Source organism: Balaenoptera physalus, assembly GCF_965194825.1.
Source record: "Balaenoptera physalus genome assembly, chromosome: 18".
Classification (NCBI taxonomy): domain Eukaryota; kingdom Metazoa; phylum Chordata; class Mammalia; order Artiodactyla; family Balaenopteridae; genus Balaenoptera; species Balaenoptera physalus.
In genome coordinates, this window is record NC_138899.1 from 556,921 (window position 1) to 1,101,314 (window position 544,394).

The 544,394-nt window shown below is 54.1% G+C and overlaps 11 protein-coding genes and 11 long non-coding RNA genes across 66 annotated transcripts; 12 read left to right on the forward strand and 10 right to left on the reverse strand.

The window, feature by feature from the left end:
* Positions 1–1,684: 1,684 nt before the first annotated feature.
* Positions 1,685–4,317, reverse strand: LOC309647668. The gene is made up of 2 exons (XR_014256240.1): positions 3,175–4,317; positions 1,685–2,081 (listed from the first exon to the last, which is right to left on the reverse strand). It is a non-coding gene; the product is annotated as an uncharacterized lncRNA (long non-coding RNA).
* A 5,731-nt stretch (positions 4,318–10,048) lies between these two features.
* LOC309647667 (inactive ADP-ribosyltransferase ARH2) lies at positions 10,049–22,585 on the forward strand. 2 transcript variants are annotated; one of them, XM_082435198.1, is made up of 8 exons: positions 10,049–10,607; positions 13,207–13,371; positions 16,935–17,060; positions 18,517–18,657; positions 19,680–19,807; positions 21,047–21,179; positions 21,665–21,818; positions 21,919–22,585. In XM_082435198.1, the coding sequence occupies exons 1-8, from the start codon at positions 10,394–10,396 to the stop codon at positions 21,935–21,937; spliced, it is 1,080 nt and encodes a 359-aa protein (XP_082291324.1). In that variant the 5' UTR covers positions 10,049–10,393; the 3' UTR covers positions 21,938–22,585. The 2 variants fall into 2 exon arrangements, with proteins under 2 accessions (XP_082291324.1, XP_082291325.1); XM_082435199.1 differs by having other exon boundaries at positions 10,053–10,607; positions 21,665–22,585.
* Positions 22,586–23,031: 446 nt separating this feature from the next.
* On the forward strand, positions 23,032–34,475 carry LOC309647663 (uncharacterized protein). Its single transcript, XM_082435183.1, has 2 exons — positions 23,032–24,508; positions 29,939–34,475. The coding sequence occupies exons 1-2, from the start codon at positions 24,414–24,416 to the stop codon at positions 33,564–33,566; spliced, it is 3,723 nt and encodes a 1,240-aa protein (XP_082291309.1). The 5' UTR covers positions 23,032–24,413; the 3' UTR covers positions 33,567–34,475.
* A 2,532-nt stretch (positions 34,476–37,007) lies between these two features.
* LOC309647687 lies at positions 37,008–45,608 on the forward strand. Its single transcript, XR_014256252.1, has 5 exons — positions 37,008–37,550; positions 38,834–39,306; positions 40,773–42,747; positions 43,161–43,356; positions 44,512–45,608. It is a non-coding gene; the product is annotated as an uncharacterized lncRNA (long non-coding RNA).
* A 2,564-nt stretch (positions 45,609–48,172) lies between these two features.
* GRTP1 (growth hormone regulated TBC protein 1) lies at positions 48,173–70,208 on the forward strand. Of its 6 annotated transcripts, none has more exons than XM_082435239.1 (9): positions 48,173–48,336; positions 48,614–48,765; positions 53,795–53,953; positions 55,235–55,300; positions 56,465–56,589; positions 58,555–58,651; positions 62,220–62,392; positions 62,464–62,649; positions 69,948–70,208. In XM_082435239.1, the coding sequence occupies exons 1-9, from the start codon at positions 48,290–48,292 to the stop codon at positions 70,035–70,037; spliced, it is 1,095 nt and encodes a 364-aa protein (XP_082291365.1). In that variant the 5' UTR covers positions 48,173–48,289; the 3' UTR covers positions 70,038–70,208. The 6 variants fall into 6 exon arrangements, with proteins under 6 accessions (XP_082291365.1, XP_082291368.1, XP_082291367.1 ...); XM_082435242.1 differs by lacking the exon at positions 69,948–70,208 and adding an exon at positions 63,860–64,127; XM_082435241.1 differs by lacking the exon at positions 55,235–55,300.
* On the forward strand, positions 53,960–55,059 carry LOC309647702. Its single transcript, XR_014256259.1, has 2 exons — positions 53,960–54,130; positions 54,983–55,059. It is a non-coding gene; the product is annotated as an uncharacterized lncRNA (long non-coding RNA).
* Positions 70,209–71,384: 1,176 nt separating the features above from the next.
* Positions 71,385–85,948, reverse strand: LAMP1 (lysosomal associated membrane protein 1). Of its 2 annotated transcripts, none has more exons than XM_082435246.1 (9): positions 85,752–85,948; positions 79,839–79,957; positions 77,768–77,984; positions 77,491–77,649; positions 74,110–74,294; positions 73,433–73,555; positions 72,845–72,911; positions 72,600–72,770; positions 71,385–72,337 (listed from the first exon to the last, which is right to left on the reverse strand). In XM_082435246.1, the coding sequence occupies exons 1-9, from the start codon at positions 85,801–85,803 to the stop codon at positions 72,198–72,200; spliced, it is 1,233 nt and encodes a 410-aa protein (XP_082291372.1). In that variant the 5' UTR covers positions 85,804–85,948; the 3' UTR covers positions 71,385–72,197. The 2 variants fall into 2 exon arrangements, with proteins under 2 accessions (XP_082291372.1, XP_082291371.1); XM_082435245.1 differs by having other exon boundaries at positions 79,839–79,960.
* A 109-nt stretch (positions 85,949–86,057) lies between these two features.
* LOC309647698 lies at positions 86,058–91,546 on the forward strand. 3 transcript variants are annotated; one of them, XR_014256254.1, is made up of 4 exons: positions 86,058–86,187; positions 86,657–86,813; positions 88,000–88,122; positions 90,259–91,546. It is a non-coding gene; the product is annotated as an uncharacterized lncRNA (long non-coding RNA). The 3 variants fall into 3 exon arrangements; XR_014256255.1 differs by having other exon boundaries at positions 86,110–86,258; XR_014256256.1 differs by having other exon boundaries at positions 86,113–86,813.
* A 9,702-nt stretch (positions 91,547–101,248) lies between these two features.
* LOC309647700 lies at positions 101,249–104,929 on the forward strand. The gene is made up of 3 exons (XR_014256257.1): positions 101,249–102,055; positions 102,910–103,071; positions 104,648–104,929. It is a non-coding gene; the product is annotated as an uncharacterized lncRNA (long non-coding RNA).
* Positions 104,930–105,174: 245 nt separating this feature from the next.
* Positions 105,175–150,061, reverse strand: CUL4A (cullin 4A; the record flags this gene model as incomplete). 2 transcript variants are annotated; one of them, XM_082435234.1, is made up of 21 exons in its annotated part: positions 105,175–106,386; positions 106,417–106,685; positions 107,700–107,852; positions 110,457–110,629; positions 110,754–110,859; positions 112,845–112,958; positions 122,556–122,663; positions 123,242–123,327; positions 123,410–123,520; positions 123,817–123,921; positions 125,239–125,431; positions 128,466–128,584; positions 130,783–130,850; positions 132,834–132,916; positions 133,884–133,973; positions 134,361–134,523; positions 136,681–136,754; positions 137,916–137,984; positions 139,872–139,976; positions 149,120–149,235; positions 149,908–150,061. In XM_082435234.1, the coding sequence occupies 20 exons, from the start codon at positions 150,059–150,061 to the stop codon at positions 106,590–106,592; spliced, it is 2,286 nt and encodes a 761-aa protein (XP_082291360.1). In that variant the 3' UTR covers positions 105,175–106,386; positions 106,417–106,589. The 2 variants fall into 2 exon arrangements, with proteins under 2 accessions (XP_082291360.1, XP_082291361.1); XM_082435235.1 differs by lacking the exons at positions 139,872–139,976; positions 149,120–149,235; positions 149,908–150,061 and adding an exon at positions 139,790–139,867 and having other exon boundaries at positions 137,916–137,983.
* A 128-nt stretch (positions 150,062–150,189) lies between these two features.
* Positions 150,190–170,121, forward strand: PCID2 (PCI domain containing 2). Of its 3 annotated transcripts, XM_082435247.1 has the most exons (14): positions 150,190–150,627; positions 156,237–156,326; positions 158,118–158,191; positions 159,253–159,318; positions 160,367–160,408; positions 161,623–161,677; positions 164,462–164,565; positions 164,864–164,939; positions 165,480–165,621; positions 167,212–167,312; positions 168,279–168,352; positions 168,486–168,611; positions 169,330–169,453; positions 169,724–170,121. In XM_082435247.1, exons 1-14 carry the CDS (start codon positions 150,592–150,594, stop codon positions 169,811–169,813), a joined length of 1,200 nt encoding a protein of 399 aa, XP_082291373.1. In that variant the 5' UTR covers positions 150,190–150,591; the 3' UTR covers positions 169,814–170,121. The 3 variants fall into 3 exon arrangements, with proteins under 3 accessions (XP_082291373.1, XP_082291374.1, XP_082291375.1); XM_082435248.1 differs by lacking the exons at positions 159,253–159,318; positions 160,367–160,408 and having other exon boundaries at positions 150,485–150,627; XM_082435249.1 differs by lacking the exons at positions 150,190–150,627; positions 156,237–156,326; positions 159,253–159,318; positions 160,367–160,408; positions 161,623–161,677 and having other exon boundaries at positions 158,173–158,191.
* Positions 170,122–172,543: 2,422 nt separating this feature from the next.
* PROZ (protein Z, vitamin K dependent plasma glycoprotein) lies at positions 172,544–183,777 on the reverse strand. The gene is made up of 8 exons (XM_082435236.1): positions 182,437–183,777; positions 179,354–179,517; positions 178,048–178,072; positions 177,481–177,594; positions 176,383–176,514; positions 175,878–175,963; positions 174,259–174,376; positions 172,544–173,240 (listed from the first exon to the last, which is right to left on the reverse strand). Exons 1-8 carry the CDS (start codon positions 182,525–182,527, stop codon positions 172,666–172,668), a joined length of 1,305 nt encoding a protein of 434 aa, XP_082291362.1. The 5' UTR covers positions 182,528–183,777; the 3' UTR covers positions 172,544–172,665.
* A 1,526-nt stretch (positions 183,778–185,303) lies between these two features.
* Positions 185,304–205,161, reverse strand: F10 (coagulation factor X). Its single transcript, XM_082435237.1, has 8 exons — positions 205,019–205,161; positions 203,071–203,231; positions 194,257–194,281; positions 193,174–193,287; positions 191,716–191,847; positions 189,807–190,048; positions 186,867–186,984; positions 185,304–186,044 (listed from the first exon to the last, which is right to left on the reverse strand). The coding sequence occupies exons 1-8, from the start codon at positions 205,086–205,088 to the stop codon at positions 185,464–185,466; spliced, it is 1,443 nt and encodes a 480-aa protein (XP_082291363.1). The 5' UTR covers positions 205,089–205,161; the 3' UTR covers positions 185,304–185,463.
* On the forward strand, positions 198,935–214,107 carry LOC309647701. The gene is made up of 3 exons (XR_014256258.1): positions 198,935–199,330; positions 199,695–203,039; positions 213,361–214,107. It is a non-coding gene; the product is annotated as an uncharacterized lncRNA (long non-coding RNA).
* F7 (coagulation factor VII) lies at positions 208,211–214,187 on the reverse strand. The gene is made up of 8 exons (XM_082435244.1): positions 214,103–214,187; positions 212,946–213,106; positions 212,366–212,390; positions 212,178–212,291; positions 210,681–210,821; positions 209,727–209,836; positions 209,376–209,499; positions 208,211–208,861 (listed from the first exon to the last, which is right to left on the reverse strand). Exons 1-8 carry the CDS (start codon positions 214,170–214,172, stop codon positions 208,263–208,265), a joined length of 1,344 nt encoding a protein of 447 aa, XP_082291370.1. The 5' UTR covers positions 214,173–214,187; the 3' UTR covers positions 208,211–208,262.
* A 2,570-nt stretch (positions 214,188–216,757) lies between these two features.
* MCF2L (MCF.2 cell line derived transforming sequence like) lies at positions 216,758–347,493 on the reverse strand. 23 transcript variants are annotated; one of them, XM_082434955.1, is made up of 34 exons: positions 347,203–347,492; positions 342,713–343,851; positions 341,258–341,430; positions 267,636–267,719; positions 264,411–264,525; positions 251,360–251,450; positions 242,164–242,283; positions 240,150–240,266; positions 239,494–239,643; positions 238,687–238,811; positions 238,257–238,371; positions 237,082–237,201; positions 236,181–236,372; positions 235,583–235,774; positions 234,926–235,085; positions 234,125–234,198; positions 233,788–233,861; positions 232,462–232,528; positions 231,771–231,886; positions 230,491–230,560; positions 229,132–229,224; positions 228,938–229,030; positions 228,060–228,185; positions 227,013–227,234; positions 226,807–226,899; positions 225,656–225,734; positions 225,433–225,499; positions 224,477–224,595; positions 224,161–224,253; positions 223,062–223,136; positions 219,967–220,088; positions 218,584–218,696; positions 218,413–218,516; positions 216,758–218,308 (listed from the first exon to the last, which is right to left on the reverse strand). In XM_082434955.1, exons 3-34 carry the CDS (start codon positions 341,424–341,426, stop codon positions 218,223–218,225), a joined length of 3,636 nt encoding a protein of 1,211 aa, XP_082291081.1. In that variant the 5' UTR covers positions 341,427–341,430; positions 342,713–343,851; positions 347,203–347,492; the 3' UTR covers positions 216,758–218,222. The 23 variants fall into 23 exon arrangements, with proteins under 23 accessions (XP_082291081.1, XP_082291070.1, XP_082291086.1 ...); XM_082434944.1 differs by lacking the exon at positions 342,713–343,851; XM_082434960.1 differs by lacking the exons at positions 342,713–343,851; positions 347,203–347,492 and adding an exon at positions 342,018–342,403.
* On the reverse strand, positions 258,794–262,312 carry LOC309647536. The gene is made up of 3 exons (XR_014256155.1): positions 260,532–262,312; positions 259,172–259,809; positions 258,794–259,075 (listed from the first exon to the last, which is right to left on the reverse strand). It is a non-coding gene; the product is annotated as an uncharacterized lncRNA (long non-coding RNA).
* On the forward strand, positions 308,647–329,012 carry LOC309647535. Of its 3 annotated transcripts, none has more exons than XR_014256152.1 (4): positions 308,647–309,076; positions 317,617–318,052; positions 319,458–319,545; positions 320,941–329,012. It is a non-coding gene; the product is annotated as an uncharacterized lncRNA (long non-coding RNA). The 3 variants fall into 3 exon arrangements; XR_014256154.1 differs by lacking the exon at positions 308,647–309,076 and adding an exon at positions 315,556–317,407; XR_014256153.1 differs by lacking the exon at positions 308,647–309,076 and having other exon boundaries at positions 315,556–318,052.
* Positions 347,494–350,220: 2,727 nt separating the features above from the next.
* LOC309647538 lies at positions 350,221–352,340 on the forward strand. The gene is made up of 2 exons (XR_014256157.1): positions 350,221–350,607; positions 350,931–352,340. It is a non-coding gene; the product is annotated as an uncharacterized lncRNA (long non-coding RNA).
* A 1,595-nt stretch (positions 352,341–353,935) lies between these two features.
* Positions 353,936–479,802, reverse strand: ATP11A (ATPase phospholipid transporting 11A). 9 transcript variants are annotated; one of them, XR_014256150.1, is made up of 32 exons: positions 479,344–479,802; positions 418,267–418,389; positions 410,803–410,892; positions 409,949–410,029; positions 406,341–406,448; positions 403,250–403,378; positions 400,784–400,887; positions 400,252–400,302; positions 397,402–397,466; positions 396,655–396,736; positions 395,275–395,425; positions 394,009–394,206; positions 392,620–392,793; positions 391,118–391,281; positions 390,757–390,813; positions 389,351–389,422; positions 388,204–388,277; positions 384,332–384,435; positions 379,903–380,084; positions 377,918–378,169; positions 376,751–376,925; positions 374,524–374,626; positions 374,125–374,270; positions 373,505–373,564; positions 372,913–373,040; positions 370,885–371,020; positions 365,238–365,303; positions 364,564–364,667; positions 362,065–362,230; positions 358,548–358,651; positions 358,407–358,454; positions 353,936–357,761 (listed from the first exon to the last, which is right to left on the reverse strand). XR_014256150.1 is itself a non-coding variant. In XM_082434967.1 (31 exons), exons 1-30 carry the CDS (start codon positions 479,380–479,382, stop codon positions 358,559–358,561), a joined length of 3,477 nt encoding a protein of 1,158 aa, XP_082291093.1. In that variant the 5' UTR covers positions 479,383–479,802; the 3' UTR covers positions 353,936–357,761; positions 358,548–358,558. The 9 variants fall into 9 exon arrangements, 7 of the variants coding, with proteins under 7 accessions (XP_082291093.1, XP_082291094.1, XP_082291098.1 ...); XR_014256151.1 differs by having other exon boundaries at positions 358,407–358,651; XM_082434967.1 differs by lacking the exon at positions 358,407–358,454.
* A 98-nt stretch (positions 479,803–479,900) lies between these two features.
* Positions 479,901–482,196, forward strand: LOC309647673. The gene is made up of 2 exons (XR_014256245.1): positions 479,901–480,255; positions 480,722–482,196. It is a non-coding gene; the product is annotated as an uncharacterized lncRNA (long non-coding RNA).
* A 7,871-nt stretch (positions 482,197–490,067) lies between these two features.
* Positions 490,068–499,013, reverse strand: LOC309647537. The gene is made up of 3 exons (XR_014256156.1): positions 498,352–499,013; positions 494,965–495,054; positions 490,068–492,472 (listed from the first exon to the last, which is right to left on the reverse strand). It is a non-coding gene; the product is annotated as an uncharacterized lncRNA (long non-coding RNA).
* Between the last annotated feature and the right edge of the window lie 45,381 nt (positions 499,014–544,394).

The window sequence follows — 544,394 nt, forward strand, 5'->3', positions numbered from 1 at the left end:
TGTAAAACGCATGAAAAATCACTGTAGAGAAGACTGTAGAGTGTACTACGCTAAAATAAGAACTTCTGACCAAGAAACAGCATCGAGAAGTGAAGAGGCATCCACGTGAGGGGTGGGGGCCGTGAGATACTCAACTGACCAAGGCCTGTGTCCCTGATACGTAGAGAATTCCCACAGAACAACAAGAAAAAGATAACCTAATTGAGAATGGGCAAGAGACTTGACCAAGCCCTTCACGAAAGATACATTCCATATAGCCAGTGAAAATACAAGCAGGCGCTCTGCCTCATTCATGGCAGTGTGCAAATTAGAATACACAACTCACTCTTCCAGGACAGCTCCAGAACAGCGCTGGTGGGCAGTCAGCTTGGAGAACTGTTTAACAAGACTCATGAAATCGTGGGTGGGTGTCTTCCTCAACACATTCACTTGTGTGCCAGGATCCGTGTACAGAAACCTTTTAGCAACGTTCTTTGTGACCAGAAAACAAGAAACAGCCAAAACATTTACCATCAGTAGTACATAGAAGTTATAAAATATGAATACAGTGGAGTGCTGCATGACAGTTAGTCTAAATTAATTACCTAATTTAAAGTTTAAAAATTCACTTTCTGCATGAATAATTTCAAAGAAATTCAGTGTGAGGGTACGGAGTATTTTGAAACACTTTTGCAATACGGAGCCTAGTATGTTAGCCTCTATTTTAAATAGATCTGCTGTAGCATCAGGCAGCACAAAAGGTGAAATTTATAGTTACCCTGTAATTCCTTTACTGAGAAAAAAATCATTGTCTTATTTATTTTTATGCCTATAGACACTTAAGTAACGTGTTTATCAAAAATCATTCACTAGGGACTTCGCTGGTGGCGCACTGGTTAAGAATCTGCCTGCCAATGCAGAGGACATGGGTTCGAGCCCTGGTCCAGGAAGATCCCACATGCCATGGAGCAACTAAGCCCGTGCGCCACAACCACTGAGCCTGCGCTCTAGAGCCCGCAAGCCACAACTACTGAGCCCACGCACCACAACTACTGAAGCCCACACACCTAGAGCCCGTGCTCCGCAGCAAAGATTAGTCCCCACTCACCGCAACTAGAGAAAAGCCCGCATGCAGCAACGAAGACCCAATGCAGCCAAAAATAAATAAATAAGTTTTTAAATTAAATTTATTTAAAAAAATCATTCACTAGAGAATTAGAACAGTTACTGATTTTTTTCTTTGCTTCGTGAGACTAATTGGAGGAATATAAAATTGTATTAAAGAAAATAATAGCCTCTACAGGAAAATGATTAGATACCTGAACATTTATAAGGTTTTTTGAGGGCTTTTTTAAAAAATAAAGTAAGATGAGTAATTTTATGGCTGCGAACCCCAGATGGAACAATTGATTTTACAATTTCCAAAGTATATTACATGGTCTGTCCTCTGAAGGGTTAAATATAAATTAAAGAGATTGATACAAGTGTTCCTATAATTCCTAGAAAAAGCATGGACAGCAGTGGAAAGGGGTAATCAAAAACAAAAAACCCACAGATGAACCCTTCCTTTCCTTCAGGTTTGTGTGTCTGCTTATGTGTGTGTGAAGATGTGCATGTGCTGTATTGTTTTGTGTGTGATGATTCCTTAGCCTGTGCTTAACTGATAGGCTAAAAGAGGAGATAATTAAAGCTCCTTGACTCCGTGTTTTGATGTAAGAAGCTTAGCATGGTTTTATACTGGCTAGAGTCTGGAATCAGTTGGCTTTGAAAAATCATAATTTTTGAGGAAGTAAAGTTTCATGATTATTAGCTAATTTTTACATCAGCCCAAAGACCCTTTTTTGACAGAAGGAACATCTTTTTTTAAATTTATTTATTTATTTATTTTTGGCTGTGTTGGATCTTCGTTTCTGTGAGGGCTTTCTCTAGTTGCGGCAAGCGGGGGCCACTCTTCATCGCGGTGCGCGGGCCTCTCACTATCGCGGCCTCTCTTGTTGCAGAGCACAGGCTCCAGACATGCAGGCTCAGTAGTTGTGGCTCACGGGCCCAGTTGCTCAGCGGCATGTGGGATCTTCCCAGACCAGGGCTCAAACCCGTGTCCCCTGCATTAGCAGGCAGACAGAAGGAACATCTTTATGATCTAATTCTAAAGGGACTATCACAGATAAAAATTTTAAGTAGGAGTAACTTCTAAACATTTTCTTACTCAGGAGGTAGGATTTTTCAGAGGTTATTGGAAAGAAAATAGGTGCTATGAAGATTCCTTTTATGGTCACTGGAGTAGCTTTTATTCTTGATTTCAGCTCTCAAGTTCTATAATTTTGAGTTTTGTTGTTATTTTGCAAATGGCCAAGTCCATCAGGACAGCACTCAGCGTGTTTATGTAAGTGATGCTAGGTCTCTGAAAATGCACACTTCTACTTTAGTTGTGTGGTTTGCAAACATACAAATCGGGAACTTTATAAGAAGGGTTTCGAGGACCAAACGAACCTAAAAGTAACTAGATTTAATGTCTGCCAAAAAACTTATTTTTCTTTCTTCCCCAGGTTTACCTCCATTTCTCAACGTGACACTTTTCATCATTAAGATGCGTTGAGTATAGATTTCCTAAGTGATAAGGATGTAGACTTAGCAGGACGGGACTAATCGTCTAGGCGTAAATGCCGAGGGCCCCATAGGTAAGGTCCAGCCAGCCTTCCCTTCTACCAGCTCCTGAAATTTTCTGACCGTTGCTTTCTTTCTGATTAAGACTCCAGGTTATTTCAGGCTGAGAACATCTCACGCACTTTAAACACATAGGGAACAGAGGCACTTTATTTAAAGTTGGCTGCTACTCATATATTTCTTTTGCTCATCCAGCATTAGCGATGGACCCTGGAAATCTCAGGTCAGAGCTCCAGCTTTAATAGTTTTTGTCCAGGTGGGACCAAACCAGATTTAGGTAAAAATCTGAAAAGTGATTAGTTGAGTATTTTGCATTTAAAGGAATTTGTTACCTTAAATGTTTATTCATCAGCTTTTCGCATTAATCTAACTGGTGTGCACACGTAAGCATTATTGCAGTATGACTGTTTGATCATCTGAAAGTGATGAGCGCCAGCCGACATGGTTCAAGGTCGTCAGCTTTAGGACGTAACCTTCTCAGCCCCTTGATGTACCTGTGTATCAGTCATGTAGAAAGAAATCAGTGCTAACCTTGCAGAGAGCAGAGAATGAGTCTGTGTTCCAAACACGGTGGGTCGGGGAGCGTCCTCTACCGCAGCCCTGAAACGGCGTTCGTGTTGCGTTAAGACACCGTCTTATGATCGATCCCCACAGCGTCGGTTTGTATAGAAGTTGTGAAATCATCGCTACCTTCCAGCCAAGGAAAAATGAAAAATGAGGACGTTGACTTTGACTAGTGACCAAATAAACATGCTTATTCGTCTTGACTTTAAGAAATTCCAAGTCTTTTTTTTTAAAGCTTTTTTTTTTAAATAAATGTATTTATTTGTTTTTGGCTGCATTGGGTCTTCATTGCTGCACACGGGCTTTCTCTGGTTGTGGCGAGCAGGGGCTACTCTTCGTTGTGATACGTGGGCTCCTCATCGGGTGGCTTCTCTTGTTGCGGAGCACAGGCTCCAGGCACGCGGGCTTCAGTAGTTGTGGCACGCAGGCTCAGTAGTTGTGGCTCGTGGACTCTAGAGCACAGGCTCAGTAGTGTGGCTCGCAGGCTTAGTTGCTCTGAGGCATGTGGGATCTTCCCGGACCAGGGCTCGAACCCGTGTCCCCTGCATTGGCAGGTGGATTCTTAACCACTGCGCCACCAGGGAAGTCCCAAGAAGTTCCAAATCTTTATAGTACTTATATGATCGACTTTTGAATCAGATTCTGTTTTAGTTCTTAAGTGGCAAGGCAGGTCTATTTGGAAAGCACCGTGTCCCTTCCTTTCTAAATGAGTTTTTAACTTGTAGTTCATCACTTAGAAAGTGCATTGGGCTATTTTTTAAAAATAAATGATCTGTGTTAATGGTATCCAGGTCGGTTCAGCTTTCAAGAAAGCCCAATACGTAAGAAAATGAGAGTCTTTGAAATGGTTTAATTAGGGGATACTTATTTACATGTCCAAATAACATAGTACACAAATCCTTTTTTTTTTTTTTGGCTGTGCTGCGTGGCTTGCGGGATCTTAGTTCCCTGACTAGGGATTGAACCTGGGTCACCGCAGTGAAAGTGTCAAGTCCTAACCACTGGACCGCCAGGGAATTCCCAACAAATCCTTTTTAAAAGACATTTCCCCAGAGTTACAAAATTAGATCACACACGACTTCAGGAACACTTCTGTGAGCATTAGCCCTCATGGCACTCCGAGGTAAGACGGCTGATCGTTACTGAGTGAGTGAATACCAGCGTGCTGAGAAGTAATCACTGTGCAGCGGAAGAAGAAACCGGGGTTCACTAACTGCTCTTTCTCTTTTCTTGCCAGACTTAGAAGTGGCCGTCGCATATTGGAATTTGGTATTATCCGGAAGCCTTAAGTTTTTAGATCTTTGGAACATCTTTTTGTTGGTAAGTGTCTCCCTGCTTGCGGGGGCCCCGCGTGAGGGTTCAGTGGGTGCGGTGGCCGTCCGTACTAACTGATGGCTTGTCCGCGGGCACTGTGGAGCCAGGGTCTTGCGCAGAGGTCACCAAGGAGCCGACCCGCGGCCACGCTCTGCCACCAGCTGAAAGCGGCGCCTGGGGACTCTGACCCGGCTGCTCCGAGGCCGCCTCCTCTGGACTGTGCACCACTGGGCCCCCCCCGAGCTGTGTTCACGGGCTGGGACTCCTGGACGTCTTGTGCATCGCTCGGGAGGTGTGGAGGGCTCAGCTGGCCCCAGGGGGAGCGGGTCCTTCGGGGCGGGGTCTCAGCTGCGGCTGCGGGGAGGGTGCAGGGTGCGGGCCGCCCTGACCTCTGGAGGTGGCCGTGCTGTCCTGCTCAGGCCCCCCCTGCACGCGAGGAGCAGCCCTTCCACTGGGTGGCGGGGTGGGGGCTGTGTGGGAAGGCCCTCCTGGAGCAGCCTGGGGAAGGACCCCAGAACGCCACGCAGCGGAGGGACACGGGGCTCACGCGGGACGGCAGGTGCAGAAGAGCACACGTGCTGTGCCGGTTACGCGCGTGTTCTGAGGTGTGAGACGAGCTTGCGAGCCGTCTGTGAATCGTGTGCGTGTGACGTGTGCAGACGGGCCCACAGCGGCACCTGCTGCCTTAGGAGCTGGGAGCCTCTGGGAGATAAAGGGGAGGCCGGGCCGGGGCCAGGGCTGCCCCTTCAGCTGCGGGCGGGTATCCTGCACGTGTTTGCTGCACCTGAAGTACCGAGGAACAGAGACATTTCCAGAAAAGTGTCCCATCCCACTTCAAAGAACTCCCTGGTATTTAGGAAAATAAATGTATCAAAATACTACTTGCCTGCACTGTTTCTGAATTGGTTTGGGGGTTAGGTGAAGAGATTAAAAAGTGCTGCCTCTCAATTTGAAATAAAAGTTTATAATTTTTGTATTTTTAAAGTTTTATTTTAATTTGTGTTTAAATAAGTCTGCTTTCTACATCTGCACATTAGCATTATGTAGCTCTTAACGTTTACCCAAAGCGCTATTATTATTTTAACTTTGGACAATATTGTTCCGGTACTTATTCCTTATCAAATTCTGTTCTGAGATTACCAGGCCAGTAGAACACCTGAGAGCTAAGTCTGTATCGTAAGTCTGGTGGTTTTTTTCTCTTGTGTATTAGGAGCATCGCAAGAGATCAATCCCAAGGAACACTTGGAACCTTCTGCTAGATTTTGGAAATATGATTGCAGATGACATGTCCAGCTATGATGAAGAAGGTACGAGAAGTAGTCGGACTTCAGGCGATGGCCACAGGCACTGACACGGGTGCACACGTCTCTGCCCCCGGACCACGGGTCAGTGACGGCAGCGCAGGCCCTGGGGCGGACGGCACCTGCTGACTCCTGGCCCGACCCCGTCCGGAGACGGGGTTGGTGAGCACAGCGCCCGGTAGTCAGTTTATTATGTCTTGTAAATCGCACAAAAGAAAATACAGCTTCATATTTAGTTCAAGTCAGGAAGACAGTTGTCTGAGCTAAAGCATTTCAGAGTGGATGTGCAGAGGCCCTGAGGCAGACCTCAAGCAGGACAGTCACTGGGGCCCACTGCCCCGCGTGTGGCTGCAGCGGCTATTCCATCGCACCGCCGAAGCTCACGGAAGATTGCAGCCTCCATTTACTCACCTGAGCACGATCACGCCTGCTGAGGTCCCCACCCCAAACATTTCAGGACTCAGGGAGCGTTTGCCTGCCTTCTGAGCTGTGGGCGCTGCCCCGTTAGGGAAGGATGCCCACCCCCCCCGGCTCCGCCCACCATCAGCTCCCTCTGCCCCGCCAGGAGGTGACCATGCACGTTCCCGGCGGGGTCAAGGGTGGGCGGTCCTCACAGGGCCGGGTCCACACAAGCACACCAGCACTTGCCAACCCTGGTCTGGCTAGAGCAGAAGAGGGTCACTTTAGCCAATTCTTTAAGTGGAGCACGGGCTATAGAAAGTTAAAATCATTTGAGTTCTTGAAATATAAAAGTTGGATTGTGAAAAAATGCTTTGAATATAAAAATATTGCTCTAAATCATTGATTTTTTAAAAAAATCTGTTTGCTTTCCTTCAGGAGCATGGCCTGTTCTTATAGATGATTTCGTAGAATATGCACGGCCAGTGGTCACAAGTGGTAAAGGCAGCCCTCTCTAGGCAGAAAATCGAGATGGATTAAGGTGAAAAGGGAACTGTCCTGCAGGAGACACTGGTCAGCTATGCCTGTCGCCCATTTTGGAAGTCATCCTGACCAGTCGTGAGACTGGAGACCCTCTCCTGCTGCTTAGAGAAGACACCGCTGACTGTGGACGCCGCACGGAGACCCTCTGAGCTCGCTGCTGGGGCGCCCAGAGACGGGGCCCTAGCTGTTGCTGTAAGAGACCTCTGCATGATTTCCGCATTTACGGAGGAGCTGGGGCCTGTCTGCAGGCTGCAGGGTCGCTGTTGATCATGACCCAAAGCGAGGCTGTGCTCACCGCACTCGCTGAATTGTCCGTAACCACCCCTGAGAAACAGTACAAGTCAGGCTGCCGGAAACGTGCCCTAAAGAAGATGATCGTCGTGGATGCTGACGGTTTTAAACTTGGTGCCAGGGTTAAGATTTATATTTTTTGAATCATCAAGTGTCTAGATTTATCAGCTCTATTTTCATTTCACTTTTCTCTGGATGTTCATCTGGGAATCATTTTACAGGTTAACGCGCTGTTGCAGTTTGCAAAGCGATGGTGTCATCGTGATTCCAGAAAAGTGTTCTTTTAAATTGCCTGCAAGTCAGTAGGTCTGCTTTACTTCTAATAATGTCAGCTGAACTTCCTAAGAAGCTTCATAAAGTATGCTTTTAAAAAAACTGTATTTAAAAGGACATTTTTCCATGAAAAATTATTTGTTTCATGTTTAATTATAGATTTAAACATCAGCGTTCTCTCCTTTCAGCCGTCTGTGACATGAGTACTGTTCAACCACCCGCCCTCATACGGTTGTCACATTTGGGAGGTAAAATACACATTGTTGTCCCAAAAACCCCACACCGGAAACCATATCATGTGCAGGTGGACGTGTGTGTCCGCGTCTCGTTGCCCGGCCTCCTGGTGCTCCCCTGTCGGGGGGACGCTGTCCAGAATCGCTGTGTGGACCCCACCTCGTACTGGGAACGATCTTCACGCCACAGGTGTGCTTGCTGCCCGGCCCGCAACCCCGTTCGTGAGACAGCTAAATCGGGGTAATTTCACAGGAGAGGGGAATTCACTCAGATTTCCATCCAGAAAGTGTGCCTAAAATGTGTAGTTGGTTTGGCGTCCAAAAATGTGACCCACTCAGGCCTGGGGCCTGGAGACCCAGTCTGGGCGGGGTCAGCCCGTCATGAGGTGCAGGGCCAGGGAAGTCACCTGATCTCTCCCAGGCCCCGCTGCCCCGTCCTCTACCTGTAAGACTGGGGTTCTAAGAGGCTTTAATAGAAACTTCAACAATTGTAACGCGTCCTTCGAGGCTTCGTGGGTTCTGACGTGTAAGAGTTCTGTTCAGAGAGCTTATGGAACTCGGACGGGCCTGTAAGAATCATGAGGTCTGTGGCACTGTTTCATTCTTGAGATTTAAAGTCATGTGGAGAAAGGTGTTCTGTGGAGTTGTTTATCAACAGACACCAAAGCACCAGTGACAAAGGCTCTTCAAACACTGCAGGTTTCCCTTCTGTAATAAACGTTTGAGTCGTGCGTGCTGGGAAAGTGCTGAGGACTCTGGAAACACTAAAATTCTCTTCCTGGCGTCACGGTGCCTTTCAGTTCTGTCCTCGGACACTCGGCCCTGGATGTCAGGGTCCTGGTCCCACGTCAGGGGAGCGGCCACCACACTTGGGACCCTCCCAACCTGTGTCCAGCCTGCCGCCTTGTCACAGGATCACATCCCACACGGACGGCCTGGGTCACATGCTTTCCTTTCTAGGTATCTCGTAGTATCTGCTAAATACACCTGTTCCACGTGGGCGGTCACAGATCTCATAATACACGAATTTCCTTGAACTGACGGGAGTGACATACCTAACTGATCCACTGAAACGCAAACTATAAATACAGTGAAGACACGCGGATTAACCAAATGTGAGAGGTTTAACACACGTGGGCTCCCCGTGCCTGCTGGGAGTTCCTGGGCTGGACAACATCACCTCCTTCCGTGTTGGTGACATCGTACACGTCGGTGTGTTCTTTTACGTCAGTAAACGCTTAAGTGGGATATTACCTATGTCTCCGGCTCCAGGCTCCGTGGGGACAGCCATACCCACGACTCATGGCACACGGCCAGGGCTCGGCAAACGCTGCAGGAACGAGGCAGTGGGCTCGCCTCGCCGCTTCCTCTCGGCTGACATCGGCCAGATAGTGTGCGGTTGCTCTTAGCGTCTCCGACGACAGTGTCTGCTGCCTCAGATTCAGCAAAAGAGACCAGCAGAAGACGGTACCTCTGCCTCAGTGATAAAGGGTTCTGCCACGTGGTGCCTTTCTCCCCACGTGGGTGGCTGTCTGGGGGGCTGCCCTCGGGGAGAGAGCCTGCACCCTTGCAACCTGGGTCAACTGCACTGGTCGTGAAGCGCTTTTGCTTCAGGACCTCTCAGAACTGTGCCGGCCGGAGTCGTGTTCCAGAACCTCACTTTTAATAAGTGCTGTGATGACACTACCCGTTCATTTACCTTTTCTTTTTTTCTCTTGCCACGCCACACGGCGTGCGGGATCTCAGTTCCCCGACCAGGGATCGAACCCGTGTGGAGCTGTAACCACTGGACTGCCAGGGAAGTCCGACCCGTTCATTTAAAGGCATCTTAGTATCTTGTTATCGAAAGAAACTTAAGTTTTATCAGACGTGTTTCTTACGTCCCGCGTGACGCGCTCCTGCTTGTCCTGGTCTCATGTGGGACCAGGACCTGGGGGACAAGGGGCCTGGGGACAGAGGTGGCAGCTCTCCTGACCCCTCTTTTCAAGTCAAGGTCCCTGGTTTGCAGGGGTTCCCCCCCACTCTCAGCCTCAGCACGGCCGTGAACACCCTCCCCGCGGAACGGGATCGGCGGGAGGGCGCTTACGGTGCGTGAGCCTTCACGGCGGCGCCCTCGCCAGCCCTCGGGGCTCTGGGCTCTGCGCACACACGGAGCGGCCGGGAGGCTGGCTGTCGGGGAGCCTTTGCCGACGCTGGGCCGCGGGGACGCCCGTGATCACGCGTGTGGCGGCTCCACGTGCTTTCCCCCTTTGCACGGGGCAGTTTTCTACCATAAACACGCTTTATAATCAACGAGTCCTCCGGAAAACAGAGCCGTGCGTGTGACAGCCGAGTCGCAGCGTGGAGGCCGCCGGGTGCGATCCCGTGTAATTGAAAGTCCCGGAAAGGCAGAGCCGCAGAGACCAAGTGGGTGGGTGGAGGCCCGGGGAGCAGAGGGGCCAGGGGCTCGGGCGGGCCCTCAGCCTGGGCTGCGGGGAAGGTTGACACACGCGCGTGACTGGACCGAACGCAGTGAGCCCGACGGTGCGCGAATTACACCTGGAAGCTCCAGAAACGTGCGCATCTCCCCGTGCGCCGTGCAGACCTCCCCCCGAAGCGGTGGCTGTGAGCCCGGCGATGCGCTGAGCTGCAGGTGCCCCCGCGGGAGAGCCAGCTCTGGGCGCACCACGTGGCTGCGGGCTGCGGGCCCAGACGGTTTCCCCATTGGTGCCGCCGCCCGGGGCAGAAGAGGGCGCCTGGCCACTCGGGGAGGCTCCCGACGGCGACGCGACGACCAGAACAGAGGCCAGCGGGGCGAGCTGAAGGCTGGGTGCCCGGCAGCTGCCGGCAGAGATGGAGAAGTTTCAGGCTGCGATGCTGCTGGGGGCCGTGGGCGATGCCCTCGGGCACGGACACGCCTTCGGGGAGGACAGCGCCTCGGGCCCCAAGGTCCACAAGGAGCTGGGAGAGGTGGGGGGACTGGACCACCTCGTGCTCTCGCCAGAGAAGTGGCCGGTGAGTGACAACACCATCATGCACATGACGACGGCAGGGGCCCTGGTCACAGGTGAGGCTCAGCCCCGGCGTGCCGGCGGGCCGGAGGGCGGGCGCGCGGGGTCCCGCGGTGAGGGTGAACCCGGAGCCCGGGGGTCACCCGCTGCGGCTGCTGGAACCAGCTGGTCACACCCGGGTCCCCAGCAACCCAGCCGCGCCGTGGTTTGCGTTCCCACGCAGCCTCCCGGGTGACACTGCCACCCTCTGCTCATCTGCAGCCTCAGGTTCTCAAACCCGGACTTTTCACTGTTTCGTAGACGTTCACTCGGCCGAGCCTCCGTCTCTAGGGTTAAAACCAACCGAATGGCTCGCTTCGGGGTTTGGAATGAGGGCTCAGCTTTTCACCGCAGGTAGTAAGCCTGCTTCTGAGTTTATTTCAACAATACGTAAAATAATAAGCCAGTTTGAAATGTGGACCCATTACAGTGATATTTTGGGGGAATTACTTCTAAATTCCAATGAACTGTGGTTAAAACGCCGCCTACCAAAATAGGATTTAGCCTGGAGAGTTGCTACAGTTTCCCAGTTGTCCTAAGAAAATGCTACGATTTGAGGGGAGACAACGTTTCCTAAGGAGCAGGGTGATTTAGGAGCAAGTCTCACTGAGTTTCAGAGAAGCGGCGGGTGTCTGTGAGGCGCGGCTCCCCCACAAGTATCGAGTGGTGAGCACATCACTGCCAAATTAGAACTCGAGCCGGCTCTGAAGTGGCTGGAATGTGCGTGTCACCACGTGCTCACCCCGCCGGCCGGTGCCAGCAGCCGGGCTTAGCTCTGCTGTCACCGCACAGGAATGCCATCTGCTCTGCCGGGTCCCAAGTAGCCGGGGGGAGAGCCAAGGCACCTCGGATAAGACAGTGTCACAGCAAGCTGGCGCAGCAAGCGTCCTTCTGAGTCTGCAAACTCCGAAACTGGGGGCAGCGGGGGCTGATTGTGCGGCTTTCAGGCAGGTTCCCGTGTCCCTCTGTGCCAGTCCGTGTGCCCTCGTGCTGGCCCTCGCCTGGCAGAGCCCACGGCGTGTCTCCGTCCCATGCGGCGGCCCCCAGGACAGCTCCCGGCTCGGCCCCCGACGAGAACATGCTCCCCCGGGGTGGATCGAGTCACGTCCTCTTGGCAGGAATAGGGCGGAATCCGCCCCGGGTGAGGACGGTGGCAGCGGGCCTGGTTCCGACGGCTGCGGGCGCAGCTGGACGGACACACGCCCTCTGGCCAGCGGGTCACCAGGGCGCGCTCAGGTGGGCCTGCGCCCCCAGAAACTCGGCAAGCGGACGTGTTTCCAGCTCCCTAAACATCCAAGTTGGAATTTCATTTAAGTTTAGTTTTCAAACAGCCCAGCTTTTTTCTTTACTAACAAACTGCAGCCTGTGGAAGGGGCCTCTGAGCCCCTGCGTCACAGCGACCGCAGGCTCTGACTGTGGCCGGTGCTGCTCTAAGTGCGGCGGCGTCATCAGGTGCTCGCGCCGCCCTGCAGGTCGACTTTATCACGAGGGGCTACAGACAAGGGAGCCGACGCGCAGAGTGGGGTCCAGTCCACGCTCACTGTTTGGCGCTGAGCAGCCTGCCCAGCGTCACACCGTGAGCGTGGCCTGGGCCCCAGACAGCGTCCCGCCTGCAGCTGAAGCACCGCCCGCCTCCTGGGGCTGCTGCGCACGCAGTACTGCAGGGGCCCCGACGGACAGCGGCTCTCCACGCGGCTTCCAAAGACAGGCAGACTCCCGGAGGGGAGGGGCGGCCCCCGAGGCCTGAGACGCAGCCCCGCCCAGGCCGGGTCCCTGGTGCCCGTCAGCTGTGTTGGCAGGTGCGCCCTGCCCTGCACTGTCCAGTCTGCTCTCCGTGTGACCAGGCACCTTGGGCCCCAACTTTGGAGGGTGCGTGGCCTCTATCCACCACGCTGTGGATTCATTTAATGGCAGAAGTGCTCAGGCTTTGCGATCGAAATCCATTGGCCAGCTCTGGCCTCGGCAAGTGACCGCCCCTCGCTGAGCCTTGTCTGGGAGGAAAGAGTAGACAGACAGGAGCCTGACCCTGCAGTGGTGGGCGCGTGGGGGGGCGTCACGTGAGGTCACCCAGATACAGGTCAGCCAAACCCGGTGCCACCCAGGTGACAGCCTGGGCGCCCCTGTCCTGTGGCCCGTGATCTCCGAGGGACTCGAGACCACGCTTGTCCCCAGAACGCCTTCCCACGAGGAGGCAGTGGGGACGGTGGGCAGCGGGGACTTGGCCGCTTCGCTGACAGGGAGATGGGAGAGGGTCAGCTCCCCGTACCCTGGACGTGGGTCCCCGAGGGCCCGAGGAACAGGCAGGTTTCGGGCCAGTCGGGCCTCTCAGGGATAGAATCGTGAGCCGTGTATGAGGATCCTGGGTTTTTCTAGATTCTGGTGTGTAACTAGAAGAGGCACAGCAGCAAAATACAACATCCGAAATTCAGTGAGATCCACAGCGCATTGTTCGTCTGCGGTCAGGTTTCTCCGGGGAGCCAGGGTCCTGTGAGCCGACCCCAGACTCTCCCTCCTCCTGGGGGGATGGGGCCGGACGCTGGCCGTGGCTTCCCTTGTCGCTGCCCTCCACCCTCCCCTCGTCTGACCCTGCCCTCCACACACCCCCTTCCACTCCAGACTTCTGGTGCCTGGACGACCTGTACCGTGAGATGGTGCGGCGCTACGTGGACGTGCTCGAGAAGCTCCCGGGGCAGCGGGTAGACCCGGCCACCGTCGAGGGCTGCTCGCAGCTGAAGCCCGACAACTATCTCCTGGCCTGGCACACACCCTTCAATGAGAAAGGTCAGAGCATGAGTTCCTCTCCCTCTCAGGCCACGGGGCTACAGGGCCCCGCGACACTACCCTGCCTGTCAGCCCCCTGACCGGCCGCCCAGGGAGCCCGCCAGCCTGGCCGCTGGCTTCAGGGCCACTAGCGTCCCCAGCTCCTCTGTCACCAGCCCTGGTTTATTTTAAGGAACGTTTTCCCACTGCTTTCCCTTTAAATGTGTTATTTTTAGCCAGTGCATCAAGGAAAGCACACACCACCTGCATAAACGTCTGTCTCTGTGATGATATCATGTGTCCTCGGGGTGACGTTATCAGGCAGCTGCAGTCTCTGTCCCCAGGGCCTCTGCTCCTGGGGTCCTGGACCCGCCCTCCGGGTTGATGCGGAGGGCAGACCTGTCCCTCTGGGTTTACCTTGAAGGATGCCATCAAATCAAATGTTACTGGCACATAAAGAAGCAGGAAACATGGTCCATAATAAAGACAAACATCAGTAAATCAGAACTGACGAGCCCTGACACAGTCATTAAAGTTACCAGGTGAGGACATAAAATAGTGTGTATTCTATATTTTTGAAAGGTTAAATAGAGACATGTAGGTATAAAAAAGACCTACATCACAGTTCTAGAGAAAAACACTACAATGTCTGAGTTTAAAAATTCACTGACTGAGATTAACAGCAGATTAGACATTTCAGAAGAAAAGATTCGTGAGTTCGAAGGCACAGCGATAGAAACTATCCAAAATGGGACATACAGAAAAAAAAAGAACCCCAGAATGTGGACAGGGCACCAGGGAGCCACGGGACAAGTCAAAGCACTAACACACCTGTAACTGGAGTCCTTAAGAGAGGAGGGGGGACCAAAAAAGATGGGAAGAAATAGTGGCCACATTTTTCCAAATATGGTCAAAAACATAAACTCACATGCCCAAGAAACTCAATAAATTCCAAGCACAAGAAACACGAAACAAACTACACCAAGGCACATAGCAAACACACCGCTCAAAACTAATAATAAAGACAGGAACGCGCCTCCAGCACCGACCGCCAAGGCGAGGACGGCAGGTTCGCGTCAGAAGCAGAGCCATCCGGGTGCAGAGCGAGCGCCAGCCAGACCGACGCCCAGAGGACGCCTTCCCGAGTGAAGGCCAAGTGGCCTTTGCAGGCAAACGAACCGAGGAGTTCATGCCGGGCGGGTGCCCAGGGAGAGATGCCCAGGACGTCCTTCGGGCAGGAGGACACCGCCAGTGGGGCAGGGAGTCGGTGGAAATGGCGAGGACGCAGGTGTTGACTTTTATTATTTAACCCTCTCTAAAAGATGTGGCATTAAAAGTAATAACGAGGTGCCGCAGCGTTTATCAAATATGTCAAAGCAAATGCCTGACACCCCAGCACGGGGGCGCTGCGAGGGTCAGGGCCCCATTCAGCCCTGAAGTGGAGCAGTGTCCCGCGAAGATGGACCCAAGGCAGCTGCTCAAACCCCCGAACAGTGACAGCTCGTAAGCCAGCCAGACACGAAATGGAACCCTTTCAATGACACTCGCTGGGGGAGCAGCTGTCATGCGACCTGGGCCCTCAGCTGGGCCAGGCAGCGCTGGCTGGACGGTCCCCTCTGTGGGGACCAGGAGGCGCGGCCCTTGGCCCAGACGCCCCTTCCCTGGCAGGAGACGCCTCTCCGTTGTGGGTCCCCATCCGGCACCACGTCTGCCCCGTGGGGAGGGGACAGGGCCTCCCCCGCAGCCCGGGAGGCTGCATGCGGCCCGCCGCCTGGCCCGGCCCCGGGAGCGGGGAGCAGAGACCACACAGACCGCGAGTCCTCTCCTCCCCACGAGGAAAGCCGGCTCCAGCCGGTCTGCGCGCTGAGTGCTCCGCGGCTCTGACCCCTGTGGGCCCCTCCCTGCTGGAGCTGCGCCGTGATGGTCTTTTCCGTCCCCCACCCGCGGGAATACTCATCCGGACGGAAGCGAATCTTCCCACTCCATAACGTGCCGTCCTCTTGGCAGGAAAGAGAGAGAAGGGTGCAAATAACAGGTAGGACAGGCAGGAAACCCAGTACCAAGATGATGCCATCACCTCATTGTCAACCATCACAGCAAACGAGAGTGGTCTAAGGACCCCAAACAAAAGGTCAGACGGGACAAAGAAGCAAGTCCCAACTCTGTGCTGCTTGTAAAGGACGCACTTTAAATACAAACAGGTAAGATGGGAAAAGACATGCCGGTTGACACTAATCAAAGGGAAGCTGGAGTGACTCCTTCAAAAACACCCAAAGTGAAGAATGTCACCAGGGGAAAAAGGAGGCACCCGTTCGTCGGGAGAAGTAACAAACCTGGAAGTTTATGTGCCGCGTAACAAACCTTCAAAATAGATGGAGCAAACACTAATAGAGCTGCACAGAGAAGCAGACAAACCCACAATTATAGGCAGAGATTTCGTAGCAAGTTCTCAAACCAATGACTTCATCTTTACAGTAAGAAACTAGAAAAAGAGCAAAAGAGCCTAAAGAAAATGAAAGAAAGGAAAAATTGAAAGTCAGAGTGAGAATCAATGGCATAGAAAACAGAAAAATAATAGAGAAAATCAACAAAACCAATAGCTGACTCTTTACGAAGATAAAAAACTGATACTCTTCTAGCCATAATGATCAAGAAAAGAAGAGGAAAACACAAATTACCAGTATCGACAATGAGGGGGTGACGTCACTACAGATTCTACAGAAATTGAAAGTACAGTGAAGGTGTATTATTAAAAGTTTTATACCAATAAATTTAACAACTTAGATGAAATGGATAAATTCCTTGAAATACATAAACTACCAAAGGTCACTCAAGACTAAACAGGTCACCCAGGTAACATTAAATCTATGAAAGACCTTACAAGGAAAACTCTGGGTCCAGGTGGCCTCAGTGGAGATTCTAGAAACAGTTAAAGAAGCAGTGGTACCAACTGTACACAACTCTTCCAGGAAAGTAAAGAGGAGGAATGCTTCCCAAATGCATTCTTCTGCCCTCCTGACGACTCTGCTAAGAGAATGAAAAGGCAAGCCACGCGTCTGTTTATATAAAACTCTACAAAATGCAAACTAACCTGTGGTCGGTGAGGAGGGCAGAAGGGGCACAAGAAAACTTTGGGGGTGATAGATATGTTTGCAATTTTTATTTAGGTGCCAGTTTCACAGGTGTATTTTTGTCAGGACAACTGGCATTCCTTAAATATGTGCAGTTGATTGTATGTCAATTATAACTAAATGAAGCTGCTTTTAAAAAGAGGAAACATATCATTGAAGACATCCTGTGCGTGCAATTCTCTCTCCTACGTTTTCCCAGAAGGAGCATTTCCTCATCCCATCAAAAATCCTGTTTTTAATGGCTGCATATGGCTGCTCTGCAATTTCTTTCCTCTCTTTTCTTTGTCAGGAATGTGGGCAATTTCCCTATTTTTGACTCATTTAAGTGACCCTGTGATAAACATGGTAGCACATAGTTTTTGTACATCTTCAAATGGTTCGTGAGAGCTAGACTGCCAGCGTTGGAATCACTGGCACAGAGGTCTAAGACCAGGTATCCCACGTTCCACGCAGGCTCCGGGTTTGGTGCTGCCACCAAGGCGATGTGCGTGGGCATGCGGTACTGGCAGCCGGGGCGGCTGGAGACGCTGCTCGAGGTCAGCCTGGAGTGCGGCCAGATGACGCACAACCACCCCACAGGTGACGCAGCCGCGGGCGGCGGGGAGGCGTGGGGAGGCCGGACGGGAAGGCCCTCTCCCCGCTTCAAAGTCGGTCGCGTCACAAGAAAAGCAGGACGGCACCGGTTCCGAACGAGCCTGGGGTCTGGCTGGAGCCCCGGGAGCCAGCGCTTCTGCCGGGCTGTCCAGCGGGGAGCCGGCCCCGCCGTCGGGCCCCATGGGCGCTGTGCGCGCGTGCGCCGCGCCCCGGCCGAGTCTGCCCCACCCCCACCCCCGCCCCGTGTGTCAGGACAAAGCGCGTCGAATAACAGCACCGCTGGGGGTGCACAGGCGGCCCACACTCCGGGCTGCCCCCCGGGGTCGGGCTGCAGAGGGAGGGCAGGCCTGCTGGCCCAGCGCCCGCCCCTGAGACGTGACCCGGGAGCAGCCAGCTCCACACTTCCGGAATGGAGAGCCCTCCTGAGTTCTGGCTGAGCTCGGCTCCCGGCCCCCGAGGTCGAGGGTGCCAGCTGCGCTCGGTGACTGTGCCCCTTTCAAGGTCACCTGCAGGGTCCGGGCTTACTGGTGTCACCCCCTGAGCTGCGAGGGCCATCCTGTGCCCTCCACGAAGCAGCCAGCGCGGGCGCCGTGGCACCTGAGGCGCGGCCGTGGTAAAACACGCCGCTGAGTCCACAGCAGGCGCGGCCGCTGAGCCACGGACCCCGCGGATGAGCCCGTCAGATCTCTGAGCACAAAGCCATGTAATTCAGCCGGGCGGCAACGTCCGGGTGGTGGAGAGGAGTTTGCTAGCCCCCGACTCAGCAGAAGAGAATTAAACACAAACAGCCTTCCAACAGGAAAGTGCTGGACGTTTGGAAACAATGCCATGAGTACAAGAATTTAAACATCTAGGACATTAGTTAATTTATTGCCCACTCTTATTAAAGAAATGTTGTTTCACATGTTTAAGAGCTGGGTAATTTATATATTTCTAAGCTGGTGACTAGGGTCGGACAGCACACACTTAATACCGGGAAGCACGTTTTAACTCCACTCTCCTTTGCAATTTTTGAACTGCCTTTGGAGGGAAGTGTCAATTTTTCTTACCTTTATTGCCTGGGAGTGTCGTGTCCCAGATCTGGAGCTGAAGCACCCCGTGACGGGAGGTGGGCGGTGGCAGGCGGTCAGGACAGCAGCTGGACCCCGGGCGCGAGAACCAGACACTCGTCGCTGCCCTAGAAGTGGTCGCGGCTGACGCCTCCCTGGGGCCCCGCTTCCCGTGGCCACTCGTGGGCCAGCTCGGCAGGTGCTCGCCTAGGCTTGGACCCCTTCCAACAGCAGCGCTTGGAGGCGGGGACCGTGCTCTCCCCACCCCGCCGCTGCCCCCTTGCAGACGGTAACTGAAGGTCAACTTCGCAAAGCCCAGGGACACACCGTCTCCAGCACCTGGGAGGGGGCGTGGCTGGTGCCAACTTTGACCCTCTCTCCTGCCACCCCAGGCTTCCTCGGGTCCCTGTGCACGGCCCTGTTCGCGTCGTACGCCGTTCAGGGGAAGCGGCTGGAGCAGTGGGGACGAGACATGCTGAGGACGGTCCCGCTGGCCGAGGAGTATTGTAAGAGGACCATCCGGCACCTGGCAGGTGAGCCCGGCCTCCCTCCCGACACCCTCCCCCGGCACCTTAGAAGGAGGTGGGCTCCAGCCACACCCAGGGCAGACTTGGACAGACTGGGGGGGGCCGTGTGACAGGCTCACCCCACAAAGGAGGTCTGCAGTACCGCCTGGTCCGAGGGCAGCGGGTCAGGCGAGCAGGGGGATCCCCTCTGGGTCCTCGAGACGCGGGCGCCGCCCCCCCCACCCCCCACCCCCGTCACCCACGAGCCGTTGCAGCTGCTGCTCCAGACATCGCGGCAGCATCTTCCTAAAATGACTCCAGAAGAGTCGCTTCAGCGCCTCTGGGGCTTGCAGGTCAAGCTACTAGTTAGGGATAACAAACGTCCTCTCTCCTGGCTTTGCAGGCACAGTGTTGAATTAATAAAAATACACAGGTTCAGGGCTTCCCTGGTGGCGCAGTGGTTAAGAATCCGCCTGCCAAGGCAGGGGACACGGGTTCGAGCCCCGGTCCGGGAAGATCCCACGTGCCGTGGAGCAACTAAGCCCGTGCACCACAACTACTGAGCCCGCAGGCCACAACTACTGAGCCCACGTGCCGCAACTACTGAGCCCGCGTGCCACGAGCTTGTGCTCAGCAACAAGAGAAGCCACCACAGTGAGAATCACGCTCACTGCAACGAAGAGTAGCCCCCGCGCAGCAACAAAGACCCAACGCAGCCAAAAATAAATAAAATTAATGTTAAAAAATACGCAGGTTCAGAATTTTCAAAAGAAGCCACTTAAAAATTCTGCGATTGCTGCCTTAGTTCAGCGCATTGTCAAGCAATTCTTTGGGTTGGTTTCAATCTCCATCTTCCTTGCTGGTATTTCAAAGTAGCTACAATGCGAGCATTTTCGAACTTCCGGAGCCATAGCTAAGGCGAGGCGCCAGGCCCTCCTCTGCCCCAGACTGGGCAGAGGGCGTGGGCTCTGCCTCCTCCCTCCCGCCCACTGCCCACGGCGCCCAGCTAGACGGCCACCACAGCCCACTCACCTGCTCTTTGTGTTTAGAATACCAGGAGCACTGGTTTTACTTTGAAGCTAAGTGGCAGTTTTACTTGGAGGAGAGAAAAATCAGTGAGGACGCGGAGAATGAAGCCAGCTTTCCCGACCGCTACAACGCGGAGGAGAGGGACAAGGTAGGTCTGCCGGGCCGACATGGCTGGGGAGCAGGAGCTGTCGGGGCCGCCGCCCACCACCCCCGGCTGTACGGAACCCCGCGGTGGAGGTGGGCTGAGGGAGCAGCTGGAAGGGGGGGCCGTGGAAGGCTTCTCAAAGGAAGCCCATTTGAAATGGATGGTGCTTTTATCTTTTCATTTTCTCTGATTATAAGCACGATTTGTGCTAGAAAAGTTGAAAATGTGAAAATAGTCCATCTCACTTCATCTCTTCTAGGGACTGGGGATAGAGGGATGATTAAGTCTGTGCAAACCACCGGCATTCCCCATGCTGAGAAAACCCCCCTAGTGGCTGAAATCGTCGGGATCGTGTTTGGTAGCATAAGAGAAACCGCTGTAACTGCGGTTTAACCAAGATAGAAGTTCATTATCCTCACGTCAAGGGAATCAGAGCTGAGTCAGAAGCCTCTTGCAGTGAGGAGCTGAGGATCCTTCTGTCTGGCTGCTCTGCTGTTCGGCGAGCACGCCTCATAGTCCAAACTGGCTGCTCCCACTCCAGCCAGCACATCTGCATTCCAGGTGTCAGGAAGGAGCAGGGGGAGAGGAAGGGTCCACCCTTCCCATTTTAGGTGCTTCCTCCCGCCCTTTCATTCATCTCTCATGGGCCCCCCGATGCAGAGAGACTCAGAAACACCGTTCTTCCTGTGGAGATGCCATTGCCCCAAACCGACACTGACTCCGCTGCTAAGGCACAGGGGTGCGGCCTGCCCGCGTCCACCTCCCGGCCCTATCTGGCCCCTGCCCCTCGTCAGCCTCCTCCACAGACCCACAGGGACCTGCTCTGAGCCACCAGCTGCTCAGGCCGCCGTCGCCTCCCCCACCATGTCCTCCGGCCGGCCTGCGGCCCTGACCACACGCGGCACCCCTGCCCGGCCTCGCTTGTCCCTGTGCCCCACGCAGACCGCACGTCACGCAGTGGCGCCCGGCCGTGCTGTCACAGCACTCCAGACCCCTTGACGGCTGTCTCTGTCATAGACTCTGCTGCCGGGCAGCTGGCGTGTTTGTTTATCTGCGGGACGGCTCGGGTGAGAGACACGGGAAGCCAGTCTTTCCCACTCAGCGTCCACCTGCAGCCCTGGGGCAATGCCTGGCACACAGGGGTGTCACGTAAGCACGCAGATGAACCCGGAAGCTCGTGCTCTAACGCACGGGACATGGTTCCCCGCGGCCTGTGCCTCTGACCTGTGGCGCTTTCTCCAGACCTACAGGAAATGGAGCTCGGAAGGTCGAGGGGGCCGGCGGGGCCACGACGCCCCCATGATTGCCTACGATGCCCTTTTAGGAGCCAAGGGCAGCTGGACGGAACTCTGCCACCGGGCCATGTTCCACGGAGGTGAGATGTGCCCTCTCGCGAGTGTGAAGTAAGAGGCTACCAGCCAGGCCCTCCTGCTGGGCCCGGGCTCCCCACCTACACTGCTGGGACCTCCGGGTGCCCAGGTGTGGAGACGTGACACCTCTCGGGGCAGGGGGAGTGGAGAAGGGGCAGCGGGCCAGGGCCGTGGGCGGACTGGGGGGGAGGAGGCTGAGAGTCCAAAGCAGGGGCAGCGGGGGGTGGGCGGCGCGTGGGCGGGACCCGCGGGAGGTGGTCACTTGAGCGCCGCCCGGGGCCGCAAAGGCCCGAGCGCACCAGGGTGTGCGGCTGTCCCAGGAGGGGAAGGGACCCCCCTGCCCCCTTCCCCGGAACCGCCCGGAGCAAACCTGGGCTTTGGCTGAGGCCAAGGGCGGAGGCTGAGATGGCCCGGCCTCCTGGCAAGGGGGCAAGGGGGCAAGGGGGCCAGGGACCGCCGTGCAGCCCTGAGGGCCCGTCCTTCGTTCTAGGTGAGAGCGGGGCCACGGGGGCCATCGCCGGCTGCCTGTTTGGGCTGCTGCACGGCCTGGACGCCGTCCCCGCGGGCCTGTACCGCGAGCTGGAGCACAGGGAGACGCTGCGACACCTGGGGGAGGCGCTCTACCGCCTGTCCACGGAGGAGAAGTAAAGCCCCCCCAACCCCAGCCCCTGTCCAGCCCGCTCTGGGGCCCCGGGGGGCCACCCGCAGCTCACGCCACATCTTAGCTTTTCCTCCCGATTGCAGAGGCCTAACTGCTGTATAAAACACATCGTCTGTCCTATGAGAATAGTCTTCCTGTCCCGGCCAAGCCTAGTGCCTCACTGACGTCCCTCTGGGCTCGACAGCCTCCACCTCCACATGCAAGGTCACGAAGGGCCTCTTGGACACTCGGTGTATTTTATTCTGTCGCGAAACTAATGCATTTGCTCACTGACCCCAACAGCACCCGTAACCACGACGGCTCTGCTCAGAGCGCCTCCTCTGTCTGCGGGGCGCCCAGCGCGGTCTCTTTCTAGCTCTTAGACGTGCGGTCCGACACCTGCACGCCTCTGGCTCCCCGGCCTCACGGGGCCTCACCTGGCGCTGCGTCTGCGTCCTCACCGCCGTGTGTCCAGAGCAGGAGGAAGAGCCACCAGCGCTGGCGCCCTCGGGGGGGCCACACGCTGTGTTTCAGCTCCAGCCCACATGTTCCATCTCACTAGGTTTAACACCAGCCTCTCTTAGAACGACTAACTGATGAAGCCAGGAAGCGCCCTCCCATGTGCTGCCCTGCCCCGGGCTCGCTGACGAGGACAGAGCTGGCCCCGCTCCCTGTGGCCGGGGCTTCTCCACACTTGCTCTTGTTAAAAATAACCTTGGACACGAATCTCTTTGAAGTAGCCTCTGGTGTGAGTAAAGGAGCGGTTGGTGATTGATGTGTAACACGTGCTTTGGCAGCTTGGCTGGGCCCGTCTTGTGACCGCAGGCCCCGCGTGCTGAAGGCTTGCCTGGGAGCACGGCCGGGCGCCTCCCTGCCAGACACGCAGACACTCGGCCCCGAGGCGCCTCCCGGCGTCCTGGGCGAGGGGACGGGACGGGCGTGTTTTCCACAGAATCCGTCACTCTGCACTCCTCGGGCAAGTGTGGCTCCCGGCTGTGTTGGAGAGAAACCTTGGGCCACCCTGCACATAGTAACACAGTGGGCTCCACGCCACGTTTCTGAATAACTGAACTAACCTTTGCTGCTCAAGATGCTTTTCAGTCAGAAGAGGCAGAGGGGGGGACGCTCCACCATGCGGGGTCCAGATAGGTTTAGGGGGGCGGGAGATTAATGAGAATTGTCTTCCAGGAACAGAACCCAGTTAAGGTAAGTCGACACTTTCCCAGACACACACGGCAGGTGGGGCTTCCTGTGTGGGGTCTGTCCCGTGTCCCCGGCTCTCCCTAAAAGCGGCCCTTCACAGTCTGCTGCGCGGAAGGGAAGTGATCAGAGGATGAGGGCGGCTGGATCGGAGGCCACTTGGTCTCCACCTCAGTGACGATGTAGGAGAATTAAACCCATCCTGAGAATCAGGGAGTGAGTCTACTTATAGACTGATTATAAATTAAAACACATGAATAGAAATTCACCAGCATCATAAAATAAGAGTGAAACTATCTCCCCATTTCCTTTTCCTATTCCAGAGAAATGCAAAAGTTGAAAAGAAAAACAAAACCATAAAAAGTAATGACGAAACTTCCATACCTACTCAAATTTTTTAAAATTTAACACTTGTTGATTTCATTTTTATTAGAAAAGTGATACCTGCACACAGCTTCAGAAACTCAACCCCATAAATGGGGCATGTGGGAAGCAGGGTTCCTCCAAACCCTCACCCCGACTCACATCACCAGGCACCAGAGAAACCGTGGGTCACGATTCCTTCGTGTCCTTCCAGAAAGTTCTCTACACATATGGCCGGGAAGGGGGGGATTTGCATACATGCATTTGTGTGTTACACACACACAAACAGACACACACACACGACTTCCCTCCACAAATAGGAATTACACATTACATATGATTTGCTTTGGGAATTTTTCACTTGACGGTTTTCTGGATATTTTTCTATGTCGTCACACGTGTCCCCCTCAGTTTTTTTAACTCTTGCCTGAAACTCCATGGACGCATGTGCCATCATGCTGTTTCCCTCCTGCATCTGTGGCCACACCCCCGTCTTAGCGGTGCCCGGCGGGAAGGGTTTGCGTCCCCAGGGACAGGTGCACGCCCTGCACTGCGGTGAGTTTCCAGACTTCAGGCCGATTTCAATTAATTCCTGTCCCCAGACTCTTTGGTTAAGAGATTGTGCATTAGATTTCCCATCATTTTCCCAGCGTTTTCATGTCTGGAAGCCAGATGATGTCCCCCCCCCCTGCCCCCCGAGGTCGGGGGAGCCACTCGAGGCTGAATCGCGGGGCAGGATCAGAAGGGCCCCCTCGGAGGGTCCAGCAGGGTCCAGCGGCCTCACCGCCAGACGTACCCCTGAACCCGGGCCTCCTTAGCGGGAGGCTCCGTGGCGGCGCTTGACCGCCCCGTGCTGTGGGTTCAGGGGTGGGAGAGGCCGTCCGACAAGGGACTCCCGCTCCCTGACCGCCCCACCGGCCTCCCGGACCCGTCGAGGCTTCACCACAGCCCCGAATCTGCAGGCAGAGCCCTCGGTGAATTATGAACCCAGCACCCGGAGCAGACGGGATGGGAAAAACGGACCAGATGCCACGTGATGGAGCAGGAAATACCCGGCTTGACGTTTCACCCAAACGTGGGGTTTAAAGCCTCATCACCGAAATTCACCCCAAAGGTGGGAGTAACTCTTAGGTAAGAGCGCGGACACCGTGAGCAGTGGAGTTAAAATCGCTCCCGTGTTGGCTCATTTCCAGTTAAGAGGTAGAAATACAACGCGAGCGCCCCCGGATGCTACAGGGCGAAACCAGCGTGGGGGAAATGGCAGTCTCGAGGCTTTCGGGGGCTCCACGCGCCCCCGTCACGAGGAGTGGCTCCGGCGCCGGGCCACACGCTAGCCGTGGCTTCCCCTGGATGGCGCTCAGGCTCTGGTGCCCGATGACACCCGGCCAGAGCCCGTGTCCGGCCCCGGGGGCATCTCCCCTCAACTGCCAGCCCCCCGGGGACGCAAACGAGTATACACTCGCTGGCTGGAGCCTGACCACAGGGCTCTCTCAGAACTGCAGCCCCCCTGGGGGCACAGGCCCAGGGGAAACCCAGAGACCCCCCCCCCAGGGTCCCAAGTGTCCCCACTGGCCCAGGGCCATCTGTGCTTTCAGGGTGGCTTTGCTTTCTCCCTGTCCCATCTTAATCGTTTGTTTTCAAGTACTTCAAACACACAAAAGTCACAAAACAGCTCAAAGAATCCATATACCCTTCACCCAGCTTCACCCACTGTTACTGTACTAATACTGGGCCCCGTTTGCTGCATTGCTTTCTCTCCCTCTCACTACACAGAGACACGCATAGACATGCACAGACACAAAGACACGCACAAACACATACACATGCACAGACACACACAGAGACACACACTTACACACACACAGAAACAGAGACACACAGACACACAAAGACACACAGAGACACAAATAGACACACAGACACACATAGACACACACAGACACACATAGACACACACATACACACAAAGACACACGCACAGACACACAGAGACATGCACAGACACACACACAGAGACACAGACACACACACAGACACACAGAGACACACACAGACACACACACAGAGACACACAGACACGCACAGATACATAGAGACACAGACACACGCACAGACACACATAGACATGCACAGAGACACAGACACACACAGAGACACATAGACACGCACAGACACACAGGCACAGAGACATGCACAGACACACAGACACACACAGAGACACATAGACATGCACAGACACACACATACCCACACACAGAGACACAGACACACATAGACGCACACAGAGACACAGACACACAGAGACACAGACATACATAAACATGCACAGACACACAAAGACACACACACAGAGACACAAATAGACACACAGACACACATAGACACACACAGACACACACATACACACACAGACACAAATAGAGACACACACACACACACAGACACGCACACCCAACAGTAGTTGTCACTAGACGTGAGGGGAGTGTCCCCAGAACACTCTGCTATTTAAATCTCAGGTCCTGAAATAGCATCCAACCCTCAGGGCCTCAGGCAGCCGGTTGGATGGACGGCCCTCTGTGCAACATGACCAGGGCCAGGCTGGAAGGCCCAGGAGCAGGACCGTGGGCCCCGGCCCAGAGGGCGCCCACCAGCCTTTATCCAGGCTTATTTCCAGGAAACACAGAGGTTCAGGCTGTCAGACTCTGATTCACTGGCAAGTTTCAGCCGGTAGCTCCCTGGTCACTGAAATGTACAGCGCAGTCGATAGATGTGCATTTGTGCTTCGGTGGGGGAACTGCTACCGATGAGGGGTGTGCAAGCTGGGGCCTGCAGTCCGCGTGAGAGCCGCCCGCCAGCTCCCCGCCAACGGCCCGTAGAGACGGGGGACGACAGCCTCTCCTCCTCCCCGTCTCCTCCGAGTGGAGGCGAGGCATCTATGGAGCGCCTGCTGTGTGCAGGCCCCGCCTGGTGCTGGGGGAAGGGTGGCTCGGAAGGTCGCTGTCCCCCTGGCCTTCGTGGCTCCACGGGGACGTGGGAAGAACCGCAGCCAGAAGGACATGGTGCGCGGATGTCCCCCTTCCGCATCCCGAGTGAGCGGCCGCCATCTCTGCCCCAGGCCGGGAGGACGAGGGGCTGACGTGTCCCTGCCTCTGCCCCCCGACCCCCAGGCCCACAGCTGGGGGAAGAGTGTCCGTGTGACGACGTTAGGTAGCATGGCCGCGTGGCAGATGTGAACTCACTGTGTGTCCTGGGGCAGCACACGTGCTCTCGGGGCGCAGGGGATCGGCCTGGAGGGAGGTCATGGCTGCGAGTGGGGAGGGGGGTCTCAGTGCCGCAGAGAGTGCCCCTGCCAGGGCGGCGGGACGGCCAGCCCTGTGCCCCAGGAGACCCCGTACCTCAGTGGGGACACGGGGGCTGGGGGACATCCAGTCGCTGCCCCAGGACACGTGCTGACGCGTGGTAGAGCAGGCCCAGGCCAACCAGGCCCTCGATGCAGCAGGACAGGCTGCCTCCGTGGAGAGGACAGGCCCCCAGAGGTGCTGGACGCTGCTGCCGTTTTAGGACAAGGATGGGGTGGAGGGCCTCAGCTGGGAACGCAGGGTCTGCGTCCTGCCCCACCGGTGAATGCCAAGGGGGTCCGGTTGGTGACCGGGATGGGAAGGGGTGTGTCGCCAACAGTGACTCTGATGTCCCTGTGTTTTCAAGTGACCTCTCGGGAGCCAGAGTTACTGACAGGACTAAATGAGGAATGTTTGCTGCAGCCCTACTGTTTAGATTGGCCCCTGAGAGAAATATGTTCCACTCCTGTCTTGGGATGGGCTTGGTCACGTCCATGCCGCCAGGGGCTGGACATGAAGCCATGGGCCCACCAGTCCTCCAGGCAGCGCTGACCAGGCCGAGATGGGCTGGGCCGACCCCCCGTGATGGATGGGAACTCTCACCCAGGCCCGAGGTGCCCTGGGTGCAGGGAGGTCCCAAAAGAATGTGCTGGGCCTGCCTTCAAGTCTGGCCGGACAGGCAGACTTGAAGTCTGGACAGAAGGACCTCGCCTCCCCAGGGGAGCTCGCCTGCCGTCCACTCTGACTCAGTGACTTCGGGGTGCAGAGGTCGGGACTGTCACCCTGTGGGGGACACTAAGAGGCCTCACAGGACCAGTGGGGACAAGGCATCCGGGCCGCTGGGAAAGCAGGGGCATCAGAACCGGGTCCTGAGGGATGAATAGGAGCTCGTCAGGAGCATGGCTGTGCCAGGCCAGAAGGCTCAGTGTGGGGAAAGTGTGGAGCTGGGACAGAGCACAGCACGGCCAGAGCTCGAGGGGAGCAGAAGAGAGCAGGGCAGAGAGGCTGGCGGGCGGGGGCAAGGTGCAGCGGGGGGCAGGCGCTCCGGGACGCAACCGGCGGCCAGGGCCCTTCCACAGGTGCTGCTGTGAGCCCTGGGATAGCGGGGAAGAGACAGTCCCCCCGCGCGGAGCCTGTGTGCCACTAGGGGGCCACGCAAAGCCACACTCCACGTGCTCTGTGCTGCACCCAGGCCTCAGGCAAGGATGAGGAGCGCACAGCGGGAGGCACCCCGGGGATGTGCTGGGGGCGGCGCCTGGGGGCTGTGTGCTCAGGCGGGGACCCCAGCAGGGGACACGAGACGCCCGGCGCGCAGGCTGCTCGGGCCCTGGGGTGGGAATGAGCTGGGACCAGTCGAGGGCCAGTGCACTGGAGCCTGGCTGCCCAGCGAGCCCAGGGCACGTCCCCCTCTGGCCGGGGCTCAGCACAGCCCGACCCCCTCAGATTCCCGGTGCGGCCCCAGATCCAGCTGTCATTTGTTTTCGGCTGTGGCCACCCCGCAGCCGTGCCGGCCCTGCCACCTCAGGGCTCAGTGGGCTCAGCTCTGGGTCTGTTGGAGGAACCTCGTCCACCACGTCGGGGTCAAACCCACAGCTGTCTGAGGTTGGAAAGCTCTCGCTCCATCCCGGCCGTTCTCAAAGCGGCTCCCAGGGCCAGCAGCTACGGCCACCCAGGGGACTTGCTGCAAATGCAGGTCTTGGGTCCCTGAGACGTCTGAGCTGGGGCTTCTGGTGGGGTCACCTCGCTCTGGGCGCGCAGGTCCTCCGGCATGTGAGGGTAATGGGAGCAGCCGCATTCCGCGTGGGTTCACTGCGTCGGGGTGAATTCGGGGTTCCACGGAAAATTCTGCGGTTACATTCACTCCCCCTCGCTCCTTGAAAGGAGTAATTGTCCGTCCGGGATCCACTCCCAGACAGTGGACGGGCGCCCGGCTCACCCAAGGGGCTCACCCGTCAGGCGGTGAGGCCAGCAGGGGCCCCGTTGCTGTCCTACCATCACGGAAGCGCTCCTAACAGCTCTTAAAAGAAGTTTGTGTGCCGCTTCCAGAAACAGAGCTCTCTCTTCTGCGAAGTACAGAAAGAAAAGTGTTCGCACGTTCCCTTCCAGCCTGCTTTCGGTCTGTGTCTCCGCCGGCTGCGTCCTGAGCACTTTCCTGCTGTAGACTGTCTTCCCTCAAACTCAGATGTGACGTTTTCTGAGGCCCCCTGCCCCGTGTCAGGCACTTAGGATGTGTCCCGTTTCCAGTGTCACACTCAGCACACTAATCTTTGCTCTGCGCCCTGATCGTCTCTTTGGGATAAACAGCTAGCCGGGCTGATGGCTGGCTGCAATTCTGGGCACGTCTTTGCCAAACTACTGTCTGGAGAGGTGGGAGCCCCACCAGGCAGGAGGCTCCGGCTTTGTCAGTGCTCGGCAGACGCGCCCTCAGGGGAGAGCCTCTCAGCCTGGACCCTCAAGGTCACAGCCCCGTCAGCGGCTGGGCTGGGGCAAAGGGGTCTCAGGGACAGGGCCATGGAGGGTGAGGGCTCAGGCCCCTCAGCCTTGGGGTTTCTCTGGGAGTGTTCCCGAGGGGGCTCAGGAGGGCAGGTCCTGGCCAGTGCCCCCAGCCCTCCTCCCCTCTATTGGGCAGTGAAGCCCACTCCCTCCTGCTCTGGGGGCCGCACCCCAGCTCCCGCCCCACAGCTGAGTCTCCCGCTGCCTGACCCGCCCAGGGCCTGGGGTCTCATTCCTTGCTGATCTCAGAGTCAGCTCTGGGGATGGCACCCTTGGGACTGAATCAGAATATAATGCAGTACAGTTAGAGGAAAGCAGAGAACACACAGAGAATGTAAACTCTTTATGCTTTTCTCCTAACTTATGCAAGAAAAACATGCCCACTACAAAAAAATATGTAAATACCTTATGCATACAAGTAGTTTTCCAAAGCGCTTTCCCAAAGCCACTTAGTGTCAGCTCTCCAAAGCCCTGCAGAGGGTACAGGTCAGAAACAATGGCCAGTTAACAGAAAAGGAAATAGTGACCCAAAGTTCTAGGCGGTGGGCGACCCTGACTCTCCGAGGCTGCCACAGGGATACACTAGAATCCAAGCCGCTTGGCGCCCAGGCTTCTGTTCCTGGACTTCTTGGGGTATTTTAAATGGGATTGTCCCATAAGATATGTTCCAAGGAGCCACCCAGGAAAAAATGATGATAAAATCTGTGACGATTCATTCTTTTCCCCACAGCCCCAAGAGCGGCAGGATTTGCAGCAATAAGACGCCCATTGATGTCCAAGCCCTAAAGAAGAAGGTCAGCAGGGTGACATGCGACCCGGCGGCCCGAGCCATCCTCAGCAACCTGCTGGTCTACATCACCGACCGCGAGGACGGGCCCCGGGAGCCTCCTCCCGCCAGGAGGGCAGAAGGCGGGGTGAGCAAGACCAGCCGGGCGCCGGAGCCCCAGGACGCCCAGCGGCGACCCACACGCTTCCAGCTCCTCAAGGCCAAGTTCATGGGCACCGGCCGGGAGCCGTGCCTCAAGAGGACCCGGGAGGTGGGGCGGCTGATCTTCAAGGACAGGCAGGGCCCCGGCAGGAGCCTGGTGACGGCCACCGTCCACAAGCTCCTGGAGAAGGCCAGGGAGGGAGCCGGCCGCCCCGCCTGGGGCCGGGAGCCGCTGGGTCGCGAGAAGCCCCGGGGGCTCCCCGCCGGGAGGAGCTCCGTGAAGAGCATCCTGAAGGTGTTCTTGGCCGCGGAGGAGAAGGAGGCCGAGGAGAAGCCTCCCGCGGAGCCGCCCAGAGCCGCCGGAGGCCCCCTGCCGAAGGTGGGCGGCAGGCGGAGCGCCGCGCTGGCCAAGCTGCGGGAGACGTTTGAGCGGAGCGGTTGCCGCTGTGCGGAGGCCGGCCTCCTGCCGCTGCGCGCGGACGAGCTCAAGAGGCGCCTGCCGCGGAGTCCGCTGCACCGGCCCGAGCGCCGCGTGCTGCACCGGCCCGAGCGCCGCGTGCTCCGCATGGCCACCCTGGCCAGCACCTGCATCCGGGCGCCCCCCGCCCGCTTCCTGGCCGTCTCGGCCGAGCCCCTGCTGCCCTTCAGCATCGCCACCGTCGTCTGCGGTCCCCACAGCTGGATGTCCCATGGCACCAGAGTCACCCGCGCGGATCTGCGCCGCGCGCCCAGAGGAGAAACGGGCACGGCCCCCTGCGCGAGAGAGACGCCCGGTGGGAGCCAAGCGCCAGGGTGGGGGCAGCCCCGGCAGCCCTCCGCGCCCCGGGCGACCGCCCCCAGGGACGGCCCGGAAACAGTGGTCTCAGGTGCGGGGCCCGAGTGTGTCCCCAGGGCGGCCCACTCTCCCGCCTCCCCCAGGGGTGAAGTCCTTCCTGGCTGCGAGCCCGTGATGAGCCCACCGGGACCGGACAGCCCGGGCGGCACGGGGGCTGCCCAGGGGGCGAGGGGAGCAAGGCTGGGCCCCCGGCCTGGGCTCGTGGGGGGCGGACCAGGGGCTGCCCCTGAAATCACCCTGACCGTCTGCAGTTCAGAGGATGAAACGGAAGGGATGACTGCAGACTCGGAGCCAGAGCCCCTCTTCGCTGTGCAGGAGAACTGCCCAGAAGAGAGAGCACCAGGGCAAATCCCCCCGCTCGTGGCGCACGCCGCCCAGGCCGCGCGGCGCACACAGCCGGCCGTGGAGCCTCCGCAGCTCGTGGCCAGACTCCCGGCTGCCCACACAGTGCCGCCCCCTCCTGCCACCCTGCAGAGGGCATCAGGCCCTGAAGACCAAGGCTGGCGTCTTCTGGGAGGAGAGGGTGTGACTGGAAATACAGGCGCCCCACCTCCCACTACGGCCCAGGGTGGAAGCCGGGGCGCCCCGTCGTCGGCAGGACTGAGCCCGGCAGGTCCGAGCCCGCCCGCCCTGCCACAGCAGGACCCAGGGGCACAGCCAACGCTCGCGCCTCCGCAGCGTGCTGCCTGCCATGGTCCAGACGTCCCCGAGGCAGTTCCCACGACGAAACCGCAGAAAAGTTCCCCTGGAGGAAAGGAAACCAGACACAGCCCTGGGACTTCACACAGGCTCCCGAAGCACCAGGACATGTGGGGAGAGGACGCGTCCCAGCTGAGTTCTAAGATACCTCTGCTGCCAGGACGGGAGGAAAGGCCGGCTGGTGACGCCGGCACCTCATCACATCGGTCCGCGGCCCCGGAAAACCGATGGGGGGGACTCGCCGGCTGTGCCCCTGGCGGTCGGCAAGCGCTGGCGCCCAGGGTTTCCAGGAGGAGCGGGGTGAGTGTCTCCATGAGGCCAGAAGCACCGGCCCAGGACGGGAGGAGGCCTGAGAATCTGCCTTCAGTGGACAAGAGCCCCCCGCGTGAGCAGGAAGGACACAGGGGGCCCCCGTCGTCCCCGGAGCCAGCCCGGCCCCCGCTGACAGCTGAAGGGAGCGCCAGCCGTGATCCTGGCGAGAACAGAGGGAGCTCCTTAAATGAACAGACACAGCCGAGGAGTGTCAAAGTCCCTGGGCGGGTGCCGGCTGCAGGAGCCTCCAGGAGTCCCCCAGCCCTGGCGCCAGGTGATGCCCTGAGCCCCGGAAACAGGGCGGCCGAGGAGCAGGAGGAAAGGTGCGCTGCCCGGCCCACAGGCCCAGGTCTCGCGGCCGAGAAGCCTGATCGCCAGCCCGGGGGCCACAGCGTGTGCAGAGCCTTGGGGTCCCTACCCGCCCCCCCTCAGGAGGCCGCCGGCGCCCAGACCCTACCTGTCGAGCCCCACGTGGCAGCTCCGGGTGAACTGGTCGCAGGCGAAAGGAAGGTGGCAGCTGGGGGCAGAATCTCGGGCGCTGCGTGGCAGAGCCCTCGGGGGGGCAGCCTAAAGCCCCCGACTCTAGCCCCGGATGTCCCGGTGCCACAGGGGAGCCAGGTGGCGGGGACCCCGCGCCACACGCTGGGCACTAGGCCGCCACCTTCTGAGAACCCGCAGGCCAAGGGCGGGCTGTGCATCTTACCCGGGGCACAGCTTCCTGGCAGTGCCGGGCCTTCCCGCCAGCCTCCCCCCGCGTCCACAGCGGCGGATGGGCCAAGGGCGGGGCGGGTGGCCCAGAAGCACCCCGACCTCCAGGCCCCCAGGGAAGTCGCGGGCGGGGAGAGGGCCAGCCTGGGCGGCGGAAAAAGTCACCGTGGGCAAGAGGAGGGGCCCCCGGGGGCTGCGAGTCTGGACGGTCCTGGAAGGAAGGGAGGAGGCGTTTGGGGCGAGAAGGCCCGCTCGAGTGGGGCCCAAGAGGCTGTGGACGGTGAGCCGGCGGCCCCGACAGAGGCTCCCGGCCGGCGCGCTGGGAAGAGCCCAGAGTGGCCGCAGAGGCAGCGGGCGAGGCACACAGAGGGCCCCCCTCCGGGACGTGGCGCCCCGGCTGCAAAGAGCCCAGCTCCTCCCTCCCCAGGGAGCCCGGCGCACCCTGCCCAGGCCCAGGCCGGCAGGACGGCCCCCCCTGACTCGGCTCAGCCCGTGAGCAGGGCAGCGGAGGTGGCGCCCCCCGCAGGCCAAAACGAGGCGTCCCGGAGACCAGTAGCCTCCAGGGGTGGCCAGGGGGGTCGTGGAGAGTCACGCGGGCAGGGGGAGAGCCCGACGGCCCCCGGCCCCCGGCCAGCGCCAGGCTCTGCGGTGCCCTTGGCCGCACTAGGGGGCCGCGGCCTGGCCCGCGCCCCCACCCCGGGGGGGCCCCCGGACACCCCCAGGGCGGGGAGGGGCACGCAGGGACGCGGACGCGGTGGCAGGGGCGCACACCTGGCCAAGTACAGAGCCCAGAGCTTCAGAGACCAGAGGTCCTTCGAGCTGTCCTTTAGACCAGCCATCCTCAGGGCCAACGACACGTTCGCGCTTCCAAAGTGAGGCCCTCACGGGAGCCAGCGGCCCGAGGCCGCACGCCCGTTCCTTCCTCGCGGTGACCCTCGGCTCTGAGCGCCGGCGCCCGGTCTGCAGGGTCGTGTCCTCTGTCGTGAGTGGCCCTGGGAGGACGGGAGCCCTGCGGCCAGCACACTCTGGCCACGTCGGCGACACTCTGCCCACAGCTGGTGTCTTCACGGGCGTCAGGCTCACGCCCGTCTCTGCACAGGAAGTTCTGACCTTCGGGGCTGAACTTCCTGTGCATCTGTCCCGTCCCCTCCTGGGGCGCGGCCTTCGGTTTTGAGGGCACTCTGCCTCTTGCAGGGTCACCAGCAGGTGCCGACGTGACCCCTCCTGGCTCAGACACGGCCGGGGTGGCGAGTGGCCCCGAGTGGCCCTGCCCGTCCTGGAAAGAGTCAGAGGGCTTCAGTTTGACATGGTGACCACCGGGGGGTGGGGGGCTGCGTCCACGACCCCACAGCCGCCTGACAGTCAGGGAGACACTGGGATCCGGGTGTGGCCCCTCTGTCCCCCCAGCCTGGCTGGAGCCAGCGAACCAGGGGGAGTCGATTCACCGTCAGAGCCGTGAAAAGGCTGTTTTCAGGTGCACGATTCCAAGGACGCTTTCATTCAGAAACTGGTGAGAAAAGTAACCCAGTCTCGTCTGACCCACCATCATCACAGCAGCCTCCTCGGGGCCTGCGCGTCCTGCAGGGCCTGGACGGGGCACAGGTCGGTGACGGAACGCACGCTCCAGCCCTGCTGCCCTCCCGCACAGCGTCCGAGTGTTTCCCGCCAGAGACGTTGCTCAGTTCCAGCTCTTTCCATCACTTAGACGATGCGCTTTCTGTCTAGAATATTTGAACACTGTATAGAAGGACGAGGAAGGAAATAAAAACCACTGGTTGGTCATCACATTGCCTGGAGGTGATTTTGTCACTGTCTTGCCGTTAGTTCTCCGAGCGGTTCCCTCAGCCTCTGTCCTGAGGCACAGACACAGGGTCACACCGTGTGCAGCTGAAACCTTAGTCGCAGCCATGAAGCGGCCTGAAACCTGGCGTGTGGGGGGCTCAGTCCCAGGGGCCACGGGGGTCCAGGCCGAGCTGGGTGGGGCTCCCCCAGCGCCCACGCTGTGCTTTTGATGACATCCCTCCGCGGAAAGCGTGCTCTGCTCTTTGAGGCTCCGTGGTGCTTGCTGCCCTCACAGCTGAGTCATTCCCTGGAGGATCCCTGCTCGTCCCGGAGCAGCTCCCCTGACGGGTGCCCGCCCTCCCTTGCTCTCCGATTTGAAGGTTCACTTGCAGAGACAAGGCTTCTGACCTGAGCTTTGATAGGCGCTGAGTAAGAACTGGCTCTGTCCCGTCTCATCCCAGGACAGGTCTGCCGAGGGGATGAACGGGCGTGGTGGCCCGAGCGGCCCTGAGCTCGGCAGGGGGCCAGGTGGAGGCAGCAGCTGTGCAGCCAGCTGTGCTCCGTCCAGGGAGGGGCTCACTCCTGCCGCCCCCCCTTCTCCAACCAGGCCATTAACTTAACATCCAGCAGACTGGAAATGTCCTCAGCCTCAACACTGGGCACGTCTGAGGGCCGCTTGGGGGACCCCTCGGTCACCCCTCCAGGTATGCGTCCCCCCCCTCCACAGAGCAGGCAGTGCTCGGGGCCCAGCCAGGGGTGTCTGCAGCATGAGAGTTACCTGCGCCCACAGTGCTGCCCTGTGTCCAGTGTCTGGGCACCTGGGTGATGACCCCGACTTCTGGGATAGGGACCCTGGGGTGGGCGTCTCACCTGCTGAGTTTCACTCCCACCAGTTGAGAGCCAGCGTGGACAGAACCGAGGTCGCTGGCTCCGGGGCCGGCCCACCTCCGGGAGGGTGGTCAGCACGTGGGCTGCGGGGGTCCAGGCGGCCCCCCGCAGGGGGCCAGGAGTCTCGGAAAGCCTACATCAGGCTTGGGGTCGGCCCCCTGGAGCTGCAGAACCCAGGAGCCTCCTTGGACAAAAGCACAGGGAGGGGTCCCAGCAGAGGCCCGGACCCTGGGCCTTTTACGTCCCTCGACCACGCCTGCTCACAGCCGGCATCTCTGCTGGAGCTGGAAGTTCCCTTCCCAGAACCACACCTGGTGGCCCCATCTGATTTATTCTCTTTATTTATTTCTACTTTGTTCCACAAAGGATTTGAGGCAATGTTTGGCAAAGAACGTGATGACAGATGGAGGAGATAAAAGTACTATATTCACTGGGTGTTCCCTTTTTAAAATAAGAAGCAGGAGCGTTTTGTTGCTGTTTTTAAATAGACCAGAACGTCCACTGGAGATGCAGCCGGTGGTATCACTTCAAGTGGTGGAAATATGACCCGAATCCACCTGGATCGCAGCCTCGGAAAAGGTGTACACGGAGCTCCCCTCGACGTTGGCAGGCGCAGGGCGAGTCTGCAGCCCCAGGGGCCAGGTTCCACGATCACGGCTGCAGGTTACACCGCCCTCCGCTTGCCCATGCCGGGCGACCCCACAGGAAAGAACCGACAGTGATTTTTCCTGAGGATTTACTGGGATGTCAGCGTGCGTCACGCTGTCCTAGACCGCAAAGTCGGAGGGTGACAGTCTTCTCTACAAAAGAAAGACCCTCGAGCCCGCCGGGTTGAAACAACTGTTGCAGAAGTGGGTGGGCTGATGTTTACATCAGCGTTTTAGTGGACGTTCACTTTCGCGTATTTGAGTAGCTCGTTGACCTTCACCTCGATTCAGTGCTTTACAGCTCCGACTGTTTACAGACCCGTCCGCGAGCCCCGCATGTACATACGTGCAGCTCACAGAGGAGACACCATCGCCGGAATCACAAGAGCGCGTTTTATTTCAGATGCTCCACCGGGAACGGCATCATTCAGAAGTTTACAGACTCAGCGTCACTTCTTATTCTTGTAATGAGGGCGTCTTTGCCATTTGGTCACGATCTTTTAATTATCTGATTTCGTATAAACCCTCGGCTGTTGACTCAGTGTTCCTTGTTTTATCCTCCTGTGTGTGCAAATAACTCTAAAATGATTCATTAGACAAAAATTACTAAATATATTTTGTGGTATTCTCTCCTTTGAGAGAATTATTATTCAGCTGGAAATAATTTCGAGAAAGGAAATAAGATGTGTCGCTCATCACACATCTCGTCCTCTGCTCTTTGAGGGCTGCACGAAGGGGGCAGAATTTCCCGTCAGGAAGCAGCCGTAGGGCCAGGAGCTGCGGGCGGCGAGATTCGGTCAGAGGCCTGCGGGGAGAGCCCCTTGGGTGGGCTTGGGGCAAAGCCAGCGGCCTCCCAGGACGCGTAGGTGCCCGGTGGGCTGGGCAGAGCTCCCCGGGGAGACGCGGGGCCGCCACGGGGACAGGAGACGGGGGGCGTGGGAGGCAGGGCCCCAGCACGGCCACTCCCAGTGCCCGCTGCCCCCAGGACGTCCAGGGAAGCAGCTGGGCCTGGAGCAGGGCCTGCAGCTCAGCACCCGGGGAGGCGAGCGCTGGCCTCCGGGAAGGGCAGGGAGGCCGCCAGCGGGTGAGCCGCGCCCCCCAGAGTGAGCGCTGCTCGTGGGGGCGGGGCTTGGGGGGGGGGGTCCAAGCTCCTCTTCTCCTGACACGCTCCTCGGCACACGGAGACCCAGGAGATGAGGTCACCGTGTCCCCCTCCTTCTGCCCAGGAAAGACTTCTCAGAAGAGCAGACGGGATGATCCCGAGCCCACAGCCGTGTGTTTCCTTGACTGCGGGGACTGGCCTGGCTCAGGTGGGCGCCACTGGACACTGGTTTGTGGATCCACCTTCGACCTGTGATAGCATCGGGCATTCTCCCTAAAAGAACTAAGAGGCTAAGGAAATCGCCTTTTCTTATGTCGACAAAAAACCTATTCAGTTATTGATCTAAGAAAGAAATGGAAAATTCTGTTTGAGCCAACCCAGGGGAGAGTCTCAGAAAGTTCTAAAGACTGTTTCGCCCGTTCGAGGTCAAAGCACAGTTAGGTATGTTTCTGAGACGAAGGGTTAGAGCCGAGTGACATATTGACGGTTCACACAATCCAGGTCTGCACGTCCAAAGTGAGTAGTGGGTCACTGTGACGCCCTCACACAATCAAGAGGGAAGGTTCTCTCCTAGGAGGTCTGGTCAATGCAGATGGACAACACAGACTAAAGAGGAGGGAGGAGGCCCAAACGGGCAAAGAAAAATTTTATGTTTAAAGTTTTCTTGTCTCGCCATAAAATATGAATTCTATTACATTTCATCACTTCTCACAACACTCTGACGGCGGACGTGCCCCCTGTTTCCCTGGACACCAGCCGGGTCCTACAGTCAGTTCAGTTCGGACACACCATCCACCCCACAGATACAGGCTCAGCCCCAATCGCAGTGGCGGGTCCCCAGGTCACCCCCACTTCTATCTGATGCGGCTATAAATCGAGGTTCGCACGACCCCTCCTCGGGTTTGATAATTTGCTATAACTGCTCCCAGAACTCAGAGAAACACATCCCTACTGCTACCAGCTTATTACAAAGCTTACAGATGAACAGCCAGATGAAGAGGTCTGTAGAGTGAGGTCCTGACAGGTGCTGAGCACGGGGGCTTCTGTCCCTATGGGGCTGGGGTGCGCCACCCTCCAGCACCCCGATGTGTCCACCAACCCAGACGCTCGCTAAACCCTGTGTCTAGGGTTTTTATGGAGGGCTGATTAAATCACTGGCCATTGGTGATTAACTCAACCTCCAGCCTCCCCCCTTCCCCGAGGTCGGGGCTGAGGCTAAAGGTTCCAACGCTCTGATGAAAGAAATGTTCACATACTAGGTGTGGGGAGGTCATTCTGGCTTATCCATGAGATAACATGAATTTTATGCAACTAAAGTAGCCTGTTTGTGGCCTATCAAACACACATTGTACATTTGCTTTAATTATTAGAGAAAAGGGCACATCGACCAGAGGTCAAGAATGTCCACGTTAAAAGTAAAGATAAAATGCCTCCCTTTCTTGGACGCCAGTGCTGGTCCTCCTTGGATGGTGACATTCCCTTCCCAGGTGCCAAGGCCACGCTGACTTGATGTCCACGTGCTGGTCTGTTGTTTTGTTTATTTTTTCCAGCCGTGAAGGAATGTATCCCTGACTTGTTTGATGTTCTTTGTCCAGACAAGACATAAAACTGTGCTGGCAACCCTGTTTCTCCGGAGCAGATCCTCAGAGCAACCTGCGAGGCTGTCTTCCGGGCCACAGTCCTCAGTCTGGCTCACGTGAAACTCTCTTCTGTTCCTATTACAGATTGTGTATTGGTTATTTTCGACACCGCTAACCACGGGGTTGGTCTCCCTGGCAATCAGCCCTCACCTCCAGAGCTGCCGCCTTGAGGTCCAAAGGGGCTTGTCACGAATGACAAGAGCAGAGTCCGAGGGTTGTGGGCACTCAGAGCCAGGAACCCGGACCAAATACGCGCGTGCTGCTTATCGCGTGTCGCAGGCCACGTGGGGTTGTGCTGACAGGCAAGGACCCGCCCTGGGGACTGCTCCACGGCAAGTCGTGTTTTAACCGCAAACCTGAAGGAGGTGTGGACCCGCCAGGAACCCACAGCCAGAGGAGAATTTTAAATCTTTCAGAAACAAGGCTGAAGAAATCAGCCAACAAATGCTGTTCCCATGCTCGCCCCGTGGATGGCTGACAGTAAGTAATGAAATAAGCAAGTCCTGACGCCAGTGGGCGCTGGCGGCTGCAGCAGCGGCGACAGTAGAGAATTACAGGTACTTTTCTTGTTCTCGTCTTTATGTGTCACTGTTTCCTAAGTTAATCTAAACGCATCTGAGACACTTTTAGTCCTGTTTCCAAGCGTCAGGGGACAGGGGAGGAGCTGCCCCGCTCGAGTCCTGGGGACCTGGCCCCAGTCCCCACACGTCCGGGCCGCGTTTGCCCGTCCCCGAGTCGCGAGGCCGAGGTCACCGGGCGGAGGGCTCCAGCCGGCTGGGCACAGACGCGCTCAGCTCTGGGAGTGACGGCCGGCGTCACCGGGGCCACCAGGGGGCACTGCGGGCCCGGGAACCCGGCGCCGGGATCTGCGCGGGCCCGGGGTGTGCAGACCCGGGCCGGGAGCACGGGGGTGGGCGCGTGGCTCAGCTGCTCATCACGCCGAGGCACCGCCCGTGTGCCAGGCGGGTACGCGGGGCCCCCAGCCTCCCCTCGGGACCAGGACAGGATCCCGCCTGGGCAGGGCCCTTCCCTGGGGGGCCGCGGGGCGGGGAGCGCGGGCGGGGCGGGGGCGTGCGCGCGCGTGCGCATAGGGAGGCGGAGCCGGGGTCGGGTGGGGGTGGTCCACGGGCGCCTCGGCCGTCTCCCCCCCAAAGGGAGCGTCGCGGCACCTGCCCCTCCACAAGCAGCACAGAGTTACTGCTCCCCTTTCAATCACTGTGGATTCGATTCTTGTCCTTAATCGTCACGTAGATGAACCTGCAGGATAAACTCTCGGGTGGGCTCCTCTTACCGAGCACCATGTGCTCAGCTGCAGGTTTTAACTGAGGCACATGGGATGCAGCTTACCTAGCAACATGCACTCCTGGTCTTAGAGGTGGTAGAAAGGGCAGGATTGGGTTACCGAGCGAGGGTGGGCTGAGGATTCAAGAAAGGCTCAAGGTTATGTGGAACGAGAGCCTATTAACGAGTGTGTGTGTGTGTGTGCACGTGTGTAGGTGTGCATGTGTGTGCATGTGTACATTATGTGCACTGTGCGTGCGTGTGGTGTGTGCACACGTGTGTACGTGTAGGTGTGCATGTGTGTGGTGTGTGCATGTATGTGTGTGTGCATGTGTGCACTGTATGTGTGTGTGCACGTGTGTAGGTGTGCATGTGTGTGCATGTGTACATTATGTGCACTGTGCGTGCGTGTGGTGTGCGCACACGTGTGTACGTGTAGGTGTGCATGTGTGTGGTGTGTGCATGTATGTGTGTGAGTGTGTGCATGTGTGCACTGTATGTGTGTGTGTGCACGTGTGTAGGTGTGCATGTGTGTGCATGTGTACATTATGTGCACTGTGCGTGCGTGTGGTGTGTGCACACGTGTGTACGTGTAGGTGTGCATGTGTGTGTGGTGTGTGCATGTATGTGTGAGTGTGTGCATGTGTGCACTGTATGTGTGGGGTGTGCGCACGTGTGTAGGTGTATGTGTGCATACGTCCATGTGTGTGCACGCGTACGTGCTGTTCTATTCCCTACACAGGTTAGGTCTGGAAGGAGATGTGCACAAAAGTGTAACCCGTCGGAGCCCCTGGAAAGCAGGAGTAAGACAGCGTTGTAGAAAACGCAGGACCAGAGCCCACAAAGGGCTGGGGTCTGGGCGTCGGCAGGTATTGGAGGACGGAAGGTGGTCTCAGAGCTACTAGAAGCTTTAGGCAGAGGCATCGCTCCCCTTGGACCGCGAGTCTGTGCCTCCCACTAGGGCCGCCCCCCCCCCAAATCCCCAAGTGGCACGCCAGCCTCACAACAAAATGAACAACCAAGCGTCTTCTAGCCCAGAAAACCTGTCCAGAAAGGAGGAAGGCAAAGAGAACAGTTCTCCCCTCCAACGAGCTTTGGGCAGAATGTACGCCTCCCGGTAATCCACTGAGCTCTGGGAAGCAGACCCCAGACGGCACCCTCGATGCACGACAGGAGAAGTGAAACTCCTGTCTTCTTCACAAGAGGAAGTGGCATCTTGCAAACCCGCTCCTGGCTGATGTTCCCCAGGGGGGACTCTCCTCCACATTCACACATCAGAGACGGGCCGCAGCCCAAGAAAGGCATCGCGGATGCAAACCTGCCCAGAGGCTTCAGAGTTTTACATCACATCAAAGAGGGAAGGGGCGCACCCTCTTTGCACTAGGGAAATTTTATCTTATTTATTTTTTATTTTAAAAATGTATTTTATTGAAGCATAGTTGATTTACGATGTTGTATTAATTTCTGCTGTACAGCAAAGTGATTCATTTATACATATATATATATATATACACATTCTTTTTCATATTCTTTCCCATAATGGTTTATCCCAGGACATTGACTATAGTTCCCTGTGCTCTACAGTAGGACCTTGTTGTTTATCCATCCTCTATATACTAGTTTGCATCTGCTAATCCCAAACCCCCACTCCATCCCTCCCCCACAGGGAAAATTTTAAATTAAAATTTATGGTTTAGATTTGCATTTACCCTTACAGTAATCACGGTGTCTTGAATGAAACCGGGTGAGCAATGCATTGCACACAGAGATCTGCTCGTGTTTGAATATAACCTTGCCACCATTCTGGCTCTGGCTTCCAGTATTTCTCTTAAAGTTAATATTGTGAAGAGCAGGCTCCTAGGGTAGGTTGTTGACATGCATCTTTGTATATTCAGAACGTTTCCCACGGCCTCGGAGACCCTACACCTCACCGCTTCCTGACCTGGGAAGTCCTGAGGGCTCTCACCCTGAGAGCCGGTTGCAGAGCAGAACGGAACCTGCTTTGCATCTAAGGCGGAGGTGCTGTCAACTCTGTGGGCGACAGAAGCTGTGCTCAGACTGTCAGAAACAAGGACGTGATTGTTCTTCCTGGGAGAACAGCCTTGAGAAAAATTCTCAAGGGAAAAAGATCTCCCTACCTCTTGTTCAAAGGAAACCGGGTCACAGTTTCATATGATTTCGGGACAGGGTTGCCAGCTGGAACGCCGGTCACATCTGAAGTGCAGACACACGTGAACACTTACACGTAAGTGTAAGCATGTCCCACACTGGGTGCCCCGAGTGTGTATTTAATTTGCTAAATCTGTCAGCCCTGTTTCAGGTGTAAGTGAAGTGGGTTCCTCTGGATGTGTAACTTTCAGAACATTTTCTCTTTATATTATTGCTCTTAAATCCCAAAGTTGAGAGTGTTGTTATTTTTCAAGACTAGAAATATTTTTGAACGTGACCATATTTGGAGACGGGGCCTTTAAAGAGGTGATTGAGGTCAGATGAGGTCACTAGGTTGGCCCTAATCCCACATAACCGGTGTCCTAATAAGAAGAGGAGATCAGGACACAGACACGCACAGGGGATGATCACGTGGGGACACAGGGAGGAGACGGCCGAGTACAGCCCAGACATAGAAGAATCTGTCGCCACTGTGGCCTTGGGCCTCCAGCCTCCAGGACGGGGAGAAATACACTTCTGTTGTTCCAGCCACCAGTTGGTGCTGGGAGGTGGGGCTTCTGTTACAGAGGAAGGGGGGCACCTGCCGGGGAGGGGGCACCTGCCCAGGCTGGCATCCTTCAGTCTTTCTGCCCATCTGCCTGTCAGTTCCCCTCAGGACAGGCTCCCAGCTCCTCCCGGGGGCCTCCTGCACCTGCTGCCTCTCCCGTGTCACAGCGTCTCCTAGGAAACCTTGTTGCGGGGACTTCCCTGACCGTCCAGTGGTTAGGACTTTGCGCCGTCACGGTGAGGGCCCGGGTTTGATCCCTGGTCGGGGAACTAAGAACCCACAAGCCACGCGGCGCGGCCTAGAAAAGAAAAACTGAAACTTTATTGTGGTCACTATACACGCCCGGTGGCTTCACAACCCTTGTTCTTCAAGAGGCTCATTTTATCTTGTTATAAAAATATATCTTATTTACAGGTTACACTCTCATAAAACTGTCTCCTGAAGCAGATCATAAGCTTCCTCCGATCCCAGAGCCTGCAAAGCGCCTGACATTTGAAATCGGTATTCAAAGAGTGGGGAGGCCAGACAAACAGCAGGCATGTGAGGACAAGCGGCCCTCAGACCCGCCTTCGTGCTCTAGCACCACGCCCTCCCCACGGCGGTAATCATGGTAATCACCCCTCACCCCGCCGGGAGCAGGAAGACTTTGGACCTGCCATCTCCCTAAACCTGTTTTCTTCTTCAAAGGACAGGGATGTGACTTCCTGCAGGGCACATGGGGCCCCTGGGGGTGGGGGGGAGGGGTGGGGTTTCATCTCAGCACTGACCAAGCAACAGCAGCGCCAGCTGAGCCCCTGAGGTTTTCTCCCTGAGTCCTGCTGTGCACGAGGTGACACAGCCCGGCCAGGGTCACCCACCTAAGGGGCGAGCCTCCAGGACCCGAGTCCCCACCCCTGCAGCCATGGGGATGGTGGCTTTCCCCTGAAAAGAGGCCCACATAGGGTGATCGTGTGGCCTGGTGTTCCTGGGACAGTCTGGTGCCAGCTGTGGTGCCTGCCTGGACCTCACCCAAAGGGATAAGAAAAGGGCAGGAGGGATGGAAGGGACGTGATGATGAAACCGCCCTGAGATCCAGGCCTCCTGCACTCGCTGCCGGCCGGCGTGGGAGACGTGGGCATCTGGCGGGGTCACTGGAAACCTCAAGACCTCCCCACGTGGGTCATTTCTATGCCCCCCCCAGGTCCTTAATTGTGTACCCGTGACTCTGCACGTGGCCCTGCTTGCTTTCCGGGAGGGGCAGGAGCCGTGTAGGAGTGGATGGCCTTGTGAGGACCCTCTGAGCACATTAATCCCGCTGTGCCCATGGTGGCCCCAGACCAGGGGCTCAGGCGGCGCACAGCGGGCGGATGGAGCGGGCGGATAGAGCGGGCGGATAGGACAGGACATCTCTCCTTTACCATTTAAAACTAATTATCATGGAAATATTCACACGCGCGTAAAAATCCCCCCGGGTACTCAATACCCCTCTTCAGTGATTCTGCCTTTTTTTCCCATCTACTCTGTCCTTTTTCCCGTTTGCTGGAGTATATTTAAAGCCAACTCCAGATTTCATATCATTTTACCCATAACTACTCTTCTTTAGCCAAATAAAAAACAAGCCAGGCTTAGTACTTTGCTGGAAAGGGTGTGAGCGGCCCTGCTGCAATTCGTACCATCCATCCGACTTCCCCGTGGGGAGGCCGCGGTGCCTGGAGGCCGGCCCACCCTGATCCTCAGTGACCAGCAGGTTCGGGTGTTGTCACCACGGTCCTTTCATTACTCTCAGGTCTTCACAGTGACAGATGACGTTGCGTGGACTTTCCATTAGTCTGTGGGTACCGGCACCCCCAGAACTTCAGAGCTCTGACGGCACGTCTTACTTCAAACGGCAGCAGCTCTTACAATCAGGCGACGAGAACAGGGAGTCCCTGCAGGAAGAGGGGCGTCTGATGGGTGGTGAGTGGACACTGGGCTGGGGGTGGCCAGCCTCCCCAGAGGAGCCAGGGCCCCTGGGCGGGCAGTTCTCACACAGGGCCTGAAGCTTTAGTGCTGCAAAGCAGGTTCCTCAAGCAGCCTGACGGTGGGCAGCGGGACACCAGGAGCTGGCTGCACCCCAGCCCAGGCATGCCCTCGCCCTGAGGGGCCATGCTCGATTTGGCTCCCTTCCTCTGGATGTGACCTGCCTGTGTGGACAGTCACGGGCTTTCGGGGAAGGGCGTCTGGCCGGGGAGAGTGCCCGGGACGCTCAGGGCACCGGGCGTCTGGAGGTGGATGGAGGAGCACCGAGGGCACAGGGGTCCGGCTGCCTCTGGCTCCCAGGCGGGGGGCTTGGGCCGACGCTGCGAGGCGGGGGCCAGCGGCCCTCAAACCGCGCTCTGGCTGCGGACCCTCCTGGCCGCCTCGGACACGGGTGCTTTCTCCCTGTATCGCTGCTTCCACTCTTCCCGGAGGGCGGCCGCCTCTTATCTAATGCTCGCCCTCGTTTCATGCGGCCCCAAATGCCCTCGGTCGGGGGTACTGCTATCACACTCAGGTCCAAGTGCCCGGATCCGTGGTCTGTGTTTCCTGTTGGGGCCGGGGCCAGGCGGCTGTGAGGACACAGTGGGAGACGGAGGCTGGAATGCGCCTGAGAAGGGCAGGAGTCAGGAAAAGAGGCCGAGGGGGAGCAGGAAGTGCCCGCCAGGCCCGCCGGGCCAGGGGAGCTGCTGGGCTGGGCCAGCGGGGCTGCGAGCTGGGCCACTTTGGGGCACGAGAGGAGTGAGGGCAGCCGTACCGGACATGCTCTTGGAGACAGGGAGTAGGAAATGTGGTTTGGGCCCCAAAGAAAGGCCAGAACGGGTGGGGGATTCAGGGAGTCACTTGCCGCAAGTGGGAGCAGCCCTGTCCAGGGTGGCAGAGGGGGCTGCCAGGGAAAGGGGCGGAGCAGAGATAGGAGGGCGGGGCAGAGACAGGAGGGCGGGGCGCCAGGGCGGGGCAGAGACAGGAGGGTGGGGCGCTGGGGAGAGGGGCAGAGACAGGAGGGCGGGGCGCCAGGGCGGGGCAGAGACAGGAGGGCGGGGCAGCGGCAGGACGGCGGGGCGCCAGGGGCGGGGCAGAGACAGGAGGGCGGGGCGCCAGGGCGGGGCAGAGACAGGAGGGCGGGGCAGCAGCAGGACGGCGGGGCGCCAGGGGCGGGGCAGAGACAGGAGGGCGGGGCGCCAGGGGCGGGGCAGGGCTGGTGCTTGATGTAAGTCACCCTGCCTGCGGACTGGAGCCTGCAGTAGGAGGCACCCTGTTGGCGGGAGGGCCAAGGAGGTGGGTCTGTGAACTGAGCCGAGGGCTTGGAAAGTCTCCCCAGAACCAGCAAATGGGGGGCATTTGGGGTCCTGTTCAGTGGAGCACTGATTTCCTACAGACTTCCACGGAAATGGATAGACAGACATCCCCAGCTTAGGGACAGGTATGTTCCCCAAATTACTTTCCAGGCTCCTTGCTTAGCCCTCAGATGGAATGTTCCCGAAAAACCAGTGTTAAGGGCCAGGCTGGTTCACAACAGCCCAGGTAGATTTGCAGTGGATGCTGGCAATCCCGTTTCCACCACGCCCAGCCACGGCTTATAGGCACTTGTCACGAGAAAGTACATCTAGATCCCCAGTGAGACACTGTCTCCAAAGGTGCAGGGCCCTGGTGGAGTGGGCCCTGCACAGCCAGGTGGCCACGTGACGTCTGCAGAGATGGTGTCTTTTCTGATTTGCCTGATCTGCCTACGGTCTGAACCCACTTCTTTAAAAGGACCCTTGGCACGTGGAGGGCTGAGGCTACAAAAGTGCCGTAAATCTTAAATTTAAAGAATCTTAAATCCCCTTTTACCTCACCACATTTCCAAGGCAAAATTCAAAATGACAGTTTGGGCAAATTCTCAATGGCCTCCCAAATACGAAAAGCGGTTTAGACATGGTTTTCACGCCACGATATTGAAACGTGGGGACAGTGCAATGGTGAACAGGGACCGAGAAAGATGCTGTCCTAAACCAGGGCTGTCCTGCAGTATCAAGGGGAACAGCGGACACGCAACATGGTAACCGCGGTGCTCACATCCGCTGGCGTTTCCCTCCAACTAAAAGGCACGCAAGGCTGGGATCGCATTTCTGTTCAATCGCGGGCGGCTCACAGAGGTGACTCATGCTGCCAAGATGTGCACAGAAGTGGGAAGAGGCAGTGGGAGGAGGGAGCCCCTTTAGGGAGCAGAGCAGACGTGTGGGCTGTTAAGCCCAGGTCACCCCAGATGGCAATCCTGCAGGGCCCAGCCCACCCTCCATCAGCTGGGCTGGAGGAGCCCCAGCCAGCCAGCTCTTTGGACGTTGTGGTCCCGGCAGGGCTTGGCCCAGGGACGGGGCTGGAGGCAGGTGTCTGTGGAGGGGCTGGACACCACGCCCCCAGTCTGGCTTGGGGAGGCGGGGAGGGACAGGGCAGATTTCCCTGGGGGTGGGGCTGCAGGGATGAAGATCCGCTCACCTGGGACTTCCCCGGTGGCGCAGTGGTTAAGAACCCGCCTGCCAACGCAGGGGACGCGGGTTCGATCCTCGGCCCGGGAAGATCTCACATGCCGCGGAGCAACTAAGCCCGTGCGCCACAACTACTGAGCCTGCGCTCCTGAGCCCGCGAGCCACAACTACTGAGCCTGCGAACCACAACTACTGAAGCCCGTGCGCCTAGAGCCCGTGCTCCGCAACAAGAGAAGCCACTGCAATGAGAAGCCCGCGCACCACAAGGAAGAGTAGGGCCTGCTCACAGCAACTAGAGAAAGCCAGCGCAGCAACAAAGACCCAACACAGCCAAAATATAAATTTAAAAAAAAAAAAAATCCACTTATTTATGTGTTGTTCTCAGGTTTTAAGTGTAGGTTGAAAAAGACCAAGTAAAAAATAAGACGATCTTTTTCTGCAAAAACAACATTAAAATAGCAGTCATAGGTCAGAACGCCGGCCTTTGGACCTGCGGGGCACTGAGGTTTGGAGTGCTGTCAGAAGAATCCAAACAGGATTGATCTCCTCCAACCTTTGCTCCAGGCCCGGCAGGCCCGGGGGTGGGGGATGAGGGGTGGTACCCGCCGCACCTGTCCGGCCAGCCTTGCCAGGTTGAGTCCCCAGTCCCGCCCCAGGTCCCCCAAATCCCACCCACCCCGGTCTCCCCATCCCGCCCCCGGTCCACCATCCCCCACCCCTCGCCTCCTCCCTCCCGGCCTCGGGGACCGCGTGGCGGCCGGGCTGCGGCCCCTCCCAGGCTCCGGGCTCCAGCTGCTCTTGGCGCAGGAGCAGGTGCAGCCCCTCCCGCCCCCTCATCCCTTCGGGCCCCACCCCGTCCCTCCCTCGCCAGCCGCGCCCCCGCCCTCCCCCTCCCCCTCCCCCTCCCCTGACATTCCCACTCCTCTCCCCCGCCCTCCTTCCCCGCCCCTCCCCCGCCGCCAGCCCCGCCTCCCGGCGCCCGCGGCCCGGCGGAAAGACCGGAGGCGCCCCGAGTCCCGGGAGGTGGACTTGGCACCCCCGGCCCCGCAGCCCGGGCTGCCCCCTCCCGCCCTTTCCGGCATGGAGTCCGCGGGGCGCGCGCAGGCGGCGCGGGACCGCGTCCCCAGGTAGGCGCGCGAGGCCCGGGCGCCCCTGGCCCAGCCCGGGGGAGCGGGCGGGTGCCGGTGGCGTGGAGCCGGCGGGGGCGGTGGTGCCCGGCGCCTGCGCGCCCCTGGGCGGCCCCTGCGCTGCGCACGCGCCCGCGCTCGGCCCGCCGCCCCTTCCTACACCCGGGCGGGTCGGGGGGAACGCGAGCGCCCCACGGGGGGCCCCGGGCGCCGGGCGCCGCAGGTCCCACGTCCCACGTGCGCGCGGAACTTTACTCTGGGTCTTCTTGTGTCGTAGGATCGATCCGTACGGGTTTGAAAGGCCTGAGGACTTTGATTATGCAGCTTATGAAGAATTTTTTTCCACCTATCTGGCGATACTCACCAGAAGAGCAATAAAATGGTCCAGACTTCTGAAGGGAGGCGGTGGTGTCCAGAAGAGTATGACGCGTGAGTTCGGGCCTGACCCGCCAGGCGCGCAACAAGTGACCCGACGGACGGGTGACGGGCGCGCCAGGGAGGTCAGGGCTTGGGGTTCCTTCGGCTCTCGGATCTCGGGGCGGGGGGAAGGCTGCCGCGAGCCCGGCTCGTATCCCGCGCAGGCTCACAGGTGAGGGCGCTGCACGGTCAAGGAGCAGGCCCTCCTTTTTTCCCTTCGGCATGAGGCCTGCTTGTCCTTTGAGATGGATGGAGACCATGGCCTTCTTTCCAGAAGAAGGTGGATTTCCTGCTCCTCCAAATGAGAGTGGCCAGGGCTGTGCCCTTGGGCGCTTCTAGGCAGAGCTCTCCCTGACCCCCGCAGAGTGAAAGCGGGGTCCTTCCTGCACACCCCCACCTCTTCCCCTGCTTCTCCTTGGGGTTCTTCCCCAGCCCCAGGCTTTGCCCTCGCCTCCTTCAGGTCTGGATTGGAATGCCACCTCCAGGAAGCCTTCCCGTCTCACCCCAGAGCCCCACACTTCCTGTCCTTTCCTTGCCTATTTTGTGTTCCTCCCTGTCTTATGCAGTGTGGGTCATACTTAATTTATCCTTTGTTTCCCCTGCTGGGATCAAAGACCCCTCCCTGCCGGCTGGATTGGATGCATGATTGCTTCGGTGTTTGTGGAATGAATGAATGCAGTGTCTGCCTGCAGTGTTCCTCACGCTGTGGACAGAGGCCAGACCGTGGGTACCTGCGGGCAGGTGGTGAGGGGTGGACGGGAATGTGCCCCAGGGAGCTAAGGAAACTCAGGTATGTGGGGCAGAGGGGCTACTGGGGCTTCCTGACATGGGACGTGAATGACAATTAAGGGGTGAGGGCGGGGGTCCCAGCCACCAGGTGCTGAGTTGTGACCAGAGTATTAGGGGTGTGGTGAGGAGGGCCCGGAGGTGGAACAGGGGCCCTGCACCAGGTCACAGGTGGGCACACGTTGCACCACCAGGCAGAGAGAAGTCAGCGTTTAAGCAAGGGGGTGACAGGTCAATCTTTGCCTTTAAAGGGGTTGGTGACTAGGGCCCAGAGGGGCCCCAGTACGCAGGAGATGCTGGGGAAATACTTATGGGATTAGCGCGGGGTGGGGTGGGGGGGTGGAGGCAGGTGGACCTGGACCTCGGCCTCACCCTGGGCTTCTCCCTCAACCAGGCCCCCCCTCCTCAAGGCTGTTACTGGTGGGCAGTGTTTAGTAAAAACATGGGTAAACTAGCGTTTCATATAATCAGCCTGAAGGGACCTCAAAGGTTGACCCTTCTTGCTTTCCAGACCCCGAAGCTAACATCCTGCGTGATTGTACGCCGAGGTCCATCCCTGCGTTGCTGCTGGTGTTAACGTGTTTCCAGCAGACACCGGCTTCATTTTTTTACTTTTGATTTGTTTTTAACAGTTACACACAAGTATATAAAAATAAACTTAATTTTTGCACATGGGAAAACATCTTAATCACAGTAAAAGGTGTGAATTGAATTGAGTTTCTCTGCTGCCCAGGCCCCAGTCTCCCGCAGAGGTGACCGCTGGCGACTGTCCCACGTCCCCCCAGGAACAGGGTACACTCTCGAGCTGTCGTTTGCTTTTTAATGCAGGAGAAGACTTCCTGTCCAACATAGACCCAGGGGTCCAGCTGACCCAGAGGTCAGTTAATGCAGAGAATCACTGCAAGATGTACATGTGCGCATAAGCCTTTGTTTTTATATAAAACACACGTGCATGTTTATTCCTCTTTGATTTTGTCATTTGATTCTATCCTGTCATCTTTTCTTTGAACAGGGAGGGTCCACCAATTCTGTATCTTTCCTGCCGAAACCGTACTTAACGCGTTGTATCTGTTTTCCAGTGTCGGGGTTTTTTTTCCAGGTGGGTCGGGAATAAAAGCAATCTGAATGCAGAATCCTTCCAGATCTTTAGTCTTTTCCTCGACTTTTGAGGTTGTCTGATTTAAAGGTTTTGTTTTGTTTTTGCTTTTGCCTTTTGGAGCACTTATCAACTTTTTCTGAAAATTTAACTTGGTTTTATTGAAATAACAATTATTTCTTTTTTGCTTTAATTTTTTTAAAATATCTGCAGCGTTCGTTAAACTGTCTGATCATGGCAGCGAGTATACTTGGCGTACAGGTTTAGGAGCAAATATACTTGATCCCTGGTGAGCCTTTGGCCTGGGGACGGGGTTCACTGTCGAGCTGAACCGGAGAGCATAGTGACCTGAAGTTCTTTCAGGAAATCCAGCGAGAGGTGTGTGGGCTCGCACTGTTCTGTGGGCCAGGGCGTCGCCGCTGGAGCTGGTGTGGCTTCCGGGTGTGACGGCCGGGGAGGCTGCAGCACCCACGGGGCTCCAAGGGAGGGGCAGTCGGCGTAGACAGCAGTGGACGTGTGATCCAGGAAATGGGCATCCAGTTTTTTTCCTGCCAGACGTTCCGGGCTGGCCGTAGTGTCGTCGGGTGTGTGGCATCCCAGGGAAGGGAGGCTGTGTGAGGGCTGTGGGACCCAGCTTGCGCAGTAAGAGCCAAGCAGCCGAGTTTGGAACCGTGACCCTGACACCAGCAAGTACACCCGAAGACCACCTTTGCTCCCGTGCCTTCACTGTTTCTGGCTGTTTGGGTCCTACTGTGTTTGTTCTCTTTTTTTGAGAGGACGTCCGTCTTGTCTCCAGTCACGCGATTACCCACAAACCCTGGCATCCAGCAAGTCTTCAGATGGCAGCTGAAACTCACCCTGCTTGAGGATGCTAGCTGTGGATACTTTTTCTTTTTCTTCGTCTGCGGCGAGTATCCAGCGGGAGCCTGAGATCGCTTGCTCTCAGTGCTCGACTTGGAAGCTACCCTTACGTTCCTTTCCGTCTTGGTGTGAAGGCACTTGGCGAGGGAAAAGCTCCGTCCCGTTTGCTTCTTCTATGTCTCCTGCCCAGTGGGCTAGGGTATTAGCGCGATCTAAATGAGAGTGAAATTGCAAAACATATTTTAAAGACAAATATAAAAAACCTGGGAATCTGCTTAACTTTTTTGGGGCAGGCAGCTGGGAGTTAATTCTTTGCGGTCTATAGCTTCTTTTTAAAAAATTGCCAGCTGTTTTTACCATATATTTTTTTTTTAATAAATTTATTTATTTATTTATTTATGGCTGTGTTGGGTCTTCGTTTCTGTGCGAGGGCTTTCTCTACTTGTGGCAAGCGGGGGCCACTCTTCATCGCTGTGCGTGGGCCTCTCACTGTCACGGCCTCTCTTGTTGCGGAGCACAGGCTCCAGACGCGCAGGCTCAGCAGTTGTGGCCCACGGGCCCAGTTGCTCCGCGGCATGTGGGATCCTCCCAGACCAGGGCTCGAACCCGTGTCCCCTGCACTGGCAGGCAGATTCTCAACCACTGCGCCACCAGGGAAGCCCTTTACCATATATTTTACACTCCTCCGAATGTCCAGGAGGACGCATGGGTTAGCCCTGCCCTTGGGGAAGCGTCAGTCTCTGAGGATGGGAAAACCGTTTTATTTCTCTTCCAAAGAAACTTAGTAAATTCAGATAACAAACAACGAAAGTAACAGAAGCCTTTATTCTCTGAAACTTCTGGGTGTTGTTAACTGCTCTTACAGCCAGCCGAGAGCCCCGAGTCCTGACTGTTATTTCAGGCACTGGGCTGTGCTTTGTTCCTATTTCACAGGTTAGGAGACTGAGGCCTACTCAAGGTCGGGGCTGCTGAGGCACAGTGTGAGGGGTTTAACCAGTTTGCACTTTCCTTTTTATACTTTATATTAATTTTTAAAAATTTGCAGTGAAATTCGCTCTTCTTGGCGTACAGGTCTATGAGTGTAGACAAATGCACACTCAGGTAATCCCCACCACAGGTAAGGTGCAGAACAGTCGGTCACCTTCAGGAGCCCCTCCTGCATGATCCTCGGTGGCTGACCTGCAGGCCTGGACATCGGCAGAGGCCTGGGTGGGTGTGGCGGCAGCTACGGGGCAGCGGGAGGGATCCTGAAGGTGTATTGGCATCTCTCTCCGTTTATTTAGTTCTTGGATTTCTCTTTGCAGATGTTTTGTTAGATTTATACCTAAATATTTCTCCTCTCATTTTTGGTGCTGTTGTAAGTGATACTGTCTCAGTGTTTTTATTTCAGTGGTTTGCTGTTCATGCGTGGAGTTACTGTTGATTTCTGCATGTCCTTTCCTTTTGCTCCGTCTCAGTGGGAATGGCCCCCTCCCGAGTTAGGCCTGACCTGTCCGTCCCCTTGCTATTGCGAGAAGAGGATTAATTCACTCTGGGCGCTGCTGGTCATGCTGACCCCTGAGGGCTCGTGTAAATCGTACTAAGTTGGAGGGTAGACTTAAAAACCTCACGTCCCCGTAACAGAATGACCAGACCAAGCCACGCTGGCCAAGACGTTCTGGCCCAGACGTGATCCTACTACACGCTTCTAAACTGGCAAAGGGTTTCTCGAGTTTTCTTTGCCTTTGGCGGATGGTGTTAAAATCTGTCCTTTCCTTCCTCTGGGCATCCCTCGTCACGCCCGCATCCCTCTGCACACGTTTGCCGTGCGTTTCCTGTCCCACACGCCCTCCCAGGAGCAGGCAGCTGCTCGGGGCCTGGCCTCCGGGAAGCCTCTTTTAAGGTGCTCACGTACAGGTGACCATCAGTTTGAGTTATAAGATTTTAGCGATAGTGCTTTTCTTGAGTGGAACCTATAATCTTTTCCTGTTAAATGTGGCTGGTGCCTCGGCGTCCGGCACAGGCCGAGGGGCGGGCAGGGTGGGGACTGGAGGTGCCCCTCACAGCCCGTATTCTTGTGCTGACAGTGAGCTAGAGGTACCAGGGCTGCTGTAGCCTCCAGACTGTGCTCAGCTTGGGGACGGAGAGCGGAATTCTGTAATGAGCGCGTGTATCCGTTTGGTGGAGGTGTGTGAAGTTTTGCACCTTTTTTATGTCTGATTGACTGATTTCGGTGAGAGCCAGAAGCAAACCCTGTGGTTTCTGGCCTCGGGAAGCGCCCGGCAGTCTGTCTGAAGCTGCCCCTTCCCTCCGTTTCAGTGAAGCGCTACATCCGGAAGGGCGTCCCGCTGGAGCACCGGGCCCGCGTCTGGATGGGGGTGAGCGGAGCCCAGGCCCAGATGGACCGGAACCCCGGCTACTACCGCCATCTCCTCCAGGGAGAGAGGGACGACAGCCTGGAGGAGGCCATCAGGACAGGTGACGCACGGGGTCCGTCCCCCGGGATATGGGGGCCGGGCGGCACCCCCAGAAGGAAACTGTGTTAGCACCCGGTGATGCTGTGATGTGGATGAGGAAAGTTACGTGGTTAAAGATGCACCAACTGACTTCAGTTTTCTGAAAGGAAAATCAAAACTCAGGCATTCACGAGGGGAGGTCAGTGATTTGAACTGGTTCAGAAAATATTTGCGTGTCTAGCTAGGTGGTAAGGAAGATGGTGCTAGAAAGACCAGATTTCTTCTGAGAAGGATCCCTGCAGGAACGTGAGGCCGCTGAGCCAGCAGTCAGTACGGGGGGGACGTGGGCTGGGTGACCCCCCCGGACGCACAGACACGGCTGCCCACGTGCGGGAAGCCACACACCGGAGGCCTCTCTTTATGTCATACTCTGAGTGTCCAGGGATGCTCGGGTTTTGGGCTCCCATCTTCCTTTTCCTCCAGTTTCCTCACTGGTCCCATAGGGACAGGCTCATAGGCTCTTCAGAGTTCAGAGTACTCAAAAAAATGTTTAACCTAAATTGAATAATTAGATTTTTAGGAAATACATCTGCCTTTCTGACTTTAACAGCTTTTGAGAACTACAGATATAAACACAAATACTTCATTTAAAAAATTTGATTACTTTAAATGTCGGAGAGGTTGGACTGACTTGTAACGTTGAGAAAGTGGTGTGTCCCCAGCGTAAGGAGTAGGGGTCCCAGATCCCAGAGCTGGAGACGGGGTGGGGGGTGCTGGGGCGCTGAGCCTGCTGGCTGCCTCCTGACCCCACAGCAAACCCCGGCCAAAGGGCACAGGACGGACGCCGCCATGACCCTGCAGGCACACGTGCGGGGGTCCCTCCGCAGGGCCAGACGTGCTGATTCAGGGTGGGAAGAGACCTCAGGTCCAAGCAAAGGCCGATCGTGTTAAATAAATTAGAATGTGGCTGTTTGTTTGAAGAATGAATTTTAAAGGCTCTATTTAGTGCAGAGTGTTTGAATACATAAAATTTACCTTTCTGTCTTTCCAGACTGAACCTCTGTCCCCATTAAACACTAACTCCCCATCCCCTCCCCCGCCTCCCACCATCCACTCTGTCTCTATGAATTTGACGCCTGTAGGGACTTCGTATGGCTGGAATGATACAGTATTTGTCCTTTTGCGTCTGGCTTATTTCACTGAGCGTAACGGCCTCGAGGTTCGGCCTCAAGGTTCACCCACGTTGAGCGTGTGTCAGGATTCCCTTCCTTTCTGAGGCTGAACAACATTCTGTCATGTGTAGAGACTGCGTTATGTTTATCCATCATCTGTCCACGGACACTTGGGCTGCTTCCACCCTCTGGCCACTGTGAGTTATGCTGCATGAACGGGGGTGTGCAGGTAATTCTTTGAGACCCCGCTTTCAGTGTTTTGGGTACATGCGCAGAAGTGGAATTGCTGGGTCACGTGATGATTCGAGGTCTATTTTTGAAGAGTCTGGATCAGTCATTTTATAGGGACAGTAGAGCGGGTGCTTCGTGCCACATAAGTACAGACCAAACGTCCCGCCGTGTCTGCCCTCTAGCATGGCGGTGGGGTAGGGGTAGAGAGATTTCGAAACACGGAGAGGAGTCTCATCATAGAAGACGTTATGTAGCAGTGAGCACCGTTGATCACTCTAGTCTGAATAAGTGAAAAGCGCTCATTTCCCCATGATGGATGCCAATTTCTGGAAGGTTCAGAATTCCAGGAAAAAACTCTTCTTTGTGAAAAACACACAATGAAAACTTACATGCTTTGAGGCAGGCAGCGTGCTGTTCGGCTCAGAGCTGGTTTTCGTGGGCAGAGACCAGGCCTGGGCCAGAGCCTGGGGGCAGAAGTCCTGCAGCAGTGGGGAGGCCTCCAGCTACCAGCTGTGTCCCTGAGTCCCGCTGTCGCGCGGACAGCACTGCTCTGATCCAAGCAGGGCCAGCGGCTGTTCGTTGACCCCCGCCCTCCTTACTCTGCCCCCGTCCTCGGTTCACAGGATCGCAGCTCCTTAAGGCAGGCGTCCGCCCGGGCGGGGAGGGGGGCCGAGGAGCAGCGAGAGGCCGCCGGGGACTGTCCTGCAGACAGAAGCCGGGGGCGATGAGTTTATGTCGTGCTTAGTTTCCCTTTTGTCTGTTTATCTCTAAACGGGAATCTCGGTGTGTCCTGCCTCCTTATGTGTTCAGTTGTCAGAACTGGGAAGATTTTCCGAAGTTTTATGTAACCTGTTCACCTGTCACCCCGCCTCAGCCCCAGCTAAGCGGGGGGGCGCGGGGATGGCAGGAACCGCCAGGGCCCAAGCAGCCCGGCCTCCTCCTAGGAGCCCGCTCTGTCGTCCTTGCTGACCCGTGTCCCCGGGCCGGGCTGCCGCGGGACAGGGGCCCCGGGGGGCCGCCTCCGCGCCCCCGAGGCCAGCTGATGGTGGAGGTCAGGAAGGGTCCGGGTCCGTCGCAGAGCCCTCTCTGTCCCCAGCCCTGAGCGGCCTGCGCCGCGGATTTCCTCGCAGACATGAACAGGACCTTCCCTGACAACGTGCGGTTCCGGAAGGGCTCGGAGCCCTGCTTGCAGAGGACCCTGTACAACGTGCTGCTGGCCTACGGGCACCACAACCGTGGCGTGGGCTACTGCCAGGTGAGCCCCCGGCGCCCGCAGCCCCAGCAGGGACGTCAGCCCGGTGCTGGGCTGCCGGGTCCCCCCGACACGGGCTGGGACCTCACCGTCGCCCCGCGGTGCCAGCCCACGGAGGTGGGGCGGGGGGAAGGCGAAGCAGCTGTGCTGAACACGGGCTGTGTTGACCGGGCTCGGGAGACCAGCACCCTCTCGTCTTGGTGCAGATGGCGGGCATGTGCGTGTGTGCCTGCGCGTGCACGCGTGCGGTGGGCCAGCCCTTCGAGGCTGTTTCCGGAAGCCGGAGCAGCCGGCAGTAGGAGGTGACAGGGGTCTTGCCTTGTTCCTGCCGCGCAGAGCTGCCCGTCAGGTGGCGGGAGTCAGTTCTCGTTCCTCCCTGGAGACTCTCCTTCTGGAGCATCGAAGGGACAGTGTTCACGACCCAGAAAGCGAGGGGAGCTGGGTCGGGAGCCGCAGGGGCCGTGCCCTCCCGCCCTGCACTCCGGAGGCTGCCGGGTCCCGGCGGGTGTGGGCAGGGGCCAGGGGCTGCGGCTGGGGGCTCCTGTCCCTGCGTGCGAGGCCCCTGTGGCCCCCGAGCCGGAGGCCGGGCCAAAGCGTCCCCGAGAGGAAGGCAGGCCCTGGGCGGTAGCACCTACGGTCCCAGGTGGCTCCAGGGCCGGGACCACGAGCGCCGGGCGGGGGGCAGGGGACACGGACGCCTACTCGGGGCGGCCCCGGCAGCTCGTGTCCCGTGTGGACGGCACGTGGCATGGCCTCGGCTCCGGGGGGACGGGGGGGTCACGGAAAGGAGTGAGGCGGGCGCTTTGAAAAGACCAGCAGCAAAGACACGTGGGGATGCCGTTGAGAGCGGCCGGCGTGATTCCCAGGCTGTTTTCAGGCCGCTGTTCCGCAGGGGGTGCCTGCGGGAAAGGCGCAGCTGGGCGGATCTGTGCTTCCGAGGGAATCCCTGACACTGTCACCTGTTACGACTGCCCTTAACGTACTGTCCTGGGGCAGGAGCTGACCTTCAGGACTTGGGGAGACAGGGCGGCTGAGAAACTGTCCTTAGGTTATTCTAGCTGCTGTTCTTGTGGGTTTTAAAAATAGGTTTAAAAAATAACCCACACAATTTTAAACATGAGCCTGATGCCAAAGCTCTGCTGGCTTTTGGGAAATACATGCACGTATGTACACACACACACACACATATGAGCTTCCTGTGGCTGCCGTGACATTGTGCCGCCGGCTGAGAGGCGCACAGGACAGGAGTCGATCGTGTCTCAGCCCCGCAGGCGGGAGTCTGAGGTCCGGGGGTCGGGGGGCTGGCTTCTCCGTGGCTGTCTCGCTGGTGACCCGTAGCCTCTGCGGGTGGTGTGTCTGGGTCCAAATTTAACTTGTTGGTTGACGAGAGCTGGATTTTCCCCTTACTGCTAGAGAAATACATGTTTATTTTAGAAGTTGTAGAGAAGCAGCAAAGAAGAAAGTGGAAGTCACCCGAAAGCCAGTCACGCAGGAGGGGCGCTGACTCGGTGCCAGGCCACCGCTGCTCCTTCCCGGGTCCACCCGCCCCTGGCAGCCGAGGGTCCTGAACTGTGTGTACATGGCAGCGTCTGCCCCCTCGGCGCTGTGCGCCGTGAATTTCCCCAGATGGGCTCTATCACGAGATTCCACTTCAACGTCCCCGAGCGTCAGACCACGCGCCTTACCGTTCTTAGGAAGTGTGGTCACTGGTATAGTTTCCCCCCCGATACAGTTTCATGAACACGAGGCCCCGGCTTGTTCTAAGGCAGGATTCATGGGCCCAACTACACGTGTCACTAGATGGCACAGCCTTAGACGCTGTAGCTCCACTGAAAGGTCATTCCAGAATCAGGCAAGTTTTAGGGAAGAGCCAGGAGAACGGAAAGTTAGCAGTTAGCCAGGCGATTACAGAATCTGCAGGTGGTTTAGACCTCAGTGAGTTTCCTTCGTTCTTTTGTCTCATTTCAGGGAATGAACTTTATAGCGGGGTATCTGATTCTGGTGACAAGGAGTGAAGAGGAGTCCTTTTGGCTGTTGGACGCCCTTGTTGGCAGAATACTCCCGGGTACGTTGAATCCTCGCGGTAAGAGTGGAACTGTCGCTTTCTGGTGTTGCCGAAACAATGCCACTGACAAGTCAAGACATGACGAAACAGAAGGAACTGTCTGAGAGTTGAGGTCGAAAACCTTGCAATTGAGTTGAGACAGGAGCGCGCAAGATGCGGGGCCCCAGCAGGCGGCGCTGCATCTCGGGGCCTGGACGCGGCTGAGCCGGGCTCCCGGCTCCGGATCCCGGTCTGCGCCGCTGGCGTCTGGACCGTGGGGATTGTCGCAGCCGTAGTGAGCAGACAGGCGAGCGGCCGGGCTTCTGTAGCCTTCGTTGCTGGGCTCGTGAATGGCCGTGAGTGCAGTGACTGTCAGCTGTTGTGGTTACTGCTCTCGAGGTGAAGATCATTCCTCTCGTGCATTTCTGCTTTTCTATTTATTATTGAATATTAATTGTTTTAGTTAATAAACCACCACCGATTTCTGTGACGCGCCGCGTAGATGGTGAGCTGCAGAGTAGGGTCCCTTTGGGACAAGAAGTGGCCGGAGCCATCTGGGGTGGGAGAGGACTTGGGCAGATGTGACCCCCCCCAGCCACGATGGCGGTGATTGGTCCAGCCGCTGGCAAAGTCCTGGTGACTGTGGACGGGCTCCGGCTGCCCACGCGGCGAGCCCTGGTGGTCTTGTCTGCTGTGCCCGCCTCCCATTTCCTTCCCCCTCCTCCGCCACCTGCCTTCCCGGGTCGGCCCGGGCTCAGCCCAGGACCACCCGGGAGAGCAGCCGCCCATCCTGGGGGCTGCGTGTTCAGATGCGAGGGCAGCCGGGGCCCGTCCAGGCTCCAGGCTCGCCTGCACCCGCTCTCGTCTGATCCACGGAGCCACCACACCACACACGCCAACCGCTGAGCCCCCTTCACGGATGGCGGCCCAGAGGCCTGGGCTCAGATCCACAGCTCTGTGCCCCCAGGAGGTGAGCCTGGGCGGTGCCGGGAAGAGGGGGCCTCTCCTCAGGCTTGTGCCGCTGTTAGCAAGGGCTAGGGGGATGCCTCCCGCGGGGGACGGAGGACGGAGCGGGCAGCTGCCCTGGCTTCATGGCGGAGCCGGAACGGCTGTCAGGGGAGAAGATGGACAGGCTTCCAGACAAAACGCCAACACGGCTCCGTGGTCACCGTTTGCTCAGTTAGGTCAGAGACTGCATTATGATGAACGTTCCCACCGTGACCAATTCCAGGTGCTCTTTGGGGGTTTGGGGAACATCAGGGCACAAAGCCTAAAAGCCTGGTGGCGACAGCAGTGGGACCGAAATAAACAGAGGCCGTAAGGGCCGACCTAGAGAAACAGAAAAGCAAGGCTCCAGGTGGCCCCCCGGGGGTAGTGCGTTACACAGACTTATTTTTAAGACCATAAGATGTCATTTCTGGTAATTATTAGGTTCAGTCAAACTAAACTACAATGCAAACAGGCCCATTCTTCTGCAAGGACAGGGCATCGTGGCCGGGCTTAGATCACAGGATGGCCCAGACCTAAAATGGCTTCTTTTACGTCAAGAAAGTTATGTCTGGGTCTCCTCCTCCGGGGAACCCCTGCCCTATCTGCCCTCAGACTGCTGAGCCTGCAGAGATGCAGAGAAGGGACGGGAGGTGTGATGGGCTGGGCCAGCTCGGGATGTCACATTGGTGATGAGTCAGCCCATTAATGAACGAACACACTTGCGTCCTGAGAGCTGGTCTGACCTGTTTCCCCTTGAGACACAGGGGAGCCGGGTGACGATTGCCCCTCCCGGGAGCAGCCCCGCTGAAGCCAGAAGGTGTGGCCGAGACAAGGGCGGGCAGGGCTCATTCTGGGGGTGACAGTACCTGGGCCTCCCTGTGCCCACCTGCCCCCACAGCAGCGCTCCCCCTCTCCACGTGCTGACACAGCCGTTGGGCTGTTTGCAAAGTGGGGCGACCCCGGGAGAGGCCTGACTCGGGGAGAAGGTCCTTGGCGTCTGTGTGCAGGCCGGCCAGGCTGAGGGGGGCTGCAGGCGGGGCCTGGCCCTTGGGGTTTGCCATCAGCGGCTCACGGCAGACCGGGGCACGGGGGTGTCAGCGACCCTCCTGTGACTGGCTCAGGCCTGTGGCGGTTTTGGGGTGTGACCTTGACTATCTTGGGAGCTGCCGTAAGCCTGTCTGTAACCGAGAACGAGGCCGTGCTGTGCTCACGGCTCCGCAAATCCGCTGTCTCCACCGCGCTCGCCTGAGACGGCTCAGCGCCCTGCAGGACGGGGACCGGAGCCAGCGTGCTGCTAGTTGAGAGGACAGGACAGCCAGCGGTGCTAGGGTTTAGGAACGGAAGTGAGAGGAGAGTATGGGAGAGAAGGAAGTTTCAGTCCCAGGTATTTATAGCTGAACAGGCTTCTAGGAACTGATTTCTGGGGTCTTTAGTACTGAGCGCGGTTTAGCGTGTGCACGCGCTCTGAAAACCAGTGGTGTGACCATGATGTCGTGTCTATACTCATAATGATTCTATTTTAACCCAAATACTTAAGTAACAAAAACGTCTTTCCCTTTGCCGTGGTGAATGACCAAACTGTGTGGCAGCGGGCACAGAACGCGTACCAAGTTTTCCTATTTTATTTTATTATTTTTTTAAATTTTTATTTATTTTATTTATTTATTTTTGGCCGCGTTGGGTCTTCATTGCTGCGCGTGGGCTTTCTCTAGTTGCGGCGAGCAGGGGCTACTCTTCATTGCGGTGTGCGGGCTTCTCATTGCCGTGGCTTCTCTTGTTGTGAAGCACGGCTCTAGGCACGCGGGCTTCAGCAGTGGCTTGCAGGCTCAGTAGTTGTGGCTCGTGGGCTCTAGAGCACAGGCTCAGTAGTTGTAGCGCACAGGCTTAGTTGCTCCGCAGCATGTGGGATCTTCCTGGACAGGGCTTGAACCCGTGTCCCCTGCCTTGGCAGGTGGATTCTTAACCACTGCGCCACCAGGGAAGCCCCCCTGTTTTATTATTTTATTTTATTCCTATTTTTATAGCAAAGTTTAAGCATTAAGATTTATTATAATACGTCACATTAAGCTAGAAAATTCCTTGGCAAGGAAGTGTCCATTCAAAAGACAGTCACGCGGTTGGAAGCATTGGTCTGTCTGATGCTGTCCTGTAACGTTCACCTGCGTCTTCTCCATGAGAGGAAAATAGGACACGTGACACAAGAGGGGTGGTGTTCTGTGCTAGGGGGGTGCCCAGGACACTTTGGGGGGGGCCAGGACGCTCACACGTTCGGTTTCCCATCCATCCATCGACGGACACTTGGTTGTACCCACTGTTGGCTGCCTGATCGTGGGTTGCAAACGTCCCCGCTTTCCATCAGGTTGTGACAGATGCCCGGTGGGGCACCGCTGTCTGGAGCGCTGGGACCCGGGGCCCCACTCTGGGCATTGTTCCCAGGAATTCCTGCATCCCTGTGGCTGGGATCGTGCCCTGGGTCGTCCTCTGGAAAGGGTCTCTGGGCGTGGCCCCCCCTCACGGCTCAGGGGGAACGAGGGTCGTGGCTGTCAGGGGCTGTGGTTTGTGGGGTCCACGTCCCCGCGTCTCCCCTGTCCCCGTGCAGATTACTACAGCCCCTCGATGCTGGGCCTGAAGACGGACCAGGAGGTCCTCGGGGAGCTGGTGAGGACCAAGCTGCCGGCGGTGGCGGCCCTGATGGACAGTCATGGCCTGCTGTGGACCCTGGTCGCGTCGCGCTGGTTCATCTGCCTGTTTGTGGACGTCCTGCCCGTGGAGGTGAGGGCGCCTGGCGCGGACTGGGGCCAACTAGGCGGCCACGCGCTGACCCGCTGTCTCTTCCTCTGCAGACCGTGCTTCGCATCTGGGATTGTCTGTTCAACGAGGGCTCCAAGATCATCTTCCGGGTGGCGCTGACCCTCATCAAGCAACATCAGGCCTTGATCTTGGAAGCCACCAGCGTCCCTGACATCTGTGAGAAGTTCAAGGAGATCACCAGAGGGAGCTTCGTGACCGAATGCCACACCTTCATGCAGGTGGGTGTCGGCGCCCTGCTGGCCTCCCTGCGCCGCCATCTGCCCGGCCCTCCCCGCTACGCAGCCCAGGGAGGGGCTCCAGCCCTTCCAGGCCACCTTCTCCTGGAGCCCGGGGCGCCCGGCAGACCCGGGATGCTCACCCTTGCTCCCCTCCTGCGCCATCAGCCCAGGGGTGGGGCCGGGTGCCACCTGGGGCCCCCCAGGAAGCCCCGTTGGATCCACACCTTGGTTTCTCCCAGGCCTGGGAGGTGACCGCCCCCATCCCAGGCTTTCCCGATGACCCGGTCTACACCGGGCCCCCCATTTCTGTTCAGCCGTACGCCTGTTGACTTCTCTGCGGCCTTGGTGGGGTCACGCCTGTCTGTCCCTCCCCGCTGGGTCCCGGGCCTGGCGCAGGCCGTGTGGACAACTCGGATCCCCTGGGAAGGCGCGGGCGGGGGGGCGGGGTTTACGGGGACGACTGGGATGAGGGCGCGCAGCCCAGGCCTGGAGTGACCCTGGGAGGGGGGAGCGCTGACCCAGACGCCCGGCCCGTGGTGCTCCTCACCTTCCCTCTTGAAACAGCTGCACTGAGGACGCGGCCCCTCCCCCGCCCCCCAGGGTACGAGGCCGCTGGCTGAGGAGGTCCTGCAGCCTAGGGCTGTTTAGGTGTTTGGTTTCAGTGAACGAAGGCCCCCGTACAATTCACCCTTTACCTGGAGATTTCAGAGCTCTTCGGTGCCTTCCACTCGGTGGTGCAGCTGCGTCACTGGGCCCAGGCATTTTCTTGTCCTCAAAGGGCGCCCCAGCCCCAGCCAACGCCCTGCTCTGTCCCCAAGGCTCGGCCTCCTGGACAGTGCAACTTTGGCGTCCGGCCCGTGGACTCGGGCTAATGCTTCCGAGGTGGTGTGATTCTGTCTGTGTGGAGCAGGGCACCCGCACACAGTAGGTGCTCAGTTAGTGCAGGCGCCTGGCCTGCTTGTGTGATGGCTGCAGGCGCACGTGTGTCCATGGCGGGTGTGGCCGGCGTTCCGGCCCAAAGGTATTCTGGGCCCTGTGAGCTGAGTGGACACACGGGATCGGCGGGGTGGTCTCCCCACACGGCAGAAAAACCACTGCGTAAAGACATGTGTCTGCCCACGACAGGTGTGGCCATCATGGGACGCTGGCGGGGAGGTGGCCCTGGTCTTATTTCCTCAGGGGTCTCTACAAAGTTGTGTATGTATTTCAGCAAAACTGCAGTTCGTAGGTCAAACCTCTCTGAAATCCTGTGTGATAACATCTAGAATTTCCTTGAGAATGAAAGCCGTGATCTCATTGGCAGCTGAGAGCAACGCAATGGGAAGAGGACAGCTGAACCCATCTGAAGAGTTTGTTCTCAGGTCATCGGGCCGGCTCGGCACTTGCTCCCAGGTGCTCCCACCCCGCCCCCCAGGCACCTTCTCTCCTCCTCGTTGTGAAGCAGTTTCTCTGTAACCGGAAGCAAGTCTGAGTCCCTTCCTGCTTCCACTTCTCAAATCTGCTGTCTTCCTTGCTTAGTCTGGTCACCGACGGCCCCGACTGGCTTCCGAGCTGCTGCGGGCAGTCAAAACGAAAAGAGCCCACGCAAGAAGGGCAAAAGCAGAATCAGGGCTTCCGTGCAGCAACGGACACCGGCAGCAGAGTGAAGAGGGAACTCACGGAACAGGAGAGACTGTGCAAATCACGTCTGCTAAGGGGTCAACATCCAGACACACAGAGACCACAGCTCAACAAGGAGCCAAGGAATTACTTTTAAAAATGGGCAGAGTGGACTTCCCTGGTGGCACAGTGGTTGAGAATCCACCTGCCAATGCAGGGGACATGGGTTCGAGCCCTGGTCCGGGAAGATCCCACATGCCGCGGAGTAACTAAGCCCGTGCGCCACAACTACTGAGCCTGTGCTCTACAGCCTGTGAGCCACAAATACTGAACCCACATACCACAACTACTGAAGCCCGCGCACCTAGAGCCCATGCTCCACAACAAGAGAAGACTGTGCACCACAACGAAGACCCAACACAGCCATAAATAAATAAATTTTTAAAAAAGAAAAAGAAAAATGGGCAGAGGGACTTGCCTGGCGGTCCAGTGCTTAAAACTCCACGCTTCTAATGCAGGGGGCACAGGTTTGATCCCTGGTCAGGGAACTAAGATCCCACATGCCGCACAGCGTGGCCAAAACGTTTTTAAAAAAGTTTTAAATGGGCAGAGGGCCTGAATAGACCCTATCCAAAAAAGACATACAGATGGCCAACAGGTACAGGAAAAGATGCTCAACATCACTCGTCATCAGGGAAATGCAAGTCAAAACCACAATGAGCTATCGCCTCACACCTGTCAGAATGGCTATCATCAAAAAGACCACAAATAACAAATGTTGGTGAGGATGTGGAGAAAAGGGAACCCTATTCATACATTGTTGGTGGGAATGTAAATTGGTGCAGGCACTGTGAAAAACAGTATGGAGGTCCTCAAAAAACTAAAAATAGAACTACCATATGATCCAGCAATCCCACTGCTGGGCATTTATCCAAAGGAAATGAAATCAGGGTCTCTAAGAGACCCCAGCCCGCCCACGTTCATTGCAGCATCACAATAGCCAAGGCATGGAAACAACCTGAATGCCCATACAGAGGCATGGATAAACAAAATGTGGTCCATCCATGCAGTGGGGTTTTATCCAGCCTTACAAAGGAAGGTCCTGATACCTGCTACCACGTGGAGGAACCTGGAGGACATTATGCTCAGTGATTTGTCACAAAAGGACAAGAACTGTCTGATTCCACATATGTGAGGCCCCTGGAGGAGTCAGATTCATAGAGACAGAAGGGGGGGTGCTGGGGACAGAGTTGGGTTTGGGAAGATGAGAAGGTTCTGGAGATCTGATGCCCAACATGTGAGCATAGCTTACACTACCCAGCCACACACCTGGAGTGGTTAGGATGTAAATTATTGGGTGGGCCAAAAGGTTCGTCGTTTTCTCCATAAGATGGCTCTAGTAGCACTTAGTTGTCTTTAACTTCATTCAAAACAATTTTGTTCAACAGAGTTTTGGAAGTCCTAGCCACAGCAATTAGAGAAGAGAAAGAAATAAAAGGAATACAAATTGGAAAAGAAGTAAAACTGTCACTGTTTGCAGATGACAGGATACTATACATAGAGAATCCTAAAGATGCCACCAGAAAACTACTAGAACTAATCAATGAGTTTGGTAAGGTTGCAGGATACAAAATTAATGCACAGAAATCTCTGGCATTCCTATACACTAACAATGAAAAATCAGAAAGAGAAATTAAGGAAACAATCCCATTTACCATCGCAACAAAAAGAATAAAATACCTAGGAATAAACCTACCTAAGGAGGAGAAAGACTTGTACTCAGAAAACTTTATAAAACGCTGATGAAAGAAATCAAAGATGACATAAACAGATGGAGAAATATACAGTGTTTTTGGATTGGAAGAATCAATATTGTGAAAATGACTATGCTACCCAAAGCAATCTGCAGATTCAATGCAGTCCCTATCAAATTACCAATGGCATTCTTCACAGAATTAGAACAAAAATTTTTACAATTCGTATGGAAACACAAAAGACCCCGAATAGCTAAAGCAGTCTTGAGGGGAAAAAAATGGAGCTGGAGGAATCAGGATCCCTGACTTCAGACTATACTACAAAGCTACAGTAATCAAGACAGTATGGTACTGGCACAAAAACAGAAATATAGATAAATGGTACAGGATAGAAAGCCCAGCAATAAACCCACCCACATATGGGCACCTAATTTATGACAAAGGAGGCAAGAACATACAATGGAGAAAAGACAGCCTCTTCAATAAGTGGTGCTGGGAAAACTGGACAGCTACATGTAAAAGAATGAAATTAGAACACTCCCTAACACCATACACAAAAATAAACTCCAAATGGATTAAAGACCTAAATGTAAGACCAGACACTATAAAACTATCAGAGGAAAACATAGGAAAAACACTCTTGGACATAAACCACAGCAAGATCTTTTTTGACCCACCTCCTAGAGTAATGAAAATAAAACCAAAAATAAACAAATGGGACCGAATTAAACTTAAAAGCTTTTGCACAGCAAAGGAAACCATAAACAAGACGAAAAGACAACCCTCAGAATGGGAGAAAACATTTGCAAATGAAACAACGGACAAAGGATTAATCTCCAAAATATAAAAACAGCTCATGGAGCTCAATTTCAGAAAAACAAACAACCCAATTAAAAATTGGGCAGAAGTCATAAATAGACATTTCACCAAAGAAGACGTACAGATGGCCAAGAGGCACATGAAAAGATGCTCAACATCACTAATTATTAGAGAAATGCAAATCAAAACTACAATGAGGTATCACCTCACACCAGTCAGAATGGCCATCGTCAAAAAATCTAGAAACAATAAATGCTGGAGAGGGTGTGGAGAAAAGGGAACCCTCCTGCACTGTTGGTGGGAATGTAAATTGATACAGTCACTATGGAGAACAGTATGGAGGGTCCTTAAAAAACTAAAAATAGAACTACCATGTGACGCAGCAATTCCACTACTGGGCATATACCCTGAGAAAACCATAATTCAAAAAGAGACATGTACCACAATGTTCATTGCAGCACTATTTACAATAGCCAGGACATGGAACCCACCTAAATGTCCATTGACAGATGAATGGATAAAGAAGATGTGTCACATATATACAATGGAATATTAGCCATAAAAAGAATGAAATTGAATTATTTGTAGTGAGGTGGATGGACCTAGGGTCTGTCATACAGAGTGAAGTAAGTCAGAAAGAGAAAAACAAATACCGTATGCTAACGCATATATATGGAATCTCAAAAAAAAAAAAAATGGTGTTGATGAACCTAGTGGCAGAGCAGGAATAAAGATGTAGACAGAGAGAATGGACTTGAGGACAAGGCGGGGGATGGGGAGGGGAAGCTGGGACAGAGTGAGAGAGTGGCATGGACATACATACATTACCAATAGATAGCTAGCTAGTGGATAGCTAGTGGGAAGCAAAATAGATAGCTAGTGGGAAGCAGCCGCATAGCACAGGGAGATCAGTTCGGTGCTTTGTGACCACCTAGAGGGGTGGGATAGGGAGGGTGGGAGGGAGATGCAAGAGGGAGGAGATATGGGGATGTATGTATGCATATGGCTGACTCACTTTGTTGTGCGACAGAAGCTAGCGCAGTATGGTGAAGCAGTTATACTCCAATAAAGACATATTTAAAAAAAACCAATTTTGTTAGATTGTATTGTGATGGCTGTCATATCAGTGTCCTTTTAAGAAAAGACATCAAAATTGGTGAATTTTTGTGTAGCCATGTTAATATTGAAGATGGAAGGAAAAAAGCAACATTTTCAGCATAGTGTGCTGTATTATTTCAGTAAAGGTAAAAACGCAACCAAAATGCAAAAAAAGATTTGTGCAGTGTATGGAGAAGGTGCTGTGACTGCTGGAACGTGCCAAAAGTAGTTTCGAAGTTTCGTGCTGGAGATTTCTCGCTGGACGGTGCTCCACTGTTGGGTAGACCAGTTGAAGTTGAGAGCGATCAAGTCGAGACATTAACTGAGAACAATCAACGTTATACCATGCGGGAGATAGCAGACATAGTCGAAATCTCCAAATCAAACGTTGAAAATCATTTGCACCAGCTTGGTTATGTTCATCACTTTGATGTTTGGGTTCCACATAAGTTAAGCGAAAAAAACCTTCTTGACCGTATTTCCGCATGCAATTCTCTACTGAAACGTAATGAAAACGTTCCGTTTTTAAAACAAATTGTGACGGGCGATGAAAAGTGGATACTGTACAATAATGTGGAACGGAAGAGATCGTGGGGCAAGTGAAATGAACCACCACCAACCACTCCAAAGGCCAGTCTTCATCCAAAGGTGATGCTGTGTATAGGGTGGGATTGGGAGTCCTCTATTATGAGCTCCTTCCAGAAAACCAAACGATTAATTCCAACAAGTACTGCTCCCAGTTAGACCAACTGAAAGCAGCACTCGAAAAGCGTCCAGAATTAGTCAACAAAAAACACATAATCTTCCATCAGGATAATGCAAGACTGCCTGTTTCTTTAATGACCAGGCAAAAACTGTTACAGCTTGTTACAGCTTGTAAGTTCTGATTCATCCTCGGTATTCAACAGACGTTGCATCTTCGGATTTCCATTTATTTTGGTCTTTACAAAATTCTCTTAATGGAAAAAAATTCAATTCCCTGAAAGACTGTAAGAGGCACCTGGGACAGTTCTTTGCTCAGAAAGATAAAAGTTTTGGGAAGAAGGAATTATGAAGTTGCCTGGAAAATTGCAGAAGGCAGTGGAACAAAAGGGTGAATACATTGTTCAATAAAGTTCTTGGTGAAAATGAAAAACGTCTTTTATTTTTACTTAAAAACCGAAGGTGCTTTTTGGCCAACCCAATATGTAGGTTTTACCACAAAAACAGAGAAACACCAAAAGAATTGAAAATTGGACAAGATGTTACAGAATTTTAATTCCAAGAGCTCAGAGCCTCAGACTTCAGAATCTGAGACATTTTATGGATTGGATTCAAAATTTTTAAAGTACGAAACGTGACCCAAGTGTAACGGAGCAGGACCCTGTGGGCCTTCCCAGGGCAGCCCCCTCCCCCATCTCCTCTGCTGTGGCTCCTCTGAAGTACCCAGATAATCGTATCTCATGCACGTTTCCTGAGTTTTTCAGATGCTAAAACCACCAAGGAATGTCACCCCCAGCCGCTCTGGCGCCTGAGGATTGATAATGTGACCCTGTGACCTCACCGTCAACCAGAGGACTGCGCGGAGCTGATCACACACCCTGGGACCCCCTTCCTCATCTGGTCTTGAAAATGCTTTGCTGAAACCCTTCCGGGAGTTTGGGCCTTTTGGGGGCATGAGCCACCTGTTCTCCTTGCTCGGCCCCGCAGTAAACCCTTCTCTGCGCCAAACTCCGGCCGCCCCCCGCCCCCGCCCCGGGCTCCCCGCGCCCCTGCCCTCCTGGGGTGAAGGTCAAAGGGGCTGTGCGTTCCCGGCGCCCACCCCTGCCCCCCCCCGCGGCTGGCCGCGTGGGGAAGCCGCAGCCTCTTCGGGCAGTGTCTGTGCTGATGGTTGAGTTATTCTGTCACTAACATCCTTTCGGTTTTAAAAAGTGATGGAAACAGGTGACCTTCCTTCGCTCACTGACCAACGGGCCTCAGCCCAGCCTTTACCAGGGGCAGGAAGGGGAAACGCATTGCGGGGTCTAAACTAATCCCCTTCTGTTCCAGAAAATCTTCTCGGAGCCTGGGAGCCTGTCCAGGGCCGGCATCGCCAGGCTGAGGGAGCGTTGCCGGGCCCGGCTGCTGGCGCAGGGCTGACACGGCCTTCGGGGCATCGGGCCGCCACCTGCCTTGTGCTGCCGACACACGACACACGCCGCCTCCACTCTCCAGGCGGGAGCGATTTGTCATTCTGTAACATAGCTCTTCAAGTCTAGCTCTTCGTGTTTCTAAATATATATTTTTACCTGAGACACATAATATATACAACGTGATGTGTGCGATTGTGTTTATTCCGTCGGCACCTGTGAGTCTGCATCGGCTCACCAGCCACTGAAAACTAACCCCCAGCAGTGACGTACATCAGTGTCGCCGGTGCCAGTACTCACGGTCCTTCCTGCAGGAGAGCAGTGGCCTCCTGGGGGGGGGGGGTGTGCGCACGTGACCTCGCTGTAAAAGGCAAGTTTCTCAAATGATTTTTTTAAATTATTGTGTTACGTGAAGAATAAACCAGATGTACGTGTGTAAAATTTAAGGACTGCAAGTCAGATCTGGGCTGCGTCATCCCGGACCCCTGGAGGGAGAAGATGCCCCAGCAAGACCCCTCCTCTCGGGGCTGGAGGCCCTGGACCTCCACCGACCCCATCTGCCTCCCTCTGGGGGTTCTACCTCTGGCTGAGAAACCCACAGCCTGGGCAGGCTGTCCCGCACAGGACACACGGGGACAGGTGGCCTTTTCCCGGAAGGAACCACGCGACGGGTTCCCCTCCGTGGGAGCTGACCAGCTGCACTGCTCGGGGCTCTGTGAAGGCAGATGCACCACCTCCATGCCGGGTATTTAGCTTAACGTGTTCCTACCCTGTGTGATGCTACAAATCCCACCACGCCTGCCAAGACCTGACCCTGCAGGACAGGCCAGCTGCTGGTCTCTCCGCTCAGGCTCAGGCCTGTACCGCCCACACCGCAGAGAAGCAGAGATGGACGTGGGGGACAGTGACGCAGCTCATGCCACTTACGGCTGGGCTGCTGCTGGGTGGCCGCGTCCTACCCCACCTCAGCGTCCCTCGCGGGCCCTGCTCCGCTGAGCCTGGTCTGAAGGGACGGCTGCAGAGTACGGGCCGCACGGGTCCACCCGCAGGCAGGCTGCCCTCGGCCTCAGCAAGGCCTGTGGGTCCTCCGAGGGTGCGGGTCTCTACTAGCTGGGGCCCAAGCTCCCCCTTGGCGGCTGCTGACCCGGGGGACCAGGTAAGGGCCTATCTTCCATGGGGTGATCTGTCCCCAGAGCCACAGGGCTCCACGTGCTGTACCATTACAGCTGAAGACTGGCCTTTCCTCAAGTCGCCACCCAGAGGACCAGCTACACAGCAGCCCCCCAGGCACACCCTGCCCACCGCACGCCCATCGCGACCTCTCGCCGGGAGCCGACAAAAGCATGAGGTCCAGACAGACAAACAAAGAGACGTTTTATTAGCATCGTTACGGCAACGCGTCCCAGGAGGGGACGATCCTCAGCACACAGCCCACCGAGCTGTAAGCGATGAATCAGTGAAACGATTATTGTACACAGTGCAGACCAAGGATGACCCCAACCCTCCAACAGAAGACGGAAAATCACTTTACAAGAAAGTAAATAAAAATAACGCCCGTTTTTCTATTTTAAAAAGTGCCAGCTCTCAAGTGGCAGAGCGTGGAAAGCCCCAGGACCCGGCGCCCAGGGGCCCTGATGCTGCAGGGGCCGGGCCCGCCCTGGCTTCTGAAGCTTAATTTAAGCATCCCAGGTCTGCATCTTCTCACGCCTGCCCTACGACCCTCGTTCCTACTGATTTCTTCGTGTCAGGCTCACAGCTACCAGCCTTCATCAAAGCATTAAGACCAGAGACTCTCCCTTTGTAAGGCTCACGTCTGAGTAAAGAGTGAAGAGACCAAACACTGGAATCTTAAAAAGCCAAATGACAGCGGAGCCAGTGCCCGTTTAGAAAAGCTCTCTTACCCCCCACCCACCTTAGAGTCCTACTTTGGTAAATATTAACGTTTAACCCGTCAGCAAAATATTTAACCCAGTTAGCAAAATTAACACCGTCATTTCCATAGTTACTCTTTTGTGCATAGTAAATGTGGCCGGATGAACTTCACATTGGACGAAGCAGATTTGAAAACCAGTTTGCAAGAAAGGGTGCCCCCTCAACAGCAATCTAAGCCCAGGGAGACGGCCAGAGGCCGTGCAGCGGCTGCTGGCCCTCGGCAGGTGCGGGCGGCCGGCTAGATGGTCTGGTAGCCGGCGTGGCTCCTCTTGCGGCCGATGAGGTAGGCGATGAGGACGATGAGGACCAGCCCCGCCAGGGCGCCGCCCACCGCGATGGGGATCAGCATGCTGTTCTCGTCCAGCTGACACTCCTCCACTGTGGAGACAGACGGCCCGCTGCCCACCTCCGCCCGCCGCCTGCGGCCACTGCAGCCACGCCGCAGGCCGGTGCCCGCACGCGCCCACGGGCAAGGGCCCCGCCAGCTCTCTGCTCAAAGGGTGGCGTGAGCACATGCGCAGACGGGCTGGGGCGTGCAGAGGCCAGGTGGCACGGGTAGGGGAACTGGCGCTAAAATCGCCCGGACTTGAAAGGGGTCCCCCAGCCGTTAGCTACACGGACCACGCCCTCGCCTACTCACCGGGCCCAAACTTGTCCCCGTCCACGCGGAACGCCTGGACCCACACGCTGAATATGTTGAGGACGGCGGCCTCGGTGACCTGCACGCGCTCCTCGGCGTTGCACTTGTAGGAGTTCCCGGCGGCGGCCTGCAGCGCCCTCAGCGAGTTATTGGCGGCCTTGAAGGTGGGGTCTGCAAGGGCAGCGGGGGGTGAGTGCCCTGGGGCACCCGCACGGGCATGCCGGTTGCGGGGGGAGGGGTCTTACCTCTGGCATCGGGCAGAGTCATAGTCAGCTGGACTCCCTGCAGGAAAACCCGGCTGGAACTTGCATTCTAGGGAGAAGACGACAATCACACGGTCACCATCAGGCTCGGGGGGGCACCGGTGATACAGGTGACCTCCCGTGCCCGTAGCTTCAGAAGGAAACTGCAGAGCGCCCAGCCTGTCGTCTCGGGAACATGAATTCTGATCAGCTCCTTACAGACCTCGTTACAGAATCAGACTCTGCTAAGATGGGGACTGAAGGAGCTACGTTCCAGAAAAGTCAACGTTTGACTTCCTAGGAAAGCTGCACTTGATCAGGAGAGACCCAGCAGCTCACCTGCAGAGCGCACCACACACACCCAGCAGGGGCTCTTCCGCGCTCCCCTTACTCTCTTGCTACCTGCACATCTCTTGCTACCTGCACATGCAGCCCTTCCCAGGCAGGTATGAAGGGCAGAGGGCGGAGGACGGCACCCGAGGCCCCGGGTCGCCCCTGCCCCGCCTGCGGGATAAGCGCGAGGCGTCTGCTGACAGACGAGGGTGGGCCGAGGGTGCGGGAGGTGGGCCGAGCAGGGCGGCGGGCCCTCACCATCGCAAACTGCAGCACCAGGAGCAGGTTCCCGCTGCGGAGCGCCAGGGTCACCAGCCGGGCTGTGCAGTTCCCCCCGAAGGTGGTCTTGCTGGGGTCGATGTTGAACTCCCTGGTCACCGTCTAGTGAGGAGAGCCGAGAGGTCAGCTTCCCCGCCCCCGGGCCCGTGCTCCTGAGGGGACAGAGGCAGCCCGAAAGCAGCAGCTTCCAGGCCACGTTCACGTGAAGCCAAACCAGAAGAAAACATGACGAGTTCACACGGGCAGATTTCGGGACGCCAGACGGTCCTCCTGGTACTTCCGGCTGCTTTCTCCTGCTTTCACGTCCCCGCAGCGGGGCCGGCCCCGTCTCCATCCCCAGACTCTCACCCTCAGGGAGAAACATCATCTCACGGGAAGAGTAGAAAGACAACCCGAGTGTCCGAGCAGTAAAGCGTCCAAGAAAATCCCCCCACCTCCCAGGCCAGCACACCCGGCCTGTGGTGACAACACACGCTTGAGGCTTTGGGGCCGCAGAACAGCCTGCATCAGGAGACTCAACCCGCCATTGCAGCGACAGCGGCCCAGGTGGGACGGGGGTCCGGCCGAGCAGCTCGGGACCCACAGCACCCGCGACCCACCCCGGGACGCCTGGTCCACAAGGCCCAGGGCGGGGGGAGGGGCTCCGGCCAGCCTACCGTGTTGTCCCTCGTCCTGTAGGTGACATTCAGCTGCAGCCCCATGCTGGCCAGCAGGCAGGTCCCATTGCTGCCGCTCACGTTGTACCTGGACACCGAGGGGCTCGCGGGCACCGGGGTGGGCGAGGGCTGGGGTGGTGCCGTCGGGCTGGGTGGCGAGGGCCCGTCTTGCTCGCAGTGCGTCTCTGTGGGGACGGTGGGGTGAGTCGTGCCGCCGCCGCCTCAGGACCTCCAGGAACTCCGGAGCCCGAGCCCACCCTGGGCCCCAGCTGACATTCTCAAGGATCCCTGCCCCGCAGAACACGACCTCCAGGCCTCCAGGGAGACGCGGGCTAACTAACGCTGCTCTGGAACCCTGGACGGGAGCAGGTCACCTCGGCGACACTCGACCTGGGCCCGCTGGGGGCCCGACTCCCCGCCTCCGCCCGCCTCCGCATGCAGCTCCCACTGGACACCCTTCCACCTCGGCCTCGGGTGGCCCCTCATCCACAAAGACACCCTCCCTTGCAGGACAAACCTTCCCCCCGTGAGGTCAGAACAAAACCTCAACTCCATCCCGTGCTTTGGGGACCGAGACCACTTGCAACGGCAACAATTCACACGTGTTCTCCGAGCTCCTGTGCCGGGCGCCGGGCTGGAAATGGTCCCAGAGGCAGTAGCAGAGCGGCCCGGAGTGTCTGGGCTCCGAGGGGACGGACGCCGGACACACACCATCGCCAGCCCAGACCGTCGGTGTGGCGCCCCCAGGAGGACGGCAGCGGCCCCGGGAAGGACGGGCACCAGACGGCCCTACTGGTCAAGGATGGAGCCGAGACTCCGTGCCCGCAGTCAGCCAACTGCTGTGGGCGCTCATCCGGGGTGGGTGGAGGGCCCAGCGACGGGGAGAGTGGGAGCCCCGCGGCAAGAGACGCAATCCAGGAGATGGGGGCGGCCCCGGCCGCACAGGTCCGACAGGGGAGGGCACAGGGCGCCCCCGGAGGACACACTGAGGGTGTGCATACGAGCCCGTCCCTCAGAATCTGACCCACCATGACTGCTTATGACAAAAATTTATATTCAAAATCAAAGTTGACTGAGGCAAAAGCTGAAAAGTAACTGTACGTGTTCCACAGGGGCTGACAGGCCAGACACGCCTTCTCTGAAGGCTGACGAACGCGCCGAACCCCAGGGCATCCGGCACCCCCAGCCCAGGCCCTTCCTCTTAGCACCCCGTTTCCGTGGCCAGTGCGCAAGCTCAGCGCTAACGGTCACACGACCTCCATCCAACCCCGACCCTTCCCACGGGCCCCCCAGGCCGAGCCACGCGAGCCGGTCCAAACCTCCGGGGTGGGAGCCGCTCGGGAAGCGGCGGGAACCCGTCCACCACCCGAAGCTCAAGTCCAGCTTTCACTACTTTCCGGCTGCGGACGCCACGTCCACCCCAGAGGACCGGGACTCGGGTAACTTAGCCCACCCTGAGGGTCACCTCGCCCCGCTGGCCTTCACACAACTTGTAGAGGGAAGTGCTTTATTCTAGAGAATAAAGAGGGCAAAAAAGAGAAACAAAACCCAAGCTCTGGGAGGTGGGCTCAGCTGGGTGAGCGCCCCCGAGATGCCTGGCCCCGGGGGCACCGGCTGGCACTGCCGCCTCCCTCCTGGAGCTAAGCTGCAGGTAGACGTTGGGACACTGGCGCTTTTAAAAGCAGTTTTATCAGTTACTTATCAATTGTCACAGGACACAAATGATTAAATGCACAAACCACGTTAAGAGACAAACGAGAGAACAGGCCAGTCTCCAAGTCCTTGTCTACCCGACCCGACAGCCATTGTAACGTATGACCTGCTGTCTCCGTGAGGCTCTTACTAACCGCCAGTCAGAAAAGCTCAGGAGTTTAGAATGCGTGTGGGTGACAGCCCTCTCCTTCTTCCTGTGTTAACCAGCCTGACGCCTACGACAGATGCCAACGGCCCTCCCGCAGAGGGCTCACAACCCGAGAGGATCACTCGGGGACGCGCGTGCTCCCCCGGGAAGGCCTCTGCGAGGCGGGGAGCCCAGGGGTCGTGGCAGGGGAGGAGGGGGGCGGGGCTGTGCACCCTCCCAGTGCCCTTCGCACGGTTCGCAGAAGCTCATGTGCCCCGAAGGCCCTGATGGTCTCCCGGCAGCTGCAGATACTCAGATAAACCTGCACGTCGCACTGACGAAGTTTCAAGTGGAAAGAGACGTTTTAGCACGGCCCGCACCTAAGCTAGACTGGGAGTGAGACTCAGGTTCCCAAGGAATGAAAAAGTGAGTAAGGCCAGACTGGGTAGGAGGTGAGACGTGTGATAAACTTCACTGAAAAGCAATTTCTGTTTTGAACTTCTAACTCTCTCAGAAGAGCTGACAAGAATCCACGCATCAAACATGAAAGATGAAAAGACGAATACACCTCAGTCCCCTGGTTGGCCCGGGGCTGGCATCCGATCCTGCCGGACACGGGAGCCCCACTGGCCAGGTGGCCGTAGCGCCTGTCCCAACCTGGCTCTGCCATGTGAGAGTGAGAGAGCAGCCACAGGAACGGCTGAGTGAGTGATCATGGCTGTGTCCCAATAAAATGTTGCTTATGACCAGTAAAACTTAATTTTATATCATTTTCATGTGTTGTGAAATGTTATTTTTTAACGTTAATCTATCAGCAAAAACACCATTTTTAGTTGTTGGCTGTGCAGAGCCCAGAGGCCCTTGCCAGCCCGGGGCTGCCGCTGGCCGCATGGAGGGCCGTGGGGTCAGCAGGCACCCCAGCTGCTTCTGAGCCGCCAGGGAAGGCTGCGGGGCAAGGCGTAAGCACGGAGAACGACAGTGGGGACACCCCCTCCCCCCAGGAAATGACAGCGAGCTGGCTGGCAGGACGTGGGGCATCGCAGTCAGAAGACGACGCGCTCTACCACAGGCTCCGGCTGGCGCCCAGAGCAGCGCTCAGCAGGACGTCCTGTGCGTCCGCACGCCCTCCGCAGACAGGTGAGCGCCCTCACTGCACAGGTGAGGAAGTAAGAGGTCGACTACCTCACCCGAGACCACAGGGCTGGGCTGGTGGGTGCACCCCGGGGCCGTGGTCTCCCTGAAAGGCCCCCCTGGTCGCTCCCACCCCTGCCCCGGGCCTGCCTGAGCTGGACTGAGGTTAGGCGAGGTCTCTGGGGAGAGACAGCGGCTTGAGCTGAAGGAGAGCCTACGACCCTGACCCCATCAGCTCTGTAACAAGGGAAGAAAGAGGGTTTGAACTGCTTTGCCCCTTTAGCCTGTTTTAATCCACCCTCACCGGAAGAGGTAAACTTCTCTGAAGACAGAGGGGCCGGGGGCAGCTCTCTGAAGACGCGCAGGTCTCCCCGGGCACCCACGGGGGCTGGGCCGGGGGCGGTCCTCACCCTCCGTGCTGAAGCTGTCGTTGGAGAGGTAGGCCTGGATGGTGGCGTCACGGAGCGTGATGGTCACGTTGCGCAGGTAGATCTGCTTGCTGCTCACACACCTGTACTTTTTATTTATGTCTGCCCTGATGTCGGTTACGGATTCCACAGTCTTGGTTTCTACACGAAAAAAAAAAAATCGATCTTTAACTCCTGGAAGTGCTTAGTTAGAAGCAATTTTAGATACTCCCCTGACGCAGTTTTCTCCACCCCATAATTGGTCCATATTGGTTCTTACCCTTGGAGCTCGAATTGGGGAAAATCCCTGTATCTGACAAGTTATAAACAAAACGCATCAGCTGGACACTGTAACGTGTTGCATTTCTTGTGAAACTGAGGGTCAGCGTATGGCCTCTTCCAAAAGCGATCACGAGACTGGAGTCAGAAGCATTTCCTTTGCCACAAGAGCTGCTATTTAATACTTCTGCACTGGCCGGCAGCTCAAAGGTCACGCTCTGGAACAAACATGATGACAGTAGAACCCAGTTAGGGTGTAGGTTACTAAAGGGGTTCAGAAACACCAAAGATCTGACATATGCCCCGACCCCAGCTCCATCTCAGATGTCACTATTAATGCATTCATTTTCAATAAAAACAAAAAACATGAAAGTCAGTATTACACGTCAAGTAATAGACCAGAAAGTAACTCAAGTGCAAGGCAAGGATGACCTAATTATTCACTAATTTAAAACTGTTCTTCATTAATATGACTTTAATTTACAAGAGAATTAAAACTACAGTTATCTCAGTAAAGTGAAATAATTCACGTTGGGCTTCAGGATGAGCTGATACTTTTATCTGAAAAAAGCCATTACCTCGTGTTTGCCATGGAAAAGTTTATTTAAAGAATATGTCTCTCTAAACAAAGAGAAGAGGGAGTTTACTGCAGAATTGTCTGAATTAACTATTATAAGCAAAACAAACAACCACAAAACCACCAAAGCTCATCTCGATGAACCGGACTGGGTGAAGGACCCGTGGGAAGCTGTCCTAGCACTGTCCTGATGGACAGACCACGCCTGTGACAAAGACACACTGTGTGAAGTGGGAAGGCACACTACAGCAAACGGATGTTCCCATTTGTGTAACGCGATTAGTATATAATGAAACAACGTTTTAAAAAATCCAAACAAAAAGAAGTGAAGTAGAAATTAGAATAAAAGATGCCTAAGGGACTTCCCTGGTGGTCCAGTGGTTGAAGACTTCACCTTCCAATGCAGGGAATGCGGGTTCAATCCCTGGTTGGGGAGCTAAAATCCCACATGCCTTGTGGCCAAAAAACCAAAACATAAAACAGAAGCAATATTGTAACAAATTCAATAAAGACTTTAAAAATGGTCCACATTAAAAAAAAATAATTAAAAAAAATTTTTTTTAAACAAATAAGAAGTGCTTGGACAAGTCTTTACAATTGGAGACACTTCTGTGGAATGAAGCTTTCCCTGCTTTTCTTCTGTTCTGATAGAGACCACATTTATATCAAGACAGGGCCAATGTACTGAGGAGGCCAGGCAGCTGGCACGTCCAGAGGGCTCTGAAGAAGCCACTCGTCCTCCCAGCAGTCCTGGGCCCCCACTGCCCTCCAAGTGCCAGAAAACAGATATGGTGCCTTGGTTGTGGAGATGGGTAAGGAAAAACACTGCTTCAACAAAGCACTGAAAACAAAATATAAGAGTATGTTTACAAGAACAAATGTTAAATGGAAAGAGAAAGTGAAAGGTCCACTAACAGGTAATTCACGGAGGAAGACGTAACAAAGAAATGTTGCTTATTTGTTAGGGATCTGGTAAATGCAAAAAGCCTTTCTCATCCTGCAGAGGTGCAAAGCTGTTTTAACAAAACCAAAAGGGGCATTCTAATCAAACTAGTACAGTGGCACTGCACCTCGAGCACCTGTTTACACACGATTCTTGGAGCGTAACAGTTTACCTAAAGCGGATTTGACAGATCAAAAAAGCTGTTTTCACAGAGCTGTACACCGGGCATAAAAAGAATATAAGAAAACTCAGTTACAGGGGATGGGTTAGTAAATTAGCGTGATTAACATAATGAAGTACTACGTTGTGATTACAAAAGATAATCAAGAAGAAAACTGGAAAAATGCTCACAATAAAATAGTGAGCACAAAATGGTTTGTATAATATGACTGCATTTCAGTATATAAAGTGCATAGACTATTACAGGTACTAACAGCCTATGAGACACAGCAGTATATAACATACAAGAAACACACACATGAAAGACTGTCAAGGCAGGTTAAATTATCACACACACACAAGCAAGGCATGAAGGGCCCTGGTGTTTCCTACCTTAGAACCGTTCTTGGTGTCATAGCTGGTCAGGAAGGCAGCAGAGAAGTTGGCCATGATACAAGCTGTCCCATTGCCATCTTTCACCACAAACACAGCTGACGCACCATGCATGAGGCCTGCTAACTCCAAGAAAGGCAGAAATGACCAAACACCTTTTAGAAATTTTTGGCTGTCTACAGCTGCGGCAATACAGCTGTTATCAGGAAAGCTACTTAAATCGCCGAAGAACTAGACGCACAGATCCCACAGGTGGGGCTCAGCTGGGCTTCTGTCCCTCCTGGAGACTGGTCTGAAAATGTTCTCTCTAAACCCATCCCATCAGTTTGCCAAGCTGTCATTAGCTCTTCAATGCTTTTCTTCAAAATACGTACCGGGAAGGCACAGGTCAATTTCTGAGTCACCCCGGGCCCAGGCTGCCCACGCTCCTTCCTCAGAGGATCTCGGGGACGTGGGGTGCGGTCCTGAAGGCAGGACTCAACGTAAACTAAACGCTGACCTTCTACAGAAACCCTGTGGACCCAAACTGCTACTTAGAGTCGGCTCTGCTTTTGCCTCTCTTGGACTGGCGACGTGGCAAGAAAAGCCGCAGACTCAAAGATCAGAGCTCTCTGCCCATTTCCAGAAGGTCCTCAAAATACAGTAATTCCACTGGACCTGGACTTGGCTGTGTGACCTTAGGACACCACTCTGCCTCTGTAGGTACAGAAGCCAAGTGCCTGAGGGAAGGGGCGGAAGGCAACTGTCACAGGTCCTCCAACCTGGGTGTGGCCACCGCTCTGAGCTAGTTCTCAGGGCCAGGGCCACACCCTGAAACCCCCAGCAGGCAGCTTAGCAGCAAATGCACTCCGATCTGAGTCAGAGAAGGTAAGTGACAGCCACACACCTTAGCACAGGGTTCTTTCACAGACGGGCAGGTGTCCTGACCATCCTAAAGCCAAGCAACCACCAACCAGCACCGGTCACTGCCACACTCCCAGAAACACACCTCCTTGTTTCTGCAGGTAAGATCCCTGCGCGCCCTTCATCAAGCAGCGGCACATCTGGCTATGACGGCTCTAAGGGTACATGTGACCCAGGCAGCACGCTCCGAGGACAGCCAACTAGCTTTCATTCTTAAGTCCCTGTCGCTGACGTGGTAAAATGACTCCAGTGAACCCAGTTCACTTCACCCTTGGGACCGTCACCAAATAAAACCTTCAGAGCAACTACTACTTAAGCCTAAAGCGAACAGTATAGACAGAAACCCTGCATACCCTCCTGTAAGCCTCAGGTAAAGGAAACAGCAAAATCTGCGTTCATAAAGAAAAACTGCTACAAATGAAGCAAACTAGGGCAGACAATGAAAATTTTGCCTGTTGTGCTTCACAAATTTTAACCCCGCCCCCCCCCCCGAATACTGCGGGAAGATTCCACTAAAGTCATTTCCAATGAATGAACGTTCCTTTTAAAAACCTAGAGAAAATCCCACAACTCATTTTTGACACAGTGAAGTTTTTTTTTTAATTAATTAATTTATATATTTTTATTTTTTTGGCTGCGTTGGGTCTTCATTGCTGCGCGCAGGCTTTCTCCAGTTGCGGTGAGCGGGGGCTACTCTTGTTTGTGGTGCGCGGGCTTCTCATTGCGGTGGCTTCTCTTGTTGCGGAGCAGGGGCTCTAGGCGTGCGGGCTTCAGTAGTTGTGGCTCATGGGCTCAGTAGTTGTGGCGCACGGGCTTAGTTGCTCTGCGGCATGTGGGATCTTCCCGGACCAGGGCTCGAACCCGTGTCCCCTGCATTGGCAGGCAGATTCTTAACCACTGCGCCACCGGGGAAGTCCTACAGTGAAGGTGTTTAAAGACATGTCTCTGAGAGCGATGGAGTAAGTGCACAAGAGCTACAGAGATGCCAGCCAGGCAAACGCAGGTTCGGCAGCAGAAGCAAAAGCCTGGGCGCTGAGGCCAGAGAAACACCGGACACCGACCAACTCACAGTGCACGTGGGCGCCCCCAGGCCTGAGCTGCCCTCACCGGCACGGGCGCTGGAGCCACATGCTGCCACACGTGCCACGGAAAAGCAGGTCAGGTGGCCACCTCCCACAGGGGCCCGCACAGGTCAGCTCCTACCAAGCCACCCTCCTATAAAACAGGTCCCTAAGTCACCAAAAAACGTTCTGACTCAAAGCACTTAACTAGAAAACACTTCATGAATAACTTCTCAGTCAATTTTTTCATTTAGTAAACATGCTGAAGGTCTGAGCTTTCAAAGGACAACAAAGTAGTATTACTAAAACAAACTTAAAATAAGCATCAGGGACTTATCTGGCGGTCCAGTGGTTAGGACTCCGCGCTTCCACTGCAGGGGGCACGGGTTCAATCCCTAGTCGGGGAACCAAAATCCCACATGCCGAAAGGCGCGGCCAAAAAAACCCCAGAAACACAAGACAAAACAAAAAGCAACGGCAGCACTAGACACCCCCAAATTTTCCACTATTAAAACAAGAAACCAGAGCCAATTTTGGTCAAGAGAAGAATGTCTACAAGAGCATTACAACAAAAAACTGTAAGAGAAACACGTATGCTAATAGTCAGAAATTAGTTCTTAACTCTATAAAAGACAACCAGCATCTCACATTAGCTAGGATGTCTGCAGTAGTTTGCGGGGTGTCCCTCCCGAAAGCCAGAACCTGCACCACCAGGAGCTGCTCCTCGTCGGCACTCAGGCCAGACTCACGCCAACCTCTCTCCAGGGGTCCCGTAGAGGAACGAGTGGCTGGTTCCTTCAAAACACTCCCACCTGGAGACACTCCAGTCTCTAAAACAGGTGCAGCTGTGGGAGCACGCCTGCCTGAGACGAGAGATCTCAGTCTCCGACAGACTCCGCCACTAGCTGACTGTGTGACCCCGGGCCCAAAGGAACCACCACGCCCCTCGGTTTAGGCACCTGTGAGACGGAAACAAGCATCAAGGACCGTCAGAGCATCAAGTGAGCCAAAGCGAGGGGAGCACTGGGCACAAGGTATCAGCCTGCTTTCAGTGTTAGCTGTTACTACCGATGCGTTCAGTGCTACGCGGCCCTCATCTATTGTTGAATCCTTGGTACCTGACACAAACCGTCAAATAAGCGTTTCATTTAACGAGCACCTGTAGTGCACCTTGCAGGTAACTATAAACTATCGTGACAACTTTAATAGGCAGACGCTATGATGATTTCCTTTCACAGATGTGGAGTCCAAAGCACAGAGAAGTTAACTACTGTGCTCGAGGTCACACAGCTAGTGATGGTGCAGAGCCAGATCTGCAACTGGGTCTGCTGACTCACAGCACGTGCCCGCCGAGCTTGCCATGGGCCAGCGGCACAGTGAGGTCCACACCTGAACCACACTTTCTCTCCAGCACTTGGTAAGCAAGTGAATATGCTTCAAATTATGACACACTCACTTCCATATGAAAGAAACTGCCATCTAGAGGAACAAGTCAATACATTCTTTGTTAAACTGTTTAATAGAAATCACTTTCTAATTTCTCTTGGCTCGATTTTCTTGAATCCAGTATTTTTATGCTTCTTAACCAGTGATACATAATCACCTGTGAAAATGTAAAGGAAAAAAAGAAAGACCGAGGCTCCATCCCAGAAACGGAGTCACAGACTCTAGAGACCAGTATGTACGTTTCTGAACAGCTGACGTGCGTGTTCAGTTAGGGACCACCGGACGTCTCTTCGTGTACGTGCTGAGCACTTACTGTATGTGAGGCACGAGGCAGGCTGTAACATAAGGAAGACACAGGTGTGAAAATAATCACAACATAGCAGAACCAATGCTCCAGTAGAAGCATGTGCTGGACATGCACATAGTCAAGTCTTCCGGACGCAGAGAGGAGGAAGGACTAATACAGCCTGGGATGGATCTAACAATATAAATTCAAAAGTATGGACCCAAAACATTTTGACCTCAAATCTAGTGAAAAATTAGGTCGCCAACCTGGGTAACTGGCAAACTCCCACAAGCGAGGGTAACATTAATCAGTATAAAACATTTTTTCAAACTTCCTAAGCAACAGTTCTTCATTCGGAAAGGGGAAGGAGGTCATCCCGGTGACATCAACAGTCAAGAGCCCCATTATGCAATATACTTAATCATATGTATCAAGAAGTTTCAGTTCACACTTGTCTACGCTTTCTACCAAATATTAAAACACAAAGGAAACTATACTTACTAATTATCAAAGCAGGATGAATTTGTGACTTAGAAGTTTGAAGTATTTTTAGAAAAGATGTTTTCTGGTGAAACTGTGCATTAAAATAGACATTATTTTAAATAAACCTACATACAAGCTCTTAACAGACCTTTTTAAAAGTTGGATTTTTAACTGAATATAAAACTTAAAAGATATGATGGACTGGACATTAAAAAGCTAATTATGGGAACTCCCTGGCGGTCCAGTGGTTAGGACTCCGCACTCTCACTGCTGGGGGCCCAGGTTCAATCCCTGGTCGGGGAACTAAGATCCCGCAAGCCTCGTGGCGAGGCCAAAAAAAAAAGAGAAAAAGCTAACTGCATGCATGATACTCCGAGCTATCAATGTAGGGAAGTATGGATTCTTCTCTTCATTCAGGTGAGTTTTTAAAACATGAAACAAAATGTGACAGTTCTAATGCACGCGAGCTCTTCTAATAAAGAACAATGAGCCGCCCTGACACGACAGGACTTGTCCCTGCAGGCCCTCTCAAAACTCATGACACCTGCTGGGGAGAGCAAGGCTCCGGGTTTGCGGCTGGAAGAAGGTCACCCCTTGTGCTGGTCCTGCAGCTCAAAGAACTCATTTTACGCAACAGGCAAAACAAAATCCTGAAACCAAAATCCATTCTGTTACAATAAAAGAACTTCAGAGTAGATATTTAGAGAATTCCCGGCAGGTACTTAGGAGACTGCTTCTGTGTCTGCTGAACTCAAGGGAGCGCCCACCAGCGAGCTCCGGTACCTCTTTTCAGTTCCTGGCACTTTAATCTTCCCGTATCACGGAGACCAGGTGAGAAAGTGCCACAGACAGAGCTCTCAGGAGCCATAAAAATCAAACCATGCAGTGATTCTTGTTTAAGTCAGCACAATTCCCTTCTCCTTAGGACAGATAAATGACAGCAAAATTTCTCAATGGATAAAACACCGGCGCCCACGGACGGCTCCCGAGTTCCGTGGGCCCAGCGCGCGCGCGCACACACACACACGCGCGCGCGCACACACACAGGCAGCGCTCCTGACGACTCACTAGAAATGCAGACGACCACTGGGAGGCCAGGCCTAGCCCCCCTCTCCTTCTGTCCACTGTGGGCTCCCCGAAACTCTCAAGGGCAACTTTAAGTCATTATAACGTAATTAAAATTCACAACGACATAAACACACGCGTCAGCGCTCCGTGCCATGCTGCTGGGGGCGAAGGCTAAAAGCCCGAAGGACGAACTCTAAAGGCCGGGGTCGCCGCCCGCCCTATTCTCCTGCGCGGACATCCGCGTCGGGCGGAAACCGAGGCCCATGCGGTCCCGCGTCTCCGGCTGCAGCCGCACGCAGCCCTCCGGGGCCACCCGTGCCCCCAAATAAGGGCGCGAACCACGCCGCTCAAAAACCACCAAGTCACTGCCGAGTGACCCCACAACCCGAGGTCTGGCACCCGAGGGCCGCGCCGGGCCCTCCCTCCGTCGTCCACTTCTGGGCACCTGGACCGACTCCTCCCCCCGCAGCCGCCTCGGCCGGCGCGGGACGACTCGCCTGGAGTCCCCGGGCCCGGCCCGACCCCAGCCCCGCAGCTCCCGGCCCCCGAGCAGCCCCCCGCCCCTCACGCCGCCCCACATCCCTCTGGGCCCGCACAGCGCCTCACACCTGCCCGACCCCTCACCCCGCAGCCCCTGCGCCCTCAGCCCCCAGCCCGGCCTCTCACCGAACAGCAGCAGGAGCAGCGGCCATCGCCGGGCGCCGCCGGGGGCCGCCATGGGCGCGAGCGGGAGCCGGGCGGGGTCGTGGGCGGTTGGGCCGGGGCGGGCGGGCTGGGGTCTGACCCGGCCGGCGTGAGGGCAGCTGGTCCCGATGCTGCGCCCGCTGCAGGAAACAGAGCCCACTACCGGCGGCGCCTGTCACGTGAAGCCGCGCCGCGCCCGCGCCCGTGCCCGCGCCGTCACGTGACCCCCGTGCATCTCGCGAGAGTGAGAGAGCTCAGGCGTGCGCCCTGAGCCCGCCTCGCACGTTACCTGGGCCTGACACGTGACCGCGACGCCACGTGACTCGGGTCTCGCCTCCGACCCCCGCCCGGTCTCCGGCCGGCGGAAGCGGAAGGCGGGCGGTGGGCGCGGCTGGTCACCTCCTTGCGGGGCCTCTGGGTCCGTCCTGGAGCTGCCAGATGAAAAGAGGGGTTTGGAGCGGACGTGCGGCTCTCCGTCGCGGGCCGAGAGTGGGAGTCCCACGGCGGCCGCCCCACGGGAGACGAGAGGGCGTTTCCGCAGGGACGCCGATGCTAACGCGTCTCTCGGCCTCGGGGCCCGTGGAGAGTCTGGGCTGGGGGGTAGGAAGGAGGGGGATGTGAACACGCGTACTGAGTGTTACCCCTCGTGCTGGAACAACACACAAGGCACAGGGTGTAAAGCTAGACACAATCTTGACGGGGCTTCAGAGGGTTCGGTGGCTCCCGGCTGTCACCCCGTCCTAGAGGCCGTGGGGGACTGGGCGGCCTCTGCCTGGAAGGTTCAGAAAGGCCCCAAGCTGCCCAGGGAAGGAAATCGCAGCCTCGCTGCTGCCAGAACCTTCCTGAAGTGCCTCTCACTCACTCCCCAGTTCCTGATTTGCTTCTAGGCTCTGCCCGGTTCTTCTCTTTTCTCGACTGCTGCCCGCGCTCTGGCCACACCGGCCTTTTGCAGAGAGAGGTGACGCCCGCCTGCCCTGCTGCTTCGTTGAGCACTTCCAACCCCACCTCCTGGGGAAACGTGCCTCCAGTTCACCTTCGGTGCAGGTGTGTTGATTACTACCTGTCATAGGCTTTGATTTTTGTGACTTTTTTTGTTGTTGTTCTTACATTTGTTTGCTTTTTGTAGATTTTGTCTTCTTCCTTGTTGTTATTTCTTCTTGTCCAGTTTCCCTTCCCTCCCCGCCACCTTCTAACACAATCAGCTGAAAAAGTCGTGACACTGAAGGATTTCAAGTAAAAGGGAAACAAAGAGGCTGAGGGAGCCCCAGGCTCGTTGGGTTTTGTCGACTGAAGAAAAAAACAAACAAACCACAAGCTGAAAGTTGAGGGCTATGTTTTATTCAGGGATCGTTCTTAGGGCTTCAAGCCGGGGCACCTTAACCCCGAGAAAACTGCTCCGAGGGGGGAACCAGGATACATAGGAGTTTCTGCAACAAATGGCAGGTAGTCAGAATGTCAAAAGATTATCGTTAATTAAGGAAAACCAGATATCTCAAATTAAGGAATTTAGCGCTTTTCTATGAATGGAAAGATGCAAGAGTCTGGGCTCACTGAAATCATTCCTTTGATCTGCACCTCAGCTCTGGGGCCAGTGTCCTGTGCTTTCCCATCCTGAGTCCCCTCAGGGCTCACCGTCTGGGGTAGTTGCAATGTGATGACTCCTTGATGGCAGGCATTCCTTGTTTCCTTCGTGAGTTTTCTCAGGCTGCACGGTGGGGAGTGGCTGCAATTACTGATGACTGATGGCTGCAACGTCCTTCCTTACTGACATGGCAGGCAACATTCTTAGTCCACAGGTTGTTCAGCTCTTTGGGGCAGAAATCTACTGTTACTACAGAGTCGATTTGCTGATGTCTTGTTTAGGTGTTCAGGGATCTTTCTGGATTTTTTTGTTTGTTGCTGTTCCAAATGGGGAAGAGTCTCAGCAGGATCCCATTTAAGAGAAGTGCTGTCCGTTGAAGTGTGCCGTGGGAAAGAGGAGGTGCTGGGTCTGCAGTCTCTCTATGCTTTCACTGTGAAGTCCTTTATCAGCAACAGGTTGTTAACATGATGTTTGTCCAGTAGGTTATTATTTGAGCCTGAGCTGTCCCTATGAAATAGAGTGTTAAGTTCAGATGTAACTGGAAAATTCTAAAATATTTCCCTTTTCTCTTGAACTTTCTGATGGTGAGAAACTACCAAATAATCTTGAGTATGGAAACAAAAGACCTATTAATTTTGTGCTTTCCAGCCTTGGAAGCCCCTTCCTGTGTTGAGAGAACGCCTTACCCTCTGAATATGGATGGCAGACAGAGCGCCCAGCAGAAGCTGAAAAAACCAGATGGTCACTTTCCCAGCCTTCCTAGCGGCTAAGGTGCGAGCTCAGCCAGAGTTCAGCCCATTAGACTGGATCAGGAGCTAGTGGTTGCAGAGAAGCTAGCTGCCCCTGTATGTGGTGTTCGGTGGTGACGGCAGCTGTGGCTGCAGCAAAGTGGCATTTCTAGAGGCAATGGTGAAGGGTCTTCACCGGGTTGGGTTTGTAGTGTCTTCAGCCGTGGCCCTTGCTATTTCCCTAGCTATTTCCTCGCGCCTGCTGTTTCCCTAGCGTCATTCTGCATTCCTTTTGGAAATTCTGTGAGCTACTCAGCCCTTTCAGCAGGTGATTTTTCTGCTTAGACCCACCAGAGCACATTTCTACTGTGTCCAACTGCCCAATACACGCTGTGTTTGAAATCTTCTCTTTTTAAAGACCAAGAGGAGTTTGTGTGAGCAAAAGAACAGGGTGTAAAAAACCAGCAGAAAAATGAAAGGTTTAGCAAAAATTCTATGAAGTTACATTTTAATAGAGTATGGAAAAGTAACATGGTGGGATTTTCTTGTTTGGTATTCTTTTTTGTTTGAATCCTTAATGAAGGCTGGGTCTGATCTGTTTTTTTTTCCTTTTTGGCCGTGCCACGCAGCTTGTGGGATCTTAGTTCCCTGACCTGGGATCGAACCCGTGCCCCCTGCAATGGAAGCACAGAGTCCTAACCACTGGACCGCCAGGGAAGTCCCGGATCTGAACTATTCTGATTGAAGGAAAGATGTGGAAAAGCAAGCACAGTGAAGGGCTCCACACCTTCTGAATTCTTTTGGAGACTTTTTAAAAGCCTTTTTAAAACAAAGCAGTGAGGGCAGTAAGTGGAGAGGCTTCTGCAGAGCTGCGCAGGGGACTGGGGACCCTGCTTTGGTAATAACGAGCGGGCGAGTTCACAGGTGAAAGGCGGGGCCTTCTTACCTGTGAAATGACCTCGTGCTGCTAGGAGGGTGTGGGCTCAGTAGCTAAGGAGATAAGTGATGGTTGATGGAAGGTGAAATCTAGAGGAACGGACTAGCAGGCAGTCTCTGCTTTTTTTCCTCTTTTGCTCTAAGTTACACTTTTTTTCTTGAGACTTGCTAAGCAAAAATAGTAATGTTGCATAGTGCTGTAGTGTTTAAAGCTTGTTTTATGAAATTTTTTAAAGGAAAATTTTGAATAAAAATAGGATAATCCAATGAATCCTGTTGTACCCATTACTTTTACCATTTGTCCTCCCTCCTCACTTGTTTTGTGTTTTGGTTGGTTTTGGAGCTTGAGTGTTATAAAACAAACCTCAGACATTATATTTTTCATGTAAGTCTTTTACATAAACAGAATGCCATTATCGTAGCTAATATAAAAACAAAACCTAATAATTCCTTAGTAACTAATTTCCAGTTTATGTTCACACCTCCCCAGTTGTCCAGAAAACATCTTTTTACAGCCAGTGTGCTCCCTGTGGCTCCAGCGAGGTCTGCACGCTGCCCTCGATGGCGTGTCTCAAGTCCCCTTCCCCTTTGTTGGGGAAACGAGGTCACTTGTCCTGTAGGACACCCCACACTTTGGGTTGACCTGTGAGTCCTTGAATGGCCATGTCTTCCTCTGCTCCGGTAACCGGCGAGTCTGATTGAGGCTTGACGGAATGAGGCTCCTCTGCCCCAGGCGCCGCGCTCCGTACGTGGTGCTGGACCCTCCCCACGCAGTGTGGAGTGTGGGTCTGCAGTGCTGCCTTCGTCTGGGGCTGGTTAGAAGTGCAGAGCCTCAGGCCCCTCCGTGGACCCGCTGAATCAGAACCTGCATTTCAGCCAGGGCCTCGGGCTGCTAGTGTGCATGGAGACCTGAGAAGCACTGCCCTTTTCTTCTGGCTGCGGGGCCACGTTGGGGTGGCCCCAGTTGGCCCCGTCCACCGCAGAGTCCCTGTTAGCCTTTGACCTCTGGCCCCACAGCTTCGCATACATCCCTGGTGAGTCAGCAGGTCCGTATTCCAGCGGGCTTGGCAGATGGGTGATACCTTTTTTCTTTTTTGGCCGCGCCGCGCAGCATGCAGGGTCTTAGTTCCCCGACCAGGGGTCGAACCGAGGCCCCTGCAGTAGAAGCGCAGAGTCCTAACTACTGGACCGCCAGGGAAGTCCCTGGCAATTTCTAATTCTATCTTTCCTATTGTTTTGTCAGCTGGAGCAGGCCTGTACGGAAGAATTTTCCATCGTGGACCAGTTGGTTACTCCAAAATACCGTCCCTACAGGAAAGGTGGGATCCGTGCCTGATTCGTGATTCTTTTGTCTGGCTTCAGAGTAAGAACTCAGTGCTGAAGCAGCTTCCAAAAGTGAACTGCGGCGCCCGGCGTGAACCGTGCGCTCTGGGGGGTGATGACCTGTCTTTGCGGGTTCCTCAGTGGTGACCGATGCCCCACCTGGTGTGGACACTGATGGTGGGGGAGGCCGTGCGTGGCGGGAAGGTGGCAGAGGGGGTATGGGAACTCTGTACTTTCAATTTTGCTATGAACCTGAAACTGCTCTAAAAAATACAGTTTATTAATTAAAAAACAAAGTGAACCATCACATTTTAAAAAATGTGATGTTAAAGCGCTATGTTACCGTGGATTTCTGTATAGTTGATACGTCTTCAGTCTTTTGTAGTTATTATCATTTTCAGGTTAAAATCGTGTGGTCTTGGTAGTTCAGCCTTCTAGATGTGAGTGACTGTGACATTTCTCTCCACGTGGGCTGCCGCTGTTGCTGTCCCACCGGCGATGCATCAGCAGAGAGCCCGTGTGCCCGCAGCCTGACCCTGACCTGTGAGAAATTAGGTCCCTGTAGTTTTCATTTGCATTTTCCTTATGAGTGGGGCACCTGCCTTTTTTGCCCATCTTTCTATCAGATTATAGAGATACTTGCAATACAAGTCACACTTTTAAAGTCAGTGTTTCACTTTTAGAATCATTTTGGTATTTTAGTTTGCTTATGGCATGTTTTTGTTTGCAGAAGTTCTTTTGTTTAAACGTGGGTGAATTGATCACTCTTCCACAGCATTTGGGTTTTAAGTCCTTCCTAGTCCTAGGTTAGAAGACTCTGTCTGTGTTCTGCCAGTGCGTGTGTAGTTTCATTTCTGCATTTGTATCTCTGATGCAGGGTGCCGACGGGCAGGGCAGAGAAGGGGTCCGTGTCACCCTTCCCACACAGGTCTCTAGGTGTCCTCCTTCCACTTACCAAAAGCTCACCTTTTGCCCACTGATTGGAGATTCCACCCTCATCCTGTGCTGACGTGAGAACGTACTTGACTTGATGATTTTTGGAGCTGCCCCAGCACCACTCTTTTGAAGTTATAGGTGCTGTATCTGCAGGGTCAGCTCCCTCACTTTTCTCCTTCAGGGTTTTTCTAACTATTGTTGTCTATTTTGCCATATGATCTTTTGCAAGCAAGTTGTCTTTAAAAATAAAATTAACGTTCACCCAAGAGAAATTCTGACTTAGGTTGGCAGTGTTTACGGCAGCCCTAGCCATCATTGCCCCAGGCTGCACGCAGGCGGTGGCGGGGGATCCTCCGGGCACTTGGGAAGTGCAGGACATTCTGGAAAGGGCAAAACTGTCGGGATTGGCGGGTCTGGGGCAGCCTGAGGGGGTCTGGGCTGACGGGGCTGTTCCGTCTGGTAACGAGGGGGTGGGGATGGGACTTTGAAGGTTTGCCAAACCCATAGAAACGTGCACCCCAAAGACTGAACTTTATGTTAATTTTAAGACTATCAAGCAGGATGTAGGGGGTGCAGTCCGTGACAAAGGTGACTGTCCTGGTGGTCCCGTGGCCACACCGCCGACCCCAGGAACCCCGCGTGTGGACCGGAGACCTGGGTGGACGCTGTCCTCCGGCTGGCCGGCTCACTCCCACTGGGGTGGGTTAGCGGTTCTGAAGCTGTATGTTTACCGCTGTTGAACAAGTAAGCAGATATTTTGCAGATAATGAGAACTCGCAGGTTCCTTGCTGTGGGAGAGAGAAGCTGCAGCGGGGAAGAGGGGACCCTGTGAGCTGGAGCTCGTGTGTGTGTTTAGAACACAGATCGACGGAGAGTCAGGAAATCCAGAGCCGGGTGCTTGCGCGGGTCGGACTGTCTCCTGACTGCCCGCTGAGGGCCGAGAAGCACAGCCCTGCAGGTGAGGGTCCTGAGGACTCTCCCTGGGAAAGGAGCCACGTGGTGCCCACGCGGGGCCTCGGGGATGCAGGTGCCACCCTGAGCTGCCAGCAGCCCCGGGCGCTGGACCACACCGAATGCGGAGGTGATGTTGGTAGCACTGGGGCGGAATCCAAGGGGTGGGTAAATGTCGCTGAGGAGGGAGGGGACGCAGGGCACGTCCTCCTCACAGAACCTCCAGCACGGAGGGCCGTGGGCAGTGACCGCTGTGACCGCTGCCGGCGCCCGGGGGGACCGGTGCTTGAAGCTGCTGGGCAGGCGGGTGTCCGGATGGTCTCAGAGACGTCTCCGAATAGCTCTTTCCTAACTACAAAGAAAAAAGGAGTCACTGTGCCGTGGAGACGCCACCTGCCTCAGCTGTGAGGGTCCCCGTCCCGGGTGACGGGGCATGGTGACACCGCTGTGCCCTCCTGCCCTTCCCGGTGACCTGTGCCCCAGGGTGGCTGGCGACGTCTGACCCTGCTCCTCAGAAGCCTCCAGGTCACGGAGACGGGGACCAAGGGGACTGTCCCAGGTGGGGGCCTGAGGGTCCAGGGTCAGCTCCCAGGACAGAGACGGGCGTTTGCAGAAATACTGGTGACGTCCTCGCCCACCACGTGGCTTAGCCAATAGCGTCGGAGCAGGGCCACCCTCGTTCCCTATGGTACACGCTTTCCTTCCGGGAGGGGCGCATGTCCCGGGAAGCGTGGAGACCCGGGGAGGGGACTCTGGTGCCCCTGCAGCTCTTCTGTGAGTCCAAAACCGAAAGAATCTTTACTGGGATCACGTTGTGGTTATCAGTCAGCTGTGGGCATGTGACGTCTTTGCGGTGTTCCTGTTGTCCCCTGCAAAGGACGCACGACGTGAGCCCCAAGTTTCCGCGTGATTCGGGGACCGCCCCTCATCCAGCTCCGGGGAGCCGCTCCGAGGAGGGGGGCCTCGTGGAGGGTCGCTGCCTGTCACGGGGACAGGTATCCCCGTGAATGACTCTAGCGCTTTCGTAAGGGTGGGAAGATGCAAGGACCCGGTCTGTAAATGTTGTTCCTAAAGTGTAACCGTCGAAGGGCCTGTTTTCCCAAAGCGCCAGGCCTCATCCCGTCCTGGGTCTGCGCTCCCCTCGGGCTGCGCTGTGGGGCCCGGTGCCCCATGGCTTGATCCTCGGGGAACCAGATGGTGGGGACATCCTTTGTTTTACACTGTAATTCATTGAAGTCTAGCTTATGCTGCTTTTAGAGAGTTTACTGTCTTACTGTGTGAAGATAACAGGTGCTTGTGATAGACAAATTGGGAAAAAGGGGAAAATTCAATGTTTACGTCAACCAGCTACGTATTGTGATATTTTAAAGACTTTTCCATATATTTGTGCTTTTTAAAAAAAATTATTGTTGCATTTTGTATCCTCCTTTTTTCACTTGTAACATTTTCCCATGCTATTACAAACTCTATAAATATACTTTTAATAGTATCTGTTATTACATCATTTGGCTGCAGTGTTTTATTCGATGATGCCTCCCTCCCCCAGTATAAGTGACGCTGTTTAGGAAAAGCCTCGCTGCTCCCGTGTCTCTGCTCCGACACCTGCCACACTCACAGCACTCCTGACGCCAGACGGCTGTCCTGCAAGTGAACTCAGTCCCGACACTACCCGAGGTCCCCAGGTCAAGGGCTCAGTCCCACCCTTCAGATGCCAGTCAGTCACCAGTGGCAGGTCCCCAGGTTACCCACAACCTCTGTCCGACTAGTTCCAAACCGGTTGTCCCTGCCCCCGACTCGGCCTCCGTTAATTTGCTGGAAGGGCTCACAGAACTCGGGGGGAGTACTCCTCAGGTTTACTGGTTTATCCCGTAGGAAAGGACGTGGTTCAGGACACGGATGACCAGCCGGATGAAGAGGCGCAGGGGGCGAGGTCCGGAAGGGTCCCAAGCGCAGGAGATTCTGTCCCCGTGGAGCTGGGGTGCCACCTTCCTGGCACGTAGGTGTGTTCACCAACCTGCAAGCTCTCTGAACCCCACGCTGTTGGGATTTTACGGAGGTTTCATCACAGAGGCATGAGTGATGGTTAACTCAATCTCCAGCCCTCTTTCCTTCCGAAGAATGGGGTGGGGCTGAAAGCTCCGAGCTTGTGGTGACCAGGAGCCATCCAGAAGCCCACCTAGAGTCGCCTCATGAGAACAAAGGACGCTCCTATCACCCAGGAAACTCCAAGGGATTTAGGGACTGTGTGTCAGGAACAGGGTCAGAGACCTAGTATTAGAACAGAAGATGCTCCCAGTGGTCTCGTCAGGACGTTCCAAGGGTTTCAGGAACCTTGTGCCAGGAACCAGGGGCTGAGACCAATATGTATATTTTCTATTATCTCACAAATACTATGCTAAATATTTTGAGGATAAATTATTTCCGTTGATGATTTTTCTTTGAGATTCATTTCCCCTGTAGATTAAATTGAGTAGGTAAGAAGCAATGGTGTTTAATACACACCTGCCGGTGTACGCGCCCAGCGACCGTAAAAGGGCTTGAGGGGCCGTCCTTCCCTTTGCCCTTCCTCACGGGCCGAGTAGTGTGCTCGTGCTTCTGTTTCACTCAAGTTGCCCGTCGTTCTTGCTTTGCGCAAGAGCTCCCCTCGGAAGGGACCACTGTTTGCAGACGTTGGAGTCCCCAGCCCTGGACCTGGGGGACGCGGGTGCCACCGCGCTGCCTGGCGTGGGGCCCCGCCCTGTGAGCCTAGGGGGCCCCTGGCGCTCCATAGGCACAACTCACAGACGTGGGCCTGCACCACACTCCCGGGGACCGTGACTTCTCACTTCTCTTTTCCAGTTCTCTTGCCCACTTAGCTCAAAAATACTTACTTTTAGTCCAGTAATGAAACAAAAGGCAAGGGAATCATGGCTGGTAAGTGTAAGACTAGTATTAATGAATAACATGTCAGAAAAATAGAAAACAGTGTGCTTTCAAGTGACATATATGCTAATAAGTGGGGAAAGAAGTCAGACTCCCATCATACAATATTTTTAAAAAATCAGCCTCTCCTTCAGGTTGCTCACACCTTTACTACTTAACGTAAGGCCATTGAGAACATCTTTTATACACGTCCCATGCACCTCTCGGAGAACTTCCTTTTGTTAGTTTCCTCGAAATTCTTCAACCACAGTAGGCTTCCTTTTAGAAGGTTACAAAAAAGGGATCCTCATAAAAAAGAACCAAAACTTTTGCATTCTTAGAAAGCAGATTAAATCCAGTAGTTCCAAGTCACCTGCAGCACGAGAACTTGTGTGACTTCAGTCACGTGGAGTTTCCGGTTGCAATCCCCTGGACGCCGCCTGTGACCCTGGTCTGAGGTGGTGTGACTCGGGCCTGAGCTTGTTTGAGAAATGAGATGCGGCCAACAAGGCCTCTTCCTAGTCGTGGGCGACACAGGACAGGAACTGAAGTGCACATGAAGCTGCTTCCACGTTTGTAACTCATGATTGTAACATACAGCGGTTCTGTGTGGCCAGCGAACCCACAAGTCTGCGGCCATATGGCTGGGAAGGCTGACAGCAAGAGGGGGTGTGACCGCAGAGCTCCAGAGAGAGCTTCCGTTCCAGACAGATGAAGGCTGGAGTATTAATCAGTTAATCTGGGCGTTGTCTGTTCTTAACTACAAAAGAAAAGTTTAGGACCAAGATAGAAACATTAAGAAAGGTCACAATGACCACGATTCCAACTGAAAAAAAAGCCTAAGACCAATCTCCTCTTGCCTTTTCGTTTCTCCAGGTAGAGCCAGGTAAAGGTGTCCCATTCATTTTCTTTTTTTCTTGTAACTTTTACCTGGTCAAATCAACTTTTTAAAGGTTAGTTTATATAAAATACACATACCATTTTAGGTATACAGTTTGATGAATTTTGACAAATGTAGTGTGAGAGGAAAATCAAAATGGCACCAGTATTGCCGAGAGAGCCTCTAAATGGACCGCTGAGGAAGTGGGGTTTGTACGCATCTCAGTCTGGATGGAATCGGAGCTCTGACCACTTACTGTCTTGATGCAGGCGTCCGGAACATCTGCACAACGTTCCAGAAACTCAAGACACTTATCGGACCCCTGGCCTACATAACTTGTGACAGCCTATCCCTTACGGACAAGTATCTCCTTTCTTGTGTCAGAGTCAATCATAATTCTTGCCGGACTTTAACAACCTCACGGGGCCTTCCCTGGCGGCCCAGTGGGTGAGACTCCGCGCTCCCGGTGCAGGGGTCACGGGTTTGATCCCTGGCCGGGGAGCTGGACCCTGCATGCAGGCTGCAACTAAGAGTCCGCAGGCCGCAACGAAGATCCGGCGCAGCCTAAATAAATAAATAAACAAATATTTTAAAAAATGGTTAGGATGGTAAATTAACAAACAAAAAGAAGCTCATGGCGTTCGCCTTTGTAAACCCCTGGCTCTTTCTCTTCTATTGAACACTCTTTTAGCTTTACCCAAATCTGTGTTTCCCAAGTTGAAATTCTTAAAGATCCCAAGTAAGTTCTTTTCTTGTATGCAGCCTTCTGCGTTTTCTTAGTCAACAGCAAACACCCGTGAAACCACCACCCCAATCAAGATAGAAAACACTTTCTTCTATCCCAGAGGGCCCCTCGTGCCCCTTTGTGCTTCTCCCCCGTCCCTAAGCCCAGGCAGCCACAGATCTGCTTTCCGTCACTACAGGTTAGTTTTTCATGTTACAGAATTTCATATAGATGGAATGGCATGGTATATACTTTTTTGTATCTGGATTCATCCATGCCGTGAGAACCACTAGTTCATGCCTTTTCATTGCTGATAGCAGCTTATTCCAGTATGGATCTACCACACCTGTTTACCCATTCACCTGTTGAAGGACTTTTGGTTATTTCCAGTATTTTGGTGGTTACAAATAAAGCTGCTATAAATACTCAACACCAAATCGTTGTGTGGACAGATGCTTTCATTTCTCTTGGGTAAACACCTAGGAGTGGGATGGCTGGGTCATATGGTAGGTGTATGTTTAGCTTTAAAAAGAAACTGTCAAACGCTTTTCCAAAGTGGTTGTACCATTGTAAGTTCCCCCCAACAGTAGCTCCACATCCTGGCCAATACTTGGTATCATTAGTCTTTTAAATTTAAAAAATTACGGTAGCTGTCTAATGGTATCTCATTGTGACTGTAATTTGCATTTTCTTGATGACTGTTGAGGTCGAAGATCTTTTCCTGTGCCTAATAATTCACATATCTTCTTTGGGTAAGTGTTCAAACTTTGTCCTATTTTTAAAAATGGGTGACTAGTTTTCCTGTTATTAAATTCTAAGTGTTTTTATATATTTTGGATACAGATACTCTGATGTATTGTAAATATTTTCCGCCATTATGTGGCTTGCCTTTTTATTTCTTAATAGTACCTTTTAAAAAGCAAGCTTTAAATTTAATGAAAATCCCGTTTATTGGTATTTTTTATGCTTCATACTTTTTCTATCCTAAGAAATCTTTGCATATCCCAACACCATAAAGATTTTTCTCCTGTGGTTTTGTTTTTTTTCTTTTTTTCTAGAAGGTATATGGTTTTAGCTTCTACAGTTAGGCCTATGATCAAATTAAATTTAAATTTTGCAGATGGTGTGAGATAAGAGTCAATGTTCATTCCTCCCCCCGCCCCAGTATGGATAGCTATTTGATGAAAAGACTTTTCTTAACCTATTAAATTACCTTGGCATCTTTGTCAAAAGTAAGTTGGCCCCAAATAAGTGGATATATTGCGATGCTCTCTGTTCCATTCAGTTGATGTACATGTCCATCATTTCACCAATACCATCATGTATCCATTACTGTAGCCTTATAGTAAGTCTTGAAATTAGCTAAAGTTCTCCAACTGTTCTTGTAAAAACTGCTTCGGCTTTTTGAATTTCCATAGGCATTTTAGACTCAGCTAATCATTTTTCTATAAAGTAAAAAGCCTGCTGGAATTTTGGTGGGCATTGGAGAAAATCGACGTCTTAACAATATTGGGTCTTGGGACTTCCCTGGGGGTCCAGTGGTAAAGAATCCAATGCAGGGGATGCGGGTTCGATCCCTGGTCAGGGAACTAAGATCCCCCATACTGCAGGGCAACTAAGCCCGTGTGCCACAACTACTGAGCTCACGTACCTCAACGAGAAAGCCCGTGTGCTCCGGAGCCCACGCACCTCTACTAGAGAGAGAAAAACCCACACGCCACAACTAGGGAGAAGCCCGCATGCCGCAATGAAAGATCCCTCGTGCCTCAATGAAGATCCCGCGTGCTGCAACTAAGACCCGATGCAGCCCCCAAAAATAAAAGAAAATAAAACAAACAAAAATAAACAACAACCCCCCCCAATATTGCATCTTCCAATGACACGCTGCTGTTCTCCATTTACGTTGGTGTCTCTTTAAATTTTTTTCAGCAATGCTTGATAGTTTTCTGTGTTCGTCTTTTTGTATAGTTTGTAGTTTATCCCCAGGTATTTCACACATTTCTGGATACTATTTCAAATGGAATTGTACTTTAAAATTTTATTTTCCAATTGTTTGTTGCTAGAATGTAGAAATACAGTTGATCTTTGTTTAGTGACCTTGCATCTTCTGACCATGCTAAACTGGCTTATTAGTTCTAGCATTTTTTGTAGATTTTTTCATATGTTCTACCTATATGATCACGTCATGTGTAAATAAAGACTATTTTACTTCTTCACTCCTATCTATATGCCTTTCACTTCTTTTTCTTGTTTTACTGCAGTGGCTAGGATCTTCAACACAATATTGAGTAAAGGTTGCCTTGTCTCAGCCTTAGGGGGAAAGCTTTCAGTCTGTTACTCTTAAGCATAATGTTAGCTTAAATCTTATGTAAATGTCCTTTCTCATGTTATGGAAGTTCCCTTCTATTCCCAGTTTTCTGAGAGTTGTTTTTAAAATCTACGAGTGTTGGGACTCCCCTGGTGGTCCAGTGGTTAAGACTCCATGCTCCCAATGCAGGGCCTGGGTTCCATCCCTGGTCAGGAAACTAGATCCTGCATGCTGCAAATAAAGATCCCACACGTGGCAATGAAGATCCCTCATGCCGCAACTAAGACCCAGAGCAGCCAAATAAATAAATAAATATTAAAAAAAAATAAAATCAACGAGTGTTGAATTTCATCAAAATCTTCTTAATCTATTGAGATGATTACATTTTTATTTCTTTTCTTTTTTAGATTTTCAAATGTTAAACCAACCTTGCATTCTTGAGGAAAACTTCACTTGGTTTTGGTATATTATTGATTCTATATATTGCTGTATTCAAATTGCTAATATTTGGTTAAGGGATATTGGTCGGTGTTGTCTTGTGATATTTTTGTCTGATTTTTTAATCAGGGTAATGCTGGACTCATAATTTTAGTTGTGAACTATTCCCTCCTCTGTTTCTGAAAGACGGTGTAAGGTTTTTATTTTCTGTTTCTTCTTGTGTCCATTTTGATAATTTGCAAATTTTGTGGAATTTGACCATGTGATCTAAGTTATAGAATGTATTGGCATAAACTGATTCATAATATTCTCTGTAGGATCTGTTGTCATGTCCTTTCATTCCTAATATTGATAATTTTTGTTTCTTTTTTGAAATTAGTCTAGATAAAAGTTTATCGATTTTGTTGGTCTTCTCAAAGAACCAGCTTTTGGTTTCATTGATTTCTCTATTTGTCCATTTTCTATTTCTTTGATTTCTACTTTTACCTTTATTATTTCCTTCCGCCTATTATACTCTGGATTTAAATTGCTCTTCTTTTTCTAGCTTTTTAAGGCTTAGATCATTATATTTAAAACTTTCATCTTTTTTAACGTAAGCATCTGAAGCTATAAATATCCCTCCAAGCACTTCTTTAGCTGTTATCTTACACATTTTTGATATGTTGCTTTCCTATTCATTCAATTCAAAATATTTTCTAATTTTTCTTGTGATTTTTCTTTGACTCATAGGTTATTTATTTAAAAGTGTGTTATTTATGTTATCTATTTATATTAGAATTATTGGATTATTTATTTAGAAGTGTATTGCTTAATTTCCAAACATTTAGTCATTTACCAATTATCTTTGTTACATTTCTACTTTAATTGCATTGTGATCTAGGGCATATTCTGTATAGTTTCAGCCCTTTAAAGTGCAGCGAGACTTGTTTTATGACACATCATATGCTTACCTTGGTGAGAGTCCCCACGAACTGGGAAGAGCGTTGTTGAGTGTGCTATTCTGTAACTATCAACAAGGTCAGGTCGGCTGATAACGTTTCACGTCCTTCCTGTTCTTCTGTCTACTTGTCAGCCGCTGAGAGCGCTGAGATCTCCGACCACAATTATGGGTTTGTCTGCTGCCTCTGTTGCTCTTTTCAGCCGTCAGTTTTTGCTTCATTTACTTGGAAGCTCTGTTACTACAGGTCTGTGCCTTTAGGGTTGGCTCTGATGAGCACCTCTTTTATCTTTATGAAATGCCCTCTACCTCTGCAAATACTCCTTGTCCTGAAGTCTACTAGATGCTAATATAGCCACACAGCTTTCTGTGTGTGTGATTTCCTATGATTAGTTTTCATGCTAAAGCTTTTTTCATCTTTTACTTTAAACCCGTCTGTGTCTTTATGTGTAAAATGACTTTCTTGTAGATGATGTATACCTACCTGGGTCTTAATTTTCTATCCAGTCTGAAGGTCTTTGCCTTTTAGTTGGAGTCTTTCAATCATTTTATTTCTGTTCTTTATTCCCTTTCCCCCACTTTCCTGCCCCACTTGGGGCAGATTTAAGATTTATACCGAATCAGAACAGGCCCCCGTTTGTCATATGTGCTGGCCTGTGGCACCGTCTTAAAGTACCTTCGTATTAACTCAGAACCACCCCACAGCTAAGGAGTATTATCTTCTTTTAAAAGATAAGAAAACCAAGGTTGAGAGAGTGTAATTTTCTTAAGGGCACCCAGATGGCGACAGAGCCAGGCTTTGACCCCTGGACCACCTGACCGAGAAGCTCCAGCCCAGGGGCCTCCAAGGTGTGAGAAGCTGACAGCACGTCTGCTCTAAGATGCAGCGCCGTCTCCGTTTACAGAGCAGTTGACCTTGATTCTTAAGTGGGGACCTGTAAAAACCTTCTCAGCTTTTCACGTGGCTGCTTCACATCGATCTACATCTGTACCTCCCGTTATATGCTGTCCTCCTGTCTTTGTAAGAACACACACATGCACACACACACACACACACACATCACATGCACCCCAGCAACCAAGAGAATGTGGGGCATCCTGTGCTGGGGACCGGGGGGCAGAGAACCCCCAACCCCCGATCCTGGAGGGGATCTGAGAAAGCCACAGCTCGTGGCTGGTGTGAGAGGACTAAGGATGGTTTTTACGTAACGTTGTTTGAAAGGGATAGAGAACACCTAACAGTGACTCTATGCGGCTCACAAAGCAGGAGCTGTTTACCGTCTGGTTCTTTACAGAAAAGGTTTACAACCCTGCCCTAGACGTGCAGAAAGAAAAGAACTTCAAAAATTTGAATTAGTGCCCTCAGAACTTCAAGAACATACTGTAGCCATAAAAACAAAACAAAGGAACAATCTCCTATTAAAATTGGGGGTAATCAGGAAACAGGAAGTGACAGCCTGATCTAGAGGCCGCTGCACGGGGGAAGAACTGACCAGAAACAGAAGTGGAAAGTTTACGGCAGGGCAGGGAGGGGCGGGGGCTGTGGGTTTCCATTCAAGATCGTCTGGGTCTATTTTCTTCACAAAATTCCTCTTGAAGAAAGTGAGAGCGGGACGATCAGAGAGGAAGATGCCCTGAGGAGGTGAGTGGAGAAAGGACGGAAGGGAGTCGCTAGTCTCCTGAGGAGGGAGTTTCACTGGGTCCTGTCAGAACAAAGGAAAATGGGCCCCATGTCACAATCTTGTGAAATACGAAAACCTGGGACTAGATTTCAAAAATTCTGTGGGGAAAAAAAAAAAAAAACCAGGTTAGTTACACAACGGCAGCCAACTTCAGAGCTGGAAATCAGAGGCTGGGAAGCGAGTCCTTCCGCGTTCTGGGCCAGGACGTGAACCTAGAACTTCATTTATTTATTTATTTATTTATTTATTTGGCTGAGTCGGGTCTTAGTTGTAGCATGCGGGATCTTTCACTGTGGTGCGCCAGCTCGGTAGTTGTGGCGCGAGGGCTTCGTTGCCCCGCGTGGCTTGCGGGATCTTAGTTCCCCGACCAGGGATCAAACCCACGTCCCCTGCATCGGAAGGCGGATTCTTTACCACTGGACCGCCAGGGAAGTCCCGAACCTAGAACTTCACATGCAGCCAAACTACTAACACGAAGGCAAAATAAGTCAGACAAGCAAGGATTCAGAACATTTTCCTCCCATGCCTTTCTGCTGAGGAAGTCATGTAAGGATCACTTTAGTAAAAACGAATCAGGAAAATAAGTAAAAGGAAGGCTGGGGTCTGGGGAGGAGGGGACGCCAGCCTCGTGGCCGGTTGGAAGGCATCAGGTTCTGAGGAAAAGGTCTTTGAGAAGAAATTGGATTCGTGCAGAGTTTAATAAGAAAATTGCAGATCGTGGTGATAAGACAAAGGTTTGTGGGGGGTTTTTTGTCAACAATAGCATTAAAAATTGCTATATTTTTATTTAAAATTTTTATTTTAAAATGTCCAGGGAAGACAAAAAGCTGGACCAGAGTCCAAATATAAAGCAAGTTAAAACATGACATGAACTTTGAGCATTTGATGGTGTTTGGAAGAAGAGAGCTTATTTGTCTCTGTGCTCAGACTCTGAGCTGCCCGGGTACAGAATCACACTTCACTCCGGGGTTCCAGGGTGAGTTAACAGATGATCGTAAATGCCTTTCGTGAGTTTGCAACGTTTAGACAAAACATGCAAAGTTTAATATGTATAAATACATAAACATGGTACGACAAGAGCTGTCAGAAACTGGAAGGGGGAGGAATCGTGGGGAAGAATACGGGCCTTCATTTTCTCATGTTCATACTAGATACTCTTGAGAAACAGTTGAGCCAAGTAAATGGAGGTTGGAAGGTGTGAGTTACTATAAAGGAACTGAAGGGGACACAACTGACCAGATGAGGAGGAGGGGCGAGGGGCGCTGGGGTTCCTGCGGGTGGGCTGACCGACGCCCTCCATGGTAGGGGCAGGATGCTATGGGTGTGGTATGTGGGGCCATTTTGTTTTTCTTAACAATTTGGATGAATTTCATTTACACGCTTTTTGTTTTGACAACAATTCAAGCAGTACAAAGTATGCAGTGAACAATTCCCCTTGGCCCTGGAAGTCCATCGTGAGGGGACGGCCGCGTGCTGTCGTGCTCCTGAGCGCACGCACACGCACACACGTACACACGTACACATATGCGCGTGCACAGGGGCGGTGCGCTGCCCCCTCCCGGGGCCACACCTCTCCCTCCCATGCGACATCCGCGCCATCAGCGTCTGGATCTCACTCTGGGGAAGGCTTGGGGGACCCAGCGTCACGCACGTCTGGACGGACACCACCTAAGTCCTGTCCAAGGACATTCAGGCTTTTTTCTGTGCGTGCTGTTCCGGTGCCAGGCCTCCCTCCCCACGAGCGGCAGGACATCGAAAGGGATGTGGACTTCGGTGGGTCACGGGTTCAGGCATTTTCGAACAATGTGCTTGTAAGTTCAGCCGCGAGACCACCGCTCCAGGCTGCAACCGAGGGGCACGTCCTGAGGGCCCGCGGGTCTGAGCCCGAGCACAGGAGCCCGGTACCGCCAGCCCTTTCTGCTGACCCCTCGACCCTCCGTCTCTTGATGGGCAGGCTCCGCTTCCAGGCCAGAGCTGGACCAGGGCCGACCGCATCAGAGGGTCCCCCCACCCCAGGGAGGGAACGGGGCACAAGGTGCTGGGCAGCAGAGCTCCTGCCTGGCCGAACAGCTCGCCCGCCCGACACCTGTCACCCGACACGTCTCCCCGGGGCCCGAGGCAGGGGGCTTGGCCACCCTCGGCATCACGGTCACTCGGTGCCTCTCCTCCTGACCCATCGGGTCCGTCCTCCAGCTCTGGTCCTACCTCAGCCCCTCCCGCCCCCCCAGACCAGCCCCAGCCCCAGCGAGCGCCCGTCCCGACCCACCCCCTCCTGGGCCAGGGACCACGGCGGCGCCCCCCAGCTGCTCTGGGCTCAGACTCACTGAGAGCACAGCCACGGCCGGCTGGCTGGCAGCTCTGTGCACACGAAAATGCTCAGCACTGCCTTATTCTGACCCCCAAATTTGCCAGTTTTTATTTAAAAACTCCCCCCCCCCAGATTTTTAAGAATGTCATTTATCTTTGTCTTTTAAAAAAGGGATCTTAATTCATATTAGACTTTTTTCCACTCCAAAAAAGATGCATCTCACGTTTTTTTCTTCTACTTACAGTTTCATTTCTTGGACCCTTGGTGACGTGCCTGTCCCCAGCCCCGCCCCACTGCAGCCCCGCGGGCGTGGTTTCCGCACTGACCGCTCTGCCCCCGTCGTCGCCCTGCATCAGGAGACGTCTGAAACAACGCTCGGCTCCTCTTGCCTGTTTCTTTCCTGCTGTTACTGTAGAGTCACCGTGTCTGTGTTTTAAAGGGGACGTTTGACACCATCCCGCGCTGCCCGGACCTCCTGCCTGAAGCTCAGGGCTTCCCCGTGTAAGTCATCAAAGCATCTCACCTTCTTCCTTCCAATTTAGTAGCTTTTTGCCTACATGTCTTTTCCTTTTCAATCATTCCTCGACTGACTGTTTCCCACGTTGACCTTTAACCGTAATGAGACGTGACGTGACCCTGAAGGAAGCGCACAGGCGAAACACAGTGAGGTCGGGGCGGGGGGCCGGGGGCTGCGGCCCACCCCGCCCTGCTGTCTGCGCGCTACAAGGGCAAGGAGGAATGTGTCATTTGCACACCACAGCTTCATTAATGTAATTTTAAGGCCAATTAAACTGATTTTATTCAGGGTAAGTTTACATTAAATTACAATGTCAACAATCAAGAGATAATGAACTTAAAGTCTAAGAAGTAGAATCTATCTGGTCTCTTATCGACCACCTGTTACTGAACTCACAAATGAAAATTTACAAATATAGAAATAAGGATGATACTTAAAGAGTGAGGATTCTCCTATGGAAACCCGTAAGATGTCATATTTTAAACACACATGTTTCAAAAAGGGAGAATCTTTTAATAATTTAGCACAAAAATCAAATTATATAAACTTGGTATATTCCAGAAAATATTGCTTTCAACAGTTACACCATGATCAAAATCCCTTTGGTAGCTTTTAATCAGAACGAAGCACGCTGTCCTGTAGAATATAAAGCACTCGTAAATGTTCTCAGGAAAGCTTCTTTGTTTAGTTACCACACGGACGTCACCGTCCGCTGCTCAGCCTCAGCTGCGCACACACAACGCGAAAGCAGGCGCCGCCGAGTGCACCCCTGCCCACAATGTCAAGTCTCCTCCGAAACGTTCACAGGGGTTACCGCAGAGGACAGCCACCCTGCCCAGGGCCGTGAAAACAAAACCAAACTTTATTGTCGCAATCGTACAAACACTGCAATTAGAAAAAATCAAACAGCAGTTCCCCAATGCAGAGAACGGGGCTGCCAGACTCAATCTTAGAACAGCAAACACACACACACTGCCCCCCTCGAACCCTCCAACAGAAAATCCACAGGGGACGCAGTGGAAGTAAAGTGAAGGCGCTGACGGGCTCGCGGCATCACACACATCGGACGTGGCGTCCTCTTGGTGCACTGGAGGTCTCGCCAAGGAGCCCCATCCTGAAAACCAGTCCTCAGAGGCTAACACTTGTTGAAAGACCTGGAACAGATGCTACTATCCAGGCTGCATAATCGACCAGCCAGCTTTAACACTGACTGTTTCTCCCTAATGTTCACCAGTAAGGGTTCTTGTTTTGGGTCTAAGAGCTTGTGTCCCTGCAGCTACAGAAGGGCAGCACAGAGGGTCCCACACACACACACCGAACATCAGCTTCTGCCACGAGAACACCGCTTACAAAGGAGCCTCTTTTAAGAAACCAGTATCTGCTTGTCCGACCTCAGAGTCACTCTGCAGAGCCACGGAACCACCCAGACGCCTAGAGAACAGGAGGAGGACCTGGAGGAGGAGGAACTGGAGGAGGAGGAACTGGAGGGAAGGTACACGAGCCATCTGCAGACCCTTGGGCCTGTGAAGGAGGATCCAAGGACCCCCCCTTTCCTGCTAGGCCCGAAGCAGCCACGCTGCTAAGTCCCAGAAGGTCCTGGAAACAGCACAGAAGTGTTTCTGCCCTAAAGATACATTCTAGTGTCTCATGGGAGGAGCTGCCACGAGCCTCAGGCCACGTAGCGGTACTGGTTGGGACTGTCCTGGTCTCTCTCCATGTAGTCTCTGTCTATGAGAGATTCGATTCTCTTTTTCAAATCTCCAGGCTGGAAAAGAAGAACAAAAGCCCCAATTACAGTGGCGTTAAATTTACAACCATAGGGGAATGTAAGATACCACGCTCAAAGCACGGGATTACAGTTATGTACATATGCCACATATCAACACACCCATCTACAAAGAAGTGTTTATAATCAGAAGCCAATTATAAAACGCTAAAACAAAACTCCCTGCTTCCAAAGACAATGTTAACGTCGCATCGTGAGCAAAGGGCTTCCTTCCGTGTGGCAGGCCTCCGAGCAGGGCTGCCCGTTGGGGATGTGAGGCCGTGAACGGTGAGCATGGCACCGAGGTCGCTGCGCACCACAGCCTGGCGGCGCCTGCCCGGGGCGTGTCCTTCCTTTGTGAGGACGATGCCCCCGATGCTGCCTGCCATCACCGTGTGCTACTACACATGCTCTGGGTGGGCAGTGCCCGTGGGGAGGGGACGCACCGGGCACGTCTGCGCGGTCGTCTCCGAGCCCGAGCGGACCCTCCACCCCAAGTGATGGGCCGATACCAGCACCTGTCAGAGCAGAGCTGGTGCTTCCGCAGCCTCTGTTGAACCGCTGGGCCCCTCCCGTGCAGGGGCAGGGACTCCGGCCCCGCGGGGTGCAGAGCATGGCGGGGCACAGGACTCCCTGGGGACAGCAGGGCCCGCTGGCCCGTCCAGTGTCCGTCCACTCCCCGGTCCGCCTGGGCTGGACGGCACGGCCTCAGAGAACTTCTGCCCAGGAGCACAGGCGGTCCTGGGACGCCTGCCGGAAGGCTTTAGGGCAGACGTCCTCGGGCAGAGGCAACGTGACAACAGCGGGAGGAGAGAGAGCCAGGCCCCAGCGCCCCTGCCGCGGTGACCGGGGGTCAGGCGGAGCCCCACTCTCACACACACACGGAGATTTCTGTAGTGTGTGACCAGCTATAACGGAGGACAGACGGTCTGATGCTAAAGGTCGTAAGACTCGTATGCGCTTTGCCAAGGGTGTACCCGGTGCTGCGACTTAATCAAGCTGACACCCACTCACCTTGACGGGAAACTTCAGCTGATTATACAATTCGGAAACAAGCAGGTTGTGGCCCAGCGTCTTTCTCATCTTCATTATCCTGACGATGGCGGCGTCAATCTGGTACTGCCGGTCCTGGAACACGCGCTCTGTGGTGCTGACCTGCTCTTCAACCTGCACAGGAGAAGCCGGATGCCAGAGTGTATTTCAGTGCTAATTATCTCCGACTGTGGAGTCTGGTGAGAACCTTCTGTTGAAAGAAAGGCCACACTGCGGGTGGATCGTGTTCTGTGCTGCAGTTTTGTTCTAGTAAAACCGTTTAACTTCAGGACCAAAATAAGTCAATTTATAGGAATAGGTACATTAATTAAAAGACTTTGTGTGCTCACTATGAAATAGATCAACAGAACTTGTAGAACAGAAATGAGAAACTTCCCCATAATATGTGAATCTGATTATAATAAAGGTGACAGTTCCAATAGGTTATCAGAGAATCAACTCACTTTTTAAAGTAGGGAGGGTGGTTACAATGTTTTCTGATACTAAAATAATTTCTACACTGCTCAGAGAAAGATTTAAATGTATAAACTACTAGAAAAATAGAGGTAAATGTTTTTTAAAATTTGGGTTAGAGGAAGGTCTTTCTTAGGATGACCCCCCCCAAGTCAGAAACTGTGGAAGAAAAGACTCTACTTCCCACTATAGTCATGTGGGAAATGCTCTCAGAATGACAAAATCATGTGCACAAAAGACAAAGGTTAATCTCCTCAATATAAACAGGATACCCACAAGTCAGAGGTGGAATATTACAATAAATGTACCAGTGACTCGAATTCAAGCGATGAATTAAAAAGAGAAAAACGCAAATGGCAACCCATGAGAGAGCAGGACCAACAGCTATGAAGGCTTACAGGCGCTTGGCCGAGAGTCTTAAGCAAGCGTTCTCACTGCGATCTCACACCCTGAGATGGTGTTGCACTTACTTTAAGAGATGAAGACCTGAGGACTAGAAAGGTTACCTGCTTCGTACGAGCTCCTAAGTGGCAAAACGATGCTCAGACGGACCACGGGAAGTCACACTAACATGGCAGTGAGCTACTTCCGTGCCTGAGAACGGGGTGGGCAACGGCAGGGGCGGAGGTCAGGACCCCCGTGAGCCAGAGCCTGGAATCCGGCTGAGGGGTCAAAGTTCACGTTCTCTGACCCAGCGATTCCAGGGCAAGGAGTTTATACTCAAGAAACAACCCAGCCAGGGAAACAGGAGTGTTTTGTACAGGATGGTTAGCATAACCCTATTTCCAGGAATGGAAACATCCTGACTGCCTTTCAGCAAGGGCACTGCCAGGCCCTGCAGATGGGCCCCACAGATTCGAGCCACAGAACGGATGTTCGGTGGCAGAAGCTGATGTTCGGTGTGTGTGTGTGTGAGACCCTCTGCACCCTTAAAAACCAAGTCCTGACATGGAAAGAGGCTCAGGATGAAGAAGAGGAACAGCTTACAAAATGGTGCATGTAAATGGCACGTGGAGCGATCCCATTAAGACAAGTTTACACATGTACATCAGAGAAAAAAGCTGCCTGCAAAAAAGCTGCAAACTCAAGTGGCAGGAGAGGTCACCTCTGGAGGAAAGAGGTGACAGACAGGCCCACTTGGGAATTATAACTCCAGAATCTTACACCCTTTAGTCACTCTGGTATAAATTCCTAATAGTAAGAAAGATGGAACACAGGCTATGTGCATTAAACCTGTAACAGATATGTCGAATTACCCACTAAAAACGCTGTGCCAATCCAAACATCTCTTAAAAAATAAAAACATAAAAACTCCCGTTTTCTCATATTCTTGCCAACTCCAGATACTATCAAACTTCTTAACATTTCCCAAATTGACAGCCAAAAAACAGAATATTATTTTAATTTGAATTGAAAAAATTACTGATGAGAGTAAATACCTTTCACGTATTTATTGGTCTACTTCTTTTGCACGATCTGAACGTACTTCCCGACTGGGCAACACCGCGCTCCTCCGGGGAAGGGCAGCAGGCCTCAGCCCCGCTGCAGGTGCAGGAGCGTCTATGAGGCCACCTCAGACCTTCAGAGCTGCCGTGCGCCATCTGGACTACCTCCCTCCCCACAAGGCCCTGCCTCGCTCATCCACACATACAAGGGGGCGGCTGACACCTGCTCTGTAGGTGGGCCCCAGGGTGCGCCTGCCCGCCTGGACCGCACGCTGACCACAGCCCTGCGGTGCCAGGGCTTCTGCATCAGGAAGGCCCGAGGGCAGGTTCAGAACCTGCTCCGGACACGTGACACTCGAGAGCCTGATCAAAGCTACAGACGCTCCACCTGTACGTGGATCCCAGAGGCGCTGCCGGTGGGTCCACGACTCCCAGGACCCTCACCACTTCCACCCCAGGACCTGGTGGAGGCAAGGCTGAGAGAATGGCTGAGTGCTGTGCAGAAATCCAAGAGACGAGTCACCAGGTTTTGGAAATGACGTGCTCTCCACGCTAACGGCATGCGGTCTAGGAAGATCTGATTTATCCACCACTTCTGTGAATAGGAACCATAACTGTTAAATGCATTTCTTTCTGATTTTTGCTCCTGTCATGAGTATAAAAGTAATGAAAGTTATGTTAAAATAAGCACTCTCATAGACGTGACTATGTAATTAGACACTTCAGAATATGCTCTGGAACCCTACAGTCGAGAAATTACTCTAAAGCCAGTGATTCTCTGGCGAATGCCGTGTAACAAGAAGAGAAAGTGGATACGTACGGTTTCCTTCATCTGAATTTGATTGATCTTGATCCGAAACAGCTTGTGCTTGAATTCTCCATTGAAGATGAACTTGTCTCCGTCTTCGACCTCCCTTCCTTTGGGGCTTTTGACCAGGACGCGCGCTTTCCCGCAGGCCAGGGACTGCAACGTCCTCCGCAGCTCGCCGTCCTCTGAGCGGGAGAATGCGCGCAGGTCAGGACCCCGAGCAGCCACGACCTCGGGGGCGACCCGCAGAGCCCGCGTCTCCATCTCCTCTTCCCCAGAAGCCACCCGCTGCTGAGGAGGCGTGCCTACCTATCCCAGTGGCCATCTTTATGTCCTCAAAGCTGAATCCGTCCCCTTCGTTGAACATGAGAAGCACCAGCGTCTGGAACAGCGACACCTGGAACTCCTTCTTTCCCTTAAAGAGAAGGACAGCTCACATGGGAAGCTGCGTTTGCACACTCCGCAGACCTTTTTAAGAGGCTAATCTTTGCTCTCAAACTTCGTGTGCGCGGGGAATGGTAAGAAGTTACTAATTAAACACCAAATAAGAAGAAATTAAGTTACTAGTTATACAAGAATAAAATGACTCAGGATTGCACTTAATTCTTCTCTTGAAACACTCTGGACAGAGCACGAGAAGGCACGGTGACGAGGCCTGGATGGAGGGGAAGCTGGCAGGAGGCGCGGCCGATCCCGCATGGAGAGAACAAGGACCACCGGGAACAGGCGCGCACGCCACACCTCGCTCGACTGCAGGTCTGGGGGTCTGTCGGCTCCCTTTCCAAGCACCTGCTCCTTCCGTGCCCGTGTCCCATGTCGGTGACTCAGTATTTCAAACCATCCACCAGAAAAGGATTAGGACTTGCTGAAGGCTCACATGACAGTTAGCATTTTCTTGGCAATGAAGTATTTTTAAATTAAGGTATATAATGGCTTCTCAGACGTAGCGCTGTCACACACTCAAAGCCATGTGACCCGCCTTATTGCGATACTCCCTCCACTGCGGCAGCTGACGTGGGCCCCACCTCCTATCACCCAGCCCCTGCCACGGACGCTCGCCACGTGGTCCCTGTGGTGGGGGGCACCCCGTGCACGCGCTTGCTCTGGGCCAGCCGGGGGTGTGGACAGTAAGGGGACCGTGGGGTTTAACTCTCACGACACCTTAAAGAACCGTATGCGAGGACTTCCCTGGTGGCGCAGTGGTTAAGAGTCTGCCTGCCAATGCCGAGGACACAGGTTCGATCCCTGGTCCAGGAAGATCCCACATGCCGCGGAGCAACTAACCCTGTGCGCCACAACTACTGAGCCTGCGCTCTAGAGCCCGCGAGCCACAACTACTGAATCAATGAGCCACAACTACTGAAGCCCGCGCGCCTAGAGCCCGTGCTCCACAACAAGAGAAGCCACCGCGATGAGAAGCCCGCGCACCGCAACGAGGAGTAGCCCCCGCTCGCCACAACTAGAGAAAGCCTGCGTGCAGCAACGAAGACCCAACACAGCCAAAAATGAAACAAATAAATCAATTTATTAAAAAAAAAAAGAAAAAACAAGAACTATATGTAGTGTGTGTGGTTTTGTGTATATGACCCTGTACAATAACACACAATGAAATATGTACAGATAATTTATGTGTAATTGTATATATATGTATATATAATTTATATGAAAACGCATAGTTAACGTAGTACAATTGCAAAACAGTAATTCTGTAATTTTTTGGCTCAGTATACATAATTGAATTTTGTTTACAAAATGGAAGTTAAGTTCGAATATGGGCTGTTTTGTGACATGCTTCTTTCATTTATCAATACATTGTATGCGTTTTCCCTTCCTAAATTATCACTTTTAATAACAGCACTGAAACGAATATTCTTACTCATTAATCTGTGAGAATGTTTTATTAAGCTGAATTCCCAGAGTTGGAACCACTCGCAACAAAGCCCGTGGTCTCCGGTTCTGAGACGCAGCACCACACTGCCCTCTGCAGAGCTCACGGCTCCTTCCAGCAGTGGGCGAGGCTGCCGTTCTTTTCGTTTTAGCCTCTATCAGTTTCCTAGTCAAAGAGTGGCGCTTTATTGTTTTTAACCTGTAACCCTTCGACTGGCAGAGAAGTGGACACGTTCTCATGGATAGCGATGTTTCAGTCTCACTTTTATGAACTGCCTCTTCACAGCCTTAGCTCTATTTTTAATTAGGTAAATGCTTTTCTATTCTAATTAATTTTTATTGATTAGAATAGTAATCTTTCGACTGTTTCATTTTATTGACCTTTGAAAAGCCAATGTTGAGTTATATTGAATAACGGCTTCCTTTCTTTGCTACCAAAGTTCAATCGCAATCAAAAAACATTCTATTAACACACTTAAGAAAAATAAAAAGTGGAGGAGACACAGGACTTACCTCTTTAAACTCTGCTTTCAACACGGCGTGACCCAGTGTGGTTTGCCACTGAAGCTTTCGACCGCTGTGCTTTCCAAGATAAAACGTCTTGAATACTTCCTGAAGTTTAATCATCTGTCAAGCCAAGAAAACACGAATTTAATTATGCTGAACACCTTTAACCTGAAGAACCACATACTGTGCAGTGTTCACGGCTGAATGAAAAGTCAGTTCTGTGTTTTGACAGCTGCCGCCACCTGCTCGGGCCCTGAGGCTGCCGCGATTTCAATGGTACTTTCGGGGAGGGCTCCTGACACCGTCCAGCCCCCGCTGGGTGTGCGGCCGGGACCTCCCTCCTGAGCCCCCGCAGGCTTCCTCGGCCCTTCCCGCAGCCTCCGCGCCCAGGAGCCCCCGCGGCTTTCGTCAGGCTTCATCTGGTGAGACGACGCCTCTCAACAGCTTCCCTCTGCAGCCTCCCCCTGCCCCCGGGCGCCCGAGACCCTCATCACGAGGATCCCTGTCTCCAACTGGCGACCACGCCTTCTGGGTCTTTTTGGGTTTGTCTTCTCGCCCTGGAGCCCCAGGGCCCGCACTCCACTCGGCCCTGGCAGTGTCACCAGCCGAGGCCCAGTTCTTAGGAGAGGACTCAGTTCTCCCCTGGGCCCGGCCCTCCCCACTTCATGGCGCGCACCTCCTCATCCCAGCCCTCTGCCAGGTCCGGAGCTGCTCCGCCAGCACTGTCACCATGTCACCAGCCCTCTGGACGGGGTGCTAAGGGAGCGGGACCTGGGCTGCCTCTGTGCTACTGCAAAGCAGGTGCCGAGGGATGAGGGCCTGGCCGCTCTGTCGGGAAGGCCTGCCAGGCTTGCGGCTGCCTGGCAACTCCTCTTCATGTTTCCAAACTCAGCTCCTAGTCACCCCATGGACCCATGACCCATCTTCAATACATCAAGTCCCAGGCATGAAGTCACTGCATTTCTAAGTATTTCAGAACACAGCTAACAGACAAGGGCTCTTCTAGAAAACGGGTCTACTGTACCATCTCACACCTAAAAAAAAGTCAACAGTGTGATAAAGCTTCCAATGCAGACCTCTCCTAAAATTATTTCCTGGAGATTAATTCCCAGGAGTGGAAATAATAATAATGATTACAATAAGGTAGCAGCAGCTAACATGGGTGCTTACTAGCTAGTTACTGTTCTAGGCTCAACAAAGATCAAAGACCTAAATGTAAGAGTTAAAACTATACAGCTCTTAGAAGAAAGCATAGGCACAAATTTTCATGACCTTGGATTTGGCAATAGTTTTTTAGATACGACCAAAAGTACAAGTAACAACAGAAAAAAATAGATTAAGTGGACTTCATCAAAATTAAAAACTTTTATGCAGAGGGCACTATCAAGAAAAAGACAACTCACAGAAGATATTTGCAAGTCACATGTCGGATAAGGATCTAATGTCTGGAACACAGAAAGAACTCTCACTACTTAACAGACAGAAAACACAATTAAAAAATGAGCAAAGGACTTGAATAGACAGTTCTTCAGAGAAGGTCTACAAATAGCCAATAAGCCCATGAAAAGACGCTCAACATCATCAGTCAACAGGCAAAAGTAAGTCTAACCAAAATGAGACACTGATTCATACCCACTAAGATGGCTGTCATAAAAAATGAAAAATAATAAATGTTGGTGAGGAGGTGTGGAAATTGGAACCCCTGTGAGTTGCTGATGGGAACATAAAATGGCGTAGGTGCTATGAAAAATGGTGGTAGTTCGTCAAAAAGTTGAACAATTCTCACACGAGCCAGCGATTCTACTCCTAGGGACAGACCCCAAGAGGCCGACAACGGGTGATCAAACACGGCACGCTCATGTTCACAACAGCACCTTTCACGACAGTCAGAAGGCGGAAACAGCCCACATGCCCATCGATGGATGGATAAACGAATGTGGTCCAGGTACCCGATGGAGCGTTGTTCAGCCTTAAATAGGCATGAAGATGCCACACGCGACCGCATGGATGAACCCTGAGGACATGATGCTTAGTGAGAGAAGCCCAACCCAGAAGGCCACACGATGTACGATCTCATTTATAGCATTTATAGCAAACGTCCAGAACAAGCAGATCAGTGGTTGCGTAGGTCTGGGGCAGGGCGGGGTGTGTGTGTATGTGTGTGTGTGTGTGTAGTGGGGGGGGGAATGGAGGGATGGGAGGGACTGCATACTGGGTCAGGGCTTCTGTTTGGGATGATGAAAAAGTTCTGAACTTTCCATAACTTAATGCCACTGAGCTGTACACAAAACTGTAGGTGTATTTTACCAAGTACGAGTATTTGGTTAGCCCCAAACACCTTTTGCTAGAAGACCAAGGCTCTCAAGAGTGCAGGGGTACGTGTTGAAGCACAGGAGCTAGAAGAGCCCCTGCAAGCCAAAGGCGGGGTAATCTCAGCATCAAATAGGTAAGAATCCAGGAGTGCACACTGACAGAGACAGAGGAAAAATAAGTAAATTCGTGGGGCAGAGGGGAAGGCTCGTGCTTGGAAGAGGACGCCGACTTCTCAACAGAGAGAAACAGGAGATGGGACGGGATCACTGCTCGTAAGGCGAGCATGGACCCGGGCAAGTGAGTCTGACGGGGATGAAGAGGTTCACATCGTCCTCGGGTTCTCCCCACAAGTCACCTGAAAACTACAAACCAGCTGCCACCTTAACCAGGTGAGCACAGGCATCGTCATCACCAGGGGCAAAGGAACAGCGTGCGGCCCTGGCCCAGGGACCGAGAAGCCTGTGGCGGGACCTGCACGGCCGGCGTCTAACCCACCAGCAAGCCGGGAGCCTGCGAGAGCCGCCTGCAGTTCCAAAAGGGCTGCGTCGTGAGGGCGAAGGACGGGGGTGCTGCCGCCCCCGCTGAAGGGGACTGCAGACACGGTCGCGGGCGACGTGGGGGCCTGGGCTGGGCCTGGCAACCAGAGAAAGCGCCACGCAGGACGCAGCTGGGACACTGACAAAATCGGAATATGGCGACGTGCAGGATGGGGGCGGCACATCCACGTCAACTCTCTGCACTTGACAGTGTCCTCCGGCTCTACTCCCAGGAAAGCCCCACTAACGTACTGTGGTTAAAGGACACGATGCAACCTACTCTCAAATGAACCAGGAAACAACGCACATTATGGGGAGTGTGATGGGCACACCTGGTGGCGCTGGGGAGCGGGGGAGGGTACTGGGAACTCTGAACCGTTCTTGCAAATTCCTCTAAGCCTGAATTGTTTGGGGTTTTTTTTTTGAATTTTTGAATTTTATTTTATTTATTTTTATACAGCAGGTTCTTATTAGTTATCCATTTTATACACATCAGTGTATACATGTCAATCCCAATCTCCCAGTTCATCACACCCCCCCCAACCCCCCGCCACTTTCCCCTCTTGGTGTCCATACGTTCGTTCTCTACATCTGTGTCTATTTCTGCCCTGCAAACTGGTACATCTGTACCATTTTTCTAGGTTCCACATATATGCGTTAACATACAATATTTGTTTTTCTCTTTCTGACTTACTTCACTCTGCATGACACTCTCTAGAGCCATCCACGTCTCTACAAATGACCCAATTTCGTTCCTTTTTATGGCTGAGTAATATTCCATTGTATACATGTACCGCATCTTATTTATCCATTCGTCTGTCAATGGGCATTTAGGTTGCTTCCACGCCATGGCTATTGTAAATAGTGCTGCAATGAACACTAGGGTGCATGTGTCTTTTTGAATTATGGTTTTCTCTGGGTATATGCCCAGTAGTGGGATTGCTGGCTCAAATGTTAGGTCTATTTTTATTTTTTTAAGGAACCTCCATACTGTTCTCCATAGTGACTGTATCAATTTACATTCCCACCAACAGTGCAAGAGGGTTCCCTTTTCTCCACACCCTCTCCAGCATTTGTTGTTTGTTGATTTTCTGATGATGCCCATTCTAACCGGTGTGAGGTGATACCTCATTGTAGTTTTGATTTGCATTTCTCTAATAATTAGTGATGTTGAGCAGCTTTTCATGTGCTTCTTGGCCATCTGTATGCCTTCTTTGGAGAAATGTCTATTTAGGTCTTCTGCCCATTTTTGGATTGGGTTGTTTGTTTTTTTAATATTGAGCTGCATGAGCTGTTTATATATTTTGGAGATTAATCCTTTGTCCGTTGATTCGTTTGCAAATATTTTCTCCCATTCTGAGGGTTGTCTTTTCGTCTTGTTTGTAGTTTCCTTTGCTTTGCAAAAGCTTTTAAGTTTCATTAGGTCCCATTTGTTTATTTTTGTTTTTATTTCCATTACGCTAGGAGGTGGATCAAAAAAGATCTTGCTGTGATTTATGTCAAAGAGTGTTCTTCCTATGTTTTCTTGTAAGAGTTCTCTAGTGCCCGGTCTTACATTTAGGTCTCTAATCCATTTTGAGTTTACTTTTGTGTATGGTGTTAGGGAGTGTTCTAATTTCATTCTTTCACATGTAGCTGTCCACTTTTCCCAGCACCACTTATTGAAGAGACTGTCTTTTCTCCATTGTATATCCTTGCCTCCTTTTGTCATAGATTAGTTGACCATAGGTGCGTGGGTTTATCTCTGGGCTTTCTATCCTGTTCCATTGATCTATATCTCTGTTCTTGTGCCAGCGCCATATTGTCTTGATTACTGTAACTTTGTAGTAGAGTCTGAAGTCAGGGAGTCTGATTCCTCCAGCTCCATTTTTTTCCCTCAAGATTGCTTTGGCTATTTGGGGTCTTTTGGGTCTCCATACAAATTTTAAGATTTTTTGTCCTAGTTCTATAAAAAAATGCCACTGGTAATTTGTTAGGGATTGCACTGAATCTGTAGATTGCTTTGGGTTGTACAGTCATTTTCACAATATTGATTCTTTCAATCCAAGAACATGGCATATCTCTCCATCTGTTTGTATTGTCTTTGATTTCTTTCATCAGTGTCAGTTCTCTGAGTACAGGTCTTTTATCTCCTTAGGTAGGTTTATTCCTAGGTATTTTATTCTTTTTGTTGCAGTGGTGAATGGGATTGTTTCCTTAATTTCTCTTTCTGATCTTTCGTTGTTAGCGTATAGGAATGCAAGAGATTTCTGTGCATTAATTTTGTATCCTGCAACCTTACCAAATTCACTGATTAGCTCTAGTAGTTTTCTGGTGGCATCTTTAGGATTCTCTATGTATAGTATCACATCATCTGCAAACAGTGACAGTTTTACTTCTTCTTTTCCAACTTGTATGCCTTTTCTTTTTCTTCTCTGATTGCCGTGGCTACGACTTCCAAAACTATGTTGAATAATAGTGGCAACAGTGGACATCCTTGTCTTGTTCCTGATCTTAGAGGAAATGCTTTCAGTTTTTCACCATTGAGAATGATGTTGGCTGTGGGTTTGTCGTATTTGGTCTTTATTATGTTGAGGTAGGTTCCCTCTATGCCCACCTCCTGGAGAGTGTCTGTCATAAATGGGTGTTGAATTTTGTCAAAAGCTTTTTCTGCATCTATTGAGATGACCATATGGTATTTATTCTTCAATTTGTTAATATGGTGTATCACTTGATGGATTTACGTATATTGAAGAATCCTTGCATCCCTGGGATAAATCCCACTTGATCGTGGTGTATGATCCTTTTAACGTGTTGTTGGATTCTGTTTGCTAGTATTTTGTTGAGGATTTTTGCATGTATATTCATCAGTGATACTGGTCTGTAATTTTCTCTTTTTGTAGCATCTTTGTCTGGTTTTGGTATCAGGGTGATGGTGGCCTCATAGAATGAGTTTGGGAGCGTTCCTTCCTCTGCAATTTTTTGGAAGAGTTTGAGAAGGATGGGTGTTAGCTCTTCTCTAAATGTTTGACAGAATTCACCTGTGAAGCCATCTGGTCCTGGACTTTTGTTTGTTGGGAGATTTTTAATCAGTTTCAATTTCATTACTTGTGATTGGTCTGTTTATATTTTCTATTTCTTCCTGGTTCAGTCTTGGAAGGTTATACCTTTCTAAGACTTTGTCCATTTCTTCCAGGTTGTCCACTTTATTGGCACAGAGCTGCTTGCAGTAGTCTCTCATGATGCTTTATATTTCTGCGGTGTCTGTTTTAACTTCTTTTTAATTTCTAATTGTACTGATTTGAGTCCTCCCCCTCTTTTTCTTTTTTGTTTTTATTTTATTTATTTATTTTTGGCTGCATTGGGTCTCCGTTGCTGCACACTGGCTTTTTCTAGTTGCGGCGAGCGGGGGCTACCCTTTGTTGCGGTGCGCGTACTTCTCATTGCAGTGGCTTCTCTCTTTGCGGAGCAGGGGCTCTAGGCGCGCGGGCTTCAATAGTTGTGGCACGCGGGCTCTAGAGCGCAGGCTCAGTAGTTGTGGTGCACGGGCTTAGCTGCTCCATGGCATGTGGGATCTTCCCGGACCAGGACTCGAACCCATGACCCCGGCACTGGCAGGCAGATTCTTAACCATTGCAACACCAGGGAAGTCCCGTTCCCTCTTTTTCTTGATGAGTCTGGCTAATGGTTTATCAATTTGGTTTATCTTCTCAGAGAACCAGCTTTTAGTTTTACTGATCTTTGCTATTGTTTTCTTTATTTCTATTCCATTTCTTTCTGCTCTGATCTTTCTGATTTCTTTCCTTCTGCTAACTTCGGGGTTTTTTGGTTCTTCTTTCTCTAGTTCCTTTAGGTGTAAGGTTAGATTGTTTGAGATTTTTCTTGTTTCTTGAGGTAGGCTTGTATTCCTATAAACTTCCCTATTAGAACTGCTTTTGTTGCATCCCATAGGTTTTGGATCAGTGTGTTTTCGTTGTCATTTGTCTCTAGGTAATTTCTGATTTCCTCTTTGATTTCTTCAGTGATCTCTTGGTTATTTAGTAATGTATTGTTTAGCCTCCATGTGTTTGTGTTTTTTACGTTTTTTCCCCTGTAATTGATTTCTAATCTCAGAGCGTTGTGGTCGGAAAACATGCTTGATATGATTTTGATTTTCTTAAATTTACCAAAGATTGATTTGTGATCCAAGATGTGATCTATCCAGGAGAATGTTCCCTGCGCACTTGAGAAGAAAGTGTAATCTGCTGTTTTTGGATGGAATGTCCTGTAAATATCAACTAAATTTATCTGGTCTATTGTGTCATTTAAAGCTTGTGTTTCCTTAGTAATTTTCTGTCTGGATGATCTGTCCATTGGTGTAGGTGAGGTGTTAAAGTCCCCCACTATTATCGTGTTACTGTCGATTTCCTCTTTTACAGTTGTTAGCAGTTGCCTTACGTATTGAGGTGCTCCTATGTTGGGTGCATATATATTTGTAATTGTTATATCTTCTTCTTGGATTGATCCCTTGATCATTATGTAGTGTCCTTCCTTGTCTCTTGTAGCATTCTTTGTTTTAAAGTCTGTTTTATCTGATATGAGGATTGCTACTCCAGCTTTCTTTTGATTTCCATTTGCATAGAATATCTTTCTCCATCCCCTCACTTTCAATCTGTATGTGTCCCTAGGTCTGAAGTAGGTCTCTTGTAGACAGCATATATATGGGTCTTGTTTTCGTATGCATTCAGCAAGCCTGTGTTTTTTGGTTGGAGCATTTAATCCATTCACGTTCAAGGTAATTATTGATCTGTATGTTCCTATGACCATTTTCTTAATTGTTATTGGTTTGTCTTTGTAGGTCTTTTTCTTCTTGTGTTTCCCACTTAGAGAAGTTCCTTTAGCATTTGTTGTACAGCTGGTTTGGTGGTGCTGAATTCTCTTAGCTTTTGCTTGTCTGTGTAACTTTTGATTTCTCCATCAAATCTGAATGAGATCCTTGCCAGGTAGAGTAATCTTGGTTGTAGGTTCTTCCCTTTCATCACTTTAAGTATATCATGCCACTCCCTTCTGGCTTGTAGAGTTTCCGCTGAGAAATCAGCTGTTGACCTTATGGGAGTTCCCTTGTATGTTATTTGTCGTTTTTCCCTTGTTGCTTTCAGTAATTTTTCTCTGTCTTTAATTTTTGTCAATTTGATTACTATGTGTCTCGGCGTGTTTCTCCTTGGGTTTATCCTGACTGGGACTCTCTGTGCTTCCTGGACTTGGATGGCTATTTCCTTTCCCATGTCAGGGAAGTTTTCGACTATAATCTCTTCAAATATCTTCTCCGGTCCTTTCTCTCTTTCTTCTCATTCTGGGACCTCTATAATGCGAATGTTGCCCCAGAGGTCTCTTAGGCTGTCTTCATTTCTTTTCTTTCTCTTTCCTTTATTCTGTTCCACTGCAGTGAATTCCACCATTCTGTCTTCCAGGTCACTTATCCGTTCTTCTGCCTCAGTTATTCTGCTATTGATTCCTTCTAGTGTATTTTTCATTTCAGTTATTGCATTGTTCATCTCTGTTTGTTTGTTCTTTAATTCTTCTAGGTCTTTGTTAATCATTTCTTGCATCTTCTCAATCTTTGCCTCCACTCTTATTCCAAGGTCCTGGATCATCTTCACTATCATTATTCTGAATTCCTTTTCTGGAAGGTTGCCTACCTCCACTTCATTTAGTTGTTTTTCTGGGGTTTTACCTTGTTCCTTCATCTGGTACAAAGTCCTCTGCCTTTTCATTTTGTCTACCTTTCTGTGAATGTGGTCTTCCTTCCACACGCTGCAAAACTGTAGTTCTTCTTGCTTCTGCTGTCTGCCCTGTGGTGCATGAGGCTCTCTCAGCCTGAACTATTTTGATACAACAACTGAACACACCTGCAGCACCATGAGCAGGGCATGCCCAGGGGGAGGAGGTAAGGGGTGTCTTCTGGCGAAGGTGACTGGGGAGACGAGTGTCTCCCAGATGGTGGGGGGGCATGGCGGTTTTCTGCAGAAGAGGTTCCACTGGGAGGGTCACACCTGGGCCCGGGAGCACAAGAGAACCGGGTGCATGTGGGGTGCCTCAGAGTCTTCCCATCGGGTGGAGAGGTTCAGGGAGGGAGGGCCGAGCCCACGGCCGTGGAGGTCCCGTGGGGCAAGCGGACACATAGGCTGGAGGCTGAGTGGGGTATGTGCGCAAGGGGAAGGAAGCTGAGGGGGCTTCCAGAGAACATCCGCATTCAGGACCGATGGGAAGGGAAAAAAGAGAAGAAAACCACAAAGGCAACTGACTAGTGGGGTCAGAAACTGAAGAACAGCTAAAGATAGATACTGTCTTGGAAACGGGAAGAAGGGCTCCAAGAGGCAGCGCTCTGCCCCAGCTCCCAGGGTCCAGGGCTCCATGCCCAGCTCTCTTCCTGGAGGCCTGGCACCAGCCAGCCAGCGCCCCGACCAGCGGTCCGGGTGCTGCTTCCTTCTCTGCACATTCTGTGCCCGAGCCCAGGATTCTCTCCAGTACCCACACATCCCCAGAGAACCAGAGTGACGGCCGACACACGCACCGTCCCCTGCCCCTCACGGGACCCTGGCGCTGTCTACAACGGGCGGGAGGAGCAGCCAGACAAGGAGGCCCATGGCTCCGCACGCAGGAACTTTTTAAAAAAGCGCCTGTGCCAGCACCTTCTTGATGGGTGGCCGGTGGACATGGAGACAGAAAGCGTCCACTGCAAACACTGTTTAGACAGGGACGATTGGGGTTTTGACCGAGTGCGTGATTTAAACACTCCCTGAAAGAGAGCACATCTGTGCTGGCATGGGTGCTACAAGGGTGAGGTCCGTGGGGCTCTGGAGCACCAGTATATGAATAACAAAGGGCATTCGGGCTTTAAAACGCTTACCTCTGGAGTTAGATGTACTTCCATGGGGATGTACGTCGGCCAGTATCCCATCGTAAGTATGTTCACCGTCAGGTCTATAGAGCCCGGGTCACTTTGATTCTGCATATACTAAAAACAAAGAAAATCGGGACAGAATGATTACTTTAGAATATCACCAAAAGGAATTAATTCATTAAAAAGTAAATGGTGTCATTTTCAAAGTACAGTTTACCTTGTGTTTTCATTTATTTTAGTCCCTGGAACATATTTCACCGAAACCACACACCCTGTTCTAAAGTCACTAGAAATGTTTTCTCTTCTTTAGTCTTGTATCAAATAAGGATCATTAAACTCATTTAAGTCAAATTTTTAGTGTGCAATTTTAGGGATTATTTTCCCTTTTTCTTTTTTTGGCTGTACTGCACAGCTTGCGGGATCTTAGTTCCCCAACCAGGGACTGAACCTGGGTGCCTTTGAAAGAGTGGAGTCTTAACCACTGGACTGCCAGGGAATTCCCAGGGATTATTTTTCTTTTTCATTTTGAATTTAAGTTTTTTGAATATGTGAAACGTTAACGGTGTAATTTTTAAGGACGAGGATTGTACATAATTCACATACTTATGTACATAATTTACATAATCACTTCTCACAGTTTAAAATAGGATACTTTTTAAAACGCTGTTTTACTCGACAAGAACACCACTCGCCTGCTTGAAATGAACCATGATGTCCTTCGAGAGCTCCATGTCCTTGAACATGCCTTCCAGCTTGCTGGTGAAAGCGGCCCCGCACTCTGGACACAAACGGGCTGCCGGTGAGCATCCTGGGAGGACACCCACCGGGCACCGAGCCCCACCCCCGCCCCACGCGCTCACCATGCTTCAGCTTCGACAGCATAGACTTTTCAGCATCAACGGAGGCACTTTTTCCAACGAGGAGTCTTTTTGCCAAATCTTTCTTATAAAATGCTTCAAAGACATCTTTACCTATTTACGAGCAAGCGAGAACAGCGTAAGTCATTAGATAGCTACCATGCAAACGTTCACCTCGACAGCTGAAACGGCCAGCGGGGCGTCCACCCTGACACAAGCCAGCTCTACCCACTGAATCCCCACAAACACCGCACTCAGTCCGTGGCAGCCGTCACCCTAGTCCCTGTGGTGACAGGGAAGTGGACACATTCCCGTTTTTCTCAGCAGAAGACGGGGCCCGACTACAGACGCCCTGCGGACCGCGCGCCCTCTGTGCCCGGCAGCGAGGAGAAGCCGCGAGCCCCGCTCACCGTGAATGAACCGGAACAGGATCATGATCTTGTCCAGGATCCTCTCCAGCTCCTCGTCCGTTGCTTCCTTATTACCTGCTCTCAATTTTGAATCAACGTGCTTTGCTGTAAGAGGTTAAATTATTTGAAAAATAAGCATTCATTATGTAATACATATTCTAAATAGATGAAGGAAGATCTTTAATTTCTCCACCCAAAAACTGAACAGTAACACTCTGGAACCTTTCCAAAATGATATTATTATGAGACAAAAAGGCAAACACCTGATTTTCTAAGATCTGTACTTTCAGGGCACCAAGAACAAACACTTTGACCCCACGCTGGGGCTCATGACACACGAGTGCTCCAGAAATTGCAGTACCCTGTCTTCAAGATGTGGCGTGCTACATCCGGGTGAGACTTTCTCAAGAGAAAGAACTTTTCTCAGGGCTGACAATGCAGGGACAGAGCAGTTCTGCTTGGGCTTCTTGTTTCTAAGATACACGAACCAACCATGACCTGGCTTAAGGAAGGCAGAACCCAAGCTCCCAAGAGTCCGAACCCATCTTTAGAGAAACCGCAATCCATAAAGGGGTTCAAAGGCCAAATTAAATTGCCTTTAAATGTCTCCTCTTGTTGCTTTTTTCCTCTTATCATTCTTCATTATGAAATATTCTGAACATGCACAGAAGCAGTCACTTGCCCAGTGAACCCCACGTTCCCACCACATTTTCAACAACCCTCAACAGCCCAAGTCTGCGTCACACCTTCCCTGCCCTTTGCCTCCTGTCAATTTAAAAAAAAAAAAAAAAATTTACTCGCTAATGAAATTGTGAATCCTAAAATATTTTGATGTTATCATGAAATAATCATATAAAGTGATAATTTAAAAACTGTTTCATCTTAAAATATGCTATCTCCTGAGATGTCATTCAATTCTACCGTACTTGAATACTGACTGGAGGATACAAAGATAGTGACTAAACAGCATCTCCAGTTACGTATTATCTAGAGACTGACAGTTCTCCTCATGACCTCATAACGTTCATATGTAACAAACCTCAACCCAACTTCTGAGTAGAAATCACTGGCTTGCAGTCAACATAGAGAATCAAGGCTCATCCTTACAAAAACAACTCTGGAGCTGTGAGTAGTGCAAACTAGGATAAATCTTTATGTCCCTTCCTCTCTTATGATGTCAAGCTCCATTTCCTTACGAAATCACAACTACTTTCACCCTTATGAAAGTACCACGCACTTACATATGTATTTAATATATCTATAAGCACACACCTGTGTATGTGGTTTTTTGAAAAGGTGGGTCCTGTTAAGGCATGTTCCCTGCCCTCCCCATAAGGAAGTTGAACTTTTGGGGAAAAAATCTACTTGAGATTTGCTTTATTTTCCCGTGTTAAGAAAAGGTATAGGAGTATGTGTTTCTACCAATCAGCTCTGCAGGTTTGTTTGGCCTCTTGTTGATGAACGATTCGAAGGACTCCTTCATCAGGTTGATGAACTTCTCGTTCCGCTGGAAGCACACTTCTACCACGTGGTCCACTCGGTCCTTGAAATCCAGCAGGTCCTGCACCATGTCTTTATCTTTTTCAGGATTGATAACGATCGTTGTCCCAAAAGTCTGCGAAAACAAACCCCAAGTCATCAACAGCTTTCTGATACAACACAATTTTTCTCCTGCTATCCAACAATCATGACAGTTTTATATAAATTAATCACTCCTGGTATAAAACACTAAATAATATCAAAAGTTTCACAAATTTAGTCCTTCTAAAAATTAAGTGGATATGCCACTAATGCTTTAGGGTTACAATTCTGCTTCTGGAAGAATTTATCAATTACTGGGGAAATGTCTGTTGCTTTCTTAAGAACTTTTACTTATAAATTCCTCAAATAGAAAGTAACCCCCTTAACCTGATACACCTATTTGGACTTCCTGACTATAGTTTTCTTTCCCTTTCACTTCTAACCGTGGGTGGTTTAGAGCCTGGTTTTTAGCCTGTATTTTTAATTTAAAGATGCTATTTAAACATTACTAAAAGTCTGTGCGTGACAACAACAGTTCGCTATTTGATGAAAAACTACCAGCTGAAGAGACGCTGAACACAACCGTGGTTCAATGTAAGACACGTCTTCACAGGACACACACACACAGTTACACGTCAAAGGTGCCCGTGGAGGCTGATCGCTGGTGAAAAGGTACAAATGACGTGGCATAAAGACCTTCTGGAGAGGGACAGGGCATGACCAGCAGGGGCGGGAGGGACTCGCTCTTCACTCTGTACCCTTTCATACTGACAGGATGTTAAAATAACATACGTAAGACCACGACACGTGAGGGTCAGCTTTATTTTGTGAGGAAACAACTGTGCTGTCACAGCGTAACTGCTTATCATTAGTGGACCCTCGGAACCGTGTTCACACACCGACTTTCCCTGCCAAGAATGGACACTGCAAAGGGGAACTCCCGTGTCCAGCACCTGCTCCTGTTCTCTCAGGACTACTGGTCGGCAAAACCCTAAATCTCCACTGGCCTTTCTTAACATAAAGCTCCAGTGCTGACCCAGCGTGAGTCGCTTATGCCTTTCAGCTCAATGCAACCGCACAAAAGCCTGGGGGCACGTGTGCGTGCATGCGCGTGTGCGTGTGTCCAAGCTGGCCACACGCAAACCAACATGCAACTTCAGGCCTGATTATTTCCTTTATCTTTTTCCTCAGCTGAAGTTTCCCCGTGACAGTCACAGATTCGCGTGCGGCACAAACAGCGACGACGTCCTCGCACACTAAGCCTCGTCTCCCCGACGGTGCCCTGGGGGAAGCTACTGAGCAGCGCCCCTGCCAGGACACTGGCCGTGACACAGCCCGCCCGGCCCACCCCGACGGGTCGCCGTGTTCGCCTGCAGCTCCCTGTGTGTGCGTCACCTGGGCAGGCATCACCTGTGTGTGTCATCTACGCCCACGGCCAAGAGGCCAAGCAGCCAGCACCACAAGGATCTCTCCTGTTGCCTTTTGATAACCATACATGCGTGCACATGCATGCATACACACGCAGAAACCCGCAAGTACATGCTTACGTAATAAGTCCTGGATTTCTAGGAAACAAAGTAGCATACACACCCACCTGACATACTACAACGTGTGAGAGTTCCCACTGAGCAAAGGCATGAGATCACGTTTATACAGTAGATTCACAAAAACAACTTTTGAAAATCTTGATTGTAGAACTCAGCTATCATTGGGTTGGCCAAAAGGTTCGTTCAGTTTTTTCTGCAAGATGGCTCTAGTAGCGCTTAGTTGTCTTTAACTTCATTCAAAACAATTTTGTCAGATTGTATTGTGACAGCTGTCATATCAGCGTGCATTTAAAAAAAGACTTATCAAAATTGGTGAATCTCTGTGTAGCCATTTTAATACTGAAGATGGAAGAAAAAACAACATTCTCGGCATATTATGCTTTATTATTTCAAGAAAGGTAAAAACGCAACTGAAGCACAAAAAAAGATTTGTGCAGTATATGGAGAAGGTGCTGTGACTGATCGAACCTGTCGAAAGTGGTTTGCAAAGTTCTGTGCTGGAGCTTTCTCGCCGGACGACGCCCCACGCTCGAGCAGACCAGTTCAAGTTGAGAGCGACCCAGTCGAGACATGAACTGAGAACAGTCAACGTTACACCACGGGGTAGACAGCCAACATACTCAAAGTATCCAAATCCAGCGCTGAACATCATCTGCACCAGCTCGGTGATGTGAATCGCTTTGGTGTTCGGGTTCCACGTGAGTTAAGTGAAAAAAACCTACTTGACGGTATTTCCGCATGTAATTCTCTACTTAAACGTTCCGTTTTTAAAACAAATTGTGACGGGCGATGAAAAGTGGATACTGTACAGTAAAGAGATGGTGGGGCAAGTGAAATGAACCACCACCAACCACACCAAAGGCCAGTCTTCATCCAAAAAAGGTGATGTTGTATATATGGTGGGATTGGGAGGGAGTCCTCTATTATGAGCTCCTTCCAGAAAACCAAACGATTAATTCCAACAAGTACTGCTCCCAATGAGACCAACTGAAAGCAACACTCGATGAAAAGCGTGTGGAATTACTCAACAGAAAGCACGTAATCTTCCATCAGGATGACGCAAGACCGTATGTTTCTATGATGACCAGGCAAAACCTGTTACAGCTTGGCTGGGAAGTTCTGATTCATCCACCGTATCACCAGACATTGCACCTTCAGATTTCCATTTATTTGTCTTTACAAAATTCTCTTAATGAAAAAAAATGCAGTTCCCTGGAAGACAGTGAAAGGCACCTGAACAGTTCTTTGCTCAAAAAGGTAAAAAGTTTTGGGACGACGGAATTATGAAGTTGCTTGAAAAATGGCAGAAGGTAGTGGAACAAAACAGTGAATAAGCTGTTCAATACAGTTCTTGGTGAAAGTGAAAAATGGGTCTTTTATTTCTACTTGGACACCGAAGGAACTTTTTAGCCAGCCCAATACTTACGCTGACAACAAACGGCCAAATGGCAGCTTTTCAAACGTGTGTTTACACCCGGACGGTATTCATCCCTGAAAATCCTGAGCACCAGTGACCTGGGGGAAGGTGGGTGACGGCGGCCCACGCGTGTCCCTCGCAGAGCCCAACCGACGGCCACGCACCTTGATGTACTCGCTCCAGTGCTGCAGCAGCGCCTGCTGGCCGCCCCGCACACGGCTGAACAGCTGGTACATCTGAGTGAGGTCGGGCACTCTGTTCTCATCCAACAGGTGGTCCAGCCCTGAGATCACACAGCAATGTTAGTTCGGCAGGGCGGGTGGGAAGGTGGCACTAGCAAAAGCTAGGCTGGGCCGGGGCTCGCGGCACACAGGGCCCCTGCGGACGTGGAAACCCAGGGGTCGGCTGGTTCCTACGCGGGCAAGGCCCCGTGACGCAGCCCACCAGGTGAGTCTTGTTCCCTGAGCACCACGCTGGGAGGTGTAGTTCCTACCCCTTCCCCGCTCGGAGGCCCCTTATTTGGCTAATGCAGCAAAGGTCCGAAGAACGCTCACACCAACTCTCTGACCTGGGAGCTTTACGACCCCAAGTCACTTCTGATTTAGTCCATCAGCCAGAAAGTATATGTGCCTAAGATAAGCTATCAAATCTAATATTTTAGTTGATTTATTTTATTCACCTGTATAATAAATTGTGGAAGGAAAACATGTATTGTTTATCAGATACTTGGGAGGTGCCTAACAGCATTTTCTTAGGTCTTTACTATTTCAGGTTTTAACATTTTACAAAGATTTTCTAAAACCACCACAATCAGAAGAGCTTCATGAAGGATTTTCTAACCACCTGCTTTCTGGTAACTGTGGGGAGGCAGTGAGGTTAGAGCGGAGAAGCTGTGAGCCAGTCACGTGACTGCAGCCTCAGCTTCTGCTGTAAATCAGGCACACTGTCCACACATCAAAGACACACAAACGCGTCGGCTGTGCTGACGGACCCTGAGCAAGGCTCCAAATGTCTGTATTTCTCTCAATTATGATTTGATCTACTGATGCAGATAACTTATTCTACAACTGATCTACTGAAACGTTGAACGATGACTTAAAAATTCAGATATTATAGCTTTTAATTTTTCAAATGCCTTTAATAAAATTTAGACTATGCTCTTACATATATATAATTTACCATTTTCTTGAAACAATTTTGCTTATCAAAATACACACTGAAATGATTCATCCAAATTTCTACTGTCTACTTGAAGTTCCCTTTTCTTCTAAAAGTGACTCCTTTTTGGACCTCCCTGGTGGTCCAGTGGTTAAGACTCTGTGCTTCCACTGCAGGGGGTGAGGGTTCGATCCCTGGTCAGGGAACTAAGATCCCTCATGTTGTACGGCGTGGCCCCCGCCCCCCCAAAAAAGTGACTCCTTTTTATTAATAAACACCTAGTATGAAATCGGAGGACACTTGTTTCAGGTGGACAGTAAATCGAGGCCCCATCCACGTGGAAACGTAGCCAGTGTGTGGGCTCCAGTGTGATGTGAGCAGGAGACATCAGATTCGCACCCTGGCCCTTGGCTTTCGGGCCATGATCTGAGGCACTAGTGTCTCGCTTGGTTTTCCTGTAAACTGGGGCTGTTCTAGGACCCAAAGGCATTACATGAAGTACAGCAGATGCTCACGAACACTAATTCTCTCCTTTCGGCTTCATTCTGGTTTCACTTGGAAGCCCCACGTTTAGTGTCTCATTAGAGATAATATTACCATCCGGCAAAGCAGACCCCAACCAGACGCATTTGGGAGTTATTGGGCCTTCCCAAAATTAGACTTTAAGGTTTCCAATAGCTTGAAACAGATCCCGTGGCTCCAAAATGACTTTCAAACGTAACAGTAAATGATATAAAAAGCAACACTAAGCACTGAAGTGTGCAAGAAGGTTAGACTGTGCTCATTACAGTGAGGGTGGGAGTGAAAACGTCACATCACCTCTAACAGCACGGCGCTAAAACCGCACCGTTGGCCGTATGCCGCGCTGGCCTGGTCCGCCTCTGTCCTGGGACCACGGCTCCAGCAGCTCGTCTGCCGTGGAGCCGCACGCAGGGCAGGGATGCAGCCCGCGGGCGCCCCCAGCCTGTCGGACCGCACGTGTCCACACCTGCGGGTCAGTGCCCAGGAGGGACGTCACCGTACAGGATGGGGCCTGTGAGCACAGCCCAGGCCGTCTGCCGGCCAGAGGGCCTCTCGCAACCAACCTCTCGGCCCGGAGAGGATTTCACGCGGTTTTAGCTTAAACCGTGGTTCTTGCGCGCGCCCTTCACCACTGTGTGTGATCAATCTTCCCCTCGGGGCTAGTGTCCATCGTTCTTCCGATGATCTTAGTGTCCGTCTCCTTGCAACAAGGGTCCTCGCGTGCTTGCAATGCTCCGCTAACCCTCTTACCAAATCAGGGACGAGCGATCAGCGCAGAGACACAGAGCTGGGAAAACCTACCTTTCTGCAGAATCGCTGTTAAATGTTCTCCTAACAGCTGCTTCTCCACACAGGCAATCAGTGGCTTCCTGGGAAGTAAACAGAGGCGTGTCAGGAAGGAAGTGCAGGGCAGAGCCTGTCGGCTGTGGCGGACGGGGACCCCATCCACGCAGATGAGCCCCAGTCAGCACACGCCCAGCCATCGCCGACGCTGACACAGACTCAGGTCACCGGGGCCCCGGGAGAGGGGGACAGCACCGAACGGGAGGCGCCCTCGCCCACCGCACCTGGGGACGAAGGCTGACCCGGGCGGGCTGCCCGCGACCCTGCCCCGCCCGGGTCCCACAGACGGCCTCCTGTACCCACAGCTGCCCCTCTGCCCTCACTTCTTCCTGCCCGCTTTCCCCCAGGATCACTCTTCAAAATCTGACTTCTCAGAGAGGCCGCGGGAATGTCACGCAGGACACACAGCTGCTACTCCTGATTCATCACCCCCTGCTCGCTCAGTTCTTCTTTTAGGAGATCAGAGCCCCGCTTCACTCCCAGGCGTATTGACCTTGGCCTTCATTTTGAGGAACTTTCCACCGCACCATTGCAGGTGAGCCTCAGGGCGACGCCGAGAGAGGTGCGGCAGGCGCTCGGGCTCCAGGCACGGGGGGCCCAGAGGTGTGGCCTGCACCGATGCCCACGGTGCCCGTCCCGAAGGTGGTGGTGCGCACGGGCGAGGCGGGGAGGGGCACCCGGAGCGCAGCCCTTAGGCTGCCGCGGCGCCCTTATCTGCCATCTCCCTCCTGTTTCTCTGAAAACCGTTTCTCACTCGGTGACCTCTGAACCGCCCGACACCACAGGAGCCACCTCGGGCAGCGCTCCTCGAAACCCTAACCCAGAGGGGGACCACCCTCTGCTCTGCTTAACTCTCAGACACTCCTAAGCGAGACTGGGGAGGGAGCAGTTATAACACAGCACCTACACGCCGGAGGGGGGAGGAGGGGCCGAGGGGCCCAGCGCCACCAGGCGCTGGACACAGTCTCCTCCACCTCCCCGCACCCTCCCACCCCCGTGGACCCCGCTTCGGCCCGACGGCACCGCCCTGCACCTGAGGTCCACACGGCATCTCCAGCTCCAGGTGTCTGAGAGCAGCCTCACCTCTGCCTCACGACCCTCTATTTTCCATGTTCTCAAGCTGTCACATCCTGTCCCTTTCTTTCATCCTGCCTGGCCCCTCCCCCCACCCCCGCGAGTCACCACGTTCTGCACATTGTAGCACTTTCCCTCTTAAAAACATCTCTCTTTTATGTCTCTCAGGTTTCTGCTCTAATCTTCCTCACTTGAACAAATATCATGTGCCTGACGCAGACATTCACAAAACCTGGCCTTGTACTTTTCCCTAGCTACTCACTGACCTCAGGTTCAGAGAAAAAAAAAATTTGGATGAAAAGAGAAGGGACTTACTTCCCTGGCGGTCCAGTGGTTAAGAATCCGCCTTCCAACGCAGGGGACGCGGGTTCGATCCCTGGTCGGGGAACTAAGATCCCACGTGCCGCAGGGCAACTAAGCCCATGGGCTGCAACTACTGAGGCCGTGCACCGCAACTACAGAGCCCACGCGCTCTGGAGCCCGCGCACCACAACTAGAGAGAAGCCCGCACGCTGCGACAAAAGATCCCGCATACCACAACTAAGACCCGACGCAACCAAAAACAAATATAATAAGTAAATATTAAAAGAAAAAATGTGACTGAGTACTATAAGGAAAAATTACAGCTATATCACATGTCCAACAAAACTTTACAACCGAAATTGCCTATATTCAACGATACCTCGTTAACATAAACTTCTATAAATTTATTATACGTTTACAACATAAATTATAAATTGTCTATAGAATACCCAGTATCTCAGCCTGAATCATGACTCACCACAGGCCACGAGTCAGCGTGACTTACAAGTGCTGAGTGATCACAGACAACAAGCAAACTGTCCCTGGAGCAGAACACGTTCGGGGTCAGAGAGCAGCGAGTGAGGCTACGAGAGGCTGCGGGTCACGGAGCTGAGTGCGGGAGTGGTACTCACTGTGTGCTGTGGTCTAGATACGTGATCACGCGGTCACCCTCCTCCCCCAGGCGCTTACTCACATGGTTCAGGTACTCTGGAACCTTCCAAACACAACATTTAAACACATCAGCAACAAAAACCTTCTTGTTACCCAAGAAGCTGAAATACTGTTTTCCTTATTTAAGAAAAAAAAGCAAAATGTACATTCAGGCCAAAATGTTAACAGACTACCAGGAGTGGGCGTGGTGAGGAGGGGGAGGGGGATACATGGCGGGAGGTTTCCTTCAACCCAATCCTGGAGACTGAAGGTAACGTCTGGAATGGGGGCAGGCAGCACAGCACGGTCCCGCCCTGCTCCCGGGGAGGGTCCTCCCGTCACTGAGGCCCGGGGACAGGTCACGGCACCCCCCGACCCACGCTTGGCGGGGTTGGCAAACGCCAATCAACAGACTGTTCCTCTGAGGCCCCAAAGAGAGTGGCTGCAGGAGATCTCAAAACACACTCTGAGTTTCCAGGGGTGAAGGGTCACCTGCCTGCACAGCAAAGGCCCCATGACAGGGGTCGCTGAGGCTCTGACCCCCCATCCTGTGACGGTCCCGAGGGGCTTCCTGCTGGGCTGGGCTCTGATACCCGAGAAACCGGCTATCAAGTTTTTGGGTTCTTATTACTACTAAACACGTTTTTTTCCCGTGGCTTTTTGGGTAATCTTTTCAATGCCTCACAGAGATGAAAATTTTTAACACGTCAGGTTTCTCTTTCATATTTAAGAATTATCTTTTAAACTCTTGTTTCAGCTTGAGTTCCTTTATGTATTTTAGAAGCTGTTTCACTAGCTTTTTTATTGGGGGCGGGGGGCAATAGAAGGGTTTCTAAATTAGGAGAAAAAAATTAAGCCCTTAATAAAGTCACAAAGAAGCTCATCACTAGGAATTTAAACTAGATTGTAGCTTTCGGAAGATTTTCAGTGAGATGTTTGCCAGCATGAAGAGACAAACATTTAGAAATCACACTTAGATGCACATCTATGAAGATGAAATAAGGCAATTCAGAAACATTTCGTTGTCTCACCTCTCTTTCTTGCATTAACCTTTGGCCTTCTGCAGCATATAAACAATTAGTTTCTTCCAAAAATTTCAGTTCAAATGAATCTTTATACACCTAAAAAATGAGCAGGGTTAACGACCAATTACAGCGAAGAAACCTAGCTCTCAGCTTGAAGTGCTGGTGCAGCCCCACGTCGAGTGCGCACGGCTGCCGTGACCTGTGCCCGCGACAAGCTGCCCGGGCCCGCCCAGCCCCCCTGCTCTGCCCACGGTGCTCCCAGGCCCCAACCGCCTCCCAGGGCACTGCGTCTGTGCGGCAAAAGCTGCCCCTTCCCCGGCTCCGGGTGAGTGCCAGCCGAGCCATTCCCTTCCCATACTTCCTACCAATACTCTAACGGCGTCAGTTCCGACACCGACATCCTTGACACCGCGTCACCTGCGTGCAAGCAGTTGGCGGGGCCCAGCGCTTCCCCCGTGAGCTGTGAGGGCGCGCGGTGCCCACCTGGAGGTCGGACAGCATGCCCAGCAGGCTCCGCAGCAGGCTCCGGTCCACGGCCTCCCCGCTGCGCTCCCGCGTGATCAGCAGCAGGATGCCATCGATGGTTTTCGTCTGAACCATTTTATCACTAACAATATGGTTTCTGAATAGTTCTAATCCCATATCCCTGTACAAACAGAGAAGACAAGACTGTTTCAGTTTCACTTCTTAGAAGTTCTGGGTGAAGCTCCAGCTACACTACGAATATCACCCCCAAGCTACTGACTTGCTAACTCTCTGGTCCAGATGTCAAGAACCCCTTTTTTGGAAAAATGTTCATTCCTGACAGTCCGGCGTGCCTCGTACTTCTTTCCTGTCAATGCTGCCTCTCTCCTGCACGGGTCAGCGGGTTCCCGCCCTCCTGCCCGGGAGCCCTGGGACCCTCCGCCTGCCCTGCCGCCACCCTCCAGCGGCTCCTCCTGTGTGGCCCTGGCCACAGGACGGCAGAACTGAGGGTGCAAACCACAGTCCATCGCACTCCCTCAGCCCGCTCCCTCCCGATTCAGCGTGCTGTGCCCTCTCGCCACCTCTAAGCCCTGTTCTGTAAAGTCGCTTCCTTTCCTAGCTTCCTGGCCGTCCGTTCACTCTGACCCGAGGCAGTGCGATTTCTCCTTCTACCACCGGGAAACCGCTTGTCTTTGTTTCCTGTAACCCACGCATGGGGCGGCTGGGGCCCTCTCTCCTCTCCGGAATTCCACGTCCCCTCTGCTCCTCTCTCCTCTCAGCCCCGACTCCTGCACGTCTCCTACTAGACACCCACGAACGTCTGCAGGACAGATCTTCGTTACTCAGAGAAGCAACCAGTTTGGAAAAGCTGCTGACGACAGGAAGTCACAGAGCTCCTCCTCTGTGCGGGGCTCTGTCCTAAGGGCTTCACCACCTCCTGATGGACTTCATCCTTAGCGCAGCTCCGTGAGGGATGACCGTCCTCCAGATGGAGAAACTGAGGCAGAGAGATTACAAGGAGCTTGCTGTGCCCCGCTCGCCAGGCTCCATAGTCTAAACGTAGTTTATAACATAACCCTGCTGTCTAACCTGGAGGCACTGCCCAGAGCGTGAACCCGACCAGCCCCCGTCCACTGCAGCAGGCAGGGAAGCAAGTGTGCTCGTGCAGGACAGCAGGGATCGCTGTGAGGCTGCGTGAGAAACTTGGGTGTGCAGTGGAGCCCCGGCCTGAGCTTTGCAGAGTCCGTGGGAGCGGCCCACTAGCTGAGACGGGAGGAGGTGGGGAGGGAAGCCTGCTGCGCCCAGGCGCGCCGAGGGAGGAGGAAGCCGCGGGCACATCCTGGCGGCTTTGCTGGAGCCTGAGCTGAGAGTGTGGCTTCAGAAGAAGGTCCTGCGGCGGCAGCCGCGCTGCCTCAGTTTCTCCATCTGGAGGACGGTCATCCCTCACGGAGCCGCGCTAAGGATGAAGTCCATCAGGAGGTGGTGAAGCCCTTAGGACAGAGCCCCGCACAGAGGAGGAGCTCTGTGACTTCCTGTCGTCAGCAGCTTTTCCAAACTGATTGCTTCTCTGAGTAACGAAGATCTGTCCTGCAGACGTTCGTGGGTGTCTAGTAGGAGACGTGCAGGAGTCGGGGCTGAGAGGAGAGAGGAGCAGAGGGGACGTGGAATTCCGGAGAGGAGAGAGGGCCCCAGCCGCCCCATGCGTGGGTTACAGGAAACAAAGACAAGCGGTTTCCCGGTGGTAGAAGGAGAAATCGCACTGCCTTGGGTCAGAGTGAATGGACGGCCAGGAAGCTAGAAAAGGAAGCGACTTTACAGAACGGCACTTACAGGTGGCGAGAGGGCACAACATGCTGAATCGGGAGGGAACGTCCATGTGGGCACAAACCAGGAGGACCGAGGGCGAGATCACAGACAGGCCCCGTCACCAAGGCTGAGCTGCTCGGGACGACGCTGGAAGTCGGGGACCAGGGACCCAGGGCAACGTGGGCATGGGGTTCCCGACTCAACACTGCCCCGAGCAGATGGACGCCAACGCCCTGTGCCCGCCGGTCAGCAGAGAACTGGGAGGCGCCATCAGAGGGTGACCGGCTCCCCAGCCTTTCCCAGAGCAGAGGTGGAAGAGGTGACAGAAACGGGCTTCACAAGGCACTTCCAGGCCCGCAGGAGAACGTGCTGGACTGGCGGCTGCCCCTCACGGTGACAGACGCTTCTGGGCCAAGAGCCACCGAGGGGCAGGCCTGTGTGCCAGCGACCCTGGCACGTGTCATCAAGTCAACCATCGGAGACACAGGTCAGCCGCAGCCTCCACCACAGCCCAGGACCGGGGGACACTCACCAGATAGAAGGAAGCATGGAATTCTGAAGCACGTAAGTACGATCCAGAAACAGGAAGATACTTCTGATCATGATCTGGAGGGCAAGAGGAGGACTTGACTTATTTACGTACCTTACCAACAGAACATTCAACCCTAGCTGTCTCACATCTAACATGATTCTCAATGAAAAGATGTTTTTATCTTCAAGACCCTCATGATTGATTTTCCCCTGAATTTACACGTTCCCCTTGGTGTTTGCTTTTCATCTCTTTTATCCAGAAAATCTGACTGTAGGGACTGTACAGCACTTCGCCTCGAAGATGCCTTTGAAATTCAGTCACTTCCTGACTGACGTGGGGCATCTCCTTAGGCTGGGAGATGCTCTAAGCTGAATTTTTCCAGCATTCCGGCTCATCACTTCAGCATGAGGCTCTCAGCCACGTGTGTGTACTCGACTTTACTTTGCAGGCTCACGTGGTGGGCGGTGGCCCCAGGGCTCTCTCTCAGCGAGCGCCCCAGACTGTGTCGTGGAGGTTTGCTTACACACCTAGAGAGAACCTTCCCGGCACATTCACCTGTTTCTACCTTCCCCCGGTGCCTGGCCCAAGAGAGACTCATTCGTTGTCGCCTACTCACCTCAGTCAGGAAACAAAAGAATTCAACCTAGTTAGGAAAGCTATTGATACTATCTTTTCTCTCACTTACATAATTTTCAGTCAGGTCACCCTGAAAACTCATATACATAAAATCAAATTAGAATCAATAGATCTACCAAGTCTAAGCCTGGTCGTCTAGTTACAGTAAACTCATGGAATACAGGCTTGATTCTCAGGCATAAACTGAGATCAAGGAAAACTTCAGAGACCCACGGGGAATCACAGGCACCATGAGTTACCTGTGCGGTCGGCCTGAAGGCCAAGCTCGCAGCCAGCCCCACCCCAGAAGAGCAGACCGTCCCCACTCTTCTCCATCCACTGTCCAGCTCTGTTGGAGCTGGATGGCAGCATCTGACCTGAACAGAACTCCCCATCCCAGCTCCCAACCGGGCCCCGCCTTCCTTGGGGGTTGAGGGAAGATGGATGGAGCCACGCTTTTGTTAAAAAAGAAAAACAAACAACACAGCTGGATGCAAAGGGGGCACATACTCCCAGCTACTCAGATCTGCCTTCCGCCCAGCTGAGCCAGAGGCTGGAGGAAAAGCCCCACGAGGGCGTGTGCACTGAGACCCCCTCAGGGAACGTGTCAGCAGGCTTACCATTTGTCTGCAGTGATCCTGCCAGCATGTGTTAATCTTCTTTAAAAACAAAACACTATCTAGTGAGTCTGTGCAGACCTGCTAAGGAAAACTTCAGAAACACCGGCCAATTTACTTATTGCAATTTTAACCCCTTACTTTCTGCTCTCTTCGCCTCCAAATAGTACATGTTATTTAGTAATCAGAATATTGAAAGGGCAGAAGCTCAGAAACCACACACGTGGTTTCCAGCCTCCGTGTCTCCCTGCCTACCTGTGATGAACCTGCCTGCACTCACCGTCCTCCATCTCTTCCTGCCCCTCCCCGTTTCCCTTTCACCCCACTGCCCGTTGCGGCTTCGTGGGCTGGGGGGTGGACCAAAGGCCCCGCCCAGAGGGCAGCTCTGGAGATGCTGTCCCCGAGGCGAGGAAGCCAGTCACTGTGAACAGCACCGGGGGACGGGCAGACGGAGGACAAGGGCTGAGCGTAAACTGTCACTTCCGGTCTCACAGAGACGGACGTCACGCCTCATCCGTGTACCACGTGCACGACCTGACTCTCAGGACGCTGTTTACAGCAAAAGACACCCGGTGCGGGCTGCCAGGGCAAACCTTGCCAAGCACCCGGGCACTGCGTGCACGGGTTCATCGAAGCCCCACAGTCACGACGTCTACACCGCCTACGGCCCACACAGCACCCTCACACCCAGCCACACGGCACACCGTCACACCCTTTGCACGGGTGCGCAGGCAGCTGGCGGAGGCAAGGACCCGGCCTCCCGGGCCTCAGCCCTGCTCCAGCCTGTCTCAGCTCCGCGGCACCGGACGCGGCACCGGACACAGGCGCACCCCTCAGCGCCACCCCTCGGCCGAGGTGCAGCAGGCACAGGGCTCGGCGCGGCTGCGAGGTGACGTGCGACATTCTGAGCACGGAGAGAGGAGGCAACACAGAGCAGCCCGTATCTGGCGTGTGAAATCGGAAGGCGCTGGGGTCCTCAGTGGCAGGAGGCCCGGCGGGGGTGGGGGCCGCTGGGAGGGGCAGGGGCTGGGGGCGCACTGACCACAGCCACAGGGGTCCCAGCCAAGCGCCTCACTCATTTTCTCGAGGGTCCGCTCCTAACTTAAAAACAGAGCGAGTCACAGCACAGACCGAATAGCTGAACGGTTAACAAGTAATTCTGGAAGAACTATTACAACTGCTCACAATTATAATGGCTCACAATATCAGACCTTCCACGAACAGTCTGAAAAGGCCTGCGTCGTAAGCACACGTAGGCAGGTGCCACCTCGGCAGCGGCCCGGCAGCTCCGGTGCCCAGTGCCGAGCCGAGGCGCTCACCACGTGGCGGCACCCTGACCAGTCTCCGTGGCCAGCGGGGGCCCGAAGGCAAGGCTGCACAGGGTCAAGCCCACGCCAGCCAACCTGAGGTGCTGGGAGGCCCGGGGGCTGCGGCCAGGTGGGGCCCCACCCGGGGCAAGGCTTCGTCGGGACCAAATATCCGGCGTGATCTGGGCCGGCGAGGCCCGGAGCCGAGAGCCACCGAGCCCACCGCGAGCCGACCTGCAGAGCGTGAGCCAACGGGCCGCGGTTGGTTCACACGGCCAACTTTGTGGGAATTGGTTATAATCACAGAAAACTAACACAGACTTTTAAAAAACAAGAATAAAGAATAGCAGCACTCAAACCTTAAGATGTTTTTCAGAACTCTTCCTAAATACTCCAAAACAGACTAGATAAATGGACACTCTGACTTTAATCAGATCAGCCAAGTAATTTAAACAGTAAAAACTCCACCTAAAAAAATCTGTTACGTTGGGTTGTATGATACAAATGTAAGGTTTTGTTTCTATAAATAAAAGAGAATTTTAAAAGCTTTTGCTTTAATATTAAGGATACTCATTAGTTCTTTATCCTATTAACGTTCAGTTTCAAAATACTTAGGTAATAAATAGGAACTTCACAAGCCAAAAAAAGGATATTCTCTAAACTGAAGGATTTGTGCTTGGACGTGGCCTTCACAGACCTGGCGCAGCTGCTGGTAGAGCACTGGGGAAACTTTGTGAGAACAAAGATTTTCAACAGCCTGAAAACAAAAGAGATAAATGAGTTATTCACTGTGAACGACAAATTTGTTCTTTAAAAGCAACCCATCTGTACAAACAGCTCTAATCGTAACAAAGCCACGCCCACCACTTACGTAATCCACAAATAAGTTATCATGGTCAAGGGCAATTATCGCTGGAACGCCAGAATCCAGTAACAGTTTGGCAAAAATGGTCCGTAACAACAGTGAACATGGAGTGCAGATGGGACGGCGCCGCGCTGACAGCCCCAGGACACCCAGGCCCCAGGTGGGCCCGCCCCAGTCTGGGCTTCTCATGATACTCGGAAGCTTCCCTCTTCAACAGCCTCTCAAGCTGGCTGCACACCGTCCCCCGAGGACTCAAAAGCAGCTTGAGCCCCCCCCGGCCTGTGTCTGGATGACTCCTTGGTCTGAGGTGGAGCCACAGGAAGGTGTGTGAGTTGACCCTGACGATCGCCAATGTGAAACCAGAGCCGGAAATCCCTGCTCCAGACCCTGGTGACCACCCTCCAGTGGGGGGAGAACGACACGAATTCCAGTTCTTTTCACGCTCATGAGTTTGATGATTCTGTCCCAAATAAGCTGAAGGAACACGGGCCAAGTCTGCCTCAAATTAATGAAGAAACAAGGTTTTGAGGCAGAAATATTTTTCATTAGCTGTTTTGATCCACATCAAAGGAATAATGTTTGCATGTTCTTACCAGTTCCAATAAAATTTTCTTTCAAATCTCATGTACAAAATCAGCATCTGATTCAATCCAAATACGAAATATTGTAAACAGAAATGTAGTTTTTCTACTGCCTATTTTTGAACTATTTTAAAATATATGGGGGATATACAGAATGGAGACACTTCGGAATCTTAACTCAAATACTATATTCCTGAGGGGAAAAAAGGGCAACTTAAATTTTTGTAGATATTAAGAAAATAATTATGTAAAGAAATATATAATACATAAAACACATGCATATTTATAAGAGGTCAAAGAGAACATGGACTAATAGCAATAATTAAGAGACTAAAAATACCCTTCCCCTACCTTCTGCCTTCCTTAGAACAAGGGACCCCCACCCACATTTTGCTTTTACACCCTTCAATCCCTTTCCCAAAAGCTTCATGTTTTTATAATTCAGTCCAACATCCACTGTCTCTTTCTTAAAAAAAAACCAAGATAACCTCCTAACAAAGGCCTTTGCAGCAGTAGTTAATCATTACAAACAATTATTACCAAGTAAATTTTTAATATAATATATGAAGAAAACATTTTTCTTTGGTAAAAATCAAGATAAGCTTAGTGGTACGTGTCCTTCATAAAAGGACATCTTAGAACCATTTTCTGAATGCTCCGATTCCTGAACCAGGTGTCAATGTCCTCAAAACAATCTTTTCCCAGTTGTGACTTTTTTGGTTGAATGCTAGAGCCAACTCTCCCTCGTATATATATGTCCTGTTGAGCACATGCTTACTATTTACGTGAAGCCCACTGAGATTTCTTTTTTGAGAATCTGGAGGCCTCTTAAAACCACCAGCCAAGCCCTGGGGCACCCAGGCGTGCTGGGGGCGCCGTCACCTCTCGGGTCTTTGCTGAGTCACTGCTGGCATCTTCATGTTACAGGCACCTTGTCACCGGCTCGCTCCCCGCGGGGGGGGGGGGGGCCAGGGACGCCGCAGGCTCTTTGGGGCTGCAGGAGCGGCCCAACACAGGAGGCCCTCCCCAGAACACGTTCAGGAGATTCAGTCACACTTGGACGCTTAGAAATGCCTCCTCGTGGTGTACGAAGCACCTCACGTGACCGGAACCGGTACTGGCACCGAGCACACCTCTGGATCCAGGCATTGGAGGGGAGCGGCAGGACCTGGGCCCTCCGAGCACTGGGACACAGAGGTTTTCCTCACACCAGCGCAGCCGAGTGGAAACACCTGCTCGCCCCAGCCTCCCAGCCCTGCCACCACGCCCGCTCTGCACACGCTTATCTGTCTCAGGACAGACCAGTGTCCCAGCGAAACACCCATGCCTGCGAGGGCGCGCCCCTCCGTGGGGATCCCCGCCAGGGCCTTGAGGGAGCAAAACAGCCACGCGGCACCGGCAACGACACGCTTCGGGCGCCAGTAGCTACGGCGACAGCTGCCATCAGGGCGGAGCGGGACGTTTCAGAGTGAGAAACCGTAAGGGAAAGAGCAGGCAAGTACTCTGAGTTACTTAGGTAAATGAAGGGGAAAAAGGAAAAACAAAGCCCCGCCCCCACGCCCGGGGAAACCACGCCCCCGTGGGCTTCCTGCAGCAGCCGGCCCCGGGTTGGGTTACCCTACTCGGTAGCAGGCCCGTCTAAACGCGACAAGCACACCACACAGGAGAAGCCGCCACCAGGACTGCGGTTCCCACCCACAAGAAACGAGCAAAGGGCAACGTAAAAAGGAGACAAGGACTTGGGCCTGAGCGTGGGACGAAGAATGAGGGGGGGCGGTGTCCCAGGAAGATGTCCACCCTCCCGGCCCCGTTGCGAATGCCGGACGTGATGCCCTCGTACAAATGACTGATTTCGCTGAGTGACCAAAGCCGCTGAATTAACAAAATCCTTCCTATTAGGCCTAAGATATTTGAACCTGAATATTCTCTGTTTTTGAATAACTTATGCATTGAATTCACTCTTGATTAATTCACATTCTCAAATTGGTCCATCAAATAAAGTGTCTACTTGTTTCCCATTTTCTGGGCTTCCTCACCCGCTTGCATCACTTTCACCCACCCTATTAATCCGTCAGGACCTGACTCCACTCCATTCTCCTTCACTGAGCTCTCACCAGGCACAGGGTTTCCTGGAGACATTTACCCCGTGACTCAAGGTCAGCAGCACAGCTTTTCTCAAGCGCAAGTTCTCTGTGACAGGTTTGATTCTGTGCATCAAAACTAGTCTGAAATCCATAGAAATCAGACTTGTGGTTGCCGAGGGGGAGGGGGGAGGGAGAGGGATGCACTGGGAGTTTGGGGTTGGTAGATGCAAACTACCACATTTACAATGGATAAACAACAAGGTCCTACTGTATAACACAGGGAACTATATCCCATCTCTTGGGACAAATGGTAATGGAAAAGCGTATTTAAAAAAGAATATCTCTATGTGTATAATTGAGTCACTGCTGTACAGCAGAGATTGCCACAACATTGTAAATCAACTGTTCTTCAATAATTAAAAAAAGCCAAAAACAAAACAAACAAAAAACTAGTCTGAAGTCAACAACATAGCCTTCCCCGAAACCATTCTTGAAAATGTAGTCTTCTGTCTTCTGTTGCCTCATTGAGATGACAAGTAGGACTAAAACATATAGACCTAAGACACACAAGATATACTTTCTTCAGCAAGCTGAGATTTCAGATCTAAATTCAGAAAAGATCTATGCACTCAAAATCTCCTCCTCCTCGCGTTACAATAAGAGAATGACTCTCAGCTGGATGTGTATCTACTAAGACTTTTTCATGTAATCTGAATATCCCTTTCTAGCTAACAAAAACAAAGTAACTAAGAAACTGCAGGTAGGCTGTGCAGACAGGCTGGAGTTGACCTTTCCCTCCACCGCGGCCTCCTCAGACCTGGCACGGGGAGATGCCAGACCCCACTTTTGGGAAACTGATCAACATCAAAACAAGAAGTTCTCCCTCAAATAATCCTGAAAACCTCCTCAAAAACAAACAAACAAAAAACCTTTCCAGCTTTGGTGAGAACTGTTCCTTGCACATAAGATTCTTTGGCAAATTATATACCACACCACCTCAGCAGAAACTCAGGCTTTATTCTGAAACACCAGGTCCAGTGCACTGTCCACTCTACTGGAGACCAGGATAGTCTCACCGTGACATCACTTACTATCTCCACCCAATTCGCTCTACAAGATGTGAGCGGCTCACTCTGCAGAGATGTACTTAGACTTGCTAGAACTTCTGAGTGACCAGGCGCCCGCCCGCGCCACCTGTGTCCAAAAGCCCATCCACTGCCCCCCACACGGGCCCTCCTGAGACGTCCCCTGGAATGAGTGCCACTTTGGGGGTAAGCAGCCCTAGCCCTCAGGGTCTCACATACACCCACACGGACACCCACGATACCCAGGGCATCTGGAAACACTGTTTACAATAATATCTATGGTGACTATTATGAAACACATCCTGGGTAAAAGGTCCAGCAAAGTCATTCTACTAAGAAAACTGATGGGCAATTGATACCAGACAGTCAAATCTCCAGGGAAAGAGCAATAATGAACCCTAGCTGGAAGACATAATATTTCATTAAATCAAAAGCCTCTGAGTCTGGGCACTCGGTGGGACTCTTGCTCCTGGTCCAGACGAAGTAAAGGAAGCCGACTCAGCCTTCGCTGAAATAATACACGAAGCAGCAGTTTCCGAAGCGCTGCACGTTGGGCTCTGAGAGGCCGTGGCCTTGGCAGACAGGAGAGAGACAAGCGCCAACCACTCTGGCCTCTGGCATCCAGCGTCTGGGCCACAGAGCAGTCGCCCCGGGCCGAGGCCTGAGTCTGCAGGGCGAAGGCCCCGAGGGGAGGTGACCTCAGGTCCAATTCCAGTGCTCAGCAGAGGGCTGTCCAGCACGTATGTGGGAGGAGACCGCCGAGGTGAGGGGAAGAACCCCCGAGAGTTTAGAGACCTTGGGCTCTGGTGCTCACACACTTCCCACCAGCCAGGCGGGAACACAGCAGGACGCCGGGCAGAGGATTCAGGAAGGTTTGTCTCAGCAGCAGGGCAATTAGCCCTGGACGAAACACTGCTCTAGTCCTGCCTAGCAACGCTGAAAGGCAACAGTCTGAAAGGTCAAACTGATGCTAAATAATTTAACCAAGTCTGGAACAAAGCTCAAGAATATTCAGAGAAACACAAAAGCATCTACCACACAAGTCAAAATTCACAATGTCTGGCATCCAATCAAAGCTATCAAACATGCAAAGAAGTAGGAAAACAACCTTTACTGGGGAGAAAAATCAGTCAGTCAAAGCAACCTGGAATTGACAGAATCAGCAGACAAGGACATAAAAGAGCTATAACTGTGTTCCACACGTTAGAGAAAGTTAAGCAAAGAGAAGATACAAAAAAAGATTTAAATTGAACACCTAGAGAGGAAAACAATGCAGAGGTGAAAATTATACCAGATGGTATTAGTGGCGGATTAGACATTGCAGAAGATGAGTGAACTTAAAGAAATGGATAAACTGAATAGTTCTATATCTACTAATGACATTTGTAGTTGAAAATCTTTCCACAAAGAAAGCCAAGATGGCTTCACCGGGGAATTCTCTCAAACATTTAAGAAAAAAATAATACCAATTCTGGACTTCCCTGGTGGTGCAGTGGTTAAGAATCCACCTGCCAATGCAGGGAACACGGGTTCGAGCCCTGGTCCGGGAAGATCCCACATGCCACACAGCAACTAAGCCCGTGCACCACAACTACTGAGCCTGCGCTCTGGAGCCCATGAGCCACGCCCGCGTGCCACAAGTACTGAGCCTGTGCTCTAGAGCCTGCAAGCCACAACTACTGAGCCCAAGTGTCACAACTACTGAAGCCCATGTGCCTACAGCCTGTGCTCCACAACAAGAGAAGCCATCACAATGAGAAGCCCACACACCGCAACGAAGACCCAACACAGCCAAAAATAGATAAATACATTTATTTAAAAAAAACCAAAAAAGAAATAATACCAATTCCATATAAAGTCTTCTAGACAATGAAAAGAAGAGAACATTTCCAACTCACTTTATGAGGCAAGCATTACTCTGATACTAAAACTAGACACAGACGTTACACAAGAATAATACAATATCCTTTGTGATCACAGATGCAAAAATTAACAAAATGTCAGCAAACTGAGTCCAACAGTACATAAAAAAGATAATACATCATGACCAAGTAGGATTTATACCAGAATGAAAGACTGGTTTAACATTTGAAAAATCAATCCATGTAATTAATGAACTAAAAAACAAAAATCACATGACCATCTCAACAGTCACAGAAGAATTTGTCAAAATCCAACATGTATTTCTGATAAAAACTCTCAACAACCTAGGAACAGAAAGGAACTTCCTCAACCTGATAATGGGTATTTTTGAAAAACCCACAGCTAGCATCGTATGGTGTTCAATGATGAAAGGCTGAAAGCTTTCTCCCCTAAGACCAGGAACAAAACAAGGATGTCTGCTTTTTCCGTTTCTATTAACCATCGTACTAATCACCAGAGGTTCTATACAGTGCAATGAGGCAAGAAAGGAAATAAAAGGCATGCAGATTAGAAAGGGAGAAGTAAAGTTATCTCTGTGTATAGGCGTCATGATTGTCTACACAGAAAATCCAATGGGATCTACAAAAAAGCTACTAGAGATAAGAGCGGTTAGCAAGACAGCAATATACAAGATCAATATATAAACATGAGTTGTATTTTTATGTACTATCAACAACCAGAAATTAAAATTTATACTACCTTTTACAATACCATAAAAATATGAAATGCTTTAGGGATAAATTTCACAAAAGATGTACAAGACCCGCACAGCAGAACTAGAAAACATTGCTGAGACCTAACTAAGCGAGAGCTGTCCCCTGTGGTCAACTGGGGGGTTCAGTGTTGTCAAGATAGCAGCTCTCCCCACGCTCACCTACAATTACACATAATCCAAACCAAAATCCTAGGAGGCTTTTTTGCAGAAATTGGCAAACAGATTCTAAAATTCTTATGGAAATATAATGGACCTAGAACACCCAAAACAAGTTTACCCAAAAAAGGATAAAGCTGCAGGGCCAGCGCTCCAGACTTGGAGACTTAGGACACCCACACTCACAGGGGCAAGGACATCTGACAAAGGAGCGAAGGCAGTTTGCTGGGGAAGACAGACACCTCAACACACGGCATTGGACCAACTGGACCTCCACAGGGAAGACAGTGAACTTGGATTTATACCTCACAGCAAATACAGAAATTCACCTCAAAACAGATAACAGACCTAAATGTAAAACCTAAAACGCTAAAAGAAGGAAATACAAGGGAAGATCTTTACCACCTTAGATCAGGCAAAGACTTCTCAGAGAGACACTAAAAGCACAATCCGTGAAAGACCAAACTGATACAAAGACTTCATCAAAATTTAAAACGTCTGCTCTCTGAAAGCCATAGTTAAGAGAACCAGAAGAGAAGCTGCAAACTGGGAGAACATATCTGCAGGGCAAATACCTGGTACAGGATGCACGCTCAGAACACATAATAAACTCAAACACTTGATAATAAGGAAATAAACACCACCATAAAAAATGAGCAGAAGATTTGAACACACGCTTCATTCAAGAAGGTGTATGGAATGGCAACGGGCACAAGAGAAGATACTTAATATCGTTAGGGAAATGCAAATTAAAACCGTAGTGAAATTCCACTACTCACCTACTAGAATAGCAAAAATTAAAAAGACTGGCGATACCCAATGTCAGCAAGGACACGGAGCCGCTGGAACGCTCACACACCACTGGCAGAGGCAAAATGGTGAAGCCATTTTGAAAAAGTTAGGAAATGTCTTGTAAAGTTAAATACACACTTTCCATTTTACTCTGAGAACCTACTTCTAGATGTTTATCCGAGAGAAATGAGAATTTTTGTCCACAAAAGTTAGGAAATGTCTTGTAAAGTTAAATTCACTTTCCATTTTACTCTGAGAACCTACTTCTAGATGTTCACACGAGAGAAATGAGAATTTTTGTCCACACGAAGACTTACCCATGAATGTCTGCAGCAGCTTTATTCATAACAACCCAAAACTAGACACCCAGACGTCCATTACCTCAGGATAACTAATTGGTGGTCCCAGAGTACTCAGCGACAAAGAAACAAATTACTGTCAGGACGCATGCACGCGCCTAACTCACAAGCCCTACCCTAAGCAAAAGGAGCTAGGCACAATTGCACGGTTCCACTGACATGAGATTCTAGAGATGGCAAAACATACCGACACAAGGCACATCAGTGACTGCCAAGGACTGGGGGTTAGGGCACAGGACAGGACCCACTGCAAAGGGGCCTCAGGGAACTTTTCGGGGTGACAGAAACAGTCTGTATCTTGTGTGGTGGTTATACAATTGGATACATTTGTTAAAACTTGTTGAAGTACATATTTTTCACTGTAATTAAGTCGATTAAACAATACAGTAACCTCACACAAACTTAAGACGAAGAAGGGACAGGTGTCCATCGACTGTCAATGGTAGTCTTCTTTGGGTGGTAGGAATACAGGCGATTTTTATTTTCTTCTTTGTACTTTTTGTAGTTTGCATAATTTTTATAATGTAATCACTTATGTAAACAGAAAAAAATTTTTTAACTTAAGTCTCTTAGTAGAAATTGTGCTATCAAATTACCTAAAATGTAGATAATATTAGACTAGTTAGCGAATGTCATTCTTTAAAAACAAGATATCAGGAAAACCAGTCTGTGTGTAACTGAAATATCCCAACAGTGAAACGTACTTTTGATCACTTCTTCTGGTGTTAGAAAAGGAACATCGTTATCTCAAATTAAATGTAACAAAACCAGTCTGCACATTTTAACTGCAACAATTAATCACAAAACACAATGAAAAGGGGAAAATCCACATTAACAAGTCAAACTGTAATAAGATTTTCATATATAACATAATGGAATTATAATAATAGTTTGCTGCATATTTGGAAAATATTAAAAGTCATGTGACTCTTAGAAACGCATTTCTCTCCTGTAATGGGTTAACTTTAAATACCCTTCTAGACAGCTGAGGCCTGAAAATGAAATAAAAATCCCACAACCACCAAAAATGGAAAACCCTCCTCGACTTGGAACACGCTGCCACAGAACTCCTACTGTTCTTGTTGCAGGCAGAGTCGATTTCTATTATCCCCTTCATTACTGACTCTGAAACAACACCGAGAAGCACAAAATCCACGTCTGGGTCACATTTCACTGGAGTTGGATAATTGTGCTATTTAGACACTATAAGAAACAATCAGGTAAGTGAAAAACCGGACCCTGGCCCCCTCAGGTCTTAAAGTTCTCCCTAAGAAAACTGCGCGTTTACATCTCAGTGAGAATTCTAACAAGCTCTGCTTTTTGCACATGTGGAGCCTTACCTGGTAGAGCTCTTCCAGGTTATATCTGATGGAGGTACTACTTTGTATGGCTTTCACTGCTTCGTGAAGTTTCTGCCAGGTGTCCTGAGTGTAGTTATCAGGCAATTTAGGTCTGTCTGTAAATGCAGATGGAGTCAGTGGGTAATGGCATCCATGCTAAGAATCACACATCTTTAAAAAACTATTCCACAAAAAAAGTACTTAAAATACACATAGGTGAGGAACGCAAAAATTAGGTTTTCCCAATGCAAGTACCATATTTATAAATTTCTTGAGTTACAGACTATACAACCATCCCATCCTCGATTGGCTAAACAAATACGTCTAGTACTGATACTTAGGATAAGCACACGTAGGAATCCTACAAATCTTACAGTATTCCTTTACGTAACAAGTGGGTTTCACAAACGTATAAACGTGGAATAGTTAAGCTCTCTACAACATTTAAAGTCGACTGAAACTACTCCAAGCTGGGAGGAAGGTGAAGAATAAGCTTGTAACTGGTGTGTCTGCATCGAAGACGCCTGCTCTGAGACAGTGACAGCGACAGAGCTGGTGAGAAGTGGAGCAAGTAATTAAATTACATCACGAAGAGCTTCAGTCCTGCTACTCGGTCCGGCTCGGCCGTGCGAACCGGGACACCTGAGTTACCTGGCGTCACTCAATGCCATTGGACCAACTGCACAGACCAAGGGGAAGCCGCCGCCGGCCCGCGCCGCCCCGCCGACGTCGCAGCCCGAGCGGCCGAGGGGAGGGACCCCAGCCCCGCCCGCCCGCCCCGCACCCACCTCGGAAATTCTTGATCACAAGCTTCTTGGAGCCGCCGGCGGCCCCGGGCTTGGAGGTGACGGCGGCCGCGGCGAGGGACGCGGGCTTGGTGAGGCCGTTGGTGTGTCCGACAAGCGCCGAGAAGCTGCCCTTCCGAGGGGTCTCGTCGGCCATGGCCGCGGCCGCAGCGCCCCGCCCGCCGCCCGCCCGGCCTCCGCCTCGGCCTCGGCCTCGGTCTCCGCCGCCCGGCCTCGCCCTCCCTCCGCTGCGCTCCCTCAGCCCCGCCCGGCCCGGCACAACCGCCGCCCGACCCGGCCCGACCAGACCCGGCGCCGCAGGCCTCGGGAGCGCGCCAGACCCCGACCCGACCCAGCCCCGAGCTCGCGGGCGCCGCAGTCCGCGTCCGCCGCGGTCCGTGTGGAACCCGCAACAGCCGAGGGCCCGGCAGGCCCGGGCACCGGGGCGCCGACGAGGCGGCCTCGTGTGGGGGGCAGGGAGTCGCAGCGCAGCCCCCGACCTTCCTCAGCCCGGGCGCGCCGCCATGCCGACCCGGGGCTCGCACTCCCGCGCACACGCTGCCTCCGGAACCAACGTGCGCGGAAGGCGGGGCCGGCGGCGCGGGGCCGGGACCGGACCGCGGCCCGGAAGTGACGCGACGGCGGCGACGGGGCGCGCAGCTCCGCGGGGCGGCGGCGGGAGCGGCCATGGCGCACATCACCATCAACCAGTACCTGCAGCAGGTAACTTTCCTCGGCCAGCGGGCCGCCTGCCAGCTGTCCTCCCGCTGTCTTGGCCTGCGGGCCGGAGCGGGAGCCCGGGCGAGTCTGTCCACCGGCTGCGCTGGAGCCCCTGGCCGCGCTCTCAGTTTAGGGGCGTGTGGGGAGGGGGGACAAAGTGGTGGAAGTAACGGGGGGACAGAGCAAGTGGTCCGGCTGCGAGCCGGTCTGTGTTAGCGATCCGCTGCTTACATCCTTTGGGAAGTGTGTCTCTCAGGGTTTTGTCCATACAGCCTGTGAACGCAGCAGCACAGCGCAAACATAGGTAATTATGGATTCAAAGCTTGTAGTCTTTCCTCTGAGCTGTGCTAATTCGCAGAACTAGAACCGTGGTAATAGGGATGAGGAAAACGGGGAGTGGGCTTTTTAGAATATCTGAAGGATACTTTACCAGGGCTTGGTGAATAAGGATGTGCCGTTGGGGGACGGGGAGGAGTCAAGAATGATTCCCAGGTTTCTAGTTGGGCAACAGATGAGCAGGACAGATTTGGAGGGAAAAACAAATGTAGTCTTGGACGTGTCGAGTTGGAGGTGTCTGTTGACAACCAGGCCAAGATATCTAGTTGTCAGTTGAATATAGTGTAACAAGATTGGAACCATTAGTTGTTTGGTTAGTTGAGAAAGTTGGTTAAAACGGGAATCATGAAAAAACAGATACATGCTTTAATCTTAACTTAAAGCTTACAAATATACATTCGTTTGCAGTCTTCTGAATGAGGCTTAAGACCTTTTCTTTAAGGAAAAGTCCACCTTGGCCTTACCTTTGCAGAGTTAACATTTTTCAATATCAGTTTTTATTTAAAGTTGAACAAGTACGTAGACATTTGAGAACCAATGTGAATATAGAGTCTCTCCAGAATTTCATGCTTTTTTATAACTTTTATTTTCTGTATATTTGTATCTTTTGTATATTTTTAAATCTCTTACAGTTTTCTGGCCCACACCTAACCCCAGGGTTTGGGGGGAGGGGCACTGTGTGTGCCTTGAACAGTGTCTGAGCCACGCGGTGTGCAGCACAGTGTGTGGACTGGATAGATGCAGGCAGGTGGAGGGGCGTGAGGCCGAGTGATGTACCAGTGCTCGGACCTCCACGTTCTAGTGAGCAGTGGGCTAGAACTCGTGCTGGCCTGTGTCTCCGTTTCCTGTGCCTCTGTTTCTCCAGACTACCGCTCGGTCCTGTTCCCTGCCTTCCCAGAGGAGCTCTCTGAGAATCTCCTGTAATTGTCTGTCTTCTCTGTTCCACCCCACGGGACAGCGGGGTGGCTGTGAGAAGACCAGGCACGATGAGTGCTTGGCGAAGGCTTACCGAGAGCCAGGCGCCATGGTACCCGGCAGCGCGTCATCGCCACTGTTTCCCTAGGAGGTTGGTCCATTGCAAAAGCCCCATTTTACAGAGGATGTTAAGTGACTTTCCAAGGTCACTGGGCTAGTAAGTGGCACATTCAGACTGGGAGTCCTGGCCCCAGAGTCCACGCTGTGACACCAAGCTCACTACCTCTGTTAGCCCAAGCTTCAGCCACTTCCTGTCCGAGTCAGAACCTGCCTATTCCTCAGCTTCCGAAGTTTACTGTTGCTTGAATCTCAGTGACTCTGTCAGCTTGGACTTATTTCTCACCTTTGCAACATCCTCGGCCAGCAACCACCTGTGGACAAGTCGTATGTCGTTCATTTCCCGTGGTCTCTGTGATAACTTCCATTAGCTGTTGGGTCTGGGATTTGATTTTACCCTCAGTAGCCCATGAGGTCTCTTGTTAGTTTCTTGGATGCTGGCAGAACACGTGCGATTCCTGGGTCAGAGACCAGGGACCTTATTACTCTGTGTGGCAAGCGGCACAGCATCACGTGCTGGTGTGGTTCCCTGGGCCCGAAGTCCCACAGGCGATGTGACGGGCCCAGAAGGGCGGCTGCACATGTACCTGAGAGAGACAGAACCTGGGGAATCTACCTGTCCTGTAGCAGGCAGTAAGCAAGTCTGGTTTTTGTCTAGGGTTGGGATGGGGGAGACATTATCTCGTTTCTCAAGGTAACTCGTCACATGAACAGCCCTGAGTAACGGCCCTAGTGAAAGAGCCAGTGGTCAGAGTCTTGTAGTGTGGGACCCCCAGCACGAGGGCCCAGGAGGGCTGCCTCTGAATAGCCGGCCCGCGGCGACACCCCCTTTCTGCTCAGCACTCGAGTTTCAGCAGGCATTCCATTTAGTTTCTTTTTGAATTAATTTACCTTACATTTCCCCATATATTTTACTTTAAAGATTTGTTGTTCTCCTTAGAAAAAGATCAGTTTGCATGCTTCTCCCCGAGGTGGATCTCTCCATCACTTCTAGTATCTCTCTGAGGGCTGGTATTATTTTTTTTGGTGTCTTTTATTTCATTCTTTTGTCCATTACACAAACTCTTATTTCACACGGCAGGTTACTTTTTAAAAGCTGTGTCTACATTAAAATTTTTTTCCTCCAACTTTTTTTTCCTGAAAAATTTCAAACCTACAGGAAAGTTGAAAGAATAGAATGGAGAGGTGTGTACCCCTCACCCGGGCGTGTACCCACTGTGCTCGCTCATCCTTCCCTCTGGGCCCACGCGCTTCTTCCCGGTGATCCCGTGGCCTTCACCTTCCTGAGCGTGCGCCTGAGACCCAGGCCGTCCACTGTGCAACTGCTGCGCCTTTGGTGCATCCGAGAAACTGAACATCAGCATTTTCCAGTGTAGAATCCGTAGTTTAATCCACACGCCCCCACCCCCAATCTTCTTTGGAACCTCTTTTTTGAAACCCAGGATCCAGTCAGATCACATGGCATTGGGGTGCTTTGCCCTTTAGTCTTCTAGAAGAGTCCTCTTGCCTTTTGGGGAAGGGGGCTTAAATGACATTTAACCTTTCTTACGTGTCCAGGCCCAGGGACTTGTAAATGCCTCACCAGCTGCCTGTATCTGGCTGTTCCTGATGATTAGATCCGGCTTCAGTCGGATCGTGTGGATTTCCCGTGGCCTCTCCCAGCGCTGGGGATGCTGACGGGACCACTTGGTTAAGGAGGCATCTGCCCATCAGATGACTCCGCCGTTGAGGTACCTTTCCGCATTGCGATTAACCTGTGGGCTGTTGGACGGACCCTGAAAACCACTGAGCGTCCTGTTCCCTACACCCTCCCACAAAATGGTTTTCCCAAGTCCGTTATTACGTTAGTGGTTGCCAAGTGGTGATTGCCTATCGTTCTTTCTACATTTACTAGCTAGTGTTTCAGCAGTTAAACAATGCTTTCCTCTATGCCCCTCTTTTTGAAAGCATCATTATAGATTACTTTTAATGCCTAGTTATAATCCAGTACCAGTAGTGGGAATGTTATTATTCTTTTTGAAGCTCGAATTGTCCCAGATTTGACCACTGGGAGTCCATTCAAACTGGTTTCTGTGGCTTTTTTTTTTTTTTTTAACATCTTTATTGGAGTATAATTGCTTTACAATTGTGGGTTAGTTTCTGCTTTATAACAAAGTGAATCCGTTATACATATGTCCCCATTCTGTGGCTTTTTGACATGCCTCTGTCCTTCTTTGAGCCTTGCCTTGCTTTCTGGCACAATAATATATACTCCAGGCTCACCTAGTTCTTTCCCTGTCCCAGTGCTGGATTTGCACTTTCCCCAGGGAGCTCTGGTTCCTCTTAGTGGGGAATAGAATTTAGAAAACAAACCTGAGTGCTAGGTGTGCCCATTGCTACTGGGGAGTCATTAATTCTCTGCCTTTTCAGTGGCTGGAGCTAGAAAACATATTTTTAAAGGATTATGAGTTCACGAGTAGATGATCCCCCTGTGGACCAGCTCGGAACCTGGAGAATGCAAGGTGACCAGCAGCATCCCGGGAAGAGGATTTCCTCCTGGGAGCGCCCAGAGCTAGTCAGCTTCACTTGGTGAGGTCTGCAGTCCCTGGTCCAGGCCCACAGGTGCTGCTCAACAGGCTGACCTGGGGTCCGGCCGCAGGGTCCAGTGCGGGTGTTAAGTGAAAGGGCCAAAGGTTCTGGGGCGTGACACATTAACGGTGACCAGAGCGGGTGACTGGCCTGCCTGTGATTCTAGTGTCTGCCGAGCAGTGCATCAGTTCTTTAAGACTTGCCCATAGTCTGTCGCCAGCCTTCTGTTTTCCGTCACACCCCCTGTGACGGGAATGTCGTGGGCTTTATCAGCTTCTCGGAGGCAGGGGCGCTGATTTTGTGTATTTTGTGATTACTCATTATAATACATCAGCAAGTAAGCCTGCACGAATATCTTGTTTCTTGTTGTAAGGTAAATCCCCAGAAGTGGGATTGCTGGCTCCAAATATAAGCGCATATGTAGTTTGTTGAATAGTCAAGTGGCAAATTCTTTATTCTGTGAAATGCCTTAGAGACGGTGGTGAAACTTTCCCAGTCGATGCTGCGTGTGCAGCAGACGAGGAGCTGGGTCCTGGAGGTGGCCAGGCAGCATGGGCCTCCGTTCCTCCTGGCCGTCGGGTCACCGGGTGGGAGGGTCGCGTGCCTCACCGTTTCCCCAGGCAGCTGCACCCCTTCGCCCTCCCGCCAGCGGTGGCTGGGGTTCCAGGCGCTTTGTGTTCTCAGCAGCGCTCAGGGCGGTCGGCCTTTCAGTGTTAACCCTGCTGGTGGGCGGTGATGTGAGCACCTCTCGTGGGTGTGCATTCGTGTGTCCTCTCACGTCGCCCCTGCATATACTTTCCGTACCTAATTTTCTGTGGATAAATGATGCTGTAGTACGTGCAGCTTTATGCTTGGCTTTGTCTTCACTTATACGGTTAGGATTTTTATGTCATTTTTTGATAAATATAAGTTTAAAATATCATTTGGTTTTCTATTTACAAAATTTCTGCTGTAACGCAGGCCTCCAGTATAGAAATATATAAAATAAAATTCTCCTCGGCCACACCGGCTCCCACTCCACTGGCCAGGGGTCAGCTGGTGCGGCCTGGGGCCCCACATTTCTTCCTGTGCTTACACGTCATATCGATACTTAGTTTTTCTTTTTCTCCAAGATCAAGTTGTACAGTTTTTCTGCAACTAATTTTTTTGGAATTAACAGTAAGTATGTTGTGGACACTTTTCCATGTTATTACACGTAGATCTATTTGATTCTCTTTCACAACACTCAGGCGTCCTATTGTGTGACTGTGACATTTATTTGGTCATTGCCTTCCCATTTTTATTTTAAATTTAGGCTGAGTGGAAGTGCTTTGAATTTTGGACATATGTGATTTTCAAGCTCTTTTTTCTTCTGCATAAGCTGTATAAGCGGATTTTCAAATGCTTGTTAGTATGACTGAGTAAAATTGAATCATTCACCTTCATTAATAAGCAAACAATAAACCGCTGGCTTTTTCTGCTTTTTCATTGTTTTTAACGGTAAGTCACCTGCTTGCCTCCAGGAGGTCTCATTTTCAAATGCGGTGATTATTTGCTGGCCAAGGAGAGCACTGACCGTTATATTTTGACTCCTTTCAAAGCAGGGAAGGCTTAGGGGTGTGCAGTGTGCTGTCGAGGCCCCACTAGGACAGAGCGCTTTATTCCCCACTTGGCTCTTCTCTCTCCAAACGCGTCAGGTCTGTGAAGCAGTCGGCACCGGAGACGGGTCATCCCTTGCAGAGCTGGTGTCTTTCAAGCACCCGCACGTTGCCAACCCACGGCTTCAGGTAGGTGTGGCGCCGCACGCCCAGGTGTCTCAGAGGGTTACAGGGTCCCCACCTTCCTGAGAAAAGTCTAGACTTTGAGTAGGAAGGAAACCGATGTTGCCACTCTTGTTTGAAGATTGCCAAGTTCCTTCACAGTTTGTCTAATTCCAGTTCATTTATGGAGCATTAGTTGAGCACCGTGTCTCAGAGTCCGTGCTGAGATCTGTGCTCGTTTTCCTGCATTTAATTCCCACACGGCTCTCTGGGGTTCAGAGAAGTGCAGTAGCGGGGCCAGGTCATCCAAGGTCATCCAGCGGACAGGCAGTGGGGCTCGGGCTCCGCCCAGGCCTGGCTGTCCCTGGAGCCCAAAGCCGTGTCCTGTTGCTGCCAGGGAGGTTTTGTTGGAGCACAGCCGCCTGCGTTCCGCGCTGGCTGCCGCAGAGGCACGTGGGCCCTGCAGAGCCTGCAGCATTTCCTGGCTGGCCGTTTATGTGAGCATCTGCCAGCCCCTGCTCTAAAATATAAGCATTCCTGATTCAGATGATAAATGCTCTCCAAGCAATAGCTTCTGTGGAAGATATTGTTGATATTTTGTAACACCCATTTCCTCGTTGATAGCCGTTACAATGTTGGAGTGCCCTATCAGGGACCTAAATTTTTCTTTCGAAAGAAAGTGCCCTGGGCTTCCCTTGTGGCGCAGTGGTTAAGAATCCGCCTGCCAATGCAGGGGACACAGGTTCCAGCCCTGGTCCGGGAAGATCCCACATGCTGCGGAGCAGTGAAGCCCGTGTGCCACAACTCCTGAGTCTGCGCTCTAGAGCCCGCGAGCCACAACTACTGAGCCCACGTGCCATAGCTCCTGAAGCCCACATGCCTAGAGCCCGTGCTCCGCAGCAAGAGAAGCCACTGCAATGAGAAGCCCACACACCACAACAAAGAGTAGCCCCCGCTCGCCGCAACTAGAGAAAGCCCACGCGCAGCAACGAAGACCCAACGCAGCCAAAAATAAATTAATTAAATTAAATTTAAAAAAAAGAAAGTGCTCGGAGTCCTGATGGGACTCGGGTTCAGCTTGCTGGCAGGTTGTCCCTGGTACACGTCTGCTCGCCCGTTTGTGACCTAAGACTGATCCCTTCGCTCCAGAACTCCACGTGCTTCCATGTGACAGCTGCCTCGCTGGGCCCGTTGTCTGCCTGGTTGTTTCGTCAGGGGCTGTGAGGTGGTGATCCTTCCCACGCTGCCGTCCTCCCCGTCTCATTATAGAGCCGTATCCGTGTGGGTTCACTGAGTCCCTTTCTTTTAAATTCAGCACACTGCATAATCCACTGTGATGCTCGTGTTATCCAGAATTTGGCCACTGAGAGGCGGGGGCGAGTTCGAGGTGAATGTCTGCTGTCTCTCAGGACCCTGAGTGGGCAGTCCTGTCAGCAGGAAGTGAGCACGAGCGATTCCTGACCCCCCGACCCCCCTTCCCCCAGGCATTGTCTCCAGCTCCTTCGACCTCACACGAGGCACATGGTAGCTGCTTAATAAATAGATTAAGATGTATATGAACATGCCTAGAGTATTTCCTGGCCTGTGGTAGACAAAGCGAATTGTGTTCATCTCCTGCCCTGTACGTAGGTCGTGCTTGATAAATATGTGTGGAAGAAATGAACCTTTTTTTTTGAACTGCTAAAGTGTGAAGAGTTACTATCAACTGTTAAGTGTAAATTCTTTTGAAACAAAGGTTTGTCTGAATCTCTTCCTACATGTTGCATTCTTTCTGTCCCAGTTAATTTTATTTTTACCATTTTTCTTACGATCATTTAGATGGCCTCTCCAGAAGAGAAGTGTCAACAAGTTTTGGAACCCCCTTATGACGAAATGTTTGCAGCTCATTTAAGGTAATCCATGAGTGAGGAAGAAAAACAAGCAAATCTGAAAATTGCTGAACTGACTAGGGGTTTTATTTACCATCATTTTATGCTTGAAGCAGTGAAAAATTTCCTTTGAAAAAGTAGAAAAGTGTGTTTGTAATTTCACTTTGGTAACACCTATGAAAATCTTGTGAAGTTCAAAATACTTAAAAAAAAATAAAATGAAATACTTTAGAATTTTAATAAATTTTTTATTCAGGGACCACGTATGTTTTCAAAAGTTAACATGAAATGGTAATCATGGATGTGTGTGTGTCTTCTGTGTAATGCTCTAAAAAGCATTTGATATTCATCCTACTGGCTGTGTAGTGGTCTTTTGTGCAGTAGGATGTGGCGCCCACTATCGACTTGCGTTTTTCATGGAAACGCCCGGTTTTTAACCTCTTGGCCTTACTGGGAAAGAAACTGGAGCAGAGCAGAGCAGATGAAATTCTGCTTTTTATTCACATGTCATGTCTGCCGTTTTCACCTCTAAAGCCTCGATTCAGGCAAGCTCTAGGTCTTAAAGTGTGTGGTATTTGGTTGTCCTCGTGCCTGCCCTCTTCTCCGGCGTCTTGAGCGGGCCGGGGTGCGGGGGCAGGGCGGGGCAGACCTGCGGGGCCCCTGAGATCTCTGGAAAAGTTGGAGTGCTGCTGTGTTTCTTGTAGCAACTTCCTAGCTCTGTGCAGCATGGATGAGGCGCCAGATTTGGGGACGGACTGACTGAGAGTGACAATGCCAGCCGGGCGTCTGGGTAGAGTGTCCTTGCCCATTGATGCCCGAGAAGGGCCATTTGCGTGTTGTTAGTGGAACCTCTGCAGCTGGGCTTCTCCTTCTGGGACTTGAAAGAACAGGCCCAGCATGTAGCGTGGGATTTCCTCTTGTACCCTGTGGTCTCTTGTGAGCCTCCTTGTAATCTGCTGGGTCGGTTGCGAGCAGGGCGTTAGTGCTGGGAGTGAGCAGTGCGGTCCGCGGGGTTCGTGCCGGTTCTCAGCGAGGACGCGCACTTTCTGCCCCGCCGTCCTCAGTGTCCACCGCTTCCTTTCCAGGTGCACGTACGCGGCGGGGAACCACGACTTCATAGAGGCGTACAAGTGCCAGACCGTCATTGTCCAATATCTTTTGTCGTGTGCGTTACTGTTCAGTGTCTGACAGATACAGCGGGTTACTTGGGGGCTGAGATCTTGAAACATCAGGCCGGTTTCAGTCACACCTTTAGTTAGAAAGCAGGGGACGCTCATTCAGCTCTTCCGCTCAGGTGCTTAGATTTCGCATGGCCTTCCGACTGGTGTCCAGTCACCTGCATGGTAGGGAAGAACACTGGTTATGAGTAAGGATTTTATTTAATTCTATTGGGAAGAATAATATTTTGTTGTCTTTCCAACATTCAGTATAGTTACAGGGATGGGTTAGTCCCCTTGGAGAAATAGAAGAACTTGCAGATCCGGGCACAGATGGAAGAGTGGACACCACACACAGCATCATTGAATTGTGGTCACTGAGGGCCTTAATCAAGCCAATTCTGATTTAAATCATTTAAGTGATATCTTATGGCTAAGGCCCTGGTCAGTGGGTATTCTAGTATTGTTTATATGTATCTCCAGACTTTAGTTGCCTTTTTTTTTTTTTGGCCAAGCCGCACAGCTTGTGGAACCCGGCAGTGAAGGTGCCGAGTCCTAACCACTGGACCGCCAGGGAATTCCCTTTAGTTGCCAATTTTTTAACCATCTTGCTTAATATACACAGAAGAGAATTGGTTACTGACCAGCCAAGTCTCCTTTGAATGCAGGAATTCTGTAATCAATGAAATAAACTTGACACTACAGATTCTAAAGCACATTTTATATATAAGTTGTGATCATCTGGGCTCAGAGAAACCAAATAAAATGTGTGAAATTGCCACTTTTAAAAATCTTATAACAGTCTTTTTCTTACTTTGGGGAAAGTATGTATGAAATAAATGTATTTACTTATACCTAATGATACTCAGGCGTTTGTAATGTGGGCTTATGTATTTTTTCCCTTCAAGAACCTGCTGCTGTTATACATAATCTTTTAAGTGGTGAGCTATAGCCCTTACAATTTAGAACTCTCGTTGTTCTTTAGTCTTTCAGTTGTAGCATGACTTGAACTTTTTATGTCGGACCTTCCTTAATATACTACATCATTCCTACGGGCGTTTCAGGCCCACAAAGAAGAAAACTGGTAAGTACAAACAGAAACAGCTGGAAATTAGCAAATGACTTTTTTCTTTTCTTTTATTTTTTTTTAAATTTTATATATTTATTTTTTTGGCTGTGTTGGGTCTTCGTTTCTGTGCGAGGGCTTTCTCTAGTTGCGGCAAGCAGGGGCCACTCTTCATCGCGGTGCATGGGCCTCTCACTGTTGCAGCCTCTCCCGTTGCGGAGCACAGGCTCCAGACGCACAGGCTCAGTAGTTGTGGCTCACGGGCCCAGCTGCTCCGCGGCATGTGGGATCTTCCCAGACCAGGGCTCGAACCCGTGTCCCCTGCATTGGCAGGCAGATTCTCAACCACTGCGCCACCAGGGAAACCCCACTTTTTTCTTTTTTAAAAGCAGAAGTTTTAATTGTGTTTTCTGTGTTGGTATGTAATATTGTGTGTTGACGTGATAATATCAACACAGATAATGGAGTTTTAATAGTCAGTGTAAACTTAAATGGCAGGTGAGCCAGATTATTTGCAGTGTTTTTCTGTAAATATGAAGTATTTCAGCCATTCCATGCCCCCAAATATTTATTAAATATTATTTTTTCCCTTTAATTGTCAATTTTGAACTTACTTTTGGTTTTAAACTTGGATAAAAGATGTAGATCAATTACAGTTCATTTGGGATGATAGAATACATGATAACTGGGTTATTTTAAATTCCTTGGTAAACTATTTTATGATTTATTAAAAATCTTGGTAAATACTGAAATTTTGTTTATACTAAAATAACTGAAGGCTTGCAAATACCTTTTACTAAAAAAAAAAAAAAAAAAACCCTTTTTAAGTGAAGATCTCTCTTACACATAAAATTAACACTGCCAGCTAGATTTTGAAAAGTCGTTTTATGGCATTGGTCTGTTACATACCTCGGGCCCTGTTAGGAGATCGTTGTGAACCACGTCTTGTTTTAGTGGAGCTGTTGGCTGGTGGTAGGGGCTGAGGGGAGGGAGACTTCCTGTCCCAGCGTAGGGGGAGGGTGCGGCCGGGGCTGAGCCCGTCGACTTCCCGCGTCTCCGTGCAGATGGGGAGGGGCCGCCGCCTGCCTGGGAGGAGGGGGAGGGAAAGCATAGCAGCCCCCGGGCGTGGGCTGGTGACCCCCGTTCTGGATGGTAGCCCTGGCGTCCCCACCTCTGGTAATGGAACCTCTGACCTCAGAGCTTCTTCAAATGTACTTGTTTTTGCCCCGTAGGGCTCTGCCTGTCATGTATGCAGTGGCACTTGACCTTCGAATATTTGCCAATAATGTAAGTTCAGTTTCTGTCACTGTTGTTTTAAACCCAAACTCGTTATCTGTCTGTTGCTTAATTTCATGTCATTCTTTCCACAAGTTTTGAGGGACACGTGGGGTCGGGTGAATCCGGCGTGGAGAGCGAGGGCACGGGGGTGGCTGGGCTCACGCATGAGGGACCGCGCTCTCGTCAGCTGCGGAGATGCGCCTCGTCCCCTCTGCCTGGCGTAGATTCAGGGAGTGCTGAGGGTTCTCCGGAACGAGGAGGATTTTATCAGTCGATTTCCCCTTGGGGCCAGCATAAGCCATTTTGGGAGCAGCAGTTCTTAACTTTTTGGTCCTGACACCCCTTTACAGTTTTAAAAACTATTGATAACTTCTGGTTCTGGACAAGACACGGTAGGCGCGTGTTTCTCTCCCTCCTGCTGGGAGTTTTAAGGCCAGCGTGGCTCTGAGAGGTGGAGAGAAGAAGGGGCAGAGCAGCGAGTTCCCTGCGTTTGTTTCCTTCTCGTCTCCTGGGCGTCGGTTCGGTCTGGCGAAGCCTGGAACCCCGGGACACTGACAGGCAGAGACGACGCGGCTCCCTCCCCTCCACCCCACCTCTGGGGCGGGGAGCATCCCAGCTGCTTCCGCCCGGGCCTGCAGGCCCAGCCCTGTCAGCAGTGGGTGGCGTGGTGTGAGCGCAGGCCTGGCTGCAACAAGAAGAGCCACAGGCTTATGACATCCCGGGCATCCAGGATATAATCGAGAGTCCCTTGCCATACCAGGAATCGGGACTCTTGGCCTTTGAGACTCTGAATGGGGGAGATAGTCAGCAAGCACCGGACACTGAGGATGGGATGGGGATTCCACCCCCGCCGCCATAAAACCCTGGGAGCAGGTGCGAACGCGCTTGAAGCAGGTGGAGACATCTCAGCGAAGACATGCAAGATATAAAGCAGCACCAAATGGAAATCTTAGAACTGAAAAACATAATAACTTAGATAGAAATTATTGAGGACCCCCAGAAGCTTCTGTTCGTATGGGTTATATCAATACTTACTGTATTGGAAATTTTAACTGGGAAAATTTTTAATATTGTCCACCTGAAATAATAAACCTTTTATGCGGTAACATAATTGACTTTCTAAATTAAAAAAAAACTATTTTCAAAGTGAACAAAATGTACTAAAAAGTGGCATTTTTTTCCATTTTGATCTCTTTAACGTATGGCTCAACAGAAGCCGCTCGGGTTCTTATGTCTGCTTCTGAATTCACTCTTTGCAGTACCTTGTTTTGGTTGAATATATGAAGTGTGGCCTCACGTAGATGTACATGGAAGTGGGAGGACTGTTCTCGTAGCCTTTTCAGGTGATCGTAGATGCCCTTCTCTGAGCTACACCTTTTAAAACTACAAGAGTAGTTTTTTGTTTTTTGTTTTCTTAAATTAATTAATATATTTATTTATGGCTGTGTTGGGTCTAGGTTTCTGTGCGAGGGCTTTCTCTAGTTGCGGCAAGCGGGAGCCACTCTTCATCGCGGTGCGCGGGCCTCTCACTGTCGCGGCCTCTCCTGTTGCGGAGCACAGGCTCCAGACGCGCAGGCTCAGTAGTTGTGGCTCACGGGCCCAGTTGCTCCGCGGCATGTGAGATCCTCCCAGACCAGGGCTCAAACCTGTGTCCCCTGCATTGGCAGGCAGATTCTCAACCACTGCGCGACCAGGGAAGCCCAAGAGTAGTTTTTAAGGTTCGTTACAATGTGGCCTCTTGAAGCTTAGCAGTGACCGTTTCCCGTTACATCCAAACCCACTGGTGTGTCCTGCACGGTGAATGGATCTTTTACCCCTGTAGGATTTTGTAATGTTGTACATTGATCATTTGGAGAATTTTGGTTCACTGAGTTACCCAGATGTTCCAAATGTTGACATATTTCATTACGTGAAAAAACAAAAACCAGGAAAACTCTACATTTGTTAATATCTCCAGTGACCTCATCAGAGAAGTCGTGAAGCAATGGAAAGCCGCTAGGCTCTTGGTGGTCAATACAAGTTTTCCAAAGTTCTAAGTTTGTCTTGAAAGTGCAGATGTCATCGGCAGCAGATAATGGTTAGTGTTTGCCTGGGAGTGACAGGCTTGCTTCATTCACTTTCCAGAGCCCCGCGCTGGCCAGTGGCCCACGCTGGCTGGCCAGGCTTTGAGGTTGTTTGTTCCACGGTCCAGCTTGCGGCCTCGACAGTGGCCCCAGTGCTTTTCCTTAAAAACAGACGTGCTGTAGGTGGACTTCCCGCTTCATCACAAAGAACACTAAAAATACATGTATTCAAGGACTAAGACTTACTGATGTTAATATTTACTGCATCCTCACTGACCCTCTAAAGTGAAGTTAGCTGTATTGTTTGGTTGATGGGAGGACGCGGGTGCGCGGGGTTCAGGACACAGTGGCCTCGAGTTCGGTTGGGGCCGCCAGGCAGGCGCCAGTCCCGTCCCTTGCCGTCCTCTGCACCGTGCAAACGTCGCGCGTGGGAGATGGGGCTTCGCGGCCAAGTAAGAAAAGGCTAGTTAGCGCATGGCACAGGCTCAAGGAGTCCGTGACCGACTTACGGGCTTGAACTGGTTGAAGAGCAGTTTGATTTGTGGAAGAGCTGGAACACGCTGTAGACGCCCCCGTTTTGGAAAACGTAGTAGCACAGGCTAGATGGTCTCGCCAGAACCTTTGGGGACGACCCTCAGCTGTACGTTTTTGCTTCTAGCTGTGCCGTGATCTTCTGTTTAATCGAGGCGTCTAGAGGAGATGAAAAGTAAAGGTTTTTATCTTCTATCAGGCAGATCAGCAGCTGGTAAAGAAAGGAAAGAGCAAAGTTGGGGACATGCTGGAGAAGGCGGCCGAGCTGCTGATGAGCTGCTTCCGCGTCTGCGCCAGCGACACGTGAGCGCCCCGCCACCCCACCCGGCGCTGGCCTTAGCCCCACGACTGCTGTTAGCTTTTGCTTCACATAGTCCATTGTCTCATAAGGAAATAAGAGAAAAGAACCACCTCTTATGCTTCCGCACACATTTAGCACTTCTAAAGACGTCTTCTTTCGTGGCGTCGTAGTCTTCCGTGCACATGACTCGAGCCGTGGGGCTCTATCTTAAGACGCTAATTTGTTGCGGAAGCTGATTTTGCGTTGACCCGTGACATCTTTACTTCCTGGGCAGCTGTAACATAACCGTTCTCCCCGTAGCCGTGCGGGCATAGAGGACTCCAAGAAGTGGGGCATGCTGTTTCTGGTGAATCAGTTATTCAAGATCTATTTTAAGGTAAATGCTGTCACAGCGCTGCATCTCTGTTGGGTCTGCTTTCCGCCTGTCTTCGCAGACAGCCCTTCTGTTCAGTGTCCGCCGGCCTCCCGGGCACGGCCGGGAAGCGGCCCCCCCACGCCCCCCCCCCCGGCTGCGCACATAATCCTGGGAGCTGGCGTGCGCCCAGGGGCTGCCCGGCGCGACGGCTGCTGTCAGCGCTTCACGCCCGTGGTCCTCTTTAGCCTCCGCCCGGCGAGGCGCGCGCTCGGCTCCAGGGGAAGGGAGGTGACAGCGCCTCACGCCGGTGTCGGTGCGGGGACGGCCAGGCGAGGGGCGCGGGCGTGGGGCGCGGGGCGCGGGGTCCGACCCCGTGCGGGGGCGCCCTCCGCGGTGGGCGTGGTCAGGCCGGGCGGCTGTGGTGCGAGGTTAGCATCCAGCCGTCGGTTCTGATGACGGGAATCCCACCGCAAGGAGGCGTGCACTTCGTAACCAGGAGCTTACGTCTGTCCTGCCTACTTACTTACAACGCTGTTCAGGGTAGACGGTTGCTCGTTACAGATCAACAAGCTCCACTTGTGTAAACCGCTCATCAGAGCCATCGACAGCTCCAACCTGAAGGACGACTACAGCACCGCCCAGCGGGTGACGTACAGGTACTACGTGGGGCGGAAGGCCATGTTCGACAGCGACTTCAAGCAAGGTGTGTCACTGCTTCTGAGCAGCTGGGGCTGGGTTCAGGGCACATGGTCGCTGCCTCCTGTTACTGCTGACGGTGGACCGCGGGTGTTGGCTGCGTCCAGGCTCTGTTTATTTTTGACACTACGTTGGTTCCACGAGGGAAAGTCCCACGGGAAGTTCCTCTCTCCGCGCCAGGCCTCTGAGACGGGCGCCAGCATGTCCTTTTCTGGGCACCGGTGTTCCGGCGCAGGCTACAGTTGGTGTTTCCCCATGGCCTCTGCTGGTCCCGTTGGCCCAGGACGTGGAGATCGGGCAGCGCGTAGCTCAGCTCCAGCCGCGGTGGACGAGCTTTGCGCTGGTGCCATCTTCGGCGCTTGTGGCCGTGTGTGGCGGATCGGTGCCGCGTCAGAGCTGCGCTTTCATGAAATCACGTTATGTGGCTTGTGTCATTAGCTTTCTCGAGAACGGGAAGCCACGTTTTTTGTTTCTGAACTTTTCGAGTAGCTGGCATGTGGTGGTCCGTTATGATTCTTCTCTTGTCCTCAGACCAGACTTTCTAAACTCACTTCTCCGACAGTTATTTGCACGCGAAGGCATGTGACTTCAGGCAACACACCAGACGTAAGGAGCACCTCCTCTCCATGTGTCAACGGCCATGGATGCTCCAATAACAAAAATAACAGCGCTCTCATAATAAGAGCTGTTTTTTTACTCTGTAGGGTTGTGTAGACCAACTTTTCATTTTCTTTCACAAAATTTTCAATACATCTACAGCTTTCGAAAGAGGGCTTTTCTTGGTTAGTTCCCCCATCTTTTTTTTTTCCTTTAAATATCAAGCATAAGAAGAGAAGCTTTTATTTCTTACTTTTTTAAAATAAATTTATTTATTTATTTATTTTTTGGCCATGTTGGCTCTTCGTTGCTGTGCGCAGGCTTTCTCTAGCTGCAGCGAGAGGGGGCTACTCTTCCCTGCGGTGTGCGGGCTTCTCATTGCGGTGGCTTCTCTTGTTGCGGAGCACGGGCTCTAGAGTGCAGGCTCAGTAGTTGTGGCTCGCGGGCTCAGTAGTTGTGGCGCACAGGCTGAGTTGCTCCACGGCATGTGAGATCTTCCTGGACCAGGGCTCGAACCCCTGTCCCCTGCGTTGGCAGGCGGATTCTTAACCACCGCACCACAGGGGAAGTCCAAGAAGAGAAGCTTTTAAATTACAGTTTACCCCTGAACAACAAGGGGGTTAAGCCCCGTGTGACTCACAGTCAGCCCTGTGCCCACGGTTCCTCCACATCCACGGATCAGCCAGCCACAGACCACGTGGTAACATAGTGTTTACCGTTGCAAGTACCCGTGTACAGGTGGACCCGCACAGCTCAGACTGCCTTGTTCAGGGGTCACCTGTACTCTCAGCTGAAGTCTCTGAAGGTATTGCTGTGCTTTTCCTCTGAATATGCACTGAGTGGTATTTTTGAATACCTGACACAGCAGGAAATTATTTGTTAACGTTGACGGTAGATATTTGCAGTTCCTGAAACCTTTCGGGCCTTCATGTAAGGGTGGGTGGTAGCATCAGGCACAGGGTGGGGACCGTGGTGACCATGTCTGTGGCTGACTCTGCAGCTGAGGAGTACCTGTCCTTTGCTTTTGAGCACTGCCACCGTTTGAGCCAGAAGAACAAAAGGATGGTCCTCATTTATCTACTTCCTGTGAAGATGCTCCTGGTAAGTGATCTCACCAGCTCTCACGGGTCCTGTTGTCTACAGGAAGTGGGCAGATGTTCTACAGCGCAGCCAGTGGTGTGTGATGGGTCACAGTCTGAGCTACACATGAGCACACCCCAAAAATTGAGGAGGAGTGAGCCTTGGGTGTGACCCGAACTACTCTTTCCGTGACCGGCACTTCCAGATCCTTCTGGAAAGGCTTGCCTGTGTTTCCTTTCTCTTGAAGTTCCCTAACTCAAAAGCTTAACATGTATAAGACAAGTAAAATAAGTGCATATTATTTTTGTTTCCCCTAAAAAATCTAAATTTATAGAAATGGATTAACCAAGAAAGAAAAAGGTCATTCCAGCCTGTCTGTAGGTATCTTACTTGGTCACTGAAAATTATTTTTGATATTTGTAAAGAAATGACAAATAGCTACCAAGTTATTTGACTAAAACATTCTCAAAGTAATAGATAGAGCTTCCTTTCCTCCCATTTAAAAATTTTTAAAAATTATCAAAACAACACACACATACTTACCTAGTTCAGGGCGACTTGTAGTGGGAAAGAGACTGTGTCACACCTCCCTCCCCACTGCTAACCCGACTTCACGGGAACAACCAGTTTTAGATTTTTCAGCTGGTTCTTCTGGAAGCTGTTTCTGAATTCCTAACTTGTAGCCTAGTACTGCTTCAGGTGTCACCGCCTCCTATGAGACAGTAATGAGAAGGTCGAGGTCAAGGTCAGATGTCACTGATGACAAAACCATGTTTTGGCTAGGTTTTCTGATTTCCAGAGCAGCGTTGTTTTTTTTTTTTTTTTTCCAGTAGACTAGGATGCTTTCAGTTCTTGTTCAGCGACTTAGGAAGAAAGCCTAAGAAACGCAGGTTGCAAGTTTTTAAAACTTATTTCCTTGATAAGAGTTTTATCAAAGACAATTTGGTTAAAAGTGAAAGGGTTCTTATTCTGGAAATTTACTCTTAGGGTCACATGCCAACCATTGAGCTCCTGAGGAAGTACCATCTCATGCAGTTTGCGGAGGTGACCAAAGCTGTGAGGTAGAGTGTTTTTCCTTTTCCATTTGAGACCTCTTAGAAGATAAAATCAGCACAGGCGTCCTCATGTTGTGAGGGAACACTCTCGTCCTGGACGTTGTTCTGACTGTGTCTGTGCATCTGTCCCACCGCCCAGCGAAGGCAACCTCCTCCTCCTGAACGAGGCTCTGGCCAAGCACGAGACCTTCTTCATCCGGTGCGGCATTTTCCTCATCCTCGAGAAGCTGAAGATTATCACCTACAGGAATCTTTTTAAGAAAGTGTAAGCAGAGTCCTTTCTTTTTCATTCTGTGGGATAAAATCCATCTTCCGCAGCCCACGCACTGCCCTGGGCCCTGGCGCCACGGCTGCACAGGTGAGGGAGCGGAGGTCTGCCCGCCCTTGCGGGAGGAATAACTCGGGTTGCGGTGAAGACCTTGTAACAGACGTTTTAGCGCCAGCCCTGAGAACCAAGCGTTTCCCATTTTGCTGGGAGTGTGGGACCCGTTGCCCGTGTCCTCTATTGGTGACCCACTGACCCTCCCCACCACCCCTGTCTGTCAGAGGTTGTTCTTTTCTTCCGTGTCACTCTGGAAGTTGACTCTTCTCTGAGGCCTGGTCCCAGCAGGTTCTCAGTTAAACTTCAGTCAAAGTCAGACTTTTTCTGGCTGTGAGGAATATATCAAAATTAGCAAGGACCCCAGTTCATCACACCTGAGACACTGTCCATCGTACGGTGCTTCTCGATTTTAAGGATGTTAAAATGTGAGAACACGTGCATCTGAGATTCAAGCAAATATTCAGTAAATGTAAAGTATATTTGTACTAGTGGCTTTTTAAAATTGGAAAATCAGAATGAAAAGCTCTTATTTTTCAAGTGTATCTGGCAGATGGGAGATGCTTTGTTCCTCTTGAACAGAGGTTTCTCAGCAGATGTTTCTCCTACTGTCTCCGTCCTCACATCCCGTCCCTGATGAGCGTGAGCTCTGTCCCTCTTCCAGGTACCTGTTACTCAAGACACACCAGCTGTCTCTGGATGCGTTCCTGGTTGCCTTGAAGTTCATGCAGGTGGAGGACGTGGACATTGCCGAGGTCCAGTGCATCCTGGCCAACCTGATCTACATGGTGTGTGGCCGCGCCTCCCCTGGGCCCCGTCTTCGCCGGGAGCTCTGACGCCTTCCTTGTTCCCAGAGGGCTCTGTGCGGGTGGGGTGGATGCACACGGCACGTATTTCTCTGTTCTCCCCTGCGCGTGTTCGTTCGTTGTCCTCCCAGGGAGCTGACTGCACGGTGACGGGGGGGGGATACTTGTGCCACAGCACCAGGTCCTTCACCCCCACGGGCTTGACGAGACCCAGGCCCAGAAACATACGCCGCCTCTGCTCTTCTCCCACAGGGTCACATTAAAGGCTACATCTCGCACCAGCACCAGAAGCTGGTTGTCAGCAAGCAGAACCCGTTCCCCCCGCTGTCCACGGTGTGCTGACCCCGCCCCCGGCCCCGAGGACAGGGAGCGCGCCATCCTGGTTTTTCTGCAGCTGGAGCCTCTTGGGTCTTTTCCTGGGGATGCTGAGACCTCAGTGTCTCTGACATCACGGCTGACGAATATGCACCTCACAAAGGCCTGGAATCCCCTTCTCAGCGCAGCTGTCTCCGCTGGCCCTGGGGTGCTGGTGACACTCACGCGAGGGGGACGGTCTCCGAGACAGCTACTGTTTACTTCTCATGAGTGTTGTTCGTGAAGGCATCTTTTAACTCTTTCTATAAAAAAAGGTGATCTGAATTTATACAAAAGTGTATTCGATCTGAATTTATACAAAAAGGCGTATTCGATCTGAATTTATACAAAAAGGCGTATTCTTTACCATATCTTCTGGGATACGTCTATTTTTATGTTACATTTGAACATTTTGTGTGATCAAAATGCTGGGTTAACTTAGTGCTTCTTTTTACAAGCTGAATTTACTTTGATTTAAATTTTCCAGGTGTCATAGCTGTTTTTTCAGAGTATGCGTATTTCCTCTGTCTGTGCAAAACTTACTAAAGAAGGAAATGTCATGGGCTATAGTTACTCATCACTGCAGAGGCACCAAGCCTGGAGGCTGCTTGTGCCCTTTGCGCGGAGAAGAGCCACTGTGGGACGTGGACACACACACACACACACCCCGCCGAGGCCTCCCATCTGGCCCCCCGCGTCAGCTGCTCCGGCTGCCAGCCCGACTGTCCCGCTTGGCTCAGGAGTGTGCTGTGTGCTCCGCGTGGCTCCCCTGCAGGGCTCTCCCGGGCTGCACGAGTGACCCACCCTGAAGGGCGTCGGCCCGGGGCTCTGGCTGGCGCTCAGCCGGGCTCCACGTGGGCCTCTCCAGTGGGATGGAGCCGCATTCCGAGAGCAAGGGCCCCAAGGAAGAGGTTGAGCTGGATCCACTCCTGTGAGCTGGGCTTCGAGCCAACAGTGTGCCCTCCGCCCTGGGCACGTCCAGATTTGGGCATGGGGACGGCCTGCCGTGGGTGTCAGGCCCCCAGCCGCCTCCCCCCACCAGTTCCCTGAGCAGGAGGGCGTGGCCTGGGGGAGGCGCAGACGGCCATGGGGAGACAGTCCGTGTTTCCCGGGGCACTGCTGTCACGGCATCGCTGCTCCGCGGGGCCAGGCACGGCCTCACAGACGAGAGCTGCGTCCTCGCTGCGGGGTGAGCACTGGACTTCTGGGAGCGTGCCTGGATTTCATAGCGTAGAAAGCTGGGCATTTTCAGCACTTTCAGGTATTTTCTTGAACAGTAGATTGATTGTGACACCGAAAATCAGGGACTGACCGTGAACCACAACACGAGGTCGTACTTGGCAATGAAAGAAACAGAACCTTGGGCGCGAGCATCCTGCGTTCCCACTGGTCTGGAGGCCTGTGTGAACACAGGCCTGGCGTGGTTGTTCGCACCGCCCCCAAATGAGGAAGCAGCCGGTCTGTACCCCAGCGTGAATGGGTGTGGCCATCTAATCAAGTTCCCTTTTCTCGAGTTTTATTGTTTTGATGTGCTTACCTCGTGTGGTTTCTAACCATTTATTAAGTTATACACGTGAGTAGAGCCGTTTTCCTTTCGCATGGCCCTCTGCGTCTCAGCTGCATTGCAGGCCTGTATCTTTCTCTGCAGTGGTCCTTGTTTTTATAGAGCCCATAAATGCTGTAGGGAGATTCTTACCTCTGCCTGTGCTGTGTGTGTTTGTCATAATTTCCAGGTAGGGTTTCTACTCTAGCAAATCCAGATTTGTAGGGCAAATTAATGCCATCAGCGACATTGCAGGTATCTTTACAGAATTATTTATGTAGAAGTTGCAGCGCTCATCCGCTGGATTTTAAATCCTTGGTAGCCATTCAGAGCAGTGGCCTGATGGCCTTATGGCAGTTTGAAGATAACACAGCCACACTTCAGTAAGACTTCAAAGTCCACTCCTGTTCCTCCACTGCCCTGTCCGTTAGTTTGTGTCAGATTCACATATTTATTTTTGCCAAGGTCCTTTCAAAGAAATGGGCCAGTGCATCTGCAGATTGGCCAAAAAAAGGCTAACTCTTATACTTCTTATTGAAGTATAATATCAGAAATGAATCAAGCATTGTGTAAGTTTAAGAATTGTTACTTAAAAATCTGAATTGTGTTTAAACTCCGTTTTCCAGTGAGGAGAGTGTATAAGTCACAGTTTTAACCCCTTAAAACAATCCTCCGCTCCCCAGCAGCGGGTCAGGAAGGAGCCCGCCCCCGCCTGTGCCTTTGGCGGGAGCTGCCTTCGGGCCCCGCCGTGGCGGCCGCGGAGCTGTCAGCCGCGAGAGCCCTTCCCTCCCTCGGGGGAACTGGGCACCTCCGGCTTAGAAATTAACGGGGAAATAGACGTGATGTGCACCCACGCGCCCCCCGGGTCGGGTCTGCGGGAAGCGCGGTTCGGGCTGGACTCGCGGTCCGTCTGCGCGGGGGGAGGCGGCGGCGTCACGGGGCCGCGGGGCTCGCCGCGCGGTCCCTGCGCCGCCCTCCTCGTGGGGCTGCGGCCCTTCGGCCCAGCCGCTCCGCGGCTCCCGCCCCGGGGTCGGGCCCGCGCAGAGGCCCGCGGTTTGCCGTCCAGCCCCTCGCGCTCCCCGCCCCTTCCGCCCTCCCGGGGCAGGCGGGGAGGTCGCTGTGACGCCGCCGCCCCCGCGACCGCAGTTGGACTGAAGCCCCCCCGTTCCCTGGCGTTTCAGGAAAGCTCCGTGCGGTGCCGGCAGCTCTGCTTTTATTGCTGGACGCGCGCCCCTCCCCCCTCCTCTCCGGGGCTCTGCTCAGACGAGGGGTCCCGGGGGAGGGGCTGGGGGCGCTGTCACCCCAGCACGGGTTCCCTGTCGCGTCCGTGACCGTGGTCGCCTCTCCAGCTGGCGGAGCTCGGCCGCTGCGTGACTCGCCGGAGCCAGAGCGCGTATCTGGGGACCTTGATGAGCAGGAGCGGCCCGGGGCCCTCGGGGGGCGCGGCGCCCAGGAGGCCGGTGAGGAACCAGGCGCCGCGGTGCTCCCGGGCCACCGCGCCGCCCGCCGCCCACCGCGCCGCCCCGGCCGCCGCCGCGCCCCGCTCGCAGCCCGTCCGCGTGGTCACCGTGGCGTTGAGGGCCCGGCCGCACTCTCCGGGCTCCACGTGCGTGACCGGCAGCCGCGCGGGCTCCAGCTCGGGGCCGCGGAGGGTCCAGCCGCCCAGCACGCCCGGCCGCGGGAGGAGCACGCGCTCGGCGAAGTCGGCCTCGGCAGTGCAGACGGGCCGCCCGGCGTCGGGGCAGCGCACGGGCCGCGCCAGCTCCAGCAGGGCCACGTCATTGTCCCCCGTGTCCGCCTCGAATCTCGTGTGCACGTGGACGCCCTTCACCTCCACCGCCGGCGGGGCCTCGCGCGCCCGGCAGCGGGAACCTGGAAGGAGGCCGGGGGTCAAGGTGACTCCGTGCGCCCCGCCGCCCGGCTCCTGCGCGCAGGGGACAGGGGCTACCCCACGGAGGGGCCTCTCCCACACTCTCCTCTAGGAAACCCAGCGAGGTGTTCGCGGGGGCGGGGGCGCGGGCGCGGAGCGCAGTGCGGGTTGCTGAACCGGTCGGAAGACTAGGAAGAAATTAGGAGGAACCTCTCCAAGCCAATCAGAGCTTGGCTTTTCAGATGTCATTTTCTAGGCTGACGTTCTGTTGACTGAAAAATGTCTGGGGATGGAGCGTGGATTTGCGGGTCCTGGGAATCACTGTGGAGCAGTTCACAGCACAGCCCAGGCCCCGGGGCGGACAGGGATCTGAGCTGCTCCATGTCGGTGTCAAGTTAAGTGACAGTTTCATCAGCTGTGATTTCCTCCTTAGACTAAATATTCCGCATTTGTCTGCTTGCTGTGCCCAGAGTTCCACTAGGTATCCCCGTTGCTTTATGACTTTATGAGTGATCTCATTAGTAGGAAGATAAGCTCAGTCTGTACTGCATTAGAAGCAAAAATTCTAGATTAAAATTTTTATTTCTACATAGGATAGTTTTTACTTCCAACGTGATCTTATAAAAATGAATGATAGGGCTTCCCTGGTGGCGCAGTGGTTAAGAATCCACCTGCCAATGCAGGGGACACGGGTTCGAGCCCTGGTCTGGGAAGATCCCAACATGCCGCGGAGTAACTAAGCCCGTGCGCCACAACTACTGAGCCTGCGCTCTAGAGCCCGCGAGCCACAACTACTGAGCCCACGTGCCACAACTACTAAAGCCCGTGCGCCTAGAGCCCGTGCTCCGCAACAAGAAAGGCCACCGCAATGAGAAGCCCGCGCACTGCAACGAAGAGTAGCCCCGGCTCACCGCAACTGGAGAAAGCCTGCACGCAGCAACGAAGACCCAACGCAGCCAAAAATTAAAAGATAAATAAATAAATAAATTTTTTTATTAAAAAGAATGATAAAATACTTACTTGTTTTCACACTAATGTTTCTGTACAAGAGTGAACATTTTGCTGTTGTCAGTACAAAATTGTCCTGTATTAGAACACCTCCACAGAAGTCTTCTCCTTCGGAATTTGTTAGTTTTACCTTTAAAAACCAAACAGACAATAAAGAGTTGGTGCCAGTTTGCAGGATTCGGGGCAGTATAGTGTCGTGGTTAAGAATATGGGCGCACACCCCTCCAGCCAGCCCAGCCCAGCCCACCCACTGCTGAGGCCGCCTCAGTGCACGGAGGGGAGGGGCGGGAAGGGGTGACTGACGGACACTTGGAAGATGGACGGACGCTCAGGAGGACAGACAGCAAAGGTACGGTCCCGCTGGGGACAGATCCCCACCCCCACCCCGCCTCTCACTTGATGTCCCCTCCCTCGGTCCTTCCGGGTCCGCTGGTCACTGAGCTGTGTCCGCCGCCTGGCCGGGCCTCCACCCGGCGGCCGGACGCTTCTGCCCGGCTCCGCCTGCCTGCGAGCAGCAGGGCGAAGTAGACGCGTTCTGCACATGCGCACACGCGCACGCACGCGGGGCTGAGGCGGCCCCTTCACCAAAGGGCCCTGTAAAGCTCTCTGTGGACCATGGTGGTCGCTGTGGTTACTGGGCACTTGAGATTGACTGGTCCAAGCCAGGATGTGCTCCAAGAGTAAAAGGCTGTACACCCCAGAGGGCAAGGACTTAGTAGAAAGAGAAAATGTGACTGTCTCTCATTTTTTACTATTCATTACATGTTGAGATAATATTTAGATGTATTGAGGTAAGTAAAACACACTATCAAAATTAATTTCACCTGTTTTTACTTTTATGCACGTGGCTACTAGAAAATTTAAGTTACGTCTGTGGCCGATATTGTGTTTCTATTGACAGGGCTGTTCTAAAGGACAGACGAGGCAGAAGGGGATGATCTGCATTAGGGGCCTGGGATGCAAGGAAAATGCAAAACGTAGGTAAATCCAAACCCATGTTGGCGGTATGATTAAAAATAATACTTATTTTGTGGAGTTACTAAAAAAGCAAGAAAAGAAAATATTGGTCAAAATAGCAGATGAGCCTAGTGGGAAGTGCTTGAAATAATCTGGGAGAAGGGTAAACATAATAACTTCAGGTATTGCTAAGTTAGATACGAACGTTTCAGTGGCAAGAGTTGTCACTGGATGAACAGAATGTTTGGCTTCCAAACCAGGCAAGGGAGAAACAGGAAAATAACAGAAATAGTGCCAAAGAAGAGAAGTTTCCTGAACATGGCAGTGGAGCTGGACTCCGGCCAGCTGGTTGTGAGCAGGACCCAGGCCTTGCTCTGGCTCTGGACCCACCATGTCCACCTGAGCGCTGCCAGGATGCTTATCTTCCGAGAGCAGTGACATTGGAAACGGTTTTTGGACTCCAAGAAAGGCCTTGGATGGCTGTAAATAAAACTCTGTTTTTATTTGGTGCAAATAATGAAGACACTGAAGCTGTAAGTTCAGAATGAGAAAGTGCTTTGAAGTGTGATGTTGATATTGTAAGTAGTTCACCTAAATCAAAGACGGTGGAGATGACAAATAGGATGAAATTTGTAACAAAAGATTAAAACACGTTCATAAAATGCTTCTGTTACCTGCCACGGGAAAGTCGGAAGGTCCTGCTCGCATCCCTGTGACGTCAGAAGGCACTCAGAGCTGAGGGCTCCGCACGCACACCTGTCTTCATGTGGCCACAGGAAAAGAAAAGTCAGTGCCTCCCAGGGCAGACGTCGGGTTTATCCGTGGCGCTGACCCTTCAGCCTATTCCTGGATGCCCACTAGGTTGAGATAATTCGTGTAGACACAGAGCAGGTGAGATTAAACGACATGCTCTCAGAGACCGCGGAGGCCCCGGGCAAGCCCAGAAGGGGACTGGGAACCCCCGGCCCAGTCACAGAGGAGGAGAGCCCCCCGCCCACTCACGGAGGAGGAGAACCCCCCGCCCAGCCACGGAGGAGGAGACCCCCCCCGCCCAGTCACGGAGGAGGAGACCCCCCCCCCCGCCCAGCCACGGAGGAGGAGACCCCCCCGCCCAGCCACGGAGAAGGAGGTGGCCTGTCAGAGGTCCCTGCAGGAGGAGGCCCAGGGCGGGGCACTCACCGTGGGGGATGCAGGATCTGCGGTCCTGGCCCAGCTTATGCCCCTTCGCACAGCTGCACGTGTAAGACCCCGGCCCCGGGTGGCAGAAGTGCTGACACCCATCCGTCCTCAAAGGGTGACATTCATTTTTAGCTGAAAAGGGAAAAAGGGAAAACCGGACATGTTACCCTGGAAATCGCCATTCTGAAATCTCCTTGCGCACCGGGACTCTGGCTTTTCATTCCCAACGTCGCCAGGGGAGCGTTTGGACTCCCGCGTCAGGAAGGGGCGTGGAGCAGTCAGGGCTGCGTCCTCAGAGCAGCGGCTCGGTTGCGGGGCCGGGTCTGCAAGTCCCTCGCAAGGATCCGTGTTTCCCGGCCGTGGGCTCACTTCCCGCCGCAGCAGCCGCTCCCTTTAAGGGGCTTCTTCCGGGTGGGCATTGGGACGGGGGAGGGGACACGTGCGGGATGAAGCCGGAAGCCCTGCTTTGGCGCGAGTTGCGCTTGGGGCGTCCACACAGCACTGGGCGGGGCGCTCAGCCAGGGATCCAGGCTGGACGTAACGTTCGTCCCGGAAACGGGCTCCGCGACCCTCGGGAGCGTTAAGCGAGTTCACTGCCGCACCAACGACCACTGACGGGAATTGGCGCCGCCCACCCCCCACCGATACAGTCTCACAATGTTGAAGGGACATCAGCTGATGAAGCTGCAGGCCGGGTCACGCACCCACGACCCAGAGAGCCGGGTCTCGCACCCACGACCCAGAGAGCCGGGTGCGGCCCCCTCATAGGCTGGCCCCCCAGGCCCATCACCCCCAGCGGGGTCAGCCGGGCCCCGGGAGAGCGGAGAGTAGATCGTGAATGGTCTGGACGGGGCGGGGGGTTGGGAGGAAGAAGAGGGGACCCCACGGGGGAAACAGGGGGCCGTTCACAAGGTGTGATTCCCGGCGGAAAACCGGGTTCCCACGGGCCTCCTCCTGCTCATCCCCGGGGCGGGGCTCGGTGCGGCCGGGGTGCGGGAGGGGCGGAGGGCGGGGCGGGGGCGGGGCATGAGGCCGGGGAGGGGCGGGGGCGGGGCATGAGGCCGGGGGGGCGGGGCGGGGGCCGGGCGGGGGGCTCACCGAAGGCGCAGTCCCGGCCGTCGTAGCCCGGGGCGCAGGTGCAGGTGTAGCCGCGGATGCTGTCCTGGCAGGACCCGTTGTTGAGGCAGGGCTGGGAGACGCACGGGGAGCCGCCTGCCGATAGGGACGTGAGGACACCCTGCGGGTAACACCCTCCGACGTCCCTCCAAGACCCCCTTTCCTTGCTGGGCGGCCGCGTGACCAGCGCCGGCGCCTCCTCGAGCTCCCCTGTCACCGTGGTCCCCGCAGGGACGCCCAGCATCGCCCAAGCCTCGCCTTCCTCAACCGGGTCTGACCCTTCAGCACGAGGCCCAAGGGAGCCCGGGAGGCCGCTCCAGCTTCCCCCTGATCCCGGCGGGACCCCGGGGCCTTTCCCACCCTCGTCCTCGTCCTCGTCCTCAGGCAGTGCCAGGCCCTTCCTTTGGGTCAGGGGTCCCAGGAGCCCAAGGCTCGAAATCTGGAATCCACTGGCCTCAAGTTAGCAGCCCTCGTGAGCCAACTGCCTCCCCTGACCTTAAAGGGAGGAGAAGAGGAAAGAATCCTGGAGTAGGTGGAGGAGACACTTACCCAGATACGTCTTCCAAAATTCATCCTGTACAAGAGAAACATAAAAGTGTTACAAATGGGACATCTGTTTTTCCATGTTTTCTCCTGTGGCTGGGCTTGAAAATAAGAAAATGTTGATTTTATTCACTTCATAGGAAAATACTGGTTGAAACAAAGAATGTAAAATTCTTTACATCTACTTAATATCATCTTTAATACACCCATGTCCCATGTCCCATTCAGTATTTATTTACAGTGACCCATTTGAGGAAGGGAAAACAGTCTAAGACATGGCACAAACACCACGGCCTCCCGAGGCCCTTTCCCCTCCCGGGCCTGTCTCCATGGCCCCGCTCTGCAGAGTGCCGGATGCAGATGTAAAAAATTCACATCACTTTTTCTGTTTTTATAAACCAAGTCAACAAGGATTAAAAATTTTAAAGTGTGTATGCGGGGGGATGTTAATTTGGGGTGGCGGTACCTAAAATTAGGAGAATTACTCAGACTTAAGGCCTGGAGGGTAAACATATAAGTAATTGCATCTCCCCAAATCATACTCGGACTTCTAACAACTCAAGCACAACTTTACCAGGAAGTTTTAATTTCTCTTAGTTTGATTAAAGATGGTCTATTTCATTTTCTTATACATGGGCATTTAAGAAATTATGATTTTAAAATACTTTAAAAATATATTAGAGAAACGGGTCAACATTTTGTTCACAATCACCTTTAAATATTGCTGCTTTAATATGTAAAACTGGGAAGTCTTTATTACATATTGTACTATTCTGAAATATTTACACACAAATATTCAGCCCTTCTGTCTCCTGATTGATAAGCTTATGAGTAATTGAGAATGGCAAAGTCTCAGTTGTATTATTTAGAGTGTATGTGTTGTCGCTTGTAATCCAAGTTATAGATTATGAGAGATATTCTTACCATGTAGGCATCCTAGGGAGGATCTTTGCGTTGCTGATACATTGAAACAATTACATCTCTATTAAAAATACTAAATTCTGTCAGAGTCCTGTCAAGCTGCATGACCTCTGTGAGCAGTCCGGCCACTCAATGTGCTAATTTGCTTAATCTGAAGAAAGAGTTTAGGTGGTGGGACTGAGCTGCCATCCCGGGTGCCCCACTAACTGGCTGGGGAAAGTGATTTCACTTCTGTGTGTCTGTTTCCTCATCTGTACAATTAAGATTAGATCAACCTCCCAGGTAAGTAAATAGGTTAATTAATTTAGTTTAGTCTCTTTGAGAAAATACGTCCTCTAAGGCAGCGGAATAATCAGAAAGCGTGTGAGTTTGTGGCAGGGGGGATACATACAGTGGATGCGTCATTTTCAAATACTTCTCTTGCTTCCTCATAGACACAGATTTCTTCGTAACATTCCTTTTCTAAATTTCCCTCAAAGAGCTCTTCCAAAAGGTAGGACCTGGCTCGTTTCCATCTCACCAGAACTTCATTTGCTTTTGAGGTGGGAAGAAACACTGCAGAGCAAGACAGGCGTGTAGGCGCCTCAGCGTGGGTGGGCAACCCAAGAACTCCCACCCGCGTCCTGAGGGCCAGGCTCTGCGGTGCTGGGAGGGGCAGACCCAGCGGTTGACCCTTAGACCCGGGAAGAAGTTTACCTCCTGCTCACCACGACGTTGGGCCCCAGGCCCCTTACGTGCAGCCAGGTGAGTAGGAGTGAGCTTAGAACAGGAGGGTGGGAGCCCGCGAGGAAGGGGTGGAGACCGGGCTTGAGAGGCTGCCCCCTGGGCAGTCCTCTGCCAGGACAAGAGCCCCCGATTTCTAGCTGGGCACACGGCTGCGCAGACAGACTCCCCTGGTGCTAAGGGTGGCCGCATGGCTGAGCGCTGGCCACCAAGATGCAAACAGAAGGGCTAGGCAGCAGGTTCCTGGGAACCTTCTTGAAAAAGACAACTGGCGTGGCCCTTGGCCGTTTCTTTGTCCCTCCCTCCACCCTGCTACCTGGGACACAGATGTGATGGCTGGAGCTCTAAGTGTCATTCTGGAATATGAGGATGAGGATCACGGCGGGGAGGACTGAGTAGAGCCTCCTCATAAGGACACTGGTCATTGGATTTAGGGCCCACCCTAACTGAGGATGATCTCTTCTTAATTAATACACCTGCAAAGACCCTATTTGCAACTAAGGTCACATTCTGAGGTTCTGGGTGAACATGAAGTTTGGGGGACACTGCATAGATGGTGTCCACAGATTTCTCCACTGTGAGGAAGATGTTTTGGGATAGGAATGCCCTGTCCCCCAACAGTCTTTAGCCGAGTGTTTTCAGCGTCAATGAAGTAGTTTTTCCTGAATCAGTTATTACCATTTTAATTGCAGAAGAGTGACTTTACACCCCTCCTCCCTTCTGCACTTACTAATCGGCATTCTGCTGTAAAGGAGAATCTTTTCCCCGAATGCTTTGTGTTGATTCATTTATTGAATGGATTTTAAAATTCCAATGAATATTTTTTCCATTTCAGAAGTTCTGTCTGATTCTTTTTCACATCTGTTTGGGCATTTTAATGTCTCCTGTTTTCTTTTTTTTTTTTTTAAGAATTACTTTTTTTCTTTTTTTAATTAATTAATTAATTAATTTTTGGCTGTGTTGGGTCTTCGTTTCTGTGCGAGGGCTTTCTCTAGTTGCGGCGAGTGGGGGCCACTCTTCATCGCGATGCGTGGGCCTCTCACTGTCGCGGCCTCTCTTATTGTGGAGCACAGGCTCCAGACGCGCAGGCTCAGTAGTTGTGGCTCACAGGCCTAGTTGTTCCGCAGCATGTGGGATCTTCCCAGACCAGGGCTCGAACCCGTGTCCCCTGCATTGGCAGGCAGATTCTCAACCACTGCACCACCAGGGAAGCCCTCCTGTTTTCTTGTCGTATCTGTATCACGTCTCCTGTGTTCTGTGTCTGGGTATCAAGGTTTTTGTGAGTCTGATTCTACTCTTTTTCCTGCAAGTTTGTGGTTGTCTTGTTTCCTTGTGTGTTTGGGTTTTTCTTTTACCATGAGAGGCCCCAGGTTGAGAAGGGAGCCCGAGGCAACGAGGACCCATGTCTCCCCCCGACGTGACACTGGATTGTTGGGGTGTCACTGCAGTCACAAGCAGTCGCCGCAGACCCCTGGGCCGACTGCAGTGACTGCTTCTCCGGAGAGGTTTCTCTTTCTCCACCGAGCACCAGTGTCCCGCCGGGGAGCTTGTCTCTTTCCTCCACGTGGTGCCAAGCATGGTCTGAGCTGGGGCGGGGTCTCCTCCTGGGTCCCCTCGGGCCGTGTAGGCTCTGCGCCTGGGGCTGCGAGGTCCCGGGTTCCCAGGGGAGCCAAGGGTGGTGGGCGTGCTCCACTGCCTCGTTCATTCTTTTGCTCCCGTTGGTCTTTTCCCTTGTGCCAGGCAGGGGCATGTAGCAAACATGGGATAAAATATTTACTCTGCTTTCAGTGTTACCGGGAGGGTTTTTCTGGGTATCTGATCTATGGCCCCTCCAGGACAGGGTTTCACGAGTCCTTGTTTTGTTAGGCTGCTTCAGCGGTTTACGTCGTACACGATTGTGCACAGTTGTACGCGGTTGTGAGCTGTGTGCTGCCGGGGGCGGGGCGGGGGGGTCTCTTACTGAGGCCTCATTCCGAGCTTTGGGTTTTATTCTAAAGGTTCGACTGACTGTAAGAGGTATATGACGTCACCCTGTCTCCCTGTCTGCTGCGTGGAGGGAGGGAGGGAGGGGGGCGGTGGCTGGAGCCTTGGCTGAGGTGGGCAGCGCAGCCGAGAGAAGTGGATGCAGGCCCTGCGGTCACGAGTGTCCCAGGACATTTAGGACATCGAAGGAAAGAGGTTATGATCATTTTAATAATATACTTATTTAACCCAATAGATCCAAAATACTTGTTTCAACACACAACAGTTGTTAAAAAAACTATTAATTTGAGTTTGCATTCTGATTTCTGTGCTAAACCTCTGCAATCTGGTGTGTTTTGAGCTCCTGGCGACCTGACCTTGGCCGCCGGTTGGGTGCGGGGGGCGGGGGGCGCATTGGCCGCGCGGGCGGCAGGGCTCCAGGGCCCCCCATCTGCGGCCGCTGGTTTGGGTCTGAATGCGAAGGAAGGTTGAGGACGGGGAGGGGCCCGCGGGCGGGGGGCATGGAGGGGCTGGGGTGCCCTCCCGGCTCCCCCAGAAGCCGTGCCCTACCCAGTCCTGAGCCCCGGACCCGGCGGCCGGCTCCACCTGGGCCCCCGGGGACCCCGAGGGACACGGTCACTTCCAACATACTTGTCACGAACGGCGAAGAGATCGGGAGCTGGGCTCAGATCATGCTGGTCCCGCCGGGGGCCCTCGGCTCCCAGCAAAAGCCCCCGACCCACCCACCCGCAAGCCTGAGTCCGAGAGGATGCCCAAGGTGGCGCCTACCTGCGGGCTGGGCGCCGCGCGGGGCCAGGAGGGCGAGGAGGACGAGGAGGGCGAGGAGGGCGAGGAGGGCGAGCGGCCCGCGGCCGGCCATGCTCAGCCCGCGGCCAGAGGCCCCGCCCGGCTCGGCGCGCGGCGCGACGGGAAACCGACCCCGCAGAGAAAGGCGGCACGCGGAGGACAGCGGGTTTATTGGATATTTTACCGGATAATTCAGTGTCCTAAATAGAGGCTTCAGTCCTGTCTTTTTCTGTTTAAGGCGAAGAGAGGGGAAGACAGAGAAATGAAAGGCCGAGGCCGAGAGGGACGGAGCTGGGGCGGCTCCTGGGGAGGAGGTCGGAGGTCGGAGGTCGGGGGTCAGGAGCCGTCCCCCGGGAACCGGGCCTGGACCGCGGGGGCGGGGAGACACAGGGGCACGTCTCGCCGTCAAGGAAAGCAGAGCAGATGAGGCGGCACAGCGCGGTGGGGCTGTCTCGGACAAGCCGGGCGCAGAGGCTCCCTTTGGGGGGGTAACCCGAACAGAGCGGGGCAGCGGCCCCCTGCCCGGGGGCGGGCGCCCACCGGGCCGGGCCAGCGGGGCTCCTGTGAAGGGCTGGGGAGCCCACCACCTCCCGGTGAGAGCAGCCCTCCTGGGGCACCAAGTGCCACTGGGAAGGGGGCCTGGGGGACGCTCGGGAAGAGCCTCGCTCAGCGCCACGAGGGGGTAGACACTCTGACCTCCGTCCGAGGGGACAGCAAACTCATCCCCCCTCACCGAGCGTGTCAGCACGGGCCCCGCCTGTGGGCGCTCTGCCTCTGTCCGTCTCAGTCTCTGACTCTCTGTCTCTGTCTGTCTCTCTCCCTCCCTCCGCCGGCAGCCCGCACCCCGGGCTTCCCTCCTGTTAAGGGGCCCCTGACGAGAACCCGCACGGTGCCCTCTCCCCCCGCATCCTCTTGGTTTCCTTCGAAGGCTCGTGTAGCGTGTGTTCCCAGCTGCTTTGTTCTTTCTGACGTGGGCACCTCGGCGACCGGGGCTGAACCGCGTTCTTGGCAGGAGCCCTGCTTCCCCTCCGCGTCGTCGGTGAGGACACACCCCCGCTCGGTGATGCGCCCCGGGCTCTCCTGACGCAGAGCTACCCCGTCCTGTTTGTAATTCAAGTTGCGCCGGGCGATGCTCGCTCGGGATGACTTTCCCCAGGGCTCTGGTACCTCCATCAGGGTCTCGTGGTGGCTGTCGTGAGGGTCCCTCTAGAACGGAAACGTCACCCTCCAGCCCCGAGGGCCGGGGCTGCACCTGCAGCGGGCAGAGGCCTCCAGGGACCCTGCGTCTGCAGGTCGCCGGCTCTCTAAGCCCGCCCCCTCCCCCTGCCACCCCGCAGCCATACAGCCGCTCTGCCCTCCCCGCTCCAAACGCGGCTCTGTCCCAGGCGTGTCTTCGCCCTCCCCCCTCAGGGACCGCGGGTACAGGTGAGCGGTCCCTCACCCTCGGGAGGGACAGTCAGACCCTGAACCCCCCGCCCCCCGTGGTTCCTCACGGTCGGCTTCCTGCTCACGTCTGTCCCCGGAGGAGACTTTCTAGGGGACATGCAGTGGAGCGGGACCGACTGTGCCCACAGGGCACAGGCCTGGTTCAGGTCCACCTGGAGACGAGCTTTGAGGCAGGTGGTCCCAGGGCCCACGGAACCAGCATCCGTGCGACCCAGACGAGCGGCCTCCCTACAACGCTGCCCGAATTCCCTCTGGAACCTCACTGAGTCCAGCTCTGTTTCCCCACGGGGAAGGTTCAGCGCCTCGGGCGGTGGGGACCCCTCTGCCCTCCGCTCCCAGGTGCCCAGCTCCCCTTGCTCTCTGACCCGTGGGCTTGGCCCCGCTGGTGAGAGATGCAAGCCTGGTGGGAAGGAGGGCTCCCCCAGAGCTCTCTCCGGACCCCAAGCAACCTGTGGGCTGACAGCCCATCCAGGTTTGCTCTGGACAGAGACCCCCGTCCCTAGCACGCAGGGCCTGGCCGTCCGAGGCCTTCTCGGCCTTTCCATCCTTCACTGGCTTGACCGTTTCTGGGAAGCCCGTTTGCGTTGATTTTTGCAAACGTGCAGATCTCCTGTTTACGCAACTGCCCAGCCAGTGACCTTGGGGGCTCTCGTACTGGAACTTTGAAAGTTTGCTTAGCCGAGTTACGCAAAATGCAAACGGTACCGGGAAACACGGCAGGTCCCATCTGAGGTGACTGCTTTTTCTAGAAGCATGTCTGGTTTTCCTGGCCATTTGGCTTGAGGGCCTGGAGCTGGTGAGGACGGGAGGGCTCGACCTGGGCTGTGACCGCTGGAGGAAGGGCGGCCCTCCTGCAGCCCCCCAGAACACACCTCGCGAGTAGGGTAGCAGGGGGGTGGCAGGGGCTAGCCAGAGCTGGGTTCGTGCTCTGGGCTGTGGCCTAGAGGCAGACTCCAGAGCCCCGGCCTGGCGACAGTCACACCCGGGGGCGTGCCCGTGGCTCCCTGGGATGCGGCTTTGAAGCCACGTAGAGAGCCTGTCTTTAGGTCAACATTAAAATGCCCCTGCCAACGAGCCCTCTGGGCCCTGCCTTCCCAGGGAGGCTGCCTCTCCTGGGAGGTGACTGGGGGCCAGGAGGGCAGGCGTGGGGAAGCCCCACCCGACCCCGGGGAGGGGTGCTGGCCCTGGCGCCCCTGTGCTCCCAGAACCCCGCTGGTTTACTCAGCAGCGTTGTGAGGAGCCAGGGGGGCAGCTGGCGGCCTCCAGGACAGAGAAACGCACTGTGAACAGAAAAGGCCCCTCAGTTTTAAGACTTGGTCTGGGAGCCCTGGCCCATCCTATGTGGGTAGCACTTCCCGAATCCTGAAACCTCCCAGCTGGCGACGGGAAGGCAGGGTCCCGGGTTCCAAATGGACCTTCATTTCCCACTTCGGTGGGGCAAGGACAGAAGCAGGATAAGAATCGACCCGGCTCTAATCACGGCAGGAGGGAAGCCGGCTCAGAGCCCCGGTGCTGAGAGGGAGGAGAGGCAGGGGCTGCGGGGGTGGGGTGGGGTGGGGGGCTTCACTGGGGGCGCGGCTCCGCCCTGGCCCCTGCCTGCAGCCCAGCTTTCATGGACTTGTCAATCCACTTGAGGAAGTTGGTGACCTTGGTGTAGACGCCGTACTTGCCCTTCCGCGCACACCCTTCGCCCCAGCTGACGATGCCAGTGATGAAGTAGGTGCCCCTGAAGCGGGTGACGTGGGGGCCGCCGCTGTCGCCCTGGCAGGCGTCCTCGGCCTGCGCGTCGTAGCCGGCGCAGAACATGTTGGAGGTGATGGTGAAGCTGCTGGACAGCTTGCAGGTGTTCCTGTCCACGTAGGGCACCTCCAGCATCTTGAGCGTGGACGACAGGCGGCCCCGCTCGTGCGTGCGCCCAAAGCCGCTGACGACGCCCGTCTTCTGGGTCAGCAGCGTGGCCTCGGCCCAGTCCTTCTCCGGCAGGCAGGCAGGCGCCACGTTCCTGCGAAACTTGATGGGCGTCTTGAGCCGCAGCACGGCGATGTCAAAGTCGTAAGTCTCCCTGACGAAGCGGCTGTGCTTCACGGTCGCCTCCACCTCGTGCGCCATCTCGTTGCCCTCCTCTGTCTCCGTGTTCCGGTCGCCTGCGGACGGGGGCGTGGCCGTCAGCATGGGGCCGCCAGGCCCTGCACTTCACTGACGCGTTAAAGCAGTCCCACTTTTTTTTTTTTTCCCCACTTTTTTTCTGCTTAGAGATTGGCACGTGGTCACTAGGAAATGTGAAATACAGGCAACTAGAGCGAAGCCAGTGTGACAGCCTTCTGCTTCCCCGCCGGGGGCAGCGGCCACCCTCCCCTGGTCTGCCCGCGGGTGGGGCTGGGCACCGGGTCTGACCTGCCAGACCGACCCCCAGCCACGGGGCCAAGTGGGCACTGATCACAGCCCACATGTGCCATGAGCGCCAAATCTCAGAATGAAAAATACCTCAAAATAGCTCAAGAGTACTTTACAGGCCGATTACAGGTCGAACTGACACTGTTTTGGCTCTACTGGGTAATGAGGTGTGTTACCGAAATGAGTGTCACCTGTGGACGTTTAAAACGTACGCTAGAAGATGTAATGTAACTAGGAAGCTAGACGTTACAGCCGTGGCTCGGGCACGTGGCTCGCACTGGATTGTCATGGAGCAGCTCTAGGGTGTGGTGAGAAGGGGGACGTTAGGAAACAGTCCCCCAGATGCAAATGTGGGGCAGCGGTGCCGGCTGCTCAGACGGCTGGGGGCTCTGGGGGGCTTCCCGGAGGAGAGGGCACTGCGGACCCTGCGTGCATGGGGCGGGAGCGCCCCTCCTCCGCCGGCCTCCCTCTCCCCCTCGGGACCTCAGTATTTGAACTAGCGCTTCCGGCCAGCCTATCAGTCCTAGTGCCTCTGAAACCGCGGGGCCCCGCAGGGGGTGAGCGGCACTCACCTACCCTCACCGTGAACCGCTTGGCCTGCAGGAGACAGTGGGCCGCGGTGAGGACGCAGAACTCATTCAGGATGGTGCCCCCGCAGAAGCCCTCGTTCTCCTCGTTGACGAGCAGAGCCTGCGACAGGAGGGCCAGAGGCGCCAGGTGGAGCCTGCCTTTGAGACCTGTAGCCCAAGCGTCCTCCCCGTCTCCCCACCACTGCGGGCCTGCCCTCCGGGAGGACTCGTGGGGTCCTCGGGCTGGAACGAGGGCCAGGCCAGCGCACCCCAGCGCCCACCCCCAGGGGCCGTGCTGCCCAGCGCTGCCCGTGCTCGGAGCGGGCCCACCGTGGACCCCATGGCCCTGCCAAGGGCCCAGCGCTACGGCTGAGGGGGTTCTCCCCACCCAAACTCCAGACTCGCCCAGCCAGGCCCTACCCGCCTGTATTTCCCGGCTCCAGAAGGCCCCTCTGCAGCTCTATGTGCAGCAGAACTGCTGTCCGTTGTCTCTGGTGTGAATTAGGCCCCAGACCAGGCAGACGCCAGGCTCTGGATGAGACACTTGCTACGCTGGGCCTGGGGACGCTTGCACCGTCCGGACCCCCGTCCCGCGGCTGCGGGTACTACCGTTCAAGGCCGGTTCCTGGGATCCACGTGGCTGCTCCTGACGGGACGTGGGGCGGGGAACACTCCACCGGGACGGGGTGCTGACTGGGCGAGTGAGAGCACAGACCCTTCCCCTATTTTCCTCTTCCCCGAAGAACTGGGCCGGCAAGTGCGGAGAGAGCGCTTTCTGCTTTCCCTTCTCTGGGGACTCGCCCTTCTCTAAGCAACAGCCCTGGGTTGAGGGGGTGCACGTTAATGAGACTCTTAACAATGTCAAGTTCTAGAAGAACTTCCGAGGGCTTTCATGACTAGCACAAAGTCGTGATGTTTTGTTTATGTCTAAGCAACAGCCGTGGGTTGAGGGGGTGCACGTTAATGAGACTCTTAACAATGTCAAGTTCTAGAAGAACTTCGGAGGGCTTTCATGACTAGCACAAAGTCGTGATGTTTTGTTTATGTCTAAGCAACAGCCGTGGGTTGAGGGGGTGCACGTTAATGAGACTCTTAACAATGTCAAGTTCTAGAAGAACTTCGGAGGGCTTTCATGACTAGCACAAAGTCGTGATGTTTTGTTTATGTCTAAGCAACAGCCGTGGGTTGAGGGGGTGCACGTTAATGAGACTCTTAACAATGTCAAGTTCTAGAAGAACTTCGGAGGGCTTTCATGACTAGCACAAAGTCGTGATGTTTTGTTTATGTCTAAGCAACAGCCGTGGGTTGAGGGGGTGCACGTTAATGAGACTCTTAACAATGTCAAGTTCTAGAAGAACTTCGGAGGGCTTTCATGACTAGCACAAAGTCGTGATGTTTTGTTTATGTCTAAGCAACAGCCGTGGGTTGAGGGGGTGCACGTTAATGAGACTCTTAACAATGTCAAGTTCTAGAAGAACTTCGGAGGGCTTTCATGACTAGCACAAAGTCGTGATGTTTTGTTTATGTCTAAGCAACAGCCGTGGGTTGAGGGGGTGCACGTTAATGAGACTCTTAACAATGTCAAGTTCTAGAAGAACTTCGGAGGGCTTTCATGACTAGCACAAAGTCGTGATGTTTTGTTTATGTCTAAGCAACAGCCGTGGGTTGAGGGGGTGCACGTTAATGAGACTCTAAACAATGTCAAGTTCTAGAAGAACTTCGGAGGGCTTTCATGACTAGCACAAAGTCGTGATGTTTTGTTTATGTTTTTGCATAACTTATCAACTCATAACCCCACTTGTGTGACAAGTGAGGAGGGTCAGTCTTCCTAAGACTTGGGACACTGACCGTCCTTCCTGGAGACGGACATGAGGCAACTGGCCAAGTCTGGGGACCCTCCCGTGAGGCTCCTCCTGCCCGCTCCCCGGAGAGCCCCACGCGAGCCCCTCTCAGAGCCCCGTGTCCGCCCCCGCCCTGTGGGAATTCCCATGCTCCACGGGTACCACGTTCCTGGCCCTCTCACGCAGCAACTTGAATTGTGGGGATCTGGCGGGGGCTCCCCTCCCTTCCTAGGCCGTGACGCCACACGGGAGAGAAGAGGCCCTGGCGCTTTCAGACCCACACGCACGGCGCCCAGGCAGCCCTGACCTGCGGCGCGCTCTCCGTGCGTGGTGACTAGGTTTCCGCGTGTCCTTGCCCGGGCTCGTGATAATTCAGATAAACGCACACCTGCCTTGTGGCCGGTGGGGGCCAGCTGACGTCATTCCTAAGGGTTGTGGGCAGCTCTGGGAATATTACTTGTAGGAGAAGGCATTTTGGCTTTGGACACTAAAAACTTACAGTCCAAGTGAGGGTTCTGGATAGAATAGAGGCCCCCAGTGAAATCTGACTCAAGTAAATAGCAAATCATTTTCAGTGTGTGTCCCGTGTGATATTTGGGACATACTCACATTCAAAGTTATTTATTGTTTATCTGAAATTCAAATTTAAGTGGAAACCTGTGGTTTCATTTGCTAAGTCTGGCAACTTTAGTCCAAATCAACAACCAAAGAGTGAGTTTTTACCTTTGAAAACAAATGGATATACTTTTTGCTAAGGTACCGTCTGCCGCATTAGGACTTGGGTGTTTGGGTAAAAAAAATCTACCAAATTAGAAATGAAACAAGGAGAGCAACTCTTTCCGCCTCCGTCAAACCAAAGAGCAAGCAGAGGCCTCAGGGGCGCCGCCCTCCGCCCGCGGAGCCCGCCCTGCCGCCCGAGCTGGAGCCCCTTCTCTGCCTGGGCGGGAGGGGCGGCCGGGCAGGGAGGGCAGAGGCCCGGCCTCTTCCACCGCGGCTCCTTCCGCCGCTGCCCGCTCAAGTCTGCCGCAGGCCCGCGTGGGCCGAGTGCCCGGCGGGACGGCCCCCCACCCAGCTAACCGGCCGCTGAGCTCCGCGCAGTTACCTGCCAGGGGCACTCCCCCTCTTCGCAGTCCCTCCCGCCCACTATCCGGACCAGGTGTCTCTCGTCCTCCTCGGGGCTGGGCTCCGTCCCGTTGAGGCCCAGCAGGTGGAGGGAGCTCTCGGTGGGGCCCAGGTCTCCGCCGTCGAACTGCTCCGGCACGCCTGCTTCGGGGGCCTCCCCGCTGCCGTGGGCGGCCGAGCGCCTGCTGCGTCCCTGCGTGAGCTTCCCACAGGGGAAGGGCTCTGGAAGAAGGGCAGTCGGGCCTCAGCCTCGCGGAGGCCTCCCTGCGGGGCCCACGCAGGCCACTCCGAGGAGGAGCCGGAGGAGTGGGCCCCGGGAAGGGGGCCGAGAGGGGCCTCTGGGGAGCGGGGTGCCCTGTGTCCTGCTCGGGGCTGGGCTACGGGTGGGAGCCCTGACCTCCGGCCGGCCAGCGTGCGGACCGTCTACTGGGACGCCTGCAGAAGTCGGGTGGCTGTGGCTGGACGGAGGACCGTGGGGCTGCGGGGGACACGACTGGTACACGGAGACCAGGATGGCAGAAAGGGGGGCTGGGGCGCTCAACCTCCAAAGTTCCCTTAGCCCCGCTGTGTGTTGGAAACGTTTCCTAATGAAACGCTGAAGAAAAAGAAGTGTTCTGGGCAGGAGGAGCAGCGCGCGGAGCTTTGTAAGGCAACAGCTGAAGGATGACTGCGACCCTTACGAGCGCCACGCAAGGGGCGGGGCCGGGAAATACCAAAAAGCGTCCTTTCGCATCCTTACCAACTAGGGAACCGAGGCAGAGCGGGGGCGAAGCAGGACACAGGCGGGGCAGCTGGGGGCCGCAGGTCTGAGGCGGGTCCCCCGTGTGTGTTCTTGGTGGCGCTCGCCCCGCAGGGCCCGCGAGTGGACTGGGGGAGTGCTGGCTCGCTGGCGGGAGGAGAGCTCTTCCCGCGCCAGCCGCCTCTGCCTTAACATTTGTGACCACTGCCCCCTTGAAAGTCTGCATCAGCTCGTCCATGACTTAGAACAGAACTTTCTGCACCAGGAAGTAGTTTACCTGACTTTATTTTAAATTGACCTGTAATTATTCCTGGAATTAAAAAAATTTTGCAAGCAAGTCAAGCAACGACTTCAATTAAAATATGTTTTGGACCAGCTTAAGTTTAAAATCTCATTACCAATAGAAATGTAAATCTCACTGTCCTCTACCTGTTGAGAGATTTAATTTTACACAATTGCCGCTGCCCTGGAATATGCCCACCTCTGCAGTGGGCCCGGGACTCTGCATTCCTCACCACCCCAGGTAATGCCAAGGCTGCGTGCGGGCCAGCTGGGGCCTACTGGAGGAGGAGCTGGGGTGCCCCCAAGAAGGAGCCCGAGTTGAGAGGGGCGTGGCCGGCCCCCGCCCCACAGCAGAGGAGTCCCGGTCAGGCAGGACTCCCCATGGGGTGTGAGACGGGGCCTCTCCCACCCCCAGGACCCCCAGGACCCAGGCCCTCACTCAGCCCTCCGTGAGCTTCTGGGCCAGATGCATGGCATCTGGCTTTTATCAAGGAAAAAAACTTCCATTAACATGGGGACCCACACACCCCGAAACAGTGCTGGAGGGCCCTGGGCTCCCCTTCCGGCCCCTGCACCGCCTCCCCGGCTCCTTGGCCGGCCCACGGCTCCGGCCCTTGCAACTCCAGCCTCCCCAGCCCCCGCCCTTCCGAGAGGGATGGGGACGCCATCGTGGCAGCTGCAAAGTGGCCACTTGGGATTCGCTGCGAGCCGGGCACTGGGCAAAGGTGCCTCCACATGTTACCCTCACGCTCCACGTGCCCCCAGGAGAGCTGACATCACTGGCCCGTTTCTCAGGCGGTTCACAGAAACAGTGGGTCTGTCTCCAAACCACGAGCCCCACCGGGAGCCCAGCCTGCGCCCCTCCTACCTGTGGAGACGCAGGACTTGCCGTCGTCGCCCAGGTCGTACCCGCTGGCGCAGGAGCACAGCACCGCGCTCCGCTCCTCCCTGCAGAACTGGTCGCAGCCCCCGTTGTCCAGGCTGCAGAGCTCACGCGTGGCTGCGGAAGAGCCGGGAAGCTGAGGGCGCGGCCCGGGACGTGCCCTCACCCGCCGGTGCCACGGTGCCCACCAGCCGGAGCAAAGGGCCGGCGCCCCGGGCAGGCCCCTCCCCCGCCCACGTGGGGCCCCGGGGGCCAGGGAGCCCGCACAAGCCCAGGGAAGGCCTGGAGGCTGGAGGGTCTCAAGTTCAGCCCTAAGAAGGGTGTGGTGGCGCTGGCCAGCGAGGTGGGAGCTCGGGCCGAGCCGGGAGCAGCCCACACCGTCCACTCTGAGGCCTCGGTACCCCGTGGCATAAAGGACCTGGGGTCCATCCCCAGACGGGGTCTGGCTCCCGTGCGGCGGGAAAGAGGGGTGGTAGCCACGTCCCGGACTCAGGCCGTCTCCCAGCTGGCCGTGGGCCTCTAGCTGTGTGATTTGGGCACGTTATTTAACCCCCACGGCCTGCCGCGTCACTTGTAGAGGAGTGGAGGCCACCCAGCCCCCAGGAGAGCCGTCCAGGTCCCGCGAGGCACCGGGCACAGGGGATCTCACCGCCGGACTGTGCCAGCGTCACCCCTGCCAGCGTGCACCGGACATCAGACCCCAGACTCATCAGTCATGCCGCCCTGGCAGCTGACTTTACATTTCTCCACTGGGTTTTGATGAAAGAATAGTTACGGGGCAAAGATTAAAGAAACTTTAGAAAACATTCCAGCGTCAGCCAAACGGTATTTGGGGAAGCAGCTCTGGGCGGTGGGTGGAAGGGGGCACGACTGATACTCCCACTGGGGAAACTCCGAAGTATCCAATCGAAGAGCTCGCTCTAAAGACTACAGATTAAGAAATCAACAAAGAAGCGCGAATCTGTCTCCTCAGGGAAAACGGGCCTAATACTAACCTAAGTTTTGTTAAAAATTAATCACGGTATAGGAAAGCTCAGTGATTTTTCCATGCAGAATTAACTGTACCAAATGTTTATAACTGGACAATCCCGAACATTCAGCACTGACTTTGCACGAATTTCCAGGATCCGGAGAAGCAGGAGAAACCTCCTCCTCCGAGGAAAGAAACGTGGGTTCTCGTTTCCACGTGAAGGGGCCCCACCCTTCGGGAACGTTCGTTCCACAGCCGCTCCTCAGAGGGGCAGAGGAGTGCCTGGTATCCCGGCCTCCGCGCTGGGCACTCTGACTCGCGCTCCGCGGCCTGCAGCGGCACAGCCTCAAGGAGCACAGGCTGAACCCCACGTGACCGGGAGGGTTTCCTTGGGCCTCTAGCTTCTTCCCGCATTCCCACCTGGCCTCCGCAGGGGGCTCTGACCTGAAGGTACACCAAGAAGAGGAACTCACGTAATTCACAGTTTTTGCCTTCAAATCCTTCCAAACAGGTGCACGTGTATTCCCCGAGGCCATCTTTACATTTGCCCTGATTCAGGCAAGGACGGCTTTCACACTGGTCACCATCTGCGAAGAAAACATTTGGAAACCAGAGCTTGCAGGTGATTCCCTTCATCGTGGAAACGATTTTGCTGTGTTGATTCTGGCGCCCAGTTCTCAGCTAACTTGAATGAACCTGGGATTCTTCCTGTTTTCCTGTAAACAAGTTGTCCTATCTGGACTTCGTTACCACTGCCCTCCCCCGCACCCCCCCCCACCCCGGCTTTGTGGCTACGGGCACGTGATACCTCTATCTAGCTGGGTTGCTGACTGAGCTTTCCAGTTTTTGCTGAGACCTCTGACTGTTTTTACAATCACTGACAACGTTTTTCCATCACGGAGAGGAGCCCTGTGCTGGTGACCACATGGGGTCAGCTGGAAGGAGGGCGGATAAGTGATTGCTGGACACTTGTTTCTGGGCTGGGCATCGACAAGAGGGTTCCTATTTTCTATGGTTTGGGTGTAAAAGGAGAATGAAAAGCTCCTGTAGAGCACTAACGTGGGACTTCACATTTCTTGGGGCATTTGTACAATATAATTTAGAGATAGGTCCAATTGTCATTTTGAGAAATCTGAATACTGTTACCAGAGTGAAAACATTAGTTATGACAAATACCATTTCAGATGCTATAAGCATTAAATCAAGGTGGTTACCTTATGAGAGGACCCAGTGTTTCAGACTCTTATTTTTTGTTTCTACCTAAAATACTTGGGTTTAAAAAAATTATCATGGAATTTGGTATCCTCAAATGGGAATGAACCGATTTAAATGTATATAAGTAACAAAACTAGAATTAGTATAAAGCTACTATAAAAAACTATTTTACGATAACTATTATGGAAACACTCAGAGGGGAAATGTCTTAGATAAGTAAAATTTAAACAAGAGCAGAAAGGAAATTCAGGAAACATCTTCAAAATTTGAATACAATCTCTCCCGATTTAAATACCCTGATGAACCCCTCTCACTCAAGACTGAAATAGAAAACATCTCACCTTTGTATATATTCCAGAATTCATTCTAAAAGGGAAAAAAAATTTTAAATGCATTATGGAAAAGAGACATTTTACACCAATAACAGCCACAATCTAGTAACTCAAGTGAATAGGCTATTTCCCAAACAGGTCATTTTCTGGAACAAAATGCTCTAGAACTATTCAATCTAAAAGGGAAATGTTTTCAGATCTCCTGCATTTGTAAAGCTGTGGCTTCATTCATCTTTTTTTTTTTTTAATACAATACATGTTTGTGTAATAAATGATCATATCCCAATACGGCCTAGCGTCCATTTTCTTGCCTGCTCACACAGTTGAACATGGCATCTGGGAAACATTTTGTAATATTAAATGTACTTTTCTAACTTTCATCCTAGCAAAATCACTAACGATATGATCACAATCAAGATTTTCACATTATTTGCTTCAACTGTTAAGTAATTCGAAATTAGATTACTTTTCTTGAACCACAAAAGTTTCTATATAGGTTTTATTTGTTTGTTTTCCACTAATCTCAGTTTGGAGAAACTGTGCTGAGACAACAGCAACTGAAGTAAAATCTCTAAAGTAATTGCTTAGATTCAGAAGCAAACCGTAAACTTTACGTATCACATTCAAACACTGTAATAAATTCATAATGACAAATAATTGTAATTGCTAGGACAAAATATTTTAATTTCATCATATACAACATTATCATATAATTTTTTACTCTCTCTTAAATCAATACCTATATCCAAGCTTTTATATGAAGAATCAGTGTTATACTTCACACATATTACCTACATGTATATCAATTTAAGATTAATATGAATCATTTAATATTACAAAATGTTTCCCAGGTGCCACGCTCGATCATCTTAATTGCACAACTTTGTTAAATACTGAAAATTTATTTTCAAATTAATTACCAAGAAACGGATTGTACCAAAAATGGTTTGCTCTATTTGCTACCCCCAAGCCAATCAATAAGTGGTTTTACATTAAGATACCTGGGTCAAAGATTCAAAACAGGATCAGATGCTTGGAGAATAATCATTACATTACTTGGAAAAAAAGATAATTGGTAATTAGCTTAAAATAGGGCATCAAGAGCCTATGTAACACTGAAAAGAAATGTTCGTAGTCTTAAAACAATTTTTTGCTATCTATAGTAGGTTAATTAGTGTCTCCCCTACTCCCCGGCCCCAACTTAGGTGCAACCTCAGAATTTGACCTTAATGGAAAGAGGGTCTTTGCAGATGTAATTAAGTTATGGATCGAGAACAGCTCGTACTGGATTAGGGTGGACCCCCAATCAATGAGAGTGTCCTTATAAGAGACATAAAATATCACACAGGCCACACACAGAGAAGGCTTTGTGAAGGTGCAGGCACAGAGTGGAGTGATGTATCTACTGGCCAAGGAACAGCAAGGGCTGCTGGTCGCCCCCAGAAGCTGGGGGAGAGGATGGAGCAGATCCTCCCTCAGACCTTCCAGAAGGAACCAAGCCTGGTGACACTTTGATTTCGACTTGTGGTCTCCAGAACTGTGAGAGAGTAAATTTCTGTTGTTTTAAGACACCCAATTTGTGGTGTTTTGTTACAGAAGGCCTAAGAAATGACTACACTGTCTTTTAAATTTTTTATTTAAAAATTTATCACACAGTAAAATGGACTTTTTCTGATGTACAATTCTATAAAAGCCAACACACGTATAGATTTGTATAATCACCGCCACAACCGAGACGCAGAAGAGCTCCGTCTCCCCCAACCTTGCCAGCCACTGGCCGCCCCCGCTCCGAATGCCCAGCACGCGTCTGCTCTGTGTCACTATAGTCATGACTTCTTGAGGATGTCCTGTAAATGGACTCACATGTGATATAACCTTGTGAATATAACCTTCCTTCTTTCAGCATAGTGCCTCTGAAACTGAAACTCATTCACGTTACTGTGCGTGTCGATAGTTTGTTCTCTTTTACTGATGAGCAGTGTTCCACTGTGCGGCGGAACACGGTTTGTTTATCCATTCACCCGACAAAGGACATTTATACTATTTCTAGTTTTCAGCAATTATGAATAGACTTGCTATAAACATTTATGTACAGGTTTTGTGTGAAAAAAGTTTTCAGTTCTCTAGCGTAAATACCCAAGAATGGGATTGCTGAGTCATATGGTAACTGTATAAGAAGCTGTCGAACTGGTTTTCAGACTGGCTGTACCATTTTGCATTCCCACAAGCAGTGTATGAGAGGTGGTCGCTCCACATCCTCACCAGCACTTGTTTTTTATTCTAGGTGTGTAGTGGCATCTCACTGTGGTTTGTTTGGTTTTTGTGTGTGTGTGTGTGTGGGGGGGGCCCACCTTGTGGCATGTGGGGCCTCAGTTCCCTGGCCAGGGGGATCGAACTCATGTCCCCTGCAGTGGAAGCATGGAGTCTTAATCACTGGACCACCAGGGAAGTCCCTCATCGTGGTTTTAATCTGCATTTCTGTAATGGCTAATAATATTGAATATCTTCTCGTGTGCTTATTTGCCATCCATGTATCCTCTTTGGTGAAGTGTCTGTTCAAATCTTTTGCTCATTGTATTTAATTGGGTTATTTTCTTCTGTTGACTTGTGAGAGTTCTTTATATATTCTGACCACAAAACTTTTGGCAGATATGTGATTTGCAAATATTTTCTTAGTCAATAGCTTGTATTTTCATTCTCTTAATGTTTTCCACAGAGCAAAAGTTTTAAATTTAGAATAAGTCTAATTTATCTACATGTTTTTTATGGATTATGCTTTTGGTGTCACGTCTAAGAATTTTTGCCTAACTTAACTTTGTGTCATGAAAATTTTCTCCTAAGAGTTTCCTGTTTTATCTTGAGAGCTATATGGTCCATTTTGAGATAATATTTGTATAGTTGTGAGGTTTAGGTCAAAGCTGACCTTTTTTGCATATAGATGTAGAATTATTCCAATACCATTTATTGAAAAAGAGAATTCTTTTTCTATTGAAATGCTTATGCACCTTCGTCAAAATCAATTGGCCAAGGACTTCCCCGGTGGTCCAGTGGGTAAGACTCTGTGCTCCCAATGCAGGGGGCTCAGGTTCGATCCCTGGTAGGGGAACTAGATCCCACATGCATGCCGCAACTAAAGATCCCGCATGTGGCAACGAAGATCCCGTGTGCTGCAATAAGACCCGGCACAGCCTAAATAAATAAATAAATATAAAAAAAAAATCAACTGGCCATATTTGCGTGGGTCTATTTATGGACTTTCTATTCTGTTCTTTTGATCTATGTGTTTATCCCTTTACCAATACCACACATCAATATCGCTACGATTTTATTTATTTATTTATATATTTTTGGCTGCGTTGGGTCTTCATTGCTGCGCGCGGGCTTTCGCTAGTTGTGGCGAGCAGGGGCTACTCTTCGTTGCGGTGCATGGGCTTCTCACTGCAGTGGCTTCTCTTGTGGCGGAGCATGGGCTCTAGGCACGCAGGCTAGTTGCAGCACTCGGGCTCAGTAGTTGTGGTGCACGGGCTTAGTTGCTCCGCGGCATGTGGGATCTTCTGGGACCAGGGATTGAACCTGTGTCCCCTGCACTGGCAAGCGGATTCTTAACCACTGCGCCACCAAGGAAGTCCCATATCTCTATGATTAATGTAGATTTACCGTAAGTCTTTATATCAGGTAGTGTGATTCCTCCAATTTTATCTTCTTTCTCAAAATTGTTTTAGCTATTCTAATTCCTTTGTTTTTCCATATTACAAATATTGAATCAACTTGTCTTTATCTGATGGAAGTTTGGCACTGCGTTAAATCTATATATCACGTTGGGAAGAGTCCATATTTTAATATGGTAAGTCTTTCAAACCATGAACATTCTATGTCTATTTATTTAGGACCTCTTCCTCTCGTTAGCGTTTTGCAGATTTCAGCATACAGGTCGTGTACGTGTTTTATTAGATTTACACATAGATATTTTTCTTCGGAGCAACAGTAAGTGGCATTAATTTTTTTGTTTGTTTCTAACTGCACATTATTACTACACAGAAATACAATTAATATTTGCGTGCTGACCTTGTATTCTGTGACCTCGCTAGACACATACATTTTAGGAGTATTTTTTCCAGATTCCATGGGATTTTCTATGTAGATAATCACGTTACGTGCAAATAGGGAGTTTTATTTCTTTATCTTGGCTTATTGTTAAACCTTCCTTATGGCTAGGGTTTCCGGTACAATGCTGAATTGGGAGTATTAGAAATGTACATCCTTGCCTTTTTCCCAGTATTAGAGCGAAGGCATTCAGTTTTCACCACGATATCAGTTGTAGGTTCCTTGTTAATAATCTTTATCATGTTGAAGAAGTTCCCTTTTAATTGTAGTTTGCTGAAAGGTTTTTTTTTTAAATAATTGTTTTATTTACTTATTTTAAAATATTTATTTTTAAATATTTATTTATTTTTGGCTGCTCTGGGTCTTCGTTGCGGCATGCAGGATCTTTTGGTTGCGGCATGCGTGCAGGATCTTGTAACCCTACCAGGGATCAAACCCCTGCCCCCTGCGTTGGGAGCACAGAGTCTTACCCACTGGACCACCAGGGAAATCACTGAAAGGTTTTTATCATGAATGGATGTTGCATCTTGTCAGGTGCTTTTTCTCTATCAGTTGATATGATTATGTGGATTTTTCTTCTTTAAACTGGTGGATTACACTGTTTATTTTCAAATACTGAGCCAGCCTTGTGTGCCTCAGATAAACCCACTTGGTCATTGTGTATTCTTCTTTTTTTAACATATATTGCTTTATTCAATTTGCTAATAATTTGTTGAGAATTTTTATAAGAGGTTCATGAGAAATGTTGTTATATAGCTTTCTTTCTTTCTACCTTCCTCCCTCCCTCCTTCCCTCTTTTTCTCTTTCTTCTGTTTTTGTGGGTTTTGGCATCAGGGTAATGCTGATCGAAAACAAACTTACAAGTGTTCCCTTTTCGTTTCTAGAAGAGATTACACAGAACTGGTGTTATTTCTTCTTTAAATGTTTGGTAAAACTCACCAGTGACACAATCTTGACCTGGACATTTCCTTTACAGAAGGTTTTTTTTTTTTTTTTTTATAAAGTATTTTTCTTTCTTTTTTTTTTTTTTTAAAGAAATTCACGTTCTTTTATTTATTTATTTATTTATTTATGACTGCGTTGAGTCTTCGTTTCTGTGCGAGGGCTTTCTCTAGTTGCGGCAAGTGGGGACCACTCCTCATCGCGGTGCGCAGGCCTCTCACCATCGCGGCCTCTCTTGTTGCAGAGCACAGGCTCCAGACGCGCAGGCTCAGTAATTGTGGCTCACGGGCCCAGTTGCTCCGTGGCATGTGGGATCTTCCCAGACCAGGGCTCGAACCCGTGTCCCCTGCATTGGCAGGCAGATTCTCAACCACTGCGCCACCAGGGAAGCCCTACAGAAGGTTTTTAACTAAGAAGTTGAATTTGCAGATATCTCTGTCATACTATGTGTTTTGGTAATTCATGGTTTTGAGGAATTGGTCCATTTCATCCAAATTGTAAAATTCCATCCAAATTTGTGTATGGAGTTGTTCATAGTATTCTCTTATTATCCTTTTAACATATGCAGGGTCTGTAGTAATATCTCTTCTTTCATTCCTGATACAATTCATGTGCTCTTTTTTGTCAATCTTGTTAAATCTTATCAGTTTTACTGATTTTCTCTATTATTTCATGTCTTCAATTTTATTGATTTCTCCTCTTTTGGGTTTATTTTGCCTTTTTTTTGTGTGTGTGTCTTAAGGTGGAAGCTTAGATTATCAATTTGAGAACTTCTTTTCCTATAAAAACATTTCATGCTATAAATTTCCCGATAAGCACTGTTTAGCTGCATCCCACAGATTTTGTATGTTATATATTCATTTTTGTTCAGCTAGGAGTTCTTTTCTTTTCTTTTTTCAAAAATTGTATTTATTTATATATATTTTTATTTTTGGCTGTGTCAGGTCTTACTTGCGGCACGCGGGATCTTTGTCACAGCACGCGGGATCTTTCGTTGCGGTGCGTGGGCTTCTCTCTAGTTGTGTCGTGTGGGTTTTCTCTCTCTAGTTGTGGCGCACGGGCTCCAGAGCACGTGGGCTCTGTAATTGGGAGCATGGGTTCAGTAGTTGTGGCACGTGGGCTTAGCTGGCCCACAGCATGTGGGACCTTAGTTCCCCAACCAGGGATCGAACCCACGTCCCCTGCATTGGAAGGTGGATTCTTTACCACTGGACCACCAGGGAAGTCCTGAAAGTATTTTCTAGCTTCCCTTGAGACTTCTTCTTTGACACGTGTATTATTTAGAGAATTCCCTGGCGGTCTGGTGGTTAGGACTCTGAACTTTCACTGCTGAGTGCGTGGGTTCAATCCCTGTTCAGGGAACTAAGATCCCACAAGCTGTGCAGCGTGGCTAAAACAAACAAACAACTTAGCTCTTTAAAATTATAAGTATAGTAGTTCTAAGGAAGTAAGGAAGAGTGTTTGGGAAATGATACTGAGGAAAAAGGCAGAACATGAACTTGGCACTACAATTATTTTTATTATTTTAAAAAACTGTTAAGTGTATGTGAATTAAAGGAACATTTAAAAATAAAAACAGTTCCTGAAATTATGAATAACTTTTTAAAAGAGCTAAATCGTTCACTTGGTAACAAGGAGTAAAAATGAATTCTTAATTCCTCTTCTCTCTTCTGGTGGCTGACATGAACTATGGTAGTCAAATGGATAGCAACACAAGAATTCCCTTGCAGACCTTGACCTTTTGCAGGAATGCAAAGATGTCTGAGTCATACAACTTACCAATTATTATTTTCTAGACAGAAGTGCCAACTATTGTGCTTTTCAGTGTATCAGTGGTTGCCACATTCTCCTTACCTTCAGGTTTCATGGCAGGAAACAGAAGTACTTCCTTGATGTTACCATAGACTGTGAGAAACACGGTGATGCAGCCAATGTCCATGCCACAGCCAGATGGGGGTGGGGGGGCAGCCTGGATTCCAGGCGGTATAGAAGTTCTCATCTATGAACATCTTCATCGTTGGTGGCTCTGGCCTGTTGTTTAAAAGCCTCTGGCTGCTGTATGGGACTATTTAACCCAGTGTAAGCACTGCACACTTCCCTCCTCATGACAAGCAGCTCAACCTGCTCAGTGAGACCCAGAGCAGTCTGTCTGGCCGTTATCTGTGGGCCGTCACCGATGAGTGGGTCGCTGCTGCAAGCCACTTTCAGGGACTCTGACAAGCGTAGCTAGGAGTCTGCCTGTGGTCCGAGGCGGAGGACATTCAGCAGTTTTTGCGACACAGATGTGATCAATAATTTTTTCAGCCTCTTCCGTTCTGAAGAGGTTAGTTTCCGGCAGCTTCACTCCCAGGTTTTTCTTGAGCCCTTCTATTGTGCTGATTCTCCAGGAGGATGGGGTGGAGTCCATCTCATGGGTTTGGCCTGCTGGGCTGACTGGATGGTGGGTGATCTTGTAACTGCCCATAACATGTTCAGCATCCCTGATATGATATCCATGATTTCACGAGGTCATAAACGGCCAGGTAAAACTCACGAGTGGTGAGTTTGAGTCAAACCTTCTGGAACTGGCATCCAACATCACAAACGCAGTCAATGCCACAAACTACCAGCATTTTCCAGTTGGAGTTCTGGAGCAGTTCCTACACGTAAGTTCATGTCCAGCTTGCTGTGCTAGGTGATGGAAAGCTTGGTCACAGCTCTCCGTGAAGCGGCATTGAGCATGGGAAGTTCATCTAGGAACCCCAACTCTTCCAAGAAACTTCTTCTACACGTGATCATCTTGGCGTGCGGGATACACTTCTTCCTCACAAAGTCACTCTGGCTGGAGTCAGAGAATCTCTGATGATACTGCCTTTCCTCGCCTTTCGGCCAAAGGGGGATGAGGTGCCCATGGAAGCAAGAAGACAGTAATGCAAGTCTGTGGAGCTGAGGGGCGCTCAGCTCTGCTCCTCGGTTTTCCCAGGGTTCTCCGGACTCCACAAGGAAGTCTTCTATAGACTTGAGTAAATTCTTCTTCCGACTTAACATTTCTCCACTCAGCCATGACTTGCAACCGGACCTGTCCTCCAAGGGCACAGCTCTTCTGCCACCTTTAAGGTGAGCCAGGCCGGTGGTGTCCAGGCTGCCGCGAGCAGGCGGGAGTCTACACGAGCCTGTGTGGCACGGGCCCCCCAGCGCCCAGACTCCGCTGGACACTCCACTGCGGGCCCGTGGTGTGGACACGTCCGCTGTATGCGGCCAGGCTGTCTCTCGTGGGCTCCTGCTTGGCCTCCTTTTCCTCAGCCTTCAGGCGTCTTCAGCTCGCGGTTGCTCAGTTTTGGCTCGCAGCCGTCCACGTCCACCTCGGCCCCTGCTGCAGCCAAGCCACCCCACGGCCTGACGCAAGGTGCCAGACGACAGCACGACACGAGGTGGCTAACGGACCTCAGTGACTTCCGGGTCAGCATTGGAGGCCCCGCCTCTTCCGGGGGAGGGGCGGATGCTTTTGCGCCGCGGCCGCGGCCGCCGCCGCTGCTGCGCAGGTGCAGAGCAGGGCCTCGAGGCCGCGTTCGTTCTGCGCCTGCGCACCGACCCACCCTGTGGTCTCAGGACCGGAACCCATCGGCGAGTATGGCGGCGGCTGAGCGTCTGGGCGAAGAGCCCGGGCCCGGGGTCCTTGTGCAGGCCGAGGCCGACAGCGCGTTCTTAGATAAACATTTTGAGTTTTAAGGTGGACCTGACAGCGCTTCAGAAGCCCCCGCAGCCCTGTAAGTGCATCCTGGCCGCGCCGCCCCTTACCGTCTTCTCCGTGTCCTCGAAGACCTCGCGGGCCTCCTCATACGAACAGGTCTCCTCTAGGCACTCCCTCTCTAGGTTTCCCTTCTTCATCTCCTCCAAAAACGAGTTGGCCCTGTGGACCCTCTTCAGGACGCCGTGGGCCTGGTCCCGGGGCAGGAACACTGGCGTGGAGAACGCGGCTGTCACGTGCTCGCCCACGTGCGGGTCGCGTCCCCGGGCCACCCCCGCCCCCGCGAGTGACGGGTCGGACGCCTGCCCAGGGCCCTTGCGCCCACCACTGACCTGCCCCGCCGCACACGCGCACACCCGGCCCCGCGCTGAGACCCGAGCCCTCCTTCTGGAACTCGCTCTTCGGTCCCTCTTGCCTCCCCGGGCCCTCCACTCCGTTCTGTGGCTCAGCTGTACCCCCCCCCCCCACTTCAAGGTCTCAGCTCTGCGTTAGGTGGGGAGGTGACACGGTTTTGCACGATCTACAATTGAAAGTATGATTTGTTTCAAGTCCCAGGACACACGTACACAAGAGTAAAACAAAAGTTTCAAGAAATAGTGCTTACTATTAATTTCTACAAAATAGTACTTGTTACAAAATTTTCTACTTGTTTCTGTCCTGTTTCATTAAAAAAAACCCCACTAAATTGACCTGCCAATTAAAGTGTCCTGGCTCAGGGATCTCTCCCCTCTCCCCTCAGTAGCCCCTGCCGAGCTGCCTGGGTCTTCCCGGTCTCACCCACTCCTCTTCCCCTTTTCACTGTGCTGTGGGAGGCCCTCAGGTCCTTTTCTTGGCGCCCTGCCCTGCTCTCTGCCTCTCTTCTGCTGGGGAATTGAGAGTCTCACCATAAGGAAGATGACTCTCCAAGTTGGTATTTCTAGTCCCAGCTTCCATCGTGAGCGCTGTGTTTTCAGCTCTCTCACGGCGATGGATTCTGCCCTCACATCAGAACTCCAGACTCCCCATGTCCGAAACTAAAAAACAGGACTGCAGAATCAAACTGTCTTGAGTGGCAAATGCATCTTGGTCACCTGCTACTGAATATTGGCAAGTGGGAATTCGATACCTACTTCTTAGAGTTATTTTAAAGAGTGTATGAAACTCCTAGTGTTCACTCGCTCCTACCTCAAATTACTTTCCCTTCCAAATTCCCTATTTCTTTTAGTGACACCTGTGTTTTCCCAGCAAGGCCAGGCCCACACTTGTTCTGTGAGGGCCCATCCCCCATTACTCCAGACATCCGCTCCACCAGGGAGCGCTTGCTTTCAAATACAAGCCACGCACCCATTTCTCCCCTCCCTCCTTCCCCTACCTGGTCCCCCGACTCCTGTTCGGTTTGTTTCTCTTTCTCACTTTTCACTCTTTCCTTCTCCCACGCGCCTGGGCCACTGAACTTCCACGTCACCCAGAGTGCAAACATGCAGACAGGCCCCCGGGGCTGCCTCCACTCTGCTCTGTCCTTTCTGGTTTCTTCTCTTGGACAGGTCTGGAGTCCCAGAAAGCCTAGAGCCCCCTGGCGGAGCCAGCCTGAGGGTGGTGGCACTGGCTCTCATCCTCTTCCCTGCCATGGAAGCTCCTCTCTGCCTGTGACCCCCTAGCCTCTGTGCCAGCAGTTTGCTCTGGCAGAGGAAGGGGGCTTCTCTCTGTCTCTGCCTGCCACTGCCGCCCTCCATCTCCCTCCCTCTCTGTCTCTGTCTCTCTCCCTCCTTCTCTGCCCGTATTTCTGTCTGTCTTTGTGATCTGTGATCTGCTGTCTGACTCTCCACCCACAGGGAGGCACACCTGGCCCTAAGCTACGCTTGGCTGAAACCACCAAGCCAGGCTCTCATGCCAGCCTCCCACAGGGGATGGGCACCCACTCTCCACACTGTGGAAGTTCAGGGGCATCGCCCTGAGCCCTCACCCTCTCTCCTCCCCCCCAGGGCCACCCCTGCCGTCTGCAGGGTGAGGGGCACTTACCACTCCCCCCCGGCAGCGGAAGGCCAGCCAGGGAGGCGCTGAGAAGGACGAGGCACAGCAGGCCCGCCATGGTGTGGCCGAGGACAGCTCTCCGTCCCCGCCGTGACAGGCCTCTGGGGCAAGGTTCACGCACCCTGGCTGGAGGGTGGCTGGGTGTCCTTCTGTTTATCACAGCCTCCTGATTGGAGCCTGGGCCTGCCCGGTGGCAGGGCAGGCGGGGGGAGGTCAGGGGCAGGCGACCGCACTGAGGGCATGGTCACCCTGGCCTGTGTGGCCGTGGGGAGGTCCTGGCCCAACCTTGTCCTTGTCAGGAACCGTGTCCAGGGGGGCCTGCTGTGGGCACAGGAGCACTTTGTTCTGAGAGAGAAAAAAAACGTCATTTTATAGCTTTCAGACGTTTATGTCTAGCTCTGTTTTTGTTCTTACAACCACGATAAAAACCAAGTATCATTTGCCCATCTTTTCTCTAGGACAGAAAACAGGTTTAGAGAGAGGTGGAGCGTTAGTCCGTGGCCGTGCGTGGTGGACGCGGGGTTAGGACCCGGGGCTTTCTGCCCACGCGGGGCGGGAGGTGTGTGCACCACACGGGGCCCTGGGCCGATCTGCCAGCCAGGAGCCTCCCCTCCTGGAGTGGCAGGTGTGGGGCATGGCCCGAGCGTCTCAGCTGACCGGGGCTCTGGAGGAAGAGGCCTGGGAACTGCCGGTGGGGTGAGCGCCTGTGCTGGAGATGAGGGGGTTGTGCTGTGTTCCACGCACCAAGCACACCTGACGCGTTCCACGTATGACACCCTGGTCGCTTGGCTTGTTCGCCGCTCTGTGTCCAGCACGGAGAGGGGTGTCTGGCACACAGTAGGTGCTCAGTAAACACCAGTGGGCTGAACGAATCAGCGATGTCCCAGAACGCTCCTGCGGGGCGCCCAGGCCAGGGCTGGTCTTTCGCAGGGTGGTCAGCGTGATGTGCAGAGCCTGGTCCCTGAGCCTGGCTCGCCTGGTCTCTGTGCTGCCCTGTCTCTGCACTGCTGGGCGAGTGGGGCGAGACTGGATTCCCCGCGCCTGGCGAGGGGAGATGGTCCATGCGGGTGAGGCACTGCGGCGTGGCCTGGCACTGCACCCGCCGCAGCAGTGCGGCCGGGGAGAGCGGGGCAGAGCCGGCAGCCCGCCCACGACCTGCTGAACCCCTTGGGTCTGAGTGGGCTCCTGCCTTGGCCCCTTGAACCCCGCATCCCCTTTTCTTCCCAGGAAGAGGAGTCCAGCTAGCTTTCATTTCCGGGAAGAAACAAGAGGCTCAGGGCCTCCAGAGGCCTCGGGCATTTTGGTTGCAGAATTTCTCAAGTGTCTGCAGCCTGAGCTGTTTTCTGGGGGCACCTGGACGTTTGCAGATCGGCTTTCCTGGCCTTGGCCGGGTGGCCTGTCCTCCAGTGCCTCGTTTTACCTGCACCGGTTTCATCCTCATGACAAGCATGGCAGCGGGCCCCATCTTGTAGACGAAACGAGGGGCGGAGAGGGTTGGTGGTGCAGCTGAGGGGGCTAGAGCCAGAGCCACCCCAGGAGGCCTGGCCCAAGGCCGGAGCTCTCAACGTGTGTCCGGCGAGAACCCTAGAAACTGCCACCTGATGGGGCAGCAGAGCGTTTCCGGGAAGGCTCAGGCGGCGAGCACGCGAGGTCTGCGGGTCAGGCGGTCTCTTCTGTTCCAGCAACTCAGCCCTGCGGTTTTAAGGGGCTGCGGGTGACGCATAGTGGAGTGGGCAGGCCCCGGGGAGCCTTTAGTCCCAAACACGTGGCCAGGCTTGCGGAGCCCTGGCTACTCAACAGGCTGGACTGTCCGCCAGAGCACGTCTGGCACTTTAAGCACGGCGTCCCAGGCCGGGACGGGCGAGTCTTGAGGGAGGTGGGCGCCCGCCGGGGTGGCCTTGCCCACCTGGCCGGGTTCAGGTGGGGTCAGGCGCTCCCCTCCCTGGTCCCTGGTTCCTCATTCTTCTCAACCTGAGGCCTGTGTGCCCATCACCTGCGGGACTCGATAAGAAGGTAGGTCAAGGGGCCTCACCCCCATCCCACTGAGCTGGGCAGGGCCTGGGAACCTGCATTTTTTGGAGCATCCCTGCTGGTCCCCAGGCAGGTGTCATCTGCTGGGGCCTCGGCTGGAAGAGACACCCAGTCCTCAGGGTTGGGGACTGTAGCCTCCAAATCCATGAGAGCTGTTGCGTTTGGAAACAGCTTCATGCAAGGTTCACTTCAGCAAAGATGGTGACTGTGAAGGAGACCTGCTCAGAGGTAAACACGAGGGTCTCCGTGAAATGCCTCTGGACAATTCAGGCAGGGCAGGCAGCCACCGGGGGCTTGGAGGAGGCTCGGCAGCTTGCTGTCCGTGGGGGAGCAGGCGTGCAGGGCATGAGGCCGCGTGTTACGGTCAAGTTCGCACGCTTAGAAAAGATCTGGGGGCTTCCCTGGTGGCGCAGTGGTTAAGAATCCGCCTGCCAAGGCAGGGTACACGGGTTCGAGCCCTAGTCCGGGAAGATCCCACATGCCTCGGAGCAACTAAGCCCGTGCGCCACAACGACTGAGCCTGCGCTCTAGAGCCTGCGAGCCACAACTACTGAGCCCACGAGCCGCAACTACTGAAGCCCATGCACCTAGAGCCCGTGCTCCACTACAAGAGAAGCCACCGCAATGAGAAGCCCGCGCACCGCAACGAAGAGTAGTCCCTGCTCGCCGCAACTAGAGGAAGCCCATGCGCAGCAACGAAGACCCAACGCGGCCAAAAATAAATAAATTTATAAAAAGAAAAGAAAAGATCTGGAAGGATATTCAGCACAGTGAGTGGCGGATGCTAACAGTTTTTCTGTAATGAAGATGAAACGCTTGAGTGAGAGACGAACATGTGGGGAAGCGGCACCGTCACCACGGGTGGACACGTCACCGGGGGTGGACACTCACGCCTCTGCTGCCGGCCCGGCGCGCCCCGTCCCCGCGTGCTCTGCCCGGTGTGTCACCTTCTGTCCCCCTCCCCTCTCCATCTGCCTCTTTGAAGCTCAGTCTCTCTTTCTCTCCAGCTCCTCAGAATCTCCCTCAGGTTTCTCTCTGTCTCTCCATCCCTCAGTCTCTCTCTGTCTGTCAGTCTCCCTGTCTCCCTCTCTGTGTCTCTGTTTCCGCTTCCCCTTCCCCTGCCCCAAGAACCACAGGAGAATTTCCGGCTTTGGTGCGCGAAGACCGGGCACACACGGCGGCTTTATTTGCGGGGCGGGCGCTAGGGCAGCAGCGGGGCCCGGACAAGGCCCCCCGAGGGCGGCGGGGAGCCCATGAGCCGGCGGAGCCAGGCCGTGTACTGGGAGACCCGGGTGTAGACGCCGAAGTGGCCGGCGGCCGCGCAGCCCTCGCCCCAGCTGACGACGCCCGTCAGGTACCAGGTGCCCTGGAAGTGGGTGGCGTGCGGGCCCCCGCTGTCCCCCTTGCAGGCGTCCTTGCTGCCGTCCGTGTAGCCGGCGCAGAACATGTTGTCGGTGACGACGGGGCCGCCGGGCCTCTGGCGCGACTGCTGCCGGCAGTCCTGGGTCAGGAGCCGGGGCACGTGCACGGCCATGAGCCGGCGGGCCGTGGCGCCGCGCTCCAGGAGCTGGCCCCAGCCGCTGACGGCCGAGAAGCGCACGAAGGCCAGCGTCCCCTCGGCGAAGGCCGGCTCGGGCAGGCAGAGGGGCACCACGTGGTCGCCGAGGGCCACGGGCCGCGCCAGGCGGAGCAGGGCCAGGTCGTGGTCCGTCTTGCCCCGGACGTACTTGTCGGGGACGATGACCTGAGCCACCTGCCGCGCCTGCTCGTCACCCTCGTCCTGGCTGAGGTCGTGCTCGCCTGCGGGGGGGACAGTCCACTCACTCCCCGCCTCGCCTCCCGGGGCCCCGCGTCCCCCACCCCCGGTGGGCGAGCAGCCTCCTGGGGCTGCCGGGGGGGTCAGCGTGGGCGTGAGTCAGGGCGGATCTGGCCCCGAGGTGCTGGAGGCAGGTGAGGGGTTCGGGCGGGCAGCCGTGGCTGGGTGAGGAGAGGGTGCCCCGGTTCCCCTGGTTCTTCCAGGCGGGGCCTGGCCCTCCTGGGGTCCTCGTCGTCCCCTAGACCCACCGGGCAGCGCAGCCTTGGGTGGGGCACCCCCTCGGGGACCTTGGCGGGAGCAGCGTCACCCCAGGGCCGCATCTGGGTGGCAAAGAGGCTGAGGTGGGTGGCCACAGTGGCGCTGTGGGTATGGGGTCTGCCCAGACGCTGCCACTTCTCTTTGTGGGGAAGGTCGCTGGTCGTGGAAGCCCCGAATCTTAGCCCCGAGGTTATCATTCAAGGACCGTCTCCCGGCAGAAGGGGGTGCCACGCAACGTACCCAGCACCACCGTCAGGTTCCTCCAGCTTCTGAGTCTGTCGAAACAGTGGGCTGCGGAGACCACCCAGGCGGCGTGGAGCAGGGAGCCCCCGCACAGCAGCGCCCCGTTCAGCTTCAGCATGGCCTGACAAGGGCACAGCAGGCGCTGGGGGCTCGCGTTCCCGTCGTGGCTGCCCTGGGGGCCCCCTTTCCCGTGCGCCCGGGCGGGCGCTGCTTTACAGGCCGCTTCCGTCCGGCTAAGGGAGTGGAAGGCTGCTGGACGCTGGCCAGACGGCGGGCACGCCGAGGCTGGACCCCTGTGCATGCCCGGGATCGTCACCCAAGTTCGGCCCAACGCTCCTGGGGCCCTACCTGCCAGGGACACTCTCCTTTGGGGCAGACGTGACCACCCACGATTCGGCCTTGGGGGTTGCTGTCGTTTCTTTTTTCCAGAACAGGCCTTTTTCCGCACGGATATTCAACTGTGTAAAACAAATCCAGCAAGACGTGGGGATGTGTGAGGTGCTGGTGAGAAAGGCCAGGGGCCCTGCGGACGGGCGGCTGCGCCTCTGGTGCTGCCCAGGGCTGCGGCAGGCCCTTGCGGGAGCTGCCGGGGAAGCAGATGGCCCAGGGTCCTGGAGAGTGGGTCCCGCTCATTTTCCAAGGGGGGAAGACGTGCAGCTTGAAGTCACTAAAGGTGTAAAGGATAAGCTGTGTAAGGTGACCGGCATCTCAGACAATCAGGCTGCTCTTCTGACCCGGCTCCAAGTTTTCCATCCTCCAAGAAAGCCCCAGGCCAGAAAAGAAAGCCTTTAGAGGCGGCAGCTGAATTTCAGGCTTCCTAGACAAGGCTGGGTACATCCACCTCTGGAGAGACGCAGGGCTGGGGGTGGGGTCAGCTTTGGGAGCTGCAGCCCCATCGCCTTTAGGCTGGGTTGGAGACGTTTTCCGTTTTCCCAAAAGTGCTTGCCGTTGAAGAGACTTGGAATGCAGAATCGTGCTGCAGTCAGTACAGACACTGGGTGTGGTGCTGAGCCCAGCGCGGGGAGTGGGCGTGGGCAGCGCGCGCTGCCTTCTGCACCTGCCCCCTCTCCGGGGCTCCGCCCTGTCCACCGGGGCCCCTCCCTGCTCTGGGGGCGGGGGCGGCCGCCTCCACCCCAGCTTCCCCTCTGCCGCGCAGAGCGCGCCGGCAGTGCCTGGTAGATGCTCAGTGATGCTATGCTTCCCCCCACCCATCTTGTAGCCAACGGGGGGACGTGTGTCAGGACAGTGCTCATCGGAAATGAAACCGCGCAGCCCTGGACCTGGTCCCCGAGGGCCTGTTACCTGTGGGCGTGCAGGACACCCCGTCCGCCTGGAGCGCGTAGCCCTCGTGGCACCAGCAGGTGCGCCCAGCCTCCGCGTCATCCCTGCAGAACTGCTCACAGCCCCCGTTGTCATTCGGGCAGATCAGCTGGCTCTTCTTGTCTGAGGGCGGAGGGCATGGCCGACAGGGGCCCCAGTCAGGGCAAGCCAGCCCGGGGGCCACCCCTCCCTGGGCCAGGGGCCGTGTTCTGCACGAAGGTGGCACCCAGCTTCCGGCTCCAGGGACAGCCTGGCAGCAGGCTGCTCTGCAGACTGACCCGGAAGGGCAAGACCTGGAGTTTGGGGCGGGGTCCCACGTCTGAGCAGCCTCGCCAGTGGGGATGCGGGGCCGGCATGCTGTGGCCTCCACACCGTCACCCCTCCCAGGCTGGGGAAAGCAGAGGCCCCTGGGGACGGTGGACGAGTCCGACTCAATCGGAGGCCAGCCCGCGAGCAGCCAGAGCCAGGAGGCTGGTCTGCAGCCGGGGCCTGGTGCCCCAGGGAGCCGCCCGGGCTGGCCGCTGGCTCAACCTGCCTCTGAAAAAGGGAACTTTGTTGTGGACACGTGGTTGGCTCGCTCTGCAAGTCCAGGGCCACCAGCGGGAAGGCCTGTCCTGGAGGTGAATTCACACCAGGACCGCTGAGCACCCAAGCCCCAGGTGACCGGCGGGGAGCCTCCTCCGTCTCTGACCGTGGTCCTTTGAGACGAGCTAGGTGGCATCAGAATGTTCACAGGTGGGGAGGGATCCCGGGAAGTGACTGCCCCCCTCTGATGAAGTCGTCCACTTTAATTTGATCTGCCTGATAAGAGTGTTGTTTTCCTGGGGGCCTGGGGCCACCTGGCATCAGCGTGACCCCTGGAGGGGCTGGACGTGGGGGTCAGCCACATCCTTGTGCCTGAGCCCCAGTGGGACCTCAGGATCCCGGGGCTTGTGGGCGCGTCCCTGGCGGGTGAGTCTCTGTAAGTTCTGTCCCACATGGTCTCGGAGAACAGAACGCCATCCACAGGGCTCCCGGGAAGAAGACGCTGGGAGCTCACACCTGGCCCCTCGGCTGTTTGAACCCATATCCTTTCCTGTGTGATAACTGTAACCGCGCCTGTGTCGGCCTTCAGAGCATGCTGACCTTCTAGCAGATGACTGAAGCTGAGGGTGGTCTGGGGAGCCCTGAGCTGTGTGATACTGTAGTACTGGGCCGACCCTTGTAACAGCAAGTAGGGAAGGCCGAGCTTCCCTGACCACCTCGCCACTGGGATGTATGGAGCTGGCGGAGATGCAGTGATTCCCCGGGCCCCTCCGGGTGCATCAGAATTTCCCAGTGCCGGGAGCCCAGAAGGGGACAGGGCGTCAAAAGTGGAAGAATTAGCACCTTAGAACCCCAGATCCGAGACTCTCAGGTTGAGGCCCTTCAAGGTCACCGAGGCCAACCTCCCCCCAGGCCGTGCTCAGCAGCCCCCCCGGGGGCCCCGGGCCTCCTCACTCGTCTCACAGTTCCGGCCCTCGAAGCCATCCAGGCAGAAGCAGAGGTAGGACTGGAGCTGGTCCTCGCAGGAGCCCCCGTTCTGGCAGGGCCTGGAGGCGCACTGGTCCCCGTCTGCGAGCAAGTCAGTGTCAGGATGCCGAGAGGGGGGCTGGCGGGTAGAACAAGTCGGCTGGGCACATACTCACCGTTGTAAGAAATCCAGAACTGATTCTGAGGGAGCAAAGAGGAAGGTGCGTGACACAGGCGTGCACCAGAGGCAATGCTTATGGTACCCGCGGAAGGAGCTGGTGGGCTGGGGCGGGCCGGGGGGCTTCTGACCCGGCCCTCGTGATGGGCTCTGAAAGCCAGACTTTTTTCTGTGGAGACGAGGTGGGTGCATCCAGGGGAAGCGAGTTTTTTCCTAATATCCACCCACCATCGCTAAGGCCACCAGAGGTCACAGATTTCCTCTCCCAAGTCAGGATCCCCAGGCTTTAGCTCTGCCACGTCCGAGCTGTGAATGCGGACAAGACACCCCGGCTCCCTGAGCCCCCAGTTCCTCCTCGGATGCTGCGTGGACTGTCCAGTCACCCGCTGAGCGGGAGAAGGTGGGAAAGGGACGCACGGGCGCTCTGCCGACCGCAGAGGCCCCGTCAGTAAAAGGGATTCCCGAGGAATCTTCTGGCCAATGACGTAAAACTCGCAGGGTTGTTGTGAGAATCAAAGCAGGCCTCACAACCACGGGGTGGCCGCCGCACGCCGCTGGCCCCACCCACGCGAGCTCACCGTCCTCTCCTTGCTCTGGAAGATCTCCCGGGCCTCCTCGAAGGAGCAGAGCTCCTCCCTGCACTCGCGCTCCAGGGATCCCGGCCACAGTTCCTCCAGCAACGAGTTGGCACGCCGGGGCCGGTGCAGGACGCTGTGGGCTTGCTCCTGGGAGACAAAGACTGGAGGGCGGGCCGTGAGACGCTGGACGCCCGGGGGGGGCCCACGCCCTCCCGTCCCCCCACCCTGCCCTTCCGCTAGGTAATGGGAGTCAGAGGGCTCCTGTCCACAGGCCTGGCTGAGTTTGCAATGGGAGCACGTTCTCGCTGCTGCCAACGGGCAGCACTGCACAAGCTTTATGTGCAGGAGGAAGGCAACGTGCTCAGTAGGTCGTCATAACACATTCACACCCTTGACCTGGTCCCTTCACTTCTAGGAATTTATCCCGAGGAAATGCTCTGAGACCTGCACAGAGACCCAGCCATCAGGAAAGCTGGAGACAAATAATCTGAAACACTAAATGATGGTGCCCCATGATGCTTAAGAAGGTGCGATATTAAGTGAAAAAAGAAGACAAGCAGGAAGGACCATGGGCGGCACCAGCTCTGCCACTCGGACCCCAGAGTCTGGCCGTGGGATCTGAGGGACGACGTGAACCGGACTTTACGGGACAGTGTCGGTGCCTGATTCCCACCTCGGCCCCTCGGTGCTGGAGAGTCACGATGACAGCTCACAGAGCTGTCCCCGTGTTACCGGCGCAGGCTTCCCAGTGTCTGCGAGGGCGGGGTGCAGGGGTCACAGGCGTGGTGGCAGGTCATCACGGTCCAGCGTCCCCACACCGTCCCTCGCGCCAGCCCCCCACCGAGAGGCCGAGAGAGCAGAGTGAGAGAGGCACCTCTGAGCCCCAGATCCTGTGCCAGGGGGTGGGGGGTTGTTGGCGGCAGGCGGGGGGCGCCCACTGTTGGCCGGGGAACGCCACGGCTCCCAAAAGTCTGGAAAATAATTCCCCGAAGCCTTTCCTCCAAACGCTGGGCGAGGCCCTGGGCACCGTTTGCCGTTCGGAAGGAAAGCAGATCAGAGCGGAGCTGCCAGCAAACGGGAGCGCCCAGCACGTGGGCCAGCTTTGGGGGTCGGCTTCCCTTCCGCTGGGTGAATGGGGAAACCTCCCCACCGCGTACCTGCCACCAGGGACCCCCGCAGACCAAGCAGAAGGCAGAGGAGGGCCAACCCCCGGAGCCGAGGAACCATGGCGAGGCCCTGGGTCGCTTAGTCTGTTGACTTTCCAGGTGGGGAGGCGGGCAAAGTTCTCCAAGAGCCGGAGAGGGTGGGGGAGGGAGGCCTCGCCTCCCAAGCACACGGGCATGCGGTCCCCCACCTAGTGCCTGCTGACGGGACAGCCGGGCCGCCCCAGGGCACGGGCCTGGGGCATCGGGCTCCTTGTCCGAGACGAGACACGGGCGTCAGGATGCATGTCTGGCGTGTGCAGCTCAAATGCGGCTCAGAAGTCTGCAGCCCGAGGACGTAGGACGGCAAGCTGGGAAACAGAACTGAACTGCGGGTGGAGAGCCATCCCCCGCAGTGATGATACTGGGAAAGGGGAGCAGATTTGGGGCGTGAATGTGAATATTTTGTCACAGGGGAGGCCTGGTTTCTCAGCCAAAGGGCCCCTCTGGGAGCGCGAGGGGGAGGGGTGCGTGCCCCCAGCAGAGCCCCTGCCCCTGTCTCAGCCCTGGGGGGCCCGGGTCTTGTCCCTCATGCCCTCCTGGGCCCAGGCCACCAGCTGGGGTGACCAGCTATCCTGGCTGCCAGGCATGAAAGGGTTTCTCAGGACGCTGGACTTTCCAGACTTAACTGGGACTGTCCTGGGCCCGTTGGGCTGGCGGTCACCCTGCAAGGCTCACTCAGGCGTCCAGCCTCCTCCAGAACTAGCCTCCTCTCCATAAACGGGTGGAGGCTGGGGACACCAGCTCTGCGCATTTATCTTCAGAGGGGGAGCAAGGAGACCCAGCTGTTCCAGGCGGGTCCGGCGCTACTCCCTCCCCAGATGGAAGGCAATCCTTAGAGGACAACATTTTACTTATCACCTCTGGAATTTCTATTTGTTACTGTCAACAGTTGTTTAGGAATTCAGTTATACAGGAATTTATTTGTGAAGGGGGGAGGGGGAGAGGAGGGGAGGGGGAGGGGGGGGAGAGGAGGGGAGGGGAGGGGGAGGGGGAGGGGAGGGGGAGAGGAGGGGAAGGGGAGGGGGAGAGGAGGGGAAGGGGAGGGGGAGAGGAGGGGAAGGGGAGGGGGAGAGGAGGGGAAGGGGAGGGGGAGAGGAGGGGAAGGGGAGGGGGGAGGGGGAGAGGAGGGGGAGGGGAGAGGCGGGGGAGGGGGAGGGGAGGGGAGGGGAGGGGGAGAGGAGGGGAGGGACTCTCACAGCCCTTCGTGGCGACGCCTGGGCCCAGTGGGTGCAGCAGCTCCAGAGTCAGACCACCTGGCAGGGTCCCATCTGGGTCCATCTCCTCCCGCTTGGGGAGGAAGGGGCTCATTCCTTTGAGCCTCACTTTCTTTGCCGGGCAGCGGGCTGCTCGTCCTGCCGAGAGCCTGGGGGTGTGCACTGCCCTGCGAGGGCTCCAGAAGCACCACCTGCCACCCCTGCCGGGTGCGGCCACTGCCTGGGGCTTCCTCCGGCCCCAGGGCTGCCCACCTTCTCAGACCGAGTGCAGCGCGGTCACTGGTCACTGACTCCTAGGGCTCCTCTCCAGCCGCCTGACCCAGCACCATCCCCAGGGGCTCCAGCGACGGGAATCTATCCAGTCCCAGGTCTGAAGGCAGGTGTCCCAGGGCCGCGCTCCCTCCAGAGGCTCTGGGGGAGGGTCGTTCTGGCCTCTTCCAGCTCCTGGGGCTCTGGTGGCCCTTGGTACCCCTGCCCTGCTGAGCCAGCCCTCCAGATTCTGCCTCGGCCGGCACATGGCTGCTCCCGCCTGGTGTGTGTGTGTGTGTCCAAATTTCCTGCTCCTTATAAGGACACCAGCCATTGGACTAGGGGCCACCATGACCCCATCTTGACCGACTGCACCTGCAGCGACCCTGTATCCAAGCAGGATCACCTTCCGGGGTCCGGGCGGACAGGGGTCCTAGGGCGATGTTCGCAGCCCGGTGCCCCTGGCTTCCCTCGGATGGAGCGGAGCCGCACCTGTGTGTGGAGCCGCGTGAGGGGCATCCTGACCCCAGGCCCAGTGGGGACAAGGCTCGGGGGTGAGGAAAGAACTCTGCTCCTTCTAGGGCTTCTCAAAGCATCACCACTGAACCAGGTTTCCACAGACAAACGACCTGCCAGGCACAGGGCCTCAGCATGAATTAGGGCAATGCGAGGGACAGAGGCCCTCAGGTCCAGGGTGACGGGGTCCCCGCAGAGGTGGAGGGGACGCTGCAGGCCAGTGGGGACCTGACTTGAAGGAGCCACTACGCCCACTGACACTTGTGCTATTTCTCCCAGGTGGCCGAGCACAGGTAGAGTTCACCCTATCTTATTCCTGCAGAAGAACCCCTGACAGAGGGGGGAGGGGGAGGGGGGACATGGGCGCTGGGGTCGAGGGCTTAGGGATCAGGAGGCCCCACTCGCCCTGGGCCCCTCCGGCCCACACTGGCATCTGGGGGTGGGGGGCGTTCCAGTGAGGGCGAGCCTAACATTACCACCCAGTTTCAGATCCTGTGCCTTTACAGAGCAAGGCCGACAGCAAGAGGTGCTGATGTTTATTCAAACACCAGCCATACAATAAAGAACTCGGATTTTTAAATTTCACTTACATCAGTAGTGTTAAAAAAAAAAAACAGTGACTGAAGCATGAGGTTTTAAAGTGCTTTTATGAGGAAGAGATCACAAAAATGGTGGACAATCCCAGGCTGGAATGGCAGGAATGGTGCCTGAACAATCAATATATTCAGTAAATTATGTGAAGCATCATTTTCCAAATAACTTATACACCAGGAGAAAAGCTGCCGGGCTTGTACGCCGTCTACTATACACTCCAGAGAGGTCTGGCCCTGCACAAGGACGGGGAGCCCGTGGGTTGGGCTGCAGGGGCCTGGGGCTCAGGGGGGGCTGTAAAGTGACACATCGCCAGCAGCTTGGAGGCTATAAATACACCCCTCACAGTGGGGACGTATGTACACACATCGACATATATACACACATATAAAAATATCTGCCCCAATCAGACACAGAAAGAAGCGTTTCCAAGGAACAGAATTTGTTTCTGAAACACAACAGTAAAACAGAAGAGTTTTCTTTCCAGTTCTGCCTTGATTTGAATAAGATTAAACTCTGCTCCTGTGCTCAGGACAGTTCCACACAGGACATGCAAGGCGGGGGAGGCGGGGGGCCGGGAGCTCAAGTTTTCCCTGGGCTCCTGTGACAACATCGGTTCAGATGACACCTGCAAAAACTGCATCTTTACATAGTCTTTAAAAACAATAAAAATATCCTAATTCACTGAAGTGTGTTAAAAAATCAAGAGTCCCCCATTTGTTTTTCTGTAGAAAAGAAGGTTAATATTTTAAATTATAGTTTACATTTTCCTTTGAAAATTAACCTACACAGGTGAAGGAATTTCCTTGGTTTCTAACTGCCTGTGTTTGTAGAACCGCTGCCTGATTCTACCGAGGGACGTCCTTCCACTCACCTGTGACCGGGTGGGCCACCAGTTTCCACGAGCGCGTGTCCCCCAAATCATTCAGCGCCATGTAAACCCCAATAACAAAAAAGTTTTATATCAAATACAGTATCAAATTGTCATTTCACGTAAACACAGTGATTCTTGGTAAAGATCAGAGGCCAAAGTATCACCAAAAAGATGGCCGTAGAATTAATCCTTGCTTTAAAAAAAAAATGTGTAGAAGACAAACTAGCCTCCTGCCCCCGCCCCAAGCCGCTGGGTCAGTGAATCGGTCACTTCTTTTGGAAGCAGCGCCACAGAACGCGTGTTCCTGCAGAAAGCACCGGACCAGAAACGTCGGAAACCAAAGGGGAGCGGCTGCGGCCGAGGCCGAAGGGGAGTCCGGGAGCCCTTCTGCACCGGAGGTCTGTCGTCTGCAGCCCCGTCCGTCCGACTCCCCGAGGAAGCCGCGGTGCCGCGCTCTTCCTGCGCCGTGGGGCGCGGTCCTGGCGCCGAGGCCGCAGGGCGGACTCTTCCCGAACCTTCGTCTGGGGCCGCGGCGGCGCCGGCGTTCCGCGGGCGCCGGCCCCTCCCCACGCCGCGCCGGCCCGAGCAGAGGCCAGCTCCCAGGGCCGCAGGCGGGGTGGCCGCGGCGCTACCCCTGCAGGTCCGCGAGGGCGGCCGCGCAGCTCTCGCTGCAGCTGGACGACGCGCTCAGCAGGGCGGACCCCGCGCTGGACTCTGCGGACAAGCAGGCGAGCGGCTGCCGCGCGTCCTGGCCCCGCCCCGGCCCCGCCCCCGGCCCCGCCTCCGCCGCGGTGCCTGCGCTGCTCAGGGGGCCGTACCTGGGCTGCTCAGGCACCCGGGGGCGCCGCGCTGGCCGAGGAGCGAGGACAGCTTGCGGGCTGGCAGCCAGCCCTCGCCGCCGGAGCTCAGGTTCCGCACGAACCTGCAAGGGGCGCGGTCAGGGTGCGGCAGCGCGCGCGGGCTCCGCGGGGGCGCGCGGGCGGTCTTACCAGAGGCCCTCGTCGCCCTCCTGCACCAGCTCCACCTCGTCCCCGCTCCTCAGGACCAGCGCGTCGGGGCCCCCCTTCTCGTCCAGCCCCGTGACGGTGTACTTCCCGGGGACCTGGGGAGGGGACGGCAGGGCGCATGGCACACATGGCACGCATCTGCCGGTGCCCAGCGTCCCGGGTAGGACGAGAGCCTTGCCATTCGCAGAGCTTCCGGTGGGGCTATGGCCTTACACTGGGAAGGTCTCCTAGTCCAGGGAGACGCTGGGTCTCACGTGGCGGCCACTAAAGCTGAGCAGCCTGTGCAGTGCCCTTGGCTGCGCCCCAGTGCTCCCACCACACCCAGCTCCTGCGGCCCCAGGGCCTTTGCACCTGCTGTTGCCTCTTCCTGGGCCGCACCTCTGCCCTCACCGCGCATGCTCTGCCTTTTCCTAGCCTTTCACCCCAGGAGAGGGGGGATTTTTGTCCGCCTTGCCCCCGTTTGCCCTCAGTGCCTGACACAGCAGGTGCTCGGCACACCTGTGGACGGAGCTGCTGCGCCATGCGGACTCTGAGAAGGGGAGGCCGTTCTGCTGGACTGTGGGGCTCCAGCCTCACGAGCAGCGAGACACACGACTGGGAGCCCCTGAACTGTGCAGGGGTCACGCGCCACCAGGCTTGGGAGCAGGGAGAGCCAGGCCAGTGTCCGTTATCCTCACAGGAGCAGCTGCACCCTCTCTGGACACCCTGTCGGGGCCCCGACTGGCCCTGAGCAGCACCTCACACCCTCCTGCTACACCAAGAGCGGAGTGCAAACCCACGAGGCCTGCCTGGCCTCCCTGCCCGCCAGCCTAGGTTTCCCCCACTGGTCCCCCAATGCCCTGGCCGGCTCTTCTCACCCTCAGGCCTCCTCGGGAAAGGCTGCCCTGGCCGCCCGAGACTCTCCCTCCGTTCTCCTCCATTTACCTGTGTCTACCCCGCCAACTCTGGGGTGCTTTGCTCGCTGCAATAAACCGGGTGTGGACCAGGGCAGCTCTGAGCGGGCAGCAAATAACTGTTGCTACCGTCCTGACTGACGACTTAATATGTAAATAGCTTCCTCTGCTGCTCGTGCTAAAACGGGACTTTGTTTAGAAAGCAAATCCGTACCGTACAGTGAGGTTCTCTGAAACAGATGGCGGTACACACGCAGCTTTAAGAAAGCTCCCCTGAGGGGCAGGTCAGAGGTGTGCACTGTCCCCTGTGAGGTGGTCTGGTGAGAACTACAGGAGGGCGGGCACACAGCCATGGGGCCCTGCACCTTAAGGTCCCTCCCTAAGCCCTAGGAGGCACGGCCCCGAGCTGCACCGCTGGCACCCTGCCCCCCGGGACCAGCAGTGCAGCTGACAAGGCGGGAGCCAAGGTTACCAGCTTCCTGAGGCCCACTCTGCCTTCCTCCTCTGCGTCCGAGGAGTTGATGGGCTCCTCGGCGCTGGACCAGCCGTCGTTGTCCTCAGGAGCCTCTGACGGGTGAGACGTTTTGCTCCAACCTAGAGAGGACCAGGCCCCGGTGAGGACGCCCTCAAGGTCGAGGGCGGCCTATGGACGTCCCCGCCACCCACACGTGTCGGCTGGGGGAGCCTGCCCTTCCCAGCGGCGCGTAAAGGCGGGCCGGACACCGGCAGGTTTCCGCTTCAACCGTGCAAGCCGCCCAGGGGGCCTGGGCCACAGCACCTGCTTCCACGGCCGGAAACGAACCCCAGCTTCCACCGGACAGCTGGTGACCCCGCCCGTCCGTGTCGAGGCGAACGATGAGGGAAAGGCGTTTGTAATCAACACCTGCAACGCTCAACACCCATCGGCCGGCCGGCCTCACGATGCTGGGTGCTGAGAGCGCCCAGGCCAGGGGGGTGCCGCCCTGTGCTAATCCCCTGTCTGAGCTTCCTCGGGTCACGGGCGGGGAAGAAGCTTCCTCCGGGCTTTATAAACTATGTAAACATTCCTTCTACTGCCCTGTGTCCCCAAAGAGTAGCCGCTGCATTTCCCACTGGGGGAGAGCGCAAGTACGTCGTGGAGAAACACGACAAGTGCCAGGAACGAAGCGAGAGGCCGAAGGCACACGCCTGTGGTTCTGGACGCCAGCCTGTTAAGTGGCGTTTCGACAAGAGGGGAGCGGATCCAGAACCAGTTCCCAGTTCCATCTGGTGTGGCCAGAAGCACACCTTCTCCTGGGAGAGAGGGCGCGAGGGAACCACGCGGCCAAGGGCAGAACGCACACCTGCACGTCCCCCCACCCCTTGCAGTCAGGGTGCAGACAGAGGAGCAGCTGTCCCAAGGCCGACACTTTGAAGGCTGGCAGTGACAAGCTTGTGTTAAAGCGATGTCAGGGAGCTGCCTCTGTCTTCACAGAAAAGGGAGCTGGGATCCAGAGATCCCCCCGCAGCCCGCAGAGCACTGAGTCCCTGCTCCAGGCCAGGCCAGGCCCGGCGCCGAGACCCTCTGGCCCTGCCTCTCCAGCCGGGCAGGGGTGGCGAGCACGAGCCACGGCCCCCGGCGGCTGGCGTCCATGCGGGAAGCCACTAACCACCCTCGCCGCCGGCTTCGGCACGTCCGCAGCCGCCCAGGGCGGGGAGCTCAGACGGACGCCGGGTGGGGGTCACCAGGGGCCCCGGCGCCGGGCAGCTGGCCACAGATGTCCACCCCTCCAGCCCAGCGCCCATAGACACAGGGCTCCCAGCCAAACGGAAGCATGTGTCCGAAGGGGGACAGCGAGGGCAGAAAGACGATGCGGCTCCCTGGGCAGAGGGGCAGCCCCTGGAGACGGAGGTGTGTAAACCCCCGCTTGAGAGCTGCGTGGACGGACGGCTCTGCCTTTTGGTCACACCCGGCTGCCCAGGCCTCTGAGTGACCCTCTGTTAACAGGTGGGATGGTCCCTCTGTCAACACAGTGACACGGGAATAAGCATGAAGTGCTGAGCCCCACGGCCCACTCTTAATCCATGTAGGATGCTGGGGGCTTTGAGGAGGACGTCAGGCCGAGGCAACTGTGAATACGGTCACCTCGTCCCAGTAGAAGAGTTGCTGACATTGATACTGAAAAAACAAGGGGCTGATGGAACTCCAGGAAGCAAGCACTTGGCATTTTCAAGAGTGCCAGCCAGGAAGGCCTGCGGCTCACTGTCACCTGCTGTGGACTGAAGTGATTCCCATGGATGGGGGAAGGAGGGGGAAGGAGGGGGAAGGAGGGGGAAGGAGGGGGAAGGAGGGGGAAGGAGGGGGAAGGAGGGGAGAGGAGCCGGAGGGGGAGGGGGAGGGGGAGGGGAGGGGGATGGAGGAGGAGGGGGGAGGGAGGAGGAGGAGGAGGGGGAGGAGGGAGAGGGAAAAGGAGGAGGGAGAGGGAGTAGAAGGGGTGGGAAAGGAGGGGAAGGCAGAGGAGGAGAGGGGAGAGGAGGAGGATGGGGAGGGAGCAGACGGGGAGGGGAAGGAGGGGGAGGAGGGGGAGGCGAAGCAGGGGGAGGGAGGGAGGGGGGCTGGCAGCTGGGCCCCGCCTCAAGGCTCTAACACTCATCTACCGGGACGTGAGGTCACCTCACCTGTCTCACAGGTGAACAGAGGCGCTGGCAGAGGTGACCCACTGGGCTCAAAGGCAGTAGACGCAGCGTCTGAGCCGAGTGCAGCTTCCCACACAAGGAGAGTCAGCAAAGCAGGGAGATGCCTCGGGCACCCCTGGGCCTTAGGCAGGAACACAAATGGCCAAGACCAGCCCCTCCCCGGAGACCATGGCGGGGAGGTGACTCTACTGCCAAGGGCCTGGGGCTCCGTCTGCAGGGCTGCGTGCAGGCTGGGGCAGGGGTGGCTCTCTGGGCTCTCCTGCCCAGGGAAGCGAGAGGGAGCAGCCTGGGTCCCTGCGGCGCGGACTGTGGACTGAGGCCCGAGGGGGGTCTGTGTCGGGATCTGGCTCGGCCGCACCCCTGGGGCACCATCACAAGGTCTGGGAAGCGCGGGATAGCTCACAGAGTGAAATCCTGTCTGTGAGCCTTAGACTCTCAACCTGGGTCAGGCGGAGGTGGGGGGCTTTGGGTTTCCCTGGGGGGGATTTGCCCTCAGAATATGAGGGCAAGAGAGACGAAGGCCCGAGTTCCAATACGGAACCTGACCCCATCTGCCGTCCCCAGAAGCGTGGGACAAACGGTGAGGAAGGATGGGCCTGGGACGCAGAGCCCCGCAGCCGCTGAGTAAGAGCGCCCAGCCCAGCCCAGGCACCAGCCAGGTGTCAGCAGCTGCTACCTGGTGGCCAGTGGGCAGCTCTGCGCATTCTGGGCACACCTGGCCTGAGACCTTGGACCGAGAAGCGTGACGTCACCTCGGTACCTGTCGCCGGAGCGTCAGGCTTTGAACAGAACAGTGACCGTGCTCCTGGCTGGGAGGGACCTACTTCACTGGGCAGCTCAGAGGGCGAGACAGGGTCCCTAACCGGACGGGGAAATGGCGCCAGGCTAGTGCAGAAGGCTGAGCCACTCTACCTCGTAAACCAAAAGGCGTTGGGTCGCTCTTTACTTGGTGTCGCTTAGCTTTTTTGTCGGGACTGGTAGGAGAGGCTGCAAAAGGAGGAAGAGCAGAGACAGAACCGGAGAGACAGAGGAGCCGTGAGCCGGGCGCGCCGGGGGCAGCAGGACCGCCGAGCTCATGCTGGGGTGAGACACACACGCGGCCACAGGCTGCTTTCCAGTGACTCAGAAAGCAGCTTCTTGGGAACACAGCTCAGCTGGCGGAGGGATCCAGAGGTCGGGGTGGGGGGCGCCCAGGAGAGCGGGAGGATGAGACCGGCGGGCCCGCGTCGGCATCGTGGTTTTAGGTAAGCGGCCCCTTGGTTTGTTTTCTGAGCTCCACATAAAGCATGCCCAGTACGCATTCTCGACAAACCCAGCAAGGTATAAGGACCAGGATTTGTCCGTCTTTTTGTTTGTTTGTTTGAGGTCAACTTAAAGGTGTTTTATAAATTGGGAAAAAAAGAAAAAAAACCTCCAATTTTTTGGACCAATGAAAAGACCTCTAGACAAGACGGGCTTTCAGTCTCGGGCAGGAAGTCCTCTAACGACCCGCCTGGAACCTCAGGGCTGGCCTCATGTGCTGTCTGGGTGTATTTCCCCCATATATTCACTGCCCAGGAGCCCAGGCAAGCTTTTAGAGATCTCCATCGGGTGTTCTGAACCCGCCTGCGCACTAGAAATGCCCAGAGGGAAGTGGAGGCCTCGCACTCTGGCAGGGGGAGCAATGCCCTCGGGGACCCCACGGGAAAAGGTGGGAAAGGGAGGAGCTGGACCAGAAAAGCAAAGGACAGGTCCAGCTCCTGGCAGGCGGGCCTCTGTCAGAAGAGCGCACCTCCACCTCTGCAAAGAAAAGGCCCCGCAAGCAGAGCCCTGGCTGCACGAATGACAGACACACCAGCATCAGGGAAAGAGAGCGACTCAGTGGCAGACGCGTCCCTGGTGGCCCACGCAAGAGGCAGATGCCCCTCCCGAAACCGTCCACACGGATGAGCACGGCACGGATGGACGACAGACAGCCACGGGCGCGACCCGCCCAGAAGCCCGCCAGCCGGCCGGGGCCGGGCGCCTTTACCTTTCTGACCTTTGAGGGCAGCAAAGCTCTGCAGGGTGAAGCGCTTTTTGGAAAGCGCAGAGCTTTCTGAGGTAGAGCTAGTGACCGCGTCATCTGCGGGGAAGAGAGGGCAGTGCAGAGGGCGCCGGGCGGTCCCAGAGGGCAGGCGGTCACGCCCGGGCCCCCTGCCAAGGCCCCTGTGCCCTGCGCAGGCGGCCGGGCCCTGCGCTCTCTGTGAACCTTCCCTGTGCCCACCGGGGGCTGTGAGGCCCTGACACTCCCGCCGCGGACCCCTGATGCAGCTCCCGGCACTTCCGGGCTCGGCCCCAACACTCACCTCTGCCCTTCTCAGGGGGCCTTGGCAGTAGCGCGGGGCCCACGTATCCCTCCAGGTTCAGCGGGTCCGTTTTTCTTTCTTCCAACTTTCTGACGTTTTTTGTGTTCCCTTTAGAGGGACTAATGATATCAGACACATGGAAAAAGAAAGAGAACGTTGGATGGTTAGCGTTCAGAGGTCTGCGAGGAGGAGGGTGGGGACCTCCCGGAGCTTCTACCCAGGCCTTCGGGCTGCGCGTCTCCCGCTGCAGGGCCATGGCCATGGCCACTCATGTCCAGGCTCTGGGCGGAGCCAAGTGAGAACAAAACCCACCTCCCTGACTATTAAGTAGGAGGCGGTTTTGTTGTTGCTTTCTTTCCCCTGGGGGGGCCCTTTCTCCTTTAAAGCTATTGTTCTGTGGTTTATTTATTTAGACCATAAATCATTATTAAAGCATCATTATTATTATTTCAACCATGAATAATTAGACGTGGTTTACATAAGAAATAGTAAACAAGTAAGTGAATGAATAAAACAACAAAGGAAAAATAAGGGCAGAAAAGGTACAACGAGGCCAGTGTGAAACGTGACCCTGCGTCTGTCTGGAGCCATGGGCCTCGGCTCAGCTCGGAGCCTCCGCGCCCCGGGGTCCCCGTCCACCTGGGGCGCTACCATCACTGAAATGCTGGCGCTGGGCTGCTCTCTGGAACAGCCGCCCACCGCGCACTGATCGTGACGGGAAATACCGCCCGGATGGAAAACGGTCAGAGATGCTGCGGACGGGCCTCTGGCTGGGGCTGGGGCTAGAGGCACAGGCCTTGACGCTGGCCTGCTGGGACTGACCCAGCAGCACGTGACCCCAGGGGCGCACTCCAGATCGACCCCAATGACCAGGAGACTCGGTGACAGGGCCGCGGAGACCCGGCGGCACGGGCTGGCTCCCACTGGTGACCCCCCCACGTGTGGCCGGGCCTCACCTGGTGCCGGCGGGCGCGGGCAGGGGCAGGCTGTGGGACTGCTCCAGGGCTCGGTGCTGGCTGGCCTCTGCAGGGACAAGAGCCAGCGTGGCTCAGGAACGCGAATCCAGCACCTTGCCCTCCAGGTGCTACACGCGGTGCCTCAGATGGCTGAGGATCCCGAGGATGCTTCGTGGGAACGTAAACGGGCCCCGGGGGACCAGCCCAGGGGACGCGCGCTCACCTCTGCACGCCTGCAGCTGGCTCGTCAGCACCTTCCGGATCTCGCTCACCCAGGCGGCCTTGACTTCAGGAGTTGGTGCCTGTGCCCCCAGAGCAGACCAGAGGCTCAGTGCGCGTGTTCCCGAGGGACGTGCGTCAGTGTCTCACTCTGCAGGCGCCCGGGACCCTCAGAATCGGGGCTGACGCCACCACACTCGGGATGTGGGATGGCACCCCCTCGGGCGAGGGTGCGACGAGCAGGCCCCGCGGGCGCCGGTGCACGGACCCCAGGCCAGCACCCTGCACGGTCTCTGACTCTGACTCAGTGGGAGCCCCTGCAACGTGGCCTGCCCCGACAGTGTGTTTCTCTGGGAAGCGGCCCTGACGTCTCCCTAGGTGACAAGGACGATGGGGGTCTGACGTCCCGCAAGTGGACCAGGAGCTGGACCAGCGCGGCCGGGCTGCTGTGCCACCTCCACCCCGCCCGGGGCCCGAGGGGGTGCAGGCGGGCGGCTGGGCCCTGAGGACCTTGCGCTTGTGCAAAGCCGCGGCGCCGGCCGAGTCCTGGCCGTTCCCGCTGTAGCTCCGTGGGGCCCTCGGCTGGCCGGGCTGGCCTGGGTGCCATGAGCTGTGAGGAGCGCAGGTCACCGGGGCCTCCACGCTGCGGTGGTGCGGCATCCCCCCAGGGTCCCTGGGCCCAGACCACCAAGGGCGTCAGGACTGTCAAGGGCAACTGGCGAGGCACCTCCCAGCGCTGCTTCGCCCTCTCGGGCTGGGGTCTCTCCCGGGCTCATGGGCGGACTTACACTCCACCGCCTCCCGCCATCACCGGCGAGCGAGGAGGACTCGCTTCCCGCAGGACCCCGGTCGTGCGCGGCAGCGTGGACGCCTGGCCCAGGCGGGCCGGGCCCCTGTGCCGTCCCGGGACCAGGAGCCCATTTCCTGGCAGGGCACCTGGAGCCCCCCTGCCCTGCAGTGTCCCTGTACCTTGTCCCGGGCTTGGCTTAGTTACTGACGGCCCAGGGCAGCCCCACACGAATGGCGGGGCCCTGGCCTCCGGGGAATAGAGCTTTCCGAAGATTCCAGACACCAGATCTCAGCAGAAGACGCTCACTGGCAGTCCTTACAGAGCCGGGCAGACCCCGAGGCCTGGCCCGAGAGCGAGGGGCCTACCTGTACGATGTACACCTCCTCTCTGGCGTTGTACCAGATCTCGAATTTCTTCGCGTCCCCTTTCACGTTCTCCGTTATGCCGACGGCCGTCATCTGTGAGGGCGGGGCGGGCAGTGGGCGTCCGGGCGAGGGCACCCCCCGCTCCAGGAGGTGGGCGTTGCGGCCCAGCGGGGGCCCCGGGGTCTCCTCGGGGCGGCATCACTCACGTTCAGGGACTGCTTGAAGCTGTAGGAGGGGGCCTTCTCGTAGCCCTCGCCGTTCTCCTCCCGCTTCTTACAGAAGAGCACGGCCTTCTCGTGCAGGAACAGGTGGCGCTGCATGGGCTTGAACCTGGCCAGGTCCTTCACCTTGGCGTGGCCCTTCTTGTGGTCCGTCCAGACGCTGAAGGATCCCTGCATCAGCAGCTTCCCCAAGTCGCTCAGGTTCCCCTGAAGGCGGCGGAGTGGGGAGCAGTTAGCGCCCAGAGCGGGTGCGGCCGAGGAGCCCATCTGGGGGGCCGGGCTGCACCCCGTGGGGTCCAACGGCCCGACACCTGGGAAAGGCAAGTCTGCGGCGTGCTGGAAAGGTCGGGGGTCGCAGCGGGTCTGCGGGGATGAACGGGGGAGCCCAGGGGTGTCTAGGGCAGTGGGCTACTCTGTGTGATGCTACCGTGGGGGACACAGGTCATCTGTTTGTCCAAAGCCCCAGAGTGACACTGCCGTGGGCCGTGGGTGACACGTCAGTGGAGGCCGTCAGCTGTGACAAACGCCCGACTCCACGGGGCGGGCCGGACGGGGGTGGCTGGGTGTGCATGTGTGGGGCGGGGCTGGGTGGGAAACCCCTGCGCGTTCCCCTCAGTTTTGCTGTGAACCCACAACTGCTCCAGAAAGAAAAAACAGAGGCGAGTGTTGAGTGGATTTACAGAGACGACAGGGACCGTGCGCGGCCTGACGCGGGTGCAGAGGAGCAGGAGGCGGGGGCCTCACGGTCGCGCCCATACACCGCGTCACCGAGAACAAAACGGGTTCAGGGAAAGACCAGGAGTGAAGAGTTCTCGGAGCCGCCTCTGTGCTGAGGTGCACCCACAGGGTGAAGCGCCCTGGGTTCCACAAGGCTGATGAGCCGCGTGCAGGGCGGCCGCGGCCCAGCCAGGGCCGGGTTTGGCGGTGGCGTTCTGGGTGGCGCGCGTGTAGGGCCCACCCTGGCAATGGGGCGGCCTTAGGCCCCGCCCCCGGCTCGTGGGCTCCCCCTGCAGGACAGGGTCGGGGCCTCACCTCATAGCCCGTGATGGCGATCAGGTGCATGGAGTCGTTCACGGCCTTGAGGATGCCCAGGATGGAGCTCAGGGCCTCCTGCAGGTCCTCTGCGCCCTCGCAGCTCTTGCTGTATTTCAGCATCTCCTGGGGGAGGTTCCACGCCCGTCTGGACACTGAGCCCCGCCACTCCACCGAGAGCGGCTGGGAGGCCCGTACTCTGCCCCACAGGTGAAGGCCCTGGGCAGTCCCGGGCACCGACCTTCGGGACACGTGTGAGGCTCCCTGTGCAGTCGTCACCGGTGGGGACAACACCCCACACGCACTCTGACACTCACGCCCCGCCCCCGTCGGGGGGCCTGCCCGAGCCGCTGGCCCCAGAGCGCCCCAGGAAGCCACCTTCCCAGCCACTGTGGGCCCACACCCCAGCCCTCACAGCCGCAGGTCGGGGCTGTCCCTGAGCTGGGCAAGGGCAGACCCCTCGCAGAGCCTGGCCTGGGCAAGCACCCAGCCCCACCCCCGCTGCAGCTCCTTCTCCCCGCCTCTAAGCCACTCCTCCTTCCGTCCACATCCGACCCCCGAAAGAACACCCATTCTCAGGCCTCGGGGACCTGCTCTGCTGGGCCCCCAGGACAGCAGGACACAGGCAGCCTCGCATGTGCCCTGTGGGGCAGGGTCTGCCCGCCTGTGGCCCTCCGTGTCCCTGACCCCCGACAACGGGCAGCGCACAACAGGCCCTCCACAAAGGCGTGTGAAGAGCCAGGGCCTCGCAGAGACGGGAAGAAGGTGCTCAGAGACCACGGGGCTCAGGGACGGGCCGGGGCGGCCGCCACTAAGTGGTGTGCGGCTGGGGGGGGGGCAGGCGGGGAGGGGGCTCCGGGGGACGCCTGGCCTCTCACCTTGAGCAGCAGCTGGTACTTGGTGATCCTCTGGACCGGCTTCAGCAGGTAGGAGTCGAGGCTCAGCTTGTGGTCCAGCTTCTTCTGGCATTCCTGCAACCAGCAGAGCCTCCGCTTTAGACGCTGCCGCTCTTCCTTGCCTGAGGGTCACCCAGTAAAGGAACGCCCCCGCTCAGGAGAGCCAGGAGACACACCTGGAAAAACGGGCAGTCGGAGCACTGTCTCCAGAGGCTTTCGGAGCGCGGCTTGTTCTGGCAGTACTTCTCGTAGATCTGGAGCTCCTCCACCTGTGCCGGGACAGGGGCCGAGTCACGGGGCGCCCCCGCGCTCACGGGGCTCTCAGCGCCCGGAGGTGGGCTGACCCCGCCTCTGAGCCACACCCCTCTGCGCAAGGACGCACGGCGCCTGCGGGACCAGCCCGACGTCTCCCCGAAGCCGGTCGCCCCTCCATCCCAGATGCCACGGCTGTCATGGGCGGGCGGCCGAGTAACAGCCCCCCAGAAGTTCAGTTCTCAGGGCTGCCCCAGTCCCGGTACTTCTTTTATAAAAGATCAGGTCCATACGGCTGGCTCTGGCCTCACAGATAACAGACTGAAAAGAAACGCAGGACCGGCACAGACTCTGTGAAGAAAGACGCGCCAGGGCTCAGCTACGCGGCGCTGCTCACACGTGCATGTGCATCGGGACGGCCAGCGGGCTGGATGCAACAGGGACTGCCACCTCCGCCCGGGTTCCGGGTTCCGCAGGTCAGGGCGGCCTGAGAGCCTGCACCGCTCGCGGGTCCCCAGGAGGTGCCGACGCGGGCGACAAGCCCCGAGCCCCGGCGCGACGCTCCCCCACCCCCGACTCTCAGAGAGCACAGGGAGGCGTTCCCCAGGGCCAGGCCCCTTCTCTCCTCCCGCTGCCCCTCGATGCCAGTTCCTGACAAGGAGCCTCGGCCACTGGCTTATGTTGTGAAGGCGACCTTTTCACTGCTGGGAGGAAGGAAGTGCGCCCCCTGCTGCTGAGTCAGCAGTTCACCGGGACCCACACAGCAGGGTGGGGGGAGACAGCATCCCGCATCCCACATCCTGCATCCCGCATCCCGCATCCGCATCCCCTCCCGCTCCCAGAGCCTCGCCACAAACCCCCACGCTAGCGATCGTCGCGCCGGAAGGAGAGCGCGTCTACAGCTTCAGAGCGCGAGCGACCGTCCAGGGTCAGCTGGTGAGCGAGGGAGTCCTGATCGGCAAGACCAGCACGAAACTAACCCCAGCAAGAAGGGGCGTCAGCTACCTCTACGCTTGCAATCAAAACTTAGACGCTGTATAATTTTGGCATCTCTCAAAGCTGATGTTTTATAGTTTCTCTTTTTTTTGGACTAGTATTTGGCTTTAGACAAAATTGTATTCTTTTGGCCCTACCAAAAAGCATCTCAGCCAAACTGGAAACATTTGTACTTGTGATTTCGGTTGGTTAGACGGGGACTGTGACAGAATTTCAAGCCATTATGACTGCAAGGAGTACCTTTAAGAACTAAGGCGTGGCCAAGTATACACCTGAGAAACACATACCCTTTCCAGAAAGCACCTTCCAACCAGCTCTGGGCAGTCTATGTAGTTCTCCAGCTCCCTCAGGAATATTCTAGACAAAGAAAGTTTGCAATAGGTGAACAACGTAAACAACAACCAGCATAAGACGGCATCTGTCACAAATCGTCAGACGTTATTTTCTGGACGACACGTATCCTGACTCTGGACAGTCCCGGAGACTGTGAGCAGGGACGCGCCACCTGATTTCGGGACCTGAAGCCCACGCCTGTCCCTCCTGGGGTCCCGACTGCACCAGACTCTCAGGTTCGTGCAGCCGTGGCCCCGTGGGGACGCTTTGTTCCTGGTGTTGCGTTCACGCAGAAGTTGGGAGATGCTCCAGCAGCGCCAACGTGGATAAAGAGTCCACGGCAGCGAACGGGAGCATCTCGAGGCCCTCACAGCCCCTGTGCTCAGTGGGTTTCCTGCAGACGTCAGGGATCCTGGCTCTGCCCCCGGGACCCTCCTCCACGAAGCGCTGCCCCCGAGCCTGCGGGCTGAGTTTTCCTCTAGGTTCCTGGCTCGCACCTGTCCACTGGGTGAATCCCTCCAGGGCCCCGGCACCGAGGATGGGCCGAGGCCGAGGATGCCGAGGGACCAGGGGCACCAGGCCACCTGCTCATGCTAACCCCCAAGGGAAGGCTCCGGCTGCGGCTCAGGTGAGACCTGCCACCTCCTTTATAAGCGGCAGGTGACAGAGGCTGAGGACAGAGGGCAAAAGCGAGTGGCCAGACAGAAGCCCCAGTGTCTCCTGGCGTGCAGGGGAGGGGAGGGCCGGGCAGCACTGGAGGGGCGCGTGCACAGCGGCCATTCCTCAGGACCACGGGCTCCTGCTGCCCGTCTGCTTCCCGTCTGCCCACCGCTGATCTTTCCCGAGAGCCCCCGAGATTGCTGAGGGCTAGTGGGCCCAGATGGACCACGCACTCTTTCCCCACAGCCACAGAGAGGCCACGGCTGCTCCCACGAGGGGAGGATGGGCAGGAAGGAACTTGTGGTGTTGCCGTCCGTTCTAGACGGGCTGGGCAAGGGGCCTCGCCAAGGAGTGTGGCTTCGGTGCCACCCAAAAGGGCCGAGTGTGCACACCAAGGGGGGCCAGCTCCCGCTTCCTCCCTCTGTGGGCGGTCCCTTGTAACTCACTGCCGCCCTGGGCACGCCCTACCGAACCCGCTGCCCGTCCGCTTATCCCTTTTGAGAGGGAGGCAGGAATCTTCTCCCCCAGCAAAGCATAACCTGAGGCCCGTGGGCGACCCGAGGGAGGGCCTGACCTGTTATGAAAGTGGTAAATTTCTTCCATGTTTCCAAACAGAACATCCTTCTTGTTTTGAAGTCCCGTCGAGATGAGATGTGTCATTAAAGGGTTGTCCATCTCAGCAGCGTAGCCCTGAGGAGGGGGAGCAGTCAGCAGGGGAGCCCGGGCCCATCAGCCCCACATAAGCCTGGTCTCCACGTGGCCGCCAAGCGGGGAAGTGACGCTGTCTCAGGCTTTAGAAATCGAATCCACCTCAAATTCATTCACTGACCATCTAAGGTGATTCTCCGGACCAGCACCAGAAATACGAGTGAACTACAAGCAGCACCAATTATTTTTTCTGGGGGGGGGTGGCTCCATCCTACTCCCTTTGAACCTTTTTAAATTCAGGTATGCCTTCCACGAAGAGGACAAATCCTGTGTGTGCGTCTTGATGGGTTGTCTCTGTGTCTGCACCCCTGTGACCACTGCCCACGCCCCACGACAGAACAGTCCCGCACCCAGAAGCCCTTCTGCTGCCCCCAGGCAGCAGCCCCCCACCCAGGGAGGGTCAGGCACGGCTGCCCTCTCTTGCCGCAAACATGGCCCAGTGCAAGTGCACCTGCAGCCAGCGCCCCCGTCCCGTGGACGCACAGGTGCGTGGTCTCCAGCCCTGGGCTGTGTTGTGGCCATGAGACCACGTGGCGTGGCGGCGCCGGCGCCCTCACCTCCAGAATGCACAGCAGTTCCTCCACGTAGACCCGCTCTGTGTCCAGAAGCTCGTTCATCACGTGCCTGTGGATGGGTGCCGGCTTTCATGCAGGAGCAGCCTCCCGACTGTCTCCCGAGGAGCCCCGGGCTCCAAGTGCCCCGCAGCTGCCCTGCCCCTCCCCTCCCCAGGAGGAGCCCCTCCCCGAGGCCCCGCCAGCGCCCGCATGCAGCGGTTCTGCAGCGACCCTCTGGGGAACGTCTATGTGCCGTCAGGTTAGGGGCTCCCAGGAGGGCCTGGCTGGCAAACCGGCCGGTCAGACCTCGCCTTGCGGACCAGGATCACCTTCTAACTGCCTATGACCAAGCTGCCTGTTTTCATACACAGAAAACGGAGCCAAGGGTTGGGATCGTGGAGCAGACAGCAGCCAGCACGTCAGCTGGCCCCAGTGCAGTTCAAAGTGCCCGTGCTCCGCAGAGGGTGGTGCGGGTCGCGGGAGAGGAAGGCTCGGGTTCCCTCTCCACCGCGGGCGGGAGGGCAGCGTGAGCTTGGCGGGGAGGACGTCCCCGTGGAAGGCCGGGCAGCGTGGGGTCTGAGAAGGGTTTCAGAGTGGGCGCAGGAGGGCGCCGAGTGCAGGCTGCCTTCGTGGAGCCAGGGACGATCAGCTCGGCTGGCAGGCCGGGGCCCTGTGGGAGAGCGACCGCCAGCCTGGGAAGCACGTGGGCAGTGCCTTCCGTCCAGCCCAGAGTTCGGAGCCCAGCGGTGCGTCCGTGCGGGGACAGACACTCTCCCGGCACCTGGGTGGGGCTGGAGCGTGCGGGACGCCCAGGGCGGGTGTGGGGCGAGCAGAGCCTCCGCAGGGTTGCGGTGCGGAGAGACCAAGAAAGAGAAGTGATGCCCGGCATCAGCACGCGGAGCGGAGGGTCGGAGAGGCTCGTGGGCGGCAGGAGGGGCCCGTCCTGAGGAGACGGGGCCGGCGGGGGTGGGTCCGAGGCTGGCCCTGCGAGAGTGGCCTGGGGCCACATCCCACTAGCCGTGTCCCCTGGGCTCAGCGAGGGACAACACGGGCTGTTTTGGGTCACCCAAGTGCTGCCTGCAAGCCAGGAGCAAACATGGCCTTTCGGAGGAAGACCTCTCTCTCAGTTCAGGCGTGGACGTGCAAAGGGACAAGAGAACCGGCCGTGTGCACCCACAAGGCAGCTCCGCTCCTGCCCTGCAGCTGCAGGGTGAGGCTGGCGGGTCCCACCGCCTCTGGCTCCTTTACATACAGACCCTCCCCAGGGGCTGAGATCCGGTGGGCCATGCTTGTCCTCAGACCTGCTGGGGTGAAGGGCAGGCCACCCACCTCCGCAGGATGGCCAGGCTCTCCTCGTCCCCGGTGGAGCGGCCGCGGCCCTGCCGGCCCTCACTCACTTCACTCTGGGGAGAGAGGACAGGTCCACATCGCGCTTCCAGAATTGAGAAGGTGTAGCCTGACGCCCGGCTTCCAGAACCCAACCTCCTGTCGGTCGGGGGCGGGCCTGAGGCCCTGCAGGAGGATGAGGAGGGCCCGGAGGGGAGGGATCGGGCGGGGAGCGGAGGACGTCCCCCAGGTGCAGCGGCCTGTGCGCAGGAGGAGCAGGGCGGAGCCCGGCGGGGGAGCCGGGGCAGCGAGGGGGCCGGGTGGCGGGGCGGGCACTCACCTTGGCCCTCCTGTAGGGCCCCCTCCGGAGCACGCTGCCCTCAGAACTGTGGTTCTCAGAACCTCTGCGGATGCCTGGTTTGGAAAGAAGTGGAGAAGGAGTGAGACCTCGCACCTTACTGCCTGGAGATGAAAAGCGCATCCAGGACCGTCGGTGTGTTTTTTTGTGTGTGTTTTTTTTAAGTTTTGGAGGAAAAGCAGCGAGCAGCCCACAGCAGGGTGAGGAAAGCACAGTAAGATACAGAGCAAGGAAACGGGGTGGGAGACGGGGCTCTGGGCGCGTGCAGAGCCCACTGTCCACCACTTCCCAGTGCGGCCCAGCTCCCAGGTGACGGGGGAGAACTCGGCGCCTGGAAGCCTCTGAATGGGCCCCGTGCGCTGGCCTCAGGGGCTCTCAGCACCGACGGCCGACACCGGCCACAGCTGTAGAAAGCAGCGGGAGCCATGCTGGCCGCTGGGGCAGCGTGTTTGCGGACAGGAGGTGATAGGAGGGGCCGTAGGAAAGGCCGCGGGTCCGGCTGGGCCTTCCAGAAGCACTGCCCTGGGGGAACCAGGAGGCTTTGGGGTGGAGGGCCGTGCTGCGCGAGGGCAAGACCATCCCGGCTACGGCGCCAAGGACAGACAGGCGGGACGAGCCCAGGAAAGGCCCCGACAGTCAGGTGGTCCCCGTCCAGCCACAACAACGGGAGCAGCACAGATGCGAGGAAAGGCGTGAGCAGGCCGAGGGCCGATGACGCTTTATGTACGCAACGGGCTGGACGCAAGGAGGGCCTTCCCCAGGGTGAGGGGCGACTGCTCGTACCCGGGGAGGGGCAGGGCGATTTCGTGGGCGCCTCTGGCCGGGGGGCCACCGGCTGCACGGGCCGCGTCTGCTTGGCTGCCAGCTTCTTGAGGCTCGCCTGTCTCCGGTGAAACATCTCCTCCACGCTCTCCTGCTTCCGGAAGACCTTCTGCACGTGCTCCTGCGGGGAAGGGGGCGACGGGCTCATCAGCAGGACAGCTCCCGAGAGCTGCCGTGACACACGTGGCCCCGCTCTGCCCTCGGCAGATGGGGGCACCAAGGGGGGAGGGGCCCTGGGCCTGGGGCCCGGTGGGCGGCCGGCGGGGCGCTGCGGACAGCTGGCCGGAGCGAGGAGTCCGGTTTCAGCGCACTGTCAGCGGAGTGCCCGGCCACGGCGCCGAGCAAAGGCCCTCCCCGCAGGCAGGGACCCCGCGGGGGCGTGGGGGGCCTGGGAGCCGAGCAAAGGCCCTCCCCGCAGGCAGGGACCCCATGGGGGCGTGGGGGGCCTGGGAGCCGAGCAAAGGCCCTCCCCGCAGGCAGGGACCCGGCGGGGGCGTGGGGGGCCTGGGAGCAACGCCTGGCCTGAAAGGCACCCGCTGCTCTGCGCCTACCGACCGCCCGTGTCTCTGGGAGCATCAGAACACCCCCTCGTCGACCAGGAGAGAGCTGTCTCCTCACCAGCAGGTCTCGGGTGAGGATGGGCTCGTAGTCCTGGTAGATTCTACTGAGCTCCTGGATCTTATTTTCCGCACCCGTCTCCAGAAACTTCTCGATTTCCTGCAGGGCCGCCTCGGCGCCGTCCTGGGACTGGCACTTGTCCACGGGCTGCGAGGCCAGCAGGTAGATGCCCTCGTCGCACCACTTCATGGACTGCAGGGAGGGAGGGCACCTTGGAAGCTGTCCCGGCGTCTCGCGTGGCCCGCTGACCGCTGCGCTTGGGGACCACCTGCAGGACGTGGTGTCCCTGTCCTGCTCCTGCGTCCAGGGGGCTCCCCTGGGGGATGCCGGCCTGAAACCAAGTGAATCGCCCAGGACGGGACGCATCCACACTGAGGACAAAGTGCAGGGAGCTGGCCGGACAGTCAGCCTCTGGGTTTCTTAAAGAAACGGCCAGTTGTGGCAGCGAGTCCTGTAAGTGGTCCCCCGTGTCAGGACAGGACCATGTGGGCCACAGGAAAGGGCCGTTTTTCACCGGTGCCTGGGGTCCGGCCCACGGCGGGAGCGTCCCCCTGGGACCGCGCGGCGCGGGGTGGGTGGGCCGGGCTGGGGGGCCTACCGCCTCGAGGAGGCCGTGCAGATCCCGCGACCTGCCCAGCAGCCCTCTCCTCCGCCCGACGTCAGCTGCAAGCTGGTCGCACAGCTGGCGGAGCTCATGGCACTTGGGGCGGATGGAGTCCACGGCGTAATGCTTCAGCCCAATGAGCCGCTCACCCTCCAGGGACAGGGCGCGGGCCCGCTGCACGACCGCCTGTGGAGCCGCCAGAGACCAGCTCAGCCTGGTTCTTGGGGCAAAGGGGCGCCATTTCCTGCCAGGGGTCGGCAGGGGTGGGCGTGGGGGTCAGTGAGGTGGGATGGGGGTCAGTGAGGGTGGGACGGGGGTCAGTGAGGTGGGATGGGGGTCAGCGGGGGTGGGACGGGGGTCAGTGAGGTGGGATGGGGGTCAGCGAGGGTGGGACGGGGGTCAGCGAGGGTGGGACGGGGGTCAGCGGGGGTGGGACGGGGGTCAGTGAGGTGGGATGGGGGTCAGTGAGGGTGGGACGGGGGTCAATGAGGGTGGGATGGGGGTCAGTGGGGGTGAGATGGGGCTCAGCGAGGGTGGGACGGGGGTCAGCGAGGGTGGGACGGGGTCAATGAGGGTGGGACGGGGGTTAGTGAGGGTGGGATGGGGGTCAGCGAGGGTGGGACGGGGGTCAGCGGGGGTGGGACGGGGTAAATGAGGGTGGGATGGGGGTCAGTGAGGGTGGGACGCGGGTCAGTGAGGGTGGGATGGGGGTCAGTGAGGGTGGGACGGGGGTCACTGAGGGTGGGACGGGGGTCAGTGGGGCTGAGTGGGCCAGGCAGCCGCCCCTCCCCCCGCCCATGGGGCTCAGGGCAGGGAGGGGGGCTTCTGCAGGCACGGTGACACTGAGCGCAGCGTCCCCAGGCCGTCCCGCCCTGCCGCCCACGTCCCTTCTTACACTGGACTTCTCCTCAAAGCTGGCCAGGTCCTTCAGGAGGTGCTCCACATGTGCTAGGCTGTTTCCCACATCGGTGAATGTCGTGATCTTCTGGGCCAACACGTCCAAGGCGGCTTTGACCTGCGACGGAGTGGGGGTGAGAGACCAGGCAGGGAGAGCAGTGAGAAGAGCCACGGCTGAGAAGAAGGAGGGGGGATGCCGCAGAAACGGGGCGTGCAGGGAGGGGAGGGGGGGCCCGGACCCCCTCTCAGAAGCAGGGCTAGAGGGAAACTTCCTCGATTTGACAAAGAGCATCTACAGCGATCCTACTGCCGACGTTACAGGTGTAACGTTGGTGAAGAACACCTTCCCCGTGAGACTGGAGCAAGGCAGGGACGCCCACTCGCACCACCGTTATCCGAGTGGTGGAAGCTCTCTCCAGGGCAACAGGGCAAACGATTTAAAAATATAAACAAATAAAGACATACAGATCAAAAAGGAAGAAATCAAGCTATTTCTGTGTGCACGTGACCTGATCGTCTATGTGGAGAAACCCCGAAACTCTACCAAACGACTCCCAGATTGAGTTCAGCAAGGTTTCAGGAGACAAGATAAATATACAAAAACGCAGCTGCACTTCTATAGACAGCAATGAGCTCATGGACACCGAAATTAAAAGTCCAACACCATCTACAACTGCTTAAGAAACGGGATGTGTACACGTAAATCAAGCAAAACATGTACTGAACTCGTGCGAACCGCACAGCTCTGGTGAAAGAAATCTAAGAAAATCTAAACAAATGGACCGACGTACGTGCTCACTGAGTGGAGGACTTGGCACAGTAAAGGTGCTGGTTCTCCCCAGATTGAGGTACAGGTTCAACACAATTGCTGACGAAGCCCCGGCAGGATTTTCTCGTAGACACAGACAAGATTATTTTAAATTTACACGGAAAGGCAAAGGAACCAGAACAGCTAAAACAACTGTGATGGCAAAGGATGAAGGGGGCGGGACAGAGTCTCTGCGACCTTCGTCTGCAATGGTTACTCATCGCTCACGTGGTCCGAGCCAGTCCCGCGGCCCCACGTGGCTCCGCGTGGCTGGCGAGCCGGTTCTCACCGAGCGCTGCCAGCGGCCTTCTGCAGCCGCGGTGCCGGCTGCCCGCCTGCAGGCTCTCCGAGCCCCGGCCTCTCACCTCTCGGAAGTCCTGCTCGAAATGCCGGAGCTGCAGGCACTGCTCCAGTTTTTGCTGATGTTTTGCCCAGAACTCATCAAAGGCGGCCTCGGTTTCATTCAGCTGGGCCAGGAGCCTGGGAGAGGGGACGGCAGCTGTGCTGGGCCCCGGCGGCGCCAGGCGGGGGGGGGCGCTCGGTCTGCCCTCCACACGGGAGGGGGCGTGTCACAGGGCTCGGGGGCCGGGGTCTGTTTCCTCCCAGGGCCCTGCCCTTGCCCTCGACGCCCTGGGACACCCTGGGTCTCTCGGAGCCGCTTGGGGCGGGTGGTTGAGCTGAGTTTGTTGTTTTAAAAGGTGGAGACGTGGCCGTTTGGGCCCATCATTGACAACCTCAGCTCAGGGCACGAGGACGCGGCGAGCGGCCGCCCTGACCCCCCGGCCCCGGCCTCACCTCTGCACGGTGCTCTGACTGTCCAGCTGGTCCTGGTTCGGGCTCTGCTCCGGGCCCCGGGCCAGCGGCTCCCGGATGCTCTCCAGGACGCTCCGCCCCTCGTCCAGCGCCAGCCTCATGTCCTCCTGTGGGAACAGCGCGCTGCCCATCACCCCAGGCCGCCGGACCCTGGACTTGGCCCCGGGCGGTGGGCTCCGTGGCACCCGGCCCCGCAGGGGAGTGTGAAGGTGACGACAATAAGGTGGGCACACGATGGCCTCCGCCTGTCCCCCAGACCCTCTGCTGACCGCTCAGCAGCGCCGGGGAGGCGCTCCCACCGTGACCGGGGCAGGGCTAGGGTTACGAGTCTCCCAGGCAGTGGGACCGGACAGGGTAACAGGAAACCAGACCCCCGCGTGTCTGCTCCCGCGGCCCGCCGCCGGGGGCTAAACGGGGTGAGGGCTCTCTTGGCGGGGTGGGGGGGCAGCCCCCGAGCGCCAGCAGCGGGTCACGGCCTCCACTAACTCAAAGCCCGAATCGCGCGGCTGCCTCGGGGGCACAGCCCCGATCGCGTTTCTCAGGAAGCCAGTTGTGTGCCGTGACCACCCGGTCGGGCTCAGCCGTCCGAGTCCGCCCCCCTCTCCCGGGGGCACCGGGGATGCTGTCTTGTTGCCCTGATCAGCAGGGCCCGGCAGCAGGACGCAGGGCCCAACCAGAGACGCTGCTGGGAAGGGAGGTTCAGCTTCCCTGCAGGGCACCCAGCTCGGGAGCCTCCTCGGCTCCGCTCACCTGGCGCCCCTCCCTGCGCCATCCCGCCCGCGCACGCACCTTGGCCCTGTCCTTCTTCTCCGTGTGGGCACGGAGCACGGAGCTCGTGGACTGGACGTCGTTGGGCAGCTCCGTCTCGGCAAGCTCGGTCCCGAAGGCCTGCAGCATCTGCGCTGTCTGCTTGACCCGGAGGGCGAAGCTCTCTATCGCCTGGTGGGCAGCGAAACCCCATCACAAGGCCGCTTACGCACTGCGCCCTCCGCGCCTGCAAGCTCGGCCGCAGCCCGGCCCTCTCAGGAGGACGGGCCGGGCGCCTGGCCCTCCCCTGCGTCTCAGCCTCGGCTCCTTCACAAACTCGGGCTCTGCGCCCTCCTCAGACGGTGAGTGCCGAGAACCCAGCTCGTGCTTCTCCTCCTTTCTCGTCTGTCCTGAGCCCAGGAAAGCCACTCGCGACTCAGGACTCACGTCACTGCTTCGGATGACTAAGGTCCACTGAGACCACCTGCTCCTTCTCGTCTGTCCTGAGCCCAGGAAAGCCACTCGCGACTCAGGACTCACGTCACTGCTTCGGATGACTAAGGCCCACTGAGACCACCTGCTCCTTCTTGGGGAGAAAACCCGGGTAAACGGGAAGACGTCTTTGGAACAGGCGGCACCTTAAGGCAAAAGCAGCTCTGCTGGACTGACTACGGTTACGGAGGATGCAGGGCACTCACCGTGCGGTGGCAGAGCCACCTGGAGTGGCAGTAATCCAGTGTCCCGCCCAGGTCCTCGGTCAGCTGGGACTTGTCAATGTAACTGTGTAATTCCGGGACGGAGCTCAGCATTATGACCTGGGGAGGATGAGAGCCGCCCGTAAGCAGACCGCCCCGCAGGCACAGACGGAGGGGCCGAGGGTGGCGTGGACAGAAGGCGTCTCCCGGCTCCTCCATGGAGGGCAGGGCGCGACGCCCCCTGGGCCTCGGCTCTCCCATCCGTGAAACGGGTGTACGATGACCGGTCTCACCAGACAACAGCCGCTGGGGTCGAGCAAAGCCCTGGATGGAGCCGGGCACGCTGCCGACACCGGGCATCTGATGGGCGAGGGGGCCCTTGTGCTAACGGAGCCGCACGGACCCCGAAGCCGCGGGTCTGTCCGCATTCCTGCTGAGACCCGGGAGGGTGCGCAGGGGTGGGGGTAGGTGCCCAGCACGGCACGGCTGCCTTTGGGGAGAACAGGTGGCCCCAGAGGCTCTTCCACACGGATGAGTTTTACTTCCTATCTTGCTCTTGTCCTTTTGAGGTCATTCCATCCATGAGCTTGGATAAAAACACAGCCTTTGCCTTGCAAGCTGTCAGCTGCTGCTGCCGAGGTCCTGGGAGGCTCAGCCCACGCGCCACTCGACACCACCTCGTGTTTTATTAAACTCTGAGCTCGCTGGGGGCCGAGGGGACATCTGACACGTCCCGGGTCAACTCCATCCCGGCGTGGGGGGTTGGGGTGCCACTGAGACCCGGAGGACCGCCTGCCCCGCCGTCGGGGGCCCACGTGAGGCCCCCCGACTGAGGCATAGCCTTCACTTAAGAACAGGCTACGACGTCAGTTCTCAGCGGAGGTATCTGGTCTCTCTTTGCCGTCCGGCAAGGCCGTTCCCCCAGATCAGCCTGATTCACGCCAACAGGACCAGGGACGGGTCGGTCCACTATCCAAGGACCTAACGCTCTTCCCCCGCGATTTCCATCTGCTTCGTGTCTACTGAATCACGACAGAAAAGGCGAGAACGCACCGCCCCTCTTAGCGTTTTCTGCTTAGCACCGCGGCCAGCACAGGCAGCAGACGCTGACGTGGACGCGCTGTAGCGGCAGCCTTCCCGAGATGATGCTTCTCTAATTCTACACAATGACCCAAACGGGCCGGGGAACAGCAGATGCTGCCGATGAATGCTGGGAAACCGTGTTTTGAGAACTCAGGGCTCAGCCCCACGGGGCCATGTGCAGGGCGACCTCTGCACTTAGGGTGGGACCCCAGCCTTGTTTCCTCTGACCCGGGGTCTCTTGTTAGCGAGGGTCACTCGCCAAATATGGGCAAATGTCACCGCCTCACAGGGTCCCTGAGACGTTGGTGCCCGGGAGATGGCTCTGCGGAGGGAGGGCCGGGCTGCGGCCCGGGGAGCACAGACCCCTGCCCCCAGCGTCAGAAACCAAGGCTTTTGATGCTACAAAAACGGGTGCACCCCCTTCCCCTCAAACCCCGGAGCCCGAGGTCTAGGGCCGCTGAGTGTGGCCTGCACACCTGGCCCCGGCCGGCAAAGCACCCTCTGTCCTGAGCACGGAGAGCAGGGGACAACCTCGGGGATGGTGACACACACCGGGATTCTCAGATTCCAAGAGAAACCTGGCCGGTCTTGCTGGAGAGGTTATAAGGTGCTGGGGGTGGGCTCTGTCCTCTTGGTAACGGGCGCGTTGCTGGGCAACCCCTTCCAACGTTGCTCTGGGTACCCGGCTCAACGTGGGCCGGCCTCCCTGGGGGAACGCAGGCTTCCTGGGTGCACAGCTTCTAAGGGATCCCCGCAACCTTTGCCTTTTAAAGGATGACTGGCAGATGCCAGGGGCTGCCCTGTGCCGGCCGGAGTGAGAAGGTGAGACAGGGGTCCCTCTGCGGCTGGGGGTCGCTCACACCCACTTCCCTTGCCCCCTCTCCCCCGTCCCCAGGTGGAGCCGGGCCGCTCCTCACAGGAGGTGGGCACTTACCGGTACCTTCATCTTAAAGTCATCTCTGTTGAACCTGAAGGCGAGGTCAGAGAGCGTCCTTTGGAAAAATCCCGTTGGGCGCAGGACAAGGACGAGCTGGAGGTTTGCTGGGAAGGACGCCTGCAGGGGACAGAGGGCTGCGGCTCTGCCTGTGGGCAGCACAGCTGCAAGCCGGGTCCCCACACCCGCAGCGGCCCGCGGTCCCAACGGGGAGGACCGGCCCACCGGAGCGGGTGTTCCCAACACGCCAACGTCAGACTAAAGTGGAAATGGTTACAGACACTGCACTGTTAGAGCAATACCATTTCTTACAGAAAAGGAAAGAAGTCACACTGCTTGGTACAACTGTGTTATGCTGCTTATAAACTTCAAGATCAAAAGCTTTGACCTTTTGGGGAGCTTGTAATAACCTATAATGGAAGCGAATGTAAAAGAAGAAGATATATATTTATGTATATGTATAATTGAATCACTTTGTCGTACATCTGAAACTAACACAACATTGTAAATCAACTATATTTCAATAAAAATTTAAAAAATAAAATAAAAAATAAACTGTACAAAAACAAGCTTTGACTTTCTGTTAAGGCTGAGTTGGTGCCCCCAGGTTCTTATTTTGAAGTCCACGTCCCCAGTGGCTCAGAATGTCTTTAGGGTCTTCACAGAGGTGACCGAGTTAAGATGAGGTCATCAGGGCAGGCCCATGACCGGACATGACTGTGTCCTTATAAATACAAAGGGGACATTTGGGCATAGAGACCCATGGGGACACCGTGTGAGGATGGATGTAGAGACAGGGGCTACCACGGCTGAGGGTGTCCAGAGGCCACCAGCTGCTGGGGGAGCACGGAGAGACACCCCTCCACAGACGCAGAGGGACCAGCCTGCCGACACCGTGATCTCAGACTTCTGCCTGGAGACAGGGGGGACAGGAGATTCCTGTCGTTTGAGCCCCTCTGTGGTCTATGGTATCTGTTATGACGGCCCCAGGAAACTAAGACACTTGTGCAATAAAGACAAAGCCACACACACACACACACACACGTATCACCTAAAGCAGAGCTAAAGATAAGCTTACACCCAGGCGCACACCTATAGATACGGTCTTGGAGCAGATTCGCATATTCACGTAAGCTCTGCGTACGAGGTGCCCGACCTCGGACAAGTTAACCTCTGTGCCTCGGTCTCCCCGTCTGCAAATGGGGATAACAAAGCACCTTCCTCACCGCACGGTCCTGGAGGCCGAGCTCCCTGCCGCCGGGCGACGTTCAGAGCCCTGCTCCCGGCTGAAGCCGAGACAGCGGCACTGTCCGCCCAGGGCCCTGGGGCCGCATCCGGTGGCCTCGGTCTGAGAACCGGTCCCTCAAGTGAGAGAAAAAGGAGGAGAAAGAGAGGCCGCCGGGACGGGGCGCTCTGGCTCAGGGCTCCCCGGCCAGGCGGGGCGGGCAGTGTCACTCCGGGGCGCAGACACGAGCCTGCGCCCCACCGGCTCCTCTCCTGCCGGCGGCCCTGGCCCTGGCTGCCCAGCGGCTCCCCACAGAGGCGCTGTGACCCTCTCGAGATGTCAGCTGACCACGACAGCCCCTGCCCAGAACATCCAGAGAAGCCCCCGCCTTGCCGCGAACAAACCCAGAGTCCTGGCCACGCCCGGGGGCGCCCCCTCCCTGACCCCGCGGCCGCCCAGCGTGGTCCGCACGCCTTCCCCAGCCTCCCCACCTGGACACCTGCCTGGCGCGCTGCTGGGTCAGGGAGGCCCCGGGAGCCGGGCCCCGCGTCTGAGGATTCCGCTGTCCCGTCCCCGAGCCGGACACAGCGAGGCCATGGCCCCGCGGCCCCAGGGCCCGCCCTCCCACCGCATCCGGGTGGCCACCCTGAATCCCAGCAGCGAGCGCTCAGCCTCCGTGTCTGCCCAGGGGCCCTGCCCCATCGTCCTCCGTCTCCAAACACGACTCACATCTTCGGGCTGGATCGCGCCATCCCGTCCCTGTGGCCGATGCACGTCCGCTCCCGGTCTCCCTCCCGCCCTCCCGCCCGGGCCGCCACGCGCCTCATCGCCAGCCACTCTCAGCAGGCCGCGGTGGGGTCCTGGCCCTTCACAGAACCCAACCTCAACCCGCTCTATTGGACCTTTACCCCGCGAGTCAACCACAGGCCCCCAGACGTCTGCTCAGGTGTGCTCTGCCCCAGCGCGCGGCCCCCTGCAAGCGGAGCTTTCCTGCACCTCCACCCCACCTCCTGGCCTCCCCACCTGCGCTCCTCGGCCTCTCTGCACACCAGGACACAGCGCTGGTCACCACTGTGACTCCGCACCCTGTCCCAGCCTGGCCGCGCCTGACCTACACCTGCCAGCCCCTCCGTCACCTGCCGCCCCTCCCCCCTGCGCCCCTCCGTCACCTGCCGCCCCTCCCGCCTGCACCCCTCCACCCTGTGCCCCTCTCCCCTGCGCCCCTCCACTCTGCGCCCCTCCCCCCTGCACCCCTCCGTCACCTGCCGCCCCTCCCGCCTGCACCCCTCCACCCTGTGCCCCTCCACTCTGCGCCCCTCCCCCCTGCACCCCTCCGTCACCTGCCTCCCCTCCCCCCTGCGCCCCTCCGTCACCTGCCGCCCCTCCCCCCTGCAGCCCCAGCACGCCTGCCCCACAGTCCCTAACGTGTCCGGGTGTCGCCGTCACAGCCCTGGAGGGCAGGACTACATGTCCCCCGTGCCAGCACCCGAGCAGGTGCCCGCTGAGTGTTGTGGACAGAGACGAGAAGGTGGGCAGCCCGACGGGGGGGCTCTGGGTCCCCATCAGCAAGAGGGCCGTGTAGACTCCACCACCAGGCATGAGACCAGCTTCCACTACTTCAGGAAAACCGCCTTCAGCATCTCTTTCTGGAGGCGACACCGAGTCACACTTCTCTAGCCTTTAGCCCAGTTTTATTGCCCTGATTCGCACCTCACAGCTGGTGTGGTCTGAGCTTACAAGGTAACACGAGCCCTTGTCCTTCACTGAGGTCCACTCAGGGCAGGTGGCCAGGAAACCCAGGGTGGGGGACTTGCCCACCCCATCCCGGGAGGAGGGGCACCAGCCGTCCTCACCGTCCCTGGGGGGGGCCGTCAACGTGGAGAAGATTGTCCCCTTCTTGTCCTCTGCTTCAGTCTTTCCATGTCTCTAAATGACTGAGTCTTTATATTGAAGAGAATAACTGTGAGATCCTAGCCCAGTGGGAGCACTTCAATGAGACACACACAACTATAAATTAAATCATAATTTATAGCTGCAAATTAATTTTCTCCCCCTTGGAGTCAAATATCTGTATGAAAAGCTCAAGGAAATTCCAAAACAAAAACTTTATTTTAAAAATAGAGTAACTATGGGATTTCCCTGGTGGCACAGTGGTTTAGAATCCACCTGCCGATACAGGGGACACGGGTTTGAGCCCTGGTCCGGGAAGATCCCACATGCCACAGAGCAACTAAGCCCATGAGCCACAACTACTGAGTCTGCACTCTAGAGACCACGCACTGCAACTACTGAGCCCACGTGCTGCAAATACTGAAGCCCGCGCGCCTAGAGCCCGTGCTCTGCAACAAGAGAAGCCACCGCAATGAGAAGTCCGCGCACCGCAATGAAGAGTAGCCCCCGCTCGCCACAACTAGAGAAAGCCCGCGCGCAGCAACAAAGACCCAACGTGGCCAAAAATAAATAAATAAATAAATAAAATAAAAATAGAGTAACTATATGAAAGATTTGGGATGAAGGCTATAAAATAACATCTTTTTGTAACTTACTCAATAATCAAGTGATTATGATAGTTTCTATGTAACCTGAAAGTAACAGTGTTTCTTTTCTGAGGCTGACCTTCATTGGCTGAGGAACAGACAGATGGTGCAAGGGCCATTAAAATGTAATCTGGAGACAGAAAAAGAGGCTGGTTTCTGAATTAATATCCTAAGAGCCTTATACAATGCAAAGACATCACCTACATTTACGAAACAGCTAACTGCAGTGGAACGCAGTAGAAGCTCTGTGGAATCCCGGTGCCTCAGGGAACGGGGTTTGAAAACCCTCCCCAAGTGCATGTTACTTTCTTAAGTTTTGCTCAAAGTCACATTTACCCAGCCTGACTATACATTTGATTTCAAACAGAGCAGCCGAAGCCTGACCAAAATAATATTTGTCTGATAGCAGCCAAAAAACACAAGTTTGTGTGATGAATATAAACTTGAAACTTGGTGTCTCAGTGCCAACAGGTGAGAACCCTGGGGTCTGAATCAGAGAGGCTGACGTGAGGAGAGGCCTCCCCTCGCTCCCAGGGTGGCTCCCATGCAGGTTGGGTGTGAGCACTGGGGATGCGGCCGTCTAAGACCCCCCCACCCCCGCGTGGACAGTGTGGGGACCGCCATACACACCGTTACGGGGTGTGAGCACTGGGGATGGGGCCGTCTAAGACCCCCCCACCTCCGCGTGGACAGTGTGGAGACCGTCATACACACCGTTACGGAAAAGACAGTTAAGAACTCAGTAGGAAGGGCGTCTCTTTGGTCGGGGGACAATCATTAGATCGAACGCTCTCCACGTTAGGGGAGCTGTCCTGCCCGGAACATTCTGTGTGGACCTGCACTGCCCACCGGCCTGGACTTGGACCCCCCGCCGTCGACCCCATCAGTAGGCGGCCTCGGGCCTCTGAAGCCCGTGGGTCTCATCTGTGGGTCGTGACCGTGAACCGTGACAGGTAGACACGCACATCAGTAGGCGGCCTCGGGCCTCTGAAGCCCGGTCTCCACCTGCAGCACAGGTGAGTTTAAGGGAAGCTGCATGAAGGCCTCTCCACGCACAGCCCAGGGCTGGAGGTGCCCTGTCCCCTCCACAGAGCAGCTCTGCTGAGCTACTTGTTCTAGAAGCTGCAGCTCTTCAAGAGTCAACGCTGGCCTCCCAGGGGGCCAGTCCGTGCGTTATCCCCAGCCAGAGCGGTGCTATGACCCGACCCCCTCGGTGACCTGTGTTCCACCCCCTGCACCCCAGGCCCCGCGGAAGGAGCCGTGCCCTGGCGCCCCGCCTTCCCGTCTGTGTTCTGAGGGGCGGATCACCACCCCTCTGCCCGGACAAGGCCTCCTTCCCCTCCCAGCTCTCGGCAGGGTCACCTCAGCCGGGAAGCCCTCCTGGAGCTTTGCTCTGCTCCCGTCTTCCCTCCGCTAGGTGCTCACCAAGCTGCGCTTAGACCTCTAGTAACTAGCGCACAGCAGGAATTCACCAGCGCTGTTCAGGACAATATTATTTTGCTACATTTGGAATATGTACTGGATGGCCTAAACATCCTGGTGCTTCAGACACTTCATTTTGTACCTTTTCTGCACACAGAAGGCATAGGCTTCACAGGCAAAAACTGGAGCTCTGCCCCACGCAGACTAGAAACTGCTCTCGCTGTGATTTCCTTCAAGGTGTGCTCTAGGGTACGGACTCAGCTGAGTCAGCCTGGCTCCAAACACAGATCAGGACCCTCTGCTGCAACGTCCCCAGCTGCCCCCCAACTCCTCCACAAACTCCTGTAGTTTAGAAAAAGGGGGTTCAATTTTAAATGGAATCCCAGAAGAGTATACATGGTATTTTATGAAAGACACATCCATCTGAGGATGGTCCAAACCTTGACCCAACTGTTGGACAGAGAGCAATGTTCGAACTCTCAGCTTTGGGTCTTATCCGTGAGTCTCATCCATGGGTCATGACCGTGAACGGTGACAGGCAGACACGCACATCGAACCGACGCCCGGTGAGCGGCCGCGGGCTCTGCTCTTGATGTGGACACAGCAAGTCTGATTCTAGCGACACTGGACTTGGGACCCTCCAATGTCTTATTTTTCTATTCCAAGCTGGGGTAGAGGCATCCAAAGAAAGGAAAAAGAACACCCCAAAGTACAGAAAACTCAGCTCACGAGACAGCACACACGGCGGCTTAAAATAGCCCCAAATTTCAGCGCATTACGTAAGCGCCCGGGCTCACTCGGGCGGCCAGACATGTTTGGATCAAGCCTCTCTGCCTGCGGCCCGGGGCCGCGGTGGAATCGTTCGGGCTGGGCCGGTGCCGACAGATGTCCCCTCCTCAAGGGCTCTGGCCCAGCTGAAGCCGGGTGGTCTTCTCCCCCAAGCTCCCCTGGATGAAAGCAAAGGCCAGCGAGGCTGGCGGTCCCGGTCCACAGCAGGGGATGGCATCGTGGGCCAGCTCTGCCCCCTCCCGTCCCCCCGCACGGGGACAAGGTGCCAGCTCTGTCCCTACCACGGAGCCGGGGTGCAGATCGGACCCTGCACCTAGCTCACAGGGGCACACGGTGCAGGAGCGGCAAGGCCGGGCTCGCGGTGTCCCCGCCCCCTGTGGCCTCCCTGCCCCGTCTCCGGGGCCCCTGTGTGTGTGTCCAGCATCTGGTCACAATGTCGGCCATCTGCACTCCACCAGTCTACACATTTCTTGCTATGCTCCCCTGTCCCCAGCACTTCCTACCGTGCCAGGCACACATTAAGGTCTCTACCAATGTGTTGAATATATAAATAGAACTTTTGGCATTAATACGATCAGTGAATTCTTGTAACAAAAACCATTGGAGTTCAAAGAGAATTTTTGACAATTCTGCTGAAAAGTGCTAACTTCTGGGCAGTTCCAAGGCAGTATTGGGGAACCCTAAGGCTCATAGGAGAAAAATTTATATTTTTATTGCATAAGAATCAGTGCAAACATGAAAACTCTAACTTTCCAGTTATGATTTTCACAAAGTTTCGAAGATGAGCCAGCTCTCTTCAGAAATTCATCTCATTATAAACTGGATGCAGCGGCTTCCCTGGTGGCGCAGCGGTTAAGGATCCGCCTGCCAGTGCAGGGGACGCGGGTTCGAGCCCTGGTCCTGGAAGATCCCACATGCCGCAGAGTAACTAAGCCTGCGCGCCACAACTACTGAGCCCGTGCGCCACAACTACTGAAGCCCGTGCGCCTAGAGTCCGTGCTCTGCAATAAGAGAAGCCACTGCAGTGAGAAGCCCATGCACTGCAACGAAGAGTAGCCCCCGCTCACCGCAACTAGAGAAAGCCCGTGCACGGCAACAAAGACCCAACGCAGCCAAAAAAAAAAAAAAAAAAAAAAAAAACTGGATGAAGAGTAAAACTGTGTTTATACTCGGCCACGGGAGAGCCTGACCCTACAACAGGTCTACCCTGGGCCACTGGTGATCTCGATGATTACTCAGGTTTTAAAAATAATGTATCTGTTTCTTAGAAAACAATACTGCGTTTGGAGAATCTCTTATTATCTGACCAGGAGTGGCTGGCTGATCAGCTTGAGAGATATTCACAGCGCTCCTGTCTCGCCCGGGCCCGGGCTGGGTGCCGGCCACACAAAGGCGGACAGGGCTGGCCGTGGCCTCGAGGGACCACGGCGTGCAAACAGAGAATGAGGGTACCCTCCCAGGAAGGGAGGCCAGGCAGGGACTGAGTGCAGCCCTGCTCCAGGGTTGGGCGGGGATGCCGCTAGGGGCGGGTATGGAGGGATGAGTGGCAGACACCCTGGCTCTGGGTGAGGGCCCCCTGGGGGGTGGCGTGTGGCAAGGCCTGGACCCCACGGGGATGCCCGTGACCATCACGGCAAAGCGGCTGACTCAGACGCCCGTGCACACCACGACATGCCTGAGTGGTGGTTCAAACCACTGACAGATAAACGCAAAAGAACTGGGCAGATTACTGGACTCGAAAATGTTGCTATTGTAACAGTGTTACCTTTTAAAACAGCAACACACTTGACTGGAAACTTCTTGGCAACCAGCTCAGGACTAATTTACTGAGTTATTGATTCAAGAAAAATGTGTTGTTAAGTCCTTTGTGCATCTGACCCAAGTGGCTTTTACGATTTAATCCTTAATTTGGGCTGTCAGGTGACATCATGCGCAAATTTATTTTAAAATTTAAAATAACGAAATGGACATGCTGGCTGTTGGTGGCACATCAAAGTCCTCTGTGAGTTTCTAAGGATTTAAAAACAAAGGAAAGCCCACGATGAAACATTTATATACTATGTGAACACGCTTCTTTTGAAGCGTCCTGAAGTGTTTTGATTTGCTGCAGACAAACGGTGATGTAGAGCGTGTGTGCCTGGCAGGGAGCAGGAGCAGGGCGGTGAGGGAGCCGCTTTGTCAGGAGGACGAAGCGGGGACCGGGCAGCCCCGGGACGGGTTTGCACAGGACCCTGTCGGTCGTGAGCGTCGGGGCAGACACGGAGCCTGAAGCGTCGTTCAGAGGAAGTAAGGAGGCAGCCGGGAGGAGGGATCAGTCCTCCCTCCCCCGTCAGGCCCCAGCACGGCATCAGCCCCTCGGAGGCCAGGACAAGACCCAGAACAAGAGCCCGGGGGACCGTCACCCCACCGGGGGTCGGGAGCAGCGGCGCGTCGAGCCCACAGGCGCTCGGGGCCACTCTGCCTGCAGACCAGCACACTTTCCGGGCCTCTGGCTGTGGGGAGGCAAGGGCGGGGGAAACTCAGCTGGGGAGAAGCGCTCCGCACCCAGCTCGGGAGCAGGGGCGAAGCCACCGCCGAAGATAAGAGTGGGGGCTTTCTGCTGACTTCAGCTTCCCTCTTCAGCTGTTCCCGCGGCTAAACACAGCACAGCAGCACCGCAGACCAGCGGCTCTTCCGCCAGCAGTCTGCGGACCAGGAGGGTCTCCACATGGCCATGAGGGCCACCAACGACGGCTACTAGTCTGACTTAGTCGTAAGACTAAAGAAGAGACAGCCCGTTTAGAAAGGGAAAGTCACATAGGAAAAGCTGTTCAATATAATCCCAAACGTGTAGCCTGAAGGTTCCCGTGACACTCATCCCCCCTCAAGAATGAGTGCACGGTGCGCCCTGAGCAGCTCACATACTCAACGTCAGAAACAAACCAACTGGTGAAATTGTTTTCAAATTATGACACAGCCCCTGAGCGTTAACCCACTTGAGAACACACAGGCATGCACACACACGTGCACAGGCATGCACACACGTGCACACACATGTGCGCTAGCAGCTCGAGGAACCCAGGGAGGTGTGGGCTGGCCCTGCCCCAGGCCCCAGGCTAGTGCTCCGAGCTGGCGCCCCACCGAGCAGCACAGGCCAGAACCCAAAGCGCCAGCAGGCAGGAAAGGCTGCGTCACCCGCCCAGGAGGAGGGGGTGGGGGTCACGGGCGCGGTACCGACACTTACCGCTATTCTCAGGATGGACGCCTTGACCGAGGTCCATTTGTCCTGCCTGCGGTCTATGACCAGGATGAACCCGATGCCAGCATCCTGCAGGCTGAAAGGAGGAGAGAGCCGCGCTCAGTGTGCCGCTGGAGGACGGGCCTTCCCTGCCGTCCATCTCTGGGAAGAGCTTGGGGCAAACCGGCTCCGAGGGTCTCCTGTGACCCGCACGCTGCTCCACACTGCAAGGGGCGCCGCGTGCCAGGAAAGCATCGAGCCACCTGCAGGGCTTCCCTGAGCTCGCGGGCGCCTTCCAGGGCTCGCTCTGACCCGAGACGGACGGACAGACTCTGTGCTGTTCATCTCCCAGCCTGACACCAACCAGCTCACGGCACAGAGAGGCAGGCAGGGCCCATGCTTCCTGGAACCCAGCTGCTCCAGTCAGAGCTGGTCATCTTCCCTTCCAAGTGGGCCGGCCGGCCCAGCCCTTCACAGTGAGCCTATGACCCACACGCCACGCTCGTCCCAGCATCTGGGGTCCCCGAGTTCATCCACGACACAAAATCGCTCTTGAAGGCACGGCCACAGCTCGGGGAGAAAACCCGCGAGGCGCCCGGAGGTGCACGAGCGCCCGCTGGGGACGGGAGACGAGACGAGGCTTCTCGCGGCAGCGGCATCTGTGAGACAGACGCTGAGCGCCCGGTAACGGCAGCCCCGTCCCCACTCGGCCCGCCGCGGCGGCTGAGTCACTGCGGGGACCAGGAGGCTTCTCCCCTTGGACAAGCCCGCCGCTGTGAGCCAACTGCGGGGCGGCAGTGCCCACGCCAGCCAAGCCGCGCGGAAGGGATGAGAAAGCAGGCCGAGGCTCTGACCGGAATGGCTAATTTCCAAGTCTCTGAACACGCCAACGGTTTAAATGGAAACCAGAAACACACGGGGCACATATAAATTATGCGGCTGGCGGCGGTGCTCTGCCTGCTGGGAACGTCATGTAACAAAAGTCGGAGCTGAAGCAGCCCAAACGCTCTGTCTCAGAGCAGCACCGGGGACGGAGACACACAGGGTCACGCCTGTGCGTGCGCCCCGCTGACTGTGTGTCAGCACACCTGAGAGTGAAAGGCTCCACCTGTTCAGGGTCACCTGGTCCAGAGACAGCACAGGACTTCCGGGCAAAAGCACAAATAGATGTCAGCTTTGCTTTCTGCTGCTGACGTCAGAGTGAGCACAGCCAGGTCGATGACGGTCTCGCGGCCGACACGGCGCCCCCGACAGAACTGTCTTCTAATCGGGCTCAGCTCTCACGGAGGGAAGTTTTATTTTGTTTACCACTCGGGCTTAAGTGCCAGGTACCTGGGATCACAGCCGCCTTGCCCCGCACCCCCCATGCCGGGCAGCAGGCGCTCCACACTGACAGCAGCCCCAGGGCCTGATCTGGGCGGGCAGGGCAGTCGAAGCTGAGACGGCCCCGAAGCCTGGTGCCGGCTCTGGCCTGGGCGGTCAGGATCCCGGGGCTCCTCGGTGTCACGGGCAAACGCTGTCCTCTGGGCAGCCCCAGGCGGGCTTCTGAGCCCTCCCAGCCTTGGCCATGGGACCCGGGGCTCAGCCGCGGCCCCGGCCCGGCGCGAGAGGGCAGCGCATCGGGCGGCCGCGTGGGCCACGCCCCGTCCACTCGCTGGTGCTCCGCTGAGACTGCCCCTCTCGGCGGCCCCTCCCCTGGGGGGACAAGCCCCACGCGGTCCCCTGACGACACCAACCACAGCCGCTTCTCCACAGGCTGTGTCTGCACGCCTCCCCACCCTCCCTCCGTCTCACAGGGGAGCTGCCCTGCGGTCCGCGCTCGGGCCCAGCCGCCTGGCTCTCACTCTTCCTAAAGTGGAAGAGACTCGCTTCCCCTGAGCAGGCGGCCACCCTGCCAGGCACGGGCCCCGCCGGCACAGGGGGCTGAGACGCGCTCCCGGACCACCGCCCGTGGGGGGCTACCGAGAGGAGCACGGCCCAGGGGCTGGCGCCACGCGCGGGGGACACGGGCCTGGCACCACAAGCCGGGCCGGGCCGTTCCTCGGAGCCACCTGGACGGGCCACTCAGCCGAGAAGCAAAAGTGGGACCCGAACCGCGTCCACCTCCGGGGCTGCCGCGAGAGCAAAGCCTGACGATGGCGGCAAGCCCGCCACGCGCTCTATCCAGCGGCGGCGGCTGTGCGGCCGTCTCCCTTCCCCCGAGACACAGCTCGGGCGCTTGGGCACCAGGAGCGCGGCCCGGCTCCCCGTCACCCCGTGACTCCACAACAGGCCTCAGGGTGTCAGCTGTGGTTCTGGGCCCGGAACGTTCTCCCGTGGCCCCCGCGCTGACCCCGCTGCCCTCGGCGGCCTGTCACGCTCACGCACGAGCAGGGCCGGTGGCCTGGCCACTCCCGGAGCACGCGGCCCAGGGCCTCGCGCCCCACCGCCCGCGTCACTTCACGTCCCCCTGCCACCCCCCACCCCCGTCCCTTGGGGTCTTTAACTCGCTCTGCACATTTGAAAGCCTTACGGTAAAAAGTCTGCGACGTCAAAGCCTCTGTCACGACCTCAGCGGGCAGCGCTGACAGCAAACCCGATGAGGAGGCAAAGGCGCCAGCGACACAAAGAGAATTCCAAGAGAAATGCGAGGAACTCACTGGCTCCACAAGGCGGGTTTCCCAGCGAGGCAGCGGGCGGGCCGGCAGCTCCCGGCTCCCGGCGTATGAAAACACTCAGGCCCGGGCTCTGCGGTCATCCGCCTGCGGCCCCGCAGGCGCCCAGTGGGGTCGTGCGACGGAAGGTGTGGCCGAGGCCCCGCCTGGGTTCCCCCGGGTCCCCCCCTCCACAGGCACTGCACTGAAGCCTGGGGCTATTCTTCCTTCACTCCTCACAGTGAGCCAGAGGCACAGAGAGGCTAAGTCGTCCGCCCAGAGTCACACAGCTGGGGAGCACAGACCCCCCCAGGCCGAGTCCGCCCTGCGGGATAAAGCCGCCCTCCCTCCCGCCCACCCCTGGGCTGCCTCCTGTGTGGGGCCAGGCAGGGCCCCTCCTCCGCAGGGGACCCGGCCCCCGAGGCTGACGGTGACGACGCCCGTGCACCAGCACCTGGCTTGGGGCCACCAGAGCTCTCCTCCCTGCCCCTCTCCTGTCTCTGACCGCGTTTCGGGAACGCTGGCTCAGAGGCACACAGGCGTAACAGAAGGCACCTTATGTAAGGACGTAGGGACCCTCCAAGGCCCCCTCTGTCCACATGACTGTAGCCCCAGAGCAAGGCCGTGTGATCCGCCCAGCCCCCAGGAGCCAGGGCTCAGCACCCCGGGGGCCCGTCACTCCACCCTCCACCGCGCTGAGGGTCCCGTCGGCCTGTCTCCCGCGTCCGTGACCTCACACGCCCAGGGGAGAGGGCGGGTGGTTGACGCTCAGATTGCGCACGAGGCCGGCGCCCAGGGTCCCTCGTGCGCCAGGCCTCGGGGTGACTGCGCGGAGGGTGGTGGCAGCGGGGGAGACTGGAGCAAGTAATCCAGAAACTGCAGCCACGCGGCCAAGCCCCCGGGACCCTGGACACATGCGGCCCTGTGGACGCACAGACGTCAGCCCGCAATGTCCCAGCAGCCGCTCGGAGGGGCCATCAGGTGGTTGCCCGGCCGCTGGGTGGGGCTGATGAGCTCACTTCTGGCCCAAACAATCAAAAAAGGCCCAGAGTTCGCGCAGGCCTGGCGTCCTCTCTAACACCCCAGGCCTGCCAGCTCCTCGGGGTGGCCCCGGGTGGCCTGAGGCACGGTCAGTGGTGGTCTGACCTCCCCTTCGTTGGGCAGGAGCCCGGGAACAAGGGCTGGGCTGGGTGGGTCCCCGCAGTGAGGCCGCGGTCACCCGGCGTCACCCTGACCAGTTCCCGCGTGGCTGCATCTTGTTCTCGGACCCAACACATCACAGAGCACGACAGGCGGGGACACCAGGCCCGGCTTGGCCTTGCTCGGCCCGCGCGGAGCTCCCGGTGGGAAGGACCACGGCTGGGGTGAGGGTGAGCGTTCTCAGGGCCACCTGGACAGAGGCCAGCTAGGCCTGGCACCAGGCGGGGGAAACAAGCCCAGCAACGGGGGCCAGCGGGCCAGGCAGGCCCTGGAAGGAGGCGCCGGCAGGCTGGCACCTATCCCAGACCGGCCTGGCAGGTGGCAGGGCAGTGCGTCGCCAGGGGCCCGTGGGAGAGAAGGTCCCACCTCCTCCAGGGGCCCTGGCCAAGCAGGTGGGCCCTGGGGCTGCGCCAGCCCGCGGGGTGGGCAGGGGGTGGGCAGGCCAGGCAGGGCGCTGGGGTACGGGTGGAGGCTGCAGCTGGGGGTCGGGGGGCACCGCCCGGCTTGTACAACAAATGGGTTCAGGCAGAACCTGCCCCACCTTCCTGACTGCCCCCGCTACCCCACCTGACTGTACTTCTTTGCCCTTTCTTCTCTCTTTTCATCCCATGTTTTGACCCTGGTCTACAGAGGCTGCAAATGTTACAAAGATTTTATTTCCCTGTCTTCCTTTTGTAAGCGAAATGCCGTAGCCCGTTTCCTCTCTGCCTGTGACTTACCTGCCAGGTTCAAACACCGTGACTTTGAATGTAGCCCTGAGCATTCAAGCCTGAGCCTTTCTTTCCTGGCTGTCTCTTCCCTCTTCTTGTGATTCAAAAGCTGCACCTATTATCATATCACGTGTGCAATATGGTTTTCTTAATGCTGGTCAGCTTTTCATCCCAGAAAGCACAACGGCAAGAAAAATGTCAGACCCTTTTAAAGAACTCTCCCACACTTGGTAACAACAGTACCATATCTGTTCTCAAGGCTACAGCAGCCCCGTCAGGGTCAGACGCACACAGGGGAGAGCAGGACAGGCCAGGGAGCCCCGACCACACAGCAGGGCTGTCGCCTCTTCCTCACGACCCAAAGGAAACAGTCCACCTCTTACAAAAACACAGGGATTTCTCCAAAGAGCCTGAAAACTTGCATTTTTTGTTCTTTATATTTGAGTTGTTTTTCCCACATCAGCATCAACATGAACATACTCAAGATTTGTTTGAACCGACGCATGTGCAGTAGCAGAAGGGTCTTTCTTAGACAACAAAGAGGTCAACGTGCAGCCCCGTGCCCCGTCTACAGGGACCCACCTGGCACAGAAGGAAACTGGAGTATGTACCTGTTTTTCAAAGACTGATTTTAATCTATCTTGAAACACAGCCTCCTCCAACAGATGATGGATGAACACAATGTGGTCCATCCATGCAAGGGAGAATTACTCAGCCTTAAAAAAAAAGGAGATCCTGACACCTGCTACCACACTGGTGAACCTTGAGGACATGATGCTCAGTGACATAAGCCACCCCAGAGTGACAAATCCGGTCTGATTCCACTCACGCGAGGTCCTTGGAAGAGTCAGATTCACGGAGACAGAAAGTGGACGGTGGGGCCCACGGCTCGGGGAGGGGAGGGGAGGGAGCGTTTCACGGGGACAGAGCTTCCATTCTACACGATGACGAATTCTAGAGTCTGCCGCACGGCAGTGTGCATGTAACACCACTGAGCTGCGCACTCGGAAATAGTTAGGACGGCGAGAAGTACGTGTATTTTCCCACAACTAGAGAATTATGTTGGGGGAAAAACCCACCAGGCACAGAGCTTCCTTAAATACATTAAAAAAAAAAAAAAAGACACACGTGCACATATACACAATCAGCCGCCTCTTTGTAACAGAATGAACTGCTCCCCCGAGGGCATGAAGACGCCAGCACCACCTCGGCAAGTCCGGAACCCCTGCTACCTGGTTACCTGCCAGAGGCTCCACGCTGCTGCTGCTGCAGCCCCAGCTGCCTGCCTTCTGGCTCCTGCCCTCCAAGTGGGTCCTGAGACCCAGCCGCTCCGCTGTCCCGACTCCGCTGCGCCTGGGGCTGCCTCAGGCACGTCCTCTGCACCCAGAGCTGAAACCCTAGATGAGGAGGCCTCTGGGCGTGGCGACCCCCCATGTGCACGAGCTGCTGGGTGCCGCCTGGCGCTCTGACGGCAGCGAGGGAGGGGCTCCCCAAGCCCACGCCCACCCCTCTTGGGCTCCCCTCATGGGGACCTGTCGCTGCTCGCAAGCAGGGCAGGGCCGCACCCCTCCTCCCTGGCGGGTCTCTCGCCCTTCCCCCCGCAGGTGAAGGGCATGGCCGCTGTTAGCTGGGTGCCGCCCCATCGCAGCCGCGTGCCCATCAGGTGGGGACGTGCCACTTCCGGGCTGCCCGATGTGGCAGCCACCGGCCCCTGGGAACTGCAGGACGGCTAGCCCGGCCCAGGAACTGAGCTTTATTTAGTTTCAATTTAAATGGCTACACGTGGCCAGTGGCTGTCACACTTGACGGTGGTGACAGAGAAAGATCATTACAACAAAGGAAGAGGTCTCAGCCAGGTAGCCTCTGGCTCCCCAGGAGAACAAGATTGGGAGGACAGAGAGACAGGACCCCTGTGGAAAGGTTGCCCCAGTGGGCAGGGGTCCCTGAGCTTCAGGCCACGTGGGGCAACGGGCTGAGCCAGGCCACTGGACAGCAAATGGACAGCAAATGGCAAGAACGGCCCTTTACTCGCTAATTACATGAGCCACGGGGAAGGATCAGCCCCGGCCAGGGCGCCTGAGAGCTGTTACAAACGGGATCACCTTCAAGGTGTCCGGCCTCAGAACGCACCACACCTGCCACGTGGGGGGCAAGGCTGCAGGAGGCGGAGGGGTGGTGGCCACAGGCTGGGGCTCCCCTGCCCGGTCAGCCTTTGCAGTGCAGCCGCCAAAGGACAGGCAGGGCGCCGTCGACGAGGACGCCTGCCACACGCCGTCGACCAGGAAGGGGCTGCGCTGTCCTGTCTCGCGGGGGCGCATTTGCACACGGACGGAGTGAGAGGCTTAACTGTGGTTTCCTGTGGGGAGCGTGAAAGCTGACGATTTTCCACGTATGCATTTGAATTGCTCGGGACACGTTCATGCCACATTTTCTATCTTTATATTCAAAAGTCAACTGAAAATTCACATGGAAATCACAGCCACAGCGAGAAGTGAGGTGCTGCCAGGGGCTGAAGGCCGGGCGAGAGGCGGCCTGGCCGCAGGGCTTTGCGTTAGGCGTGTCCCGAGCGCGCGGCTGGGAGCCTCAGAACGGCATTTACAACCCTGCTCCATCCCCACGCGAGCTGCCTTTCCCCGTCACGTAGTCCATACAGCTGCATGTGGGGGGCACGTGTGTGCACGCATGTGGTGTGCACACCCGCTCCTATGCACATATGAGCGTTCGTGCCTGTGGTCTGTGATGCACACCTGCGCGCACACGTGTGATGTGTGATGCACACCTGTGTGTGTAAGTGTGCATGGTGTGATACACACCTGTGTACATGTGTGTGGTGTGACTCACACCTGTGTATGTGTGGTGTGTGGTGCACACCTGCATGTACACGTGTAATGTGTGATGCACACCTGCGTGCACACGTGTGATGTGTGATGCACACCTGTGTGCACATGTGTGCGGTGTGTGATGCACACCTGTGTGTGTAAGTGTGCATGGTGTGTGATGCACGCCTGTGTGTGTAAGTGTGCGTGGTGTGATGCACACCTGTGTGTGTAAGTGTGCATGGTGTGTGACACACGCCTGTGTGCACATGTGTGTGGTGTGTGATGCACGCCTGTGTGTGTAAGTGTGCATGGTGTGTGATGCACACCTGTGTGTGTAAGTGTGCATGGTGTGATGCACACCTGTGTAAGTGTGCGTGGTGTGTGATGCACGCCTGTGTGCACATGTGTGCGGTGTGTGATGCATGCCTGTGTAAGTGTGCATGGTGTGTGATGCACACCTGTGTGTGGGTGACCTCTTTGCGTGCACCGCCCCTCGGGATGAACGTGGCCCGCCACGAAAGCCAGACGGGAGATGTGCCTCTGCCTCCCGAGCAGCTGGGTGATCCGACCCGGTCCGTGGAAAGTCAGCGTCCTTATCGGCGTCAAGTAATCTAGGAGCCCCTGGGCTGGGGAGGGACGGCAGCTGTGCAGGAAGGCGATCCTCTCGATGTTATCTTCCAAGCCCAGGGCGGGTAGGTGTGGGATGCCCCCAGGGACCCTGCAGGACTGCGTGTGGAAGGGCGTCCAGGACGGCTACATCTGTTCTTCAAAGAACAGCCAGAAACCTACTGTCTCAGTGTTGGCAGCCCTAAGACCCTATGACCTTGTGTGTGTGAGTGCACGCACGTGCCTGTGCATGTCTTGTGTGTGTGTACACCTGCACCCACGGGGGAAGCCGCCGGTGACTGCCTTCACCAGGAGGGGAGGATCAGCTTGGAAACTTCGGTTTTGCCACAGGGAGGGGTGAGAGGGGGTAAGAGGTGGAGGGGGGGTGGGGGGGACCGAGACTTCAGAATCGCGGGAGGAGGGGCCCTGGAGCCTGGCATCCCGGCTCCGTGACTCGCTCACAATTTACTGGGTGCTGGACCCAAGCCCTGCATGGAGACACATGGCAGGTGTAAATGAATCAAATGGTCACAATCTTTCTTTTTCTACTGGGCAATTTCCATCAGCATAAACATGCTGTGATCTCCCTCATCTTAAAAGAAAACCTCGTCTGCCTCCCCCCCGTCCCTCACTGACCATTTCCCCACCCCCCTCGAGAGCAAATCCTGGAAGGAGGTGTCCACACTCACTGCACTGGCTCTGATCCCTCTCCGTGACTGAGGTCCCCCCGACTGACACCCCCCCGGGGTCCTGTGAGGACCATCCCCCCTGACTGACACCCCCCCGGGGTCCTGTGAGGACCATCCCCCCTGACTGACACCCCCCCGGGGTCCTGTGAGGACCATCCCCCCTGACTGACACCCCCCCGGGGTCCTGTGAGGACCATCCCCCCTGAGACCCCCCCCGGGATCCTGTGAGGACCATCCCCCCTGACTGAGACCCCCCCGGGGGTCCTGTGAGGACCGTCCCCCCTAAGACCCCCCTGGTGGTCCTGTGAGGACCATCCCCCCTGAGACCCCCCCCGGGGGTCCTGTGAGGACCATCTCCCCTGCCAGAGGTCCCCTCACCTCCCGTAAGTCACCGTCGGCGGGGGCTCCCCTCTTCCCGCCCCCCCATCCTTCACCCCCTTTCGCTTTGTTTTTCTTCTTTGGCAACCCACACTCCTTGCATCCCGTTTAATTTTCTGAGACCATGAGATGCAGGACTTTACCTGTTTTGTTCCCTGCCAGGTCCCAAGTGTGTCCAGCACCGGCCGATCCTCACGGCGGTGACCTGAGCGGCTCCCTCTGCCGTGTGCACCCCCCAAACCCCCTGCAGGAGTTCTGCTGAGGTCACAGCCACTCTTCGGGCAGGGCCTGGGGGTCACGGTCACACGTCCTTGGACTTGTCCCCACCGGCCTGGCAGATGGCGGTGATCAAGCCCCAGAGGAACCGCAAGGGTTGTAGGCATCGGAGTGGGAAGCCGGCCCCTGAGCCACGACGGGCTCCCAGGACCAGCCCCGCAGTGCGGCTGCGGACCCGCCAGCTGAGAAATCACCAAGGCAGCCCAGCTTCTCTCGTGGAGGCATTTCCAAGTTCACGTGCATCCGGTGCATCCGGACGGGGGCCGCCCGGCAGCGTAAGGTTTCGAGATGACCCACGACTGTGAACCCGACGTAACCTGGGGCTCCTGTCCTCTGCGTGTAATAACGGGATGAGCGCTACGCGCAGGAGGGTGTGTTTTTCAGAGGACAGAGGGACGCTCGGGGCCGACTGCAGGAGGCAGCGTCTCTGAGAAGCAGCCGCACGAGACGTCCGTCCACGTGATTTGCGTTGACTTTACAGCGCGCCTGGTCCCAGATCTCACCCTCCCGCGTGGAGGCCGTGCTGGCGCCGGGCTGTCTAGGGTAAGCCCGGCCCGTGCGGGGGGCAGGGGGGGTTCCCCCTTTTCTTGGGGCCGGCAGTGCTGGCTGCGTCCGCCAGGCGGCAGCCCATCCCTCCCTGGGTTCCCGCAGGAGAGGAGCCCTTGGCGGGCAGCGCCCGGCCCTGCTTGACCCACGGACACCGAGTGTCTCCCCCCCGCCCCGAGACGTGCATTGAATCTTCTGGAAACGCAGCTGCCTGTGAGCTGATGGGCGACACCCTTCCGTACCCTTAGGAGGTCCCCCAAATCCGCCCTCGCTCGGGGCTGATCCCCCCACACCCCCAGGAGCCGGCCCAACAGCGCTGCGGCCAAGGGCTCAGAACACGGCCCCTGCCCGCCTCCCTGACAGCCTGCTGGGCAGCTGCCCCTCCCCTGCTGGCCCGGCACCCAGCTGCGAAAGGACGGTGTCCGGCGCTGCCGCCGGGGTTTCACTCTGTGTGAGAGGGCGTCGGGGCCATGGGACCCCACCCCATCCTCTGTCAGGAGGAAGAGACGTGAACAGGACACACGCTGACCACCACGCCGCATGCGCCTCCCTGGAGACGGAGCCCACGGGTCTGGGCTGCACACGCTCAAGCCGGCCCCGTGGCCAGGTCCACGGCACCATAGCCCCGCCAGGTACAAGGAAGCCACCGTCACTCCTCAGCTTCAGGGGGAATGTGTCTCTTGCCCTTGCATCCGAGGGCAGATTCTGTTTGCGACCTTGGAGACCAAGGTTTGGAGAGGTTCCACCGCACCGGGGTGAGAACCCCTTAAGACGGAGCGAAGCACAGGTGCTGGTCCCACCGGAAGGGGAGGTGAGCGCGCGGCGGTGAGGGACGCGGGGGAGCCTCAGTGCCGCCAGGCCGCGGCCTGACTTCACCCCCTGAGCTGGCTTTGCTCTCTGCACACGAAGCCCATTTGTCCAGGAAATATTTACCAAGGAACCACCTGCTGCTCTCGGGACCTGCGTGCAGGGCAGACACAGACCAACACCGCGCCGTCAGGTAACGGGGACACTGCAGGTAAGCCCGCGAAGCCAGGGGGCCAGAGGGCCGGGGCCCGGGGGTGGCGGGTGTGACGGAGGGCCCACCAGAGGAGGGGGCCTGCAGCCCGAAGAGGAACCACCAGGGCAGAGGGAGCGAGTGCAAAGGCCCCGAGGCCAGGAGGCCCGAGGAACAGCAGCACTAGCGAGAGTGGTGACCGGGGCGGGGAGGGGCCGAGAGGGCACAGGGCTCGGCCTGCTGCGTCCGGGCGAAGGCTCGCCTCTGAGCCCGCTGTCGACGCTGCCAGACAGAAAGGGACCTCGGACCTTCCCAAACCCGAGAGTGACCTGAAACCTGAGACTCCCGCACCGCGTCGGGGGGGAGGGTCACCCCAGCGAACCACTGTAGGTGGCAGTGGGAGGCCGCACAGAGCGCCCCCGTGGCCCTTGTTCAGCCTGCACTGAGCGGCCCGGTCACCGCGGCAACGCCGCCCGCCGGCCACCGAGTCCAGGGCCGGCCACCGCCTCGGCTGGGGCGGCAGGGCCGTGACCGTAGCTACGGAGAAGGCTCATGGCAGCTGCTAACCGCAGGATTCGGACCGTACGTCCCTACGCAGGGGCCGGAGGGGGAAGAGACAGAGAGACGAGGTGGCAGCGGGGAGGCCACGGGGGTCTCCAGGCCCCTGGACGAGCGCAGAGCCCGCCCGCCCTTGCCGATGGCTCTGAGTCATCTGACCCTGCCCACCGGCGGTTCAGCAAAGAGGGGCGGGTGCCCAGCCGGCTCCACACAGGGCTGTGACACGGACATGGGCAGAAACCTCCACGGAGCGCAGGCGGCCTCTCTCACGGCTCACGGCTGTCGGACTGAGAACAGTGACTCGGACCCCTCCCCGGGCAGCGTCCACACGGACCTCACTGCACCGTGAGCTCCACTGCCTGGTCTGAGACAGGCCTGGGGACCACGGGAGATGGGGGAAAAGCCGGCCACAGGGGGACAAGAGACACGGGGTGGGGGGGGTCACAGAGCGGGGGAGGAGGGCCACGCCTCACCTGGACGTGGAATGCCCACCCCTGGGACGTGTCATGGAGGGGAGCTGGGGAGCTGGCCACAAGCCTGCCCCCCGGAGGGCCAGTGAGACCCCTGGGGGGCCCACGGTCAGCCACCAACAGCCGCCGTCTTCTTGTTAAATCACCGACTGCCTGAAACCGGTGCCGAGTGCAGCTGCCCTTCCTCTTGTTGGCCTGTCCCCGGTGTCCCACCGCCAAGGCTGTGCGGCTTTTCTGCGTCTCACTGTTGGGCGCGCCGAGAGCTGGACCCACCGTCCCGGGTCCCCCTCCCCCAAGGACACCCCCTGTGCCGCTCCACACGGGCAGCAGACACCTTCCCGCCACTCTCCAGACCCTCGAACCTACTCAAGCATCGTCTCCTGAGGTCCAGGGCCTTGTCCATGGCCTTCCTGGCTGTAACTTCAAGGGAGAAGACAAATGGAGATGCTTTGCAGGGTCGCAAGCCCCCAAGAAGCCCCTCAAGGGGGCACGGCCAGCCCGAGGGGCCCTTAAGGAAGGCCACGCGCTCCCAGGACAGTGGCCGAACCTCCCGCCTCAGCTCGGCCACCCGGAGCCTGGCCCGGCGAGTTGGGTACAAAGGACGGAGACGGTGGCCACCCTAACCCAACCCTAACAAGAGACCGCACCCCACGGGACCCAGGGCGCGTCGTCCGGCTCTCTCTGCCAAGTGACCTTCACCACCCACGTCCGTCGGGAGGGCTCCCCCAGCTTAACAGCTCCACCCCGCAGGCATCTGGAAGGATCTCCCCCAGCCTCCCCCTTCCCCCGGCACTGATCGGTGCTGACGGGACGACACTGACCAGCAGTTTCTGTAGGACAGGTGTCGGGCGGTCAAACTCGCTGCGGGTCTGTTTCCCAGATTAGACTTAATTCACCGAGCTGTGACCCGCCTTCCGAAACCCGACGGAGGGAGAGTCTGACGGCACCCACGTCCGCAGTGCCGTAGCGGGGCAGCCGCTCGTCTGCTGGGCGGGAGGTCCGCAGCCTCACCCCTTCCGAGGGGGGGCCCCCGGGCAGCATCAGCCCCCCGCCCCTCGGCTCCTGGGTGCCACACCGCCCAGCACGGCCGTGGGCTCGGAGAAGGTCTCCCTACCTTTCTGGAGGACGGACCCAGTTCTGCTTGTAATACAACAGAGTGACCCCTCCACACGCACCTGGGGATGCTGGTGAGATAGGTCATGACATTCTGGAAGTCCTTGTCGGGGACGTCGCCGAAGGCCGGGTAGTCGGGGAAGGTGATGACGGGGCTGCCGTCCTGCCCCCGCCCACCTGGGGAGAGAGAAGATCAGCACTGAGCACGGGGGTCGCGGGGGCTGCTCCCAGGTCTCGGCTGGACAGTCATTTTCCAGAATGAAACTCACTTTCCATGTTTTGGTTTTTTTTTTTTTTTTTTGATGTAGACCATTTTTAAAGTCTTTATTGAATTTGTTACAATATTGCTTCTGTTTTTACGTTTTGTTTTTTGGCCGCAGGCATGTGGGATCTTAGCTCCCCGACCAGGGATCGAACCCACACCCCCTGCACTGAAAGTCGAAGTCGTAACCACTGGGCCTCCAGGGACGTCCCTTCCATGTCTTCTATTATGAGAGAAACGTGTGCTGTCGATGGAAATATTTGGAATGAAGAGATGAGCTGAAAGAAGCACCCGCTATTCTGCCACCGGGGGAGCATCGCGGCGGCACGTTTCCTCCCAAACCCACTTCCGTGCGCTTTTGCGTGTGACAGACTGCGCTGAACAGAAAGCTGGCATCCTGCTTCCTTCCTGACAGCGTGGACGTTTTCCACGCTCCACAGGTGACGTGACGAACATTTAAACATTGCACGTGCCATCAGGCCGCAGCCCGACTGCCCACTCGCCCCGTGGCGGCTTCAGGTAGACAATTCCCGTCTGATGGGAGTCACCCCTTCGGCACCGTGTGTGGGGAGGTACAGGTGGAACCGGCGGGGGGGCACTTTTCCCAGGGGAGGCGCACCCGACACAGTTCCCGAGGGAAAACGAGGCAGTGGCCTTGGATCTGGGAAGGTGAGCACGGCTCCCCAGGGCCAGGCAGTCGGGAGGGCGGGCGTGGAGATGCAGGCTGGGAGTCTGGGCCGAGCTGTCCCACCGACGACCTGCAGCAGCAGTGCGGAGGCCGGGAGGTGAGCCCAGGCATGGTCTGCTGCCAGCCGGTGCCCTGGGCGGCAGGAGATGGCCACCGCTGCTCCTCCGGGGCTGGGTCCTTCCCTCTTCCCTTTGAACCGAGGCTGGCCTGGCCCATCCGAGGTGGCAGAAGTGATGCCGCGTGACTCTCAAGGCTGGTCTGCAGTGACCTTGCACAGGCAGCCGGCTGCAGACAGCCTGATACAGGCGAGCACCTGGGGCCCCTTATGAGGGCAGACCCGGTTGACCCCTGAAGACCTCTCACTCTGTCCACACCAGATGCTCTGGTGTCCACTGGCAGCGTCTGGGCAGTTCTGGTCGTCACTCTGGGGGGTGCTGGCCTCCAGTGGGTGCAGGGCAGGGTCGCTGCTCTATGTCTTACAATGTGGGACAGCCCCACGGGGGAGCCGTCCCCCCAGTGTCAGCGGTGCTGGGCTGCGAAGCCAGCCACCCTGACCTTCGCACACGGACACCCCGGCAGGAGGTTACGGCAGTTTGGTCCAGGGCAGGCGGTGGGCACCGTGGTAACTGGCCAGGGCGTCCTCACACTGGGAGGCGGGCAGCTGGGTGTCCTGGCGGGTGGGAGAGGGATGGAGAGGACGAGGGCCACCCCCGCCCCCGGGTTCTGCTTGGCCAACCCGCACGGGGTGTCCGGAAAAACCCAGGACGGTCCAGCTTTGTTTCAGACGTTGAAGCTCAAGATGTGTTGTCTTCTAACCAATTCCCAGACTTGACGACGTGAACCAACCCGGTCCGTCGGCTCTCGCTCTGCAGGTTGGGATGGCGGCGGGCTTGGTGGTCCTCAGCTCAGGGCCTTGCCACCCGCCTGTGCGCTCGCCTGAGCCCGGGGTCACCGCCAGCCTCCCTCAGGTGCTGGCAGAATCCCCTCCCGTGGCTGTAGGGCTGGGGTTGCTCTCTGCCCACCTCGGCCGCCCACCTTCCTCCAGACACACCCCCATAGCCCAGGCCGGCGGGGGGGTATCTTGGTCACATCAGCTCCCTTATCCTTGGCCCCCGTGTGCTGGGGGACCTGGGGCCTGTGAGGCCCAGTGGTCAGCGACCTTGTAGCCGCCGGGCTGGGGCCGTGGTTACTTGCGCAAAACCCCCTCCCCGAGCACCCGGCGGCCTCTGAATAACAAGAGGGGTGTCTGGGGGTCAGGGCCCCCCTGGGGTCTCCTCCTGAGGGCAGCGGGTGAAGACCTGAAGGAAGGTCAAGGTCATGACCCTGTCCTGTTGGGGACTTTTGTTTCTCAGAAGGACACCCCACTCTCTCTGCTTCCTCCGTGAGGTGGGCGCCCCTTGCGGTGGTGGCCCCTCCAGGAAGAGCAGGATGCCGTCTCCGCTGACAAACCACAGAGGCTCAGCTTTCCTGCTCACGGGGCTCGGGCCTCAAGAGGCACTTAAACCCCAGAGCGACACCGCGGGTCCATGTGTAGGGGGGCAGGTGGGCCAGAGCCACACAGGGCACGGCCTGGGGAGCAGCTCCTGGCACCAAGGGATGGGCAGGTGAGCCCCGGGGCGCAGGACTGGCTCTCGGAGCTCAGGAGAGACCCCAACCTGATGGCCAGGGGAAAGGGCCGTGAGCAGGGGGCCTTCGTCCTCGGGCCCCTGACGGACAGCACAGGGAGGCTTGGTGGGCAGGCCTGCCCGAGGGAGGGCGGCCACCCCACTCCAGGCACTGCTCTCGTGCAACCGTCACGGCCTTTGCAGGCCCGAGGCACCAGCACCTCAGCCGGCCGGGTAGGACAGCAAGATGTCCCTACAGGGTGGAGACAGAACCTGGATCCCAGGGGAGGGTGGCAGGTGGACAGGGGCCGGAGATACAGAGCGACCCCAGGACAGGCTTGTGGGCAGTGCCAGCCCCTCGCCCATGCCGGTGGCACCCCAGGGGCTTCTCCCAGAAGACGGAGCCACGGAAGCCAGACCCCAGGCCCTGGACACTGCACGGCGGCGACTGTGCCACACCTGCACCTCCTCCCCGTCCCAGGAAAGCTCTGGAATCCAGGAGACTGCAGCCAGGAGCACTCGGGCCGCGCCCCCGGGGGACCCAGCTGACCCCTGGCTGGCACTTGCCGGCCCTGAGCTGCCCTCGTCACAGGCATCAGTGCCATGGGGGGCGGGCTGCACCGCACGGAGTGTCCCCAGGCCCCACGACGCGGTCACGGAGGACCAGGAGGCCGACCGCCTGGTCGAGCACACACCCCCCGCCCCCGTCACACGCCCTGGCCTTCGCACTCACCAGACAGGTAAGCAAAGCGCTTCTGCAGTTGGTCCTGGATGTCGGCAGCACAGAGCGGGCTGATGTCGTGGTGCATGATTTCATCTGCGGGGAGAGCAGAGCAGACGGAAACACGCTGTCATTTGGAGGAAATGGCCTCCCGAGCTACGTCTGGGTCAGCCCCACCGCAGACACTCGAGGGTCCGGCGGTCACGGGCCTGGAAAAAGGGATTCCAGTTTCCAGTACAGAAACCTTTGTTTCTCAGAGCACAGAAAGCTGTGCGCTGAGTGATTCATCAATATTTAAAGCGTGGTGTGTGTCAGAAGCACAGAGAAAGGCGGAGGGAGTGGAGGAAGGGACAGGGAGGGAGAGAGGGGGGACAGGGAGGGACAGGGAGGGACAGGGAAAGAGAGAGAGAGAGAGACAGGGAGGGACACGGAGAGAGAGGGAGAGGGAGGGACACGGAGGGACAGAGGGGGACAGGGAAGGACAGGGAGGGAGAGAGAAGGATAGGCGGGCAGAGGGGAGGTCGGGGGGAGCGGGGCAGGACCGGGAGCTGGAGGACTGACCCCGAGACAAGTGCTCAGGGAGCAGACATGCTTTGGTCTGAGAGCACCTACCGACGTCCTGGAAGTGGCTGGGCCACCCTTGGGGTTCTCGCCTGCTGTCTATGCAACAACCCACTGGTCAGAGTGGAAACCTGGCCATGGCAGTGGGTTCAGACACACATGCCTGGAGCCTCACCCCAGCCTGACACTGACCCTGAGCAGGGCGCTGAGCCCGGTCCTGACAGCCGCAAGTCCTAGATCAGGGCCCGGAGTGACCCAGTCACAGCCTGGAGGCGTTGACCAGAAACAAAAGGTTTAGCAAGACTCCTGGCAGAACCCAGACACGGATGGGGTCTGGGTCCGTGCTGGGGCACCAGCAGGTGGCCACAGAGCCGGGGTGCTCGGGGGCCTTCGGGGACCTGTGTCTCTAGTTGCTGCCAGGTTGGTACCACGTGACCGACGGCCCACGTCTCGTGTCTCCAGACCCGGGTGTCCTGGAGTCTGCAGCCTTGAATGTTGACACAACTTCTCCACAGAGACTACAACTCACAAATGGCTTGAAAGTCAGCTCTCCTACACCCAGAAGAAGACCCAGGCCCCCAGGGCCCGGAGATTCGGGTCACGGAGACAGTGAAGCGCCCTCCGAGCGGATGAGCCTCCGTCCTGCAGACCAGCGAGCACGGGCAGGTGGCACGACGAAACGCATAGGCGGGTCCCCAGATCCGGGCTGTCATTTGTGGAGCTGCCGAGACCCATGGCTGGCTGCCCTGTGACTCTGCCTGGCGCTGACGAGGACGTGACGGGGGCCGTGTCCCTGGGCCCCTCGTCCCGACAGAGCCACAGCACGTTCAGGGTCAGGGACTGAATGACGGGTCACACTCAGAAACCTCAGAGGCCACGACTCTGCCGGCTCCACGGGCAGCTCGGGGCCACGCCACCTCCCCTGTGCAGGGAAACGTCTCACCCGTGGCTTTTTTTTTTTTTTAAAGATTTATTGATTGATTGATTGATTGATTGCTATGTTGGGTCTTTGTTTCTGTGCTAGGGCTTTCTCTAGTTGCGGCAAGTGGGGGCCACTCTTCATCGCGGTGCGCAGGCCTCTCACTATCGTGGCCTCTCTTGTTGCGGAGCACAGGCTCCAGACGCACAGGCTCAGCAGTTGTAGCTCACGGGCCTAGTTGCTTCGCGGCATGTGGGATCTTCCCAGACCAGAGCTCGAACCCGTGTCCCCTGCATTGGCAGGCAGACTCTCAACCACTGCGCCACCAGGGAAGCCCCCAGCGGCTTTTTTTTGTGGAAAACAGGGCTGGAAACAAGTGCTAAAAGAAAACCTGAAATGTTTTTAATTCCAGACGAGGTGGTTTATGGCCGTCACACCTCGTTTATTTAGAACACACGTCAGGTGCGATGGGCAGGCAGCTGCACGGAGGCTGGGAGGCCAGATTTTACGCTGCCCACGCTGTCGAGCATGGACCTCGTTCTCCTCAAATCCAGCCTCTGCCCGCTGGGGACAAGCGCGTCATTGAGACGGACCCCCGGGGAAGTGGGGTCGCCCTCAAGCTTGGAAAGGAGACACGCGGGGCTGCGGAAAACAGCACGCATGCTGCGAGCTGTTAAGTCCCCTGACCGGCGTGGACGCTGGGACGGGCAGTTCCCCAGGCCTCGCGAGACTGCCCTCAGCCTCCAGACCCCCCAGGACCACATGGAGACTCCGACGGGCGTTTCTGCAGAGACTCTCAGACCTGGTTCCGAGCAGCTCCGAGTGGCACGGCCTTCATGTGGCCCCTCCGACAAGAACACTCCCTCCTTCCTGGGCTCGCTGTGGACACCAGAGCTGTCTGCCCTCCGTGTCCGGCTCCCCCGGGCGGCAGACGGCGCCCCACGTGCTAGGGGCACAGCTGATGCTCCTACCATCCCTGCCCTTTCTCACTGGCCGGACCACTGTCCCTGTTAATTTGCTTCCGCAGAGAGACGTCCTTGGGGCCGCCGCCCCGATGTGCTTCGAGTTCCCCGACCAGCCGAGGTCCCGCCAGGCCCGGGGTCTTTGCACAGGCTGCCCCCTCTGTGATGCTTTTCCCATCCCTGTTTCCTGGTCCAATCTTACTCAAGATGTCTCACCAAGATGTCACCTCTTCGGGGGGGCCTTTCTCCTCCTCCTAGCCTGGCGGGGGCCTCACAGCCTCCTGCATCCCCCACGGAGGGCACCAGCCGGCCCACTCCCAGGGCAGGAGCCCAAAGAACTCGTGCTGAAAGAATAGACGATGACTTCTCAGAGCTTCATTTGGAATCTGGCTAATCTGGCAAAGTTCGTTCTGACTTGCACCCAGGCTGGTTCCAGAATTTCTGCCCATCGCAGGCCCCGTGGGTGCAGACCGCTGACCACGGCAGCCGCGCCCCAGAACCCACCACCCGTGAGTTTTCTTGGGCAGGACTAACCTAATATCGTGCCTTAGATCAAATGACCCAGTCTACGTTTAAAAGTAGGGTTACTCTGCGCACGAGGTCCATTCAGACAAATGAACTGTACAAAAACTCATACGTGTTAAGTGGTCACTGGCCGCCCCTAAGAGAGCTGGGAATAACCGAGCACAGTTTCCAGCTGCCATCGAGGCACGTGGTGTTTGTCACGTGACCCTCCGTGGACAGCGGGCGCTGGGGTGTCCGGCACTTACTGCTTCTTTCTCGCTCAAAGACTGGGGCCTCGTCCACGATATTTCATCTTGCACTCGAGCGGCAGGTGACGGCCAGTTGAGAAGGAAGTGGAGGTGCCCGTCCTGGCCCATCTGAGGTCTGGGACGGGAAGTGGGGTCGCCCTGCCCGCCAGCTCAGGGTCAGGGTCAGGGTCAGGGGAGGCCCAGCTCCTGCACAGACCCGCTCTGTGTGCGCACAATGCCTCACAGATAACCACCCGACAACAACTTTCCTGTCGCCCAGACGTAAGCGGAGACTCCAGGCAATTACCCAACACAGAGTCACTCTGAGACGGGAGGGGTGCAGGGGGGGAGAGGACAGCGCTTCCCTTCCGACCCCTGCAGGGTGGGGGCCGGGGGCCGGGGCCGGGGTCTGCAGGTTGACCTGGCCCCGCTGGCACCAGCTCTGGAAGCCCGTCTGGAAAGGTCCCTCTGTCCGGAGCACCGCAGGGGACAGACGCCCGCTCCCTGTCAGTGGCCAGAGGGAATGACCCCTCGCTGAGCTCACGACATCTCAGTGGTGCGGGGCCCCAGCTCAGTTCTACATGAGGACAAAGGGGAGGAAACACCAACCGCTGGAATCTCTGGCCACAAAGTGGTCCCCTGAGTCCTGCCTGGTCTGGGCAGCAATCGGAGAGTCCGGGGGAGGGGGTATCACCCTTTTATCTTCACACCATTTCATCTTAACACAATCAGACTCCGGCAGCAAACTTCCTTCCTCTGGCAAACTGGCTCGCACATTTGCTTTCTTTTAGGACGAGGGTTTCATGATGCAGAGCAGGCGGCATCTGGCCCGTGCTGCCCACGGGAAGGGCCTCTGAGCTGCACCGTGCTTGCCAGCGCTGCCTCGGGCCGAGAACACACGCAGGGCTGGGGCTCGAGAGACGCAGAGCGCGTGGACCCTGGAGATCCACGTCCAGGTGGCGAGGGTCCGGGTCAAGGGAGCCCACAGCACGTGCAGGGGCCTGGCGTTCGCGTTCGGAGGCTGGTCCCTGCCTTGCCGGTGACCTTGGATCTCGCTGAAGGGGGACAGGAGCCTGAGAAGGGCTCCTACGCATGGGTCGGCAGCTGGCAAGAGGCCCCGGGCCGCAACGTCCACTAAGTCCGTTACGGCTAATTCTCTTCCTTGTTTATATCTGGCTGAACATCCACACCAGAGGCTTTCGTTTATTTTCTATCAGAATACACCCGTGACGCCCTTTCAGAGTCCAAAGTGGAGAGTCCGTGGGGTGGTTTCACCAACTCACTTGGGTGGGATTCCTAGTCCACCAAGACCCCACCCAGGAACCTCCAAACCAGAGCAGAGTGTGTGCAGAGGAACGGCCGCAAAGAGGCGACTCCAAGCCGGGAGAAGAGGATACCTGGGGCTCCGAACGGGCTCCGTTCCGGCCCTCGGTCAGGCAGGGACCCGTCAGCTCCCCGAGTCCCTGGTCAGGCAGGAGAGGCATCTCCATGGCAACCTGTAGTCCCCAGGACGGCTCTGGGACCCAGCCCTGCGGGATGTTGGAGATCTACACTCACTTGGGCTGAATCCTCTCTCACAGGCCATCCTGGGTATTTTTGACAAGTTACGCGTTACTGGATTAGGCACAATCATTTCACGTCACGTACGATGCGTCGTTAACTCAGTTCACCACTGTTCTCCCCGATTTCCTGATCTCAGAACGTGAATCCTTATGGATTTTAAAATGAAAGGCCCCATATGAGAAGATGCTTAACCAAACTCGTCCTCAGGGAAGCCCCATCCTCAGCAGAGGGGTTGGCTCCCAGGCACCCCCGGCGGAGCTCAGGGAACCAGCCGGGGCCCAGCTGGCGCCGTGGGAGCTCTCCCGCGTGGGCACCGGGGACAAACTCTGAGCAGAGCCGCGGGAGGCCCTGGGGGACCACAGGGGGCACCATCCGTGCAGACGAGGCCCAGAGTCCTCCTACCATCCAGCCTCTAGATCTGCATCTTCCAAGGCCACGGCCCACTCGGCAGCGTGTCTGCAGCTCAGGCTGCACGGGAATGACTCTGCTGGGGCCTCGGCGAGGCTCGTGTAGAATCCTCATACCGCCCTGCCCCGCCGGCCACGGCCTTCTCAGTGGATCTCAGAGGAGTGCAGGCTTCTCAAGGCCATCCGCCCGCGGGGCTGGTGCTGATCAGACCCTCCTTCCGTGCGCTGGACAGCACATCAGAGGCCAGGGCCCCCCCAGGGACACCAGCGGACACGTTTCCATCTGCCCCTTCACCAACACCCGTTTTGTGAAGGTTTCGGACGTCAGAAGAGACCACCTGGGCAGCAGCTTCAGCCAGGTGGGCCTCGGGGCGCACGCTCCACACCCACCCCAGGGGCCCCGGATACGAAGCTTGCACGCACGTTTCACAGCCTGGCTTGTGGACGTTCACACCGCACGCTTGGCGGTTTCTGAGCTACAAACAACTTCTTGAAAAATAGCTTTTGGAATCCTGTCCCGTAGGATGTCCACTACATCACCTCTGCCAGGTCCCGGGCGACGCAGGACGTGGCGGACACCTGGCTTAGATGTCGCACCGCCTGCCGACGGCAGACGGCTGAGCCCCAGCGGGCCTCAGAAGCCTCTCTAACACAGGCTCCAGGCAGCTCGCCAAGCACGCAGAGACCTGCCCCGACCTGCATCAGTGCGTAAGCAACCCTCACCCCCACTGACCCTCACACCAGCATGCAGCATTTTCCCAGGGGCTCCACTCACACTGGGGGGCTCCAGACTTTCACTTCTCTGCACCTTCGGCAGAGCCCCCTCCCCAGTCAGGGAGAGAGAGAAGGGCTCCGCAGTCGGACAGACTTGGGGAGCACCACAGAAAACCTCTTGTCTTGGAGACTCTGGGACTATCCCCCAAACTTAACTGTCACGGGTTCTGGGGTGAGCGGGGAGAAGGGGGTGCACGGCACCTCCGACTCCTGCAGGATTCACGTTGTTGATAGCATACGTGGGGACAGGCCACCCTCGCTGGTCCTTATGAAAACAAAGAAAAAGTCTTCAATGAAATTCCCACACAAGTACCCACTGAGTCAATGACACAGATTAAAGTTAAAACAAAACACCGAGGTCTCAATCAAGAAAGCAAGTGTGTCTCAAACATCTCACTGTGACCAGTGGACATAAGAGAAAGTATAGGAGAAAAGTAAGAATTTCTTAAACTTGTAGGCTGTCTGGGCAACTGGATTACTTTTAAATGGGTTCACACAGAAAATCTTTAATCCACAGTAGAAATAGCAGTCGCAATATAACTATTACTAAGTACTTTTAACGTACTAATGCATTTAATTGTCACAACAAACCAAGAGGTAGGAACATGATTATCCCATTTTTTTGGATGAGCAAACTAAGGCACAGAGAGGCTGAGTGACTTGCCCGAGGCCACACAGCAGTGATGGGGCGACCATAGGTGCAGCAGAGCAAAGAAGGGCAGGGCAGGGGTGCCCTCAGCCTGAGACGGCATCAGGGTGGGTGATTCTGGGGCTGAGGTTAGCAAGTGGAAATGCTGGCGGCGGTGGGGGGGGGCATGTCTAACTTGGTGGGAGGCTTGGCTCTGCAGAGCAGCGGAGAAGAGCTCCAAGTAACTGCAAAGCAGGGGAAGCTGGGCCCCTCCCGGGCTCAGAGGGCTTACAGCAAATGGTAAGGCCTTCCCCTGCATGTGATCTGGGGGGTCCCTGACCCTGCGGGAATGATCTAAGAAATTACACTGCAATTAGATGAGATACTTTAAATCATCTCATGAGTTTGCATTTCCTCCTTAGAGTCTAAGGAGAATTCTTTCTTCCTTCCTTCCTTCCTTCCTTGCTTTATTTTTGGCTGCGTTGGGTCTTCGTTGCTGCGCATGGGCTTTCTCTAGTTGCAGCGAGCAGGGGCTACTCTTCATTGCAGTGCGTGGGCTTCTCATTGCGGTGGCTTCTCTTGTTGCGGAGCACGGGCTCTAGGCGTGTGGGCTTCATTAGTTGTGGCGCACGGGCTTAGTTGCTCCACGGCATGTGGGATCTTCCCGGACCAGGGCTCAAACCCGTGTCCCCTGCATTGGCAGGTGGATCTTAACTGCTGCGCCACCAGGGAAGCCCCTAAGGAGAATTCTGATCCGAGATCTTATAAGATCTGAAGCTGTGGGCGGAGAGAATGACCTTGCCCTCGGTGAACGGGCAGACGCGCACCTGCAGCCACCTGTGAGCACGGACTGTCCGTTGTCCCCAAGGCTCACACAGACATGCCATCTGCAGAGCTGCTCTGGCCTCTGGGCCACCTCCTGGTCCAGAGGCTGTGTTTTATTTTGCAGAATCACCTGTTATGTGCAGGGATTCTGGTCTCCTGGGCAGTGGACCAGTACTCCTGGGGCAGGTGGGAGCTGTGTGACCTTGGGCATGTTACCTAACCTCTCTGAGTTGGTCTCTTTGTCTGTAAATCAGGATAGTCGCGGCATCTAGCTCTGGGGAGGCTTGTGCACACATGCAGCATGGTGTCTGGCATGCGGTGGGTGTTTAATTGCTGCTAGTGTGTGAGCCGGCACCTGGCCGCACTGCACCTCGCGGAGGTCGGGCCAGGAAAGGGCCGCATCCACCCCTCAGCCTCTCCCGGTTTCTTCTGGCTCTGCTGCCGTTACCGAGAGCAGGGACGTGCCCACGGGGAAAGGCGGGTTCTGGGTGGGATGGTCCCACCCTGGCTTTTCCTGCTCCCCGCACCTGCTTGGAGGCGCAGCTCTGCCTAGGACCCTCCACCCGGCCTGACCGTCCTGCGTCTCTCAGTTCAGCTGGGGCCCCCCCAGCGCCTGATCCCAGAGCCCCGGCACCCCCGCTGCGTGCCCCTCATCTGCGTGGCGGCTCACGTGTGTCGAGAGCAGGCCCCCCGCCCCCAGAGCTCCCGGGATGACCGGAATGTCCCCGTCTCTGCCGCCCGACCCACAGACACCGCTGAGCGCTCGAAACGTGGTTGATGGGGGTGGAGCAGCTGCAGTTGTTCATTTTATTCAGTTTTAACTGGTTTAACTGTAAACAGCCATACGCGGCCGGTGGCCGCAGAGCTGCACGGAAGGCTCTAGCATCTGGACGTCAGGAGCAGAGGGAGGCGGGGCCTGCCCTGCCCAGCAGAGAGGACCAAGCCGCGGGGTGGAGGGGAGAGGTGCCGCCTCACTCACTCAGTTCATGGGGCCGTGCTCCCCCCGGGTCGCGGAGCTGGGGTCTGGCCGCGTGCTCGGACGGCCAGGTTCACCCTGGGTTCAAGGTGGGCACTGGGCTGGGGCCTGGGATGTCCGCTTGGACCAAGGGCCTTGGGCCCCGTAGAGGACCCAGAAGGGACCCCCTTGCCATGGGCGAGGGCCTCCTTTGCACCCACACCGTGGAGCTCCAGGCGGGGTTGGGCTGCCCCTGCGAGGCCTCCCTGGAGAAGGGCCCTGATGAACTAGAATCAGACCTGCAGGATGGGGGCGGGGGGGCGGTGGAAGCCCAGCAGGAGGCCTCGTGGCCACATGGCAGGCAGGTTAATTTACTACACGTTACTCTGCGCAGTGACTCTGAGTGCCCAGAGCAGGCTGGAGGGATGAGGGTGGGTCACACACCCAGCAGGGAGCCAGGCGGCAGGTGGGCCAGGTAACGAGGTCAGGGAGGACTAGGGCGGCCCGGGGGCCTGGGCTGGAGCCTCCAAGCTCGGGCATGGGTGTGGGCTGGCACGGAATAAAATCTCCGTGGACCTTTTATCATCAACAACGGTCCTCCTAGTGGCCCTCCTCCCCGTGCGGCACCGGGCAAACCCTGCCAGGGTCCAGCTCCCGAGCCTGGCCAGCCCACCAGGCAGGTCGTCACACACGATGACCCAAGGTTACGACGACGCAGTGGGCAGAACTGCTGAGACCCACCAGCTCCCCATGGCTCTGGGAGCCCCCGGGGCCCGGGCCAAGCTGGAAAGGGGCGGGGGATCTGCAGGCGCGGGCGGGCCCACGAAGCAGCCCCGGGGCCAGATGGTGGGCGTCCCTCTCCTGGGCCTCACTGCTCCTCCCCTGGCCGAAAGTCCACCGCCATCCAGGGCCCGAGGGCACCTGCCTGATGAGTTAATGTTGCCACTTAAACACGCACCCAGCGGCCCAGGTCCCTGCGAAAGAGCGGGTCCGAGAGCAGAACCGCAGCCACCGCCAGGCAGGCCCCCAGCTTCCGTGCGAGCTGTGCTGGAAGTCCCTTGGGCTCCTGCCCACTCCAAAAGCAGCGACCCTCGGCACCCAGTTAGGTGGAAACCGCCCTTGTGCTGCTTGCGTCTCATCCCGGCCGGGCAGGGCCTCCACAGGGATCAGGGACGCGGTCCATATGGGATTCCAGGCCCCGGAGATGACCGGGAGGGGGGCCGCGGCTGGGGTCACGCTGGCCCGGCCTCCCCGCAGGACACGCCGAGCAGAGGCCGCAGGAGGTGCCCCGAGGGCCTGGGGAGGACGTGGCGCCTTCCCGGGGGGCCGACGGCCAACAGCTTGCACACCCTTCAAGCCACACCACCGTCCACGCCCTCTTCGGACGTGGGCACTTTGGAGTTCAGTGAAAGCCAGCGGGTCCGAGCAGTGCGCCGGCAGCAAGGGCCCACCCTCACTCAGCTTTGGCTCGAGCCTCCCGCCATGCTGGGCCCCCGGCAGCTTGTCGGACACATCTCACAAACACACCACAGATACACACACGTGTGAGTCCACTGCTGTTTGGAAATGAAGGAGATGTGCGACAGCTCTTTTCTAAAACAACCACTCGTCAACAGTAAAAAGCAGCACGTCCATAAAGCTCAGGGATGTCCACCTACTTCCGCCCCTCGTCGCTCCGAAGGCAGAAGGTGGGGCTGGGGGCAGCACCCCCAGGACCTGTCCAGATCTGCCCTCGGAAAGCAGCTCACAGAACGGGCCGCGTGGGAGGCCGGTGCGGCCCTGACACCCACACCACACTCCCGCAAGGACCCCAGCAGCTCCCCAAACCCTCCCCTCGACGGTGGACACGCACATGGAGTCCCACTTTCTAAGTGTCTGCAGCTCGATAAATCTAAGACCAAACAAGGAACTGCACTGACCTTCTCAAAACACAACCCTCCCCCCAAAACACAGAAACAACAACGCACAGGGCAGAGGAGGCTGGGGCCCTGGGCGACAGGGACGGGGGCGCATGTCACCCTGAGCCTCACCCAGGCGGCCCTGCTGACGGGGTCCCTGATCGCCAGGCGGGGCGGCACAGAGCAGAGCGGGGCTTGGGCCCTCCACGGACGCTGCCCCGCCGGAGCTTGACCGCGGAGCCCCGGACACACGTAGGAGACAGGGGAGAGAGACAGAGACAGAGAGTGAGAAAGACACAGAGAGACAGAGGGACTGAGGAGGAGAGACAGAGAGAGGGGAAGAGACACAGAGAGAGGGGGAGAGGCAGAGAGAATGACACGCACAGACACAGCGAGACAGACGAGACAGACCAAGTGAGAGAGACAGAGAGACAGAGAGAGGAGGGGTGACGGAGAGGGAGCTGGGGGGCTGGCAGCGGCGGGTCGTGCACACCTGGCGACCTCACTGGTTTCGCAAGGGACAGGACGGGGGACCCTGGCCCTGGTCTGGGAGCGCGGCTCAGCCCTGCTGTCCTGCTCCGCGGGCTCCGCTGCCCTGGGCGCGGTGACGGAGCTGTGGTCTCGCCACGTGACTCTCATCCACGCCATCTGCTCGGGGGCCCGGCTGCCGGCTCGGCCGGCGCCAACCGCCCCCCCCCATCCTGTGCAGCCTGAGCAGAAGTGAGGAAGGAGGTGCAGCAACCTGTCCGCAAACAGCAGGCGCTAACGAAAGTCAGCATCCGGTTACAGAGCCAGGTACGGGCCACCTGGGGAGTGTTCCCGGCAACACCAAGGGAGAGGTCACATCACATGTGCCAGCAACTCTGAGAAACCGGACAAACGCTTCCTTCTGTAGGAGACCAGTGGATGGTTTCCAGAGACTGGGGGAGAGGCCCTCCACCCCTCAGGCACCCCAAATTGCCTCAGGATGTTCACTCAAGAGCCCGTGTATCTTAAAAGTAAAGCACGTGTTAGAAAAACACCTAGAATTTTTAAGGGAACCGTGATAAGAATCAGAGCCGGGGTGTAGTTTGGAGACAAAGGGACGGCTCTGAGGACCACGCGGGTCCACGCGGGAGGGGAGACTCCAGCGTGCGGTAGGGAGCGCACCGCCCACTGGCGAGCCTCTAAGCCCCAAGCCCCAGGAAGTGTCTCTTCCAGGATCCCAGCCTTGTCACCGTGCTGCCAGCTCAGGCGTGAGTCACACGCTCTCATCCCGTGTACCAGCTTGTGTTCCGACCTGGCCGCCCAGGCGGTCACCGTCCTGCGCCCTGTCCATCAGGAAACTCACCGATTCCCTCGTCTCACCTACCGGTCGCCTCCTTATAAAACCGGAAACTTCACGCACCGAAGGCTAGGGTGTGGCTGATTCATCAAAATTTACAAAAGACTATTTAACGCATTGTTGGTCAATCCTTCGCAGAAGCACCCACAGGAAAATGAACTCACGACAAACTACTTCCAAGCGAACACCTTCCGTCCCTAGAAACGAGCCCAGGAAACTGGGCGCCCTCCCGGGCCCAGCTCTCTTTGTTCTCGGTCACCACGGGTGTGACCCTCCCCCAGCCAGGCAGGTACAGGAGCGCGGGCTGCAGACCGCCCCGCGGTGCTCCCCGCCGGTCCAGCCCTGGTCCCGCTGCGTGGAGGGGCCCCACCGGCGCCCCCCACCATCGGCAGGTCTCCCGCAGCCGGAACAAAGGAGCTTCCAGGCGGAGCGGCGACCGTGGCCCGGTACCCGGCAGGCGCTGCCCGAGGATGAGGATGAGGATGAGGATGGGGGGGAGGGATGCGCGGCACGCCCACCCAGGAGGCTCCCTTCCGCGCCCGCCACCCGGCCCGGACCCCGCCGACAAGTCCCGAGTCCGGCGTGGGCGACGCGCCAGGCCCCCGGGGCCCCGCCCCCTCGCGCACGGTCCCCACGGCGCCCACCGGCCGCGCACCTGTGCGGGTCTTCAGGGGCAGCCACAGCGCGGACAGGTCCCGCGACAGCAGGGAGAGGAGGCTTAAGGTCATGCTGTCGCCCGCCGGCCGCGTCAGGAGGTGGCGACCGGCCGCCCGGAACGCCCGTGCTGGGCGCACAAAGGGACGTGGTCGGGCTCCATGCTCGCGCCGCCCGCCCGGAGTGCGAGGACCCGGGCTCTCCCCGGGGCCTCGGGTTTGCCGTCCCCGAGCCCGGGGCCTGCGGTCGGCTCCCCTGCTCTGCCCGCCGCCGGTTAACCGTGCGGCCAGGCGGTGGCAGGGCTCGCGCAGCGCCGGCTCCCTCCCCGTCGCCCGTCCAGACCCTCCCTGCGGGGCCCCGCGCTCAGCGGCTTAGGGAGCCGGGCGGGCGGGAGGCAGGACGGCCGGGGTTGGGGGCGCAGGACCCGGCCAGGACCTCCCAGGGCCGACCCCCCAGGTCCTCGGCAGCCAGACCTCAGAACACCGCCGCCAGGGGCTGGGGGGCAGGGATGTGGCTGAGAACAAGGAAAATGGGACGGGGTGGGGGGGGGCGGGGGGCGGGGGGGGGGGTCCCGGGGGAGCTCGTTAAAACGTGAAAACGCAGGGTTCGGTTCTGCAGGTGGCGCTCCCGGGGGAGGGGGAGGCCAGGCCGCCCCCCAAGGACCAGATCTCCAGCAGTAAGGACCCGAGGGGCTGAGCCCAGCCTGGAGCCGACCCACCTGGAGAGGACGGCCCTCCGGCCGGACCAGGACTGGCCGTGGCTGTGTGTCCACGGGCAGCGAGGGCTCCGTCCTCTCCATCGTGGGAATGAGGCAGATGTGCCCTCCCCCAGCCTGGGCCCCGGGCCGCTCGCCCCAAAGGAGGCCGTGGAGCCCAGCCGCTCACGCCACTGGGGGCACCGGTCACGGCACAGCCAACACGCGCCCCGTCCACGCTCCCGTCGTGCGTCATGTGGTCCCGGGTCTGACCTGGCCTTTGCTGGATGGGTCCCACGTCTTCCTTGTAACAGCTCCCCTGCGGCCTCCCGCTGGCGCTGGCACACAAGTCCCGCGAGCACAGCTCTCACACCCTCCGCCCAGGGGCCGGGACCGCGGACGTTCCTGCAGAGCGGGGTGCAGCTCCCAGCGTGGTGGGCAAGGCCCTCTGCGGCCGGGCCGGCCCAGCTCCTCCCCGGGCAGCCCTCGCCCACGTCCCCCCACGCGCGGCCTGCGGCTCACGCCTCAGGCGGGTCCTTGCCCCGAGCGCGGCCTCCAGAATCACGCTCAGGGTGGCTGGCCTCTGACCCCTCAGAGACGCGGAGACCACAACGGCCCCCTCCTGCCCCAGGGACACCTCGGGCATCCAGCATGGTGTGGTCGCCTGCCAAGTGAGTGACCGACAGCCTGAGAGGTGACCGCTCTGAGAAAGGAGTCTTCAGGCCCGACATGCCTTTACCAGGAGGTTGTGCCGCACGCCCGGGGTACATCCAGCCTCGCCTGCTCCCACTGTCCTTTCTTCCCGACCGAGTCAAGGTCGAAGGCCCGACCTCCAGGCCACTGTCTCAGGCAGGTCGCCACACTCCTCAGCCAGCTGCTGGGCCACGGGCTCTGGGCTCACAGGCTCAGCTGCGGGCGCCCTTCTCCAGCCCCAACCTTTCCTCTCCAGGCTGTGCTTGAACGAGAGATGCGTGCCCGGCACACTGCTGAGTTGCGTGGCCTCCGAGGTGAGGTCCGAGGCCCACAGGTCTGGTGGGTGGAGTCCTAATGCCCGCCCTGTGCTTGTGCAGAACCAGCCAGAAGGCACCGCGCTTCAGCGTGCACAAAACAAGCACGCGCTCTCCTTTAAAACCGGTCCACTCCAGATCCCCGACTCGGAGTTTAAAAAGAGAGCCACTGGTTTGTAGGTTTTCCCTCTAAAGACACGTGATCTGTTCATCCAGGAAATGTGCGTGGGGTCGGGCGGGAGGGGTCAGAGGAGGCCGGGGGCTGCTCTCCCCCCACGGGCCACGGTCAGGGAAGCATCAGGACAAACCCCACTCGGTTAATCAGCTCCTGGTCTCTCCACCCCAAAGACCAGAGAGCCGAGAGGCACCGGCACCACCCACACGTCGGCACACCGCCAGCCCCGTTCCCGCGTCCACGGTGCTCGGGTGCCCATGTCTGTGCCTCAGCTTGTGTCTGCCGCCGACCCCCAGGGCCGAGCCCCCGCTACACCTCCAGCAGCCCAGGGCAGGTGCATGATGAAAGGAACGTGATCTCGGGCGGGCGGGAGAGGAGGCCGCTCCCTCTGCAGTCACCTCCCCCGACTGGCTCTCCGCGGCCCCAGAGGCCCTCGGGGTGGTGTCCGGGCCACAGGTCCACGCTCGCATGGGTCTCCTCGGCCTCGGGCCTCCGCATCAGTCCCTGTGTGCCCACCTGCTCCCCATGTGGCCCTTGACCACAGGCTCCACCACAGACCTGGAAGCCGCTGGGGTTTTCCTCTCGCTGTGCTGACGGCTCTAGGACCATCGCTTCGGCCCCTGGTTTTCACGTCCACCCGACGCTGTGCGCTCAAGAGTGGGCCGTGCACGGAGTGAGGAAGGGCGTGTGGGCCAGCTGGGGCCAAAGGGCACGCAGACATTTCTCGCAGTCTCTGGGGATGGCTCAGTAGCTGATGCCCTGCAGAGCCTCAAGGACAGGCCCTGGGCCAGGGGTGACAAGTCACACTGGGGGACAGCTGAGCCGGAGCCCAGAGTTGCACACGGATGCCACTGACATGTGGCTCTCGGGCTGGCGGGAGTGTCCGTCTGGGGGTGGGGGGTTCGCGACCTCAGCCCCGATCAGCTGACACTGGTTACTTCTGCACAGTTGGCTGCGTCCCATACCTCAACCCCACGTCCCTTGTTTGGCGCTACAGGCCTGCGAGCTCACTCAGGACCTGGCCCCAGGGCCGGCCGCTGGGCCAGGAGGGTGTTTGCTTAAGATGTAAGCACTCTCCCAGGTGCGGGGTTTGGTGAGTTTGCGGATATTCCAACCTTTTCAACCTACAAAGAAGGCAATTTTATGCGGCTCCGCCCAGCAGTACAGGCAGGCAACCAGCGCAAGATGCGGAAAGAACCAGCGGCAGGAGAGGGTGCAGAGAATCCGGGGAAGGAGGCCTGACGGTCGGACAGGAACCGGAGGCCAGAGGCTGCCAACCACGGGCCCCAGGCGGACGCCCTGAGAGAAAGGCAGCAGGCAGGGGCGGGGCCTCTGTTCCCCAGAGAAGCCCGCTGTGAAGGGCCGTCCAGCTTCCCCCGTGACCCTACAGGGGCTCCCTTAGCTGGAAAGACATGCAGGCACGGAATTCAACGTGGACAGGGCGTATTTGAGCAAACACAGCGTTCTGGGTCACGTGCGCGTATTTAGCACACAGTATAGGCGGCGTCATGCTCTGAGCACACAGGGTGCACCCCGGCTGCACCCCGACCCCCCGCCTAGCTGGTCCTGTAAATAGTTACAGACACTTGGTATTAATTCTTCCTTGCCCAGGGATGCAAGACAAGCTCACCAAGGACAATCTCCTCGTGGGCAAGACTGCGCTGCTTGGACCATGCAGAAGTCAGGACCAAGCCGCCACCCTCTCCGGCCACGACCCGCTGGTGATAACGTGGGAGGGACCATCCCGCGCTCACAGGCGCGCCCTTGTTTGCCGAGGCCACCCTTGCCACCTGGTCCTGTTTCATCGTCATGGCAACCTGTGAGGCAAGTGTCCCTGATCAGCAAAGCCTCAAGCAGCAGGGAAATTGGACACAGCGGCTACTCAGTTCTCTCCAGGCCCCCAGGCCCACTTGGCCCCTGTGCCCTCCATGTCTCCTCCCTGACCTCATTGTCCCCCTCCCTGTCCCCCTCTCGTGTCCTTCTAAGGCCCCGTGATCCTTGCAGCCCGGGTTCTTCCCACCCCCAGCTGCTGCCCCTTAGATTAACGTGCTCCCGGGGCTCTGCCCTGTTTCTTGTCTCCTGCAGCCCCGTCCACCCAGCTCTCCTGAGCTGAACGCATCATCCCTGCCCCCAGGGTCACCCACGGTCACAGGATAAGAAGCAGCCTTCCTGGAATGACAGGCAGGCCCTGAGGAGCTGGCCTGAGCGGCGGTCCTCGCAGCCGGCCATCCGCGCGCCCGGCCTCCGCACGAGCTCCAGCTGTGGATGCGGCAGAGAACCTAGGAAGGTGTGCGGGGGCCCCACCTTGGGACACGTGCCACCACAATGTGCGGGGCCCGCAAGGAGGGTGGGCGGCCACCGGGCAGAGGGCTCGCAGGCAGCTTGTCCCCAGGCAACCTCTCAGCTCCCACAAGCACCGCGGTCCACGCATCCAGCTAGCGAGCCTGCGGCCGGCGCCCTCGTCTTAAACCAGCGCTCGCGGAAGACCATCACCCCCACCCGTCCCCGGGTCCCACGTCCTGGCTCAGGGTCTATCGGGGTCTAGCCCTGGCCCCAGGCACGCAGCTCCTTCCCCCGGATTCCTCTACCCGCCCCCAGGCCTTCCAGTGATTCTGGCTTTGTTTGGCGGCTGGACGAGAGTCTCCTGGGAAGGCGGGTGGAGCCTGCCCCCCCCCACGGGCGCCCCACGTTGGTCCCCAGCACTGTCCACGCGCGCCGGACCCTCGGAAGCGCTGTCTCTTCCTCATCCTCAACCCAAGACGACTTCCGCCCTCCCGGCCCTGAGTTCACAGCGAGCCCGAGAGGAAGGGGACGTGGGCTCGCGGTCCCGCGGCAGACTCACGGAAGGCCGCCACGAGGCTGTGCTCTGAGTCTCCCGGCCCCTTTGGGGAAGGGAGCGCGCTTGTCGCTGTTGCAGCTGGAACCACTTGGCTCGGCTGACGGCCACCCCTCCGTGCCCTGGGCCTCCCCTGCGGCCAGAATCTCCAGACCAGGCGCCTTGCCGGCTCTGAGCACGCACACCTCCGACCTGCGCTTCTTGCCACGGGGGGATCGAAGCTGGCGGGGACGTGCACCGGGAGGCGGCTCTGTCTGTCTGACCTTTGCCTGTGGGGTTCAAGTGCCAAGGGCACCGGGGGCTCTGACCACCTTTTGTGGGCGGCCTGAGATGGGACATGTGAAATCAGGGCCAAACGCATCCCCGCCGCATCAAAGGCGATCCATCCACCCCCAGCCCGGCTGCGGCAGAGCCAGGCCGCTTCTCTCTGTCTCTCTGGCTTCCCTTCCATCTGACTGCAACCCGATTCTGGTGCCCAATCACCCTCCAGGACAGCATACACCCAGACGCCGCGTCCCACAGGGCCCCGGCCCGGCTTCCCCACCCGCCCCCGCTCTACGCCGCCCCTCCCTCTGAACAGCGCTCGATTCTGTGTTTTACTGCGTGTCTGCATGCAGTATGCTTTCCTTTCCCAGTCACAGCAGGGATGAGCCCTGACGTTTTAGGACTGCCCACGGCGGGACCAGAGAGGGCTGTGGGCAGTGCTTAGTCCTCACTTTTATGCTGGCTTGTGTGCTTCACGTTGCACAGTGACCGTGCATGGGGGTTATACTGCGGGTGCCCTAAAGTCTCTCCTGATGACTACAGGAACCGAGGACTGAAAGACGGACAGAGGTGAGGCCAGCGGAAGCCAGTGACACCTAACCACTCGGGTGGAAGGCAGCACGAGGGGCTCAGGACCCCCTCCCGCGGGCCGCAGAGCAGATGTGCCGTCCGCAGGGCTGTGAGCAGGGCCCCCGCCCACCTCCGTGAGCTAAACAGAAAGACTCTCCTGCCCTGTTGGAAAAAAGACACAAGAGCTGCAGATACTATCGCCTGCCTTCCGGGCGGGGCTGGGACAAGTGTTCATCTGCACCCATCACTCCCCACCCTCCAGGGCAGCGGGAACAATGTTCCATTTGTTCTGCACAAGTTGTGACCTGGACAGAAGGACCGGGAGGGGGCCAGGCCCCGCCTGCTAGATCAACAACTTCTGTCACAAACCCAGTAAATCCGGGCGGCTGTGAGGAGCAGACGCGGGGCAGAGAGCAAACACAGCTGGGCCTTAGGTTAATAAAATGCCACTGAATGAGGGTGAGGCTGGGTCCGTCCACTGGACACCCGTGGGTCCAGGACACCCTGGCTCCGGGACACCCTGGGGGCTCAGCCAGCGGACGGCAGGTGTCCGGGGCTCGGAGGGGCGCCTGACTTACTGGGCCCTTCCTGCCCCCAGAGGGAAGGCAGCAGCGTTCTCCACCCACCTGCAAAGCACAAAGGGGCTGTTGTTGTGGGATTCAGGACGGCGTAGAGAGGCGACACGGGCTTTTCTGGGCTGGACCATGGTGGTCTTGGGAATTCTGGATTCTAAATCCGACCACCGAGCTGGTCTCAGTTTCCTTAAGGGAGAGATCGGGCAAGGTCACCCACCCTCCAGGGCTCACAATACCCTCCGTTCACAGGGTGGCAGGACCCTGGCCACGGGGCACAGAGGAAGGCGGCCCTCACCCGGGATGTGGGGTGCAGACCTGCCTGAGCCAGTGCTGGGTGTGCCTGAAGGGCTGAAAGAGTCTCGAGGGGGTGGCAACTCAGATCCCAGGCAGGAGGCTCGCGAACGGGAGCCCAGAAGTGAAGACAGCAGGTGGGCGGTGCTGCCGGGCGGGGCGCTCAGGAGAACCGAGGGGGCACCAGATGGGGACGCCCACGGGCCCACCGGATCCACACCTGGGGAAGATGGTCCCGAGAGTGGGCACAACAGATGGAGGAGTCAGATGCGGCAACGGGAAGATCCCTCAGGAGGGGCAGATGTCATGACTCGTTTAAAGCTGTTTCCAAAACAAGCTTCCCGTCGCAGGAGACTTGGGAAATTGTGGCACAAATGCCCTTGGGTTGGCTCACAGCTCTGCCGCCATGCGGGGCAGCGGGAGGGCCTCGGTCCTGGGGTGGCCACTGCGGGCACCTTAGAAAACTCTGTTTTTATTTTTAAAACCTACCTCAAGAAACAAAAAAAATCTCAACTAAACAATCTAACTATACACATAAAGCAATTAGAGAAAGAAGAACAAAAAAGACCTGAGGTTAGCAGAAGGAAAGAAATCATAGGGGCTCCCTGGTGGTGCAGTGGTTGAGAATCTGCCTGCCAATGCAGGGGACACGGGTTCGAGCCCTGGTCTGGGAAGATCCCACATGCCACGGAGCAACTGGGCCCGTGAGCCACAGCTACTGAGCCTGCGCATCTGGAGCCTGTGCTCCGCAGCAAGAGAGGCCACGACAGTGAGAGGCCCGTGCACCGCAATGAAGAGTGGCCCCCGCTCGCCGCACAGAAACGAAGACCCAACACAGCCAAAAATAAATTAAAAAAAAAAAAAAGAAATCATAAACATCAGATCAGAAATAAATGAAAAAGAAATGAAGGAAGCAATAGCAAAGCTGGTTCTCTGAGAAGATAAACAAAATTGATAAACCCTTAGCCAGACTCATCAAGAAAAAAAGGGAGAAGACTCAAATCAACAGAATTAGAAATGAAAAAGGAGAAGTAACAACTGACACTGCAAAAATATAAAGGATCATGAGAGACTACTACAAGCAGCTATATGCCAACAAAATGGACAACCTGGAAGAAATGGACAAATTCTTAGAAAGGTATAACCTTCTAAGACTGAACCAGGAAGAAATAGAAAATATGAACAGATGAATCACAAGCACTGAAATTGAAACTGTGATTAAAAATCTTCCAACAAACAAAAGCCCAAGACCAGATGGCTTCACAGGTGAATTCTATCAAACATTTAGATAAGAGCTAACACCCATCTTTTGCAAACTCTTCCAAAAAACTGCAGAGGAAGGAACACTCCCAAACTCATTCTACAAGGCCACCATCACCCTGAAACCAAAACCAGGCAAAGATACTACAAAAAAAGAAAACTATAGGCCAATATCACTGATGAAATTAGATGCAAAAATCCTCAACAAAATACTAGCAAACAGAATCCAACAGCACATTAAAAGGATCATACACCATGATCAAGTGAGGTTTATCCCAGGAATGCAAGGATTCTTCAGTATATGCTAATCAATCAACGTGATACACCATATTAACAAATTGAAGGATAAAAACCATATGATAGGGCTTCCCTGGTGGCGCAGTGGTTAAGAATCCGCCTGCCAATGCAGGGGACACGGGTTCGATCCCTGGTCCAGGAAGATCCCACATGCCGCGGAGCAGCTGGGCTCGTGCGCCACAACTACTGAAGCCTGCGCGCCTAGAGCCTGTGCTCTGCAACAAGAGAAGCCACCGCAATGAGAAGCCCGCTCACCGCAACGAAGAGCAGCCCCCGCTCGCCGCAACTAGAGAAAGCCCGCGCGCAGCAGCAAAGACCCAACGCAGCCAAAAATAAATAAATTAATTAAAAAAAAATACCATATGATAATCTCAATAGATGCAGAAAAAGCTTTTGACAAAATTCAACACCACTTTATGATAAAAACTCTCCAGAAAGTGGGCATAGAGGGAACCTACCTCAACATAAGGAAGACCATATATGACAAACCCACAGCCAACATCATTCCCAATGGTGAAAAACTGAAAGCATTTCCTCTAAGATCAGGAACAAGACAAGGTTGTCCACTCTCACCACTATTATTCAACATAGTTTTGGAAGTTTTAGCCACAGCAATCAGAAAAGAAAAAGAAATAAAAGGAATCCAAATCAGAAAAGAAGTAAAGCTGTCACTGTTTGCAGATGACATGATACTACACGCAGAGAATCCTAAAGATGCTACCAGAAAACTACTAGAGCTAATCAATGAATTTGGTAAAGTAGCAGGATACAAAAGTAATGCACAGAAATCTCTTGCATTCCTATACACTGACGATGAAAAATCTGAAAGAGAAATTAAGAAAACACTCCCATTTACCATTGCAACAAAAAGAATAAAATACCTAGGAATAAACCTACCTAAGGAGACAAAAGACCTGTATGCAGAAAACTGTAAGACACTGATGAAAGAATTTAAAGATGATACAAACAGATGGAGAGATAGACCATGTTCTTGGATTGGAAGAATCAACATTGTGAAAATGACTATACTACCCAAAGCAATCTAGAGATTCAATGCAATCGCTATCAAACTACCAATGGCATTTTTCACAGAACTAGAACAAAAAATTTTACAATTTGTATGGAAACACAAAAGACCCCAAATAGCCTAAGCAATCTTGAGAAAGAAAAACAGAGCTGGAGGAAGCAGGCTCCCGGACTTCAGACTATACTACAAAGCTACAGTAATCAAGACAGTATGATACTGTCACAAAAACAGAAATATAGATCAACGGAACAGGATGGAAGGCCCAGAGATAAACCCATGCACATATGGTCACCTTATCTTTGACGAAGGAGGCAAGAATATGCAATGGAGAAAAGACAGCCTCTTCAATAAGTCGTGCTGGGAAAACAGGACAGCTACATGTAAAAGAATGAAATTAGAACACTTCCTAACACCATACACAAAAATAAACTCAAAATGGATTAAAGACCTAAGTGTAAGGCCAGACACTATCAAACTCTTAGAGGAAAACATAGGCAGAACACTCTATGACATAAATCACAGCAAGATCCTTTTTGACCCAGCTCCTAGAGAAATGGAAATAAAAACAAAAATAAACAAATGGGACCTAATGAAACTTAAAAGCTTTTGCACAGCAAAGGAAACCATAAACAAGACGAAAAGACAACCCTCAGAATGGGAGAAAATATTTGCAAATGAAGCAACTGACAAAGGATTAATCTCCAAGATTTACAAGCAGCTCATGCAGCTCAATAACAAAAAAACAAACAACCCAATCCAAAAATGGGCAGAAGACCTAAATAGACATTTCTCCAAAGAAGATATACAGATTGCCAACAGATACATGAACGAATGCTCAACATCATTAATCATTAGAAATATGCAAATTAAAACTACAATGAGATATCTCACACCGGTCAGAATGGCCATCATCAAAAAATCTAGAAACAATAAATGCTGGAGAGGGTGCAGAGAAAAGGGAACCCTCTTGCACTGTTGGTGGGAATGTAAACTGATACAGCCACTATGGAGAACAGTATGGAGGTTCCTTAAAAAACTAAAAATAGAACTACCATATGACCCAGCAATCCCACTACTGGGCATACACCCTGAGAAAACCATAATTCAAAAAGAGTCATGTACCAAAATGTTCATTGCAGCTCTATTTACAATAGCTAGGACATGGAAGCAACCTAAGTGTCCATCATCGGATGAATGGATAAAGAAGATGTGGCACATATATACAATGGAATATTACTCAACCATAAAAAGAAATGGAATGGAGGTATTTGTAGTGAGGTGGATGGACCTAGAGTCTGTCATACAGAGTGAAGTAAGTCAGAAAGAGAAAAACAAATACAGTATGCTAACACATATATATGGAATCTAAGGAAAAAAAAAAAAAAAGGTCATGAAGAACCTAGTGGCAAGACGGGAATAAAGACACAGACCTACTAGAGAATGAACTTGAGGATATGGGGAGGGGGAGGGGTAAGATGTGACAGGGTGAGAGAGTGGCATGGACATATATACACTACCAAATGTAAAATAGATAGCTAGTGGGAAGCAGCTGCATAGCACAGGGAGATCAGCTCGGTGCTTTGTGACCACCTAGAGGGGTGGGATAGGGAGGGTGGGAGGGAGGGAGACGCAAGAGGGAAGAGATATGGGAACATATGTATATGTATAACTGATTCACTTTGTTATAAAGCAGAAACTAACACACCATTGTAAAGCAATTATACTCCAATAAGAATGTCATTTAAAAAATAATAATAATAAATAAATAAAAACCAAAAAAACCCCCAAAAACAAAAAAATGGATTAAAGACCTAAATATAAGGCCAGATACTATAAAACTCTTAGAGGAAAACATAGGCAGAACACTCTACGAAATAAATCACAGCAAGATCCTTTTTGACCCACCTCCTAGAGAAATGGGAAATAAAAACAAAAATAAACAAATGGGACCTAATGAAACTTAAAAGCTTTTGCACAGCAAAGGAAACCATAAACAAGATGAAAAGACAACCCTCAGAATGGGAGAAAACATTTGCAAATGATGCAACTGACAAAATACTAATCTCCAAAATATACAAGCAGCTTATGCAGCTCAATATCAAAAAAACAAACAACCTAACCCCAAAATGGGTGGAACACCTAAATAGACATTTCTCCAAAGAAGATATATAGATATCCTACAAACACCTGAAAGGATGCTCAACATCACTTATCATTAGCGAAATGCAAATCAAAACCACAATGAGGTATCACCGCACAACGGTCAGAATGGCCATCATCAAAAAATCTACAAACAATAGGGACTTCCCTGGTGGCGCAGTGGTTAAGAATCCGCCTGCCAATGCAGGGGACACGGGTTCGAGCCCCGGTCCGGGAGGATCCCACATGCCGCGGAGCAACTGAGCCCGTGTGCCTCAGCTGTTGAGCCTGTGCTCTATAGCCCACGAGCCACAACTACTGAGCCCATGTGCCACAACTGCTGAGCCCGTGTGCCTAGAGCCCGTGCTCCACAACAGGAGAGGCCATCGCAATGAGAAGCCTGCGCACCTCAATGAGGAGTGGCCCCCGCTCGTCGTAACTAGAGAGAGCCCATGCACAACAACGGAGACCCAACGCAGCCAAAAATAAATAAACGAATAAATAAATTAATTAATTTAAAAAAATCTACAAACAATAAATGCTGGAGAGGGTGTGGAGAAAAGGGAACCCTCCTGCACTGTTGGTGGGAATGTAAGTTGATACAGCCACTATGGAGAACAGTATGGAGGTTTCTTAAAAAACTAATATTAGAACTACCACACAACCCAGCAATCCAACTACTGGGCATATACCCTGAGAAAACCATTAATTCAAAAAGAGTCATGCACCACAATGTTCACTGCAGCTCTATTTACAATAGCCAGGACATGGAAGCAACCTAAGTGTCCATCACCAGATGAATGGATAAAGAAGGTGTGGCACATATATACAATGGAATATTACTCAGCCATAAAAAGAAACGAAATTGAGTTATCTGTAGTGACGTGGAAGGACCTAGAGACTGTCATACAGAGTGAAGTAAGTCAGAAAGAGAAAAACAAATACTGTATGCTAACATATATATATGGGATCTAAAAAACAACAACAAAAGATTCTGATGAGTCTAGGGGCAGGATAGGAATAAAGATGCAGATGTAGAGAATGGACTTGAGGCCACGGGGAGGGGGAAGGGTAAGCTGGGACGAAGTGAGAGAGTGGCATGGACATATATACACTACCAAATGTAAAATAGATAGCTAGTGGGAAGCAGCCGAATAGCACAGGGAGATCAGCTCGGTGCTTTGTGTCCACCTAGAGGGGTTGGGATAGGAAGGGTGGGAGGGAGACGCAAGAGGGAGGGGCTATGGGGATATATGTATACGTATAGCTGATTCACTTTGTTATACAGCAGAAACTAACACAACGTTATTAAGCAATTATACTCCAATAAAGACGTTAACAAAAGAAAAACTCTCTGAAGCCAATATGTTTTATTTTAAAACACCATTTACCTTTGTGCTACCGGACATAACTAAAAATTACTTAGAGGCTGAGCCAACTGGTTTGGGCTCAGAAGAGATGCCTGATTCATCAGGCGGGGCGGGGGGGGGGGGGGGACCCTGGGAGAGACAGGCGGTCGGGGGAGGGGCATGGGGGCCGACCCGCTAGAGGACAGGGCGGAGCCTGCATGGGCGCCTGGCCCGGGGCACGGGGGGCCTGAGGGAGCGCCCTGGCCCTGCCTCGGGCCTGCGGAGGGGCTGCAGCCTCCCCCTCCTGTTCCGTCAGACTCATGGGTCCCACATGCCCCGCACCAGCCAGCCGGGGAGGGGGCATCTCTGCTGCTGCCCACCAGCTCGGGTGCCCCAGGGCCGGGGGGCAGGATGCAGAGGGGCTCCGCCCTCAGGCGAGCCGGGCAGACCCGAGTGGAGGCGCCTGCGCTGGGCCGGGGGCTCGGAACGCTCTTCCCTCCTGGGGCCACCGGCAGAGACGCAGGTGAAGCAGGAGGCCTCACCGCTTTACCTTCTTGCTCTTTGGTACGTTTTAGACACGTGTGTTTATATCGCAGCACCGCATCCCACAGGTGCTGAACCGCTGCTGCCCCCCATACCACACTGGGGAAGGAGAAGCCAGCACAGCAGGGAAAGCACATAAAAAGCATCTCGCGCCGGTGAGAAGCAGCCACGCCCACACAGCAAACAGCCTTCGTGCTGCCAGGCTTCCCGGGAATCACAGCAAACACGCAGCGCCAGCAGGACCGCACTGGGCATGCCTCCCCGGGGACGCCTCCCACCCTCGGTTCACTCCCTACAGCCCCTCGAGACACAGACTACTGACAGCAGCCACCTCTGCCCAAGGCCCGCGGCCCTCGGCGGGGCTCAGTCTGGGCGTGCCCCACCTGACGGCGGTCCCGACGGCGCCTCTGCCCTCGTGGCGGACATTCTCCCACCTCCACGTCCGGGTCTGGCGTGCACCTGCCTGGGCAGCAGCTCTGAGCGACACCTGCTGCCGGTGGGGATACGCCCCCAGCCCGCCTCACCTGGCCTCTGCTCTTCGGGGCGGAAGCTGAGCTTTCTGAGACTCAGGGCCTCATGAGACGCTGAGGTCCCAGGAGCTCGAGTTTCACTTCCCCATGGCCACTCTGACTCAATTTTAATTCACCAGCTGAGTATTTTTAGCCAAATATGGGGAGAAGGGCACCCGCTCTGTCGATGCTACTGTCATGTGAACAGCAGTTCCGAGGGGAATCTGGACATTCAACAGAAGTGAAAAAGCCGGAGAATCAAAACAGAAACTGCGCTGCCCAGATTAACTTCATGCCTGGCGGGCTCAGGGGGACCTGGGCTGCGTCCTGGGCACTCCCACCCTGCCCGGGGGCTGCAGTGTCCACCCCTCGGTGCCAAAAGTGTTTCCAGAAAGTGCTGGAAGGAGCGGGCGGAGAGAGACTCCATCCCGCCCACATGAGACCCAGGCAGAGACCCGGCGGCCCCCCAGGCCCGTGCCCCTCGAACGGGCAGCCCCTCGGCCGTCCTGTTCCCGCCGTCCTCTGGGGAAGGGCCGGGGGCCGCAGCCCAGAGAGGCGTGCGGTGAGAGCGACCCACCGAGGTCAGGTCACCCAGTGACCAGACGTGAGCTTCGGTACACGAACCGTTCTCGACGCTGTGACCTTAGGAGTCTCAAGCTCGGGGCCACGGGCCCAACTGGACCGAGAGGCTGTTCTCGGCTGTCACTCCGGACGACCGTTCAGGACAAGCGATGCTGTTTCTGACAACTGCTACCTGGCCCCCCCCGTCTGTAAAGTGGGTGACATTCACGTGAGACAGCGAGGCTGCAAAGCTCTAAATCCGAGGAGATTCAGAGCTGGGGCCACGTGAGACGCTCAGGAGGCACCGAGGCTGTGTCTGCACTGCGGCCACGTCTGCCTGCCAGGACCATGTCCCGGCCCCGGCGACCCCAGGGTGCCTCCCGCAGAGAGGCCGGGACCCAGCCCAGAGGAGACCCGATGGCCAGCGCGGGGCCCGGGTCCTGCCGGGACGGCCCAGGAGGACTCGCCGGCACCCGCAGCTTCCCGGAAAGCCCGCCACAGAGCAGCTCTGTCACTGAGCCGCACTTGGACGTACCAGCAGCTGACGTTCAAGTGAGTCACCTGCTGGTGCCTCTCTGTCGTGGGCTCGTCAGTGCTGCGTGGCTAACGGCTTTGCTCTGGTCTGCGTTTTGCGTGGAACTTCGTCCTTCCAGGGCGCTTGAAGGAGGTCCGGCTGCAGCTCTGACGGGCGTGGCACCGGCTGCACCAGGCTTGGACTGGCAGAGCTTATGCGTTTAGCCAGAGGGAGGGTCATCTAACGATAACTGGGTGAAGGGCTCACACCCCGTCCCCGAGCTGCTCCGAATGCCAAGGGGATGCAGGGTGCACGTGACCCGCCAAGACACCTGCACGCGCCGTGCCCATACTGCGCAGCCACTGCCACCACGGCCGGGTCCCTGCCCCATCCCATCTCACCTCCTGGGAGTGACCCCGAAGCACTCACCCTCAGCTACAGAGAGCAGCCAGGAGCAGCACTCGGAGTAGATGTAGAAGCTTTTCATCTCCTCCAGGGAGACGTGGGCGGCCGCCCGCTCTCCCATGGCTGAGGGCCCGTCGCTCCCGGCGGCCTCCTCCCGCTGAACTTTGCTGCCTAAAATCCGCCTGCGACCAGCTGCCTTTCTACTTCTGCTTCACCCTGCAGCCAGGACGCGCCATCACAGGGCGGCTACCCGCCCGCGGGCCAGCGCCTCCTCCGCCCGCCCCCGCCCCGCGTGTTTACACACAGGCTCGGGCCGTGCAGCTGTCCCCGCCTCGGTCCCAGGCACGAGGGACCCCTCCGCGGGCGAGACCTCCGTGCTCTCCAGCAGGGGCGCGCTGGAGGTGCTGATCAGACGATACCGTCCCGTCCCATCTGCTGAAGTCCAGGGACAAAGAGCAGGGCGGCCGCGCTTGTCTCGGGAAGGTGAGGAAGTGGGGACACAGGCACCGCATCCAAGGCCCCTCTCGTCTCTTCCCGGACTTCCATTCAAGGTGTGCGTCTCTAAGCCGTGCGGGCGTGAAGCAGCGGCCCCACCTGGGGACCCCCTTTCAGAGCCCAGAGAACGCTTGTGCCGCACGGCCGTCACGGTGGCCCTGCCCCGCCCACCATGGGGACGGCGGGAAGGCTCCCCTCACCCAGTGCTCAGAGACCCAGGCGGGCAGCGTCCCCGAACCCCAGCCAGCAGGTGCCAGCGAGGCTCCTGTTGCGCATTGGATGGAGCCCAGGCCGCGCAGAGCACGGGGCCTGGGGCAGGCGGCTGGCGGGTGGGCCTGCAGCCCCAGGGCTCCTCGGGCCGAGACGCCACGAAGACCCAGACGCCTGCACACCCCACTCTGTGTCCTCCTTGGATCTGGGGAAATCGGGGAACTTGGAGCAGGAGGCCAGAGGAGGGACTTCAACCAACTTGCCTGAAATTCAAAGTAATAAAAATACTACCAACCACCAGATTTCCTCAGCCTGTGAAGCGTCTCCTTACCCACAGGTTTGGTACAGCCCGTGGGGAGACACCTCAAGGCGAGTCTTTGCTCCGAGAAAGCGCTGTAACTAAAACAGCACGTCCCTCTGTCCTTACAGCTCCCACCAGCTCTCAGCCGGCGCTCCAAAAAGCCAAACGTAACAACCACGGCGAGGGTGAGTGCCTGCGGCTTCCTCTAACTCCCAGAAAGATGGAAACCAGGTTCACAGTGTAAAACCCGGAGGGAAAAACCCAAAGCATCAGGGCCGGGTGTTGACTGTACTTTCCCAAATGCGTGCCCACTTGTGGCTACTCTAAGGAAACCGGGCTTCTCGGGCACCTCGCCGCCCACTTCTGGCCTCGGCACAGACCTGGGCCTCCACCTCCCAGGCCCAAGGGAACGGCAGCTCCGAGGCCTGTGACCTGGTGTCCTGAGTATGACGGCGCAGCCCTGAGACAGTTTCGGCCCAAGTCAGATCCCACTTCACACAGGCTCTCCTGGAACAACAGGGGGAGGGGCCCAGGCAAAGGCTGGAACCACACTGTTGCCTCAGCCAACTCTGAAAGGGCCTCACCAACATTTAGTGCTGTTTTCAACATTTTCAGGTGCATCGATTTTCCAAAAGAGAGGAAACGTTCCAAAGACGTCACCTACTGAGTGTTCCAATGCCTCTAATGCACACAGACAAGCGACTGCTTTCCTCCAGAATTCCTTCCAGAAGGGCCTTTTTTTTGGGCACGTGACCTTGCATTTAAACATTTCCCCTTTTTGCATCAGCTGCCAGGAAGCTCAAGGGAAAATTCTGTGCTCACTTGCAGTGAACAGCTCACCCATGCGCCTAAGATGCGTTTATCTGCTTTTTAAAGAATCAGTTCTGGTTCTGTGCAAAACTGTCCGTGACAACCTGGAACACGTTCCTATAAAGAACTTTCAATTCTGAGGGACACGGTTGGCTTTCCTGCTCGTTGGGACTTAGTCCCAAATGTCCCAGAGCAGAGTGGACACTCCTCCCCACTGCTCGAGTGCCCACTGCAGGAAGTGTTCTGCTTCTGAAAGGGTGGCAGCTCCTTGTAGGAACAGAGCAGAGGCGACAATCAGGAGGCTGTCCCTGACTTCCTCTTCATGAACTGATAACGTCCACTCTGGCGAGCAAAGAAAACCACAGCCTCGCAGCCACACTTCCTCCTGCGCCCTCACCTTGCAGCGGGAAGTCTGACCCTGTTCATCCCCTAACTTGAAGGTGTTTCTTTCCACACTCACCCCAGGGAAACGGCTGAGGTGCCTGGGAAGGTCTGTCCATGGGATGCAGAGGCCAGCCTGACCAAGACATGTGCATGGTTGGGTTTGCAAGGAAGGAACCAGGGCAAACTCACAGGCAGGAAGGAAAGCTGCGGCCAGACTGCTTCTATGTGAGCAGGAAAAAGTGATGCTGTGGGATCCGTGAGCTTGGGCACTGCTCCTGCAGGTCAAGGAAAATGATCCCAGAAACGCCAGGCCAGACGGGGAGGGGCATGGGGAGCAGACGGACAGAGCGGGGAGGTGGAGGACGGACAGAGCGGGAGGTGGAGGACGGACAGAGCAGGAGATGGAGGGAGGACAGAGTGGGAGGTGGAGGGAGGACGGACAGAGTGGGAGGTGGAGGGAGGATGGACAGAGCGGGAGGTGGAGGGAAGATAGAGCGGGAGGTGGAGGACAGACAGAGTGGGAGGTGGAGGGAGGACAGAGCGGGAGGTGGAGGACAGACAGAGCGGGAGGTGGAGGACGGACAGAGTGGGAGGTGGAGGGAGGATGGACAGAGCAGGAGGTGGAGGGAGGACAGAGCGGGAGGTGGAGGGAGGACGGACAGAGCGGGAGGTGGAGGGAGGACAGAGCGGGAGGTGGAGGGAGGACAGAGCGGGGAGGTGGAGGACGGACAGAGCGGGAGGTGGAGGGAGGATGGACAGAGCGGGAGGTGGAGGACGGACAGAGCGGGAGGTGGAGGGAGGACAGAGCGGGAGGTGGAGGGAGGATGGACAGAGCGGGAGGTGGAGGGAGGACAGAGCGGGAGGTGGAGGGAGGATGGACAGAGCGGGAGGTGGAGGGAGGACGGACAGAGTGGGAGGTGGAGGGAGGACAGAGCGGGAGATGGAGGGAGGACGGACAGAGCGGGAGGTGGAGGGAGGATAGAGCGGGAGGTGGAGGGAGGACAGAGCGGGAGATGGAGGGAGGACGGACAGAGCGGGAGGTGGAGGGAAGATAGAGCGGGAGGTGGAGGACAGACAGAGTGGGAGGTGGAGGGAGGACAGAGCGGGAGGTGGAGGACAGACAGAGCGGGAGGTGGAGGGAGGACGGACAGAGCGGGAGGTGGAGGGAGGACAGAGCGGGAGGTGGAGGGAGGACGGACAGAGCGGGAGGTGGAGGGAGGACGGACAGAGCGGGAGATGGAGGGAGGATGGACAGAGCGGGAGGTGGAGGGAGGACGGACAGAGCGGGAGGTGGAGGACGGACAGAGCGGGAGGTGGAGGACGGACAGAGCGGGAGGTGGAGGCTGCATGGAACCACACTGACCAGGGGCCACAAGTGTCACAAAGCAGTTAACTGCCCATCGTCCACTCTGGATCCTCATGACCAACAGGCAGAGCACAGAACAAAGGCATCTAATGTGCTAACCAGGAAAAGAGAAGCTGCTCCAGTCACATGGCCCCCTTTCCCCAGATCTCTGATGGTCACAGCCACCCCCTACTCCATAGAGAGAGGACCCTCGGGGCCCCACTTCATAGCATAGGGCCCCTGGAGCCCTAGATCCACTGCCCCGACACACGCCTGGAGAGTCGGGGGCAGACTCAGGCCCCCCCCTCCCCCCCCCCCGGCGTCAGGACAACAATTCAGTCCTTCTGGGGTTGGAGGTCCTGGGTGCCACCCTAACCGCCACAGCGCAGATCCCCAAGGCCAGGGCTTGTCCGGTCAGGCTACTCGGGGACCCCGCCGCCCGGGTGGAGTGCCCAGCCCACCGCGGGCTTGGGAGGGAGACAGGAGAAGGTCTGACGGAGCACTCACAGCCCTGGGTGCACCGGGCCGGGCGGGGCTCACGCGGCCCCTGGTGACGGCCCCTCGCGCTGAGTTTAGGGCAGGAGTCAGCGGACCTGGTGAAAGGCCTTGCATCGTGGGCGCTGACGGGGCTGAGCCCAGAACCACGGCCACGGAGCCGGCAGCGTGAGGCGGAGTCCAGCTCCACCGGGGCCACGCGCACAGCTCCGTCCAGTCGGGGCGCCCTGCCCCCTCTCTCGGTGCCCCCCAGCACCGGGCAGCTGCCCGACCCTCCCCAAAAAGGAGAGGACCGTGGGCCGAGCCACAGAGGGGCCGGCTCTGACCTGTTGTTTCTGATGCCGCACGTTGCAGACACACGGGCGTCTGTCCTGGGAAGCGAGCCCAGGCTCACGGCCGCGCAGAGCGTGCCCCGGTCAGCACCCGCTCTCCCCTCTCCAGGTCCCTGAAGGAGGAAGGGGCTCCCGGCCGAAGGAGCAGAGCAGGGAGACGGGGCGCTTTTCTCCAAGTCAGCCCCGTGGAAGCCCCACTCCTGGGGCAGTCAGCTGGGAAAACCATTCTTCGAGACCCATGAGGGTTTCTCCTGCGCCGTCTGGCTGAGCCTTCACTGCGCCTGCCCCGCTGTGGTCCCAGCCAGAGCCCAGGGCCCTCGGGACAGAGGACAAAGTAAACCAGATAAGAGCCGCAGCCCAGCCTCAGTCAAGGCTGCCCAACACGGCTTTTCTATTCCAGCCTTTCCGAAAAGTCCTGTGAGTGGCACATGTTTCTTTGGTGAAAGAAATATACAGGGAGCCGCCCGCCCGCCAAGGGACCCAGGCGCCGGTTCCCACGCCCCGCGGCCAGCGCCACCCGTCCCGCCTCACCGGGCTGTGGGCACCTCGAGGCCGCCCGACGCCTCCAGCACTGCAGCAGGGGAAGCGGGCAGAGCCAGCGCCGGGTGGGCCCCCGGGACGTGCCCCTCTCGGCCATCGTGTCGTCTCCCCACCGGGGATACAGCGGCGGCGGCAGCGGATCTTCAGGACGGGCTCACTCGAGGGCTGCCCTGCAGGACTCCGTCGGGGACACTCACTCGAAAGCCGAGCCGACTCCGGGGACATGGAGCGGGAGCGCCGGGCGCAGGCTGCACGCTGCACTGGGACGAGGCCCCGGGTGACCTCGGGTCTACCGTGCACGTCCAGGCCACGGTCCCCACACCGCCCGGCACCGCCAGGCCACTCGGGCAGCTGCGCACAGGGGGCCTGGCTGCAGGGCACAGGACTCGTCAGGGAAGGGCTCCTGCCGTGGGCGAGGCTCGGCTGTCTACTTGCAAGTCCTGGGCGTTTCCTTCCTTGGGGGTTGGGGAGTTGTGGCGGAGCTCCCAGCCTCAGGGGCCGCCAGAGCCAAAAGCCCCTTCCAAGCTCAGGAAGCCTCACGTCCAAACAAACAACGTGGCAGGAGGGCCTCAGGGGACGCGGCCTGGGCTCTCTTGAAATAAACTGGCAGTTCCGCCCTCTGTCACTCCTGCAGCTCCAGCTCGGGGAGAGGAAACCCTAACGCTGCTTTGTTTGGCGAGCAACACTTTCCAGAGAGACGCTGAGCCCGCCCCTCGACCAAGGCCCCCGAGCAGGCCGCCCAGGACCGTCCCAGGACGCCTGTGCTGCGGGCCCGCGGCCGGGCTCCCTGGGCGTGCAGAGCCCTGCACGCAGCTCCGTGCCGATTACGCTCTGTGACGCTGAGGCCCCCCGGGCTCCGGGCGCTTACTAGATGCTCAAGGTCGCAGGATGTGGGGGGAGCACCTGGGTGCCGTTCCCGGAGCCCGGGTGACACGGCCGCACCACGACGCCTTGGTTCACCCTCCTCCCACGAGCGCTCCCGACACGACACCCAAGCCAGAGCAGACGCCGTCCACGCTTGCGTTTTCACACCGGCTTCCCAGAGAGGCTGGCCCGGCACACGATCCAGAGGAAACAGATGGGGCGTTTGATGCGGCACGTCCGGGACACAGGCCCCTTCCCGCAACCAGGGTGCGGCGCCTCGGGAGCAGCCACGTGGAAACGTGGTCCCTACGAGTCCACGGAAGCCGCCGCCATGGGGGGCCGGGACCACAGCGAGCCGTCGCCCTGGGCTGTGTCCCTCCCCGTGCGTGCGGCTCGCACAGAGAACCCTGAACCCTGGGGGTCGGGCCGGTGAGTCAGAACGCGCCCCCGCGCACCGGCGCAGACGGTTTATGACCCGATACCGGCGCAGACGGTTTATGACCCGATACGGTCTTCCCACCAAGTGGCCGGGGTTAATCCACTTTCTCCCAAATATCTAATTGTTTTAAGGACGTTACTAATTAAACCCTTTTCCAAAAGCCGGCTCTGCGCGGGGGCCTCACTCACAAACCGCTGGTTTCTCTGTCGTGCACGTCTGCCGCCTCGGGTGTCCGAACATCCTGAGACTCTGCGCGGTTTTGCCAGCAGTTGGCGGGCGTTTCCTCCCCAAGACCCCGTGAAAAAATCACAAAGACTCCTGAGAGCCAGGGCTCCCGGTAAGACGCTGGCCGGGGAAGCTGAAGGCCATTCACGAACCGGACTCACTTCTCTGGACCCAGGGGTGTATTTCATACAACGTGGCCTCAAGTTACTAGGAAATTCCTACCAATAAATGGCATGGCTTTTGGCAGTAAAAGAGTCTTTAATCCTGCCAGAGGAGCAGGGAGTCATTCAGTGCAGGTCTGATGCCAAGTGAGACACTGGGTGATTGAGAATTCAACCCTCGGGGGCGGGATGCAGGCGGCAGCGCTGGGCCCTCAGGCCACGCTCCACACTGAGGTGCAAAACGTGTGCCCCTCGCTCTTCTCGCGACACCGCGTACAGGGGGCAGCCCGCGGCTCTCACGTGGAGTCAGTGGACTCCCATGAAGCCGTCGCACCGGCGAGCACACCTGCACCCGAGGAGCCCCTGCCCCGCGGACCACGGACAAGCATGGCCCGACTGCCCACTTCATCCCTCCCTGGGTTTTTTCCTCGACCTGGTGCCTGGCGCCCCTGTTGCACTGGGTCGGGGGGAGAGGGGATTCGTTCTGGCTGTGTGGTCTCGGGTCCGGTGAGCACTGAGGTCCACAGGCGGCCACACACCTGACGAGCCCTCCTCGGGCTCGGCCCCATGACCTGGCACCACTCTCGGCCACAACCTGTGGTCCCATCTAGTGACGGTTCCTGAGGCAGCCGCGTGGCCACTCCCTCCTAAGTTGTTCCGTGTTTAGGAGGGGCGTGGAGTAGGGGAGCTTTCTGTCATTTCCAGGCACATGTCTTCCCTCTAACAAAGAAAGTTCTGGGAGCTGGGCGATCAAGGTAACCTGTAGGACTCGTTATGGTTCTAAAACTCGGAGGCTTCTGTAACCCAGGAATAAAACCATGTGTGGAGAAACAGGCCATTATAGAGTCTGGGACTAGTTACTCTTAAAAACGAGCTTCTTAAATGATATGCTTAATTTCTTTAAATAAAGGATAACATCACAACTGACTGACCAATCATGACAACATCTGGAGATGATGCCCAGGGCGTATGACTTTAGAAATCTCTTAAAACACAGATAACAGATGCCAAGGTGATTTAGGCCCTTTCTAAGCTGTGTTTGCAAAAATCTTTCTTTTTTTTTGGCTGCACCATGCAGCATGCACAATCTTAGCTCCCCGACCAGGGATCGGACCTGTGCCCCCTGCAGTGGAATCGCGGAATGCTAACCACTGGACTGCCAGGGAAGTCCCACAAAAATCAAAGACACGGATTGGGACGTGGCTGGGCCACATTTTACATAAGGGTTTTCCCTGTGCTGGGAACAAGCATGCAGCCCGTGAAATGCTCGGGTTCTAACACTGATCACGTTTAGTGACGGCTGTGTCTGAGGACTGTTCCCGGCGAAGCTCCCGGATCCAGACAGGACCTCGCCGGCACACTCCACGTGGTGGGCATGCTTGCCCTGCTCGCCGGCCTTGGTTCTGCTCCCTAAGCGTCCGGTGAGTGAATGAATGAAAGTGTCCATAGGAATGAGTGATCCTGTCAACACTAAGGGTGTGGTTTCAGATGAGAAGACAGTAAAAACTTTAGTCCTCCAGAATTGATGGAGGCATAAAGTTATAAAACTGATAAACCACGGAGATCTACCATCTATGTGCATTCAACCGCTTTCCATATTTTGTTATCATTCAAGTATCAAATGACATGTTCCCCTTCTTAAGGATTCAGGAATCAAAACACTAAAAAATTTTTGTCCTTAAAGACAAAGCACCCTTACAAAAGTGAAGTCGTATTGGGGGCATTAGTTCACCGTCCCTAATATCTTGTCCAAGATGTCATCATTTGGTGACATTTTGATACCAGTTCTTTCCTTTGGTGAAGCAAGTACCACGGCCATGCAGATGACGATAAACATGAGAAACGGGTCATGCTTTGGGGATGGGACTCATTTCTTTCACACTACTAATAATGGAATAAAGCAAAAACCCAGAACATTCGTTGAAACCCCAATCGAGACACATAAGAGGCACTTATCTCGAAAGCTGAGAAAGAACAATCGGCTCTTTTGTATTTTCAACTTTAAATTTTCTTGCAAGTCTCCTCCCCAGAGTCTGACTTCCTCTCGTACGTGTGCATGTGCGGGGTCCGAGCTGGGGAAAGGGGTCTGGGCCCCGGCCTCGCCCGTGTGTGTCCTCCGCACACCTGCCCCGCCTGGGTCATCGGCCCTGGCCCCCTCCTCTCTGAGCCAACTCCCACTTCCCCGGGACACTTCCCTTTCCTTCTCACTCGCCTGGAGAATCCCCACCTTTCATGACTGGGATGTTAGCCAAATGACGTAGTTAATAACATGCATAATAGAGGCCAGGGCATGGCCAGCCGTGAGCGCGAAGCCCCAGCTCTGCACAGGGCAAGGGGGTGTGAGGCTGAAGGGAGCTTCTTAATTACGTGCTGACTTCTATTTGGTAAAATATAATTCCTCCTTTTATTAAAACACAAGATTTTGACAATCATTTGCTCAAATCTTAAGTTCTGTAGAGAAGCACACGGTTTCTTTGACTCGTTAACTGCCCGTGTTTGGTCTATTTATGTATGGGAAAAAAGCAAACTCCAAAGACGAAAAACCAAACACCTAACAAAGAGGTGTTAAGTGAATCCTCAGAGCTTTCCAGCCACCAGAGAAGAAAGAACCAGGTTCCAGCTGCCGATCGGCCGGGGGACGCTCACCCCAAAATCCCCCTGCGTCCTCGTCTCGCGGGTTCACTCTCCGAAGCAACCCAGGAAAAGCACAACTTCCCCAGGAAGAGAACAGTCCCTACATCTCGAGGAGATGTGCAGCCTGGTGCTTCTGGAACCTCAGAGGCGGTACCCGGCAAATCAGAAAGACAGCCCTGCTCAGTCCTGGGGAGGAAACCGGGGTTGCACCAAGCGTCTCAAGACAGAGGACAGCTGCAAGGGCGGGTGACGAAGAAGGCACGTTCGTGAAACTTCAGGAAACGCTGCCCTCAGCACCACTTACGTGCTTCACTGTGTGCGTAAGCTCTTCAAATAAAGCCGTCATGTTTCCACTTTACATAGCTGAGAAGTGCGTGCTGTGTTCCCATCTCTCATCCTGAGCAAGCCCCTAGGAAGGGTTACGCCTCCTCGCGGAACTGAGAGGGGGCGGGAAAGGTGACCGCCCTCCTCGCAGGGCTGAGGGTAGGGGAGGGGGGGCCGGGCCGCCTCGCTGGCTGCAGGACTCAGGCTGGTGCAGAGAAAAGGCAGGTCAGCCCCAGCAATGCCGACCACAGGGCGTGGGCACCAGTCGGGGGTCCGGAGGAAGGGGTGAGCGCCACCAGGGACCCCGGACACAGAAGAGCCACCACAAGCCCTGCCACGCAGAAGGGAGGAAGCCCCCTGCCCAGGCAGGCACATCCCCGAGGGACCAGGCACGACCAGGGCAGAGCCCGCCGTGCGCCAGAAGTGGGCGCGCTGGGGGCGGAGGTGGCAGTCCTGGGCTGGAGCCAGGCCGTCCCAGGTGGGGCGGGAGTGCAGGGGGGCGGCAGCAGGGCCACAACGACCGAACGGTTTCCTTGGGAACAGCCCAGAGCACAGCTGACTCCGCGGGGTGCAGGCCGCACGGGCGAGAACAGGCTGTGGCCGCAGCGGCCCCTCCCCCGGGCCGTCAGTCTCCTGCACGTCCTCTCCACCCAACAGTGTCTGTTTTCCCTACAGAGAGACGGCTCAGGTCAGGCCTGGCACAAAGCTACATCCGCTTCCCTCTGTCGGGGCTCTCTAGGGAGCTCAGCGATAGGACCCCTAGAAAGCCTCGCTTCTTGCAACTGATCGCGGCTTTCAGAGGACACAGCTGTGGGAGGCCTGGGTCCTTACAGGGAACAGGTCGGACACGTGAACACCATGTACCCAGGTGCTGCTAGAATGATGGTGCTGGGACAGCGTCCCGCCCCCAACAGGCCGAGTGAGCAGCTGGGACAGCAGGTGGATTTAGCTTCTTGCATTGTGGTTAAAGGTGGTGTAAGAGATGAGACGATGGGACCGAAAGGGCAGAAAGGAAGACGTCTGGATAAACAGTAAGGGTCCCGGGGCTGAACTTGAACTGGAGGAGTGAACGGCCTCACCGCTTACATCCTGATTCAAACCAGTGATTTGTTTCTTCAACATGCAAAGACCTAGGAGTTTAGTCCTCATCAGGAGACATGAAAACTCTGAAATATGATAGAGCTTCTTCTATCTTTACTGTCTTGTGTGCAACCTCGTCCATGGGTCCATCCATCCATCCGTCCACCCACCCCCCCATCCATCCTTATCCATCCGTCTGTCCGTCCATCCACCCAGGACAGGAGCTAACACTTTGCTCAAGGTCAATCAGTGGAGAAGGTGGCACTAGGTTTAAAGACTTTTCTACTAAGTGTTTCTCCAATTTTGCTTCCTGGTCCAGCACCATCAGCGTCACCTGACAACTTAAAATGCAAATTCTCAGGCCCCTGACTTCCTGAATCAGAAACTCTGGGGGTGGCCCCGGAATCTCAGATGATTCCCCCCAGGAGATGCAGATGCTCCGGTTCAAACCACTGTTCTCCTGCATCGGCAAATGCTTACAAGGACTCGATCCATTAGCATTCCTCCCTCATATGTTTCTTACTTTGTCCCCACTTACTGCAAATCTAGGGAGAAAAACAAAACAATGAAAACGCTGGAAACGGAGCCCCACCACATGGAAGGGGACCCTTGGCCACCGGAAGGGGGTCCTGGCCTTGTGACTGAAGACTGAGTTTGAGAGTCCAGAGAATTTAAATTCTCAAGGTCAACAGCCTCACAGGCCACACGGGCAGCAAGCGCCATCCTCCCTCACAGGCGGACTAACCAGCTGATGACCGGCCTGGAGGACACGGGGCCACAGTAACCCTGAAGCTAAAAGCAGGCGGCAGCACATCCGCACGGCAGACGAGAGAAGGTGCTGCCGGTCCGGGCCAGGGCCTCGGAGGGTCCAGCTCCGCGCGCGGAAACTGCCACCCAGCCCTGGGAGGGCTCCGGGCACCCGAGCCTCAGCTCCGAACCCCCTCCCCTGAATCGCGACAGCGGCATCCAAGTGACCTCTGTGGCCTCCAGACAGAGCCATCCTGCTACGGATGGGGCTTCCTCCGAGGAAGTGCTGGGGGTAAAGACCTGAGCTGGTGGGCGGTTTACAGCGACCCATATCCCCGTCCCCACAGGAGCACGTGTAACCCGCCCACGCTCGGCGGGTGGCACTGTGTCAACGCCGCACGACACACGCCTGGCGCCGTGTCTCACAGCCTCCGTCCGGTGGCACCTCCCTGTTGCAGGCGTGAAAAGTGGGTTTGCGCTGAAGGAAGAGGCGGTGTTAGTGGGAGGGAAGCAGGTCCTCTCTGCTAACCAAGCCCGATGCGGTGTTCCGAAGACCAGCGTCTGCTGACCTGGATTTTAAAGAGTCTTGGTGAGACTGGGGCCGGGAGCACAGGTGTGTCAAAGGACACACCTAGGGAGCTGCCGTTTAGAGCGAGCCGATGGTGCCCCGGGGCCCGGCTCGCGGCACGACTCGGGGGGCGGTCAGCGCCTCCCCGCTCTGGGCAGGAGGCCTTTTCACAATTCAAAGTGCACATGCGTCTCCCGAGCTCACCAAGAAGCCTGCATCCCTGAAACGCAGGGATGACATCACTCTTGGGAACAGTTCCCGCTGGCTCTGTAATCCCAGCTCCAGCCCAGTGCAGGGGGCACCCGGAACCCAGTCCCGTGCCCTTCACCTCAGCTGCACGTCGCGTCCTGTACCCAGCGAAACGCGACCTGCGTGTCAGAAAAAGGGGCCCCTTCCTAAGAATAAGGGGCCACGTGGCACAAAATGGCTTTATTTGCTTTTGACCCATTTACAATAAATCCAGTAGCTTTAATCACAAAAATCACCATTAAAAACAATGTCTCCCAAAGTCTCGGTTAGACCATCACACACAGTGTGTTTACACCGACTTAGTCATCGCTTTGCTCTCCAAATCTGTGGGGTCCCGCGCTTATAAGAGAGGGGTGGGGGGATACCATGCCCAAAACCAAGTAACCTAATCTCTCAGGAAAGCATTATTCAGACAATGAGGCCACGTTCTATAACAACGCAGGGCAACGTCAGGCAAAAGGCTGGCAACTCACTGTTAATGATACACGCTTATTTCCTACTCATTTCAAGGAAAATGAGCCCAGGCCAATGTGCCCCTGCACACGCAGCAGGAAGGCTCAGAAGGGACCGCCTGAAAGCAGCGCCCAGCGCGGCCTGCGCAGGGCTCTCCTGAATCCAAACGAATCCCCTGGAACTTCTCCTCAAAGCTAATTGTGAGTCATCCTTTACTCAGGGCAGAAAACGAGCATCCAGTCAAGCTGTGCCCCACTCCACACCCACACCGCGTTCCAACATCTGTCTTAGGTTCGAGTCATATTTGGTGGAGAGAAGAGCTACCTGATTCACCAGATTCTCCCTCCTCAAAATGAGCTTCTGACGCTCCGCCAGCCCTACACCAGCTCGAAACGCCTGGGCTCACGTTATTTTCAGGCCACAAACACGTACGCTTTCTCCATTGCGACTGTAGCCCATGAAGCCGAAATGCGGGTTGAATGAGCAGATTTCAGACCACGGCTCCACGTACAAACCTGGGGTCTCCCAGAAAGCCCGTCACCAATCTGCAATTCTGTCCACCTTCCTAGGCGGAGTAAAATCAGGCTGACCGGCCACGGAGCCTATCAGCAGCTGCCAGACCAAAGCCGTCCTTCTGCTGCCTGCCCTGTTACCTCTGCTTGGAAAAAGAAATGCAGGCTGTTACAGAAAAACCAGCCGCATCTCCCTAGACTCAGCACATGATGTCAGGCTCAAGAACGGGCTTCAGGGCCAACGGCTCCGCCTACCAGCGCGCTTGGAAGCCGCATTCAGTCTCCGCACCATCTCCTCCAGGGCCGTCTCGTCATCTCTCAGCCAGAATCTCATCCTGAGACCGAGCAGAACGGCCCCGCAGCCCCGCTCTCCTCTGCACCAGAGGTGCTTCATAGGCGGGGCAGGCGGTGGGGAGGGGGCCGGCAGCGCTGCCTTCCCGGGATTGGTCCCCGAGCCCCGCCAAGGGGGCGCGCCCTGCGCGCGGTGCGGGGAGCTGCTCGGCGGAAGCGGAAGCGGTGCGCGCCCCGCGTCTCCCCGCGGCCACCTGGGAGACCCGCGCGCGCACCCACGGACGGCGGACGGTCCCGCGCGCGCACCCCCGCGGTCACCCGGGAGCCCCGCGCGCGCACCCACGGACCCCGGACAGTCCCGCGCGCGCACCCCCAAGGCTACCTGGGAGCCCCGCGAGTGCACCCCCGCGGTGGCCAGGGCGCTCGGCAAGGGCCCCCGCCGCGGTCACCCGGGAGCCCCGCGCGCGCACCTACGGACCCCGAACAGTCCCGCGCGTGCACCCCCAAGGCCACCTGGGAGCCCCGCGGGCGGGCGGGCGCAGCCCGCCCCGACCTCAGCCCGCAGCGCACCCCTCCCCGCCCCGCGGGCGCAGAGGCGCAGCCCGGCCCACCCTTCCAGCCGCGAGTCTCTGCGCCCGGAGAGACAGGGGAAGCTGCGGGCGCAAGCACCGGAACCTGCCCGCCGTTACCTCCGGCCGCCCCCAGGCAGGTGCAGAGGCTGCAGCAGCCGAGCGCGCCCTCCCCGCGCCGCCCCTGGTGAGTGGGTCGGTGGGTCCGCGGGTGGAGGGGTGGACCGGCCGCTCCCCCTGCGCCGCCTGCCCCAAGGAGAGGCGCAGGAGGGAAGCGCGCGCCCAGATTCGGGTCCTGTGACCTCGCCACGGTTGGCACGAAGCCACCCAGTACGTTCTGCACCCCGGCATCCTGCAGATGCCAGTCGTGAGTGTGCCCGGCCATGGCACCACTTCCCAGGGATGTGCGTGGACCATGTGTGCGCTCTCTGGACCCTGACTGGCCTCTCCTTACCGAGGGGCTGGCCATCCCTTAGAGGCTGGCGTCACAGAGGGAGTGTCTTAGGAGGAAGTGCCCGTTTCCGTAAGTGGTTTTGGGGGTTCAGGTGGGCAGCTCGTGTCAGCACAGTGTGTGCCCACTAACCGTCGGCACCGCTAGCGGGGAGGAGGGTAGGGTAAAAAGGTGAAGGTGGCCCAGCGTCTGCCCTCAGCGCTCAAGGGTCTGGGGGCAAGAAAGATCTGGAAACACATAATTGCAACATGAAATGAAGGTATAATAGCCACACATGGAAAGTGTGGAGTAAAGCTAAAGAACTGATTTTTCTTTTTTTTTTTTTTTTTTTTTTTTAAAGATTTATTTATTTTTATTGATTGATTGATTGCTATGTTGGGTCTTCGTTTCTGTGCTAGGGCTTTCTCCAGTTGCGGCAAGCGGGGGCCACTCTTCATCGCGGTGCGCGGGCCTCTCACTATCGCAGCCTCTCCTGCTGCAGAGCACAGGCTCCAGACGCACAGGCTCAGCAGCTGTGGCTCACGGGCCTAGTTGCTCCGCGGCATGTGGGATCCTCCCAGACCAGGGCCCGAACCCGTGTCCCCTGCATTAGCAGGCAGATTCTCAACCACTGCACCACCAGGGAAGCCCTGATTTTTCTTTTTTAACGTCAAAACCCACTGAATGTCAGCAGTTTTGTGTGGTTCAGAGTAGAGCCCAGCGAAGGGCGTGGGGGTCTGGAAAGGTGTGGCTGCAGGGCAGAGGGTGGCCTCTCCCTGTGGACACACGGCCTGGGCTCCTGCAGCTGAAGCAAACCCCGCTGTACCCGCGCCAGGCCAGCCCGCCCCCATCACGACCTCCCACCTCCAACTTCAGGGAAGGCCAGTCACCTGGCGGAGCGTCCAGAAACGCTGGCCCAGCCCTCCCCAAAGTGCAGGGCGGCACATCCGCCTTCCCACTGGTCCAAGGGCAAAAACAGCCACACTTGTCCTGGAGCTCAACTGGCCCCAGGCCACGTGCCCTCAGGCCTCCACAGCCACCTGGGCGGGGCCTCCTCTCTCCCAGGTACCACCCCCTCCTCCTTGTCCTGGCCTTCCCCCTCTTCAGGCACAAAAGTGTGCGCAAGTGGTGCTCCAACTTGAGGTGACTGGGGTCCCCCGAGAGCTCGTTAGCCCCGGAAGGCCAGCACCCTCCCCCCAGAGTTCCCCATCCAGTAGGTCTGGGGGACCCAGGAACATGCCCTTCTCACGGGAACCCCGGTGACGCTGGTCCACACTTTGAGAACTGCTGCCGGGGTCTAGCCCATCTTTAAACCAAAAGCAAAACAGAGGAGAAGGCGAACCTTCTGGCCCTGCTGCTCTCACGGACTCCCGGTCCCGTTGTCAGTCGCTCACTCTCAGCTTCCTCCCCTGAAGCACCTCTCGCTGGTACGTTTCTGAGACCAAGCCGCTAAACCCAGCGCTGCTTCAGGGTTGAGTCTGCTGGCCTCGGTGCCCAGAAGTTTGCTCAAACTGTCTGGATGTCATTTTGAGGGTGTTTTGTAGCCATGATGAATATGTAGACCAGCAGATCACCCTCTCTGGTGCGGGTGGGCCTCGTCCAATCAGTCGAAGAGGAGAAGACTGAGGTCCCCGCGGGAGAGGGAATTCTGCCTCCAGACTGACCAGGGTCCCCAGCCTGTGGCCACGCTGCACACTTCAGACTTGCTGGCCTCCATGATCCCGTGAGCCAGTCCCTCCCTCCGTCTCAATCTATATCGGACCTTTACTCGCTCCTTAAATTATGGCACACGTGGTGCCATCTTGCCATAAAAATCACTGAATGTGGCGTAAAGTGTAACAGTCATAACAATCACACCCAACACTACTGAGCACTTACTATGTTTCCGGGACACTCCTAAGTTCTTTCCGTGATGTGAACTGATTAAATCTTCACAAGGATTTAGGAGGCAGGCACTGTTTCTACCCTGTTTTACAGAATAAGGCAAAGAGAGGTCCAGTAACTTGCCCAAGGTCACACAGCTGGTAAGGTGTCAGAGACAGGATCAAACTTTGATGCGTATAAACACAGGCCTAAAAACAAGTGTTTGCTTCAGGGAAACACTGTCACGGATCAACTGGAATGTCACCCCCAGACCCCACCCTGCACAAAGCATCTTAGCCTGAGTGTCCCAAGAGCACAGACCTACTCTGCATCACTGCCTCGGCCCGTCCCAGAAAGAATAGGCAGAACGTAAGATTATCCCCGGATACCGAACACATCCTCTTAGCAACCGTTCCAGAAAGTCAGCCCTGAAAGGGGAGGCGAGAAACAGGAGAGCTGGGAGGGTGTGCAGGTCGGGTTCTGAGAACCCAGGCGCCGGGGGAGCCCGCCCTCGGGAGAGAGGAGGGGGCCCTGGGAGAGGTGGAGACATGGCTCTTGGAAGGTAGCGGGAGCCGCCCGCCAGGCCTGGGTGCGGCTGTTTCCTGCACTAGACTGTCCCACATGGCGGCGGAGGGCAGCAAAGAAAAAGGGGAGACTTGAAAAGGACGCTGTGAAGAAGCCCGCAGCCTTGGGCAGACAGCCTCACCTGTGAGCTGGGGCACAGAGCCGGCGTCCATCTGAGGGGGCATCCCGGGCCCTCGGGGACCTCAGGACACACCCGCCTCTCCTGGGCAACTTCCCCCTGGGCGCTGGATCCAGGTGAGTGCTGAGCAGGCAGCGGGGGCTGGGGGCGGTCCCTGCCCTCACGGGGCTCCCAGGATAAGTCCCCGGCCTGGGGCCGCATCAGCTGCCTTTCCTGTAACCCCGGGCCAAAGGCGCGGACAGAACACTCAGAAGACAAAAGGCAGGGTTCACCCAGGATGCTGTGGGAGGGACCAGCTGTGGCTCCGCCAGCACATAGCACGAGAATGGCTGGAGGGCGCTCAACACCAAGGATGTCAGGGATGCAAAGAGACCTCGGGGAGACACCACCTCTCACCTGCCAGAAGAGCCTCATCAAATACACAAGAGGTGGCAAGTGCTGGTGAGGACTGGAAAAGGGGAACCCTCGTGCACTGTTGGTGGGAATGTAAACTGGTGCAGCAGCCACTGTGGAAAACAGTGTGGAGGTTCCTCAAAAAACTAAAAACAGAACTACCATATGATCCGGTAATTCCACTTCTGGGCATTTTTCTGAAGAAAACAAAAACACGAATTCATAAAGATATAAGTACCCCTATGTTAACTGCAGCATTATTTACAGTAGCCAAGATATGGAAGCAACCTAAGTGTCCATCGACGGATGAATGGATGAAGAAGATGTACGTACACACAATGGAATATCACTCAGACGTAAAAAGCAATGAAATCCTGCCATCTGTAGCAACATGGATGGACCCTGAGGGCGTTATGCTGAGCGAAATAAGTCAGACACAGAAAGACAAACACTGTGTGATCTCACTTATATGTGGAATCTAAAAAACCAAACTCAGAGAAAGAGTAGGATGGTGGTTACCAAGGGCTGCGGGCAGGGGGTTGTTGTGGGAGATGGGGAGATGGTGCCCCAAGCGTACAAACCTCCCGTTACAGTTGCGGATGAGGAAGTTCCAGGCTCCAGCGTTCAGGGAGGTGACTACAGTTATCAACACCAGATCGTAAATGTGAACGTTGTTAAGAGGGTAGATCTCGAAGGTTCTTAGCACAGGAGAGAAATGGTAACTATGTGATGTGGTGGAGACATTAGCTAAGCTCACCGTGGTGCTCCCTTGATGTACCATGTATCACACTGTCACCGCGCACCTTAAACTCGACAGTGTGTATAGGGGCATCCACCCAAAAGGCGGTAGGGGTCCCATGGCCCAGGTTTGGTGCAGAGGCTCCAGGGGAGGGTGGCCATCACCGGGATCGGCTGGAAGTGGCGCCACAGGGGTGGCGGTGGTGCGCCCGGCCAACCCCACACGCTGGTCTCCAGGAGACAGCCCGCGAGTCAGCCCGCACGTGCACGTGCATGCATCTCCCCGCCCTGCCCCGCCCTGGGTCCAGGGAGACGCTGGGGGAGGGAGAGTGGAGAGCAGCGCCCCATCCATCCCAAACCTGCGCCCAGGTGGGGCGGGACGGGGTGGAGAGGGAGAGATGGAGGCCGAGGTTTTACATCAGGACTGAGCCTTGGAAACTGAGCTGAGCTAACTGAATGACAACAATTAATAAACTTCTGGACTCAGAATAAAAAGTCACCGGGACGCCCTCTGTAGGTAACAGAGGGGCTGGCCTGGGCATGGCCACACCTGCTGGATCCCCGCCCAGCTGGGGAACCTGCAGACGGCATCCTGCCTCACGAGGCTCAGGTTAACCAGACACCTCCGCAGACCGAGGCCCTGCTTCTCCAGCTTTGCCCTTTCACAGCCTTGACAGGCTCTGCAGTGCCATTCCTGAGCTCAGCAAGGAGCCCAGTGCCCTGTGCATCCTGAGAGGAAGTGCGAACTCCAGAGTGCTCCCCTGCTGGCACAGCATAACTTACCTGGGAGCAAGGCAGGGTGTCCCTTCCACAATTTACTGGGGATGGTTTAAGGGAAACTTCACAAAGATCCCCCAGCGGGCCATAAGTGACTCCGACCGATCGGGACAAGGACTCTGGGACGCAGGACTGACTGTCCAGAAAGATCCTAACTGGGAAATGAAAAGCCTCTGGTCTGAGTGATGCTCTCAGGCTGCGAGTGAGCAGGTGGGGACCCCTGTGGAGCCCGCCTCAGAGAGGGCTGCGCCCCTAACTCAGCCCCTGTTCTGCTGGGGCCGCAGGTCCCCCTGCAGCCACACAGGGCGGGGCCTGGGGGGAGGGCAGTGCCCGTCTGGGATCCACCCCCACGCCCCCCGGCTTGCAGGGACCCACAGCACCGGCATCGCCGGGTTCTGCGCTTACTGTAAGGATGTCGCCAGGCTGGGGTTCGGCCCTGCCGCCTCCCCGCTGGGCACCTTGGACAGGTCTTTTGGGGCATTGGGCCTGTGCATCTCCTCGTGGGCCTGAGCGGCCTCCAAGTCAGAGCGGTTTCGACTTTCTGGGAAGAACGTTTTGTTCAGATGTAAAGCAGTAAGTAACTGCAAGGACCCACCTGGCACTTTCCTGCCGCGCCTGAGTCGGTGTGGAGGCTATAGCAGAGCAGCATAGGCTCGCGGCTCGTAAACAACAGAAGTTTAGTTCCCACGGTTCCGGAGGCTGGACGTCCAGGACCAAGACGCCAGCGTGGTCTGGTCTGGGGAGGGCCCCCTTTCTAGGGCCTCCTTGCCGTGTCCTCACACGTGAGAAGGGGTGAGGGACTCTCTCGGGTCCCTTCTATAAGAGCCCTAATCCCATGGGGCCCCACCCTCATGACCTAATCATCCCAAAGCCCCCCACCTCTTAACACCATCACCTTGGGAGTTATGATGTCAACATATGAATTTGCGGGGGGGACACAGCCCGACCACAGCATTCTGCCCCTGGCCCCCCAAAATCTACACCCTCACACGCAGAACGTGTTTGCTCTGGCGTCAACTCAGCAAAGTCCCAAGCCTCACCTGAACGACATGGCCGAGGCGAGTCACCGAGGCCAGGTCCCCTCCGGCCGAGAGCCCGTCAGACGGGACAGGCGACCGCTTCCGAGGGACAAACAGCCCCGTCCCAAAGGGGAGGAAGGGAAGAACGGAGGGTAACAGGCCCCGAGCCCGTCCAGATCCTAAGGCCCTGGGGGGGCTGTCTTCCAAGATGGGGCGGGGGGGGGGTCGGTGCAGGCCCCGGGGGCCGCCCTCACGCAGCCTTCCCAGCTTGGAGCCCTGCAGAGAAGACATTGCCACGACAACACCAAGGTTTAACCCCCGACCCTCCGGAGGGGCGGCCACCTGGGCCCACAGCACACCTGGGCCCACGGCACACCTAGGCCCATACCACGCCCGGGCCCGCGCAGGAGTGAGGTGCCACGATGCCGGGAGCACCGCCCCCCCCAGGCAGCAGCAGCCCCCCGGCCCTTGCACTCAGCTGTGACAGCAGCCCGGTGGTCTCCGGGGCCCCTCCTGCGTTGCCCTGGACAGCAGGTCCTGGCTTCGTCTGGTCACAGTCACGGCCACGCTCCAGTCCTCCTGAGCGCTTTGCTTTGTTCCCTAGGACATCAGCCTGTAATGAGGCGTCACGTCACGCGGACGGCCATCCGGAGGGGGGAGAAAAGGAGCCGTGGCTCCCATGACATAGGCGGGTTGCTACAGAGCCACCAAAGTGCCCGGGCTGCCTGGCGTGAGGACAGTGGGATCCGCCCACCTGGGAGCTGATAAAATCCCCAGATGTTACACGAATGCCCAGAAGACGTGACAGCTCAGCAGACAAGCCTGATACTCGAGGAAAACTACGCCGGGTGTCCGGCCTTGATGGACGTCCGCCCGCGGTCAGGCCAGTGAAGCAGTGTGAGGTTTCAGGCCCAGCGCGCCTGGCTTCCGGGGGCCCTGATCGGAACACGGCTGACACAGCCTCGCCTGGGGCCGCCTCGTGCATCCCAACAGCACTGGACGCCCCCCGAGGAGAGCGCGCGGGCGGCGAGGCGGGTCGCAAGCTACCCGAGGACAGTCGCGGCCCGGTGATGCGCTGCTGTCCCTCGGGCCCAGCACACGTCGGCAGGAGCTCTGACTCTAAAGTGGGTGTCACAAACGGGCGAGGTGCTCTGTTAGGGCACACCGACCTCGCTTATAAGCAAAACGAGCTTTCGGAGCGAGAACCGCGTGTCTGTGTCCCTTCTCCAGACCCTGACACTCCTGCTTCGCTCTATAAACATGGCCCGTCGCCCAGAACGAGCGCGGTCGGGAAACACAAGAGTTTTAAGAGGCAAAATGCTTAAAGCGAACTCGCGCTTTGACGTCTACCGTTGTCCTCACGTCGTGTGAACCTCAGTTCAGGTTCTCAGGACAGAGCGTCAGGTCCAAGCAGCGACTCGGGATGCCCCGGGTTAGGGTCGGGCGCAGCGCCAGCCCCACGACCTCGCACCTGTGTTGGGCTCTTTCGGTTCCTCGGGAATCACGCCTCCTGGGAAGCAGGAACGGTAACTCGGTGCACGGGGGCATCTGGACTTTCTTCCCTCGTTTCAGATACTTTCCAAGAAACCGAAGGAGACTAGAGAAGAGCACGCGGTTGGCCCTGAGGGATCTGGCATCGCTCCCTCTGGGACTCAGTTCAACACTTACACCGGGTCCTAGCAGCTGGAGTTGATTTTAGTCTCCGAGCGCCTGGGGATCTCCTGCGCGCGCGTTTAAGAGGCCCCCGTGTTCGGGGCTGTGCACGTGGCATCCCCACCGTGAACCCCAACCCTGGCCTCTGGGGAGACATCCCCACGGAAGGCCGAATGCTGACAATGTGCTTTTGGGGGTGGAAACGCCCCTCTGGGAGACTCTGCCTAGCGGCGCAGCTCGGAGTTTGGGTTCCAGAGTCAGCAACCTGGGCTCACATCCCGGCCTGGCCACTTAACTTACTGGGTGGGTGACCTTGAAGAAGTTTCTTAGTCACGCTCTGCCTCATTTTCCCCATCTGTGAATGGGGACCACAAAATACCTACAGCACTGGGTTGTTTTGAGGATTAAATACGTGGAAACGGTTAGAAGAGTGCCTGGCACATGGTACACATTCGATAAATATTAGCAGTGCTGTAATATTCAGAGAATCAGGCAGGAAACCCAGAATGGACCACTGGCCTTGTCCCTGTGGTTCAGGGCGACCGGGGGGACCCCACGCTCGCCAACCCCTGAGCCCTGAGGCCCAGCACGGACGCGAGGCTGCACTCCTGCTCGGCGGCGGGTCCACTTGTCCAGCACGGACTTGAGCCGCCCCCTCTGTGGCCCAGGTCGCGGTCACGTCTTCTTCGTTTGCCCGACTCCTGAGGTCTGATGACGCGGGGCCCCCAGCCTGGCCCTGGCCCAGCGGCCCCTCAGGGCACAGCGGGTGTGACACGGCGTAGCTCCGAGTATCCCAGGGCTGTTTTCTCCTTACAGGGCAAGCCAGCAAATATGAGCACCTGATGTTTGCAAAGCCACGCACCCAACCCTGCAACGAGCACACAGAACCCAGAAACCCAGGGCCCGGTCCTCCTGAGGCCCAGCCGCCTCATCAAACCGGAGGTCCGGGGCCTTGGCCGTAGGGGATGCCGCGGGGAGGGGCTCAGCCCACAGGGGACGGTTGTTCAGAGGGGCCCAGCCTCCAGGTGGCCCCTGTGGCTGCCGGACTAGGTCAGGGGAATCATGAGGTTCAATAAAGGGAGAGTGAAAAATTAAAGCGGCTCCACTAACATGTGGTGTTCTTTTATTTCACTATTTCCGTTTTTGAGCAGCTTTACTGAGGACAGTTGAGATACGAAGAGCCGCACCGTTACCGTGTACAGGGCGATGAGTCTGGACCTGCGAGGGCACCGAGAGCCCCTCCACAGCCAAGGGAACAGAGGGCGCCCTCACCCCGAGCTGCCTGCACCGCCTTCGCTGCGGCCAGAACGCTTAACGTGAGACCTGCCCTCCTGACGCGGTTTCAGGTGCACAGCAGCACAGCACCGAGCTCTCGGCCAGGGCGCCGTGCCGTCAGCAGCTCCAGGGCACCCTCGCCTCCGTAACGGAGACTCCACGCCCGCTGAGCCTCCCCTGCAGCCCCTGCGGCCCCCGTCCCGCCTGCTCCTCCGGGTCTGACTACTAAGACCTCACAGCCCTCGCAGCTGTGGACCTCGCAGCCTTTGCCCCTCTCTGCCCGCTCATGTCAGCCGGCGTAATGTCCTCCAGGTCAGTCCCCGTTGTGACAAGCGACAGGGTTTCCTTCTTTCGGGCTGGACATCTTGGCCAGGCGTTGAGAGCACAACACCAGCGTGAGGCGGGGGGGCGGTGCCAGGTGTCCCCTCCCCGGGGAGGTGCGGGCTGGAGCAGGGAGGGGGGACACCGAGGGCAGCGAGGCAGCCCACAGGGACCTGAGCCGGGTGGGGCAGAGGTGGGAGATTTCATTCTTTTGCTACCACTGTGTTTGAGGCCTGGGAAGGCGGGTGTCACAGGAAAGTGAAATACGACCCTGGCTCTGGGCACTTACAATCTCATTGGGTGATAAGACAAGTTTGGGAGAAGTTCCAGGAATAGCAAACTTAACTCACGACTTCACAGCCGCTGAGAAAGGCCAGGAGGGTGGCCGAAGGAGACTGTCAAATACAGTCCCGTCCAGAGAGCATCAGAACGCTGGACGCAGACACAGTCTTCCGGCCGGGCGGCCCCTCCCCAGTCCTGCCTTTGCCTGGTCCCCCTCCTGGGAGCAGCTCCCAGATTCCCACTGGGAGGCCGTGGACGGCAGGCCAGGGAACAGGGGTCATGGCAGTCCCTGGGGGCCGGGACACCCGCAGGGGCTCTCCCACCCTTGTCTCTGCCATTTGTGCCCCTGCACAGGTGAACCCTGTGACACGGAGGTCACGGCTTCCGTCTTAGGCTCCCAACCGCGGCCCCTCGGGCGGCTGGCGGCTCCGTGTGCGCCCGCTAGTGTGCACCTTTGTCTGCTGGGCTCTGGAGGAGACGAACACCCACGTCAGACCTCTCTCGGATGAGTGTCAGGTGGCCAGCCCTTCACCACATCCTACAGAGATCAGGGCTGGAAACGTTCCTTCCACCAAAAACGCACGGAATGAGCACTGATGCCAAAATAGGGCCCCTGGCAAAGGGCAGCATCCTCTTCTCCCCGCAGGGAGCAGCGCCCCTTTCAGCTCCCTGGGGGTGGGTCGCACCCCAGCACCAGCCCACAGGACAGACTCGCACAAAGTAGCCCCTCACACCCAAGGTACCTCGGACCTTCTGAGTACCAACTGCTCTCCATAAAAACAGTATCTCCTCCCCAAACGGGCGGGTGTGTAACTGTCGCCTGCCGCCTTAATTATCCGCCCCCCGCCGGGCTCTCCCTGGCAGTGGATTTGACGTCTGGGTGGAAAGGAAACTGCTAACAATAGGGGTCACCGATGGCGATGATAACGGGTCCTCTCGGGGCGCCCGGGCTGACGCACGTCTCTGTGCTGTTTACACTCCTGCCCCGGGGACTTTGGTCCAAAACAGTAAACATGGGAGGACATGCCAATCTGTAATTAGGAAGTTGGTTTATTACTTTCTTTAGAAAACTAGTAGTAACAACTTTAAATTTGATTTTATTGTACGTTTTCAGATTCTCCCCACCCAACAATCCACAAAATACCAGAAGGTCCAGAGGAGGGGGTCACAGGCACTCAGGCTCTGCAGAGGCTCGGGGGCTGGTACGTGGGCCGTGGGCCTCCTGTCTCTCCCCAGGGACGTGGTCAGTGGAAAAGATGACGCAGGGGCGCCTTGGCGCTGAGACCTCCAGGAAGGAACCGGGAAGCCGGGCATGTGTGTGAAGCGCACACAGTGACACTGGCGGTGCCCGCAGGGCAGTAGGGGAGGGCAGTGGGGGGAGGGCACGGGGGAGGCAGTGGGAGGGCCGGAGGAGTGGAGGGGGGAGGGCAGGGGGCGGGATGAGGGCAGTGGGGGAGGGCGGGGGAAAGGGTGGGGGGGCAGTGGGGGGCAGGGGAAAGGGTAGGGGGCAGGGGGAGGGCAGTGGGGGGAGGGCAGGAGGGAGGCAGTGGGAGGGCGGGGGGAGCGGAGGGGGGAGGGCGGGGGGTGTGCTCTGAGCTCCCTTGCAGCCCCCGCTGAGGCTCCAGCAGCAGCAGGAAGCAACTACACTCCCCTTGGAATCGGGCCGCTGCCTCCATCTCCTTTGCCTACCACTGAATATTTAAACATACCTGATTTAATTTCAGAAATGTCATTTGTTCAAGCGTTAACTTAAGAGGCCGTATTTTCCAAGGCTCAACACCAAGGTCACTGAAATTGAATTTAACCTACCTTAACATCTATTTTAACTTGTAGATCTGGACCTATAACTCTGTAGCAAATGTTTATTTTAAGCCAGTCAAGGTCACAGCTATCTAAAAGGAAAGCTCTTTTCCCCCTCCTTCCCACTGCAAGTAAGATTCTACGTCTTGGCAAAACCCTTCCTACCCAGCACATATGTGTGGACTTGGTTGGCAGTGAGTGAATAGGGCTGTGGATTATTAACTTCCTTTTTTTAAAGACAATTGTAGATTCGCATGCAGTTATAAGGAATAATCCAGAGAGATCCCTTTTCCCCCCAATGGTTACAGCGTGCAAAAGTACAGTAAGATGTCACAGCATGGATACTGACACCGACACAGCCCTCACCCTGGGCTCCCCATCACCACATGGTCCCCTTTTAGAGACACCCGCCTCCCTCCCACCCCCTCCTGAACCCTGGCGACCACTAGTTTTTTCTCCATTTCCATAGGGCTGTCATTTCAAGAATGTTCTCTAAATGGAATCACTCAGCCTGACTCTCTGGAGGTTCACCCAGGTGGTTTTGTGAACCTGTCGTTTGTCCTTGTTCTTGCTGAGTAGTTAGCCTTCCACGGAGTAGAGAGGGACCACAGCTTTTTCTAGCCATTCACCCATCGAAGGACACTAGGGTTCTTTCCAGTTTGGGGCTACTATGAATACAACTAATGGAAACATTCGTGTGCATGAATTTGTGTGAATATGTTTTCCTTTCTCTGGGATACATGCCCAGGAGTGCAATTTGCTGGGTTGGATGACAGCTGCATGTTTTGTTTTAAAAGAAACTGGCAAACTGTTTCCAGATGGCTGTACCATTTTACATTCATCCCCACCATCAACGCAGAGATCCAGCTTCTCGGCACCCTCACCAGCATTTGGTGCAGCCACTGTTCTTCACTTTAGCTCCTCTGACAGGTGTGTAACTGTAGCTCGTAGCTATTTTGCATTTCCCTAATCACCTTTCTGGTGTTCCTTTGTCATCAATACCTCTTCATCTCTGTTTTCCATTTTCTAACTGGATTGTTTGCTTTTATACCGGTGAGCTTTGAGACTCCTTAGTCCTTTATTTGTGGTTTGCAAATATTTTCTCCTATCTGTAGCTTCTCTTTGTTCACCTAGCAGGGTCCTTTGGAGAGCATACGTTTTTCATTTTGATAAAGTCTAATTTACCCGTTTTTTCTTTTATCATGTTTTTGGCATCAAGTCTATGAACTCTTTGTCTATTCCTAGGTCCTGAATATCATCTACTATATTTTTTTCTGACGTTTTATAGTTTTACACTTTATGTTTAAATCTGTGACCCATTTCGAGTGAATTTTTGTATAAGGTGTGAAACTTAAGTCATGGTTTTTTGTTCGTTTTTGTTTTGCCTCTGATGTCCGACTGCTCCAGACCATTTGTTGAAAGGCTGTTTTTCCCCCACTGAGCTGATTTTACACCTTTGTCAAAAATCAGTTGGTCCGTCTGTGTGGGGTTACTTCTGAGTTCTGTATTCCGCTCCACTGTCTGTCCCTCTGCCAGCTCCTACCCGTCCCGATTACTGTGGCAGAATAATGCCTTGCTATCATTTAGACTGGTTCCTCCTACTTTATTCTTCTTTTTCAAGATATTTTAGGTATTCTACCTCTTTGACTTTCCACACAAATTTTACGATAATCTTGTCTATATCTACAAAAAATTTTTGTTGGGATTTTGATAGGAATTTTGTTAATCAGTTTGGAAAGAATTGAGGTCTTTACTATATTAAGACATCCAATCCATACACACAGTATGTCTCTCCATTTATTTAGGTATTTGAGTTCCTTCATCAGCATTTTCTAGTTTTCAAGCCGTGTACGTGTTCTGTTGGAGTTGCACCTAAGTATTTATTTGTCTGGAGTAACTGTAAATGGTATTGTATTTTTAATTTTGGTGTCCATGTGTTCATTGCTATACGGAGAAATACAATTGATTTTTCAATGTTTATCTTGTATCCTGCAGCCTTGCTAAACTCACTTATTAGTTCCAGGGCATTTCTGTAGAGTCCTTGAGATCTTATAGTTAGATAATCGTGTCATCTGTAAATAGAGACTGTTTAATTCTTCCTTGCCAATCTCCATGCCTTTTATTTCCTTTTCCTGACTCACTGCACCAGCAGGAACTTCCAATACAATGTTGAGAAAATTGTTCCCAGCTGTATGGGGAAAGCATGCAGTCCTCACCACGAAGTGTAATGTCAGCTGTAGGAGTTTTTTTGTAAGTACTCTGATAAGTTAAGAAGCTCCCCTGTATGCCTATGTTTCTGAAAGGGTGTTGAACTTTGTGAAATACTTTTTCTGCATTGATTGAAATGACCATGTGATTTTTCTTTAGTTCATTAATATGGTGGATTACACTGATTAATTTTCAAGTATTGATCCGGCCTTGCATTCCTGGATTAAACCCAAGTTGGCCATAGTGAATAATTCTTGTTATATGTTGCTTCATTCTATTTGCTAATATTTTGTTATGGATTTTGTGTCTGTATTCACGAGGGTTACTGGTCCATAGTTTTCTTTCTCGTTTTTGTCTGGTTTGGGCATCATTGTAACACTCGCCCCATAAGATGAATAGGAAGAGGGTGTGCAGAGTTGGTGTTCTTTAACGCTTGGTAGAATTCTTGAGTGAAACCATCTTGATCTGAAGATTTCTTTTTTGAGAGTTTTAAAATTATGAACTCAATGTCTGTAATAGCTTCAGACTATTCAAATTATCTGTTTCCTATCAAGTGAACTGTGGTAGTCTGTGCTTTTCAAGAAATTTTTGTTTGTCTTCAACTTTCAGAAGTTTAACTATATGTCTTGGTGTGGTTCGGGGGGACTTATTCTAACTGGGGTTCTACTAACTTCTTAAATATTTGGGTTTGTGTCTTTTGCCAAATTGGGCCATTTTCAGCCTTTATTTAGGTACTTTTCAGCCCCGCCTCTGTCTTCTCTCCTGTGACTCCAATGACGGGAAAGTCAGATCTTCTGTTAGAATCCCCTCGGGTCCCCAGGGCTCTGTTCTTTTTTTTTTTTCCTTCAGTTTATTTTCTTTGTGTTGTTCAGGATGGGTGATTTCTGTTGCTTCATCTTCAAGTTTATAGATTCTTTCTGCCGTCCTCTCCCTTTTGTTGTTGAGCCCACTGATGGGGATTTTTTGCTTCAATTACAGTACTTATGAAATTTATGAAATTTCCATTTCCTTCTCTCTGTCTTCTATTTCTCTGCTGAGATTTCTTATTTTTCCCTTTTAAAGCATGTCTGTAATCGCTCAGTGAAGCGTTTTGTGGTGGCTGCTTTGACCTCTTTGTCGGACGGTCTCGCCATCTCTCCCATCTCTGTGTTGACACCTCTTGTCTTTTTTCATTCATTTTGAGGTTTTCCTGGTTCCTGATACGACAGTTAGTTTTCAAAGGACACGTGGACATTTTTGCATTATGTTACGAAACTCTGGATTTGTTAAAAATCTGCTGTTTTGGCTGACTTCCTCCGGGTGCTCCAATAGGGAGGGAAGTAAGGGCACCGCCTCTTTACTGCCCGGCAGGGGTAGAGGCCAGGTTCCCCAACGGTGACACTCAAGACTCTCGACATCTGGGGCAGAGGGTGAGAGGTCGGGGGGCTCCCTGTCACTGCTGAGGGGGTCTCCACTGACGCCTCCCGGCCGGGGGGTCTGGAGCTCCTTGCTCTGCTCCCTGAGTGTCCCCACTGTCACTGTGGTGGGGGGGGGGGCTCGCTCGTCCCCCCGGTGGTGGTGAAAGTCCTGGGTCCACTAAGCCTCCTCTGAGTCCCAGGGCAGGGGGACGTCCAGGCTCCCCACGTGGTCTCCCCACGTGGTCTCCACTGACCTCAAGTGTCAGCGCTGGGATGGGACTCATTACCACCGAATGAGGCAGGGGAGCCTCATGCAGCCTCTCAGGGTGGGAGCCTAGGTTCCCGCCGTCTTTGGGGCCTGGCGGGTAGAGGGGCACAGTTTTCCCGTGACGTCAGGCTGGGGCGGAGCAGGTATCGTCCAGAAATGGCCGTCCTTCCTCTCCTGGTCCTTTGGTGGAGAGAGCAGGCTTCGGTCAGGGCTTTCTGCCCAGTTTATGCCCAGTGGCGCTTCCGGCTGCCGGTTCCTCCAGCGCCCAGCCTGGACCACGGTGTCCTTCTCCGGCCCTGGGATCCCGGCTGCTCTCCTCCTTCTCAGAATCTTCTCACTTTTTTCACATGTAAAGTTCAGGGGCCCGTGTTTACCGAGGGGAAGGATGAGGGGAGAGTCTGTCTGCTCTGTCTTCTGTGCGGTGGTCTTTCACGGGTTAAATTTTAAAGTGACATCAGAGCACAAGCATCTCTTCTGACCCAGCGAGCTCTGGATACACACCTCCCTCGGGCTCTGGGTGAATTCATTCAGAAAAACTCCTGAGACAACAAAGGGGGCTGCCTCTCAGTTTCCCACGTAAGAGGAGGCCCTGGCCTGGGGGCGGGGCGCTGACCTTGAGGAGGCCCTGACCTGGGGGCAGGCGCTGACCTTGAGGAGGGCCCTGACCTGGGGGCGGGGAGCTGACCTTGAGGGCGCCTACAGCCCATTTTCACAGCAAAATCCGAGGAGGGTTGGGGCAGACACAGCCCTCTTCCTCGGAGAGGCTGGAATAAAGCTGTGACCTGCCATTCTTGTCTGCTTCCGGCCTGTTGGGTAGAACACGTGCATTCACATAGGTTTAAAGTTTAGTGGTTTGTCGGCTCACAAGGTATCTAGCTAGTAATTATGCTTCTGCGGGTCACAGCTGCATCTATTTTGTTTATTTTGAGATTAGAGTTACTGTCATTTTTATGGCAAAGGGAAGAAAAATGATCTTTAGGGATATCTGTTGAAGGATGTTGGCTAGCTTTAGTTAGAGTAATTTCACTGGGTAGCAAATGTGCCTACTTACATTCTGACATTTCAAATGAAAAGCTGACAAAGCGAAAAGGTGATTAAATTTTAGCATCCATCATGGAAAGCTCTGGAATTTCAACAAATACAAATGGAAAAGTGTTAGCATTTCAAAGAGAAATACTCTCAAAACATGATGCCCCGAAGAGAGAAGCCTGGCCCCCGGGTAAGCTCAGGTGTTCTGCAGGAAATAACCGCAGTTTCCCACCTGGCTGGAACAACCTGGAAGCCACAGGAGGAGTCCTGGGTTTAAAAAATTAAAAACATGGTTAATATCCGTGTCAACGAACCACGGTCTCACTGATTCACCCACCTGTGCTTCGTTTCTGTAAGTCTAAGAAGGACGCTGGTACCAACCCAATCATCTGTCTTAACCACCTCAGGTACTGGGTGTATAAACGTGCCAGACACGCTCCATCACCACCCGTGCACGCAGAACGAGACCGCATCGCACGTACAGACGAGGCTTTGACTCTGCCCACCGGGCTCTACCTGCTCAGCCGGGTGGGCGCACAGCCCACGGTCAAGAAGACGGTGCAGGAGGTGAGGGTGCAAACCCGTCACCGCAGCTTCAGACACACCTCGTGGGAAAAGATCCCAACGACAGTGAGGTGGAATCACCCCCTTCGCGACAAGCACTTAGAAGTAAGACTTCAACTTTGAAGGCAGTTTGAGGTTTGCAGAACAAGGAAGAGAAAGTGCAGGGAGCCCCCACGCATCCCCCCTCACTGGTGCGGTACCCGCGCTATGACTGATGAACCAGTGGTGCTATGTTCTCTGTTATGAACTAAATCTGCGGTTCACGTCAGAGCTCGCTCTTTGCGTTGGGCAGTTTCTGAGTTTGGACAGATGCATGATGTCACGTACCCACCATTATGGTATCGTGCAAGATGGTTTCACTGCCCTAAAATCCCCCTCTCTCTGCCTGCCCTGTGGTCACCCCAGGTTGCTCTGGGGTGTCCCCGTGATGTGGTCCTTCCCACAGGACACAAGCTGGAGGCATGGTGACCTACCCTCATGTCCCGCTTACTCACCCCTCCACCCCCCAATTCCCTGGTCCCCCCACCCCCGTGGTGCCCACAGGACCTTCCTCCCTCTCCCCAGGCCCTGCTGCAGCCTGAGAAGCAAAAAACACGTGGTTTGGAGCGCCGGACCCTGGAAACTTGCCCGTCAGGAAGGCACATTCCCCAAGACAAACTCTGCTCTGAGACGCTCCACTCAGGGTGTCATAGGCCAAAGTGCACCCAGCCCCGGGGACCACGCCCATTCACCGCAGCAGGAAACCAGCCCCAGCGCCCTCTGGGTCCTCAGGGGTCAGCGCATTAGTGAGGTGGCACTTCCCACAGGGAGACTCCTGCCCCGGGCACGGTTTTGGTTGTCAGCATGGGTGGGTGGAGGCCGGACCTGCCGCGCGCCCCACTGTGCACGGAAGGGCCCCCCGACCACGAGCAACTCGCCTGCGCACCCGCCGTACCAGGTGGGAGCCCCAGAGTGAGAGCCAGGGACACAGGAGGGCCCCGGGCCTTGTACCCAGAAAACGCAGAGCCCTCCACAACTCACAGTAAGAAGACAAACGCCCCTAATGAAAATGACCTGCATTCACCGTTCTCTAAAGAAGGTAAAAGACGGCCTTCAAACTCATGGAAAGATGCTTACCATCGTCAGTGATCAGGGAAAAGCGCATCAGGTCACAGGAGGCACCACCTCCCTCCCAGCGGGCGGCCGAAAGAGAGACGATGCACAGTGACACAGCTGGTGGGGATGGGGGGGCGGACAGCCGCTGTGGGAGACGTGATCAGCAGCTCCATCCCAGGTCCAGCCCAAGAGAAAGGAAAGCCGGGCCACACAGACGCTAGCGCATCAGTGCTCACAGCAGCCAAGACGTGGGAAGAACCCCAGAGTCCACCGACTGACGGACATGAAGTGAGGTCCATCCACACACGGCAGGGGGGCACGATCCAGCCGCAGAAAGGAAGGAAGCGCTGACACACGCTACAACACGTATGACCCCTGAGAACATGCTAAGGGAAAGAAGCCAGACACGAAAGGCCGCATACTGAGACATCCAGAGCAGGCAAAACCACAGAGGCAGAAGGCAGGTTAGCAGCTGCCGGGGGCTGCAGGGGGCTGGGGAGTCAGTGCTGGTGTGGGGGTTTCTTTGGGGCCAGGGGATGGTTTAAATTAGACACTGGTGGCTGCCCAGCTCTGTGAACACTAAAAGCCACCAAATTATACATTTTAAAAGGGTGCAATTTTATGGTACAGGCACACCTTGTTTTATTGTGCTTCGCAGATATTGCATTTTTTACAAATTGAAGGTTTGTGGCAACCCGGGGTTGTCAGAGGATAACTGCCATTTTTTAGCAATAAAGTATTTTTAAATTAAGGTATGTAGGTTTTTTTTAAGACATAATGCTGTTGCACACTTAACAGACTGCAGTATAGTGTAAACGTAGCTTTCACATGTACCGGGAGACCAAGAAATTCATGTGACTCGCTTCATCGAGGTACTTGCTTTACTCTGGTTGGCCTGGAACTGAACCCACAATATCTCCGAGCCCTGCGTGTACGCGAATTATGCCTAAATAAGCTGTTATGAAAATTGAAGGGAGTGGCGGACCGGGCAATCTACATTCACACACACCAGCCCTTCCTGGACGCTGTCGAGCTTCTCACAAGTCATTTTCTTCTACTTTCCCTGCAACAATCCAGAAGCTGGCGGAGAAACTCAGAGAACGCCGAGCTCGCCCAGGCGCCACCCCAGCCGGAAGGGTGACCTGCCTGTAAACTCACCTGTGCATAAACTCACCTGTGTGCCTCCTGGGCTGGTACACAAGCCTGTGGCTCAAGGCCTCCTGGGACCCCTCGGCTTCTCCAAGGAGCAGGCCTGACTTCCCTGCTCATCCAAGCTGTACTCGCCTAAAGCGTCCCCACCATTCTGTCACAGCCTTAGGACACATTTCACCCCTAAACATGGAAGGAAAGGTGGTCCAGCCTTGGCCGGCCCAGCAGTGCCACCTGCTGGCACGAGGGGGTCTAGCGGGGCCAGGCCGGCCCACCAGGGGGCAGGGGAATTGGAATTCTCAGGGTGTCCGTGCCGGGGACACACTGTGTCAACAATTGTCGATGCCCTGCACCCCTGGGACATTCCTGTCAGTAAAATTTGGGTACATGTATCTAAGCCCCAAAACACTGTATTTTACACAAAACCAGACAGCATTTTTGCAGTTTCCATGTTCAGATACTAGCACACAGGTTTCAAAGTCAGTGTTTAACGGAACCCAGACCCTCCAGGATGCCAGGATCTCCGCCCGCGGCTGACCACGGGTGCCCGCGAGACGCTGCGTCCCTGTGTTCACATGTTGGCACCTTCCACGTGCCGGGCGGCGGGGAGTCAGCGTCACCAAGGACACTCCTGTCCGCAGACACACAGGAAAATGAGCTATGACAGCCTTTGCACGGGTGTCAAAATAAACCAGTTACAAGTGGCTTATTGTAAAAAACACAATAGCTTCAAGATTTACATGAAAAAGCGGCGAGATGTTTCTAAGGACTTAAAATACTTATTGTGAAAAAATGAGAAATGAAATCTTTGCTTGAGGGGCCCGGGGGAGCCGGGAGTTACCTGCGGGTGACCGGTAAGGAGAGCCTCTGCAGTGGGGAAGCGGCCTTGTGGTTCTAACCGCCCCCCGCCACCGGCCGGCAGCTCGCCCAGCGGCCTCCAGGGCGGGCTTAGGACCAGGGGTCTCTGGACGTGGAGCCCCCAGCCTAGCAGCACCATCCGCCCTGGAGGGCAAAGTTGTGTGGGAGTTTCATCTCTTGTCAGAGCAGGGGTGGGGGGAGAGAGGGCGGCGATTTTGCCCCTAACCTGGGTACTGGCCAGCGTCGGGAGGCATCTCTGGTCATCACGACGCGGGGTGCTGCCCACACCCCACAAGGCACAGGATGGCCGGCCCCGAATCCCAGTGCCGCTGAGGCTGCGAAAGCCCTGTGGACCCAGCGGATCTGTTCCTGCCCCTCCCACCTGGCTCCCAGGTGCGGCCCTCAAACGACAAGGACGTGATTTGGCCTTACTTTCCTCAGAGCGTAAAACAAATTCTTTATCTGCTGTTCAGTGAAGTTCACAGATGCGTCTGGAAATTGAAACTCAAAGGTGACATTTTTCTTTCTTCCACGTGCTTGATTTTTCTTCCTTGAAAGCTGCGGCCGCTGACATTTTGTGCCGTTTCTGTGCTGTCCCTCCTCCTGTCCTGTGCACGAGGGACCTGGGGCAGCCTCCCCAGCCCCCAATGCGGCCGCCGCCCTCCAGGGAGACCCCCGCCACGGTCCTCCCACACCTGCCTCTGCGGTGCTCCGGAGAGCAAGTCAGTATGTGCAACACGTGGCCCAGCTGTTGGATAAGCCACACAAAACGTGGACATTTCATACTAAACAGGGGACACAAGGATGGGCTGAGGTCAGGAATGTGGTCAAGTTTCAAAGTGGCTGTTCTGGTTTCAAACTAAACAAAGGCCCCTTTCCTCCGAGTCACCTCACCCGAGCTTCCGTTCCTGGATCTGCCGTCAAGGCCCCGCAGCAGGTACGAGGCTCCTGGGTTTACAAACGCACAGTCACCGCCTTCACCTCCCGAAGATTATCCAACAGGGTGTCAGGCAAACACTTACATTCCTCCCAAACAAAGAAGAAGTCCACCACCTGGTACTTTTCCTCTGTGTTCTCTTTATTTGACTCCGTTAGATAATTTTTAAACTGGAGTTTTAAAGAATTCACTTTAGAGAAACAGTAACCTCGAGGTGTAACCATCGTCCTGCTCGAGGACTTAGTATTTACAGCCCGTACTTTGCAGAAAGACATCTAAGAAATAATCTCCCAGAGCAGCTGAATCACAAATGTTTTCCAGCAAAACATTTCAGATTGTTTTCAGATTAAGGAAAATCTTTTCTGACAAAGCGTCCACGAATTTTCTGCCACCAGCGAATAAATCACACACCGTCTTATTGATTCCTTCACTTCGACCCCGAAAACATATTCTTCCAAATAACCAGCACTAAATCAGAGGCTTTCACCAAAAGCTTGGTAACTGCATTAAATAGCAGATGACCAGCAGGAAAACTATGAGTGTCCTGGGGCCACTGTAACAGAGTTCCACAGACTGAGCGGCTTCAACAACAGGGATCTGTTCTCTCAGAGTCTCCAGGCAGGAGTCCAAGGTCAAGGTGCCGGCAGACTGGCTCCTTCTGCGGCCACGAGGGAGGGTCTGTCCCGGGCTCTTTCCCAGCTCCTGCTGGTCCCTGGCATCCTTGCCTGCTAGAAGCATCACCCTGATCCTGCCTTCATCTTCACGTGGCTTCTCCCTTTGTGCGTCTCTTCTCCCTGGGTGTGTCTAAATTTCCCATTTTTAGGAGGACACCAGTCACGTTGGATCAGGACCACCCCATTCTAGTAAGGCCTCATCTTACCTGGTTACATCTGCAACAACCCTTTTCCCAAATAAGGTCACATTTTGAGGTGCTGGGGGTCAGGACTCTGACACATGAACTTGGGGGGCACACGAGGCATCCCCTTGCTGAACTTAGACCTTGTGATGTGATCCTATCATATCTTCCAAAGTGTCTATTTGTTGGGAAACACAAACCCTAACACTAACGTGTCCAGGGCCAGGAAACTGGTCCCACTTTCAAAAGGCCCATCAACACCTCGGAACTGAGAATTCGGGGAGCGGCCCAGGGCCCTCGGGAAGGTCGGCCTGTTCATAACAGGGGTGGTGTTTAGAAGTCTCTGGGGGGCCAGCGCTGGGGATGCCAGGGCAACCGGGTCCCAGCGGCGTGAGACGGTCCGTGTGTCTCAGCACCAGCCCCCGGGACCCCTCCCACACGTGACGTTCCTGCACCCAGAGGGTCACTGGTCGGGGACTGAGAGCACACGTCCTGTTCACGCCATCCTCAAAAATAAAGACAGGAGAGGTCCTTCAACACCACACTTCAAACAGGCAAACATTCCTGCCTAATCGTTAACTGTTAATAACAACAGGGAGGAAGCCACTAACAAAACCCGGGGGTCCCTCGGCCCTTGTGTCCCGACCCCCTCCCTCCCCAGGCCACTCGCGTCGGCACGTCACCCACCCTTTACTGACCACACATCTGTCACGTCTGTGTGCCTCCTGAGACCCCTGACGCCCTCCGTGGTTTGTTTCATTTGCATGCGCTGAGGTTCACGCTTTGTGCTGTAAAGGTCTCTGGGTGTTGACAGATACGTGATGTCCTGCATCTACCACCACAACCGTGCAGAATGGTTTCACTCGCCCTAAGATCCTCTCTGCTCACTTCCTCTCAGCCCTGAACAGAATCATCGGCCGGATGGACCGCAATCTGTTTATCTGTCACCTGCCGAAGGGCACCCTGGCTGCATCCAAGTCTCGGCTGCTCTGAATAAAGTTGCCATAAACATCCACGTGCAGGTTTGGTGTGGACATAAGTTTTCAGCTCGTCTGGGTAGATACACAGGAGAGCGGTCGCTGGATCACGTGGTAAGAATTTTGGAAGAAACTGTCCAGCGTCTTCAAAGCGGCCGCCACATCCCGCACCCCTCACGTCACTCACCCCGACGGGCTCCGCTGGTTCTGAATCGCGCGTCAACGTCCAGTGGAAAGGACGTCAGGAAACGGGGCCCCTGAGCAAAGGGGGGCTCCACAGGACGAATCCGACAGGGCACAGACCCGCTGCCTGGGCCGGGGCAGGGCCTCCCTGTCCACCTTGCAGGCGCCGAGCAGGTGCCGGCGGCCCAGGCGGGCGGTGAGCGCAGGCCGCCGAGGCCCGTCCCCGCAGATGCGTCCCCTGAGCGGTACGTGCGGCCCCGGGGGGCCAAGATGGACGCCGCCTGCTCCTCAGGCTCCTCGGGGGCCGGAGAGTTAACCCGGGACGAGCCTCGCATCAGCTCCCGCTCTTTCCTGCAGCGACTCCGCTAACCGCCCAGGAGCAGGCTTTTCCTGCTGCCCCGTATCCCCCTCCCGACTCCCCCTGGAGTCAGTGCCCTCGGGGGGACGGGGAGGGCCGCCGCGACTCCGGAGCTCACCCCTCGGCTCGCGCGGGGCCTGGCCGCCGTCCGTGGCAAAGGTTAAGCCCACAGGGGGACGCACAGCGAACCCGAAGGCGAACGGCCCACGGCCACGGCCAGCCCGGCCTCCGCTGGCACCTGAGTCCAGGGGCCGGGCGAGTCCTTCCAGGCGCTGGTGGCCCGGAGTCAGTCTCGCAAAGGCCAGTTAGCGTCTCTGACTCTGTGTCCCCGGCACCAACCTCAGACGGCACCCTGGAGCCAGGAGCTGTCGGGGACACCCCCGGGGTGGGGTGTCACTCGGGACAGCAGCCCTCCTCTTCCCGAGGGCGACTCTCGTGCATCCCCCTCAGGGCAGGGTCATGAAGCTTCCAGGCTCATTCCAACACCCGCCCCATCCCTGTGTCACAGCCACGCCCGCGTGACCTGCGGCTGCTGGTCCCACACACACGCGAGCAACGGGCACACTGGGCCGTCCCCCGTGCCTGCTGCTGCGGCTGAAAACGCACTCGGGGCAGAGTTGTCATGGCTTTTTTTTAAGGAGGAAAAATGCACCAGATTTATCTGAAAAAGCGAAAACCGTTCCTCTGCATTCAGGTCTAGTAACTGTGGGCCCGGCTGGACGGAAAGAAGCCCGCTCTCCGCCGGTCCCCAGGGATGCGATCCGGCAGAGAACCAGCCCGGACCGTGATGACCCACGGTCGTGGCCTCGAGTCGGGGGTCTCTGCCACGCAAGTCACGTTACAGGGGGTTTTCCGCCCACAGGAGAAACTTCAGATGTGTACAGAAGCAGCAGCACAGGGTAAGGGCTGCGGGTGTCTGCGCCCAACCCGCCCTGCGCCTTCCTCATCCCAGGAAGGGGGCTGCACCGCCCCTGCCCCCGTGTGATCTAAGGAGACCAGACACACCATGTAAACACAAACACGAGACAGCCGACAGCTGCGCGGCCACGATGCGGTTAACAGTTCTCAGTTTAAATATCGTTTCTGTGTTCTGAGCCCACTGGGTTTGTTAGAATTGGGACCCGCACGGTGCAGCTCACACACTGGATTGGCTGTTACTTCCCGGCGGCTCTTCGGACCTGCAGGTTCTCCTCCAATTCTTCCTTCTCTGCAACTTTTTCGTGGGTCACGTAAGGCTTCCCACAGACTGGAGTCTGCCAGTTACTCGCCTTCGGCGGCCTTTAGTGAGATCCCCGTTCCCAGTATTTCCTAGAAACCGTCATCAGGTCTAAGTGTCCTCAGATCTCAGCGCAGCTTTTTCTTTACCTACCTCACTGCGAGGGCACCTCTCCCCTCCCCGCCCCGCTCTGACCCTCCCGTCCTGTCTCCCAACACCTGCTTCTCGGCAAGCACCCCCAGCAGGCGGTAATCGCCGTTTCCACCCACTTCATCTGTCAGAGCAGATGAGCAGGCCCAAGGCACCGCGGCCCTCAGCCGGGGGGGTGGAGGGGGCTCTTCTTTCCCTCCACCCACTGAATTCTGTCCCCCTCAAAAGCCCAGGCCAGCCAGGGCCCTGTCCCCCTGCCCCCGGGTGTGAAGCTGCTCCCTGGCTAACAGCTGTCTGTACTCAGGGCATCCATCAGATCCCCGCCTGTCCCGGCACCTCTGTCTGCAGACACCTGTCCGGACTCTGCAGCCAGGCTGCTGGGTCCTGTTAACCGCACCCCAGGGATCCAGCTCCGCCCAAGAGACACGTGTGCCCGTGAGTGCCCATAACTGACCACACACACGTGCAGGAGGCACCACCCACGCGCGGGCTGCACAGCTGCTTGCCGGGTCAAGTTTTCTTCCGTGTTTGTGCCAACACAAGAAAGAAAATGTACCTCCATCAGATGACCTCAGAACTGAGCCCTGAAGACCCAGATCCCTCTTCCCACTTCCCGATGCACAAATCCACGCTCTTCCCTCTGCAGGTGAGCGAGGCCACCTGGGTTTGTTGGCCACACCCCCCTTTCCCTTAAATGCCTAACTCTCCAGGTGTCGTGATCGCCTTCCCGCTTCTAACCTCAGAAAACAGAAAAGGTCCCAGCTGCACAGGGGACAGGTCAAGAGAGGTGGCAAAACTCACGAGAGATGTCAGACACTAGGAGACACGGCGTTTCCTGAAGAGGCATCAAACTACCTGGTAGGACTGTTTATTTAAGAAGAGAAGGACAGTAAATGACTAAAGATGCGTAATTCAGCCAAGCCTTGATATCTGAAGGAGGAGAAATTATACAGAGAAATCATGCCAGTTGTTGGGTCCTTCAAAGCATGGAGAAATGGAATATTGCATCTCGAACACATTTCACGGTCTACTTAATTCAATAAATAAAAAATTGCATTTCAGAGTTGCAGATGGTGCCAATGAAATGAATGAATGCTGTTTCATTACTCTCTGTTTTCAGGGAGTAACTGAAAAAGTTGCCTGGCTAAATGTCCAGATCAGATTTTAAAGCAGCTAAAACAAGACCACAAATACAGTCCACAGGGAAAACAAACATATGATAAGAATTACCATTAAGAACTTGTAATTTATATGCTTTCTATGTTTTCAAAGCATTTTCTTCCAAAGCAAAACCATGGTTCCAAACACTTTTGGTATGAAAATGGCATTTTATTTTATTTTACTTATTTCTGGCCGTGCTGCGCGGCTTGTGGGATCTTCAGGGATGGAACCCGGGCCCTCGGCAGTGAGAGTGCAGCATCCTAACCACTGGACCACCAGGGAATTCCCTGAAAATGGCATTTTAATATAAAAATTGCAAACCCTTACCTGGTGGTCATCCATTAGAATATACAATTGGGAAAATGAGTGAAGACTAAAACTCCTGTTGTAGGATTTCGTATATTTTAGATGAATCTGAATCAATCAAATCATCTCTACGCACATGGAGAGAGAATAAACGAGTGAACAGCACAGAGACGCGGAGTCCACGACGACAAGGGGCAGCCCAGAGACCCCAGAGGCGGTTCCAGGGGCTGCGGGGCAGGGAACTGACGGAGAAGCCGGAGGGTGGAGCAAGCAGTCAGCAAGGCCTGCAGGCGGAGACGCCGCGGAGGCAGCTAGAGGTGGGGCTCAGGGCGACCTGGCGTCCCGATGTGGATGGTTCCCACAGCCACAGGACTGCGAGGGCACCGAGGGGCTGGGTGCAGACGGCGGGCAGGCTCTCGGGCGGGAGACACTACAGCACCTCTGAACTGATGTGGGTGCAGAGAGAATGAAGACCCAGAGACGCAGGGAGGACAAGGGGGAGATGGAGCGACGTTGGAGGGAGGAAGAGGGCACCAAGGCTCAAGCGGGGCTCAGGCGGGGCTCAGGTGGGGCTCAGGTGGGGCACAGGTGGGCACAGGTGTGGTCAGGTGGGGCACAGGTGGAGCAGAGGTGGGGCTCAGGTGTGGTCAGGTGGGGCACAGGTGGGGCAGAGGTGGGGCTCAGGTGGGACACAGGTGAGGTTAAGGTGGGACACAGGTGAGGTTAAGGTGGGACACAGGTAGGGCACAGGTGTGGTCAACTGGGGCTCAGGTGGAGGGAAAGGTCCAGGCAGTGACAGCCAGGAAGGCAGGCGTGTGGTGCAGGTGGAAAGGGTGGCACCAGTGGGAAGGCGCTCCCGCGAGGGATTCAGTCCCGTGTGGGGTGGTCTCAGCGTCGCCCGCAGGAGAGGGTGAGGGTGGGGACGGGCACTGGGCTGGGGAGAGAGCGGGCCTGGACAGTCCGTGCAGACAGAGCAGCCTCCCGAGGGCTTCGGGCTCACCGAGGCTCACGGCTGAGAAGTGAGAATCAAACGATCTGCCTGCTGGTACACTCGGTTCAGCTGTGTTGACACCCGGTTGGCACACGACGCCCGTCCTCACTCACCCAAGTACGAGCGGGACTAGGCGGACAGTTCTGGTTCTGCCCAGTCGGTGCCAGGAAACGAGGGGTGTGGGAACGGAGGTGCCCGCCGAGCGGCGGGGAGTTGGGGGGCAGGAAAGATCAATAGGTTCATTCCATTAATGCCCCGAAACTGAATGAAAAATAAATGAATCAGGAAGGAGCTCAAAAGATTCTTAAAGGAGAAATAAAGCACGAGAAATAGAGACAGAAGCAGAAACGGATGGCCAGTAAAATTAATTAAACACGCTTAAATACAATGGTCTCACATAGTCCCCTCCTTTGGGATGGGCTGCACAGAGCAGCCTGGTTCCAAAAGCACAGACAGCAAAGGGGTGAGGGGACCTGCGCCATGGGGGACCTGCACCATGGGGAGCCTGTGCCATGGGGAACCTGCGCCATGGGAGGCCTGACAGTCACACCTTGGCCAGCTGTGCCCACGGTGTGACCCAATGGAGGGGACTGGGAGGTGGGAGCATGGCGGGGGTGGGGTGCTGCCTAGCCCCGCTTTCCGGGGCTCTGTCCATACCTAGCTTCTCCCCCAGGAAAATCCTCCCACCAAACCTCCCTTCAAAGCTGCTCTGTGCCCTCCTGCCCTCGGGAGAAGCTGGGCACATCCCAAAGGGACCACGCAGTGGGGACAGTTCCTGTGTAAACAGCGCCCGCGTGGGCATACGCTCCCGGGAACAGGGTCAGTGTGGGATGGGAGGTGGGTCCTGGGGCCGAAAGGGTCCAGGCTCACGTCCTGCTTTGGGAAACGAGTATCTCAGAGACAGTAAGGCTTCCTGATGCGGAAAAACAGAGGAAACAAAAAACTGCGAATGCATGATAAAAATACACTGAGGCACCCGTCGTAGGTCTTTCATCAAAACTACACACACTTTGTGCTCACAGAATCGCCGTCACAGTGCATTGTTTTATAATCGGCTGCATCACTTCCTAGAGCATAAGACATGGGGCAGCTATCACCGGACAACTAAATGATTTCGCGCCCCCCCCCAATCCTGTGATTTTGCTTTTCCCAAGATATCCATCATCATAAATAATGACTCTGGTGAACATCTTTGTTTATGAATCTTCATGACAATTTTTAATTAATTCCTTAGTTTAAATTCTAGAAGTGGAGATTGCTGATTGAAAACAAAATGCTTGAAGATTTTTATCCACACCATCAACCTGATTTCCAGGTCCGCTGTAAGGACAGGCATTCTTACCAGCAGTGGGTGTAAAATTTTTGTCCGTAACGATAGAGACAAAGGAGATCCCGTGGGAAATTGACACTTCTCGTTCCCGTTTATTCACAGGACAGCGTTTCTCGTGCTCCCGTGTCATCCCTAAAGCTCTAGTTTCTGTCAAGACGTCTGTCCCGCTGATCCTGCCTTGTAGGGGAGCCACGTGTAGAAAGGCCGTATCTTTGCAGCAATTTTTTTTCTCGTTCTTCTCGGTTAATCTTCATGGTGATTTGTGATGCAGAGCCCAGAGACAGGAGCAGCGCTCGCTCTGCGGGGTCATGGGGTCACGGGGTCATGGGGTTGCAGGCGCAGCCCCAGGGGAGGAGGATAGGCGGGACGCCGGGAGCACTGCTTCCTGGAACAGGTAGGGTGTTTGCCAGTCCTGGATAGGCAGGCAGGATTCTAAGCAAGCACAGGGCAAGGCCAGGGGAGGACGAATTTCTGGGCAGTGGGACCTGGTCAAAGGGCGCAAAGGCTGGCCCCTCAGTCACCCTCCTGGCTAGGAGAGATGCAGCCTGTACCCGCTGGCCACACTCACAGGAGGGTGCGGCCACTGGTCACCCTGGTCATACGGCACGTGTTATAAAGCACAGAGTCAAACAGAAAACCCGCTAAGTTTCTGCTGAAACGGTAACAAACTCGCCGCTGCTACTGGGCGTGCTGTGCTGGCTGCCAGAGGTGGGTCCTGGGGTTCCGGGTCTGGGCTGCGGGCTCCCCAGGCATCCTCAGGCCTGTGAACAACCTCCTCCAGCAGCTCAGCCGTCACTCCTGGTTCTAGGTGACGCGGCCCGTCCGTGCTAAGTAAAGATGGGACACACCAAGTCAACTCCCTGAGAAGAGCATGCAGGAGACGCTGGGGGACAGAGGACTCCCCTGGAATCCCCGAGGCTTTGCAAGGTGGCCGGGGGGTTGATCAGCTCGGGGCCGCTCGGGGCCCTTCTACCCTGAGACCTCCCCCCATCCCCCGGCTGCCTCACCTGGCCCTGGCCCCCCGGCAGCTGCCCTAAGAAGATGATCTGCTCCCAGCGTCAACCTGCAACACACCAGCTCGTCTCCCAATATTTGTAAATTCATGAATGGTGCTGTGTTCTCGAAAACACAGTTCCTAAAACAAAAAGGAACTCCTTCTAGCTTCCTGGCTAATATAAAAAGTCCAAATAAAGACCAACGGATCAGGAAAGGTTAAAAATGAGAAGTTAATCCTTTACGGTAACACCAGGAGCTCCGTTTCCACAAACAGCGTGTTTGTCTTTTGAGAACGTCCCCCTCGAGACGCACACAACAACAAGGAACAGACGGACCGGGCCGGGTGTTCTTGGCTCGTTTGGGAGGCTCGGCAACACCACAAGGCTCCCAGGAAAGTACGGACGGTCCCGAGAGAGAGAATGAGCTTCGGGAGACAAGAACCAGGAAACCGCGAGCGCGACGGCCGCCCAATTCTGCACAGCTTGACCCCCGAGAGGGCCGCGATCGTGGAAAGTCACTCGTTCTCCTTAAACTGCAACCACCACCCAGGCCCGAAACACTGGGGACAGACAAGAAGCCAATTTCTCTCCAAGCATCACTTTCTTGTGGTCATTTTCCCCTTTTCTGAAATGCATTTTCAGCCCAAGCGAATTGTTTCTGCAAACCCCCCTCCCCAGAAATGTGAATGGCCCAGGGCCCCTCCCTGAGGCTCCTCCGACCCCCCTCCTCAGGAGCCCCCTCCCCAGAATCCTGAAGGATCTTACACCGTAGATGCACTAAGGTGTTGGGTTCAGCTACGAGCAATTACCGATATTCTAAGGTTTTTGACCCAAACAACAGCAACTTCACGATTCAACGAATATTGTAGGTGGCGTTTTGGCATCACTAAAGACACTATTAACCGATCAGGACAGACAGAACTTTCTAAACAGGAAACGGCGGTGCCCTGCACGGCGATGGTGGTGGTCTTGCCCCTTCGTCTCTGCTGTGACACGGAAACTGCTATGCCTTCTCAGCTCCCCTTCCTGCTCCCAAACTCAGGCTGTACGAGGACAGCAGGCATTCGGAAACACGAGCAAACGTTTCCAGGCAAATGCAGCCTCGCGCCCCGCAGCCTGCTTGTGAGATCGGGGCCACGCCGACCGCGGCTGCAGGCCCACTGTCCTCCGTACGTGGCGCGTGCACAGCCAGGGCAGACGGTGCAGACCCATCACCCGCCGGCTCCGAGGCACGGGCGGCAGCAGGAGCGCGCAGGGACCTGGCGTGTGGACACGAAGGCCTTGTGTGGAGGACGGGGAGGAGGGAGGGGGAAGGCCCCCTGGCCACATCGAGCTCACCGGTGTTCACGCAGCCCGGCCCAGCCCCCCTGACCTTCTCCAAGACCAGAGTCTGCTGATGCGGAGTCTGCAAGTGGGACCAGACAGATCAGCCCTTCACCTCACCGTCACCCAGCTCGACAGGAGGAAACCAGCTTCCCTTCTGGTTTCAAAACCAGCGAACGCTTTCATGACCGGCAATCCCACTTCTGGGGATGCGCCCAAAGAACAGGAAGCAGGGCCTCGGGCAGACAGCCGTGTACCTTGTTCGCAGCAATGCTATTCACAGCGGCCAAAAGATGGACGCCACCCAAGTGTCTCAGCAGACAGCGGGTCAACAGCGTGGACCATCCCCACGAGGGAACAGAACTCAGCTCTGAGGAGCGAAGCACCGACCCCGACTGTGTGACACAACACAGACGGGCCTCCAGGGCACGTGTGTTGTCCTGGAAGAGGGACACCTTAGTCCTCTGTGCTGGCTGGAAGAAGCCACAAGAAGACAGACGCTGTCTGACTCCACGGACACGAGGTCTTTGAAGGAGTCAGATTCACGGGGACAGAAAGTGGACAGTGGGGCCCACGCTGGGGGAGGGGACAGAGCTTCAGTTTGGGAAGGTGAGAAAGTTCAGAGTGGACAGCAGTGATGGTTGCACAACAATGTGAATGTACTTCATGCCCCCGAACCGCACACTTAAAGAGTTGAAATGGCCAGTTTTATGTTATGTACATTTTACCACAATAAAAATCTAACGTACTGATTTCAAAAACTTAAGTTCTGACACATGCAGACTTCATACCCCATACGCCCGCAGCAGGACGGAGCCCAGGACACAGCCGTGAGCTGGCGACCCGGGGACTCAGCAGAATCTCAGGACGACAGCACTGCCCTGAGCCCCAGCTGTCCAAGCCATCACGGGAACCAGCTCGGGGCCGAGAAAGCTCCAGCGGCAGAGCAGGAAGAACTGTTACCCAAGTTCCCGCATGAGTCTCTGGCTTTGGGCTCTGGCCCAGCCCCAGGGGGACGGCATGGCCCAGCCCCAGGGGGGCATCATGGCCCAGCCCCAGGGGGACGGCATGGCCCAGGCCAGCGCGCTCACCAGCAGATTACCACCGGACCTCGGGTGGCCGTGCGCGCGTGTCCCTCGTCCAGGGAAAACTACTTCGGGAGTCAGCTTGGGAAGGAATGGCAACAAATGATTCAACACAGGCAAAACTAGGAACAGGAGCTACGTTCCTCCACTAGGAGGTGTGGGAGAGCGCTCAGGACGGCCAGGAACAGGAAGAAAGGTGGCCCGGGCCTGGACCAGGGATCAGGCCGAGCTCCGAGGAGGGCGGGCGGGCGCCGCCCAGTGTGTCCCACGGGCCTGGGCCACTGCTGTGGTGACCAGTACAAGCCTGGCACCACCTCAGTCTGACAAGGTGCCAAATCCAAACGACAGCGTGGGTGGTTCTGAAGCTGAAGTGAAGGCCGGGAACAGGGCCCTGGGGGAGCGCCGTGCTCCGTCTAAAACCCAGACACGTGCTTCTCGTGGTCCCACCGGAGCCAGCCTCAGCGGGTCGACTGCCAGGAGGCCAAACGGGCAAGCGTGCAGAGGTGACGTGTCACCCGCACGAGGGCAGGGGCGGCCCCTGGACCCAGCCCGGCCCCGCCCCCACCGGCAGGCGACCCGGGAGGCCAAGGCGCACTGTTCCCCCAGATCTGAAACACGTCGGTCCCCCCGGGAGGACCAGAGGCGCGATGAGGACCCAGAGGTGTACAGCGGCCCTACCTGCGGGCGTGGGCGTCCCCCCCGGCTGGTCTCGAACGAGCCTGATGACGTCAGACACATCGACCCGAGGGTCACCTTCTTCCTCGTTGGCCTCACTGGGCCCTCGCACGGGAGGACCATCGTCACCTCCAGTCTCCTTGCACAGGATGAACCTCCAACAGTCAAACATGAGTCTGCAGAGCGAAAAACAGGTTTTAAAAGGAAATGCAGCTCACGCAGCCAAAGACATCAGCCGTGTTTCTCTGAACAAAACCCAAATCACCAGATACAGCCTGCAGCAGTGTTTATTCTGAAATGGATGCAGGTTATTTAGAATTCAAGTCATTCTTCTCCAGTGAATTTCTACCGTGTCAACGTTCAGTTAAAGAAGCGGCCTTCTTTTATAACGCCGAAATGGAATAACACGTGGCACAAGCAAAAATATTATTTACTTCTGCGCTTAAGAAAAAGAAAAACCTAGATTTTCCCCTTGACATTTGGGCTCTTGTTTCAAGGATAAAACAGCCCCTGGTTCTCCTGGTTTCAATGTCACAGTCGAATCCACTGAACTGGCAAACTTTCAGAGCCGCTGCCACCTGCGCTGGAAACACCTCCAACCCCCCAGGTAGAGAATGCCATCCGAGTGCCAGGACAAACATTCAAGTCTTACTCCTGCAGTGAAAATTTGGTTAAGAAACTCAGATCAAGTCTTTTGGAGGCAATCTTGGATCGAAAGAGACAGCTAGTGACTATATTTCAAACAGAAGCCGGGTGACATCACCTGCTGGGTAGATGCTCTCCGCCAGTAGGTAATCACAGACGACTCCTTTCTGTACTCGGTTTTTTGGCATATTTATGGCTCATTGGCTTACGACCTGGCTGGGCCCCTTCCTTAAGAATAAAGATGTAAATAATTCAACTTGGATAAATTCTGCTTGGGGTCCCATGGCAGCTGCTCAGCTGCTTTCTCCACTCAGGTGGCCTGTCCTGCTTCCAGCCACACCCCACAGCAAACCCTCACTAGCCCGTGGAGGAGGCCACCTGGACACGGGAAAGGCCGCCCAGCTACTCTAGATGACCCTCCTGTTCCCACATCTCCCCCTTCGTGCCCTTCCCTGAAGCCCCTCCCCCAAGGTCCTCCCTGGCCACCTGGCCGCGCGATGCCAGCCCACGCCCAGCACCGTTCACGAGCCCACCACTGCCAGCGGCCCCAGGGAGGGGTTCCAATGGGCCGCCTACATGAGAACCACGGCTCGGAGCCTCGACCATCATTCCAGGGGGGAAGGGGCTGCCACAGGGCGGGGGACACACAGTTCAGGTCCCAAACCCTGGGGCTCCACCAACCCCACACTAACAAGGACAGGTGGCGTTTCCTCCCATCCCCTCCTCTTCCTGCCAAAACCTACAACCCCACTGGGCTCCCACAGCCTCAAAGGCACATCCCTTTGTCTTTATCAACACTGCCTCCGTCAGTACCTTGTCTGTTTTATCCGTTACCCACACGAGTCTTCGTGTCACTTTTCCAGGCATGTCTTCAGATCCCTGTAACGTTTTATTAAACCCGTTTGCGTGACCCTATGATGAGAGACCTTCCTGGTGACAAGAGACAAGGGAGCCACATCCCACACCGTCTCCTCCGGCAGGACCTCAGCCCTCGGCCCTGGTCCTCGGGTCCTGCTGCATCTTTCCGAGAAACCCAGGCCAGGCAGGCGCTCGGGAAGGCACAGACACCGAGCACAGTCAGACCCGGGGCTACAGACTTCTGGTGGCTTCGGTCTAGTTTTGACATTTAAAAGTAGGAAGAGAAATTTCCCTAGCTAAAAACAAAACAAAACCCCAAACCCTCTTTTGTCCTCTTTTCTTCTAAATTCTACTCAGAGAATTTCCGACACGAGCAGGCCGATCGTGATCTCAAACCTCCAGAAGGAACAGAAAAGGCCGGTGTGTCTGCCTCACATTTGTCCCCAGTGGCCACGATGTCCCCCCCCCCCCACTCCGGGACAGCCCTTCCACCAACCCAAGAAGGCGCTGTTGTTAAGTATCAGCGGCCACTCAGGCTCAAGACACACGTGCAAGATCCAAGGTTTGCTTTTAACGAGTTTGTTCTGAGAAACAGAAGAAACGTGCCCTTCGCCTGACCCGGCTAGAGGACAGGTGAGCATCCCGCTTCCACAGGACACGGTCCAGGGCTACCCCCCTCCCTGCGGTCAGCCTCCGGCCCCAAGGCTGCTGGTGCCAGGGGCCCAGGGAGGGCGGGGCTTCTGCCTTCCACCGGGATTTTACTTCTCCAGCTGCGTGGACAGGAGCATCCCAGCGTCGTTTCAGCAGAGGTGCTGAAACGTCCCTCCAGAGACAGGCCAGGAGACAGGGCGGTTTCTCCAGCTCTGCGCTTCCCACAGTCCAAGGCGCAGAGGACAAGCCCAGACATTAGGCCCACGTGGGTTGCCGTTACCCTCTGTTCACTGTAAAAATCTCCAGGCTGGCGTGACCACAGAGCACCAAACTCTGTCGGTGCCTTTCGATGCCCTGTTTCCCACCGAAAAAGCCCTGACAAGCAGCTAGGACAGAGACGACACGGGCCCACGTCTGGTCTTGGCCTCCGAGCTCCAGGTGTCCTGCGCACAGATGAGAACTCGGTCACCCGGCGGCTAGACACGGCCAAGCACCGGGCGACGTCCACCCCAGGAGCTTCCCTGGCTTGCCACCTGCTCAGCCAGCACTCCCTGCACACCTGCTTCGTCCCCCTGGGTGCTGAGGGCGCGGACACAGGGCAGCCCCAACCCAGGGAGCTCGCAGCCTGGAAGAGCGGTTTGTTCATGGACCACAGCCACGGGGCAGCGGGGCTCCGTTGCGCTCACACCCACCGCACCGTCTAGGGCACCAGGAAGGGAGGTAGGGGCTGTCCAACTCGGTGCCTGGGACGGGCAACCCTCAAGGGAGGTGAAGTCTCCATCTCCACCCCGCCCCGCCCTCCCTGCCCCTCAGGCCCATTTTGTGGGACAAGGGCAGGGCCTTCCCCGCGGGAATCAGGCCCGCTGTGCTCCTTCTCCAGCCCTGAACTCGGAATGAGACACAGACAAGTGAGGAGGAAGGAGTCTGAGAAGATGTCAAGTCCTTCCAGCTGTACGCTCTTTGGCGTCCACACCATTACCTTCCTATTTGAGTTGTTCAGATTTTTGTCTTTGTTTCAACTCGGTAATTTGAATAAAGTTCTTCACTTTCTCAACAGATTGGACGGAATGCCCCAACGGTGACTTACATCCACACTTCACCTGACACGTCCCAAAGGTTACCCATCCTGGTGCAGGCGCTGCAGACGGACCCTGGACGGCTCCTTGCTCACCTCCGTGGAGCTGCGGAGGGACTGGTCCTTTGGGCGCCAAAGAGATGCTGGGAGGTTCTGCGGAGGGCCGGGTTTCCTGGGGATCCTGGAGCTGACCGGGGCTGCCCTGATGCTTGGTGAGGCGCTTCAGGAGGGGCCCCTGACCACAAAGTGAAGGGTCCGGCTCCAGATGTGCACGAGTTTCTCGGTAGACATGGAGTGTCCACAATCCCATTGTGGGCTGGAAGTCCCCAGCCTTCTACTTGGGGAGGCCCAGAGGACACAGGACGCAGCCGTCCCCAAGGCGAGGGTACTACGGGCCGGCTCCGCCAGCACGAAGACCCCACACGCGGCTGGCAGTGCAGCCGGCCACCCACCCCACGCCGACTGCACAGCCCGTGGTGCCTTCTCCGGACGCGGGGCCCAGCCAACTGCATCCTCCAAGGGACGAGTGGACCGAGCATCGCTCGGGCGGCTCCAGATGCAGCCCTGTACGCCCTCGGCCGGGTTCAGGGCGCGCGCGCTCAGCCCAGCGTCTCTCGTCTGTCAGGTAAGAGCTTCAGCCAGGCCCTCCTGGGCTCAGATGAGGGTGGAATGAGTGAACCTGAGAACAAGAGGCTGAGCTTCACGTAGAACAGAACATCACCTTCCTGTCAGCGTTACTGTTACACTTCTAACTTCTTCCCCCAGAGCCTCTTAAAATAGCACCAAATCAACCAAGCTGGTGGCCAGATGCTGCGAATCCGAATCTGTAACATTCCAGGCCAGTTTATTTCCATCACACAAGTACTCCAGTAACCTTCCTTTCAACTTCAGGTTTTTCGCTGTTTTACAAAAGGTACTTAAATGCCAATCGGCAGAAAGCTCTTCTTTCCAAGTGACTGTAATTTCACTTCTAGACACCAGGATGCTGCTTCCCAGATAAATGTCCAGTTTTCACAGCGGAGCCCCAGACTCAGAAAGAGGGTCTCGTGGAAAGCTGACCTTGGACCACTGATTACAGTTACCGCTGACCTGAGGACCTGAGTTCAATAGAAGCCCAGCAATGACGGCGGGTGTGGGGGGGGGAGTGAAGACACTCAAATTCAGGAGAAAGACGGGATTTCAAGCTGCATTTCAAGCACAGAAGTCCTCTTGTCGCCGAGCTCCGCAAATCCGATCACCTTGACGAGTTAGACTGCCGCCCTCCTCCTGTTCCGAGGGTCTCTTGTACGAAGACGGCGCCTCCACCACGCTGGAAAGGGTCTGCCTGAAGCTGTAGCCAGGAGGGTTGTAACCAGGCTTCCGGTGCGTAGGGCCCTCGGCTCTCTCGTCACAGCCTTTCGCACAACAGTCCTGGCCGCCGGGGGAGGCATCACACGGGGCGGGGCTGAGGCCACAGAGGCCTGGGTGTTCCCACCACAGCTGCACTGGCGCCTGCCCAGACTGTGGGGCCACGACCTGGGAGGGTGCCCCTGGCCCAGGGGGCGGGGGTCCTAAAATAGAGTTGAAAACTCTCTCTTCCTATCCCTCCCGGATTGACTCACCCCAGAGAGGCCCGCCTGGCTGCCCCCCCAGGACCGCAGGGCAGGACTCCCTCTGTCCCCCGTGGGGGTGGTCTCTCCTGCTGCAGTGGGTCCCAGGAGGCTGGAGCAGAGCTCAGAAAGCAGGTCCCCAAACCAGCTTTGGGCTGGTCATTTCACCGATGATTTGCATATTAGAAGACCCTCCAGCGCAAGGGCTCCTTCCCCAGGGCCCCCGCCCCTCACCTACCTGCCCAGCGGGGTCCCCTGCCGGCCTGGGGCCCACGGCAGACACTCCAGCACCAGCAGCCCCTGGGAGACGCACTTCTATTTCTGTGGCTTGGCTCTGCCCCTCCCAGCGGTCACACATCCTGGGGCCTCCCACGGCCACCCCACACATCCTGCCTGTCTCAGGGTCACCTTAACCCCTTCCCCGTGCAGGGCTCGCGGGCGGTCCATAGGGGCAGGGCGAGCCACGTGGCCCCGGATGGGGACGCTTTCAGTGAAGTTAAGAGGCTGCACCTGCTCCAGAAAAAAGTCTCCTTTTTAGGAGAGTCTCCAGCTCCCGCCCGGCTCCTATTTAAGTGTCTAGCGCTACAGAAAGGCAACAAAGTGTGGTTTTTAAAAACTGGCAGCAATAGTCTCTGGAGTTGAAAGAGCAAACGGCATTATTTTTAAACTGCAGAGCCTACTCTTCTGCGGCCCCGCTGAAAAGCAAAACAGCCAGACTGGGGCCACGCCACTCCCGCTGCCCGGCCAGGAAGGGCAGAGTCAGGGGGGCACCCACGCCCCAGCCGCCCCTATCACACCTGTCCCGGCACATGCTGGCGGTCTGCAGAGCCTGGAGGACGGCTCCTCCGCGGAGGGAACCCTGCAGGAGAAGGCCTGGGAGTGACACCCGCCGCGGTGTGCGGGACCCCGGCCCCGGCAGTGGGGAGGGGCGTCTGTGCGCGTGGAGCCCGCGCTCCGGGCGGGCCGGCATCCCCAGGGCTCTCAGGGGTCGCACGCTGGGCGGGGGCGGGGGCGGGAGGCGAGCGGAGCCTCCAGGAGCTGACCGAGCGCCCTCCCCCGGCCCCCCTCCCCCCTTCTCCAGCCCCACACACCTGCCCGGCCCCCCTCCCCTCTTCTCCAGCCCCACACACCTGCCCGGCCGTGGGCCCGTCCTCCCCGCGTCCGCGGCCTCCACCCGCAGGTGCCCGCGCTGACGCCGCTCCCCCTCGGCCTGGGGGAGGGGAGAGGGGAGGGGAGGGAGGGCAGGAGGGCGGTGGGGTGGAGGGCTGGTCCGGCGGCGGCAGGAGAGTGGCGGAGGGCAGGGGAAGGAGGAGGGAGGAGGGTCTGGAGTAAAGGGAGCGGTGGGGGAGGGGACAGCGCGGAGGGAGCGGAGCCGAGTGGGCGGGGCCGGGGGACGCGGGGAGGGGAGGAGCCTCCGAGCCCCGCCCCGCCCCTCCCCCCGCGTGTCCGCACGCTCCCCCCACGCGCCCCAGTCGGCCTGCGTGGGGCAGGTGCCGCTGCCCGTGGGTCGAGATGGGCGTCGCCCGCGAGCTGCTCGGACCGGGCTCCGGGTGTGCGGATCCCAGGGCAGGAAGTGGTTCGTGGATGAGCCGCCCCGCGGAGGGCCGGCCGCGGGGGTCCCCGACCCTGCGGCCGCGTTTGCAAGGAAAAGGAAGGCGCCCGCCTTTTCACCCTTGGGTCTTCCAGAGTTCAGGGCACACACAAGTTCCCGAGGAGAACTCGGAAAATTGAGGTGCACAGAAGGGCTGAAGCATCCCAAATGTTGACCTGGGTATAAACTTTATTTTAGTTGGGGCTTTAACACGTCTGCATTTAGTGGGTCACGGTGGGAAATGTGAGTAAAACAAGCGCGGGCCTCTGCCACGAAGGTGGCCAACATGAACCCCAAAGGCTCTAGGGCGCCCCCGGGGAGGCGGGGCGGGGCCTCTGAAGGACCTTCCCCTCAAAGTGCGGTTCCCGCTGCCACGCACCGTCGCCTTGCAAGTCCGCGTGCACTGCACACCGGCGTCCCGGAGCCCAGGCGGAGGCTGGGGCGCCGGGCCGGGCGGGCAGGCGCTCCCCCCACGGGATGGGTGCGGCGGAGGGCAGGGCTCCTGGGTAGACAGGACACCAGCTCCTTCACGGGCGCAGCGGCGGCTGCTGCAGAAGGAGGGTGGCCTGAGGGGACAGGACGGTAAAGGCAGGGAACTCCCCCAGCTGGATGGCTTCCTCCGCAGAAGGGGGGTGGAGGGGTCCACTGGAAACGCCCCCAAGAACCTGCCAGGGTTGGAGACAGGTGCCTCTTCTCAAAGGGCCTCGAGACCAGTCAGAGGTGCCAGCGTGGGGTCCTGAACGGTTAAGACCGCGTCCCTCTTTCCCATGACACACCGAGGACTTGGGTCACGGGGATGCCCTCCCAGAGGCTGTTTGAGTATCACTTACCGGAGCCGTGAAAGTCCAAAGAGAGGCAGCCCGGCGGCGAGCCCGCGCGGGAGGGGTTCTCTACGAGACGTGCAGACAGACAGCACCGCTGGTGCAGAAACGAGGGGAAGCAGTCGCTGACCCGCTCGACCCCGGTCAGGGCATCTGCAGGCTCAGCTCCCACGGCCGGGCAGCACAGACTCCGGCCTGAAGCCCACCTGCCCCAAGGCGGGCGTCCCGTGAAGGGTCCTGGGTCCCCATCTCAGTCGCCCGCACCCGGAAACAGGCCAGCGAGCCTGGAGCCCCGTTCCTTCCCCGTGAAGGCTTTCTGCCTCGGGATGTGGTGAGCGACATGGGGAGGACACAGGACACGGGGCACAAAGCCCCAAGACCCCTGTGCTCTTAGCAATGGTCAGGGCTCATTAAAGTCGCCGTAACTCAGGGGGAGCGAATCCCCAGAACAAAAGCCCGGCGGGCGCCCTGCTGGCGGCGGCCTTTAGGGCCTAGTGAGCCCTTTGTGCCGACTCTCCCGGCTTTCAAGGCCCCGAGGCCCCGGGGAAGCACAAGGAAATTAGCATCACAAATGGGGTTGTAGAAAGAGCCCCGAGGAGCTGAGTTATAAGGGACTGTTCGCCCGAGGAGCCTCCGCTCCCGCACAGGGTCAGCCCCAAGGGTGCGGCAGAGCAGGGCCTGCGGCGCATGCAGGGCCGTGGCCCCGTGGGCTCCCCAGAGGCGGGGCTCGCGGCCTGGAGACTGAGCAGCCTCGGGCCCGCGGGCGCCCGGCAGGTGTGGGGGGGCGTCCTGGGACGGCGTCCCCGCTTGGTCACGGTGCTGATGGCCATTCGGGGAGGTTGGAACTTTGCCGCTTGAGATTAAATCCTTTGTGGAAAGCGTTGCTCCCACAAAGAAGTCTGTATTAAAGGAAGTAATAACACCCGAGCGGGGAGAACCGCCCCGCTCTCCGTAAGCCTGGGGTCCCCTGGGACACGCGGGAGGCCAGGTACGGGACCTGCTCCTCTGGAGTCCTGAGGGGCCCTGAGGGGCCATCCCTTTGGGGGGCTGGGGGGCTGCCTACCCCATCCCGAGGGCGTCAGAGACCCAACCTGTCGGGGAGGACCAACGGGGCCCCCAGTCGTCAGCATCCTGGCCCCGACCCTCCCTCCCCCGCTCCTCCTGAGCTGCGGCACCTCCGGCCCAGTGCCCGGGTTCTGCTGCGGGGCCGGGCGGGGCGGGCAGGGCCCTGAGCCTCCCGTGCCGGGGAGTTATTCAGGCAGCGACAAGGCCCCAGGCCCCATGCTGGGTGCTGCGCTGGACCGATCAGTCGGGCTGTGAACACCGGCCCGTGTGGGCCCCCCGCCCTCTGCTGCTCCCTCCCCACGCGCATCCCAAGGGTACAGCCTCCGTGGTCGCCCCGAGTGCCCTGCCGCGGATCCCCCAAACAGACTGATGGGTTGAATTGTGTCTCCCCAGAAAGGTATGTTGAGATCCTAACCCCTGGCACTTTAGAATGTGACCTTATTTGGAAATAAGGTCTTTACAGACACAACTAATGTAAAATAACGTCATCAGCGTGGGCCCCTACCCAACGTGACGGACGTCCTTATAAAGATGGGACGTTGGGATACAGACAGGCACAGGGGAACGCCCGCCTGATGGAAGCAGGGACAGGGTCTCCAGGAGCCCCAGGAGCGGACCCCCGCTCCCAGCCCCGAGGGAGCCAGCCTGACCTCAGACTTCTGCTTTGGGGACTGAGGGACAGTCAGTTCCTGTGTTTGAGCCGTGGGCCACCACAGCCCCAGGGAACAGGAGACACAGATTTTCTTCCAAATGGCTTTACTGTGCTGCCTGGTAATTCTTTCACACTGTCCTGTCCACATGGAATGACCTCCTCTTAATTGTTGTAAGACGACCTACAAGTGCTACAATAATAGCCAGTCTTCAGGTTTCATACATTCAGTGTCTGTCAGTGGTCTGTGTTTTTAGCCTTCATGTCCCTAACAACAAATATATTTTCTGCTCAACTAGTTTATAAGGATTTGGGAACTGTGATCATTCATAAACAAGACAAAGTCTTGGCTAATTAAAGCACCATGTTTATTTTGATACTTAGCTTATATTTTGAGACTCTACAGTAGGTTTTTTGTTTTTTTGTTTTTTAGAAATTCATGTTCTTTTATTTATTTATTTATGGCTGTGTTGGGTCTTCGTTTCTGTGCGAGGGCTTTCTCTAGTTGCGGCGAGCAGGGACCACTCTTCATCGCGGTGCGCGGGCCTCTCACTATCGCGGCCTCTCTTGTTGCGGAGCACAGGCTCCAGACGCGCAGGCTCAGTAGTTGTGGCTCACGGGCCTAGTTGCTCTGTGGCATGTGGGATCTCCCAGACCAGGGCTTGAACCCGTGTCCCCTGCATCGGCAGGCAGATTCTCAACCACTGCGCCACCAGGGAAGCCCTACAGTAGGTCTTTTTAAAATTCTAAAGGTACTGAAACTGAGTCTCAGAGGAAATTTTATTCTTATTTTACAACCCTCTCTCTCTCTTTGGATCAAGTAAAAACCAAGTTAATAAGAGCATTGATGAGTGGACTTTTTCAAATTATGATGTTGTGTAACTATTTTTTGAAATTAATTTATTTTATTTATTTACTTTTGGCTGCGCTGGGTCTTCGTTGCTGCACGCGGGCTTTCTCTAGTTGCGGCGAGTGGGGGCTACTCTTCGTTGCGGTGCGCGGGCTTCAGTAGTTGTGGCGCACGGGCTTAGCTGCTCCACGGTATGTGGGATCTTCCCGGATCAGGGCTCGAACCCGTGTCCCCTGCATTGGCAGGCGGATTCTTAAGCACTACGCCGCCAGGGAAGTCCCTGGATAACTAATTTTAAAGGATAATACATACTCTTAATAAGTAATACATCTAGTAATCCATATTTCTCATTAAAGTTTTAACAAATAAATTGGGGCAGGGTCTGTCATAGGCCCCTCAGGTACCGGGTACAGCCCTTCTCATGGCTTCTGGGGTGTTATGAGTTCTCGTACCTTGCTGCTGGGTCAGCGGAGCACACAACACGATGTAACGAAGAGACGGGGGCCTTGAAGAATGTGAAGAACGTGCTGTGTGGGGCATTGAGTGTAAATTTCTCTGGGTATCAAGCGCTGACTCAAGATCGCCTTTAGACATGACACCTGTCCACTAGTTGTGGGGTTTGATGTCTTGAGTAAGAAATTCTTCATCTGATTAAAGATGCTGCATCTCTCGATTTCTGCTGGGCCTCCGTCAGGATTGATTACGACTAATGTACCTCGATGAGGAATTAGAAAGTTGCTAATTAAATGCTCCTGAATTATTCGAATGGCCTGAATAATAAAAATGTACAAAGGGGTTAGCATTTTCCCTGGGGAAGTTAATACGATGATACAGTTTTAGTGGTATCCCCTTAGTGCAAGAAAGGAATTGAGAGGTAACTGCCTATACTGCTGAACTGAATGAATAAGCATTTTCAGAACTCTAATGGAAAACTGATGAATTCATAAAAGTGCTAACAAAAGATCAAGATGAAAAAAAATTAATTACATGGGACTGAGTGAACTGATGAGGATGATTTTAATTTTTGTGACTTTCTGTTTGAATAAAAAAAAAAATCCCACAAGGACTCAGAGGCAAAAAATATACAAATCAATTTTCACTGCAAAGTAAAGGAGCTGTTACAGTGGAGGATTACTGGACTGAATGTCAATATTATGACATAGTATGAGTGTGTTTTGTGTTTGGTAATTGCAATCGTTGTTGCTTTTGTTGTGGTCATCCATTTACAATGCTTGGTGTTAGTTGATTTATCTCTTGTAAAAATAAAATACAGTGTGTGTGAAAAAAAAAAAGATTACAGGGCTTCCCTGGTGGCACAGTGGTTAAGAATCCACCTGCCAACGCAGGAGACACAGATTCGAGCCCTGGTCTGGGAGGATCCCACATGCCGTGGAGCAACTAAGCCTGTGCGCCACAACTACCGAGCCTGTGCTCTAGAGCCCGCGAGCCACAACTGCTGAGCCCACGTGCCACAACTACTGAAGCCCGCACGCCTAGAGCCCGTGCTCAGCAACAAGAGAAGCCACTGCTATGAGAAGCCCGCGCACCACAACGAAGAGTAGCCCCCGCTCACCGCAACTAGAGAAAGCCTGCGTGCAGCAACAAAGACCCAACACAGCCAAAAAAAAAAAAAAAATTAGAAGAAATAATCACGAGATTAATATGAATTCAATTTTGTTTTCTATAATTTTATAGCCATAATACAGCATTACAATTATAATAGAATTTATAGTGATGATTAAGATGAAAAGATTTAAATGTATTAAGTTTAATACTGTTTATTATATTCTAATTAAAAAAAAAAAGGAATTGAGAAGTTATGTGTTTCTAAGATCTTTCCGTGAAAGAGGAAGCGTAATAACGTGGGTGTGATCGAGCTGGGGTACGACGGCCCAGCAGAATAAAGGGCTGTGACCACGGAACACGGGCGCGCAAGCTGGCTGCACCCCTGCAGAGCCTCAGGCGAGGGTGCCCTCACCCGCTCTGGAAGGCCGGCGCGCCCCTCGCGGCTGCCGAGGTTAGCGCGGTCACGCGTTTGGGTCACCTGAGGCAGGTGGACACCGGACCACAGCGAACAGCAGCCCCGGGGCTCCGACTCACCTGCAGCATCTGCTTCCTGTAGCGTCTGTAGCTGTGTTGGCTGCTGGCGTTTGGTCTGACAGCCAAGGTCACCCACTCAGGGTGAGTTACTCGCCCCGGCTGTGTGCTTGTTTCATGGTGTTTGGGAGCCGGGAAAAAAGCCCCCAGTTTAGAACTGTGCCCGGTGAAGCCAGAGGCCTGAGCCGGTCCCTCCCAGGGAGCCAGTCGGCCCTGAAGGGGCAGTCCTGCCCCAGCCCAGGGAGGCCCTTTCTCAGGACCCTTGACCTGGCTCCACCCTGGTCCCCTAATCCCAGGAATGAGACCTGGTGTGAGGATGTGTGGAGTTTTCTGAGCTTGAAGCTTTCAGAGGAGACAGGGAGCTTGGTGGTGCTGGTGGGAGCAGTGGCCAGGGGGTGGGGAGGCCAGGGCTGGGGGGGCAGGAACCTGGGCGCACAGAACCCGCCCTCCCTCCGACTGCCCACGAGCTTGTGGGACCCGGGGCCTGGACAAGAGCGGGGAAGGGAGGAGAGCCTGGAGGGAAAGGGGAGGAATCCAGATGGAAAGGGGTCTCAGGCGGAGGGTCAGGGAGCAGCTGGAGGGGGGCGGGCAGGATCACAGCGTTAGGAAATCCGACACTGAGCTTCCCGTCTGCGCCCCTCGGCCTCGGTGAGGCGGGGGCCCTGGAGCCACCCGGTTCCACACGTTCCCAGGGCACCAGCTCCCACAGTGCCGTCCACTTCATCCCAAACAGAGACACTCCCTTTCAGAGTGTCTACCCGGCAGCTCCTCTTAGCAGGAAGTTAAGACCAACTTCTATGATCTTTTTAATTTGTAAAGAAACTAATCCAGACCTTTCTTCTTTATTGCAAGCAGATTCAGGTCTCCTGCTTAGATAATCTGCAGAAAAGTCCAATCATAATTCGTATTATGAAGATATACTTTATCTACAGAAATAAAAGTTAAAAACAGTAGCATACAAAATAAATTCTACAGAAATTTAAGATTTGGTTTAATTCACAATTTAATTTTTCAAAGCAGGTTAATAAATAATTATCAATTAAACATTACTGTTTGGAGGCTGATTTATTATCTTAAACGCACCTACTATATTCAATAATTTAAAAATAAATTCCAGTATTTATGATGACAACACCTAGAGATAACATTCGTGTTAAATACATTTTTGAAGATTCTTTTATTACATTACATAGTGAATGGACATTTTAAACAGCAATGCAGACACACATTATAACTTTAAGTCAGAGACAATATACGCATATTAAAATTCTGTATATTTCGATAAGGTAAAAAATAAAGCTATATAAACTGATCTTCAGATTTTTTTCTGCAAAAGTAGAATCACACTTTAATAATACTCTGACACATCTTCATTAAAGCTTTGTTTATAGACAATCAGAATGATTCTCACCCCCATTCACCTACCCTCTAACTAAAAACAAAAAACAAAAAAAAAAGAATGCATTTGCCAGCTGACATTTTTCCTGTTTTTAAAGTTACAAATGGGAAACTTCCAAAAGAAAGTGCATAGCAAGCTGTTACACTGAGTTGTCAAATAAATACCATTAATTTAAAGATAAAGCAGAAGTGGTTGTATTACGTTATTAATAGTGCAAAACAGATGAACTTAGTGGTTTTAAAGAAAAAGGCCGGAAACTTCCCTTAGGTTGCCCTGAACTTTTGGTTGATGCCCATGAACTTAAGAATAGTTACACAGCATGTGCAGGGCAGTTCTGTAGTTAAAGCTGCAAAATCTCACCAGGCCGAACTATGCTTCTATAAACCTGTTACTGCAGAAGGTGGTGTTTCTGGGCTCCTCCCGCGGCCCGGCACTGCCACCAGTGGGTCTCACGGGGCCACGGCCCCACCCCCCCGGGGGAGGGGGGCGTGGGTCATTTGGTCTGCGTTCACCCCATGGAACCAAGGGCACGGGAATGGGCTGATTGGGGTTCTAACAGGAGTTGCCAAGAGCGGGTCTTTACTCCCAGCTCCGGACACAGGGCCGCTGCAGCTGGGAGGGTCCGAGGGCTGCTGGCAGCCACCTGTCCTGAGGGTGGGGCTCAGAGGCCCCCGCAGGGTCCCCTTAGGACGTGGGATGTGTGTGCACCTGCGGCCTCGGGTGGCCGGGAGCTGAAAGCAGGAGAACGGAGGTGGCCAGAGCAACACGGCCTACAGATAGCTTGCTTTGGGGGATGGTGTGTGGGTCAGGAACCAGACATCTGGACCAACGGCGGAAATGTTAATAAGTGATTAACGTGCAGCTGTAAGATTTTCAAAACGAAGGAAAATGCTTAAATTACTTGCTTTAAGGTTAGTGTAAGGCAAGTAAGTACTGCCCACTGTCAGGTGGGAATCTCATTGTCTTGTCTGAAATGTCACTTCGGTGGGTTCTCCTGTCCCTCCTTTGACTTTACTTTTGATCTCACGCCCCTCGCCTATTTCAAATTATCAGGCACAGTCACTTAATAATTTCCCAAACAATTTTAAAAAGACTTTTTGAAGCATGTAAAGGTCAGTAACTTTCATAAGGAGACTTGACTTATCCGAGGTAAATGGTAACCGTCTCAATACAGGCAAAAAGAGGACACAGAACCGTCAAGAAGCTTCTATTTTAAGGCTGAAGGATAGAAATTAAAAACCAAATAAAAAGCAGATGAAATGGCAATGAACTGTGAAGAAAGAGCATAGCAAATTATCATACTCTAAATATGCCTTTTAACTACTCACTACCGCCAGAAACACCAAAAATAAACAGGTGTAGAGAATAAAATCAAACCTGAAAATTCACATTCATCAGATATTGAGACATTCAGCCAAAATGTTCATCAGAATTCAAATGTAAAGTGGCCAAAATGTCATCAACTTAAAAAATAAAAGCTTTAAAAACATACTTTAAAAATTAGATATGATACATTAACAAATAAATGAAGAAAAGAGATTATAAACAGCTATGAAAATACTTCAGTGCAAAGGGAATTTTAAGATTTCTAAAAAAATACATTACAAACAATTTGTTAACTAAACGTACAGAGACTCTGTCCCCCACACGTATTACATTTATACCCATTTTAGGTTCTTAAAAACGACTGTAAAAATGCACACACCGTTGTTTGCAGGGTCTAGTGTGGACCACACACCGGACGTGGAGCGTGGGTGACAGAGGGCGGGGCGGAGGCTGGAGGGCCCTCAGACAGACACGCCCTCCCACCCCCGTCCCACTGGAAGCCCCACGTCCACCATCCTAGTCTTTGGTATGTTTGTACTTCACCTGCTTCACCCCGACTACCTGTGTACCCTTGTTCTTGCTGTTAACTCATCCCCTCGTTTAAACAAGTAGTTTATAGGTGAACATCGTACAATCAAACTGAAATTTGAACTTCCTGAAATCCCTAACGTCAAGCATCTCGGAAGCAGACTCAGTGTTCACTCCCCAACCAACATCCCTAAATCCCACCCATGCATCCAGCGGGGGCAATGGTTAGCTTCTGGGTGACCTCTTCCTAAAAAGCCATTGGTTTTACCCTCTGAAGTTTGAATCTCAAACTGAAATGTCTTCTTTACGGACTATTAAGGCTATGTCGAACGGGTTATTTCTAGAAATAAGATACTGGTACAGGAAAGCGACAGGGAGTTTACAGCACAGCTGCCTTCTGACGGTTCAGCCCCCCAAGGAGACACGGATAGGACCCCCGGCAGAGCAGGGTTTGGTCAGAGCCAGTGCGGTGGCGGCGAGGGCAGCGATATTGCTTTTCAGGTCGCCCAGGCCACCTTGTCAGCCCTGTGGGCCTGACACAGATCTGGGGGACAACACCGCCCGGGGGACCGACCGCTCTTGATGGGGGCCTGAGCACCACAACCAGAGGCCGGCCTCGGGCACCCAGGCCCCACTCCTCCCCTCAACCCCAAAACGGGCATTTCGCAGCGAGGGCACCCCGGTGAGCCGCGTCCTCGGGAGCAGGATGATGAATCGCCCAGAACCTGTGCCGGAAGCTTTACTGGACCGGTTCCCCTCTTCGCAGAGGCAGCTGCGGGGAGGCAGGAGGCGGTGCCCGAAGCACACAGGCCCCAGCCCCTCGGAGGAAGGAACGTGGGACCAGACACGTCCGCGGTCAGCCTCGCTACTGCAGGTCCCGGCGACAGCAGCGGACGGACGGGAGGGAGGAGTGCCGGTCCTGGGATGTCCGTGGGCTGGTTCCGAAAGCAGAGGTTTTGGGGCCCGGGAGGAGGGGCCAGACCCGACCCCGCCTGCAAGGCTCAGCTGCGCTTCCCAGGAGGTCGTGGTGCGGCCTCACCCGGGGGGGACCGCGATCCCCCGCAGACGTCCTCCGGCTCCCACCGGGTGCACTGAGGGCTCGCGTGCGTCCTGCCTGGTCGCCGCCCGGGGACGCCTGTCCTGTCCCCTTCACCGTGCGGCTCGACCCCTGATCCATGCATCTGGTCTCCCCTCGGGCCACGGGAGCAGGGTCTCTAGCCGGGTGGGGACGCGGGGGGTGGGAGAGGCCGAGGAGGAGGGGGCCTGGCGCCCCCCGCCCTCCCAGGGCGCTGCCCAGGGCTGGGGTCTACAGAGAGGCAAGTGGGTGACTCCCGAGAGGTGGTCCTGACACCAAGCACGCGGTCTGTCGGGAACAGAAAGGACAGAGTCAGTGCCGGGACCCCCGCGAGAATCCCATCGAGCACCTGTCGTCTGACCCGACGCCCCGACGTGGCCGCCGCCCTCGCTGCCCTGGCCTGGGCTCCCCTGAACACAGCTGGACCAGACACGGAGGAGGCGTGTGGACCGTCCCGGCTGCGATCGTGTCCCTTTCTCGGGTCCACCGTCCGGCAGAAGACACGCGTGAAAACACGGAGCCCCTCCCTGGGCCCGGGCTGACTGCGGTTTCTCTAACGGGGATGCTGACCTCGCCCTTCCCAGCGCCCCCAGAGGCATCTGCCCGGCCCACACGTGCGAGGGGCAACGGGGGGGGAGACGCCTGCTCTGGACACTGAAGGCGCTGCTGGACACCTGCCCCGGCCAAGGCTCGGGCCACTCACTCCAGATCCCCTTTTTTACTTCAAAAGGTGGTCTTTCCTGATGGACCTTTCGGGTGAAGCCATTCCCACCACCACGGACGAGAATGAAGGAACTGTGCTCTGGACGCCGAACACCGGACACGTGTGGGGCGACGTCCATCCAGCGTGTGCACTGCACAGGTGTGCAGGCGTGTGCGTGCCTGTGCACGGCACGCAGCCCACGCGGCCGGCCTCTTGGGCGGGCCACTTACCTGGGATGGAACCCACGTGTGTAAAAGCCTTTCTTTGTCACCGTGAACCTAACAGACACAGCACAGCACGCAAAACTTTGGAGGAAAACCGCGCAGTCAGCAAGAGCACAGCACACCGGGCTGCCCGCGGGTGGCCGTTACCTATCCGCCAGCTACTCGCGCCTCGGCCGCGGCTCGGGGTCCATCAGGAGAGGCCGGTCAGGGCTTGGCGCGGCGTCGGCCGGGGCTCGGCGGCTCGAGCTCCTCTGCAAGGCGAGGACAGACACTGAGCCTGCGGAGGGGAGGCCGGGCCACCAGGGAGGCTGCTGCCCAGAGTGGGGCATTGGGTAACGGCCTTGCCCGCTCCCCGAGACCACGGCGGCACGGCTGCACGCCCCAAGAGGGCGCCGGCCCCGAGGGAGGCGCTCTGTGCCCGTCCCTCTGTCCCGCTCTGTGTGCCTGCCCGTCCCTCTGTCCATGTCCACCTGCCTGTCCCTCTGTCCTGCTCTGTCCACCTGCCTGTCCCTCTGTCCCTCTATGTCCACCTGCCTGTCCCTCTGTCCTGCTCTGTCCACCTGCCTGTCCCTCTGTCCCTCTCTGTGTGCCTGCCCGACCCCGTCCCTTGGCCCTGTCTCTGGTCAAACAGAGGAGTGCTGGCCTGAGACCAGATTCTGGGAGGTCCAAGGAGTCACAGGGCCACAGGTCAGCGGGGCCCGGCATCTGAACACTGAGATTTTCTAGTCAAACTGTAAGAGCTTCTCAGTAACAAGGAAGAAGAGAATTGTAAGAGTCGAAGAATCCCGAGTTTGAGCTGCACAGTGTTCTCTGGCGAGGAGGGGGTGAAGCAGACGAGCGCTGGAGTGGCTGCTCTCTGCAGGGGCGGAAGTGCACACGACTGCACGTGCACACGGATGGAGAAACCAGAAGTGCACACGTATACATGAATGACCTACGTGTGTACACACACGGTGCCTGCCATGTTTTTCGCTTTAATAGGACAGGTGAAAAGAAAAAGCCATCCATCTCAAACGCAGTACGTCTCACAAAAGGGCTAGTCAAGTGTTTGTTCCTCCCAAGTTTTGCAGAAATTGGATGGTTCTCCAGCAACAACACGTTGACCCTGTGTGTGCCCGGAGTGCAGGCTCCAGGCACCCTGGGAGGGCTGGGCGTGGCGCACCCTGGGGTCACGGCCGCGGCCACGGACACACAGAGCTCAGGGCTCTTCTCCAAGCGACCAGAGTCTGGCTTCTGCAAATCAACTCTAAATGAACTCCATCAATAGTCAGAGAATTTAGTTTTAGCCTGGAGTTGGCATGGTTTAACCAATCTCATAAGCACCTCCTGTGACTTATTAAAATGTTCCTAATAATTTCATCCTGAATGTTTTCAAGTGTGTGAACAACAAGATGAAATGATGTAACTTATTCTAACAAATTCTGATGGCATCAGATTAGAAAAATTTCGATCGCCAATAATTACTTGAACTTAAAAAATGTACCATCCTCCTAGTTAAAAAACAGTGCTTAAAGCTGTATAGCATATGAACAAGGTTTAAAATAAGAAAAAGCCTTGTTTTTTTTTTTTTTTTTTTGCTTTAGGCATTTTCCCATTAAGCAAGCTGCCTTAGTAAAGCAGTAACACCAAACACAGATCTTCAAAGTGTGCCTGATTCGGAGCACACAGAAACAAGGCATCAGGTACACAAACAACTGAAAACAGATACGCTGTGTCCCTGAAGCCTTGGCTCCGGACGAAAAGCCTTCGATCCTGGGCGGCGGCCACAGAAAACTGTGCGAATGGCTCTATGTGCCCGAGAGAGAGGCGCTACGGCCCTTTAAGGCAAGGTCAGCGCCTTTTCCTAAAAATGATCAGACTTTTTTAAAAAGTTAAGAGGGGCTTTGGTAAAAAAGTTGACCCCAAACACGTCTGTCCTGGCTTTGTCTGCAGCCCGGTGGCACGGCCTGAGTCTGGCCTCTCCGGAGGCCCTCAGTCCCTCCTGTGGAGCGGGCTCTGGGACCCAGGAGCGGCCCCCCCTGCCCTGCGCGGGGATCAGGACCAGCCTCGCGGCAGCCGCCTGCACAGAGGGGCTCTGACGCTCCCCAGGGACACGTACAGGCACCGGTCAGTGGTCAGTGGCGTGGACGGTAGGAGCCCGGCACCCTGCATCCCCGATGCCAGCGGCCCAGTGCTGCCCGGGGTGGGCCTGTGAGCGCGGCTCCGAGCTTAACCGTCAGCCCCGTGCGGTCCTGCGGCTATGTCCCAAACATGCAAAAAGACAGAAAAGCGTCACCTTGTTCCGTTAGAAAGTCAGACTGCTGGAAGTCTGAGAAAGCATAAAGACGGTGGGCTGCTCGACAGAAAGGCACTGGCTCCTAGTCTGCCGGTCCCAGAGGTCAGAGGTCAGAGGTCAGGAGGCCATGCACATCGTTAAACAAGGTGGTTATTTGGGCAAAGAGGCCGGAAGACGAAAGGAACGAAGAAGGGAAGAGACAAGAAAAGGCGGTGAGTCCGGTGAGACGCGGCAGCCTCCGGACATCCCTGCAGCCCCTGGTCCCCTCGCACTCCCGCCTGCGTCCCGCCCAGGAACAGCCCCGGACAGCTGTGAGCAACTCGTAATGAAGTTGTCAGACGTGGACCTGCACCAACCCCTCCTGCGTTTCGTCTGGGCACCGACTTTACAAACCCAGCAGAACCCCCAGGACTGGGGCACCGCGCTCAGCATTTTAAACCAGCACCCGGGATCTGAAGGCCTGACCACCCGACCCGTCACCTGCTGGGAGGGGAGCGGGGGCAAGTGCTGTGACTGCGGCTCCAGCCCCCGGAGGTCCACCTGCTTTCCACCCCAAAGCCGGCCAACAGCACTTGGGGACTGAGACCACGGGGCCCCTGAGCTTCCCAGAGTGACTCAGCCCCAGGACGTGCCACTCGCCATCTCCTGTTGTCACCCTCCCTCCTGTCCCTCCCCACCTGCATGCCCAGCCCCCTTCACCTGCAGAAGCACCTCGTGCTACAGGTGAGACAAGCATCCTGCAGCAACGGGCCCTGCTGTGGTCTCTGCCCTCTCACTAGCATCCTTCCTCCTCCTCCTGAGGCCTGCACCTCCGAGGGCAAGTCACAAGGGTGAAAGGGTGGGGGGGGGGGTCACAGGGGTAAGGGGACGGGGGACACCCCCTTCCCAAGAACCCTGGGGAGGGCCAGAGTGCTCTTGGGAAGCTCTGAGTACCATCTCTGTGTCTGATGCCGGTCCGGGCATCCTTCGTATCTCTCATCTTTCCTGAATCCAGAATTCAGCTTGTTGGCTTCCATTTGGGAGTGTGGAAAACAACAGCCCTACCTACTCATAAAGAGAATTTCCCAAAATAAATGCTGAAGTTTGAGCCAAATTCACCATCCCTAAAAATAATGCAATTTTACCTTCAAGGTAATGATTAGTTGAAAAAACTTTTAAAAATGTACACAAAACAATTTGCCTTTTGTATTGGCTTCAGCTTTTTCTCTTCATCTTTTTCTTAGTTCAGGGATTAGCCACTCAAGTCTAACCACTGGTCATCTAGGTTCAGGTGTAAAACCACGTGTCATCATGGAATTCGTTAGTAACGGTGGACTGACCGCATTTCCAAACCCAAACCTTTCCCGCTGCCCTTTCTAAGGACGGCGCCCACAGCGCCCGGGGCGGTACCTGGACTTTCTCGGTGGCGCTGGGCCACAGCTGCCGGCACAGCACTTTCTTGAGGACGTCGGGAAGGAGGCTGACGACGACGAGCAGGACGATGGCCAGCCAGGCGGGGCCGCTGGACAGCATTTGTATGAACACATAGTACATCCTTTGATAATTGAGGAACGGCCTGCAGCGTCGAGGGGAAGAAGAAACGAAACACGATGGCAGGAGAAACACCGAAATCCTGGCCTGTTTTCTCTACTTGCACGAAGAGCCCATTTGTCCTGGCAGTTCTCACTTTTGTCGCGACAGTCACTGGACAAGCCACCTAGCCGGCCTGCTGGGACTAATCACAGAAACACTGGGGTGTGACCTTTCCCTGTAATGCTGCATGTTAACGCATGGGTAAAGGAGAGGAATTCTGTGAAGTCATCCCAAAGGGGAAAATAAGTCCCCGAAGTTCAGTTTCAGAACAGCGGGAAAGATTTTAAAAGGTGAAGTAGGTGATTTTTTTTGTACCTTAGAATCATATCTGCGCAATAGCTATTAATATGGAGAAGATATGCAAGCATGAGTATCTTCGTGCATTCATATCTGCACACGTCAGCAGAACGATTAAATACTTAAAAAATTATGCCATAATATTTTTTTTAATTGCCATAAAAATACAGAGAATGAAATGACTCTCCTGCCAGGTGAATCACAAAAGCCTCTGGAAAGGGGCAGTGATGATGGTAAACTTGAGTTACACAGCCTCACGGCTCCGAAGCCCCAAGGCCCAGGAGCTGCCGGGGAGTTTTCGAGGGAGCCTCCCATTTACACAGCCGCTCTGGAGAGCTCGCTAGAACCGCAGGGATCTTTGGCCTGGGGCAGGGTTGCTGGAAACCCACCAAAAGCTGGTCTGGTATGCCTGGATTTCCTGGTCTCCAAGAATGTGCAATGCACGGATCTGGCCACTGGGGGGTCAGCAACAGAGCGGGTCATTGGGTGGATGTCAGCTCAGCAACCTCCACGCGGGGACCTGATGGACCGGGGAGCCTCTTCCCCCATTTCAGGGGCCGCCTGCCCCTCCCGGGAGCCGAGATCAGCACTGGGGACGCCAGGTGGAGGGGACACTGCTTGTGGCCTCCCGTTCGGCCAGGCTGTGGTCCCGGGCCTCACTCGCCTCCCCCCAGTCCCAGCCCTGCTCAGGAAACTCTACATCTTATGGGGGAGATGGAAACGTAAACGGAAGAATTACAGGAAAATCCGGCATACGCTGTGACAGGGGAAGGAACAACTGCTTGGGGGACCAGGTGGAAATACCCGCCTGGGAGGTGACTCAAGGGAAGAGTGGATGAGGCTGATGGGACGCCGGGTTTTGAAAGAGGAACAGGAGCTCACCAGGCAGGCTAGTTAGAAAGGACGTCTGGGCAGACGGAACAGCGCCGGCAAAGGCAGGCTTGTGGCAGATGCCAGATGCAGCCACTTGCTGCCCTCGTCAGGACTGACCACTGTATTGCAATGGTCTCTAGACTGGTTGTCTTGTTTGTGTGCCACTCCCAAGTTCACTTTCAACACAGCAGCCACGGCGACCTTCCTAAACGTGCAGTTGGACTCTGATGCTCCTCTGCTTAAAATCCTCGATGGCGGCAGGCTGGGGTCTCGGTCCTACGTGGCCGGCAGGCTGAGGTCTCGGTCCTACGTGGCCGGCAGGCTGGGGTCTCGGTCCTACGTGGCCGGCAGGCTGGGGTCTCGGTCCTACGTGGCCGATAGGCTGGGGTCTAGGTCCTACGTGGCCGGCAGGCTGGGGTCTCGGTCCTACGTGGCCGGCAGGCTGGGGTCTCGGTCCTACGTGGCCGACAGGCTGCGGTCTCGGTCCTACGTGGCCGGCAGGCTGGGGTCTAGGTCCTACGTGGCCGGCAGGCTGGGGTCTCGGTCCTACGTGGCCGGCAGGCTGGGGTCTAGGTCCTACGTGGCCGGCAGGCTGGGGTCTTGGTCCTACGTGGCCGGCAGGCTGGGGTCTCGGTCCTACGTGGCCGGCAGGCTGGGGTCTAGGTCCTACGTGGCCGACAGGCTGGACCTTCCTCCCGCTGCCGGGCCCTGCCCCAAGGTGTTTGCATGTGGGGCTCCCTTCCTTAGGAAGGGCTCTGTCTGGGGTCCGACTGCCTCGGCCCAGGGCCAGCTCCCCTGGCGCACCCACCATGGTGATGACGGTGCTTTTCTCCCAGGTTTCCCTTTAAATAACAGCTTTTTTGGAGAGGCCTTCCCCAACCTTTGATCTGAAATAGGTCCCTTCCTGTAGTGTCCGGTCTGCTCCTCCCCGTCACATGTACGATGCAGCGTGTCTCCCCCACTGAGAATCTGGCGGAAAGGAGCAGGGACCACACCTGCCTCGTCCCCCGCGGGCCCCCCAGCCCCGGCGCCACGCCCCCCCCCCCACAGGAACGAGGTCGTACGGAGAATGAGTGGTCAGCCCTCGAGGAAAGACACCGCAAGACTAGTAACGTAATGACGATTCTACAATTACCAACTCCATACCAGATAATTCCTCCCCAGAGGAGGGAGAAGACGACGTAGAACAGCAGCGACCCCCAGATCACAACGTGGTTTATCCAAGTCCAGTAGTGGGTGTCCAGCGCCAGCTGAAAGAGGGAAAAGGTGACGGATGGCGGTGTTACCTGGGCAAGGCCCTGTGAGCCCCGGCAGCTGGGGGAGGAGGCCAGAAACCACGGCCTCCGAGTCTAAACACTGCCAGTAACTCTGCCCGGATCCCGGGGAGATGCTCCCACAGGGCGACTCGGGCGACGGCTCAAGGCACTGGTTGTATTTCTACCCAGGACATTGCTTTGGGATTTTCCAAGACTCAGGTTGGTAGGATTTGGGACCTCCATAATGATATTCCGGGAAGAATCTGACTTGACTTGAAAGAGAGCTAAATTTTCCACAGTACATTAATTTGTTCCAGTTAAGATGTATTTTGCTTATACTAGGGGTGGGGCAGATTGCCATTTAAAAGAAGTCTAATCCCCATCCCTTCATACAGAATAGGCTCCTTCCCTCCTTCACCTTCTGTGTAATTCTGGCCTTTGCCCCTCGGGGCCGGGGCCGAGTTGGTGGCGGGGAGAAGACCCCGGCAGGGTTAGGGTTAGGGTCACGACTCACTAGGAGGGCTGACTGTGCCCGGAGGAGGCACGTCAGGTCAGGGGATGTACCTTCAGGGTGACCGTAAACACCATCACCGTGAATACCAGCGTCCCAAAGGTCCAGTTCCCAAGCATCTGTGGAGACAAGAGTCCACGTCGTCTCCCACTAATACACATTCTCCTCCTTCGCGCTCCGCACGAGGGGCAGAGAGCACCTCCCACTGCCCCGCCTGACACTTCCAGCGCCAGAGACGCGGAGACCCCGCGACGTCGCCACAACGTGAGAGGGAGGCCGGCCGAGCCCGGCTCGCTAGGCCCCGGATCCCGCAGCAGCGCCGGGGCGGGCGGTGGTTCCCGGTGGGCGCCCCGTCCTTCCTGCACTGCTGCCCCCGGTGTTGCCCCCTCGTTGCTCCCGCAAACGGTGGCCCTGCTCACAAACTAGAGCAGGACACGCCTGAGAGCTAGAGTCACGGTCTGCACGGGGCCGAGCCCGCTCTTCCCGCGGACGAGACCTTTACCCGGTGGCCCAGCCCACGCTCGGTACAGCACGTGTCTAGCCTCTTTCACCTGTCGGCTCGGAAGGCAAACCACTGCTGGCATCGTCCTGGGAGCAGTGAGAGCAACAGCCTTGTCTCCTGCGGGCGGCATCACAGGGACGGGGCCCCGTGGGAGTCATGGAAATGGAGGAGGGGAGACACGACAGAGCTGCACCAGGGCCCGGGGCAGGTCCACGGCCAGAACCTCGGACACGCAGCGGCCCCCGGACGAGGCCCCGGCGGGATGTGGGCTCGGCCAGCGGGGAGCGCACACGTCCGCCTGGGAGACAACACGTTTCTCACCCACAGACACAGACACAAGCAAAAGGAAACACCAGCCACTTAAGAGCCTTCCTCCTGGGGACAAAGCAGCCTCTTGGACATGTTATTTTACAAGAGTTATTTTCCTTGAGATTTCTACACCGCCTAAGAGCCGACCCATTTCTGGTTGGTCGGATTCTGTGAGCTGGGCCTCTCAGAAAATGCTCCTAGTTCTTCTTTAAGAGAAAACAAAGCTTTACGTCACAAAGCATTACAAGCTGGAATAAAAATTGTTTTCCCGTATGGTTATTTTTCAACCAAAGAAACATCCCTACACGCGACTCACTTCAGGCGAGCATGTGGGCTGCAGGCCTTGGGAGGTGTTTACCGAGGCAAGAACCTACTTGCAGAATTCTAGGAGAAAAACCAAAGCGTCAGGACTTTTGCAGGAAACAGACTTAAGGACCCTCATCACTTTATTCTCCACTTCATCAGCGTAATCAAAACTGGGCTCAGATCCACAGCCACAGTGGCCCTCCCTGGAGGTGACTCTGTCCCCGAGGTGGGGGACATCTGCAGTGTCTGGGGACATCTTGGGCGAGGGGGGCTACTGGCGTCCAGCAGGCAGAGGCCAGGGGTCTGCTAACTGCACCGGGGCAGCCCTACAACCAAGAATTCCCGGCCTCACCGGCGACAGTGCCCAGGCTGGGAAACCCTCAGAAACACGGCTCTCTCTTCAATGCTTAATGCCGGGGGCAGGAAAGTTTACCTCCCTCTGAGGTGGGTTGCAGCTCGGCAGTGGCCAGCAGGTGCAGGAGGACACAGCGCCTGCTTCCTTTTCATTGGACGCTACCGTTTTTAGCCAAAAGCAAAAGGTGAAGGTGCGGTGGGGGCAGCTCTGAACCCCACGGGCACCGTCAGCTCAGCTGGACGGGCAGGAGTCCTCACAGCCCATGTGTTTGTCACCCCCGCTTGGCAGGGATTCAGAGATCTTTCGCAAAACTGTTAGATGACAGCAAATGTGGGCGTGGAACACGAGTGGCAGTGACAGGGCACCTCCAGCAGCATCGCAACCGGGGACAAAGTTCCAATCACTCAAATGGCTTCTCGTCTCTTCCCGAGAGGGGTGGGACGGTGCTTCCCAAGGCACTGCCGAGATTCCCAGCATTTGGTAGATTCTGGTGGATCTGGGATCCACGCCCAGCCCAGCAAAACACAGGGTGTGATTTTTACAGGCGAACAGCAGTAAAGCACAAGTACCTTGAATCAGATTCGGGCATTTGGGTTGGAACCCAGGCAAGGTTGCACACCTGCCCGCCTTCACCTGTGCCCTCTGCCAGCTGTCGCAGCTCACTGGGAGGTGGTCATGGTAACACCCCCGTAAGCTCCTCTCGGGTTCCTTATTTAAGGGAGCCCTCAGGTCAAGCTGAGAGTCAATGTATTATTGAATTCAATGGCCATTATTTCTATGGACTTTGGGGGTGATTCACTGGCGCTCCAATCCCCTTTCTCAAAGGGGTGTCCTGAGGGCCGGCCTTTTTCCCAAGTGATATCAGTTCCCCACCCCCCAGGAAGCCCCAGGGCTGATTTCCTAAAGTAACACGTGTCTCCGCGGAGAACGTCGTGAACTACCGGGCCTCGCTCGGAGGATGAGGAGGATTCAGTAGGAGGTCTCCAACCTCCCCCCCACCAGGTTCAAGTTTAATTCCTTCTCCTCACGCTCCGCCCTCTCTCCTCCTCCTCAGGAGCAATCTTGTAGGAAATTTTACTGCTCACAGAAGCTCTGAAACCTCGACCAGTTTAATTTTTACGTGTGAAAATATTCCACGACCAACACGTCTTGTGTTTTCTCAAGATCGCAGTCACAAGGAACATCTAGCGCGTTCGCTCCACGTGCTGGTTCGGAACCTCTGCTGAGCGCTGGTGTTCTCGTCCTCAGCCCGCTGGGGACCGCTCACGTCCCAGCTCTCTAGATGTTTCCTGGCTTCTATTACAACGCGCCCCAAACTTTCAAGCGTTCACCTAGGAATATCCCGCAGTTCAACAGTAAAACAATCATTGTCTTGTATTCTCACTGGAGAAATAATACAGCTCTTGATGTCTGTGCAGAAAATGCTCCACAAGTGAATTTCTCTTTTTCAAAAGTTATCAATGATTCAGTTGTTCTCAATAGATCCACGAACATGCCTACAGAATGATTTAGGTCTTCAGGGGTCACCTCCCAACCATCACTAGACCATGGCAGCTACAATGTCCCACCAAGAAGACACACTCGTCCTCCTTGGAAGGGGACAGCGATGACCGTTATCATCACCGAACCACCTGCTGCCCAAGACCAAGGGCATCACCAGCCCCCTGAGGCTGCCCTTGACTTACAGCTTTGTTTGCAGCTTTATCTGAATTACTACAGAACCAGCCTACAATATCATTTTTGGTTTTGTAAGTGATGCAACCCCCTTACCTGCCAAACAAGAATTTAAGAATCAATGATTCAGAGCGAGAAGGCTCTGTGCGGAGCCCCCGAGGTACCGTGGGGGTCAAGAGTCAGACCATCGACGGGGTGCACTCGCCACGCGTGGCCCTGGGGGCTCCCCACTTCCTGGTGATAAAGGTCTACCCTGGGTCCCCGCAGGTGTCCCTCCGCTTATGCTGGTCTTGCTCTCACGCCTCTACGTCTTTAGGTTGTTTATCGTCCCCCACGCGCCAGTGACCCAAGGCACAGCTGTGGACAGACGCCCAGGTCCAGCACCTCACTTGGTACGACTGTCCTGCATGCTGCCCTGACATCACCATGCATCTCGGGAGCTTTTCGTGTGACAGGGTGGGCGTGGCCTGTGCTGACTCTGTTCCCACGGGGGCCTCAGAGCTCCTGGCCCGTGAGCACAGGGCCCCAGCCAACTGGCGTTTTTTCTACCTCGCTCTCCCTTCCTGCCATCGTTTCAGATTCTAACCAACACTTCTGTCCCATAACAGCTGAGCAAAGGCACAGAGGTGGCGGGCGGGGGAGGGATGGTACGTAACCGTCTCATGGGAAAGACCCCTTCTAGACGCTGGGATCCAGGTTCCATGGTGGCTCAGGGCACCCTCAGAGTGAGTAGCAGAGAAACAGGAAACGGCAGAAGCCCTTGGCTCACGGGAAGGGCCTCAAGGCACCCGGGCCTGCAGCTCCGACCACAGCAGCGGCAGGAGGAGATGCGGCCCAGCCTCGCGCCGGGAAGGCCCCCCCGGCCTGCACCCGAGGCCACTCGGGCGACCAGCACCTGTGTCCAGGGTGCATGTCCCCTCCCTGCTCACACCCGCCTTCTCGTGGGCTTGCAGAGCAGGGCCAACCATGTCACCGCGTGACGTGAGCGTCAAGCAATTCAGCAGCCGTGTGGTCTAAAACACACGCCCTGGGTTTGAGCTCTAATCCCCTGACCTTGTACAGTATTCATCTGTCTGAACTTCCATTTCCTCGGCTTTAACACCGTGAAACTGTCCGACTGAAGGAGCGACAGTGGTGAGCGAGGGTGACGCCTGCAGAAGCGACTCACTGCCTGGATCCTGGGACCACGGATGCTCGGGACGCGAAGTCTGAGCTCTTTAAGGTACGTGTGAGGTGCTCACTTAAAGCTGGGCCCGCAAGGAAATCGCACTAAAGATGCAGAAGAGCGAGCAGTAAGACAGCTCGACTCAGCTACTGATACATGGCCTGGTGACACCTGGGAACTATTCTACTAAAACTAAGACGAAGAGTAAATTCTTGAAAAATGTAAAGATTTTAGAAAAGTGCAATAAGGCTTTGAAAAATCCTCAAGACCAATTTAGGAAAAATTGGTTTAAGTTATAATGAGAGATAACAGCACCTTTCAGTCACAAGGAAAAACAAACAGACAAATCGATGGGCAAACACACAGCAAGACTCTGAACTTCAGGCCAACCACACGGAGGGACAAATGGGCAGAGAGGTGTCCCATCAAACAGGACATGCAGTAAACCTCTGTTCACAAGCTCCCCTTCTTTACGTGGACCCTGGGACATCAGGCCAGAAGCAGGACGCCGGGCCCCGGGCCTCTCGATATTCTCCAGGTGGGGATGGAGGTCGGCCACGGTCAAAGCAGCATTCCCGCCGGCCTCGCATGCTTGTGTGTCTTCCTACTTACTTAGGTCAAGGGAAGTCTAAACAGATCAAGTCCACTTAGAAACATCACTGACCCCGCTGGCGGTCCCCAACATGGAAATCCAGGGAGTAACCTCAGCAACAGTGACCCAAGTGGACACACACGTCTCTGGGACGACCCCAGTCCTACAGACATGGGGCAGCAACTAACAGCGTTTCTACCGACAAAGCACACAGAGGGAGTCACGTTGGAAAATATTTTCGAGAAATATTTTATTTATAATGCACTCCAAAAACACAAAGGACACACCCACAGATTTCTTACCATGTGTGTGTTGGTGGTCACTATCTGAGAGTGGGAAGGAAGCCATGGCAAAAAGAAAAAAGCAAGATACAAATAAAACAACCCCTAGAAATTATGCAAAAAACCAGAGAGCTGAATGTCTCCCAGGAAACTGTAAATCTACTCGTTGCGAAGGAAACAGATACTTAAGGACGTGAACAAACACTACAATGGATTAAATACTAAATTATTTCCTATATTTAATAAGCCACGTCTCAATGATCGAATTGAACCACTAGATATATAGTTAATGGTGAATAAGTTACAGAACTAAAGCCTAGAACCCCTCAGGAAGGGTGTCCCTACAGTCGGCAGAACTCTGCCATCATGTCCCTTCCGTCCAGCTTGGGGGCAGACACCCAGACACGGTCCCCACGGGCTGTGCTGAGACTGCGCTGACCTGGGATCGTGCTGGATTCAAGCTCTATCCCCAAAGAATCCCAGAGCCACGTTGACACGACCCAGTTCCGTACTAACCTGTCCGTTGCTGGTCACGGTTGTGTTTTCAAACATGAAGTAAGCACCGAAGAAAAACACCAGAGCATCGAACACGCCTAAGAACGTCCAGTAAATGAACACCCGCCAGCGGAGGAGAGCATTCTTGGCGATGTCTCTGGGGGAGGCAAAGGGTGGGAACCTGTGATCGCGTCCACGCACACGCACCCACTCAGCCCCCACTGTGTCCACCGGCCCTGCGGGCGCCGTTCTCATCCGGGGCCCCTGACTCGCAGAGAGCCCTGAGGTGTCAGAGCTGCAGGGACAGGAGGAGGAGGGCCCCTGGAGGGGGCGGGGCCCCTACTGACACCCGCTCAGCCAAGCCCCGAAGAGCGGATCCTGGAGAAGCCCGGCTGCGAGCACGGGGTTCCTGGTCTCCCGCCTGGGGTCACCCCGCACAGCGTGTCCACGTCACGGCCAGACCCCCATCTCCACCTGTCGACTGGCCGGCACACGCTCTGAATGCACAGAGCCTGTGGGATGCCAGGTGGGCCTCACGACTGACCACGCCCCCGAGTCACACCTGATGCTCTGCGGCTCCTCCAGCCACACGGCCTGTCACTTCACTCAACACCACACCTGGTCCCAGAAGGGCCCTGGGACAGCTTGTAGCACAAAGCTGTTGTAACCGAAACCATCACGGTCAAAGCACAGTTAGAAGGGAGCAAACACGCTGAGGTGTGAGGGGCGACGTCCCCAGCTGACACAGTGGGAAGGACCAACAGACATTAAGTTTGAGCTTCCTGGGAGCAAAAGCAAAATGTTCTCCAGACTTTGCATTTTACTACATAGGGATATTCCTGAACAATTTGTTTGAATATTTTATTTCTCAAAGTGGACTGTTATATCACTACAGGAAGAAAGATGGCAGTGCTCACACTTCTGCTTCTGACAGTAGGAACACAGGGACACGCTGGCATCCACTAATGACAAGACCGCGGGCCTCCGGGACCAGGCTGCACATTTCGTGATAGGACTTCCTACACCTGTTAGTTTAGTTCAGTAAGACAGAGAAGCTGCAGGATTCCCTCCGGGTGTGTGTCTAAAATGGTGTGTGTTCTCCTATTTCCTTAGACTTATTCCTGTATCATTAAATGCACGTGACAAACGCAGAGCTTGCTTTTTTTATCACCTACAGGGATTATTTTGGACCCCAACACTTCAAGACCCCTTAATGGCTAATGATTCTGATGAAGGCCGTGGGGCTGGCGAGGTGTCTTGACTGTGTGGGCACAGGCCTCACGCACATGAAAAGCCTGCACAGAATTAAGTGCACACACACACGTGTGCACACGAATGAGGACCAGTACAACTGAGAAAACTCCAGTAAGACGGCTGGGCGTGTCGCATTGTTGCCCTGCTTGTGACCCTGTCCTGCGGTTCTGCAGGATGGTCTGTCAGATGTTACCACTGGGGAAATTGGATAAAACCTCACAGAATCTCTCTACTATTTCTTACAACCACATGTGCATCTAAAATGTTCTGAAAATAACACGTTTAATTTACAAAGCCACAATAAACAGTGACACATTGAATCGGTCAGAGATCCTGGGGTGCAGTTCTAAAATAGCAGAAAAATCTTTTCCTTGTTATTAAAAATACTTTTTAGCAGAAGAGAGTACCCTGAGATCAGCTATGTTAACTTTTCTCTTTTCTCACTGAATGGAACCTATTTGGACCTGCAAGGATCGTTTAGGCCATAAATCCACTGGGGTCACAAGGGGATAGAAACTCTCACCCCAAGTTCTTTCATAACCATTGAAAAACACGGTGAAATACAAACTGGCTTAACGTGTACATTTCAAACGCAACATAAATCCTCTGTCTGAATTTGGAGTATATTCACTTAAATTACATTGCTTCCTGCTTGAAGAATCTCCTGTGGAAGCAAGTGTGTCAGCTGACCCTGAATCGTCTGGTTTTTAAGTACTTCAACCAAGTGTTATCTGGATTCGCGGTAGGGCTGCCCGGTCCTTCTCCGTGTCTACAGCGGCTGTCTGCCTGAGGTACCTGTAGAGGGCAGGGTCCCTCTTGAGCGTGTCCATGGCGACGTGCTGCTCCAACAGGCTGTACAGCAGGATGGGGAGGGAGGTGAAGCTGATGTTGTACAGCGTCAGGTAGGCAGTGTCGTACAGGGTCTGCAGGACCGAAAAGCCACGTGAAAACAGCACCCGGGCATCTTGACAAGATTTCCGGATAATTTGTTTCAATGTGCATATGTAGTTTTCATTTACAAAGGCCCACAAACATGAGCATTCTAAAATGCACACAGAGCCATTTTTTCTACAGATACAGAAGGACAAGGACATTTTTCAAAGTGTCATGATGTCGACTAGTCTGGATTAAAATCACAGCGGACCCACCCGGTCCTGCCATTCCAAACCTGCAACAACAGAAAGTTGCATAAAAGTTTGCAATTCTGATCGCCACCTCCAAGCTTCGATTTTCCCTGGTCCTGGATGCTTTAGATGAAAGCAGATCAGCGACGGAACGGGGGTCATCTGGCCTGCATGCCCTGCCGTCCACCCTCCGCCCACCACAGACACATGCGGGGAAGCGGGATAAGGCTCAGGTGAGCTCGACCTCAGGCCTCAGGACTCACCTGTTGTGAAAACCCACAGAAGAACTGGTATAAAAACTGAGGGAAAATGAAGCAGACATTCTGAAAGACAAGTCACACGCCTGTTAATCAAGGGCACATTGTAAGGTGTCACCTTTCTATCCAGTCACAGAGCTTGGCCACGTGACACACTCTACCTGGGCAAAGTGCCCCACATTCTCCAGCAAGACGGGCAATGGCTCTAAAACTCTTTGCTCATCTCAGGGGCTCCCACAGTGCACACAGGACCATTCTGGTCACCCTGAGATCAGACAGACTCAAGGGAAACTTGTGGCAGACAAATGAGGAGGCAACGTCCGTGTCAGTACAGACAGGAAAGAATGCAACCGCATTAAAGAAGAAGAAACTACTTCAGGGAGCTATAAAAGAATGCCCCTTCCTCAAGCGTTTTACAGCCCGTATCTCACTGGTTCCACATTCAGTTTTGAGACTGTGCGAAGAGAGCTGGGCGTTTGCTCCCGTGGTCCTACGATTACCCCCTCCTTTCTGACAGTCACTTCCATCCACGGACAAATCAGCCCTGTAGCCTCGGGGCATCGTGACAGGCGAGCCATCGGTCACATGCTCTGAGACGGTGAGAGGGGAAAGGAAAGCCTTCCTACCTTATAAAAGAAGTACTGCACAAGCTCAGATATTCGAATGTAGTAAAAGTGCCCATGAACAAGCAGCATCTTCTTTAAATGCTTAAATTTCGGTATCGCGTAGTCACTGTTCCGTGCAGCCTGGCGACCTTCCTTCCCAACGATGCCTACAAGAAGGGAGCGAGTGTGCTGAGTAAAGCCCTTCTCAGCGCCACGCAGGCGGACACGGACACAGGCAAAACGGGGCGAGGTGGAACCGTGACTGTCGGATTTCCAGTCACGAACGCTCTGTGTCACAGACAGTGTCCTGAACGTGTGTCTGAATTCTATGGCCCTGCCTTGGCTGTGTCCTTTCTCGTCCAGCTGCGTGATAAACCCGGGTTACCAAGAGGCGCAGGGAAGCAGAACCGAGGGGCTTACCTATGCCCACGTGGGCCTCTAGGATCATGCTGACGTCATTGGCGCCGTCACCAATCGCTAAAGTGATAGGGCGCTCTTTTGAAAATTTGATTAACTTAACAATCTGGAAAAGAAGTAAGTGCAGATTTTATCGTCTCTGTTGTATTTTTGCAAAGGTCATTCACTAACTAGGCAGAAACGACAAAGATGTAAAGTTAGCCAAGGAAAAATGAAACAACTATGTGCTTAAAGTGAATTATTTACTATATGCAGTCTATTTTATCCACTTAGGATAAAATCTTTTTCACGTCAAAAGTGAAACACACTTAAGCAAAAGCAGCTAAGAAATGACTGTAGTAAGACGAGCTGAGCAGGCTGGTGGGCAAACAGGATGGAGAGTGAAATCCAGGAAGTCATTTGCAGGGGCTGCTCCACTCCTTATGTAAACGTGGGGGGAAACAGATTTAAATATACGGGGGGGAATGTGAACGCTGCATTCCGTTAGAAGATACTGCTATTTCAAGCTATCTGGTTTCAAGCATCTATTTTTTAAAATAAGCTGTTCATTTACTTTTCAAATTTGTCATGTGTGCAAAACCAAATCTGACAACTCAATGCAATGAATAATTTCCAAATTTTTAATCTGTTTCTTTACAGTCTTTTTTTCCTATTTATGTGCCTAAGTATAAGGTTCTACGATGTAAGACTGAAAAGATGAGGAAAAAATGTGTGGATTGTCTTCTTGTTTCAAGACTGAGACACTAATTGGTATTAAAGTTTGCAAAAGTCAGTTAAGAACCTAAAAGGAATACCAAGTAACATGTGAAGACCAAACGACACCCTTAGTTCTGTTCTGGACATCACTATACGAGGTTTACTCAGAGTCACACACTTAAGAGGGACAGTCGGGAATAAAACCATTTTTATCCCAAATACAATGTACATGAATTCTTGAGTCTGCTTCTCTTCACTGAGAATCACCCCAGGGCGATGCTGGTGTTTTATGCTTAGTGACACTGTCACGTGGCAGATCAGTGCAGCACGCATGCAAGGATGCTAAAAATGACCCCTTTGCACGTGGTGTTCAGTATTTTACCTTAAGCACTAGATCAGTCTGAGAAGCTGACAGTTTCCTTCACGAGCAACTCAAGAGAAACTGATCTCCCTTATCTAAAATGTGGTTTACAGAATTGGGACCGTTTTAGGTTTACCAACACCAGAAAGGCACACGTGCTCACGTTTGTATCCCATATGCTTTAAAAAATATTTAATAACACACAACAGGGGGCTTCTCTGGTGGTGCAGTGGTTAAAAATCCACCTGCCAATGCAGGGGACACGGGTTTGAGCCCTGGTCCAGGAAGATCCCACGCGCCACGGAGCAACTAAGCCCGTGCGTCACAACTACTGAGCCCGTGCTCCAGAGCTCGAGAGCCACAACTACTGAGCCCATGTGCCACAACTACGGAGCCTGTGCTCTAGAGCCCTCGAGCCACGACTACTGAAGCCCGCGCACCTAGAGCCCGTGCTCCGCAACGAGAAGCCACCACAATGAGAAGCCGCGCACTGCAACGAAGAGTAGCCCCTGCTCGCCGCAACTAGAGAAAGCCCACACACAGCAACGAAGACCCAGCGCAGCCAAAAAAAAAAAAAAAAAAATTAAGGAAAAAACACACGTCAGGTGGTGTTTCCACAAGAGTGTGGTGCAATGGGCAGAACGTGAGTTCGGAGTCCGACAGAGTGGAAGCCGATTCGGACCGCCACTTTCCAAATCATCCCTCCAGGCAGGTTCTCCCGATTTTCTGTGTCTTAGGTACTTCATTCCTAAAATTAGCACAGCCTCCCTCGCCTCAAGGGTTACCGTGAAGGTCGGTGGGTTCGCACCTGCCTCAGCAATCGGCACACAGTAGGTGCTCGACTGCAGCTGCCTCCCTCCCGGCTTCCGTACAGACTCTTACAGACGGCTTTACCTCCTCGATACAGTTCTGTATACGTGAGAGGTGGGACGAACATCTCCCTTGGTCTCTGTACCCGGAAGGGCCATCCATTTGATTCCATCAACGCTTACTAACCACAGCGAGCAAAGTAAGTCTCACGTTTCAATTTCTATCATTTTTGCTTCCATTTTTAAAAGGAGGTGCTTTGCTAGATTTTAAAAAAACCCAGAGGCTGTAAGGGCTCATGAATGGCTCTCACTACGTAACCCCCTTCCCCCCGGGGTCCCTAGCTGGCTCCTGGCGGGCGCGGACCTGGGCCTTCTGCAGGGGCGCCATCCGGCAGCAGAGCACGGCGCTGCAGTTCCGGCAGATGTCCAGGAAGAGCTCCCGGTAGCTGCTGGAGCTCCCGTCCTCACGTGGCTTCATTATCAAGGACAGCGCGGCGCCATCAATAATTAAACCGTAGTCCTGCGTATCGGCTGAGAGTCTGTTAGATCATACAAACCGGAGAAATTACTCAACAACTAAATGCAGAGATCTGAGAAGACTATGTACTTTTTTGGGATATCTATAGATGCTACACATTCAGGATCAAGGATTAAGAAACCGGTTTTTCTTGTTTTGTCAATAATGATACAGTCTCTAGATTAGTGGCTGTAAGGCCTTTGATTACATTTTAAAATTGTGTGTGAATTAAACTTTCTCATTTCACTGAGGCAAAGCAAACAACGGTTGCAACTGTGGATTCCTGGGCATGTTCCGGTAGTTGACAACAGAAGGAGAGCGTTTATCCCGCTATTGAAGAGACCGGCCTTTATTCCCGAACTGCCTGGCCACCTCAGCCAACCACAGTCTTTATTGTCACAACTAATACCTCCTTGCTACTCTGCCCGGGTGACGTGACTTGGAAAGAACATGGTCGTAATATTTCTCTTTGCTGGGTTTCAAAATTACAAGGAGTATCTCTAATCCCCAAAAGGAATTCTGCAGATAGGGCAAAGGGAAATATCGTTGTACTATTTATAAATGAATAATTTTAAATTCACATATGATTAGAGAGCTGCCTTTGCTTTACCTAAGTTAATGAAAATTTGAAATGATTCAAATGAAATCTAATCTTAGATCATGCATCTAATACCAGCAAGGACAGCATTGATAAAATGTGAATAAATTGGTGAATATTCTTGGAAAAAACCACTGTTGGGCAAACACTGTTTTGTCCTCATCGACAAACGACCACGCATTAGTCACGTCTCCCTCACACACACACACACACACACACACACACACACACACACACACACACCACTCTGATGCAAAAAGGCACGTCACACTTGCTAAAGAGAAATAGCTCTGGTCATGGTCCCGACCACGGGATGCTGTTAGAGGCCAGAGGACAGGACCACGTCTGCACAAGGGAGCTGAGGCCACGGCCCTGCCCACGGAGCTTGCCCGTCCCTCTGCAAACGTCCCGCCTACCCTGAGAAGTTGTCGCGGGTCAGGCTGGCGCCGCAGTGCAGGATGGTCTTGCTCAGCTCGAAGAGCACGTCGTGCAGACTCTGCTCCTCCAGCCTCTTGGTGGTGACCTCGAGCAGCTGCGTATTCCTGCGGAAGAGCTTGCAGGCGTAGCAGGCGGCGGCTGCTGTCTCCATCTTGTCACCCGTGAGCACCCACACCTTGATGCCCGCCTTCTGCAGGGCCTCGATGGTGTCGGCCGCCTTCTCCTGCAGCCTGGGGGGCGGGGGCCACACACACACGTCAGCGTGGACACAGCAAACCGAAGGACAGAATTCCAAGGACTTGTGATCTACGGAACTGTTGCCGTTTTTTGCCCCCAAATTAAAAAGCACCGCGGTGCTGGCTCGTGATTTACTGTAAAGGACCTGAAGCTGGTTACAGCTGTGTATTAACTTTTTACAACAAAACACTTCCTAATACCAGAAAATCCACAGGGATAAAATATTAAGAAACAAAATGGCATCTTGTGCAAGTAACAGTTGCCGAGCACACAGTTTTCTGCCTGGTGGGACTTGCTACTCAGAGAGGATTTTACGCTATTATAAGAAGGCCCATCATAACCGCCAACCAAAAAAGTCTTAACCAGGGAAAAACGGGACCTGGAAAAGAGGTGACACTCACCACCTTTTCTTTGTGCATAAATTGTTCTAATTTTGCCACGTATCAAATTGGAGCCCAGGTTCCCCTAGAGAACGTGCAATGCCAGTCGCGGCTCTGGGACTGGCTGAGGGGCGTCACAGGCTCGCCGCGCGTCAGATGCTGCGGGAAGCACTCGCCTGCGACGTTTTGTCTTTGCCAGAACCTTGCAGGACGAGGACTGTGTTATGACCCTGGTCCACGTGTGGAAAACCCAAGGCTTGCAGAGGCCACAAGACAAGTCTGAGGATAAACGCCCCTCCCGATCTCGGTCAGGCTGTCTTGCCATCCGCGGAGGTCTGGCATCAAAACCATGTCTGCCTCACTTGGGGGCCTGCTGTGTTCTCTAGATTTTAGAGTCTTAGTTTTTGACAGATGTGTGTCAGCGAGGTACTGTTTTTCTGTCCAGTGCTGAGTGAAAGGAAAGGGAAGGATCTGGTTTCTGCCTGGAAGCCTCGGGTTAGATTCTGGGGTAAACTTCCCAGGCCAAGTCTGGAGCTGATACAATCGTACTATTCTAGAGACAGAAAAAACCATCTCTCATTTCATCCTTTTTAGCAAAAAGGAAACCGAGGCCCAGAGTGGTCTGTAAAGATGCTGGCTAGAGATTTTAAAGAAATAATTTGTAATCAAATATCATCACTCCAACCCCTCCCCTCCCCCCATCCCCGGGGATCTACTCTCAATGTCCTGAGATGTCAGCTCCCCCCCGGGTGCATCAGCTCCCAGGACCCCTGTGAGGGTCCTCGGCTCTGCAGGCGAGGATGCCTCCGCCCTTAAGAGCCTTCCCTTCTCCCCAGTTCCTCCAAGGACCCAGCAATTTTACCAGCTATTATTGTCAGTTTTTGCAATATTCTACTTCATTATTTTAAATTCCTTCAACGAGTGATGACAAAAACACTGAGCATGTTAAGATCTAAAATGTTTACACTCGTATTTGGAAAGAACTAGTGACAAATTTAGCAACAGATTAGTTATTGATTCCATTCTAAAGAATAATTGAACAACATAGCCTTGTAGCTTGACTATTCCTAATATGGTGTGAAAATGCGGGCCATTTCTGGTTTCTTCTGGGGAAGTGTGACTTTCAGGCCTGTTATTCGTGGAAAGTCAACCATCACAATAGCACAGCCTGACCCCCTGTGCTGTTACCCTAGGCAACCAAGCGGCCTGGCCGGGCCTGACGCGTGAACGCGTTCACCGGGTGCGGCTGACACCGGCTGTGGGGGATCCTCCCGCAGCGGCCCTGTAGCCCCTGCTGTCCCACTGCCACGTGACTATCTCTGAAGACAAGCACAGCGAGCCTTTACCGATCCTCCACGGCCGTAGCACCGAGCAGGATAAGGTCTTTCTCTATTTGCTCATAGGCTTCTGCTAACTTCCTTTCCCGATCTTGAAGCGCCACTTTGGCAGCCTGCAGCAGCTTACAGATGCCTTCATACTCTTCTTGGATGAGCCTTTTGTAGGCAACGCACAAGGTCCGAAGCCCCTCCTGCAGGACACAAAGCAGCACTTAACGTGAACTCGAGGGTCACTTTGCTGAATATCACTTCCCAAAGCTTTCCCGACACCCCTCTCCAGCTAGAGTGACTAACCAGAGAACGAGAAACCAACCCACCCTCAAAGGGCTGGTCGTCTGCAACTGAAGCATATCCACCTTAAATATACATAATCATGGTAGATGATAAAGTTTTCAAACTAGTAAGCGTGGGAATACAAAATATAAACCAGGGCCGTCGAAAGATAAGACTTTGTTCTTTTATTTTGACAAATGAAGAGTTAACCTTTTTTAGGATAGCAATTTGCAATTTATAGTAAATATCAAGTGATATTTCTTTTTTTTTTTTGGCCACACCACGTGGCATGTGGGAACTTAGTTTCCTGACCAGGGATTGAACCCACGCCCCCTGCAGTGGAAGCTCAAAGTCTTAACCACTGGACCACCAGGGAAGTCCCATCAAGTGATATTTCTAAAGTGACACTTTACGTGGGGTGTTTGTGCAACACTTTGATCTAATTTGGGTCTCACTGAAGGAAAACCACATGGTTATTGATCAAACTTATCGGGTCCACAGGAGAGTAAAATAAAAACCTAAGACTAATTCTGGATGTCAGGGCACACAGGGCACGCACACCAGGTGGCAGGGCACCAGGAAGGCGCCACACGGAGCACTTTCACTCTGTCAACAGACGTTTCCTTCGGTCACGATGAAGCAACCATCACAATGGTCCGACTGGCGACCTTGGATGATCCCCTTCTGCTTCCCTTGTTCCTTCAGCCCCAACTCTACTGATCCCCTGAAATGAGCCAGAGTCTCCTACATAATCAGTCCAAATTCTGGGAGAACACTGGTTTCTAAGATTTTAAGAAGGCTTTCCACTATATGAATTCTAATGTCCCATAACTCTCAGGGAACGCACCACATCTTTCATATTTTCTCCGACCTCCAGATGTAGCCGAAGGACATGATCACGGTTGGGTTAACAGCTCCTATTGTCCCCGGAGCTCTCGGAAGCCTGAGGGCGGGAAGGGAGCCCCCGGGAAGGAGCAGGACAAAAGCAGCATCTGTGTGTCCGACACTCTGGGAAGGCTCTGAGCTCCGTGACCGCCCACCGTCCAGGTGCTGAGTCCCGTCAGAGGGGAGCAAGCAAGCAGCCCGCTTGCCTCTGAGAAGGCAGGTCCCTCCCCACCCCTGAGCTGTGAAAGCGTAGAGATGCTGTTCCCCTGCATCCTTCCTGGGTCCGCTCCCCGCTCACTTCGCTGCCCTCCTGACTGCCTGCCTCCTTTGTGGGGCGGGAGCTCTCAGGCCGCTGGCACTGTCTTACTTCACCCCCGACTCCTTGGCACACAGTAATAACTCGGTAACTTCTGCCAAAAAAAGTAAGTGGTTGAAGTTGGATCAGACGCATCCATGGTGATCAAGTTACAGATCAGAGACATGAACTTGAACTACAGAACAGATCCTCTGGCTTCTCCTAAGAGGTGAAACGCACAGGGTGTATGACTTCCTTCTCATGCCAGAAAAACTGCACGGTAAGAAAGAGGATACGAGGATAGTAACTCAGAGCTGTCCCAGAACAGAGCTGGTGTGAACGGTCAGCAGAAACTTCAGAAATAAATAGAACCTTGCTTTTAAAAGCAGCTATGGGACTTCCCCTTGTGGAAACATGGAGTAGAAATACTTTCCTCTATTCTTCCTGCGAAGTATTACTAAAACCCTGGACACTGTATATAAAACAATGCTGATATACAAACAAAGCCAGACAAATACATCACAAGGAAAGAAAATTACGGCACATTATCCCTTACAAACATAGATGCAAAAATCCTCAACAAAATTTCAGTAAACTGACTCTAACAGTATGTCCGAAGGATTATATACATGACCAAGAGGGATTTATCCCAGGGATGCAAGGGTGATTCAACATATGAAAACCAATCAATGTAATGTATGACATAAATAGAACAAAGGAGAAAAACTCACATGATCATCTCAATAGATGCAAAGAAAGCACCTGACAAAACCCAACACCTGTTCATGATAAAACCACTCAGTAAACTGGGATAGAAGGGAACTTCCTCAACCTGATAAAAGCCATATATGAAAACTCATAGCTAGCATCATACTCAACGGGGCAAGACTGAAAACTTTCTCCCTAAGAGCAGGAACAAGACAAGGATGGTTGCCTTTGCCACTTCTATTCAACAGGGTACCAGAAGTCTTAACCAGAGCAATCAGGCAAGAAAAAAAAAGGTATCAAGTTGGAAAGGAAGAAATAAAGTTATTTCTGTTCTTAGATGATAGGATCTTATATGTAGAAAACTCTAAGGATTCCACCACCACCGAAAAAAAAAAATTGTTGGAACTAAAAGACGAGTTCAGTAAAGGTACAGAATACAAAGTCAACACACAAAAAGCAGTTGCATTTCTATACACTAACTACGAACAATCCCAAAAGGAAATTAAGAAAACAATTCCATTTACAATAGCATCACAAAGAATAAAAATACCCAAGAATGAGTTAAACCATGGAGGTGAAAGATTCATAGACTGAAAACTACAATATTTTGCTGAAGGAAATCATAGAAGATCTAAGTAAACGGAAAGGCATCCTGTGTTCATAGATTGCAAGACTTAATATCCCAAGATGACACCTCCACCCAAAGTGATCGACAGGTTCAGAACAACCCCTATCAAAACTCCAGTGGCATTTCTTGTGGGAATGGGAAAACCCACCCTAAAATTCACGTGGAATCTCAAGCAACTCAGAGTAGACCACAATCTTGTAAAAGAAGAACGAGGCTGGAGGACGGACTCACGTTTCCTGGTTTCAAAACTCACCGGAAAGGGACACCAAAACAGTGTGGTCCTAGTGTAAAGACAGACATAGACCAACGGAACAGAACTGAGAGCTCAGAAATGAACAGTTGCACATGTGGCCCAATGATTTTTGACAAGGATGCCAAGACCATCCAACAGGGAAAGAACAGTCTTGTTCAACCAATGGTCCTGACACAAGCGGCCATCCATATGTGAAAGAGTGAAGCTGGACCCTTACCTGTCCCACACACACAAAATTAACTCTAAATGGATCAAAGACCTGAATATAAGTGCTACATTATAAAACTCTCAGAAAAAAGAAAAAAACATAGGGACAAATTATGATCTTGGATTTGACAACAGTTTCTTAAATACGACACTAAAAGCACAGGCCATAACAAAAAATAAATTGGACTCGATTAAAATGAAAAACTTTTGTGCATCAAAGGATACTATCGAGAGAGTGATAGACAACCTACAGACTGGGAGAAAATATCTACAATTCATACATCTGATAAGGTGTTAGTATTCAGAATATATAAAGAACTCCTACAATTCAACAAGAAAAAAAACCTGATTAAAAAATGGGCAAAAAACTTGAATAAGCATTTCTGCAAAGAAGATATGCAAATGGTCAATAAGCACATAAAAAGGTGCTCAACATCTTCAGTCATTAGGGAAATGCAAATAAAAACCATAATGAGCTACCACTTCATACCTAACCAGGGTGACTATAGTTAACAAAAATGGAAACCAACAAGTGTTGGCAAGGATGTGGAGGAAGTGAAGTCCTCACGCACTGCTGGTGGGGATGTGAAATGGTGCATCCTCTGGGGAATGGTCTGGCATTTCCTTAAAAAGTGAAACATATTGGAATTACCAGGTGACCCAGCCATCCCACTCCTAGGTACGTGATCAAAGGAACTCAGATGATACAAGTGCACCCATGTTCACAGCAGCATTGTTCCCCGTGGCCAAAAGGTGGAAACAACCCAAGTGCCCACCAACAGATGATGGATAAACAGTGTGGCACACGTAGCGCATCCACACGATGGAATATCATTCAGCCACAAAATGGAATGACGCTCTGATGACGTAAGAACTCGGATGAGCCTAGAACAGACTGAGCACTTGCTTCAGAACAAAATGTGAGAAGAAAACCAAACAGGTCACCAGGGAAAGCATTAAGCGCCAATCACTGGAAGTCCTCAGGATAAAGATCTATTTTCTTCAAGACCATCACAATGTGCTTGTCATTCTGGACGCCCTCACCCCCCAACACCAGCGGAGGGCTGCGGAGGGTGGTGCCCACCCAAGGGCACGTGGCCAGGCTTCCCGCGGCACATGCACGTGGCACCCAGCAGGAACGCGCCCCCAACGAGGGAGAAGAGGCGTGAGGCCGCCGCCCGCATCTCACCACTGCGTTGCGCTCCACTCTGGATCGGATCTGGTCCACCTTGCCTTCTATCACTCGGGGAAATATTGAAGAATCTGCTCCTTTGCAAAACAGATAAATTTCTCCTAGAAGACGAGAAAAGAAGATTTTCATTTAATCACTCTATGGGGAAGACGAAATTATTTTTCAAATGACGCTTTTATTAAAAACAAAACCAGAGATACCAGTGCGGAGACTGTCATGGAGATGTCGACTACCAGTTAACCTGTAAGATCAGGAAAACGTCAAAGCTACGGAGCCCCCGCCAAAGCCTCATTTTATTCCGACAAGCCCAGAATCTCCGGAAAGTCAGGAACCAGGAGCGAAACTGGCTCCTGGGCAGCCTTCCGCCTGCTCCCTGGCAAGGATGTGAGTGAGGGACGAATGCCCTCGGGACCAGGGAGGGGTATGGACGCAGAGGGCGTGGCCGACCCCAAATGGGGTAACGAGCTGCTGGGACACCGGGCGTGACCAAGAGTGACGGGAAACACCTGCCGAACGATCCTCCCCACACCTACTGCCCGGTCACGTCACACGTCTCAGCGCTGGGGGTGCGCGCTCCTCCCCCCTCGAGGCGAAAGGTTTTCCTCTCCAGACGGGTCGGGAAGCTCTCGGCTTGGACAAAACTGTGGGCGCCCGCGCTGACCCACAGGCCGCTGGCACCGGGGCTCCTCTTTCTCGAGGAATCTCCTGGCCTGCAAACCACGTGGCTCTCTGCTGGGGAAGCACCGAGGGGCTTGTCACAGCGGCTGCAGGGCTGGAGAGGAGGCACTGCCGCTGGGACTGGGCTCTATTCAGCACTTGTCATCAGACAGAAATCACGCACACCGAGCCCCGGCCCGGGGTGGGTCCCTGGAAACCCAAGACGCTGCCGGCCCGCGGGAAGGAAACCCGGAAGCCAAACCCAGGGCACCAGGAGGGGCCGGGAGGAGGGGGCATAGTGCCGGGGCGAGGGCTGGGGAGCCCAGAACCGGTGGTCCCCACGGGGATCTGCACAAGGGCCCGTGAACTCAGGGGCAGCGTCAGAGCCCACCGTGGCTCCATCCTTGGTCCCAGAAAGAACTATCTTCTGCAACATACGGAGCGAAACACTTAAAACACGGCCCGGCTCACGCTCACGGAAGTCCTGGAATTAAACCCAGGGCAACGTCCACCTACGGCCAGGAAGGATGGCGTCTGCAATGTGTGTCGCAGGCATGCGGAGGGGACACGTGGGGCTGAGAGGGGAAAGAAGCGGCAGCACGGCCGCTGCCCCCAGTGGGAATCTGAGGAGTGAGTCCGATCCCCAGGAGAAGCCTGCACACCCTCAGGCCATGACCCAAGAGTCCTGGTCACGTGCCCGCCACCAGCCGTGACTGCTAGGCAATGCCTGAACATACGGCATCAGATATAGGATAAAACAAGTTTTGTGGTCCAGACAATTCTGAGTGGTGATACCTTCTTGAACAGTAATTCTTTTTCTAGAAAAATCACAGATGACTCCAAGTAACGCCCTGTGAATGACTTAAATTTTCTACTGTCTCAACCTGTCATCCCTCTGTACCCGCCGTAGACGTGGGACGTGTTCAGCCTAAAGACTTGGTCAAGCAGAGCCTCTGACGTGAAAACATCTGGAGTGGAAGGCAACATTTAACTTGCAAAGGACAAGAGCAGACAGTATTGGGCCCCAGCTATAGACCTGCTTTTCCAGTTTTGTAAACGAGTAAGAAGCTAGAACTCCAGAGCAGTGCAAACACGCAGGTGAGGTGACCGTGGCCCACGCCAAGCACCGTGGGACCTGGGTGGCTGCCACGGCTGCAGTGGCTTCTCGGGGAGAATCCTCAGAAGCTCAGGGCTGCAGGGGCTCTGGTCTCCGTCCTGCCCACGAGGCTGTCAGTCAGTGCCTCTAGGGTCATCTCCGGGGAGGTATTACTACTTAGACAACAACTTGTTTAGTTAAATATTCAACGTCTCTGAGAATTCACTGCTGCCCTGCGGGGTTCTGATGGCCCGGCCTCTCCCCTCCAGGAAGGGGTTTCTAACGGCGCAAATGCCGAGGAGGTAAGTCCTTCACGTGACCCAGCTCCTGCTCCAAGGTGAGCCACGCTCCTTTTGACGGGAAGTGTCGCTGTTTGTGAAGATTCCACGGTCCACACCTCGGTTCCAGCGCTGTGCTGGGGCGGGTCAGGAGAATGGGCAGAGGGGGCAGAAGATGGTCTGTGACCAGCTGAGGCGTTGCTTCCCGAGGCTGTGGCCGTGACCGCCGGCTCACGGACTGTCTCAAGCATGACTCACGTTTGTATGGGGGAAAGTCACAAGAGAGAAAGACTGATGGTGCGACCTTGCGCGGGTGAAGGCCTTCATCCTGGATGGACCCGGCGCTGCCAGCGCACAGCATGGGGAGCACCAGCCCAGGGGACTCGTCTCCAAACATGACGGGCCGCGTGCTTCCCGTGTCCTGCTGCCCCTGTGGCCACGTGTTCAGGGCAGCATTTACACAAGGACTTGATGTCCACGGCGCCCACTGGTGTAAGGCTCTGTGGTGGAGCCGTCACACCTGACAGCCTGTTTCGGAGGCGAGGGGGCCACGCGGACCCGAGCGCCAGCTCTGAGACGCCCAAGTGCTCCAGCTCGCGGAGCGCACTTCACAGGGCCTGGCTGAAAGACGGGCCTTCAGCGACCTCCCGATGTCCTCAACCGGCTTGGGAGACAAAATAAGGCATTTCCCGTCCCATCGCAAGAGGCTCAAGCAGCCCTGTTAAGGGACCTCACTTTGTGGAAATGAAATCCTCTCGACCTGGGTGTTAGGACGCTGCTGACGTACAGCTCTCCAGGTCACACTTCAGGCTGAGTCTGTTTAGGTTCAGGGCAGCAGCTTTGCTTGGTTTCTCTCCAGGCAAGTTTCCAAAGAGAAAAACATAGCCTAGTGCGGTCTAGTTTTAAGAAATGAAAGAGTAAGCTGCCATGTCTCTTGATAAGATGCCACTTGAAAACACGTTAGTAAACTGAACCCAGCAGCACTCACCGAGCACTCAGCAGTGCTGTGCTGGGCTCACTGTTGAGAGAGTGTGGTTCTGCATTCAGGACATCTGCAGCCCCGCAAGGGCAGAAGGAAACCAGGAAGGCTTCCTACAGGTGGCTGTGGAGATGTCCTGGGAGAGCTGCACATGAGTAAGAGGGCCTCCAGGTGGAAAAGCCCTGACAGGTAGAGGGCCTCCAGGTGGAAAAGTCCAAACCAGGTTGAGGGCCTCCAGGTGGAAAAGTCTACACCCGATAGAGGGCCTCTAAGTGGAAAAGTCCAGACCAGGTAGAGGGCCTCCAGGTGGAAAAGCCCCGCCGGGTAGAGGGCCTCCAGGTGGAAAAGCCCCGCCAGGTAGAGGGCCTCCAGGTGGAAAAGCCCGGGCGGTGCACCCTGGGGGGCAGCCTGGGAAGGAAAGCGGGAGGCGGCTCAGGGCCTCCACGAGAAGAGCTGGAGCAGAGCTGCCTGTTTCCATCAAGGACACGAGCCCAGGGGGCCTGGCAGGGGCTGTGAGCAACGGGGGCTTGGGAAGGACATGGTCGCAGACGCCTGGGCGGGGCCTGCGGGGGGGACCCAGGATACAGGCTGCGGCGTGTGTAAGCCGAGGGGAGTTTACAGCCCTGGGGATGAGTCACAGGACCTTCCCTCGCGGGAAAAACCAAAGGTGACTAAACCTCAGCCTAAGATGCTCGGGGACAAACGGGGCCTGAGGTTGAGGAGTTAGGGTTGGTTTATCCATGTTTTTAAAAAAGAGAATAAATAGTTAAATCCTTAAAGCTCCTATAGAATTTAGGCATCAGAGTAAAACACAGTCACAATGTATCATTTAACACACCAAAGGGAAAGAAATTTCTACCTGTAGCAGATTTGACAATTACACTCATCCTCCTCCTTACTGAGTCAAAGCTCAAAATTTCCAGCAATTCAAACCTGAAAAAGAGATTGAAAAATTGCTGTCACCGTCATCCGGCTCCACGTCTCATGACATCGGGGTGACTACCGACCCTCCCCTGCGTGCTTCACGGTCCCTAAAGCAGCACGGGGGTCGTCAGCCGGGCTGGCTGTGAGGCTGCGCCGGCCCCGCCGGCCCACGAGCTGGCTCCTGGGAGTCCGGGAGCGCCAAGCGGCGGTTATGGCCTCAGGGGCGCTCTCACTTGCCTTTCCAGCTGGAAACCAGAAGCCGGACAGCAATGCCACTGCCCTCCCAGGGGCGACCCCATGGCGCCCGGAGGCCCCGAGCGCTTGCGGGAGGAGCCCCAGCTGACCTCGGCGGGCCTAGGGCCCAGCAGCCGTTCTGGAGTCGAGGGGCGCACCACCTCCGCAACCTGGGAGTTTATTTTTCTTAAGAGCAAAAATTTAAAATCCAGCTCTTTTGAGACCATCACCACCAAATCTTACATTCTTTACCACGTGTGCCGTATCCATAACTGCCCATTGATGTTTATTTAGCAAGGAGAGACGGATGACCCCATCCTCGGAGTCAAAATCAAAACATGCCATTTGGCTCTGGGAGCAGCAGTTTTAGACTAGACGGTCCCTAAGAGTCGATACGGAAAGTGAAACGTCCCCCGTCCATCTGGTCCCTCCAAGGCTACCGCTCAGTGTTTCTATAGGACCCCGTGCTCCACGGCCTGGGAACCTGCTCTGAGAACACAGGATTCCAGGGCCACTCCCGGGGGAAGGGCTTACGTTGGCCCTCTCGTGGGGAGTCAGAGCTCGGCCTTGGGGGGTGTCAGAACGTACTAGAAGCTTTGTCAACTCCTGCAGTAAAACTGACAATGTGTGGCTTAACCCCAGTCTGTCTGAGGACACACCACCACCCAACTTCTCCTCTAACCATCCGACTCAACTTCTCCAGGTGTTTCGGTGACATTCTTGGAGTTGTTACTGAGAAGAGGGAGAATGAGTTACGGAAGGAGTACAGAGAATTTGGTATTTTCTCCAGGGAAAGAGCTCTGTAAAGACAATCCTGCACTTCCATCCCAGCCTGGCAGGGTTCGCACCTCTCAATGTCATTGCCCCTGTTTTGCAGCTCCATGTAATTGTCCTTCAGCCTCAGGTACGTGAAGCCCAATCTGCAGAGAAGAAGACATACCTGGGAGTCAATGTGGACCCTGATGGTCCTCTTTCATAGCATGTTTCCATTTTACACTTTGGGAAAGCTCTCCTTTTGAAAAAGAAATGCTTCCAGAAAAACAGAGGCTGTAAACTGCATTGTAAAGTCGGGAAATTATAGCACTGTCTCAGAACATTCTCCAAGAGCCCAGGGAATGTCAACTTACCCGACTGTCTGGCGCACCACACGCAATTAGCTGCCTTCTTACTGGCGTGTTGGACGGCAGCAGGTCTGAGGATTGGTCCCTGTCTCTACTGATCAGTGGGGCTGCTTAGAAGTTGGTTACCATGTCAGGATTGGAAGGACTCTGGGAGCCCGTCAATCTCCAGGCAGACGCTCCATTTTACTGATGAGGAAACTATAGCCCCGTTCAACCAACGGGCCACGGGGCACTTCATCTGTAACGCCCCCTCCTGCACCAGCACGTGTGAGGGCTCTGCCAAGCGGGCCCAGGCTGGGATGGGAAAGAGCAAACGGGCCTGGCTTCTGGACTCAAGGAGCTTCCAGGACGTGGAGGTGGAGACATACACTAACACGGCAGCAGCCCTAATCGTATTAGGAAGACACTATGGGACCATGAGGACAGGGTCCCGCTGCCCTGGCAGGAGCTGGCAGGCTGAAGGAGAGGCTGCTTGGAGGGTGGTCTCTATGACTGCAGGCGCCTGAATTCCTGAGCACTCATTTTCCAAGGAGAGAGAAATCTCGATTCAAGAACTCTCACCTACGCATGTGTGAATTTGTACATTGAATAAAGGTCTGTGGTGACACAACGTACATACCTGATGTCACTTTCAAATTGCATGGGAAAAACACATAGAGTTTAGCCAACAACAAAATCACGGTTCCAATTACAGGAGAGGTGCCTGGTGCCCACTCACTAAGGCAGCAAAAGGGGAAGGTGAGCGTGGCCTTTAGCACTTTCTAAATTGAAAGATAGTTGATTTACAGTATTGTTGTAGTTTCAGTTATACAGCACTGTGATTCAGTTCTTTTTGCAGATTATATTCCATTACAAGTTACTATAAAATATTGGGTTAGTTCCCTGTGCTGTACAGTATAAATCCTGCACCTTCAGTATTAAAGCAGGGTCGTAAGCTGTGAGAATGGAAAAACATTTCCCTGACGGAAATTATGCCACGTGTCTGGAAAAAAGTATTTTTCTAAGTGTTTGCTTACAACCCCATGTCATGAGGCAGCGAAAACTCCCAATAACAAGATCTCGAAGGAGGTAGAGTTGGCACAATAGGACACATGGGAAGTGAGCAGTGAGAGAACCCCAGCACCCAGCATCACCTTTTCCTTGCTGTGTGACTTTGGGGAAGTTGCTTGATATCTCTGGGCGTCAATTCTCTAGGATGGATGAGGAGGACCTGTCATAAAGGGATTCTAAGACTGCTGGCATCTTTAAAAGCCTGTGACTATTTGGAATGCCCTCTAACTAATTCACTGCAGAAGTTAGGAGGAAAAACCACCCATCTGAGACAGCAGGAGGGACCCGCATGCACCACTGTGGGAATCGGGGGGAAGCCCTGAGCACAGAGGCAGTGACCGCCCCCTCAGCAGAACGCACCGGACGCAGGACGCTTCCAGGATGAGCCCGTGGTCGGGGCGGAGAGGCCCCGCACACCCCACGCCCCCGGGACCAGAGACGCACCTCTGGACACCTTCGACCAGAGCCACCTCGTCAGGCGAGGCTGAGATGTACACGCAGCGCCTCCCTGAGTCCGGCGACTTCCTGGGCCCGTCCGCCTCGTCGCCGTCCTTCACCTGGATGGTGTGGCACAGGCAGACGGCCCGGAAAAACAGCTCTTCCCGCTCCTGCAAATGCGGCACAAACCCACAGCTCTGCGGCACATCCGCGCACAACAAGGAAAGCAAACAGAAGACGGTAAGCAGCAACGCCGGGCCTGCAGCCCTGGGCGTCGGGGAGTCTTAGCTCCACCTCTGGCGGTGGCAGCCGAGTCCGGCTGCCTTCCCTTCTCTCTCGCGGTCCAGGCGAAGACGGACACGGACCTCAGGGACGCAGGGGGTTCAAGGCCGCAGGAAGAGACGGGCCTGCGATCCCCGGGTTCCCGGAAGCCGTCCCGTGCCCTGGGATGCGACCGAGACTGAGGGGCCAAGAAGGGCTGGGCTGGCCTCGCGCGGGCCACGTGGGCAGCTGAGGCAGGTGGGACGCCCTGCAAGGCCACAGACCACCTGGCCCTCCCCCAAGGCTCGGGGGTGAAGAGGCCGTCTCTGCACCACCAGAGGCCCACGCGCACCGGCTCTCAGAAGGCCGCTGAAGCGGAGCCGACTCAGGCCGCCTCAGTCCCCTGGGGCTCCACGCAGCCTCTGCAGCCACCAAGGCTTCCGGAACGGTCTCCTGGGCAACCGCCACCGAGGGTCACAGCCCTCCTGGAGGGGGTGAGACCTGGAGCCGCGGAACCAGTGTGTGTGTGTGTGTGTGTGTGTGTGTGTGTGTGTGTGTGTGTGTGTGTGTGTGTGTGTGTGTGCGCGCGCGCGCGCGCGTGCGGAGTGTATGTGAGCACGTGTGCCTTGTGTCTGTGTGCAGGTGTGTCCATGTCTGTATGTGAGTGTGTGTGTATGTGTGTGCCTTGTGTGTCTGTGTGCAGATGTGTGTCTGTGTGTCTGTGAGCACGTGTGTGCCCGTGTCTGTGTGTGAGCACGTGTGAGCCCATGTCTGAGTGTGTCTGTGAGCACATGTGCCTGTGTCTGTGAGCACGTGTGTGCCCGTGTCTGTGAGCACGTGTGCCCGTCTGTGTCTGTGAGCACGCATGTGCCCGTGTCTGTGTGACTGTGTCTGTGAGCACGCATGTGCCTGTGTCTGTGTGTGTCTGTGTGTGCACCCGTGTCTGAGTGTGAGTGTGTGTCTGTGTGTGTCAGTGTGTGAGCACTCATGGTCTGCAGGGCCCCCTACTCTTAGCCCACGGCTTCCCCACCTGGCCACGTGGCGAAAGCTGCCCCGGCCCTGATGTGACGGCCAGATGCACCCGGGGACGCCTGTGCAGACGGGGACGCTCACAGCTCTTCTCCCCCGAGTCGCCAGAGGGCGGCATCTGTCCTGGACCCCAGGGCCGCAGGTGCCCCTGGTCCATCGCACGACCCGCCCGTGGACGGGTGGCAGCAGGGTGCACGGCCAGGAGCACGGCCACCTACCCGCCCGCCGGTGCCCGGGGAGGCGTCGATCATGTCAATGGCGGCGGCGGCGGGGAGCACCTGCCCGTTGCAGATGGCGTGCGGCACGTACACGTGGCCCTCCACACAGCACTCCTTGAACTCCATGTTGTTCTCGGTGAGGGTGCCCGTCTTGTCCGTGAACACGTACTCCACCTGCGGACATGGCGCGGCTGGGAGTTGCTGCCCCTCGAGGGCCCTCGGACCCCCCAAGGCAGCCTCGTCCGAACGAAGCAATTTCCGGGGCCTTCACCCAACCGCGCTGCCTCCCCGGCTGGACGGTGAGCACGTTGGCCGCCCCCGCCCGCAGCTCCGTGCATGCGAGCGTCCGGACACAGCCTGGCTCCGGGGGCCGAGGGGGAACTTTCTACACTTTTCTCCTTCCGTCTCATGGAAAGACAGAGACGCGGTAGGGGTTGGGGGCTTGGTCCTGGATCCGATCTGACCAAAAACCAAGGGTACGGATGGGATGAGCTTATCCCATAAGGCCTGGGAGGCGCAAGCCTGCAGCATCGTTTAAGGGTTGGAAGGTGACAGAATTCAAACAAGTCAAGGGACAAAAATCTCCGATAGAAAACTGTGGCAAGTGTGAAAACTACACAGAGCTTTAAACCCTGGATCTCGATGGACTGAAGGAAGGTGGGGATCCCGGACCCTGCGGGCACCGCGCGAGCTGTGGGGAGCACGGGTCCACCCCGAGCCCCCACCGCCGGCTATCAGAGACCCGCGGGCCCGGGAGGGGGTGGAGGGTCCCGGCGAGTCCACGCCCTACCCATCCTGCTGGGCTCCCGCTCGGGGGCTCCCACCCGCACGTTCTGTCCGCGGGACACGCTGCAGGGTGGGTACCTGTTATTACGCCCACTTTACAGGTCAAGAGCCGTCAGCCTGGAGCAGGAGTTCAGTGGAGGGGTTCTGAACTCTTTACACCGTGAGACTGAAACTCGGGTCTCACTCTGCCCACCTTGACAATGATGACCGGGGCCGTGAGGACCGAGGAGATGGGACGGGAGAGCCGAGGGCAGCCCCTGTGAGCAGGCTCACTGCTAACTCTCCCTTGAAACCCAGAATCAGCACCACTTAGAAAGGCCACGGCTGAGCTTATGGCAGTGAGATAATGGGATGAATCTGTATAACTTGTAAACCCAAAAGCACCCCACACTGTCACATAAAGTTAAAAAGCCACTTTGCCGCCATCTTTCACTAGGTATAGGTTATATCTCTGTGCATGAGCTGAAATGGAAACGTTCCCATCTGACCAGCCTGATGATCTGCCTGCGTGATAAGAATCACGTAGCTTCTAGAAACCTGGGGACATGAAAGAGAGGGGTTCAATGGCCAGCCAGTGAGAGAAGACAATTCAGGAGACCTGACCTGTCCTAGCTCTTCGTTTAAATCCGAGGTGTTAACCAGAGGCCCTTCTCCTGTTTCCTCGTCAAACATTTCTTCGTCCCAGGTGATGAAGTAGGAGCCGAGGAACTTCTGCATCTCCACGGTGACGTACATGGACACGGGGATGATGTAGTTGAAGAGAACCATGAAGGCCAGGAAGTCCGTGAAGGCTCTGAGAAACTAAGAGAAGGCGGTGTGATCCCCATGCCACCCACCACCATCACGACGGCTCAAATCTTAGAGTCAGGCAGGCACCGCTTAACAAGTGCTGTTTTTAAACCAAGTGCTTCAAACCCAAAGGTAAAGACCACTGGGGCAGTGGGGGCCGTCGGCTTTGTCTCCTGCACCCGACTTTAGCGCCATGGTGGGCCCGGGACAGGAGCTGCCCGACATCTGCGCTGCTGGAGGGTGGGGGGGATGGGGGGGGGATTAGGTCACTTGTGAGTCACACTCAGAGACGGCGGGGAGCAGGGGGTGGGTCTCCAGCCGAGAGCCCGCAGGACGCTGTATACTGTGATTACTGCAAGTTTCCCTCGAGAGTCTGATAAACGACCGAATTTAGGGGTCTGTACAAATGCTGTTTCTGTATAGTTTTATCCTTATTTCTGAGCCATTTCTCTCTTGGGAGGCCGGACTGAACACAGGAAGGAAGTGGGGGCCAGGTTGGGATCTGCACACGGCCCTGCTCTGAGCTGAGTGGATCCAGGTCTGGCTTTGCACACCGCTCAGGTGGACGCAGTAGGCCCAGCCAGAAGACTGTACTGCTTTAAGTAGAGGACATTTCATCAAATTAACACACTGGTTTTGGGGGAAAACATTTTTGATAAATATGAGCAACAGAGCCAAAATCCCCTACGTAAGAATGAAACCAATTCTTATTGTAATTTCCCATCATTGAGATGCTCCTTTTATTCATCTATTACCTAATTAGGGACCGTGTATCTCACTAATAAGCAGCTACTCAGCCCCTCTTATAATACAGGTCACCGTGCTGAGTTTTACGTGTTTAAGGTGTGTCCTTATGAATCTAGGATGGAAGCCGATACCTTTTCAGACTTGACTATTCAAATACCCAAAGAAGGAGGCTCAACCAGCATCTACAGCTGGGGGGCTGGGGGCGGGGGCGGGTCAGGCAGCTGACGCCTTCACTATCCACGAGCGCGTCTACTACAAAGATTTCATCGACCTAGACCTCATCCGGTCTCCCCACGTTTCCATAGCGACAGCCCGCGGAGTCCCTTTCCGTACCAGGTTCCTCTGTCTTTCTGCCTCTGTCTTCTGGTTGTACCACGGCTCATCTCGGAACGGCTCGCTCTGCCACACGTACTTCATGACGGTATTAATCAGCGCTTTGCTGATTAGGATGCAGAGGTACACGATGAGGAATACATTCATTGATCTGAAACACAAGACAGCGGTGGTGGCTTAGTTCCCGTTCCCCGAGGAATCCTGAGCTGTGCGTCGCCTTTCTCACAGACGTCAGCAGGAACATGTTGTGAACAGACAGGGACAGCACAACAGCAGGTTTTAAAGGACCCCCCGACCAACTGTCACGGTAAAAGTGAAAACGCAAGCTTGTCTACATCTGAGTACACTCCGTGGGCACTGGCATGTGTTCTGGGGCCACCAGGGGAAGTGCTGAGGGCAGGGAACTCCGATAGGCAGGAGGGCACAGCCTTGCTCACAGGGCTTCTGCACGGTCTAGGACTCTTAGCTCAAAGAACACCCAGACATCAATTTCTTCTACCATGGTGCATCAGCCAGTGAGTTCCAAACTTGGAGATCATCACCACGAAGGAAGGGGGGAGGGAGGGAGGGAGCGAATGCCCTCCGCATAGGAAAAGTGCTGAATCCTTAGCCGGTATCTTAGGAGCTTATGAAGAAGGTTTGATTTTCCAACATCTATTTCTGAAACCAATTTGTCAATGCAGACATCTGGAAACTAAGCATTCTTCTTTAATAAGAACCAACTGTCCAAGTTCACATCTGATGCAGCCACAGATGGACAGAGACCCAGGATCACATTTCAAGGTCGACTTGCCAGGAGCAGACAGACGACGCCTCAACAGTCTCCCCACAAATCACCCAGGAGCCCAGAGCTCTTTATTACACAACATGTGGACAACTCAGTTGTACACTTCAAGTCAAGGACACACTTTAGCGAGAGGCAAAGAAGACATCATTCTGGGCCATGTTTTCTTACAAATTCAACTGTGTCCTTGACTTATTATCAGAAGGATTTTACCATTTAATAAAAAGAAGACTGTTCCCTCTGCTAATGCTTTCCTCACTGAACCCGTATCAGAAAAGTGACTGAACTTTCACTTTTTCATGAAATGGTGGGAGGAGATGCTGGGCGCCCACAACTGACCTTGACCCAGAACTCCGGGTGTCCACGCGCGGGCGGGAGCCTGCAGACGTGGCTGAGGGTGCGTGGCCATTTACATCCCCACAAAGTAAGACTGTCAATCTAAGGTCTAAATAACCCGCTTGACTGTCCATCAGATCCCGTGAAGGAGTTGCTAGTAAGACTAAGAGGAAAACGGTTCCCCATCTGCGGGGGTTTGAGACAGCGGGAAGCCACGGATGGGTTTTTACATGTTTCGAACCATGGGGCACTCAGCTTACTTTTCGACAGCAGATCGCTTCTGGGATTTTGACTGATAATTCAGCGCCATCTTGGTTTCCATGCCCGTGTAAATAGCAACACCTATAAAGTACAGAGCAGATGTTAGAACAACACCACAACTGTGTCTTGCTCTACATCGTAAAGTATGCGCAGCTACGATAAAAGCAAAATTCTGGACATAATGGATCATATTTTAAATTCTTATAGGCAAGCTAGCTGTTCATAAAAAGTCACACAGGATTCTTTAGACCAAAGGAATGCTTTTCTTTTCCTGCATAGAGAGCAATCCGCACTATTTTTTAAGTTCAGATTTTAATGTATTGAGTTTTCCAACAATGGGACACATTTGTATATTTATAAGTTGTTTCAGTTAAAACATAAAAAGTAACCCACCAGAAGTGGGAAATACTAGCAAAGAAATACAGCCATTAAAGGAAATTTCTTGCAGAACTACACCGTGTGAATCCTTTCATAGATATAAGTTTACGTTTGAGTCAAAAACTACAGGCACTTAATTTGCAAGCAACACTCTGAAGTGTCACGGCTCTGTGGATTGCGGTTATACGCGGCGACTGGTTTTCTTAGTGAGGAAAATTACCGCGGACATAAATCCACAGTCCCTCAAAGCACAAAGAGACGCTTTCATGGTACGCTTTCATCCGTAGTTAAATCTACGGATTTTAACTGCTTAATGGGTCCTTGGTTTTAGAAGCTATTATTAATAATTCACTAATTAAAACATTTACCGAAGATTTTCTCAGTGTTCTTTAGCGTGGCTCCTCTAAGAAGCAAGTTTTCCGATCCTAATGGCCTGCAAAGATAAGGATGACCAGAAACAGGGCAATGGAGAAAGCAGGTCGGCACGACAAGATGGAGAAGCAGCTCACTGGCTCCACACACTCTGTTCTAAGAGGAAACCGTCTCGGTGCAGATCTGCTTGTGCTTGGACTAGGAAAGCTAGCCGGGCCCATGTGAAAGCATGTGCTCTTTCCCTGGGGGGCGGGAAGAACCTGTCTGCTGGGAGATCCCAGAAGATTCAGCTCCTCCAGGGCCCCAGCCCCGCCCCAGCCCCACTGGGCCTCACCCCAAGGCTTTCAACGCGTTCCACTGGCGACAGCGAGGGTGGTGGGGCCCCCACGGGTGCCATGAGCAGCCCCTGGGCACTAGTCAGAAGTGCCACTTGAGGGACCAACCCGGAAACCCGCTCCTAACAGGCTTCACGTCTGAGGCCTGAGGCATCGGGGACCCCAAGTGGTGCCTGCGCCTCAGCTGTTTCTACTGCACCCTCGGGGGTTTCACGTACACAACACAGTCGCGCTTTCAGGCAAGAAAGCTGTGAGGCCCTGTGTGGCATTTACAAGCACTGCAGCCAAGCCCCAAAGGCCCCTGAACGCGGGTGGCCTGGCAGTCTGGAGCGACCCAGGTACTGCGCTCCAGGGGCAAATGCAGCGACCGAGGAATTCAGAAACCATTCGTGTGAACACAAGCACTCTGGACCCAACAGCGAGCAGCAGACAGACGTTCTGCCTCCAGGGGCTCGCGGTCCAGTGGTCCCCTTTGTTGACCGAGTAGTAATTTCTTCTCGTTTCCCAAGAGTAGAAGGGAAATAAGCAGAATTCAGATTCACTAATTTTGCCATTTACAATATTCTCCTGATTTTCTTCAGAGGATAAAGGGAAAGAGTTGATTTGAGGTAAAGGGGAAGATTTGCTAAAGCTTGCTTTTCACTTTGTCGGCGTTTAATTTCCCTTTACCATGGAAGGTTGAGAATCCACTGAACGTGATAAGCTTAAATGCGTTCAGTATACTTAGCTGACCCAGCTCAGGACCACATCAGGCTGAAGATGAGAAAGGGGGGCTGCCCAGCAGGGTGCGCTGGCAGGGGCCCCCCCCCCGACCTGACGGGCCTACACAGGGCTGTCCCATGGCCTCAGGGTGTGTCCCCTAGCCTCACAGCCACGCGGGACAGGCGCCCGGCTGCACACGTGCTGTCTGCTTGTGCTACAAGTACTGTCAGCCTCTGTTAGCAAACACTTACGACAGCTCATGTCCAAGGTGTTTATGGAAATAAATGGCCCTTTTATAAGGTGTCTCTGGGGAGTCTAAAATTAATTTACTTCAAAAAGTACTTCCCTCCTAGTTTGGACAGGAGGATGAAGAAATATCACTCCAAAAAGACTGAGAGCTTAGATATATAACTCGTAACTGTCCACACCACGAGTTTATAAACATCTCTAAATACCAAAATATTAGAAGTCTGCTGAATCATATAGATACTTAAAAAGCTAAACTAGAACTAGTATCAAAATACAAAATATATTGGTAATTATCTTCCCGAAGGGCTCAGCCTTCAACTTCGTCCAAATATCAAACAAGGAAAGCCTGCAGTGCTCACTTTTCCAGCCTCACTCACTGGCAACATGGATCCGTCTAAGTATATTCACTCTTGTTCAAACTCAAATTAGTCCTCGCAAGACACAGAAAGCCACGTTATTTCTCCAAAGTAACTAGGCATTTACCTTTAGAACAACAGGTATTTAAGAAGGATCAAGGCAATGCCTCCATAGACTCTGGAAAGCAACTGCTAACCTGCTGATGAAGAATGGTGATCAAAACATGCTAAGAGGGGTGCCAACTGTTTCCTTAAAACAAGTCATTTCTGGAGCCTTTCAAGGAGATAAACCCCATGACGATTTACTTTGCAGTAATTTCCCACTGAGTGTTTTTTCCCTACTTCTGGCCCAGTATTTTAATACACAAGGTAATGCCAGGACACAGACAATCTGGTGACTGCTTAACTTGGAAGAAAAATAATTTCTCTAACCAGTGGGATTTGTGAAGAAGGAGAGCAATGTCAAAACCTACTGAAAGCCAAGTTCCCTCAGTGTAGACCTGAGGCCACGTGCAGGTAAAACGTCCAAGGCCTGGGAAGTGAGGCAGCACAGGCCACAGCTGCAGTGAGCAGGGCTGGCTCCGTCTGGGCGCCACGACCTCAGGGCTGAGTCAGCTCCCTGCTGCCAGTGGTCCGGGGTGAGGCCACTGACGAAGCAGGTGTGGACACCCACCTGTGACCGCACTGGCCACTGCCCATCCCCTGCAGCAGATTCCCCCGTCCCCGGGGGACGTGAGCCTGGACAAGCCCTTGGGAGACACATCCCCCAACGTCTAAGACTGAGGCTGTGTCCCAGTGATGAGTCTGGGCAGATTCATGCAGCCCAATAAAGCGGCTCCCGAGTCAGAAACCTTTCAACCTCCTAGCTGAAGACGCACGGTCTGTTCAGTTATGAAAAGCGTTTCTGTTGGGGAAACGCGCCTTCCCCTTCGCCTGTTGGACCAGCTCCTACCCTTCCCGGCTGTGAGAAGACCCTCGGCAGAATCCCGGCTCCACGGGGTTGTTCGTCTGCTACCGCGTCCAGACGTGTACACGAGAGAAACCAGCAAGTGGAGCGGACCCCGGACCTCCGGTCACGCAGAATTCCCCCCTCAAACCCAGCAGGACAGCAACGATGAAAAACTCTCATCAGGAAAAGAATCCACTTTTAATTGAACGATAGAGACGAAATCACCAAGTGTTCAGAAGAAGCAGGAATCCTCACCTAACCACGGGGTCATTCAGATCGCTGTAAACATTTATGCGGCCGACGAACCTGGGGACAGGAGAGTCAGGTCACTGCCAGGTCAGCAGGGGACCGGGGCGGGGCAGGACCCGAGACCCCGGCTCTGGGGAGCCCCCCCTCCTCACCCCTGACCCGTTTCTAAGCAGGGCTGGGATTCTGTACTGGAAACACAGGGGTGTGAGGCTAAACCACGCCTCCCCCCTCCTCCCACTTCTTAATTGTTCTATTTAGCTCATGACTTGAATGATTTTTTTACTTACAGTCACTTCCTCAAAATACAGAAAATTCATTTTTCTTTGACCAATTTAGCTCCATTCAGCCTTTTCAAATATCTGTATTAAGAGTTACGGATTGGACTGCTGCTGGACTATGAAAATACAGAAGTAATGTACTTTTGACCAGGTCCTGATTTTTCAGCAGTGATTTACAGTCTCATTCCAAACAGCCACGCGGCTAGGCCACGGGGCACGGACGGCAGGGAGGACGCCCGGGGGGGAGGAGGCCGGCTCACCTGTACAGGTCGGGCTGGGGCTGCTCACACTCGATGGTGGCATGGAGAGAATCTATGTCTTCCTCCGTATGAAACCCCTTTGTGTCTTGAACTGCATAATGGGTCTGCAGATTGACAAGAAACGGGAATTCACAGCCAAAATGATCAAGACAAACCCAGCAGTGGGGGCCGCCCGTCCTAGGGCAGCACCGATGTTTAATTTTTTAGGCATATAAATAAGCCTGGTTACCACACGAGACAGGGGGTACAATAAAGAGTTTGCAAATGTAACAAGGTTACAGAACTGTAGGTTCCACCGGGATTCCGGTACCTATTAGGTGCCAGGAAATTCTTCCATTCTTAGCCAGTGCCCTCAGCTACCAGAATTCTTCTTCTAAACTGGACACTTGGATTCATCTGTCAGAGTGGTCGCTCTGAATTAGGAAACGAATTTGGGACCTAAAACATTCGTTCTTGCTTATACGGTTCACAGACAGCCGTCGCAGGCATGGCAAGCTGCCCTCACCTGTCACTGTCCGGGGAGCACAGCTCTCTGCACGGTCCCTCACCTGGCCTTGACCCCAGGGCTCCTCAAACCAAGGGGGCCACGGACCCCAGGCCCCGCCCCCAGAGTTTCTGAGGCCGTGAGTCTGGGGTGGCGCCCGAGAACCGCATTTCCAACCTGGTCCCAGGTGATGCTGGTGCTGGGGTCTGGGACCCCGTTTTGAGAAGATGGGCCCAGACGGCACCAGGGAGCGTGGATGGGTGGACCAGCCTTGGGAGGAGAGAGGAAGGAGGGACGGGGGGAGGGGATGCAGTCTCCTCCGTGTCTCCCATGAGTAAGTGTCGGGCAAAGCGTGAAAGGATTCAGAGCAACAGGGGGTGTGATCACAGCATCCCTGCAGCGTTGTGGAGGCACTTGTGCATCCGGCACTTTGGGACATTTCCTAATTATAGCCTCACAAGAGCCCCTGGAACACAGGTTTGCCCCCGTCTTACAGATGTGAAAACTGTAGGTGTGACCTCTGCTTTTAAGGAAAGGGCTCAGGTGACTCCGGCCCCGCCAAGCACGAACACAGAGAGGTCCAAGTGCAGCCCCGGTGCTGACAGGGGCCACGTCTGGACCAGGGTGACTGCCATGAAACTTCACCCTGACAGCAGTGACGCTCCCGGAGGCTCGTGGCGTCTGCTCCGGGGATGCGTCTAGGCAGGGATGTCCCTCTGTGGGTCGGGGTGCAGAGGGCAGCCCACAGCCCACAGCCGGGTGTGCACGGTTCGCCGGGGCCGGGGAGGATGGGACACGCCACCCCAAGCTCCAACGGCCACTGGACACCCGGCGCTTTCCAGCCCAGAACTGCTCTCCCTGACAGCTGACTGTGCCAGAAAGGTCCCCCCTCCTGGGATTCGTTACATAGAAAATGTGAGAGTAAACGTGGGAAACCCCACAGGGCTTCATACGATGACAGCCCAAGTCACCCACAAAGGATTAGGGCACCCGTTGGTGCTTCCCCGGCATAGAATCGCCTGTGTCCACCGGCAGCATTCAAGCACTGTCAGAGCTGCATTTCCGGAGCCAGAGCCTCAGAGAAAGGCTCACGTTCATAAACCCCTTGGAAGCTTCCAGGTTTTTAAAACAATGAAATCCTTAAAATTAATAGCGATGTGTTTCTTCTTTTGTGATTGTTAATTAAAATTTTGTAGCACTAGATGCTGGTACAGAATTCCATATTGAGCGTAAGAAATGAATCATAATTTCAGAAAATCCTTACTAAGATATTTTAACAAAAAGACACTCATAGGGCTTCCCTAGTGGCGCAGTGGTTAAGAATCCGCCTGCCAATGCAGGGGACACGGGTTAGAGCCCTGGTCCGGCAAGATCCCACATGCTGCAGAGCAACTAAGCCTGTGCGCCACAACTACTGAAGCCCGCGCGCCTAGAGCCCGTGCTCTGCAACAAGAGAAGCCACCACAATGAGAAGCCCGTGCACCACGACAAAGAGTAGCCCCCGCTCGCCGCAACTAGAGAAAGCCCGCGCGCAGCAACAAAAGACCCAGTGCAACCAAAAATAAATATAATAAAAAAAAAAAAAAAAAGACACTCACTGATGTAACAGTCAGGCAAAATCTAGACTCACGACTCACTTTTCACACAATTCCAGTCCAGTCAAGTCACTAACTTTGACCAGTAAAATGAAAACTTCAAAATTCCAACAATCTCTTCCTTCCATCCTTAACTGGGTACCGCCGCTAAACGACACAGCTAAATAAGGAACATGGAGTTGCTTCTGTTAACCTGAGAGGCTGGTCGTTAGCGGGGCTGAGGATGGAAGGAAGAAAGTGGGAAACAGGGAGAAGCAAACGAGAGGAAACAGTCCCTGGCTTCTCCCTGAACACAGAACCTCATGCCCGGTGTAGCTTCTGGCCACAAGAGCACAGCTGGGGGTGGATGGGGAGGTCCCGACGGGGCACAAACAACAGGCACGTTACCTTGTGGCTGGACTCTCCGTCCAGGCTGGCGGTGGTCACGTGGCAGGTCCCGTCCACGCGGCTGCTGGATAGGAAGATCAGGTCACAGGGGAAGGTCTCGTCCTCCTTGACCATGACGATGTCCCCGACCTGCAGGACAGACAGACAGCACTGTGAGCCGAAAACCGGGCTCTGGGCGGCGGCTCCCACAGGTACCATCACGGTGTTACCTGCAGGAAGGCGTGTGGGTGCTAATATGACTGAGAAAGATCGCTTCCCGGACATTTGGCCCAAACCCAGGAAAGACCTGTGAGGTCAGTGCCCCAGCCTTAGACCTGGGATGCTTCACGGTGCAATAGGACAGAGTATATTGCAATATTCTATTTTGCAATGATAGAAATATTTGCAGCATTTGTACTGCAACCAGGCAGATGAGGTGGGCAGTCACCCTGCGGGCACGAAGGCTGTGACAAGCCGCAGTGATCAGGGCTGGGTGGTCCCGAGTGGCCCCCGCAGAAGACCGGCACAGACCGTCGCGACGCAGCAGAGAGCCCAGAAACAGACCCACGAAAATACGCTTAACTGACTTCGGACAAAGGTACGAAAGCCACTCGATGGAGGAGGGACAGCCTTCCCAACAGAGGAGCACTTGGTCAGACCTGGGCAAAAAAGGGCCTTTCACCTAAACCGCACACCTGACGTAGAAAGTAACACAAAATGGATCAGGAAGTTAAATCTAAAACATAAAACTATACAACTTTCAGGAAGAAAAAACAGGAGAAGACCTTTGGGCTCCAGGGCTTGGCAAAGAGTTCTTAACCTTGACAGGAAAGGCAGCATCCATAAAAGGAGAGATCAGTAAATTGGACTTCATCAAAATGAACAACTTCTGCTTTGCGAAATACCCCATTAAGGTATTTCTGACAGAGGACCAGATTCTAGAATATATGAACTCTCAACGTTCAACAGTAAAAACCCTCAATAATCCTAGGAGGAAATGGGTAAAGGCCATGAATACATGTTTCATGAAGAAGATGTCCCAATGGCAGATAAGCACATGGTAAGATGTTTACCAGCCTCTAGGGAAACACACACTTAAACCGCACCGAGAATCAGAATGACTGAGAGAAGAAACAGCGAGAACACCAAGCGCTGCCGGGGATGCTGAGAAACGGGCCTCTCACACGTTGCCGGTACAACAGTGCAGACACTCTGGGAAATGGTTTGGCTGTTCCTTTTACCGTTATTTCATGACGACCCAGCAACTGAACTCTTGAGTTTTGACGCCAGAGAAACGGAAACTATACACATACAAAAACCTGTACCCAAATGTTCACAACAGCTTTATTTGAACGGCCCCAAACTGGAGAGACATCAACATCCTTCACCTGGGCCACCCCCACCCCCTCCCCAGACTCTGCAACGAAAGGAAGGCGCCCAGATGCCCAACCTGGGTGAGTCCCAAGGGAATTCAGCTGCATGAAAGTTACAGACTGTATGACGCCATCCACGCAAGGACAAATCCTGGAGGTGGACAAATTGAAGGTTTCTTTTCTACTAGCCACAAGCGGCCTTTGCTTCCTTCCTTGTCTCACAGACTCCATTAAAATCCTCTCGGGTAAAACAGGCTGGATATAGAGCAGACATTCCTCATAGGAGATCGATACATTAAAAATTCAATTTTCTGCTGATAGGTACTGTTTAGGTCTGTTTCTGAAGAGATGTTTATTAAAAGTATAGAAGACTTTGCAAAGGAAATATAGCTGTTAAAGGAAACGGTCTTTGGAGCCTAGGGTCCGAAGGGGCCTGTTAACATACACGTGGGGGTCCCCACTGCCGTTCCCACACTGAGAGGCTCTCCTCCCAGCTCCTCACCTCCTGACTCCTTGACCACGAGGAAAATATCGCCAACCTAGGCTAACGGAGGGGAATTACTGAAACACCTGGACGGTGAAATTTATAAAACAAAGAAAACGTGGTTTAAAAACTTAGAAATACATCCAACATAGAACACATATAACAACTATCATGAGGTTAACGAAGACGGACCACATGCTGATGACACCTGAAACAGGAGCGTCCCGGCATCCTGAACCCTGTCCTACGCCCGAGATACCCACTGACCCCCAGGCTGACCCGCTGCCCCTCCCAGGGCTTGGGGATGTGCCTGGAAGCAGAGGCTCGCGTTCAAGGACGCGGAGGCCCACCTTTCTGTCCCTGTGCACGAGGGCTGGCGACTCTCTCCCACAGCAGCTTCCTAATGGCCCTGCCACGACTTCTGGCCAGGAAAGCAGCCCCGGGGCGGACAGAGGGATGGTGGGGCTGCAGGGGAGGGGGGCGGCGACTAGGGGGAGGACGAGGACAAACCCAAGGAGAGGCCGGAAGAGGCTGGCCAGGCTCCATCCCCAGGCTCACAGCGAGACATGACTCGGGGACAAACCGTAAAAATCATACTTATCACCTGTACACATGTGAGCGCTTCTGAATGGCGAGCGTAGGCCTGAAAATAATCCACTTAAATAATTTAAATATGAATTTAAACATAATGATGCATTATTACACCAATAATATATTGGAACAAAAAAAGAAATTAAAATGCAGCTTTCAGGGAGGTTTCTGTCCCCATTTTCATAAATCTCCAACTAGTAGAGTTGATCATACTAATATGATTTTGCCTTACCGTAAAATGATTTTTCTACAGGTGTTTAGAGCTTTCCCTGTCTTGACTGGTTACTATCATGTCATACGCTTCAGACAACAGGCCTGGGGGGAGCCTGATGGCCCAGAGGCTGTGCACGGGGGACCGGGGGCGGGGGAGACACGGGGAGGCTTTGGACCTTCCACTCAATTTGCTGTGACCCTAAACCTGCTCTAAAAATAAAGTCGATTAAAGCTTTAAAAATAAATACATAGAAGTAAGAAGTTAAACAAAGATAGTGGTAGGAGCTTGCCCAAAGTGAGCAGTACTTGGGGAAGAGGGTGGGCCTACATCCAATAAATGAAACAGTTTCAGACGAAGGTTTGGCCAAAGAGAACAGCCCCGTGACGCTGTCTTCTCATTGTAACAGGTTTGCGGCCGTCTGGGGGCCGCCTGGGGTCGGCGGGGACTCACCCTGAGCTTCCGGCTCTGCTTCCGCACCAGCCTGCCGTGCTGGACGAAGTGCACGGGGCACTGGTTCACGGCGCTGTCGGCTTTGTGGCGCAGCCAGTCCTCGTAGCCCTGCGGTGGGGGAGAGACGCCGTGAGCCCCTCCTGGACTTGGCGGGCGCAGCCGTGGCCACGGTCAAGTGCGTGTGGACACGAGCAGGCGAGAGCCGCGTCCCTGGGCTCCCGTCACCTCCATGCACGAAGCCACGTCACCTTTCGTGCTCCCTTCCCTCGCACCCAGCCCCTACCCAGGCAAGTCCTGGCGCGTCCTGCACAGGGACACGCGTCCTGAACCGACCCCTTCCGGCTCCGCGTCCCGGCTGCCCTGTGCCGTGGCCTCCGGCCCGCAAGGACAGGACCAACCCGACTCCGCCCCACCCGACGCGGCTCCAAAGGCTCCCGTTGGGACCCACGCGGGCGGACGGCCGTCCTCGTCCTCGGGTCGGCTGGGCTATGCCTGGGGTCCCTGGGGGGCCGAGAGCCGCTCGAGCCCCCTGGGTCTCAGGAGCGGCCGAGGGAGGGGTGAGGGCCGCAGGCAGGTGGGCAGGCGGCACCAAGGGGCTGTGCCCACCCAGGTGAGCGCGGCAAGGGTCACGCAGAGGTGCCAATGTCGCCACATGCTGCTCAGCACCCAGAGGAGGGCGGGAGCATGGGAGCTGGCCAGGCGGTGGGCTCCGTGGGAGGGGCTTTGCATGCAGAGGGAGGAGGGGGCTGAGGAGGAAGGCGGGGAGGCAGGGCTCGGTCAGGAGGGCAGCGGGGGGCTGGCAGGGCTGGAGGTGAGCTTGGGGACGGGTGGTCCTGGAAGGTCACAGCTCTGACAAGGGACCTCCTTCGTCCTCTCCTCAGGCCCTTCGGGTCTGCTGGCCGACGTCTGAGGGTCGAGCCAGGATGGACCCGGGCTGCGGAGGGCAGTGCTCCCACCTGCCTGGCACCGTGTCCTGGCCGAGGTGGCGGGCAGGTGCTTTCTGTGCCCATGGGCTGGTCTCACCCACCAGGAGCTGCTACCACTGCCCTCACTCCGTGGCCACAGGGCGGGGAGTTCAAGGGCACACACTCAGGGACAGGGACACCGGCTGTATCCAGAGGCCCCTCGCCGTGGTCAGGACGCTCTTGGGGCTGGCTCGGTGCTCTTTCGGCTCTGCCTGCATCACTGTCTCAGGGCAGAACCCTCTAAGATCAGGCCCGGGGTGGGCAGAACCCTCTAAGATCAGGCCCGGGGTCACCAGACCCCTGGTGACTGGTCTGTTCTAAGATGCTCACACAGTATGTGCTAAGTGCCTAGACCAGGCTCCATCTGTGGGTCCCTGTATCACGTCCTCAGCTTCGCCAGATATTCCAAACTGTTCCCCAAGACGGTCCCGACACGTTCCCATCAGTGTGTGTGGATGCCTGTTTGACCACATCTTAATCCCATCTGCTCTTCAGACTTTTACATTTAAAAGCCAATTTCATGGGTATGTAGTAAAATCATATCGTTGCTCAGATCTGTGTTTCCAGATGACTGGTGAGTGGAAAGTAAATCCCAAATTATCACAAAGGAATCCTTAAACGCGGTTCTGTATTAAATACAGACCAGTCCAGACGTTCACGCTGAAGACAAGCTGGGAGAGCAGCTGGCCCCGCCCTTACACTCACAGAGGTCACCTTGAGACTCCATTCTTCATGTTTTCTTGGTCTGGAGTCAATCACTCCGCCATGCGTCACCTCATTCCCACTGTCACCCACCGTCACTTGTACCATGTCTCATGTGACATGTGTGTTCAGTTTTTAAATTTTTTATTTAGAAACTAACACAGAAAGCATGGCTTTGTCAGCAACGATGTGACCATCAAGAATTTAACTCGATGCTGTCTTTCTGTAAATTATTTCAAATGCAAATGTTATCGTGTTCAAAAGTTTGCAGCAGGGACTTACTTCCCTGGTGGTCCAGTGGGTAAGACTCTGCGCTCCCAGTGCAGGGGGGTAGGGTTCCAGCCCTAGTTGGGGAACTAGATCCCGCATGCATGCCGCAACGAAGAGCTTGCATGCCGCAACTAAAAGATCCCGCATGCTGCAACTAAGACCCGGCGCAGCCAAAACAAATAAATAAGTAAATAAATAAATCATTAAAAAAAAAGTTTGCAGCAGATAAGGGACTTGTATCTACAACATATAAAGAATTTTCACGACTCATGGATAAAAAGACAACCCAATTTAAAAACACGCCAATGACTTGAAGCTATTTCTCTAAAGAAGATTTACAAAAGGCCAATGAGCTCATGAAAGATGCTCAGCATCATTAGTTACCAAGGAAATGTAAAACCAAAGCCACAGTGGGATGCCACGCCACACCCGCTAGGAGAAGTGTAATAAAAAAGATGGGCGACAAGCCTTAGCAGGAATGTGGAGGAACTGAAACCTCACACACGGCTGGTTGGAATGTAAAATGGGGCAGTCACTTTGGAAAATACTTCGGCAGTTCTTTACAACATTAGAGCAACTCTATTCCTTTGTAGGTACCCAGGAGAAATGAAAACCTATGTCCGTACAAAGCTTATATGTGAATGTTCGTAACGGTGTTCTCCATAATAGACAAAAAGTAGAAGCATCCCGGGAATTCCCTGGCGGTCCAGGGGTTAGGACTCTGCGCTTTCTCTGGGTTCGACCCCTGGTCGGGGAACTAAGATTCCACAAGCCACGCCACGTGGCGAGAAGTAAGTAAATAAATAAATAAAGACACATTTTAAAAAAAACGTAGAAGCACCCCAGATGTCCGTCAGTGGATGACGGATAAACAAAATGTGGTCTATCCACATGATGGAATATTATTCATCTGTGAATGAAGCACTGACACGTGCTGCAACGTGGATAAACCCTGAAAACATGCTCGGCGAAATAAGCCAGACACAAAAGATCACTACTGTATGATTCTGTTAACATGAAATGTCCCGAATAGGCAAATTAGAGCAACAGGAAGTGGACCGGTGGCTGCCAGGAGCTGGGGAGGGGGATGGGGAGCGATGCTCATGGGTACGGGGGTTTCTTTCAAGATGTCGGGCATTTTCTGGAACTAAACAGAGGTGACGGTTGAGCGTTAAACTGGCTGAACGGATGGTGGGACTAAGAGACGAACTGTCCGTCCTGTTAGTCACCGGCTTTATCTATCAGGACGGCGAAGAACAGCACAGTCCACACTGAGCGAGTCAGGAGTCGCCGGGCGGCTCTGCTCACGGAGCCACATCCCAGACCCTGTGCACGAGCAGGTCCTCGGGGTTCAGGCGGCCAGGGACACAGCGGGCGAAGCAACGCAGGTGCCGTCTCCGGGCACGTGATTCCACGTGAGATCGACCGTGTCCTCTTCAAACTCTCAGGGCGACAGACGAGCACTAAATTACACAGTCTCTCTTCTTTTAACTCAAGTATCTCTCAACTCAAGACTCTATCTAAACCAGTCACAAAAGTGAATTTCTAGAAGTTAGCTAAGTTTCCTACGAACCAGCTGAAACAAAGCAGGGAACCTTGCTTTGGCTGAAAGGCGATGTCCTGTACCAGAGATTCTGTAGGACCTTTCTCCCTTCTGCCTGTAAAGCTCACCTGCTTGATAGCTGTGACAGTGATGACGAAGAACAGCGGGAGGCCACTCGTCACTGGACTCGTGGGCGTATCGATGATCAGCTGCAAGGAGAAGAGAACGGTTGAGTCATTTTCAGAAACACTTCTTAGGGGCTTTAGACGGACGGGTTGGCCCTGGAACACCTCCCAACGTTTGCTTTGACTCATTTTAACTCGCTTTACTGTTACCCCACTTCCTCCCACCACCGGAGGTAAATTAGATATGAATTTTTACTATAAAACTGAGGGCAGTTCTCCTTAATTACGGGATGTGCTTAGGAAGCCACGTCAGCCGTGGCAAAGACACCAGCTGACTCCAGTGCACGTTTTACTTCAATTTACCCCTCTGCTTCTGGTGCCACACTTTAATTACATTATTTGCATAAACTACTGTCGGGGAAATTTTAAAACTCCTTCAATGGTATTTTGTATGATTGAGACCAGTTAGCTTGCTGTTCTTAAAGCACATCTGATCTGTTCCCTAATCCATACCTCACTGTGGTTTCCACTCTATTTTTAACTCTCTTTCTCTTAATGTTTTTTTTTTAGGAGAATCCCCACTAAAGATTAGGAAGACCCCGCTCTCCCATCAGTACTGGAGAATGAGGATGGAAAGTGGCCAGGACCAGTTCACATGCACAGGGCTCACACCTATGTTTTAGTGAACAGGTCTCTCTGAACCAACACGCTTGTCCTTGAAGAAAACAAGTGAAGTATCTGCAGATAAAGGGGCACCAAGTCCTTACTCCTTCTGATGAGTGAACCAATCAGCTGAGAATAAATGCCACTTATTTATATTTACATTTGAGGTGACAGAAAAAGATGACCAGACTTACCTGTACCAGAAATATGATAAGAAAATAAAAGTTGGCTATTCTTCTGAATTGTTCAAATAAGTTCTTGGGTATGAAGTTCCAAAATGTGTACTGTATAAAAGAAAAACAGAAAGGGGTCATTTTGATCACATTTTACATTGTGTAGTATTACTCTACCACATGATAAGCAGTCCTGAATTTCAAAGTACAAAATGTCTAGTTTTAGATACAAAACAAAATTGAGAGTGTTTGTAGTCTTTTTATCAACTTGTTGACTGTAAAAACAACTGCTAACACAGAACATGTGCTCCAAAAGCAGCATATGTCAACTACCTAATTCCAATAATTCAAGGCAAGGCAAAGTAGATTAAGAATAGTTTTACTATTAAAATGTCTCTCGTAAAATATAAACCTCTGATTGTTAACTCAAAACACACAAGGTTAGCATTTTTCTTTGACTAATTTTTGGTAAGCTCTCTGTTTTGTTACAGCATGGCTAGGAGGGGACAGAAAGTAAAACAGAAGTCACAATTTTCAGGTGGTCTTGACCCAGTTTGGCTAGGTTCCTGCACTGTGGAGGTGTGCCAGCCCCTCCCCCTTACCTAGGGGGCTGGAGAGGGACACAGGGAGGGTAGTCAGGCCACTTACTCGCCAAATGTCTCGTTTTTGCCTCCGAAGGAGACCTTCCCTAACCTTTGTGTTGAAAACAACAATGTCCCATGTGTCATAACCTACAGTAAACACTGAGCTTGGACACTGTTTTTAAAATTCCATTTGACAGTTTTGCCTTTTAATGAAGATTGTCCCCTGAAGGGGGAGAGCCTGCTCCGCCCGCCATCTCTATCATCTGGACCAGTAAGCACTTTGGTTATCTCTCTGCATCTAGACCCGCAAGCACCTTGGTCAGCTCCCATCAGGGGATGGAGTTGGCACCGAGGATCTTGACGCTGGTTACCAAACTCATCCCAAGAGCTCCTTTAATGCCAGGATCTCAAACACAGGTTCTTGATCATCATGCTGTGTTTTAAATTTCAAATTCCACTTGTTTGCTGCTGGCATATAGGGATGCAATTGACTTTTGCATCCTGCAATCTTGCTATGATAGCTTATAAATTCCAAGAGGTTCTGTTAATTCTTTGGGTTTTCTATATAGACAATCATGTCACTTGTAAACAAAGACAGTTTTATTTCTTCCTTCCCACTCTGTTTATCTTTTATTCCCTTTCCTTCTCTTACTGTATTAGCTACGACTTCTAGTAAGACGTTGAATAAGAATGGTGAGAAGGGCCTCTTTGCCTTGTTCTCAATCTTTGGGTGCAAGCATCTAGTTTTTCACTATTAAGAATGGTTTTAGCTATGGGTTTTTTGTTTGTTTGTTTGTTTTTTTGGTAGCTGTTGAGGAAATTCTTCTCCGTTCCAAGAGTTTTTATCACGATTGGGTGTTGGATTTTGTCAAATGCACACTAGGTTTTCTTCACTGGAGTACACCCAAGTGGAGAACCAAAAGGCAGGTCTGAGACTGAAATGTAGCCACAGAAATTGAGAGGACAGAACACACTGCTAGATCTTCTTTACCTCTGTTTCTCAACCAGAGAAACAAACAAAAACAAACAAAAAACCCCAACCCTGACAGCCAGTAAAAGTACAGGCACTTTCTTCCTTAAAATAAACAAACACACCCCCAAAACCATGATCTGAATCTTTAACTTGCTCCTGCTACGTCAGGACATTTAACTACTCCATGGAATTCTCAAAATATTTCTCTTTACCACACCACAAAAAACACGGACTTCGGAGTCAGACCCCATATTAAACCCTGGTCCTGATATTTAAAGATTGGGTAAGAGCAAACTATTTAATTTAATGACTGAGTTCTACCCTTCTTGTTTATAAAATGAGTATTAAGAACAGCATGTGCCTTAAAGGGATGTAATGAAGATCGAAGTTCTGGCTCAAACTGGTCTCAAAAATGACTGAGACGATGAAATTCTACAACTTGAGAAGAAGCACAAACAAATCAATCTTCTTAAATGTTTGAGAGAGATATATTTTCTCTTAAGCGGGTCATAATGAAATTCAGTTACTTTTCACTAACTTTCAAAAGGAGTTATTAAAAGAAATATAAGTTATGTCATCACGGCATTTATGTCTCATTTTTGTGGTTCTGTAACCAACCTAGAATGATCTTTCATTCTTCGTATGCTCATTTCTACGAGATACTGATCCCAAAATGGAATTGTCTTTAAGACCCCAGCCCATGAAACCCACCCTGTCTCTCAGCACCCAGGCTCACAAACTCACTACCCAGTAGTTAATCAAAACACCTCCCCAAATACCTATAACCCACTACTCAGCAGCAAAGTCCCATTAATGGAAAAAGTTCCTACTTAAAATCCCATCTTCTATCTGCCGCAATATTTATAGATGGAAATTATATATTGTTTAGGAGTTGCTTCAAAATGATCTCGAGGAAGAAAACGAAGGCACAGATGAACACACTGGGCCATGTGTTGATAACGGCAGACAGTGGATGGTAAGTGCATAGACATTGGTTACCCTATTCTCTTTATTTTCCTATGTTTTTGCAAGTTTCCATATTAGAAAGCTCCATATATTTATTATAGAACGTCATCTTCTACAATCCTACCAAACGTGCAGATCAGTTTTTATTAACCCTAGCACGCTACGTGAATATCTGGTCTTATTCTATTTTAATGCTACTATTTCAGGACACCCTTTCAGTTTCCTAAATCCTAGTCTACCAGGGAACCAGTACAGATCTGGAATTTAAAACCACTTAAATGATGACTTTATTCCTATCAGGTGCAGGAGGCCCATGCTGCAGCTTAGACATTATGTTTTGTGATCTCCGTATTTTACAGAATAAATGACTGTCGTAAGTTATTACTGCTGATTATTAGTAATACGGTCAAAATCCCTGATGATGTATGGTAAGAAAAGTGAAAACCCAATGAGATAGTTGAAACATTCATGACTGCACTGATATATCAGTATTGTATGGATAAAATAAAATAAAACGAGCATTTTATTACACATGTAAGAGTGGGCAGTTGGATAATGGTGTGCCAATTGTACATTTAAAAAATATTCCATTACCACATTTAAAAAAAAAAAGTTATTTATTTACTTATTTATGTGGTTGGATCAGGTCTTAGTTGTGGCATGCGGGCGCCTTAGTTGCGGCTTGCCTGGCTCCTTAGTTGTGGCATGCGAATCTTTAGTTGCGGCGTGCGAATCTTTAGTTGCAGCATGCACGTGGGATCTAGTTCCCTGACCAGGGATCGAACCCAGGCCCCCTGCATTGGGAGCACGGAGTCTTATCCACTGTGCCACCAGGGAAGTCCCCCAATTGTACATTTTTGATCTCTGCTAAATTGTAAAGATCCAAATATTTGCTTAGACACTTGGGCCAGAATATAATGTAATACTTTGTATTACAATGTACAATGCAACACTCTGACCTACATCCCTCAAGTCCTGTGATCAGTAGAATAGAACTTAATACTGGAATCCTTGCTATTGAGCCACAAGCATGGAACAAAGGGGGTTTTTTTTTGCTATGAGGGAGCTGAGGAGTCTGAGGTCGGCGGAGCATCTCTTTCCCATCAGACAACTTGAGGAGTACTGATTCCACAGGACAATTACTAGCCTTGCGTTTCTTTCACACCACGAAAGACTTCACACCCAAAGTGTGCATCTGCCCTGGGGGTCGTGTGTCGTCAGCGCTGAGCTGGTTTCGGCCACTCTCTTCCTTCCGTGAGAGTCACCTGTGTCCTGTACTCACTGGGAGGGCGGCTCAGACGCAGAGAAGCCGTCCCGCCTGGTCGACCTTTAGTCACATGGAGACGGGGAGACAAGGACAGCCTGGCGCCACCCTGCTTCGCCAGCCCCGGAGAGTGAAACCAGAGCACCAGGAAACCGCTGAGGCTGCGGCTATTGTGTGCCTGGAGGGGGAATCCCGCACAGGTGTGCACAGGGCGCCCTAAAAACGCACCGGGCACGGTCACTGATCTCCAGGGAAGGCGACCCGGAAGGTCACAAGTAGTTCAGCTTTCTGTACAGGGCGGAGGGACAGCACAGCCTGAGCTGAACATTTAATTCCACAGAATCCTGAGGGCAGAGATGGGAGCCACATGCGTTTTGTGCCCAAAGGTACAATTTTGTAACTTGATGAAGTCCCATTGTCCCGAGTCCGGGATCTGGTGCTCGAGCAGGCCCTGGGTTGGGGGGCTCGGCGTGAGGTCAGAAGCCAAGGGGTTGTGCTGGGGTCATTTCTACCAGGTTCTGCCCAAAAAGGAAACAGAACTCACTGATCACCTATAACAGCACTTCTTCGGATCAGGCCAGATGAGCATTTTCGCCCCTCGTGTAACTTTTCACGTGCTAAATGCTTTCACAACCTTGGATTTAATAAAATCAAACTTACAACTTCACTGCTAGTAGTAGTATTACTACTCCGTAAGTAATAAGTCATAAAACTTATTACTAAAGTGCATCTGCGCACTTACGAAATCTTTGTTGACAATCTTTTAAGGTAGAAACGAATGTTCTCTTCCCAAGAAAACATATATACATCACCACAAACATATTCTCCAAACCTGTCTGTAAACTCACGCTTTACAAATTAAGTTGTATTTTCCACATCCTGAGCTGTTTTTAAATGAAAATGATCGTGTGTCCAGATGTTCACGTTGTCTGGTCTAAAGCCACGGCCTGTCCTCCCTGCTACTGACTTGGATTCTAGGTCCTCGTCTGAGGATCTCCTCTGTACTGAGATCAATTAGCAACCGAGGTTACTTTGTCTGTAACTGTTCTTGAAATCACACACCATCACCTACCTGGAACTGACTTTAAGCCACTAATCCTGCAAGCCCTCTCTCTCCTCAGAGTGAGACTTGTTGACTTTTCACCAACACCCCCCTCCCACCGTGTGACAGCCTGATCTGGCTCCTGGGGCAGATGCTGACCAAACCCCCCCTCCCGTGTGACAGCCTGATCTGCCTCCTGGGGCAGACGCTGACCAAACCCCCCCCCCCCCCGTGTGACAGTCTGATCTGCCTCCTGGAGCAGACGCTGACCAAACCACCCCCCGCCCCGTGTGACAGCCTGATCTGCCTCCTGGGGCAGACGCTGACCAAACCCCCCCCCCGGCCCCCCTCCTGTGTGACAGCCTGATCTGCCTCCTGGGGCAGATGCTGACCAAACCCCCCCCCTCCCGTGTGACAGCCTGATCTGCCTCCTGGGGCAGATGCTGACCAACCCCCCCCCCCTCACCACCGTGTGACAGCCTGATCTGCCTCCTGGGGCAGACGCTGACTTAACTCCGTTAGGTCCTGCTCCACATCTTCCTGGGGTGAAGGAACCTTCCTAAAAAGAAAACACTTTTGAAAAGGCGCCCAGGACCTGCACGTGTATCGAAACCCATCCTTCCAGCGCCCTCGCCCCGGGGGTGGGTTTCCTCTGTCAGAACCCAAGGAGCCTCGGGGCACACAGGAAGAAGCCACCGCAGGCAAGGCAGGAGAGAAAGGCGGTGCTGAGCAGACCCCGGGAGGTGACACGGGGCCCCTCAACGTCTTGCTGGCCACTGGCTGTGGGAATATTAGAAGGGAAAACCTGAAAATGATAAACTGGCTCGAAACCTGAATCATAGCAAGGGGTCATAAATGGGATCTCGGAATCACTGCTCTCGATTACCTCCCCCAGAGCGTGGACGGGGCTTCGTAACAAACACAGCGCCCCGCAGCCTCGGGCTGCGGTCCACCGAACGCGTCAAGAAGGGCTTTGCTGCTCCGATCCCTGAGTCTCTGAAGTTTCCTTCGGGCGGCTGCACAGAACCTTCCAGGTCCCCGGGAGGAACCGGGGCTGGGACAGCAGGGCCCAAGCTTCGCCCCTGGGGGAGAAGCCAGCTGTGCGGGATGTGACTCAGCGGCCGAGGTGGCTTTGTCAAACGTCCTGCCCAGGTTAGACGCGGGGCAGCGTGGGGACTCGACGCCTGTCCCCGCAAGTTCACACGTGCACAACATCTGAGTGTTTTCAGTGCACTTCCCCATTCCTCGATGCGTCTGCACTGCACACGAGCAGATTTCTAAGAAATACGTTTGAGGTTTTGTTCCTTTGGGGGCACTCGTGGTTGGCAGAGTGCATCTTCGGTGAGCTCTATTCGAGACTGTCTAACTTATAAATGTCACTACTGGAAAGACCTATTTCTGGATATGAGGTCCTCCTGTTTATTTCTCCTTTCATTGATCACGTCTAGACAACCACGGACGACGTTTGTTTGGCTCTGATTTTGTTTATGAGCAACTGACTTACCCATACTGTATTTCTGGAGATTAAAGTTATTATTTTACATTGCAGTTTTAAAATAAAATAATTCCATTAAGAAAACTGCCTTACACAAATGAACCTATCTATGAAACAGAAACGGATTCACAGACACAGAGAACAGACGTGTGGTTGCCAAGGGGAAGGGGGATGGGGGAGGGATGGAGTGGGAGTTTGGGGTTAGTAGATGCAAGCTATTACATATAGAATGGATGAACAACAAGGTCCTAGAGTTGAGCACAGGGAACTATATTCAATACCCCAGGATAAACCATAATGGAGAAGAGTATAAAAAGAATGTATATATATGTGTAACTGAGCCACTTTGCCGTACAGCAGAAATTAACACAACATTGCAAATCAACTGTACTTCTACTAAAAAAATAAATTAAAAAAAAAACTGCTTTAGAAAACCTTCTCTGTTGTCAAGTATTCGTAACAAGCACGGGACACTCTTGATAACTCATGAAAGAATTAAGCGGGTCCACCGCAGGTATCTCGACACACAGCACACTGACGTGTGAATTAGGTGGGTCTGTGACGTGGGTCTGAGTGTCCAGGACACCCAGGCATGTGGAATGTTCTCTGTAGCCTGCAAAGCCACCGTTTACTGTTTTCCAGAGTCAGCGACCCCATTCTCAAGACCCAGCTACCGGTCACTCCGAGGTGTGAAGACGGTCCTGCAACCCCACCTCCGGGCCAAGAGAGGGTCACGCCCCCCGTAAACAGTGACACGCACGCGTCCTCCTCTTTGCGTCACTGCTCCTGACTGACGGCCTCTGACACGCGTCCAGCGTGCGTGTTCGCAAGCTGGCGGCACCGGGGCACCTGCATCGTCTCCGCTTTGCAGCAGGAGACCCTGGCCTGGGGTGGCTCGAGAGGGGCACGCGGCCAGACAGCTAATACGTGGTGCCGGCGGGATCTGGACGTCCTAGACGTCAAATGTGATCCTTAGACGTGACACAGGTAAGAGGGACGTGAAGAGAACGTGCTGTGACGTCTTGTCAAGTCTTAACAGTGTTCAGGGGCAACCGGAGGGGCGCTGAGCGTGCAGCCCAGCTGTTCAAGGCGGGAGGCGGCCGGGCCAGGAAGGGCCCACGCGCCGAGGGCCGTGCGGGGAGGTCGCAGGCTGCCGCTTACCTTGGAGGAGACGATCCTGTTGTCCGGGCACCTCTGCGGGATGTAGGCCTCAGCGCCCGGTGGCGGCTCGCGGTGGCCCACGTACACGGTCCGGCTGTCCACGCATTCCTCCTCCCCAGCGCACTGCAGGGGAAAGAGCGGTCAGAGCGGGCCTCAGGGCGGGGGGGCGGGCTCTTCCCGGGGTCTGGCTTGGGTGCAGGTCTGTGCCGGGCCCCGGGAGGGCTGGGCGCACCTGCAAGGCCGGGCCCCCCACCCCTGCCCACCCACTGGGCCCTCACGGGATAAGTGCTTCAAACCCCCGCCCAGCTCTTCAGGGAGGCGGTCTGAGCAGCCACCCGCACCCCCAGCGGGAGTCGAGGGGGGCCTTCAAAGCTCGTGGGCGGTGGAAATGCCACAGGGCGGGTCCGTTCAAAAACAGAAAGTGACAGCAAAACCCTAAGCCTTCAGAAAAAAAGATGACAATTCCAGAACTTTTGGGAAAGGTCTTTAACGGAAGGAGAAAGTAAAACTATGAGTTCAGAGCAGAAGGGCTGTTCACACGCTGCAGCCGCCCATCAATAAGCCTCTCCGGAAACGGAGAAGACCTGGCTCTGACTCATCTTTGCATTATTCAGAGCGCTGTGCACCAGACATTAAGGAAACGCCTCCGCCCGAAGAACCTTCTAATGACACTCAACCCACTGTATACAGTCAGCACTGCGGTGCCTGAGACAGGATAGCTGCTGCTGAGAGACTAAGGTGAAGCCCCGTATAGCGGCCCCGGCACGGGGCCCTGGACCCCCCCTCCCACCCCGCAGGCAGGCAGCCCCAGCACGGCGTCCTAGCCCCTCGCTCAGCGCTGTCAAGAACAAACAGAGGCAACGAAAGGAAACACACGGCCATGCTCCGGGTGCCCAGCCCGTCCCATCCGGCACCGTGTCCAGCCTTTGTGGCTCCAGGGAACCTTCACTTTTTAAAGCCAAACACTGGTAACAGAGCAATCCAGCACTTCTGTTGTGTGAGATTATTGTTAGTCTTACGCTGCCCTTTTCTTTCTCTTTTCTGCTTATACTGTCGTCTCCTCTGCTCTTCTGTCAACTTCTCGCGGAAAGAAGTCTACTCATGTGTGTGTGTATACTCCCACTCCATTAGCACCTTTCCACAGCAGCTGCCTGTCCGCACGTTTCCTCAGTAAAGTCCCTACTTTCCTCTGCTTAGGGCCTAGCTGTGTGGACAAGGCCACGCGGAGGCCAGCTGTCCCCCATGGCAAGAAGCCCTCCCCCTCTGCAGCCGGCTCCCTGCCGCCTTCCCATCGGGGTGAGGCCACCAGTAAGGGATGCTGACTTCAAAACCTGCTTACGAGCTTCGTAAATAAACCTCTGGGTATGAAAGTTAAGAAAGCTGAAAAGGCCCCCGATTTCCCTTTATTTCTCAAAACACAGCCAAACAGGTGCTTCTCATTCTCGTGGATTCAGGCAGTTACGTTGAAAAAGAATATATAATAATGAGCCAGGGAAGGAAAGAAAGCATAAAAATATAGCTTTTAACACAAACGTGAAAATCCTGGAAACCTTCCCCCTAAACTTGGAAGACAGTGGTTCCGCGGCTGCAGACACAGGCACAGCAGAAGCCCCGTCCCCAGGGAGGCAAGGCAGAAGGAGGTTCGTTAAGGCCAATTCACATTCTGGGCACAGGCTGGCTTTAGTGTAATCATTCGACACCTCAAGTACCACTCGCCAGCTCGGTGCTGTTCTAACCGTATAGGTCGGGGTACAACACCTGCCTGTGGGACGAGATCAGAAAACAAACCCAACACGACATTCAGAAGGACTCGCCACTTCAACACAACACAAGCTCCTTTGGGGATGAACCTCGTACCTACTCAGCCCTGTATGACAGAGCAGGGACGGAGCGCCGCCCCTGGAGCTGTGAGGGGTTTCGGGTCCCCTTCCGACGACAGCAGCAGGAAGTGACCAGGCAAACCCTGCCCCAGAGCTGGTCCTCCTCGAGCTCCACCTGGACGTGCAGGAGGAAAACGGGTCCCACCTTCCCCTGAGACATGTCAACACTCCTTACAAGTCTCGGGACTTCAGGGTATTTACCTCCTGCTGCTGAGCCAGACGGCAGGTAATGTGTGCAAATTACAAAGGCAGAACTGTTTCAGCTACTTAATTGTAAATCTACAAACTGGCAACAGAAACAAACCCACTCCCCATCTCTCTACCAGCAAGTCCTAAACCAGGCAGGAACCTCAGCAGACTTTCTGCCCTGTTCGATCCGACACACACACTGGCGAGAAGAGACCACCGTCAGAGCACAGAGGCTGAACCTCCGATGGAAAGAGGCCCTGAACCTGCGAGGCCAGCTTTCCCCCGCCTTCAGGAAGGCCCGGGGGGCGCAGGAGACACTTCTCCTGAGCTGCGGGGCAGGGAGGGGCCGTTGCTCCTGTTCTGCCTGCGCCTCTCCTCAGGGGCGGGGGGCGGGGGCTGAATCAGGAGAGGAGCTGGGTGACCTGGGGAGGGTGAACCTCCTAAACCTCCTGCACCCCTTCGCTCCACACGGGCCCCTTGACTCTGAAACCCACACTCCCTGCTGTGATGCCTTCTGCTGCCACTTCCAGGCCCCACTGGAGCAGGGACAGGGCTTTAGAGCCTGCATGTGCCCCTCAGGGGACACGGCTCAGCCCCCAACACGTGTCACCTGTGGAAGCTGACTCTGCAGGTACACCTGAGGTCGCAGGTACACCTGAGGTCCCGGGTACACCTGAGGTTGCGGGTATACCTGAGGTCCCGGGTACACCTGAGGTCCCGGGTACACCTGAGGTTGCGGGTATACCTGAGGTCCCGGGTACACCTGAGGTCGCGGGTACACCTGAGGTCGCGGGTACATGTGAGGTCGCGGGTACACCTGAGGTTGCGGGTATACCTGAGGTCCCGGGTACACCTGAGGTCCCGGGTACACCTGAGGTCGCGGGTACACCTGAGGTCCCGGGTACACCTGAGGTCGCGGGTACACGTGAGGTCGCGGGTACACCTGAGGTCGCGGGTACACCTGAGGTCGCGGGTACACGTGAGGTCGCGGGTACACCTGAGGTCGCGGGTACACCTGAGGTCCCGGGTACACTTGAGGTCGCGGGTACACCTGAGGTCCCGGGTACACCTGTGGTCGCATGTACACCTGAGGTCCCGGGTACACCTGAGGTCGCGGGTACACCTGAGGTCGCGGGTACACTTGAGGTCGCGGGTACACGTGAGGTCGCGGGTACACGTGAGGTCCCGGGTACACCTGAGGTCGCGGGTACACCTGAGGTCGCGGGTACACCTGAGGTCCCGGGTACACTTGAGGTCGCGGGTACACGTGAGGTCCCGGGTACACCTGAGGTCCCGGGTACACGTGAGGTCCCGGGTACACCTGAGGTCGCGGGTACACCTGAGGTCGCGGGTACACGTGAGGTCCCGGGTACACCTGAGGTCCCGGGTACACCTGAGGTCGCGGGTACACCTGAGGTCCCGGGTACACTTGAGGTCGCGGGTACACGTGAGGTCGCGGGTACACCTGAGGTCGCGGGTACACCTGAGGTCGCGGGTACACGTGAGGTCCCGGGTACACCTGAGGTCCCGGGTACACCTGAGGTCGCGGGTACACCTGAGGTCCCGGGTACACTTGAGGTCGCGGGTACACGTGAGGTCCCGGGTACACCTGAGGTCGCGGGTACACCTGAGGTCGCGGGTACGCCTGACGTTGGCAGCTGCACCCCCAGGGCTCTGGGGACATGAAAGGGAAAGCTCCCCACCTCGGGCCGAGTGCAGAGGAGCACCCGCAGGTTATAACGCAGAAGAAGGACGAGGTAACCCAAGGTGCCGCCCGCCTCTCCCTGGGCCCTCCCTGGGTCCCACGTCGACCATCAGGAGCTGCACAGATGAAGCATCCAGCTTACCAGGAGCTGGAAGGGCACCGCAGCTTGTCTGCTCAGAGGGCGCGCAGCCAGCAGGCCCCACGGGGCTTCCGAAACAGACTTGGGGTGCAGAAGGGCTCAGCCGAGGCGCAGCAGGAAGGGTTTCCTTGGCTGCAGGCTAAGCAGTGTGTGCGTGAACAAAGGGCCGCGGGCACGGCGTCCTGGGAGACTGCTAGAGACCAGCGGCTGAGGGCAGCCCGATCCTGGGGGTGGCGGGCACGAGGCAGCTCCCCCCAACAGAACCCCGGGCGGCCACAAGAAACTGTGCCGGACACTCTCCTGGGGGGGGCAGGAAGGTGGGTGAGACCCGGCCCCACAGATTGCCACGTTCCTGGGGAATCACAAGACGTTCCACCAAAATGCAGGTGAACTAGAGGTCAAGGCTTTGCCTGCGCAGCCCCTGAGGATGCGTGAAAGGTCCCCAGGGTTGCCCTAGAAAATACTCGCAAATCGTATCTAGTGAGGGATTGGTACCTGGGATAGACAGAGGCCATCGCAACCAATAATGAAAAGACAAATAAGGAGATTTGACTAGACTTTCTCCAAACATTTACAATGGCCAACATCACATAGAAAGATGCTCAAAATCAACAGCCCTGAAGGAAATGCAAATCAAACCCTGGACAAGTGGAAGGGGCCAGACACAAAAGAGCAAACGCTGGGTGATCTGTTTATGTGGAACGTCCAGAACAGCCCAATCTATGGAGACGGAAAGCATGGTGGTAGCTGCCAGGGGCTGGGGGAGCCGTTGCTTGGGTACTGGGTTTCTTCGGGGTGATGAAAATGTTTCAAAATTAGATTATGATGGGGACTTCCCTGGCGGTCCAGTGGTTAAGACTCCGCACTCCCAATACGGGGGGCACGGGTTCAATCCCTGGTCGGGGAACTAAGATCCTGCCTGCCGCACGGTGTGGCAATCAATCAATCAATCAATCAATAAAATTAGATTATGGCAATGTTCCATAACTTGGTTCAGTACTAAATTCCACTGAACTGTACTCCTTGAACAGGTGGGTTTTAGGATCTATGAATTTTACCTCAATAAACCTGTCGGTTAGGTCTCGCCACGAATTCCTGGGTCCCGAGCATTGCCTGTCACTTGCTTCTGCGTCCGTGCTGAGACCCCACCCTGGGTCAGTGCAGCGAACCTCACGTCTCTGAAGCTGAGACGGGCCCTTCCTTCCCAGACAAATCCACCCCCTCCTCTTACCACAGTGAAGCTTGGGTTTTACCAGAATGCGGGATCCTCTCCATTTTAGGGAAAACGAATAACATCTTAAAGGTTTGGTTTTTAATAGATAGCATTTCCTGATGGATAAAATTGAGCTGGATGCGTTTCCAAAGGAGAACGCCCAACAGCCGAGAAACTGGAAAAGAAGAGATTACCCCTGGGGTAAAATGGGATGAACACAGCAAGCAGTGCGCCCCCGCTCTCTGGGCCTGAGCCAAGGAAACACCCCACTTCTAGGGGCCTCACGGGGCCATCAGGTACGTCAGATGCAGCGGCCGCGCCTTCAACAACTTCGCCATCGGCCTTGTTAGGATTTGGGGCACAGCAGCCTGAGTGTTAAAGTCAGAAAGCACACAAGGACAAAAGAGAGTCTAAAATATGCCGAAAATCAATTTCACCCAGTGTTAGTCACCTAATGGAAGTTTTGAATTTCAGCTGAAACAAACAGAACCTATTAGCTGAGTTACATGTCGGACTGGAACGTAAACATGTAATCTAGCCTCGAATTACCAGATCAATTTTTATAGAGGTGGTTCCACCTAATGACCATCTCTTTCTTTCTTTTTTTTTTTAATAAATGTATTTATTTATTTTTGGCTGCATTGGGTCTTCGTTGCTGCGCGCAGGCTTTCTCTAGTTGTGGCGAGTGGGGGCTACTCTTTGTTGCGGTGCACGGGCTTCTCACTGCGGTGGCTTCTCTTATTGTGGAGTACGGGTTCTGGGTGTGCGGGCTTCAGTAGTTGTGGCACGTGGGCTCAGTAGTTGTGGCTCGTGGGCTCTAGAGCGCAGGCTCAGTAGTTGTGGCGCATGGGCTTAGTTGCTCCGCGGCATGTGGGATCTTCCCGGGCCAGGGCTCGAACCCGTGTCCCCTGCATCGGCAGTCGGATTCTTAACCACTGCGCCACCAGGGAAGTCCCCTAACGACCATTTTTCAAATTTACAGGGATCCAATGACAAAGCAATTCCTTGTTCTGGTGTCTGTTTATAGCTTTAAAAGGCAACATTTCTTGTTTGATGGTTAAGAAGATGAAATAGCACTGACGTGCTTCTAAACTTGAGGCGTTTTTCTGGCTCACCTTCCCCAGCACTTCAGCTTCCTCGGGATGAGCGGCGTGTGATGTGGCCCCTTCTGTCACCCCTGCCCACGCCCACAGGTGTCTGTCTGCGCCCAGGGAGTCTTCACTTCTGCTTCTGCAAGCCTCACTCGGGTGCAACGATTAAAGTGATGCTTCGTAAGTGGAACCCGTGGGTTTAACTGCTGATCAGATCAGAGCTCTCTGCGTGAATCACCAGCCTTTCCAGGGCCAGTAAGCAGGGCCTGGACTTCCCGCGGTGAGGCGGGAGCCCAGGTGTGCGCCCTCTCTCCTGTCACTGGACCTGTGCCCTTGGCCTCTGCTGGAGCCCCTCCCCACGGACCACACGCAATGGGAACGACAGGCCCTTCCTTCCCAGACAAATCCGGGCCTCGGCACGGCTCTCAGTGGCATTTTTCTGCCACGGACATATTTCTCGACACAAAATTGTTTGGATCACAGAAGCACCAGTGATGGCCCACTTCATTTGGAAACACTGACCATCTGGAAAATGGTAGATGCCGGCTGACCTAAACCATAATTTACTGGGTCCAGAACCAAAATAAAAATAAAAACTCTAACCGCAGACGACTTTTGGCCTGCTCTGGGCTCTCCGAATTCGAGAGTTCACAGCAGCAGATAAAGAGTCCTGTGCTTGGGGCGCCCGGGCGGGAGGCTGGGACCGGGCTGGACAGGACAGAGCTCCGGCCACCACTGCCCCCCTCGTGAAACGCACGGGAGCGAAAACAACAGGGACGTTTCTGACAAAAGTAAGTTTCCAGACGAGGCTGCAGATGAAGCAGATACAATCGTTCCTGCGACTTCAACGTGAAAGAAGGCAGCAGTGATCAAAGGCGGGTTTCCGTCCGGTTTCCCGCCGTGACCCCCTCTCGACGCACATCATCAGGGCCTGTGCAGAGACGGAACCTCGTCTCTGGTCGTGGGCTGGGGGTGGGTGCTGCGGCTCAGACCTCCCTACGGGGAGCAGGTTCCAGCTCAGCTCGCGCAGGCGGGTTACCTGCCACCACCTGTCCCATGGGGGCCACGGAGGCCCGGCTCCCCTGGAAAGCAGGCCCGGGTGGGTTCCCCACGTGCTGCCTGGGGAGGGGCTGGGAGGACACAGGGAGGACGGGGCACGGCTTCCCCACGTGGAAGTCAGGGAACCAGCCCATCGACGAGAAGCAACGACTCCAGGCTGAGCTGACGTAGTCAGTAATGGAGGTGCGGGCGAGATGGGCTGAGTGAGTGACCCGGCGGTGAAACGAGAGAGCCCGAGGAAGGGAGACGAGGCTTACAGCGTCGGAGAAAGAAGCTCACCCGCAGGTCTGAGATGTGAGCCCAGTTCCCCGGCCCGGGCCAGAGGGGACCCAGCCTATAAGCTCCTCCCGCAAAGAGAAGGGCAGGGAGTCCTGAGTCGCTGACCAGATAAGTACCGCCCTGTGAGCCAGGGGCCGAGGGCTCCCACGGCCCAGAGGACAGCACAGCGACCCCGTGTCCCCTGGAGCGTCAGGAGGGGGACGGGGTCACAGGCCAGACGGTCCCTGTGCTGGGGTGGGTGTTGGTGCCGGCAGGGGGCATTTATGAAGAAGGGACAGAAAAGGGAACAGAGGCCCAGGTTCCGAGGAGGCAGAGGGGCGGGCTGGGCAGCCTGTCAGGGACCCGTCCAGTTTCTGCATCTGCCCCCAACCTGCTAACCTCACCGAGGCTGTTGGTTACCCACCCCCCGACGTTCCCCCCACGAAACAGCCCCTCTTTACAACAGGTATACATCCTGGTGCGTCCCCAGCCGTTCACGTTACAGCGCAACTGCAGTAGCCTCTGCAGAATGAAACGCGGATAACGATGTCAGAACACGGACAATGCGAAGGAGGATTAGCCAAGCACACGGGCCAGCAGAGACCACAGCACGAGGATGGTGGGTGGAAATCAGTCAGCCTGAGAGAGATGCTCAAATGATCCAGTATCCCACCCCAGCGCTGCATAAGCTCTAGAAAAGCCGTCACCAGGAGGCCGGCAGGAGGACCACATGATTTCTATATTTACTTCCCAGGAAAGACTGTCTCCTTCCAGAGATGAATTAGCCAGAAAGCTAAGCAAACTCACCCAATTCCCACACAAAAACATGTTGGTATACATGGAGGCTTTTCACAGCTGAAATTATATACCTTCCACTGCACTGGAGGCATATTTTCTAAATATTGAATGTATATCTAATGAAGGACCCGCAGGGCTGAGTCAGGAATTACGGCAAACTGTGTGGTGAAAATACCGACTAATTGGATAACGACATCCACAGAGCCGCTTCAGAAATCGTGGTTCAGCTGGCTGGCTTCGGCCTGGAAACAGGCAGCCTGAAACCCGCACGAATCTCCGAAACCCCAAAGCCAAGAGTCTATGTCGGGGGAGATACCGGCCTGGGATCCTGAGGCTGAGGCCAACCCCACAGTGGTCTGTGTGTCAGGCCCGGGAAGGTGACCACCAGGGGCCACCGACAAGTCCTGAGACCGGGGCCGAGCTGGCGGGGGCAGAAGCCGGAGGGGAGAGCAGGGCGGCTGCTGTGTTGGCTGCACGTGGCACCTGCCCCCCCCACCCCCGGCGACCAGGAGCCCCTCTCCTGACGGCCCAGCTTGCCCACCGTTCAGCCCCTCCCCAAGGCAGCCCACTGTCACGCTCCTCCGAGGGGGTCCAACGGTCTGGCCCCTCCCCTGGCTCAAGGCGCAGGCCTGTGCGTGACCCGTCACACCTGCCCTGCCCCCGCCCACTTCCCGACAGGTGCTCAGAATGAATGGGGTCACCATCGGAGCCCGTGACTCACTCCCCAAACGAGAAAACATAACTGAGTGTTTCTCCCTGTGTGCGAAGCCCACTTAAGAAATGTCGGTATTTCCTTGTCCACTCTTGAGGCCATTTCTTAATCTTCACTGTGTCACCAAACACTCAGAGGAAGGAATAGCTAGATGGAGGCTGGGCGCCAGCGAGGCAGGCCCTTCCTGCGGAGGGGAAGGGGGGCGGCCAGGCCTGGAGCACGAGATGGGGGGGCCTGAGAAAGAAGCTTCCAGAACAGGGAGCCGAAGGCCAGGACGGGACGGTGGAGGTGAGGGCCTTCACACCACCCGCGCCACAGGCCCAAGGTGCGCCAGGCACCTGATAGCAGGGAGGACAGGCGACGCCGGCCAGCTGCAACCTTAGGGCCCCGGGGTCTCCCCGTGTAACTAAGCAACCATTTCAGACCCCAACCCGTCCCACTTCTTGCAGCTCCAATCCTGCTTCTTGACAAACAACTTATGTAACTTTGCCGGTTTTGCCTTTATGAGCCTCAAGTCAGTCCTTCTTGAATCGGTGTCTCCTGGGCTCAATTCGGCTCAAACAAAACTTTTCTATTCCTATTACAGACTGTTTATTGATTCTTTTCATTGAAGGTGAAATACAGACAGCCCCACCCCCAGAATAAGAATGACAGATTATACAGCCTAGGGGAGGACCGGGTGTCCCAGAGCTCCTGGGGCCGCTCCTTCACTGCCTATCCCTGTGCTGGGGTAGCAGCCAGCATCCCCGTCAACAAGCTGCCCGGAGACCCCGCCTGAGCCAGCCAGGTGGCAGGAGGCGCTGAGAGCAAGCCCACCGGGGTCCGGCACCGTCCGGGGCAGAGTCTCCCTGCGTCCCGCCCCGCCCATCCCTGGAGCGCTTCTCACCCCGTCAGACCCAGGGTCCCCTCCTGTTAGTAAACCCCTCCTACCGTCCCCTTGCTATGAAATTCCTAGGAACAACCCCAACTAACCCCAATAACTCGTACAAACCACCGGGAGGCTCTGATTCTAAAGGGAAGATGGAAGGAACCCAAGTTAGGAAAACCACACACGCGTTTCAGCCCGTACGACACAGACACGGCTCCACCTGTAACTTCAGGAGTGATGTCACCAGGGCTGCACGGCTACAACCAGACAGACACCCTGGGTCTGCGTCAGGCACAACCAGACACAACACTCTTGCTTTACTGGGGTGTGTGTGACACCATGAGCAGAGACACTACAGGCTACGTGACTTTCCACAGTGGGAACCAGTCCTGGTAAGGTTCTAAAGAAAGTAACGTAAAATCTCCCCACAATTTACGTAGCAGCTGATGTTTTTTTTTTTTTTTTTAATATTTATTTATTTATTTATTTTTGGCTGCGTTGGGTCTTCATTGCTGTGCGCGGGCTTTCTCTAGTTGCGGCGAGCGGGGGCTACTCTTCATTGCGGTGCGTGGGCTTCTTATTGCGGTGGCTTCTTGTTGCGGAGCACGGGCTCTAGGTGTGTGGGCTTCAGTAGTTGTGGCACGTGGGCTCAGTAGTTGTGGCACGTGGGCTCAGCAGTTGTGGCGCACAGGCTTATTAGTTGCTCCGCGGCGTGTGGGGTCTTCCCAGACCAGGGCTCGAACCCGTGTCCCCTGCGTTGGCAGGCGGATTCTTAACCACTGTGCCACCAGGGAAGCCCACAGCTGATGTTTTGAAATGTACTGGGATTTGTTTTAATCAGGTCTGGTGAGTCACACAGAACCAGAAACGAAAGTCCTGGCGGAGGGAGTCGTTACGTCACAGATCCCTGGAAACAGGAGCAGGCCAGGCGGGCAGGGCCACATGGGGTGGCTGCAGGGGGGAGGGGGATGGAGGGAAACGCAGCAAGGCTGGCGCCCCACGGCTGGGCTGCACGGAGCCTCGCAGGTGCTGCCCTGTTCCCCACGCACGACTCGTTCATTATTAGAAACTAGAGCGGGAGGGGCAGGCAGTGAGAAACCTCAACGCAAGAGGCAAGTCCCAAGGAGGAGGGGCGCGGTGACCACCAGCTCTGCCGGGACCTTCACACCCACAAAGAGACGGAAGCAGGAAAAGGCTCCGGGGCTTTCCCCGCATTTGATTTCTGCGGTCAAACACCTTTTCTCTTTAACGAAGGGAGACACCAGGAGCGTGAGAGGAGCGACCCGGCCTCCACCATCCAGAGCCGGCGGATACGAACATCTTGTGATGTCTGACGCGGGACTTTTCAGAGCTAACACCTCATGGACAGAGCTGCAGCCCCCCATTTCCCCCTTCAGCCCCGCCCCCTCCCCACGAGGCACATCTGATGGATGGTGAACTTCGGGGGCGTCCCAAAGGTGAGGTCACACTCAGGGTCCAGGTTAATCCAGCCATGAGCCATGCACGCGACCTGGTGCAGTCGTGGCTCCCCAAACGTGTCTCACAACGGCAGCATGCGTGCTAATCCCCTCCAACCCGCTGTTTCACCCAGGGTCGTGGGAACGGGGCTGTAACGGTGACTCGGAGACAACGGCTTACCTATAGGGATGAACACAGACTGGGCCCATCCTTTTAACCCACTGCAAACCCCAGAGAAGGAACTGACAAGTGACCCATGTACCCGAGAGGTTTTCCCCCAGATTTTTCATGCCGAGGCAGACATCCTCGTGTGGGCATGAGCCTCTCTGGGGGTCACTCTGGAAGAGGAGGCCGGACGGTAAACCACGGGCAGGCACATTTTGGGGGAGCCGACGTGTTCTGAACGTACACCCCAGGACGCAGCCCCCAGCAGGTCCGACCCCCAGGTGCCCACCTCCCGCCAGCTGTCACGGGCCTGTCCCTGCGGCCGAGCTGACTGTCTGGGGAAAGAGCTTGCTGCCTTCCTGGCTGCCGCGGTTGGACCCTCGTGAATGGTGAGCTCCACGTCATTTACCCACTTTTCTCTACTGGGTTTTCTTTTTCTCACAGATTCATAGAGGCTTGTTACAGGTGACAGACACGAAAGCACTGCACACCTCCTCCCCGTTGGTCGGTCACTTCTCTTTTAACTTTCATAGTCTTTCGCATGAGTTTTACACTGTGATGCAGTCAGACTTACCCATCTTTCTGCAAAACTTTGTACACACTGATATTTTTAAAGGAGATGTTATCTGACTTCCGTTCCTAGGTGATACAAATTTGATGGCTGATTGATTTATTGATCTGAAGACCCCACCACATAATTTGACAGACGAAGGAACGATAAAGTTCCAGTAAGAGGAATTGATTTGCCCAAAGCAGCAGGTCCAGGGCAAAACCCAGGAGTCTGATTCCCCACCCGTGTCCCCAGGCTGGGCTGTCAGGACCAGGCGTGCTGTCCCACCTGTCAGGACCAGGAGCTGAAATAAGATTCCAAGTAGTCAAGCTTGGCTGGATAAGTAATCAGGGGAGAATAAAAACCTTTCATAAGTGTTAGTTATCATGATCTTGAGTAGATTAAAGCTCCTTGACGGCAAGGATCCTATTTAATGTTGTTTTCTATCTTCTATCAAGGTCAGAAACACAAGCAGCTGGGGACTTCCCTGGTGGCGCAGTGGTTAAGACTCTGCGCTCCCAAGGCAGGGGGCCCCAGTTTCGACCCCTGGTCAGGGAACAAGATGCCTCCTGCTGCAACTAAAACCCGGTGAAACCGAATAAATAAATAAATAAAAAGGAAACACAAACACCTGCAGGGCAGGGCAGGTAACGAAGGGAGGGAGATGGGCGTGTCCCATAGCTGGGCAGCCCTTCTTCGGGCAGCCGTGGGGTGGCAGGGACAGCTCGGGACCACTGGCTGAGCCAGGGAGTTTCAAGGCTTTGTAAAAGCACAGCTAGACCAAGCCATGACATCTGACCTGGGGGTCACCCCAGCGGATGAGACAGTGTTTGTCCAATGTGTACAATGCCTGGCACCATCCCAGCACCAGTAACTACTAAAAAGGCTTGTGGACTCGACAAATAAAACACTTACTACATAAAAAACGAACTTTCATCCTTTCTCAGCCACAGTACTTTAAGTCTCAGCTTGATTTTGTCCAATTCCTACCAAAGCAATAAGTATTACGGGCAGCGCTGTGGCCGTCATTACCATCTTAGACAGACATGGTTCGGGGTCCTGGAGCTCGAGTCTGAGTGGAAGGAGGCGCCCATCCAGCTCTGAACGTGTCCTTAGCATCCGTGTGAACTGTCTGTGTGGTCTGAGCCTGCTGGCCTCGTGGGCCTTGACCCCAGGAAACCCAGGACCTGCACAGGGCAACCAGCCTGACAGCACTCTCGTGAGTTCCAGATAATGAGAAAAAACTGAGAGAGGTGACTTTTGTTCCCATCTCTGGACGGCATGCGCGCAGAGGCTGAGGGACAGAAAGCTCAGCCCACGCGCCGCTGTCAATACCGCGAACCCTTCCTGTTCCTCTTCCCTAAATCCCAAGCGGAGCCCGCCCTGAGGCATGTGGGCAGAGGGCCTCCTACCAGCTGAGGGGGCAGGAATTAGTGCCGCAGATCCATCTACAAGGTTCTGTTTTCCACCGTGCGCATTTTTTTTAAGCAAAAAGCAACTCACGTGAAAAACACATAACTTGTTACCAAGTCGGTTACTATGGTTTTCTACGAGAAAAACTACACAATGTCTTTTTTCAATTGACGTGTTGTTAATTTGAGTAAGAATTCGAGATTTCAGAATCAATGTCATTCTGCCTGCTTGGCAAAATCAGAACAAAATGAAGTCGCTCTAGGGCTTCCCTGGTGGAGGAGTGGTTAAGAATCTGCCTGCCAATGCAGGGGACACGGGTTCGAGCCGTGGTCCGGGAAGATCCCACATGCCGCGGAACAACTAAGCCCGTGCACCACAACTACTGAAGCCTGCGTGCCACAACTACTGAAGCCTGCGTGCCACAACTACTGAAGCCCATGTGCCTAGAGCCCGTGCTCTGCAACAAGAGAAGCCACCGCAATGAGAAGCCTGCACACCACAACGAAGAGTAGCCCCACTCACCGCAACCAGAGAAAGCCTGCGCGCAGCAACGAAGACTCAATGCAGCCAAAAATAAATAAATTTATTTTTAAAAAAGTGAAATTGCTCTATAAAAAAAAAGATAAAACAAAAAAGCTTCCAAGACAGGCTCCAAAACACTCCAGATAATCTTGGAAGCATCTTTGACAAGCAAACAGAAGATAAAGAATGCCCATCTCTGATTTTTCCATCAGTAAATGAAAGTCAATTGGCTGAGCTGAGCTTGATGTCGGGGAAATTTTACTGGCATGCGAGTTCAATGAACTGTTAACATAACCGATGAGTCAGAGTCAAGGCTGCCTTGAGCCCGAGCACACGCATCAGGTGGCCGTGACCACACGCTTTCAGGGAAGGGGCACCAAGGTCATGGGCAGCCTTACAGCGGGCCCCCAGCCTGGGCCCTGAGCACAGCGCACCCAGCACACGCACAGGTGAGCATGTGAGCGTCAGGTTGGGGGGCGGGAGCCCCACCCACTCCACCTGGGGGCCGTCGGCTGTTTCCTGATCCAGTCAATTCTCGGGGAGGAGGGGGGAATTAAAACAGATGCAAGAGGATAGCAACACACTAGAAAACCAGGTGGGTTAAACTTATTCTTCCTAGAAAGGCTGAGGGCAACGAGTCAGGAGTTTTCACCTTGTTGACTGAAATGAAAGGGCTTCCGGTGTTTGCTCACAGGACCTCGGCCCAGAGACTAGGAGCCACGCCACCTCTGTTGTTTGAAGGCCAGAGTCAGACGACCCCCCTCCCCACACTCTCTGAAGGGTGCTGGGCATCCCGAACCCCACAGCTTGTAGAGCTGGCCTGTAACACTCACAACAACTTCCGTAATGACTTATTTTTTGCCTGAATACATACTCATATACAGTAGGTGCTCAGGTGGCTGTGGAATAGATCTGCTGATATTTAAAGTATGATCGTTTTATAAACAATTCGTTAATGTAGAGTGACAAACTAGTAAGTTACTAGATGACAGAGCTGCTAAAATAGATAATTAGTATGTATTCATTCTTATTTCCCCCCCAAAAATACCCAGTTCTTATCTTTGGCCCGTGTCCTCCACGTGCTTGAAAAATCCCCGTCTTCTGACAACTAGACCCAGGAATGGGCCACAGTCCAGCAGACGTCCTCAGACTGTCACCCCTTCCCCTGTTCCATGACAGAAACTTCTGGATGAGCCTCTCGAAGAACTCGGTACTTGACAAGAGTCGATGTGGGGGTGTCCTGTGTGAGCCGCCCCAGGGAGAAGCCAGGGGGCAGCAGCCGTGAGGACCCAGGCCAGCACGGCACCTGGGTGACCTGGAGGGGACGCCCCCAGTGAGGCCAGGAGGAGAGGCCTGCAGTCACAGGGCCCAGCTCACCTGCACCAGGATTCCTGGTCCAGAAACTGAGGTGATAACCAGAGCTGTTTTCAGGTTGGGGTAATTTGTTACTCAGCAAAGATGACAGATACATGGCAGGTCACAGATTGCTGAACCAGGTCACTGACACACACACACACGAGAAGGGCACGAGGTCCGTCCCTCAGAGGGGGAGGGACGAGCAGGGCCCCGGTGAGAGCGCCCTCCATGTGCCCCTGGTGGACAAGTCCTGAGGTGCTACGAGCCACGCAGGTCAAAGGCTCAGCCCAGAGCACCCGGGGTTCCCGGGCGGACTCCAGAGCTCCCTCCCGCCACCTCCAAGGGAGCATCTCCCGCATCTTCAGGAGCAGCGATGCTGGCCTGACCCAAATCGCCTCTGTGCGCTGCTGACACAGGCCCCGAACGAGGGGCCCAGCAAAGAACGCAGACAGCGTGTCTGCTACCCCACCACGTGCTGGTGGCTCAGGCTGCAGCCACGGCAGACGATCAGCCCCACCTCCTGTTTTATGGGTTAAATTGTATTTAATGGGCATTCTGGGTTGGGTTCTGTGGCGTAAGTATAACGTAATGTCAAGGTATAAGTATTATCATAATAAAACTAAGTCGAGATTAGGGTTCTCAGAGACGTTTACACCGCCCTAACCACGCGTCCCTGATGGGAAATCATTCCCAGGATGCTGTCACTGACGACCACCACCTTCTGTGATGGTAGACAGCATCGGCCACCTGGAAGGTGGGAGCTGCAGCTTTTTTAGTGTCTGAACATTTTTAATCCCTCACACTTAAAATAAAAAAGAAGGCACAGAGCACAGATGAGCTGAGAGGCAGGGAGCCTGGCACACGGTGGGCGCCCAGCAGTTATTTTCCGAGTGAATAAACACAAGCATTCCACCTCAGTACAGTCAAACTGGGGCTTTAACTCTCCTGGACGACCACCCCCGGTAGAAATGGAGACTCTGAGAGGGTGCTGGGGCCTCACGAGTTACATGCGGGGTATTCACAGGTGTGAATTAAAACGATCACACCACACGTTTACAACACGCATCCCAGCCACCAGCTCAGTCACGTGCATTGTCACACCTGAACTTTATGACAACACTGGAAGATGCTATCTCCCTTGCTGACAAAGACACTGAGAAACAGGCCAGGGAGACGAGCCAACGCCTCTGCCACCATAAACTAACCGTAAAGCTCCACGGCCTCACAAGCAAGGAATGTCCTGGTCACCCGCCGACGCTTGGTGAAGGGCTGCGTGTCCGCTGTGGGATCAATATGTCCATTTGAAGCCCACCTTGAAAAACTCAGACCGAAATCTAGAACACAAAGAGCAGCTGCCAGAAACTTTAAATTCTAGCTTTTGCAACAGTCCTGAAGGGCAGGGACCTCGTGTCCCTATTACACACAGGAGCCCGAGGCCAGAGGGACGAGGAGATACCCCACAGGCCGCTAGAGAGCTGCCGACCTGTCAGTGCCAGCGGGGACAACCTCTGTAGGACACAGAGGAAAAGGAGAAAACCTGTCCCTCGTGATGAAGATGAGGCTGGTCCAAGCTGGGGAAGAGTCTGGAAGGTCTGAGGCCAGGCTGGGCAGAGGGGGCTGAAATGCAGCGACCTCCGGGGTTGGCAAACTATGGCCCACAGCTGTGGTACAGGTTTTACGTTTTCAAACGGTTGAAAAAATCAAAAGAAAAATAATTACTCATGACGTGACAACTGGAGGAAAGTAGAACACCGCCATCTGTAATAAAGTCTTACCGTCAGTCGTTCGTTATGGCTGTCACAGCTGTACTCACACTGCAGGACAGACTGGCGTGGACAGACCACGTGGCCTTGCAGCCCGAGATATTTACCATCAAGGCCTTGACAGAGGGTTGCCAGCCTGCCGACAGGACAGAAGTGGCTAGGAAGCTTGGGACTTGATCAGTGCTTCTTGAAGCTAAAATGATTACAGCGGGTCCATTCTGGATCTCCCCAAGCCCATGCATCTTGGTGATCCTAATGCCTCCCCACCACCACCCCAAAAGCTGGAGATACACACGAGATCCCCATGGAGAAAACCCCAGTCTGACAACACTGCGCAGTGAGGCGGGTGAAGAATAGCATCGTTATCACTGCAGGTGAAAATGCAAAACTGTGAATAAAGAGGCATTTCCTCCTGCCTCAGAAATCCCACTTCTAAAAATCTATCCCAAAGACATCCTTGCAAAAATACTATCGATTCACAAGGCTAGTAACTGCGGCGTTACTGTAATAGAAGACTGGCAACCGATGTCCATAAACGGGCTGGTTGACTCACGAGGGAATATCCTCCAGCTGTGTCCATGCAACAGGCTGGTGTGGAAGGACCCCTGGATGTACCGAGAGATCGAGGACATGACCGTGTTTATGGTTTGCTGTCGTTTGTGAGAAAGAAGAAATACGGACATACATTTGGGGGCAATCGGGAAATCCAAACACGGACCGAATAGTAGATACTAGTCAAGAGCTGCCATTGGTTTGATTCGGTGTGATGATGGGGCAACACCTATGTTTAAAACATGTTCTCGTCAGTTACAGACCATGTGAAATATGCAGGGTGAAGTGACCCGGCATGCTGGGTTTGTACACTAGCAGGGAAAAAAGGAGCTTTTGCAGGGTAAGGAGGAAACAAGATGGATCGTAACTTAGTTATGGTTGAAGCTGAGTGAGACGGGGTTCATTACACTGTTATTTCTAATGGTGTATATGTTTGAAAATGTATACGATAAAAAGTTAAAGCACAGGGGATACAATAAACGTCCATGAACCCGCCATCTAACATAAGAAAACTGAAAGCCTGCAATCTGTAATGGGCTGGACTGTGTCCCCCAGAAAGACATATTCAAGCCCTAACTCCCGGGGCTTCAGGGTGTGGCCTTATGTGGGAACGGGGTCTTTGCCGGCGTGACTGGTTAATAAGACTGGCTCACACTGCACTATGAGGGGCCCTAAGTGCAGTGCCCGGTGTCCTTCTCAGAGAAACACAGACACACAGGCGAGATGGAGACAGAGGGGGTGATGCACCTACAAGTCACGGAACAAAGAGGATCCCAGCAACTCCAGAGGTAGAAAGAGGATGCTCCAGAAGGACCCTCTCCTGAAGGCTGTGGGGGGAATGCGGCCCCGTGACACCTTGATTTGGGATGGAAACCCCCAGGGCGTAACAGGACAGAGCCCTGTGTCTTCGGTCCCTGCGCTGTCGTAGTTTTTTCTGGCCACTCCAGGAAGAACACACCCCACCTCTCTCTGCAGGACCCTCGCCGTGTCATTCCTTCTCCGCGTGCCCAGAGGTGACCACTGTGGTCCTTTTGCTCAACTTGATATTCAATTTCTTCACATTGACACTTTTATCTCTGTTTTAACTGCTGTAGGACACTCTATCATATCCTATTGGTACAATTCGCATTTTATTTCAAAAGCAGTAAAAGAAAAAACCTCACAAACATCAGAAATGACTTCAAAATCCACGGTACTTTTCTGCTGAGAGAATAACGTTCAATCGGGTGTTGTCAACCTCGGACAGGAGACCTCTGCCGTGGGGTCCGTCCTGTGCGGTGTCAGCAGTGTCCCTGCCCACTAGATGCCAGGAACATCCCCAACTCTGACAACCAAAGATGCTTCCTGACATCACCAAGTGCCCCTCGGGTGGCAAAGTCACCCGTCCTCGCCGAGAACTGCTGCATTAAATATACAAATATTCTGAGAACTTTTAGATGATGGACCACGTAATCTACATGTTCACACGATCATATAACCCCAATCCTCCATTTATTTTCCAAAATTAGGTTCCAAACTTTCCGCCACACGAATAAACTAGTCATTTTTCCTAAAGCATTTTTGCCTCTGAATCCACGCAGGATGTATGGAAAGTTCCATTTGCTGACTTCGGTTCCCTTTGTTTCTATACTAATAATCTAGCTTCCTGAGTGTCCTGCAGCAAAATAAGGGATTTGTTCCCTCTTATTCAATACTATTCGCCAGCTATTGACGGCGTGAATCTGTGGCTTTTAGGCACTGTCCTGACTGCGAGGCCAGCTCATTCTCGTTTCCTTTCTCCAAACAAGTGTCTACAAAGTAAGGTGATTTTGAAAAAGATAAAATGTTGATGGTGCTCAAGTACCAGTTGTTGCCGAATCTTACAGACCATCTGAGGCCCAGAACAGATTTCCCACGACTGCCATGCGAAGTCACCTGGTCCTGATGTTCTGATCTACTGTGGTCAGAAGACTCGGGTGAAAAACGAACAGACAGCGCCTGGGCTTTCTGCGTGAGCGCGAGCAGGACGCGTGGATCGCCCGCGCGCTCCGTCCCCTTAGGGCAGCAGGTGTAAATAACACCCAGTCTGTCTCTCCATCTCCTCGATTCTCTCTGAGGATGCGCCCCCGGAGAGCCCCCGCACGCAGCCGCCGGAGCCAGGGGGAGCCCCGTCCCGGGGGCACGGTGCCAGGCGTTCCCGGAAATCCTGTTGTCGCCTGGCCACCCCACGTCTTCTCTTCAGCAGTTTCAGGACGGCGAGAGCCCGGCGCGGTCATCTGCGGTGCAAAGTAAACTGCTGGCATCTGCGGCTCCTCCGGGTGTCAGACTACAGTACGTGCTTTGTTTGGAAGAAATGTGGGGTGTACTCCACTTAGGAGGCAATTAAACTCGGATGATCAGAACGTCTCTGACTGAAAGGCCTCATTAGTTTTCTCACGTAGAAACGCACAACCAGTCAGCAGGGACCGTCCACGTTCTGGGCTGCAGCTCTGCCCCTGACACACGGGGGCTCCGCCCCAAGCCCCACTTGCCCAGCTTTGCAAACGGCACGGTGCGGCCACCCAGGCCCTGGACCGTGGGCCCGGCCCGGGATGTTCGCACACTCCAACGACCCAGGTCTGTGCTCAGAGACGCCCTTTCCCCGCGGGCGCCGCATACACAGCCCATACGCCCACCCGCACCCTCCCTGCGCCTCTCTCTGAGCCCTCACATCCGACAAAGCCGCTCCTGTTTTTACACGTGGACCGCCTGACTCGCCGGAACGGAGGCACGAGGGCCCCCATGACCGCCATGGAGCAGCACTTGCCAGGCAGGGCGGGCACTCAGGCAACACCCGTGGGCTGAATGAAGCTGAAAGAGAAACCAAGACCGTCCACAGGGCAAACACCCCCTCCACATCTGGACTCGAGGTCCACACGTAACCCTCTTCCGGACCTCTTCCCCATTAAACCCGTGCAGTCTGAGGCCAGGGTGCAGGGCAGCGGCTCTTCCACAACCTCACAGACAGCCAAGAGTCTGCAGGACCCCAGAGAAATCAATCCCAAACTCTCCCATAACACAGTGCAAATGCTGTGCGTTTTTATGGCGAGGTGGCATAAAAACCAACAAAATTCCCCTTCACAGCCCACCCGACAGTTGACTATCCTGGCAGAGAAAGGCCCGTACCAGCCACGCTGCCAACGTGCAGGGGGCCCTGACCCCCAGCTGCCATCCGTTCCACAAGCACAGAATTCCTTTGGAAGGAGACAGACCCTGCATGACATCAACAGACACCAGGCTCCAAGTTCAATGCCCCAGAAAAGGTAACACACCTTAAGTTCCTAAGATAAGAATGACTATGCTGTGGGAAGTGAAACAGTCCCTTAAAGCACGTGGCCCCCCAGCGGGCATAAAAAGACTGACAAATTGGCCACATAATTATTTTTAAGATCTGCACGCCTATGCATATACACGTGTATACGAACAAACACACAAGAAGTGTCCGTCACAGTAGGAGGATGGACCCCGAGCCACAGGCCTTCTCTGAAACCCACCAGCCGCGTCACAAGGGCAACTTTCTTCTTTCTGCGCCTCGATTCCCGTCTGCAAATGCAACATAATGCTGGCTCCACCTCGTGGACTGTCATGAAGAATAAGACCCAGAGATGGCTCAACACTGACTTCACTGCTCTGCAAGTGCTGGCTGATGATGATAAGTAACCATAACAACAATCCTCTTTGTTACAAACGGGAAAGCTGCTCAAACGTAACCATGAAGAGGTCAGGGGTCGGCCCTGCCAGACAGACAGCGTCCATCTCCATGCCAGTCCAACCTCCAAGCCTCTCAGCATCCCCCCAGAGAGAGCCTGGTCCACAGGATGTCAGCGGGCAGAGAAGAGGCAGCAATGAGACGTTCGCGAGGCGCTGACGGAGGCCGGACCGCTCCCGACAGCACAGCTGGGGGCCGGTCCCACCTGCGCTGCCTCCCCCGACCCCCGCCAGCCTCAGTGTCCCATCTCCCTTCCAAGCAAAGCGCCCACCTTCCCAGAAGCCAACTTTCCAGCTTTCTTTGATTACTATCTAGGTTCAGTACTTCCCCCAAAGCATGTCTGTACTTCCCTCCTTCTTTCTGACTTCCGTGCACCTCCTTTGCCTGTTCTTACCTAGTGGCCATAACAGTTTCTGAATGGCTTGCAATTCTTTTTTTTATAAATTTATTTTATTTATTTATTTTTGGCTGCGTTGGGTCTTCATTGCTGTGCGCGGGCTTTCTCTAGTTGCGGCGAGAAGGGGCTACTCTTCGTCGCGGTGCAAGGGCTTCTCATTGCGGTGGCTTCTCTTGTTGCGGAGCAAGGGCTCTAGGCACGTGGACTTCAGTAGTTGTGGCTCATGGGCTCAGTAGTTGTGGCTTGTGGGCTCTAGAGCACAGGCTCAGTAGTTGTGGCGCACGGGCTTAGTTGCTCCGCGGCATGTGGGATCTTCCTGGACCAGGGATCGAACCCGTGTCCCCTGCATTGGCAGGTGGATTCTTAACCACTGCGCCACCAGGGAAGTCCAAGACTTCTTAAATAAATGTTTTTAAAAATGCTACAGAAGGACAAGGGAGGGGCACGTGATCAGGATGGACCCCCCCCTCCCCCCCCGGGAAGTGTGCAGATATTGGTGACAATCGATTTATTTAGCTGCACGTTTGTGTTATTATTACTCTTAAACTGTTTGTATACATTACACACACTCTTTTGCATGCCTGGTATATTTCATAAAAAACTGTTTACAATCCCTTCCTTCCAAAATGCTACAAAAAATAAGTTTCCATTTTTTAGGGAAGCGTGGCATCAGAAATAGAAGCCTGAGGCCAGGGTGACAGATTCAACCTGGCTCTCAACTCTTATCCTTCTGGGATGAAGGCCAGGCCCAGGAGGGGGCCAGCTGCACATACAGCTACCTCGGGGCTGGGGACTCAGGTGTCACCTGGCCGCATCCTTCTACCCAGAGCCTTGGGCAAATATTATGACTCCGTGCGCGTTCTGTGAGCTGGAAAAGGGTGGGAGGCACTGCAAAAGCGGGCAGCGGTGGCTGAATTAACAAATTTAAGGTGTTACAAAGACGCCAGCATGATCTTGAAGCCCTTGTAGCAATCAGAGCTGACCACAGACTGAAATTTTAATGGTGCAAATACTGAAGATACGGACCTACAGGCAGCATTTTCTGCCTGGTAATAGGGTTTTACAATATTTTGTACATTACATCTGCAGCTGGCTGGCTGACAACACAATTGCTTATTCAGATTAACAAAAAATAGGCATAAATTCCCATAATTTTAAAGTTGCACTCATACTTAGGATTACTTCTCAGAATAAATACATCTACTGCATGATCATCAAAATTAAAAGGTAACAAAGGCCCATCTTGGTCTGTGTAATGGCTTCCAGCCTCTGCCCATAAATGTTTTATGAATTCATCCCATCCTTTCGACTTCGTCTCATCCTTTCTTTTTGCACACAGTCCTACATGTTTTTTTTTTTTTTGCAAAAAGCTACAAAGGATCTGTGAAATGTGCACATGATGCACTCTCTAAGAAAAGCATAGCTTCTTTGAAACACTGCCAGAAAAACTATTTTGCCTTTGCAGTATCTTGCACCATCGGCCCCATGCTGAGCAGAGCGAATGCTCGCCAGTCAGGGCTCCGGGCTCCCGGAGGCGGCCCGGGGGTCGGCCAGCCTGCGGGGACGGCCTGTACTCCGTCACTCTCGCTGCCCGCTCTCTGCCCGGCCCCCCATCGGGACTGGGCAGCACGAGCTCTTCCCTGGCTCCCCGACTGGTCTCCCTCAAGGCCCCATTTGTGCTGAAGGTTTAAGCAGCACCTGAGGTGAACCACTCCCCGTCCACAGCCAGGCCCCGACCCTGAACTGTCGCGCCCACCGTCGACACACACAGCGGGGACCCACCTCCTGCGGCCAGCTTTCCAGAGAGGCTCCGGCCCCTCTCCCACCCTCCCGAACACACAGCAGATCTAACGGCACAAAACCGGAATCTCAGATCCGTTGCTTACGGGCTGGTTTTACGTCTGATCACTGGTTCCCAGCCCCCTTAGCACATCAGTACCACTTAGGAAGCTTTGAAAAAACAATACCAATACCGCTCAACAACACAAAAATAAATAACCAATCACAAAATGGGCAAAGGCCTTGAGTCTACATTTCTACAAAGAGGATATACCAGTGGTCCACAGGCACATGAAAAGATGTTCAGCATCAGTGATCACCAGGGAAATGCAAATCAGGACCACGATGAGACCCTGCCCAACAGGGTGGCCACGGTCAAAACAGAAAACAACAGGTGCGGGTGAGGACGTGCAGAAAGTGCGCTGTGGACGTACAACGGTGCAGCCGCCGCGGAAAACAGCTTGGAGGTTCCTCACAAAATTAAACCTAGAATTAGCATATGACCCAGCAACCCCACTTCTGGGTATGCACCGAAAAGAGCTGAAAGCAGGAAGTCAAAGAGCCGTTTGTGTGCCCATGTCCACAGCAACATCACTCGTAACAGACAAGATCTGAAGCCCGCATGTCTACTAATAGGTGATGGTCCACACGTACAATGGGATATTGTTTGGCCTTGAAAAGGACAGGAATCCTGACACCTGCCACAGCGTGCATGAACCCCGAGGGCACTGTGCTCAGTGACACAGACCACTTACAAAAGGACCAATAATGTATGATCCGTATGAGACGCGTCGATTCACAGAGGCGGAAAGTACATGGTGGACACAGGGGAGGGGAGAGGGTGGGGATTTAATGGCACGGAGCTTCAGATGGGAAAATGAGAAAGTTCTGGAGGTCTGTTGTGCTCCAATGTGAGTACAGTTAACACTACTGCACTGTGCACTGAAAAACAGTCAAGATGGTAAATTTTATGCTACGTGTTCATTAATACAGTTAAAAAATACACAGTAAAAGGAAGAACAATGCCTGGTCCTGGCTCTCAGAGCTTCTCATTTCTTGGGGTGGGAGCTGGGTATCTTCTTTTTTAAAGTTTCTTATTATGATTTTAATATAACCATGACTAGGAACATCTATAAATTATAAACGGCAATTTAAGGATATTTGTTTATTTGTGTCTTTTTATCTTCTACATCCTGGGTACACAGTAGGTGCTCAGCACTTACAAAATATTCCCATGACCGCGGACTGAGTAAAAGAACGAACAATTAGCTGGGTAGTGATGACACTCTAAATAATCATTTTAAACCCTGGGCTAAAATCATAAACTGCTCAATTCTGTTTTAATTGTGTTGCCAATTTCCCTCAAGACTCATAAGTCTCGTCTGGATCCAGTGCCAATTTCCGTTGGGAAGTTACCAGTGCGGGTCTATGACCACGTGCCGGGCACTCACCAGGCGCCCCCATGGGCATCCTTCCCAGTTGAGGAAGCAGGGCCTGGGGACCGGCAGTCACCCGTCTGGGGGGCAGGACTGGACCTGGAGTCTGGGGGCCACAAGCGTCAACATGGGGTCACGGGACAGCGTCACACAGTAAAGAAAACGGTAACAGAAGTGAGCCAAAGCCAGTGCTACGGAGAAGCTCGTTTTTGTTTTATTGTTTTAGTTAAGGAGGAAAACATGAACCTGCAAGAGGACAGAGTCTGTTCACTGTGTCCAGATGCAGGGTGGCCGCTCCCCGACGGGCAGCGGGCAGACCAGGGAGGCGGGGGCGGGGCGCTGGAGGGACACGGGCACTGCTGCCCGCACCTCCGCCGCCAGGGTGAGGCCCCTCTGACGAACAGCTCGCTGGACGCCAGACAGGAAACCCACCTGCGAGGCCACGGCCGGGCAATGGTAGCTCCCACCTCCGCAGGGAGGAGCCTCGGCCTCACATCCCAGCAAAGAGCAAAACTTGACTCTCATCACCATGGTAACCCACCGAGCGCCATGAACACGGACAGAAGGAAGAACTGGGGGGTCGGGAGAGACCCTTCCATCACCCCAACCACAGTCCTTCCTCCGGATTAACTCTGCCTCTTTCCGACCTGATAAACCACCAGAGTTACAGTTTAAATCTCTCTCCTTCCACTTCGTTTGAAATACTGCAATTTAGGATGATCTTTTCAGACACAATTTCCTCATTCTAAGGAGTCTTCACTTGGGCGTATCTACCTTAGGCCACAGCTGACTCTGCGCTGAAACTCATCTGAAGGTGACTCAGGTGCCTGTTAAGCTAGAAGCATGTTTGGAAAAGAACAGGGCGGCCCCTGTGTGTCCTGTGGTCACAGTTTGCAGGATTTACATTAAAATGGTTTCTACAAAGGCACATCTCAAACTACAGCTGAGTACACAAGGGACACGTCACACCGCACCCTACGCACCAGGAAGACTGCGGATCGGCCAGGTGAGGTGGGTGGAGAAATGTGCCTTCCTGGCAAAAGCCAGGAGAGGCAACTGGGGTTCAGTGAACATCCCAAGGAGAGGTCACTGGACAGGGAGGGGCGGTGAGCAGAGGGCGGGGGGCGGTGCCATCTGTAAACTATTAACCACGGTGAAGCTCTATCACTTTCATGTGGTGTGTCCGGGGGTCACCAAACGGGAGATTCAGAGGTGGACCGGCTAGCAAACTGAGAGAAACTCTCCCTGAAATCACCAGAGGAGCGCATGATAAGTCAACACAGAGAAAAAAACACTCAAATCACACTTTTTAGATCAGCCCAGATCAGGTTAAAGAACAGGGACACTTCCGGTTCTTTTATGAACTTTCTTGCCAAACAGGAAGGCATTGCTTACTTGAAAGAGGCAAGCAGCCAAATCCCCCCCGATGGAGGCCTGGTTCAGTTTTACTTGTTATGAGTAGTATCATGACTAAAACGGCCACTTTTCACATCAGCACAAAATAGTTTCAAAATGTGAAAATTGGCTTTCCCTACAACCTGCACCGCTGGTTCAGTCATAACCAGACACCTGCTCAGGGTCCTTGGCAAATCCCCCAAATCATAGCAACCCCCCTGGATGACCTGATGGCCCTATTTTTAAACTACAGCGGGACATGCCGAGACCCGTGCAGATAAACAACGAGTCACTTTTTTCCCTTAAACTACGTAAGTCAGCGTAAACGTATCTCCAAAGACTCCTCAGCTACAATGAACCTGTAGCATCTGCGCAGAGTCAGGGTCTGGAGACGCCCCGAGGGCCGCCCCCGGCTCTTCCACTTTCTGACGATGGTCATCACTAGCCCTTGGTACTTATGATGCTGTAAAGGGTGAGACAGACACCCCACAAAATCCGCGCCCTTCACCGCTAGGATGAGGGCGTCTCGAGCTCTGTTCCGATCCTTGGGATCTTCTCTGTAGGAGCCAGAGTCGCCTAATGACTGTGCTTCAAAAATCGTTCTGCATCTAGAAAGGCTGTCAGCATCCCCTGTGTCATAAACTATGCTACCTAAGCTTAAAAACCAAACTACATTAGCTTAGGAAGTTATCTTTATCGAACTTCTAGGCAATTCTTGATGTTTCTTTCCCCTCTTCCAGTACATGCGATAAAGGATCTGAAAAATGCATGTTCTGTAAATAGAAACCCACAACATTCTCAAGGTCAGAATCCGAGAATGTTCTTTGGAACTTTCAGGTTGAGAACACGCACTGGAGCCCGTGAGATACAGGTACACGTGGGGCACATCGTGAAGGCTGGTCGCCTTACGTGGAATATGCCATCAGAATGAACGAAAACAAGGCGAGTCCGGTGGTTCATGAGAAAGGAGGTTGTTATTATGCACAAATAATAGGCTTCATACAAATTACCGTAATTAGCGTCATTTTTACATAGTTGAGCAAATTTTTAGTTCTTCCTTGTCTCGCTTTTGGTTCTCTGGGATCTAAAATTAGTGCTGATATCAAGTTTACCCTGATACCTGTCAACTGTAAGCCAGACACTGGCGCTGCTGTAAACCCTGCAGGCACGGGCACCGCCGACGCATCAGGGTGACAAACGCTCCGGGCCTGTCCCCAAAGGGGAGGCCCTTCCTTCAGCGGGTCGCGCTCGGCATCCGCTCGGCACGAGGCTGGGGTTTCAGACCCGCCGTGACCCTGAGGGATGCCCTGCCCGAGGGCACTCTTTTTCGGAATGTGCCGGTCCTGGGGGTGCGTTCTGGTGTCAGAGCCACATTGGGACAGGTGACAGCAGTCTCCAAATGGGTCAGCACACGTTTCGGGAGTCTCTCCTCCGCCCGGGCAGTCAGGACCAGGAGGGAGTGTGGTGTTTGCCCCGGGTCAGGACAGCCGGGGCTTTGCAGGGGAGGGGTCATCGTCACCTTTTCTCCCCTGGATCCAGGACGGTCCTGGGACAAGAGGCTCGAGTATTTGTTTCAGTGTTAAAGGCAAGACACCCGCTCCAGCTCCTAAGGCCTCAAGCCTCCGGGACCGGGTACCACCCAGGTGGACAGAGAAAACGTCCAACAAAGATGCAGAGACACAGCAGCCTTGGCTGAAAATCGGCCCCCCGGGGGTCAGGTTGGACGCCGTGACACAGGAGCAGGGCTCCCACTGCCCCGGGGCGGCCATCCGCCCAGCTGGATGATCCAAGAAGGGCAAGGCCACAGCCCTCCTGCCAGCCCCTCTGCTTCCCCCACCAACAGGGTTCCTGGGCCACCGGGACAGCAAGCTCCGGACACCACCCTCCGCCCTCTTGGTCTCCCCCAGAGCGCTTACCTGCCACAGAGCCTGGCGAGGCCGGCTCGCCTGCCCAGCCCCGTCCCTGGCATGGCTCCCCGCCCCCCCTCCCCGTGGCTCCCCGTCCCCCCCTCCCCGTGGCTCCCCGTCCCCCTCCCCGTGGCTCCCCGTCCCCCCCTCCCCGTGGCTCCCCGCCCCCCCTCCTCACAATGATGCCCTGCCCCCTCCCCCACTACAGCCCTCAGTCCCCTCCCCAAACCCCACCCCTCAAAACTACCAGTTCCAGAGAAACTTAACAGTTGTTTGTTTGGCTTTATATCCTTGAAAACACTGACCTAAACACAAAGACAAAATCCCATACAGAAATCATTAAATAAGTGCCATCTTGGCCTCATTTGGTTCTCAAACAATCACAACTGCAGAAAACACAAACTTAAAAGCACGTCAGCGTCCTCGTTAGATCAGCTAAATTTCACCCTTAACAATGCTCAGTGTGACAAGATGTTAGCAGCTGGGACGGGACGCCCGCCGACTGGCAGGCGACTCCAGCAGCAAGTGTCTCGTTAAGAAGACATCTTAACGGCTCATCTTTCACAAAACCAGTGCCCCTGGGCATCGGAGCAGAATCTGCGAGACACACGGGGACGAGGAGACAGGTGGTGACGGTATAACCCGTTACACCGAAAGTGCGGGCCCAGGGAGGCGCGCCCGCCCGCTGGGATGCCGGTTCTTCTCTGGGGGAGTCTTCTTCTGGAGCCTGGGTTGCCATTCACTTTAAAGCTCCTTCCAAAGGGTTGCTGAGTGTCCCAGCTGTGCAAAGGATAAAATGTTTTTACCTTAACTTTACACACCTTTCTGCCAAAGGCCAGAGACAACTCAAGAAAGATGTATATCAAAGGCAGTTTTATCTGATATTACTAAAGCGGAAACTTATTGCGGTATACCTACTCACAAACTAGCATTGCTGTGATAAAAAAGTAAAATTTGCTCATAAAATCCCAACAGCACTGCCTCTTGGATAACAAACAAGGGTAACATGATTAAGACAGCTCAGTGGGGACTTCGCTGGTGGCGCAGTGGTTAACTATCCGCCTGCCAATGCAGGGGACACGGGTTCGAGCCCTGGTCTGGGAGGATCCCACGTGCCGCGGAGCAACTAAGCCCGTGCGCCACAACTACTGAGCCTGCGCACCACAACTATTGAAGCCTGCACGCCCTAGAGCTTGCACGCCACAACTACTGAGCCCATGTGCTGTAACTACTGAAGCCCGTGCGCCGAGAGCCCGTGCTCCACGAGAGAAGCACCGCAATGAGAAGCCCGCGCAACTCAATGAAGAGGAGCCCCCGCTCGCTGCAACTGGAGAAAGCTGGCACGCAGCAACGAAGACCCAACGCAGCCCAAAATTAAATTAATTAATTAATTATTTTAAAAAACAGAGCTCAATGCTTCCTAATTATAAGGTACTGTTCCGAACACTTCAACTGTATTGTTCATTTAATTCTCAAAACAACTTTATAAAGTTCTCATTAATTCTTCTTACTATACTATTCTTAAAAGACAAACTCAGGCATATTAAAAATTTTAATAGCTTATTTTGTCCAAAAATCTTGCCCCACAGCCCTTACGCCAATTATGCTGCCAGAAACACAAACAATGGTATCCTTTTACCACTTGGTGTTCCAATTATTTTTATAAAGATAAAATTACAGAAGGTCTGGACAAGAAAGGCAAATGGCCCATAACGACACGCTAATATATATTTTCTTTTTTGCATACTCCCTTTGCCTTTGACCATATTCATACGTAATTTAAGGCAATTTTGCATGCTAGTGTTACTGCTACTGTTTTAGAATAAACTTAATAGCAAATTGGGAAATAACAGCCTTTCGTAGCTATTAATAAAAATAAAAACAAATAAAAAGCAAATAACCTTCATACCACATTCAGTGGCTGTATGTTGAAATGTGTGGCTTTTCAGCAGGTTTTATAGCTTCAGGCCCCACCTCCACTGTCACCTCAGTCCCACAGCTGCAGATTCACACAGGCACGCACTTACCTGCCAAACTGGGTCCTTACAGCTCTAACAACTGCAAAGACCTGGATTTGTAAATGCTAAAACCCAGTGGGGCAGTGGGACTTCCCTGGTGGTCCAGTGGTTAAGAATCTGTCTTGCAATTCCGAAGACGCCGGTTCAATCCCTGGCCAGGGAACTAAGATCCCACATGCCGCGGGGTGACTGAGCCGGAGGGCCACCACTAGAGAGAAGCCCGTGCACGGCCCGCAACGAAGCGAAGAGCCCACGCGCTGCCACGAAAGATCCCGCACGCCGCAACTAAGACCCGACACAGCCAATAAATAAATAAACATTAAAAAAAACAACAATGGTGGCAATGGGATGAACCCTAAGAATTCAGAAACCACCCGTGGTGAATGTGATGTGATTTTAATTCTAAAAATCCCCCTCCTTTGAATTCTCCAAAAATGAAGTATTATCTAGCAAAAAGGTCTAAAGTTAAGTATCGTTAAATTTAAAGGGAGTTGAATATAAACCACACACCCCACGGGAAATTTCCGAGGGACACAGTTCCTTTTCCTTGAGATGCACTCCGTACAGTTCTCCCCATGGGACGTGTGTCCTGGGGCAGAGGGGCCTTAAAGAGACGGCCACGGAGGAGCTCGGCAGGTGTGGGGGGCCTTCCTCCAGTGGCCCGCCCCCGAGCCCTCCTCCCCCCCCAGGCGACTCACGGGGCGCCGTCCTCGCCCAGGGCCTCGGGGGCTGGCTGCAGCCGGGCGCAGCGAAGCCAGAGGCCACTGCCTTTCCTGCCCACCTGGAGCTGCCCAGGGCCAGGCCGCCCTCCCTCCTCGCGGTCCAGACCTCTTACCAACAGCCCCCGCCCCGCCCGTGCATCACCCGTTGTCCATACACGTCGTAAATGTCACCCACGTCTGTTCCAGGCTCAGGGAACAGGGGACAGAGGCCTTTCCGAACCGCCAGCACCTTCAGACACAGACGGACGTCAGATGGGCACCATCGCCCTCTGGAGCTCAGGGCGTGGAAAGCCGGGAGCTCTGACCAGTGTGGTCCCGGGAAGAAGGCGAGACGGACCACCGTGGGCGCCTGCATGCTTGCTCCAGGGCTCAGAAGGCTCCGGAGGGCGGGCGTGTTGGAGCAGCATCTCCCGGTGCCACGGGGAGCCCGCTGCGGGGATGCACTTGGGAGGACCTGGTCACTGGGACCACCCCCTGCGGTTATTAGCTCAGCACCTGAGCCCGCAGTGATTCTCAGCACAGCCAGAGGGGCTCTTAGAAACAAGGCTGCCTCCTTCGACCTCTTCCCAAATCCTCCAAGGCTCCCATCCGTCCAGAGTTAAGAGAAGAAAGTGTCTCAGCCCCCGGGCCCTCCCTGACCTCACTGCCCAAGGCTCCCCGGTCACTCGTCGCTCCAGCCACTCCAGCCTCCTCCCTGCTCCCACCTCAGGGCCTGCAACCCCCCGCCCCGACCCAAGCCCACCACTCCATAGCTCCTGTCCCCACTGGAGGCTTCCCCATGATACTCACCACCATATCACTTGATATTTCGATGAACACTCCCTTGAAAAGTAACCTACAAACAAAAAGTGCCCATCCAGGTGTGTAGCCCAGCCTTCACCTGGGTACCCAGACCGGGATCAAGAAACAGAATATCTCTTCTGCCCTGAGAAGCCTCTCCCACTATTCCCAGCCACTCCCGCCAGGGCACTTGGCATCGTGACCTCTATGCCTGGCTTGAACTTCACTATATGGAACTCTGTAAAAAGTACTCTTTCCGTCTGGCTTCTTTGGGCTTAACCCTAGGTCTGTGAGAGTCACACGTGTTGTTCATTCATTTTATATCGCATGTGCTGTGCCATTATATAAACATATCATGAATTATTTTGTTTTTTTCTACTGCTGACAAATGTTTGGGTTGCTTCCAGGTGTATATACGTAACTTGACCGGATACTGCCAAACAGTTGTCTGAAGTGGTCCTTAGTTTACATTCCCAAGAGCGGTGTACATATATATATGAGTTCTAACAATTCCACATCCTTGCCAACATCCGGGTTGTCTACTATGTAATTTAACAGGTGATTTGCTTGCTGTCAGCCTCTCCCTCCACCATGGACACTCAACTACGTGGACACCGCCAGGGCACGATTCTCAAAATACTGACAGAAAACCTGCCCACTCAAAGGTGCTGTGAACATTAACATGCTAGAAACTACCCAAATTTAAATTTAATTTGTGTTGCCAGGTTAATTCACTTTTTGTGTGCACACCACAGAAGAGAACTTTTTCTATTGTTTGTAGCTCCACGCTGACTTTTTTTTTTCTTTTTTTAAATTCCAGTGAGCTACTTCAAGTCCTTCCTGGGAGAGGGATACTACAACTCACAATGAGCAGTTCTTTTCTCTTCCATCAGCCTGACCTTCTTTGCCGAGTGCCGTGAGTGGCTTACATATATTATTTTCTAGAAATTGAGGCAAAGCTAAAATAATGCTCGACTGTCAGAGTTGCTAATCTTAGGAGGTAGCTGCGCTATCCCATAATCACATTTTTTCCTATAAGATTAGCTAATACTTTTTGTGCTCTTACTATGTCAGATATTACTTAACCGCTTTACATATATTTTCTCATTTAATCATCCTAAGATTCCCAGGAAGAAGGCATTGTTACAATTCCCACTTTACAGACAAGAAAACTGAGGCTAAGCAAAACTAAATAACTTACCAAAGGTCAAACAACTGCTAAGTGACAGAGTCACATTCAAACCCAGGGCAGTTGGTTGGGCCCCAGGTCTCACCCTCCATCCACACTGCCCTCATCACCAGCATCCTGGTTCCGTGGTCCATATACAATGCAAGGTGTGGATGGAGGGCGAGACGTCTATGCACGTTCACACCAAGGGGCAAGCTTGGATGCTTCACCTGCGCTACATCCAGCTACCAACCATTTTAAGATGTGGGCACATGTTCAGAAAGGCAGGCAACTATTTGTTAGGTGATTTCAAGCAGCTGCTAGAGAACTGAGCTCCATGTACGTCTCTCTGGAGGTTCTGGAACTGTTTGCACTGCAAAGGGAAGGGTCCCAAAACCTGCCACCTTCACGACTACTCACATGTCAGCAAGATTTTCCCTACACGACGCGACCAAAAGAGAGCCCGGCAGTAGAGATGGACCCCAGCAGACACCCTAACCTCTGACTGCAAATTTCCTGTTCGTTAAAGTCTCACTTTCTCTGAATTTATAGTAAGGAAACGTTAAAACTTGGAACTTACACATTTATACCAATGAAATTATTTTGAGACGAGGCTCTGCTGCCAAAAACCTTAAAGATGACCTGCTGTGGGTTCTCCAACTCGAGCCTCGCGTGAATTCGGAAAGCAGAGTCCAGCAGTCACAGAGAGGAGACCAGGCCTGTGCGATTCTCAGAGGGATCCACTTTTATTTACAGAAGAACACCTTAATCTGAACATTTCGGAAACATTAGCAAAATCACAGTTTAAGATGATCGATTTCCCCGTGTCCTTCTATAATTAATTCTCCCTCGAATGGAAGAGTTTGCTTTGCCCAATAAAGGCATAGAATCCAAACCCGGATGGACATTTCCATTTTTTACTTTAACTGCAAGAAAAAAAAGAGCTAATGTAAGCAGCTGTCTGCTGACACTTTTCTTCTTAAATGTCCTGCTTTTTGTTGCATTTAATTGCATAAGCTACTTCGAACCCTTCCTGAAGGAGGAAGACCAGATCTCATCAGCGGTGGCTCACAGCACTTCTACTACACTCTGGAAGTTGAGGGACATTTAAAACAACACTCAGCTGTTGGACTTGCCATCCCATCGACACTGGGATGACGCTCCCACAAGCAACACCGAGCGGCGGGCACCAGCGGCGGGAAACAGGAGAGCTTTTGTTACGTCAAGAAAAACAAAGCATCGCTGACAAAGAGACTGAGTCCTATCGCTATCCGCTGTGAAATCTGCACAGTTATGGAAGGGAAATGACACTCAAGTATTGGGTCACGTTGGTCGCTAATATTTACCATATTAGTAAATTTACTTTTAGTCCAATACAGCCGGGGTTCGGCTGTTCAAACAGCCTGAGGGTGGACCTGCGTTTGACGGCTGAGGCTCCTGGCTTGCAAAGCCGATCTCTGCCCAGATTTTAGTTTGCAGGTTAAAAATAAAGATAAGAAGTTTTACTTTCATCTTCAACTTTCAGTTACTACAAATCCCTTGAAGACAAACCTATTTCAGTCCAGTCCGGACATACATAACATATAGCTCAGATCTTCAAAAGTCTGCTCCATGTGCACGGACTAACAAATTTTTTGAAAGAAAAAGGGAAACATTCCGTGCCACACTCCTGGTCCCAGGGATAAGGTGGGACTGAGGGCTCTGGATTCCCTTAACCAACCACCCAACCCGCAAGCTTCTCAGCAAATAGCCAGGCTCCACACAAAACTGTGAAGAAGTGAAATGAAAATTAAAACGAAAGGTCAAAGGCATATTTTTATATATTTAATGTCGGCAAGAAAACAGTAAAACTCAACACCTTCCGGCTGCTTGTGGAAGCGATAACTTTCAGTCAGCAGTTTGGGAACCACTCTTTTGTCTCTCACAGATTAATTTTCCTTTGGAGAATCTACCTTAAAGGACAAAACATCAGAAGTCCAGGCAAAGATTTACGCACAGAGACACATGCTGCAGCATTATCCTAAGAGAGACGGGAGCAGACCTGAGGTCCAAGAACACTGTTAAGTCAACGTCACATCCAACCTGAGATGAAGAACTGTGTCAAAAAATACTAGATGTATACAAAAAGGTGAAAGAGGCTGTTTGTTCCAAGCCTGTAAATTGGGAAGGCTGCCACAAGAGTCACCCTGCGTACTGATAACCAGGATCAGTACAGGATTTTTGTACTTGTGCCTAGAGAACTTACACCCAAACGAGCTCTGTGGCCCAGTACTCATCCCACACCCGGCACGGGTCCTAGCTCCGCCCGCTGCCCCACCTGACTCTCCACGACCCCACCGGCTTTTCAGCGGAGGCGGGCGGCCACGCCCCTCAGCCGCCCCTCCCCCCGATCACCGCATGGAGGTGCGTGGACCCTAAGAGATACAAACGGGGTGTTTTGAAAGAGCGTTTGCCGGTACAATGAACTCCTTAGGGAATGTATCCTTGTGCTTCTAATGCTGAATTTTAACGATAAAATGTAGTTTTAGAAGAAAAACGTGTATCAAAATCTTTATATAAATAACCTGTAAACAAGACGTGTCAATTGCTTCAGCATCCATCCCCTGAATCAAACAGGAATGCTAATCAGACTGAAGGCAGACACGCCTGTAAAACAGACGAGTAAGTGCTGGTATTTCTCTGGCTTTAACCACTGAGGGCAGAAGAGAGTGAGGAGAGAGACACAGAATGAAGACGGGGGTGGGGGTGGGGAGGGGAGGGCCAGAGATCTGCCCACCGGGACTCGGGGTGGGGGTGGGGCCGCCACAACACACGATTTCTTTTTAACTTTGCGTTCGTTCTTATTTTATGCAAAGTGTGCACGCTCTTCGACAATAAATCAGAATTTGTGGAGGGTTTTGTTTTTATTTTATTTATTTGTTTTTGGCTGCGTGGGGTCTTCGTTGCCATGCGCGGGCTTTCTCTAGCTGCGGTGAGCGGTGGCTCCTCTTGTTGCGGAGCACTGGCTCTAGGCGCACAGGCTCAGTAGTTGTGGTGCATGGGCTTAGTTGCTCCGCGGCATATGGGATCTTCCCGGACCAGGGCTCGAACCCGTGTCCCTTGCATTGGCAGGCGGATTCTTAACCACTGCGCCACCAGGGAAGTCCCCAGAATTTGTTTTAACTTAAAAGATGTTTAAGTTAACATTCCTCCAAATAAAGCCAATGCACCAGCAGACAGGTAAGATGGTCCTGTGGTCCTGACCACGGCTCCCCACTGCCCACCACAGCACCTGCAGAACCCTGGGTAAGGGTACGTACGGCAGATGTGTCCCTGCTGACAGGTTAAGAATGGACACTGCAGACCTACCCTCCCAATAGAAGGAAGGCTCTGCTTGAGCTTTAATAACCCATCAGCACTTGAGACGGGCAAACACCGGTGCGCCCCGGGCCCACGCCGTGCAGGCCACCCTCCCTCTAGGCACTGGGGACCCACTCTCCTCCCTGCTGTACCTGACGCTTCTCCGACAGGCTTCCCTGGACACCCAGGCACCTGAGGGCTGCTTGCCTTCCTCCGACCCGGCTCAGCCCGCCTGCCCTCCCCTGGCTCCACGGTCTGGCGGGGTGGCCTCCCCTATGTCCCCCACCCTTCACCCCTCAAGGGGACACACAATCCGGGCCAGGCGGTCACTGAATGGGGACAAATCAGGTTCTAACACGCGGGGCCAATTCCCACCTACATGGTCACATTACCACGGACCTAATACAAAACAGAAATCCATCAGCACAGCGGAGAACCCCAGGGAATGCGGGGTTGCCGGGGGGGTGGACGAGGCGCAGGCTGGGCGTCTCCTGGGGAAACGGGACAGGCATGTCAAGTTAGGAACTGCGCTGCCATCAGAAGAGCTCTGAGTACGGCCTCTGTCTTTGCTCTGATGGCATTTCCTCTCCATTTAGTAAGAAAGCTAATTTTACTCTTTAATATTTTATTTGATTTATTTAAGAAAGAATGTATAATGAACGGAAGTATCTTCCCACGAGGAAATTCTGTTTAAAAGCCCACTTACTTCACCACAATAGCAACCAAATTCAGACAAGTCCCCCTCACGCCCTCCAGCCGGCGGGGCTCAGCTGATTCCCACCCTTCACGAGCTCCCGTCCTACTCAACCCTCACCTTTGACATGTTAGATCTCTTCCCCCAAGAACCCTGCTCTTCTGGGTGACGCGCTGAAACCCCAGTTGCCTCCGGTAATGGATAAACCGCTGATGTGAGGTGTGTGGTAAGCAGATAATCACCCTGATGAAAGTCTGTGCAGACAAAACCAGCCAGGAAATATTGATCAACTTCTACTGGGAAGTTGGAAACATTACAGCAATTCCCCTCCAAATACCTGAAAGCCCCTGAAAAGCTTCTCCCTTTTGAAATTATTTACAAATCCATGATCTGTGCCAAGCCTGGGTTCACCAGCTGGGTCCAGTGGCCAGCTCTGCAGGTCAGGAAGGGCAATGCCCAGGTGGGGGCCTCGGCTGCCTTCTCCCCGGGAGCCCAGCTCTGCAGTGGGAGTGTGAGCCCACCTCCGTGATCCCCCCGCCCCTCGCCCGAGCCCACCTCCGTGATCCCCCCCCGCCCGAGCCCACCTCTGTGATCCGCCCCCCCGCCCGAGACCACCTCCGTGATCCCCCACCCCAGCCCGCCCGAGCCCACCTCCATGATGATCCCCCCCCACCCCCCCTCCCGAGCCCACCTCCGTAATCCCCCCATGTGAATCCACCCCTGCAGCCCCCAACCCAAACTGGCACAGGGGTCCAGCGCCTTCACTGTGTCTGTTTTCTGCATGCCCCCCCATTACTTTATCACAGACACAGTGATGTGTGAGGAGTTAACTCCCATATCCCTTGAGGATGAGAGAGTCGACGTCACACCTAAATCGAGGGACCGGCGTGGAAGCTCCTGAACGCTGTGGGGTGTGACCCTGCTCCAAGGACGCTCTCACACATCAGGGATCTGCCATCCTTGTCCTCCCCATCAACGCCTTTCCTCCCACGAGGCGCTGGTGGGCAGTGAACAAAGATGACAGGCAGAGCCCCGTAAAGAAACTGCTGCTGATGGGGGACAAACAGACCGGCCCTGAGGTGCCATTTGCCACTCCCCCCAGAGATACAGCCGCTCGGTCCACTGTCTACGCTTAGGCTGCTGAGGTTTCCCAAAGATGACCTTACTTCCCATGAAGAAACGCTCCTGTCCACAGGGTCAGAAACACACTTAACCCGGAAACAGAAGATGGGGAAGGAGGTGGCGTCTGCAGCCCCCCCGCCCAGAGACCAAATCTGTAACTAAGAATCAGCACTGAATTTTCTTAAGTATAAATTCTGGCCAATGGAGTAGTATGGGCTACCGTTCTACCTAAAGAATTCAACAAATCATACTTATGAGCCATTTACGAGTGATTATTTGTCCCAATTTGCTTCAAATCAGATTCATTATTGACCAAAATAGCAGCTTCCCAGTTTCCTTTGCTGGCTTTCGAAGAGGCGGTGAGGCAGCCTCACAGTTTCCTAAAACCTGCTGTGAGGAGGTGGCCTGCTGGCCTCACGGTGGCCTGACGGCATCAGCTAAAGATAGCAGGAGACTAAGAATAGCCGGGCGCCCTGGAAGGCCCTTCTGCTCTGTTCACCGCAGACGCCAGGGCCGGTAACAGACGGCACGCAGGCTCATGCGAGCAGAGCCCAGAGGCTGCGGGATGAAGTGTGAACTGGGCAAACCCCAAACTGTACAAAGTGGTTTCTGATCTGTGACGGAGCAGCAGCCCCAGAGAAGTCGGCTCGGCCAGAGACAGGAGGTCCCCGTAGCCGCGCATCCTGGGCCCAGCAAGGCTGTCCCCCAGTCCTCAAGGTTCTGTCGCTCGGGTTCCTGGGACAGCTGGGCCCTATCCTGGACTTTAGGAGGGAAGAAAGCCCTTGCGTCAAATCCATGAAAAAAGACAGCCCCCAAACGCTGCCAGTGTGGAAGCCCGCTTAACCCACCCTCCCTGTCATTCCCCGTATGTTTGCCCGCTCGCCAGCCCTGTGCGTGGCGGGAAGGTGGGGGGCCCTGGTGGGGGGCAGGCGAGAGGGGCTTTCACTCGATGCTCTTCTTTTACGTTTGCATCTCGAGCCACATGTGTGTCTATCCATCCATCAACGAAGTCATCAAGATAAAAAGATGGAGAACATGAACACCGGAGGCAAGCGATAAGTAATATTTTTAGTTAAAGCTACCTGGAAACTGACAAAGTGATACAGGCGCCAAGTGGCGGGGGGAGGGGTAGTCACCAAGTTCATGGGCCAACAGCCACCCCTTCAGTCCAGGACGAGGCGGGAGACTGTTTGGTAAACGCAGCTTCATTGGCGCACAGCCAGGCCGGCACCATGAATGGTCCACGGCCACCTTCCTGCCAGATGGCAGAGCTGAGTCACTGCCACCGAGCTTGTAGCCCTGAGGGCCTAAAACAGTTACTATATTGTAAACACTTAGACCCCCATAAACCCAAAAGATTTGCCCTTTTCAAAACAAGTTTGCTACCTGCTGGTCTAGGGAAAAGGTAGGGAAAAAGGGACGTTCTTCCCTTGCTCATCAGAGAAGGGCCGTCACTAGAGCCCTATGAGTAACCATTACTCATTCATTCCCAGTTAGGAGTCAAGGAGACAGGTCGCTAGTGCAAAGTACAAGAAAAGTGTGGCCTCACCCCTAACAAACGCTCCCAGCCCTGAGGCTGGCCCCTGGATGGGCTGCTTGGTCTAGAGTTTCCTTCCGGAAACACGAGTTGGGTGAGAGGAAGGTCCCCCCGCCAGCTGCCCTCGAGGAAGCTGACTCAGGACATCTGCACCCACGGCCGGGGCTGGGCAGGACCCTCCCACAGAAAATCCCTGCACCTCACCCTGCAAGATTCCTTCACGCGCAATAACAAAACTGGGCCCCTTTGCCGGTCTCTCCGTTGGATTTTAAGTTCCTACGGGGAAGAGACCAATTCTTATTTCCATTGTCTAGTTTTTTCTGTATTCCCAGCAGCTAGCACAATACCTGGTGTACAGTGGGCGCTCCTTAACTATTTGTTGAATAAAATGAAAAATACAGGTAAACTTGCTGAAAATAGAGCAGCAAGCTATTGCCAGAAACAGCATTCAGCCTCACCAACACCTATAAAACTGATTTATTTTAAAGAATTCACAGAGAGTATGAAAGAGCCTTAAAGATGTAAATTAATGAAAACTTGCAACGTCCCCAAAGTTTTCCATTAAGATTTCCCAACACCAAGTCCCCATAAAACCCCAGAAGGACGGGTTTGGAGACCTTCCCAGTTGGTGGCTGGTGAGCACGTGGAGATGGGGACGGCGGTGGCCTGGACCCTGCGTGCCACCTCCCCACTCCCTGTCCTGTGCATCTCTTCCATCTGGCTGTTCCTGATGAAACCCCGTTCCCTTACTGAGTTCTCTCCATCCAACACTTTACTCCTTGTCTTGTGCCCTCTGACCTCAATCCTGTGCTCACAGAACACTATTCAACAGGGTCAGAGGGCTAAGATCGCTGCTGTCGATAACATTGTTAATAGACTAAAACCGCTATCGTAGACGTCATCATCACCTACAAACTCAGGTTGTCTCTCCAGTGCGAGATGAGTGAACAGACCCCCGAGCCAGGGACCACCTGGCCTGAGAATCCTAAACCAGGGACATCCTGGTTCCCGAAATATCACTAGATGATGGTGAATCCCAGTCTCTTTGTTCTTCCCCTAAAAAAACCCCAACTCTATGTCCAAGAGAGAGCGATCTGAGGCTTGTCTCCCACCCCCTTGCTTGGCGCCTGAAATAAACCCTTATTTTGCTGCTAACACCTGCTCTCGGAGTTTGGCTTTCTGTGCTGCAGGCTCACAGCCCTTGCTCAGTTACACTGAACTGTGTACTTTTATGATAAGCTGGTGAGTTAGTATGTAAAGTGTTTCTCTGAGCTCTGTGAGCGCTCCAGCAATTTAACCGAACCTGAGGAGGGGCCGTGGGAGCCTCTGACTGTAGCCGGTGGGTCAGGAGCACAGGTGGCAACCTGGACCTGGGATCCGCGTCTGGAGCAGAGGGTGGTCTCGTGGGATCTGACGCTGTCGACAGTCATCATGGAGTTGAAGTCTGGAGCGCCCCGTGGTGCTGGAGTACTGCTTGACTGAGTGAGGGAACACGCCCCCCGGCCGCCCCCCTGGAACTGGGTGCAAAAGCTAATTTCCCGTGTGTCTAAGCTCCTTCGTTACTACATCACCACAGGCTAACTTTATGCGGAGGGTAAAAATACCCACTGTCTGCGTCCGGGGTCATGAAACACAGACTCAGCGCCGACTCCACGCAGACTATCCTGAGGCACCTGGCGGGCCTAGGCTCGTGGGGGTGCAGTTGGTCCACCGGGCTGGTGCAGGGGGGCACGTGAGGGGCAGCGAGCGCGAAGCACAGACAGAAAGGCAGAGGCAGCAGATGGCGGGGCGGGGCGGGGCGGTCAAGGCCGGCAGGGCGGGGCGGTCAAGGCCGGCTGGCCTCAGCAGGGAGGGAAGAGGCTGGTGAGGAGGGGAATGGCTCGGCCTTCAGCACGAGCGCCCCTCACCCGCCCCGGGTCCCCTCCTCCGCGGACACGCCCTCACACACAAGGCCACACGTCTTGCAACCACGGAGGTACCTGTCTGTCCAGGGCCCACGGCCCGCGGCCATCCCCCGCAGACCAGTTTCCCGGGGCAGGGGGGTGGCGAGGCCTCTGTGATGGCCCCTGGGTTGAAGCAGGTGTGGGGTCCAAATTATCCACCAGGAACAGTGCGGCCTGCCTGCCGAAGGGGCAGTGACCTTAGGAAGGGGCAGTGGCGATAGGAAGGGGCAGTGACCGTAGGAATGGGCAGTGGCCGTAGGTAGGAAGGGGCAGTGGCAACAGGAAGGGGCAGTGACCATCAGCTGGGAACCAAGACAATGCCCAGGACGCAAGGCCCGGGGGCAGAAGCCGCAGGTGTGGCCTGGAGAGGTGGCGGGAAACAGGAGGGCTGGGCGCCAGACGGTGGGTGGGACAGGAGAGCAAATGATTCCTGAATCAAACTGGCGGATGTGGATTCCAGCTCCTTTGTCCAGGTTCCCGGCACAGAGCTTCGCAAGCCCTTGGAATTTCCTGTGAGGCAGGAGTGTCCTTGTATTTCAAATGGGGCCCCTTCCGGCCACACCTCCCCAGCTGGCTCAGGTGGGTCCCTGGATGGTTTCAGGGGAGGGGCTGGCCACGCACTGATGCCAGGGCTGGAACTCCCGCCCCGCTGCTGACCTCTGGGGAGGGCAGGGGGCTGGAGAGTGGGCTCAGCCACGTGGCCAGTGAAGTGCTGAGACCCCAGGGGGCAACCTGGAGAGCTCCGCGGTGGGCAGGCACCTCAGGCGCAGGGAGAGACGCTTCCGCCCCGGGACAGGGCAGGAAGGCTCAGCCCCACCCTGACCCCCAGGCCTCGCTTCCACTGGGCCCGGGGCAGAGTTGTGTCTTTTATAAAAATTGGAATTGTACGGACTGCACGTGTCTGTAATATGCAGCAGTGTCTGGAATACACAGTAACATTTGTATACGCAGCAGCGTCTGTAATATGCAGCAGTGCCTGGAATACGCAGTAGCATAAAGGCTGTACAGCCAAAATCACAAACATTTACCACAGGAGAACTTGGGGATATTTATTCTCAATCCAAGTATGTTTGGCTGTTAAAATGTTTTCTAAAACTGTGTTTTCCAAAGAACCCCACGCCCCCTCCTGATCAACGACCGACCTGATGGTGTGATGAGAGAGCCCTGTCTGCTTTGGGGTGCGGCCGTACATTCTGAAATAAAACTGGATGTGACTCAGGAGGAAAATTCTTCTGGCCGTGAACTCTGCATGTACCCATTTCACCAGCTTTTATTGCAAATACGTGAGGCCCTACTGTGCGTGTGACATTCTGTCCGGCTCATTCAGCTCTTCGTAACCTGAAAACCACCTCTTCCCCAAGTAGGACAATCTCTGCTCAGGGCTCTCGATCCTCATTCCGGGAGAAACCCCAGCAGAAAGCTTCCACTTCCTTGTTTCCAGAACACGCCTGAGCCCCCGCCTCGCCCCCAAGCCCACCACCCCCGTGCGGGGCTCCCGACCCCCGGGGCTTGCGTGTCCACAGACCTGAGAGCCCAGAAAGCCCAGGGTTCGGGCAGACCCCGGAACTGCCAGGGTTTCTGCAGTTTCACCTGCCATCGCCCGTGCGGCTTCTTCCAAAGCAGACAGAGAGGGGGTTCTGGAAGGGGAGCTGGGCTGCCCCCAGCCGAGCCCACTTCACACACACACACGGACCCCAGCCGTGAGTGGGGGGGGGTGCATGGCAAGTCCAAGTCCACGGAGCCAGGCTCTGGCCCTGGATGGAGGGGTGAGAACCCGCCCACGCCCGAGGGGGCCTCGGTCCCGCACCTGTTCTGGCCCCAGAAGGCAGGGCTGGGCCAGCAGCACCGAGGTGGCCCCCTCTGAGTCCCCCCGAGCTGGAGGAGGGGGGAAAGCAAGCTAACCCCGAGCTGGACGAGGGGGGAGAGCAAGCTAACAACACGGCAGCCGCATGTGTGCTGAAAGGACGGAGACGAGGGTCACACGTGGAGAGAGACGAGTCTGTAAAGAATTCCCAGGGGAAGGGCGGTTTCAGGCAAGGGCAGGGGAGCCGCCGGGGCAGAGCGGTAGCAGGAGGGAGCCGCCCAGCCGCGGGCCTGTGCGGATCAATGAGGGTTAGACAAGCAACACGGCCTTCTCCGGTGGAGCCTGGGGCAACCCGAGGGCTCTGGTCTTACAGGACCATTTGGGTCCATAACAAAAGGCTTTGGGTCCATAACAAAAGGCTGCAGGAAGCAACCCGTGTGCCTGCCAACAATGATGGATAAACAAAACGAGTGATACACATGCAATTATTCAGCTTTAACAAGGAGGGGGACTTCTACACACGTACGACGTGGACGAGCCCTGCGGACACTCTGTTGAGGGGAATCCTGTGTGACTCCACTTACCGGAGGGACTCGTCTCGACAGGTCAAGGTCAGGGAGACAGAAAGCACAACCGTGATCACCAGGGCGGCGGGGAGGGGCAGCTAGTGTTAAACGGGGACGGAGTTTCCACCTCAGACGGAGTCCAGGGATGGACAGTGTGATGATTCACGATCGTGTGAATGTACTTAGTGCCTCTGATTTTATGTCGTGAAATGGTTACAGTGGTAAATTACGACAATAAAAAAAAGTGCTGCCTAAGTATCTCATGAATCCTTTGGAAACTATAGGACGAACAGCCTGGGGTGTTTGCAGCCGTCCCGTGGTCAGGGGTATTTCACCTTCATGTGTCTCTGCCAAAGCTTCCCCACACAGAGCACCTGTAACGGCACAGAAGCACACAGAATAAGCCCAGGGTGTGGGGCTGGAACACGGAGCGGCCCGATTGAGCAGACAGGCCAGCCCCCGGCTCTGCTCCTTCCTTCCTGTCGCCCCGCCCCGTGTAGGCTTAGAGCTGGGGTGGGGATCCTCCGAAGGGCAGGAAAACCACAGCGTTTTCTCTGGTTGAGAGGGGAACGTTTCCAGTCGAACCCAGAAGATGCTCCCTAAGGATGGGGGATGAGGGAGGGAAAGGTGAGGGGAGCCGGGCTTGTCACGGAGGAAGAAAGGCAGGTGAGGGAGAGGGAACAGGAGGAGAGCGGAGAAGCCCAGGGGGCCGGAGGGACAAGAGGTAATTAAGCCACAGGGCTCTCTGACCCCTCTCTGTCCTACCTGGTTTCAATTCATCCTTATCAACGGTTAGCTACCAGCAAAAGATTAAATGGCCCGAATGTGATCTTCCCACAAACAAAATGGGAATAAAATTTCCATTCTGCCTGAAACAACTGCTGCCTTAGAAGCCACAGCTTAAACAAGAATTAAAAAGCCACGAGAGGGCTTCCCTGGTGGCACAGTGGTTGAGAATCCGCCTGCCAGTGCAGGGAACACGTGTTCGAGCCCTGGTCTGGGAAGATCCCACATGCCGCGGAGCAACTAAGCCCGTGTGCCACAACTACTGAGCCTGCGCTCTAGAGCCCGCGAGCCACAACTACTGAGCCCACGTGCCACAACTACTGAAGCCTGCATGCCTAGAGCCCGTGCTCTGCAACAAGAGAAGCCACCGCAATGAGAAGCCCACGCACTGCAACGAAGAGTAGCCCTGCTCTCCGCAACTAGAGAAAGCACGCGCGCAGCAACGAAGACCCAGTGCAGCCAAAAATAAATTGATAAAGAAATAAGTTAAAAAAAAAAACAACCCACGAGACCTTCTAAAAGGTAGGCATGAGGACGTGTAATACAACTTCAATACCGCCGTTTACGCAGGACACGACTCCTTTCTGCTCGAACGTGTTCAATAACGTGAATTCTTACATCCACAAGGATCATGAAATTTATAAAAAATAATTCCACAAAGATCCACAGAGCCTTGTGAACTCTGTCATGTAATACTGTGCGGATGAATTTACAACTATTCCAAGTCCACGGAAACCCAACTGAACTTGTTTTAAACGTTCACGCCTCTACTCACAAGAACCAAACGTGTCTCGTTTGAAGATCCAAACACACGCCAACTGTAGGTCTATTCGGGCTCTGAGTTCCAGGGGTGGCTGCCAGAAAACCACCCCCCTTTGAAAGTGTCCCGACACTGAATGCACAGCCCTGCCCGGTGTGTGTTCGGCACTGGGTCCCGGAACATGGCTCCGGAATGTTCGCCTCTTCATGGTTCTGTCCAGTGGCTTTGAGAGCGGGCGGGAGCGGGCGCTGTCTGGCTGGTTTCGCTGCAGCCGTAGAGCTGCACGTTGGCGGTCTTAGCCTCACGGGGGCACCAGGCTGGTCCATGGAGGGGGCTCCACAGGAAAGGAGTTGGGGGCTGTGACCACCAGTTAATCAGCAGCAGCTCTTCCAACGATAAGAAAGGGCCTCTGCCCCGGGCCTGTCCAAGGGTATGGCTCTCTCCCCACCCACTCTTAGTGGTCAAGCTGTGGGACCCAGGGGGCTGCCTACCGAAGGTGCATGTGGTGGCCATACAATGCAGGGAAAGGACCCGCCCTGGAGACAGGCCAGCCTCTGCCCCCAGCCCCTGTGTGACCTGGGCTGGCGGCCTCCCCTCACTGTCTATAAGTTGGGGGCCCAAATGACACCACCTACACAGGAGGGCTGCAGGAAACCAGCCCTCATGCCCTGATCCCCAGGTAAACCGAACCATGAACAGAGCATTTCATCCGTGTCTGGGGGCAGGGTGGGGGGACTTAATCAGGTTGCTCTTTACCTGTAGGGACACTGCGTTGCTTACTCCTGGGAGCTACTGGGAAGCAGAAACCGACTGCAGTACGTTTGAGGCATATGTAGCGCTAGGCATTTGGAAGCAAACACGGAGAAGAGGCACGCGGCAGCTCTTATCACGAAGCTCCGTCTAGCACTGTGTCCCCTACAGCTGGCCGGGCTGGGGTGAGGAACCTCAGACTTGGGATGTTAAGCAAGGCTTCTCCCCTGCCCTCTCCTCATCCTTGCGCTCCAGAACCGAGTCCGCGCCGAGACCCCTGGGGCACATTCAGAAAGACGGCGGGGACCACGCAGCCTCCTTTCCGTCTGTCCCCATCAACGTGAAAGTTCAACCCGACCTCACACATTGGAGCGGCCTCCCAGCCCCCGGATCACCACTCTCTAGTAAACTCAAGCCTGGAATTCTGAAAAGCTGCCCCAAGGTGAAAACACACCCGGGACCCGGGGACAGTCACGTGTCAGCAAGTCCGGTGGCCCTTCTTTCCTCCCCGGTGTCCCAGCAAGCAGAGATGAGATCTGACCTAAGTTAGCTCCGCTCCTTCCCTCTGAGTTTCTAGTTTGAACAAACAAGTAACTTTGGACAATTCTCCCCTTGACTACTTCAAGTCAATTTTTAAAACCACAAAACTTTATAGTGAACCCTAAATTCTAAATTACAACAGGACTGGAAAAGAAGCTGGCTCTGCTTTAGGAGAAATGTCAGTCCCAGACCGGCTGTAAACCTGCCTCCCCCCCGCCGCCTCCTGGCTGGGGCCCCGGAGGGAATGGACGGTGGCCGGGCATCAGTCCCGCGCTGGGCACCGAGTCAACAGCACGGCCGCTCCGGGCTACCCGCCACGCGCTCGGGCGGAAGGGGCGCATGGGGCCAGTCCCCGGATGGACCCCCAAACAGAATGCGCGGCGCGGAGCCCCCGCCCCGCCTTCATCGGCCTCAGCGACTTCTGACCTCAGCACTGTTTTCAACAACAAGGTGCCTCCGCGCCCTCGTCAGGGGCAGCAGCGGTCGGTGCCCACCCCGTGCCCCTCGTGTCCCCCTGCCCCCCGCAATCAGCGCCCCCTGCTCCGAGCTCTGCCACTCGCCGTGGTTAATCACTAACCGCTGCCCGGGTTCGCAGGAACTGGGGCCAGGGTGCCCGAGCCCCTCGCAGAGCAGCAGTGACAGCAGGGAGAGCGGACTCTGCCTGGTCCTGTCCTGGTTTGACGGTCGATCTTTATTACCATCCGCCTCCCCGCTGCCCAGCTGGCCGCCTCTCAACGACCTCCCTCCATCACCCCTTTCGTTAAATACTGAACACCTGTACCCCTACCTGCAGCGAGAACACCGACCGTAGGGCCCGGGTGTCAGAACCGCCCACGGGCCCAGGGGGGCCGCCACCCCACCCCAGACGCAGGGCCAGGCCCCCTGCTGCGGGAGCTGTGTCCCCCCGCCCCGCCCCGCCCGTCACAACTAGAGCAGCAGACGGATGGGTCCGGGCTGCCCTCCGGGGGCGCTGGGCCCACCTCCTCCTGCTACTCCACCCGCTGGAGAGCCACGGGGGGCTGCTCTGCGGCAGCGGGGGTCGTCAAGCCGTGAGGACCGAAGCGGAGAAGCAAACGTGCGCGCGTGTGGGAACCCCGCTCACGGGCGAGGACATGGACTCCACAGGGCACGGGCCGTGTGCGGACGGCATCCTCGGCTGCAGAGCCACGTGTGGATTTCACACGCTGGAGGCCTCGTCCTGGCCTTTAAGACAGAATCCAAAACCTACTGAGGAGGTGCCTTTCCAGAAGGGCCCACAAGGCCGGCAATGGAACTTCAGGTCGCAGGCCTGCCCGTCTGCGAAGAGAAAGTCCAGAAAATCTTCATGACCCTGTCGCCGGCTACAGATCTAAGGCTGGTCAGTCCGTCACCGGGACGAACACGCCAGATGCTGAGCAAGCGGCAGGCCCGAGCCCAGGCTCCCACTCCCCAGGTCCCCCCTCGGCCCCGTCCCCAGCAGGGCCAGCGAGCCCGGGGCGGGAGCGGGCAGCTCGTGGGCCCACGTGGGGCGCCGGACGGCCGCCTGCCGTGGAGCAGGACCCCTGATACACACCAGCTCCCTGAATCCCCCGTAGGGTCTGCTCTTCGGGCCCGGCCCGCGGCCTTCGGGTCAAGACCTGAACCAAATCGCTCTCTTCCTCGACCGGGCCCATTAAAATAACAAAATCAAGGAGAATCAGATACACACGATCCTAAATCTGGACACAAACCACAACCCCGGTGAGTTCAGAGCACAGGCAGGAAGTCAGTCATTCACTGAGAAAATGACTGAAGGTGGGTGAACTGTCTGCCAGAGTTGGGACAAAAAAGGGAAAAAAATCAGCACCAGGCACGGCGACCCCAGTGACAAGTCCTCATCCCAGCGAGGGGCAGAGGCCTTCGTGTGGACGAGACGTCCTCCCTCAGACCTCAAACCTTTCTGAGTCTGCAAGGGTAATGGATTGATAGAAACCAGCATCAACCCGTCTTTCAAGAAACTTAAATTGTGAGGGTGCTAAGGAGGTGCCATCAGCGCTCTTTAAGTTTTACTTTTCCGTCAGCTCCAAAGATCACCTGCCAAGCTGGGGATCTCGCCAACTCCCTGTTACAGCTGCGGTTTTTTACAAGCCAAACTATTTAAGAGATATAATTATTCAACTTTTCAACTAAGTTTCTCGTTAATAAATTAAGTACTTAATAAGAATGGGACGTATTGCTTTTGAAACCATGCTGTTCTCTAAAAAGCGACAGGGCAATTTATGAAATCAAGGGATTATTATTTCAATTTAAGAACAGAAAAATCTCATATCCCCTTTGGAGTAGAAATAACAGGAAACTGCTTCTCACAGACCCAATTTTACAGAAAAAATTTAATTTTAAGTTTAATCTATTCTTAACAATTTTTTAGACAGTAAAAGAACACATGTTATAGATGAACTCAAAACAGAAAACTGATCTGAACCAGTGAATCAGCAGAATGCAGTTTCTGGAGGAAAATTTCACATAAAATGCTTTAATTCCTATTCCTTATCAATGCACTTAGGAGAAAGCCACGTGGCTTTATAATATCGTTAAACGAACACCATTATGAACTATATTATTTGAAAGTACTGCCAACTAGACATAACTTTTATGATATTCTGTTTCATTACAGAATGACTTGTTCTAAGACAAATATCAGATTTTCTTCTCTGGAGCGATAACCACCACTCTGGCCGCTCTCGACAAGCACACACTAAACAAAACATAAAGCCCAAATGAATCCTCACATTCAAGTATTTAAATTTTAATAAAACTTACCATTGCCAATTATTTAAAAGAAAAAAAAAAACCCTCCTGCCAAAGGTACATTTTCCATTAAAATTTAATCAGCGCTTAGGTTTCAATAAGTCTTCCCATGACCCTGATAAGGTCCTTATCATTGATTTTAAAAAAAATGTTTCCAAAAAAGCAAGATATACAATATCAAATGTGGAATAAACTACTTAAAATTGCTCTTATATCAGTTTCTGTTTGGGAAGATGAAAAAGTTCTAGAAATGGATGGTGGTGATGTGAATGTACTTAAAGCCACTGAACTCTACACTTACTTCGAGATGGTCAAAATGGTAAATTTCAGGGATATTTTACCACAATAACAAAAAAACTGCCCATAAACCAACCTACCGTATATTCACTCAGTAAGTCAATGCATCTTTATAATGTTAAACCATCTTAATTTATCTATTATGTAACATTTTCCTCCTTTGGCCATATAATTTTTAAAAGTTTTATTAGAGTATATAGTTGATTTACAATATCGTGTTAGTTTCAGAAGTACAGCACAGTGAATCAGTTATATAGATACATACGACCGCTCTCTTTTTAGATTCTTTTCCCATATAGGTTATCACGGAGTATTGACTAGAGTTCCTTGTGCTCTACAGTAGAAGGTCCATATAATTTTGAAACAAACTGAAACCTTTATCAAAGGCAACACATATAACACATTCCGTATTTTAAGCAATGAAATTTCTGGGGCAGCCACGTGCTCCCATTAAAACGTTGGTGACACATCATCCCTGTCACATTCCCCCCCCCCACCGCCCTCGGGCCTGCCGCCCTGGGCTGGCCTCTGGCCTCCATCCTGTCCAGAACCATCCTGTCTCCCCGTCCCAGACCTGGCTCCTGTCACCCCCTCCGCCCCGTGACCCCCTCCCCGGCTCATGTCTGTCCACGGCCCTTCCCGACACCTAGCCTACTGTGTGCTTATTTATTTTGTCATATACCACCCAAATGCAGTCTCCGGGGCGCCCGGGGTGTCTGTGTATTCTGTCCTGCCACGGAACCCCCTGTGCCTTCAGCAAGTGTCAATAAACATCTGGTGAGCAGCCGACGCTGAGCACCTAGTGTGTACCGAGTGCATCGCACGCCTTCCTCTGCTGGAATCTTATTACTGGGTTTGCCCCACACGTGTTCTCAGTGCCGAGGGTTTCCATAGCTTATTCCCATTTTACAACAGAAAAATGGGGAAATGAGCTGAACATCAGAAGCGAGAACTCAGGCTCTAGCCACAGGATGGTCACCCCGACTTCCTAACCACGCTGCTTTCAGATTTACATCCAACTGAAAAAAATGCACGCACATACCTCACGGCTATCGACTATTTTAATGGCTTGCCTAAATGTATCCGAGTCAAAACAACTGTTTCCATACACTTCCTAAACCGAAAAGGTAACGTAAATTATTCCACATACACATATCTGTCACTGTCAGATATTTTATCAGATATTTCACCTCAAAGTGACAGATAAATCTAGGTCTGCTTTACCCTCATATCACATCTCTTCCACACCAGTGATCACCCCAGGATTTTGTTCCATGGAATGACTTTAAATTAATTCCGTGATTTAAAAACTCATGTTTTGTGGGCAGTCCCCGAGGCCGTCCTGAAGAATCACACAGAAATCCGGATGACGTGCCAATGGCCGCCCTTCACTGTCCCTAATGCTTTGCTGAAAACAGGGTGGAGGAGATGCTCTTTTCTCTGAAGGAGGGCGATTATGTAAGGGCTAGGATTGCCGACTCCTTCCCGGCAGCCGGGGGTCTGTCCGGAGAGGAGGGAGCGCCAGTCAGCCCCCTGGCCGGGGGCAGGCTCAAGGGAGCGAGGCCAACATGCCAGGCCAGTGTCAGACTCACATGGCCCAGGTACGAACTTGATCTTCAGGAAGCAGAGCCCGTCATTCTGCACAGACAGTTCAGACGGGACAGTATGGGGAGGTGGGAGAGCCCCTCAGGGTCCTGTGGCTTTAACTAGTGTCACAGCATCAGACGGGGTGAGCGACCAGCCTCCCAGCAACAGCAGAGGCCATCCAAGCTCCTAATCATATGATGAATAATGCTTTAGGATCATTTCCGACGCGGGCTTACAAGAGTGTAAGCAAATTTTTAATAAAAGAGAATGAGGCTGTGATTATAGAGAAACCTAAGAGGGAAAGGTCCACAGCAGCTGGCTTGGGAGCTTACGCACTGCCGCGAAAGCCCATGATGTGTGGGCGACAGGGTGACACCATGTTCTGGATGTGCAGAGCAGTCACGTCCCTGTCACCCTAACGACAGCTCAGGGTCACCTTCCAACCATCACTTTCCGATTTTGCCAAAGGTAAGAGGTCACCCTGTACAGAGCAGGCCGACAGCATGGAGACCCTAAAACCCAACCCCACTGACGAGGAGAATCGGCTCGTTACGCAGGGGCCTCCCAGCTTCCTCAGCAGACACGTCCGCCCAATCCAGTTACGTGGCAGATACCGTGACATCTGTCCTGTCAACAAGCCAGACGCTGTGGATTTAGGTTATAACACAAAACCCCAAACAACACTTTATAGTCTTGTCTTAATACCAACCACCACCCTCCTACCAAGCCTCCTACGGGGGGGGGGGGGGGGGGAAGCAACAGAAAGAGAAGAAAAAGATATAAATAGACACAACCTTAGATCTGATCAAATAATGGAAACTGTGGTCTGTCAGAGGTAACAACGGCCTAAATCTGCTCCATAGTTTAAAAAGTAACCCATTCCCACTACACGTTTATTTTACTTTAGTCTTCCCAGATTTTGTGGAACATTTTTTCTTGTATTTGTTTGATAAAACAGTCAGCAGACGATGCACTGTTTCAAACTGCCTCCTTTTAGGTTCTTTACCTGGGTGAATGTTTACAACCCAAACCGTGCCTCCTCTAATAGTATACAGCCTTGAACTGCACTGTGTCCCCCTGTATACAGCCTTGAACTGCACTGTGTCCCCCTGAATTCACATGTTGAACCCCTAACCCCCAATGTGATTAGAGTTGGAGATAGGGATTTGGGGAGGTAATTAAGATTAAATGAGGTCATAAGGGTGGACTCGTAATCTGATAGGATTGGTGTCCTTACAAGAGGAGGGAGAAGAGATCACTTGCTCTGCTCCCCTCCCTCCTTCCCTCCCTCTCTGGGCACCAGCGGAGGCAGCTGAGGGGAGGGAAGGCTGCCACCTGCAAGCCAGGAGGAGGCCCCTCACAGGAACCCACGTGCAGGCCCCAGGTCTTGCACTTCCAGCCCCGAGGCTGAGAATCTGAGCTCTGCAGTGGGCACCAGCCCTGCCTGTGGTGAGCAGACCAGGACCCGCACAGGCCTGTCACAGCTTCGTATTTTAGATGCTGGCACTTACACACGACATTAAAGTTCACAGACCCGCCATGAGCATCTCAGAGAACAACCCCAGAAACAACGTCAGCTTTTCGCCATCAAAACCACTCCTTCCTCAGCCACGTTCTTGGTATCACGTCCTCAATAATCAAACGTGTGTGTTGACATGATTGGCATCTCACAGTCGTGCTGGCTGGTCTCTGACCTAAGACCCAGGAAAGAGGCGTGAAGAAGGGCGCTGAAAGGTCAAGGCAAAGGGCACAACGTCCACGCTCGCTGGCAAGCCCCTGACCCAACGCAGACGAGGGGACAGAGGGGTGGTGAGCTGCCCCCGGGGAACACAGCCGGGAGGGGCAGACTGGACGAACCAGGCCCCCGTCCACTGTGTTCACAGAAAGATTCGTGAGCCCCAAGGAGACTCACAAAGAGCGTGCGCATCTTCTCAGGCGCATGCGCTCACGGGCTCCAGCGGGACGCCACGCCCACACGGGCAGCATCCCACCCACCTGCGTGCCCGGCGGCGGGAGGGGCTCCTGGAACAGACGCAGGTCCCCCGGCAGGTAACATGTGAAGGACACGGTGCAGAAGATGGTCACTCTGGCCTCTACCCATCACGGAACCCATGAAACAGGCACTGATGTGAGCACAACAGAAACAAAGTGAGTGGAAGTTAAAAGCCTTTTTGCCACTGGCAGCCCACCTTTGCGAAAACGGTTTATCCGCAAATCACACACAATGGACGGGGCAAATTTCTCAAGGGCCACCAACCCTGACAGGTGCAGCCAACTAATGTGGGCTCAAGTCCGTGTCGAGCGGGGGCAGATTTTGATGCCGGGTGACGCGGGGCACGCTGCTGCCTCCCCGAAAACTGACTTCTTCTGCCTCCTACATCACTCCCGAGAGGTGCTCTGATACTGAAACCCACCAAAGATAAAATCAAAACCACAGAAAAATGGGAAACGTTTTGCCCACAGAAACCAGGAGGGTGGGAGGTGGTTAAATATTTCTGGAACAAGAATTTGGAAATCCATCCATCCGAGTGACTTTTCTCCTCAGAGGATGACTAACTCCTCAAGTCAGGAGTGACGGAAACATAGATGGGAAGGACACCTGCAAACGTGTGTAAATATGTTACCACCAAACTCCTCGCTGAGAGCGTGGGGAAAGGAGGACTCGGAGGAAATGACTTTCCTCCCGCTCCACTTAAAAATGGGGAAAAATATGTAAAGGGTTGGTTTGAAGAGGCAGCTAATGATTAACTCACCCACAGAGCTCACCTGTTCTGGTCTGGCCTTCGCCCAGGTGACAAAGGTAACGTTAACAGAGGGGGCCTAAAATCCTCTCCTGACTCTCGATCCAATGGCGGGTTTTTTCCGGGTCCACACGCAGCATGAGTGAGCCCCCCACCCCTGCAGATACTGCTGGATCGCCCCCCCAGCACTGCCCCCCAGCACCCAGCACACACACCGGGGGACACGGAGCCCACCGCTCTGTTCTCGGTGGCCAGTCACACGGGTGTCTTCTAAACTCCCTACAGACGCAGCTTGCTTTGGGCTCAAAGGTCCACCCAAACTGGAGGAGCCTGTATCCTGGGGTGGTGATGACAGGGCAGCCACAGGACAGGGCGCTGAACCCTCCGTGAAGGGCAGCTGTGGTCCCGGGAAGCCACCCAACGCAGCACTGCCAGATCACACCATTTATGAAAAAGCGAGGAAACCTGGATACTTGCTCACACTCACCCATGTTCAAATGTTGGCCAGACACTCAAGTAGCTCTGACACAACCACATCAGAGGCACCAGAGGGCCGGTTCCCTACCTGTGTCTTCAGACAAGGTTCTCAGCCTTCACTGGGGCAGGCACTCCTTTGCGAACCTAGCAAATCTGGGAAACCCCTGCCCAGAAAACAAAAAGCATCCACGCAAAAAGCTCTGCGCTCTGCGATGGGGGTCCAGGCCTCACGGGGACCAGCTAAGAATGCTCGTTCATGACGAGGCTCCGGGAGAGGGTCCTTTCCAGGCCCGGGGTCCGCAGGACGGACGCAAGAAAAGAGGAGACACATCCCGGGAGCCCAGTGTTCAGAGGACCAGCCCTCGAGCCACAGACAGAGCACGGCGGAAGCTACCCCCGAGTCAGGCGTCCGCACCAGCGGTGCGGGACCGCGGGCTGTGACCTTGGGGACTTAACTTCCTCCCCTTTAGTGTTTATTAAGTGAGGGGGTGGGACTGGACGCCTTCCCTGTCTTTTCCCACATTGTTAAAACTCTGTGAAATGTACCAGGGAAAGAGAATCCAAAAGCTTGACGTATCATTAATCACTCAAGTCCTTGGAAGCGCCATGGTTTCCTTCGGAAGCATCCAAGGGCAGCTTCTTCAAGGTTCTTGTTAACAGCAATGATAAGTGGCGTAATCAGTCTTGGGGCAGATGTTCACGGAGCGCTGACTGTGTGCCAGGAGCGGTCCCGGGCCTACGGGGGAGGGGGGAGGGGGGGCGGGAGGGAGGCTGGGCTCCAGAAGGTAACGTGGGGTCTGCGTGGGATCTGCGGACACAGAGGAGGAATTCCAGGTCTCCCCCAGGCAAGGTGTTGATGGGGAGGGAGAGGGCGCCAGCATCAGGCCCCAGGGGTGACCCCGGTGAAGGGGCAGCTGACCCGCTGGGCCCTCCTCTCTGCCTGGACGCGCCCACCAGATGCCGCAGCTCAGCGAGCCTCGCGGCCCCAGCTCCAGCACCCACCACTGCCCAGCGCCCTGGGACAGCACTTCTGGGCCCCCCTGCCCAAGGTAAACGCCACAGGAACAGGGACGGGGGTCCGGCTGTCTGCCCCTTGTCTGGCTCAGGCTGCATTGGTGAACATACACCAAACGTGTGCTGTGCCTAAGAAACCCAGCAGGACCCTGTGAGGCCCTCCGGGTGCAAATCCTTTCCGGGTCCCCCGTCTCCTGTTTGTAAGAAAAACGTTTCAGTGTCCGTGACCTTCCTTGGGTTCCAAAGGGCAGACTCCAACAGCTGCTATCGGGGAAGGGGGGGGATGTAGAGACACGGGAGGGGCGACAGTGCAGCCTGGGGCCTGGCTCCCCTGGAGGCACGTACATCACCACCACATCTCGGAGCTCTTCTGCAGGAACCAAGACCCCACCCAGCCGCTTCAGGCCGAGCACAGATTCCTGGAGCCCCGCCCTGCTACCTCGCCACCAGCCAATCAGAAGACAGTCACGCGCCCTGCCGCCCTCACCCCCAATTTTGCCTTTAAACACTTCCCCCCGAAAACCGTCAGGGAGTTCAGGGTTTCTGAGCGCAAGCCGCCCGTTCTCCTTGCTCGGCCCTGCCTGCAATAAACCTCTCTCTGCTCCGAACTCCGACGCTGCGGTGCGTCGGGCACACGAACTTGCACTTGGTAACACCTGCAACAAGTACGCTGAGGCCAGCTCTGAGGGCAGAAAGGCGACCCCTGGCGGGGCCACCTCGGACACGATGGAGATGGGGACGGACACGCCCACCGGAGGGACACCGAGATGCCACATTACAGAAACGTGGCTGTGAAGGAAAGGGAAGCGGGGAGATCGTGGGAAGGGAATGTGGGGTCAAGAAAGTCTGCTTTTCAAAAAAAAAAAGGCGATTTCAAGGCATGGCTGAGTGCCACAGGGACCGGGTGACGTCACCCTAAAAGGGAGACGCTGCTGATTCCGGAGGAGGGGTGAGGGGCGGGGGACCCCAAGCTGCAGGACAGACCTTTACGGAGCGGGCTCACCTGCCCCGAACCAGAAGGGCGGCAAGGGCACCCACAGGCGTGGGCCGGTGGCAGAGGGGCGCCCCGTCTGAGGACCGCTGCGCTCTCCACCAAGTGCAGGGCAAGCACGGCCCTCCACACCCTCCGCAGGGGGAGCGGGGCCAGAGGCTCTCCAGGAAGCAGCAGACGCCGTCCCTCTGAGGAGCTGGGGCTGCCAGCAGCACCAGGGCTCACCTTTCAAATAAGAGGCCCCCTGACGGAGCATCTCCCCATCCTGGCAGCGCCCCCCAGGGAGCCGCAGTCGGTGCCTCGTTTCAAGCAGGAAGACGCCCAAGGTCTCGCGGTCAGAGGCCGGGCCAGGTCTCAAGCTGCCTGTTAGGCTCTGACGCTGAACTTTTGACCTCCACAAACAACTATCTTGTTTCTCAGATACCAGGAGTCAAGTAAAAGCAAAAACAATCCCTTGTTCAATCTTGTTGAGTTTATATTGCTGTAAAAATGGCTTTTTATTGATTTTCATTGCAAATAAATAGCATTTCTGCCGGCATTTAACTTGGTTAAAAAAGCATCTGTAAGTCTGGGACTTGGGGATCTAAGCATCTCTGATTAGCCCTGCTGCCAGTGGAACATGTGGTCCCAGCACCAAGGAACAGTGCGTCTCTAGGTTTCAGGGCCCAGCACAGCTGTAAACAGAGGCCTTCCTGTGTACTGAGCGGCAGCTCAGTGCATTCCAGGTGGTTTTGGCCAACTGTAAACTGAGGACAGTGCGCTTATCCCTAGAAATGCAACTGACTGCAGCAAAACCCAATCGCCTAAACTCCCTTTTCCCCTCGGGTTATTAAACCTACCCTCAGGCATGAAAGAAAAGCATGTCAAGGTCCCTTGTCCCCAAAAGACACTCAACAGAGTTTGAAAGGACAATGGAAGGAACTGAACTTAACAGCCAGGACACAAAGGTTAAATTATACACCTGGCAGACTGCTTTGAAAGGCCTGTGCAAACACTGTAGCACAGCCCTCGGGCCAACCTTAGGGGTCACCTACTTCAAATACCTGAAGGCCTCGGTGGTTCCAGCGGCTTAACTTAGTGTCCTGGGGTGTAAACTCCAGGAGCAGATCCGAAGGCCCCATATCGGAAGCGCCATTAAGAGGCAACCCCAAGTCAGGCGGCACTCAAAGTTTTTAAAACTAAATCTGCGTCAGATGGATGGGTCCGCCTGTAGGGCAGCATCAGTGGGCACTGACGTCCACGGCACACACCATTTGGTGATAAAAAACAAACCAAAGCAGACCCATGTGCATGCATACAAATAGTGAATTTTTAAGAAGGCGTAAAGCATTCTAACACAGCCACACCTGAGGTTCTCCAGCGACCAATGATGTTTACTAAAAACAAACGCCAGAAACATGACAAAATTAAGCTTTACAGTCAAATCTCCTGAATGTGAGGCGTGGATGGAAAGAAGGAGACAAGTGTCTTGACAAGGTGGTCCTCCTGGCCTGGAAATAACTGTTGTGGTCAAACGTGGCCTGCAGGCTTTTCGTCGGGCCTGCGGCATTTTGGCACCCCTCGTTTTAAAATTTCCCGAATCCCATCTGAGCCCTACACGCTGCTCCAGAGCAGGGCACCCAGGGCCCCTGGTGGCCGTACTGACAGGCCTGGCCGGCAACAACAGAGGTGCCAGTGACCGGGGGCAAAGTTATGCTAACAGCTAGTCGTGACACGTGTGCTGAGTACTTCCGCAGAGCCGGGCGGGCACCGCTCTTAGCTCCTGGCCTGTACTAACTCATTTAATCCTCGCAATAACCCTCTGCAACGGGTACCGCTATTCATCCTCGGATGAGAGAACCGAGGCAGAGAAAAAGCGAAGCCACCTGCCCAGGGTGACACGGCCTCAAAGTGGGCAGGCCAGGTCCACACCCAGGTGGGCTCCCGGAGACTCTGCAGGTTCCTCTCAGATTTTAAACTCCCTGACTCTAGGTTTCCCACCTCACATCTCTTCTAAGAGGATGACACTAGTTCTCCACCCACTTCGTTCAACACTTCTTTTAAAAGCTCGAGGTACGGAAGCGTTTTGCCCTTTACAAGTACAGCGCACCTCTACGTGGCTTATGTGCGTACAGGCGCACAAACGACCAGTAATGCCAGCTCTGGCATACACCTGGCCTAACCCGGAAGGGAGTTCTCTCATTCATTTGCCTATTCTACCCCTCTGGAATTAACCCAGAATAAAATACCCACAGCAATGGTTTCCAAGGACTCCTTTATCTTTGGCAGCCCTCAGGCATCATCATGAAAAGGTTTCTTTGTCCCAGCAATTCTGACTGTGTGAACACCAGATGGGAACAGGGTATGACTTTATTCATGATTATGAAATACGTCATATACGGAAACCACAAGGAAATATGAATATTTAATCCCAGAGTCTTTCTTTGCCCTCTAGCAAAAGGAAGTATAATTAATTCCTACATATTGAAACATAATTCAGTTATAAGGAAACAGATTGACTGTTTCTGGAAAAAGTCAAATTAGTTTAATAACGTAGACATGAGTTTAATATCATAGAAATGAATGGTTTTGTATGTGAATATGGTGAAGTAGCCAACTGATCAGACTGTTAAAAAAAAAAAAAAAAAGATGTGGAATGAGAAACAAAGAAATAATCATAGCATCCCATAACTGGATTCCAGGGACATTACCAAATACATATGCTGGGAACGTTCACCAAAGAATATTTACCAGTTAGGTTTGAGAAAAATAAGTCTAATAACACAGCAAAGGGGAATTAAAAAAATATAAGGTACACCAACATTTATATAGATTGATATGACATGAAACAGCTGAAGGCCTGGAGGAAGTAAGGGAGTAAAAGCACAAAACTCAGACACCGGTCTGCCCGACTCCGAGGACGAAGGGGTCAGGAACAGGAGGGAGGGGAAGACCCACCAGGCGGTGGGCCTCGGCCGGTCCGAGCAGGAGGGTGGCCCACCCGCCCTTCACCTCTCGTAGACAGAGACCGCATTACCGCTCACAATTCAACTCTCCTTCCTATCACAGAGTCTTAGAGTTGGAAGAGAATAGAAATTAATTGGAAAACTAGTGAGCACATCCTAGGTTAACGCTGGCTCCGCGCTCGTGGGCCATAAGCCTGAGATCAGAATGTCTGGGACCCGTCAAGCGTTTCTCTAAGACATCTGGTTACCTACTGTCACTGTTACCTGATTTTCCAGAACTTACTACTGTAGAGACACCAAGGTGACCCTGATGTTTACACTCACGTTATAAGATGGACTCAAGAATCCCTGAGGGGACAGGGCCCTTCCCATGGGAAGCCTTCCCGGCCCTAACCAGAATCCCAGAGGGGTTCGCCCCACTAACTGGAAGGCAGACCGCCCTCCCCAGGGGACCTACTGGAAGGTGCCACAAGCTCCCCTGACCCTTGAGTCCTCTGGTGAGTGAGTGGATTCGGGGGAAGGCATTGATTCAACGTTCCCCTTGGATGAAGAGAAACACTCTCGTCTGCGGCCAAGGCCTCCTCGAAGAAAGCTCATAAATATGAATGACTGACGAAGAGAATTCCTCAGCCAGAAAAAACCAAGTTCCCACCACCGTTCCCTCTTCTAGCGGAAAGCTCAATGCGCGCGACTTTTCCAACCTGTGACTGGCGGCGGTGCGCGCGGGGGACAGGGGGGCCTGTGTCAGAGACGCGACCAGTTTCCTTCTCCTGCGCGCACCCCCTCTACCCCCGGGGCCGGCGTCAGCGCCGCACGCGGCTCCCCTCGGGCGGATGTGAAACAAACCCAACTCGCCCCTCCGCGCCCCCCTGCCCACGCCCGGCGTCGCCACGCGCCTCCCGGAGCGAAGACTCCGGGGGAACCCCGAACCGCCGGCCTCGGGTCTGATTGGTTACTTTCGGGACAAAGGTCCCAAACTTCACTTCCGAACCCCCCGGTGCTGTTACCAAACTCACGAGCAAAGCCACCGCCGTTTTCCGTGTGGGCGCCCCTCTCCCTGTCCCTTAAGCCTGGGGCAGAGCCGGCAGGCGAGGCCGAGCCCGAGCATCCCTCCCCAGCCCGGCCCGCGCCGATCTAAGCAGTCTCTGCCCCGGCAGCCCCGCCCGGCTCCGGGGAGGAGCGCGGCGGGTGGGCGCCCGCGCCGTCGGGGCCCAGGTGCCAGCTCCGCAGGTACCCCGCGTCCTGCCGTCCCCCGGGGCGCGGTCGGCCGCACGAGGCCGCCCAAGCCCTCAGCGCCCCCGGGCCGGCGGCCGCGGCAGGGTCGGGGGCGGAGGGCCCGTCCCGCCCTGTCCCGCCCGGCTCCGGCCCCGGACCCGGACCCGCGCCGGCGGCACTCACGTATCTGTGCACGAGCGTCCGCACGAGGCTGCAGTCCATGGCTCCTCCGGCCGCGCCCGCCCGCTCAGCGCCCCCGAGCCGGGTTCGGCGCGCCCATGAGCCCGGGCCCGAGTGCGGCCGCGCGCTCCGCCCCGGTCACGGCCTCGGCGCGCGGGGCGGTGCGGGGGGCGGCCGCGGCCCCTCAGCGCTCATGCCCGGCCCGGCCCTTGGCGGCCGGCTCGGGGGTGGCCGCTCGGCGACCGGAGCCCGCGTGCCGAGGCCCGGGCGGTGGGGCTGCGGGCTCGGGGGCGCGGCGGCCGGCGCTCCCGCCGCTGCTCTGCTGCTCTGCTCCTCCTCTCCGCTCCGCGGCTCTGCCCTGCTCTGCTCTGCTCCCGGTCTCCGCCCGCCGCCGTCTCGGCCCGGCCTCCGGCAGGCCGGTCCCCGCGCGCACGTCACGAGCGCGTGTGAGCATGCGCCCCGCAGCCCGCGCCCCCGCCCAGCGCCCGCGCCCCAGCCCCCGCCCCGCGCCCGCGCTCTGGCGCTTGGGTGCCCGCTTGCCCCGGCCCGCCCCCCCGGCGCAGGGCCGCCGAGGGGACCCGGGGGCGGAGGGCGGGGGCGTGGCTCCCTGTTGCTTCCGCCTCCCGGGCGGGGGTGCGGGCCGCGCAGCCGGGGCATGGACGGCGGGCCCTGGGCGCCCAGTCCTGGGTCCGGCCCGAAACGTCTATCTCCCCGCGAAGGCCCGAGGGCGGGCGCTAGATCGCGGGGAGTCGGGGAGGGGGCGGGATCAGGTTGGGCCGGAGACCAGCTAAACCCGGCCTGTGTCTCCCTCGTGCTCGCCGGCCCCACGCGCGGCCCGCCTGCTCGGCAGGTGAGGGGGCGCCGAGGCGGGCCCCGCGGGGCTTGGTCGCGCAGCTCCTCTGCGCTGGGGCGAAGGTGAGCGCAGCGTCTCCCACCTAGGATCCCCGCTTCTTTCTGAAACCGCGCCGGCTCCCTCGCCCGGGGCCCCTGGCCCAAGGACTCCAGACCTGCGACAGTCACAGGCACTTGTAGTCCGGCGGGGCTGAGGGGCTGGAATCAGCCCTGAACCTGTTCGGCCAGCCCGGCCCCGCTGGCCGCCCCCTTAGGTCCTGCCGATCCAGCTCCTGCCTCCGTCCCCGGCTGCGCCAGGCGGTCACCCGGAGGCTGAGCTGGGCTCGCGGGAAGGAGCTCTGGGCTCCGGGCCTCCAGGCCCCGGGGGGCGCGCGCTGGTGCGTTATCTGGGCACCAGACGGAGAACCCTTGCGTCTCTCAGACACCTCGATTTCAATCCCAGGGAATGCTTCTGTTTTCCCAACGTGAAACGAACTCTCTCTTCTCAATCACAGTCAGCCTTGACTTAATGGATGCACTTTGTTTCCAGCGTCTGTTCTCACTGCCACGGGCCACAGCTTGTGAAACCAGAGGGGCCTGACAACGCCTTTGGTGCCTGGCCAGGAGCGGGGCTCCTGCCCCTGGAGGAACGCCACTGAGTGTCCCCCTGGCTGGTCGTGGAAGAGAAGCCACTGGACCCTTTGGGGATTAGATACAGAAGCTTGGGACTGAGCGGGAGTGAATGGTGCTCATGGCTAAACTATCTGGGTTCTGAACTGCTTTTCTTCAGTAAAATGCTTGTTTTTGGTCACCTAATTCATTGATTCTCCACTTTCCAACCAAATCTACTCTCTCCTGCTTGGCATCCAGGAGGCCCATGGCCATCATCAGTGGAGCTTCACCAGCGGGGTGTCAGTTGCGGGCTGAGACCAAGCAGAGAGGCTGGGGCCTTTCTTCCCTCCTCTGCAGCCTGGCCTGGCAGTGTCTGTGTCCTTCGGTGACCACAGTGCTTGCCCAGCTTTCTTTTCTGTTGGATCAATTCGTGTCAGGCTCCGAATGAGTGGGTGACAGTTGTCACCCCATGCTTCCTACCCGAATGGGTGACAGTTGTCACCCCCTGCTTCCTACAGCCAGGCAGCGGTGTCAGCTGGGCCCTGGGGCACAGCACCTCTGGTGGGTCGTGGAAGCATGATCACACTGCAGCAGGTGGGCCTGTCGCCATGCGGTCTTCCACATCTCCTCCCAAGACCACCTTCTGCTTTCTGCCAGGACCCTGGCTGCTGGAGCCAGACATTGACTGGCCTACCACCTTGCAAACGGTGACATTTGCAGGGGGCGGGTAGAAGGACACAGGCAGAGATCATACAAGGCCACAGGATAAAGGCTGTGTGCCTTTCAGGAACGCCTGTTTTGTTCAGTGGTCAATGCTGATTTCATCTTTTAGTAAACACTGTGGTGGCCACAGCCATGCCCTCTTTGTCCTTGCTGGCAGAAACCCACCTTGGTCCAGGTATCCACCCTCTGCGTGGCTAGGGATAAACTGGTCCATGTAAGCTAATCTCAGTAACTCCATGCCTCCTCTTGTGATTGGTTTAAAACGAGTTTAAGCCAGTGAATCCTGCTGTTGGGAAAAGTTTCCTCACTCGTAAAAAGGCACATAAAGAGGACATGCTCCTCGTTTCCTGCTGGATGTTGTGTGTCTGGATGTGATGTCTGGTGCTTTGCAGCCGTCTTGCATCCGTGATGTGACAGGAACAGCATCACAGTGGGGATGGTGGCGTGGAGAGATGGGAAGAGCATGGGTTCTTGGTGACACCACTGGGCCACTACCCTAACTTGGATTTCATGTCTTGAGAGATAATAAATATCCTTATTGAGTTGGATTTTCTGTTGCTAGCGGCTCACAGCATCCTAATTCTAAACCTATGGAAACATGGGATTGATATATACACACTAATATGTATAAAATAGATAACTAATAAGAACCTGCTGTATAAAAATAATAATAATAAAAAAATAAACCTATGGAACCAAACCAGTTAGGACTCTATTAAAGTAACATTAAGTCCAACTCACGCTGTGAGTGGGTTATTTGTTTCTGTGTAACAGACCACACAAACTTGGGAGCTTAAACACCAGTGAGCTATTATTTCTCAGGACTGTGTTTTGGGGGCAGGTTCCTCTGTTCCACCTGGTCTTGGCTGGGATTGTTCATGCATCTGCATTCTTTTGGGGGCTTAGCTGGGCCCTGGGGGTTTCTGATGGCTTTAGTCACATGTCTAGTGTCTCGGCTGGGTGAATGGAGAGCTGGGAGCAGGTGGCCTCTCTCTCCGTACTTGGTGGTCAGCCTGAGCTTCTTTACATGCAGCTGGATCCCAAGAGGGTCAAAGTGGACACTGCCCGGGCCCTGAAAGTCTGGGCTTGGAAGTTCCGGGTCATCACCTTCCCCTCATTCTATTGGGGAAAGTAAGTCCAAGACCATCCTGGATTCAAGGGGGAGGGGCAGAGCCTGGTACATAAAGGATGAGAGAACCTATGAACAGTCATCTTCAGAAATAACCTACCTGACACATCAAACGATGACTGAGTATGTTGACAATATCACAGGAAGGTCACAGTGACACGGCTGTGGGAACTCCAGGGCCTGTGTGTTTCTTCATTCCCATCCAAGGGGAAAGAGAGTCTCCACTCTCATTGGACCGGCCACATCCTCTGCCCATTCCTGGCCAGTCAGTTGCTAGGATGGTGGAATGCCATCAGATGATTGGCTTAGGCCTGGGTTAAGTGCAGACCCCTGGCTAGTAGGTGTTCATGGAGGATGGAAGGGTCCTAATGAGCTTGGGGCCATCAGGGCCTTCCCCTGACCCACACACAGCATGGCTGCTGCCCCGTGGAGGGTGGTATGAGCAAGTAGGAGGCACAGGCAGGAGGCAAACCCCAAACTGAAGCCAGATTGTGGATCTGCAGTAGCTGCACGCCCACCCACACCCATGCACAGGCTCACACACACCTGCCCTAACCCTCCTCCACTGTGCAGGGACGAGGGTGGGGGCCAGGGCTCCTGGTTCTTGGGCTCCCACGTGAAGAAGACCTCTGAGAAATAAGGGGGCAGGGGCAAAGAAGTGGGGCCTTCCTGTGGAGACAGTCGAAAGTAGTGATTGTTACTGGGACCGCAGGTAACAAACCTGAACCCAAAACTGATAGCTGAAAACACAGAACAGGGAAGTATGAGTTTTCTATGGTTGTTTTTTTTTTTTAACATATTTATTGGAGTATAATTGCTTTACAATGGTGTGTTAGTTGCTGCTGTGTAACAAAGTGAATCAAGTGAATCAGCTATACGTATACATATATCCCCATATCCCCTCCCTCTTGCATCTCCCTCCCCCCCCATCCCGCCCCTCTAGGTGGTCACAAAGCACCGAGCTGATCTCCCTGTGCTATGCGGCTGCTTCCCACTAGCTATCTATTTTACATTTGGTAGTGTATATATGTCCATGCCGCTCTCTCACTTCGTCCCAGCTTACCCTTCCCCCTCCCCGTGTCCTCAAGTCCACTCTCTACGTCTGTGTCTTTATTCCTGTCCTGCCCCTAGGTTCTTCAGAACCCTTTTTTTTTTTTTAGATTCCATATATATGTGTTAGCATATGGTATTTGTCTTTCTCTTTCTGACTGACTTCACTCTGTATGACAGTCTCGGTTTTCCATGTTTTGTTTTCAGGTGGGAGGAAGAGTGCGTCGTGTACAAGGGGGCATGGCCTCACGTGAGCGTCCTTGCTCCTCCAGGTGCTGGGACATCCGTACCCCTCTCCTGGGATACTGTTCCCACGGGTCTGGGGTTATTTTGGTGCCATCCTTCCGTGGACTGGTCCTAGAATTCTTTGTTGGCAGATATCCTTTCCTGTACCTCCTACAGGCTCCCACTCACCTCCCTCCTCCCTTTTGTCTGGAATCTTCTACCCTATCCTTTGTCTGTCCCACCAAGTCCTATTCACCCTTGCAGTCACACTTGAGTGTCACCTTCCCCTACATCTTCCCACGCAGTGACAACGAGTCCCTCCTTTCGCCTCTTAATGGCACTCTTAGTTAACTTGCTAACTTGTCCAAAACTAATTTCTAAGCCCTAGCTGTTGATTGAAATCATCCAGGGAGTTTTAAAAACTAGCTGTTTCCCAGGACCCGTTCCCCTGGCCCAGGCATTTTGATTCAGTCTGTGTAGCATGAGACCCAGGCATCCCTGTTTTCCAAAAGCTCTCGGATACAGCAGGTTTGAGACCTGCTCCTCTAGATGTCGGTCCCTGCTTGCGTGGGAAGGGTGTGGAGGACGCCTCCCCGGCACAGCACGATCCCGTGTGCAAGAAAGGTGCTCAGTAAATGGTGAAAGAGCCAACACACCTAAAGTGCTATTTCAGCCACTGAGCATTAATACAGCAGAATAAAGGGAGGGCTTTACAGTTTGTGGTCTGAGCACATGTGGAGAAAGTCAGTGCCTGTGACGGTGAGGAGTGAGCTCGAGGTCACCCCATCCACGAGGCTCTGCTGGACCATTTCACACGGAAAGTAGCCCCCCCTCCACACGGGACGAGCGGTGGGGCAGCGACACCGAGTCACTTTCAAAAGCCTAGCTTAACGTGTTCATTACACAGGTACCAAAAAGTGGAAAGTTTCATTTCATCATCAGTCTTAATCCAAAATACGTGAATAGTGTGAGTGCCAGTCTCAAAGAATTAGCAGGATCGAACCGTGCCTATAGCGCTGGCATGAGCTCTCCCTTGAAAGCTTTTGCCAGGTCCTCAGATTCCTGGTCATACTCGGGTCTGATCGGCCCATCGCGAGACACTGTGCCTTCTTGCATTTTGTGTCCTTGAGGTTTTTGTCTCCTCTGTCACTCTGAGCCCTTTTCTTCCTTGGGGTGTCAGATGCAGGTCCAGACTGAATCCCAGAATGACCACTGTCTCCAGGCCCTTCCCCTCTACAGTGAGGTATTCGTTGCCCAAACTCAGAGGGGCCCCATCCCATCTCATGCCTCACGGTGGGCACTCAGGCAAAGGGGTGCTTGTCCCAAAATGAGCCTAATCAGGACTAATTTTGCTTCTCAGCTACCCATTTTCTCTGCATTATTTTTCAGTGAGACTACATGAAAAATTGCTAAGAATCCTTTTCTCTTTCCTTATTTATTCTTTACACCCTTCCCGCTCTTTTTTCCCCCTCTAAAGAGATTTTTTTTAAATAAATTTATTTATTTTGGGCTGCATTGGGTCTTCATTGCGGTGAGCAGACTTCTCATTGTGGTGGCTTCTCTTGTTGTGGAGCACAGGCTCTAGGTGCATGGGCTTCAGTAGTTGTGGCACGCAGGCTCAGTAGTTGTGGCTCACGGGCTTAGTTGCTCCGCAGCATGTGGGATCTTCCCGGACCACAGCTCGGACCCATGTCCCCTGCATTGGCACACGGATTCTTAACCACTGTGCCACCAGGGAAGACTGAGCTTGATCATTTTAATTCCAGTTTCCTTTCAGGAAAAAAAGCTACGTCTGTGATGCTGAAAATTACCAATAAAGTCATGAAAGCAATTTGTTGTTCTCATTTATTTCAGCAGAAACTTTAGATTTTTGCTCCTCTCCAACAAGGTAAATAAAATCACAAGGTATCTGAAGTAGGACCTGGACAATAATTAGAAATCAGCATTACTTGTGATAAATTGCACCTTCACCCCAGCAAGTCACGTTGACATCACATAACATCATTTCACTGCATCTTCTCTTTACGGACGTATTTTAGAAAACTAGGAAGCTGCTTTCTCTTGTCCCTTTGTTTCTGTAAACAGGACTTCCCCAGCCTTTGTGTGGATTCTCCATAGGCTTCACTTCAATGTCTTGGGAATTCCCTCCTTCTCCCTCATGCTTGTTTTCTAGATCCCATGATGTCTCCTTTCCTGATTTCTTTCTTTATTTTGCTGGAATATATTCTCCAGTAGCTTCCTGGGGAAGGGTGCATGGAAAGTAAATGTTACAAATGTTTTTTTTCTCTGACATTATAGTTGATGGATAATTTGACTGGGTACATCATCGTAGGTAGGAATCACTTGTCTTAAAAATATTGAAGGTAAAGGATGGTGGTGACATAGTTTTTAATCTTTCCAAATCCCAACATTAAAACCAAGCAACTGGATAGTCAAACCAAAACCCCGTGAACCACATTTACAACAAAATAGGTGACAAGGTATCTCCATGAACTCCAAGATACAGGTGGGTGTTTGCGTAGATGTTACTAAGAGAAGTTCTCATGGTCCACCTTAGGTACTGGAACTTTGCAAATTAGTTACTAAATAAACAACTAAAAAAAAAACTGAGTAAACAGCATGTGGAAATTTGTTGAAATGACTTCTTACTCGGGCAAGCTCATTCTAACTTTTAAAACACATTACAAGGGGGCTCCCCGGGTGGCACAGTGGTTGAGAATCTGCCTGCCAATGCAGGGAACACGGCTTCGAGCCCTGGTCTGGGAAGATCCCACGTGCCGCAGAGCAGCTGGGCCCATGAGCCACAATTACTGAGCCTGCGCGTCTGGAGCCTGTGCTCCGCAACAAGAGAGGCCACGATAGTGAGAGGCCCGCGCACCACGATGAAGAGCGGCCCCCGCTTGCTGCAACTAGAGAAAGCCCTTTTACAGAAACGAAGACCCAACACAGCCATTAAAAAAAACAAAAAACAAAAACAAACTCGTTACAAAGAACAAGTATATTTAGTTTAAACCAGTAAGTTTTCTAAAAATTTTCTCGTTTTTTTTATTTATTTATTTTAATTATTCTTTCTTTTTTTTTTTTTTTTTTTTTTTGGCTGCATTGGGTCTTCGTTGTTGCCCGTGGGCTTTCTCTAGTTGCAGTGAGCGGGGGCTACTCTTCGATGCGGTGCGCAGCCTTTTCATTGAGGTGTCTTCTCTTGTTGTGGAGCACGGGCTCTAGGCACACGAGCTTCAGTAGTTGTGGCACGTGGGCTCAGTAGTTGTGGCTCGTGGGCTGTAGAGCGCAGGCTCAATAGTTGTGGCACATGGGCTTAGTTGCTCCGCGGCATGTGGGATCTTCCCGGACCAGGGCTTGAACCCATGTACCCTGCATTGGCAGACAGACTCTCAACCACTGCGCCACCAGGGAAGCCCCATTTCTCATTTTAAAATCTAAGCTGTAAATGGAAAGAGGCTTACCAATTTTGGACAAAAATGATCAATTTCTTTTTTTTAATCAGACTTTTACTATGGAGGCTATTTTTTAAATTGAAGTCTACTCGTACAATATTATACAAGCCACAGGTGTACAATACAGTGATTCACAATTCTTGACGGCTGTGCTCCATGTATAGTTAGAAAATGTTGGCTATATTCCCTGTGTATGTCCTTGTAGCTTGTTTTATACCTGATAGTTTGTACCGCTTACTCCCAGCCCCATATTGCCCTTCTCCCTTCCTTCTTCCCACTGGTAACCACTAGTTTGTTCTTTAAATCTCTGAGTCTGCTGCTTTTTTGCTGTAGTCACTACTTTGTTGTATTCTTTAGATTCCAGAAGTGATCAGTTTCTGGGCTAACATAGAAGGAGGTGGGGACATCTCATGGAAAGGAGAGGAGTCTGAGCTCCAGGAGACAAAGGGGCAGTGGGTATTGTTTCCCGTCTACTTGTGGAAGCCTTAAGAAAGCGAGCCCGTGTGCAAACCCCGTCAGCCGGAGCTCAGGCCTACTGAGCATTGCCGTCTGGGAGCCAGACGTGACTTCAGCTTTGGGGCCAAAAATATTCTCTTTGCCCCTGACTAGAAAAATTAGAAACTTAATTGAAATGTCATCAAGTACAGCCACAAATTCCAAGTAGCCAATTTGAAATGTTACTAATAATAATCTTAGCACTTGCATTAATTTCCATCTTCAAAGTCCTTTATAAACACCAGTCTTTTCCAGCTGCTGAGGGAGCACTTGCTGAGCTGGGAGGGTAATGGGCAGAAAATGAACGTGCGGGCTGCCTTTGGATCTGGTACGAACGTTACAGCATCTGAGGGCTGACACGTGAGTCTCTACGGGAACTTTCCTGGAGATTGTATCTTCTACTATTTTAAGTGTGACAAGAGATTTTGAACCTGCCCTCAAGAATGTCGGGGTGCCGAGCACGCTTCTTTGTCACCTGTTTGGGCTCTGATTTTCCATGGTTCAGAATTCCATGTAAATTAAGAATGGAAGAAGAAAAAAATGTAACTTCTTGTTGTTTGTATTCTTGAGGGTTTGGAAACTGTGAGGGCAGACGAGCCAGATGAAGCTCTTGAACCGTTGGTCTGCAGGGGAGACGACAGCTCAGGACCCTCCGACGTGCTGCCTTCCTCCTTGTGTTTCGTGTTTTCTCTCTCTACCCCTGCCATCAGCTTGTGAACGCCTGTGCCCCAGGCCCTCTAGTGAGCTGGGCGAATGGACCTTGTTCAATGTCATCAGACGAGTGTCTGGGGCAGGTGCTCTTCCTGAAATCTGCTGTGCAAGAATCAATACTACCAAGACTTCCTGATGACAGACAGAGGGACGCTGAGAGCATGGGGCTTTCAGGTTCAACTGAAAGTGGACCTAAGTGGCTGCTCAGGACGTATTTTAAGCCCTATTTTTTGTTACAATACAATTATGGAATGATTTTACTCTGTGAATTTTACTATAAGGAATTTGATCCTGTTACCCAATCCATGGTCACTATATTAACAGTTAAATATTGGTGGGAGGGGAATAAATTAGGAGTTTGGGATTAACAGGTACACACTACTATATATAAAATAGATAAACAACAAGGACCTGCTGTATAGCACAGGGAGCTATACCCAATGTTGATGTTTTGTAATAACCTATAGGGGCAAAGGATCTGAAAAACAATATATATAGAAGTTATATATATATATATATATATATATATATATCTGAATCACTTTGCTGTATACCTGAAACTAACACAACATTGTAAATTAACCATACTTCAATAACATTTTTTTTAATTCCAAAAGAACCATTTTAATATTAATTAGATCGGATTGCTTTTTGTTCCATGAAACCTCAGCGTGTTCATCTAGTTTTCAGAGCGTCTTGTAGTCCGGTTGATCGGCACCTGTTTAGACAGATTCCCTTCCTTTTCCCCACATCGCTGTCCATCCCCTGGACCACTCCTCCTCCTCCGTGTCCTGGGCAAACCTCACTGACCTTTGAGATCGGGGCTGGGGTGCCCCCTCCACTAGGCACTGGCTCCTTCCTCCGGAAAGAATTCTAAGATGCCCCCCAGCCCATCCTGGGGCACTCTCTACCATCCCTTCCCATCCTGCCACGGTGAGCGTGTGACCTCGCCTGGTGTCTCCCCTGTGACTTGCCACCTCGTATTGAGAACAGGAAGGGACTCTGCAGATGGAACGGAGATCCGCCATCAGTTGACTTTGAGTTTGTCAAAAGGAGACCTTCCTGGATGGGCCTGGAGAACAGGTGAGAGAGGTCGGACCCGAGCAGCAGAGACGGGGCAAACTGCCACGGAGTGTGGAGGCCACGTGGCAGGGAGCAGGCACCCCACAACGGAGACGGCCCCCGCTGTCAGCGACCTGGGTCCCAACGCAAGGAACCGAAGTCCGCTGCAACCAGCGAGCGTGGAAGGCGGCCCTGGGCCTCGGATGCGACCACAGCCCCAGCTGGCACCTTGATCGGCCTCCGGAGCAGAGGATGCCGCTAACCCTACTGTCTCCTGACCCACGGAAACTGTGAGATAATAGTTTGTGTTGTTTCTAACCCCTGAGTCTGCGATCGCGTGTCTGCAGCCACGGGAACCACTACAGGCACCTGTGGCACGCAGTAGGTCCCCCAAGCACGGCTCCCGCTAAGTGGTCATTGCTAGCTTGCTACTCTCCTGCCCTCTCTTGTGAGTTCCTACAAGGAGGTGTTGCCGTGGGTTTTGCAGTGGCCGCACCCGCACGGTAATGACCAGGGCACATCTGAGCCATGAGGAAGGGCCTGAGAGGTTGTTCCCTACCTCATTCCTGCTGCAGTGCCCGGGTGAGCGGGGACCGCTTACGGGGACCCAGCATGGGGAGGGGGACTTGCCCGACCTGCTGCCGGGTCCATGTGCACCCATCGCTCACGACTTTCATGCTGGAACCCACGAGCGGAAGGCAAAGGGAGCACTGCAGGGGATCCCTCATGGCAGAGGCACCCAGCCCGGCGCCCTGTGGTGTCACCACCCGTGGTCCCCGCCCCCAGCCTGTCTCCTGCCAGGTAATTTTCTAAGCCTGGCCTCGCAGCCTCCTCCAGTTCTGGGAGACCTGTATGCTTCCTGTGAATTCCCTTTGTCCCGTGAGAGAGGGTGATTCCTACCCGGAGCCCAGGAGGAGTTACCCCCCGATTCTACCGTCCAGCTGCCCATCACATCTTCAGCTTCCACAGTGTAAACAGGACTGTCGTGCTTGAACACTGGGCCTGCCACCTTGGAAGGTCGCACACACTCTCTGGGTCTCGTCTGTAAAATGGGGGAAAAGGACAATCCCTGCTTCGTGGCTTAGTGTGGGATCCGTGAATTAACACATGTGAAGCTCTGGGAACTGTGCCAGTATGTGTTTGCTATTATTTCATCCTTTTCTGTCTGACTACGGACAGTGTCATTTTATAGATTACTCTTATTTCCCAAACTAATTTGTAAGGTCCTTCAGGTAAGAGGCTATTCTTTGTTTATGTTCCGTCTGAGCGCCAAGCATGGGGCTTGCACAGTACAGCAGGTGTCATGGGACCCGTGACCACAGGTACCTTTCTAACTGGAAGATCACACCTGCCCTTGGATGCCAAAGCCTGACCCGCAGTGGTCTCTGGACGACGCTGCCGACATGACAGGGGCTCTGTACATGCCTACGTCTTTTCAGAGAACGATCTGGATTCTGTTGATTCCAGCCTGTGCGTTTACTGAATCCCAGCAGGGAGCTGATTGAAGCCGAGTGACCCCACCCTCCTTCCCGCTGCACCCAGCAGCCGCCTCCGGCCCCTCAAAGTCTGGGGCAATAGTTTCGCCCCTCCTCACAAGCCAGGGTGGCTTGGACCCAGCCTGACAGTTTTCGTTGAAAAAGTAGGACCGTTAATCCATCAGGATTGCATTTAGGGGCAACATTTGCCATTTAATGGAGTTGGAGAGAAATTCAAAATGTTTGACAAGCAGAATGGCGTCAGCACAGACACCAGCTGTGAAGACTGCATCAGGTGGCCTAGGGTGAACTATCGGCTCCGAATACAGAACGTGCAGCCAGAACAGTACAAGAAAACTAAAGAACTGTAAAGGACTGATCTTTTCATCTTAAGGAAATAAATGAATGCAGTGGTGAAATAGGTACTTTGGAAAAGGGAAGATTGGCAAACATGGCCAAAGAATGGGATGGGATGGGATAGGGTGGGATGGGGGAGAAAAGGGGGGGGGGTGGTGGAGAGGAGGGGACATCCACATCTGACATGCAGCTTAGACTACACAAGTGGGTTATAATTCTGGTGTCTTTTCCTGTCGTACAACTTATTGGGAATGCAAACAAATACTAATGCATTATTGACAAACTGTCAGACCACAGAAAGCACAGATGTCTGGCTATGTTAAAAACTACATGCATTAATCATGAAGCTGTTTTCATCTTCTGGTGCTCACTCACAGAATGGCAGTACAAATTTTTATTTCTTCTGGTAAACTTACTGGAATACTACAAATGAAGTGAAACTTCAGTGAGGATTTGAGACAGAACTCTTAAATTCAAACCAATTTAATAAAATAAATACAACAAATGAGGATGCTTTGATTTTAAGGTTCTGTTCAATGTCCCAATAAGCGTCTTTTTGTAAGAGATCAATTAAATACATAAATAAATACAAAAATCATACAGTGATGTAAGAAAGGAACCAATGATGGTTCTGGCTGAATGGAATTCTACTTTGATGAAATAATCAAAAGAAGCCTGAAGAGTGTACTGAATAAAGCTGAAAAGCAGACGGATCACAAACCAAAGAGGTAAGTTTAAATGTCTAAATCTGATGTACTTTATAAAGACACTGAGAAGCTGCTGAAAAAGTGTAAAATTTCAATTTTTTTGTATTATGACGTCTAAGATAATGATCGACCAGGAATTGGTAAATAACAACGTTAATTACTTTATGCACCATCCATTGTCACGTTCAACAGCCACATATGTGGCACCCATGTGTGCCGTGCTGCCCTAGGGTCTGGGGGCGCATCCGGTGAAGACAGATACAGGCCTGTGCTCGGCGAGTCTGTAGTCCAGTCAGCAATCCCCTGATGAGATAAAATTTATATTTTAAGGCAGGACAAGAAAAATTGAACATAAGATTCTCCCTGTGTCCGTTTGGGCCACCTCCCTCCGTCCCTAATGTGCTGTGTGCATCTGCCTCGTGCATTAACCAGAGCTCCTCAGAGGTGGGAGTGCCTGCTCGACCATAGGATGGATTTTTTTCTTTCTCCTGACACTAGTGATGTCACTTCTTAGAAGGAGAGCGTTCTTTCCCAGCTCTGCAGGGGTCATGGTGATTTGCTGTTCCTTTGTACGTGCTCACCTGGACTATGTGTCCCTGGTGAACTTCATTAAATATCAACATGTCATTTTGATGTACGAGCCTTTTTCTCAGAAATGTGTATGAGTGTGCCTCCGACTTCTAACGGGCGGAACAGGTCTCAGAGCTTCTGCTTCCTGGGCCATAGTCCTCAGTTTGGCGCAAATAAAATTCCCTTTCTTCTTCTTAACTTGATTGTTCATTGAACTTTCCATGAACACACCTCCTGCTCAAAACAAACACACAGTAAAACCCTGGGTTAAAGTCTCCGAAGGAAAGTGATAGAGTCTCTGATTGTCAACCCAGCCTGGAAGGAGGTCCCTGAGGACAGTGACGTGTGAGCTGAGGTCCTAAAGAGGTAATTCTGCTAATTACAGGTTAATTAGGGGAAAAGGAGAGGGAATGAATGTGTGAATCATTCATAAGGTAGAATGACTTGGAGAAAAGTGGAAATAACATAGATCTTTACAAAGGTGTTTGTTGTAAGTAGTTCATACTGAGTTTTCTCTTAATAAACGGGATCAGTAAATAGGTCCACAAGACATCCTGCGACAGACGTGGAGCAACTAAAAAGTGGTGGATTTCGACTGGTGTAAAGCTACCCACTAGCCTTAGACCCTAAGGGTGACACTCGCTTGGGGCCAGCCAGCTCAGAAAGAACAAGGGAATGGTGTTCCTTCCAAATGTCCTCTGTCCCCTTTTGATTTCTAGATAACTGAAATTTCTAGGAATATTTATCATCGCTTAAAAAAACACCTCTTCCAGTGTGACAACAATAAAGATTTTAAAACAATCTTTATTATCCAAAGTTTTAAACATATGTAAAACTAGAGAAAAAAATGTGTCCATCAGCCAACTTCAATAACTATCAACTCACGGTCAATCTTTTTCCTTTTGTGCCTGCACCCATCCCGTCCCCATACAGATGATTCTTCAGAAATTTCAAACATGGAGAGAATTTTGCTTCTTCCTTCCAATATGGATACCTTTTATCCTTTTTTTTCTTTTCTCTCTCTCTCTCACCTAATTGCCCTCATGAGAACCTCCACTACGACGTTGAATACAAGTGGCAAAAAGTGGACATCCTTGTCTTGTTCCTGATCTCAGAGGGAAAGCTTTCAGACTTTTACCACTAAGTATGATGTTAACTCTGAGTTTTTCATAGGTGGCCTTTATCAGATTGAAGAAGTTCCCTTCTATTCCTAGTTTGGTAAGTTGTGTGGTTGTTGTTATTGTTTTAATTATGAAAGAGTGTTGCTTTTTCTGTGTCAGTGGAGATGTCCCTGTGGTTTTTGTCTTTTATTCTAGTAAAGTGACCTATGACATCCATCGATTTTTGCATGTTGAACCACTCTTGCATTCATGGGATAAATGCCACCTGGCCACTGTGTACAATCCTTTTTATAAGTTGCTGGATGTGCTTTGCTGGTATTTTGTTGAGGACTTTTGCATTTATATTCATGAAGGATATTGGTCTGTAGTTATTTTTTTTTCTTCTTCTGATCAGTCTTAGTGGTTTCGGTGCCAGGGTAACATTGGTCTCATGGAATGAGTTAGGAAGTGTCTCTCTTCTAGTTTTTGGGAAGAGTCTGTAAAGGATTGGTATTGATTCTTCCTTAAAATTTGGTAGAATTCACCAGTGTTGCCATCTGAGTCGGGGCTTTTCTTTGTGGAAAACGTTTAATTACTAGTTAAATCTCTTTGTTAAAAGCCTATTCAGATTTTCTATAACTTCATGAACCACTTTCAGTAGTTTCTGTTTTTCTAGGAAATTTTCCATTTCATCTAAGTTATCTAACTCGTTGGCAGAAAGGTCCATTTTCTATTCACTTCTACTGTTGTTTTCACAAAGTGAAAAAAACCCCTGAGAGCTGCTTCCTGTTTCCTGAGACCCGCCTGCGCCTCTTCCTCGTCAGGGCCTTCTCCTGCTTTTGCCCCTGGTGTCCTGTGCTGCTCCCTTCGGACGCCCCTCTCAGCTCTGCTCTGGCCTCAGGGGTCCACATCTGCTGCTTCAGAGGCTGCTGTGCTCACACGGCAGCCTACCCGGACCGGAACCTGCAGACCCTCCCGAGTTTGGGCTCCTGCTCTGCTGGCCTTGCCGCGCCTTCTGGTTGGGACTTGCGGCCACGGCAGCCCTGCTGTCAGCCCTCCCTCCGTGTCTTAACCACAGACAGTGACACCTTGTGGGTTTCCTAGCTGTTGGGGGCTCCTTCTCACCTGCTCACATTCAGAGCTGTGGGAAGACCTCGTGGCTTGGTTTCGTTGTGGACGCCGTCTCTGGGTTTCGGGGGTGTCTCAGCTTCCTTCCTGTAAAATGGGGTAATACACAAAAATGAGGCGGTGCAAAGTGCCTTGTCAATATCATTTCACAGGTTCTTCCCTTAATGTGGAAATGCTGCAGCTTAAATGTGGCATAATCAAGTCACCTGCTTCGTTTACAAATAAAATTAGTGGGAAGGTATTTTCGAATAAACTGAAAAGCTGTATAGGTACAAATTAAGTTTAAAATTTAAAAACAGTGATAAAATCAGGAAAACACAAAACACTAAGCACCACGTATTTTACTGGCTCACGGGGCTGTTTCTGGTGTAATCTGAGAGAACTTCAAGTGCATCTCTCTGCTTAGCTTTAAAGTCATAAAGGAGAGCTCGAATTTTAAAATTGGAACTACAAATATTTAACTCTGACAAATTGTCCACTCGTTTTTTAATCATAAAAATAAATCAATTAAATTTGTATTACATGAGCTAGTGATTATCTTTCTCCAGTAAGTTTTGTTCATATTGACAACCTGACTGGTTGGGATAAATTGTTCCAATGTTTCTTAAGAAAACAAAATCACATTTTAGTCTTCATTATGATGGCATTGATCAAACCTGCATCTGAGTGTCAAATTCAGAAGGGCTCACGTGTGCTTTCAGTACTGTAGAGAGGTGTTCCCATTGGTTGAGAAAGTCCTAAACAATAGCTACACCCTCACCCTACTAGCTCAACTCATATTAGCTATATTCATATACAAAACAAGGGGCAATCTTAACTGGAATAATGGAAGAAAAATAAGCATTGCTCCTCAGTCAATTTTCTTGAAGTAATGAGATACATTTTCACGGTCTTTTTTTTTTTTTTTTTTGGAGTATAGTTGCTTTACAATGTTGTGTTAATTTCTGCTGTACAGCAAAGTGAACCAGCTATACGTATACATATCCCCTCTTTTTTGGATTTCCTTCCCATTTAGGTCACCACAGAGCACCTAGTAGAGTTCCCTGTGCTATACAGTAGGTTCTCATTAGTTATCTATTTTATACAGAGTATCAATAGTGTATATATGTCAATCCCAGTCTCCCAATTCATCCCACCCCCACTTCCCCCTTGATATCCGTATGTTTGTTCTCTACGTCTGTGTCTCTATTTCTGCTTTGTAAATAAGATCCTCTATACCAATTTTTTCAGATTCCACATATATGTGTTAGCATACGGTATTTGTTTTTCCCTTTCTGACTTGCTTCACTCTGTAGGACAGACTCTAGGTCCATCCATTCACGGTCTTGGTATAATAATATCTGACCCTGCTCTAAGAAGGGTGAGTTAGGTTTCTGTGTAACATACCCTCTTTTTTTTTTAAAAAAATCACTAACTGCGCTAAACAGAGACCAAAGGAGGACGTTACACGGCTCCCACCCGTTGTCCTCAGCCTGCAGACAGACTCCATCCCCCGGGGACATTTGACAAGACCTGCAGTTTTGAGCCTCGTGACTTCGCTCCTGGCACCCAGTGGGTGGAGGCTGGGACGCTGCTTAGCGCCCTGCAAGGCACCAAGCAGCCCTCACACCCAAACCCTATTCGGTCTGAAATGACAGCGTTGAGGCTGAGAATCCCTGGCTCACACTGACCTCCTGGCCAAGAATCGACTCATCATCCTAAAGAGTTTTTCTCTCTCGTAGCCCGTTTTCAAGGCCAAATAGCAGTATCAAAGGTCAAGGTGGCGGATGTAACATCACCCAGATTTATGGACACTGATGACCCTTATCGCTTGGGGTTTTGTCATGTTTAAGTCTAGAATTATCTGGAACCAATTTTAAGAAAACCAACAGGGTTTAATTTATTTTTTTTTGAAAGATGGTTAATATTAGTTCATCTGACTGTTTCCATACCACAGAAGCGGTGGCGCCTCCCAGGTGTGTTCTGGGACTCCGTGGGGCACTCTTGGTCGTCACCATAACTGAAGTGGTCCTTGAGGCATCTTTAAAGTGATCCTGGACACTCATGTTACATAGGAACCCAAAGAACTTGTGTGCGATTTTAACATGCAGACTATATACTTGCGGTTTAAATTCTCATGTCCACCTGTACCACTGTTTTGCCATGTTCTCTACTTTTTGAACAGTATCACTTCTTAACATACTTTTTAAACATCAAGACTGATACATTAGGGAATTCCCTTGTGGTCCAGTGGTTAGAGCTCCGTGTTTTCACTGACGAGGGCCTGGGTTTAATCCCTGGTTCAGGAACTAAGATCCCACAAGCTGCGTGGCATGGCCAAAAAACAAAGAAAAGAAAAGAAAAAAAAAAGACTGATACATTAAAGTGAGTGAGCCTCTGATTACTTTACCTGAGTACTTTCTGTTTTGCCCTGTGATCATACCTGAGAATTTACATTCTTAGATATGCATTATTTCATCATAAATTACACTTGGTTTCTCCTTTATATTTCTCTGAGTAGGAATTTGGGCGCTACAGAGACTTTTCTAAATTGTTTGAGGGTGTTCACACCACGTGTGAATTAATTTCATCTCAGGCTGGTGAGGGTGTTGGGCTGAAGGGCTGAAGTCTCCTGATCCAGCCTCTGCGCCTTCTCCTGTTTGCCTCTGCGGACTGCAGCCTCCCTGGGCGACCAGGATGGGGCAGGGGGTCCAGGAGAGGGAGGGGGGCAGGGGTAAAAGTGGAGAGGCAGATTACAGCACATCTCTCCAGTTTTTCCTTCTATCCCTGTCACATGTGTGTGGTCACTTTTAGACAAAATATCAGGTAAATACAATATCATGTTCTCTCTCATTTCCAAGTATAAAATATATTATCTCAAACTAGTGAATCTAGTCCCACGTGGGGTCCCAATATCTCCATATTTCTGTTATGTGCTAGGGGAATATATAGGTATATACACATAATATATAATGTGAGGGGGCTTCTCTGGCGGTGCAGTGGTTAAGAATCGCCTGCCAATGCAGGGGACACGGGTTCGAGCCCTGGTCCGGGAAGATCCCACATGCCACGGAGCAACTAAGCCCGTGCGCCACAACAACTGAGCCTGCGCTCTAGAGCCTGTGAGCCACAACTGCTGAGCCCACACGCCCAGAACCCGTACTCCGCAACAAGAGAAGCCACGGCAATGAGAAGCCCGCACACTGCAAGGAAGAGTAGCCCCCGTTTGCCACAACTAGAGAAAGCCCGCGTGCAGCAACAAAGACCCAAAATATATAAAGCAGCCAAAAATAAATAAACAATAAAAAAAAAATTAGTCAACAGACGCCGCCCCCAAACCTGACAGCTGAGCCCAGGAGGGGCCTCATGTCCCTCGGTCAGTGGAAACACACGTGCTGTCCCGACCTTGACGTAAACCATCAGAGGGAAGAGACCGTCTTCCCCTGGGGGGACCCAGAGCTTCAGGGAGGAGCCCCACGCCCCGGTCCAGGGCCTGGAGGGGGTCCCTCCCCGCCGATCACGACTGAACAGCAGACCGCCCCACAGCTGTCGTCTCTCCTCGGGGCTGAGCTGACAGAAGCGGAGAGCCTGAGTCTCTGCGTCCTTCAGCTCCAATAAATCAAAGCCGACCACTGTTCTCTAATGAATCAACAAATAGAAGGATTCACAAATACAGCGTTGTCCCGAATACAGGGCTTTGTAGGACAGCGAAGATGTTATCTGCTCCCCACCCTAACCCTCGGCCCAGACATTAATTCTTGGGTCTTTTTGAGGATAATTCACTATTACTACTGTAGAAAACCTCTGATTTCAGGAGAGTGATTAAATAAATCTATGACTCTTTCTTTTTCCAGGAGTTGAAACAGCACAGGGATATTACCCTGTATTTTCAAGGTCAAACCTCGAGAGCAATAAAATGTGCCTTATGTTTACAGGATGCTTAAGTTCTCCCATGCTGTTTTTTATTGTTAAGTTCTTTCGTGTGAATGATCTCAAACACCCTGCGGGGCAGGGCTGAGACGGCTCTCTCCATTCCGCTGGGAGAAAGGCTCAGAGAGGTCACGGGACAGGACAGGGCCCACCCAGCCGGGGCCGGAGCCTGGCTGAGTCTGGCTGTGTCCCCTCCGTCCCCCCACTCCCCCTCATGTGGGATGGCGCGCAGCTTCCGACGGATGCCTGAGAAGGATCTGGAGGAATCTTCTCTACCGTGCAAGGCCGGGCAGACGGCAGCCGCTGAAGGACGGGTCTGAAAGGTTCACATCTTCTCCTAGATTGCTGAACTGATTTTGGCAAAACTGCTTACAATCTTGAGTTTTTCCACATCAATACAAGGATATTGATTACTGTGAGGAGTGTCTAAGAAGACAGATTGGAAAATATTTACCTGACATGCATGAAGGGCTTAAACATGGTATCTGAGAATAGAATTTTGTTCTGTGCACAGAGGAAGGTAATAAATCCCTGTAAGCCGTTCTAGTCAATAGCACACTGCGATCATTTCAAGTCTAAGCGATCCACAAATAATGCTTCCAAAATGAAAAGGAGAGAAATAGGAATCAGACGTTCCCATCCTGCTCTCAGAGTCTCCTATTTTCACTAATTGGCTCTCCAAGTTTAAAATATTTTCTCACAGAAATTCAAGATGGAAAACTATTCAGGTGCATTTGGTCACCACTTATAAGACGCCTGATTCAGTTTGGCTGTATTCTTCTTGATATTAATGAAAAGATCCTTTTCACCCTGGTAAGCTTGGAAGTAAAACATATAGTGTGAATTCTTGAGCTGACTTGTTCAGAGCACAACCAGCCCTGGACAGTTGACATGGCAGACAGACCAAACTGCCAAACCCCTGGAGGGGACTCAGGTCCGTGCCTTAGCAGAGGCAGTTTATTTTTAGGCCTTTAGGGCTCTTTTTTTCCCCCCCCCCCCTTCCTCTTACAGGAATAGTGTACATTTCCCTGAGACTACAAAATCATTAAAGATCAGGAAGATAGGAAACAATAAAACAATTTATCCTGTCAGGTAAAAGGAAAGACGCCACCAAAAAAGCATTCATGGTATTTAAGCTGTGGGGCTAGGCAAGGGCCTGAGCTGCGCCTTCCATCCTGAAGGCCCGGGAGTGCCACGGAGCCAGAGGGACGGACGTCCTCATCGGGACGCGCCACGGCGGCCAGGGTTGTGACGAAGCACGAGCTCGCCGCTCTGCGTGTCTCCGGGCGCCGGTTCACCGCATGTGTATCACTGCAGTCGTCTTGCTGGTCGGGGGGACAGCCTAAGGGGCACGAGGGCCGGGCCAGTTCCCAAGAGGTCCTGGGTCCTCCGAGAGACTCATTGCAGAGGGATCTCCCAGTTCTCCCCTGGGGCCCCGAGGCCACACCGGCTTCAAGAGCTGCCCAGGGAAATAGCAGGATGGCCCCCCCCCCCCCGAGTCACTCTACGTGCATGTTCTGCGCATCGGCCGAGTGCCAGGTACCGATCTCGGGTCCTCCTGAGACGGACTCTGCCCCCGTGGGCTCACACTCAGCATCTCTCGGTTTGGACAGAGACCAAGACGGAGGCCTTGGAAATAAGTAAAACACATGGGAACCCCTTCCAGAAGCCTCCCCAACACTGCATTGGGCAGTCAGGCTCCTGTCTGCCCTGGGCTCCCTGCCTGAGGCTGTAGAGCTGTACAGAGACGGTCCGCGCTCCCCTCGTTTTACAGAGGTGGGGGACCTGCCTCGGGGCAGCTGGTGGTGGAGACAAGCAGGCTGATACCCTTGCCACCGGGCAGTGAGCTCTGCGCCCCCGGGAGCCCCGGGGGGCCGCGCCTCGTCGCTTTCAAGGGGCCCCGAGAACAGTGTTCACGGGACTGAATGCACCGAAACCGAGACTGAGGCGATTAAAGGTCGAGGAGGGGGTCGACTCTGAGCCCCCAGGAGAGCCGGCCCCGGGCCCCCTCCCCCGGGCGTGCCAGCCGGGATGGGCCCGCCACGCCTCTGCGGGGACGGGTCAGCCTCACTCAGCCCCGCCAACAGCTCCATCCTCCCCGCAGTCACGCCCTCCACGTCCTCATCTTGGCCAATGGGGCCCGGAAGCAGGACGTGTGGGTGGGCTTGTTGTCATGGGAAAGAGATCGAAAAATATTTATTAACTGCTTTTTCATTATAAGACACGTTCGTGTTTTGTTGTTTGTTTTTAATGAAAATAATACAGGAAGGTATAAGGTAAAAATCAAAAGCTCTCTTCCAAACCCTAGATCCTGCTCCCGGGTGTGTGTACATACACACGTGTGTGTCTGTGCATGCGCGTGTGTCCTGTTGTCTCCATAATGCTCTGTAATGGTTTTCTCACTTAAGGAACCGGACAATTTTCTGCCAGCATGTGTAGCTCTCGCTCATTCTGGCCTAAATCGCGGAACTGAATTTTTTTCCTTGGCTGTATCATATTTATTTCTCCAACCGCCTAGTGATAATGACCCTGGAGGACGACTGCCCAGGGGTCCATGGCCAGTGGGGTCCAGTGGGACGACAGCCCAGGGAGGTAGAGCCGCTGCCCTTCCCCGGCCCCCCTTCCCCGCAGCCCGCAGCGTCCACAGTCCCCCCACGCTTTGCCGGCAGCCGGGCTGCTCTGAACGCGGGGTTGTCACCAGAACTCTGATGACCGGCTGTGTGTGTGAAGCCTCCGTCTCCCTCCTTCCCAGGTGAATTGTGCCCAAGTACTTGCTTAATACATCTTGTAAATAGCCGGTATAAAAGCAAAGCAATTGCCTTTTTTATGACCCAAATCTCTTGGACAAGCATTCTGGGGCTGAGATTGAAGCATATAATATTTCCCACAAACTAAGTCGTTCCTGCTCTGCACCTCAAAGCAGAGTCCAAGGGGGACTTCTTTTTTTTCCACTTTTTTAAAAAAAATTTAATTTTATTTATTTTTTATACAACAGGCTCTTATTAGTTATCTATTTCATACATATTAGTGGATACATGTCAACCCCAATCTCCCAATTCATCCCACCACCACCCCCTCCCCCGCCACTTTCCCCCCTTGGTGTCCATACGTTTGTTCTCTACATCTGTGTCTCTATTTCTGCCCTGCAAACCGGTTCGTCTGTACCATTTTTCTAGGTTCCACATAGATGCGTTAATACACAATATTTGTTTTCTCTTTCTGACTTACTTCACTCTGTATGACAGTCTCTAGATCCATCCACGTTTCTACAAATGACCCAATTTCGTTCCTTTTTATGGCTAATATTCCATTGTATATATGTACCACATCTTCTTTATCCATTCATCTGTTGGTGGGCATTTAGGTTGTTCCCATGACCTGGCTATTGTAAATAGTGCTACAATGAACATTTGGGTGCATGTGTCTTTTTGAATTATCGTTTTCTCTGGGTATATGCCCAGTAGTGTGATTGCTGGGTCATATGGTAATTCTGTTTCTAGTTTTTTAAAGAACCTCCATACTGTTCTCCATAGTGACTGTATTGACTTACATTCCCACCAACAGTGCAAGAGGGTTCCCTTTTCTCCACACCCTCTCCAGCATTTGTTGTTTGTAGATTTTCTGATGATGCCCTTTCTAACTGGTGTGAGGTGATACCGCATTGTAGTTTTGATTTGCATTTCTCTAATAATTAGTGATGTTGAGCAGCTTTTCATGTGCTTCTTGGCCATCTGTATATCTTCTTTGGAGAAATGTCTATTTAGGTCTTCTGCCCATTTTTGGATTGAGTTGTTTGTTTTTTTAACATTGAGCTGCATGAGCTGTTTATATATTTTGGAGATTAATCCTTTGTCCGTTGATTCGTTTGTAAATATTTTCTCCCATTCTGAGGGTTGTCTTTTCGTCTTGTTTGTAGTTTCCTTTGCTTTGCAAAAGGTTTTAAGTTTCATTAGGTCGCATTTGTTTATTTTTGTTTTTATTTCCATTACTCTAGGAGGTGGATCAAAAAAGATCTTGCTGTGATTTATGTCAAAGAGTGTTCTTCCTATTTTTTTTCTAAGAGGTTTTATGGTGTCTGGTCTTACATTTAGGTCTCGAATCCATTTTGAGTTTATTTTTGTGTATGGTGTTAGGGAGTGTTCTAATTTCATTCTTTCACATGTAGCTGTCCAGTTTTCCCAGCACCGCTTACCAAGGAGGACTTCTTAATTCAGCCAAACGGTCCTGTAAAACCATAAAACACTTTATCACATGTATAACCTCCCTTCTAAGTGGTATGTTCCTTATCTTATAGGCTGAATATAATCAGGAGGCCTGTCTATACGGCGTTTCTCAACATTTATAAGCCAGGCACAATTCTGATAAGTGGCTCAGGATCACCTTCCTAGTGATTTAACAGAAACTACCAGTGAGATGATCTAGGTGAACTTCATTTTCTGCACTTTACTTGATGAAATGATGGGTGCTTTTTTTCTTTCCCCAAATATAAACTTTCGTATTGTGTACCTTTATAGAAAACATTTTTATTGAGATATAATTCACATACCACAAGATTCACTCCTTTAAAGTATACAATTCCATGGTTTTAATATATTCACAGAGTTGTGCAACCACCACCACGAAGTTTAGAACTTTCCATCACCCCCAATGAAAACTCCTCCCCATTAGCCCTCACTCTCCCCCCACCTCCCCCAGACCTAGGCAGCCACTCATCTACTTTCTGTCTCTGGGATTTGCTGATTCTGGACATTTCATATCAATGGGATCATGCAATACGTGGTCTTTTGTGACTGGCTCTTTCATGTGTTTTCACAATTCATCCACGGTGTGGTATGTGCCACTGCTTCCTTCCTTCTGATGGCTGCATAATGTTCCATGGTCTGAATACACCACATTTTATTTGTCCATTGGTCAGTGGATGGAGATTTGGGCTCTTTCCACTTGTTGGCTATTGTGAAAGATGCTTTTACAAACATTAATATACAAGTCTTTGTGTGGACATATGCTTCCACTGCTCTGGGGCCTATACCTGTGAGTGGAATTGCTGGGTCACATTGTAACTCTGTGTGTAGCCTTTTGACGAACCGCCAGACTGTTTTCCAAAGAGGCTGCACCATTTCACATCCAGCCAGTAATGTATGGGGCTCCAGTGTCCCCACGTCCCTGCTGGCATTTGTCATTATGTGCCTTTTTATTATCGCCTTCCTAGTGGGTATGAAGTGGCTTCCCATTGTGGTTTGGATTTGCATTTCCCAATGGCTAAAGATGTTGAGCATCTTTGCATGTGCTTATGGGATCCTTTTATGTCTCCTTGGGAGAAATGTCTATGCAAGTCCATTTCCTTTTAAGATATGGATTGTGTTTTTGTTGTTGAATTCTAAGGCCTCTTTATATATTCCAGAGGCAATTTTCTCATCAGATACATGATTTGCAAATATTTCTCCCACTCTAGGGGTTTTCTGCTTTCTTTTTTTTTTTTTTTTAAATACATGAATTTCTTTTCTTTTTTTAATTTTCACTTTTCTTTCTGACTTTTTGTTTTGCTTTGTTTTGTTTTTCTTTGTTTTTTTTTAAACATCTTTATTGAAGTATAATTGCCTTACAATGGTGTGTTAGCTTCTGCTTTACAACAAAGTGAATCAGTCATACATATACAATATGTTCCCATATCTCTTCCCTCTTGCATCTCCCTCCCTCCCTCTGCTTTCTTAATGGTATTTTCAATACAAAGTTTTAAATTCCGATGAAGTGCAGTTTATTTTTCATGGGTTCGCTTTCGGGGTCATATCTGAGAAACCATGGCCTCGTTTTACATTTTAGGTCATGAAGGGTCAGAGGGCAGGGATGACGTCTGTCTTGTTCACTATCCCCCACCTTCGCGGTGCACACAGTAGGTTCCCAAACAATACCTGTCGAATGAATACAGTGCAGCAGAGGCCATGTGCCGGGTGGTCTCTGGAAGTGGACGCTCACTCTGACAGCCCCTCACTCACTGCTCTGCGTCAGGCTGGAGAGACTTCGCTCCTGGGTGCCTCCCCCTCTTTACGCCATCGAGCTTCTGGCAAAAATGACACTGGGTAGCAAACCCCATCCTGCCAAGAGGCAAGCAGTGAGTTAGGACATTAGACTTCCGGCCCCTGACCGGGAAGGTGTAGCATGTGTGGGCCTGAGCCAGAGTGACCCCCACGAACAACATATGAGGTTGAACTGTGTGATCTAACCCCTATATGACCCACTTTACCTAGAAAAATTGCAGCTGCAGTTGGTTCAACATAAAAAATTTGAATTAATTTCCACCAAAGAAAATGAAAATGCATTTAATTAAAAATCTTTGTTTGAAACCTACAAAACTCCCTCCCTCATCCGGGGTTTTTCTCTTTCTCTCTCTCCCTCCATGCAGGGAGCACGTCCAGGCCCAGCTCCCGTTCCACTGGAGGGTGCTGGGACAGGTCCGCCCTCTCTCCCGATGGCGCGAGGTAGGCGCTACCCCTCACATGGCATGGTGGTGTCTGAAGAAGGACTTCTTGGGCCTCAGACTTAAGTTCCCTGACTATTTCTTACAGGGGAACTTACAGACAGTTGGTACCAGGCAGGGGCCAAGGACAGAGGACATTCTGTATGCAGCAAACCAATGTCATTAAATGAAGTTCTACATAAGTGATGATCTGTTTTTCTGCATCTACCTGGTGACTAAGGAGAGGAATTTCACTTGGTTTTTTTTTTTTTTTTTTTTTAAGTGTTTGTCATATTTTGTTGTTACTTGAATGATTTGGAGTTTTTCCTTTCCTTTTTACTTCACTAAATTTACTTTCCCATTTTCTAAGTCAAACTTGACAAGCACCTTGGATAATACATGATACATTATTCATAAGGAGCTGCTTGAAGTAAGGAAATTTAAGTTAGCCAGTTTCCTGAGAAATTCTACTTATAGCACAAAGTTTGTGGTCTAAGTGTTGATGAAGTCCATTCATGAATAAAACATGAATATCAAGGAGGGCATTTTGCAACCGTTTTATATTCCGTTTTGCTTTTCTGACTTTCCTTTTACGATAGCTGTGCTTTTCCTGTGCACCAGGTACAGCCCAAGATTTCAGTAGGATGGGGAAACTTTATAATCAAGGAGCCTGCATGATAATAAACTTCAAAGGCTGGTGTCTTAAAATTGGAGGTCATGTAAGGTTTTGAACGGCAAAATGCCAATCATTGTTCTAAATGCTCTCCAGACCTTATCTGCGTGACAAGCGTTAAAATCAAGATTGGCCAGAGTGCTGTGTGGCAGGTGACATGGGACCCTGGAAAGTTCAGGAACATTTCAGGACCCAGGGCCTCACAGTGGATGGAACACAGGGTTTCTTTTTTCTTTCTTTGTTTGGTTTTTATTTATTTATTTATTTATTTATTTATTTTTATTTTTGGCTGCTTTGGGTCTTCATTGCTGCGCACGGGCTTTCTCTAGTTGCGGCGAGCGGGGCTACTCTTCGTTGCGGTGCGTGGGCTTCTCATTGTGGTGGCTTCTCTTGTTGTGGCGCACGGGCTCTAGGGCGCGAGCTTCAGTAGTTGTGGCACGCAGGCTCAGTAGTTGTGGCACACGGGCTTAGTTGCCCCGCGGCATGTGGGATCTTCCCGGACCAGGGCTCAAACCCGTGTCCCCTGCATTGGCAGGCAGAGTCTTATCCACTGCGCCACCAGGGAAGTCCCACAGGGTTTCTAACACAGCTGCGTGGCGGTCCAACCCGCCATCTCCCAGATCTCGGTCACAGGATGTGCCTGTGCACGTCACTCCATCTTACTGGGTTCCCACTTTTCTTGCTATAAAATGGGAAATTTTGCACCACCTCTCCTTCGAGGGAAACTTGTTCCTTGCTCGTGCTTACAGGGTCCCTGTGGTCACTCTGAGCTGCTTTACATGCTTAGCAATGGTGCCTTTGGGTGTTATTGTTATTATCTTGGAGTTCTACCTTGAATTGTTCTTTGAATTTCAAAGCTTTTGAAGAAACACCTTCTGATTTATTTGCCTGGCATAAGGCTCTGCTTGGCCCAGAGAAGGTCCGAGGTAGATGATTCACAGGATGAACAGAGAGGTGGGGGCTTCAGATGAGGCTTTGCCTCGGATGAGCAAAGGGAGAGGGGAACTTAGGAAGGAACATGGCTGGCCAAGGGAAGTTGTGTGAAATGTCTGCTTCATGGTGAGAAGTGTGAATTCTCACCCGTCGAATTTTCCGTAAAAATGTTTCTCGTTAATGAGCTGGATATTGGGTCTGTCTGTGGGGGAGGGGTGTGGAGGGGGCCGGGAGTGGCCTCAAGGTGGCGGCAGGATGAGAGCCGGGAGCTCTGTTCAGCCGCGGGGGAGGGGAACGCAGCCCCACCGCTGGTTCTCGCTGGGGAGGCTCAGGAGGGGCCCAAGAAGCTGCAGTGGGGATGGGGCCGCCGTGGCCACGACGTCCCATCCCGAGGGAAGCGTGCATTTCCAGACCCTGATGGATGGAGAAGAGGAGAGCCCCCTACACCCTCGTCCACGTGGACCCCGCACGTTTGCAGCAGATGTAGAAACCCTGAGGCTTCGTGATGTTTCTCTAATTTTAGACCACACAATGCTGACTGTGAGCATCGCGTTATCCTTCACTTGCAAACGGTGGGACCGTCCCCACTCGTCCCCTCCCACCACAGAACTGAGGGTCCAGTGCGTCTAGAAGGAGCACGGACTGGCCTGGTTCAGAGGAGGACGCAGCTCTTGCTTTGGTCGATGCTTGAGAAGTATTTGTGGAGCAGAGGAATGAGTGAATGAATGAAGGTGTGAATGGATGAATGAATGAAGGTGTGAATGGATGAGTGAATGAAGGTGTGAATGGATGAAAGAATGAAGGTGTGAATGGATGAATGAATGAAGGTGTGAATGGATGAATGAATGAAAGTGTGAATGGATGAATGAATGAAAGTGTGAATGGATGAATGAATGAAGGTGTGAATGGATGAAAGAATGAAGGTGTGAAGGGATGAATGAATGAAGGTGTGAAGGTGTGAGGCGTGCTTTCCTGGGCCTGCTGGCCCGACGTTTACCACATTTTGTGTTCCACTTGATTAAACTCCAAAGTCCCAGGCGATGCAGTGAAGACGCAATTGAATATCTATGCTTCTTAAGTCCTGAAACTCACACATTTAGAGAATCAGACCAAGACCCAAGGGCAGAGGGCCTGTGGTCCTTCTCCTCGCCTGACTGGGCCCCTGTCAGCACCCGCATGCCTTGCCTGTGCCCCTTTCAGGCCCTGATGGTCACGTCCACCCACCGTCACCCCTCACCTCGTGGGCCCGGATCCGTCACCCTTTCCCACACCACTGGACTGTCTAAATCGTCTGACCTAAGCTTGGAGGCCAGCACCCTCAGCCCCACCCAGGCCCCAGAACCTTTGTTGGAAGCTCTGAATCCCCGTGGGACCCGAGCTGGGTGCCGGCCCCTCCCCCCTCCAGGCGGGAGTTGGCCCTGGCGGGGGGGTGGGGGGGTCCGTGTCCGCACTGAGACCTGACACCCATCGCTCTCCTGGAATGAAGAAGTCCACCATCTCACTGTACTTGTTGAGAAAAGAAACACAAAAACACTGACCGATAATCTAGGGAACTTCCTGTTGGCAAATCCTTGGAGCAAGATTATTTTCACCTATTCAGCTGTTAAATTCGTAACTTGATCAGGCCTTTTAAGAATTAGGTAAGACCCCCGGAACCGGAGCCTCCCAGAGCCCCGTTCGGAAGCTCAGCGCTGAGGACCAGCGGGGATACGCACATGTGCTGGGTTCGATCCCGAATTCAGAGCTCCCATGTGATGCTCCGTGTGGACGCCAAACACAGGTCTCTCCTGCAAAGAGGCGGAGACACAGGCTCGAGACCGGTGTTTCTGGTTCTTATCTCCCACGGGGCCATGTAAACAAGCCGAGGGGACCCAGCTTTACGACAGAAACGGCCTCAGAGCTGAGCTCACTTACTTCTAACTGTGTTCAAAACACTGATCAGGTTGATGCAAGGCCACAGACTCAGCAACACCAAAAATCCACTAGGGTCCCTTCAGGGGTTCATCCAACGCTCCTACCAGGTTCCTACGAGGCTTGAACTGAGAAGGGCCGAGCTGAAGAGCCCTCGCCTGGGTCAGCAGGATGTAGGGACACGAGGTCAGCCCTCCCCTTCCCACACTCTGCTCAGAACTTGAGACACCAGGTGAGGCTCTGAGCTGCAGCCCCTCGCCCGGTATTTTGTCTGCATTGCTGAGGCACAAACAGAAAGACATTGAAACCCCGAGGTGAGTGAATTAATTATTAAGCAGTCTAGCACAATCGATACAATATTGCTGCTGTGTTTCCTTGTAGATATTTCTGGAGTTTGCTTCAATATTTAATTCAACCCCAAACTGTAGGTCGTTAGAAAATATATACTCCAGGCTTCCACAGGGTACAGCTTGTGTTATGTGGTCACCCCACAGGAGGCCTGGAATCCTGGATGCAGATCTTGGGTCTGGTTTTCAAGACCCCCTCCCCCTTAAAGGAAAAGTCAGGAGACACTCCTCAAGGCTCTTTTCTTGTCCGCCTTTTTTAAAAAATAATTTTTAAAAACTGAAATATACTTGATTTACAATGTTGTGTTAGATTCAGGTGTACAGCAAAGTGATTCAGTTATACATATACATGTATCTATTCCTTTTCAGATTCTTTCCCCTTATAGATTATAACAAAGTATTGAGTAGAGTTCCCTGTGCTGTACAGTAGGTCCTTGTCGGTTATCTATTTTATAATTAGCAGTGTGTATCTGTTAATCCCAAACTCCTAATTTATCCCCTCTCTATCCCCTTTGGTAACCATAAGTTGGTTTTCTATGTCTGTGGGTCTATTTGTGTTTTGTATATAAGTTCATTGGTATCACTTTTTTAGATTCCACATATAAGTGATATCAGATGATATTTGTCTTTCTCTGTCTCTTGTCCGCCTATTTAAAAACACAGGTGGGGTTAGTTCATTTGCTAATTCTTGAATCAACGAGTTGCCAAAGAGTTTGGTGTGGTAGGGTCTTTGTTGAAAAGAGGAAGAAACAGTGTGATTATACCGAAGTGCTGTGTCCTGTGTTTCTCCTTATTAGTGTGTAAACAATGAGATCAAAGGGGGGCGGGGGGGAACTTCTGTGTTTTTGGTGTTATTGAGGATGTGGAGAATTCTGCCCAGAGCGCGCGACTGGACTTGGCTGCATTTTCTATTTGACCTGGAAAAACAACAAGCCAGAAACCCCACGCAGTACCTTTCATCCTTTTAAAAGTGACTGAATTGTTCCACTGGGTGATGGGGTGAGCTGCCCCCTCCCAGGCCGAGCGTCTCCTCGGCGGGGAGGGAACGGGGATGTCAGGCACGTCTGTCTAAACTTTACTTGGAAAGAAAGATGTGTGATTCCTCGGGTTGACCTGGCTACTTTGACACAGTTGCTTAGAAGAATGACGTAAAGCAGCTTCTTCCGACTCCTGTTGAAGCCCAGGTGAGGCCGGGGCCCCCGGGGGCCCTCCTCCCCCATCCTCCCCTCCCTGGCGTGTGGCTGATTCTAGGCTGTCACCATTTGGGATGTCCCCGTCGGGGCTGAGCCACGATCCCGCCGATAGAAAGGGCAGCCTTTACCAGCCGTGAGCGCCTCCTGTGGTGGCTGCCAGGCCCAACGAAGCACCACGGCCGGGCAGCGAGCACAACAGAAAGTCCGGAGGCCAGAGTCAGGACCCCGGGTGTCAGGGCGCCGGGCTCCCTCCTTGGCTCGCCCAGCTCCCGGTGACGGCGGCTGGCTGGCAGTGCTTGGCTCGCAGGTGCAGCTCTCCAGCCTCGGCCTCCGTCTTCACGTGGCTTCTCTGTGCCTGTGTCCAAGTTTCCCTCTTCCTATAAGGACTCCAGTCGTGTTGGACTTGGACCGGCCCTACCCCGGGATGACCTCAGCTACCTCGATGACGTCTGCAAAGACCCCGTTTCCAGTGAGGCCGCGTTCACAGGCTCCTGTTGGGCGTGACTGTGGGGGGACACTGTCCCTCCCTGAGCAGCCGCCACTGTCCTCCGGTCTGACCGCCGAGGACCGTGATGGGATTCCTGAGGGAGGCTGTGAGGTCAGGGCCTGGACACCGCTTAGGGCAGAACAGGACGGCCGAGGCCTTCTGTGTGTGGGCAGGGGTGGCCGGGGGTCCGGGGTTTAGGAGAGGACGACAGGGAGGCAGGAGCCCAGCGAAGAAGCAGCACCCACTTCACTTCTGTCTTGGGCGATGCTCTCCAGCCAGGTCCCGCACCTGCCACGTCCCAGCCCTGCACCCCACGCCGCCCGGGCCGGGGAGGGCGCTGAGGGTGTCACTGCCCCAGCCAGGGTCGGGGGGGCCGGGCCTGCCCCTTGCTCTGGAGCAGGTGGCCCAGGGCCACCGCCAGACGGCACAGCCTCCATAGGGCCACTTTGTACCAATTTTAAACAGGATTCCTTCCCTTTAGGTGAAGAACACGTTTATATTTTAGCTTTGTGCAAGACTTGCATGTGGTAACGAAAGGCAAATTACAACTTTCAATAGAGTACATGGTAACATTCAAAAAACTGACTCCAGAATTTCCCTATCTGGTTCTTAAACAGGATGCATTACAGAGGCATTAAGATACTTTTGATAAAATCCAATCAAATTTCAAGAGTCAGTTATTTTTACCAGCAACGGAGACCCTGTGGAGAAGACCCAACCTGTGACTTGGGTTCACACGAGTTGCTGTTCCTTTTCTAATTGTTTCAAGGGTCTAGAGGTAAAAAAATGACGAGAAAGCAGAATCTTCACTGTAAAAGAAGGAAGCAACGTGACTTTTAGAGAAGGTAGATGTGTCTGAGGGATGCCCTTCTCCGCTTGAAAGTTAAATTGGCTCTGAGTTCATAAACGGTAAGAAGGGGTGAGGGGTCTGTGTGCTTCTTAATGGAGGAGAAACGAACGTCTTGTGGGAGAATATTATGTAAATAAAGGAGGGAGGACATTTTGGGAGGCCGGTCTAGATTGAAACAGACAAAAGAGACCTTTGAAACAAAGCACAGGGCATGAATCTTGACTGGGCTCTGTGATTAGAGGCATCGGGGCAGGATGGATAGCGTTCCCTGTGCGACAGGAGGACTTCGCTTGTGTGAGAGACACAGGGCGAGGCGGTTGGGGGTGAATGGCCACCACGTCTGCATGAAGTGGGTCAGAAAAAAAAAAGCAATAGTTAAGGGCAATTGGGTTGCGTTTTTCAAATGTCCTCTATATTTGAAACCATTTATGATGAAACTAATCTGACAAAGCACAATATTAGCAGATGCCTGCGATCATGAGGCTGGCCTCCGTCGCCCCGGCCCGGAGTCCCCGCAAATGCTCAGGCCTCTACCGACGTTCCGTGGGCGGGCGTGGAGCGGTCGCCGTGTGGCCGGGGGGCAGCCTCCGTGGCCCGCGCTATTCGGTGACCACGCTCCAGCACGGGGGGGCGACCTCCTTTGTAGGTTCTCTCCTTGGTCTTGCATCTGTTTGTGAAGTGACATCCGTACAGCCCTGGTCTTTCCGGGGAAAGTTTGTTTGGAGACCGCTGCTTCGGAACAAGGACGTGAGTCCTGCGGGCTCTCGATTTGCCAGCGATGAAAGCTAACGCTCGTTCGGTGCTTCCCACGGGCCAGTGATGGAGGCACGTTAACACTCACGTGCAGCGTCGCACTGCTGGGTCCACATAGAGACACGTCTCACAGACGAGGGGCCGGCAGAGACTGGCTTGCCCGAGGTCACACGGCCAAGATGCGGCAGAGCTGGGCTGAGGACGGGCTGGTGTCCCGTCAGGGAGGTTTGGTTTGAAATACACAAATAGCAGCAAGGCTTGGGGAGAAGGGCAGGTGGATCAGACGGCGGCTGCACGGCGCCTAGGCGGCGGGCTGGTCACTGGACGATTCATTCACATCTGCCTAGTTGAAAGTGTTTCGTAAGAAAAATTTGGGAAAACATTTAAAAGTGGCAGAACTGAATTTCAGGCCAAGGCAGCCGTGCTCCAGGGTCGAGCTTCTTGGCGCCCGTGTGCCACTGCCTCCCAGGCAGGGGGATTTGGGCCCCAGATGCTTAAGGGATTTGACCAAATTCTTGCTGCAAAAGCATCACAGGACTGGGCGGAGGCTGAGAAGTTTCTGCTCACCCCTCCCCCGAGGGATGAGGCTCAGGGCGGGGGAGGCTTGCTCGGGGCCTGGGGGAGGGGTGGGACCGTGTCTTCGACCCCCGGTGCTCGGTCCAACCTCCCTTCCCGGCGGCCACGCCCCTTCCTGGGAGCAGCCGGGGCTGCTGTGTACCGTCTGCGTGTTTGGCCCCAGAACAGGCCTTCTTACCGGCAGCCGGGCCCTGCGTGCTGCGCTGCCGGCTCCTGACGCCTCGTTCGCCGTCACGCCATCCACTGCCCCACGTCAGAGCGCTGTCCTTCACCTTCCGTCGTGAGTGCCCAGTGTACTGAGCTGCACAGGAAATTCCGCCCTCTCGTTTCAACGTCTGCTGGTTTCACTTCTATTTTTAATACCTCGGATTCATAGAACACCCTTCTCCGATGAGGTCAGGAGCTTCGCAGACATTAGGTCTTGAACCTTCCCCGACTGGTGGGGCAGGTATTGCTGACCGGAGGCCACAGAAGGAAAACAACGACCTCTGGAGCTTCAGTGACTCTCCCAAGCTCGCAGGTGCAAGAGGAGAGGAGCCGGGCGTCCCCGCTGCGGGAGGTCTTCATCTTCTAGGGGCCGGGAAGCGACGCCTGTCCGGCGCAGGGCTTACGTCCGAGCGCAGACGCGCAGCATTTCAGCGCATGGAGGGACCGCGTCTGCCCTTTACTGATGGGGAGATTAGAAAAGTGGAGACTCGTATGAGGGCGCAAACCTCCTTGACGGCGAAGCCTCTCGCAAGGTCCTGGGTCGCCTGGGTCTCGGAATTCCACTTTCGGGTGGTTATTCTTTCATTTCCTACGAAGTAATATTAAGCCACACACATAATTCCTTGCTTGGGGACCATGCAAGCCTTTCTCAGCCCAGGACAATTCTGCCTTTCAGGAAAATCCCCTTGGAAGGTTGCCCTCAAGCCTGGAGACCTAGACAAGTCTGTAAATTTGCGTCCCTTTTCCGAGTGTGTTAGCACAGGCAGTGCCACTCTGGGGGAGGAAACCAGCTGTGCTGGGGGATCCCGGGTGAAAGGTCGGGTCCTAAGAAAGGCATTGACATGGAGAGCACGCTCAGGGCCGCCTGGACCAGGCAGGTCAGCAGGGCGGCGCCAGTGGGTTTGGGCCGGGCTCAGAGCTGTCGCCAGGATGCTTCGTGTCTTGGCCTGAGTGTCCCGTGTGGGGCACCTGGGTTCTCCTCCACGTCCCGCCCATGGCCCAGTGGACGCTCCACAGGAACCAGTAACCACGGTTCTGTGTTGTTTCTGGGCTCCCTCAGCACCTCTGGGGTTCTAGGGGGCCACCCCCCAAATGGAATACTTTTCTTTTTCTCTTTTTAAAATTATTTTATTTTATTTTTATTTATTATTTTTGGCTGAGTTGGGTCTTCATGGCTGCACGTGGGCTTTCTCTAGTTGGGGCGAGCGGGGGCTACTCTTCATCGTGGTGCATGGGCTTCTCATTGCGGTGGCTTCTCTTGTTGCGGAGCACGGGCTCTAGGCGCGTGGGCTTCAATAGTTGTGGCACACGGGCTTAGCTGCTCCGCGGCATGTGGGATCTTCCCGGACCTGGGCTGGAACCCGTGTCCCCTGCATTGGCAGGTGGATTCATGACCATTGCACCACCAGGAAGCCCTGGAATACTTTTCTAGGAGTTCAATTAACGCTGCAGATGGGTCGATGTGGACACCTAGCCAAGTTCAGGGAGGCCTAGAGTGGGAACCTGAAGGAGGTCTTTGGCCTCCACAGTATAAGATGTTGATACCATTGGTGTTTGTGTAAAAAAATTCTGCAGAGGCACCAGTTCTCCGTTCTTTTCAATCAATGTCCCCCATAATATCTCCTCATTTCATCTTCCAGATACCACCTCAGTAAGGAAGATTTTGGGGGACTCAAGCTTTATTCCATTATTTATTATCCATCCATCCATCTACCCATCCATTTATTAATTTAATTAATGTATTATCTATCCCTATCTAACCAGACTCAGATGTACAAGCCGGATTAGCATGTTTCATCATTGGCCAATGGATGGTGGGTGAGTTACTCGTTAGATATCTTTGATAATGTAATAAGCATCTATAAACCCACACCCCAAACAAAGCTAGAACTTCTACCATAACCTACCTTGAACTGTGTAATTCCACCTCAACCCCTGCCCCATGCCAGCCCCTTCGCTTCCCATCCCAGGCAACCACCGTCCTAAATCTCATGTTTGTTGTTGCCTTGCTTTCATTTTTCTGTGGTTTTGCATTCGTATGTATTTCTAAAAAGTATGTGTGTGAGTGTGATTGTTTTTAACTTTGTAAAAAGGGTCTTGCCCTTTCTGTAGTGTTTCTGGACTTACTTTTTCACTTATTAAATTGCTGTTTCCCTGTGTCGCCATGTCTTGCTGTAGTTCTTTCGCCATCATAGGAATACAGCGCCCAGAACTGTGACATGACCAGGTGTTACCCTACTTGAGAGCTTTCATGTTAGCCCGTCAGGTCCACAGATCTGACAGGAGGCAGGAGACCCCCGGCGGCGACAGAGGACTGTGTGACGCCTGGCCGTGCAGGCAGCAGGGGCATCGGCGTGACTGTGTGGTCCCCTTGTCCCAGCCCCACGGGGGACACAGGGGCCTGCACACACAGTGGGTCCCTGGGCTCGGGGAACGTGAATCTTTTCCTGCAGGCAGTCAGCATGCCTGCCCTCTGCTCCAGGGGGGCCCGGCCATTGCTATCCTCCAAGGCTGTCAACTGCACAGACGTTCTGGAAGAACTAGTGGGGACAAGGGCAGTTGGTGCCTTGCTTGCAGGATGTGCAGAATGTGAGAGATGGTGGGAAATTAACTTTCACACTTTAAGGTCCTGTTGCAAATGGAATAGAAACATCTCTAAGAAAGCAAACATCCTAAGCCTTATCCATCCATTTATATCTTAAGGAAAATGAATTGATCTGCTTTTTACCACTTTCAGAGGTAAATGAGCTAAGCTTTAAAGTAGAGAACGGGGAGGGGGAGCATTTTGGGTTCCCAAGTCATGGGAGATGCATGGAGAGTAGAGGCTGCCAGTGGGAGGATGGGCTGCTACACTTAATTTCTGTCTCTCGGGTGATTTTATCCGAAGTGACCATGGCCACGTATCTGATGGGATGGATGCCACCTGCCTACATGGCCATGACATCAAGTAGCAATTAATTGATCTGATTGCATTTTTATGCTGTGCTGATTCAGCAACAAAGTCAGGATGGACGAGAGGGAACCTGGTTCTAGGAAAGAGTGAGCTTGGGGCTGCTGCACGGTGTCTGGATGTGCTGACACCAAGCTAAGACGACGCTGCCTTCTCAGGAGCGCCCCCCCTCCCGAAACTCCACCCCCTTAACAGCACAGGTGGTTTCTGGGGCGGCTGAAGAGGTGGATATACCAGGGACATCCCATAGGAAGAATCTGAATGCTCACCTCCCGGGCACAGCAGCTCTTGGGCTTGGCTCCACCTGGGGTTACCTGGGGACTGGTAACAAAGCCCCTGCCAGGCTATGGCCACACCAAGCGCTGCAGAATCCCGGGGCAGCTCGGACCTCACACAGACCTGGGTACAAAATAGGGGTTCACCGCATCGGTGCTTCATTGAACTGAGCAGATGCTCGCACCCCAACCTGCGAGACAAAGCTCCAGAACGTGGCTTTTCACCCGTGTTCCCAGCAGAGTCACCCGGGAGGGACTCAGAAGCCCGGTGGTGGAGCCCCGGCCGAGGCTTGTCTGGAAGGCTCCCCAGGTGAGGACTGCAGCCCCGGGGGAAGGAGTGCAGACTCAGCCTGTCCTTGCCGCCGGCTCAGGCTCAGCCGCGGGGTCATCACACGGACACAGCGCAGGTCAGGGGCGCGCGGGAGCGACGGGTCCGGCCAGCCTCCTTCTCCAGGAACTGACCCGGTCAGGGACTTAGCCGAGGGGCTGCCGCTCTTCCCTGTAATTGAATGAAGTGTTTCAAGCGCTCCTACAGGACTCCACCCGGCTTCTCCATGAGCTTTTTTTGGGGGCTTAATTAGCGGCGGAAGCTTCCTGAAGCAGAGGTGGCGCTGAGTTGGCGAGTGTGAGCCGCACTGAGGAACCTGGGATTTAGCCAGCTCTTCTGGGGCCGTGAGGCTCCTCTGTCTGGGGTTTCTCTGATTCCAGGGCGGGGAGGGGAAAGGCCGGGTCTCTGCAGCTGGCCTTCAGCATCCCTCGTCTGCTGCTACGTGACAGAGCCTGGCTGTGCTGGTGGCAGAAGCAGCATTTAATTGTTTCGGTGTCTCCTTTGGGGCCTTTCCCATATTTCCCGTATTTCTTGAGAGGCGGTGCTTCTCACTGGAACCGATCGTGCTAATTGAGAGAAGCATCCTTAGGCTGAGTTCGGTGAAGGGTTTTGGGCTGGTTGTGAAGCTGCCTGAAGCCTCTCAGGCCTCCCCCTGGAAGACTCACAGGGGGTCTGGGCTCCTGAGATATGGGTCTCAAGGAGGGAGTGGCCACGTGAGGGTGGAGGTCCCACATGGGCCCTTGTCATCGACAGACCCCAGACCGTTTGGCCCCGGCTTCCTGGTGCCCTGGGAGCCAGCTGGGGCCACGAGCAGACTCCGAGGAGCTCAGCAAGCTGGCGGGGGCAGCAGGACAGCATCGTGTGCTGGCCTGTGCCACATGCGGATGACACGAGTGCACCGCCCCTGTGCACACGTGGACTCAGGAGGGGCAGACCGTGGTCAGCGGTGGGGGAACCAGGCCGCTGGGGGTTCGCACCCTGGCTCTACCCTGAGTCGCTGGACGTCTCTGTGTTCCCGGTTTCCTCACCTGTGACACGGGAATTGTAATAGTTCGCGAGAACCCTGCCTTGGACCGGCTCCTGCACGTGCTGAACACCACCGGGCGTTGGCCGTTCTTACCCCCGCCCTCCGGGAGGGAACGGGCAGCCCCCAGCCCGGGAGTGGACCGGACCAGCTGCCGTCCCCGCTGCGGGGAGCCGGGATCCCAGAGCTGGGAAGAGTGGGCGCCGCACACCCAGCTGGCCTTGGACCTGCCCGTGATGCAGTCCCCTCACTTTAGCAGGGTTTTCTCTTCACCGCGGCTGAAAGCATCCTGACGGTACAGCTTCTGCGTCTTTGCGCCATCGCAGTCTTAAAATAAAAAGGGAAACCCAGTTCTGCTAATTCTGGATTGGCAACTTAGTCAATAACTAGTTGACAAACTGTGAGCACAGGCTTGACAGAGGCAGCTAGCGGGGTGCACAGATGAGAAACGAACGCCGCAGACAGAAAGGGACCCACTTGAAAGGATGGGAATTTAAATGCTAAATTAAGGAAAACAGGATCTGACCTTTGAAACAGATGTTGATTTTTTTTTTTTCTATCAGAAAAACTTAAGGACAGAGTGTATTTGGAATCCCCCTGGAGCAAATAACCAGTATCAGCTAGATCAATTCTCCTTTCAAACATGTGATCCTTAAGCATTTTCTTTTTTACTTTAAAAAAGGCACTCATGTTCTGTTGTCATAATCCAAAATGCTTCCTGGGTGTTCATTTTTCCTTTGAGGATTTCCAAATTCTGAAATATCTGGATTTAGCCCAGCATTCAGATAGCCTGAAAGCGCTTACATTTTACCTAAAAATGGGTTTCACAGGTTTTCATCTATCAGAGGCCCCACGGTTCTGCCTGGCCTTTCAGACAAGCCCAGAGCAAGGTGTGCATTTCCCACCGCTCAGTCAGTGACCCCCGGACACAGAGACCACAGGGCAGTGATGTGGGACCACTGTGCAGCCCTTCGGCTTTCTCCGGACCCTTGGCCACTGGAAATGGCATTGTCGGTGCTGCCTCCTTGGGCCTGGGGTGGGAGTTATGGGGTCCCTGAAGTCCTCTTTCTCTTCCCCCGGACCCCTGTCCTCCCAGGGCAGAAAAGGAAGGCTACAGGGAGGCTGTCCAGGGCCTGGTATGAACCGCCCCTGCCTGCAGGCATTGCCCAGCTGCTTGGGGAACAGAAAGAACGTGTGGAAATCCAGGGACAAGTTGGGGGAGACCAGCTGAGGGCTGCTGATGCCCGTGGGTCTGCCTTGCTGGAGGGGGGCCGCCCCCGGCCCTGCACATCCCCACCCAAACCGTCCGCGGCTTTGTGACCAAAGCTCTCTGCTTCCGCGCCCTAAAAGACGGGAAGGCCGGGGACAGGAGACCAGGAGATGAGCAATCCAAAAGCAACGTGTGACCCTGGAAGAGATCCTGTCTTGGAGGGAAAATAGGATGAAGGACGTTATGGGGTCAGTGATACAATTGGAACACAGGCAGTAGATTAGATAAAAACATCGTGTCGATGTTGAATTTACTGACCTTGGCAGCTGCTCTGTGGTTACGTTAGACAACGTCCTTTGTCTAAGGAAACCCGCGCTGAAATAGTCAGAGGGTCAGCCCACTGCAGCCCACTCTCGCACAGCTCAGGGGAAGGGATGCGTGTTTATACACAATCATACGTGTCAGGGAGAGAGAGAACACAAATGCTAAAGCACATGGGGCAAAACGTTAGCAATAAGTGAATCTGGGCAAAGGGTTTATGGACATTCTTTGCGCTGATTCTGCAAATCTGTAAGCTTGCAAGTTTTCCAAATAAAGTAGTTTGGAATCCCTGGACTGAACTTTAATATCTCTCTGAGGACCCTCTCTCTGACACACACACACACACACGGCATTTTCTGTCTCACTCTTTCCTTCCGTATCATTTACTGTGGGACGGAGGCATGGTGTTCCACGATTCTGTTTCATTTGCAGAGCTGGTTTGAGAAGGTCGGCATTTAAGTGGATGGGTCAGGAACATGACATACTTTCCTCCAGTGTGTGGTGCTGTAGCTGAGCAAGGCTCCATGTGCCTGCAACACGCAAAGCCAAACTCTGACAGCGGGAGTTTGCGGCAAAGTCAGGGTTTATTTGCAGGTGCCAAGCAAGATGAACGGGCAGCTCGTGTTCAAAAATCCCGAATCCCTGCAGTCTTTCAGGGAAGGGATTTTAAAGACAGTCTGGGGGGAGAGGGTCGCAGGGTGTGTGATCAGCTCATGGACCTTCTTCAGATCGGTTGGTGGCGAGGTAACAAGTAACGTTTCAGGCATCTCGACCTTCTGGTCCCACCCGCTCCGGGGTCCACGTGCCTGTGGTCAGCACGTGGTCACCATCCCCCAGCTGGGTGGGGCTCTCAGTTTCTAGAGCACAACTCAGAGATATGCATGTGTCTTATCTCTGTCCCTTCAGAAGGACCCAGGAGGCCTGTGACTTTATTGTCCTATTAACTGCTGAATCTGCTCTTTGGAACTCGGGGACTAAAGCCTTTTTTTCTACAAACAAGAAACAGGGGATACTGAGGGGATTTTGAACCCGAGAGGGCCCCAAGGGGTCCTGCTTGGTTCCAATCCCCCCTTTTCTGTGACACTTCTCAACCCTGAGGGGAACAGGGGCGGGACAGGAAAGGGAATAAAGCTTTGGATGGAGAGGTTCAACGTGAACTCAGTAAGGGGACTTGGTTTACGGGGGCTCGGTTTCAGTGGCTCAGTCTTTTCTGAGGGGTCTTTCATAGTCTTATAAGTGACTTGGCTGAAGGGATTAGATCAGAAACCAGGGGAACAAATGCCTAATACTTTGGGAAACAGCCCCTGATGGTCAGAACAGACCCACAGTCTTGCTCTCAGTGTTCTTAGGGACCTGACGACAAGCAGGCCAGCCGTGAGGGCATCCTTCTGTTTTTGGAGCAGTTTCTCACCTTTTGGTACTAGAAGATGCTCCCCTTGTATTTCTCCTGCCCCAACTTGGAGAATCACCCTTTTCTCCAAGGAGGCCCGCTTCTCCTTCTTCTTTTTTTTTTAAACATCTTTATTGGAGTATAATTGCTTTACAGTGGTGTGTTAGTTACTGCTTTATAACAAAGTGAATCAGCTATACATATACATATATACCCATATCCCCTCCCTCTTGCATCTCTCTCCCACCCTCCCTATCCCACCCCTCTAGGTGGTCACAAAGCACCGAGCTGATCTCCCTGTGCTATGCGGCTGCTTCCCACTAGCTATCTATTTTACATCCCGCTTCTTCTTATTGGAGAAAGGGATTAGAAACCGACATCTGGGCACAGGGTGTGCTCATTGCCTCTGGGGTGTCACTGCTCCTTGGCCATCTCGGCTGACGGAGCATGGAGACGTGTGCGTGTGTGTGTGCTTGTGTGTGTGCATGTGCTGACCCATGTGTGCACTCGCTCTCTGTCGTTGTTTCTGTATCGACACACCTGCACACATGGTAAGCCAAGCGTGAGCTTGCACTGATGTCTCCGGCTAACCCAGAGCCACGTGGCAGATTCTAGCCTTTCCTTCTGTCACCTCTGAATTTCCTCTCCAAACAGTGGGCAGCCGGGCCCCCACCACCCACCGAATTACTTGTTCAACGTGAGGACGTATGTGGAGCAGTTTCGAGGCTGTAAACTCGCCCTCTGTGGGAACACGTTTATCACCCTCCTCTGCGACGACCACGTCTATGTACCCCGGTTTCCAGACAGAACAGTTCCAAAATTTTCCAGCTTGATATGGTCGGAGTCACTCGTCACAGCCTGCACCCCATCCCGGGGTCCCCGACCCCCTGGTTCAGCCTCCCCCCACCCCCTCGGCTGGCGCATCTCTGTGGTGCCCACACGTTGAGTTCTGCTCACACCTTTGCAAGGTTCTCCGGGTGCACAGAGCTGTCACACGCATTCCTTCGGTCACCTTCCTTACAACCCTAAGTAGGCAGGACAGATAGTAGCAGCTTCATTTTACACACGGTGTTTGGAACGTGAACAGCACGCCCGATACCGCGCAGGAAGGAAACGCCGTAGCTGGGCCTGGACCCAGGTCTTCCGCTCTTCCTGAATGCTGACCTGCTACTCAGTGTCGTTCTCCATGCTGGAGACGCCCTGCCGCCCCGACAAGACGAGAAAGCCAGTAGGGTGCAGAATACACGATGTGTACACTCTACAAATGCCCTTTCTGGGAAGAACCGTCTTTCCCCTATACCTTTCCTGATATTTGGGGTTAAATGACCTTCCTGTGACAGACTGATGATAAAAATAAATCATAGCATTTTCAAAATATCACTTTTTTGGCAAAATAAGTAGCTGGCAACCCCGTGTTGATCGCCTAGATGATGATTTCACGTTTAACTGTCCCGTGATCCAACACCCGGGGAATCCTTGCATTCTGCTATGTCCCCTGGGCCAGCCGTCTACACGCTGGGAAATTCTTCAGAGAGACAAGACCCCAGAGGAGGGGCTGCCTGCCAGCTCCACGTGACACTGTGATGTACAATAAAGAGAATCGAGACGGGCTTCTTGTGGGGAAACTCTCCCCGCACAGCCGTCATCCCCCCCTTACCCACGATTTCACTTTCCGAGGTTTCAGTTACTGAAATTATGAAGTGGAAAAATTCCAGAAATAAGCAATTCGTAAGTTTTAAATGGTAGGCTGTCCTGAGTAGCGCGATGCTTTGTCCTGCCCCGGATGTGAACCACCGCTTTGTCCAGCGTATCGACGCCCGTCAGCCACTCGGTAGCCTCGGTTATCAGGTACCGCAGGGCTTGTGCTCAACTGACCCTGACTTTACTTAATAAAGGCCCCAAAGCGTAAGAGCAGCGATGCCGGCCACTCGGCTACACCAAGAGAAGCCCGTAAAGTGCTTCCTCTAGGTGAAAAGGTGAAAGCTCTTGACTTCATAAGCTGAGAAAAAACCCTGTATGCTGAGGTTGCTAAGGTCTACGGCAAGAATGAACCTTCTATCCATGAAATTGTGAAGAAGGAAAAAGAAATTCGAGCTAGTTTTGCTGCTGCACCTCAAACTGCAAAAGTTACAGCCACAGTGTGTGATAACTGCTTAGCTAAGATGGAAAAGGTATTACATTTGTAAATAAGATATTTTGAGGGGTTGGGGGGAGACCACATTCACGTGACGTGTATTACAGGGTATTTGTAACCGAGCAAGGGCCAAACTCTTGACGGTGAGAGTCTGCAACAAAGTACCGGTTTATTGCAGGCGCCAAGCAAGTGGGTGGGAGACAAGTTTCAGATCCACTCCCTCTTGGGCGTTGAGTTGCTGGGGTTTTTTTAGGGGAAGAACAAGGAGGCCGGGGTTAATCTTTATCTAGTGACATTTCTTAATCTCAGTTTCAGGAGCCAGGATGTCCCCGGTGTACGATTCTCAGGTCCCTGGCTCAGGCGTCTGTTCACTCATCTCCCCCTGGAGAGGCAACCTGAGTTTGTAGGTAATGATGACGTCTATCATAGCGGTTTTAGTCTATTAACAATGTTATCGACAGCAGCGATCTTAGCCGTCTGACCCTGTTGATTAGTGTTCCGTGAGCACAGGATTGAGGTCAGAGGGCACAAGACAGGGAGTAAAGTGTTGGATGGAGGGGTGAATCATAAACTCAGTTAGGGAACAAGGTTCTAGGGGGCTTGGTTTCATACTGTTGGAATCGTTCTATTTCATTATTAGTTATGGTTGTAAATATCTTACTGTGCGTAATTTATAAATTGAACTTTACCGTACGGCGGTATGCAGGGGAGAAAACAGAGTGAGCGTAGGGTTTGGTACCACCCGTGGTGTCAGCATCCACGGGGAGTCTTGGGATGTACCCCCCGTGGGTGAGGGGGCGACTGCACACACAGCTTTGTGCAGAGGTGAGGCGGAGGGGATGGGGACACACAGGAGGCGGTCCCGTTACACTCGTCACCTCCACGGCCACATTGCTCTCCGGGCCCACGTGGACAATCTTCCTCACAAATACCCTTCTTCTTTTTCACATCTGCTGTCCATGGATAGTCTTTTCTGTCGTTTTTTTAAGGTTAAATTCTTTTCTTGCGTGACTTATGTTTACTTCTGTGTCTTAAGTTGCTGGACCCACCAGCGTTCTTGGGCCCCTCAAATTTCCCCCGTCCCCCAAAGCCGAGTCTCCAGCCTCCCCCGCTGCTGCCCCCACGGCCACCTGGCTCCCAGAGTCCTCCATCTGTAACCTCTGAGCCCACCCTCAGGCCCCGAGCTTCCCTCTCAGCGTGTCGCTAAGCCCAGGAACCCCACTACAAACCACCGAAGGCTCAGAGGGGGCCAAGGGGGTTCACTGAGCACCCCCGGCCTGGCGCCGTGCCGTACACGATCTATCGACTGATCAGTCCATCAGTGGGCGGGTAAGTGGCGATTCACTCATGTCCCTGGTTTAAGCTTCACCGTGGCTCAGAGAACATCCACGCCCTGTGCGCCCAGGGCGGCGGGGACCAGGATGCCTGATTCATTGCTCAGGATGCTCTCCCCCTTCCCCCTGCCTTTGTCTGTTTCTGGTCAGGGGACCGCCGGTTTGGCAGCCTGGTCTTTTCTTTAGAAAGGCTTCCTCTGTGAGGTGACGTATCGGATGTCCCAGGACAGCAGGTCGGGAATTCTTCTACTCCAACTCTAGGCAGCAGCCCTGGTTCCACACAGAGAAGAAGGGACTCAACAGCCACTGGCACAGTAAGCACGCAACTTGTCCTGGCCCTGGACACCAATTTGCTCCTCCACCTCTGACCCCACCCTGAACTGACGCAGTTGTCAGACCTCCAGTGCCTCATCAGGTACAGGAGACAGCGGTGGGCGCGAGCCCCCTCTCTCTACCAGGGGTCAAGCGCGAGCAAAATTAATGCACCCCAGCCCAGATATCCGCTGGGGCTGCAGAGCCCAGCCTGAAAAGCATGCTGCAGCAGCGTCTGCGCTTTCTATGAGCAATTCTCATTCCAAATGAGTGAAATGCACGTCGGTGCTTCTGGGTACAGGCACTGTTCCATGATGGGGCTTACCTGATCCACCAGTAATAAACACCTGGTCTGGGCCTTCCCTGGTGGCGCAGTGGTTAAGAATCCGCCTGCCAATGCAGGGGACACGGGTTCGAGCCCTGGTCCGGGAAGATCCCACATGCCGCGGAGCAACTACTGAAGCCCGTGCGCCACAACTACTGAAGCCCGTGCACCTGGAGCCCGTTCTCCACAACAAGAGAAGCCACTGCAATGAGAAGCCCACGCACCGCAACAAAGAGTAGCCCCCGCTCACCACAACTAGAGAAAGCCCGTGCGCAGCAACAAAGACCCAATGCGGCCAAAAATAAATAAAATAAAAATAAAAGAAAATAAAAAACACCTGGTTCTGGGAGAGGGGACCAGGGATCACAGGTGTGGTTAAAACACGGGTGGCAGGAGCGAGGGCTGGTAAGCAGCCTATTTCCCACCTACTATTTCCCTTCTGCCCGGTCCCGGGCTACTATCCTCCAAGCAGCAGCCACGCATCGTCTGCGTCAGCTGTGTCCCAATCCAACGCCGGCCAGCGGATCATGCAGGTTCTCTCCTGCTTCCTCTCTCCTAGCCGCTCGTGTTTCCTCTTATCTCCTCTTTCCCCAGCACAAGGAGAATGCTACTGGTTGTTTGCTCTTATCACCCCATCACTTTCCAGCCAGCATCTCAGGCCCTGTCCTTCCACGGCCTACGCGTCTAGGTGACGACACCCCTGCACGTGGCCTTCGCAGCGCTGGGTGGGGCTAAAATAACTCGATTTGAATTCCTCGTCATAAATGTTCCCACGAGACACTAGGAAATATTCCTTCAAATGTTGGTTGATAGTAAAACCCCTTTGATCTTGAATTTTAGAATTATGCCCAGAAATCCAGAATGATCAAGCAGTTTCCTCATTAATGAGTTGGTTATCCAACATTAGTTCAAGGGATAATTTAATGTAAGCTTTCATCTTCATTAGAGCCGTGGTGACATTTCATTCTAACACTTTTTTTTCATAAAATTATTTCCATCACACTAGTCAACATCACTAGCTTGATTATGAAGTCCTGCCGCCTCCGAGAGAGATTTTAAAGCCTGACTTTGTGCAGGTACAACTTCTCCCGGCTAAGGAAAGAAGGAGGCTTTGTGAGAGAAGAGACACGGTGAGCTTGGGAGAGACTGGCATCCCAGGAGAAGCAGGTGCTCGGGCTGCAAAGCCTTCTCCCCAGAGGAAGCACCGGGCAGGACGACTGCGGTGTGAAGCCAGTGCCCGACGTGCACGGTCCTTTTAGTGGCTGTAAATGGGCGTGTTCCTGTTCCCGAGCAGTGTGCGTGGAAACAGACACATATCCAATAACGTCGGCAGAGAGCGGATAACAGTGCCGTTCCACTTTTTTACTGCCTTTGGCTCTTTTCCAGTTATTTGTCGAAAAGCTCCTTGGACCCCATAAAAGGTGATACACTTAAATCAACAAATAAGAAATTACGATTCTTATTATGTTGAAAATTCTGAAAATATATCATCTGTACGACTTATTTTAGAAATAGGTTCTGTCCCTTCCTCCATTCAGAGTAACTAGAGATCTTAATTCTTCATGAGACTCTTGAAACTTATATTCCTGAGTCAAGGGAATTTATGCATTTATCCATTCATCCCGTATTTATCGTGTCTGCCCCGGCTCCCAGCAGGCAAGGCTCTGGCGCGTCTCTGCAGGAGCAGAGCCTGGCTGTCCCCCGCGGGGCTGGGTCTGCTGCTCGTGGCTTCTCCTCTAGTCTGTTTCCGCTTTCGGAAGGAGATAGATGGTCCCGCAGGGAGGTGCAGGTCCCTCTGCATCTCCTCAAGTCTGGGGGCCTGAGAGAGGAGCTCACACCTGAAGGAGGGGTGGTGGACGTCGTTCAGCCCTGCGTAACTTCCAACAAAGGCAGACGGGGCGGGTGGAACGCGGGTGGCCAGCAGCCCCCAGCGGCTGGGCTTGGGTAGGAGGCAGCAGCTCGGCGCCCTGAACTGGCAGAGGAGGAGAGGAGTAAGGGCCTGGATTCAGGTTGCGGATGGGAGGTGTCCCGGAAGGAACGATTCTTCAGGACGGGCTTGATGAGCCCAGGTCCCAGGCAGGAGCTGTACCGGCAAGAACCCATCCCTGGGCGAGAACGTGGGGGTCACCTTCGCTGAAGCACTTTAAAGGCAGGATTCGTTTCCCCCGTCTGGGGCAGGTGAAATCGGTCCTTCCGAGGGGCAGGAAATGGATCTGAGTGATGGTCAAGGTCCTTCCTAGCTCCGTGATTCCACGGTTTCGCCACCGCTTGAAGTAAGGAAGGTACAACTCCGAATGCATTTGGAAAACTGATAAGTCTGGGTGGGCTTTGCCAGGGCTCGTATGTGATCTGTTTGCACGTGTGGAGGTGATTCAGATGAAGGAAAATGCTCTGTCTGGTCTCTTCTAGACACTGGTTTATGAGAACAGCCAAACTCTGTAGGTCATCCAAACAGGTACTGGAGGTAGATGTACAACTCCAGCATCCTCTAGGACAAAGCACGTTAACTGCACTCTAGAAATGCTGGGAAAAGCTCAGACACTACAGCCCAAGGCACAGAGGAAGCATGAGAAATACTGAGAGAAGACCAATAGCAGTAGTCACCTCCTGGGAAAAAGTAAGCCAGAACGACAGAAATAGGAAGCCTTCAAGGGCAAGACTGAATTCTGTAAAACCGTGAGGGTCAGAGGCAGAGTGAAAAGACTGATTGCTAAACCCAGATCGCAGAACATGGATGGGGGAAGCTTCCTTTAACTTGGAAGAGACAAATTTACTACTTTTCAAAGAAGGCATTAATTTTTCACAATAAGTAAATTCATGGAACTCCTGATCCTATAATGAACACTAGGAAGGTTTAGAAGGCTTAAAGAGATGAACTGGCGATGGAGACACACAGTTCCACAGAGGAAAGTGGGGTTTTCACCGTCTGCTGTTAGCTGTGAGAACACTGGCATGGCCCACGACGTAGCCCTTGTACCATGACCGTGAGGACACAGTGCCCTGGGTGGATGGACCCTGGGGTGCTGTGACGACGACTTTTAAGGGAGCTCGTGGGGAGAGGCTGCCTCCTTCTCCAAGGAAACTGCATGCATTTGAGGCAGATTGAAGGCCCTGTTGATTTGAAGAAATACGATTTTCAAGTTATTGGTTATTTGCCAAACTAATGAATATCAGACATCACTCCTGTCATCTCACGAGGACAAAATGAGGGGAAAAGGTGCCTTTTCTTAGGCTCCTGAAGTACTTACATATGCTTCCTATTGGCCCTTCCTCTAAATATTTATGATTCACGAATGGTCTTTCCCCTAAGTGCCTTTTGAATCATATTGAATCAGCGTTCATTTATTTATTCATAGCAAATACTTATTGAAAGGCAATACGTCGGTATTGGGACACAGGTATTAATAAAGCGTGGCCTCTGCCCTCCAGGAGCTCCCGGTCCGATGGATGAACCACACGTTGAGAGGTGAGGGTGCCGTGCAGAGGACAGGCTCAGTCCCCGCTCCCTCAGCCCAGCGCTGACCGTTCCTAGCACCCGAGACCCCTTCTTGAGGGCTCCTCTGGCGCCCAGAAGCACAACTCCACCCCCGAGCTGGTGGATGGGGGAATGAACATACTCTGCATACATAGATCGTAAAAGCTAAACAAGGACAGAGGGTGAAAACCTGGGTGATCTACTGCTTAAGGGGTGGTTAACGGGGCAGGAACCACCGCAGGAGGCGAGAGCAGGGATGGGTGAGCTCCACAGACTGGGGTGGCAGGACAGTTGTCCTGACTCCAAGGAAAGAGAGTAGTCCCACTGGGCGAGAACTGAACACGGCTGGCGACCTGGGCGACTAGGAGGTGATGGGGGACCCGGACCAGGGTGCCAGAGGACAGGAGGAGCCCTGGGAAAGCATCGCACACGCGGACGCGTCCGTGACAAGCTGCCCTGAGGTCTGTCCGCGGGAGCGGTGGCCGCTACTCAGTGATTCAGCGTCTTAGCACCTGGGAAGCGTTTTGCGGTGATTGTCCGACTACTCATCACAACCCCATGAGGTAGACCCGGCAGCTATTCTCTCCCCAGCTCCACAGAAGTGTCCACGGTACAAAAGAGTGCTGAGTTTTAAAAAATTGCTATCATTTCAGTTGCATTTGGCATTTGTTTTCCTGGTTGAATATCAACCACCTGCCCAGACACTGCAGGGTGAGGTGAAGATGGTGTGACATTTGAGTCTGGCTTCAGGCATCCTGGGGAGGTGCGGGCCTCTAATAGCTGGGGTGTCAGGGCTAAGGACTCGGGGTCAGGGGTGACATCTAGGGGCACCGCACAGCAGGTGCACGCAGACCAGAAGCAGGCAGGCTCTTCTTTAGTGAAACAGGAGTCAGAGGTTAAAAAGAAGAATTGAGACCCGGAGGCAGTTACGAGCAAAGCCCCGTGAAGAAGGAAAAGCAGGTGGCGCTGGGCCTCGGCAGAGGATGGGACTCATCTCTGTGCTGCCCCGGGGGGAGGCCGTGACTGCACATGAAACACCCATCCTGGGCCCTGGCCCCAGGGATCCTGACGGGGTTTCAGAGAATTCTTCACGCAGTTGTGCAGCAGGGATTGGGAAGCACAGACGGTGTTGGCTAGCATGTTCTCGGGCATTTCTGGGAAGGTAATTTACATAAAGCACCTGCACTTAGTAGGTACACGGTGAATTCCGGTTTCCTCTTGTCTCTTTTACCTCTTTCTACATCATTTAAAAATATGACAACGGCTTTTCTTTTCAACCATCTCCCACGTATTCTACAAGACTTGCAAGAAATGTGTCCTTGATTACAATGTTGTGACCTATGAGATCACTGCAGAAGAAAATCATTTTTTAACCATCATTTCATTTATTTTGCCAAAATTGCACTTTTGAGTCTGTTGTTGGCAGGGACCGCAGCACCATTTCTAAGCATTATTGCACAGCCGATGCCGGCGAATGGAAACCTGATATAAAACACCCCTTCTATCCTGCTTTGATATTGATTTAATATCAGAGTGCCATTTTCTCTTCATCTCTACCAGATGCTAAAAGGAACTTGAGGTGGATAGAAAGGACATTTCCTGAGAAAGGTAATGCTCATTAACCTAAAATAAAAGACAGCTTTTTTCCTTCCTTTGAAAAATCTTGTCGCATTTTTTTTATATATATAGAAAGCAGCTTGTAGCTGTGTGTTGAGACAGCAGGATTCTAAATGATAAAAATAAATCAGAAGGACACATTTTTGCCTCATTTTGCGTATCCTTCATTTTTTCCAGTTTTATTGAGCTATAATGATCAATAACACTGTGTAAGTTTAGGGTGTACAACATGATGAGATACATATATATATATATATATATATATATATATATATATATATATATATATATATATAAATGATTACCACATCAAGGTTAGTTAACACATCCATCACACCACACAGTTACCTTTTTTTTGTGTATGTGTGGCAAGAACATTTAAGCTCTACTGTGTTAGCAAGTTCTAAATATCCGACACAGTATCGTTAACTTTAGTCCCCATGCCGTACATTAGATCCGCAGAACTTATTCCTCTTAGAACCGAAAGCTTGTATCCTTTGAGCAACACCACCTCCCCACCCCGTTTCCCCTGTCCCCCTGTCCCTGGCAACTACCATTCTTCTCCCTGTTTCCATGAGCTGCACTTTTTTAGATTCCACAAATAAGTGAGATTATGCAATATATGTCTTTCTCTGTCTGACTTATTTCACTTAGCACAATGCCCTCAAGGTCCATCTATGTTGTTGGAAATGGCAGGATTTCCTTCTTTCTCTTGGCTGAAAAACATCGTTTGTCCACTCATTCACTGATGCAGACTTAGTCGTTTCCATGTCTCGGTTATTGTGAATAAGGCTCCATTGAACATGGGGTGCAATATCTCTTTGAGATCCTGATTTCATTTCCTTCGGATATATACCTAGAAGTGGGATTGCTGGATCACATGGTAGCTCTGTTTTTAATTGTTGAAGGAACCTCCATACTGTTTTCCACAGTGACTGTACCAATTTGCATTCCCACCGACAGTGCACAAGGGTTCCCTTTTTTTCTACATACCTCTTGTTATTTCTGGTCTTTCTGATGATGGCCATTCTGACAGGCATGAGGTGGTCTCTCATTGTGGTGTTGACTTGCATTTCCCTGATGACTAGTGAGCAACTTTTCTTGTATTTGTTGGCCATTTGCATATCTTCTTTGGCAAAACGTCTATTCAGGTCCTTTGCCCACTTTAAAATCAGATTATTTGTGTGTTTTTTGCTATTGAGTTGTAGGAGTTCCTTATATATTTTGAATGACATTTGGTTTTACTGGGTTCACAGAATCTTCCCTTCTCTGCTGTTTGCTAGAGGAAATTGTGTAATTATTCTTTAAATGTTTGGTGAAATTTTCTAGTGAAACCACCTGGATCTGGATATTACTTTTTCAGAATTTTTAGTGCAAGGTCAATTTTTAAAAAAAGGTTATATACCTATTCAACTTATCTATTTCATCTTGGTTGAATTTTGGTAGTTTGTGGTTTTCGAGGAATTGGTCCATTTCTTCTGAGTTGTCATATGTATGAGTGTATGTTGTTCATAGAATTTCCTTTTTATCCTTTAATGACCACAGAATCTGTAGTTATATTTATTGTTTTATACCTGATATTGCTGATTTGTGTATTCTATTTATCTTTCTCAGACTTTCTAGAGGTTTATCAATTTTGTTGCTTTTTTGGGGGAAAAACTGACTTTGTGTTTCATCGACTTTCTTGATGTTTTTAATTGTATTGATTACTGCCTTTATCATTTTTTTCATTTTTCTTTCTTTGGATATATTTTGGCCTTCTTTTTCTAATTTCTTGAGTTGAGAACTTACGTTATTGATTTGAAACTTTTCTTCTTTTCTGATTAAGCGCTTAGAGTTATAAATGTTCCTGTCAGCACTGCTTTAGCTGCATTCCACAAATTTTGATATGCTGTATGTTCAGCTTCCTAGAGTTTACATATTTTTAACATTTCTTTTGAGACTTCCTCTTTGGTCCAAAGATTATGTATAAGTGTGTTGTTTAGTTTCCACATGTTGGAGATTTTCCTGTTGTCTTTCTGTTATTGATTTCTAGTTTGAATCCATTTGGTCAGAGAACACACTCTGTATGATTTCAATACTTTTAAATTTGTGACTTAGGTTACTGTTTATCTTGGTCCTTGAAAAACTGTGTATTCTGCTGTTACTGGGTGCAGTGTTCTAAAAATTTTAGATTCTGTTGGTTGAATGTATTTAGTTTTTCTATATCCTCATAGATTTTCTGTCTAGAAATTCTATTTATATCACAGAGTAAGGTGTTGAATGAAGTCTCTAACTATAATTTTATTTTTTAAAATATTTCGGCTGACTTTTATTTTTATTTATTTATTCATTTTAAAAAATACATCTTTTTTTTTTAACATCTTTATTGAAGTATAATTGCCTTACAATGGTGTGTTAGCTAAAAAATACATCTTTATTGGAGTATAATTGCTTCGCAATGCTGTGCTAGTTTCTGTTGTACAACAAAGTGAATCAGCCATATGCATACACACGTCCCCATATCCCCTCCCTCTTGAGCCTCCCTCCCACCCTCCCTATCCCACCCCTCTAGGTCAGCGCAAAGCACCGAGCTGATCTCCCTGTGTGAAGCAGCTGCTTCCCACTAGCTATCTATTTTACATTTGGTAGTGTATATATGTCCATGCCACTCTCTCACTTCGTCCTATCTTACCCTTCCCCCTCCCCGTGTCCTCAAGTCCATTCTCTACATCTGCATCTTTATTCCTGTCCTGCCCCTAGGTTCATCAGAACCATTTTTTTTTTAGATTCCACATATATGTGTTAGCATGTGGTATTTGTTTTTCTCTTTCTGACTTACTTTACTCTGTATGACAGACTCTAGGTCCATCCTCCTCACTACAAATAACTCAAATTTGTTTCTTTTATGGCTGAGTAATATTCCATTGTATATATGTGCCACATCTTCTTTACCCATTCATCTGTCGATGGACACTTAGGTTGCTTCCATGTCCTGGCTATTGTAAATAGTGCTGCAGTGAACATTGTGGTACATGACTCTTTTTGAATTACAGTTTTCTCAGGGTATATGCCCAGTAGTGGGATTGCTGGGTCATATGGTAGTTCTATTTTTAGTTTTTTAAGGAACCTCCATACTGTTCTCCATAGTGGTCATATCAATTTACATTCCCACCAACAGTGAAGGATGGCTCCCTTTTCTCCACACCCTCTCCAGCATTTATTGTTTCTAGATTTTTTGATAATGGCCATTCTGACCAGTGTGAGGTGATACCTCATTATAGTTTTGATTTGCATTTCTCTAATACTTAATGATGTTGAGCATCTTTTCATGTGCCTCTTGGCCATCTGTATGTCTTCTTTGGTGAAATGTCTCTTTAGGTCTTCTGCCCATTTTTTAATTGGGTTGTTTGTGTTTTTGATATTGAGCTGAATGAGCTGTTTGTATATTTTGGAAATTAATCCTTTGTCTGTTGTTTCATTTGCAAATATTTTCTCCCATTCTGAGGGTTGTCTTTTCATCTTGTTTATGGTTTCCTTTACTGTGCAAAAGCTTTTAAGTTTATTTAGGTCCCATTTGTTTATTTGTTTTTATTTTCGTTGCTCTAGGAGGTGGTTCAAAAAAGATCTTGCTGTGGTTTATGTCAAAGAGTGTTTTTCCTATGTTTTCCTCTAAGAGTTTTACAGTGTCTGGTCTTACATTTAGGTCTTTACTCCATTTGGAGTTTATTTTGTGTTTGGTGTTAGGTAGTGTTTTAATTTCATTCTTTTACATGTACCTGTCTAGTTTTCCCAGCACCATTTATTGAATAGGCTGTCTGTTCTCCATTGTACGTTCTTGCCTCCTTTGTCATAAATTAGGTGACTATATGTGTGTGGGTTTATCTCTGGGTTTTCTATCTTGTACCATCGATCTATATTTCTGTTTTTGTGCCAGTACCATATTGTCTTGATTACTGTAGCTTTGTAGTATAGTTTGAAGTCAGGGAGCCTGATTCCTCCAGCTCCGTTTTTCTTTCTCTAGATTGCTTTGGCTATTTGGGGTCTTTTGTGTTTCCATACGAATTGTAAAATTTTTTGTTCTAATTCTGTGAAGAATACCATTGGTAGTTTGACAGGGATTGCAGTGAATCTGTAGATTGCTTTGGGTAGTATAGTCATTTTCACAATATTGATTCTTCCAGTGCAAGAACATGGTATATCTCTCCATCTGTTTGTGTCATCTTTGATTTCTTTTTTTTTTAATACATTTTATCACCTAACATTCTTTTTTTAAATTTTTAAATAAATTTTATTTATTTATTTTTGGCTGAGTTGGTTCTTCGTTGATGTGCGAGGGCTTCTCATTGCGGTGGCTTCTCTTGTTGTGGAGCACGGGCTCTAGGCACACAAGCTTCAGTAGTTGTGGTGAGCAGGCTTCAGTAATTGTGGCACATGGGCTTCAGTAGTTGTGGCTCATGGGCTCTAGAGCACAGGCTCAGTAGTTGTGATGCAAGGGCTTAGTTGCTCCACGGCATGTGGGATCCTCCTGACCAGGGCTCAAACCCGTGTCCCCTGCATTGGCAGGTGGATTCTTAACCACTGTGTCACCAGGGAAGCCCCTTGTCTTTGATTTCTTTCATCAGTATCTTATCTTGATCCTATTCAAGTCTCCTATTTTATCAGGCAGTGCTTCTGGTTATGTTTCGTGTGTAAGGCCTAGCCTGCTTCTGAGACCTGTAATTCCAATGACAATGTAGTTTTCAGGGCCCTTTCAATGCTATTCTGGTCTGCTTATATTTCAACAGAGTTCAAAATTTTACTAAGCATGTATTCACTTTGTAATTAGCAAAATGAAAATTCCATGTGGACATGTATTTTTTACCTCATGTATTAGCATGGAAGACACCAAGTCCAAGTTAACAAAGAGTCAAAGGAATGGCTGAGAGTCATGGCCAGGAAAAGAGGAAGCAGATGAGAAGTTCTGGGGTTGGAGGGGAGAGGACAGTTTGACTGTACCCCAGGGAGCAATGGTTTGCTGGGGTGAGGTCTCTGTGGCCACTGGGTTAAGATGTGTCCATCTCAGAGATGCTCTCCAGCATCTGGGAGGGGTTTGCCCAGTGGCCAGACTCAGATTCAAATTTAGGGCTTCAGGCTCTGAAGTCAGAATGCTTTCTTTCAGCAAGTAAGACGAAAGACAACACAATCTCAAATAACTGACAAATTAGTTAATTTTCCACATTGAAATCTTGGTTATAGAGATTCCACCTTATATATGGGATCTCATTTGTGTCTCACGTGACTCAAGTGGACAGCAGTGCCCTTGACGGTGACCCGCGTACCATGTAGATAAAGTCAACAATCTCTACAGACCAGAGACCCGCGTACCATGTAGATAAAGTCAACAATCTCTACAGACCAGAGACCCGCGTACCATGTAGATAAAGTCAACAATCTCTACAGACCAGAGACCCGCGTACCATGTAGATAAAGTCAACAATCTCTACAGACCAGAGACCCGCGTACCATGTAGATAAAGTCAACAATCTCTACAGACCAGAGACCCGCGTACCATGTAGATAAAGTCAACAATCTCTACAGACCAGAGACCCGCGTACCATGTAGATAAAGTCAACAATCTCTACAGACCAGAGACCCGCGTACCATGTAGATAAAGTCAACAATCTCTACAGACCAGAGACCCGCGTACCATGTAGATAAAGTCAACAATCTCTACAGACCAGAGACCCGCGTACCATGTAGATAAAGTCAACAATCTCTACAGACCAGAGACCCGCGTACCATGTAGATAAAGTCAACAATCTCTACAGACCAGAGACCCGTGTACCATGTAGATGAAGTCAATAATCTCTACAGACCAGACCTTTGCTCACTGGTTACGACTATTGAAATAATTTTACATATTTAGGCCTTTGGCTACTTTCAAATTATCTTTGATTAATTTTTAATACATGTCATAATACAATATTCACATATGTGTAATGCTGAATTAGTTTCATTTTTAAAATAGATTCAATGTGATAAAAACGAATCTCTTTGTTCGTCCTTCTAATGTAATCTTGAAAAAATTCAAATACTGAAATCTACTAGTAGACATTCCATAACCTCCCTTACAAACTGTAATTTTCAAATGTTTACCAGGTTGGGTTTTTTTTTAAACATTAACTTGTTGAATCCTCTCAAAGTCTGGCAAGGTGAATATGTTCATTCTATTTTGAAAATTAGAAAATTGAAGCTGGAAGAAATAAGTTGCTCAGAGTCACACAGCTGGTGGTAGGGTTTGAGCCCCAGTCTTTCTGAAGAACTCTGCAGTACACTTTGATGTCTCCCACTTTCTCTCACTGATGGCAGAGTGGAACAGTCTCAGAAGCATTCTGAAAATGAGACTGACTCTTCCAACATCATTTTTGAAGATAGCATTTAATTCGTTTGATGCAGAAAAAACACACTCCGGATTAGCTTTTTGCAGTAAGGCAAAGACTGTGGACCAGGATAGAAAAGTTAAGGATACAATTCTTACTAGGTTTATTCTCTAAAACCAGTTGATGGGATTAAGCTGCAATTCCCGGGTCTCAGGAGAGCAATTCGGACCATCCGGCCAGCAGAGGGCAGCACTAGGCCGGCACTCGGAGGACGGTCCAGCGGTGACCGGCATCACCTGGCCTCGCTCTCCTGATTGATTACCTGGGTATAGCCCATCCCAGGCCCCTTGCGGGGCACTGGTGACCTGGCGCTATTAAGTCGTGAAGGGCCTAACGGCAGAAGAGGGGATTCCTCTCTGGTCCTCTGTGGGTTTACAGAATGGAGAGAAGAGCTGAGAAAATTCTAAACCAAAGGCACATTTTCTCCACCTAGTGATCCTGTCAGATTTCTGCATCAAATGTATTGAATGCTCTCTTCCAAAATATTTCTGATTGTACTTCTTGCAGCAAGAATTCCAAATGATATCCCAGGAGCTAGATAACAAGATACAGAGAAACTTAAATTTCCATGTAACCCACCAGGGAATTTTGGGAAGGAAACAGTGTTCACTGGGGAAAAAAAACCCAAAAACGTTGCTTTTAAAAAGCGTACAGAGACAGCAGCTTTGACACGGTAGATGTCAACTGGCAAAGATTTTTTTTTTTTGGCCACGCCACCCAGCTTGTGGGATTTTAGTTCCCTGACCAGGGATTAAACCTCAGCCACGGCAGTGAAGGCACGGAGTCCTAACCACTGGGCTGCCAGGGAATTCCTGCAAAGGTTTTTTTTAACACATGATTTTGTACTGAGTTTTTATCTCCAAATTTTTTTTTTATAAATTTTTATTTATTTATTTATTGTTGGCTGTGTTGGGTCTTTGTTGCTGTGTGTGGACTTCTCATTGCGGTCCCCCTAATTTTTAAATAGTGTTAAAATAAGAAGTAATAATTCATTTTAGGGACTTCCCTGGTGGCGCAGTGGTTAAGACTCTGTGCTCTCAATGCAGGGGGCCCGGGTTTGATCCCTGGCCAGGGTACTAAATCCCACATGCATGCCGCAACTAAGAGCTCACATGCCACAACTAAGGAGCCCGCCTGCCACAACTAAGACCTGGTGCAACCAAATAAATTTAAAAATTAAAAAAAAGAAGTATTAATGCATTTTATAGACCATCAATAATCAAATAGAGATTTAAAAACTACATTCTAATTGGTAATCCAAATTGCTATTACAGAGTTACTATAAGGTAGTGTGCTAATAGCAAAAACAGCCTCAGCCTGGAAGAGACATGAATCCTAGCCCCTGCTTGGCCATTTACTGCTGTGTGAGCTTAGGCAAAACACTCAACTTCTCTGAGCCTCAGGCTCCTTATTTCTAAAATAGGGATCATAACCTCCACATCAGGGAGGCTTGGTGAGGCAAACTGTCTTATCTGCAGCTCCTGGTTAGGAGCGTAGGTATAATGAGACTTACCGTTCCGTGTCACTAAGAGGTTCAGTTTGTGTAGCATTTCGCGGTATGTTTACCTTCGCAGTGTGCCTGCCTCCTCTGTACTGACCAGGAAGCCATGACTCGAGTGTGTCCGTGCCTTTGCGATGGCCACACGGACGATCAACAGCAGAGCCAGGATGGGAAGCTCTCGTCTGGCTCCAAATCCTGCTCCCTTTCTTCCTCGCGGCACTGCCTGGTCAAATCTGTGAAGGGCCAAGCGGAGGTGGAAAGGCCGGAATCACTCCCAACTCACTCTAACTTCTAATGAGATGGGCTAAGAGAATGTCATCCTCAAGGAAACAGTTCTGATGAAGACTCAGAGTGCTTGTCTCTCCAAATTCATGGCCTTACAAATGGACTTCAGCCAGTGGTTTGGGTCCAAAGCTGTCTTTATTGGCTTTAATGTTCTTTGCATATAATAACAAAACATTTGCAAACAAACAGGACATCCAGGATCATGAAGAGGGAGATTAATCACATAAATTGTGACATATCCATATGACGGAATATTATGTAGTCATTAATGGTCAGGCTTTAGCCTATTTGATGACATAGAAAAACACGAGATGTGATATTGAGTGAAACTGGAGGTCACAAAATAGTAGGTGTAGTACAATTGCATGTATATGGATGTGCACACACACAGAGGGAGACTGGGTGTATAGATGCTAAAGCATTAACGGGGAAAAAAATTAATGGGGGCTGTCCCTACGGGTGCCATTATGCCTGATTTTTATCCTTTAGGTATTTTTGTCGCTTCTCAATTTTTCCCATGTACATTTGTTATCTTGGGGGCAGAAAAAGTTTATTTTTAAATAGTTGTGTATATATAACACTGCCATTAAATAAAAACAATTTTGTAAGTTAATATATGGAGACCATTTCCCCAAACAAAAGATGCCAAAAGAAAACCTTAGAAAGATAAAATGAATGCATAAGTTGAAAATAAGAGCTCATAATGCCAAGACACTACGGAAAATGGGGTAAAACCTAATAAGACCTGGTAGAAATTAGAACAAAGCATTTGAAATTGATTGGATTGTTTTCTCACAGGACAATAAGAAATCCTATCAGTTTACCACCAAAATGCTTTTCGGAATTCTGGAAATAGGGCTTAAGCAGTGACGTCTTTGCCCGGAAATCTGCTCTTAAGATCCCAGGAAGGAAAACTGATCTGAATAGAGAAGGTGGACAGTTAACATTACAGTTACAGTTAAAACAAGAGAGTTGGAGTGTCGATTTGAAGCAGAGCCAGCATAACAAAATTCTGGATATAAAGTGAGCAAAATCAATCTCTTGGGGCTTCCTTGGTGGCGCAGTGGTTAAGAATCCGCCTGCCAATGCAGGGGACACGGGTTCGAGCCCTGGTCCGGGAAGATCCCACATGCTGCAGAGCAACTAAGCCCGTGCACCACAACTACTGAGCCTGCGCTCTAGAGCCTGCGAGCCACAACTGCTAAGCCCATGTGCCACAACTACTGAAGCCTGCGCGCCTAGAGCCCGTGCTCTGCAACAAGAGAAGCCACCGCAATGAGAAGCCTGTGCACTGCAATGAAGAGTAGCCCCTGCTCGCCGCAACTAAAGAAAGCCCACGCGCAGCAACAAAGACCCAACGCAGCCAAAAATAAATTAAATAAAAAAATAATCTCTTTCCTTTCCTCTCTCCTTTGCTTTCCTTTCTTTATGTACATGTTACCTTTGACCCCATTTTATAAACCAAAGATAAAAAAATTAAGCACGATAAGTTTGTGTATGTTATTAATATTTAGGATTGTTATACTGAATTCTTAACGGCTTCTGAGTTTAAAAACAAAGCAAAACAAAGCTACCAAATATAGAGAATTAGTAATTAAATAAAATTACCCCCAAAGAACAAAGACCCGGTTTTAGGGGGAGAAAATTCTGAAACAACCCCCTTATAACACAAAGACAGCCTTGAAAGCTACAAAGATATCGCAGCCATTCTTGGGATGCAATTTCTGCGAAGGCTGATGGGCGACCCTGAGGTGTCGCGGTCAGGCAAGGCCAGAGTGTACGGGGTGTGATCCACTCCGTTGTTTCAACAAGAATCTGAAATTAATAAAATGCTGCAGTTTTTGTTTTTCAGATCAGAAAGCAGGCAAGAAGAAGTTAAGCGATCCGCCCGCGTAAGGACCAGGGCCGCCAGATGATCCACCTCTGGTTTTGGTGTTCTTCCTGTGCTTTAGTAAGTCTGCTGCTTTTTTTAAAAAAATTAAGCAATTTTTTTATTGAAGTATAGTTGATTTACAATTTGTGTTAAGTCTGTTGCTTCTAAACTGTAAATTGAGGTTGTGCACAGGGAGACTTTAGAATGCAGACCTTGCCTTGGGAATATCTACACAGTAACTTTATATTTACCGTATACACTGAATGTGAATGGCAGCGAGGGATTGTGGGAGAGTGTAATTGGTGTAAACTGAAGAGTTAATGTGTTAGCACAGGGAGATCAGCTTGCTGCTTTGTGACCACCAAGAGGGGTGGGATAGGGAAGATGGGAGGGAGACGCAAGAGGGAGGAGATATGGGGTTATATGTATACGTATAGCTGATTCACTTTGTTATAAAGCAGAAACTAACACACCACTGTAAAGCAATTTTACTCCAATAAAGATGTTAAAAAAAAAAAGAGCTAATGTGTAAGACACAAGATGGGGGGATTTTCTCGGCTTTGATTCTGTGCTTCATATTATACAGACTTGGCCTTGTGTTGATATATTCCAGCTGTGTCTTTAAAAATATATTCAAGCAAATTTTATGTAAAACGAACAGTGTTGGTTGTGCGTGATGGGTCATGGGTCCATCCCATTGTCTTCTGAGGCACAGCAACTATAAAAACGTGACAAACAGCAAATGTCTTTTTCCACTATGCAGAGATGAGCTGAATTCTGTCGCTGCCAAGGTAACATAGGATAGATATTTATAGAAATAAGCGAGCTGTCCAGACATTCACGTGCTTCAAATCAATCCCTGAGCACAAAGCCCCAAGCCCGGCAGAAAGAGTGTTATTCAAACCGCCTGGGAGACCTCAGCGGCCACGACGGCTCCTTGAAGAGTTTGTGGCTCAAAGAGGCTCCCTATCTGCCCATTGTTAACTCGGCGAAGCATTTGTTCAAGCAAAAGGGGACTAAGCCCTCTAATCATCTGGAAAACTAATTAACTTCTTTTTTCAAAGGCTGTATCAGATTTCTCCTTGCAGCGTTCCTCAAATTCCTCAGCACCAAAGGGCTGAAGACCCCGGAGAGCAGCTCCAAAATATATCAGTGATCAGGAGTGTCTGGAGGAGAGGCTGGAACGCACCGTCTCGGGGTCCTGCGACCCAGATTTGAATCATGGGTCTGACCCTGGCCGTGAACTTGGACAAGGGATTGATAATTTCAGGTTGCAATGGGGAGAACAGGACTGGGTTTGTGACGATTAGAGATGGGCTAGCCCACACTGCACACAAAGAGCAGGTCGCGGCAGCTCTGTAACCTAGCAACGCTAGGCCAGGTGGCCACGGTGTCCTGGTGGACATGGTGACCCCCGCAGACCCTACGGATGGGCCCTGAGGGCCTGGGAGTGATGAATGGACAAAGGCGGTCTGGGTCCCAGAAGCTTCACAGACTTTGGGGGCACAGGGTATATCCTGCCATGGAATCAAACACTGTACTAGGGCCAGCCTGGGCCGGCGAGGGCTTTAACCCAGGTTTCTCAGCCCCGGGAGGAGAGGAAGCCTCAGCCCACCTCATGTGCCTGGGGTGATGAGGGGCAGGCGCAGGGCACGGAGGGACCCACGCAGTAGGCAGCCCAGCTGTCACCTTTAACCTGACTTGAAAAGGGCGTCCAGTCCCTAATCCCGGAGGCAGGTTCTATCTTCCAAAGATCAGACGACAGCACCACGAGCCGAGCACTGCAGACGCGACCCACCAGCTACGCGGACAATCTGCCCCACTGCACACCTCCTCTTTCTTTACTCCTCACAACGGCTCTGCTTAGGCTTGAAGAATCTCTAAAACTCTGTTCAGTCTTCTACCAAGAGAATCCACCTATTCCCAGCCACCCCTAGACAACAGCATAAGAACATTCAACCAGATCATGAGTAAACTGGGAAGGTAAAGTTGGTAAATCCACGGTCAAAGGGGAGAGATGAGGGCAGGATGGAAATACTAGTCACAGAATTTTGTACCCAAACAAGGATATTTCATCCCCATTATAAAAAGTCATTTGTATTCTTTTAAAATAGTGTTTTTAAAATTAATTTAAAATACTTTTAAAATCAAAGAAGCAACGTGCCGGTTGAACACCATACTAAAAAACGTGATATGCTTCAAAAACTGTAAATATAGACCTGAGAAATAAGATAAAAGAACTCTGACAAAAACAATGTTAGAAAAGAGGGGAGTAGGGGCTCCTGCTTCCTAAGCCGGGGAGAAGGGCAAAGGTAATACTCAATCCTGGTGGTATTTATAGTAAAGCTGTGTCAGATGTCAGCCTTTGAAAACTGATTACAATTTTTTAAAAGTATGAGAAGAAACACTACATACTCACAAAACAAGATAACAGGACAGTGGCTCAAAAGACTTCTTGACTTCTAAAGTAATTTATCCATCCACTTACTAGGGTTAAATGACACGTTCCTGAAATATATGAGTTTTCAAAGTCTAATTGGAGTTTCTTTCTGTTGATCTGATGTCAGAACAGTAAATTATTATGGTCTCAAAAAAGAAAAGTGAATATCAATTTAAAAATTCATTGTAATTTGAAAGACTGTTCACTAGTTTTAGTCAATCAATCATTACCGATCTTTATAATCACTGAGTTGGGTACTGAAAGCTTGTTAATCACAAAGCTTCCAATTGAGGCAACTTGAATGGGTTTTTTCCTATGATATCAAATGTGACATAAGAGATAGAATATGAAAGAATTTTAAATGTAGCCCATATCAAGGAGAAGTGAGACAGAGCAGCAGATCACACGGGGAAGAAGGGAATGTGAATAGCCAGTTGTGGAAACTATCTACTGTGGTATCCCACATGACTCTGCCTCACCATTTTACAGAAAAGTTGAGACGGGGGCACCTGACCACAGAATTCGCTGTCTTACCACAATAACCCACCGCCCAGAAGCACTGGACTAACATAAACTACGGACTTTAGTTAATAACATGTCCATATTGGTTCATTAATTGCAGCAGATATACCACACTCATGCAAAATGTTAATAATAGGGGAAGCCGTGCCTGGGTTGGATGGGTGTATGAGCCTTTCTGTACTATTTACTCAACTTTCTATAAATTTAAAATGGTACTGGGCTTCCCTTGTGGCGCAGTGGTTAAGAATCCACCTGCCAGTGCAGGGGACACGGGTTCGAGCCCTGGTCCAGGAAGATCCCACCTGCCGCAGAGCAGCTAAGCCTGCGCACCACAACTACTGAGCCTGCATTCTAGAGCCCGTGCGCCTAGAGCCCGTGCTCCGCAACAAGAGAAGCCACTGCAGTGAGAAGCCCGCACACCACAGCGAAGAGTAGCCCCTGCTCGCTGCAACTAGAGAAAGCCCGCACGCAGCAACAAAGACCCAGTGCAGCCAAAAAAAAAAAAAAGATACTAAAAACCATTAAGTCTATTCACTATTTTTAAAGAACTCACAGCCATGAGGGAGTGTCCAAGGGATACAGGAGCCAGCTGAAACAGCTCCCAAGAGCCAAGGCTGGAACAATTTGAGCAAGAAAATAAGTGATGCATTATTGGATTATGACCCAAAGTATAAAAATAAATACCTGCAAATGCATACTGATATAATTGTTGAAAAACAAGCAAATGGGGGAGAATAAACAAATCTCCATGCAGAAAAATTTTACATAAATCTGTGTAGGTACCCCACACTTAGGGAAGGGGGCCATAACTACCTACTCCCTAGGTGTGGGCTGCACAGTGGCATTCTTCCAAAGAGCAAGAAAGGAAAGAGAAAAGGAGTAACTGTACGAACACCACTGGAGGGCAGCTGACCAAGGTCCACACCAGCAGTGAGATGTCCAGTCAATAGACTGCAGCCTTGATGGGATGTGATTAGAATTGTTCTTCACCTCTGTGGACTTAGTGCGTTTATATTTAATGTAATTTGTGAGCTACTTTGGTTTCAACATACCATCTTAATATGTTTTCTCTTGTCCCTCCTGTTCTATGTTCATTTTTATTTCTTATTTTTCTTTAAGTGGATGAAAATTTTTTATTGTTTTATATTCTACACTATCATCTATCTAGAGTGAGGGAAAGACATTGAGTTATTTTAAGGAATTGGCTCACATGAGTGTGGGCATGGCAATTCCACAATCTGCAGGGTGAGCTGTCAGCTGGAGACCCAGGGAATAGCTGATGCTGCAGCTCGAGTCTGAAGGCCGCCTGCTGGCAGAGCTCCCTCATCCTTGGGGAAGGTCAGTCTTTTGTTCTAGTCAGGCCTTCAACTGATTGGATGAGGCCCACCCACGCTACGGAGGGCAATCTGCTTTACTC

Excerpts from the sequence above, each read along its gene's own strand:
- LOC309647663 (XM_082435183.1), top strand. The coding sequence starts at position 24,414 with ATGGAGCAGGAAATACCCGGCTTGACGTTTCACCCAAACGTGGGGTTT. Across the intron at positions 24,509-29,938 it reads AAGGTGGGAGTAACTCTTAG|CCCCAAGAGCGGCAGGATTT; the intron begins GTAAGAGCGCGG and ends TTTTCCCCACAG.
- F10 (XM_082435237.1), bottom strand. The coding sequence starts at position 205,088 with ATGGCGGGCCTGCTGTGCCTCGTCCTTCTCAGCGCCTCCCTGGCTGGC. Across the intron at positions 203,232-205,018 it reads TCCGCTGCCGGGGGGGAGTG|TGTTCCTGCCCCGGGACCAG; the intron begins GTAAGTGCCCCT and ends TCTCCACGCCAG. Across the intron at positions 193,288-194,256 it reads ATTCTGGAATATATACAAAG|ATGGTGACCAGTGTGAAAGC; the intron begins GTGAGATGTTTT and ends TTTTCTTCGCAG.
- MCF2L (XM_082434944.1), bottom strand. The coding sequence starts at position 341,426 with ATGTTTGACTGTTGGAGGTTCATCCTGTGCAAGGAGACTGGAGGTGAC. Across the intron at positions 267,720-341,257 it reads GGGGACGCCCACGCCCGCAG|ATGAAATCATGCACCACGAC; the intron begins GTAGGGCCGCTG and ends CTCTCCCCGCAG. Across the intron at positions 225,735-226,806 it reads AGGAGGTGTACATCGTACAG|GCACCAACTCCTGAAGTCAA; the intron begins GTAGGCCCCTCG and ends CTGGGGGCACAG.
- LAMP1 (XM_082435245.1), bottom strand. The coding sequence starts at position 85,803 with ATGGCGGCCCCCGGCGGCGCCCGGCGATGGCCGCTGCTCCTGCTGCTG. Across the intron at positions 73,556-74,109 it reads ACAGGACGAGGGACAACACG|ACGGTGACCAGGGAGTTCAA; the intron begins GTAGGCTGGCCG and ends TCTCCTCACTAG. Across the intron at positions 72,912-73,432 it reads TGGTGCTGCAGTTTGCGATG|AATGCAAGTTCCAGCCGGGT; the intron begins GTGAGGGCCCGC and ends TCTTCTCCCTAG.
- PCID2 (XM_082435247.1), top strand. The coding sequence starts at position 150,592 with ATGGCGCACATCACCATCAACCAGTACCTGCAGCAG. Across the intron at positions 164,940-165,479 it reads TATTCAAGATCTATTTTAAG|ATCAACAAGCTCCACTTGTG; the intron begins GTAAATGCTGTC and ends TGCTCGTTACAG. Across the intron at positions 165,622-167,211 it reads CGACAGCGACTTCAAGCAAG|CTGAGGAGTACCTGTCCTTT; the intron begins GTGTGTCACTGC and ends CTGACTCTGCAG.
- LOC309647667 (XM_082435198.1), top strand. The coding sequence starts at position 10,394 with ATGGAGAAGTTTCAGGCTGCGATGCTGCTGGGGGCCGTGGGCGATGCC. Across the intron at positions 17,061-18,516 it reads GACGCACAACCACCCCACAG|GCTTCCTCGGGTCCCTGTGC; the intron begins GTGACGCAGCCG and ends CTGCCACCCCAG. Across the intron at positions 18,658-19,679 it reads GACCATCCGGCACCTGGCAG|AATACCAGGAGCACTGGTTT; the intron begins GTGAGCCCGGCC and ends CTTTGTGTTTAG.
- PROZ (XM_082435236.1), bottom strand. The coding sequence starts at position 182,527 with ATGGCCGGCCGCGGGCCGCTCGCCCTCCTCGCCCTCCTCGCCCTCCTC. Across the intron at positions 175,964-176,382 it reads CAGATCCTGCATCCCCCACG|ACAGGTGTGCGTGCGGAGCC; the intron begins GTGAGTGCCCCG and ends GGCCACATGAAG. Across the intron at positions 174,377-175,877 it reads TTCCGACTTTCCCGTGGCAG|GTAAAACTAACAAATTCCGA; the intron begins GTAACAGAAGCA and ends TGGTTTTTAAAG.
- GRTP1 (XM_082435238.1), top strand. The coding sequence starts at position 48,290 with ATGGAGTCCGCGGGGCGCGCGCAGGCGGCGCGGGACCGCGTCCCCAG. Across the intron at positions 48,766-53,794 it reads TGTCCAGAAGAGTATGACGC|TGAAGCGCTACATCCGGAAG; the intron begins GTGAGTTCGGGC and ends CCTCCGTTTCAG. Across the intron at positions 62,650-64,167 it reads AATGCCACACCTTCATGCAG|TCTGGTCACCGACGGCCCCG; the intron begins GTGGGTGTCGGC and ends TTCCTTGCTTAG.
- ATP11A (XM_082434967.1), bottom strand. The coding sequence starts at position 479,382 with ATGGACTGCAGCCTCGTGCGGACGCTCGTGCACAGATAC. Across the intron at positions 400,888-403,249 it reads ACGGAGAGTCCAGCCACAAG|ACCCATTATGCAGTTCAAGA; the intron begins GTAACGTGCCTG and ends GTCAATCTGCAG. Across the intron at positions 394,207-395,274 it reads CAGAAAGACAGAGGAACCTG|TTTCTCAGAGCCTTCACGGA; the intron begins GTACGGAAAGGG and ends GCCTTCTCTTAG.
- F7 (XM_082435244.1), bottom strand. The coding sequence starts at position 214,172 with ATGGTTCCTCGGCTCCGGGGGTTGGCCCTCCTCTGCCTTCTGCTTGGT. Across the intron at positions 212,391-212,945 it reads TCCAGAGCAAGGAGAGGACG|AATCAGTTCTGGATTTCTTA; the intron begins GTGAGCTCGCGT and ends TTGCTCCCTCAG. Across the intron at positions 208,862-209,375 it reads GAACCTGACGGTGGTGCTGG|GCGAGCACGACCTCAGCCAG; the intron begins GTACGTTGCGTG and ends TCCCCCCCGCAG.